At 37.4% G+C, this 576,716-nt stretch overlaps 5 protein-coding genes, 1 long non-coding RNA gene, 1 other non-coding gene and 1 pseudogene across 21 annotated transcripts; 2 read left to right on the top strand and 6 right to left on the bottom strand.

Annotated features, from left to right (window-relative positions):
* Window positions 1–7,744: 7,744 nt before the first annotated feature.
* Window positions 7,745–133,277, bottom strand: MIB1 (MIB E3 ubiquitin protein ligase 1). Its single transcript, XM_042909865.1, has 21 exons — window positions 132,837–133,277; window positions 111,619–111,790; window positions 109,661–109,790; window positions 107,604–107,708; window positions 104,487–104,553; window positions 102,497–102,701; window positions 93,235–93,418; window positions 84,971–85,115; window positions 83,288–83,421; window positions 79,744–79,851; window positions 63,833–64,030; window positions 61,613–61,764; window positions 39,386–39,518; window positions 35,959–36,045; window positions 34,424–34,585; window positions 32,188–32,369; window positions 29,853–30,045; window positions 26,062–26,140; window positions 20,014–20,127; window positions 17,510–17,610; window positions 7,745–13,576 (listed from the first exon to the last, which is right to left on the bottom strand). Exons 1-21 carry the CDS (start codon window positions 133,063–133,065, stop codon window positions 13,436–13,438), a joined length of 3,021 nt encoding a protein of 1,006 aa, XP_042765799.1. The 5' UTR covers window positions 133,066–133,277; the 3' UTR covers window positions 7,745–13,435.
* Window positions 133,278–162,938: 29,661 nt separating this feature from the next.
* Window positions 162,939–224,214, top strand: ABHD3 (abhydrolase domain containing 3, phospholipase). 3 transcript variants are annotated; one of them, XR_006195194.1, is made up of 10 exons: window positions 162,939–163,176; window positions 163,718–163,881; window positions 165,159–165,341; window positions 177,928–177,973; window positions 190,985–191,097; window positions 195,180–195,353; window positions 196,869–196,917; window positions 196,997–197,162; window positions 217,568–217,731; window positions 224,145–224,214. XR_006195194.1 is itself a non-coding variant. In XM_042910348.1 (9 exons), the coding sequence occupies exons 1-9, from the start codon at window positions 163,015–163,017 to the stop codon at window positions 200,843–200,845; spliced, it is 1,236 nt and encodes a 411-aa protein (XP_042766282.1). In that variant the 5' UTR covers window positions 162,939–163,014; the 3' UTR covers window positions 200,846–201,476. The 3 variants fall into 3 exon arrangements, 1 of the variants encoding a protein (XP_042766282.1); XR_006195195.1 differs by lacking the exon at window positions 224,145–224,214 and adding an exon at window positions 218,415–218,494; XM_042910348.1 differs by lacking the exons at window positions 217,568–217,731; window positions 224,145–224,214 and adding an exon at window positions 200,667–201,476.
* LOC122204300 lies at window positions 185,977–186,122 on the bottom strand. Its single transcript, XR_006195598.1, has one exon. It is a non-coding gene; the product is annotated as a small nucleolar RNA SNORA62/SNORA6 family (small nucleolar RNA).
* On the bottom strand, window positions 212,965–214,404 carry LOC122203472. 2 transcript variants are annotated; one of them, XR_006195196.1, is made up of 3 exons: window positions 214,377–214,404; window positions 214,207–214,299; window positions 212,965–213,096 (listed from the first exon to the last, which is right to left on the bottom strand). It is a non-coding gene; the product is annotated as an uncharacterized LOC122203472 (long non-coding RNA). The 2 variants fall into 2 exon arrangements; XR_006195197.1 differs by having other exon boundaries at window positions 212,965–213,074.
* A 5,191-nt stretch (window positions 224,215–229,405) lies between the features above and the next one.
* SNRPD1 (small nuclear ribonucleoprotein D1 polypeptide) lies at window positions 229,406–242,542 on the bottom strand. 2 transcript variants are annotated; one of them, XM_042910801.1, is made up of 4 exons: window positions 242,403–242,542; window positions 235,448–235,524; window positions 232,493–232,684; window positions 229,406–229,579 (listed from the first exon to the last, which is right to left on the bottom strand). In XM_042910801.1, exons 1-4 carry the CDS (start codon window positions 242,414–242,416, stop codon window positions 229,503–229,505), a joined length of 360 nt encoding a protein of 119 aa, XP_042766735.1. In that variant the 5' UTR covers window positions 242,417–242,542; the 3' UTR covers window positions 229,406–229,502. The 2 variants fall into 2 exon arrangements, with proteins under 2 accessions (XP_042766735.1, XP_042766736.1); XM_042910802.1 differs by lacking the exon at window positions 242,403–242,542 and adding an exon at window positions 242,096–242,268.
* A 5,206-nt stretch (window positions 242,543–247,748) lies between these two features.
* On the top strand, window positions 247,749–329,143 carry ESCO1 (establishment of sister chromatid cohesion N-acetyltransferase 1). Of its 5 annotated transcripts, none has more exons than XM_042911028.1 (14): window positions 247,750–248,565; window positions 270,378–270,495; window positions 272,758–273,865; window positions 283,447–283,549; window positions 283,787–285,919; window positions 290,887–290,998; window positions 293,530–293,590; window positions 294,872–294,986; window positions 298,107–298,238; window positions 311,206–311,295; window positions 314,640–314,783; window positions 316,565–316,752; window positions 321,922–322,022; window positions 329,029–329,090. In XM_042911028.1, exons 5-14 carry the CDS (start codon window positions 284,369–284,371, stop codon window positions 329,088–329,090), a joined length of 2,556 nt encoding a protein of 851 aa, XP_042766962.1. In that variant the 5' UTR covers window positions 247,750–248,565; window positions 270,378–270,495; window positions 272,758–273,865; window positions 283,447–283,549; window positions 283,787–284,368. The 5 variants fall into 5 exon arrangements, 4 of the variants coding, with proteins under 4 accessions (XP_042766962.1, XP_042766964.1, XP_042766965.1 ...); XM_042911030.1 differs by having other exon boundaries at window positions 247,751–248,565; window positions 329,062–329,143; XM_042911031.1 differs by lacking the exon at window positions 329,029–329,090 and adding an exon at window positions 323,164–324,905 and having other exon boundaries at window positions 247,751–248,565.
* On the bottom strand, window positions 326,478–501,044 carry GREB1L (GREB1 like retinoic acid receptor coactivator). 7 transcript variants are annotated; one of them, XM_042911023.1, is made up of 35 exons: window positions 485,735–485,920; window positions 483,643–483,923; window positions 481,297–481,404; window positions 467,219–467,378; window positions 466,811–467,008; window positions 457,688–457,864; window positions 452,212–452,388; window positions 449,513–449,635; window positions 417,499–417,627; window positions 414,033–414,149; window positions 413,314–413,433; window positions 412,148–412,285; window positions 410,328–410,513; window positions 406,092–406,418; window positions 404,920–405,048; window positions 404,202–404,336; window positions 401,795–401,992; window positions 379,571–379,751; window positions 377,209–377,401; window positions 361,724–361,857; window positions 358,479–358,818; window positions 352,909–353,024; window positions 352,081–352,325; window positions 348,549–349,135; window positions 348,255–348,357; window positions 345,318–345,473; window positions 344,902–345,041; window positions 342,593–342,754; window positions 342,231–342,438; window positions 336,147–336,312; window positions 335,006–335,233; window positions 333,740–333,881; window positions 332,704–332,904; window positions 330,804–330,942; window positions 326,478–329,226 (listed from the first exon to the last, which is right to left on the bottom strand). In XM_042911023.1, the coding sequence occupies exons 4-35, from the start codon at window positions 467,373–467,375 to the stop codon at window positions 329,063–329,065; spliced, it is 5,916 nt and encodes a 1,971-aa protein (XP_042766957.1). In that variant the 5' UTR covers window positions 467,376–467,378; window positions 481,297–481,404; window positions 483,643–483,923; window positions 485,735–485,920; the 3' UTR covers window positions 326,478–329,062. The 7 variants fall into 7 exon arrangements, 6 of the variants coding, with proteins under 6 accessions (XP_042766957.1, XP_042766956.1, XP_042766959.1 ...); XM_042911022.1 differs by lacking the exons at window positions 483,643–483,923; window positions 485,735–485,920 and adding an exon at window positions 500,969–501,044; XM_042911025.1 differs by lacking the exons at window positions 483,643–483,923; window positions 485,735–485,920 and adding an exon at window positions 500,969–501,044 and having other exon boundaries at window positions 342,231–342,435.
* On the bottom strand, window positions 370,061–370,533 carry LOC122203969 (annotated as a pseudogene).
* Window positions 501,045–576,716: the final 75,672 nt, after the last annotated feature.

Below are 576,716 nucleotides of genomic sequence, written 5' to 3'. Positions count from 1 at the left end.
TAGGGCGTGTGGGTAGCTCAGTCGGTTAAGTGTCCAACTTTGGCTCAAGTCATGATCTCACGGCTGGCGAGTTCAAACCCCGTGCCGGACTCTGTGCTGACAGCTCAGAGCCTGGAGCCTGCTTCAGATTCTGTGTCTCCCTCTCTCTCTCTGCCCCTCCCCCACTTGTGCTCTGTCTGTCTCTCTCTCTCAACTATAAATAAACATTAAAAATAATTTTTTTAAGATGTTTATTTGGCATTTAGTTGGATACGTTGATGTGACTTGCAGTTACCTCTGTGTGTACTTAAGTTCTTGCAAAGTTGTCCTGGAATAGACATGGCTTCTAGGAGCATTCCCATCTCTCTAGCTGCCTCATATGAGCTGTGATGCACAGGGGCAGGACCAAAGGGGGTATCACAATATGCTTGTGTCCTGTGGTGCCCGGCACCTGAAGTACATGGGGTGTGCAGGAGAAAATAGTTTGAAACGAATACAGCCAGAAGCTGGCTTGTGACAAATTCTTCCAGTCATCACACACATAAATGGAAAGGCAAAGAACACCTAGTCAAAATGGACGTTCTCTCCTGTCAAGACATGAGGGGAGAGCTTTAGATATGTCAGGCAGTTCCTTCATGAAAATATGCCTTTTCCCCTAGATTTGGAGACGTTTGTAGTCTTCTTTCTAATTGATTTATTGTGATTTATTTTCTCATTCTAAATAAAAATTTACTTTCATGTTTACATTTTTATTTACTTTATTTATTTATTTATTTATTTACTTTCATGTTTACATTTTTATTTATTTACTTTATTTATTTATTTACTTTATTTTTCTAAAGAGGGTGCCCTAAATTATGGAAGTTCCACAGCCCCACAAGATCTTGAGCCATCTCTTCAATGTCCATATTGGCTTATACACCTGAAAATTACTCTTGCAGAACCATCAAAAACACTGATTTCTGTTTCTCTGGCAGAGAGGCAGGACATCACAGTGATCGTAGGCAAGGACTCAGGCCAGACTGTCAGGGTTCAAATGTAACATAAAGCATAAACCAGAATGCCTTAGAAGGCACTTCCTAAGTGTTAAGGATATTGTTACTGCTTTACACCAGTCATCTCTTGTTGTAAATAGTTATTCAGATACCAGAATTACAAGACATAACATTTTAAGAAATAATTTGTACTCATATTTTATAATTAGTTATATAATCATATTTTAGCAAGTTTTAACAAAAACATCACTTTAAACTAAAAGTAGAGAATGAATGGAGTCCCTTTGTGCTCATTGCATTTGTTTCACACCACATGGTAGCGTGAGGATAGAGTTCAGGTGTCAGATGACTCAGCTTGGAAAAAGCAGCATGATACGGAAGAGAATATATGAAGGTCAGAGGTCTCTTCAATAAAGGGATGATCCTTACTGCTCCACTGCTGAGCCACGGAGTGGTTAGTGGCAGCAACAGGTCTTCAATTCACTAAGAGGATTTTACTGACCTCTTGTGGGAAAGAGAGGTTGCTGCACCCAGTGGTGATCCCAGTTTAGGGACCTTGTTTTACTAGAATTCTTCAGGGAAAAATTCAAGGAGCAGGTAGGTGAGGTATGCTACTAACTGCCCAGGTTCTTCCCATTCAACTTGAAATTCTCCTTTCTAGTTACTTCTCATATCAATTTTTTTCTGACACACTTCAGAGCTCTCATCAGAGGCAGGAGGTGTTGCTGTCAGAAACATGGCCTTTTGTTGTTTAAAAAAAGGAAGAAAGGAAGGAAGGAAGGGAGGGAGGGACACAGAGAGGGAGGAAGGGAGAAAAGAAAAGAAAAAGAAAAACAATTTTGGGTTTTTTTGTGAGTTTTTTAGGTTTATTTATTTATTTTGAAAGAGAGAGACAGCGTGAGTGGGGAGGGGCAGAGAGAGAGGGAGAGAGAAAGGATCCCAAGCAGGCTCTGTGCTGCCAGCACAGAACCCCACCTGGGGCTTGAACTCACGAAACCGTGAGATCATGACCTGAGCTGAAACTAAGAGTCTGATGCTTAACCAACTGAGCCACCAAGGTGCCCCAGAGAAAACCAATTTTGGATCCTAACACAGCTACAAACTAAATGAAAGACTGTGAGAAATTTGTTTAATCTCTCTGAGCTCCCCATCCTCAGAGGTAAAATGAAACTAAAAGTGTTAGTGGTTAAATCAGACGATGTATATAAAGTGCCCGTGCATGGCACATATAGGTACTAAATGAATGCTTATGTTGCTATCATTAAACGTAATGATGTCATATTTACTCATTATCCTGGACTTGTAGACAGTTCCTTCACACTACTTTACAGATCTTTTAAAAAGAGAGAGAGAGCGAATAGAATTTTCTCTTCAATGAGCAATTCTCTTAGTTGAAGCCAGGTTTGACACAGTCTCTGACCATACACACAGATAAAAAAGACATTTTGTCCAGGATGCTTTCTTTCCCTTGTGCAAGCAAAATTCCACAGGAGGGAGGGGTTTGGAGGGGCACAGAGAACACCACTTCTCCTCCCCAGTGGAGCCAGCAGGACAGTTCTGGGCTCTGGTGTGTGTCTTCATTTATCTTCCCATAGGAAATGCCTAAGATCCCACTCAGAAGTAAATGCTCTTTGCTATGACCGGAAGGAAACAATCCTTATTTTCCCAACCTGCAGTTTTAGGTTCCTAATGTTTGGAGTAAAAAGCCCTCAGCATTCTTCAGAGGATGGGTTCTCCCAAGCAGGGAAGTAATAAGATGGAAAGAAGGAACTTTGGATAAGCACTTAAGCTGACTTGCTTTTGCCCCACAGAGGGTACCTAGAGTTGGGCAACACCTCCTCACTCTTCTTTCCCTTTCTTTCCAGAGGAGGGGAGATGGGGGCTGAAGGATCACAGACACAAACTGGAGAGACTGGGTTAGAGGGAACCAATCAGTCTGGCTTGGAATAACTTGGCCAAGACCCTGGAAGGATTCTCACAACTTTCCAGACAACCTGGACCTTCCAACTCATCAAGCAGGGTAGCCCAGAATCGTGACTTTATAGACCACTCTCCCAAGGTGCCTAAGCTCTGGAATGATAAGCTCCTCTTCTTTTCTTTGTGTCTCTACAGAGGAATAGGGAAAAAAAGGTGTATAAAGTATTAAAAGTCATTATTAAAATATGAGGTTAGGTGGAGACTTCATACACAGTATGCATATTTGTGTTTTAAAAAAGAAACAGGGCATCAATATATTCTATGTGTGTATTTCCTAATATTAAGATAACAATGGAGAATAAACCATATTATTTACATGGGGAATGGAGGTTGGAAGGGACAGAGATGGAAGGCAGACTTCTTTGAATATATAATGTTTTGTTGAGCTCACTTTGGAATAGTGTACATATTTTACATAATTTAAAATAAAATTCAATAAAGGAATGAATAAAGCAATTCCTAATATCCAAAAGTAAAAGTAAACCTGTGTACCCAGTTGGCAGCATAACTACACAGAATGAGCTATTCCAGCAGGCTTAAAAAACACAGTAATTTGAGGGGCGCCTGGGTGGCTCAGTTGGTTAAATGTTCGACTTCAGCTCAGATCATGATCTCACAGTCCTTGAGTTCAAGCCCCGTGTCAGGCTCTGTGCTGACAGCTCAGAGCCTGGAGCCTGCTTCAGATTCTGTGTCTCCCTCTCTCTCTGCCCCTCCCCTGCTCATGCTCTGTCTCTCTCTGTCTCAAAAATAAATAAAAACACTTTTTAAAATTAGCTTTAAAAAAACACAGTAATTTGAGTAAATATCCCTGTGAGATACACACCAATAACAATTGCAGAAAAAATTTTAACTGTTTTCAGAAGCCATATTGTTGGTGATAACATTGTTTTTGTGCAATAAAAAAATACATTTTTTAATGGTTGAAAAGAGATGTAGATATAAGATCAGTGAGGATAAATAGCCAGGAGTCCCAAATTGGAAGTTTGTTTGAACTCATGGTATATTTTTTTTCTTAAAAATGTTTCTAGCTCTTCCCATTGAAAAGGCCAAGAAACAAAGCTTTTGCCAGTATCACACTTGTCTTGATAACTTTAGCTTTATTATAAGCCTTGTAACCAAGTAGTGTTTGTTCTATGACTTTGTTCTTCCTCAATATAGTGTTGGCTATTCTGGGTCTTTTGTCTTTCCATATAAAAGCTTCAGGATCAGTTTATAGCAAGGTTACAAGATACAAATATACAAAAATTAACTGCTTTTTTATATATCAACAATGAAAACTCATAATTTGAAATTAAAAACAATATTATTTACGTAACCAAAGCCTCTGAAATCCTTGGGTATGTATTATATAACAAAATATGTACAAGAACCATATGAGGAAAACTACAAAACCCTCACCAAAGAAATAAAAAATCTAAATAAATGGAGAGATATTCTATCTTAATAAAGACTCAATATTGTTAAGATGTCAGTTCTTCCCAATTGATCTATAGATTCAATGAAGTTTCAATCAAAATTCCAGCAAGTTATTTTATGGACATCAACATTTGCTTCTTAGTTCCACAAGTTTTCTTGCCAATTCTTTGGCAATTTCTACATAAACAATCATATCATCTGCAAATACAGTTTTGCTTTTTCCTTTCCTACATGTATACCTTTTATTTTCTTTACTTGTCTTGCTGTATTCACTGGGACTTTAGTATAATGCTAAATATGAGTGGTAAAGAGGCGATATCCTTTCCTCATTCCCAACTTTACAGGGAAAGCATCTAGTTTCTCACCATTAAGTGTGATGTTAGCTGTAGCATTTTTATAGGAGCTCTTTTATCATATTGAGTTTCTTCTCTAAATCTATTTTACTGAAATTTTTCATCATACATTTTCTTTTATATCACAAATTGGGATTTTGTCCAATGCTTTTTCTCATTCTACTGTTAGGGTGACTTTTTCCTCTAGCATATTGATGTGATGGATTTCATCAATTTTTGAATGTTAAATGAGACTTGTATACCTGGAATAAATTCCAATTGGTAGCAATGTATAATTCTTTTTATATTTTATTGGATTCAATTTGCTAACATTGTGTTGCAAATTTTTAAATCTTATGTTCATGAGAGATATTGGGCTATGGTGTTCCTTTCTTGTAATGTCTTTGGTAATTAATTAAGGTAATGTTGGCTCTGCTTCTATTTTCTGGAAGAGATTGTAGAGTTGGTATAATTTCTCTTTTAAATGCTTGGTAGAACTCACCAGTGAATCCATCTGGGCCTGCTGCTTTTTGTTTTGAAAGGTAATTAATGCTTCAATTTCTTTAACAGAAATAGGTATATGCAGATTATTTCTCCTTGTGTGAGTTTTGGTATATTTTGTCTTAAGGAATTGTTCCATTTCATTTATCAAGTTTGTGGGCATTGAGTTATTATCCTTTTAATGTCCATGGGATTTGTAGTGATGGCACATCTTTCCTTCCTAATATTAGTAATTTGTGGGGCGCCTGGGTGGCTCCGTCAGCTGAGTGTCCAACTCTTGGTTTTGGCCCAGGTCACAATCTCCCATTTTGTGGGTTCGGGCCCTGAGTTGGGCTCTGTACTGACAGCGCTGACCCTGTTTGGGATTCTCTCACTCTCCTCTCTCTGTGCCTCCCCAGCTTGTGCTCTCTCAAAATAAATAAGCTTAAAAAAATACCCCTAATATTAGTAATTTGTATCTTCTCTTTTTCTTAGATAATCTGGCTAGAGGTTTATTAATTTTATTGATTGTTCTTTTCAAAGAGTTAGCTTTTGGTTTTGATTTTTCTCTGTTGATTTTCTATTTCCAATTTCACTGATTTTTGTTTTCTTATTTCTTCTGGTTACTTTGGATTTAATTTGCTTTTCTTTTTCTAGTTTCCTAAGGTGGAAGCTTAGATGAACAATTTTATATCTTTTTCTAATGTATACAGTCAATTTTACAAGTTGCTTTGTAAGAGCTGCTTTCATGGCATCCCACAAATTCTGACAAGTTGTATTTTCAAAACATTTTTATAATTTCTCTTGAGACTTCTTTGACCCATGTCATTTAGAAGTGTATTGTTTAATCTCCAAAAACTTTGGGATTTTCTGACTAGTAGTCTGTCCAATCTCTGGCTTCCAGAACTGTAAGATCATAAGTTTCTGTTGTTTTAAGCCACTACACTCATGGTCATTTTTTTTCCGGCAGCAATAGGAAACCACTATGATACTCTTGTACTATACTTGTATACTGACAGCATATAAACTTTTTGAATCTCAAGTCTTTTTTTCAGTACGGGTTGGCCATGGTCAGAGCTTATTTGGTTGCTTCCCTATTTCCCTATTAAATCAGGGTTAGCATCCCCTGTAAAAGCTTTTTCCAATCTGTATGTCAATGTTCTACTCAAGATGTTAACTGGTGTTCTGTAGGAAGGAAGAAAAGAACAGGAAAGGAGGGTAATACTCTTAAATATAAGAAAAGTAAAGAATGTTTATTTGACTTGAAAATTGGCCTTTCAGAAAGCTGCCATATTTGAGAATGCAAGGACCTGATATAAATAAGGTACCTAAAGCATGAATACACACATTTGATTAGAGCATTAGTGCAGAGGCAGCATTACCTAACAGTCTCATTGATATGTCACGGACTCAGTGATCAATGGCCTCTGTTCTGGATCTTGTCTTATCCTCTCATATTATGCTTATAAGGGATGTGTGTGTGTGTGTGTGTGTGTGTGTGTGTGTGTGTATTTAACAAAATGAGTTTATCAACTAGTTTTGTTTAAAAGAAAAAAAACCTATTTGCCAAATGATCGCTCTTCAGCAATTAACTTATCTGAAATAACTTCTGGTGTTCTACTTTAATCCATGCATTCATTCTATCTTACAAACTATCACTACTCTGTAATGCACCATTTAAAAGTTTTCACTGTCAGTAAGTTTGGGAAATGCTACACTGTAAAACTAACAAATAATTTGAATTTCTGTGAAAGATGAATGACTATCAATGATAAAAAATATAAATCAGATTTTCTAAAATGTCTTTATTTTAAAAACCTATACAGTTTCAATTTAATAAAAAATATTGCCATGAAATATCTAATTATACAGCAACAGAAATACAGTTAGAGGTTATCCAAAAATAAATTCACAATTTTAGAGTTGGAATACAGATTTTTTTTTCAAATAAACAGTTAAAAGATTTTGTTTCAGATGGTTTTCCTCTTGAACATTCCAGATACACATACTGAATTTTTGAACTAGAACCAGACAACCTCTCAATGACAAATAACTGCTTCTATTAACTTGAAAAATAAAATAACTCCAAACCATTCAAATTACTGATTTAGTCACAAAACACTAAGAAAGCCAAATAAATCATTGCTTTAAAATGTATATCTTTAGAACATGAAATCTACATCTGAATTTTGAAAAGGAATAAACTCTGTATAGAAAAAGTTGAGTCTTCCTGACTGGCTGACTTATTTTCTATCAAATTTATCCTATTCAGACTACTTTCACAATATCCTGAAAGAGTGTGAGGTGTTAAAATATGAAAAGCTTCTTTGGCCCTGTAGATAGAGGTACCTTAAATGTAAACAACTGCAATGAGAGCCTTCCAGATGTGGGCACCTATGTCTTATATTGAGTTGGAGATGTATGTCCTTGTTTCTCAAAGACATGATAATTTCCTTTCCAATAACAGATTTGATACATTGAGATAGGTCTTCAAATACCTTAAAAATTAAAATTCATATATACTTCTATAAAGAATACTTCAAAAGATCAGAGAAAAGCATTATAGAATGATATTACATCATAAGTTTTATTAATGGTAAATGTTTGCATTAATTTTTAAAAGCTTAGTTCTTGCTAAGCATTTTTTTTTAACAAAAGCTAATAATAAGCAAGAATCATTTGCCATACAGAAACTCTATTCACGAGCAAGACTTTAATCAAGTGGGAGCTAAAAAACACTGGGAAAAACACAAAGCAAAAACACTGCTACGCGTCGATTAAATTGCTTTCTATCACACTGAATATATGGTATTTAGAATGACAAGCATACTGAAATTAACAGAAAAACAACTTTGTGGATTCAGGCTAAATAAGACTAGCATTAAGAAGAACATGCAATCCATTATTTCCCTTAAAAAAGTTTTTTTTTAAACCGAATCACGTGAACAAAAGTTCTTTTTTTCATTTGAGGGGAAGACAATCTGTGTTTACCAAACAGATCCTCTTTTCATTTTAAAACAGCAAACTGTATGAACCCTTGCTCTTCTTCCCAGATGCTACTTATACATGACTTTGCATAATGACTTACAGAATTATTTTTCTGGTAACAGTGTCATGGCCATAAATAATCAGTTTTTTAAAAAACAAATATCAAGTGCAAATCTAGAAAACTCCCTTTAAAGAATTACCCAAAGCCAGCACACATGCAGTATTGCTATCACACAAGCTAAGCAATACGCCGTATAAATGTGTGTGATGATACACGCACGCTAAAGACAGCCTTCTATAAAGTTTTAGTAGTGTTGCCAAGTTAATAATTCTTTCAAGGCACTGAAGAATTATGTAGATGGATTTTCCAAAATATAATTAACAATTGCTTAAACTTGTTACAAAGCCCTGAGTCAGAACTTTCAATAGCTTCCTGAAATTATAGATTTCAGACAAAATGGCATATTTGTTTCTTTTATAGAAAATTACAAGACCATTTTGCATTGTGTAGGAAAGAAGTCATGTTTATGAAACAAAGTCATGTAGACCACACAGGAGAAGTAAAACAGCCAGTAATATTATCTTTCTCACACATTTTGTACACGTCAATTACAACCTGTAATTATGGATTTTACGCACCAAAGTGACGTGGCCGGTCACCCTTCCTGTACCTACTTGCTTCAATCCTCAACAAAATAAGAATCTCAATTTGAACCTCGGGTTCCCCTCTCCGCCTTAGTCACAAATAAGAATAAGAGCTGGAAAAGCAATACTCTGACAGAAAAGGAGGTAGAAAATGCTGATGTAGCAACTTACAATTTTAATTCATCAGCTCCCCTAACTCGTTCATATTTTTATGTTCTAGTTTCATCCACTACTAACCATTTACCAGTACACTGAGTCTCAATCTAAAGGCTTTCCCCTCATTGTAGCAAAGCAATGTACAAATGAGACATCATTAAATAGTTTTTCCTCAAATTTAATGTTTTAAAGAAGTACAACTATGATTATTAATACTGCTATAGATATATATATATATATATATATATGTTAAAGTTCCAAGGCTATTATAGGATTATCAAGTAGTATCAGTATGCATTCCTATCATTAATATTCAAGCAAATAAAATTAGGTTGAGTTTTTGAGAGAAAAAAAAAAATTTTGAGACCGTTACAAGGAGACTTAAAGACAACTGACATTTTCGACAAGGCACACATAGTCTGTGAAAATCTATTACCTTCCCAAATTCAGAGCTAACCTAATTCTAATGTTTCAAATGTGTTTCTCCCCTCCAGCTCCAAATGAAGTAACAAACCCTTCCAATTAACAGACATTTAAAATCAACTCAATTATGATTTATAACAGTTGGGAGGAAGGGAAGAAATTCTGTCATCCCTCAAATTTTAAGGAACTTAGTATTAACTGTGACTTTAAATCTTGCAAACACAAACAATTAAGATAATTAAGGTTGTTCCTTGATTTCTATTTAACCATAATGCTATTCCACTGGGGGGGGGGGGGGTGAAGAGAAAAGGGAATTATTGTTCAATGGGTATAGAGTTTCAATCCTGCAAGTGAGAAAGTTCTCCCAGATAGCCGTTTAACAACAATGTGAATATAGTTAACACTACTGACCTGTACACTTAAAAGATGGTGCAGACGGTAAATTTCATGTTATGTGTTTTTACCACAATTAAAAAAAATGTAAAAAAAATTCTATTCCAAATATTCAATTTTTACACAAATTATTACTATATCATTTTAGACACTCTGAGAGGATAGGCGCTTTTCCTTTGGCCTTTTTTTAAAGCCAGATGTATTAAACTGTATAGTTTACAAAGCAATTGCAAATTAAATGACACTAAAAACTGATTAAGAGACCTTTTTTATATTGTTCATTCAAATATACTCTCTCTGCTTACCGCTTTGATGAAATCTACATGACTTTCTTAAACCCCTTTTTTTCTCTAAACTCAGATACTGACTTTTCTTGCTTGCTTGCTTGCTTGCAACTCCTTACTGTCTTCCTATCCTACCCCATCACTAAGGGTCCAAAATTCATAATAAACAAAGGACAGCAACTGGGCAACACATAACAAGATTGTGTATTTCTACTATGTAAAAATGACCCAGCAAGTTTATACATTTGAGTTGGACTAGTCTTAAGCAGCATGCATTTCAACATGCTAAAATTTAGTTCCTACAGGCTAAAGCCATCAAAGATACAAATTTAAGAATGCTATTTTCAATATTATCAATTAATGTTATGTCTCAGTAACTAGCTGGCCAATTTGCAATGTTTAAAATTACAAACACTTTGTCCAAACATGATTTGGTCAGCTAAACACTGTCTAATATCATACCCTACACTAATACAAAGTGATCTTCACTTGAAAAGCCTTCTTGCTCCCAGAAAAATTCAATACGTTAGTAATATAAGCAGTAAGAATGTTAAATTATGTGAACAAAAATGACTAGAATAGCACCATCTGGTAAGTTGTGTGTGTGTTTTGGGCAACAAGGCTGACAATCTTAGAGTAAAGGAGAAAATGTGGTAGGAGTAAGGGAATACAGAGAGGGAATCCAAATGCTACTTTATGACAACTCTTCTGAAACATTAGGAAGAAATGTTACCAGTACCTTTGGATCCCTTCTTGACTACAGAGTTCTTCAAATGTACAACTGCTGCATGATAGACTCAGTGTGTGCTAAATGCTGACCATTTTTCAATGTTGTATATCTAGCCCCTGAGGCCCAATAAATACATTTTTGAATGAATGTCTGCTGTGTTTTTTTAAATGATTCTAGGAAAAGTAAAAGCTCTTCTGAGGCACAAGATGACGAGCTGATGAGAAGGAAACATACCTAATTGGGAAAGTACTGCTGAGAGACACATAAGAGGTAGCAATTTCAGAGTTAGAAGATAGTCACTTAAACAACTCTGTTCTTAACCTTATTCTTGCTCACAAGCACGAAACAAATTTAAAATAATTTTTCAGGTGCTTGAAAACATGAAGAGAGAAACGTTTTCTATTCATTAAACAAATTTCAGAGTGGTACAAATATAGAAAATGCACAAACACACAACACTATAATCACAGTGACCTTATATGACTTTTGTAATAGTTTATGTTATTGTATTTTTAATTTAGAAGAAATAAACTAGTCTGGAAAATGAAATTGCCCTTTAGGGATGTAAGTTTAAGAACAGCAAGCTCAAAAGACAAAAAAGATGTAAGTAGAGCTCTGGACAGAATTCACTGGCTGGCCAAACTGTGCATGAGTCAGCCAGGTGTTCCCTCCTCTCCAGCTGACCTAGTGGAAAAGAGATGGGCAGCCTATGGCATGGAAGGAAAAAAATCCTGACTGTTGCTATTTTCAAATCTGAAAGAAAATAAGTCTGTTTCTTTATGTGACAGCATGTCAGATGCTCTTTTTATAACTTTGAAATATGGCTTAAAAAAATAGCCTCAGTGGCCCTTTATTAGATAACTGAATCCATACAAATTTTCAAATTCAAAACTTATAAAAATTTTACTATTCTAAATGCTAAATTATTTAGCTAAACACAGATACGGAATCACCAAAACTACAAAATCAGCCAGCAAAGCTCACCACTGTTTTCACCAGGACTTGCAAAAGCAGCAGCCATTAAATTGCCAGGAATATTCTTAAATTTAGTTGCCGAAATGAAAGAAAAAGAAAGAAAGAGAAGAAAGGAGGGAGGGAAGGCAGGCAGGCAAGAAGGAAGGAAGGAAGGAAGGAATAACCAGAATCAAAAGAAAAAAAGAAAAGAAAAAGCTACAAGATAACTATCCTTAGGAGTAAGCTTATACACAGTATATAGTAGACACCATTGTAAACAGGTGATATTTTTATAATCTAGCAGCAATGACCTCAAAACACTTATTTATATGTATATTCATCCTAGACAGAGTAACATTACTCATTCAAAGGGCAGAAAATTATTAGATGCTCTAGAATCAAAAGTTTGAGTTAAAGGAAAAACTGCAGATAATCAGACATATTTCTGTAAATGTCCTGGTCACTCTTTCTAAAGTATTTATTATTAGGTTACTTACTATGTCTTGGATACTGTTGGCAATTTAAATAATATCCTCATTTGTAGATATAGAGTGTTTTCTTTATAACAAGTCTTAGCAACTGAAAGAAAATGGAAGGAGGGCTTACGATGTAGGTAGAACCAGTAACACTGTCAGAATCAACAGGGACAAAAAAAAGATTGTTGCCTTGAGACAATGCACTACCCTTCTCAGATCACTGGGGTACTACTCAGTACATGAGAAAAGCAACATGCAACCTCAGAGCCCAAATAGGGCAGTATCATTTCACCGGTCAGGTCAAGCCTGGATAAGTGACCACAGGGAAAACTGAGGTACACTTTTCATAGACTTTTTTTTTTAAAGGCTGGCTAAACAGAACAGTGTAAAAATTAATACAGGAAAGGCAACTGTTAATGGTCAGTTAAAAGGTACTCTTTCATTGGCCACTTTCCCCCACCTCAGTTCCCCACTGTGACTGCTTATTCTTCCTTTTCATGTCAATCATTCTGAAACTGGCAATTTGATTCAAGTTTAACAATTTTCTTTTTAAGTCTATAAATTAAGCTAAATGCAAAGTCACTACTCTCTCATTCCATGCTTCCATTTACTCTAAGAATTCAGAAACAATCATTTGCATAACTTTTTATCTTAAAAAGATAATCCTCTCTTCAGATAATCTTATCTTCAATATTAACTATGTAAAACTCGTATTATAATTTTGTCGTTTAATATATGCGGCATAATGGTTTGACTTGCCCTGTTCACTTGATGCATGACTTTTCTGAGTACCTGTGTCAACTGTGTAAAATCACAATAAACTGAAGGATAGCTGATCATAAGGAGCTACATTTCTTGAGGTCTAACAAATTTACAAACTATAAGAAAAATGCAATAAAAACAAAAATAACAGGACATTCTTAAAGGACTTTCCCCTTAGAAGTGACAAGTAAATTACCTATGAATTATATGGATTTGATGTTTCAAATTAAAAGAAACAAAAACAAAAACCACAACTTCAAACACTGTCGTATAGAGGTTTTTTTTTTTTTTTTTTCTGTTCTGATACATTTACAGTCTAATTACACTCTAGGAAAGAAACTATGATATTAAAAATTAGTTCATTAGAATGTCCAACTAGCTTAACAGCTTCACTAAGAGCTCATGACCAAATACTTTAGCTGACAAAACACACTGAGTTTCTTAATTAATACAAAAGAATCCTTCGCTCAATAGCCTTGCGACAAATAGGACATTCACTCATTCGGTCTCCACAGAGCTGGCACGTTCCATGGCCACAGAGGAAAATCATATTCTTCAGACGATCCAAACATACAGGGCACATGGTCTGGAATGGGAGATAACAAGGTAATAAATGCTAAGACATTTTATATTTTGACATTGTAACATATAACAACTTTGTAACATTTTCTTTTGTTGTTTTAATCTTTTGTTGCTTTAAAATGTTCAAGAAATTTTTTTTAACTTAAAAATTTTTAAATAGTTAAAGTTATCCCTTTATATAAAATAGAAATATCAGTTGTACTGTCATGTATAAAAGACACTTCATTAAATAAATACTATATAAAACAAAAAATGCAAATGTCAAAATCTAACAGGAAATGAATGAAAAATAGCCCCATTCAGTCTCATTCAGATTCCCCAACTCTGTGTACTATGCTGTTCTTGTATGAAAGTAACACAATACATCAGGCCTATGGGGGAGGGGGAGCAGTGTACAGATGTCCCTAAAGACACGTGCCACACACTATGATAGTATCTCAGCCCTATTATCACTATCACTTTAAAAACGAGCAAACTGGGGCTTTGTGGGGCTAAACACCTCCCCACCACAGGCCATAATGTAAACTGGATCATGTGGCCCCAGAGCTCTTGCTTTGAAACATCCTTCACTGGATTACTATTAATGTAGATCCCCTTCAATCAAAAACAATTAGCCTTACTTACACATTAACAAATGTAACTTCATGAACTCAGAAAAATTTAGAAGTACGTTAGGTATACTTTGGTGAAAACACTCTAGGAAATCACATAATTTTTCACAAAAACACATTTTACATTTTATTTTCAGAAAAACATTTTTTACCTTACTATACCACAATACTTCATGTTATGAAGTCATTTCTATGTTATTTGGGAAAAGTATCCATGGAAAAGTATCCTAAATAACATAGAAATGACATAATCAAGAAGAATTTCTAGATTAATAAACTAGGCCTATACGAAAATGTAATGATCAACTTTGACAATGATCACTGTGGCAGGGAGGGGGAAGGAACTACAAATCTAATTGTTAGCCCCACCCTTCCAAAGTAAATTTTCACATGTATCTACCTTAAAGCTTGAGAGACAAAGCTGTAGAAAATTGTATATATACTTTTTTATTTTAAAAAGCCAAACCAGGGGCGCCTGGGTGGCTCAGTCGGTTAAGCTTCCGACTTCGGCTCAAGTCATGATCTCACAGTCTGTGAGTTCAAGCCCCGCATTGGGCTCTGTGCTGACAGCTCAGAGCCTGGAGCCTGCTTCAGATTCTGTCTCCCTCTCTCTCTGTCCCTCCCCTGCTCATGCTCTGTCTCTGTCTCAAAAATAAATAGAAACATAAAAAAAAAAAAATTAAAAAGTCAAACCAGCTTTTTAGTACCATTAAAATGGTTTCTTTCCCATTAAATTTTCAAGAGTTCTATGCAGTCAATTAGTAACTTCAGTTACTTTGAGATTAATATATTCTTAATAGCACGTGAAATTACACCGGGGTAAGAGAAAGATTGGAGATTTAAATTTTAAAAAGAGTTATTCAGATGCTTTGTCTTGGTTACCTTAACAAAAGTCAAGGACCAAGGTCCCTGCAAGAAATCCCATCAGTCCTCAGAATGAATTTTGTTATAACTGTTTAAATATATTTTTGTGATGAAATCTGGTCATGAGTATTATTTAAGGGGGAAGAAACTTCTTTGGAGTGCTGAACTTGGGATAAAAGTAGAGCTGGATTATTTATTTATTTATTTTAAGTTTATTTGAGAGAGACAGAGGCAGAATGAGTGGGGGAGGAGCAGAGAGAGAGGGAGAATCCCAAGTGGGCCCCATGCTGCCAGCACAGAGCCCCACTTGGGGCTCGTACTCACGAAACTGTGAGATCATGACCTGAGCCAAAACCAAGAGTGGAATGCTTAACTGACTGAGCCATCCAGGCGCCCTAAGCTGAATTATTTTTTCAGGACCCATAATAGGGTTCAAAATTATCATTATTCACAATTAATTTTAATTCACAAATAGGAGATGAAATGCTTTTCAGAGAAGACTTGTTCAAAAATCAGTTTTACCTTTCTATAAGGGTTTTATGGGAAAGAAAATGAGATGCTAAGGAGCTTTAAGATTTAAAAAAAAATTTTTTTAATGTTTATTTTTGAGAGACAGAGAGTGAGCAGGGAAGGGGCAGAGAGAGAGGGAGACACAGAACCCGAAGCAGCTCCAGGCTCTGAGCTGTCAGCACAGAGCCTAACATGGGGCTCGAACTCACAAACCGTGAGGTCATGACCTGTGAAGTCAGACACTTAAGCGACTGAGCCTCCCAGGTGCCCCGGAGCTTTAAAAGATTTTTGAAACATTCTATTTTATATTAGAATGAGCTAAATATGTTCCTATTTTTATGTTGCTACATAAGAACTGGTAAATCCATGTTTATCTTTACTTAGTCACCATATAACAAGTATTACTAGGTACTAGATTTCGAAACAAAAACTAGCCAAGTCATAGAGTTTAAATCTTTTCAGATGGGTGCTTAAATTCCTAATAAATACATATGCTTAATTCTTTAATAACTATCTACTATATTACTCTATCACAAGGGTCATTAGTTATCCTATTTATTGACTATATTACTTATAAACTCAGGTAGAAAAGACAAGTGATGACTAACAACTGCATGGCAACACTGATGTGATACCCAAACTAGAGAAATAACACCTTATGCTTCTCAATCTTTTGAATCAGATTTAATTGCTGGGTCAAATGATAAGGTGGGAAGGGGAAAAAAGCAGACTTTCTTACTTACCATATATGTAACAAGTTTTAACTAGCTTCTTTATTTTACTGTTGCTGCTATGAAATATTGAGTAGATAAGAGAGGACCTCTGTTGGTATGTATAAGATATAAAGAACAATATAAACCACCACCCAGCTTAAAGCATGGAGTGCTACCCTTTCTTTTGAAGCCCCTCCATATATCTTCCCAAATCCTTTCCATCTACCCATCACTGAAACCCACTATTCTAAATACTGCATTTATCTTTCCCTTGCTTTCTGTTATGGTGTGCGTGACAGAGTGAGAATGAAAGAGAACATATATATTTTTCCTTTCTACTGAAGTATCAATCACACTTATATAGAAATGTGCACAGATCATAAATGTACCATTTGATAAAAGTTCACAAATTGATCAAATGCACGTAATGGGCACTTTATATCTCTCTATACAGAAACTTCCCTTGTGCCCCACCTTGCAGCCATCCCAGCCAAGAAAACCACTACCCTTGGTTTTAAACACCATCTGTACAATTTTTTCCAAATTTGCACTTCAAAATAATATCCTGCTTAGTTAATATTACAGTGACAAACTTTTCCAAAGGGTTTTTACTAATTTGTACTCCCATATTCTAATACTGTGTACTGATCATTTCTTTCTTTTTCTTTTTTTTTAAGTAGGCTTCACTCCCAGTGTGAAATCCAACACAGGGCTTTAACTTACAACTGTGAGCTCGAGGCCAGAGCTGAGATCAAGAGTCATTCGCTTAACTGACTGAGACTCCCAGGTGCCCCTATACTGACAATTTCTAACACAGAGTTTTCTACTCAGTCTGGTAGGGAGACAGGGACCTCACTGTAGTTTTCTTTTCTGTAATTTTCCTTTCTTCTACTTCCTCCTCTTCTTTTTTTAATGTAAGCTCTATGCCCAAAGTGGGGCCTGAACTCACAACCCCAAGATCAAGAGTCACATGCTCTACTGACTAAGCCAGCCAGGCACCCCAATTTTCATTTCTTGATTACTAGTCTGGTTGAGCATTAGTGGTCATCTGTTTGTTTCTTATTCTGGAAAAGGCCTGATTAAATCTTTTAATCATATTACCTTTTACAAACTATTCAAATACTATACATGATACGCTAATGTGAATCCTACTTACTATGTAAAACACCAACAGCTTTATAGAAGAATATTAAATGCCATCCTTAGAATCATCATTTACCATGAAGACATCATCATTACCTGCTCCTTAATGTCCTGTAACTGCTGTTGCAACTTTTGCACATCTGCATTGACATTGGTATTATCCTTGTCCTTTTGTAACACAGGAATATTTCCACTTGCTATAATACAAATAAAATATTTTAATGTTATGACTGTTTTGACATAGCAATGATTTTTTTTATTTCTAAAATTATTACTACTTTATTAAAAACCAGACTATTACTAGAATCCCCTTAAAATTTTTTTTCACTCATGGACAACCAATACAGTAGTGACATTCACGTTATACTCCTTCATTTATAATCTTTAAAAAGAAACAGGTTTGCACATTATTTTCTAATTCTATTTAACTCAGCTAGACAACAAACTACACACAGACTTTTGAGTTCTCCGAGGCTCTTCTACCTGCTTCCTTTGGCAAGCTCACAAACACATTCTATGCTTGTTTTCTCTGTTCCTGCATTTTACAAAGCCAAGATGGGAGGCAGCACAGCACTTTAGCCAGTTTGGGCAGCAATAATTATAAAGTCTCTTAGATGATGTTTAGGAGAACACACAAAAACCTAACCTCCTTCCTTTCTTCCCAGCCCTCCTTGTTACTGATTGGAGATGAGGAATTCCATGAAAGAAAAGATGTGATCAGTGGGTCTACTAAACGGAGGGAGGTTTTTTTTTGTTTTTTTTGTTTTTTTTTTTTTTTTTGAGAGAGGGAGAGAACAAGCGGAGGAGGGGCAGAGGGAGAGAGAAAATTCAAGTAGGCTGCATGCCCAGTGTGGAGCCTGATGTGGGGCTCAATCTCACAACCCTGAGATCATGACCTGAGCCGAAATCAAGAGTTAAACCTTTAACTGAATGAGGCACCCAGGCGCCCCTGGAGGGAAATTTTTTATTGCACTTTTCCTACTCTTTAGACTTTTACTCTTTTACTCTAGTTAACTTGTTTCTGGGATTTTAATTCTGCTCTATCAGTGATAAAGACAAAGAGCCCTGAGCAGAATTGGCTACACTAATGTTCTTCCTCGTGCATACACAGAACAAAGAAATCAAAGGTACCATTCCAAGCTTCTATCTAGTGCAAAATGAAAAATATTTTTATACAGCTATAGTACTGAAAAGGTTCAAAGTAGGGGGCGCCTGGGTGGCTCAGTCAGTTGAGGTTCTGACTCTTGGTTTCAGCTCAGGTAATGATCTCGATGTTTCGTGGGTTTGAGCCCCCACATTGGGCTCTATGCTGGCAGTGTGGAGCCCGCTTGGAATTCTCTCTCTTTCCCTCTCTCTTCCCCTCCCCCACTCACACTGTCTCTGTCTCATAATAAATAAATAAACTTTAAAAAAAAAAAAAAAGAAAAGTGCTGGAGAGGATGCGGAGAAATGGGAACCCTCTTGCACTGTTGGTGGGAATGCAAACTGGTGCAGCCACTCTGGAAAACAGTGTGGAGGTTCCTCAAAAAAATTAAAAATAGATCTACCCTATGACCAAGCAATAGCACTGCTAGGAATTTACCCAAGGGATACAGGAGTGCTGATGCATAGGGGCACTTGTACCCCAATGTTTATAGCAGCACTCTCAACAACAGTCAAATTATGCAAAGAGCCCAAATGTCCATCAACTGATGAATGGATAAAGAAGATGTGGTTTATATATACAATGGAATACTACTTGGCAATGAGAAAGAATGAAATATGGCCTTTTGTAGCAACGTGGATGGAACTGGAGAGTGTTATGCTAAGTGAAATAAGTCATAGAGAGAAAGATACCGTATGTTCACTCTTATGTGGATCCTGAGAAACTTAACAGAAGACCATTGGGAAGGGGAAGGGGAAAAAAATAGTTACAGAGAGGGAAGGAGGCAAACCATAAGAGACTCTTAAAAACTGAGAATAAACTGAGGGTTGATGGGGTGTGGGGGAGAGGGGAAAGTGGGTGATGGGCACTGAAGAGGGCACCTGTTGGGATGAGCACTGGGTGTTGTATGGAAACCAATTTGACAATAAATTATATATAAAAAAATAAATTAAAAAAAATTTTTAAAAGGTTGAAAGTAAATAATTTTTCATCTTTCCACTTCTTTACTGAGTTACATTTCAGTTTATCTACAGTTACTCTGTCCCGAATAAATGCTATTTATAAAATACTGACATGCACTAGGTGAAATCTGCTACACCCAAGAATGAGATGTTAACACTTATATAACTGAAAAAATAATTTGTAATATGCTAATTCACCAAGATACTCTAAATTTAATGTTAAAAAAAAGCAAATTTTCTCTAAGCAAGAACACAATTTTCTTTATATTACACATGGAGGTTTCTTAAAAAACAAATGCTCAAAGTTCTATAATCATACTGCAAGCTAGAAAAATACAATCTCAAGTTTCCTGTAATAAGAACAAAACCCCATCTGTTCCTCTGTAGACTGAGGTCACGTACCTTGTGCTTCACAAGCCGACATTCTACTACACATGAGAAGAGATGTTCATGAAAGTCCCAACAAGACAGCAAAGTAAGAAAAATACACTTACAGATGTCATCAGTGGCATCTTCTGAACTTTTCCCTCCACAACACATAATGAAAGGCACTCTTCGTTCAACTACTGCTCGGCACTGCACACACTTCTTCATCAGGCTAGCACAGTCTGGAAAACAGCAATAGGATACTTCTTACAAGAGACAACATGATAAGAGGGTTGGCCTTTTTTGTTCATTTTTAAATTTCACACTAAGATGGGGCACCTGGGTGGCTCAGTCAGTTAAGCTTCTGATGTCGGCTCAGGTCATGATCTTGCGGTTTGTGGGTTCGAGCCCCACGTAGGGCTCTGTGCTGACAGCTCAGAGCCTGGAGCCTGCTTCGATTCTGCGTCTCCCTCTCTCTGCCCCTCCCCTGCTCACGTACATTCTCTCCCTCTCTCAAAAATAAATAAACTTTAAAAAAATTTAAATTTCACATTAAGAGAAACATTAAACAAGTTCTATGAATACACAATTCTATCTTCTTAAAATGTTACCATCTTACAAATGTATATTCTCTAAAGGCAGCCTCTAGAAGAGAGCGCCCCTTGTCATGAAAATAATGACATTTTCTAGTAATATATTAGAATAAATTGTCAAAGTTGTTTTTCTGGGTTTTTAACTGTTTTGTTTTGTTTTTTTTTTTGAGAGAGAGAGAGAGAGGGCATGTGTGAGCAGGGGCAGGGCAGAGAGAGAGAGAGAAAGAGAGAGAAAATCCTAAGCAGGCTCTCTGCACTGTCAGAATCCCAAAGTGGGGCTTAATCTCACGACTGTGAGATCATGACCAGAGCTGAAATCAAGAGTCAGACAGACGTTCAACAGACTGAACCACCCAGTCACCCCCCCCCTTTTTTTTTCCACCTGCAAATAAGCACAATTTTATTTATCCCTTTTCAATATGTATACCTTTTATTTTTTTTTCATTTTTTATTTTTTTCATGCCTTGTGCCCTAGCTAGTTTTTTTTTTTTTCAACATAATACTTAATTTTATTTTTTTTTTAATTTACATCCAAGTTAGTTAGCATATAGTGAAACAATGATTTCAGGAGTAGATTCCTTAGTACCCCTTACCCATTTAGCCCATCCTCCCTCCCACAACCCCTCCAGTAACCCCTAGTTTGTTCTCCATATTTATGAGTCTCTTCTGTTTTATCCCCCTCCCTGTTTTTATATTATTTTTGTTTCCCTTCCCTTATGTTCATCTGTTTTGTCTCTTAAAGTCCTCATATCAGTAAAGTCATATGATATTTGTCTTTCTCTAATTTCACTTAGCATAATACCCTCCAGTTCCATCCACGTAGTTGCAAATGGCAAGACTTCATTCTTTTTGATTGCCGAGTAATACTCCATTGAATATATATACCACATCTTCTTTATCCATTCATCCATCGATGGACATTTGGGCTCTTTCCATACTTTGGCTATTGTTGATAGTGCCCCTATAAACATGGGGGTGCATGTGTCCCTTCGAAACAGCACACCTGTATTTCTTGGATAAATACCTAGTAGTGCAATTGCTGGGTTGTAGGGTAGTTCTATTTTTAGTTTTTTGAGGAACCTCCATACTGTTTTCCAGAGTGGCTGCACCAGCTTGCAGTCCCATCAACAAAGCAAAAGTGTCCCTCTTTCTCCGCATCCTTGCCAACATCTGTTGTTGCCTGAGTTGTTAATGTTAGCCATTCCGACAGGTGTGAGGTGGTATCTCATTGTGGCTTTGATTTGTATTTCCCTGATGATGAGTGATATGGAGCATTTTTTCATCTGTCAGTTGGCCATCTGGATGTCTTCTTTGGAGAAGTGTGTATTCATGTCTTCTGCCCATTTCTTCACTGGATTATTTGTTTTTTGGGTGTTCAGTTTGATAAGTTCTTTATAGATTTTCAATACTAACCCTTTATCTGATATGTTGTTTGCAAATATCTTCTCCCATTCTATCGGTTGCCTTTTAGTTTTGCTGACTGTTTCCTTCACTGTGCAAAAGCTTTTTATTTTGATGAGGTCCCAGTAGTTCATTTTTGCTTTTGTTTCCCTTGCCTCCGGAGATGTGTTGAGTAAGAATTTGCTGCGGCCAAGATCAAAGAGGTTTTTGCCTGCTTTCTCCTCGAGGATTTTGATGGCTTCCTGTCTTACATTGAGGTCTTTCATCCATTTTATTTTTGTGTTTGGTATAAGAAAGTGGTCCAGGTTGCTGTCCAGGTTGCTTCTGCATGTTGCTGTCCAGTTTTCCCAGCACCAGTTGCTGAAGAGACTGTCTTTATTTCCATTGGATATTCTTTCCTGCTTTGTCAAAGATTAGTTGGCCATACGTTTGTGGGTCCATTTCTGGGTTCTCTATTCTGTTCCATTGATCTGAGTGTCTCTTCTTGTGTCAGTACCATACTGTCTTGGTGATTATAGCTTTGTAATACAGATTGAAGTCTGGGATTGTGATGCCTCCTGCTTTGGTTTTCTTTTTCAAGATCACTTTGGCTATTCGGGGTCTTTTCTGGTTCCATACAAATGTTAGGATTATTTGTTCTAGCTCTGTGAAGAATGATGGTGTCATGTTGATAGGGATTGCACTGAATATGTAGATTGCTTTGGGTAGTATCGACATTTTAACAATATTTGTTCTTACTATTCAAGAGCATGGAATCTTTTTCCATTTTTTGTGTGTCTTCTTCAATTCCTTTTGTAAGCTTTCTATAGTTTTCAGTGTATAGATTTTTCACCTCTTTGGTTAGATTTATTCCTAGGTATCTTATGGTTTTTGGTGCAACTGTAAATGGGATCAATTCCTTGATTTCTCTTCCTGTCGCTTCATTGTTGGGTGTATAGGAATGCAACCAATTTCTGTGCATTGATTTTATAACCTGCAACTATGCTGAATTCATGAATCAGTTCTAGCAGTGTTCTGGTGGAATCTTTTGGGTTTTCCATATAGAGTATCACGTCATCTGCGAAGAGTGAAAGTTTGACCTCCTTCTGGCTGATCTGGATGCCTTTTCTTTGTGTTGTGTGATTGCAGAGGCTAAGACTTCCAATACTATGTTGAACAAAAGTGGCGAGAGTGGACATCCCTGTCTTGTTCCTGACCTTAGGGGGAAAGCTCTCAGTTTTTCCCAGTTGAGGATGATATTAGCGTTGGGTCGTTCATATATGGCTTTTATGATCTCGAGGTATGATCCTTCTATCCCTACTTTCTTGAGGGTTTTTATCAAGAAAGGATTCTATATTTTGTCAAATGCTTTCTCTGCATCTGTTGAGAGGGTCATATGGTTCTTGTCCTTTCTTTTATTGATGTGATGAATCATGTTAATTGTTTTGCAGATATTGAACCAGCCCTGCATCCCAGGTATAAGTCGCACTTGGTCGTGATGAATAATTTTTTTAATGTATTGTTGGATCCGGTTGGCTAATACCTTGTTGAGGATTTTTGCATCCATGTTCATCAGGGAAATTGGTCTATAGTTCTCCTTTTTAGTAGGGCCCCCTTTTTTTTAAAATAAAAAATACTTCAAGATCTTAAGGCTTGAGAATAAAGAAGGAAGATACTTTTTATAAGTTTTAACTAATATAGAATTATAAGGTTGCTCACATAATTTTCTAAATGTACTTTCTATTGTAAACAGTTTGTCTCTAAAATTCCTAAAATATGTTGAACAATTCTCTTCCTTCTCTATCAAATTGATGCCATTTATTATGGAATTGTTTAGTAACTACTTGTTTAATGTAGTAGCCATGAAAATATCAAAAATATATCATAATGGGCTTTCTAATGTTATGTATCAGAGAAATGCTCTCCCATCCCAAGAGGAAATACCTAGGCAAAATTACAGGTTGTGGATTGTTAATTCTACATCTAAAGTTATTAACTAATTACAAAATAACATCCTGCAATATATCCTTTCTCATTAGCATGTATTATGAACGTATACTCCATATCTTAGTCTATGTACCAAGTGTCTTTATCGTCTCAAAAACAGGGGGGACAAAAAAAACCCAGGAAAATTGTGAAAGGTATCCAGGGATAATTTATGTAGACAAGATGGGGCATACGCTCCTAATGGTGCTTGCACTGGTGGACAGAGAAGGATTATCAAGACCAATCTCATGTCAAGGCCCAGACAGAGCTGGGTCTGATGCTGGCCTATGCACGATGCACTAGGTAGGAGCAAATGCTAATAGAAATCTGGTTTGGGATTTGTCTTCAATCTGAGAGCACATTTTTTCCTTAAATTTAGTGGATTAAACTAATTAATTAATTTGATATGTAACAATTATTTGAAATTCTTTTAAGTTAGACTGTTACACTGTTTCTACAAAATCTTTCTTACTCCCCCGCAAAATGGATACAGTCTCTCCTTCCTCTGGTCTGTCAAGGCATTTACACTCTTCAAGGCTTCAATACTCTGTTTAACATTACTGGGATATGGACTGCTCCACCATTCCTTGAAAGAGGGGCATTTTCCACCTCAATTTCATCTTCCCTAGCAAATAAATGTTTAACAATTTGTCTGTAAAATGGAGAAAACAAACTACTTCTTAGGGTTGTTGTGAAGATAAGTGAGGAAGTATTCTAAAAGAAATTAAAATGTCTGCTACCAGTCAAGAGCTTAATAAAAGTTAGCTATTCCTCTTGTTATAAAAGTTAGCTGTTACACTTGTTACATCTGAATACAAAGACAATGTAAGAACGTTGGGAAACTCCTGGGGAAAACACCACAATAAGGCCTGAGAATCTGTATTATCAACTACTCATTATAACCAGCTTTCAAAATCTCTTCTGTAGGTATCACTTTGTTCTATCACATGGGTCAGTAAACTACAGCCTACAGGCCAAACCCAACCAGGTCCCTGTTTTTATAAATAAAATTTTAAGGAAGAACAATCCCGCCTATTTATTTACATGCTGTCTATGGTTGTTTTTGCACTGCAATGGCAGAGTTGAGCAATAGGAAAGAGTTAAGTACTTACTACAGAAACCATGTGGCCTATAGAGTCAAAAATATGATTTGACCCTTTACAGAAAAAGTTTGCTAGCCCCTAGACTATGAAAACTTAAGTAACCTGAGCTCTTTTTACTTAAGACAGAAATCTCTTTCCACAAGCCCTCTGACAGTTGATAACAGCCATTATACTAGTCTTTGGAAAACAAAACCAATTACTTGAGGCAGAATGTTATAGGAGGAAACCTTGATCCTTTATTTAGTTAATGAGCTGCCTATCAGAATGAAAAAAACCACCAAGGTTTAAAACAAATCTATGTCAATGAAATTAATCTATCATATAATCTGTGTATTACTTAAATATTACACTGAAAATCAATACCTATTGACTATAAACTATTTTATAATAGAAAACACCATGCTTTACTTTGAGCTCATTTAAGTAAAGTGTAAGTTGTTAAACTTGTTTAAAATCCTTCACTGACAAATGAAACCAGCAAAGGGAAGAGGAGAATGTTGAACAGTGCATGAATTTGAAAAGAACAAGAGGGGGATATAAAAAGGAAGGGACTCTGAGATAGTATGTTTAAAAGATATTTTAAAACATCATGAACTTTCAATATATCCTCCAAAACAGCTCTTTTAACATAACGACTAAGAAAGGTTAAGAAGGCCAGACAGTATAGCCCCAAATAGTTGCTGTGGGTGATTCAGTAGTGGGGGAAAAAAGTATGCAGGAGAGACAATATTAAGGTGAAGACAAATGAAGATGTGCCAATTTTATATGTGAAAAGCCCTAGACTAAATGTTTCAAAATTCATTTTTGGAAATAAATTTCTATTGTGTGTGATAAGAGATCATTTTGTGCTGATACAAATGAAATCAAAATGTGAGCTGGTAGAACATAGCTTGTTCTGCCTTCTCTAACCTCAGAGCAAGGAGGGACATAGGTGACATTGTACATAGTACCGAGGAAGAGATGGAAGGTACTAGAAAGGCTGACCAATGTTTTTGCTCATGGGTTATATATCTAAAAAAAAAAAAAGCAAAACAAAACAAAACCTCAAAGTTATACTTTGTTTCATTTTCTAGTTCTATAAAGACACCAAGGAAGTTCTGTACAGGCTACTTACTCTCACAAGCACACATGTGTCCACAAGGTTGAAAAAGAACAGCTGCTTTCTTGTCAGAGCATACCACACATTCTTCAATCTACAAAAAAAGAGGTTACAGCATAAGTGTGAACATGTACAGATAAATCCTGTAACTCTAACAGTTTCTTTTGTATCCAAGTGTATTTCCTCTATAAGGAAACACTCTTAGCACAGTGAAACTTCACACACTCTACTTCTCTGTCCTTGACTCTCTGGGTTGCTCATTTTTTCACCTTTATAAACTCTGGCCCTTCATAGGTTCTATTTCCATGTTAGTCTTCCTACCTATCCTAAAGAATGATAAAGAAAACTCCATTTCCTCTGTGGTCAGAAAGACCAGAATAGACTTTAATTTTCTTTTATTCAAAAATTACTTTGAAAGAAAAATAAAAAGAACAAATAAAGGAGTATAAAAATAAATCTAAGATAAGCTAGATTTCTAATATTAATAAAAAACCAGCCAGATTAGCAGACTGCTAGGGCCCAAGGGGAATTTTTCTATTTATCCACATCCAAGGAACTCTACCCAACATATCCCTTTCTGGGACCTAGTCAGTTCTCCCATGCTGGTGGGAGTCCATGGCTTTGCCCTGTTCTTTCTTTATAATCTCTAAAGGCACAAGTCTTCCACTATCTATTCATAATATTCCTTAATTTTATCTCCTCTTCATCTCCACTTCATCTGAGTTTTGAGTGTGTAACTATTTCTCTTGGTTTTTTTTCAACCCCATCCCACCCCACTGCCCTTGCATTTTTCACTTGTTCTCCCCCCTTCTGACACACATTCACATTTACCCATATCTTGTGACATTAATATTACTGCCCCAAAATGATGATCACCACTCATCTATAATTTCACCTAACTAACCAAATTTTGCATGTGCTCTCTCTATGGACTTTCCCAATGTGTACCTTGCTATGTACATATAATTTCTATAGTTGAATAACAGGAGAAAGCAGTAAGATATGATTGGTTGGGACCTTTATATTTCTGGATTCAAATTCCAGTCCCAATAAGAACAAATTACCTAACACTGTTGAGCCAAAGTTTTTTTTTTAAATCTAAATGATAAAGAACAAACCCTTCTTCACAGGGTGGTTAAACCAGATATTATGTATGGAGTGTTTAGTTAAAAAAATCTTTGTAGCCTTAACATTTTTCCCCCTTTGGATTTTTTTCCTCAGGTTACTTTCCCAGGAATGAAATTACTAAATCAAAGCATGTTTATTGCAAAGGTTCACAAATACTGTCAGTATGGTCTCTCAAAAACATGAACCCATTTATTCAGCCTCCAGCAGTGTTTAAAAGAGTGTACATTTTCCACTGTCCAGGATAGCATTTTTTAGATTTTATTTATGCTTATTTGATAGGAATGATTAATGGTAATTCATAATTTTTTATTTATATTTCCTTAACTGCTAAGGAGATAAAGCTTATTTACTCCCCCTTCCTCCAAATATTAGTTTTATAATTTGTTTGATCTTTAATGAAGATGTTCATTACTCTTTAACCACTTGGGGTCACTATTTCTTTATATTCAAAGCTCTGTAGCTAACCTGGCAAATCTGTTTGGTGGGTATGTTACTTTTTGTACTTTTCTGCAGGTTTGAAAATTTTATAACTTGAAAGTCAAACTGAAAGCCTACTGATTCTTGGAATTCAGAAATGGTCTAGAAAGGTATGACAGCACATTCCTCCCTCTCTACCTGCTCCATCAATTTTCCCTTTGTAGACACTCTTGTCTGTATCATCACACAGGGGAAAGAACAGGGACTTAAGAATCATGAGACCTGCATTTGATTCTTTGAGTACACTTCTTTGAGCTTCAATTTTTCCAACTGTGAATCCTAGAGTCAGACAACCAGTAAAGGTTATTCAGTATCTGGGACTCCGCTTCTGGCAACCTGGGGCTCTGAACTCTGAACTTTACATCTCTCTCAAAGCACCTACAACATCCTATATGGCAAAGTAGATTTTAATCTAAGTTTACCAGCACATTACCAGTTTTTGGCAGCTAATTATCATATTCATCTCTGTCCTGACTACAAAACATGTGCTCAATAAAGATTTGTTAAAATAAGGCTTAATCCAACACAAAAAGTTTCAGGCCCAACAACAGAATGCATAGATCAATCTAAAAAATAAGAGAATGGCTTGAATTTTTACCCTTTCAGATTCTTTCCCAAACTGTTGCTTAGTGAGCAGGTAACTAAAGCAAATTATAAATACCAAGTAGAATGATCTGCATTAATCTATTAAGCAGGGATGACCTAGATAGAATGCATATAAAATGCCAACACAGCACCTGCAGTTAACAGACTGTCTGCACTTGACAGTTAAGTGTTGTTAGTTCATCCTTCCCACCTTTACAAAGAGACTAAGCAGCTATACACACCTTACTACTCCAAAATCCTCTATCCAAAAATAACTTCCTTGTAATTTTCCTGTGCCAAAAATTTTACCAAAGATTTGTTCATTTGGATCACAGAAAACATCTAGTTTTAGAAGGCTCCCTATGAAAATGTACAAAGCACCGGCAAGGTAACACCTTTTAAGTCATTGCCAGCTAATTCATTATAAGAATTAGTGCCAGCTCCTTTCTAATTAATGAAGGTTAATGAACAGCTTAAGAAACATCAAGGGAATAATGAAGAGAATAAAAAGAGAACAAAAAAAAGAGTATAAGCTTTATAAATGAAACCAAAGAAAACCAAGAGATCTTTTGGTTTAAGCTACTCACCTTAAGAGAAATCATTTGTAAAAAACTTAAATCTCATTTTAACACACACACGGAAAAACTAACAAGGAAAATCAATTATTTCAGTACAACCAAAATGGGTAAGACAATATAGTTATGATAGAGCACTAAGTTACACAGAAAAAGAATGAAACCAGAAACCTAGAAACGAATAATACTTCTCAAAAAGTATTCAAAGATAAAAAGTTCAGAGTGGATACAGAATTTGGCCCTCGCTAACAGCAAGATGACAGACAGACTTTATTTGCCTCTTGGTGGGACACAATACAAAGTGAGTACCACCATCTGTGAGAATTTCTTGCCAAAAATGTTTAAGCTGACCCTAATCAAGCTGTTAGATCTAACTTCCAGTTTACAGGAAACACAGAGGATAAAGAAACAAATTACACAACACTCTGATAAAACAATCAAATCCAGAATGTGTAACATTCTACAAAAAACAAACAAACAAACAAACAACTGGTGTTTTATGAAGATGAATGCAAGAGAGTCCGTGTACTCAAAAAAGGTGCAATATATAATAACTACAATGAAAAATGGGATTAAGTACAGCTTTAGGTTATAAAAGCAAAATAGATTGATTTTTAACTTCTATAGTTTCTATATACAAAGAAGGAAACTCAAAATTGTTTTCTTGATAAATACATAAATTATACATTCTTAAATTTAAATCATCCTTTTTTTTTTTTTTTAATGTTTATTTTTGAGACACAGAAGGAGCATGAACAGAGGAGGGGCAGAGAGAGAGGGAGACACAGAATCCAAAGCAGGCTCCAGACTCTGAGCTGTCAGCACAGAGCCTGATGCAGCGCTCAAACCCACGAACCGTGAAATCATAACCTGAGCCAAAGTCAGACACTTAACCTACTGAGCCACCCAGGCACCTCAAATTTAAATCATTCTTAGAACAAAGTTTAACACACATATGGCATCATATAATCTTATTTATCATTATTTATAATCTCAAAGAACTTCATAAAATGATAAAATACTGTATTAAAAATATATTACCTTTGTCCTTGACTGAACTTGTTCTTTACAGATGAGGCATTTCTTGACTCGTGGAGAACACAAAGAACAGGTAGCAATATGTCCACATGGGCCAAAAAGAGTATCTCTCTTCATATCTGAGCACACCATGCACTCTTCTAAGGTTTCAGAATCATTACTAATCATGGAAGGACTTCGAGAACCCACCTGACCACTAACAAAAGAAAATACTTCTCATCAATCCTATCAGAATATTTATATTACAACTTCATTAAAATATTTTAAAAACATCTAGAGCATCATTCGCATACATAACAACAGCTTTAGTTATATTAAAAAATTAAGCTTTAACATCTGTATACGAAACACTGCATACCATATTTTTCCATTTGTATACATCTCTGCATCTTTACAGGCTTCTGATACTATTTAAATTTCAAATTGAACAAATAGCTCACCCAGTGGAAAAGGGTGAATCTTCTTCTAACAAAGAAACCAAAAACACTAGTTACAAAAAATTTAACATAAACAGTTTCACTCAGAATCTGTTACCTATAAAGAACCAGCAGAGAAGGGCATAGGAATAAAACACAAATTCTAGCTAGAGCCCACATTAGTTATCCTAACTACAGACAGAATGAAGCATCATTAGAGTCCACAACTGACAGGGCACTGTGGAAAATACGTCACTGCAGCTGCTGTTTTGACATTTCTTTAAATGTATTCTTAAGGGGCATAAAATTCTACTATGGAAAGACAGAACACATCTATAAATATATAGATACAAGACACAGAAATACATATATATGACCAACTACAGCTATACAAAAGGGATACTCTGTTTCTACCATAATCTTCAGAAACTCATGAACATCCATACACACACACACACACACACACACACACACACACACACACACACTGGTTCCATCTTAGACCCCAGCATTAAAGTTACTACTGCAGGAATTATAGTGCTTTAAATCTATATTTTTAGATATGCTCTGTCCTGCTGTAATAGAATTTTATGTTCCTCAAGGACACACTTAAAGAAATGTATATACCTCATATGAATTTCTCCATTAACAGCTCAATGTATAGATTCCAAAGAGATGTCATTTCATCTCCACACCCAAATTAAAAGAGAGGCAAGAGAACACAAAGATTAAGGGAAAACTACCAAAATGTTGAATGGCCAGAACCAGGTATAAACAGCAGTAATAGCTGCACAGCATTGTTGGGATAAAAAAAGGAACAAAATATACATACCTCTTTATATGTCTACAATATTTCATAATAAGAAAAGCAATTGTGTTATAAATAATTAAAATTACTGACATATTTTACTTTTAGAAAAAAAAAGACAGGTGTGAAATCATTTTTAGAGAAAACCCCATCAGGAATCGGTTCCTTCATGTGTTCATTCTTTCAATTCTTCAGTGATAGTGAGTGAGTGTCTGTCAGGCACTGTACAAGGTGCCAGAATTATTACAGACTTTGTGTGACATACACCCTACTGGTGAGCATGTACACTGCCTCTCTTATAAAAGTCTACCGAGCACCTGGGTGGCTTAGCTGGTTAAGTGTCTGACTCTTGATTTCGGCTCAGGTCATGATCTCATGGTTTTTGAGATCAAGCCCTGCATCGGGCTCTCCACTGACAGTGCAGAACCTGCTTAGGATTCTCTCACTCTCTATCTCTGCCCCTTCCCCATTCGCATTTGCGCTCTTTCTCTCTCCCTCTCTCTCTCTGTCTCTCTCTCTCAGAATACATAAACATTTTTTTTTTAAGTCTATTAAAAATTTCAGGGCACTTGGGTGGCTGAGTCAGTTAAGTGTCCAACTCTTGATTTCCGCTCAGGTCGTGATCTCATGGTTTGTGGGTTCAAGCCCCACACTGGGCTTTGCACTGACAGCATGAAGCCTGCTTGGGATTCTGTCTCCCTCTCTCTCTGCCCCTCCCTTGCTTGCTCTCTCTCTCTCTCTCAAAATAAATAAACATTTAAAAAAATAAAAGTCTATTACAATTTTGAATACATCTAACATTAATCACAGCAATTTCACTAGTACTTCTTCCTATAGATGAATTCCTCTAATGTATAGGAGTACTAGAAGATCAGGCTGGTTTAGAAAAGTTTCTTAGCACTTATTATGCATAAAGCATCGTATTTAGTAATGCAGAGATTAGGACACTAAGTAAGAGACACAGTGTCTGGAGAAAAATTTTTAAGGAAGAAAGCATCAACACAAGGAAGATGAGCAAAGACCAAGACATTCTCAAGTAATCAAGTCCTCCATTATGAAACCACATGGTGCTTTACAAAGAACAGTAAGTTTTATGACAAGAAATAATACAAACCTGACTTTTTCCTTATGACACTTTGCCAGTGCTTTGCAGAGGCTTGGATCAGGACAGAGATCAAGCGGCGATTGACCTTTCTTATTTCGAATGCTAAGGTCAGCACCATTGGCAGCCAAAAAACAGGCAATAGATGCTGCACTCTTCTTCTCCGCCCCCTGGGTACCAAGTCCCATTATTAACTGAAATCAAATGAAAAGAGTCATTATTTTCCCCTTAAGAATCTGTTATCAGTTCTCACCCCTAAATGTGTGTGTGCACGTCTGAGTGTATATTATATAAAAATTATATAAAAATGTCTGGAAAGAACTCACAGCCTACACAAGTATGGTGGGCATTTATGAGCTGCAGTCCTAACATCCATTCCCCTTCACTCCAGTTTTCTCAGGAATATAGTATGAGGAATGATCCACTCTTTAGTTTTACAGGTGGACCAAAGAAGGCTGAGACCAGTCAGATATCCACTTCATCTAGGTGATTAGTTCAGGGATGACAAATCAGATCAATTAAGGTCAATAAAACTCAAGACCAGAACTTCTGATTTAAGATATTGAGGAAACAGTACTCTCATTTCTTTTTTTTTTTTTTCTTATGTTTTGTATTTGAGAGAGAGGCAGAGAGCAAGTAGGGGAGGGGCAGAGAGACAGAGACAGAATCCAAAGCAGGCTCCAGGCTCTGAGCTGTCAGCACAGAGCCCTACATGGGGCTTGAACTCACAAACCGTGAGATGGTGACCTGAGCCGAAGTCAGACACTTAACCAACTGAGCCACCCAGGTGCTCCAACAGTACTCTCCTTTCTACTCAATTTAGTTCTGGAGCTGTTAGCAACTGACATGAAATAGTAAGAGGAGAGACAACAGAAAAAAGAACCAGCACCAAGGAAGTGAGCCAAGAAAAGGAGAAGGCAATTAATCAGGTTCTGATTTCATCTGAGCTACTGACTCAAACATGTTATCAAACATCTGTAGAGCATCTGTAACAGACCAAGTACTATTTTTAGCACTTTCCATGAATTAACTCATTTAATCTTTGTAACAACCTTATTATGGAGTTAATTATTCCACTCCCTCCTTTTTACAATGAGAAAAAGGAGGTACACAAAGGTTAGAGAATTTAGCTATGGACATAGAGAAAGGTGGCAATTCTACAACACTTTGGTCTCAGACCCCCTCTGCAGTCTTAAAAATGATTCTAAAGTTTATATGGAACGGTCAAAGACTTAGAATAAGTCAAACAACTTTGAAAAAGAAGAAAAAAGTTGGGAAGACTTATACTACCTGAGTTGAATGTTTACTATAAAGCTACAGTAATTAAGACAATAGGGTTGGCATTACATACCTAAAGACACAGATCAACAGAACAGAATACAGGATCTAGAAAGACTTCACATAATATGGTTTATCGATTTGGGACAAACGCACAGCAGGCAATTCAGTAGAAAAAGACAGTCTTTTCAACAAATGGTGGTGGAATAACTGGAACATCCACAAGGAAAAAAATGAACTTTGATCCATACCTAATACTATATATAAAAATTAACTCAAAATGAATGGTAGTGCTAAATGTAACAGCTGAAACGTTATAAACTTCTAGTACAAAAGGGGAGAAAACCTTAGTGTCCTTGGGTTTGGCAAAGATTTTTCAGATAGGATACTACACAAAAAGCACAAACAATGACAGAAAAATTTATAAATTAGATCTCATCAAAATTAAGAACTTCTGCTCTTGCAAAAACACTATTAAAAGAATGAAAAGACAAGTCACAGACCGGGAAGAAATATGTGCAAATCCCATAACTGATAGGGAACTTGAATTCAGACTCTCAAAACTCAATAGTAACAAAACAGCTCAACAAAAGAATGCACAAAAGATGGGAACAGACACTTCATCAAATATATGTAAGTACAAGCAAATGAAAAGATGTTCAATATCAGGCAGTGGTCATTAGGGAAATGCAAATCAAAATCCCAGCATAGCATTACACACTCAACATGAATGGCTAAAGTTAAAAAAGAACAACCAAACAACTTTCAACTTTCACTAAGAATTTGAAGCAATGTAGCTCAAATTAACTATTGCTTAGTTCATACACTATATTTCTACATATGCAGTTCTGAAAAAATATTTCATCAGATTAAATTAGCCATAAATTTAAGATCTTGCATTAAAAGATACTTCCAAAAAAAAAAAAAAAGATTCTTCCAGTAGTACTGAATTAAAGATTAATTTACTCACTGTGTTTTTGGATGGCTCCCATGCAGCATCAACCTTCCCCACATCCTGCATATCTTGGAGTTGACGTAGCTGAGACAAGGTATGGTGCCTCAGAGCTTCGTGCAAAGGAGTATCCCCATCTTTATCCTGAATATCTAATTTGGCACCTGCACGGACCAAAAGCTAAAAGAGAAAGACATCTCATTTGCTAAGGTCTCTCTGGCCCACAAGAAATTACAACATATCTAAAGTAACAGTGACAAAGCCCTGGACCTACCTGAAGGGGTTTGCCACTAAAGCCAATTATTTTTATGTTTTCGCTTGCTACTCTCAAAACTCCTGTGGCTCCTTTACAAATATTGATGAGCTCTAGTTACTCAAATATATCGAATCCGAGAAAACAGAAGGAAATGAGAACCAATTCACAGACTCCAAGATCAAGATAACTGGGAGAAATTGAAGACTTTTTTTCTCTTTTTCTTTCCTTCCTTCCTTCCTTCTCCTTTCTTCCTTTCTGCCTTCTCCTTCTTTCTCCTTCCTTCTTCCTTCCACATTTTATTTTTTAAAGTAATCATTAAAGTAATCTTCACAATAAATGTGAAGGGTTCACTAAACTACAACCTCTGATATAAAATGCATAATTGATAAACTTTAATAGATATTTTAAGTAGCAAATATAACTTTGTAGTTAAGGCTTTGCTTATGGTACTTTTTAATGATTTTCCTAATTCTTCCTACAAATGCTGTCAGAGTTTTAGAAAAACACCATAATCAATCTCAAGCATATGGTCTTACCTATCTTGGCAAATGGCCATTTTTTGGTGGTGTTTTGTTTTTTGGGTTTTTTTTAATTTGTCCCCAGAAGTTTACATGAGATGTCACTCTCTGACAGTGTTTCTCAAATTTGAACATGCATGAGAATTACCTGGTGGGCTTGTTAAAGCACAGAATGCTAGTTCCCACCCCTGCAGTTTCTGATTTACTCGGTCTGAGGAGCCCAAGAATTTTCTACCAAGGTCCCAGGTGATGCCGATGCTGCTGGCTCAGCTTCTAAGCTTTAAGAATCACTGCTCTACAAAAAAATTTTAAACTGATAATCTTTCAAATATTTTGTCTGGAATATCAGGTTAGTCAAATATGTATATATTTGTGGCAAACGTCCAGCCTAAGTTTTTCATTATAGTTCACTCTCAATTATACAACCCCGGGATCAGGACCCTAGCCAAAATCAAGAGTCAGACACTCAAACAACTGAGCTATCCAGGAGCCCCAGGAATGTACTTTTTAAAAAACTAATTTATATATTACTTTGAAATTCTCTGATTTAATATTTTGGCAACAAAATAGTCTGGCAACAAAATTACATAACAGACTTTGAATATCAGTTTTAAGATTTTCCCCATTATAAATTAAAACTCTCTGCCCAGTATTAGCCAAAACTCATAATTTGTTCATCTAACTATGCCTTCTGAAAAATCTATGTATCATTTTCAAGACCTTCTAGAAATCTATCTGGTAAAACACACTTGTAAGATTCTTGTTAGTAAATACTTTACCCTCACAATCTGGGTGTGCTGTCGTTCAACAGCAAGGTGAAGGGCAGTTTGCTGGTTCACATTCTGGATATCGAGGTTCGCATTACCCTGAACAAGAAGAACAACGTTTATATACTCAACATTTGACAATCATAAGCAACACTAAAACTGTAACTCTTCATGAGAAATAAATAACACAAACACTGCTGACCACTTTCCTCTCTTCTAGCTACTGCAACACTGTTCTCATAACAGTTGCTGGTAATACAGGAAGAACCAGATGGCACAGCATCTTTCAGAGGCAGAAAAGCAAGCTTACAATAATTATTTTTACTATAGTGACTCCATCCAGGAACAGTTAAATGACAAAGTTCAATACAGAGCTCAAACACAGCTCCTTCTCAAGCTCCATTATACAGCAATAGAGACAATTAGCTCCTTTTAACTGTAAATAGTATTTCCTAAAACGTTCTATTAATGAATCGTCATATTGGATTTAGATTTACTCTAATGACCTAATAAGGTCATGTACCCTTGCTGCATAACTGAGCTCTTATTCAGTGAAAAGGAACTTCACTTGAGGATGAGAAGACAATGTTTAATTAGTATATAAAAATACTTACTCAAGGGAAAGCAGAAAGCCCTACCAGGGTCCTGGGGTAGTCAAAGCCCTATATGAGAACAGCTGATGCCAAGGACAGAGGAAAGGAGCAAAAGTCCAGAACTTACTGGCACCAGGAGACCTAGAGCTTCAGGAACTTAAGCAAGCATTCCACCATCTCACACTCATTTCCTTGCTTCTAACATGGTGACAGTACAACCTACTACACAGGGTCAATGGGATTATGGGGTTCAGGGTGGGCTGCCCCTAAATAATGCCACTTTGGCATACTAATTATTTTGAATTAAAGTTACTTAAACAGCTAGCACAAGGACACTCAGACCTTCCTTTGTCTCCTGAAAGCAAGAAATAAATTCCGCATGTGAAGGCTATCTTCCTTGACCCTGGAGGGTAGAAGGCATCCTTATTGTCAGAGATGGGGAATTAAGGGCCAAGAATGGACTACATAAATAAACTTTGTTACTTCATTTATTTATTTGCTACCCCAAGCCCAAACCCCTTTGTGAATTCTCCACAACTGTTTGTGTAAAAGGTACAAAGTCTGCCTGCTTTGGTCACTTAGGAAGAGTCTCATATCTGAGCTCCCATGTATGCAATATTGAACATGTTTTTCTCCTGTGGTTATGTCTCATGTCAGTTTAATTATTAGACCGGCCAAAGAAACGGGAAAGGAAAATTTTCTTTCCGTCTGTAAGGATTAAGAAAAATAACATGTAAATTGCCTAACACAATGTCTTATATACTAATAATTTTAAAAATGGAACTAAGCAAAGGGCTACAGATTCAAAAGATAAACTTTATCATTCTGTTTAGCCCTCTGATTACAACTCTGAAACCCACCTGTGCCCTTGCTTGGGTAGAGCTCAAACTCTACTAATACTATGACATTCTAGAAGATGGGAGTTTCTGATTTGTTTTTATTAGTTATGTTTCTCTGAGTGTAATTACAAGGAACTTGATCTTAGCTTGTTTTCTTATCATGCCTTGTTCTCATATAAATGCAGAAAGTGAGGGATTTTCTTTTTAAGTTTCCTAAACTTTCCATCATTAGATTTTCCTAGTATTGAACCATATTCATTGTATGAATGTACCATAATTCATTTATCTAGACACTAGCTGATGAACATTTGACTTGGTTCCAGTTAGAGGTTATTACAAATAAAGCTGCTACAAATGTTTAGTACAAGTATTTGCATGGAAATATGTCCTGAGTTCTCTTGGGTACATACCCAAAAGGGGGATTGCTGGGTTGTATAGTGAATACATGTTTAACTTTATTAAGAACTGCCAAATTGTTTTCAAAGTGGCTGCTTTGAAAAACACCAGCAATGTATGTGAATTCTAACTGTTCCACATCCTAACCAACATTCTGTTTTGTTAGCATTTTTAGTTTTAGTCATTTTCATTGGTGATCAGTATTTCATTGTGGTCACAATTTCTAATCCCCTCGTGATCTACGGTAATTTAAGCTAAATTGCAGGATATATGGTCCACATACAGAAAATACTTGTATTTCTGTATATTTGCAATATACAATTAGAGACTGAAATTTTAAACAACTTACAATAGCATGAAAAAATTACTTGAAGATAAATCTAAAAAAAAAAGATAATTCTAAAATGTGCAGAACCAAATTGCCATGACTTTCTAATAGAAATAATCCAATTCTAAAATTTATATGGAAATTCAAAATATCTTAAAGTAATTCTAAGAAAGAAGAACAAAGTTAGAGGGTTAACTAACTGATTTTAAGACTTACTAAAAAACAATTACCAAGACAGTGTAATATGGTCAGTTATCTGTATCTTGAATTGAAAAGGAAATTGTCCCAATTAACAATACTTTTATGGGCAGTAACTTCAATATTTAATAACCAAGGCTTACTAGTCAATGGTTCTGTAATAGTACCGTACGGTGACAGATGGTAGCTACGTTTGCGGTAAGCACAGCACAACAAGCAGCATTCAAGTTGTCAAACCACGGCGTCGTACGCCTGAAGCAGATGCAACACCGAGTGCCAACTACACTTCAAGAAAGAATAAAGGCTTAAAATGGCAACTATTTCTTTATCTTAACTTCCATAGTTCATGGAGTGTCTATCTTCTGATGTGGTACTTAATTATACACAATGAACTATTCGCTAAATTTGTCTGCTATTTCATCTTCTTCAGTAGCCTGTAAGCCCCTTGAAATCAGAGATCGTAAGTAATTCTTTGGTAACTTCAACACTTCCATATGACATATGCTTGACTGAGATATTTAAAAGTTTTGCTGGAAAACCTAAAACATCATAAAACTACACGAACTAAGTTCCCCAAAAATCCAATACCATAAGAATGTAGCATTATCTTATCTCAGAGATGAATGAAATGACTGAAGTGAACCCGTACTGCTATCCAGTCAGATTCCAGGAATCCAGCAGGAGTCATGAACTGAACCGCCAGTTCCTGGCTGCAGTCTTGTTACTAGATGGCAACTGGCCACACTAGCTTTGATAACAACATGATGGTTCTTGGTCCTTGTACAACAGTGGTAGTGATTCTGGGAAATCTCTGTTCATTGATACCTATTTCACTGGACTAATCCAGAACACTGTGGGAGGGAATACAAGGGGCTAAGGGAACCCCCCCAACCCTTACACACATATACACACCACCTCCCTCCATTTAAGAACCCATGTTAGGCAGAAGAATGAAAACGCACCATATCTGAATTTGCATCATCATGGGGTTTTACTGTAACCTACCAAGAGGTAGCTGATGAAGTAGTAAGTACATAAATGGTAATGGTCCAAATTGTTAAAAATTATTGCACAGCTTTTCCTACCTGATGTACCAACAGTTCAGCCACTTCTACATGATTGTTAAGGGCAGCCAGATGCAAGGCAGTATAACCATCATCTTTCTTCTCATCCACAATCCATGGTCTTGGTAATTTAGACAGTAAAACACGCATTGCACTGAAAGTCAAATATACATGATTTTGGTATTTATAAAATTTGATATTTAAATTATTTTCTTTAAAAAATTACTCAAAAGAAACTTGAAGTCAAATAAAACTATTCTTCTTTAAAGAAAATTATGCCCTCAAAGACAAATGAAGTATATTTTTTTTTCTAAGTCTCAAATACACAGCTTTTTCATGCTTTAAGAGGTAAAGAAACTATCACCATTTGGGGGACAGAATCAAAACAGAATGGGAGTGTTACAAGGGGAAAATATTATGAGAGGGAAGAAAAAAAAAACCAAAGCGTTTTTTTTTAAAAAGACAAACTTCATGTAACTGGCAGATTATCATGAATTGCAGCTAAAAATCTGATATATGGCATTTAGCAGTGATAAATCTAGTTATATCAAAACACACAAAATAAATGGTAATTATAATTTAATATTTAAAGTTTAAGTACCAATAACAAAATATTTCTAGAGGAAAAAAGTTATCCTAAAGACCATCAAAGAGTAAAGTATTAAAGAGCAGGAGAAGTAATTATCAAGAAGGGATGCTTCTTCATAAAATAACCTAATGAGAGAGGCACCTGGGTGGCTCAGTCAGTTAAGCGTCTGACTCATGATTTTGGCTCAGGTCATGATCTCCTGGTTCGTAACTTCAAGCCCCACATCAGGCTCCACACTGACAGCACGGAGCCTGCTTGGGATTGTCTCTCTCTGCCCCTCCCCCACTCACATGCATGCTCGCACATGCACTCTCTCTCAAAAATAAATAAACTTTTAAAAAGTGTATAAAATATTAAACTATTTTGACTACATTAAAATAACGAGCTTTTGCACATCAAAGAGAACCATCAACAAAACAAAAAGGCCACTGACTCAATGGGAGAAGACACTTGCAAATGATATATCTGATGAAGGGTTAATATCCAAAATACGCAAAGAATTTACACAACTAAACACCAAAAAAAAAAAAAAAACCCAAACAATCTGATTAAAAAATGGGTAGAGGAACTGAATACACGTTTTTCCAAAGAAGACACAGAGATAGCCAACAGACACATGAAAAGATACTCAATATCATTAATCATCAGGGATATGTAAATCAAAACCACAATGAGATATCACTTTACACTTGTTAGAATGGCTAAAATAAGAGACAAGAAATAACGTGTTAGCGAGGAGGTGGAGGAAAAGGAACCCTACTATACTGCTGGTGGAAATATAAATTGGTATAGCCACTGTAGAAAACAGTATGGAGGTTCCTCAAAAAACTAAAACTAAAAATATCATATGATCCAATAATTCTACTACCAGGTATTTACCCAAAGAAAAGATATATGCACTCCTGTTTACTGCATCATTATTCACAATAGCCAAGATATGGAAGCAATCCAGGTGTCCACTGATAAACAGATAGAGAAGATGTGGTACATATATACAATGGAATATTACCCAGCATAAAAAGGATGAGCTCTTGCCATTTGTGACATCAGGAATGAACCTAGAGGATGTTACACTAAGTTAAATACATTAGAGAATGTGATTTAACTTACATGTGGAATCTAAAAAGCAAATGAATAAACAAACAAACAGCAGAATCAGACCTACGAATACAGAGAACAAACTGATGGTTGCCAGAAGAGAAGGGGACATGGGGTTGGGAAGTGGGAGATCTGGGCTTACAGTTATGGGATGAATGAGTCATAGAATGAAAGGTACATTATAGACAATAGAGTCAATAATTAACAGCACCGTATGGGGACAGATGGTATCTTCACTTGTGGTGAACACAGCATAATGTATAGAGATGCTAAATCACCTGACAGTCATGTAACACTGTGTTTCATCTACACTCAAAAAAAAAAAAAAAAAATTTTAAAGAAATGATGTGTCTTAAAGAAAAACCTAGCCCACTCTCAAAAAAGAAAAGTAAAATTAGAAGTAACTTTTCTTGGGGCACCACGGGCTCAGTCGGTTCAGTGTCCAACTCCCGATTTCAGCTCCAGTCATGATCCCAGGGTTGTGGGATCAAGTCCCCTGATGGGCTCTGTGCTGAGCATAGAGCCTGCTTAAGATTCTCTCTCTGCCCCTCTGCCCCACTCGCACATGTGCACACACACTCTCTCTCTCAAAATTAAAAAAAAAAAGCAATGTGATTTACTATATGCTAGTAACTTTTTTTTTAATGTTTATTTTGAGAGAGACAGAGAGTACACTTGCTTGTGTGTAAGTGAGAGAGGGGCAGAGAAAGAGAGACAGAGAGACTCTCAAGCGGGCTCTGTGCTGCCAATCCCACTAACCTTGAGATCACTGCTTGAGCTGAAATCAAAAATGGGATGCTTAAACACTGAGCTACCCAGGTGCCTGCCAGTAATTTTTCTTAACAGAAAGATTTTATGTAGAAAACTCATAATTTGGAAAAACCCTCCCCTAATATATTTAGCCACTATTTTGTTTAAGACTGAGAAAATAACTGCTGCTATACAGTGCTGGACTTGGCATGGACACCATTGACACACACATTAGACTACAGATCTTTCCCCCCTCCTAACAAAGAAAGTAAAAACAGAAACACTTTTAAAATTGCGCCAACAGAATATTAAAGGGCAAGAGATGATAGTAAGATACATATCGGGATAGTTCTTCCTAAGATGATATACATTAAAGATAAAAATCTGAAATACAGAAATGTTACAAACATATAGAAAAACAGGCTGAAGATACAGAATAAGAGTGTGTATAAAGGAAACTATATAAGTCTCTAAAATAATGAGAATAAACCCTAACATGACCCAGGATATGTTTCCTTAATAGTAGCCATCTTTAGGGGTTCCTGGGGGGCTCAGTCGGTAAAGTGTCCTATTTCGGTTCAGGTCATGATCTCACGGCTTGTGAGTTCGAGTCCTGCGTTGGGCTCCGTGCTGACAGCTCAGAGCCTGGAGCCTGCTTCAGATTTTGTGTCTCCTTCTTTCTCTGCTCCTCCCCAACTCATGCACGCACACGCTCTCTCTCTCTTTCTCAAGAATAAATGAAACATTAAAAAATTTTTTTTTTTTTTTTAAAAGGTAGCCGTCTTTGAATCCCATGAAGGAAGCCCAAGAAATCTCAGGACAGGCTGACAGGCTCTGGAGGATCCAAGATCTTCTAAAATTGTATTTAAATTTGGAAGTTTATAGCTCTTATCAGATTTTAAAACAGGTTTATAACCCAAAGTACATTGAGAATCATAGCTTAAAGACAGCTTTCAGTGGTTGTTACTGAAGTTGTATCATTGCTAAGGGGTGACAGAATTCTTTGGAAATCTATGGAAAACTATGGACTTCCTTCCAGAGAAATGCACATATATATATCTATCTACCTACAATTTTGAGAGAGTCTACAAACCCCTAAATCCCACTCACAAACCTCATACAAAGCTAAGGTTTCCTGCTGTCATTTGTTTACAGTAATTGTAAGGATTACAGGGGTGCCTGGGTGGCTCAGTTGGTTAAGCATCCAGCTCTTGATTTCGGTTCAAGTCATGATCCCACAATTCATGAATTCGAGCCCTGCATCGGGGCTTTGTGCAGATAGCTCAGAGCCTTCTTGGGATTCTGCTTCCCTCTCTCTCTGCCCCTCCCCTGCTTGTGCTTTCTCTAAATAAATAAATAAACATTAAACATAAATAAATAAATAAATAAATAAATAAATAAATAATCAATCCAACCTTCCTGATTTGGTGGATTAAAATAAGATACTACAACTCTCAACAATAGCCAAATTGTGGAAAGAGCCTAAATGTCCATCAACTGATGAATGGATAAAGAAATTGTGGTTTATATACACAATGGAGTATTACGTGGCAATGAGAAAGAATGAAATACGGCCCTTTGCAGCAACGTGGATGGAACTGGAGAGTGTTATGCTAAGTGAAATAAGCCATACAGAGAAAGACAGATACCATATGTTTTCACTCTTATGTGGATCCTGAGAAACTTGGCGGAAACCCATGGGGGAGGGGAAGGAAAAAAAAAAAAAAAAAAAGAGGTTAGAGTGGGAGAGAGCCAAAGCATAAGGGACTCTTAAAAACTGAGAACAAACTGAGGGTTGATGGGGGGTGGGAGGGAGGGGAGGGTGGGTGATGGGTATTGAGGAGGGCACCTTTTGGGATGAGCACTGGGCGTTATATGGAAACCAATTTGACAATAAATTTCATATATTGAAATAAATAAATAAATAAATAAACCAGAAAAAAATAAAATAAAATAAAATAAAATAAAATAAAATAAAATAAAATAAAATAAAATAAAATACTACATACTGGGGCACCTGGCTGGCTCAATTGGTAGAGTATGTGACTCTTGATCTCAGGGTTGTGAGTTCGAGCCCCACATTGGGTATAGAAATTACTTAAAAACAAACTCTTAAAAAAAAAAAAAAACAGATATTATGTAACTTTGACTCAGATTCTTAACTGGGAAAAGTACTGGTACCACATTATACTACTGAATGTTTAGATCTGGCATAATCATGATGCTAATGCCAAACATCTAGTACGCTACACATGTGACCATGTGAGAAATGGAATTTAAAAGGTTTTAGGATTCTTTTAGAGTTGAGAAGATACAAGTATAACATATGGGGGGAAAATTTTTATTAAAAACAATACGTAATCATAAGATAATGTAAACACTTACTGATTTAAACAAAAGTTGTGATAGGACTATGTTGAGAGACATGGGGATAATAGACAATGTCAAGAGTTTTAAATCTTCTTTTTCCATGACATGAAATCAGCAGACAATGTCTACACTTGATAATTTAAGAAAACTGCAGGATAGGGGCGTCTGGGTGGCTCAGCTGGTTGAGCGTCCGACTTCGGCTCAGGTCATGATCTCATGGTTTGTGGGTTTGAGCCCAGCGTCGGACTCTGCGCTGGCAGCTCAGAGCCTGGAGCCTGCTTCCGATTCTGTGTCTCCCTCTCTCTGCCCCTCCCCCATTCACGCTCTGTCTCTCTCAAAATTAAACATTAAAAAAAAGAAGAAAAGAAAAAAAAAGAAAACTGCAGGATAAGCTGGAAGTTATTGGGTGGGGGGTAGACAAAGGGATGAAGAAGGATAAAGCAGAACACAGTTCCCTTTCATTATAAGCTTTGTAGTAGTATTTGACTTAACTACACATATACATTAGTTTGATTTTAAAAGTAAGTCAAAACACTAAAATAATATTTAGGCTTACTATATTAAAATCTTTTGTATTTTCTACCTTAGTTCTTATAGTCAATATATATAAATACGACAGTAAGTTTTGCATTCCAAGGTGTGGTTTATGCTAATCTCATCAAGGTTTTTTTGGTTTGTTTGTTTGTTTGTTTTTAATGTTTATTTTTAAGAGAGAGACAGAGTGCAAGCAAGGGAGGGGCAGAGAGAGAGGGAGACACAGAATTCCAAGCAGGCTCCAGGCTTTGAACTGTCAGCACAGAGCCCAAAGTGGGCTCAAACTCACAAACTGTGAGATCATGACCTGAGCCAAAGTCAGACGCTTAACTAACTGAGCTACCCAGGTGCCCCTAATGAGGTTTATTTTTTTTTCAAGTCACATTATTGACTAGATCTCCTTGAGAAGATGGTTCTTATGACACCATGTTTCCCACTGACTTGTATTCCTGTTTCAGAAGTACCTTCCCATATTATACTGCCAATAACTCAAAGGAGAGAAAGGGAAAGAGGAGCAGTTCCTTCTCTGGGCATAAGCTATCCACTGAGATGGAACCATCACTAACTTGTTCTCCCAGGCTTGCATCTCCTCAGTGAAAGAACCGGAGAAAGCTGAAGTCTCTAAGAAATAAGAGCCAATGGCTCAGAAGAGTAGCGTGGTACTCAAACAGAAAGAGACACGTATTCTTGAAAGCCCACTGCCTCTCTCTCCTCCCTCACTCCCTTGTGTCTTTTTGCTTTTTCCTCTCAGTACAAAATGTATAACTGAACTGTGAGAACAAAAGAAGTTAGAAGTGCCAAAAAAGATCCCAGTCCCTTCTAGATCACATTCTACAAAGTAAATTAAATCCTAGTATTAAAATGCAAAATTTAGACTTTCAGAGAACAGTTTTCACTTCAGAACAAACCCATTCTCTGTTAATTAGTCCCACTTAAGTGGGGTGGACAATCTGAGGAGCCTACAATACAGCCAGGAAGGCCACTGCAGGTGTCCCCTGCAGCACTGTAGTTAATGAAGAGGAGACTTACACTACAATCACTGAGGTCCACAGAGCGGCAGAGATAAGGGTGTTACCAGTTCAATCCATCAGTAATTTTATTGGGGCACCTGGGTGGTTCAGTCAGTTAAGCATCCAGACTCTTGGTTTCGGCTCAGGTCATGATCTCATGGTTGGGGAGTTCGAGCCCCATGTCAGGCTCCGTGCTGATTCTCTCTCTCCTTCTCTCTCTGCCACCGCCCGCAGATAAATAAACAAACTTAAAAAAATAATTTTATTGAGTCAACAGACTCTCACCTGTGAAGCACAGTATATGAGATTTGGAGGTATTTTTCCTAATGCCCAAACACTCTTCTTTACTTCTCAATCTGGTTGTTTTCCAAGAGGTTAAGGACATGGATGGTTTAAAGATAAGATCTTACGACCAGTTAAGCAGGCATTTGTGAATAGTGCCAAAGAAGCATTAAGTTCCGGAACAACTAATAGTGGTGCCTAGCATAATCCCTGGCACATGGTAATACTCAAACGTTTGCTGAATGATGAACAAATGAGTTCTAAGAAGCAGAGGGGACAAGCAGCTGTCCACATTGGTATGTAGCAGTCAAATGGCACTGGGTCCATTTTTAGGGCCTGCCATGCCTTACAATCTTTCTTCAGAGATAGGCGAACATTTTTCCAAACAAACAAAAGTAGCTAACCTATGGAGGCTTTACATGTTAATATTATTTAATGTAAAAAGACATTAGAATAGCACTATAGCACATACTAGGTGTTCAATAAATGCTAAGGTAATGAACAACTCCTCAAATAATAAAACCAGTTGGTCCAGAATTCATAAAAGGAACCTACTAAAAAAGTTGATTGATCCCCAGCAGAAGTTCTTCAGGGCGAACTAAAAGCAGATTAGTACGTGACATTCTAAACATATTTTTGTTCATTAGCCATTCCTATCTGAATGGATGCAGACAAGAAGCCTAGGAGGATATATACCAAAATGCTACCCATGGGAATCACTTTAAAAAATTAATATCGCTGGTTTTTATTTTCTTTTATCTAGCTGTAAGTAGAGGAGAGAACTACAGTGAATAGACATTACTTAGATGTTTTCAATTATTTGGGGGGGGGGGGTGGGCTTTTATTTTTTCCCCATAAACTCTTATTTTATGTATGCCACAATTAAAAGCTTCATTAATTTAACTTAATTTCATTAAGCAGGAATTTGGTACTGTAGTAAAATTTAGCTCAAAATGAGAAAGAGATATGTAACAATGCAGGCCGCATAAGAGTTGTATAGCTGAGTACTCAATCATTAAACACAACCAAAATTATCTCTTAAATGACCAGTCAGTTATTTCTCCTTCTATGTTTTAAGCCAGGGAAACCCGTTTTACTTAGCTTTTTATCTCTTTTGTATGCCTAATGTAAGGAGCTCAAAGTTTTGTTGAATGGAACCGAAGAAACAATCAAATGAATAATCATTTTCTGAATATAACAGAGACAAGGATATTAGTAGCCTATTAAATTTTGGGTATACTCTCAAGTCCCCAAAAGTGGTAATTCATTAGGAATTATTTCATGATTACAAATCAGAGCAACAGCATGGCACGGTGGTAAAGAGCTCAAAGTTTGAAGCCAAACTATCTGGGTTCAAATTCTGGCACTAGCAAGCTGAATGGATGATGACTTAAGTAGGTTACTTAACTTCTATGCCTCAGTTTCCTCATGTATAAAGTGTGAGAAAAATCACAAATCCTGTCTCAAAGAAGTTGTTATGAAAATTTGAAAGGGGTTAGAAGAGTTCCCAGCACTACAGGTGTTTGCTTAAAAAAAAAAAAAAAAAGCTTTCACTACTACAAAATGGTTAGAAAAAAATGAGGCAATTTAGAAACCTGAAAATTAACCTATCTTAAACTGAGACACGTATATCATCTTCTCTCAAGATGTGTAAAAGTATTCCAATATCTACAAAAACTGACTCTTTAAAATTACCAAATGTCTACAGAAGCATTCTTAATGTCACTATTTTATTTTTATTTTTTTAATATGAAATTTATTGTCAAATTGGTTTCCATACAACACCCAGTGCTCATCCCAACAGGTGCCCTCCTCCATGCCCATCACCCACTTTCCCCTCCCTCCCACCCCCCATCAACCCTCTGTTTATTCTCAGTTTTTAAGAGTCTCTTATGGTTTGCCTCCTTCCCTCTCTGTAACTTTTAACAGAATACCATGCGGGAGGGGAAGTGGGAAAAAAATGTCACTATTTTAAAATAGCCATCCAAAATAATTCACCTGCTAAGGTATTAAATGCTAAAGACAAAAAGAATGTCAAGAACAAAATTTCCTTGTAGGAGGACGAGCTTAAAAAACTGGTAATAGTTTTTCTTGATTCTTAACTGAATAAATACTTAACAGAATATTATTTGAATTAGGAATAAGATATAGGTTTTGTTTAGGGAAGAACAAGGTTTCTCTTGGGCATTTTTAGGTTTGTAAAATCTCAAATTATATCTCTACAAGTTCATTAGATTTGATGTATAATATTTTTTCCCTCCTTGGTTAAAAAAATAAATTTCAACATTATAATTTATTGTGAATATGCCATTAAAATTTAGAGCAAAAGTACTTTTCCTTTGAAGCATACACTGTGCAGCAATATTACAGATTAGGTTAATGACTATTTTATAATCTCTGATATGTAGAAATGATCATGCCTAAATGTTATTTCAGGAAATTTTAGAGGAATGGCAACGTCGACAGGAGGGGGGAAAAAAACCACTTCACATTTGAAAATGAGATAGAATTAATAAAATGCATTTTAATAGTTCTATAGGTAAATACAATTTCAATATAAAAGTACACAATAACTCAAAAACATTCCAGAGCATTTCTCATCTAAGCACTACAAAAAATTAACTAAAATTGACACTGAATTAAAAGTTTAAGTAGCATTTTTCCAAGATTTCTTTTACACACTACTCTTTTCTTCCTTAATAATCTCTCTCCACCTTTAATATGTAAGTTCTACTTACCATTTCTACATATTTTCCATTCAAATATTATTCATTAAATGTAAAAAGCATGTGTAGCAACAATTAGCTCTAAAGATAACCCTGCAAAATCTCTTTAGGTCTTTAGTTATGTAAAATATCATCTTCCACAATATTTTTTACCAACAAAAAATTAGGTTATGAAATATATTTTGGCAGCAGAGGGATTTTACTTGTTCCAGATCTGTCTAAAGACTGTCTTGCAACTAGCCAGAGTAATATTTTTCCTCTTTCCTTTTTTCTCTTCAGTGCTTCTAAGTATAGTGACAGCCGCATCAGGCTTTCCTAGACTCAGCGCAAGCTCAGTGAAAATCTGGGAAATGTAAGTAGAAACATGAGAGACCGCTTTATTTGGCAGTGCTTTAAAAAAAAAAAAAAAAAAAAAAAGGGCAGAACAAATGGCAAAGCAGTGTTTGGACCGCAGGATGAACAATCAATAGGCAGAAAGCAAGATAGAGGCTTCCTCAGCTTTTGGATCGACAATCGACAGCTGAGAGACTATTTTTTGCTATGGTTGACTAAATATGGTCAGGGAAGAGAGAGGCACAAGAGAGCCTGTTTGCCTGGGAGTGCATGTTTCAAATGCTTAGCTGCCTATAAAGCTGTAACAGTTTAGCCCGTGGCCACTGAGGGAAGAATATAAGTTAACCTCTGTAGTGACCATGTGGAAGTCCTGACCTTGCTTGCAGACTTGACCTCTGGATATGACAAGGTGGCTTCAATACAGATCTACCAATTAATCTTGGAAACTAAAAACCAAAAAAAAAACCAAAAAACAAAAAACAAAAAACAAACAAACAAACAAAAAACTTCACAGCAAGAAAGATACAGAATATTTCCTGCGAAGTCAGAAGAACCCAATGTATTCTGGTGGGCAAAGGAAAATAGGGTGAATGTTTAGTTACTTGGGGGGAGTGAGGTGTGTTTTGGTTTTTGGTTTTTTGTCTTTTTTAGATTATAAAATTAACTTCTTCTGCAACTTTCTCCCCTCTTCTGAAGCATTTCATCTGAAAAATAAGCGAGGTTCATTTTCTTGGCCGTTACAGCAACCTTCCTTGGTTGCTTAACTTTCTATACAGCAGATACAAGGTACTCCTATCTGTGCAATACTGGTAATATGACATTGCAAATCAAATGGCCAACTGTGATTCAATTTTATTGCAGTTTTTTTTTTTTTTAAGGTAAAGGCAAGGGAGAGGAAAAAGCTTATTTTTTTGTTTGTTCGTTCATCTGTTTTTCAAATGTATCTTAAAAGGTGAGGTTCTGCATTCACTGATACAGCCCCCTTACTTCTCTCGGCTCATGAAAAGAAGTGCTGAATCAGCGAACAGAGTGAAGGAACAATCAAGATGAAATGGCTGCTGCTGATGTGACTCTTTAGGTCACCATCTCTCTTCCTCCTGCAAATGCTGCATGGCACTAAGCTTACCAGGTAACAGAGCATGATGAGGTCTGCACTTTTAAGGATGCTTATGACTTTCTGCATGCTTACCTATTATTGGCTCAATACATGTTTCTATTGTTAAATTCTATCTGGGCATTGCCTAACTTCACAGTTCAAGTAGATAGTTTATGTAGTATAAAAAGAAATGTTGTTCAAATATGTTGACAGATAATTCTTGATCTCAAAAATGTACAAATCCATTACTATCACCTACATTACTAAAGATTGGGTCTTTCTTGTTTCAGATTAAACGATGATTTTGCATCCTTAATAAATCCTGCTTGCAAAGTAGGCTACCCTTTAAAAACTACTAACTATTTCAAGGTTTAGTGAACCAAGAGTCTTGGTAGATCACAAAATAGTTTTTAATGCTCACTTTGGGTTGGTCACAAAAATAAATCAGACCGTGCATGGTAAATTCTACTGCTGCGTTGCTGAAACAGCTATGGAGCAGGGCCATTTACTGCTGTGCTCTGACGTGCTCTCCAGGAGCTGCACTCGCTCTTTATCACAGGCTGCAGAAATTCTGTTTTCCCTGCATTCCCCAAATATGAACATTTCTTATGGTGTTCTTTTAAATTAACCTTTTAATACCACAATAATTAAAAGCAACTTACCAACCATAATGTCTTTTTAAGCTAAATGATGAAGCTCAAACCCAAGTGCTCACAGGCTAAGCACTAAGAACCTTTCAGTTCTTTTAAAAGTGAGACTTTAGAAAAGTTGACTGTTCCGGTAGTTTTCCTTTATATTAAAAAAATTGAAGAATCAAAAGAACCAAACTCATCAAAATTAGCTATTTATATATCTATTCGAATGGGTATTCAACTCAAAGCACCAAAACGCAAAATTCAGGGAAGTAACTAATAAAGGAATGACAAAGAAGTTTTCAAATAATCAAGAATTCTTATCTGTGACCTTTAAAAAAAAACTAACAAAAAATTCATCACCTTTAAAAATTCAGTTCATTCACACTCTAAAAAGTTCTAGTTTTCTCCCTATTCTTTCAACTTTAGAGTCAATCAGAAGAAGTACTAATTGGTTAACTGGTTAAGTTTCAATAGTATCTAGTTTGTAATATCCAGTTTATAAAAGAATTTGCACTGAATTCATTACTATCTACTTGTAGGATCTAGAAGCAAACTACAAAATAAGAAGAAATTCTCTCTGAAGACTATGAAGAAACATTAGGCTGATCTTCCCAATTTCTGAAGTATACTCTGTAAAAACTCCACTGATTCTATGAATCTCTGGCAAAAACAACCAGACCAGGACAAAGTTCAACAGATAACTGGTTAGTGTTTAGACATGTCTATGTCTACCAAGAACAAGGAACCATAAAAGGCACTAATGCTATGATTCAGGTAAATCTGTTATAGTTTAGTCTTTGATAGTCTCTGCAAATGATCTATTATTGCTCTGTATCAGTAAGCTCAATGTTTTACTAACAAATGGGAAAATAAAACATTTCATGTTTTTACAGCTAACAACTTAGTGAAACCTACTCAGAGTACATACTTCTTTATGTACCCATATGAACATACAATGCTATGGAATGTAAAGAAGTATGTATTTTTGGTAGGCAATAAACTGCCAAGAGGGAACTAAACTGCAGCTAAAAGAAGCCTTTGCTTCTCTTTCTATGTGAATGACCTTCATACAGTAAATTAACCTAGTATCAAAGAGATGACCTTTGGCAATACTAACACCATAAAAATGTACCTACTACTTTTAGATGGAAACAAAATGCTGCTAAGATTTCTATTTTGTGAAGAAAAAAGAGTTTGAAGGAGATTTTAAATTATCATAAAACTCCTTTTAAATCTTTTAAGTTTAAAATATACTACCTTTTACATTTTTAAATTAAGTATGTACATGATTAAAATTTGATCATGAAAAGAAACCAGTATTACTAGCAAAATGAGTGAGGGATACATACACATGACCCAGTTTCTGTCTCCACAATTCGACCTTAACTGAAGTATATGATATCACGTTAGTAGGATCAACTGATTTGTTAAGAAAAATAAGATATGACAAAAGCTTAACTCCATTACATTTCAACAACTGCTCTTCATATTTTGATTAATTTATAGTCTGCTAATATTAGAGGACTTTCTGAAGCAAGTTTTGTAATTTTAGGCTTTCTTTTTTGAAAACTACATAGTCATAATTCTAAAAGACTATCTTTTAAGTAACACATTCTACTCTCAAAAAAAAAAAAAAAAAGTGGTGGTGTTAATCACCAAGTTAATCAGGTCCTTAACCCAGTCTTCACTTTAAATGCTAAATTATTACTTAGAATAAATTAAAATATAAAATTTATGCAGGAAAAATGACACATTCTGGGCCACAGTTGTAAGTTAACAGGGCAAATTCGTAATAGATTGCCAAATATTTAAAAGAAATTAATTTATTATCTATACTATCCTTGATCTTGCTTTCCCCAAAGCAAATGAAAACACTATAGTTAAGAAATCAATTTACACAGAATAATCATCTTTTACTGGTACTATGCAATCGCAATTCAATTTTTACCAACATGATAGGCCCACTATTTATACTATGTTGGAGATATTAAAACACTTTTTTTGTATTTTACACAAAATTTATTTTATACAGCTATTAATAAAAATCATAAAGCTGCTGGCAATACTTTATAAGCAGTACCTGTTTCAAGCTACTATGATAGACTTAGAAAAAAAAACTAATATTTATATTCATGTATTCTAATCATTTCTTACTAAAAGTTATAATTTCAGACATATATGAAAAGCGAAATGATGTTTAAAATTTTTACATGTCACAAGTTGAACAGAAATGGCTATGAGGTTTTAACTACAGTTAACTACAGTTAACTACTGAAAATATGTATGTCAAAAATACAGGTTCCTCTATAAAACTATTCAAAGGGTATTACTATACTCATGCTTTATAATGAACGATAATATTCATTATTCTATAGGTATACAAGTTTTTAATAATTATTTTGAAACAGCCCAGTGACTAAGACTCTCATTGCTATAATATTAAGAGTACATAATCCTTAGGAAAAAAATGACAGCACCTATTATTCACTTTAAAAAGTATGATTATATACTGATTCTAGTGCTTACAAGTTTAACTTAACATATCTAAGAGTATTTTCAATCACTCTAAAATGTCACATCCATCACTTAGATCAGCTGTTCATTTTTAACTGAGTACATAGTAAACTCTGGGCATCTGCTGACACTGGTGTAACTCAAACATTTCAACTGTCTCTCTGACAGGGATAACAGATGCTGACATTATCAAATGCCATGGCCTCTCCTTGCCCCGATATGGCCAGTATATGAAACTGTACTGCCATCCAAAAGCACACTTGAGCAACTGGATCTGCTAACCAGCTCCCATATAACCAGTAAAAATAGAAGTCAGTTTTATTGCTATCTTCAGCACTTAAGTCTACGCAATTTAACACCTGTTTCATTTCTATTAGAATAAATGGAAAGAATCGTAGTTACATTAATTTCACCAGCAGCACGATACGTAACAACCAACAGATGCAGAATATACGTAATATGAGAATTGTTTAAATATTGCCTGAATTAGTGTTGACCTTCTCCCAGTTTAGTTCAAAACATTAACTGTTTCTTTACTCTGCATTTCACTGAAAGTACTTAATTCATTACTTTATAGGCCAACTATAATTTCTCAAACTTTTATTTCTGCAAGTATATTTCAGAGGATATCCCCTCCCTGATTCTGAAATGCAAAACTGAAATCACATTATAGCAAAAATCTGCTCTACTGACTTTTAAAGTATTACTTACCTGATTTTAATATTCAAGTTCACTGATTATAGCTGTACACCAAAAGTCAATGTATTATTCAGCTGATAATGGAAGTAACTAGGCAATCTGTACGCAAAATGATAGAGAATTCCGCAGGGGAAACAGACTTGAAAAGGGTTACATTACTAACCTAGGATTAGTAACACTACATAAGCAAAAACAAAGAAAAAAGCTGGCATGCATGGTAGTGCCTTTCAACACAAGTCCAAGCAATACAGTGAATACACATGTGATCTATTTATAAACCAAAGGGCAGAGGTACTTTCTTAAGGCCACTCATATTCCTCCATCCCTTCCCTGTCAGCAACTTGCTATTAGTCCTCAAGTATAATACTGAAGGAGCCACAGTAGAAAGGTATGACTTTAGTGCTCTTCCCTATTAGCTTATTCACTTGGTTCAGTGCCTACAGACAAACAGAAAATAGTACTCTGAAATACATCAAGGTCTATTTGTTCCTTTAAATGCTGTTGGTTTTAAAAACAGGTTATTGTCCACACTTAAGAATTACACAAAGGTGTACACTGATAATCCCTTAATACATCAACAAAACATGAAAGGGCAAAGACTCTGTTCCATTCGAGTAGGAAGGAGGAAAAGTGCCTTCAAAATAGAAAAGTTTACATGTAATGACTGAACTACTACTGATAGGAGAATCTCTAACATTTGTAGAACGTCCATAACCATAATTATACAAATAAAAAACAGCTCTGCTGTTTTGTATCCCAAACTAGCAACACTGCAATGCTTTGCTAGAGCTGGTAAAATGGAACCAAATCGCCTCTTCAATGGATTTGGTCCCCTTCAACCAGCTGTAGCTATGCATTGATTACTACAGGACAGCCAACGTTTCACTGATAAATATCAATCACATGTAAATGAATTTCAGCTTATTTACATTATTTGGATTGTGGTTTCAATCAAATAATTTGTTACTGTTAATTCCCCTTGGAAGAACCACAGTGGTTAACAATGTTTATAAAATGTTTTATGAAAAATGTGTGGACAACTTAAGGATTGCAAATAAAATAATTTTACTTATTTATCCTCTCTTGGTGTCAAATTTCTTATCCTTCAGAAAAGAAACGGTAATGAAATGTAGCCTATGCTTCATGATAAAAGAAATGAAACTTCCTTCAAAGGAAGAAAAGAATTGGGAAGGTCACTCAAAACCTAACTGAAACTATAATGGGACACTACAGTGTGGTTCTCATGGACACGCACATATTCTAAATTAAAGAAAAATATAACATTAAATATAATAATACTCTAGAAATGTTGGGTCACTATCTTCCATAGGATTAGCATTTAATTTTACTGCTATTTACCTGAATATTGTTCAGTTAGGTGAAAAAGGAGATGATACTGCAGAATATCTTGTGCAGAGACTGAAACAGTATCTAGCTCTTCCAACCCCAAAACAAAAGTTTTTAACCTCAGAAAAGAAAGAAAATGCCAAGTATCATGTCTTTTTACTGTGTAGATATTCCAACTCTACATACTGGTTTCCTTAGTTGTAAAATGAGGATCTCTTCTAATAATAACATCTTATGACTCTCCTCACTCTTCTTCTTTGTCCTTCACAAAAAAATACACATACAAGCCTCCCTCTCTCAGTGGAGAGAAAATGAAGGAAGAGAAAAATGACAAGTTATCCAACATCTCTTTGTTTTTCTTACTGACCACAATACAACCATAGATAATGTCATGTTCCTTAATACATGGAAACAAACATTTCAGGAGTTAATCAAGGGTTACTGATGTCCAAGTAGTAGTTTAAAACTCTACATGTTCACACAATCCTCAAGAGACTACTCCTCTATTTCAAAGTGAAGACCATCCCTTAAAAGAATGGAGGCAAAGTGTGTGTGTGTGTGTGTCTGTAAATATATATATAAATATAAATTTTATCACTTCATTCAAGTTATTAGGCCTTCCTGCTCATATCAATCACATTTCAATTAGTCCATTAAATATATTTATGTATTACAAGCCACACAGTGTTTGAGACTGGATGCATAGCACATATAAGAGAAAATGGACACACTATAAGTATAGTCTCATTTAATAATACTCTCAGCTACATTTTATATAGCACCCAGAATATTCAAATTTTATTAAAAAAGAAAAATATTCAACACAAAGATATGGATTGGACTATCAAATCTTTATATATTCAACACAATATCATTCATTTATCAGACCTGATTTCAGAATTTAAAAAGTTAAATGAAGGCATCATAATATTCTAGAGGGAAAATTACGAGTTGTTCACATATTCAGTAAGCTTTAGTATGTGCCTTTGTTGGAATAAGCAGTAAGAAATGCCTGTGAAATTATCTTAGCACTAACCTGAAAACACAAGATTATTACATCATGTGGTCCATTTATATTTTACTGTTATTTCTCACACTCAATTTATATTAAAGAAAAATGTGTAAATAACACTATGTAAGGTAACTTCATAATACTATTAACAGTGCCTCCAAAATATCAATCTGGTATCAGTATCTCCAAAACACTTGGCTGGTTTTTGGCCAGCTCTGCCGAGAATATTGCTAATTTATTCTCATGCCTGAGAAGGAGCTCTAAAAACTTAAAGGAAGCTAAAAATGCAACACCTTCACAGAAAGTACCTAAGTAACGTGTTGATTAATACTAATTCAAATAAATTTAGTTTTCATTTTCAACAACAGAAATGATCTCTGCTCTTCATTTAAATCTGAAATTTCGCCTGTATATAAGAAAAGATAATATGGCTAAACTCTATGGAAACTATCTCTATAATAATCAAAAATAAAAACGCAGCATTGTTTTCAGTTAAGATTCCTGAAATTAAAAAAATACTGTATTAAGACACATTGGAACTGCTATTCTACACTGCTCCTAATTTTATAAACCATGATACTATAATATTCAGTGTCTCAGAGTAAAAACTTATATGGTCTCCCACAATTCTGAAAGAAAAGAAATGGCTTTATAACTCTCTCTTAATGTCTTTATTTCAGTTATTGTTACATCATGAGGAAACATCAAGATTAGCTTTGAAATCTAGAATCCACATTGATCTGAAACTTTGAAATCCAGATTTTGTATTCTCCAAAATATATGACATCTAGACATATTTTTGATAACCAGGAATATCACACTTTCTTTTTAAAAAGCACTACCAATAATTAACTCTACTACATTATTAGCTAATTGCTGAAAAATTATTACTGCTTACTAAAGGCAAAGCTAAGGAATAGAATGCTACTTAAATCCCACATGTATATACATGCACATATAAATTTTGGAAACTTTTCCATATTATTAACCATAATAAATTGAAATAATTATTTGTGCTGGTATTAGGCTATATTCACAATGATGTAAATATTTTACTGTAGAACTAATATATACTAGTAAAAGAAAAACCTCAATTAGCTAAGAATTATACTAACTAAAGTACCATCCATTGCAGTTAAAATTGACTATACATGAAATCCAACAATTAAGCCAAGTATACAAAGAAGTATAACTATAATATAAAACAAAGATCACAAAGAAAAAAATGTTATAATTCAAAGTAAGAGATTCATCAAGTTATATAAATTATAAAACACGAGAAAGGGGGAAATGTTGACACATGCTAATCACATCTAATATTTTATTCAAAAATGTTAATTTCATCAGGTTCTGGAAATAATAATTTACTATAATCTGGTTTCCTCAAATAAATGTAAAGGCCAAAGACTTTTAAGATTTCTTTTTTAATGTTTGTTTTGAGACAGAAAGAGGGAGACACAGAATCTGAAGCAGGCTCCAGGCTTTGAGCTGTCAGCATAGAGCCTGATGCGGGGCTCAAACTCACAAATCGTGAGATCTTGACCTAAGCCAAAGTCAGATGCTTAACTGACTGAAACACCCAGGCACCTCAAGGCCAAAGACTTTAGATAAAAATTCTAAGTACACCAGAAATGACTCATCTGTCTTCTGATATCACTGACCAGTGCAAGGAAGAAAAGCAAATTTTAAGAATAAAAAATTTGATATGAAAAGCCTCAAAACAACCTCAGTTGTTTTTGCAATTTTAATTTCAATTTGCAATTTCAAATGATATATAAGTTGTGTCATCTTCTGATACTCTTCAGTGTCCAATTAAAATCACACTCTTTGGGGGGGTGCGTGGGTGGCTCCGTCAGTTAAATGTCTGACTCTTAATTTCAGCTTAGGTCACAATTTCACAGTCCTGAGATGGAGCCCCATGTGGGGTTCTGTGTTAGGCATGGAGCCTGCTTAAGATTCTCTCTCTCCATCTCCCACTCCCTGCGACCCCTCCTTAAAAAAAAAAAGGAATCATATTCTTTATCTGGCAATCTAGAGTCACAACTGCATGAAATATCTTGAAGAAATAAGAATTTAAAAAGTCACGTAGTTTTAACTAAAGCATCACTTTACTGCAGAATAACAATGGCTTTTTTCCCTTTTTTTAAATGTCACCTGACACCAATCATTTGGTTGGAAGAGTCACTATACAAATTTTCAGGGGAACTCTCAAAATTTATACAAGAATTGAAGAAATGTTAAGTGGGATACTCTCTCTTTCTTGTATAGGCTTATTAGCACTATTAAATATACTACCCTACCCCCAGTAGAGTGAAATAATTCAAAATACTTAAAAGTCCCTCATTTCCTAAACACTTCAATTTTCAGTTTATCTTAAAACTTTATGATTTAACCTATTGGGATGAGCACTGGGTGTTGTATGGAAACCAATTTGACAATAAGTTATATATATAAAAAAACTTTATGATTTAATATAACCTAAATATCCTCAATAAAATCTCTTTTCAACCATTTTAATCTGAAATAATTGCTCTGTTTGACCTCTAACAGTTTCTCTACAGAATCTGTAACTAATCATATTAACATCTTGTGATATCTAGCGCTGTCATGATTGTCAAATTAAGACTGACATTTATTAAGTCCCTATCATAGTCAAAGCACTGTGGGAGATACACAGATGAAGAGGGGCGCTCACAATTTTAACAGAAACACAGAAATGCCACACTAATAGACATAAAGTGAAATAAAATAAGAACAAAGAACAAGTTAATGTAGGGCAAATAGAAAATAATTTCAATGATGTGATCTAGGAGCTCTGAAGGAAAAGATGCTTAAGATCAAGACAAAGGATAAGGGCACTCTCACTAAGGGAAACGCTTAAATAAATGAGGAAAGTAGACAAAATATTTTAGAAAAAGGGCATAGCATAATGTAGCAGAAGGGCAAGGTGGAAAGGGGGATTTAGTGGGAGATGAAGTTAGAAAGACAGGCTTAGGACACATCACAAATGAGTGTGAAGGCAAAGTTCAAGGTGTATAAATTTTATTCTATGTACAATAGGAAACAAATGAAGATTTGGGAACAGGGAAGGGGAGCCATTATGTCTTTAGAATGGTAAGTTGGCAATTAGATAAAAGTTCAATCAGAGATAAGACTGAAATCAGAGAAAACAATTAGAAAGATATTGTAATAGTTTAAGTAAAAGGGGTGAGTACTTAATTAGATCAGCAAAAATGGGAATAGGAAGAATGGAATAGATTGGAAAGCCGGGTACAATAAATGGAATTTGAGAACTGAAGCTGAGAATTAGTGACAGTATAGTCAATGACAACCCTAAGCAAAGAGGCAGGAAGGGGGGTGATGTATTAATACATTCTTAGTTAAATCATTCTCTGTCCATGTGTTTCAGTCTTGCCTCATATACAGACCATAATATAGAAAAAGTAACATAAGGTGGGTAAGACCTATGATTCTTAAGTCAGATTCTTGCTCAACTTCTACCTACTCCACTAGTCACTATATCTTGAATAAATAATTTCATCTCTTTATAAGCTTCATATTCTTTATCTACAAAGAGAAGATATTAACACCTGCCTCAAAAAGCTGTTGAAAGGATTAAAGGAGATAATGCATGTAAACCACTTAGTGGAGGCCTTGCCTATGGTAAGTACTATCATCATCATCTTCTATTTAAAAGGCAGGGAACATACCATTTTGTCTCCTTCACAATGCCAAAGTACAAAGTGTTCAAATATTCGTAATTTGAAAAATCAAAACATAATATAAAATATGGTCATTTGCTTCATCCTACATTATATACCCCTCGTTAAGAGAACCAACAGGCAATAGCAATAAAATCCTCTTGTTCTCTGTGCTCACCCTCTAGTGGTGATTCTAAGAAGCCAAAAAATAACAAAAACTAGAAGGAAACATAATATAAAAACACCATATGGAACCAAAGGATAAGAATTCATGGGGATGTAATATAGTTAGTAATACTGTATTGTGTATTTCAAAGTTGCTAAGTGAGTAAATCTTAAAAGTTCTTATCACAGGAAAAAACATTTGTAACCACATGTGGTGAAGGATCTTAACCACACTTATCGTGAAAACCATTTCATAATATACACAGATTTCAAACTATTATGTTGTACAACTGAAACTAAAAATGTTATATGTCCATTATATCTCAATTTTAAAAAAGAATTTAGGATGGATTAAAGTGTCAAAATGAACTTGAAAGTGAACAGCTCCCTCAGTCAAGAAATGCAGGCTTAATTCAACTATAAACAGAAGACCTCTAATACCAAATTTTCTAAAATGCTTCTCGTGGTTAAGATGTTCCCCAAAATTTATTCATAGAAAGCTCTAGATTAAGCAAAACTAAGCTTTTTCCTATTCTGTGAGACAGTGCAGATCCTTCATGAGTTCTGTGACTTCCCAGAAGTTTTTTTTCAAACTATAACCAGCAAATACTTTTTTTTGGCAGACTGCCCATCACTATTGTTACAACAGCTGGGAATATCCTCACCAGAAGCATATATATTTATGTTATTAATATGGAGTTAGGTACTTAACAGTTATCTAGCCACATGTTAAAAATAATCATGCAAATGGATAAAAGGAGATGAGAGGACACATTGAGAACGATCTTAAAGAGACATAACTCTCAAGATGGAATGCATTTTTATTAAATCTTTAGATATAAGTATTCTTGGTACTTTATATCCATACTTAATATACTTAATATATATTTCAGTAATCATTTCATAATATTTGTATTAATTTCTGTTTGTTTGTTTTTAGAAGGGGGGTGCAAGTGAGCAAGGGGCAGAGAGAAAGAGAGAGAGAGAATCCCCCAAGGGGTGGAAGGGAGGGGAAGAGAGGGAGAGTGAGAGACAGCGAGAGCGAGAGAGAGAGAGAGAGAGAGAAGCAGGACTCACCCAGGCCTCCTGTTTTTACCTGAAGCAGGGCTCGAGCTCACCCGATATGGGACTCAAACTCACCAACTGTGAGATCATGATCTGAGCCAAAGTCAGATGCTTAATGCTTGAGCCACCCAGGCAGTCCTTGCATTAGTTTAACAACCAAAATATAATATAAAATTAACAGTGAAGACATAATTTCTACAGACCTTAAAACGATTTATAAAATACTAAAATAAGTCATTATTTCCTCATCAGCATCAGAAAAAGAGAACTAGCACTAGGAAAATATTTTTAAACTGCTAGAGTAAAAAGTGAGATCTTTTACCTGGGATTTCCTCTTAGTGCTGCATGGTGCAGAGCATTAAATCCATTATTGTTTGTAATGGTAACATCTGCTCCAGCTTCTAGAAGAACTGCCAGGATGTCATCACGTTTCTTACTTATTGCATCATGAAGAGGGGTATCACCTTCAGAATCCTTTTTTTAATTTAAAGAGACTTTCATCAGTTCTTGAACCAAACATCATATGTAATACTAATATATATACTGAACTACTAAACAGAAGCCATATCCAAAAACCATCAACAAAACATCCTATGTTAAATTTTAAGATGCAGGCAAGAGATATTAGCCTCATTATATTAAATAAATTCATACTCAATCTAAACACAATGAACAGGTAGCCTACCAAAGAAAAGGAAAAATAATCACGTTCAAGTATGATTCAGCTAATTATAAAAAGTAATGAGGTGAAAAAGCTGCCCTCAAAATTCATTAGTTTAAAACAGCCGGCTATACCCATTCCTACCAGTAATGGTTATGCCTGAAATTTCAAAACAAACTTACACCAGTCTTGGGGCCCTATAGAAATGAATTAAAAATCAGTAGTTCTCGACCTTGGCTGCATATTTAGAATCTATAGGGGAGCTCTTAAAAAGATACCAGGCTGTTCTCCAGACCAACTAAACCAGAATTTCTGGGAGTGAGACCCAAGCATTAGTAGTTTTTCAGAGCTGCCCAGCTGTATATATTGTGTAGTCATGGGTGAAAATCATTAATCTAAATGTTTGCAAGGGGCAGAAAAGTAGTTAGTTAATCAAAATAGAAACAAATGTAAAAGAAAATTTAGCAGTCTCAGTCTTCCTCTTTTTTTCAAGCTGACTACTTTTTTCATTAATCAACTTACTTAGCAGTAAGTTATTATTCATTTTCAGTTATCTGCATAAATGGGTAATTTAGACCGCATTCATCTCATAGTTCCATAAATGTTAAGTCATACCTATGGCATGTACCACAGTTGCTACATCCAGCCTGCCACCTGTTTTTCTCAATAGTTTTATTGGAACACAGCCACACACAGTCATTTATGTATTATCAATGGCTGCTTTCACGCTATAATTGGAGCACTGGATAGTCATTATAGAAACTATATGAAAGCCTAAATTATCATCTGGCCCTTTATAGAAAAAGTTGGCCAATCCCAGACATACACTCATGTACCCTCATAACAGATTCCTAACCCAAGTTCAATCCAACCGTCTACTTTCTGTCCTCCTATGCAGTGGCACTAAAAATTCATAGTCTTCAACTTCAGCTAGGCTCTTCACATGGTTGGAATAAGCTTCTACAGGCCCTGCTATGTCATACCTTCTGGTCCCCACAGTAGCTATTCCAAATATTCTATCACTCTTCTCAATTACCTTTTCTATACCTACTACTGGCCATTCACTCTCAACAGATGACTTTGCCTCCCATTTCAGACCAAATAAAATCAATAGGTATAAATTATCTCTCCTTCAACAGATTAACACTCTCTACTTCCTCCATCCTCCAATTCTGCCATCCACTTAGAGGGTCTAAGTTCCAAACCCTGTCAGTTCCAAAATGCTGTGCCTCAGATATATCAGTCTCTGATAACCATCTAGCTGAACAAAATCTCCAATTCTTTCAGTTCTCAAACTTCCAGTCCCATTACTCCTGTTTTTCCTCTTCATTACTTCTCTGACACTTATCCAATCTAATCCATCTGGTTGCTAAAACTGTGGAAGGAATCATCTCTTAGGTGATTCTTGCCTCAAAAATTAGGTCCTACTGTAAATTAACCCTAAACCTGTATATTTTCCAAAACAGAAAATCTTCCTGAACTAATGACTAGACTAAGACTCTAAGATAAATTAAGCTACAATTAAAATAATTCAGATAGTTATAAAGCATCATGAAATGTAGCCTATTACACTTCCTTAAGCTGCAGAAGCTCATCGTTATGATCAATAAAATTAAATCAATTCATAAGCTGATATATTTGCAAGAAGTCCCCATCCTCACCTTCCAATATAAAATTAATCTACTGACACTTTCTTTAAAAAGGCTTTTCTAAGAAGGAATAGCTGCCAATTTTATCATATTCTATGCCTTTGGGATCATTTCCTATGACCGAACATGCACAATGAACTGGTAACAAAGGAATGCTTACCAGAGAACTTAGTACTTCGCTTTAACAGAATCCTAGCAATGCCTGCAGAATATTCTTCATGAAAGACTTTACCTGGAGACTAGGATGACAGCCGAAGTCCAATAAAGTCTTCACAACCTGAAGATGGCCCTTATTAACAGCAATATGAAGTGGTGTCTGTCGGCGCTTGTTGCGAGCATTCAAATCAGCACTGCCCCGGTGCAGTACTTCTATAACAGCACCTTCATCTCCAAAAGCTGCGTGGTGAACAGCTCGATCTCCATCTTTATCCTGAACATCATCATTGAAATCTGAATTAGTGAGTGAATTATTTTAGAAATAAAAATAATACCTGAAGCTATAATAATTCATCAAGAACCAGATTAATGTGAGAAAAGGTTACAAAGAACAGAGCCAACAAAATAACTAGAAAGTCATTTGAACAGTGATTAACTCCAAACAGAAATGATGAACCTGGATCAATACACTATTTCACATATATAGTGGACCAATACTTTTATCAGAAGTTAACAGTGATGATGGTAAGCCAACATTAGGAAAATGTTAAATTATGAGACAACCATTTATAAACGTTTTTTCTATCCAAAAATTTTACAAAGGCTTTTTAATGACATAAAAATTATGTAAATATTAGTTGAGCAATTTAAAAAAGACAGGATGCCAAACTGAGATATCAATTAACTTTGAGAGAAATATATCAATATATTAACATTGGTTATCTCTGGCTAGTGAGGATACATTCTTCCTGTATATTCAAGAACAGAAAAAATTTAAGTACTACCTGAAAAGATAAAAAAATGACACACAAATCAGCATAACTTGATATATCCAAAACCCAAAATTATTTCAGAAAAATCCAGGAGGTATGCCTTACCTTTTTTTAAGTTCATTTATTTATTTGGCGGGGGTGGGGTGGGGAGGTATGCACAAGCAGGGTAGGGGCAAAGACAGAAGGAGAGAGAGAACTCCAAGCAAGCTCTGCTAAATCAGCAGAGTCCCACGTGGGGCCCAATCTCATGAATGGCGAGATCATGACCTGAGCCAAAATCAAGAGTTGATGCTTAACTGACTGAGCCACCCAGGTACCCCTAAAGTCTTACCTTTTATAACAGGCATATTTCTGGAGATGAGAGGCAGAGAAAGACCCAATTACTTAATTTTTTTTCAAATATAAGAAACAACTTTTTAAAGAGGAAAAAAATGCCCATACTGTACCATGAAGATAATATACATAGTCTACACTAAAAAAGAAGTCCCATCACTTTGCTCGATCCAGATGGAGATATGTATTATAAGGATACTATCTTTACTTCAGACATCTCAAATTCTGACACTCAGAAGTAAGCACGCTCTGAGACTTTCTCCAGAGCAATGATTCCCAACCCACAGTCCTCCCCTCTCATGGAGTCCAGTTTTAGCAAGTGGTTTGAAAATCCATATGGTACTCAGCATTAGGTGAACTACTTTTCACAGATTTAAATTAAAAACAAAACAACAGTTCAAAACAGTTGCTGAATTCAAAATAGTTTTTAGCCTTAGAATATTCTCAGGAGGATATTAAAAGTAAAACCGCTAATATAGGGGTTCACAACAATTTGACAACCTCCCTTGCAAAGGTAGGAAACTATAACTCAGCAGTACTTCTACCTTACTAATATGCCAACTAAGCCAAACTAGTTTTTGTTACCTGTCAACCTTGAGCATAAAGGAACTAGCATGCTACCATGTGAAAGATTTGATTCAACTCATGTGTCTCTGAGCATTATATTTAAACAACCCAGAGAAATCAGCTTTTACAAAAGAAAATTCTAGATTTGTGTGTGTGTGTGAGACAGAGAGACAAAGAGATGAAACCTCTCTAGTAGCATTATGTTTCAGAATCTTAGATTTAAGCTCTTCCTTCCCTGTAATTTGTTTAGATTTATTTTTTGTTATAATTTTTAAGGCAATCTAAGTGGTTCTCTTTCTGTTAAAAATAACATCAATCCACTAACACTCACCAAATAAAAACAGGAACTATTTATGAAATGTACCATATGTTTATGATTGTTAGAAAGCTGTTACTGAAACACTGTTATGCAGGTCCTGTCAACAATTTATTTACATGAAAAAAAAAAAACCACTAAAAAATTAAAAACCCTTATATGTCAAAAGGATATATACATAAGAGAAACTTCAAGATTTTGGAAAATATATACAGTAGAGGACAATTACTTTGTTTTTCTTCAAAATAAAAAACCTCAGCTGCATAAAAACTTGAATAGGTTTTGTTGCTTTCTTCTGAATCCATTTGTAGTATCCAAATACACCTAATAGAAGCTCATTATTATGTCTCCATCCTGGCACCAAATGAGATGTTGAGGGACAGGATCACAGCTGATCTCAATAAGGCTACCTGAAAGGATTTGTGCAGGGGCCTCAAATTAAACCTGATCTTGGGTCTTTCTACCCTCTTATCCCCCTCTTTCCTCTGAACTTTGCAAAATCTGCTCTCATTCCCTAGGTTAGCTGACAGAACCACAAACCATATGGTCAACAAAATCAGTATGTGTAAGTTATGCTCACCTACTTCCTCTCCCTGAGACACAAAATATACAAGCACAAAATTCTATGCTTGTTACTCTTCAATTTACATTCAGATCTCTTCTCTCTTCTCCAGTCCTACCACAAATTAATTTAGGTCTTGATTCTCAGTCACCTAACTTATTGCCACAGCTTACCCTGCCTCCACTTTATTTTACCCCAATCTATTCTGCACGCTCTCTCGCTCCCTCTCTCTCGCTCGCTCTCTCTCTCTCTCACACACACACACAAATTCCCTCTGTAAAGTATAACATCTATGTTTAAAACTCTAATGTAACCCTACTATATAAATAACAAACCTCTTTTAAAACCTATCTGTGGACCATATCATATTCATCTGCTGCCATCATTGCCTCACATATAAAACTCTATAACTTACCAACTTATTTGACCCCCTATGTTCATATACTTCACCCCAGATATCAATGCGTTGATTCCTCACCTTGTTGGCTTGAGAACAGATACCCTTTACAATTCAGCTCAGACAACCTCTCCCTCCCCTATGAAACATCCCCTCTCACAAAATCTTATTATCACTCTGTAGTATAATTATTTGTTTTCAAGTACATCATTTTTAAAATGTTTATTTTTATTTTTGAGAGAGAGTGAGAGTGCAAGCAGGGGAGGAACACACAGAGAGAGAGAGAGAGAGAGAGAGAGAGAGAGAATCCCAAGAGGGCTCTGTGCTGCCAGCGTAAAGCCTGATGCAGGGCTTGAACCATGAGATCATGATCTGAGCAGAAACCAAGAGTTGGTGCTTAACCAACTGAACCACTTAGGAACTCCTCCAAGTACATTATTCTTATTTGACTGTTTCTTTTGGGCTACAACTGTATCTTTGTCATCTTTATCCCCAGGATGCACCACAGTACCTACTAGCTAGTAAGAACCAAAATGGGTACAGAGTTGAATCTTTAATATGCCTTAATTACAATCATGGGTTTTTTGGTTTTATTTTTTTTTCAAGAGACAGAGCATGTGCACACGTGAGGGGTAGGGGCAGAGCGAGAGTGGCAGTGGTAGGGGAGAAGGGGAGAGGGCGTAAGAGAGAGATCCTAAGCAGGCTCCAAGCTCAGCATGGAGCCTGATGCAGGGCTTAATCTCACAAACATGAGATCATGACCTGAGCCAAAATCAAGAGTTGGACACTTAATTGACTGACCCACCAAGGTATCCCTACAATCATGGTTTGTTTGTTTTTTTAAGTTCATTTATTCATTTTGAGAGAGAGCAAGCATGAGCAGGGGATGGGCAGAGAGAAAGAATCCTAAGCAGGCTTTGTACTGTCAGTGCAAAGCCCAATGTGGGGCTTGAACCCACAAACCGTGAGAGCACGACCTAAACTGAAACCAAGAGTCAGATGCTTAACCAACTGAGCCACACAGGTGCCCCTACAATCATGTTTTTTAAATGATTTTTTTTACTGTAAAATACAAGTAACATAAAATTTATCATCTTAACCATCTCTAAGTGTAAAATTCAGTGATATTAAACATATTCATATTGTTATGCACCCATCACCGCCATCCATCTCCAGAACTCATCTTGTAAAACTAAAACTATACCTTTTACACAATAATTCTCCATTGTCCCTCTTCCCAACCGCTGGAAACCATTATTCTACTTTCTGTCTCTATGATTTTTGACTAGTCCAGGTACTTCACATAAATGGAAGCATACAGTATTTGTATTTTGCAATTGTCTTATTTCATTTAGCATCATGTCCTCAAGGTTCATCCACGTTGTAGCATGAGGCAAAATTACCTTTCTTTTTAAGTAAATAATACTCCTTTGTATGTATATACCACATTTTGTTTAGCCATTCATAAATCAAGAATACTTAGGTTGCTTCCAATTTTTAGCTACTTTGAATAATGATATGAACACTGTTCTTTCAATTCTTGTAGGTATATACCCAGAGATGGAATTGTTGGATCATATGGTAATTCTATTTTTAACGAATCACCATACTGTTTCCACAGCAGCCATACAATTTTACATCCTCACCAACCTCCCCAAAGGGTTCCAATTTCTCCACATCCTCACATATTTTCTGTTTGGCTTTTTTTCTTTTTTTTCTTTTTTTTTTTTATAGTAGCCATCTGACTAGCTACCTGTAAGGTGGTATCTCATTACGGTTTTGATTTACATTTCCCTAATGATTTGTGATGTTTACCATCTTTTCAGGTGCTTATGAGCCATCCATATATATTATTTGGAAAATGTCTATTCAAGTCCTTTGCCCAGTTTTGAATCAGGTTTTGTTATTGTTGTTAAGTTGTAAGTATTCTCCATATCCTGGACATCGACCCATTATCAGACATACAATTTGCCAGTATTGTCCCATATTCTGTAGGTTGCCTTTTCATGGTTGATAGTGTCCTTTGGTGCACAGAATTTTTCAATTTTCATGGAAGTCCAATTTGCCTATTTCTTCTTTTGCTGCATGTGCCAACAAATCACTGCCAAATCCAATGTTGTGAGCTTTGCCCAATGTTTTCTTCTAAGAGTTTTATACTTTTAGCTTTTGCATTTAGGTCTTTGACCTACTGAGTTAATTTCTGTAGATGATTTGAGGTAAGGGTCCACCTTCATTCTTTTGTACATAGATATCCTGTTTTCCCAGCACCATCTATTGAAAAGACTGTCCTTTCCTCACTGAATACTCTTGGCGCCCTTGTCAAAAATTATTTGACCATTAATGGACTCTTTATTCTGTTCCACTGAGTTATAGATCTGTCTTTATGCCAGTACCAAACTGTTTTGAGTATTGTACCTTTGCAGTAAATTTTGAAATCAGGAAGAATGAGTCTCCCAGATTTTTTATTCCTTTTCAAGACGGTTTTGGCTATCTCAGGGTATCTTGAGATGACATACTGAACTACAGAATGGATTTTTCCATTTCTGGAAAAAAAAAATCACTAATATTTTGACAAGGTTTGCATTGAACATGTGGATTAGTTTGGACAGTACTGACATTATATAAATTCTTCCAATCCATGAACATGAAATAGGTTTCTATTTGCTTATGTCTTCTATAATTTCTCTCAGCAGTATTTTGTAGTTTTCATTGTACAAGTCTTTCACTTCTTTGGTTACATTAATTCCTAATTATTTTTGTTGCTATTGTAAATGGAGTTGTTTTCTTAATATCCCCTACTGATTGTTGATGGTTAGTGTACAGAAATGCAACTAGCTTTTGTACATTGACTTTGTATCCTGACACTTTACTGAATATCTTAATTAGTTCTAAAAATTTTTTGTGTGGAACTTTAGGGTTTTCTAGATAAAAGGATCACATAATCTGCAGAGATAATTTTACTTCTTCCTTTCCAAGGTCGATGCCTTTTATTTCTTTTTCATGCCTAATTACTCTGGCTAGGACTTCCAGTACCATGTTGAATGTGAGTGGAAAAGTGAGTATCCTTACCTTTTTCCTGATCCCAGAGGACAAATTTTCAGTTTTTCATATATGATTTTTATTATGTCAAGGTTGTTTCCTTCCATTCCTAGTTTGCTGGGGGTTTTTTAATCATAAAAGGGTACTGAATTTAATCAAATGCTTCTACATCAATGGAGATGGTCACATGGTTTTCTCCCTTCATTCTGTTAATGTGATGCTATCACATTGATCGATTTTTGTATGCTAAACCTTCCTTTAGTCCAAGAATAAATCCCCACTTGGTCATGCTGTATAATCCTTTTAATATGCTGAATTTGGTTAGTATTTTGTTGAGGAACTTTATATCATTCTTCACAAGGGATATTGGTTTGTAGTTTTCTTATAGTAACTTTGTCTGGCTATGACATCAGGGTAAAGCAGGCTTCATAGAATGAGTTAGGAAGTGTTCTCTCCTCTGACATTTTTGAAAAATCTGAGAACAACTGGTGTTAGCTCTTTAAATGTTTGGTAGAGTTCATCAGTGAATCAATCAGTTCCAGGGCTTTTCTTTGTCAGGGTATTTTTTTAAATTACTGATTCAATCTTCTTATTAGCTATAGGTCTATTCAGATTTTCTATATCTTCATGATTCACTCTTAGGTTTTGTGTTTCTAGGTATTTGTCCAGTTCATCTAGGTTATCCCATTTGTTGGCATACAACTCTTTAAAGTACTCACTTATACACCTTTCCATTTCTGTAGAAATGGTAATGTCCCCACTTTCATTTCTGATTTTAGTACTCAGAGTCTTTTTTTAATGTTTATTTATTTTTGTTTACTATTTTGTTATTATTGTTTATTTATTAATGTTTATTTTAACAGTGCATACACAAGCAGGGGAGGAGCAGAGAGAGAGAGGCAGAAAGAGTATCCCAAGCAGGCTCCACACTGTGGAGCTCAATCTCACAGCCCTGAGATCATGACCTGAGCTGAAATCAGGAGTCGGACACTTAACAGACTGAACTACCCAGGCTCCCTGATTTTTTTTTTTTTTAACTGTTTATTTATTTTTGAGAGAGAGACAAAGCCTTAGTTGGGAAGGAGCAGAGAAAGAGGGAGACACAGAATCTGAAGCAGGCTCCAGGCTCTGAGCTGTCAGCATAGAGCCCAACGTGGGGCTCAAACCCACAAACTGCAAGATCATGACCTGAGCCAAAGTCAGACACTTAAATGACTGAGCCACCCAGGCACCCCTATCTGATCTATTTTTTAAATGTACCCATGTATAGCTATAAACTTCTCTTTCATACTGCTTTCACTACATCTCACAGGTTTTAGTTATGTTATGCTTTTGTTTTCATTCATGTCTAAGTATTGTCTTATTTCCCTTGCAATTTCTTTGATCCATTCATTGCTTAATTTTAATTTCCACAAATTTGTGAATTTTCCAGTTTTTCCTCTGTTATTGATTTGAAACTTCATCACATTGTGGTCAGAGAAGATACTCTGTAAGACATCTACCTTTTTAAATCTACTGAGCCTTAATATGCGACTTAACGTATGGTCTGTCCTGAAGAACGTACAAGGTGCCCTTGAAAAAAATGTGCATGCTGTTGTTAAGTGGAGTGTTCCATAGATGTCTATTAGCTCTATTTGGCTTTATTGTGTTGTTCTATCCATTACTGAGAGTAGGATACTGAAGTCTCAAGCTACTATTGTAAAAATGTTTATTTCTCCCATCACTTCTGTCAATTTTTTTCATCTATTTGTTTGGTCTATTATTAAGTATATAAATATTTATAATTGTCATATCTTCTTGCTGTATTGAACTTTTTAAAAATAATGCCCATCTCTGTCTTTTATAACCTTCATGACTTAAATTCTATTCTGTCTAAAATTAGTGGAGCTACTCCTGCTCTCTTTTGGTTACTATTTGCATTAATATCTTTCTCCATCCTTTCACTTTAAACTTATGTATCTATGCACCTAAACTGAGTCTCTTATACAGAGAATATATTACATCATTTTTAATCTATTCTGCCAGTCTCTGTCTTTTATACTTTAATTCACCTACATTTAAAGTAATTGTTGATAAGGAATAACTTACTGTTGTCATCTTCCTATATATTTTCTAGATACCATACAGCTTTTGTTGCCTCATTTTCCAAATTAATGTCCTCTTTTATATTTAATTGTTATTTTGAAGTGAAACATTTTAATTCCCTTCTCATTTCCTTTCATGTATATTCTATATCTATTTTCTTCAGTCACCATGGGGGTTATATTTAACTTCCTAAAGTTATAATACTAATTTCAAGTTTATACCAGCTTAACTTCAATAACCTACAAAAACTCATTAACAGCTCCATTCACAACACTTTCAGTTATTGTCACCACAAAATTACAACTTTGTACATTGTGTGCCCAAAAATATAATTTTTTTAAATCCATCAGTTCTTAAATTATGCAGAAAACAAAATGTAGATTTACAAACCAAAATTGCAATAATACTAGATTTTAGACTAATAATTTTTTTATGTATTAGTCTCTTAAACCATGTGGGAAACAAAAGAAAGAATTATAGACAATATATTGTTAAAATAATGCTATCTTTTATAAATGCCTACATATTTTACCTTTACAGTGATTTTATTTCTTCTTATGGCTTCAAGTTACTACCTAAAACAACTCATTTCACCCTGCAGGACTCCTTTTGGGATTTCTTGCAAGGCAGGCATAGTGGTAACAAACTCCCTCAGTTTTAGGGAATGTCTTCATTTCTCTGCCATTTTTGAAGGAGAGTTTTACCAGACACAGGATTTTTGGTTGACTGTGTGTGTGTGTGTGTGTGTGTGTTCTTTTTAGCACCTTGAATACATCAGTCCACTATCTTCTGGACTCCAAAGTTTCTGATGAGAAATCTGAAAATCTTATGAGGATTCCTTATAAGTGACAAGTCACCTCTGTTTCTGCTTTCAAGATTCTTTGGCCTTGGCTCTTGAAGTTTGATGATTATTGTGTGTGTCTCAGCATAGGTCTCTTTGAATTAATCCTACTTGAAATTCACTGTGCTTCTTGGATGTTTGTAATCAGGTCTTTCATCAAATTTGGGAAGTTTTGGGCCACAGTTTCTTCAAATAATCTCTCTGCTCCTCCCCCCCTCCCCCCCCCCCCCCCCCCCCCCGCCAACCTCTTCTCCTCAAACTCCCACAGTACATATCATGGTCCACCTGATAGTGTCCCACAGGTCCCTAAGGCTCTGTTCATTTTTTCTTCAATTTTTTTCCTTCTATTCCTCAGACTCCATAATTTTCATTGTCTTATCTTCCAGTTCACTGGGTCTTTCTTCTGTCTGGTTAAACCTGTCTTTGTATATCTCCATGAATTTTTCACTTCAGTTATCGTACTTTTCAACTTTAGAATTTCTTCTTGATTTCTTTTTAGGTTATCTTTGTGTTCACTGTTATTTCCATTTTGTTCATACATCATTTTCTTGACTTTCTTCTCATCTTCAGTTAGTTCTTGGAGCATCTTTAAGATAACTGTTTTTAGAGTCTTTGTCTAGTAAGCCTATATCTGGTTTTATCGCAAGCAGTTTCTGTTGCCTTATTTTTCTTCCTTTAAATGGATCATACTTTCCTATTTCTTTGTATGCCTTGTGATTTTTTTTTGTTGAAATCTGGACATTTGATTCTAATAACACAGTAACTCTTAAAATCAGATGCTTCCCCTTTTGCAGGGTTTTCTGGGGTTTTTTTTTCCTGTTTTGTTTTTAATTGTTTTAGGCTTTCTTTGTGCTTATAGCCTAAGGTGTAAAAAGGTCTTTTCTGAACCTGCACTTTTCCTTGGGCATGTGCAGTGACCTTCTAGTTTCTCACAGTAGTTGCTTTTGGATGTCCTAGTCTTTAATGCCAGGCTCCCAGAAGGAGAAAAAGAAAAAAAAGGGGGGGGGGGGGGGGGAGAGGGGGAGGGTGTACCAATCTTCAAATCTTCTGGAAGTCACTTCAGCCAAGGGGGAATGGCTTACAACAATGGGAGGGTACAACAATGGCGGCCCACCTCTGTGTCTCCACCTCCATGATCAGAAGCAGCAATCAGTGATCAGAACACAGATCCTGATGTTTATAGAAAAGAGTCCTTGTTGCCCACCCTGGCTCCTGCAAGCTGATCTAGGAACATAAACACGGCTGCCTGCCACTGGGCTAAAGGTTGGCATATAGGTAGTTCCTGCTGAATTAAGAGCTAAAATTGACAACATTGACCACAATTAACCTCCAACCCTTCCCCTGGAAGTAGCAAGATTTCAACAGAATCCAGAGTTCTAAAATAGTTACATCAGAAAGAATTCTACAAGTACTGTTGTTATCTAGGTGGGGTGATGAATTTCTACTACTTCCTACATCACTATATTCCCAGAATCCTCTCAGTAACTACCATGATTTTTAATATCAATGGAATTAAACATTTCCTGAATATACTGACACTTTCAGTAAATTAGTTCAACTATTTTATTATCCCCAGATATAATTAGTAGTATTTTACTTCATCTTTTTTTCCCTAAAACTCATTCAATTCATTAAGATACTGGTATTCTGATCATGCTAAAACTTCAACACAATTGTTTGGAAGTGGTGTATTCTGGTTGATTCATTCAGTGAGTATTTAATGGGTTCCTACTACAAGCTCAGTATTGTTCTGGACAGTGGTGATACAACAATGGACAAAATAAAGTTCCTACCCTCATAGAGTTTACATTCTAGTGGGGGAGATAGAATATTATCAACAAAATACGTAAATAAAATGTAAATTTTAGGTAGTAAAAGGGCCATAGCGAAAATACTGGAGGGAAGAAGGATTAGATGACAGCCAAGGGATGGCCTCCCAGCCAAAGAATAGCTGAAGAAGTGAGAGAGAGAAAGCTATGAGGATATTTGGGGGAAGAAGTGTGAAGACTAGGATGGTAACAGCAGAAAGGATAAAAAAATGTTCAAATTCTGGATATATTTTGAAGAGCCAACAGGATTTAGTGATGGTAATTACTCATTACCAGATAAGTAATATGAAAAAACAAAAGAGAAATCAGCGATGATTCTTAAAACTCAACCTGAACAACTAAAAGAATTTACAGATAAGGGAAGGCTAAAACTCTAGTGTGTCCCCTTGTAAAGCTTGACCTTTTTGTTTGGGCAATCTCAGATTTTAGCCTGCGTTCCTGTAAAAGCCAACTTAAAGACTGTTTTCTAAGTCTTACAAATCTAATCTTTTGTTGACATGCCACATTTTTAATAGTACCAGTTTTGGAGGCGTAGTGTGGAATAAGGAGGTAGGGAAGCCTCCATTCATAATCTAAATCAACATGGATCCTTCAGGAACTATGTATACCAATTCCTAGAGCCACTTTGAAGATTATTATCCTGAGCCCTGACTTGTTTTTAAGAAAAGAATTTCCTTAAACTGCCCAGTCTTGAAGCCCACTTGCCCTTTCCTTCTCAGTTTTACATTTACATAAACTGTTACTACAGTTTTGGGTTTTTTTTAACTTATTTACTTATTTTGAGAGAGAGAAAGGGCATGCACGTGCGTGGGGGAGGAGCAGAAAGACAGGGAGAGAGAGAATCCCAAGCAGGATCCACAGTGTCAGCGCTAAGCCCAAGGCAGGGCTTGATCCCACAAACCATGAGATCATGGTTCAAAATGATCTGAAACTGAGCCAAAATCAAGAGTCGGACACTTAACTGACTGAGCCACCCAGGTGCCCCTACAGTTTTGTTTTCATTACTAGATAAGCAGAATCGGACAGAATTAGTATCTACTTCTTGAGAAACTATACTGTCTACCTTCTGCCAGTTGGAAAGAAACAGTCAAACAAAGGCAATAATAACATCATAAATTCCTTTGGTGGTGTTGTATACTATAAATAGTATCTTAATTATTTCCCTTACTCCACACCCCAACCCTTTAAGTTATTATCATAGATAAGGAAACTGAAGCTTATACCAGTTAAAGTTTTTGCCCAATATCTCTTTAGACAGCAACAATACCATTAAAACTTGGGTTTCCTGATAAAATTTAGTATTGTTCTTCTTCAGAATAGTTTTCATTAATCTTAAATGATAAAACCACCCCCAAGTTTCCTGACAACTGCAGTATATATTTGTACTGGATTTGAAAACTAATTGTAAATGACACACTTTTTAGAACTGGTCATCCTTTCAATCCTTCACACCTTTAATATTATACTTCATCAGTGGAAAAAAAATACTTAGTCCCTGCAGGATCCAAAATTAGCTCACTTATAAAAACATACCTAAGATTTCACAGTCCTCAGTGCCTTTACCTATACATTAAGGAGGTAACAGAATGTAATCCTACTGTACTTAGTAGGTTATGACCTACATGGAGACAACTTTTCAAAATAGCTGAGTTTTCCCTAAGAAAAGAAATAGGAAAAAAATATAATCTTATCATATATCAGAAAGGTACAATATATATGAAATAATTAAGTGGTTACTTTTTCAATTTTTATTTAAATTCTGGTTTGTTAACATATGGTGTAACATTGGCTTCAGGAGTATAATTTAGTGTGATGATAGCTTAAATCAACTGAAAAACAAAAATGCAACAGTCATCTATACTAGGGACTAGCAAACTTTTCTGTGAAGGCCCAGAAAGTTAAGTATTTTAGATTTTACAAACCACATAGTATCTTGTCACAACTATTCAACTCTGCAGTTGTAATATGAAAGCAGCCATGCACAATAAATAAATGAATGAATGGATGTGCTGTGTTCCAGTAATACTTAACAACATAAATGGAGGGCTGGATTTGGCCTGCAGGCTATAGTTTGCAACCCACTCACTTCCTAATACACACAAAAAAAATGAAAGGTTACAGAATGAGATGACTAAAGAACAAAATATATTACTCTCTTTATTCTTCAGCTAACCTCAAAAGTTTTAATAAAATTAGTTTTTTAAAAACATTGTGGGCTCAGTCGATTAAGCATCCAACTTCGGCTCAGGTCATGATCTCATGGTTCATGAGTTTGAGCCCCGTATCGGGCTCTGTGCTGACAGCTCAGAGCCTACAGCCTGCTTCGGATTCTGTGTCTGCCTCTCTCTCTCTGCCCTCCCCCACTCACACTCTCTCAAAAATAAAATGAACATTGAAAAAATAAAAATAAAAAATACTGTTAATTATTATTGCTTTTACACTTGGTAAAGGTATAATGAAGTTTAAAGCACTTATCTTTTAGGATACATACCAAAATATTTACAGATAAAATAATATATCTAGATCTGCTTCAGTATAATTCAGTAGAGGGAGCAGAGCGGGAACAGGGTACAGATAAATCAAAACTGGCCGTGAAAAATAACTGAAGTGGGGTAATGGGAACACAGGATTCATTATACTATTCTTTTATAAATATCTAAAATTTCCAATAAAAAAAAGTTAATAATGACAAATGAACCACAAATTTAAATGCATTTGTAAAATTAACTATTTTCTCCATCTTTTAAACCAGGGTTTCTCAATTTTGGACCTATTTACCTTTAGGGCCAGATAGTTCTTTGTTATGGGAGCTGTCCTATGTGCTATGGGATATTCAGTAGCATCCTTAGTTTCTACCCACTAGATGCCAGTAGTACCCAAACCACCACACCTCCTACCAGTTATGACAATCAAAAATGGTCCCAGACATTTCCAAATGTCCCCCATAGGACAAAAATGCCCCCACTTGAAAACCACTGTTCTAAAAAAAAAAAAAAATTACACTGCTGCTTCTAATAGAGTCTTAAATTCTAGAAAAATGAGACTTTGAGGATGTTTTGTTTTAGTCTTAGGCGATGAATTGGCATTTATATTTTAACCCAATTTTTAAATTTGGTTTTTGTTTGCAATTGGTAAACTGTTATTAATTCACCTTTATCACACTATTTTATAGAAATACATATAGAAATAATTTATAGAATTACATCTGCCTGCAATGGTTTTTAAAACAGAAAATGCACAAAATGGAAATCCAAATGAGGACGTATGGTTGAAGTCCAGATGTATCCCACTGATCTGGTGACACAGTTTTCAAACTCTCAAAGAAATTATTTGTAAACACTTAGCTTACTGAGCCACACTCCAATCTCATCAGGTTTACAGTATCAACTAACCATTTGTTGTATATTTGAGTTCAACAGAGGAACAGTGCCAACTTTGTTCCCAGTCCCATAACTGCACTCCCATTGTACACAACACCTAATGTGAACAAGAAGTCTTTAGAAACACAAATGGCTAGATAGTCCCACGTTGTCAGGTGTATTAATTAAATTCTGAATCAGAAAGCACACTTTATAAAAAACGAGGCAAAAAAATTTGGTTTTGGGCCTCTTGCCTTATTAGCTATAATCAGAAAGGCCTTGGTTTCTTAGTAGTTGTTGCTACTCTAGTTTCTGGATTCATTAAATTAAAAAATGGGATACTTAACTCAGAGAATTTCATTCTATCTCTCCAAGCCATGACACAATAAAGTAACTGTCTCCCATTTACAAAACATTAAATTTAAACTGTCTTTCTTTCATTACCAAAAAAAAAAAAACCCTGTGATACTGTGTTCCCAAATTCACAACTAAGAAAGAAGTGACTTAAAAATTGCTACTGTAAAAGCAAAATCAAATCATATAATCTCATTCATAAAAACATGACAATAATGAAACTATCATATAGTTCATAAACATCTACATGCTAATTTAAAATTCAAGGGGCACCTGGGTGGCTCAGTCGGTTGAGCGAACAACTCATGATCTCGCGGTCCGTGAGTTCGAGCCCCACGTCAGGCTCTGTGCTGACAGCTCAGAGCCTGGAGCCTGTTTCAGATTCTGTGGCTCCCTCTCTCTGACCCTCCCCCATTCATGCTCTCTCTCTGTCTCAAAAATAAATAAACGTTAAAAAAAAAATTTTTTAATAAATAAATAAATAAAATAAAATTCAAGTTCTTTTTAGACCACAGAAAATTACAGTATCAAAAATCACTTATTTACAACTACAACACCAATGATTCTTCATAGTTAGCTGTCAACTGTAAAAAAAATAGTAGCTGTCAAAATACACTCAATCTGAGAAAAATGAAAAAATAACTTAAGACTTCTCTTTTGAAATATGTGTCTTTAAAATGTTTTAATTAGTAAAAATAGGCTCGTCTACTAATTTAGCCCTCAGAAATCCAAGTCCTTATTAAACTTCCTCAAATGGGAGTATCACTTGGACAAAATTACAACATTCTACCTAGTCTAAATTTGATAGAATTTTACGTGTTCGTAAATAATCTTCCACTAGACTAAAACAGATGTGATTTTAACATTTTTTCAATAATGAGGTTATAGTTAACTATAACAAAGGAAGCCATCCTTCACACCATACATATATTCTCAACTAAAATTCCAATGATAGTAAAAAATATTCATTTCCCTTTTAAAAGAATATACTCTAAATTAATTTAAGCATACATACACACACACACACACACACACACACACACACACACACACAGTGATAAACACGCCGTGAAAAATTTTCAAAGATCCACATTAAAATCAAGAAACAGTAAGACTAAACAAGTTCTAAATTACTGATTCCCTTATGAAAGGGAAAACAAAAAGCAAAGAAAGGCCTCTGAGTGTCACAGATCAGTAAAAATCTTGACCTACATGATCTATACATTCCCCTTCCCTCAACTTCCTCACTATGATTTTTGGATGAATCCAATTCAGCCCCCAGCAGCATGGTGGTCCTACCATAGTAAAGGAAAACTCAATTCCTATCTTCACTTATGGTTATGGCTACAATATTGAAGAATCAAAAGAAAAACAAGAAATGCTTCATGTTATCTCTTGTCAAATTTTTCTTTTCAATCAGAAGAGCCTTAGGTGAAGATTAAACTTTAGGAATGAAAGCAATCCATCTTATAATATAGAAGTATAATTTCTAGCACATTAATTTTTACTTATGTTTCAAACAGTTTAATTACCTCTGCTTCTACATCCACATTTTGCTTCAAAAGTAACTTCAAAATGTCAACATGTCCATTCTGACTAGCAGCTTGCATAGCTGTGTGACCAGCACATTGTCCATTTACCTATATAAAAAAGAAAGGATGAAGGAATGTCACCAAGAGCCAATATATAATGTAGGTTTAAATCTAACACATTGTAGGATTCTTTGAAAATAATTTAGGTTGGTTTTCCATATATCCTAGCATAGACCACCAGAAACTCTTCTGTAATTTAGAAGTGAGGCAGGCATTTTTTTGTTTGTTTGTTTTAAAGGTTAAAGTTCCACTGTTCAAAGAGCTATGAAAGAACTATTTTAGCCAATCTGAAAAGTTAAAAAAAGAAAGTAAGGGAGGGAGAAATGTCGTTTTAGTTTTGTATATTCACTTCTATTTGAATTAAAAAGCTCAGAGTATGTTTCAATGAAAAAAGAAAAAAACAATGAGGTGAATAAAAACTTTCAGAAAAGATGGCCTACTATATAAATAAATTCAATTTGACAAAGATACTGAATACTAACTGTAAGCAAACTATCATGAGGAATACATAAATGAATTAGCAAGGTAGCCATATACAACTATTATACTATAAAGCAATAATTTCCAATCTTTTCTTCACTTCAGATGTTGAATAAATGCATAATTTCCCAATGACATACCCAAGGCTAAGTACAATTCCTTAATCCCACCCCATCCGCTCCCATCCATAAAACCATAAAAGATGGTTAAAAATGGTAGCCTGGTCACACGTTTATATCATATTTCTCCTCAGACTACACTAAAAAGACAGTAAAATAATTAAAAACACAAAAAGACATAAAGACAAAGAGAAAGGAAGAGCTAACATCAGAAAACAATAAAAAGCAACACATTTTTGAAAGAGAGAAAGCAGACAGAAGTTCTGACTTTACAGACAAAAGAAACACAAAACCTAGGAACTTCAGACAAAGTCAAAGCCTGCAAAAACAAGCACATCACAGGCAGATGTCTGATGTGCAATGGCCACACTCCAGACCCTCTCCTCAAACTCAATGACAGAGCGTTAGTTGCCATGCAAATAGACCCTAGACAGAAAAATGGTTTCTTCCCTTAAACAACTGAATAGCCATGAAGAACAGACCTCTACATGATAGCATTCAGAGACCCCAAAAGCTCCACATGCATAATCACCATAATGCAAAGTCAGTCACTAAGTTCTATCCAAGCAAAGAGAGCACCAAGTAGCTTAATGTCTTATTCAGAGATGAATGGACAAGCAAAGATCAGAGATTTGAGGAAGACCTCAAATTAAAAAAATAACTTAAAAAAACACATCTTTCTCCAATGTTGTCATCTCTCAGAAGATGAAATGAATACATACCTGACATAACTAAGTGTCTTGGAAGATTAGTCAATTAGAAGTTTGGAAAAGAATTAACTATGACAATATAGATTACAAACAAATGAAAAAAACTTTATGTGTGAAGTTAAGAGGGACTGACTGGGAAAAACTACAAGTGAACTTTCTGGAATAAAGGAAAAGTCCTAGATCTTATTAGGGGTGTGAATTACATGGATGTTTGCATTTGTCAAAACTTTTCCATGTATTTCACTATATGTAAATTACACCTCAATTTTTTAAATAAAAAAAAATTATGAACATCAAGGAAAGCAAACAATTGTATAGGAAAATACAATCTAGAATCAGTCACAGCTCAGATATGAATGTCATTTAAATAATAACATGCACAGTCGATTTTAATCTTAGCAAAGTTACAATACAACCTAACCACATAAAGAAACCGGGAGGAGCGTGTATGTGTGTGAAGGGAATGGGCTGGAAAGAAAGCTGAAACCTCATTTTCACAGTGAAGTATTGAAAGATAACTCCCCAAACATAAAAATCAAGAAAAAACAATAGATGTTACTGGAAGATATGGAGGCAAAATATATGAAGAAAATCAGCTGAAAGACGTGAAAACAGCTGCCCCTAAAGGATGGGAAAACAGAGTTGAGAAGGAAATGATTTTTGTAACAAACCCTGTAGAACTATTTTTTCCCTTTAAATTTTTAGAATGTATATTGTTGGTTTTTTTTAGAAAAACTAAATTAGTAATTAAATGAAGAAAAAATTAAGTATAATAAAATATAAATCTGCTTGGCTGAATATAAAAAAATCTATCAAACACAAAAATCATTTGATACTTTAAACTTTGATAATTTACATAATTTTGATAATTTAAATAAATTATTTGTGATTTATCTGACAATAAAGAAATCACTGTGCTGGGGCGCCTGGGTGGCTCAATCAGTTGAGCATCCAACTTCGGCTCAGGTCATCATTTCGCAGTTCCTGAGTTCAAGCCCTGCATCAGGCTCTGTGCTGGTGGTGTGGAACCTGCTTGGGATTCTCTCTTTCCCCCTCTCTGCCCCTTCCCCACTTGCGCGTCCACACACACGCGCTCTCTCTAGCTCTCTCTCTTTCTTTCTCTAAATAAACTTAAAAAAAAAAAGGAATCACTGTGTTGTGCTACTGCAATTGACATCTCCCTAATAAACATGAAATGCCACATGAGCTCCTGGGAATATGATGTTTATATCTTACAATTATAGATCAGATCTTCAAACTGTCTAGCATACTTAAATACAAAGGCAACAAACAGTGTCACAGAAGAGTGACGATGACTCAAAGTGCCACTCCAACCACAATCTCTGGGCCAGCATTGAATACTGTATTGGTGCTGACATGGGAGCAATGGCAAAGCCAATGAATGACTAAACTAGAGCCAGAATGGCCCACTTAAAATGTGGTTTATGTGAATGGTAAAATACAATAAACTACTAAGATTTACAAAATGTATGACCTCTACTTCATCTGCATTCTAAACTGTAAGTTAATTCTCACAGGAAAAAAGTTTAGATTAAATGTTTTGAAAAGAGAGATAGAAAACTGCTTATAAAATTTACTACAATATATTTTAAAAACATGGTAAGATGACATCTCCATGAGAAGAATTCACTGAATTTCCCAAAAGGACACTAACCACTTAAAAACCTAAATGTAAAAATTATCAATTATAGGGGCGCCTGGATGGCTCAGTCGTTTAAGGGTCCGACTTCAGCTCAGGTCATGATCTCATGGTTTGCTGAGTTCAAGCCCCACATCAGGCTCTGTGCTGACAGCTCAGAGCCTGGAGCCTGTTTCAGATTCTGTGTCTCCCTCTCTCTCTGCCCGTCCCCTGCTCCAGCTCTGCCTTTCTCTGTCTCTCAAAAATAAATAAATGTTAAAAAAAAATTTTTTTTTAATTATCAATCATAAATTTAGGAGGTTACAATGTTAAAATAAGAAAATGTCAAGATCTTTTAGAAAAGTACACTGAAGAATGATGTCCAGTGTCTTTAAAATACCTCAGAAAAAAAAGGAAGAAGGAATAGATGAAGCGCAGTTGGAAATTAATTGAACTTAAATGATATTACTGAACTCTAATGTTCATTATACTATTCTATTTTTGTGTATGCTTCAAATAATTTTTAAAATGCTCACATCCACATCTGGTCTTTTTAGCAAATCTTCCACTTTAGCAACATCTCCATTGGCAGCAGCCTTAACTAATTCTTCATTGAGGTCACCAGATTCTTGGGTTTCAAATAATTTCTTCAAGAGTTGGGAGAGTCTTTCTGTAAAGCATCAAATAAAGCTGCTAACATAGGAGGATCTCAAACCTTAACTACTAACAGAGAAGCATTACCCATACATCTAGAACACATACTTTTCCTTTTTTAATATTTCTATCATCAGTGTTATTTTTGTACGCTACTACAGATATTACCCAGGCAAGTTATAATTACTACCATAGAAAGCTGCATTAAATTCCGAACCATAAGTATTCCCAGCTTTCTCCAATTCATGTATTTCAAGTTATAACTTCAGAAAAAGTAGAGAGTTAGAGACAAGTAACAATTCAAGATTTAGAAGCCATACCAAAGATAATCACAAATAAAAACACTACAATGGGAGTATTATAACAATACAAACTTTCTTTCAGGTTTTAAGCATATCACATCAATTCTCAGATCTCAATGCTACAGACCTTAGAATAAATCAACAAATGAATGATTATGATTCAGAAGCAACGTACTCTCTATAATATTTGGGGAAACGTTTTAGGGACAAACCAATTTTCAGTTGAAAATGGTCATCTAAGTGCCAACAACATACTTCAACAGGTGCCAACTGATTGGTATTGACTAACAAAAAAGAACTAGGGGCATATTTATATAGGCTCATTGTCATAAGATATTTTTTCTAAATAGCATTAATCAGTAGAGACATTACCCAGTACCATCCCTTAATTCTTAGATCTACTTAGTAGAAAGCAAAGAAATCACCAAGTGGACCACCACCAAGTACACATTATTTGAGTAGGATATTAACCATCCCTCGCTCTTTCAATTTGTAGTAGCCAGTTGGTTGTAATGCCACCTAACCAAAAGGTAAAAATAACACCACCTAATTCAAACTTTAAGTACACTAGCAAATTACAACAGGAAAGAAAAGACAGCAGTAGAGGAAGTAGAAAGCAGTACAAAATAAAACTGGAGGTCGCCCAATGTTTTCCTTTACTTTCTTATAATTTATAGTTATGGTTCTACCTTCTTTTCTGAATGCTAATACACAGTAATTTGTTTTAAAATGAATTGAGGTTATGTATATAAAGCTGGAGCACAGGAAGGAAAGACTTTGGGCATGAGTCTACCCAAGCATCCAGCTTATTCACATTTCAAAATGGTTTTCTACTTATTGTGGCATGTATAATAACTCTTATTAAACAGTAAGAAAGAAATATGGCCGATATGTAAAAATATCCAGGAAGAAAGCCATCTGCTAGCAATAACACTGAAAATAAAAAGAGAATAAAACAGTCTAAGAAAGTGATAAGTTCTGACTAAAGGGTACAATATTGAATTAACCCTTGATATAATATCCAAGAAAAAGTACCTACTTATGGAACTTTTCCAGGGGATACCTCAGCCAGAACAAAAACTGTTCATCATATGAAAAAAAGAAAAACAAAACAAAACAAAAAACACCTGTAGTGAAAATGCAGAAGTTAGTTGACATTCAAGTGAGATTATCTATGACATTATCTGTACATGAGAACTGAGGAATTAGCAAAGGTTCTAATGTAAACCATATTACTTTTAAAGAAACATGATACAAACATACCACCAGATGCATTGCTAATGGCTGATCCAGCAGATGCCACCTTGGAAACTGCTGCTGGATTGTATGTCCAAGATGTTCCACAAACTTCCACCTTTAAATCACTGTCTGAATAAATCTGCTGTACTCGGCCAACTTTACCTAAAGTCTTAAAAAAAAAAAAATTTTAGCTCATGTTGTCAAGTCTAAAGTATGTACCATAAAAATAGATCACCAGTTCTTACACGTTTAAAGTATTAATTTTTTTTTACTAAAGAAAAAACATTTAAAGGACAATCATTTTCAAATGGGTTATTTACAAACTTTAAAGAGCATCCCTAAAAAACATTTTAATAAACAGGGCATCTGGGTGGCTCAGTCAGTTGAGTGTCCGACTTTGGCTCAGGTCATGATCTCATGGTTAGTGAGTTGGAGCCCTGCATGGGGATCACTGTTATCTGTGCCGAGCCTGCTTCGGATCCTCTGTCCCCCTCTCACTCTGCCCCTCCCCTCCTCACACTCACTCTGTCTCTCACTCTCAAAAATAAACATTAAAAAAAATTTTTAATAAACAAAACTACTATACTTCCACAAGAATATAAAAACAAGGGGGTCTGAGTGGCTGACTCAGTTGAGCATCCAACGCTTGATTTCAGCTCACATCATGATCTCATGGTCATGGGATCAAGCCCAGCACTGGGCTCCATGCTGACAGTTCAGAGCCTGTTTGGGATTCTCTCCCTCTTCTCTGCCCCTCCACCGCTCGTGCATGCACACGCGCTCTCTCTCTCTCTCTCTCAAAATAAACTTAAAAAAAAAAAAGAATATAAAATCAAAAATATCATGACAGTCTATCATTTATAAAAGTTCACAAAATTTTGCTCTTTGATATTCAACCTTTTAATCCCATAATCTTATGTTACATCTTGAGAATTTGTAAATTAAATACTCTAAAATCCATCATTAATGTAGCCTAAAAAAATAAAACCTGATTTCTAAAACAAATTACTTAAACCAAAATGGGAATCAGTACTGATTCCAAGACAGAAGTAGGTAGAAATAACATGCTTATTAAATATACAGGGAAAGGGGCATTTGGTTTCAGAACACAATCAGCGGCAACTCTTACCATGTGGCAGATAGTATTCTAAGAGCTTTATACATATTGACTTACCTAATACATAAAATCCTGAAAATTAAGTACTATTAGCTCCATTTCAAACTCCAGTCCAAAACCCATTCTCTTCAGCACAAGAGAATAGCAAATTACAATACTAGAAAATTAGTTTAGAATATTGACAACATCTGACTACTTCCTAACACAGAGTAAACTGCCCTTGATTGAGTGCTTTATTTTTTGATCTCTCCACAGCATTGGACCCTAGCTTCTTGAAACTATTCCTTTGATTTCTGAATGACAGTCTAACCTTTCTGCCTATTCCTTCTCTTTCTTCACTCACTGGCTCCTTGTCCATTTTCAGATCCCTAAATCTATTCATTCTTCCCCAAATTTTATTCCTTAGTTTTTTACTCTTCCTCCTTAAAAATGTAATCTACTCTGACAACTATCACCTTATTTCCAAAGACTCCAAAATATAATTCTATAGCCCCATTTATTCCTCTCTCTGCCCTCCAACACACACCAATTTTAACTTCTCATTACACATTTCCTCTTGGAATTTTCCATCCTCTCAAACTCTATGAGGCTGCATTCCTTGTTTTCCCCCTTAACTGCTTATTATAGAAAGTCTCAAACATACATAAGAAGACAATAGTATATTGAATCCCTGTATACCCATCAACTCTTAACAATTTTCAGCTCATGGCCAATCTTATTCTCCCCTACCTATTTGTTACTCCCTGTACTATTCATCACATAAACTTTAAAAAAAAACAAACCTGATACTACTACCAACCCTCCCAAAATTATCAACTCTGTAATATCATAAAATACCAGTGTTCAAATTTCCAATTGCTTCATAAATGATAAAATTCTTCAGTATGCTTAAATCAAGTTCCAATAAAGTCTATACATATATTTTTCTTTGCCAATTATTTGTTGAAGAAACAGGGTCAACTGTCCTATAAAGTTTCTTACAATCTGAATTTTGCTAATTGATATAATTTAATAAATTCATCTTTCTCTGTATTTAATAAGAAACACTTCAAATTGGCTGCTAGATCCTTTTAACATGACCTAGAAATCTTTGATAGCTTCCTTGCTACCTGGTATGAGACTCATCTTGTTCACTTCCAAAGACCTAGAATTAGCCATTTCTCCAAAGACTGGTTTCTATACAGAGGGAAAGGCTATTTCAAGACTGTAATCTGGGGGCACCTGGGTGGCTCAGTCGGTTAAGCGTCCGACGTCAGCTCAGGTCACGATCTCGCGGTCCGTGAGTTCGAGCCCCGCATCAGGCTCTGGGCTGATGGCTCAGAGCCTGCAGCCTGCTTCTGATTCTGTGTCTCCCTCTCTCTCTCTGTCCCTCCCCCATTCATGCTCTGTCTCTCTCTGTCTCAAAAATAAATAAACGTTAAAAAAAAATTAAAAAAAAAAAAAGACTGTAATCTGGGCACTAAGGTTGGTATTGTTATTAGAATGGTTACTGTTTCTAGGTCTTTTCATAGACAAAGCTAGGAAATAGTGGGGGGGAAGGGGAGGAGATGTTTTATTTTGTTTTAAAGATAAAATAAATCATAAGTTCAAACATTCTTCCAATTCAAATTCAAGACTACAGGGTTTTTACTTAGCCTCTTCTATGTTACATTCGTATCTCCTTTTCCCACTCTGATCATTCTGGTTCTCAAAGTCACTGGGGATAACAGAATGAAAATTATCATATAACTACTCATTTGTTTTGTTTTTTTGTCACATCACACATAAAACAATCTCAGGATAATAATATTAGCACTACCACAGACAACAAGATCAATGAAAATTGTTAAAAATCCCTTTTTATAGACAGTTCTTTAGTGTATATTATTCCTAAAAAGATATAAAGACAAACAACTGTGTTAAAAATCACCTGTACTTTTCTCTGTACAGTTATGCCAACAGGAAACACATTTAGGTTCATTTATTTCATTTTATTTTCTACTTTTAGGAACTTCCTTTTTGAATTTAATTTTGCTTAATAATTGTATAAAAGATATATGTAGTTTTAAATCAAATCTATAAAACAAGATATATTCAAAGATGTCTCCTATCTACCTTTCTCCCTATACCATATTCCTTTTTTTAGATATGAAATATGTTTTTTTAACTTCACGGTTAATCCCTCCATTGTTTGCTTTTTTTCACATGAACTCTGCATTGTCCTAATTAGTTATACTTACAATAATACTAGTATTTTATACATATATATATGTATATATAAAACCTTATTCCCTCTTAAAAAAAAAAAAAAGAGACAGAGTGAGTCAATTGGTTCCCTAGTATGTACAACATTGAAATTAGTCATTCATGTTCTTACCCTTACCTTCTTTCTCCCTAATATTTTGGTTTAGAAAGACAAATATATGATTTCATTCATATATGTAATTTAAGAAACACAACAGATGAACAGAGGGAAAAGGAAGGAAAAATAAGATAAAAACACAGAGGGAGGCAAACCATAATAGATTCTAAAATACAGAGAACTGAGGGGTACCAGAGGGGAGATGGGGGAAGGGGGATGGGCTAAATGGGTGATGGGCATTAAGGAGGGCACTTGTTGGGAGGCGCCTGGGTGGCTCAATCAGTTAGGCGTCTGACTTCAGCTCAGGTCATGATCTCATGGTTTGTGAGTTCTAGCCCCACATCGGGCTCTGTGCTAACAGCTCAAAGCCTGGAGTCTGCTTCAAATTCTGTCTCCCTCTCTCTCTGCCCCTCCCCCACTCATTCTCTCTCTCTCTCTCTCTCTCTCTCTCTCTCTCTCTCTCAAAAATAAAAACATTAAAAAAAAAATTTAAAGGGGCATTAAGGAATCTACTCCTGAAATCATTGCTTCATTATATACTAATTTGGATGTAAATTATAAAAAATAAAAAATAAAGTTAAATTATTAAAAAAAAAAAAAAAAGGAAGGCACTTGTTGGGATGAGCACTGGGTGTTATATGCAAGTGATGAATCACTGGGTTCTATTCCTGAAACCAAGATTATACGGTATGTTAACTAACTTAAATTTAAATTAAAAAAAAATATGTATATATATAGGTTTAAAATAATAGTATTTAGTTCCACATAATAACTAAAAGGCAATCGAACAGCTTGCTAAACTTTCCATATATGCTCTCTCCATTCCCACTCCATTTTTTGAGTTATACTCTATAAAGTTACATTTTATCTGTGTTGTTAGAGCATAAAACCATTATACAGACTCTACCTCTTCCTTTAACCATCATTTAATCTTAGTTCAACAAATAAATACATATTTAATGATCACTATCAGCTTTCAGTTGATATCTCTCATGTCGGTTGTCTGAAACATTTTTTAGGAGATTAATCAGAAAAAGCTAATGGGAACAAGATTCTATAAATTCTTACATGTTCATAGCAACTTGTAGCCTTTATACTTGAAAGTCAGTTGGTTATATATAAAACTCTTAGCTTACATTTTTGTTCCTTGAGTACGTTAAATAAATGTTATTTCGCTGAGATCACAAAGCACAGAGATCAGTTTTTTTCCTTAACAATAATCTGATTTTCTTTTCTTTGTAAGTAAAACTTGACCTTTTTCCCCAGATACCCAAAGAGTTGTTTTCTTTTCTTGAAGATTCAATTATTTACCAGAAAATGGCTCAGTGTTTGGTGTTCTCAGTTTTCCCAACTATACAATGTATCCTTTTAATATTTAGCTTTAAAGTTTTTAATTCAGGGGCATTCTTTCTGGAATTACAAATTTTAGTAGCTTTACAGTCCATTGCTTTGGCTTTTGTTTTTCCTTTTTTGCAAGGACTCCTAATACACATATATTAGGTAATCTATATTTGTCACTTTCCCTGAAATACTTTTTACCTTTTTTATTTAAAAAATTTTCTTCCTTTTTACCTTGTTTCTCTTAAAGGCATTATCTGTTATATTTATTTGATGTGTTGCATCAAGCTTACTCCTCATTTCTGAAATTATCTTTCCTTTTCAATTCTTCCCTAAGTTCTATCACCTCATTTCTAATTATGATCCATTTCAGAGTGCCTGGGTGGCTCAGTCAGTTCAGTGTCTGACTCCTGATTTCAGCTCAGGTCATGATCTATGGTTCATGGGATCTAGCCCTGCCTGGGGCTCCATGCTTACAGCTCACAGAGCCTACTTGGGATTCTCTCTCTCTCCTCTCTCTCTCTCTCTCTCTGCACCTCCTCTCCACTCATACCCTTTCTCTCTCTCTCTCTCAAAATAAATCAATAAACATTAAAAAAGTATGTAAGTTCTTTAAAAATAAATAAAAATTAAAAAATAATTATGATCCATTTCACTCATCTTTTATCATTTTAATTTGTTAGCTCATTTTGAATCATTAGATTTTAGTTTTCTGTGATATCTTCTACTATACTTTCGTTTGTCTATAGAGAAGTTATGCTATTCCTTATTGTCTTTTTTCAACAATAATTATGTATGGGGATTTGATTATGATCGCTTCAAACTTTTATCCTTCCTCTGTCCCTACTGTCTCTATCCTACTCAATTTAGTTTCTATTCCTAGCACCTTCTCCTTAATGGAGGGCTCTGCCCAGAAAGGGAGCTATGGCTGATTCTTTCTGAGAGTTTACAGATTCAGGCTGCTCAAGCCCCTTCAAACTTTGGCATGGACCTATTACCCTCACCCCAAAATGAGGTCTGCAAAAGCCCTCCCAGGTTTAGCTGTTGTTTCCACATTCATCTACTATACGAGCCAATGAATACTTGTTAGCTATATTGGAGCTCCCTTGTTCTTGAGTCTATCTGATCCCCATTAATTCTCTCTGCTGCCAGACAAACAGATATAGACCCAGTAGCTGTCAGTGTTTTCTCACTACTCATTCATATTTTAGGGTTCAATTGGCTACTCTGTCACCTGGTTTTAATATAGATGCTTGTGCCGTTTTTTTTTTTTTTTTTGGTTATGCTAATCTAGTTGTTGACTATTTTTATCAAGACAATTTAGAAAAATTAAAATTCTACACCATCACCAGTGGAACCCAAGAATTCCCCTCTAGCTATAAGCTACAGGTTTTGCTTATATAAAAGCTTACTATGGGAGATAGAGCACTTAGGCTTTGAAGTAAAACAGATTTGAGTTCAAACTTCAGTTCAGAAACTTAGCTCTGATTCCTCATCTTTAAAATAAAGATGCCATACAACCATCTGCTTATAATGCTCCTATGACAAAGTCTGTGTATGTGTTTGTGTGTGTACACATATTTGTCTGTGCACATATGTGTGTGTATGTGTGTATATATATATATATATATATATATATATATATATCATTTAGCACAGTGCTTAGAATAACTGGGCACACAAAAGACATACACTGCTATATATAAGCTGTCACTGCTAAGGGGAAAAACAAAAACATTTTGACTATAAAAAAATCTTAAATAATATATGTATCTCATATAAAACATGTCAAAAGATTCCATTTAACTAACATAGGCTTAAAGTACATCAGTACATTTTTTAACCAATGTTACTATCAAAAGCAAACAAAAGGCACATGGGTGGGTCAGTCAGTTGGGCAGCTGACTACTGATTTCAGCTCAGGTCATGATCTCACGGTTTTGAGATCCAGACCTGCACTGGGCTCCTCACTGAGCATACAGCCTGCTTGAGATTCTCTGTTTCCCTCTCTCTCTCTGCCCGCCCCCCACTAGTGCACATGCATGTGCACTCTCTCTAAAAATAAACTTTAAAAAAAGCAAACAAAAGATCATATGGAACTTAATTTTTTTGACACCAGAATTCTAAAATACAGCTCCTGCAACACAGACAACTATCACTTAGTCACTACCTACCTAAAACAATAAAAAAATGATGTTGGCAGCATCTGCAAACTATGAAATGTCTTGGAATGAAAACACCATAACAATAGATTTCTTTGTGTTTTGTTCACTACTAAATCTTTGAAGCCTAATAGGTACATTGTTTGTGCTAAAATATCTGCCAAGGGAGCAAGGCAGAAAGGAAGGATGGACTGATGGAAGGGCAGCACAACATGAAGGACAGGGAGGGGGTAATGGACAGGATGGGAGGAGGCAGAGGGCTAGACGAAATAGGAGATGGTGCTGGCCAGGACAGAGCACTAGACAATACAGGATAGGGGGATGAGACATGAAGAGAGATGGGAGGGGAGGTACACAGTAAAGGAAGGAAGCACTGAATGGGATGGGACTGGGGTGGGGTGGCCAGAACAGGACAAATTTTGTGACTGGATGAGAAAGGAGTAGGGGTAGCAAAGTGGAGGGCTAAACACGAGGACACAGCAAAGTGGAAGGAAATGGGATATAGGGCAAGAAAGTATGGGGGCAGCAGAACAGAACGGGTAGTAGTACAGAAGGAAGGGACAGAAGGTAAGAGCGAGGGACAGATGGAGAAAGAGGATGGATGCAAAAAGGGCAGAACAAACAAATTTTTCTGTTATTCCTGAACATTTGGTGAAAAATGTGTCGAATGAATAAATTAAAAATTACACCATAACTCTTTGGGAGCAAAGGCAGCTCAGAAGGCACACATTCAGAGTTGCTCTTTCATACTCTAAGTTTTAGAGAGGCAGGCCCCCAACTAAGGCAAGCAGTGGTGGTCCAGCACTGCTAGTAACTGGATGAGCATCTCTCTCTCATTCTGGGATTAAGTATCAGGGAAGTCCCTGTTACCTTCCACCTACATTACATTCTCCAGTAACAGCTCTTTAAAACACTACTAACCGTAGCCCTACATGGACCTTCCTGGGCTAATTTAAGTGGAACAAATTAGACAATAAAAGACGTAAGTATGCCTAGCAGCCAATGAAGACAGAGAGAGGCACAGAGTGCAACTGAGGGAGGGACAGAGAGAGGGAGACACAGAATCTGAAGCAGGCTCCAGGCTCTGAGCTGTCAGCACAAAGCCCAATTTGGGGCTCAAACCCATGAACCGCAAGATCATGACCTCAGCTAAAGTTGGACGCTTAAACTGACTGAGCCACCCAGGTGCCCCCAAGTACAATTCTTGAAGAATTATGCTAATTTAGTTTCCAAACTTCAAATATTTTTTAAATCTACACACGTATAATGTAATTCCTAGTCTAAAACTGTTTTATTATTCCTAGTCTGAAACTATTTTAGATATACTTACTGGGAGCATAGCTTCAGCCCATTCTCCATGTCCTCTCTGTAGAAGTTTGATTCTTTCCAGATCATAACAAACTTGTACAAGATCACCCACTTGAAACTGTGAGGTACCTCCTTCTGCACCTTGAGCAGCATCCCCACTTCGGACAATGTTTGCTTTAGTGAGAACGGCAGGATTGAAGGTCCACCTAAAAATCAAAGTCAAAACTCAAAATAGGTAACTTTACTTAATTTTAACACAACATTCTTAAACATTGCAGGGCAAAAAAAATTTCTAACACATGAGCACAGTAAAGCAATCCTTTGCAATTATGTCCTGAACAATTTGTTTTCCCTTTTATAATTACACATATTTAAGGAAAGACTTACCTGTAATCTCACACCCTAATACGATCCTTCTGTCTAGTTTCCCCTTACATGTTTTAAAAATTGTTATAAAATACATTACTGTTAAATATTAAAACCTTTCAGAAACATATAAAGTGAAAGTGAAATTTCCATTTCACACAAACACACCTGGATCCCCATCAGGTGTAAATACTCACTGTGGTGTCAACTATACTTCAATTAAAAAAATCTAATGAAACTGGGACACAAACACTCCATTGTGTATCCCTGTGATCTTCTATTAGTGCACTGATACTTCTAACATACAGAGTTGCTTCCTTTTTCATAGACAGATTTTATATATTTTATATTTATATGTATGTATATATACATATATACACATACATACATACATATAAATAAAATTCTGGGATTTCTTTTTTCTCAGAGAATGTACCTTGGAAGATTTGTTTTCAATGTCACAGAAACAGACCTACTTATTTCAATTCAGTGGCTACAGCAGTCCATTACATGGTTATACATTAATGCATTTAACCATTCTCCTACTATCTTTTAAAGTATTTCCAAATTTTCACTATTACAAACAATACTATAAAGAACATCATCGTATGTACATCTTTGTGCAAACAGGGTCAGTATCTCATTAGTGATTCTTAAAAAGCCACCTAATCACCATATGTATTTGTTTACAATTCCGACAGAGCCAAATTGGCTCTAGAGAGTGTACTATTTCTCCATACCATTAATAATCTCATGGATAAAAACAATATCTAGTTTTAATTTGTCATACATGGGTATTTCACATGACTGCAATCACTGCTACACATTCTTCTCTGCTACACATAAGCATTTTTCTTTTTTTTTAAAGTTTATTTTGTTTTGAGAGAGAGACAGAGTGCGATCGGGAGAGGGGCAGAGAGAGGAGATGACACAGAATCCAAAGTAAGCTCCAGGTTCTGAGCTGTCAGCACAGAGCCCAACGTGGGGCTCGAACTCACAAACCATGAGTTCATGACCTGTGTCAAAGTTGGACACTTTAACCAACTGAGCCACCCAGGCGCCCCCACATAAGCATTTTTCAATGCTGTTACCATTTCTGTTCCCCCAGTCCTATATATGACTCCAAAGAAAAAAGGTTCCCTGAATAAGCTTTTACAATATGGCACTATTATATCTTCCTCTATTTAATTTAAATGAGAGGTCTTAACATATAAAAACCTGTTACTAAGTTCCTGTAACCATGGAAATAAATTCTTCTTTCTAAAGCAACCACAAAGAGAAAGAAGTGTCTCTGACCAGTTAAGAATAAAAATCAGATATGCAAAGATTTCTTTCTAGGGGTGCCTGGGTGGCTCAGTCAGTTAAGCATCCGACTTCGGCTCAGGTCATGATCTTGCAGTGAGTTCGAGCCCCATGTCAGGCTCTGCACTGACAGCTCAGAGCATGGAGTCTGCTTCGGATTCTGTATCTCCTTGTCTCTCTCTGCCCTTCCCCTACTCACATTCTATCTCTCACTCAAGAATAAAGATTTTTTTTTAAATATTTTTTTAAGATTTCTTTCTAGCCTTACAACCAGTGCTTTTTTACCTTGCTCCCAATATTCCAAAATTTATTTGACCTATTACAGTGCTTGAAACACGGCAGTACTTACTCGAGTTGTTCCCTCTGCCTACAGTGCCTCCCTCCCTGGTGAAAACTGAGTCCATCTTTTAAGTTTACTCCAAAGGTAATTTTTTCTCTGAAGTTTTCTCTGATTTGCCTACCTGAAATGACCACTCTTCTTTTGTACCTTCAGAATACCCTGAATACTCACCTATCGCAATTACATTTTAATGCAGTTATTTCTGGTTTTATCCATCCAAACTAAAAAGGAAACCCATGCAAAGCAAGGGACCATGTCTTAATTGTCTTTGAAATCCCAGTGCTAATCACAGGGCTAATACAGGATAAGTACTTAATAAATCCTTGTTAAAAAAACAGAACAGAGAAAAAGGTTATTTTCTAGAATTCATATTATGTTACTGTTAACACTACTGCCCAAGTTCTGACCAAGAAAGAATTTGGCAAGTAATAATGCCAATTTAGCTTAACATTTCCAAACAACAAACAAGATAACACAAAATGTTAGTAAAAAGTAACACTAAATGTCAGTATGTACTAAACTGAACTTAAGATTTTCTCCTCTTTTTATTAAGAGCTTTGAGATAAAATTCACATTCCATATAGTTCCCTCATTTCAAGTGTTTAATTGGGTGGCTTTAGTACATTTACAGCCTTGTACCACCAAGCACTATCTAATTTCATTTTCATCACCACAGAAAAATACTCCATGACAAGTAGCAATCAATCCATGTTCACCCCTCTCCCTGGCCCTCAATAATTAGTAAGATACTACATATTTGGTTATTCTGCATATTTTACAGAAATCACATAATACGTGACCTTTTGTGACTGGCTTCTTTCCAGCATAACATTTTCAAGATTTATCTATTTGCAGCATACATATGTCAGTATTCTGTTCTCCATTCCTTTTTATGGCTGAATAAGATTCCACTGTATGGATACATCATATCTTGTTTATCCATTCATCAGATGATAGACATTTGGGATGTTTCAAATTTTGGCTGTTATTAAGAATGCACTCACAAACATTCATGTACAGGTTTTCGTGTGGACACACTTTCAATTCTCTTTTTTTTTTTTTTTAATTTTTTTAACGTTTATTCATTTTTGAGAGACAGAGAGACACACAGCATGAGTGGGGAAGGGGCAGAGAGAGAGGGAGACACAGAATCCGAAACAGGCTCAAGGCTCCGAGCTGTCAGCACAGAGCCCGACGCAGGGCTCAAGCTCATGAACTACAAGATCATGACCTGAGCCGAAGTCAGATGCTCAACCGACTGAGCCACCCAGGCGCCCCTCAATTCTCTTGAGTATAAACCTAAGAGTGGACCAGCTGAGTCATATGCTAACTATATTTTCAAAGCATCAAGACCAGTTCACATTCCTATTATCAGTGTACGAGGCTTTGGTTCTAATTTCTCCACACCCTCACCAACACTTGTAATTATATACTATTTTATTCTAGTATGTGATTTTGAATTACATTTCCCTGCATTTACATTCCTCATTGTGATTCTGAATTACATTTCCCTACTAACTAATTGCTAATAATGTTGAGCATCTTTCTGTAGGTATTAACTCCTAACTTCTACTGTGACTGTATTTGGAGACAGAGCCTTTAAGGAAATAACTAAAATTAAATGAGGTCAGAAAGGTGGGATGCTAATCCACCAAGACTGATGTCTTCATAAGAAAAGGAACAGATTTAGGAGATGTCATTCTCTGAGCATGCACAGAGAAAAGGCCATGGGAGAACATAGTGAGAAGGCAACCAACTATAAAAGCCAGGAAGTGGTCTCAACAGAAACCAACCCTAATGGAAACTTGAACTTGGACTTCCAGCCTCCAGAGCTGTAAGAAAATGAATTTCTGTTGTTTAAAAATCCTTTGTCCATATTTTAAATGGGTTAGTTGTCTTTTGTTGTTGAATTATAAGAGTTCTTTACATATTCGAGATACAAGTCCCAAGTCTGGCATATGATTTGCAAATATTTTCTCCCACTCAAAGTTTCCTTCAAAACACAATTTTTTAATTTTGATGATGTCCAATTTATTCACTTTTTCTTTGGTCCTTCTGCCTTGGGGGTCCTATGTAAGAAACCACTATCTAATCCAAGGTCACACAGTCTTATATTTTAGGATTTAAAAGTACATTTCATCGGGGCACCTGGGTGGCTCAATGGTTAAGCACCCAACCTTGGCTCAGGTCATGATCTCGAAGTTCTTGAGTTCAAGCCCTGCAGCGGGCTCTGGGCTGACAGCTCAGAGCCTGGAGCCTGCTTTCGATTCTGTGTCTCCCTCTCTCTCTGCCCCTCCCCCACTTGTGCACGCTCACTCTTGCTCTCTCTCAAAAATAAATAAACATTAAAAATACATTTCATCGGAGCGCCTGGGTGGCTCAGTCGGTTAAGCGTCCGACGTCAGCTCAGGTCGTGATCTCACGGTCCGTGAGTTCGAGCCCCGCATCGAGCTCTGTGCTGACAGCTCAGAGCCTGGAGCCTGTTTCAGATTCTGTGTCTCCCTCTCTCTGACCCTCCCCCGTTCATGCTCTGTCTCTGTCTCAAAAATAAATAAATGTTAAAAAAAAAAAAATACATTTCATTGGGGCAGCTGGTTGGCTCAGTCAGTTAAGCATCCAACTCTTAATTTTGGCTCAGGTCATGATCTCATAATCGTGAGACCAAGCCCCACACTGGGTTCCGCACTGGGTGTGGAGCCTGCTTAAGATTTTCCCTCCCTCCCTCTCTCTCTCATTCCTGCCCCTCACCACTCACACTCTCTCTCAAAAAATAAAAAGGAAATAAAAAGTATATTTTCATAGGGTTATATCTACTATAGATAATGATTCCGCCAATGAACTTGGAAAAGTAAACTGAAAACCTTTGGGAATGGATTCACCATTCCAGATGTCAATGAGAACATTTGTGATTCATGGGAAAAGGTCAAAATATCAACAGTAACAGGAGTTTGGACGAAGTTGATTCGAATGTTTATGGATGACCCTGAGGGGTTCAAGACTTCAGTGGAGGAAGTAACTGCAGATTACTAGAATTAGGAGTGGACTAGAATTAAGAGTGGAGACTGAAGATATAACTCAATTACCATAACCCCATACTAAAACTTTTGAACAGATGAGGAGTTGCTTCTTACGGATGAGCAAAGAAAGTGGTTTCTTGAGAAGGAATTAATTCCAGGCAAAGATAGGGTGAAGACTGTTGAAATGAAAACAAGAATTTAGAATATTACATAAACTTTGTTGATAGAGCAGAGGTAGGTTGTCAGAAGACTGACTCCAGTTCTGTAAGAAGTTCTATTGTGAGTAAAATGCTATCCAACAGCACTGCATGCCACAGAGAAATCATTCATGAAAGGAAGAGTCAATCAATGCAGCAAACATCACTGTTGTCACCAGAAATTGGTGACACCCAACCACCACTCTGATCAGGCAGCAGCCATCAACATTAATGTTGGCAGTAAAAAGTTTTCAACTCGCAAAGAGCTCAGATTATAGTTAGCATTTTTGGACAATATTTATGGTATAACTGCACATTTAATAGACTACAGTATTGTGTAAACATAATTTTTATACACAATGGGAAACAAAAACTTCATTTGACTCTCCTTATTACAGAGGTCTGGACCGAACCTGCAATATCTCCAAGGTATGCCTATATATATTGTCAGCATCATTTACTGAAAAGACTATTCTTTCCCCATTGAACTATATTGAACCCTTGTCAAAAATTAAATGACTTTAAATGCAAGGGCTTATTCTCAGACTCTCAGTTCTGTTCCATTGATCTATACATCCATCTTATGTCAATAATAGTCTTGATTATGTCTTGATTACTACACCTTTATCATAAATTTTGAAATTAGGCAGTGTGAGTCCTCCCATTTTGTTTTTCTTTTTAAAATTGTTTTGGCTATTCTGGGTTACTTGAATTTCCATATGAACTATAGAAATAGATTGTCAATTTGTATAAAAAAGGTACTAGGGTTTTGATACAGATTGCATTAAATTTGTTGATTAGTTTGGGGAAAAACTGGCATCTGTTATAGGCTGAATTATGTCATCCAAAAAATATGTTGAACTCCTAATCCCCAATACCTCTGAATGGGACCATATTTAGAAACAGGGTCATTGGAGATTTAATCGAGTTAAAATGAAGTCATACTAGATTAGGGTGGGCCCTAAATTCAATGATTAGTGTCCTTATAAGAAGGTCATGTGAAATCAGCTTTGGTCATTTTCTCTGTAAAAGATTTTAGAATTATCATGAGCTCAATTAACTTACTTCTATGTTTTCTCAGGGTTCTTTCCTCATGGATGGTTAAGCTGCACCAAAATAAAATATTGGGCTGGAGGACTGATCATATGGCTCTCAGTCTCAAACAGTCGATTTGAATGCATTTAAAATAAAATGTGTACCCCCCCAAAAAAGGAGGCCACGTGAAGACACAGGGACACACAGACTCACAGAGGAGAAGGCCATGTGAAGACAGAGGCAGAGAAATGAATGATGCATCTACAAGCCAAGGAACACCAAGGATTGCCAACAACCACCAGAAGTTAAGAGAAGCATAGAACAGATTCTCCCTCAGAGCCTACACAAGGAACCAATCTCCCTAACACCTTGATTTTGGACTTCTAGCTTTCCAAAACTGTGAAAGAATAAAGTGCCATGGTTTGAGTCACCCAGTTTGTGGTAATTTGTTATGGCAACCCTAGGAAACTAATATACAATCTGAACAATATCAGATCTTCTGGGCCATAAATATGAGATGTCTTTCCATTTATTTAGGTCTTCCTTAATTTCCTTCAACAATGTTTTGTAGTCTTCAGTGTACAAGTCTTGCAATTCTTTTTTTTTTTTTTTAAGTAATCTATACATCCAACACAGGGCTCAAACTCATGACCCTGAGATCAAGAGCTGCATGGTCTACAAACTGAGCCAGCAAGACTCCCCAAGTCTTGCACTTCTTGGGCTGAACTGATTCTTAGGTATTTTATTCTTTGTGATGCTACTGTAAATGAAACTTTTCTTAATTTCATTTCCAAATTGCTCATTGCTAGTATACAAAAATACAATTGACTTTTCTACATTGATCTTGTATCTCTCAACTTTGCAGAACTCACTTATTAGTCCTAACAGTTTTCTGTGGATTCCTTAGGTTTTTCTATTCACAAGATCATGTCACCTATGAACAAAGATGGTTTAGCTCCTTTTCTCTTACTTCTTCCTTTTATTTCTTTTTCTTGCCTAATTGCCCTGGCTAGACCCTCTAGAACAATGCTGAATAAAAGTGGGGAGGGCAGACATTTTTATTTTGTTCCTGATCTTAGGGGAAAAGCATTCAGTCTCTCACCAGTTGGGTATGATGTTAGCTGTGGGTTTATTTTATTCATTGTGTGTGTGTGTGTGTGTGTGTGTGTGTGTGTGTGTGTATGAGAGGGAGAGAGAGAGAAAGAAAGAGAAGAGAGAGAAAGAGAGAGAGAGAGAGAGAGAGAGAGAGAGAGTGCGCGCACGCACAGGGAAGGAGGAGAAAGAGAAGGAGAGAGACAGAATCCTAAGCAGGCTCTGCACTGTTGGTGTGGACCCCAATGCAGGGCTTGAACTCACCAAGAGTTCAAGTGAACTCACACAAGATCATGACCTGAGCCAAAATCAAGAGCTGGATGCTTAGGGGCGCCTGGGTGGCTCAGTCGGTTAAGCGTCCTACTTCGGCTCAGGTCTTGATCTCACGGTCCCTGAGTTCGAGCCCCACGTCGGGTTCTGTGCTGACAGCTCAGAGCCTGGAGCCTGCTTCAGATTCTGTGTCTCCTCTCTCTCTGACCCTCCCCCGTTCATGCTCTGTCTCTCACTGTCTCAAAAATAAATAAACATTAAAAAAAAATTGTAAAATAAAAAAATAAAAAAAAGAAAGAACTGGATGCTTAAATGACTGAGCCACCCAGGCACCCTAGGCTGTGGGTTTTCATAGATGTCCTTTACCAGCAAAGAACCCTTCCGTTACTACTTTATTTAGTGTTTTTATCATGAAAGGGACTTGGATTTTGTCAAACGCTATTTCTGTACCTCCTGGTATGACCACGTGTATCCTTAAGATTTGAACACAATTAGAGCTAATTCTATACACTGGGAAACAACTTAATGTTAATTTTCTTCATCCTATATATAACCCCTCCCCTAAGGAACCTCAACAAGTTTGTTTCTTTATGCATATATCAGTAACAAAGCTTTGACAATTGTTCAATTTGACTACTGCTTTTTCTTTAAAATACTATAAACGGGTGCATGGGTGATTCAGTGGGTGGGTTGAGCATCCAACTCTTGATTTCAGCTCAGGCCATGATCCCAGGGTCATGGGAATGAGCCCCATGTTGGGGTTCTTGGGATTCTCTCTCTCTCTCTCTCTCTCTCTCTCTCTCCGCCCCTCCCCTGCTCTGTCTTTCTCTCTCCCTCTGCCCTCTCCCCTGCTCATGCACATTCTCTCTCTGTAAAATAAAAAATAAATAATTTTTTTAAAAAATAAAATAAAATACTATAAACATGCCAGTAAATTGAATATACTTTAGCCCCTAAGAGCAAATAAATCAAAGGCTCCAAGAAACTCACAACCTAGATGTAAAATAAATAACTATTTTCATATATAACAGGAGACCTACACAGATGAATAGCATGTACATATACCAGGGATTGTGGAATAAGAGAGGAGGTTCCCAAAACACATAAGCTCAGTATTTACAGGATGCAGGAGTTAATCCAGGCAAAGAGGCAGAAAAGGAGAAAAGGGTATTCTGCATGGAAGAAGTAGTATGTGCAAAGGTAGACAGTGAAGAAATGCATGTAATTCTATGTTGCTAATAAGGACTGGTGTATTCACACGTCTGTGGCAAGAAAAAGCTATGGTACCAAGAGATGACTGGAGATATGGGCCAGAGTTCTAATTTTATTCTCATTCAGGGCAAACTGATATGGTCTATTATGAACAGAGAACTTTTTAGCTGTATTTGAACTAATACCAATACAATGTATTCTCCTCCTCCAGAAAAAAAAAAAGTGCACAGAACATTGTATAAGCATATTCATATAAATTCACATACATACCACACACACATTTATCATTTGTTCCGCTCCACTTTACCAACATATTCTGGATTTTTAGCTACTATTTTAAGAGCTAGCTTAAAGGAGTCTTTGATTATAGCACATTATTTGCTTTCTCTAAGGTTCTTTCTTCTATATACTAACTTTATTTGCCATTACTAAAAATCAAGAAATATCACCAACCTATTGCCACTTGGATACTGTACTACAATGTCATGATCTTCATCAATGCCACAAACAGTTCCAGTTGTAGTTAAAGTCTCAAACATGCCATCAGTCCATCCTCCATGACCGTGCTGCAAAGACTGTACAATTTCTAGGTCAAGATCTATATTCACCAGGTCACCAATCTGCAATCCACCAGGATTCCTGTTGCCATTCTGCTCACCTGTAATTGCAGAGGGAGTTGACAAAGGTAAAGGGAAACCACTGCAATAGCATGCAACTGTATTATTTGTAAACAAGAGCAAGCTCTAGATATTTTAGTTTTAGTTACCCTCCAATTTTAAAATGTTTTGAGAATATATTGTAAGTATCAAATTCTGGAGCTAGAGAGCTTCAAAAATAAGAAGAAAAAAACCAATCAGACTCACAAATTGAAATAATGTGATGATTCATAACAACAACCGAACAATAACCCTATATCAAAGTACAAAGTTCTGGGTTTTTAAAATGTTCACTTTTCTGCCTGGATGACTTGTTGACTATTCCTGCAATAACTACAATTAGACAGTTATTGAGGTTCAGTAACAAACTACAGCCACCATAACCAGCTAGAGAATATGAAAGAGAATCTTAAAATTATTTTCTTCTCTGAAGTGCTTAGTACTATTTTTTACCAAATGGCCCTTTTGATTTTTTTTCCTAAAGAGCATCTTTAGATATTTAAAAGCCCATCCCCTATATTATTCTCAAAGCTAGGTCTGGGATAGGGGCACCTGGGTGGCTCAGTCAATTAAGTGTCTGACTCTTGATTTTGGCTCAGGTCATGATCTCACAATTCATGGGTTCCCACCCCGCATTGGGCTCCAAGCACTGACAGTGTGGAGCCTGCCTGGGAATCTGTCTCTCTCCCTCTCTCTGCCCCTCCCCTGCTCGCTCACTCGCAAAATAAATAAATTTTAAAATTAAAGAAAAAAAAAACCTAGCTCTGGGATAAAGGATTCATGATCATAAAACACTACGATGAGGGATCCAAAAAATATGTTGATTCTATACTTCTCTTGTGAAAGCAAGATCCAAAAGAAGGAAATTTCTGAAACATGGAAAAGGAATGATCTTGTCAAAATATAAGTACTTCTTCTACATTCCTTAAAAAAAAAAAAAAGAAAAAGAAAATCAGGGTATGCTGCAAAAAAATAACACTTTTTGGCCAGAAGGGAAATCAAATGATTTTAAAAAAGGAACACAGAGCTCACATGAAAAGGCAAACATTCACAGACTAAAACCTTAATCTGAATAATGTGGTAAATGTTTACTGTGGCCACAATAAAGAATCTATAAAATGAAGACAGTTTTGGTTTCCTTATCCCTTACTTTAATGGCACATGAAAAATTATATTTATTATATAACCTTAATCTTCAAACTATTTTTGTATTAAGAAGGCAATTTTAGGGGTGCCTGGGTGGCTCAGTCTGTTGAGCATCAGACTCTTGGTTTCAGCTTAGGTCATGATCTCATGGTTCGCGGATTAGAGGCCCAAGTCTGACTCCACGCTGACAGCTTGGAGCCTGCTTGGGATTCTCTCTTTCTCTCTTTCTCTCTCTCTCTCTCTATTTCTCTCACTCTCCCCCCTCCCGCCCTCAAATAAATAAAACCTTTTTTTTAAGGCAATTTTATAAAACTTCTAAGGAATTTATAAACACTAAATTGTCAGATTCTATTCTCAATATGTAAGACATACTGATAACCTAACAAAAAATTTTTCAACACTACGTTTATAACTAAAAGACAAAGTTTCAAATATGACATATAAATGGTATACCAATTTTTAAGACATGACAACCTTTTCAGTCTAAATAAATTGATAAAAAAGAACAAATGCTTTAAAAAACAAAATAAAACCCAAAAAGTATCCCTTAAATAACTTTTTTTTAAAGTCCCATTTAAAGATTTCTGATTCCAAGAACCCTGACCTGCTAGTTAGTAATTTTCTCTAGTCTGCTGACTTACCTAGCACAGGGCAGTGATCTCTGTAGAAAGAACCTCCTTTGGCATCCTGGACACACTTGAGATCAGACTAAGAAGAAGAAAAGAAACCAGAAAAATCATGCTTGAAAACTTCAAGTATAGCTCAGTACCTAAAATAGGCAAAAATGTTCATTCAGAACATACCCTCAACAAAAGTTAAGAGTAGCTCTAGGTTAACAGTAACACTAAACACTGCTTTCAAAAGCACTCATCAAAAATTAAAAGCCTGATCTCCAGATAGGCCATACTTTATTTACTTTTAGCTTTCCTTTAAAGTTCAAAATGAAAATGCCTAGATCTTCACCACTAAAATATTTTCAACACCACATACAGGCCCTCAACAAATACCTAGTATTTAAAATGTAACTAACACATTCTATTTTAAAAATACTTTTACAAAAAAGAACTCAATTCATTTACCCTTTTCAACCAATTTTACGACATATACAAGCCAGGTATTAACTCATTTAGTAAAGAAAAGTATCCAAAACTAAACAACCAGAAAAAAGAAAAGATAGGACCAAATTTAGTCTTTTGGTTCCCGGCCAGGTAATTTTCCATTTACATAAACTTTAGTCCTTACTTCATAAATTGATTAACTCAAGTTCCTTCCCACTTAGTTTTTATAAGAAAACATACTATTATTTAAATATCTGAATGGGGAGGCAGTGATATAATCAAAAGTACAGAAAACATGAACTTAGAAGAACCTTGGAAGTTACTAGGAAAATTTAGATTTAAAAGTATCTAATAGTTCCTAACACACACACACACACACAGACTCTCTTTTACAGCCTCCTTTCCCACCAGAGCATCACATTTAGCTCAGTCTCAGCCAAAGAGACATGGGTCAAATTATTTTAATGTGATACTTTAACCCAGCAATCCCATTTCTAAGAATCTATCCTAAAGAAATATATCCATAAATGTGCAAAGATATGTCTAAGGATGTTTACTGAAACAATGCTTACAACAATTAAAAAAAAAAAAAATCTTGCAATAATTTTAAAAAATGGAGGTACCACCAACAGAAACCTTATTAAATAATGGCATAATCATACAGAGAAGTACTACTCAGCTATCAAAAAGGATCAATCTACATATATACTACTCATTAAATACCTCTGCACATACATCCTGTAAGGCTTCATCTGAAGCAAGTTAATGATCAGTCAGAATTCCCAGAAAAATCCACAATTTAAAAACAGGAGAAGGCATAAAAATACTAATAATACTAATACTAATGAAAAACTGATAACTAATACAATATACAAGTATTAAAATTGGTAAATGAAGTATTTGCTTAGAGTCCACATTGCTGGCTTTTAAAAATAAATGGAATAGGGGCGCCTGGGTGGCACAGTCGGTTAAGCGTCCGACTTCAGCCAGGTCACGATCTCGCGGTCCGTGAGTTCGAGCCCCGCGTCAGGCTCTGGGCTGATGGCTCGGAGCCTGGAGCCTGTTTCCGATTCTGTGTCTCCCTCTCTCTCTGCCCCTCCCCCGTTCATGCTCTGTCTCTCTCTGTCCCAAAAAAAATAAATAAAAAACGTTGAAAAAAAAATTTACAAAAAATAAATAAATAAATAAATAAATAAATAAATAAATAAATGGAATAAATTAAAGGCAAACAGACAGTGGGATATTTTTCCCCTCCTACCAAGGGCATATAAGAGTTGGGAAAAAATCCAATTTAAATTCTTTGAGGAGGAATGTATTCAAGATGGAAAAGATATGATAGGCATTAATGTTTTGGCATTAATATATTTAGTTGTACTTCATAAATTAAATAGCCGAGGTCAACATTTAAACAGTTTTCCAGGAAATGCAGAAATATAGGGCAATCCATTGAATAAACCACTATTATTCTCCTAAACACTTAAGTAATTTAAAGTGCTTCTAAGTCAATCATTTTCAATTACCAATACTACTCTTTAAAAAAGGAGGGGTGCCTGGGTGGCTCAGTCGGTTAAGTGCCTGACTTGATTTCAGCTCAAGTCTTGATCTCAGGGTCATGAGTTCAAGCCCTGCATTAGGCCCCACGCTGGACTTGGAGCCTACTTAAAAATAAATAAATAAATAAATAACCAGAATAAAAATTTTAAAAATAAAAATAGAGGGGGAAAATCTCTTTAAAAACAACTTTAACATCTACTGTAATTTATACTTTTATTAGCTACTAGAGCCAGAATACAAACATCCCATTAAAACCTCATTAAAATACTACACTCTGTGTCCATGCCAAGGAGCAGCCTTACAGATGATTCTAAATTTTTTTGATATCGATTTTAATAAATAAGCCCCTAACTTGGATTCATAAGGGATCAGCTCTACACAATCAATATATAGTAAGTTACCCAAATATTCACTGAGGGCAAAATCGTATTTACTATTTTTTTCTTTCCTTTTTTTTTTTTTTAATTTAAATTTTAGTTAACAAACAGTGCAAAATTGGTGTCTGGAGTAGAATTCAGTGATTTATCACTTTCATACAATACCTAGTGCTCATCACAAGTGCCCTCCTTAATGACCATCACCCATTTATCCCATCCCCCTACTCATCTTCCTCTATCAACCCTCGGTTTGCTCTCTATTGTTAAGAGTCTCTTATGGTTTGTTTCCCTCTCTTCTCTTTCCACTTCCCGCCCCCCACTTTATGCTCTTCTGTTTCATTTCTTAAATCCACATATGAGTTACATCACATGGTATCTGCCTTTCTCTGATTGACTTGTTTCTCTGAGCATTAAACATTCTAGCTGTATCCACTTTTTTGCAAATGGCAAGATTTTATTCTTTTTGATGGCTGAGTGATATTCCATTGTGTATATATGTGTGTGTGTGTATACACACCACATCTTTATCCATTCATTAGTCGATGGACAAGTGGGCATATTTACTATTACATAGTTTAAGCAAGTGTACTAAAAATGTAGTTTTATTAAATCCTCACTTTACAGATTTTTCTCCTGTTGCATATTCATAATTCAGATGGCTATATTCTGACAAAAGCATATGACAAAAAAAAAATACAATAAGGGCTATTTTTATTTTCCTTCTTTCATCTATCCAATATTTTTATCTTTTGTGATTCTTACTACTCACCATGCCCTCAAAGCCAACTCTGTAAAGGTTCTTAGCACCATTATCCCAGAGAACATATGCCGCACTATGTGGGCTTGATGCGCTCCAGTCCTGGATTTCCGTTACCTAAGGGAATTGTTGCAGAAAACAATTTTTAAAAGGGGAGGGGAGAAGTTAGTTCAGTTAATTATATTTAAAATCTTAAATACCATTTCAGCTATCATCCTCTATAACAGGATCATGAAAAATACTATTTTGTCAACTAGGTCAATTCTAACATATAACTGAATTATAATTAGAGACATTTTTCCAGGAATTATAAGGTAATTCCAAAAATCATTGTAGAAATACTGAATTGGGAGGCTTGGTGATTATAGTAACAGATCATCAGAAAATACACAATTCAATATAAAATGTTAGATTTATATTCTTAAAGGGTTCCTTTTAAGAACAGTGTATTATTTTAAATCCATTATTCCTTACAAAATTTAAAATCTTTGGCCAGATCCTCAGAATGATTCAAGATAAACCGGCTCTCTAGGGGCACCTGGGTGGCTCAGTCGGTTAAGCATCTGACTTTGGCTCAGGTCATGATCTCGTGGTTTGTGAGTTCAAGCCCTGCATCGGGCTCTGTGCTGACAGCTCGGAGCCTGAATCCTGCTTCAGATTCTGTGTCTCCCTCTCTCTCTGCCCCTCCCCCACTCATGCTTGCTCCTGCTCTCTCTCTCTCTCTCTCTCTCTCTCTCTCAAAACTAAACATTAAAAAAAATTTTTTTAAAGGGAGTTTTCAGGGGCACCTGGGTGGCTCAGTCGGTTGAGCGTCCGACTTCGGCTCAGGTCATGATCTCACAGTCCGTGAGTTCGAGCCCCACGTCGGGCTCTGTGCTGACAGCTCAGAGCCTGGAGCCTGTTTCAGATTCTGTGTCTCCCTCTCTCTCTGACCCTCCCCCGTTCATGCTCTCTCTCTGTCTCAAAAATAAATAAATGTTAAAAAAAAATTTAAAAAAAAAAAAAAAAAAAGAGAGAATTTTCAGATGACCAAGACTTTTAAGTTTATTTATTTATTTATTTATTTTGAGAGAGAGTGAGCATCTCTCTCTCACACACACACACACACACACACACACGAGCAAGGGAAGGGCAGAGAGAGAGGGGGGGGGACAGAGAATCTCAAGCAGGATCCACACTGTCAGTGCAGAGCCTCTTGCCGGGCTCAAGCCCACAAACCGTGAAATCATGACATGAGCCAAAATCAAGAGTTCCGACGCTCTTAAGAACAGAGCCATCCAGGTGCTCCAATGACAAAGACTTTAAAATCATCATTCACCAATGCTAAAAACAATTTTTTCAAGAAGGTAACAGTAGAATGAACGGATAGTGACTGACATCTAAGTCTCATACGTGAAATGTTACTCATTTCAGTACATCTAGCATCTAGCATAACACCAAACAATACATGTTCAAGATTAGTTGACTGACTGAATCAATGAATGAATAATCAGCAAAAGCAACATAAAATCCAAAATAAATGAAACCAACAACCCACTTACCCCAATATCTCTGGCTATCCCACCCCAATTAAACAGGCTATACAAAATTCTGCTCAGAATAACTGCTATAATTTGATTCCTGGACGATTTACCTGAGAATGGCAACAGAGTTAAGTATACTGGATAACAAAAGTAGCTGCCTAGAAACAGGCCTTCAAGGGAATGAAATATAAAACAAGTAAATTCAAGTGCAATGTTAGTAACAAGAATGTCAAAAGCATGACATACTGTTTAAGAAGGACTGGCCCAAACAGGATCCTCAGAAAAGCATTCTGGGCAACAAAATGGCAATATGAAGCCTAAAAGTGGAAAGGTAAAATCTACCCAACAACCTTCTCCATGAATGTCAATATTTACAACCGAGCAGGAACAATCTTTTTTCTTCCGGGAAAAAAAAGAAATGAGGATTTTAAAAAACTGTTAGTGACACAGGAAAAAATGGGCCAAGAAATTCAATTATAATAATAAAAATCTTCTGAACATACAATATTCTAGAATAACATGATGAATTAATAAAAAAAGTTTCACCTTTCCCCTACGTCCATTTCCTCCATCCTGATCTTCCCACTGCCAGTCCACTCCTCGTACCACTCTGGCACCTGCAAAGATCCCTCTGGCTGTAATCTTCTTAGATTTTCTACGAGACTCTAACAGAACCCTAAAAATAAAATTATTTTTAAGTTATACAGAAATAGGTTTAAAAAAAATAGAAATAGGTTAACAGCAATTTATTTTTAAAAATAAAATTATAAAAAAAGGTTACTTTAAAAATATAAAAGATTTTTCTCTGTTCTAGTTAATACTTAATAGCATGATACATAAATACCTTTACATTCCACAGGTCATGATGATGATGACAGTAGTTAGAATAGTAATAATATCTAATATTTACTGAGCTTTTACCATAAATGTAAAAGTCTGTTACACTCCTTAAGAGAAAGGTATTGTTATTTTATCCATTTCACAAATGAGGAAATAGAGTCTCAAAGAGGTAAGTGATTTACCCAAGGTCACAAAAGCTAAATAGTAATGGAATCAACATATGAATCCAGTCCAACCACTTCAGAGTATCACTATTTCCTTCACCACTTAAGAAGAGACAAATTCAAATCTCTAAATCCATCAGGAAAGTAACCTAAATTAAGGCCAAAGAAAGACAACAAACACCACAACAATGACAAATGCCAACTGGCACTTGACCCCACGCTCAGAAAGACAACAGGGAGTGGCAGGGACTTCGGTGAACTGAAGACCATGATTTGTCTAAAGGGTGCAGATGGTACTCTGCTTCAGCCAACTGTTGCTGACCAGAGTTAAATGAATAAATGCAGGCCCACTGCTGACATTAGGGGTTAGGGGTTAGGGGTTAGGGGTTAGGGGTTAGGGGTTAGGGGTTAGGGGTTAGGGATTTGGGTGTGTGTATGTGTGTGTTCAAAAATTTAGAGCACAGTATGGACCAAGTAAAATACATCTGTGGCCTGGATTTGACCTGACACTAACTTGCCTCCAAAGTATTGAATCCTTACAGCAGACTACAGGCCTTGAAAAAATTCTATACTCAAACAATCTGGACCAGCTTGGCTCTCCAAGACCATCTATCCCTTATTCTTCTATATCCTTCTTATTCATAAAATCAAAAAGGTTTGGGGTTTCTCTTTTGTTTTTCTACTTTTATCTCATTATTCTACTTATTTTTACAATGCCTTTATTGTACCCTAACTTTAAAAATTATAAACAAAAGTCAAAAATAAACAACTTGTTCAAAACCACTCAGTTAATAAATAGCAGGCCCAGGATTTGAACTGGGACAGGCTAATACCCAAATCCATTTTTCTACTACTGCTGCCTCCCTATGACTGGCTAGATTCTTGCCCCTATACACTATTCACATCTATGTAAGAAGACTCAATCACCTGAAATTCTGTACCACTTCGTGATATTCCTCTCTCTCTTTGCTAAAACACTTTAATGCTAATAATCTCTACATACAGTCCACAACATCACATGATAATCATGTTGGTCAAATAATCCCTTAGTTTATGAACTCCTTAAGAATACTGTGTCTTCGTTTTCTTCAAATTCACACAAGCACAGTAGCTGCCACAAGTCTTAATAAATGCCTGTTGACTCAATCAATGGGCCCTAGTGTTCTTTTGGTAGCGATTAACAGAATAGAACGCACAGTGAGAAGAAAATAATCAGCCTTCTGGGCTGCCCTTGCATTTCCAAATATTGAGGGGTGCCAAGCCTCCATGCTAGAGATGAACAGCCCAGATTACCTTGGAAAAACATGTACAGCTCCATCTTCACAGAGCTCTTTTCTCACTATATGGCAGGCCTGCTCCACAACTAGCCTGTTATCTCCTACCTCTGGTACTAAACCAGCTGTCAGACACTATTTTTAAATCCTACTTTTAAGGCTCAATAGTATAAAAAGTTGAATACAAACAAGGAATTGCAACTGAAGAAAAAACTGTTTACCCTACCGCTCACTTCCTGGTGTAGTAATTCTATAAAAGCGATGTCTTAAATGATGTTTATCTCCATGATAACAAACAGTGCACAAATCATAATTTGTACATTCTGCACATTTCCATCGAATGCCAATGATTGGTTGCTGGCGGCAGGTATCACACATGGTTCCATCATGCTTGATGCCTATTAAAACACGGATACATGGTTACATTAACTGCAAGTATTATTCACTTGAATACTGCTCCCTGGGGGAAAAATAAGAACGGAGCATTTTACAAAGTTTCTCAATAAAGTAGGAAATAATATTTTAAATATACCACATATGTTTTCAAGACAACATATTTCAAGTATTTTAATCAGTACAAATTATAGACTACACATTTTCTATCACTTCTTTCTTCATTAGTAAGAGCACTTCTCAGTAGCACATTCTATGCTGTCAAACTGAAACTTAGGTTCAATCTAGTGACAGAAAGAAGAATCATTTACCACCAAGATGTTTCAGACTTCAAACATTCAGATTCTTTTCAGGAATTTCAACCTACTCTCCACGCAAACAATTACTCCAAAAGAAGAAACAAGTCTATCCCCATGATTCACAGAGACAAACTATCAATTAACTTAAGCATTTATCCCTAGGCATTGACAAGCTCCCCACCCCAAACAAACTTCAGAAAACCATTACCAAGTAAATTTCCCAGTTTAAAAGGAAACAACATACTATAATTGAGTTTGCTGTTTGTTTTCCTTACAGAACAAGAAGTAATAAACCCTAGAAAAAGGAAATAAGCACTTGGCAATATGACCTCTACTAAAAATGTTCACATGAATGACACAGACGTTAGAACTATGAAAGGTACCACTATAAAGTAGTGAAAATAACTAACATTTGAGAGTAACAAGACTGGGGATAATGTTCCTTTACTATTCTGTTATTCTTAGATCACTTGATAAGTAAGTTAAAACTAGAAGCTTTTTAAACAATGTGTGGCCTGTGAACATCAGTGTCACTACTTTACAGTAGGAATGGTCAGGCCCAACACTGAACAGCAAGGGCTGTATTGTCCATTGAATGCGGACACTCTTCAAGATTTGAGTTCTGGCTTTCACTAGCTATCTTTGTGCCCTTGAAAAAGTCATTTTAACTGAAGTATTTACATATAAAATTATAGTATTTATTTCAAAATAATGGGGGGGTAGGGAAGTAATGTGGGGTTTAGATGAAACAAGAGCACTCATGTTGAAATTGGGTAACAGGAGGAGGTTCATTATCTAATTCTCTATTTTGTGAAGTTTAGAAATTTCCCAAAATTAAATAAAAGGAGTCACTTTAGTTCTCAGAACTTCAGTTCCCTTTGGAGGAGGGATTATGTTTTTTAATGGTTAAGGATGTTCTAAGAATCAAATAAGAATGTGCTGTAGATGCAAGAATTAGAGCACAAAAGTAGTAAAGTTAAAACTAAACTCCAGAAGAACATACTATTGCTGCTTCCTGATAAGGGGGGGAAAACCCGTATAATTCATTTTCTATATTCACGTTTAAAGTCCCATAAGGTAACCAGATTCTAAATAAAGAGCCAAACCAGAAGATAAACCTGTGCCTGAGGTGAGATGGTTAATAAAGAACGGGTGGGAGGAAGAACAGAAGGAAGCTGGGATGCCTCATGAACTACAAAAGAACATGACACCCAATACCAAGTATGTTTGGTGTGCAATCCTTCCACAATCTCCTGCTACCCAAATGCTTGACTGCAGGGACAGGCAAGACAGCAGACATCAGTACCTTTTGATTCATTCAGTAACTATTTTACTGCTACTGCGGACAGGCCCTCTGCTGCTTTCAAATAGCACTCTAGGTGTAGTATGGAGAAGAGAATGGAAGAAAATTAAAGTGGCTAAAGAAAAGGAGTCAAATTATAAGAAGTTTCCACAACAGTTGAGAAGAAAGTAATAGTTTAAGTAGGGATAAAGCTAGTAGAATTGGAGAGAAAATGGAAGCCAGAAGAGGTTTAGGACTTGGTGGCTGCAGGTTAGAAAACAAAAGATGTAAAAAGTAACTGAAAAAAGTATAAATGAGATCATTCAAAAGAAAACAAATAGGTAAGAGATATTTAGGAACAAACAGTGCAATAAACTGAAATTTAGAACTGTTCTACTTAAAAAAGAGAGAGAGAGAACCATGAACAAAAAAATAAATAAGCACATACTAATCTAAAATTGTAAGTCCAGGGGCGCCTGGGTGGCTCAGTAGGTTAAGCGGCCGACTTCGGCTCAGGTCATGATCTCGCGGTCCGTGAGTTCGAGCCCCGCATCAGGCTCTGGGCTGATGGCTCAGAGCCTGGAGCCTGTTTCAGATTCTGTGTCTCCCTCTCTCTCTCTCTCTGACCCTCCCGCGTTCATGCTCTGTCTCTCTCTGTCTCAAAAATAAATAAACGTTAAAAAAAAAAAATTTAAAATTGTAAGTCCAGGCCTCCATTGATAGACAGTCATCTAAGAAACAAAATGAAAAAAGAATCAGGACAAGTTTCCTGAAAGTGGTGGATAATGGACCTTTCAAAGGAAGAAAGAAGAAAATCTCAGAAGAGCACAATGTGTGTTCAACAAACCAGGAGCAATTTCATTTTTTTGGCAGGAATCTGAAATACTGTCAGAGACAGAGAAAAATTATAGTCAGGCTGGGAAATAACCACATAAGACATGATTTCTGATTTGCAGACTTAAATTGTTGCATTAATGGTAAAAACAAGGGTATGTGATTTAAGAAACTAGTTCTCTAACTTATTAGCTAGGTAATGTTCAGAATTAATTTAAACTACTCTGGGATCAATATTCTCATCTATAAGTTGAGAAAATACTTCCTTTCATAGGTGTTATGAGCTGAATGTGTTCTCCACCCCCAAAAATTCATGTATTGAAGCCCTAACCCTCAAGATGCTGATATTTGGAGATAAAGTCTATAGGAGATAAGTAGGTTTAGAAGAGGAAATGAGGGTGGGGTCTCCACAATGAGATCAGTGTCCTTAAAAGAAGAGAAAAGAGGCTAAGAGGTCTCCTTCTGCTGTATTAGGACACAGCCAGAAGGCAGCAAGCCAGGAAGACAGTCCCCAACGGGTACTGAAATTAGCCAGCACCTGGATCTTGGACTGCCCAACCAATAAATAAATTCCTGTTGTTAAACAACCTACTCTGTGGTAGTTTGCTATTGCAGCCCAAGCAGACAAAAACAATAATGGAAAGGGTCCTTGTGAAGCTAAAGTGATAAACAGAGGTAAAAACACTGAAAGATTTTAAAGCAAATTGCAAATAAAAAGAATTATACTGCAGTTAATTTTTTTTTAATTTTTTTTTTTTTAACGTTTATTCATTTTTGAGACAGAGAGAGCATGAACGGGGGAGGGTCAGAGAGAGGGAGACACAGAATCTGAAACAGGCTCCAGGCTCTGAGCTGTCAGCACAGAGCCCAACACGGGGCTCGAACTCACGGACCGTGAGCTCATGACCTGAGCTGAAGTCGGCCACTTAACCGACTGAGCCACCCAGGCGCCCCTACACTGCACTTAATTTAATCTTAATATAGATTTGTTAAATGTACTATTTATCTATTTAAATAATTTGGTGATCAAAATCATCATATATCCCAAGCAAATTTGGCAACTTATGCAGAAAATCAAAGAACTTTTAGGGGCACCTGGGCAGCTCAGTCGGCTGAGCGTCCGACTCTTAATTTCGGCTCAGGTCATGATCCCAGTATGTTGTGAGATCCCAGTATGTTGTCAGGCTCTGGGCTGAGTATGGAGCCTGCTTAAGACTGTGTCTCTGGGGGCGCCTGGGTGGCTCGGTCGGTTGGGCGTCCGACTTCGGCTCAGGTCAGGATCTCACGGTCCGTGGGTTCGAGCCCCGCGTCAGGCTCTGTGCTGACCGCTCAGAGCCTGGAGCCTGTTTCAGATTCTGTGTCTCCCTCTCTCTCTGCCCCTCCCCTGTTCATGCTCTGTCTCTCTCTGTCTCAAAAATAAATAAACGTTAAAAAAAAAAAAATTAAAAAAAAAAAAGACTGTGTCTCTGTATCTCTCTCTCTCTCTCTCAAAAAACAAAACAAAACAAAAAACTTTTAAATTCTCAATTTCCCAGAGACTACACATACGAAACATTCAATTATTCACACATGGAGCCTGCTTAAGATTCTCTCTCTCTCCTGCCCTTCCCCTGCTCATGCAAGTGAATGCTCTCTCAAAAAAAAGTTACATCCAAAGATACTAAGTTGTTTGTAAATACAAACAAAACTTAACCTATGTCAAAAACAGGGACTATGTATAAACTATGATAATCTATAAAGTGAAATTCTATGCAGTTATTAAACCATGTTGTAGAAGAAATATTACTGATATGGGAAAATACATTTTTTTTAAAAACCCATTATTATTTTATAAAACAGTTTGCAAAGAACTGCAATATACCATCACAAAATACATAAAATACACACGTACAGAAAAACTAGAAAGATAGTCCCCAAAATGTACTGGTGGATTTACCCTTTGTGGGTTTCCAAATTTTCTATGCTGAGTGTGTATTAATTCTTTTAGCTAAGTGAATAGGGGCATTTAATATGAGCATATCACCAGAGATGTTGATGTATGTCACCTATAATTAAAAACTAAAAATAAAAACATGATATTTATAGCAAATATTTACAGAAACCAACTTTCATATAGTTACTAGAGTAATAGAGTATGTAACTGCTACTTAGAAGTTTTTATTTCTCATAACCCTTATACTAACTGAGCTATTTTATGCTTATGTAAAGAAAACATACTTCATATGTACACTCCTCACTGGCACATGCCCACAGTCACAGTCTAATCTGTCTTACCACAGGAAAGCACCGTGCCAAAACAACATAATCAATATCAAATGTCATACTTGCCTACTCAATGGTGAAGCTTCTGAACAGGTCTAATATAGGTGTCCTATGTCATCACAGAAAGTAAAATGCATTAAACTAATCAGAATCCACTATGCATTTAGAGGTTTATCCTTAACTATACAGCTCTTCAAATGAGAGTTGATGAAAGAAAGGCATAGGGAAAACGTATCCCAACTTCCCCATCTGATCAAAAAAAGAAAAGTCCAGTTTTTAGCTATTCTCCTACTGATATATTTTTCATCTCTAAGTTCATTTTCCACAAAGCACAATGATAACATTCATGAGCTCATAATCTAAGTATAGGCTTTCTTTAAAAGGACCCATTTAAACACACAATGATAACTGGTAAAAAAAAAAAAAAACAAAAAAAACAAAAAACTACAATTCATGGTTTTAAAGAATACTTCAGGAAAACCATTAATGCACACAAAAGCACATCCAAATCCTTTTTGGTTCCCACAGTTCAAATGCCAACAAAGCTACTGAACAGCTGTGAAACAGACTAAGCCTGAGAATTGGAGAAAGTAAACAAAGCAGCCCACTCCACCATCAAAATGCACACTACAGAATTTTTAATGAGAATACAATTAATTAACCTTAGAACAAAAGCTGATATTTAGAGAAAACACAAAACAGGAGACCAACATTTTACTGATCTCTTACTTCAGCAGCTTTTTGTTTCCCCTTACTTTATCCACCCAATTCATTCCCATCTAAAACATTCCCTTCCAGTACAAACCTTCTTAGCCTTGGCAAGTGTTATTCCTTAAAATGTTCATTTCATAAAACTTAATTCCCTAACTAAACCTATTAGTCGTTTTTCTCCTTCCTATACAATATCATATTACCCTAGAGACTTAATGCTCTTTTCCTTTGCTACGCTTTATGAAGACATCTGCCACCGTTAAATGAACCACCTGATGATAGCTTTTGACTCATTCTACCAATACTCAAATGACCATCTGCTCTACATTTTAATGGCAGCTCGCCTAAATTCAAAAACTTAGAGAATTTACATAGCCTTAAGCTTTTTGTTAGAAAATTTTATGAGAGCAATAAAACATGCTAGTCAAGATCAATGACCACAGTTCTTAAGAGAGCCAATGAAAACAGCTCAAAATCACAAAGCACTGATTTGTTTAAATAAAATGTTAAATTTCTAGTTAGAAAAAAGTGACCAAGAGAACTAGAATTCTCACTACAAACAATTCACTCTACAAAACACTTCAACATGGAAGAATATCTAAATTATCATTTTGTATAATAGCAAAGGAAAAAAGTAAACAATATAACTATTCATTAACAAGAGAATAGAAACATATATTAAGTATACAATGGAATACCTAAAATTAATGTTCCTCATACGATTCAATATGAATGAATCCTTCAACCATAATGCTGAATTTTTTAATTATACAATACAAAATGTTACAAATAAAGTACTATATTTGCTTACATAAAAACACAGCACAAATGTTAAGAAAAAGAACATGGAAATGATAACAAATTTCTAGATAATGGTTACCTTAGAAAAGGAGGGAAGGGAATGAAAATTGGACAGAAGTATACAGGATGTTTCAAATATATTAGTAATGTTTTGTTTCTAGATAGGTTCACAAGTATTTATTACTCATTAATCTACCTGGATATCTTATATATTAAGTGATAAATTTTAAAACAATTTTAAAATTAAAAAGATCCTAATAAGACTAAACTGGTACCTAGTTAACCCTCTAAATTTGTTCCCTAATTGAAAGATTTCACCTAACATAAAAAAGTATTTACAAATCATTAACCATTATTTAAATGTAATTACTTATTGTGGCATAACTGTTTGTTGATGTCATTTAACCAGTCAAGAAATCCTATTTCTGAGTTAAGGATTCATTCAACTTTAACCCCAAATCAATGTGACAAAAACATTACAGAGATTAAAGAGGGCTAGCCACTTACAGTATGCATCCTATTCTCCCTGAAACTTTAAACTACTTAGTGGTTTAGAAATTGTCTCAACAATAATTAAAATTCCTAATGAGGGTAAGGCCTTTGTGACCTGCCAGCTGGTTGCTGTATTCTACATTCCTTTCTCTTGAGAAATACTAAATTAATGAAAATAAGATTGTTATTATTAATAATACTAGCCACTGTTTATTACCACATCAAGCTAATGAGACTTACACACATTTTAGTTTAACCTTCCCAACCATACTAAAAGGCAGGCATCATGATCCCCATTTATAAACGAAGATATTTAGGCTCAGAAGTAACCTATGTGAAGTCACACAACATTAGCAAGTGCCAGGCTCAAATTCAAACCTAGGTGGGTGTGAGTACAAAGCTTGGCCCTCTTAAGCTCTTCACTCCACCAGGGTTTTTTCTCCATCTGATCTTATTTAAATAATTACATATCTAGAGCATCATGTTCCCCATTTAACCCACTAGATTCAAAATACTATAAGTTATCAAAAACCTATTCTAATATTCAAATAAATCTTAAAGAGATACACTTTAAAAATTGAGATTACTTTTTAATTTCACCAATGTAGTAGAGTGAAACATCACTACTTCCAACCAACTCTTGGTACACACTAAGAAAATGTCCTTGAAGGCATTTCACCCAAAATCTCCCACTTCTTCGTCGTATCTTTCTGTTGGACAAGTTCTTCTCTCATCTATTTTTGCATCCTCTACTACTCTACTGTATTACAAGTTTGCATAATAAAATTACAATCATGCCCCAGACAGTCCAAAGAAAAGAAACAAGTTATCAAATTAGGCATACAATTGGGAATTTTAGTAGTATGTTTGTTATTTTTAAGCACTTGTTGCATAGAGGTAGAATGTGAATGAAGTCAAACAAAATTAAGAATTTTATCACTTTTTCTCCTGCTAACTGGTAAAAATTCACTATTTCATTTTAGAAGCAAAACATCTCTGCCTGTGTACCTTGACCTACTCCAACTTCATTTTACAAGTGAAGAACTAAGGCTCAAAAAGACTAATGTTATAAAGTTGAAAAAAATAAAGAGGTAAGACTGACAAACCCAGATTTGAATCTCCACCATGAACTTATTACTTGTGAAATCCTGGGCAAGTTAGTTCATTTCTCATAGCCTATTTTCTCATCAGTAAAATAAAGGCTATCAAATAATATTTTTTCAGGATTAAATGAAATAAAGTTTATAAAACACTTAGCACAGTGCCTGACACATGACTGGAGCTCATGAAATGTTAGTCCACTCCCTAGTTAACAGTCTCACTTGATAAAATATAGAATGAACAAATACCTTAATTTCCCTACTAAGCTAGAGCATTTTCCAATACTGTATGAAAAGAGACTGGAAAAGGGGGTGAACAAAACACCATAATGTTAGCTATGGCAATTCTAAGCTGTTATGATTATCATTAGCCCTGCAAAACCTTTAAATATCAAATAATGACCTTTTTTTTAAAATATAAAAACATTTCTATCCCATTGTCTTTTTAGAAACAAAATTATCATCAAGAAGATAAATATAGGGATGCCTGGGTGGCTCAGTCAGTTAAGTGTCCAACTTCAGCTCCGGTCATGATCTCACAGTTTGTCAGTTTGACCCCACATCAGGCTCTGTGCTGACAGCTCAGACAGAGCCTGGAGCCTGCTTCGGATTCTGTGCCTCCCTCTCTCTCTCTGTCCCTTCCCTGCTTGCATGCTCTCTGTCTCCCTCTCAAAAATGAACATTAAAAAAAGAAGAAGAAGATAAATCTACCCTGGAAAAAAATCAAATACTCATATCATGAGTATGTTTACAGAATATAAACTAATTCTAACCAAAGCAACTATCTACAAAGGGAAATACGCTTAAAAAAAAAAATACTCCGAAGCAACAAATGAATGTCTGGTCTATCTGCTGTGTTCCCCTACCTCCTGAACTAATTTAAATCCCCAAGATCTTAGTTGTGTTCTATAAATTCACTTATAAGCAAGCTGTATAGAATTCAGAACCCATTTTCTTTCCCAAACAAAGTTTTAAATGTACCAGACTATTTCACAAGAACCTGTTTACACAGAACTATGGGCATACAAAGGTAAAAACTGTTAATTAAAATTGATAAAAACTCTCAACAAAGTGGGTTTAGAGGGAATACATCTCAACACAATAAAGGCCACATATGATAAACCCATAGCTAACATCATACTCAATGGTGAAAAGCTGAATGCTTTTCCTCTAAGATCAGGAACAAGACAAAAATCTACTCTTTCCAGTTTTATTCAACACAGTACTGAAAGTCATAGCTGGAGCAATCAGACAAGAAAAAGACATAAAAGGCACCAACACTGGTAATGAAGAAGTACAACAGTCATTATTTGCAGATGTCATACCATTTATAGAAAACCTTAATGATACCACCAAAAAACTATTAGGATAATAAATGAATTCAGTAAAATTGCAGGATGCAAAATTAATATACAGAAACCTATTATACTAATAATACTAATAATGAAGTAGTAGAAAGATAAATTAAGAAAGCAATCCCATTTACAATTGTATCAAAAGGAATGAAATACCTGCAAATAAATTTAATCAAGGAGGTGAAAGACCTCTACTGTGAAAACTGTAAGATATTGATGAAAGAAACTGAAAATGATAGAAACAAATGGAAAGAAATACCATGCTCATAGACTGGAAGAATGAATATTGTTAAAATGTCTATACTACCCAAAGTAATCGACAGATTTAATGTAATCCTTAACCAAAATACCAACAGCATTTTTCAGAGGTAGAACAAATAATCCTAAAATCTGTATGGAACCACAGAAGATCCCAGATAGCCAGAGCAATCTTGAGAAAGAAGAAACAAAACTACGAGTATCACAATCCCAGACTTCAAGCCACACTACAAAGTTATAGTAATCAAAACAATATAGTACTGGTATGAAAACAGACAAGATCGATGGAACATAATAGAAAATCAAGAAATAAACCCCCACTTATATGGTCAATTAATCTACTACAAAAGACACCAAGAATATACAACAGAGAAAAGAAAAAGTCTCTTGAATAAATGGTGCTAGGAAAACTGAACAGCTACATGCAAAAGAATGAAACTGGACAACTTTCTTACACCATACATGAAAATAAATTCAAACTAGATTAAAAATCTAAATATAAGACCCCAAACCATTAGAATTTGTGGAAGAAAACGCAACATTTTTCTGTATTTGTCTCCTCAGGCAAAGGAAACATAAGCAAAAATAAACCATTGGTACTACATCACACTAAATAAAAGGCTTTTACAGCAAAGAAAACCATCAACAAAATGAAAAGGCAACCTATGAATGAGAGAAGATATTTGCAAATGATACATCCAGTAAAGGGTTAATATCCAAACTATATAAAAAATACATCAAACTTAACATCAAAACAATACAATAAAAAAATAGGCAGAGGACCTAAATAGACATTTTTCAAAAGAAGGCATACAGATGGCCAACAGACACATGAAAAGATGCTCAGCATCACTAATCATCCAGAAATGCAAATCAAAACAACAATCACACCAGTCAGAACGGCTAGTACCGAAAAGATAGGAAATAACAAGTGCTGGCAAGGATGTGATGAAAAGGGACTCTCATGCACTGTTGGTGGGAATGTAAGCTGGTGCAACCAGAACGGAAAACAGTATGGAGGTTCCTCAAAAAATTAAAACTAGAATTACCATATGATCCAGTAATTCCACTGTTGGGTATTACCCAAAGATGGCTCCTGGATGGCTCAGTAGGTTAAGCATCCAATTCTTGGTTTCAGCTCAATCACGATCTCATGTTTTGTGGGTTTGAGACCTGCATCAGGTTCTCCACTGGCAGCATGCAGCCACCCTCGGATTCTCTCTCTCTCTCCCTCTCTGTCCCTCCCTGACTCGCGCTGTGTCTCTCTCAAAATGAATAAACTTAAAAAAAAATTATTTGGGGCACCTGGGTGGCTCAGTCAGTTAAGCATCTGACTTCGGCTCAGGTCATGATCTTGTGGTTTGTGAGTTCAAGCCCCCTGTCCGGCTTTGCGCTGACAGCTCAAAGCCTTGAACCCAGTTCAGATTCTGTGCCTCCCTCTCCCTCTGCCCCTCACCCGCTCATGCTCTGTCTCTCTCTCTCCTGCAAAAATAAACATTAAAAAACTAAATAAAGTTATTTTAAAAAGAAAAATGAAAACACTTACTAATACAAAAAGATACATGCACCCTTATTTTTACTGCAGCACTATTTACAATAGCTAATATATAGAAGCAACCTACATGTCTAATGATAGATGAATGGATAAACGTGATGTGGTAGACATGTACAATGGAAAACTACTAGGCCATAAAAAAAAATAAAGTCGCCATTCACAACAACATGGATGGATCTAGAGGGTATTATGCCGAGTAAAATAAGTCAGACCAAAAAAAGACAAATATCGTATGATCTCATTTATATATGAAACCTAAAAAAAAAAAAAAAAAAAAAAAAAAAAGAATAAAAAACAACAACATAAAAGGGACACACACTCATACAGAACTAGTGGTTGCCAGAGGGAGAGGGGTAGGGGGATAGGCAAAATAGGTGAAGGGGTTTAAAGAGGTACAAATTTCCAGTTAGAAAATAAATAACTCAGAGATGAAAAGTACAGTATAGGGAATATAGTCAATAATGCAGTAATAACTTCGTATGATAACAGATGATAACTACACTCACCATGGTGAGCATGAGTAACTACAGAATTGCTGAATCACTGTTGTACACCTGAAACTGATATAACACTATGTCAACTATATTTCAATTTAAAAAAAATAAAAATAAAGGAGCACCTGGGTGGCTCAGTTGGTTAAGCATCTGACTTTGACTCAGGTCATGATCTCGAAGTTCGTGGGTTTGAGCTCCACATCAGGCTCTGTGATGACAGCTCAGAGCCTGGAATCTGCTTCGGATTCTATGTCTCCCTCTGTCTCTGACCCTCCCCCACTCACACTCTCTCACTCTCAAAGTAAAACATTAAAAAATAAATAAAAATCGTTGCTATGTTCCTAGTTCCAATGGAGGCAATGTTCTATCACTGTAATCCAGATAAAATGGTAGAAGAGGCAAGCTAAATGATGTAGGGACATACGAAAATGTGTGAGTAAAGAAATGAGTTATAAGAAGGAGAAATGTTCTTGGGGCTCCTGGGTAGCTCAGTCAGTTAAGCCTCTGACTTTGGCTCAGGTCATGATCTTGCAGTTTGTGGGTTCGAGCCCCACATCTGGCTCTGTGCAGACAGCTCAGAGCCTGGAGCCTGCTTCGGATTCTGTGTCTCCCTCTCTCTCTGACCCTCCCCTGCTCACACTCTGTCTCTGTCTCTCTCTGAAAAGTAAATAAACATAAAAAATTAAAAAAAAAAAAAAGGAGAACTGTTCTTAAAAACAAAAAAAAAAAAAAAAAAAAAAGGCCATTTTCCCATAGATACTTAAAATGCATAAGCTCTTGCTAGGTGACTTAGAGCAATGGTTTCCACAGTGAGGTACATGCTCAGGGTATATAGAACAAGATTCTGTGAAATGCAAGAGAAAATCAAAGTCCACAATGTCTTATCTATAATGCCAAACTCCAAGTGTTTTTGTAAGTTAGCAGCAAACTCCAGTTAGTCATAAACCTTGATCTGAACAAACAAGAGGCTATATATAGTATGTAGTCTTTATCATCCCGGTAGTATAATTATTCATATGCTTCCCTGAAGAAATGTTAATTTACTTGATTACATGGTACTGCTGTGGACCTCAAAGTGGATGTTATGTACTATGTTGCACACATACCATATTATAGTTCTAAAATCCAGAAGTATACACTTGGTCCCAAGCATTTGGAAAAAAAAGGGGGGGGTTTGGATTTCCACTGAAACTTTTATATTTATTTTTTCTCTAAAAATATTAAGATTGAGATTAAGTTTCACTAATTGTAAATCACTGAGCTGACACCAGCACCCTCAGGGAGTCCACACAAAAACTCACCCCTCACACAGAGAACACAGGTGTCCTAGAGGTGAGGGGGTTTGAGAGCAACGGGTCCTAACAATGTTGCTCACCTCTGGTACATTAAGACATGCTGCAACTTTTTTGTGCCTACTTAAGCAGATTTGTGGAATGTATGCTAGTAACATAAAACAGCATGCTGTTGATTATCTTGAGACAAAGGGCTTAAAAGGCAAAATTAAGAATGAGTTCCATATTTTTCATTTACAAAATAAATAAATGAAAAATAAATGGTTCAAAATTGCACACCTTTTCTGTGATGAAAAGTAGGTGTTAGTGGTATGCCCCTTAGAAGCCTTTTTTTTTAACTACATCTATTTAATGTGTCCCAGGTAAAGATGACATGAGAAAATAAATGCTGTCCAAAAGAAACTAGAATAAGCAAAGTGAAAACTGGTGTTTAGAGAGGTTTCAAAACATCATTATATGGTCTTTAATACCAATGATGCATATCATGAATAAATTTTTATACCCACATCCTTAAAATAATATTTCACTTCATTTTAAATTCAGTAAATTCAGAATTCACGGATTCAAAATATAAAACTAACACACCTTCTAATTCATATGTAAGAAATGACTAGCATCAGAAAAAACAAAATTACTAGCTAAATTTCAATAAAAAATTTTACTTAACTGGTAAATGGAATAGAAAAATAAGATTGAGATTTAATGAAGATACTGTATTAGTTACAGTCCAGTAAGGAGACATAAACTACACCAATCCACCACTTCTAGAAATAGGGAAACAATGAAAAAAAAATGGGATTACTAAAGGAGGGATTCTATAGGGGTAGGATCCAGACCTTTATAAAGGCGTTGTGACTGGCTGGTGCTGGTGTCACTGAGTGGGGACACACTGATGATGTTTCTGGTTATATTGGAAGTAACCTGGAATCAAATACTGATACTGAAATTCTGCTAGATGAGATGATGCCAAAAGAAAGCAAGAAAAACAGAAAACAGCAAGTTCCTTCTCCCACTCTAGCCTTCCAGTCTCCTTTGAGCGCTCCCTATTGGCAGAGCCAGCAAGGATCCAGCTGGCAAAAAAACACATGCAGAAGCCATCCCAGCCTCACAGGGTAGAATACAGAGAGTGGGTTTGAAGCCAAGACATAAAAGCTTAAAAACCAGTATAATATACTCAGAAATGCACTTCATCGCTTTGGATTATCTATCTTTATGAGGTCTCCTAAAAGCTAAAGCATCTAGCAAAATCAAGAATGAGATCAAACTGAATTTAGAATCAGACCTGATTTACTAATATATTAAACTAAGATTTTCTAAAACAATGAAGAAAAACCATACTGCTCTCCTTTTTAAAAACATTTTTTTTAATTTTTTTTTTAACGTTTTATTTATTTTTGAGACAGAGAGAGACAGAGCATGAACGGGGGAGGGGCAGAGAGAGAGACACAGAATCCGAAGCAGGCTCCAGGCTCTGAGCCATCAGCCCAGAGCCGGATGCGGGGCTCAAACTCACGGACCGCGAGATCCTGACCTGAGCTGAAGTCGGACGCTTAACCGACTGAGCCACCCAGGCGCCCCTAAAAACATTTTTTAAGTTTATTTTTATTTATTTTGAGAGAAAGATAGAGAGCAAGCAGGGAAGGGTCAGAAAGCAGGGGAGACAGAATCTGAAACAGGCTCTGCACTATCAACACAGAGCCTGATGCAGGGCTCGAACCCACAAACCGTGAGATCATGACCTGAGCCCAAGTCAAGAGTCAGACGCTTAACAGACTGAGCCACCCAGGTGCCCCTTGCTCTCATTTAAAAAACAAAACAAAACAAAACAAAAAATTCTGAATATAAGCAAAATACCAAAATACCATGCTGAAGGCTGGATCCTTCCAGCCTAAGTGTTTATTTACCCTTTTTCCACATATATTTCTTCCATAATTTTCAGTATTTAAATTTTACATAAGAAGCACAGTGTTATCTACAGTAATTCTTTGTGGTTTTTGGTTTTTTATATGTAATTTTGAGTCTGGTGTCTTTTTTTAAAGTTTTTTTTTTTTTTTATTTGTTGAGAGTGTACATGCACACACAAGCAGGTGAGAGGCAGAGAGAGAAAGGGAGAGGGAGAGAGAGAGAGGGAGAGAGAGAAAGGGAGAGAGAGAAAGGGAGAGAGAGAAAGGGAGGGGGAGGGAGAGAGAGAGAAAGGGAGGGGGAGGGAGAGAGAGAGAAAGGGAGGGGGAGAGAGAGTGAAAGGGAGGGGGAGAGAGAGAAAGGGAGAGGGAGAGAGAGGGAAAGGGAGAGGGAGAGAGAGGGAAAGGGAGGGAGAAAGGGAGGGAGAGCGAATCCCAAACTGACAGCACAGAGCCCCACTCCAGCTCAATCTCACGAACAGTGAGATCAAGACATGAGCTGAAATAAGGGTCAGACACTTATCCAACTGAGCCACCCAGGCACCCCTATGGTAATTCTTTGAAACCTACTTTTTTTCACTCAACATATAATTGGTAAATATACACTAATTTTTTCATTTTAACTAATATTTTACTGTATGAGACTCATGTAACATTATATACAAATTACATATAAACTTTTAGTAGTTACCAAATTATTGGTTTTATAAATACTACAATGAATTTCTCTATACATAACCTCTTTACAGATTTGTGCCTGAGGATCTCATGGACATACACTTAAAAGATTTTCTCAGTTGCAGGATATGTGCATTTGTAAAGTTTACAAGACTGCCAAATTGCTTCTCAAAGTGGTTGTATCAATTTTCTGTCCCACCAATAACCTGAGAGTTCTGATTTCCCCATATTCTTTATCAATACATACTACTTTTAGACTTTAAATTTTTGTCAGTCTGACTGGGGTGAGGTAAAAGATATCTTTTCTTAATTTATATTTCCAGGTTAGTTGAGCCAGCTATATAAATAGTTATTAGTTCTTTACTATTTACATCAAATCAAACTTTTAAAGCTAGAAGAAAATTTTTATTTAAATTGATCTAATCCATATATCTCATACATAAAGAAAAAAGTCAGCTAGCTGTCTTCTAACTTCTAACTGAAAATTTTCTCCCACACCTGGTAATGCAATTATCTATGTTGCCCCTAACCAATAAAACAAAAGAAGCTTGACATATATGAGGTAAGTTTTCAGTAATTTGAATTTTGGGTAAGATCTGATAGTTTAGATACGACAATGTCATATCTCTGTCAACGGCAAAGCTTGGCTTCAACAGTATAGAATGACTGGAACTTTGAGCTGCTGTTTGGAACAAAGAAAACTCAAAACATTAAGAACTTTGATAAAGTGAAAAAATAGAAGAATAAAGACCGACAAGCTGGAGAATTTGACAGTTCATATGCAGCTCAATTACTATATGCAATGAGTGATCCTGGATTGGATCCTGGACCAGAAAAAAGACATTAGTAGGACAACTGATGAAATCTTAATAAGGTCTGTACATTAGTTAATAGTATAATATTAATGTTATTTTTCTGGTTTCAGTAATTGTACTTTGTAAGCTGTTAACATCTGAAGAAGATGAGCAAGGGCAAAAAGGAACTCTTTTTACTAATTTTATAATTTTTGTAAACCTGAAATTATTTCAAAAAGGTTAAATTTATTTTTAACTATTATGTAAATAAATATCAAGTACAATATAAATGTAATATTTAATAAATCTCAAGAATATAATAAAGTACCAACAGATATTAATTGTTAAATATTTTGAAGAAAAAAGAGAAAAAAAATTGAAAGTAGTATTATAGTCCTGGGGCAAAATTAGATCTAAGAACTTGTGATCTGTTCAATCCTTTAAGGAAAACAAAAGTGAAGAAATTAAATCATAGAAATTAAAATATTTCAACAGCACTGCATAAGAAGGCTAGCTATCCTGTATCTAGAAATGCTTTTTTTTAATTTTTTTTTCTTAATGTTTTTATTTTTGAGACAGAGAGAGACAGCATGATCAGGGAAGGGGCAGAGAGAGAGGGAGACACAGAATCGGAAGCAGGCTCCAGGCTCTGAGCCATCAGCACAGAGCCCGATGTGGGGCTCGAGCCCACAGACTGTGAGATCATGACCTGAGCTGAAGTCGGACACTCAACTGACTGAGCCACCCAGGCGTCCCTAGAAATGCTTTTAAAACATCTGCTAAAATAATCAGATGAACAAGATGAATTGTTACATATAACAAATTAAATGTATAAAGTCATGTAAATTAAACTGAGATTTTAAAAAAATTACCTCTAAAAACACCTGCTTTTATAAAAGATAATGAAACTATTTATGACAGATATACTCCATACCACAAAACACACAGACAACATTAACATCCCTTCAAAAACTGCTGTAGTATAGGATTTGTTACACTTTACCCTGGAAAGATATTTAAATTTCCCCATAAACCTGCAATTACTGATACCAAGATGCCTCCAAATTATTTAGTTGTGGTCAAACTTTAGCTTGAACTAGCATGATAAAATTTTAAGAGTGTGCAGAAACAGGTATATGCCTCATACAGTGTTGTTGAGAGTGTAAAGTGGTAAAATGTCTTTAGACAGCAGTTAACCAACATCTATCAAAATGTTAAGTATGTGTACCCGTTGATCTAGCAATTCCACATTAGAAGTAGTCAGCACTGGGGTGCCTGGGTGGCTTAGCCAGTTGAGTGTCCAATTTCGGCTCAGGTCATGATCTCTCAGTTGGCTGAGTTCAAGCCCTGCGTCGTGCTCTATCGCTGACAGCTCAGAGCCTGGAGCCTGCTTCAGGTTCTGTGTCTCTCTCTCTCTCTTCCCCTCCCCCACTCCCTCCCTCCCTCCCTCTCTCTCTCTCTCAAAAGTAAATAAACATTAAAAAAATGTTTTTTAAATTAAAAAAAGTACTCAGTACATATGCATAGGATTTATTCACTGCATCATTGTAAATAAGACCTGAAACAATATAAATGCCCATCAATAAAACACATTAAATAAATTATTACATCCAGTCAACTGGTATACTATGCAGTTATGAAAGAATAAGGTAGACCTATATGTGCTAATAACATGGAACAATTCCCAATATGTACTATTAAGTGAAAGAAACAAAAGTGCAGAAGAGAATATAGTGTACTACCATTTGTACCTTTAAAAGGCAGTAGATTTACAGTATGTTAATAAATATGCTTCCAATAAATAGAGTATTATGTAAGAATACACAAGAAGGTGATATCAATAGCTATCCCTTTTTGTACTGTTGAATCTTTTCTTTGGGGCATGCATATTCATTCTTCTCAATGTTTAAAAAGCCAGCTAAGAAACACAATTTTATGAATTATCTGTTCAAAAAAACTGAGTTGGCCTGTGTTAGTTTCCTTTCTGTTGCTGCTAATAATAAATGTAAACCCATTTCAGATTTGTTAAGCTTTGTCAAACTCAATCAAGCCGTAGAAGTAGCTTACTTATAAATTAACTCAAAATGTATTAAAGACTTTAGCATTAAGACATGAAACCATAAAACTCCTAGAAGAACACATAGGAAGTAAGCTCTTTAACAATGATTTTGGCAATGAATTTGTTGGACTTGATGCCAAAAGCAACGAAAGCAAAAATGAACAAGTGAGAATACATCAAACTAAAAAGCCACTAAACAGCAAAGGAAACAATCAACGAAAGGAAAGAGCAACTTACTGAATGGGAGAAAATACTTGCAAGTAATACATATAAGGGATTAATATCTAAAATACATAAAGAACCCGCACAATTCAACAGCAAAAAAAAAAAAAAAAAAAAAAATCTGATTAAAACATAGAGAGGGTGCCTGGCTGGCTCAGTCGGTTAAGTGTCTAACTTCAGCTCAGGTCATGATCTCACAGTTTGTGAGAACGAGCCCGGGTTGGGCTCTGCACTGATAGCATTGATAGCGCATAGCCTACTTGGGATTCTCTCTCTCTCTCCCTCTCTCTCTCTCTCTCTCTCTCTCTGCCCCTCCCCTGCTCACACTCTCTTACTCAAAATAAATAAACTTAAAAAAAAAATGGACAGAGGATCTAAAGAGGCATTTTTTCAAAGACATACAGATGGCCAACAAGACACATGAAAAAATGCTCAACATCACTATCACAAAAATGCATATCAAAACCACAAATGAGGTATCACCTCACATTTGTTAGAACAGCTACTATCAAAAAGACAAGAAATAACAAGCATTGGCAAGGATATGGACAAAAACAAGGATGTTCTCTGTTAGTGGGAACATAAATGTGTGTAGCCAATGTGGAAAAGTGCCTCAAAAGATTAAAAATAGAACTACTATAGGATCCAGCAATACTTCTGGGTAACTAATCGAAGAAAATGAAAACACTAATTCAAAATGATATATGCATTCCCATGTTCACTGCAACATTATTTACAATAGCCAAGACAAGGAAACAACCTAAATGTCCATCAATGGATGAAAGGATAAAGAAAATGTGCCATATATATATATGGCATATAAATATATGGCCATAAAAATAATGGATGAAAGGATAAAGAAAATGTGCCATATATATATATATATATATATATATATATATATATATTTCTTTATCCTTTACTTTCTTACAACCTAAATGTCCATCAATGGATGAAAGGATAAAGAAAATGTGCCATATATATATATATATATATATATATATATATGGCATATAAATATATGGCCATAAAAATAATGGATGAAAGGATAAAGAAAACGTGCCATATATATATATATATATATATATATATATATATATATACGGCATATATATATATATATATGGCATATATATATATGCCATATATATATATATATATATATATATGGCACATTTTCTTTATCCTTTACTTCCTTACATTTCTTTCCATTTTATATATATATATATATATAATGAAATGTTACTCAGCCATAAAAAAGAATTAAATCGTGCCATTTGCAACAACATGGATGGACCCTGAGAGCACTGTGCTAAGTGAAATAAAATAAAACACAGTGAGAGACAGATACTGTATGATCTCATTTATACATGGAATCTAAAAACAAAACAAAACAAAACAACAAGCTCATAGATACAAAGAACAGATTGGTAGTTACCAGAGGTGAGTGAGAGTGGGTGAAACGGGTGATGGGTGTCAAAAGGTACAAACTTTCAGTCATAAAATAAATAAGTCATGGGATGTAAAGTGTACATGATGACTACAATTAATAACACTGTAGTGAATATTTGAAACTTGCTAAGAGAGTAAATCTTACAAGTTCCCATTACAAAGGAAAAAAAATTTTACAACTACGGATGGTGATAGAGGTTAACTAAACTTACTGGGATGATCGTTTTGCAATATATACAAATATCGAATCGTTATGTATACATGTAAAACTAGTATGTCAATGATACCTCAACTTTTTTAAAGTAGCTTCTTTATGCATTCTGAAAAGTAACAAATTTTAAATTTGAATTATTTTCAACTAAATAGATATCATGGACAAATCTATAAATATAGCCTTGATTAAAATAATCCAATAAAATAAAGTTCAGTTTACCCCATTACATAAAAATTCTAGAGTCAATAACAGATCCCCGAAATTTTGTGAATCAAACTGACTCCTGTGAATGGGTAAGTCTCTGACATAACCTTACACACAAAAAAATCTGGCGTCTAATCCACTTGGAAAAAGTATTTAACACAAAGAAATGGTTCAGCAGCTTAGACTGTTTTTCCCTCTACTGATAATGAACCAATTGAGGTGAAAAATCATTCTACAAAGTCCCAATTAACATTCGGCTACTTAATTCCAAGTCTGTCTTTCTATGTGTTACAGGAGGCCATACATACAAATGTACGTACGTTACGTACATACATACATACATACATACATGCATGCATATATAATTGGCATTTCAACAATCCGAGGTACCAGAAGCCCCTCGGCAATTGTAACCCGTCAACTAAAGACCATATGGCTAGGCAAGCCTCTCTTCAGACAGTTATCACTCGGTGGCTGATTAATTTCAATGGCTTATTAGACAGGCCTCTCCAGACCCTTTCCCTAGAGAAGGAGGAGGAGGGGAACGGTCTGTTGTTTTCCCGGTGCTTTGTGCCCTCCAGGCTTGAAAGCATCCTGGTGACGGTGCAGCCATCATTTCCCGTGGGGGTAGCGGTGTCTTTTCGGCAAGTTTTTGTTTACGAGGTACTGAACCCAAAATCCCTTTGGCTCTCTCCCTTTCCATCTCGAGCTTCTCCCAGGCGTCCCGACGCCCACCGGGCCTCGCCCGTTCCCCGCACACGCGCAGACCCTGGGCCAGGGGCCAAGACTTACCCGTGGGCGCGCTATCCAAGATGCGCAGGTCGTAGGCCCCAGAGCAGCGGTAGTTGGCGGCGGTGCCGTTGTCCCACACCACCACCACCTCCTCGGGGCTCTCGAAGCTCCGGACCGTGCCCACATGGCCCTCGCCGCCGTCCTGCTTCCCCCACTTCCAGTCCGGGCCGCGCACCACCCGGGCCCCGACCCCTTCCACCATCACCCGGTTATTCCGGGAGTTACTCATCGGGGCCCGGGCGGTGGGCTCTGCCGCCGCCGCCGCCGCCGCCGCCGGTGGGCCCGTGAGGGAGTTGGGCCCGGGCCGGACTCTCGGCGCCGGCGGGAGCGGCAGCGAGCCCCGGGGGACGTGGGAATAACTCACGGGGGCGGCGGCGCGGTCCCCGACAAGCCCACAGCCGCTCTCCAGCCGTCGCCGCCGCCGCCGCGCCCCCCGCTCGGACTGGAGGCCGGACCGCAGCGGCTCAGAGGCGGCGGCGGCGGGCGGGCAGAGGGGAGGGGGCCGTGGGCGGGGACTCCCCCGCTTCCTCCGGGCTCCCCGGCCGGGCTACAGCGACGGCCGCCAGGAAACCACGCTCTCCCCCGGCCGGGAGCGCGGGGAGCGCAGGGGGCCGGGGGAGGCTAGCCCGGGGGGGACGGCGGGGGCAGCGGGGAGCAAGCTTAACTGTCGGCCTTTTTTCTCCCCCAGCCCCTCGATCCGGGGTGGGCGCCCGAGTGCCGGCGCCGTCTCCTCCCCCGTGGGCAGCGGTGGTACCTCCCAGCGTCCGGCGAGCGCCCGGGCCCACGGGCCCCCTTCTCTGTGCCCCCACGCACGCCGCCGCGCTCCGCCCCGCCACAGAGTCCCCGCCGGGCGAGAGCGGCTCCACATCCGGATACTGACGCACTCAAGACTAGAGCAACCCCTTCTCTCACTAGGAGGGGAATCCTCAGCAACAGTAGGGCGGAAAGGGTTTTGGAGAGTCGCGCGACTGGGGAAAGAAAGGAGAAGAAAATCGATCCCTAAGCGTCTCTCCAGGGCCCGATGAGAGTGCGCATGCGCCTGGCCCAAAAAAAAAAAAAAAAAAAAAAAAAAAAAAAGAGGAGGGGGGCTACACGGCCAGCCCAGCCAGAGGCGCTGGGAGGGGCGGTAAATGGGGTTGTGGCCTACGGGTGGTGAGGCGCGCCCCATTGGTTGTGAGAAAAGGGGCGGAGCAAGAAATCTGTCCCACTGACCTGGAGGTGGGGCTGGAGGAAATCAACCGAGATTGGGATCCGACCGGGGCGCTGAAACTGGGTAGCTATGAAGAGGTCAGTCTTAATCTTTAAATTCTAGTGTACCTCGGTGTAGAGTATGTGTTTGGGATTCCGTGTTGTTTTGGTCTTTTTTTAACAGGGTCGGAAATAGAATAGATTATAGCACAGATTAAGGGCGACCTGTATTTTTGTATGTGTAAATTTCAAACCAGAGTGGGTGATTAAGGATGTACTTTTTGGGGGAAGAGGGGGGAGCGGGGCAGAGGAAGAGAGAGACTCTTGCGAGGGGTGGGGCTCGATTCCTGAACCCTGGGATGAAATCAAAAGTCAGATGCTCAACGGGCTGAGTCACCCCAGCAACCCTAGGGATGTATTTTAACCATTCGGTAGAATGGTACGGAATGTGAGCAATGTACAAAGTCCTTTGGAAGGTGTGTCTTGTCTTCAAGTGGAGTCAGGGTGCTAAGTAGGCTCCAAACAGTACAAGCTCCTGGGAGAGTTTACATGCACCTTGCCCATTGATAACTCCCATCATTCAGTCCCTGAATGCAAAAGACAACCTTGAAAGGAAAATAAGAGGACTGTAAGAGTGGTTTCTGGCTATTACTTAAATGACATTATGGTGTGTAGGATTTTTGGGGCCCCTGGATGGCTCAGTTGGTTGAACATCCGACTTTGTCTCAGGTCATGATCTCCCGGTCTGTGAGTTCCAACCCGGGTCGGGCTCTGTGCTGACAGCTCAGAGCCTGGAGCCTGGTGCTTCAATTCTGTGTCTCCCTCTCTCTCTGCCCCTCACCCGTTAATGCTCTGTCTCTCTCTCTCTCTCTCAAAAATAAATAAACATTAAAAATAATTAAAAAAATAAAACCCTTGTTTTTCAGCCCAGCATAGAGGCATTGTTAGCGTAAACTATTGCTTTTCCTGAGAGTCATGGGAGCGGGAATACTGCCGCAGAATCAAATAATCAAAATCAAGTGGGCAGAAAGGGAGTGTAAAATGTGACCAATTAATTATCATGTAATCAAATAAAATATTCTTAATTTTTCACGTAAATAAAACTGAGGAAAATACAAATATGGAGTCCCAAAGGTCAAATAGAGCTAATTTGAGAGACTAAACAAAAGTTAAAATATTTGTTCAGAATAGGCCAACCAAATTTCTAGTCCATTTCAAAATATTTTGACCCCAGAAATTTTATTTTTTAATGCTTATTTATTTTTAAGAGAGAGAGAGAGAGAAAGAGTATGAGTGGGGGAGAAGCAGAGAGAGAGGGAGACACAGAATCCAAAGCAGGCTCCAGGCTCTGAGCTGTCAGCACAGAGCCCAACAAGGGGCTCAATTTCAAGGACCACAGAGCCACCCAGGAGCCCAACCCCAGAAATTTTAAACATGGTATTGTCAGAGCTACTTAACTGCAGCTGTTCAATTAAGGGCACTATTAATTATTCCTGCCTACCAACTCTTCCTTCTCTCTCTGGGATCTTTTCTGGTTTCATTCTTTTCATGATGACCAGTTAGATTAATCATTTAAATTAATAAATTGATAAAACAACTTTGGAAAAAATATAGCTACGATACAAGTTATACTTATAGTTGACTTTGTAAAGTAAGTTGATTAAAGGCCAATTTGTAATAGTGCAACCTTACATTTTACATCAAGCACAGTATATTAATAATGGCTTTCCACATATTTAATTGTATTTACCTCACTGTGGAGTTTTATACTTATTAAGACATAATAATCTAATATTTAGAAAGACTTTTGTTCTTGATATCAAAGATGATAACTTAGAATTTTATTTGCCCTTAAAATGAAAAAGATCTTAAGGAATGATCTAGCCTAGTGGTTTTCTTTTCTCTTCTCCCTAACTACTCCACAGACCCTATGTTCCTATCCTGTGCATTTGATCTATAAAGGGAGCTAGGTAGTGATACAATATAGCAAGGCTAGAGCTCACCTGTAGTTTTCCCTTCCTCTTACCTTTGCAGGCCTCTACAGGAATTCATCAAAACCTCTGCAGTATAAGTAAGCATAAGTATGAAACCTCAAATTAGCCCACTCCCCATATTTGATAAGAAGAAAATGAGGCCAGTGGAGTGCCTGGGTGGCTCAGCAGACTTTGGCTCTGGTCGTCATCTCACCACTCATGGCTCTCAGCTGTCAGTGCCGAGGCTGCTTCAGTTCCTGTCCCCCTCTCTCTCTACCCCTCCCCAGCTGGTGCTTCCTCTCTGTCTCAAAAATAAATAAAAACATCAAAAAATGTTTTTCTAATTAAAAATAATTTTTAAAAAAAGAAGAAGAAAATGAAGCCAGGACTGATTAAGTAGTAACTTGTCCAGTATTACAGAGGAAGTTAAGACATAAAACTAAAACTATAATACTGGATGTATTTCTCTTTTTAATGAGGGAATTTTTTTTCTTTTCATTTTTTTTAATGTTTATTTATTTATTTTGAGAGAGAGAGGCAAAGACAGAGGGAGAGAGAGAATCCCAAGCAGGATGCATAGTTCATAGATCATAGTTCATGAGATCATGACCTGAGCCGAAATCAAGAGTCCGTCACTTAACTGACTGAGCCACCAGGAACCCTGTAGTATTTCTTTATGTTAAACAGTGTCTTATCCATCCATCCTCTTATTAAATACATTGTAACTTTACAACACCATCATCTTGCTAATACTATTTCAAGATTACTCAATGCAGTTTGCCAATAGTCTCTAAATGGTTTTGATTATACATCCTTTTGGTTCAAAATTTTTGAACATGCACTTCTGATATATGTACTTATTTGCGTATAAATTATATATGTACTACCATGTTATATGTGTAATATGATTTACTTAATTGAAATTACAGACATACCTCAGGGATATTGCGGGTTTGGTTCCAGACCACCAAATTAAGCAAGTATTGCAGTGAAGTGAGACAAATGAATTTTCGGTTTCCCCATGCATATAAAAGTTATGTTTATATTATACTGTAGACTTTTAAGTGTGCAATAGCATTATGTCTAAAAAAAGTACATACCTTAATTTAAAAAGTACTTTATTGTTGGGGCGCCTGGGTGGCGCAGTCGGTTAAGCGTCCGACTTCAGCCAGGTCACGATCTCGCGGTCCGTGAGTTCGAGCCCCGCGTCAGGCTCTGGGCTGATGGCTTGGAGCCTGCAGCCTGTTTCCGATTCTGTGTCTCCCTCTCTCTCTGCCCCTCCCCCGTTCATGCTCTGTCTCTCTCTGTCCCAAAAAAAAGTTGAAAAAAAAAAGTACTTTATTGCTAAAAAAAAAAAAAAAAATGCTCACCATCATCTGAGCTCTCAGGGAGTTGTAATCTTTTTGCTGGTGGAGGGTCTGGCCTCCATACTGAAATCTGCTGACTGATCAGGGTGGTGGTTGCTGAAGGTTCAGGTGGCTGTGGCAATTTCTTTTTTTTTTTTTTTTATCTTTTTTAAGTTTATTTATTTATAAGAGGTAGAGACAGCACGAGTAGGGGAGGGGCAGAGAGAGAGGGAGACACAGAATCCAAAGCAGGCTCCAGGCTCCTAGCTGTCAGCACAGAGCCCACTTGGGGCTCTGGGGCTCGAAACCACGAAACCACGAAGTATTAGATCATCACCTGAGCCGAAGTCAGCTGCTAAACCTACTGAGTCACCTAGGCGCCCTGTGGCAATTTCTTAAAATAAGCCGACAATGAAGTTTTATGTATCTACTGACTCTTTTCTTTCGCAAATGATTTCTCTGTAGCATGCAATTATGTTTGATAGCATTTTACCCACTGAAGTTCTTTCAGAATTAGTCAATCCTCTCAAACTCTGCAGCTGCTTTGTCAATTCAAGTTGATGTAATATTCTAAATCCTTTTTTTTTTTTTTGTCATTACAACAATCTTCACAGCATCTTCACCAGAAATAGATAGAAAATTCTAGTTCTCTTGCTATTTCTACCACATTTGCAGTGACTTCCTCCACTGAAGTCTGGAACTCCTCAAAGTCATCCGTGAGGGTTGGAATCAGCTTCTTCTAAACTCCTGTCCATGTTGATATTTTGACCTCTTCCCATGAATTACAAATGGCATTCAGAATGGTGAATGTTTTCCAGAAGGTTTTCAACATACTTTGACCAAATCTATCAGGGTTATCACTATCTATGACAGATATAGCTTTATGAAACATATTTTTAATCATAAAACTTGAAAGTCTAAATTTTTCCTTGACCCATGAGCAACAAGATCGATGTTATGTTAGCAGGCACAAAAACAATATTAATCTCATTGCACATCTCCATCAGAGCTCTTGTATAACCATGTGCATTGTCAATGAGCAGCAATATTTTGAAAGGAATTTTTTTTCTGAGCAGTCAGCCTCAACAGTAGCCTTAAAATACTCAGTAAACCATGTTGTAAACAGATATGCTGTCATCCAGCCTTTGTTGTTCCATTTATACAGCACAGACAGAGTAGATTTAGAATCATTCTTCAGGGAGCTAGGATATTCAGAATGGTAAATGAGCATTGCCTTCAACTTAAAGTCTCCAGCTACATTAGCACATAACAAGAAAGTCAACCTTTCCTTTGAAGCTTTGAGGCTGGGCATTGACCTCTCTTTAGTTATGAAAAGTCTGAATAGCATCTTCTTCCAATAGAAGGCTATTTTGTCTATATTGAAAATCTGTTGTTTAGTGTAGCCACCTTCACTAATGATCTTACAAAGATCTGAACAACTTGCTGCAGCTTCCACAACAGCACTTGCAACTTCACCTTGCACTTTGATGTCATGGAGACAGCTTCTCTCCTTAAACCTCATGAGACACCTTATGCTATCTTCAATTTTTTTTTTTTTCTGCAACTTCCTCACCTCTCTCAGCCTTCATAAAATTGAAGAGAGTCAGGACTTTGCTTAGGATTAGTCTTCAGTTTAAGGGAATATTGTGGCTGGCTTGATCTTCTATCCAAACCACAAAAACTTTCTCCATATCAGCAATAAAGTGGTTACACTTTCTTATCATTTATGTGTTCACTGGGTTAGCACCTTTAATTTCTTTCAGAAACTTTTCCTTTACATTCACAATTTGGCTAACTGGTGAAAAAAGCCTAGCTTTCAGCCTATCTCAGCTTTCCACCTGCCTTCCTCACTAAGATGAATCATTTCTAGCTTTTGATTTAAGTGAGAGGTATGTGACTCTTCCTTTCACTTGAACACTTGGAGGCCATTGTAGGGTAATTAACTGGCCTAATTTCAATATTGTTGTGTCTGGGGGGGAATACGGAGGCACCTAGTAGAGGGAGAGAAATGGAGGAACAGCTAGTCAGTGGAACAGTCAGAACACACACATCATTTATCCATTAAGTTCACTATCTATTTGGGTGTGGTCCATGTGGTAACATCAAAGGTCACTGATCACAGATTACCATAACACATAATAATGATGAGAAAGCTTGAAATATTGTAGGAAGTTCCAAAATGTGACACAGAGACATGAAGTGAGCAAATGATATTGGAAAAATGGCACCAAGGGACTTGCCCAGCATAGGTTGCCATAAACCTTCAATTGAAAAAAAAAAAAAAAAAAAAAAAAGCATTATCTGTGAGGTGTAAAAAAGCAAAGTGCAATAAAACGAGGTATGCCTGTGTATGGGGATAAGATATATAATATATGGAAAATTTTTACCTACTTTCTTTCCTCACTCCAATAAATCATCTTCTGTATCCCTAGATGTAAATTTTTTTAATGTTTTTATTTTATTTTTGAGACAGTGTGCGAGGGGGGGGAGGGACAGAAAGCAAGGGAAACAAAGGATCTGAAGTGGGCTCTGTGCTGACAGCAAACAACCCAGTATTCAAGAACTGCGAGAGCATGACCTGAAGTCAGATGCTTAACCAACTGAGCCACCTAGGCACCCCCACCCCCGATATGTTTAAATTGGTATTCCTCAAAGTAGACACATTCCACTTCGGAGACCACTGTGTCATGTATGTGTCTGCCATGTTTAGAACACAGTTATTTTGCATATATGTTTGTTTATCTGCCCATTTGTTCAGAAATACTTAGGGTCATTCAAAACTAGTAAGAATTTTATTCCAACCATAAGTAAGATATAATAAGTAAATCCTTGCCCCAGAAATAAAATAGTTTCATTATTCACCTATTATTCTACTACTATGAACGAATTTCTGGCTGCTTTACAAAGTCTACAAAAATGTACAATATTTGGAGAGTAACTTTACTAGAGTAACACTGTCTGCTATAACAAATAGACCCAAAACTTATAGAGACTCTAATACAGTTAAGTTTTATTTCCCATTCAGGGGTGCCTGGGTGGCTCAGTCAGTTAAGCATCCAACTTTGGCTCTGGTCATGGTCTCACAGTTCGTGGGTTCGAGCCCTGCATCAGACTCTGAGCTGACAGCTTAGAGCCTGGAGCCTGCTTCAGATTCTGTGTTTCCCTCTCTCTCTCTGCCCTCCCCCGCGTGTGCGGGCTCTCTCTCTCTCAAAAAAAAAATAAATATATTTTTAAAAAGTTTTATTTCCCATTCATTTAATAGTTTAACCTTTTCCTCCATGTGGTGATTCGGGGACTCGTGCTGCTGTTCCATGATCACCCTAAGGTTATCTCTGTATAGCTGAAGGAAGCAGGGAAAAGTGCAGAGAGGGTCATACTCACTTCTCAAAAGTTTTGGCCCCAAAATGGCATATATTACTCAGTTACATTCCATCATCTAGAATTCAGCCACATCTAATCAAAGGCGGGGGAGGGGGAACTGTAGCCTAGCTGTGTATCCAAGAAGAAAAGTGTATCAGTATCCACTTAGGAAAACATAAATCACTCCAAATATTCAAACGGTAGGAATTTAATACAGCAGATTGTTGGCAAAAGTGTCAGAAAGGCTGCAGAAGCAAAGAGAAATTAATGACTATGGGAAAACATGACCTGCCCCCATAGGATGAAAGGAGAAAAAGAGAAAATGATATTACCTAGGACCTATAATCACTGTGCCCTTGAGCTGCTGATGTTGGAACTTCTGCTGTTTCACAGTAAGCCAGGAACCCACACTCACTGAAGCTGCAGGAGACCAGCTACCCAATGTTGCCTACCACTGTCAAAGTCAGAGCTCCATGAGTGCAGGCAGGGCACATACTACTGCCGCAGCCTCTGGAATCGCCCTGCCTGAGTAGGAACCCAGAAGCTGCAGGAAGCTCCAATAGAATCAAACAAAAAATGGCTTCTCCTCTCATCAGTTGGTCTGTCATTAGTCTCCCACAAATAACAGGAATATTCCACTCTTCTGGGGACTCAGCACCATTCTCACTATTCCTCCATATTTAAACTTCACATAACAAAGAGATAACATCATGCATCTGCCTGGGAGAATGCAACTATGCCACTTAAAATGAAGACACATTCACCTTCTCTCTCACCCATAAACAATAGTCACAAAAGTCCTATTCATTACCACATACATATCTGGAAGATATTAATTCCATTTCTGATTCAGCCACAATCTCTCCTGGATGCCCAATAACCTACTTTAAAGTTAACAACCACCAACAAAACTGACAGATGTTTTGCTAGATTGACCAAGAAAAAAAGAAGACTCAAACAACCACCAACACTCCATATATAAAATAATAGGAGAAAGGAGGAGTACAACTGATACTATGCATAATAAGTGCTCCATGTTGTATTATGTCCTCCAAAAGGATGTGTTGAAGTCCTAACTCCTGAAAAAAGAGTCTTTGTGGATGCAGTCAAGTTAAGATGAAGTCATACTGGAAAAGATTGGGTCCTAAATCTAGTGACTGGTGTCCTTAGAAGAGAGAAGTAAATTTGGACACAGACATAAGAAGGCCATAAGATAAAGAAGGCCAGATTTGAAGGGGTGCCCTATAGGACAAGAATGCCAAGGATTGGGATGCCTGAGTGGCTCAGTCAGTTGGGCAGCTCTTGATTTGAGCTCAGGTCATGATCTCATAGTTTCCTAGGTTCAAGCCCCACTTTGGGCTCCATGCTAACCACATGGAGCCTGCTTGAGATTCTCCCTCTCTCTCTGCCCCTCCCCTACTTGCACCCTCTCTCTGTCTCTTTCAAAATAAATAAAGAAACTTAAAAAAAAAAAAAAAAGAATGCCAAAGATTGCCAGCAAGCACAAGAACTAGAAAGAAGCAAAGAAGTCTTCCACGGAGCCTTCAAACAGAAAGCATGGCCTTGCCAACACCTTGATTTTGGATTTCTAGCCTCCACAACTGTGAAGGAATTTCAGTTGTTTTAATCTACCAAATTTGTGGTAATTTCTTACAACACTCCTAGAAAACTAACAGAAATAGAAATAAAATAAGCATAGCTGTTACTGTCCTCATTTCTGTTACTGGTCATAAGGCCATAGTTTATATTTATAACTCTCTCTTTTCAATACAGAGCCAATATTTACTTTTCCCTCACCCAGCACATCAACTGATTGGAGTCCCATACCTGGCAGGTGGTCCAAACCTTTATTCCTGAAAGACTTTATTCTCAGTCCTTAGTGGGTTGCTGTAGTGTGATAGTTAATTTTGTGTGTCAACTTGACTGGGCTACAGAGTACCAGACATTTGATCAAACATTATTCTAAGTATATCTGTAAGATGTTTCTGCATGAGATTAACATTTGAATAGGTAAACTATAGGTAAAATATATCAGATTGCTCTCCCTAATGTTGGTGGGCCTTATCCAGTCAATGGAAGACCTAAATATAACACAAAATCTGAATAAGAGAGAACTCTTCCTCTTCCCATTACTTGAGCTAGAACATTGTTTTGTTTTTCTGGCCTTTGGACTTGGCCTGAAACATCAGCTCTTCTTGAGTCTTCAATCTGTGTGCTTTGAGAATAGGACTTACATCATCATTTCTCCTGGTTCTCAGGCCTTTGGACTCAAACTTACACATCAGTTCTCTTGGGTCTCCATCTTGCCAACTGGAGATCTTAGGACATCTCCATAATTGTGTGAGCCAAATCCTTATGATAATTCCCTTTATACACACACACACACACACACACACACACACACACACACACCCCCTGATGGTTTTGTTTGTCTGGGGAACCCTAACTAATGCATATAGTCTACCATTAAATTTTACTAGAACAATACTAAAATGAGCCCCATAGAATTTCCAGATTGCAAACACAGTCCTTTCTTAACCTTTTCTGTATCAGGAATCCCATTTCCACCTAATAATTGGGACCAATCACTCAATCAGTACAGTAATTCTTTTCTTTGCCTGTTGGTTTAATAGCTTGAGAAATTTAAAATGTTCACGGGGCGCCTGGGTGGCTCAGTTGGTTAAGTGTCCGACTTCAGCTCAGGCCATGATCTCACGGTTTGTGAGTTCGAGCCCCGTGTCGGGCTCTGTGCTGACAGCTCAGAGCCTGGAGCCTGCTTTGGATTCTGTGTCTTCCTCTCTCTCTGCCCCTCCCCTGCTCACACTCTGTCTCTCTCTCTCAAAAATAAACATTAGAAAATTTTTTAAATAAAAAATTTAGGGGCGCCTGGGTGGCTTGGTCGGTTGAGCGTCCGACTTCGGCTCAGGTCATGATCTCACGGTCTGTGAGTTCGAGCCCCGCGTCGGGCTCTGTGCTGACAGCTCAGAGCCTGGAGCCTGTTTCAGATTCTGTGTCTCCCTCTCTCTCTGCCCCTCCCCTGTTCATGCTCTGTCTCTCTCTGTCTCAAAAATAAATAAACGTTAAAAAAAAAATTTATAAAATAAATAAATAAATAATTTAAAAATTAAAAAAAATAAAATGTTCAAATGGCAGCCCCAACTACCAGTTCACTGGAATTATTATCTCTATTGTCTGAGGGAAACATTCCTCACTTGGAAAATACTTGCATTAAACTAGTAAAATATAAAGTTGTAAAGATAGAAATCAAAAAGCTTTCGTATGTCAACCACCCTTTGATTCCTGAATCTATCAATTCTGACTATGGGAATACCATATATTGGTCACCTGTTCAAAGCCTATATCTCAGTTGGTATTCCCTGGTCAGGAATTTAGTTTCAACCACAATTCAGGAGCAAACAGGAGCTATTTCTCAAAGGGAAAATAGTTATTGGTAGAAGAGGAGGGCATAATTTTCCTCTAAAACCCTAGAGTTTTGCACTGGGATTCTACTATTCGGCATTTGACTGGATCCAATATAGTATATACTATATCCATATAGTATATATGTCACAGATATTAATAACATTGTCTGTCCTGGGTCATATGGCCCACATGGGCAGAGAAGCTTGCCCTGCAGCCTAGGCCTATTGCAGAATCTTCTCTTGCTTCGGGACCTACTTGAAACTGGTTTAAGGGACAGAGCAATACAAATGTGATATATCTTGCCTCTAAAATCCAAACAGGCCCAAGTGTTTTATTTCTTTCTTAGCACCTAAAGGTGCAATTTGCCTCTTATTTCAGAAAGGATATTCTGATATGGTCCATTACTACTGGACTCCTGGCAACTTCACCAAAGTGGTAAGACCTAAATTTTCTGGAAGAATATTTCCCATCCACTGGCATACATGTGTCTTACTACTACATCTTGGGTTCTTGACACTTCTAGCCCACCAAATCAAATCAGTGTAATGTTACAATTGTAATGGAGCCTCTGCAAAGTATGACAGAGAACAGGAGACTTTACATAGCCCCAAGGAAAGACACTGAAAGTATGCTGCTGCTACTTCTAGGTGAAAACAATATGTTTGTGATGCTTTTTGTCAAGTGTTACTGAGAAAAAAGCACTTGCCAGACCAACAACTGCAAAAGCTAGAGCTGCATGTTGATATGCTCCATTAAAGAGGCCACATATAAAACATAAAAATAAAGAGGACACATCTACAACAGTAGCTATAATTTAGTCACTACCTGATTACATTTACAATAACGTGTGTTTATAAAAATACACAAAAGCCATCATCCTTTACAGGCTAAATAGCAGGTTAAATAGGGAAGTGATAGGAATCACTATCTCTGTATTTTTCAAGTCTCTGATGTAGCTCTAATCTCTGCAATCCTTCCAGGAATGTAGTAATGCTTTTGGTTTATTTGTTGTGATAAGAAAAGGCAGTTACAGAACTTCCATCAAGACTTTTTTTTTTTTATCATTTATTTATTTTTGAGAGACAGAGAGAGACAGAGCATGAGCAGGGGAAGGGCAGAGAGAGTGGGAGACACAGAATCCGAAGCAGGCTCCAGGCTCTGAGCTGTCAGCACAGACCCCGACACGGGGCTCAAACTCACAAACCATGAGATCATGACCTGAGCCGAAATCGGACACTTAACCAACTAGCCACCCAGGCACCTCTCCATTAAGAATTTTTACTATTATGTTTCACTCCATAGATCAGAGAGCCAATATGCATATTCTTCCGGTTGCCAGGTATGTCTGTTCCAACTACGCATTCAGAAGTCATACAGTGTACTAGAGCCAAAACTGGATTAACCATGAGACCTTCATGACAACCACTCTGACCAATGGATTTTAATGGCTTGAGTGCCCACAGAGATTGGCATACTCATAGCTAATACATAGGAACTTCTAAAAGGGAAATTTCCTTTCTCTCATGCCCCTTAACTCTGGAAAATGTCAGCTGGTTCCTTTTGTGGAGGAAAAAAAGGGGGAGGAAGAGTTATAAGATAAAGTTTTAGCTGTGTCAGAGTCTATTCTCATGAAGACCCAACCTCCTCTTCATTCAAGGTCCTGTGAAATGGCTTCTATTCCTACACTGAATAAAAGTCTATGGCTCATGTGGTGACTCAAGGCAGGCCTCTGTCTACTAGAACTAGAGTTTTTCTGATTGTATAGATCAAAAATTACTTAAGATGCCCATCTGTTTAATTCACCGTGATTAATTGCCACTACCAAAGACCTATGTAAGTTAAAACATTCTGATTTCCACTCTAGTCCTATTGCCCTTTTCAGTAACTGTATTCACCTAGTCTCTGATGGTTAAGCACTGATACCTGGCCTCTGTTACTCTGGCATTAAATCCGGAACCCATTCAATGGTGAACTCTCCTACCATCATCTGTGATATGCAGACAGCAGATCGAAATGAGCTTTTTAATGATGCTGGTGATCCCCTCCTCAGAGTAGTTCTCAATGTCTTAGTGAAGAGTGTCCTCTGGGACAACTTTTCCTACTCCTGAAGCTTTTGGGTTCCTTCCTTGAAATTATACCAAGGAAAGTGACATCTAAACCTACTGAAAGTAAGCCACCATGCAGTCCATTTTTCAGTCATCCAAACTGCTGCTTGAGCTACATATTGTATCTGAAAACTCTGGTAAATGTTCCCCTGTTGATCATTTCAGCCCAGTCCAATGTTAAGTTCTGTTCAAAATCAGCACTTACAGAATTCATTCCCAAACATATTCTCATGTCTCTGACAATATAAATTTCCAAATTCTTGCATTTCGGGTGGGGGAGGTTATAATCTATCTTCTCCCAGGTCAGACAAGGAACTGCTTGAGATGATTCACTACAGTGTCTTCAATCAAGGAGAAGCTAGTCTCCTCAGACATGGAAAGAAGGAGTGTTTTGGGTTGGCAAAGAAGTCTCAGGGGAATGAAATACTACTCTTCCGTGAAAAAGAACAAACTTATTGCACACAACAATTTGGATGGATCTCAAAGTGTTACATACTGTATAATTCCATTCATACAACTATTTTTGCAACTTATATGAGCCTTAAACTATCTTAAAAGAAAGAAAGAAAGAAAGAAAGAAAGAAAGAAAGAAAGAAAGAAGAGAGAGAAGAGAAGAGAAGAGAAGAGAAGAGAAGAGAAAAAGAAAGACTGGGAAGGAAGGAGACCCTAAGGTGGACATAGAGGTTCAAGTTTCTCAGATTTATCTGAATTCACCCAAATGCCTGCATTCTAAGTCTCAGAGCACCACTTTTTCCCTGTCTATGCCCCAGCTTTTGCATAGAAGGGATTCTGGGCCCTCAGTGATATCATTGCATGAGTTAACCAACCCTGATGCTTCCTCGCTTCTCTGCTGCTAGACTTGTTTTATGTAAAATAATATCCTCTTGTTTAGTTACCTTTGCTACTTGAAGCTGAGAGAAGTCCTGATTCAAACTCTTGACTCATAATTAGATATATTATTTTTAATATATCCTAAATGCATAGGTTTGAGAAGTGCCAAAAGTTGGTGTCAAAGGAGTCACAGCAAACACCTGTGACCAAACTTGTCAGAAATGCAAGCATATTGGAGGCCATAATCTTAGACGTGTGTGACAGTCTGGCTCGAAGGCACTCTGCACAGAAGTAGGGACAGTATCAGCCCCCCCTATACCCCTTGCCTGTCAGAATCTGTCTGGGAACTTGCATCATCAAGAAGTGACAAGCTTGTGTCAGCCCCACAAATTTGTACCAGCATCTCAGATCCCAACCAACAAATAGCACTTCTTTTCCTTGTCCTCCCAAATTAGATTCACCAACAGTAAGAACTTGAGTGATACAACAAGACTTGTGAAATCTTAGATTTGTTTTTTGTTTTTTCCCATGAAGACTTTATAGAACGATTTTTCCCTTCTTGTTGGCATGTGGTCAGACACTCAACATACAAATTTCAGCAATTCCTCATGTTACCATAGACCTTGTGAATGCTCCCAGTCATTCCATCACAGAAAAAAATGCGAATTGGCAGAGACCAATTATAATTCCTAGTGCCAAACGGTACAAACTTACTTTCACCTATAACTTCTCTGCTTCCAAGATCTGCCACACTTAACAACATTTCACTGAAATATTGTATCAAGAAGATGAAAAAGTTCTAGAGATGGATGGTAGTGATGGTTGCATACCAGTCTGAACGTAGTTAATGCCACTGAACTGCACACTTAAAAATGGCTAAAATTATAAATTTTATGTTATGTTTGGCCACCAAAAAAAACCAATAATTACAATCTAATTCAGCAATTCCATATATATCCCCCAAAGAAATGGGGAGAGGCTCTGAGGAGTTGGGCAAAATGGGTAAAGGAGAGTGGAAGATACAGACTTGCAGTTACAGAATGAATACGTCATGGGAAGAAAAGGCATAACATAAGGAATAGTCAATGATATTGCAATAGCAATGTATGGGGACACATGTGTACACTTATGGTGACATAACATAATATATAAGATTGTGAAATCACTATGTTTTATACCTGATTGTAATGTAACATTGGGTCACAGGTAACATTTGTGCCAACTATACACAGATAACAGAAGAAAGAAAGAGGGGCGCTTGGGTGGCTTAGTCAGTTGAGTGTCTTGACTTCCACTCAGGTCAGGGTCTCACGGTTCATGATTTCAAGCCCCACATCAGGCTCACTGCTGTCAGTGCAGAGCCGGCTTTGGATCCTCTGTTCCCCTTCTCTCCCCTCCCCCGCCCATGTTCTCTCTCTGTCTCAAAAATAAATAAACATTAAAAAAAAAGACAGGGGTGCCTGGGTGGCTCAGTCGGTTAAGCGTCTGATTTTGGCTCAGGTCATGATCTCTCAGTTTAGGAGTTCGAGCCCCACATTGCGCTCTGTGCTGACAGCTCAGAGCCTGGAGCCTGCTTCAGATTCTGTGTCTCCCTCTCTCTCTGCCCCTCCCCTGCTTGTGCTCTGTCTCTCTCTCTCAAAAGTAAATATTAAAAAAAAAATTTTTTTTAAAGAAAGAAAGAAATTGGAAGCAGGCACTCAAACAGATATTTGTATGACAATGTTCATTGCAGCATTATTCACAATAGCCAAAAAGTGGAAACAATGCAAGTGTTCATCAACAGATGAATGGATAAACAAAATATGATATATATGCACAATGGAATGTTATTTTGCCTTAAAAAGAAGTGAAGTTCTGATGCTACAACATGGATGAATCTTGAAGGCATTACAATAAGTTTATGCTGGACAGAAAAGGATAAATGTTGTATGGTTCCACTTATACTAGGTACCTATACTAGATATAGGTAGACAGCAAGTAGATTAGAGATTAAAGTGGGGGTTGATGGAAAGGCAATGAGGAATTATTGCTCAATGATTACAGAGTTTCTGTTTGGGGTAATAAAAAAAGTTCTGAAATAAAAGTGGTGATGGTTGTATAACATTGTGAATGTAATTAATATCACTGAATTTTCTATTTAAAAATGGTTAAATTGACAAATTTTGTTGTATGCATTCTGCAACATATGATACATATAACAAAATACCACACATATTTACTACATAAATATGTATTTATTTATAGATTTTTTAAAAATATACAATATAATATCCTAAAAACCATTGAATTGTACACTTTAAGCAGGTGAATTGTATAGCATGTAAACTATAACTCAGTAAAGCTATTTTAAAAAACAAGACAGAGGGGCACCTGGGTGGCTCAGCTGATTAAATGTCCAACTTCAGCTCAGGTCATGATCTCGTGGTCCCTGGGTTCGAGTTCCGCATTGGACTCTGTACTTACAGCTCAGAGCCTGGAGCCTGCTTCAGATTCCGTGTCTCCCTCTCTCTCTCTGCCCCTCTCCCACTTGCACTCTGTCTCTCTCTCCCTCAAAGATGAATTAACATTAAAAAAATAATTAAAATAAAAACAAGACAGAAAAAAAAACCAAGACCGAGATAGCCAAATGGATTAAAAAGTAAGTTAAAAAAAAAACACACAAAAGATTCACTTAATTTTTTTATGTTTGTTTATGGGGGGGGGGGGCAGACAGAGAGAGAGGGAGACAGAGAATCAATCCCAAGCAGGCTCTATGCTGTCAGTGCAGAGCCAGATGCGAGGCTCAACTTACAAACCAGAGACCATGACCTGAGCCAAAATCAAGAGTCAGACACTTAACCAATTGAGCTACCTAGGAACCCCAGCAAGAGATTCACTTTAGCATCAAAGACACAAATAAGTTGAAAGTAAAGGATGGAAAAATACATTCCAAGTGTACAAGTTCCCTATGACAAATCACCGCACACTAAGTAGCTGAAAACAATGGAAATTCATTCTCTTGCAGTTCTAGAGACCAGAAGTCCAAAATAAAGGTGTAAGTCAGGTTAACTCCTTCTGGAGGTTGAGGGAGAACTCATCCCATGCCTCTCTCCTAGCTTCTGGTTGCTGCTGGCATCCTTGGCATTCTATAGCTTATAGGTACGTTACTCTAATCCCCACCTCCGTCTTCACATGGCCTTCTTCTGTGTGTGTGTCTTTCAAATATCCCTTTTCTTTCTCTTACAAGGACGCCTACCATTGGATTTAAGACCCAACCTAAGACCAAGATGATCTCATCTCAAAACTTAATTATGTCCATTAACTTAATTACATCTGCAGCAAAGACCCTATTTCCAAATAGGTATCAGAGTTAGGACTTAAATATATCTTTCTGTAGTCACTATTCAACCCTCTACAATATGCAGATAATAATCAAAGGAAAGCTGGGACAGCTAGACTAAAAGCAGACTAAATAAACTTTAAGTAAAAAATAATTACAAAAAACAAAGAATATATTGATAAGAAGGTCAATCCATCAAGATGTGACAACAGTTATAAACATATATCCACTTAACAACAAAGTCCCAAAATATATGAGACAAAAACTGGCAGAATTGAGAGATAAATAGACAGTTCTACAATAATAGTTGAAGATTTCAAAATGCAATTTCAGTAATGGATAGAACAACCACACAGAAGATCAATAAAGAAATAGAAGATTAAAACAACACTATAAGCCAACTAGACCTAATAGACCTATATGGAACACCACACCCAACAACAACATACATTCTTCTCAACCGCACTGGAAATTTCTCCAGAATAGACCACATATCAGTCCACAAAGCAAGTCTCAATGAATTTTAAAAGACTGAAATCATACAAAGTATGTTATCTGCTACAATGAAATAAAGCTAGAAATCAATCACAGAAGGAAACTTGGAAAATTCACAAATATGTGGAAACAAAACAACACACTCTTAACTTGTGGGTCAAAGAACAAATTAAAAGAGAGATAAGAAGATAATTTCAAATGAATGAAAACAAAAACACAGCATACTCAAACTCATGCAATACATCAAAAGTAGTGCTCAAAGAGAAATTTGTAGCTGAAAATGCTTACATTAAAAAAAGAAGAGCAATTCCTATCAAAATAACACCAGCATTCTTCACAGAGCTAGAACAAACAATCCTAAAATTTGTATGGAACCAGAAAAGATCCCAAATAGCCAAAGCAATCTTGAAAAAGAAAACCAAAACTGGAGGCATCACAATCCCAGACTTCAAGCTGTATTACAAAACTGAAATCATCAAGACAGTATGGTACTGGCACAAAAACAGACACTCAGATCAATGGAACAGAATAGAGATCCCAGAAATGGACCCACAAATGTATGGCCAACTAATCTTTGACAAAGCAGGAAAGAATATCCAATGGAATAAAGACAGTCTCTTCAGCAAATGGTGCTGGGAAAACTGGACAGCGACATGCAGAAAAATGAACCTGGACCACCTCACAAAAATAAACTCAAAATGGATGAAAGACCTAAATGCAAGACAGGAAGCCACCAAAATCCTAGAGGAGAAATCAAGCAAAAACCTCTTTGATCTTGGCCTCAGCAACTTCTCACTCAACATGTCTCCAGAGGCAAGGGAAACAAAAGCAAAATTGAACTATTGGGACCTCATCACAGTAAAAATCTTCTGCATAGCAAAGGAAACAATCAGCAAAACGAAAAGGCAACCAACGGAATGGGAGAAGATATTTGCAAATGACATATCAGATAAAGGGTTAGTATCGAAAATCTATAAAGAACTTATCAAACTCAACACCCAAAAAATGAATAATCCAGTCAAGAAATGAGCAAAAGACAGGAATAGACACTTTTCCAAAGAAAACGTCCAGATGGCCAACCAACACATGAAAAGATGCTCACCATCACTCATCATCAGGGAAATACAAATCAAAACCACAATGAGATGTCACCTCACACCTGTCAGAATGGCTATCATTAACAACTCAGGCAATAACCGAGGATGCGGAGAAAGAGGATCTTTTTTGCACTGCTGGTGGGAATGCAAACTGGTGTGGCCACTCTGGAAAACAATATGGAGGTTGCTCAAAAAACTAAAAATAGAACTACCCTACAACCCAGCAATTGCACTACTAGGTATTTACCCAAGGGATACAGGTGTGCTGTTTCGAAGGAACACATGCACCCCAATGTTTATAGCAGCACTATCAACAATAGCCAAAGTATGGAAAGAGTCTAAATGTCTAAATGTCCATTGATGGATGAATGGATAAAGAAGATGTGATATATATATATATATATATATATATATATATATATATATATATATACAATGGAATATTACTCAGCAATCAAAAAGAATGAAATCTTGCCATTTGCAACTATGTGGATGGAAATGGAGGGTATTGTGCTAAGTGAAATTAGTCAGTCAGAGAAAGACAAATATCATATGACTTCACTCACATGAGGAATTTAGGATACAAACAGATGAACATAAGGGAAGGGATGCAAAAATAATATAAAAACAGGGAGGGGGACAAAACATAAAAGACTCTTAAATATAGAGAACTAATAGAGGGTTACTGGAAGGGTTGTGGGAGGGGATTATAGGGGCACCCGGGTGAGCTTTGGCTCAGGTCATGATCCTGCAGTTCATGGGTTTGAGCCCTGTGTTGGGCTCTGTGCTGACATTTCAGAGCCTGGAGCCTCCTTCGGATTATGTGTCTCCCTCTCTCTCTGCCCCTCCCGCACTCGTGCTCTGTCTGTCTGTCTGTCTCTCTCCCTCTCTCCCTCCCTCCCTCTCTCTCTCTCAAAAATAAATAAACATTAAAAAACCTTTTTAAAGATTATTATATAAAAAATACTATGAAGGGGCACTTGGGTGGCTCAGTTGGTTGAGCATCTGACTTCGGCTCATGATCTCACAGTTGGTGAGTTCAAGCCCCACATCAGGCTCTCTGCTGTCAGCATAGAGCCTGCTTCGGAGCCTGATTTGGAGCCTGCTTAAGAGTATCTGTCCCCACCCCACCCCCGCCTCTCCCCCACTGGCTCTCTCTCTCTCCCTCTCTCTCTCAAAATAAACAAACTTTAAAAAAAATACTGTGAACAATTGTAAACCAACAAATTAGATAATCTAACTGAAATAGACAAACTTCTAGAAAAATACATACTATCAAAGGGCGCCTGGGTGGCTCAGTTGGTTAAGCAACCGACTTCGGGTCAGGTCATGATCTCGCAGTTTGTGAGTTCAAGCCCCACAACGGGCTCTGTGCTGACAGCTCAGAGCCTGGAGCCTACTTCAGATTCTGTGTCTCCCCCTCTCTCTATCCCTCCCTTGCTCATGCTCTGTGTCTCTCTGTCTCTCAATAATAAATAAACGTTAAAAAAATTTTTTTTAAACTGACTCAAGAACAAACACAAAAATTCAACAGACCTATAACAAGAGATTGAATCAGTAATCAAAAACCTTCCTCCTAACAAAGCCTAGGACCATAAGCTTTCATTGGTGAACTCTACCAAATGTTTAAAGAAGTAATACCAATGCTTCTCAAACTCCTCCAAAGTATAAAAGTGAAAGAAGCACTTCCTAACTCATTCTATGACACCAGCGTTACCCTGATACCAAAGCCAGACAAAAACAACCCAAAGGGAAACTAGAGACAGCATACCTTATGAATATAGATGAGAAAAATCCTCAACAAAATACAAGCAAACCTAACCCAGCAGCACAGTAAGAGGATTATACCTCATGACTGAGTGGGATATATTCCAGAATGCAAGGGTGCTTCAGCATATGAAAATCAATCAGTGTACTATACCACATTACCAGAATAAAGGGGGAAAAATAACACATGTTCATCTCACTTAATACAGAAAAAGTATTTGAAAATATCTAACACCTTTTCATGATGGAAATCCTGAACAAACTAAGAGCAAAAAGGAATTTCCTCAACATAATAAAGGGGATTTACAAAAAACCCAAAGCTAATACACTCAATAGCCATGGCTTTAGCTTTATCTGAAGTTCAGGGTCCTGTACCAAGTTCATATGGTTATTTGGAGAATTCATTTTCTTGCAGCTGTAGAACTTGTGGAGGATTGCTTCTTCTTATTTTTATTTATTTTATTTTTCTTTGAGAGAGAGAGAGAGTGCATGTGCATGTGAGGGAGGGGCAGAGGGAGAAAGAGAGAATTCTTTTTTTTTTTTTAACTCAAGTTAGTTAACATATAGTAGGATTGGTTTCAGGAGTGAATTTAGTGATTCATCACTTACATGTAACACCCAGTACTCATCCCAGCAAGTGCCCTCCTTAATGTCCATCACTCATTTAACCCATCCCCCCTCGCACCTTCCCTCCAGCAACCCTCAGTTTGTTCTCTGTATTTAAGAGTCCCTTATGGTTTGCCTCTCTCTCCATTTTTACCTTATTTTATTTTTTTCTTCCCTTCCCCTATGTTCATCTGTTTTGTTTCTTAAATTCCACGAGTGAAGTCATATAATATTTGTCTTTCTGACTTATTTTGCTTAGCATAACACACTCCAGTTCCATCCACATTGTTGCAAATGGCAAGATTTCATTCTTTTTGATCGCTGAGTAATATTCCAGTGTGTGTGTGTGTGTGTGTGTGTGTGTGTGTGTGTGTGTGTATACCACATCTTCTTTATCCATTCATCAGTCAGTGGACATTTGGGCTCTTTCCATAATTTGACTATTGTTGATAGTACTGTTATAAACATTGTGGTGCATTTTTGTATCCTTTGGATAAATACCTAGTAGTGCAATTGCTGGGTCATAGGGTAGTTCTATTTTTAATTTCATACTGGAAACTTCATACTGTTTTCCAGAGTGGCTGTGCCAGTTTGCATTCCCACTAACAGTACAAAATGTTCCCCTTTCTCTGCATCCTCACTGAATCTGTTGATTCCTGAGTTGTTCATTTTAGTCTTTTTGGCAGGTATGAGGTGGTATCTCATTGTGGGTTGGATTTGTATTTCCCTAATGATGAGTGATGTTGAACATCTTCATGTGTCTGTTAGCCATCTGGATGTCTTCTTTGGAAAAGTGTCTATTTGTATCTTCTGGTCATTTCTTCACTGGATTATTTGTTTTTTGGGGGTGTTAGGTTTGATAAGTTCTTTATAGGTTTTGGATACTAATCCTTTATCCAACATGTCATTTGCAAACATCTTCTCCCATTCCATCGGTTACCTTTTAGTTTTGTTGATTGTTTCCTTCACTGTGCAGAAGCTTTTTATCTTGCTGAGGTCCCAATAGTTCATTTTTGCTTTTGTTTCCATTGCCTCCAGAGACATGTCTAGTAAGACGTTGTTGTGGCCAAGGTCAAAGCGGTTGCTGCCTATTTTCTCCTCTAGAATTTTGATGGTTTCCTGTCTCATATTTAGGTCTTGTAAATGGGATTGATTCCTCGATTTTTCTTTCTGCTGCTTATTATTGATGTATAGAAATGCAACCGATTTCTGTACACTGATTTTATATCCTGTGACTTTGCTGAATGCATATATCAGTTCTAGCAGTTTTTTGGTGGAGTCTTTCAAGTTTTCCACATAGAGTATCATGTTGTCTGTGAAGAGTGAAAGCTTGACTTCTTCCTTTCTAATTTGTATGCATTGTCTGATTGCTGAGGCTAGGACTTTCCGTATTATATTGAACAACAGTGGTGAGAGTGGACATCCCTGTTGTGTTCCTGACCTTAGGGGAAAAGCTCTAAGTTTTTCCCCATTGAGGATGATATTAGCTGTGCGTTTTTGTATATGGCATTTTTTAAAATTTTTTTAACGTTTATTTATTTTTGAGACAGAGAGAGACAGAGCATGAACAGGGGAGGGTCAGAGAAAGGGAGACACAATCCGAAACAGGCTCCAGGCTCTGAGCTGTCAGCACAGAGCCTGACGCGGGGCTCGAACTCACAGCCGTGAGATCATGACCTGAGCCAAAGTCGGCCGCTTAACCGACTGAGCCACCCAGGCGCCCCTGTATATGGCATTTTTGATGTTGAGGGATGTTCCTTCAATTCCTACTTTCTTGAGGGTTTTTATCAAGAAAGGATGCTGTATTTTGTCAAATACCTTTTCTAAATCTATTGAGAGAATCATGTGGTTTGTATCCTTTCCTTTATTAATATGGTATATCACATTGATTTTCGGATACTGAACCACCCCTGTAGCCCAGGAATAAATCCCACTTGATCATGGTGAATAATTCTTTTAATGTATTGTTGGGCTTGATGTCCTAATATCTTGTGGAGAATTTTTGCATCCATGTTCATCAGGGAAATTGGTCTATAGTTCTCCTTTTTAGTGAGGTCTTCGTCTGCTTTTGAAATCAAGGTACTGCTGGCCTCATAGAATGAGTTTGGAAGTTTCCCTTTCGTTTCTTTCTTTCTTTCTCTTTTCTTTTCTTTTTTCTTTTTCTTTCTTTTTTCTTTTCTTTTCTTTTCTTTTTTTTTTTTTTGTAACAGCTTCAAAAGAATAAGTATTAACTCTTCTTTAAATGTTTGGTAGAATTCCCATGGGAAGCCATCTGGCCCTGGACTCTTGTTTGTTGGGCAATTTTTGATACTGATTCAATTTCTTTACTGGTTATGGGTCTGTTCAAATTTTCCATTTCTTCCTGTTTCAGTTTTCATAGTTTATATTTTTCTAGGAATTTATCCATTTCTTCCAGATTGTCCAATTTGTTGGCATATAATTGCTCATAATGTTCTCTTATTATTGTTTGTATTTCTGCAGTGTTGGTTGTGATCTCTCCTCTTTCATTCATGATTTTATTTATTTGGGTCCTTTCCTTTTTCTTTTTGACAAATCTGGCTGGGGTTTATCAATGTTGTTAATTCTTTCAAAGAACCAACTCCTAATTTTATTGACCTGTTCTATTTTTTTTTATTTCAATATCCTTGATTTCTGTTCTAATCTTTATTATTTCCCTTTTTCTGCTACTTTGGGGCTTTATTTGCTATTCTTTTTCCAGTTCCTTTAGGTGTAAGGTTAAGTCGTATATTTGAGATATTTCTTGAAGGAGAGAGAGAATCTTTTAAATTTTTTTTTAACGTTTATTTATTTTTGAGACAGAGAGAGACAGAGCATGAATGGGGGTGGGACAGAGAGAGAGAGGGAGACACAGAATCGGAAGCAGGCTCCAGGCTCTGAGCCATCAGCCTAGAGCCCATTGCGGGGCTCGAACTCACGGACCGCGAGATCGTGACCTGAGCTGAAGTCGGACACTTAACCGACTGAGCCACCCAGGCGCCCCGAAGGAGAGAGAGAATCTTAAGCAGGCTCCACACTCAGCACAGAGGCTGACACAGGGCTCAATCTCAGGAGTGTGAGATCATGACCTGAGCTAAAATCAAGAGTCAAACGCTTAACTAACTGAGCCATCCAGATACCCCAGACGCTTGCTTCTTAAAGGCCAGAAGAAGAAAGAGTCTCTGACTTCCTCCATGTCTGACCCTTGGACTTTCTTTTAAAAGGCTCTCCTGATTAGATCAGGCCTACCCAAGAAATCTCCCTTTGTATTAACTCAGAGTCTACTAACTAGGGCCTTTCATTACATCTTCAAAATCACTTCATCTTTGCTATATAATGTAACATAATCCAGAAATGATATACCATCATTGATATGTCCCACCCACACTCAAATGTAGGGGATTATATAAGGGTGTGTACATCAGGGGGAGGAATCTTGAGAAGAGGACATCTCAGAATTCTGCCTACCATAGACTGACCTTTGATGAGGTAGAAAAGGGCATTGCCTTCACCTGTGTTTGGATCGCATTCCCATGCCACTCCCCACCTGACTCCCACACACCTTTTCAAGGACTGTAGCCCATTAGTCACACCAGTGTGTATATACAGGTAAGTTTGGAGGTATACAACCAACTATTCTCTTTTCCATTTTGTTGTTGTTGTTGTTCCTTAATGAGTTGCCTTAAGAACTGATTTTAGCATATTCTTGCAGCACTTTCACATGACCACTCCATACCTGTGTACTATGGGTACGTTTACTTGTAAATGAGCTATTTGGGAATGAACAGGGGAGCGTGTTTTCACAGATGTCAAGGTGGCCAAAAATATTTCTCTTTTCAGCTACATATGATGAGAGGGCTGCCTCTTTGCATGAAGAGGAATTAAATACTGTTAAGATAATTTTGATCTCATACATTTCAGTTGGAACCCATATGATGGTTTCTTTTTCTTTCTTTCTATCTGTCTGTCACTCTATATTATACAAAATAAGTTTTTGGCTTCTCCCTGGGGAAGGAGGAAGAGGAAGCATCAACTTTATGTTCCTCCAGTTATGTTAGTCTGTAAATTAATCCTCTCCACAGTGAAATGTTCCCAAATGACTCCAGTTACCTTGGAGGAAGCAGGTAAATTTATCTCCCTATTATGGCTACTACTTGGCTGCCATACCCTGAATCTAATAAACACAATTTAACCTTGAGGGAAGGTATAGGCAGATTTTTGCTCAAGACTCCAGTTGATAAGTGTAAACAGTACAGATTGGAAGTGGGGTCTCAGGACCATAAACTCATCTGCCCCCTTGATCACTTCTGAAGCCTTCTAAGAATTCAACTTGTTTCTTCCCCAGGCATCCACCAGGACCCCCACATGTACATTTCTCCTTTCCAACATGACTTTCTGCCAGCTACTAGAGCTCTTTCTTATTTAAATTACTTTTCTCATCCTGAAGTCCCTGGCCTCAGTTCCTAGAGTATATTATAGTCTCCTCCACACCGCCCCCCAAATCAATCAGTTGGAAATCAGATGGCTAGTGCTAAGGTTGGGCTGTGTAGGGTTAGGGATTATTAATGCTAAAGATAGGGCTACAGTAAGTATAATAATAAATATCAGAACTGAGGAGTTGGGGTCACAGTGGTTTACTAATAATTTAGAGACATCCACAATTCTTTATAACAATCCATAGAGAACTATAATATTTATTTTAATTGTATATAATCTAAAATTTATGTTTCATTAAGTATGTGTCTTATGGTTTTCAGTTCTGGCATTCTCTATAAGCATAAACCATTTCTGTTGCTAATTTGTAATAGAATTGAGGAGGTTAAGGGAATCGGGTATTTCCTATTACAGATAGAATTTTGCTTTATCCAAAAATTAAAGAAAAACTTAAGTTACGAGGTTTAATTCCTCCTAAAAACCCTCAGGGAGTCCACATAAAAGAGCTCGTATTTTTTCTTAACTCATCTTTAGCTTATTGTAAATACAGATGAATAGATACAAAAACAACTCTAGATACAGATACAGATACAGATATACGCACACATGGGTTAGTATACATAGACATATTACCTAGCTCAGTCAGCTACCAGGGCCTACACACTAGAGCTCTTTCTAGTGTGTAGTATCTAGTATCTAGAGGATACTCCAGTAGCAATGACCACACCCAGTGCCTGTATCTTGATTTCTAAATGCCATTCCTCAATAAAAAAAATCCAGGGCATATTGCACACAAAATTTATGAAGGTGTCTTCCTATTTAAAACTTGTTTTCCATTACATCTTAGAATGTTTTGCCCTTTCCTACTTTTAGTTATGTATCTTTTCACATGATTTATTCCTTTACAATTAATTTGTATGTTTTTAAATGACTTTTTTACTGTGTAAAAAGTAATAAATGTTCATTGTGACAAGTAATCAAAAAGGAGTATAACGAAAAATATTAAAAAATCTCTTAATGGGTTTCTTAATGTTGAATATTGATTGAAAGAGCTGAATTCTTTAACTTATTTAAAACATCCCTACAACAAATGCAGTTGACCCTTGAACAACATGCCACTTATACGAAGATTTTTTTTTTTTTTATAAATATGATATGGTACTGGGGTGCCTGGGTGGCTCAGACAGTTGAGCATCTAACTCTTGATTTCGGCTCAGGTCATGGTTCCAGGGTCATGGAATTGAACCCTGCGTCAGGCTCCGTGCTGAGCATGGAGCCTACTTAAGATTTTTTCTATCTCTCCCTTTGTCCCTCTCCCCAACTTGCATGCTCTCTCTAAAATAATAATTTAAAAACCGATATGGTACTGTGATTTTCTTCCTTATGACTTTCTTAATAACGTTTCTTTTCTCTAGCTTACTTTATCACAAGAATATAGTATATAATACATATAACATACAAAATATGTGTTAAGCAATTGTTTGTGCTATCAGTAGGCTTCCATCAACAATAGGCTATTAGTTAAGTTTTTGAAGAGTCAAAAGTTATACACAGATTTTTGCCTGTGCAGGGGTTGGCACCTCTAACCCCCATGCTGTTCAAGGGTCAACTGTATATTGATAGGCAAAAATGAGTCACTGATATTTATTAATATTTGAATGCTTTTGTAGGACCTTTTTATATTCTCTATTAGGTTTTTCTATTGCTGCATAACAAATTACCACAAATTTAGCACTTAAAACAACACTTTTACTATCTAACAGTTTCTGTGGATCAGAGGTCCAAGCACAGCCTAACTGGGGCTCTGCTCCAGGTCTCACAAGGCTATTATCAAGATGTTAGACAGGCTGTGTTTTCATCTGGAGGCTTGACTGAGGAAGAATCTGCTTCTAAGCTTATTTAGAGTGTTGGCAGAATTCATTTCCTTGCAGTTGTAGGATTAAAGTCCCCATCTTTTTGCTGGTTGTCAGCTACAGACACCCCTCCCCCTGAAGAATCCTGGAAGGTGCCACTAGTTCCCTGCTATGTGGTCCTCTCCACGAGTGGTTCATATGGCTGTCTGCTTCCTCAAGGTAGCAGGAAAGGCTTTAGCTCCAGTCTAGTAAGCTAGCGTCACATAAGATAATGTAATCACAGAAGTGGTGACATCTCCTCACTTTTACCATATTCTTTTGGTTAGCAATAATTCACTGGTCCTATCTGCACTCAAGGAGAAGGAATTATACACAGGCATGGACACCAGGTGGAAGAAGTCATTGGGGGTCATGGTGGGATATAAACTCTCATTTCTTCATCTAAATTGGAATATTCTTGTTTGTTTGTTTGTTTGTTTGTTTGTTTGTTTGTTTTTGAAAGAGAAAGCCTGTGTGCACACACAAGTGGGAGATGGGTAGAGAGAGATAGGGAGACACAGAACCCGAAGCAGGCTCCGGGCTCTGTCAGCACAGATCTGGACACAGGGCTTGAACCCACAAACTGTGAGATCATGCCCCTGAACTGAAGCTGGACCTCAAGCAACTGAACCACCCAGGTGCCCCTAAATTGGAATATTCTTATCTTAAGGAAGTTTGTGAATGTTCTTCTAACAGGAAAGAAAGTTTGGTATCTTCAATCTCAGCCATCTTATTTTACAGTCAAGGAATTGAGGGTCCAAAAGAGTAAATGGTTTGCCTAAGTTTGGTGGGTTCAGAGTTGTTTACTCCCAGGTCAGCATGCTTTCTACACACCATTATGCTAATGAAGCATTTTCAGTATTTTCACTTAAGCAAATGAAATATATATGTATTTATTGATGGGCGGGGCAGAAGAAGGTGGGTGCAGGCATTATAAAGAATTTTGCATGTAAATTGTCAAATATGGCAACCAGCATGTGTTATGTGTTTTCTGGCTGTGCTCAGATGCAAGAGCCAGTGAATGAAAGAGAATTACTTATACTCAGCACATACATTACTTCATTCAGTCACATACATTACTTCATTCAGTCATCCCAAAGACTCTATAAAGTAGAAATTCTTATAATACAGATAAAAAAAAAAAGGCAAAACAAAAAACAACAGGCTCAGTGAACGCAACTAAATCATTCTGGGTATGGACAACCATCAAGTTACAGTGACCAAATCAAAGCCAAATAAATTGCTTACTTCTGGCCCATTCCATTTCTCTATCACTAATTTCTATAATTAATGAACAATACTGTGAAATTTTTCATGTCTATACAGCCCTTACCTTTTCCTTTTTGCCTGTTTAAGTCTTGCCACTCTTGTTACTTCTAAGTGGGAGGAGTTCATAATAACAGATTTTACATCTTCCTGCACTTTTATATGCCTGTATCTTCCAGCTTTAGTCATGTTGCCATAAATAAACCTAGGAAAACCTACTTCATTCATAAGTGGCTTCCTGTCCCTACGTTAGGTAACTGATTTTCTGTAAGTCTAGAAGCTCAAAGCACTAATGAACCACAAATAGGCTTTAAAAATTTTTGAATTCTAGTTCATTTTCTTCGTCTTCTTATTTTAGGTAACCACTTCTCATTCAAGGCATACTTAACTAAAAGGATTCAGAGAGATTTAAATTATGAATGTCCTCACTATCGGACGTTTACAGAATTTTTTCTCTTTTGATAGTCTTCAGGGGAAACACAACTTTCTGGGAGATGTAGGATTTTTCTTTCCACTACACAGCGCATTCTTCTAGCGTATCTTTGGCATTAACTCCCCCAATTTTTTAATCTAAGGCACACTTCCTGGGCACTCTAAACCTCTAGTTTACAGTAAGGATTCACTGAGACCCACCACCGTGCGTAATCGTTCAAGGTCATTGGGGCTGCTGGCCGGCCCCGGCCCTGAATGCGCACTGCCAGGCCCATTTCCTTCTCCAAAGCCGATGCTTCCTTGCTCCCCACCCTTGGGGCGGGGGGAGGGGAGGGGGAAGCAGGGGAGGGTGTCGCCCGGAATGCCTGGACCAGACCGGGAGACCGGGTCCGCCACCGCACGGGGGCCGCGCTTGGTACCGCGCCTCTGGAAGGTTCCTGAGTGGCTGGCGGAGGGGGCGGTTCCAGGGAAGCCGGGGCGGAGCCGGCGGCGTCTGGCAGCTGTGTTACGCCTCCCGGGGCCGCTCGGCCGCGCCCGCTCGCGGAAGCCGCTCTCTGCCCGGTAAGAGACGCTCTGGTCGAGGGTCCGCCGCAGCCCCGCGCCGCTTTCGCTGGCTCGCGGGCTGGTTGGCCTCCCGCCACAGGGCCATGCAGCGCTTAGCTATGGACCTGCGGATGCTGTCCCGGGAGCTCTCTCTCTACTTGGAGCACCAAGTCCGGGTTGGGTTCTTCGGCTCGGGTGTGGGCTTATCCCTGATCCTGGGCTTCAGCGTCGCTTACGCCTTCTATTACCTGAGCAGCATTGCCAAGGTGAGCCGGGGGTTGGCGCGGGCGCCGGGGCGCAGGGCCGCGGGCAGCTCTGCTGGGAGGGACAGCAGCTGGTGAAGCTGGAGCTGCCGCTGGAGGGACGGGTGGCTGGGGTCGTCCTGGAGGCGAGAGTGCTGCTTGAGTTGTCGCCCTTTCCCCGATATCTGATGGACGCCCTTTGAGCGCGCGCGGGAAAGCGGGCCAGCCCTTGTCGGCGTGTTGTGGGTTCGGCCGGGGTCCTCGAACTGCAGCCAGGACCCGGCTGACCTAGGCGCGGCGGGGCTGCCCTGTCACCATTCGCGGGGCTGGCAATGCTGTAGCACTTCTGACAAGGACTCCCTTATCTCAGCTCTCGCCTTCCCCTTCAAGAGTTTGAAACCTCTCTTTAAGTCCGTTGTGACTGCGAATTATTTTTGTCAGGCTTCTAGAAGAAGATGTAATCGAAGGGAACGTGCGGGCGAGGGACGAGTCTGCTCATTTCTGGTTTACGGTTGGCAGAAACTTTGTTCTAGACCCTTCACTATAATACCGGCTTTCCCCACAGAAGCCCCAGTTAGTGACGGGGGGTGAGAGTTTCAACCGCTTCCTTCAGGACCACTGTCCCGTGGTGACAGAAACGTACTACCCCACGGTCTGGTGCTGGGAGAGTCGAGGACAGACACTCCTGAGACCTTTCATCACTTCCAAACCCCCGGTGCAGTACAGGAAGTAAGTATATTTCCATTTTTCAGTCATTTCTGCAAAACCACCGGGTTTTTCCTGCATACTCCCAGTTCTTGATTAACCTCTCGTTAGTAAACATATAGAAAAGAAAGGGGGAACGAAAGTGGAAGGTGTGCTCCCCTCCACACACACACAGCTGCAGGAAAATATTCAGGTATTGCCATTCACCATTGTTTTTGTGTGTGCCTTGATGTAAATGGTTTATTTCTAGAGAAGTGTTTTTGAGTTACTCTTTTCTAGTTTGGCATGCGTCTGTCCCTAAGGACCTAGATCCTTTGATGATATGCACCAATTCATTGATGCTAGGAGTGGGGATGGGGTCGAGAAGGATGCCAATTAATTTGGATGTTGCCAAATCCTAATTAATGATGGACTCCTGTAAAAGGACTTCATATTAATAAGCAAATGGGTTCTTGATGATAATGTCCTTGAGGTGTTAAAGATATGGTCCAGAATTTATCAGTAACCCGGAGATTTAGATGATGCCTAATATTAATTTCCCTGAGTCATCTAGTCCTTCTGGAGTTCCTTTTGTTGCCTGGAACTTGTACTATTTATTTGAGAAAAATCTTTAAGTTCATGCATACTATGTGAGAAATACTTTGAAATATTTAAGAAACAAATTTTATAATATACTCTATGGGAGACTGCATTGTTAAGTCAAAGGACCAGAGCAGTGATCAGATCAGTATTTTACTTATTCATAATTCCCTACTGAATTATTTGGGTGACCTCAATCAAATAGGGGTTAAATGCTGGGTATTTTAGAGTAATGAGGAAATGATTAAGATAAATATTTGAAGTATTTAGCAGTTCATTTTTATATGCTACCTTTTTGTGATATTGCTGGAAATACTTTATGGCACTAATGTCATATCATTCTTGTAATAAGACAAAGGGATATAAGTGTGTGTGTTAGTGAATGCTGAAAAAAACTTCAGATGACCAAATCATGTGATATATTTATAAAATTAAGACACTAATATTGGTGCATCTGGGTGGTTCAGTTGGTTAAGCAACCGACTTCAGCTCAGGTCATGATCTCACGGTTTGTGAGTTTGAGCCCCGTGTCAGACTCTGTGCTGACAGCTTGGAGCCTGGAGCCTGCTTCGGATTTCTGTGTCTCCTTCTCTCTCTGCCCCTCCCCTGCTCATGCTGTTTCTCTCTCTCTCACTCTCTCAAAAATAAACATTAAAAAAAAAGACACTAATATTAAAGCATGACTTGAAACATTTAATGAGTATGTCCTCTATTTCTTCTAGTGAACTTATTAAAACTGCAGATGGAGGACAGATTTCACTGGACTGGTTTGATAATTGTAACAGTAAGTGTTATAGGGATGCCACCACCAGGCCTACTATCTTACTGTTGCCCGGCCTCACTGGAACAAGCAAGGAATCATATATCCTTCATATGATCCATCTTAGTGAAGAATTGGGATACAGGTACCAGTAAAAGATTTATTCCATTTTTTACTTAATTCATTCTAAATGAAGCACAAATCTATCTACATGTTTGTTTCAGAAAAACTTGTTATTTCTTGCATGGATTAAGCGTTTCCCTAGATTATTATTTTTCTCTGCTTCCTCTTTTGCCTTTTTTTTTTTCCAGGAAGATGCATAACAATCATCTCACAGGAAATAGCATTTCGCATAGTAGGCACTCAGCAGATTTTGGTTGAATGAATGAATGAATGAAATTAGTATCATCTAGGAATTGACATAGGACCCAGGTCTGAGGAGCAGTAGGCCCACTGAAGGGAGTGCTATGGAAAATAGCCATTACAAACCACTGAGAGAGTAGATGGTGACCTTCATGTTTCATTCCATATTTGAGCCCTGAATCTACTAATCTTATCTCATTGGCTTAGATCCCAAATGTAAAAAATATCCAAAATCGGCTTGTAGGTGATCTTTCTTTTTCCAAAGGTGATCTATGCTTCTTCTGTCCATCTGCGTTTGTAGGTGCACATGACTAATGTCCAATTGAGGATGCCACAGCATTTTTGAGTAGCCATTATTCAACTCAGTCACCAAGTACAATTTAATTTTTTGCAAGTGACTTAGTAACCTTAAGTTTCAGGTTCAGCTTTAATATCTTAAAGCAGAATCATTGTGAAAAGTACTGCTTTTTTGTGTCGCCTTTTTAAGCTGATAGTAATTATTGTAATGGAACACTCTGAGGTGCATTTAAAGTAGAGTTGTGTCCTTTGTTAAACTTGAAACACTCTGTGTGAAAAATTGATGTGGAGTTTATATTAATAAAAACATTTTTGTATAAATGGGGAAATGCCATAAGAGCTAACTCAATTTTCACAAGTTAAGTCTGATCTTTTACAGATAAAGCCTATTTTGTCCATGAAATGACAATCTCTCAGACGTTTTGATAGGTGTTCTAGAATTATTGTTCCAGTGAAACTTGCACTAATATCAGGAATTCATCATTATTCCATGTTTAGCACCACCCAGTTAAGTGTGAGGCTTGATTCCAATTTTTTGCTAAAACTTAGTCATGCTCAAAAAGTATAGATCATAAAGCCTTCTGTGCATATTTAAATTGCTGATTCTGTACTTGGCCTGAGCTGTCTCTCAAGACTTAGGAAGTGCTTTTAAAAACAATGTAGTTGAAACTCAAGGACTAAATCTCATAAGCCCTGGAGTTGCCAGTCCACAAGGCTTTTTTCCACCCCTTGCAAAAGTTGCTAAATTTTATGACTATGACTATCATTACACTGTGCTTCAAAGCTTCAAAGTTCTAACTCCCCTAAGGGTTAATATCTCTTCTACTGATTTGGACATTTTATTGTGAATCTGTGATAAAAGGAAGGTTTTGTGCTAGATACAAAGAGTTGTGAGAAGTTGACCTTGCCACAAGGAGCCTAAGAGAAGAGAAAGATAGATCAGGTCATTGTCAGCTGCTTGAAGACCCAGCTTATTTGGGTTTAGGGAACTCTAACAGTGAATTAGACTGGACTTGAAAATAGCAGAGTACATGTATAAGCAGTGGTCAGTAAACTTTTCAGTGGCCTTTGGTCCTATCTCCATTTGTTTTTAATTAGGAGGGGTGGCTGAGAAGATGTATCAGTTAGCTTTTGCTGTATAACAAACTATCCCAAAACTTAGTAGCTAAAAACTACCACCATTCTGCTCACAATTCTGTGGCCCAAGAATTTGGGCTGGGCAAAGCTAGGTGGTCCTGGTCTTGGCCGGGATCATTTGTGCATTTGAGGTCAGCAGCCAGGACAACTCCCTGCATGGGGGCCCTCAGCAGGGATGACTCATCTCAGCTCCATGTGGCCTCTCATTCACCATCAGGCTCTGAGTTTGTTCATTTGGTGGCAGAGGGTTCCAAGAGTACAAAAGCAAAAGCTGCAAGGCTTCTTGACACTCATGCTAAGAACTCTCCTGATGTTGCTTCTGCCACATTCCAGTTAAAGCAAGTCTTGTGTGTCAGCCCAGAGTCAAAGGGTAGAGAAATAAACTCCACCTCTTGATAGGAAGGCCTACAAAATATTTTTGCATCATACCACAGATAGCAAGGTAGTGCCAAGGACCACTGAAGTAAAAGAAAAGATCTGGAACTTTGCCATAAGGCTTGCATTGAGTCCTTTGAGACTGTATAATATAGTGGTGTGTGCAGGGTCTTTGGAGCTGGGCCTAGGTTCAAGTGTTGGAACTTCCACTTACTGAGAGACCTTTGTAATTAATTTTTAACTTCCCCAATTACAGCTTCTCACTTACTACAGAGAGTTTAAATGAATTAGAATGTATAAAGTACTTGGTTTAGTGACCTGAGCCAAAGTGGTCTTTCATAATGTTTCCCTAATCAGACTAGAACACTTTGTAATTTAAAGAACAAGTACAAGCAAACCTACCTCTTGGGAAATATAAACACCTAGTTTCCTTACAGGAATGCTTGGATTGTGTCGTTATGTCTCTTACGCAATAGAATTTCATAGGCAGTATGAACACCCCAATACGGTGGGGGTATATTTGCCTTCAGGCCCCAGTTACTATCTTGTGGAAAGGTTGAATTTGTAGGAAGACTCATGAATTTTGTCAGGTAGCCAGGGAACTGTTGTTGCTTCACTGCTGAGATGTGATTTAAACATTAGGGAGAACTTAACTCCTGGTGTATTGATAAGTGAAACATAAGGGTTTGCTATTGTTGCTGTTAAAAATTTTGTTTTTGGGGCGCCTGGGTGGCTCAGTCAGTTGAGCATCCGACTTCGGTTCAGGTCATGATCTCACAGTTTGTGGGTTTGAGCCCTGCATCAGGCTCTATGCTGACAGAGCCTGCAGCCTGCTTCAGATTCTGTCTCCTTCTCTCTCTGCCCCTCCCCCCGCTCATGCTCTGTCTCTCTCTGTCTCTCAAAAATAAATAAATGTTAAAAAAAATTAAAAAAAAAAATTTTTTTTTCCTGTGCCTGAAAACTGACAGACACAGACCTTTTAAGTTTCACCAATTCAGAATTAAGAATGGATGGGATAGGAACTAAGCTAAAGTTCATTTAAGATCACTGTGAGCAAAGGCTTTACTAACTAAGAAGTCAAATTGAATTGAAAGGGGAATACATAGTCTACCTGCCTGTTCATCTTCATGGGCCAAATGCAGTATGTATTCCTTGGACAAACTTGTCCCTGAGGGGGAGAAGAGAATTGCTGAGCCAGATAGCCCTAGTCATTCTTCCAAATTTTATCAATCAGATAAGCCCTCCATCTCCTGGAGAATGAGTAAAGTAAGCGAGGCCAGGAAGCCAGGAGTGTGTTTAGAGAAGCTTCTCTCATAGAAATCAGAGAACTGGAGAAAAAGTTACACCTCTATGATTGATAAAGTAGTTAGAAATCCCATTCGTTCACTCAAGGTTTGTTCTTTAAAAAACCTCTATTTGGTAACACAGCCTAATCGATATTATTTTATGTACCTGAATAATATCTGTTTTCTTAAGTCTTTTTCCCATTGTCTGAATTAATTTTTAGGACGACTACTAAAAAGAAGGGAGTAAAACAGTAACTCTGAGAACATCTAAATCATCTTTTACTTTGGCCTCTTTTATTGAGAGCCTTCATCTACTATTTTGTTCCACCCCCAACTAGTATTAAAAAGAGTGGCCCATCCAGAATTATATCATAATAAATCCATTGAAATCTAGGTCAGTCATTAAGTATTTTTATCAGAACCTATATTCCCAAAGAGCATACAGTCTAGCTGAAGCGATAAGGAGTATGTATGCAGTAGCTGGGAAGAAATGCATTCACGAGAACCAGGATTGACTACAAGTAAAAGAAAACTCAAAATAACAGTGACTTTAAAAAGTTACAAGTTTATTTCTCTCTCATGAGAAGTTTATTTCTCTCTCTCTCTCTCTGAGAAGGTAGACCAGGGCTCTATAGCCTGTATCAGGAAGTGTTGCTTCATAACCTATGGCTGCTCTAGCTCCAGCCATCACAACTGTACCCCAACATCCGAGAAGGAGAAAAAAGACTAGAGAATGCACCATCTTCCTTTAAGGATGCTTTCCAGCAATTGTGCACACCACTCTTGCTTGTATCATATGGACCTGCTCTTCCTCAGCCACAAGGGAGGCTCGAAGTGAAATCGTTATTTTGAGCAGTCATATACTCAAGTGACACTAGGAGATTCTGTGACTGAGGAAGAAGAGGAGCATGGATACTGGGAGATAACTGGCAGTCTCTAGCACTTAGTGGTCAGTGTTGCAAGTGTGAGGACTCTGGAATATCAGACACCAAGTAAGACATTTTAAGCAGGGAAGGAACAGGTCAGAAGTGCCAGAGGCGAACGAAAGAGCAAGGAGAATGAGGACAGATAAAGCAGTACTGGAGAAGATTCAGCAGAGCAATGAGGAAGGAAGTCCAACTGCTGAGGGCTAAGAAGACCTCAGGAGAAAAGAGTGGGGTGGATCACATATCTTTTAAGTTTGACAGAGGAAGGAGGGAAACAGGAGAGGATTTGGAAAAGAGCAGAAGGATTAATAGAGGGATTTTTCAAGATTGTGGGTGTTTGTTTCGAGAAATTTCTTTCTTACTGCATTTTTTATTACTATCTTCTTTTTGTTTTTCTTGCTACATTTTTCAAACTACTTACAGAAACCACTGACATTTTAATGTGGTTTAACAGGATTAAGATCTTCCAATGCAGGGCCACCTATTGGTAGCAAGGATGCCATTGTCCATCATTTATAGTTTTGAGAGGAACTTGAAGTGGGAGATGATTTAAAAGCAGTTAAAATTTGACTAGTTTCTACATGTTCCTTTGCTTTCCAGTTTGGAGTTTGGATCTGTGCATTTTGATTTAGGTCAGGTATCACCAGTAGATAACTAAGCTTTAGGTGACACTTAGATTTTCCTGCAGTATCAGAAGGGCACTTGCAGGTCATCTACTGACTCTTCCTGAGGGAGGAAGGAAGGGGAGGCTGAACTAAGGAAAATGAGGCATGGAACAAAAGGGCAAGTTCTGACTACTCCCCAGTGTAAAAGCAGTACCTTAGGTAAGAAGTCATTTTAAATTAACTCCAGAATGTTTTTATCTAAACATATTTTTGTAAGTTTTTGCTGTTGTTAAAACAATTTGGCTTTTAAAGTTTTGAAAATGAGTTCAGTTAACTGATTATTCATGAGACTGGCTAGATGAAATCATGCATAATGGAAAGCACTGGGTGAAGAGCTTAGCTTATTTAATGGTATTTATAGAAAAAGTTATAGTGGATACTGACAAGGAGTCTCATTCCCTAGGGAACTAATTGTTAGATGTTCCATTATACAATGATTCACAAAGTTTTGGGGATAAAGCTTTATTTTATTTTATTTTTTTATCTGAGCTGGCATGCACTCAAAGGGTACTCTGTGTTCAGAGCACTCGCACTCGTCTTTGGAAAAAGAGACTTTAATGTTACTAGCTTAGGTAGCCCAGGGCCTCTGAGTGGGGTGGTTAAGTGGATTATTGAGTCAGGTCTGCTTGGATTCAAGTCCCAGTTCTGTCAAACACTTCCTGTGTATCCATGGCCAAATTATTCAATAACTCTGTACCTCAGTTTTCTCATCCATAAAGATAACTATACCTCATAGGATTGCCAGGATTACATGTATATATGTGAAGGTTTTTCCCCAGTGAACATTTTAAAAAGTAGTAGCTTTTTTTAAAAGAAATATTTTTTTTTTTAAATATTAACTTTTTTTCTTTAAAGGAGTGAATTATGTCTTTGGTGTAGGGAAGAGTCATACTCTTTTAGTCTGGTTAGGTAGAAATGAGGTACTTAGTGCCTGGGCCCTACTACCAGGCAAGAAACCATCCCAGGGGAACCTGAGACAGCAGTGTGCCTGGCCAGACAGTCAGTGGTGCAGGGAGAGGATAATGCCTAGCTAAGGTGGAGTGGCCACTGGAATCTATATCTTGGAATGCATACATGTTTCTTTTTTTTTTTTTTTTTAATTTACATCCAAGTTGGTTAGCATATGGTGCAATAATATTTCAGGAGTAGATTCCTTAATGCCCCTTACCCATTTAGCCCATCCACCCTCCCACAACCCCTACACATACATGTTTCTGACTCCAGTTTGGGTCATAAAGCTGCCAGCAGTGATCTGTGACACTGGAATGATTCCTATAAGTTCATACTATTAATGTAGAACACTTTTATTATTAAATAGTTCTTTAGTTGACAGAATCTACAGAAATACCAAAGAAACCCAGCTAGAATTCAAATGAGTAAGATAAAATCTGAGAACATCAGAAAGCAACTGAGTAAATGTTAGGGAAGACGGGAGAGCTGGGGGCGGGGCAGTGGAGAAGATTCCAATAAAATATTATAAAAGAGAACTTAATGCTAGTTGTATAAGGTTTTCAGTGGCCTCACATGAAGGATAACTTTGACTCTTTTTCCCTCTTGTGGCTACTGGTTTTGAAATATTATACCTAAAAAGTGAATTGTACTAATTATGAACTTTTTTTTAAAATTCATAGGACCACTCAGAGCTTATGACCAGCAAGAGATAACCAGAATTGCCATTTTGGTTTACTACTAACTAAATTTAGCTTTGTTGAGTGCCTGCCACATGATAGGCCCCATACCAGGTGCTATACTTAGGTTATCTTACTTAACATGTACCTAATTCCAAGAGCTGTATTATCATCATACTCATTTTACCAACCAAAAACAAAACTACAGTGTTCATAATTTCACCAAAGTTTGACAGTTAGTGTGTGACAAGGTACTTCAACTGTACAGCCTTGTTACAGAGAAATGTATGATTGTTTTTTAGGCTCTTTGAAATATTGTTCATTCTTCAAAATTCTCCTTTACTCAGATGGCTCTTGGCTTGGGAAAATAGCTCCTCAAACCCCATGATTATTGCCTATCAGGATAATGTAGACCTATAATATCATAAGATTCCATTTCATCAGAGAAATTCAAGACATGACAGGCAAACATGTCATGTTTCCTACTCAGGGAATAGATTTTATAGGGAAAGAGCTGAAACAAGAGAATGGGGTTCTTGAATTATGGATTAAGTTTCACTATTCTCCATTACTATGTGGTAATCAGGAGTTGGGTATGTAATACAGTCAATATATTCCTGTTAATTATCATGTTTGATTTCTGATGCGTTACATTCTAGAAAAAGATACATGAGTTACATTCATCTGTTCTAATATCTTTATGACATTAGTGAGGTCAGAAATGTTTAAGTGTTACCATTTTTTAAAAATAACGTGTATTGGGGTGCCTGGGTGGCTCAGTTGGTTAGGCGACCGACTTCGGCTCAGGTCATGATCTCGCAGTTTGTGAGTTCGAGCCCCGCATCAGGCTCTGTGCTGACAGCTTAGAGCCTGGAGCCTGCTTCGGATTCTGTGTCTCCCTTGCTCTCTGCCCCTCCCCTGCTCATGCTCTGTGTCTCTCTGTCTCTCAATAATAAACATTAAAAAAATTTTTTTTTTAAATAAATAATGTGTATTATGCTATTGGATATAATGTTGTATAAATGTAAATTAGGTTAAGATAGTTGATAGTGTTATTCAGATTCTTTATATCTTTCCTAACTTTTTTTTGATTGATAGAAGGATGTTGAAATCAACTATGATTATGGATTTTCTATTTCTCCCATTTAATTGTCATTTTTGCTTCATGTATTTGGAAGCTGTGTTATTAGTCATAGATATATTTATGGTTGTTAGTCTTCCTATGAATTAATTCTTTCACCATTATGCAATGTCTTTCTTTATCTCTGGTTGTGATGTCTATCTGATATTACTGTAGCTACACTAGCCTTCTTAAACTTACCATGTACATTTTTTTTTCAAACTTCAACTTTCAAAGTATCTGTATCTTTATATTTAAAGTATATTGCTTGTAGATAGCATATAGTTGGGCCTCGCCTTTTTCGTCCAGTCTGATAATTTCTTGATTTTAATAGGATTTTTCGTCCATTTACATTTAATGTAATTATTGATATGGTGGATATAGGTTTACCATTATAGTCTTTGCTTTCTGGTTTTTTGTTGTTTGTTGTTCCTTTATTTTCCTAGCATTTCTCTTTCTTTTTTTGAGACTCTGTGTTTTTTGTCTTATTATCAAACTTGGAAAAAGCTTGGCCATTATTTCTTCAAATATTTTTCTGCCCCATTCTCTCTCTCATCTTCTTCTGGACCCACAGTTACATACATGTGTGTTAGATCTTTTGATAATGTACCACAAATCACCAATGTTCTATTCATTTTTTTGAATCTTTATTTCTCTTTCATCTTTATGTTAGAACTGTAATTTACAAATCAAGTGAATTTGTTATTTCATATACTATATTTTTCTGACCTAGAATTTCCATTTTTAATAGGTTTTATTTCTCTGCTGAGATTTCCTATTTTTTTTTACTCATTACAAGCTTATTTTCCTTTTATGTCCTTGAGCATAGTTATAATAGCTGCTTTAAATCACATCTACTGATTCTAACATGTGGACCATCTCAGGGTCAGTTACATTGATTATCTTATCTCTTGAGTATTGGCCATGTTTTCTTGTTTGCTTCCTGATCTAGTAATTTTGGCTTGTGTTGTAGACAGTTTGAATAATCCATTGTAGAGACTCTGGATTCTGTTATATTTTTCCAAATAGTACTGATTTTTGTTTGTTTGTTTGTTTGTTTGTTTGTCTTATCAGGCAGACAGTTTGTCTCAACTCAAACTTCAAAGTGTCTCCTCTATGGTAGAAGTAGCTGAAATCTCTGTTCGGTTTTCTAGCCTTAATTTGATTGCTTGGAGTCTCACATATGTATAAAGGCTTAGCAGAGCTTTGGACCCAGTTTTTACCCAGAATTTAGGACTCTCCCTCTTTTGTGAGACTTTCTCCTCATTTTCTAACTGCTATAGTTGCACCAAAGTCTGTTTTCTGGTTTCTCAAGCCCATGAAATAGCATTTCTATCTGACTTTCATCCATCATTGAATAATAGAAACTGGTGCATCCCCTCGGGCAAAAAGCTGTTAAAAAAAAAGAAAAGAAAAGAAAAAGAAACTCATCCAATGCCATTTTTTTCTTACAAGTGTCAACTCTCATTTAGTTTCTACCTGCTTTGGTTGTTTTCCATTGCCTTTATAATTTATCAAGACTTCATAGATATTATTCTTTGGAAGGATTGGCCTAATAGGATCTACTCTGACATGTTTGGAAGCAGAACCTTCTTGTCATCTTTTCTTTAACTGGTATTCAGAACTCTATACCTATTTTGGTCTTAACCTATTTTTTCCATCCTTACTTTCTATCGTTATACTCTACATAGCCATGTTTCTGATAAGATGATATATTTTCTCATCCCTTAGAAAATTTCATACATTTCTACCTTATATCTTTGCTCCCCCTGCCCCCTCCAACCCATATTATATCTCATACTTTCCTTCTTCTGAAATCTTTATCATTTTCCAAGTTTCATCATACTATTTATAGGTCTTTTCCATGAATTCTTTCCTGATCAATTTTGTCCAACCTGATCTCACAAAGCTTTATTATTTACACCATTCATTGGATATTGAACTGTATACTGCCTTATGTTATCACTTTTATTGTAGTCACTCAACTGAAAACATGATGTATTTCTTTTCAACCTAACTAGAGTATACCTCTCTTTGAGGCTAGGAACCTTATATTTATATTTGACTTTTCTCCTATAAGTTCTAACTCAATCTTTAGTTCAGTAAATGGTCTATTTAATAAATTTTTGAGTGAATGAATCATTCCAATATTAATATTTTTGTAAAGTACCTGGCATATAATAAATAATGTTTATCTGTTATTATTATCTGAAATCAGCATAGTAATCTTGAATGTTCCTCCTACTCCACCCTCCAACTATTATTTCTGTTCTTATACTTAGAGACTTACATAATCCTAGAACTGGAAAATATTTAAGGTGATCTGGTAAAATCCCTTTATTCTGGAAGATCACTGGGCTTGAGCAGATTCAAGGCTATCTGGTCCATCTTACTGTAACAGTGGTTTTCAATCATGGGGGCTTTAGACAACTTCTCCTATTATTTGGTCCAAAATGTCCATAGCACTAAAGGTTGGGAAATCCTGTGCTATAGGTAGCTCTCTACCCTTTATTTAACCTTCTTTAAAGAAGACTCACCTTCTTTCCTAATTAATGTGTTTTAGTGTCACAGAAGGTTAATACCAAATGCATTCTCTATTTGATATTTATTTATATTTTCCCTATTTTGAGAAGAACATTTAAATAGCTAAAATACATAGGAAAAATAAGTTTTACAGAACAATTTTCCTCATATGCATAACCTTTAAAATTGTTTGGGAGAATTTGTAAAAATTATTTGGAAAGAGCCATTACAAAGATAACAGAAGCTTATCAAAGTCTTAGGAATAGTAGTTGTTTCACAACCAGCTCTTTTAGCTTCATGTGTAAAGTGTTCCCTGATAACTGTCAGGGCAGAAAAGGAGATTAGATGAAAGAAACTGGTTACTTGTCACCAACTGGAATGGGATAAAGGACAGAACAGCAGCCATCATTCTGCCTTTCTCTGTAGCTGCTTTGCCTCCCTCATTCTTCCTTATCTTTCTGCCCAATTTCCAAGGCTTAGAAGTATATACAGTGATGACTGCTACTTATTGAACATTGTCAGGAACAAAGGCCTATGGAGAGGTCAGTACATTTCCTCCTCTAGCAAGAGATACCAGAGCTGTGATCCACTTTTGAAAGTTGCCTGAAGGAAAGTACAAATATCCCAGTCTGAGTTTGGAAGAAAATCCCAGATGTATACACTGCTTTTTCATGATTTTGCAGATCATCGTTTTCTTTGCCCTTACCAGTTCTATTCCCTTCTCTCAGTGGCAGTCACATGATGACATCTTGCCCGAGAAGCCATTTTTATCCTTATTTAGTGCTTGCTTTCTAAAAGTAGTTCTTTTCTGGATGACTAGGAGCTTCAAAGTTCAAGATCACAATTAACTTTAGCCCTGATTCTTGTGTAACCTAGGTGCTTATGCAAGTAAGTGCATGTGGCTAACTTAAATTTTGCTTATGTCCAGTCTGCATTGCCATTCTTTCTAGTGAGAAAAGATTAAGGCCACACTGATCCTACTCCAACTTTTCTGCATGTTTTCAAAGTATATTTAAGATCATTCTTTGACTAGTCAATAAAATGTAATATATCCAGCTGTATCTCAAGTCAGATTTCTGAGATTTTAAACACTTCCTTTTTTTCAGTTGGGCCTAACCCATACACTGATCAGCAACACACTGAAAGAAGGGAATTAGAACCTTAAATGGCCTTGATTGATTGGATAAGTAAACAGACAACACCAAAATGAATTTTAATCAAATGAATGTAGATTCACTTACTCAAAGAGAATCCTTGCAGACCCGAGTCAGGATTTTGTTTGAGGATGGCAAAAAATACATATCTGGTGTTATGGTTGACTTAAAGTTAAATGAGAATTAAACATTTTAAATACAAAATGGCTTTTTATTTTTTTATTTTATTTTTTTTTTAATTTTTTTAACGTTTTATTTATTTTTGAGACAGAGAGAGACAGAGCATGAACAGGGGAGGGTCAGCGAGAGGGAGACACAGAATCTGAAACAGGCTCCAGGCTCTGAGCGGTCAGCACAGAGCCCGACGCGGGGCTCGAACTCACGGACCGCGAGATCATGACCTGAGCCGAAGTCGGAGGCTTAACCGACTGAGCCACCCAGGCGCCCCACAAAATGGCTTTTTAAAGCTACCACGGCACCACAACTACCATTGCTACTAATAGCTAACTTTCCTTGTGTACTTACAGTGAGCCAACACTGCTCTAAACCCTTAACATATGATCATTGACCCGGGAGAGACAAACAAGATCATAGGAAACACAGTTTGCCTTTCCTCCTCTAAGTCCACTGAACACCAAGCAGTAGCGTTGTGGGGGCCCTTCCTACCAGCTCAGGTGCCAGGTTCCTTGCAGCTCTACCTGTGGTCATGTTTTCACCTCAGGTAAAATTCCAGTCTCTGTGTTTGCTGAGCCTTGAGGGAAAAATAACTATTCCTGCCTTTCTTTTCTTTTCTTTTTTTTTTTTTTAACTAGCTATTTCTTAGAATAGGAATAGATACTTCATTAATGTTACAAAGAGAATAGGTAGAGGACTTTTTTTTTTTTTTTTTTTTTTTTTTTTTAGTTTGAGGCAAAAACATTTAAATTTGATTTGTATCTAGAATTGTTTTAATAACATGTATTGAAAACCTACACATAGGTATAGGAAGAAGTTGTAAAAATTCTGCTTTTGGTAGGAAAATTTAACATCACTTCAATATACAATTTCCTGATTTGAACTCACATATTGAACTTAGAGAAGTGGAGTATATTTTAGTGCATTTAAATAAAATTGTCAAACATTCTCATGTCTTTGGAACAGATTTTTAAACATCTTTTAGTACCCTAAAACAGTGCCACTGAGATTATTTTAATATGTATTATATTGTGAGCAAGAATTGTGTGTAAAAATAATAAACATTACTTTCCTGGTTTTTAGATGTGTGGTTTTTAACAACAGAGGAGTGGCAGGGGAGAATCTCTTGGTAAGTAAACTTAAATTAATGACAACAGCTTAATTTTTAAAAGAATGATTTATAGGTTCATAATGAAAAGCACATTCTTTTTTATTTAAAATAACTGTGCATACAAGTTCATTGTGGAAAAATACAGATAAACAACAACAACAAAAAAATGAAATTTACAAGACTCATAATTATACAACCAGGGGAATCCCCTTGGTCTATGTATATTCAGATTTTATATCATAAGTAAAATATATGTAATATATTTCTATTTTAATAGAAATTAAGGTTATATTTTATAACTTTTATAGTTACTATATTTTAAAATCAATAGGTATTTACATTAGTTTTAATGGAAAACACATTTTCTTTAAAAATTAACTGTTAAAAATTAACAAATTAACCAGCACAGTGATGCTTTTTTTTTCACTTAGAAATTTACTTTTGTCATGAAATGGATTGATGGTATGTTATATGCCTGTTTGCCAGTCAAAGTTCACATAGAAGAAATATTATTTAAATCTTTTTATTTAATCAGCCCTTTTTCCCTCTAGCCCCTAAAGTTTTTGTTAGAGGTTCTTCCACCTCTTAGAAAATCATCATTCAATCTGATGTTAAACCTGTGAGTTGGAGTGAGAACTCATATTCACTGAAATTTTTTTGAAGGTTTTCAACTGTCAATCCCTTACCACTCCAACAGGTCAAAGACAATTCTACCAAAACTGAAAGAAGCCTTTTTTGTGTGTATTTTGAGTCACTAATAGCGAATGATATTAAGACTATAAATAATTAAGTCATGCTGGAAATAAATATAATCATGTCACTAATGTCAGTACTTTATGAGAACTTGGGGAAAAAAGGTCTCTTGCACTTTGCTTTACGAAGACTTGGGTCCTGGAGGGAATCAAGATCAATATGATTTCAAAAACTAAAATTATAAAATGTTTACATTCTTACTCAAGCACCTCATAGTAAATAGTTTGATGTGAAGATTCACATTTCCTCACTTAGTCCAGACCTCTAGAAATCTTGTGGACAAATGACAGATGTTCTAAAGGGAAAGATTTGAATTTGTCTCTGTGGCCCTGGACTAACAAAATCATTTTTGAGCCGCTCTTGTCTGCTGTGTATCTATCCTTCTGGGTGTTTTCAGGGTACAAAAATGGGGAAGACATGGTCTGAGGCTCTTAATGAGATAATGTACTGCAAAGTGAAGTCCATTAGGTCCCATAAAGTGAGGAACAAAGATCTGTTCATTCAGCAAAGCTGTGTTGTATGCCTGTTAAATTAGATACTGGACAAGGCAATAAGGTGAGGAATGTACTTGTTTTTAGATGCAACCTTAACCCTTAGGAGCTTTCACTTAAGTTGCAGGAGAGAGTTCAGATACTTGAAAATATATGCAATACAGTGCTAAGTGTAATTGTAAGAAGACATATAAAAATTGTAGAGTGTACAGAGAAGATGTAACTAAGTGCTTGGGGGAGGTGAGAGAACATCAGAGCGGAGGTAAGTTTGAGTTGTATCTTGAAGGCTATAGTACTAAACCAAGAGGGAATAGAGAAACTTTTTCAGCATAAAGAGCAAAGTATTTAAGAGCATGGAACAGCAAGTACTTACTGGTGGAGGGATAATGATCATGATGATTTTATCAAATGTTTATTGAGTCCTTAGAATATATCAGTTATGTCTTTTTGTGCTTAATGTTCAGCAGTAGTAACAACGCAATGATTTGGGTAAGCATCGCCATCATCACTGCCACTGATGAAGATGAAGAAAGTGAGACACAAATAGGTTAAGAATTTGCCTAGCCAAGAAATTCAGAACCAGGATTCAGACCCATGTAGTCTGACTGTGTGCTTATATTCTTGAATATTATGCTATGCTCCCTCTCATTTAAGAAGTGGCAGGGATTCTTCTAGAGGGGGAGGGCCAGATTTTGAAGAGTCATGTGTAGAATCCCAAGGAACCTGGTATTGAATCATTGACATTTAACATTTTTTCCAGCTTTATTGAGGTATAATTGACATATAAAATAATCTGATTATGTCCATGTTTCAGAGAGAGAACCATAGCAGCAATGTGTAGAAAAGAGATGGAAAGGAGTATGGAGGCTGGGAGGCCAGTTGGAAAGCAGTTACTATAGATTTACCTAGAGTTTAAAAACAGAGATAGGAGGGAGGAAGAGGAGAGAATGAGAATGAAGGGTATTCATGGGGCAGAAAGAATAATATTAATTAATTGCAGAAAGCAAAGAAAAGAGAGTCAAGGTTGACATTTCTAGCTTGGCTGCCGGTAAAAGACTCTTATGTTTGCTGAAATGGGAAACAGGGGAATTTATGAGATTTTTGGTGTAATAATAAAATAATTCAGTTTCAGATGTTTATGGTGCTTTGAGATCATCCAGGTGGAAATTTCTAGTAAACAGTTGGATATACTAGACAGGACCTCAGGAGAGATGTACAGCCTACAGAAAGAAAGGGATTGCCAGTGCACGAAGGGAAGCTGGAGCTCATAGTGGTTGAGATTGCTTCAGGATAATTTGAACAGCAAAAGGAGGAGGAGATGTATGGATAGAATCTTAGAACACAACAAATAGGAAGAAAGAGAGAAAAGGAAGAGGAAGAAACTTGAAAAAACTTCTATCCTTACCATTTAAAGTTATTTGGAAATTTACTTTGAAAGAATGCAGCAACCCAGTAACCTTTAGCCATAACATTAATTGGTTTTTTGAAAACTCTCCAGAAACACCTCGAGTTCTTAGAAAGGGATAGGATATAGAGAAACATTTTTCAAATTTTGTTTTATCAAACTTTTATTTTATTTTAAAGAATTTAGAATTCTAAGTGAGAGGGTAAGAGTAGCTTGGTCTCTAGAGTCTCATACAGAATACTAGGTTGAATTCTGATCAAATAGTACCTCCAGCAAATATTTGTATCACAAAGGCTAATGTAATCTAATTTTAGAAAGAATAAAGGGGCGCCTGGGTGGCTCAGTCAGTTAAATGTGCTACTCCAGATTTTGGCTCAGGTCATGATATCAGGGTTGTGAGTTCAAGCCCCAGGACCCTCCTCAGCGCTTGCGCGTGCGCACGTGCACTCTCTCAAAGTAAATAAACTAAAAAAAAAAAAGAATAAAGATGTAAAATAACCAAAATACAGCTACAATTATATGCTTTAAAACAACTGCTTTAAAAAAAAGAAATTTAAGGGGCGCGCCTGGGTGCCTGAGTTGGTTAAGTGTCCGACTTCAGCTCAGGTCATGATCTCACAATCTGTGAGTTCGAGCCCTGCGTTAGGGCTCCGTGCTGACAGCTCAGACCCTGGAGCCTGCTTCTGATTCTGTGTCTCCCACTCTCTCTGCCCCTCCCCCACTCGTGCTCTGTCTCGCTCTCAAAAATGAATAAATGTTAAAAAAATTTTAAATATTAAAAAAAAAAGAAATTTAAGGGAGTAAATTAATTATAATTTAATATATACCTTTTGTACCCTAATGGATCACAAAAACAAGATGCCAATATTGATTATTAGAGCTAGCTTTATTTAGATCAAGGGATCTAAATAAGATCCCTTGATAATCCTTATTTCTGCCTTAGATCTATGAGCAATTTCTGTTTCAGACTAGAGGAACTCTGTGTATACTTACACCTCACCTTGTTCCAGAAAGGATTTAATGTAGCTCAGACCCAGAGTAAGTAAGAACTTCCTATAGGCATAAAAAAGAACAAAAGATGAATCAGCAAAGATCAAACAGGCACTGTCTCTAACTGAAATTAGCCCAAAAGAGCTAGCAAAGGTGAAATGGAATTTAGAGTAAGCAGTTCTGCCAGGAGTGGAAGAAAGGCAAGAGGAAAAGTTTGCCGAAATATGTTGGTGATATACTTAGAATTCATAGGGATTACTATGACTCCTCCAGAGGAGAATGAGAAAGAAATTTTCCACTACCATGTTGTCCTCATTTCTAATTACACATTGTAGGGTTCTAGAAAAGGCAAAAGCCTTGCTCACTAGGAAATGACAAGCCTGCACATTGTCCTCCCTGGGGCTGCTGGCTATAGAAGACAGAGAGTCCTAGTCTCAGTAGATTGTGATTCAGATATTCCTGCAGGGTTCTTGGAGCCCCTGAAGTAGATAGTACCTTTTCTTGCTCTTTGCAGATGGATTTTCAAGGATAAGAATCCAGGAATCCAAGTTGTCCACAAACTCCCTAGTATTTGTAATTACTTTATGAAATATTATGTTTCCATTTTAGTTTAGGAATGATAATTTACAAAGCCAAAATTGAGTTTGTTGAAAGCTATATAGTGGCCCCATTTTTTGCTTTATGGGTCATACAGACTTCTGTGTCTCTAGGCACAATAGGAAAACAGCCACCTTGGAAAATAGTCTGGTACTTTCTCAAAAAGTTAAACATAGAATTACCATATGATGCAGCAATTCCACTCCTATGTATATAACCAAGAGAAATGAAAATATATGTTCACATAGTAACTTGTACGTGAATATTTATAGCAGCATTATTCATGTTAACCAAAATGTAGAAAGAACCCAGATGCCCATTGCTGGACAAATGGGTAAGGCAAATGTGGTATATCCATATCACTAGATATTGGTCAGCATTGAAAAAAGAATGAAGTACTTATACATGCTGTAACATGGATGAACCTTGAGAACATTACGCAAAGTGAAAGGAGCTTGTCACACAAAATCACATGTTGTATATCCCATTTATATAAAATATTAAGAATAGGCAAATCAGTAGAGACACAGTATATTAGTGGTTGCCTAGAGCTGGGGGAGGGAAGGTGACTGCTAATGGTAGAGGGTTTCTTTTTGGGGTGATAAACATGTTCTGAAATTGTGATGGTATTTGAACAGCTCTGAATATACTAAAACCCATGAATTGTACTATTTATTTATTTAGTTTATTTAAGTAATCTCTATACCTAATGTGGGGCTCGAATGTATGACCCTGAGGTCAAGAGCTGCACGCTCTTCCACTCTTCCAGCCAACCAGTCAGGAAGCCCCTACATTTTAAGTAGGTGAATTGTATTGCATGTGAATCTTGTCTCATAAAGCTTGAAAAAAGCCTTTGGGCACTTTCCAGTTCAAGTTAAAGCTCACTCTGCAGGTAAGGAAGAGCCAATGGCGGGGAGCAGAAGCTGGAAGATACTTTAAAGCAGGTTCTGCTCAAAGTGTAGTTTTGTGGATGAATTCCATTTCTCAAATGTTCTGATACCAGCCCCTGACAAGACAAGGGACTGCGACAGAATGTAAACCACCTTCAGTTCCAAACACACTGCGGAAGTGAGCCAATTTTTTTTTTCCTCCTAGCAATACTCTTGGTGAGAGAAGCAGTGTGCTTATTTTACATTCTGACACCAGCACTTATCTCATCCCGGCCTGGCACTTTGAGCAGCTTTGCTTCAGAGATCCTCTAATCCTGAAAAGCTCATTTTTAAAATGAGCACACCTCTGGAAAAGTGGGGTGACAGGCCTGAGGTCATAAAACTGATTAGTGGTCTCAGGGCAGGAACTCAGGCTGTTTGTTGGAAGTCTTTGCCTCTCAGCACTGACTTTAAGTCAAGTCAGCCTGAAAATCTGAGGTTAGAGATAAAAGGAGTTTTCAACGAGAGGGTTCCTACCTCAACATCAGATAATGGGTGGTTTATTAAGGGCTCAGATCTAGAGAAATCTGCTCTTGTTTCCTACTGAGCTTTGCCACCTTTGCTTTTCATGGAGGCTAATGGGATGGGAGGGATGTAAGGCTCTCTCCCCTCCTGAGCCCTGTTTTCTGAAGGAGGCATTCAGAAGGGAGTAAGGACCTTCCTATGGTCTGATGGAGGAGGAACATATAGGGCAGGGCTGGTTAGGACACAGTTCAGTTGTCAGACTCATACCTTCAGACTCTGCCTTTCCTGTACTCAGTACCTTCCTGCTAAACTCCATTGTGTCCCATCCAAGTCTGCTCTTTCCTAAATGCTCCAAAAATAACCTCTCTCTCCATCCTCCACCCCAATCAGAACAAGAAGACTCATCTCAGCCAGATGTGGGATGAATGCGTTGAATCCTTTAGAATTTTTTCCTCACGTTGATAGGTCCAATTCAGCAATACCAACTGTTGTAAGTGGTAGGTACACAAAGGATTGTACAATTCTCTGTAGTTAAACAATTTTTCAAATAAAGAAAAATAATGTTTAACTAGGTGGCTCAGTTGGTTGAGCATCTGACACTTGAGTTTGGCTCAGGTCATGATCCCAGAGTCATGGGATCCAGCCCCAAGTTAGGCTCCATGCTCAGCATAGAGCCTGCTTAAGATTCTCTCTCTCTCTCTGGGCGCCTGGGTGGCTCAGTCGGTTAAGCATCCTACTTCGGCTCAGGTCATGATCTCATCGTTCGTGAGTTCAAGTTCCACATCGAGCTCTGTACTGACAACTCAGAGCCTGGAGCCAGCTTCAGATTCTGTCTCCTTCTCTCTCTGCCCCTCCCCTGCTCACACTCTGTCTCTGTCTCAAAAATAAATAAACATTAAAAAAAATTTTTAAAAAAAGATTCTCTCTCTCTCTCTCCCCTGCTCACATGCGTGCTCTCTCTCTCAAAAAAAAAAAAAAAAAAAAAAAAAAAAAAAAAAAAAGTTTAAATAGTTAAAGAATTTCTAGGAATAATAACAGTAATTTAATAGCCACCATTTATTGAATGCTTAATATGTGCCAGGTGATCCTATAAGATATGCGATGTTTGACAGCACTTCCCTGTGCACTGCAAAGAATCCCCGTAGCACTAGATTTCCTTCTTCCCAAGTCGCTCTAGATCATTTTATCATTCTTGTCACTGCAGCCTCCTCCTCTCTTGGCTCAGCTCTCACCCTATTTCTTTATTTTTCTGCTCTCACCCTTTTTCTTTATTCTCCTGCTCTTTGCAGTTGGTTCTCAGCCCTGGCTGCACATTAGAGTCCTCTGGGAAGCCTTAAGAAACTACTGATCCCTGGACCCCATCCTCCCCTCCAAGATTCTGATTCATTTGGTCTGGGGTGGAGTCCAAGTGTCTGTGATTTGTCTTAACATTCCCCAATGAGTCTAAAGTACAGGCAGGACTGCAAACTGCTGGACGGTGGCAGCAAACCCAGACAGGGCAGGGCGGGCATGGGTCTTGCTTCTTAGGAGTTTGGACCGAAGGTAACTCCTGTCCACCTGGCTGATCTGCTTTAAGCCACTATCAAAACTGTGGTCATTTATTGGTGTAACTGTGTAGCATGACTGCATATGCATGTAGCCATGTAGAACATTAGTGGGAATGTGGCACATAGGCTATCTTGACCTCAGAGGTGGCCAGGAGATTTCCTGGAGCCCTTTGTTTTGTGGCGAGTTATTTCAAGAAAGGATCCAAGCCCAGGCACTTTTAGACACTTGGTCATTTTATATGTCTATCAGTGACTAGGTAAAGTGACTATTCATTAAAGTGCTGGTTTGATTTATGTATGCATACTGTTGTTTTCTCTGACTCCTTACTTAACAAATGCATCTTCCAAAAATAAAATCAATTTTCCTAACGACAATTTTAGCAAATGACTAGGTACTCATCCCAGGGTGGATGGAATGAAAACAAAACAGCAGCAACAACAAAAACATGCTGCAGAGATCAGTTAAGAAGCATGATTAGAAGCACCTGGGTGGCTCAGTCAGTTAGGTGTCTGACTCTTGGTATCAGCTCAGGTCTTGATCTCAGGGTTGTGAGTTCAAGCCCCACATTGGGCTCTGCACTGGGTGCAGAGCCTAGTTTAAAAAAAAAAAAAAAAAAAAAAAAAAAAACATGATTAGTACTCTTATGGAAGGATTATTTCTTCTGGGGGCCTACATGCATATAAGAGTTACAGAGTTCCTTTAAGCAACATCTTGTCCAATATTTTAGTACAGGAGAGGAAATACTTGAGAGAGGAAGGCTGTGAAATGAAGTATTCTAAGCTCCTGATTATTATCAGACATTACAATAAAATAAAAGTGGAATTAAAATGATTTTTTTTTCCTACTTTTAGCAAGTATTACTATCAAACTCCACTCATTGGGCCAGAAACCCTGTGGTTTGAGCAAAAGACTTGCCCCCATGTAGCACGCTACCTACACTTATGAGCTCATTGGCCAGCCAAAAGTGAAATGATTTTTTAAAAGACATTTAAATATCTGTCTCAGTTTTCATTTTACTAGACGGAAAACTAAAGTCTCAGCTGGCCAGCTCAGTATTGGATGTGTGGCAGCTCCAGCACTGAGGAAAGGGTCCTGGGTTATGGCTTCTACTGCAGATTAGCAAATTAATCTCCTCCCAGAATAGCTAGGGAGAGTCAGGCTACCTGATTAACAGGGTGAATTTTAATTCGTTTCTAGACCAGAAAAAAAACCCGTTTTTAAATGAAATTTGTATTTTAAAACAAATGACTTCTAAACCAGGACAGGAAAATTCTCCTGCAGGTTAGGGAGAACTCAGTTGTCTATTTTTTGGAAGTTGATTAAGGATAGATTATATGTAGTCCATAGATAAATACAAAATATATGCTTTATTCTTTTCCCATCTGTTACGTGTGAATAATTAAGAATTCATTTTACTTCATTATTCTCTTTAATGACTTGTTAAAACTAACCTCTAAAAGCCATTAAACAAATTACTATTGTTTCTCTGTGATCATACCAGCAGTTGAAAAATCTTGGTTTGTAATTATTTCAAGTTATTACAACTTATAAAATATTTATGCCTGAACATCTGCTGGAAGGTTATCTATAGATTTTCTTCACTTTTCCAGAAAACCTTTTACATCCACATGTGAAAGGAGTTTTCACCATCCAGCTGAATCCTGTGAGGTCTCCCTTAATCCCTTTTCTCATTAGATATGGCTTACTTTACCTCTGTTCTGGAAGCATGGAAAAAGACAGGAATTACTGCAATAGGATTAGTTGCTGGTTGCATTAGTAGCCCTAGCAACTGAGAATTAACTAACGTTTTGTCTAAAAAGCCGCTAGTTATATTTTTAGACCTGAAGGAAATGTCTGCCAGCCCTGCCGATTCAATGTATTGGCCCCCTTAGTGTCTTTGCTATGTACCCTGGATGAATCCTTTCTTTAGTGAGACTCAAGTCCTGTGACAAAAGAAGGGAAATGATAATTCCAATTGGAACCATCAAGTAGCAAAAGGTCTTGTGATATAACCACATAGTTTTGCATATCAGAAGTTACTCATCAGGTCTTTTCATTTTTCAGTCCTGTGTATTTCAGTTCGGTTTGGACAAGTATTTTCTTGACTGTCAGAGATAGAGGCGAGTAAGATAGTAATAGTACGGACCAGGAGCAGACTGGCTGAGACAATTAGGGGTAGAATTGGGAACGGCTGTGAGGTCATTGGAGACCAGGGGCCAAGTCTTTCCTTTTCTCTGACATTTAATCAACTCATGATTTCATGCCTTGACAGTGAAGGACACTTGGCAGATGAAGTTCACGCAGGTAGTAAGGATAATATGAGGCCAGCAACAAGACAATAGTGGTGTCTCACTGACCTGAATTTGTACCTGTGAAGAAATAGGAAAAAACAGAGCTGGAAAAGCAGCTTGACATATTGTGGAGGGCCTTGAACACATGGCAGAAGAATTTGTCCTTCAGTCAGTCATCAGTGGAAAGCTAATGAAGAATTTTAAGCAAAAATACTGTCATGATTAGAGCTAGAAATGCTCTTTAGGAAGATTAATCCATCAGTGAGTGGGATATATGATAATGGATGGTTATGAGGAAAGACTGGGAGTTAACTAGTGAAGAGGTTACTGCGGCAGTTCCAGTGAGAGGTGGAAAGTCCTGGCAGCCAAGACAGCAGGTACCATACCTTTGTCACATCCTCACCTTTATGGCACTTAACCATTCCCATGCACGGCTACCTGATGGCTTCTACCTGAAAGCACTCACATCTCTTTGACTGGGGCCTCTCTAGCTACTGGAGCCTGCTGGACTGTACTCCGGGCCAACCAGGAGTTAACAGCCTCCAGGAGCAGCCTTCAACCAGTGGCTGAAGGGAACTAGTGGAACCCAGCTATCTCACCACTCATTTGGATAATTTTGAACCACATTCACACAGTCTGCCAAAGTGCCTCAGAGGATTGGGTCCCTGTTGCCCACAGCCACAAATTGTTTGGTCACATATGCTTTATTGACTTCCTACCTTCCCTGACACACTTCACTCCTCTACTGGTGCTCCCTGCTACCACCTTCCAAATAAATTGCTTGCACTCACATCTTGTTTCAGGGGCTCTTCTAAGGGAATCTAATATACCAGGCCTTTAGTAGAGTGGAAAGAAGGGGTTTCTGGCATTTCCTGCAAAAGACACTGAGGAGGAAGAAACTAGAGGATTTGGCAGTTTACTGGCTATAAGATTAAGGGAGAGGGAGAAGGCATTGCCACCGACAGTTTTAACTAGGAAAATATAGGTGTCATTTATTTTTAAAATGGGAAGTTAGGGGGCACCTGGGTAGCTCAGTTGGTTAAGTGTCCAACTTTTGATTTCAGCTCAGGTCGTGATCTCACAGTTATGGGATCAAGCCCCACATTGGGCTCTGCACTGAGCATGGAGCTTGCTTAAATTTCTCCCTCTCTCTCCCTCACCTTCTTCCTCTCTCTCCCTCTTCCTGTCCTCTACTCAAGCACAGTCACACTTTCTCTCTAAAAAAAAAAAAAAAAAAAAAAAAAAAAAAAATGTTAAGGGGCGCCTGGATGGCTGAGTAGGTTAAGCGTCTGACTTCAGTTCAGGTCATGATCTCGTGGTCCGTGGGTTCGAGCTCTGCATGAATAGACTCATATGTAATAAAAATACCAAGGAAGGATTTCTTCACCTAAATTCTTGTGACAAATTGTGCAGTCACTATGAATGAGCATGGTAGTAGATATTATTCCATTTAGATTTTACAAATGCATTTAAATCAAAATATTTTTTAAAGTATCTCATCTTAGGGGTGCTTGGGTGGCTCAGTCGGTTAAGTGCCTGACTTTGGCTTAGGTCATGATCTCATGGTCTGTGACTTCAAGCCCTGCATTGGGCTCTGTACTGACAGCTCAGAGCCTGGAACCTGCTTCAGATTCTGTGTCTCCCTCTCTCTCTCTCTGGCCCTTCCCTGCTCGTGTACTGTCTCTCTCAAAAATAAATACATGTTACAAAGAATTTTTTTTTACATAAATAAATAAAGTATTTCAGCTTAGCTGATATATTTATGATTTACATAAATAAATAAAGTATCTCGATTAGCTGATAAGGTATACCAGGAGTCATTTAACTTCTCTCAACTCAGTTTCCTGTATAAAATAGACATAATAAGGGAACTTTCTCAGGGTTTTGTTTTGTTTTGTTTTTTAAATAATTTTTTAATGTTTATTTTTGAGAGAGAAAGAGAGAGCACAAGCGGGCGAGGGGCAGAGAGCGAGGGAGACACAGAATCTGAAGCAGGCTCCAGGCTCTGAGCTGTCAGCACAGAGCTTGACGCAGGGCTCAAACCCACAAACTGTGAGATCATGACCTGAACTGAAATCAGAAGCCTAACTGACTGAGCCACCCACGTTCCCCTTCCTCAGGGTTTTGTAGACACAAATTTAATTATTTAATAATTGTTCACCATTGTAAATCTTGTTAGGTTAACTCTCTTGTTTGGAGAGTTTCATATTTGCAGACCTCAGAAAGATGATAGTAGGCAATGTGTAGTGTTTTAGGCTTGAGATTAGTTGGAGGAATCATTAAAAACTGTGGCTTTCTCAGGCTTCTCATTAACAATTGAATGCTGAGCGAACATAGCCTTCCTATTCCGATCATGGTTTATTGGAATAGTAGAGTCAGGATGGTACAGGTAACTGTTTTTATTAAAGCAATGTTACCAGATTCCTCTCCATGTTATTCAATTTCTAGTTATTTGGTCTCACATATACACACACATATTCATATACGCATTCTCATTTATTCTACAGAGAGGACTGCCCTCTCCTCCCACAGCTCAGACAAAGCATTTGTGAAGCTTTCCTGCCGGAAACAGAGCCCTTATTGATGAAGTTCACATGAAAAACATTTGTTTCAATGCATCATGTATTGAGGCATAATCACCTTTACATAATATAACATTTTAAGTGTTCGTTGCAGTGTAGTGCAGCTGGTGCTATATGGATATATTATTGTAAAACAACATATTTAATAAATCCAACTGGACATTCCTTTATCGAGAGTGAAGGCAGTGCCAGAAAACCACACTCACTCACTGGTAGACAACACTCAGGATAAAGAAAGCAGTTCCCGAGGCACCTGGGTAGCTCAGTTGGTTAAGCACCCGACTTCAGTCATGATCTCGCGATTCGTGAGTTTGAACCCCACGTCGGGCTCTGTGCTGACAGCTCAGAGCCTGGAGCCTGCTTCAGCTCTCTGTCTCCCTCTTTCTCTACCCCTTCCCTGCTCATGCTCTGTCTCTCTGTCTCTCAAAAGTAAATAAACATTGAAAACAAATGTAAAAAAAAAAAAAAAAAAAACAGTCCCCCAGTTAGAAAGCAGCCACAATTAAAAATTTTCGTGGCATTATTGTAAAGTCTCTTTTGTTTGCTTGTTTTTTTAATTAATCAATTACTTTGGTTTTGTCAGGCATAATTTTTTTTTTTTTTTTTTTCAAAATAAAAGTGTAACTTTTCACTGTTTCTTTCTAAATTGATCCTGTTCTTGTTAAATAGGAGACACATTTGAGTTTGGTACTGTGTATTCTATTTAAGGTATTTGTATCAGTCTTGCCCTATTTTTGTCAAGCCTTCCTTGCATGACCAAAGTCTTCTGGTCAGTGCCAACTCAGATCGTGTTGACTTTGTATGGAATATGTGTGAACTGCAAGATATGAATATGATAAATTATTATTTTTCATAGTATGTGCAAACAAAGGTTATTTTCTCATGTTTATGTCTTCTTGATCTTTTTACATTTCTGCATTATGCAAATCATTAGCCTCATAATTTTAAATTTTGTGCTTTACCTGTCTCTGCTTACAGACACCAAGGACTTACTGTTGTGCTAACACTGAAGACTTGGAGACAGTTATTCACCACGTGCACAGTCTGTACCCTTCTGCTCCTTTCCTGGCAGCAGGGGTTTCAATGGGAGGGTAAGGTTTTTCCTTTCTAAAATGTCTGACAGGGGTGGCTCATTTGGTTAAGCTCCAACTTTTGGTTTCAGCTCAGGTCATGATCTCAGTTTCACGAGTTCAAACCCCATGCCAAGCTCTGTGCTGAGACCATGAAGCCTGCTTGGGATTCTCTCTCCCTCGCTCTCTCTCCCTCCCCCACTTGTACTCACTCTGCCTCTCTCAAAATAAATAAAATTTAAAAAAATGTTTTTAATAAAATAAAATGAGAGAGAAGTGGACTTACAGACTGCTTCTTTCAGAACTCTATAAACTACATAGGCATTTTAAAATAAATGTTTGATTATTTTTGTCTTATTTCACCATGTATGGTTGAATGAATGAAGTAATTAATTCAGGTGACTTTTAATTTTTCCTTGGCAACCAGTTTCTGTGGTGAAAAGGATACAAGTATCTCCTTGGGATACTAGGATTTTGTGAGCCTGAAGGCTTATTGGAATCCCATGATGTTGATTCCCATCACTCGACAGCTGCCATGTTGACCTTCAGATTCCCTAATGTACTCCCAGCCGTCCTTGTAAGTGCGTCCTCCAGCACCACACAGGAAGCTGACCTTGTAGTCTGACTTTCATCATTCCAGTCATAGAAGTAATCACTTCTTGCTCTCTCCAGCTGAAGAGACCTTCAAAACTGTTTTTCTCCAGGTGTGGTGTTTTTGTTTGTTTTGTTTTGTTGCTGGGCAGATGGACCTACCCTGGAATGCTCTCCTAGAAACTATGAAGTTTTATTGTTAACCCTACTCCAGCTGCTATTTTAAGCATATGAATATTATAATTTGTGCTTCTTGCAGTTACATTGAGGATTATTTGGAACATTTATGCCATGTTTACTCATTTCCACTAATAATTGTTTATCTTTTTTTGTTCTAGTGATTATGAACTTAATAATCAGGCAAAATTTTAATTATCTGGCATTTTACCATGCTTAGATTCCCTAAGCTCTTGTCCAGAAGTGCTTTTTTAAATCAGCAAACACATGAGATAGAAAGTGTATTTTTTCTTAATTTTGTCATTGATTTATCTGCCATTTCAATTTTCAGGACATCTTAGGAGTATATTTACCTGAAAATGAATAGGCTTTACAAATGATAGATTCCGAAAAATGGTCTGTAACCACAGCTTTTTAGATTCTGAAAAACATAAAACTAAGAAGAAAAGAATACATTTCTTACATTAGCATGGAAGGTCTGACTTGACCTACTAAAAAGGAAGAAATCTGAATCAGTGCAGAAAATCCAGGCAGAATCTGTGAATTGTGCTCAGTGTACTTCTCTTTCCTTTGCTCCATAATGTGAGCCATAGAGGACAGGGTGCCAGCTGAACTTTTTCCCTTAATCATATAAATTCTTGACTTTTTAAAGGCCAGACCTTATATAAACAGGCCCAGATTCTTTATTCAGAAGCTCCTGGGAAATGCCTATTCATGTCCCTTTGAAGCCTCAGTGCCTGAAGGCAGAACTTGACCATTAGCCTTTGCAGCTGATTGAATATTAATGTCTTGTAAATTGTTTGAAGGAAGCACCCTTTCTAGTTGCCTAGCACTGTGACACGTTCCCAAGTGGGCTTACCACTTGAGGATGTTTTACAGCTTGACACATTTTTTTTTCTTTTGGAAATGCAACAGACAAAAATGTAGTCTGTTGAAGATCCTAACGTCCAGTGCCCTTGTAGACTGGATTAATCCCCATACCTGTGATGCCTGTGACCCAGTAGGGGATTTAAGCCAGAACTGAGTCTAGCCAAGGAATCCATGTCATTCTAGACCCAGTCAAGTTTCAGTCTCCCAATGAGATGATAAACAAGCTTTAAAGAATGTATTTAAAATTCAGATAAAAGTGAAGAGAATAATGATCTCCCATATATACTAATAAGCTGGTTTCAATAATAATCAACCTTCTTCATACAGCTTCAATAATTATCAACTCACAGATAATCTTGTTAATCAGTCTTACCCTCCATTCCTCCCCAATTCTGATTATCTTAAATAAATCTCATCTATCATGAGATTTATATCATTTATAAATATTTCAGTAGGTAATTTCTAAAAGGTGATTTCTCTTTAAAGCACACACACACACTGGTATCAGACCTGAACAAAACTAACAGTTTCTAAAAATCATCAAGTCAAATATTTTGTCAGTGTCACATTTCTTCGACTTTTGGTTGGTTGGTTTTACAGTTTGAGTTAAGAACCAGATAAGGTCCATAATTAGGGTTGATATGCCTCTTAATCTCTTAATTCTGGATTCTTTTCTCTCTCTCTCTGTGTCTCTCTCTCTCTCTCTGTCTCTTTTCTTTTGGTGAAAAAATGGAGTCCTTTTTCTGTCAAAGTAAAACAAACTGTTTTGGAGTAACATCTTGGTATTATTTTGCTCTTGAATAATAGCCAAGGAGTATCCCCCCCTACTTGGTCATGAATACTACCGATCCTTCCTACTCCTGAGAGCTTCCCTTCCAACCCTTCCAATTTGCCCATTATCTTACTGACATGCAGGCACTCTCTGACTTCAAAACAAAGAATAGGGCCACCAAAACTAAGAACCTAGAATGAACCCTTCACAGAAGAGTAAACATTATTCTTTAAATGACTTAGTGAACCATAGAACCTTATACCAGGAGTACAGTCATCATCATCATCATCATCTTATTATTATTATTATTATTTTAGGAGTACAGTCATTATGAAGAGTCATTTGCAAAAGCAAAACAAAAATCTCCACTTTTGATTTAAAACCTCATCACACTCACTCTGCAAGCCAGTTGGTTTGGGAAAGAGAATGAGACAATTTTTACCCATTTCTCCTATTTCACAACCTCGGCAATTAGAGAAATAAAGAATGGAAAATACAATGAGAAGCAGAATTTAGGCTATCGTCCCTTTTTTAGTTGGCAATGGTAAACTTCGATTTCTGACATTAGTGTTAGATTAAACCCCATTCTCGTTCCTTTTACCAAAATAGAACTAGATTAAAATTGGGAAAATTGATGGAATCAAAGGAAAAGTGGAAAATGTGTGATAGATAAGGACAAAGAATAGGAAAGAGTAGGAAGAGAAAATAAGTGATTTGGGGGCCAAAAGCTCTTCCATAACTCAGAAAGTCTAACTCTACACTAGGAAGCCCTTTCGAGACTTACTTTAGAGGGCAAGGGCTCAGAGGCAACCAGGATGCCCACACAGACCCATTACTCACAATCTCCAGGGTTAAACCCAGACATCTGTAATAGTTCTGAAAGCTCCACAGGTGATTCCAATGTGCAGCCACATCTGAAAAACCACTCCTTCTTGCTCTCTCATCTATGCCAAGGGTTGGCAAACCATGGCTCGCAGGTCAGATCTGGCAATCTGTCTGTTTTTGTACAGTCCAAGAGCTAAGAATGGTTATTATATTTTTAGATGATTGAAAAAAAAAACAAAAGAAGAATAGTTCATGTCATGTGAAAATTACGTGAAATTTATTTAAATTTCATCCATGCAGAATGTTTTGTTGGAGCACAGCCATGTCCATTCACCTATATATTGTCTACAGCTGCTTTTGCAATACAATCATAGAGTTGGGTATTTGTGACAGAGACTGGCCAGGAAGGCCTAAAATATTTACTGTGTGGCTAATTATAGAAAAGTTTGCCTGAAACACCCCTCACATACTAAAACTAAACATTCACCTAGAGACTGAGGTCCAAAGATTTGTATATTTTTAATCATTATCATTATCATTTTGTTATCAATATCATTTTGATAATCTTATGTGGCCTGGACATTAGAAACATTCCGTTGGGAGCACCTGGGTAGCTCAGTCGATTAAGTGTCCGATTCTTGACTTCAGCTCAGGTCACCATCTCACAGTTTGTGAGTTCAGGCCCCCTGTCGGCCAATGCGCTGATAGTGCAAGCCTGCTCAGGATTCTGTCTCCCTCTTTCTTTGCCCCTCCCCCGCTTGTTCTCTGTCTCTCAAAATAAATTAAATTAAGCTTTAAAAAAAGAAATTAGATGTCTGGAGAGATACAACAAATTCATCACTAAGTTTCCTGTTTCTCCCCATTTTAGTATGCTGCTTTTGAATTACTTAGGCAAAATTGGGCCAAAAACTCCATTGAAGGCAGCTGCAACTTTTTCAGTTGGTTGGAATACTTTTGCTTGCTCTGAGTCGTTGGAGAAACCACTCAACTGGCTGCTTTTTAATTACTATTTGACAACCTGCCTCCAGTCTTCAGTTAATAAGTGAGTCATCTTTTAACATCTGACATCTTCAAACTTTTTGGATTACATGCCCCAACAGAAAAAAGTTGTAAAGTATAACACTGCTAATACTTGTATATTTATGTTTGCATTATATGCATTTACTAACCCAAATATTCTTTGTTATAAATATATACAAAAAATAAATATTTTAAGTATAAGCTAAAAATATAGGTAAAAGTTGTAATGTTTTCTTTCTGTATCCCAGTGCACTGTCTTGTACAACCTGTAGGGTATGTGTCCCCACTTTGAAGATCACTGTTCTAAATTATTCTAAAGGACTAAAAGCATTAGCATTGAATGTGTTGAGTAACATTATACTCTGTTTCCCTAGTTCTTCTACCTATTGCAATCTTATCAGTACCGAATTCTTTCCTAGGTAGTAAGCAATGTTATTAAGTGTTATTAGTGCTGAATAATGTAGTTTCTTAAGCACATGCTTGCAAACATGATATGTTTTAGAAGCTTAGGAAAATGCACTTGGATACTCTCAGCCCACACATTTCTTAAGATTATCAGAATACTATGTTTGCATTAGTTTTTCTGGAATTGTTTGTGTATCTTCTAACATTTAAATTGGTGTGATAACAAAGAACAGAGGTGTCTCTGTTTCTATTTTGATGACTGTTACCATCTATTTTTAGGTGAATTGATCAATGTAATATAAATGCTAAATAAAAAGTATAGTTAATTGGTACATGACTTCTTGAAAACCATAGCTATCCCAAAAGTTGACATTAAACATTGGATTAAACTTAACCTACTTATTAAATTACAGATGTTGAGTATAAAATATTGATTAAAATATTTAAAAATTAGATCACTAATTACTCATCACTGAAATGGGGCACAGTAGTAAGAAAAGTGAATGATCTGAATTAAAGTATCAGTTATATAAGAAAAATGATCACTATTTAGGTTTGCCTGGCTGGCTCAGTCGGTAGAGCATGCGACTCTTGTTCTCAGGGTCATGAGTTCAAGCCCCACAGTGGGTGTAGAGCTTACTTAAAATTAAATAAATAAATAAATAAATAAAATATGTTTAAAAAGAAAGAAAAATGACCACCAGTTAAAAAATAATCACACAAAATATAACTTTTAATTTTCAATATAGCAACTTAAAAATAATGTCTTCAAGTGGTTTATCCAATTCAAAGCTTCTGGCTTAAGTAAGGCCTTTTGGCCAAATTGATTTAACAGCAACAGTGTGTAGGTACAAGTTGTTATGAAACGATATTTACATTTATTATTACAAAACTAGTTATAATATCTTTCAGTAAAGAAAAAAGTACTCTTAAAAAATGTCTTTAGGATAAATATCAATGTACTTAAGTCTGATTAAGTAAATAGTTACTGAGTACCAACTTTGTGCCCTAACATAAAACAGTGTTAGACTGTTTTGTTATTTATTATTTTGTATTTTAAGTCTGATTGAGATAGCAATATCCTCAATTTTTTTTACCTTAATTTTTTACCTTTAAAATTATTTTGTTGCAGGCACCGGCATATGTTTGTAAAACAAATCGACATGGATCATGTCATGAAGGTAGGAGAGAAACTTTATTTAATATTTTTATTTCCTCTTTGGATTCCAGGAGTAGAAATAATCTGTTTTTATTTTTCAGGCTAAATCCATTAGAGAGTTTGATAAGAGATTCACTTCAGTCATGTTTGGATACCGAACAATTGATGATTATTATACTGATGCCAGCCCTAATCGTAGACTAAAATCAGTAGGAATTCCAGTGTTGTGTCTGAATTCTGTGGATGATGTTTTCTCACCAAGTCATGGTAAAATTAACTTGTTTGTATACATTTTGACATGAATTAACTGGGTTCTTTTTAAATTTTAATTATTTTTGAGGGAGACAGGGAGAAGGCACATGCACGCCAGGGCAGGGAAGGGCAGAGAGAGATGAGGACTGAGGATCCGAAGGAGGCTCTGTGCTGACAGCATCGAGTCTGATGCGGAGCTCAAACCTGTGAACCATAAGATCATGACCTGAGCCGAAACTGGATGCTCAGCTGACTTAGCCACCCAGGCACCCCTGAATTAACAGTTTTAAAACACTGTTCTCTTTAAGAAAATACAGTAATGAGAAGTAAAATATCAGACATATAAAATGTTTTCCACTGGAATAGAAAAAAATTACTAAATACTCATAATTTATATCTAAATTTCTGAGATCACTTTAAAAAGTTTCACAGACGCTTATCTAGTTAATTGTGAGAGGTTTAGAATCAATTATGACTGAAATATTTTGCTTGTTCTCATTTTTTATAACTTGTTCTTCTGTAATTTTTTTTTTTTTAACATGTATTTATTATTGAGAGACAGAGACAGAGCATGAGCATGAGCAGGGGCAGGGCAGAGAGGGAGAGACACAGAATCCGAAGCAGGCTCCAGGCTCTGAGCTGTCAGCACAGAGCCTGACGTGGGGCTCGAACTCTTTGCCTTACAAGTCTATTGTCATCACTTGGCTTTTCTTCCTGAGCTTCTTAAGCAGAAGACTGACATTTTTTCCCCCTTTTAACCTGGAAGAAAACTTGAGACCTTATAAACATGACATCCTTGAATATCTCAATGAGTGTAGCACATTCGGTCCCATCTGAAAAGAAACAGTCTTTGTTTTCCCCCTGGATACCGTATAAAAAAAATTATGCCCAAATCAACTTTCTTGCCCTCTTAATTTAAGAAATATGGAATTTGGGGGGCGCCTGGGTGGCTCAGTCAGTTAAGTGTCCAACTTCGGCTCAGGTCATGATCTCACAGTTTGTGAGTTCGAGCCCCGCATCAGGCTCTGTGCTGACAGCTCAGAGCCTGGAGCCTGCTTTGGATTCTGTGTCTCCCTCTCTCTGCCCCTCCCCTGTTCATGCTCTGTCTCTGTCTCAAAAATAAATAAAACATTAAAAAAATTAAAAAGAAATATGCATTTGGTAGCAAAGATATATATGCATGGGCTGGTATACTGAAGCAATACAAGATGATTAGAAGTCATCATAAGGATCAGTAGACTCAATCTCTAATTTTTTTCTAATGAAATTTCACAAAGCTTTTTATACATTTTTGTTCTCATTTCTCCCCTAAACACTTTAAAAACATATTCCCAAGTACTTCATTAAAAAAAAAAAATTAATCTGATTACAAACACAGCACATGTGTAGTGTCAAAATTTCAGAAAATCCCCAAAGTGTATAAAAATAAAAATTACCTATCATCTCTGCAGGAGATGTCATTTTTATATGTGATTTATGATTAATCACAAGTAATTTTAGATGGCTGGAACTTTTTGGCCTTTCACCACATACCAAGAAATGAAACAGTGAACTTTAGTATTAGTTGAATTGCATGGTGGTTATTTAGCCTATATTCATTGGATTAAGAAAGTCTACTATTTCTCCTTCTTTTTTAATATTTCACAGACCCTTCTTTTACCAACAAAAACTTCCCAGCATTTTAACCTGCCCCATTTGATTGAAATTTAAACTCATCATTTCCTATTCTTTCCCAAGCCCTTAAGATAGTCTTGCCACATTGAAATAGGAGACAATTGTCTGCATTCTGAGAGCGCAGGCAGCCAGCATCTTTCACATGACTCAAACGTGGCACAGCCTTTTGTTCTTCTGGTATGTCTGTAACTATCGGTGTTATAAATTCCTGAGTGTATCCAGAGTGTGAAATTGGAGCTCATAATAATTTCATCAGAGGCAAATGAAGCATTCTAAATTGAAGCCTTTAATGTGAGGTGAAAAAGGAAAAACAAAAATAGTATGTCATTTCACCTGCCCCTCCCCTTAAGCTCACACACCTTATCCCAAGATAGGAAGTACTCTTCTTTAGGTGGGGCCGGCTAAGGATAAGAGTTCAGAACCCCTTTGGGCAAGGGCTTGGCTTGCCAGGCCTTGATTTAGAGTCTCTAAGTTTATTCTTCAGGGAGTGTTGTGAAGGTCAAACAGAGCATCATCTGAACAGGCAGTTTGGGCACAGCAGCAAGACCCTTGGAAGGGTCTCAGTTCTCCTAGAGTGTGTCAGCTTCCTTTCCTTCATTAGAAGGGTATGGGGGTAGGGAGATCTTACCTTTAATTAGCTAATTTACCTTTAAGACTCTACCCAAGATATGAAGGTCTAAATACTGCAACAACCACGTTACCTTAATTAAGGAGATAAGATTTAGCAGTATCTGAAATTAAAACACTTCTTATGCCAGGTAGTGATTCACTATAGATCTTAAATAAAAACAGTTTACTGAACTCCAAGTGTGGGAGAAAGAAATAAGAATAAAACAACTTTAATTCACATCCTTTAATAGATTTTGTAGAGTATATGAAAAGATTGTCATTGCGAGTGAATTATTTAAATATTGCAACTATATTTTCAAAATAAAATTTTTCTTTCTCCTTACTATGAATAGAAACTCAGACAAGGAAGAAAAAGAAAAATCACCAACGTTTAACCACCCAAATATAAACACTGTTATCACTTGGGAATATTTTATTCCACTCTTTTTTGCTATCTGTATATATTTTTACTACATAAATCGTTGTTTAATTTTGAGTCCTTAATATTGCCAACAATTGTATTGGCCCCTCAGGAATCTAACTTCATGTAAAATTAACCAAAGTCATACATAATGAATTTATAACTCTTACAAAGGTGAGAAAATTGTTATTGCTTTTTTGTTTTTCCTGGTGTAACACCTAAGTGGGAATCTTATAGCATAATGTAAGTATTCACCATTCCTTGCATTACCTTACTTTAATTTCTCAAAACAAGACTAGGCCTTTTTATACTTTTATGTTATGATTAAACACTTGGATTGATTCTTCCAAAAATGATGGTTCAGTACGTAACTGTAAACATGATCTGTTATAAGAATGCATATGGCTGTGGGGAGCCTGGGTGGCTCAGTCAGTTAAGACTTTGGCTCAGGTCATGATCTCATGGTTCATGAGTTCAAGCCCTGTGTCAGGCTCTGTGCTGATAGCTTGAAGCCCTGGAGCCTGCTTCAGATTCGGTGTCTCCCTCTCTCTCTGCCCCTCCCCCCCTCAAAAATAAATAAATATTTAGAAAATTAAAAAAGAAAAAGAATGTAGATGGTTGATATAAAGTAGACTTATTCCATTAGCTGTACTAATTACAAATATTTATTTATGTAATGGTGTTTCAGTTTATAATGATTAGAAATGATAAAAGCATGCACTATTCCTAACAGGAACCAGTAATAATTATATATTTTCCTTTCTCCTTTCCTTCTCTTACCTCCCCCCTTCCCTTATCTTTTTTTTTTCCCCAAGCTATTCCAATTGAAACTGCCAAGCAAAACCCTAATGTTGCTTTGGTCCTTACTTCTTATGGAGGCCATATTGGTTTTCTGGAGGGAATCTGGCCAAGGCAGTCCACTTACATGGATCGAGTCTTCAAGCAGTTTGTTCAGGCCATGGTGGAGCATGGACATGAACTCTCTAGCATGTAGTTGTTTAGGTGCATTTTGTCTGAACTACCATGTAAAGGCAGCTCAGCTTAGTGCACAAATCTTAACTACTGTATATAAAGCAGATATGCCAGCAGGTAGTGAAGAGGTCCAGAATGACTTGCAAAAACTTTTTTGGGGAAACAAAACAACTTTGTAGAAAGAAATGAAATATAGATTTAGACTGTAACTTATGTAGATTTTATTTTTACTATGCCTTACCAAGTATGACCTTAAATAAAGTAGTCAAACATGGAATCGCACTTAACCAAAACTATTGTGTAAAAAGATTTTAATTCCTCAGGGTTTTAATTTAGGCCAGTATTTTTTTAGATGACTCATTTTAGGTGATTTAATGGTACTTTAATAACTGTTAAGAGATTTGGGTTATTTGAATGTAAGTTATAAGTTGGCACATTCCTAAGGGTATTTATACCCAATGATGATAATGTGAAGACTGAAATAAGATAAAATACAATGTGCTAAATCTTTTGTGTATTCTAACTTTGAAAGGCAGATGCAAAAATGTTATATTGACTTCTATACATGCTCTTTTACTCTGATAATATTAAATTAAGGCTGACTTATGTTTTATAACAATTATACTTTACATGCTTATTTTTAAAATAGTATATGTGCATACATATATATCAATATATTAAAATAAATTCTATCATTTTAAATTGTTTCTTTGTAAGTCTTTATAAAAAAATAATCCCTAGAAATTAATTTATGATAATTTCATGAATGCATTAGTAAGAAATATTAAAACTGTTTTGTTTCACTGTTCCCAGAATATGGGGTTCACATCATTTGTACTAATTAAAAATACTTTTAGCTTCGGGAAACTTGTCTAACAGTGACTTAGGAATTATGATATTTAACTATCTTGCATAATTAAACGTCTTCAGGTAGACCAGGGCTGGTGTGTTACTGGTGTCATCAAGGACTCAGGCTTTTTCTGCCTCCTCTCCATCCTTAGCAGAGGGGCCAGTTTCTCCAGAACACAGGATGTCTGCTGCAGTTCAGCCATCAGGTTTGTGTGTTCAGAGAAGGAAAAGTGGGAAGGATGGGGCCAGACATATCAGATATAAGACTTGCACTTATAACCATTGGCTGGAACTGTGTCACATGGCCATCCTGGTTGAGAAGGAAGGTGGGAAATCAAGTATGTCAACTTTTCCATTTGCAGTGTAGGCAAGCAAGGGAGAGGGGATTAGAAATGATTGTTGGGCTAGCCAGCCCAGAGTGATAGCCTCCATACCATTCAATATCTTTTCTGGTTTTTTGGGTTTTGTTTTTTGTTTTTGTTTTTGTTTTTTACTATTTCCACCTATTTGCCCAAGTATCACATTAAATGAACCATGTACAAACAAGCATACTAACACAAAGTTGTTTCCTAGAAATGCCACTTTTTGGAGAGTTCCTGATAATGTACTTGTAGACTCCCTTATAACTGCGTCTAGGATGATAGCACTGATAATACCAGAGCTTTGTTTGTCTGTACAACATATATTCTGATTCAATAGTAATAATTTCTTTCAGTCTGTATGGTTCATGTGGAACTGATCCTGCCTTTCAGAGCTTTCTTCTAAATTTTAAACAAATTATATCAAGAAAATTGTCTACCCATTGGCCAGTGCTAGAATTGGGGAGGTACCTCCTTACCTCCCTCTACATACAAAAATTAATTCCAGCTAGATTAAAGAGTTAAACATTTTTTAATTCCATAAAAGTATTAGATGAAAACATGGGAGGTTATTTTTATTATTTTATTTTATTTTTAATTTATTTATTTCAAGAGAGAGAGAGAGAGCACATGTGAGTGTGGGAGGGGCAGAGAGAGAGGGAGAGAGAATCCCAAGCAGGCTCTGTGCTGACTGCAAAGGGCTCAGTCTCACAAACCATGAAATCATGACCTGAGCCAAAATCAAGAGTCAGTGGCTTAACCTGACTGGGCCACTCAGGTGCCCCTATTTTTATTATTTTAGAGTGGAGAGGTCCTTCTGAAGCAAAATATAAAAATCAGAACCCACATGAAAAGAAGTGACAGATATGATTACATGAAACATGAAAACTTCAGTTCTATGGGGAGCCCGGGTGGCTCAGTCAGTTGAGCATCTGACTCTTGATTTCACCTCAGGTCATGATCCCAGCGTTGTGGGATCAAGCCCCACGTCAGGCCTTGTGCCGACAGCACAGAACCTGCTTGGGATTTTCTCTCTCTCTCTCTCTCTCTCTCCCCTTCCCCTACTCACTCTCTATCTCAAAATAAATAAGCATTTTAAAAAAAGAAAAGGAAAACTTCAGTTCTACATAAACCACCATGAACAAAATTAGAATACAAATGACAGAGAAAAACACTTGCAATACACACTAGGTTAGTATCACAAAAAGCTAAGGAACTCTTAAAAATTGGTAATGAAACACGTGATAGAAAAATGGGCAAAGGATATACAAAGGACACTCACAGAATAATAGCCAATAAATTTATTTTTAAAAAGGTGGACAATCCCACTAATAGTTTAGGAAATGCAAAATTTAAAAACAAAGAGATTCATGACCTTGAGATTACAAATTTAATAACATACAGGATTAATAATATATAGTGTTGGTAATAGTATGGGGAAATACTTATTCAAATAGTTGACAAGTATGTAAATAAGCAACTTCTTGGAAGGCAAAACATTTTGACAGCATTAAAAGACAGGCAAACATCTAGAAATCCCAATTTGAAGAATCTATCCTATAGAAAAGCCAGCAAGGGTATGTAAAGATACAGGTTCATTGCAGCCTACACACTTAGAATAACAACCTATTTAGTGGGAAATGAGTAAATTATGACATTCACCCTTACATAACCATGGAAAAGAAGGAGATAGCACTATATGCACTTATTTTTTTTTAATTTTTTTTAATGTTTATTTATTTTTGAAGGAGAGAGAGACAGCGTGAGCAGGGGAGGGGCAGAGAGAGAGGGAGACACAGAATCCGAGGCAGGCTCCAGGCTCTGAGCCGTCAGCACAGAGTCCAATGTGGGGCTCGAACTCACAAGCTGTGAGATCTTGACCTAAGCCGAAGTCAGATGCTCAACTGACTGAGCCACCCAGGTGCCCCTATATGTACTTATTTATAAAGATATTTCTGATACATTATCTAATGAAAAACAATTTGTTGCTTCATATGTATGGTATGATCTCATTAGTATAAAACAAAAATTAAACACAGCTATACAGACCTGTATGTGTGTGTTAGTTATAATGAGATGAGCATTTTCAAGTGTTGATTCTTTTACGTGGAGGATAGACTATTCTCTCCAGCTATCTCTCCAAACAACAGCAAACAACTCTCCAAACAACTTCTTTCTGAGAAAGAAGTGCTGTGCTGTATTTGTTTCTGCATCCCAACCACTTAGCATATTGCCTGAAACAGAGTAAGTTCTTAGTCAACACTAGTTGAGTAATAGTGTATAAGAATGAAAATACTGCCTTATAAGCCAGCTCCCTGTTTTAAAAAGTTAACTTTATGAAAAAAAAAAAAAAAAAACAGTTAACTTTATACATATGTAATTTTCGTCTAGCTAGCTCCTCATGTTTCTGTTGCTTGTTGTCATTACCAAACATTTATCCAGAGCCTTCTTACACAGCACTGTACTCACATTAGGAATACAAATGGATACGTCATTTTCCTTTCCTTTTTTTCTTTTTCACAGAATCCCATTCATTTTTTATATCTTTTTTATAAGAACTTTTTTTTTAATGTTTATTTATTTGGGGGGAGGGGGGTGGAGGAGCAGAGAGAGAGGGAGACAGAGAATCCCAAGCAGGCTCTGTGCTGTCAGCACAGAGCCCAATGTGGGGCTCAAACCCACAAACCATGAAATCATGACCTGAGCCAAAATCAAGAGTTGGACGCTTAACCAACTGAGCCACCCCGGTGCCCCCATTTTTTTATATCTTAAATTCAGTAAATACACACACAATTTTATGGAACAATAGTTTCTCTTACTATGTACAATATTCATAGTGTGATACACTCATATATTGTAGCCTATCCAGTTCTAGTCTGGTCTATCTCATCCTTTTAACTACCCCATTTTCATTTTTTTTTCCAAGTAGGCTTCATGCCCAACATGGGGCTTGAACTCATGACCCTGAGATGTGAGTCACACGCTCTACCGACTGAGCCACTCAGGTACCCCTCCCATTTTCTTTTTTAAAATGAAAGTAAGAAAATGAAAATCTTATTAATTCTTAAATCTGGGGGATAAGTGTACTGGGTTTACTATATTATTCTCTCTACTTTTGTGCATACATTTTTTTTATTACTTTTTAAAAATTACTCTAAAAATGCACTTTTAAGACCCACTAATGGGTTGTAACCTATAGTTTGGAAAAGACTGGAATTCTAGGAGTTACTAAAAGTTAAAGAAAGAAGTCACTAGTGTATATGGATGTTGTCACACTTAGTTTTAACAGCTTCTTTACTTATTGGCTTTCCCCTAGCAATCTGTAAATACAGTGAAGACAGGAAACATATCTTCTTTACTCTCCATTTTATCCCCTGGGGCAACACAGTGACTGCCTCATATTAGGTTTATTTTTCTTTTTTAAATTTATTTTTGAGAGAGAGAGAGAGAGAGAGAGAGAAAGGGAGAAAATGAGCAGGGAAGGGGTAGAGAGAGGGACAGAGAGGATCCCAAGCAGGTTCCCTGCTGTCAACACAGAGCCCTACACGGGGCTCGAAACCATGAGATCATGACCTGTGCCATAATTAAGAGTCAGATGCCAACCTACTGAGCCACCCAGGTACCCCATTATTAGGTTTATTTTTTTTAATGTTTATTCATTTTCGAGAGAGAGAGAGAAACTGAGCACTAGTGGGGGAAGGACAGAGAGAGAGGGAGACACAGAATCCAAAGCAGGATTCAGGCTCTGAACTGTCAGCACAGAGCCTGATGCGGGGTTTGAATCCACGAACCATGAGATCATGACCTGAGTTGAAGTCGGACGCTTAACTGACTGAGCCACCCAAGTGCCCTATTAGGTTTATTATTAATAATACTTAATAATACTTGAACCAGACCCTGACTGATGGAATAGTAGATTTTACATACAAATCAAAAGTAGGGAGAGGAGAGATTATTGCAACCACTCTCCACATTAGAACATCTGTTAAAGCAGCTTGTCCCCTACTGACATTACAGTCAAAATGGTAATTTTTAATTAATTTAATTAAATTAATTAATTAAATTAAATAAATTAAATTAAATAAATTAAATTTAATTAATTAATTAATTAATTAATTTAATTTCACAGTTGCTCTGAACCTAACAAAGCGCTGGTCACAAGGTAAGCACATAACTTTTTAGAACTTAATTTGGAATCAATGAGGACAATCTGCAAGGTCAGGTGATAAAGAATACTTAGGAAATTGGCTATTTAACTCCAGTTCTCACTTAAAAGACAATATTTTGGACCTAACCTTTTCTGAAAACAAGTTAAGACAGACTAGAAACTGCTGTTCCTTCTCCTACAATACAAAATTGACACTAGCAATGATACCCAATGCAGTAAGAATCATTGTATATAACTGATTTTATTGTTTTGCTTTTAAATTTTATCTCTAAACAAAGAGACTGATGTTTATATATTCATGGGCTTTATGATGATAAAAATTATGTTTTATGCTTTCATTATATGCATTTTAAACCTGTGAATTATTCAATTGTGCTATTTATCTCTACCTTCAATACTATAACTACGAGATACTTTTTCTGGCTCTATCCTTCAACCACCTAAATGTGGGGATTATTTTGAAAATAGTGAAAGGCAAGAATTTGACAAGAATAATTACCTCTCTGGATATCTCTTTTAAATAAAGGAAATTTTTGGGGTCCCTGAGTGGCTCAGTCAGTTGAGCATCCCAACTTCAGCTCAGGTCATGATTTCATGGTTCGGGAGTTAGAGTCCCAGGATGGGCTTTGTGCTGACAGCTCAGAACCTGGAGCCTCCTTCAGATTGTGTCTCCGTCTCTCTCTGCCCATCCCCTACTTGCGCTCTCTCTTCCTCTGTGTCTCTCTCTCAAAAATAAAATAAACGTTAAAAATTTTTAAATAAATAAATAAAGATAATTACTTGGATCAAGTAACAAACATTTCACTTTCAGTTAAGACCATGACTCAGTATTAATTTATTACTGGACATTTGTGCATTTGCACTTTCTAGAAAGGGCTATCTTCTTCTTCCCCACAATGAGTTAGATACTTGTACCCAAATTTTATAAACAGTACAATAGTAGTATCTATCTTATTCATACTTCAGGTTTTATTGGTGATCATATTACTATGGACTCAATATCAGCTGGATATTAATAGATAGGCTAGCAGTATATTTACAGATAAGAATGATCACAGAAGAACATTATTCTGCTTTAAACTGTCAACCTATTAATTGGTGCCTATAAATTTTATAGCTGGGTCTTTTTTTTAAGTTTATGTATTTTTTTAATGTTTATTTTTGAGAGAGAGAGAGAGAGTATGAGCAGAGGAGGGGCAGAAACAGAGGGGGACATAGGATCTGGAACAGGCTCTGTGCTGACAGCAGAAAGCCTGATGCAGGGTTCAAACTCACAAACCCTGAGATCATGACCTGAGCCGAGGTGGACACCTAACAACTGAGCCACGCAGGTGCCCCTACTTATTATTTTTTTTAAGTTTATTTTAAGAGAGAAAGAACATGAGTGGGGAAGGGGCAGAGAGAGAGAGAGAGAGAGAGAGAGAAACAGAATACCAAGCAGGCCCCGCACCAGCAGCACAGAGCCCAACCCCACAAACTATAAGATCATGACCTGAGCCAAAACCAAGAGTTGGACACTCAACCAACTGAGTCACCCAGGCGCCCCTTCATTTACTTGTTTTTAAGTATTCTATACACCCAACATGGGGCTTGAACTCATGACCCTGAAATCAAGAGTCACACACTCTTATGACTGAGCAGACGGGTCCCTGTGCCTGTAAATTTCAAATACCCATATCATCTGCTTTACTTTGCCTATGAGCACACATAAGCATTTTAGAAAATTTTCTCTATTTTTTCCAAACTCAAAATGAAGCATGCAAAGTACTTAACTCCCATACTCTGATTATAGTTTATTTCTCCTAATGCTATACAGTAGTAATTCAGTTTGGCCTCTGAAACCTCTAGGTTAAAAGAGACACTTTACCAGAGTTAAAGGGACACTTTGAGAAACAGGAGGTAGAGGGGTGCCTGGGTGGCTCAGTCAGTTAAGCATCTAACCTTTGATCCCGACTCAGGTCATGAACTCACAGTTTGTAAATTTGAGCCCCAACTTGGGCTTTGCACTGATGGCATGGAGCCTACTTGGGATTAAGTCTCTCCACTCTGCCCCTCCCCTGCTAGTGCTCTCTCTTTTTCAAAATAAATACATAAACTTAAAAAAAAAAAAAAAACCCATGATGTAGATATAACATATCTATTATTGTAAGTATTATATATATTTTCATGATGTATATTCTTGAATATATATAAAATTTTTAAATGCCTGTTATACTCTGTATTTACTTAAATCCATTTATAATCATTAATTATGGTTCCTAGTATTTTTTAAAATGTTTATTTATTTATTTTGAGAGAGAGAAAGAGAGCACTTGAGCATGCTCATGGTCTCGAGTGTGGGAGGGGCAGAAAGAGAGGGAGAAAGAGAATCCCAAGCAGGCTCTATGTTTTCAGGGTGGAGCCTGCTGAGGGGCTCAATCCCACGAACTGTGAGATCATGACCTGAGCTGAAGTCAAGAGTCAGATGCTTAACTGGCTGAGCCACTCAGGCCAGTTAAGCACCCAGTCCCTAGTATTTTAAAATCATTTCTTGGAAAAGATATTTGGACTTGAATTCAGAGCATTTGTGCTGGATTCTTGGCTCTCCTACTAATTCACCATTTGACCTGAAGCAAATAATTTATCCTTTTTAGGCTTTAGTTTCTTCATCTATAAAATGCAGAAGGTGATGTCAATGTTCAGAGTTAGTATGAGGATTAAAGAGATAATATGTATGTGAAAGTGTTTTGTGAGCTATTAAGAGCTATAGAAATGTAAGAAGTGGCTATGAAAAGATGTGTATTATTATAAACCAAATCAAACCTAATGACATGTTAGTACTAATGTAGCTTTCTCTATCAAAAACACATTGGTGGGGCGTGATTCTTGATCTCGAGGTCACGAATTTGAGTCCCACCAACACATTGGGTTCAGTGTAGAAAAAAAGTCCATATTGATCTGAATGGTCACGTTAACTTGATTCCTTGGCTAGGGTGGTGATGCTGCTGGGGAGATACTTTGAGGCTATACAAATATCATGTTTCTGTTTTAACTTCTCTGCCCATTCTTTGGTGGATCTTGCCTGCAGCAATTACTGTGGTGTTCTTTTTTTTTTTTTTTTTTTAAGTAAATTATTTGTTTTTGAGACCGTGCAAGCAGGGGAGGGACAGAGAGAGAGGGACAGAGGATCTGAAGCAGGCTCTGTGCTGACAGCAAAGAGCCTGACATGAGGCTTGAACTTTCAAACCTTGAGATCATGACCTGAGCTGAAGTCAGATGCTCAACCGACTGAGCCACCCAGGTGCCCCCAAAGTGGTGTTCTGATGGTGATTTTCTATTCCCCATATTCCTTCTATGTTTAAATTTGGAATTCTTCAGAAAAGAAGAGCTGTTGCTTCTTTTTCCTCCAATGCCATTTCTTAATTCACTTACCGGTATCAGTGGGGACTCATGGATATTTGTTTACCACTGCTAGATAATTTTCCCAAAAGAAATAAAAACATGTTCATACCAAAACCTGAAATTGCTTTATCTGTTTATATGTTTATAGTAGCTTTATTCATAGTCACCAAGAATTGATGGTGTTATAATTCTTTGGGTTAGAATTCAGTACTATCATTATTTCAGTTGTTTCAGCTTGGTTTTTTTCTGGTTGATTTCTATGTGTCTTTGATATACTGTTTTTGTTTGTTTTTAAGCACTCTGGTAGCACAAGATCTCTAGGCTCATCTTGTATTTCCACTACTCCAGCCCTGAAATCAATTAGTTCTCCAGGGAGCCCTGGTTCCTTTAAGAATAGGATTTAAAAGCTAAGACCTAGGGGTGCCTGGGTGGCTCAGTCGGTTAAGTGGCCGACTTCGGCTCACGTCATGATCTCAAGGTTCACATGTTCAGGCTCCATGTCTGGCTCTGTGCTGATAGCTCAGAGCCTGGAGCCTGCCTCGGATTCTGTGTCTTCCTCTCTCTGCCCCTCCCCTGCTCACCCTCTGTCTCTCTCTCTCTCAAAAATAAACATGAAAAAAAAAAAAAAGCTGAAACCTAGATGATATGCTCATTGCTACTGGGCCCCACTGCTTGTAGCCCCTCTCAATGGAGTTGGGAAAAAAATCCTATATAATACATACACATATACATCTAAATGTATCTATCATCTGTAAATAAACAAGAGTCCATATTGATACCTCTGACTCCAATTTAGCAACACAGAATTAATTCTAGCTTCCCACTCTTTCCTTATCTGTAACTCCTTTCTCCCAGTGAGAAATATGTTTCTGATTATCTGTAACATATTTACTTATTTGTTGAATACAAATAAAATAGATTATAAATAATATTATTATTAATATTGGAAACCAGGATAGCAATTGTTACCCTTTAGGAGAGAATAGTGACTCATTTGTGATACATATGGTTTGTGTACTTATGGTTACGTATGGTTGCACATGGTTTGTATACTTTTCTGTATGTATGTTTACAGAAAGTTATAAATTCCTGACATTTAAGAATGGCAGGCTGAGAAAAAAAATATTGCCAACGGTCTGACCTTGTCTTCTATTTCATCTTTGGTTTCACAGGAATTAAATTAAGAGGAAACTAAAATTCTCTTATGTTTTAAGAAATTATTTATAGTTGATTTTTGAACAATACAGGTTTGAATTGTGTAGGTCCACTTATATTCAGAGTTTTTACAGAACAGTACGTAAAGATATTATTTCTTCCTTATTATTTTCTTTAAAAAATTTTTTTAATGTTTATTTTTGAGAGAGAGAGAGAGAGAGACAAAGCATGGGGGGGGGGTGGGGGCAGAGACAGGGACACAGAATCCAAAGCAGGTTCCAGGGTCTCTGAGCTGTCAGCACAAGAGCCTAATGCAGGGCTCGAACTCACGCGCTGTGAGATCATGACCTGAGCCAAAGTCAGATGCTTAACTGATTGAGCCACCCAGGTGCGCCTTCCTTATTATTTTCTCAAAAACATTTTCTTTTCTCTAGCTTACTTTATTGTAAGAATACAGTAAATAATACATATAGCATACAAAATACCTGTTAATCAACTTTATGTTATTGGTAAGGCTTTCACTCAACTGTATGCCATTAGTAGTTAAGTTTTCAAGAGTCAGAAGTTATATTCATATTTTTTACTGCTTGGAGAGTTGGGGGTCCTAACCCCTGACCCCCTTGTTCAAGTATCAACTGTATAGATCTTCAGCTACACTGAGAAAGTAATTATTAAGTGTAATGATTTTGTGAAGAAAATTGTAAAACTTCCTAAGAAAATAGAAAGAAGACTTGACTTCCATAAATTCAAATATATATATACATACATATGTATATATATTCAAATATATATATATACATACATATATATTTGTATATATATATATTCAAATATATATATATATACATACATATATATTTGTATATATATGTACACATTCTTTTTTTTTTTATTTTTTTTTAACGTTTATTTATTTTTGGGACAGAGAGAGACAGAGCATGAACGGGGGAGGGGCAGAGAGAGAGGGAGACACAGAATCGGAAGCAGGCTCCAGGCTCTGAGCCATCAGCCCAGAGCCCGACGCGGGGCTCAAACTCACGAACCGCGAGATCGTGACCTGAGCCGAAGTCGGACGCTCAACCGACTGAGCCACCCAGGCGCCCCTATGTACATATTCTTAAGCTTGTGGTGAATACAGTAATTTTCATTGACAAAATAAAACATTTGTTGCCTCTTTTGGAAAAAAAAAGACTTGAATAAACCAAGAAACATGTTTCAGCATAACAAAAAAATGAATGGTGTACATTGTTTCCAAATTAATTTATAGTTTTAATTAAATCCCAATTAAAATCAAAGTAGAATTTATTTAGAAATAAAGCAATTCTTGGGGCGCCTGGGTGGCTCAGTCAGTAAGCATCTGACTTCAGCTCAGGTCATGATCTCGCGGTTCGTGGGTTTGAGCCCCGCATCGGGCTCTGTGCTGACAGCTCAGAGCCTGGAGCCTGCTTCAGATTCTGTGTCTCCCTCTCTATCTGCTCCTCCCTGACTCACACTCTGTCTCTCTCAAAAATAAACATTAAAAAAATTTTTTTTAAGAAATAAATAAAGCAATTCTAAAAGTTGTCTACAAAAAGAAACAGAACAGTCAAAAATATTTTTCAAAGAAGGAAGATATGGTACCATCAGAATTGAAAGGTGAATTAGGTTACAGTTAAATAGTTATTGGTGCAAAATTTTTCAGATCACTAAAACAGAATGGAGAACTAGAAAGAGACCCTAATATATATTAGAATTTAAGTAACCAAAAGCACAGTGAGGAAAATGGTCACAAGGCATGGATAAACAATTCACATATACGTACACATATACAACAACACAAAGAGCTCTTACAATAACAATGTTTAACCACACTTGTAAATGGTAACTAAAACTATGAAATATTTTTAATCTATCAGATTGGCAACTATTTTGAAAAGTTTAATGCCATGCATTGGCAACAGTGAAAGGAACCAGACACTCTCATACACTGCTGCAAAATGTGTAAAGTGGTGGAAATCTTCCAACGTTTTGATTCAGAAATCACTTCTAAGAATTTATCCTTCAGAAACACTGGCACATGTAAAATAACAAAATAAAAAAGGACAGAGTTATTTAATAAAACATTGCTTGTAATAGCAAAATATTGGAAACTATAAACACCATTAGGAGAAAGGTTAGATTAAGATCCATTCTCACAACAGAATAAAATGCAGCCTTAAATTAGAAACACTCTTGTGTACTCACATGAGGTGGTTTAGTAGAAGAAGATGTTGAAGAAGCAAGTATGGGATGACTGATGGATCTTAAGTCCCTGAAGGTGCAGAATAGAATGTGATCTAGACCAAAGATGCAGGATTTGGCTGAAGAAAGAAGTGGGGCACCCTTTACATTGTAAAGAAAGAAGAAAGAACCAAATGCAGAGCAAATAATAGAGCTTATTTTTCTCTCTTCACAAACCTCTTGGGCTTCACTGTAATCAATCCAGGGGTCTTCCTTTCCCTTCCCTTTCTGAAATTCCCAGTTCTCTAAATCTTCCAGGCTTCCAAAGCTTTTTATTGACATGTCCAGTCTCATACTATCCAAGAAGATACAACTAGGAATCATAATTTATATGTATTTACTGAGTTTCATGTGTGTGCAGAATATAGCATCAGGCTGTGATGGATACTAAGAACCATGATAATAGTGAAGTCGGACACATAAATACACACTAATTTACAAATGGTGAAATCAAGGCAGGTTTCTTTTTTTTTTTTTTTTCTTTGAGAAGAGAGACATAGAGAGTGTGCAAGTGGGGGAGGGGCAGGGAGAGGGAGGGAGAGAGAGAATCCCAAGCAGGCTCCACACTGTCCACGAAGAGCCCAATGCAGAGCTCAAACTCACAAACCATGAGATCATGACCTGAGCTGAAATTGGACGCTTAACCGACTGAGCCACCAAGGCGTCCCTCAAGGCAAGTTTTGGTAATTATTATAGCAGATGTACAAAGTGCTTTGGGGATATAAAAGAGAGGAAATATAATTATGATGGGAGCAAGGATTAAAATGGGCTTCACTGTGGTGCCTGGGTGGCCTGGTCAGTTAAGCGTCCGACTCTTAATTTCAGCTCAGGTCATGATCTCAGATTGAGCCCCATGTTGGGCTCGCTGGCAGCATGCAGCCTGCTTGGGATCCTCTTTCTCTCCTCTCTCTGCCCCTCCCCACATCCCCCCCCACACCCACATGCATCCACGTTCTTTCTCTCAAAATAAACTTTAAAAAGTGGGGGGGGGGGGGGAGTGGGGGAAGGAGGGCTTCACAAAGAAGGTAATATTTAAATGAGACCTTAAAGGAAAGACACTAAAGATACTGTTTTCTGAGGGGTACAGATGGAAGCAAAGGGATTCCATAAGGAATGTGTGAACTAAGTTACAGAAAAGAGGGAGAAAGCAAATTAAAGATAAATCCATTTAACTCATTTTCCTTCTGTAACAATTGTATTCTTCCAACTCACATGAGTTAATTATTCATCCAACTTGAGTTTTGGAGAGAGGATGTTTCAATCTCAATCTCATGTCTCAGTGACCTCTGGGTGACTGCAGCTTCTCTGGTACAAAGAAGGAGGGAATGTAAATGAAATTCTAGTTCCTTGGAGTAATGGGGGGCGGGGGGGAGGATGCATACCTTTGGAGAACCCTGGTTGTAGTTTCTCATTAGTTCCCATTTGTCCTTCCTCTTATTCTACTAAAAATAGAATTAAAAAAAAAAAATTAGCAACCTAAATTGAAAGTGGACATGGTCGATACCAGTTGTAAAACATAACCAGGGCAAATTTTAAACAGCATTTGAAAATTATTGTGTATCTTCTCCTACTTCTAATTTCAAGCCATGTCAGCAGGAAGAAGATAAAAACTAGCTGATGGTCCTGAGTTAATATTATAGGTATGTTTAAAGTACCCATAGTTCACTGTTCCATTGGCTATCTGTAATCATGGTTTACATCAACACTATTACTAGAGAAAACCAATCACCAGGAAGTGAGGGTGGGACAAAATGGTTCTCTGACTCATAAACTCATTAATATGATTTTTAGGTTTTTTACATTATAAATCATATCTTTTGCCCAAATTAAAGAGTATTTGGAACCCATGCATTTGCTTGGACCAAAGACAAACTACTGAAGTGAAGGGAATTAGGTTTTGACTGGTATGTTAGAATATTTTGCAGTTACGTATTTTGAGCCATTTACAAGCCATCTGGCAAATGGAATTGGAAAAGCTGGCTTTTAGAAAGGTCCCTTCCCATCTCTAAACCTTAAGCTGAAACCGTTTTCAAGTTGATGTTAAATAATTTATAATTTCAATTCATATTTAGTTCTGTAGGCTTTTTTTTAAAGTTTATTTATTTATTTTGAGAGAAGGAGCATGTGAGCAAGAGTGAGAGAAGGGCAGAGAGAGAACCCCAAGCAGGCTCCGCACTGTCAGCACAGAGGCCAATGCAGGGCTTGAACCCATGAACTGTGAGATCATGACTCGAGCCTAAATGAGTAGGAAGTTTAACTGACCGAGCCACACAGGCATCCCTAGTTCTATAGACTTTCTACTCTACTTCTCCTTTACTCTAATTAAGACGTGCTCTCATAAGAGAATCTGACATAGACAAAAGCAATGTCTACCTTTTGTATACATCCCTAACTGGAAATATTTCCCCATGTTTTCAGCTTACTTGACTCTTTGGGAGTGAGGCAGAAAGCAGTGGGAGGTGAACTGTTGTGGTTCTTTTTTTTTTTTTAAAGAAACAGTTTGTTTGTTTTTTTTAACGTTTATTCATTTTTGAGACAGAGAGAGACAGAGCATGAACGGTGGAGGGTCAGAGAGAGAGGGAGACAGAATCTGAAACAGGCTCCGGGCGAACTGTTGTGGTTCTAATGTTCCTGCCTCCATCCCAAAGTCCTCCAAAGAAAGTCAGAATAGCTAACCTGCAACCACCTCCAAGAGGAAAAAGCTTAGAAGCATCTGTTCAGAATTCAAAATAGCTCACTCAAAAGTGAGAGCTGGCTGAACCACCATCATATTCACCAGCCATGTTAGGAAGGCTGGGTATTTTGGAGAAGGGTCATATGATTCCACAGTTCCTGAAAACTCTCCATCATGGCCAAATATGCAGCAAAAAGGATCCATCAATTAGTTACTGCTGTCAATTCATTAGAATAGCATATTGTTTTTCTGAAAACAGTACGATAGTGTTGAAAAAAATTCCTGGGGTGCGTGGGTGGCTCATTCGGTTAGGAGTCTGACTCTTGATTTCAGCTCAGGTCATGATCTCACGGTTGTGAGATTGAACCCTGTGTGGAGTTCTGCACTGGGCATGGAGCCTGCTTGAAATTCTTGCTCTCCCTCTCCCTCTGCCTCTCCCCTGCTCATGCTCTGTTTCTGTCTCTCAAAAATAAATAAATATTTTTTAAAAAGAACACAAGAATGAAAATGAGTATGAATGCCATTTATGAAATATTTTTAACAAAAAATTAAACTTGAAGCATAACTGGATCAAAAACAGGAAATTCAGGGGACAGAGAGACATGTTAAAGGACAGATGAGACGCAAACAGGAAAATGCAGTCAGGAGACTTTATAAACTGCAAAGAAAAAGCCAAAATGAAGTAAGAAAACATTAAGCAACTGCAAATATACCATTTATGAGGCAATTGGAGAAATTGAACCCTGCCCGGATATTTGATAGTTTGTTTTTTTTTTTTTTTAACATGAGAATGATATTACGGTTATATTTTTAAAATAGCCCTTATCTTTCAGAAATACATACTGAAATATTTATAGATGAAATACCTCAGATTTGCTTTGAAATAATTCAGTGGGTCATAGTGGGGGGAAGGGTGGGGAGATGGGTCGTAGCACAGGTGAAAGAAATTTGTCCGGAAGTTGGTAACTTTTGAAGGTGGGTAATAATTATATGGGGGTTCAATGTGCTATTCTATTTTGCTGATGTCTGAAAGGTATTGCCATAATGAAATGGCATATAATTCCACTGGTGGGTTCCTATTCTAGGGCAAATATAATTAATCAACTTTTACCAAACCACTTCAAAATCCTCTTAAGAGCTCAGTGCAGCAATACACCGAAAAGTATTAAGCAAGCAGATATCGAACACACCCCTGGTTTTTACAGATGCCTCATTCCTTACAGCTCAGGCGATGAACTGTCTCAACCAACTTGTTCTACTATAAGCTTATGTGCTCTTTGACACATATTTGAAGGCTGGCAAAACTTGATTTAAACCTTTAATAGTACACACAAAGAATCATTATCTTAATGGTTCATCTTATCCCTACCAAGGTAGCTGAACAAACAAGATGGGCAGGAATAATATTATAGCACAGCGGTTAAGTGCTCTTTTCTTTTTTTTTTTTTAATTTTTTTTTTCAACGTTTTTTATTTATTTTTGGGACAGAGAGAGACAGAGCATGAACGGGGGAGGGGCAGAGAGAGAGGGAGACACAGAATCGGAAACAGGCTCCAGGCTCCGAGCCATCAGCCCAGAGCCTGACGCGGGGCTCGAACTCACGGACCGCGAGATCGTGACCTGGCTGAAGTCGGGCACTTAACCGACTGCGCCACCCAGGCGCCCCTAAGTGCTCTTTTCTTAGAACTCATTGGGGGCACCTGGCTGGCTCAGTCAGTAGAGCATGAGACTCTTGACCTTGCGGTTATAAGTTTGAGCCCTGCGTTGGGTATAGAGATTGCTTAAAAATAAAATCTTAACAAAAAGAAAAACAAAAAAGAACCCACTGGCATTTGGCAACAGATAATAGAAAAATCAGCTTCCTAAAGTTTATTCAAAAGAAGTATTTTTTTCTTGCAGAACAAAAAGTTCAGAGAAAGACAAGTTGCTGGCATTGGCTCAACACATCAAGAATGTCAGGGTCTAGGTTTCTTGGACTTTTCCTCGTTGATAAAACATAGCTGCTACATCTCCAGTCCTCTCATCTGTGATCCAGGGAGGAAGGCCAGGTACAGGATGGGCAGGTAAATAAAGCTTTGAAAGATAGACATATTTCTATTTCCAACAAAATTGGGTTCTGTTGATAAGAGCAGAGAACGGATATTGTGTGGGAGACTAGCAGTGTATGCTACAGAATCCATTTAACCTGAGGTCTCCAAAATTTTATATTTTCTATGTTCTGGCTCATAATTGACCTCAATATATCTTAAATATATTTTTAAATGTTTATTTATGTATTTTGAGAGAGAGGGTGAGCCAGCAAGCAAGCGGGGGAGGGGCAGAGAGAGGGAGAGAGAATCCCAAGCAGGCTCTGTGCCACCAGCAAAGAGCCCACCATGGGGCTCAATCTCTCGAATGGTGAGATCATGACCTCAGTTGAAATCAACCTGAGTTGAAATCGTTAGATGCCTAACGAGCCACGCAGGCCCCCCAATCCATCGTTAAGTAAAGCACAAACCTACATAGACAGATAGATGTATGTATGCATGTAGGTCACAAATATGCATCAGGAATTTGTGACCAAATTTATTTATTAGGATCCTATCTATATATTTTGATGTTTTGGGGTTTCAAAAGTGTCATCTCTGGGTTTTGAATCAAATTGATTAAGACAGGTGGAGTCACATTATCTACTTTGTTAGTGGTAAACTACATCAAAGAACAGTTTGGATTGGAAGATAAACTGGAATGCCTTTCTTCTTTCAAGGTACACTTTAGGACAGGTTTACGGGAAAAATTAAATGCACAGAGCACACTTACCCAATTTGTGAATCATACGCAAAACAGAAAGCCACATGGTGTGGAGAACCTCCATGCCTGCCTTTTAGCAGATGTTCCTGGGGAATGCCAATACAACCCAGGATTCCTTGGAAAGTGGGGTAAGCAAAATGACCAAAGCTCTGTGACCCTTAATATTTTATAAGCTCTGTTCTATTTTATGGGCTCAGGCAGGAATGTGGAAAGAGACAGACATGTTGCCCCTGTGTGAAAGATAACTTTTAGGTTAACAATTTTCATGAATGTCCCGAGAGTTGTCATTTTATGAGAATATTTAGTAAAGATTAGGAACCTGTGATAAAAGTATGAATGGGAAACACAAGCATATTATTTCTTACTGAAATATAATCCACAATAAATCCAAAATAAATAATCATCCAGAAAGACCTTGGTCTAAATAAACATGCTTCTCATTGAAGTACAATATGTTCTTAGCAGAATGTTTGCTTTTTCTCGGTTGGTTGCCAACAAAGCATCTACACACAGAGATTGTCAATGTTACACAAAAAATGTGTAAATATACATAGAAGATACTCTGAAAGGGAAGATTGCAGTTTAGTGGGTGGAAGAAACTAGATCAGAGGTGAAGGTGACTGTGGTAAGATGTAGATAAGCAAGTGACAGAAGATGATCAAGATAGAAGATGTAAAGAATTTCACGATCTCGCGGTCCGTGAGTTCGAGCCCCGCGTCAGGCTCTGGGCTGATGGCTCGGAGCCTGGAGCCTGTTTCCGATTCTGTGTCTCCCTCTCTCTCTGCCCCTCCCCCGTTCATGCTCTGTCTCTCTCTGTCCCAAAAATAAATAAAAAATGTTGAAAAAAAAATTAAAAAAAAAAAAAAAAAAAAAAAAAGAATTGGTCCCTGTGATGGTTAATTTTACGTGTCAACTTGAATGGGTCACGGGATGAACATTATTTCTGGGTGTATCTATGAAGGTGTTTTTTTTTTGGATGAGATTAGCAACTGACTAAAGCAGATTGCTCAGCCCAATTTGTGTGGACATCACCCAAGCCATTGGGGGCCTGAAAAGAAGGTGGGGGAAGCAAGAATTTACTCTTTCAGATTGGGCTAAACATAGGTCTTCTGCCCTCAGACTGGAACTTACACCACCGCTTTCCGAGTTCCCCAGCCTTTGGATTTGGGCTCGCACCAGTGGTTCTCAGAACTTTGGGTTCAGATTGTAACTACACCACTGACTTTCTTGGGTCTCCAGCTTGCAGGCGGCTGTTGTTAGAACTTCTCAGCCTCCATAACTGTGTGAGCCAATTCAGTAAAATAAATCCCTTTTTATGTGTATCTCCTATTGGTTCTGTTTCTTTGGAAAATCCTAATAAGGTTCCCCCAAAAGTTTATTGGTTTCCTTTAACCTGCAAGCACATGAATAGCCCAATTCCTCACATGATGTACATCATTGCCAGCAAGAAGAAACAAAAACAATCATCAAATGCTTTAATTATGAAGTTATTGGGGGAACACAATGAAGACAAATGCCAGGCCCCTGGCTCACATCTTAAACTGCAGAGTAGAACCCAGATTCAGATTATGCAGAACTATAGATCAGTCTGACAATGGAAACAAAATATCCTCATTGAAATTGCAAAATCTCCTCCCTGATTTAAAGCTCTTGGGTACCACGGGGTGGGGGTGGGGGTGCGGAAGGTAGCTGCTGAATGACCATTAAACTGCCCATGGATCAAGACACAAAGAAATCTGAAGCTCGTCTTAGAAATCCTTGTCAGTTGCCTTCCTATATTTTATTTTTACTTTGGTTTCTAGAATGAAAACATTTCCTTTTTGTGGAAAGGCTGTTTTGTTGTTGTTTTGGGTTTTGTTTTGTTTTGTTTTGTTTTTTCCCCAGATGACTGAAATTAACCTAAGAGGTTCCCCAGAGTGAAAGGCTCAGGGACAGCCCTCTCCCTCAAATGCCCAGCTTTGTCACTATGAAGACTGTTTGTAGTGAACAGCCAGTCGACAAGAGGCAATTATTATGAGACTATGGCAGTGATTTGGAACACGAGCTTACAGGGAGGTCTTTGTTCTTGAAAACATACAGCTTGTTGAAATTGTATTTCAGTCATCAAGATACTGGAGGTCTTCTCACGTCCTCTCCCAGGGACAGGCCTACCTAGTGTGGTCTTCACTGGAGTCCTCTTGAGGTAGATGTAGGTAAAAAGCTAATTGATGTTTAATTTTCTTGAGCCTCATTTTATGCAGGTGGAAATGTCTTACAGTGACTTTAATATGATTGTCATGTTTTAAAATGTAGCAATGTTCTTGGAGAGAAAAATTGCCATTCAAAGCCGGCAGGTAGTGTTTAGTCTCTTTAATTTGGCACAATATGAATACTGTGTCTCCCATTGTTATGGCAACACAGGATAAAAAATTAAGATATTAATATTAAAAATAATAATTATCCAAGGATCTTAATTAAGTGCTGGTGATGCTGTGGAAATTGGAAAGTGTTTTTTAAATGCCGACTGACATTTATTGTTATTTTTAAGTTAATTTATTTATTTTGTGAGAGAGAAAGCAAGAGTGAGCATGGGGATCAGGCAGAGAGATAGGGAGAGAGAGAATCCCAACCAGGTTCCAGCTGTCACGACCCAGAACTCAGTCCCACGAAATGTGAGATCGTGACCTGAGCCGAAATCAAGCTCTTAACCAACCAAGCCACCCAGGCGCCCCAGAAAAAATTAGAACTTTTATACATTTTATATGTTGTTGATGGGAATGTCAAATGTTACAGCCACTTTGGAAAATAGTCTAGCGGTTTCTCAAAATGTTAAACATAATTACGATACAATCCAATAGTTCCATTCCTAGGTGTATACACAAGAAAGTTGAAAACATGTTCACAGAAACTTGGACATGAATGTTCATAGCAGTATTACTCCCAACAGCCCAAAACAGAAATAACCAAAATGTTTGTCAATTGATGAACTATAAAGAAAATGTATATTCATATCATGGGATATTATTCAGCAATAAAAATAAATGAAGTGCTGACACATGCTACAACTTGGATGAACCTTGAAAATATGATGCCAAGTCAAAGAAGTCAGTCCCAAAGGACCAGACATTATTATTCCATTTATACAAAACGTCCAGAATAGGCAAATTTAGAGAGACAAAAAGCAGATTGGTGGTTACCAAGGTTAGAGGTGGACAAGGGGAGATTGGAGGCTTGATAGGTAAGGAGATGGGATTTTTTTTTTTTTTGGGGGGGGGGGGAGTGGGTAATGAAATGCAGTGATGGATGCACAGCCCTGTAAATAAACTAAAAGTCACTGAATTGCAAACTTTCAATGGGTAAATTGTATGATATGTGAATTACATCTCCATAAAGCTGTTTATTGAAAGAACAGCCAGGGGTGCCTGGGTGGCTCAGCTGGTTGAGAGTTTGACTCCTGATTTTAGCTCAGGTCATGATCCCAAGGTCGTGGTATCAAGTCCTGCATCAGGCTCTGGGATTGAGCCCCCCGTGTCAGGCTCCACGCAGAGCATAAAGCCTGCTTAATATTCTTGCCATGCATGCATGCTCTTTCTTGAAAGAAAGAAAGAAAGAAAGAAAGAAAGAAAGAAAGAAAGAAAGAAAGAAAGAAAGAAAGAAAGAGAAAAGAAAACCCAAATGTAACAATTCAAGCATATTCAAAGACTTAAAAATAAAGTTTCAGAAAAAATAAGGCTTAGCATCTAATGGAAAAGGTTACCGTAAAATTACTTAGAATCATCTATTCTGGTATATTATCTTGAATTACAAAGTATGTTCCACCACTGACATAAATGTAATTTTTATACACCCAGTCAACTAATTTAGTTATCAACTGCAACAAGTTATCCCCAGAAAGAAATACTACTTAGAGGTCCACATTCTATGGGTTTTTATTGTCATTCATCCATAGATCCCCAGTGCCAATTCTCAAATGGCATTTCCCCACATTCTTCAGGAATGTGACTTCTAACATTTAATAAAAAATAACCATATTCAAACACAATTTCCAAATACTGCAAACATCTTGTTGTCATTCTGTACTTCAAGAGACAGGTCAATACTGACCTTGGTACACTTTCAACTTAACTGAAATGAAAGGTATTGTCTTTTGCTTTTCTGTTGCTAAAAGAGGCAGCCAGAGGTAGCAAAGTGGGTAAAACTTGGAAGGTAGAGGCATTAAGAGGATGACAGCATAGGTTGCCTCTGAATAGATGATCTGTTTGGCCCAGGAAGTGAAGAAATGAGAACTGGCCAGAAACCTACAAATGCAGACCTTTTGAACAACTCAGAGCAGAGGGTTTTACTGGTTTCCATACCTGTCACCCAAACTCCCCTGCTTGCACTCTCTTTCAAAATAAACAAACATTTCAAAAAATGCATAAATACTAATATGAACCATATGAAAGTGATGTTTTTATGGGTCAAGACAATTAAGTATTGGCAATTTCCTATGTTTCAACCTAAGTCACCCATCACGCAGGTTAAGAAACAGAACATTACCCAGTTAAAACTATCACACTCCCCTCCTTCCTTCCATTTGAGGTGATTGCTCCCTTGAACTTCTCGATCATTCTCGTGCATTTTTTTGTGTGCACATTTCTAAAACTTCACCACTTGTCAGCATCCTTAAAGGTTTATATGCCTCTTATATGGTGACATCAAGCTATATGTATTCTGCTACTTGCATTCTTTGCTCATTTTCATTGATGTATTTTACTATACACATGAACAATTTAACAACTTTTTCTGTTGGACATTTAGTTAGCGATTTTACTATTACAAAAAACACTATCACTTTCCTGAATATATCCCCTTGGGTGAATCTGCAGCACATTTTAAATTTTGCATTCTCTGATTCTAGGAATGTTAGGCATTTCCCCCTACATTTTACTGAACTTTCCTCTTATGTGAATTGGCTACATTCTTTACTTTTCTACTGGACTGTCTCCCTTACTAATTTCAAGGAGGATTTTATAGATATTAATCCTTTATTGGTCATATGCTTTGCAAGTATATTTTCCCAGTCAGTGGACTGCCAAAACACTTTTACAACAGCTTTATAATATATCTCAGTGGTTGGCAAACTACAGCCTGTGAGCCAAATCCAGCCCTCTGCCCATTTTTCGTAAAGTTTTGTTGGAACACAACCATTCCCATTCATTCACCTATTGCCTATAGCTGTATAGTTGAGACAGAGACCATATGGCCCTCAAAGCCTAGAATGTTAACTATCTGGCCCTTTACAGATAAAGTTCAGTAACTCCTGGTCTATTTCTTCAAGTAATTTACTTAATTGTTCCTCTAATTTTATACATACAGGGCTTCCTTTTCAATTAAAAAATTAATATGATGAACATCTTTATGACTAAATGTCAACTTTTTTTCCTTGGGGCTTTCAAATGGAATCCTGGATCAAAGTCAGAAAGAAAATGTAAGGCTTCTGAGATAACTTCACGACTTGCTTAAAGTTTTTCAATTTCCTTCCCATGACTATTAGACACACTCTTCTATTTTCCCAGCAATGAGCACTATTACAAAATTATTTGATCAAAAATGAAATCTGGCTGAAAATTACATGAGTACCAAGATAATTTCCTCTTATTTAATATTTTATATTTGGTATCTCATAAGGTTAAGTTCTCCCATTCTTTCCATTTTTCCCCCCTAGAAAAATGATGTATCTCCTACAGCCTCTTCATTCTTCAAAATGAACATGAGAATCAATACACCAATCAAGAACAAAGGTTCTTGGACAGACTTGCATCTAAATTCCAACTCTACTATTAAAAACCATGGTACTTTAACCTAAATGTAAGACAGGAAGCCATCAAAATCCTCGAGGAGAAAGCAGGCAAAAACCTCTTTGATCTTGGCCGCAGCAACTTCTTACTCAACACGTCTCCAGAGGCAAGAGAAACAAAAGCAAAAATGAACTATTGGGACCTTACCAAAATAGAGCTTCTGCACAGCAAAGGAAACAATCAGCAAAACTAAAAGGCAACCAATGGAATGGTAGAGATATTTGCAAACGACCTATCAGATAAAGGGTTAATATCCAAAATCTACAGAGAACTTATCAAACTCAACACCCAAAAAACAAATAATCCAGTCAAGAAATGGGCAGAAATGGACATCAATACACTTCTCCAAAGAACACATCCAGATGGCCAACCAACACATGAAAAAATGCTCCACATCACTCATCATCAGGGAAATACAAATCAAAACCACAATGAGATATCACCTCACACCTGTCAGAATGGCTAACATTAACAACTCAGGCAACAACAGATGCTGGTAAAGATGTGGAGAAAGACTATCTCTTTTGCACTGCTGGTGGGAATGCAAATAAGTGCAGCCACTGTGGCAAACAGTATAGAGGTTCCTCAAAAAACTAAAAACAGAACTACCCTACAACCCAGCAATTGCACTACTAGGTATTTATCCAAGGGATACAGGTATGTTGTTTTGAAGGGACACATGCACCCCAATGATAGCAGCACTATCAACAATAGCCAAAGTATGGAAAGACACCAAATGTCCATTGATGGATGAATGGATAAAGAAGATGTGGTATATATATACAATGGAGTATTACTCAGCAATCAAAAAGAATGAAATCTTGCCATTTGCAACTACGTGGATGGAACTAGAGGGTATTCTGCTAAGCGAAATTAGAGAAAGACAAATATCGTATGACCTTACTTATATGAGGACTTTAAGACCTATAACACATGAACACAAGGGAAGGGAAGCAAAAAGAATATAAAAACAGGGAGGGAGACAAAACATAAGAGACACTTAAATATGGAGAATAGAGGGTTACTGGAGGGGTTGTGGGAGGGGGATGGCCTAATGGGTAAGGGGCATTGCCTAATGGGTAAGGGGCATTAAGGAATCTACTCCTGAAATCACTGTTGCACTATTTGCTAAATTGAATGTAAATTAAAAAACAAACAACAAAAAACAAACAAAAAAACCCATGCGACTTTAAAATTGTTTAAAAACTAAGACCTAACACGTTTCTTTCTGAAAACAGCAAACACTGTCTGCTACATAGAATTGATCTGAAGGTTAAAAGAAGTAACATGTAAAGGGCTTAGCATAGAGCCTCACAGATTAAGCACTCTGGTATTTGACAAATAATAGTACTGTCCACTAAAAAAATTCCTTTGTGACAACTGCATTAGATCTATAAAACAGTAAGAAAAATCTGGCACAGAATTAGCATTAAGTATGTATCAGTTGATACACTATCAATAAAGAGGTTATTTAAAATTCACCACGATAGGGGCACCTGGCTGGCTCAGTCAATAAAGCATGCGACTCTTTATCTCAGGGTTAATTTGAGCCCTATGTTGGGTGTAGGGATTACTTAAAAATAAAATCTTAAAAAAGTCATCAGGACAATTGCATTAAACTTATAAATTAGGGAATTCACATCTTTACACTGGCTTTCCTACCCTGAAATATGGCACTAGTTTTGGTTTTGACTCAGGAATTTTCTAAAAAACTAGAATGGAATGTTGTCCCCGTTCCCAAGCCCTTAAAGGGGAAAACGTTCTAGAAAACATGGAAAAATTTTAAAGACAAAGTGGTCGTAGTACCTCATGGGTTCTACTTGTCTTACACATCACACTATAATTTCTGTAGTTCATCAAATATAAAACATCTATTTTTAGTTGCACTTGTTATTTTACAAGGAAAAAAAAAAACTTGATTTACGTTTGATACCAAACCTGAATTTACACCATGTAAGAAACATTTCAATTTCAGAAATAGTAAAACACACCTAATGATACACAAAATACTTTGGTATAATCTTAACAAAATGCTCTAAGTATGGTCAATCCTCATTATTCACGGGTTCTGTATTGGGGAAGTCACTTGCTAAAATTTATTTGTAACTCCAAAATTAATACTTATGGTGCTTTCCTGGTCATGCATGAACATGCATAGAGCAGCAAAACATTTTGTCACCTGAAATGAGTGTTCCCAGGTGAGGGTGAACAAAGCAATACTCTGCCTGGTTTCAATTCTTACTGTAAACAAATGTCCTTTTCATGGTCTGTGTAGTGCCACATTTTTTCTATTCTGTAATTTTGTTTAAAATCCCCTAAGTTAGTACTCTTGTCTCCTAAGCACAAGGCTGTGATTTGGGGCCCCTAGCTGGCTCAGTCGGTATAGCATGTAACTACATCTCGGGGTTGTGAGTTGAAGCCCCACATCAGACATAGAGTTTTGCCTTTTGGAGGACACGTGTTAGAAGAGTTTTCTTCAGGCATGAGTTACGATGCTGTTGGTCATGAATTCAATGTAAGGGAAACAATATATATTAAATACAGAGTCTTTAAATAGATACACACATAAACCAAGGTTATGTACTAATCCTTTCATGAAAATGTGTCACAAAGAAACCTAGCCCTGCATTTTCCCTAGAAGCAATGGTCAGTATTCACTATTTCAGTTCTTCACAACTTTATTATAACAGAACTACTGTAATAAGAATCAACTGCATCTAGAAACTTTGGTGTTATTTTTCTAAAATGAATCACTAACATACTAACTTTATCCATGATATATGAAATAAAACTTTAAACCTTTACTGAAAAACGTGTTCAGAAAAATAGCACACTACCATGTTCCTAGACAGAAACTAGTAAATATTCCCATGAGAATTTTCACATTACATAACAAGGACCAGTATCAGGCATAGTTTTTATTTTGAGAGACACACAGAAAGAGAAAGAGAGAGCATGAGCAAAAGGGAGGGGCAGAGAAAGAGAGAGAATCCCAAGCAGGCACCATGCTGTCAGTGAGGAGCCAGACGTGGGGCTCAATAACACGAACCAGGAGAACCAGAGTCAAAGTCAAAAGTTGGACGCCCAACTGAGCCACCCAGGCACCCCCAGACATTCTTTTCTGTTGCTATTTTAATTGGAGTATCTCTGGAAAATGTCTGCTATTGACTTAAGAATTTCTTCATCATGTTAAAGAATTATCTTTTAGTTTGTTTTCAGGAACAACTGTTAAGTATTATTCTGATATCTGTTATAGAGAATTATGTGGATTTTGTTTGCTGTCTATATTGATACATTTCTCTTTTTTAAGTGTGGGGGGAGTGGGGGGAAGATGGGTAGAGGGAGAGAGAGAATCCCAAGCAGGGATGAGGGGCTCAGTCCCATGACCCTGGGACCATGATCTGAGCCGAAGTCATGAGCCAGACACTCTATGGACTGAGCCACCCAGGCACCCCTGTTATCAATACATTTCAAAACACTGAGCTATCCTGCATAACCCAACATAATCATAATAGATTAAAACATGCTATGAAATTTAATTTTCTATTATTTCACTTATGGTTTTCTAAACTCATAATACATTTCATTAAGAAAACTTTCACATATAAAACCTTAAGCTTTAAGAGACCATTTATGTGCAAAATGCAGAAACACTAAGATCCTATATACTATCTTGGGGAAAAGGATCAAGGGAAGCGTATCACAGTCTGGTCTGTTTTCTATTCACTGCAGTGCTTCCTTTATAGCTAATAATGGCAATCAGTTCAAACAGCTTTTTCTTCAATTTCTCTTCACATAAAAATGAAACAATGACCTCTAGTGGAATAAACTCAATCTATACCAACTGTACTTTAGTCTTACATTTACATATTTTTTGATTGATTCATACCGTAAACACCTAAATGTTAATATTTCCACAAAAAAAAAGTTTAAAATCTTTTGTTACTTTGGCATTTGACTTAAAATCAAAATGAACTTTCTATATAAACTGCTTTTAAAACAGACCAGGTTTTGTGAAGTACTCTATCACCAGAGCATTCACAATTTGTAATTACCTACTGATATGTAACTCTGCTTCCCTTTTAGCCTAAAGCTCCATGAGGGCAGGAGTCAACTCATGTTTATTCACGTGTGCAAAGTCTGCTCTGACTGCCCCTTTAAAATCTGCTCTCCACCATACAGTATCATTGGGCTCCCTTGCCTTCTATGTGGGGTTCAATAGGAGCACCACAGATCAAAGATGGAAAATCACTGAGACACACACAAAACACACAAATGCACTTCTCTCTCCCTCAATGTGAATAACCCTCTAATGGGACCTATACCTTCTTTTTAGATAATCTGTGCAGAAAATTTCCTTCACATTTAGAAAATAAAACAAAACCCCATGTGCATGATTAAATGTAAATACAGATTTAGTACCCCCCCCCAATTCTCAGGTGTTTTCCTTAGCATGAGAACAAATGGTAGGAAGCTCTACAAGGAACTGCATATACTGTGACATATTTTTCTCTAAGCTTAACCAATTGCAACAATTGGAAAAAACTCAATTTTGTTGTCAAATAAAGTAGGTCTCTTTCTTTTTGTTCTTTAAGGACTTGTAAAAGTACTTAATAAAGGAGCCACCAACAGGTACACTTCACATTAACAGGTTTTGACACTGCTTACAACTGATAATCTAGTAAATGTTATCTGCAGTTTCAACTCAAGAGAATGTAAAACTATATTCTATTGAGATTAAAACAAAACAAAAACCCATTAACGAAGACAAGTCTAAGACTCCTGAATTGGAAATCTCCATAAAGTAAAACTCAGGAAAAGGGAATCAATTTCAGACTGAATCCAGAGAACGTTAATTTCTGAAGTACCAAAATGAACTTATTATTTCACTCGTAGGCAGGTTCTACAGAATGGAGTCAAAGTAAAACAATAAAATGCATATTCAGTGCATGTGAAATAGGTACATATTCTACATACATTCATACAAAAACTTTAGTTCAAAAATTAAAAGTCTGATCTAAGAATGAAATCAGTCTGTGATTGCCTAGTTGAAATGCTTAGCTCCTACTATGTAAATATCATGAATCTATATGAACTATTAAAATTTGACAGTCAATAGACAACTGTGTCCTACATTTATGTTTATTAAAAACTGACATAAACAAAGCCTGTACAAAAAATATTCCAAATCACGTATCACTTTGAAATAGTAATCTTGAGAGACATTATCGCCTAGGACCCCCTCTTCCTCTACCCCGACCACGTCCTCTTCCTCTTCCTCGGCCTCGGCCTCTTCCTGCAACTAAGAAAAAAGAAAAACAAAGCAAGGTTAATTCTCTTCTGCAATGATGTTACCTGGGCCACCACAAACAACATCTAGAGGAAAGAAAACTTTAACCCAGCTTCTCTCAAATATGACCTCACAGCCATCCTTCCAATACATTATCATGCAGAACCCAAAGCTGCTGGCCTGCAAAGATAATTTTTATTTCATTTGATCTATGAGAAATTCACCAGGTTTATAAATATTTTTTTTTATCATGTCTCAACTTCACAAAATAAAATCCAAATGATCTGAACCTTACACAAGATGGAAGAGATATCCTATCAATGGAACAGAACATGAACACCATGTGCCAGACTTTTCTGTTATTGTATAGAACCCAAGTTCAAAATTCAAAGCCAAGAAAGTCTAAAATACATTGTATCAAACAACCTTATGACTCCAGAATCTTAAGTCATTTGATCCAATCATAACCAAGTACTTTAATCCTTACAGCAATATTCCTGTAGGCTGGTCATCCTAACCCTACTTGAATATTATAGTGACAAAAAACTCATTTCTCAAATGAACTTTTTCAATCTTCAGAGAGCGATGAATACTAAAAAAATCCTGACATGAAGTTCTAGTCAGTCACACTCTAAACTTCTACCCCTTGTTGCCAACCTTATCATTCAAAGAAGTAGAGTTAAGTCTAGGACTCCTGTTAAAACAAGGCAGATTAAGCACATTTATCTCCAATTCCTTCTGAAATACTACTCATGACAGGAAAGGAGTAAAAACAATAAATACCCATAAAGAGAAAAATGGAGGGAGGGAATACAATGGTTGAAAAATTTCAGAAAGTAGACTAAGAACCGTAAATGTTTAGTAAAGGAAGAATAACTCCTAGAAAACCTAGGATCTTGGAAGCCAAGGGTGAGACGAGGCAGGTGGCTGAAAACAAAATGGTTGACAATCATGTGGAGCAAGAAGACTGGCGAGTCTTCTCTTCCACACCTTGCAAAGCTAATGATTATTTCCCTGACAGGTACATAGGAGAGAAAAGGTAAAATAAACCTAAAGACATTGAAGCAAAAATCTTCAGATTTGAAAATATATGCAAAGTGGATAACAGCAAGAGGCACAGAACCGATGGGAAGGGAATGGGTATTAATTTAGCATTTTTCAAGCTATAGGCTGCAACCTAAAATTTTTGTGAACTAAAAGAGGACAGGAAACATACGGGTTTTTGCATGTATTAGAATTCAGGAATTCTGAGATTTTTGTTTCAGTTGTATAAATGAATGATACAAAGTGTATTTCCTAGTGTGGGAGGAAGGCAAAAAAAAGTCTCAAAACCAAGACCCTGTATTAAGTGAGGGTCTACAAAACACCTAGCCCCTTTCTCCTGCTTTGCTCCTATAATGCTGGCTACCAGGCATATATCCCCCACCGTAGATGACTGGAATCTTTTCATGAAAAAAAAAAAACAAGCTCCAGAAACCACTCTAGGTGATGAAATTTTGGGTCTCCTCAGTGAAGAGGTCAATTAACTCTTGAGCCACTCTATAGTGAGACCCGCCAATTCAGAAGTCCAGCCTCCCTTCCCAGAACTTGTCTTTTCAGGGTTCTTGTTAAATAATAGATGGCCAGGGACACCTGGGTGACTCAGTCTGTTAAGCATCTGACTTCAGCTCATGATCTCATGGTTCATGTGTTCAAGCCCCTCACTGGGCTCTGCACTGACAGTGTGGAGCCTGCCTGGGATTCTCTTTGACTCCCTCTCAAAAATAAACAGGTGGTTACCAAAGGAATGAGGGACGGGAGAATGGGTGAAATAGGTGATGGGATTAAGGAATGCACTCATCATGATGACCACCAGGCAACATATGGAACTGCTAAATCACTGTACTGCACACCTGAAACTAATATAATATTGTTATGTTAACTCACTGGAATTAAAAAAATAAAAAAAAAATAAAAAGAGAAACCCAAGAATACAATGCCGAGTACAAAATAAAACTTAAAAAAAGAGGGGCACCTGGGTGGCTCAGTCGGTTGAGCGACCGACTTCGGCTCAGGTCATGATCTCACAGTCTGTGAGTTTGAGCCCTGCATTGGGCTCTGTGCCCACAGCTCAAAGCCTGGAGCCTGCTTCAGATTCTGTGCCTCCCTCTCTCTCTGCCCCTCCCCCACTCATGCTCTCTCTCTCTCTCTCTCTCTCTCTGTCAAAAATAGGAAAAACAGAAAAATAAGAGAAAAGACTTAGACAATCACTCAAAAGACCCAATTATTAAGAATTCCAGGAAGAAAGAGGGGCTCCTGGGTGACTCAGTCAGTTAAGCGTCTGACTTTGGCTCAGGTCATCATCTCGTGGATGGTGGGTTCAAGCCCTACATCGGGCTCTGTGCTGACAGCTCAGAGCCTGGAGCCTACTTCAGATTCTGTGTCTCCCTCTCTCTCTGTCCCTCCACTGCTCACTCTCTCTCTCTCAAAAATAAACAAACATTAAAAAAATTTAAAAAAAAATCCAGGAAGAAAGAACAGTAAGTAAAGAGAAGACATTTATCAGAGCTACACATACCATTTCTTAGTTTGAAAGGCAAGAATACCCATATTGAAGGGGTCCACCAAACAGCCAAAACAACAAAATGGAGGAAACAATACAGAGAGCAAGCAAAGACTCTATGCCAAGTCATTAAGAAAGTTCAGAACAACAGGAATAGAGAGTTAAATCTCCAAATCTTCCAAAGTGTGTAAAGGGTCGGGGACTAGGATATGCAAAGGGACAAGAAGAATAGCATCAGTCTTTGGTATCAACACCAGAAACCATAATAAATACTATATGCATGCACAGCAAGTACAGGGAATCAAAACAAAATAAAAAAATCTGTGGTGTTCACAAATGTTAAATACACATTCACAAAAACATTTATAATCTTTCAAACTTACCAGCTTCCCTTTTCTTAGATTTCACCTTCGGTTCAACATCCACAAGTAGTGTATCCAGAGGTAAGCTGTCTGGCAGAATAAAATATCGAATGTTATTTCCTCGAATACTCAGTGTTTCCAGTTGTACTGGTTCTCTATTCTTCAAAGTCATTTTCACTGCTTTAAGATGTGTATTCATGCTGACATCTACACCTAGAGGGGAAAAAAGAGGGCAATTATTAGCATGATAAAGAAGGCAACCAGTTTACCTATCAGGCCACAGTAAATACCAGAGAGTGCTATCTGTTCTGCTGGAGTGCACATTTCTAAGATAATTTAATACAACTAGTAAATGGGTGAATGTCCGTATAAACCAGAAATCCTTTCTTCAAAGATTATCCCCAGGACATTAATGTTTTGCACGGTTAGATATGCTTACAGATGTGAATGCAACAAGCTCTGGAGGAATGCGAGTGGTATCCATGACTCATTCTCACTGTGCCCAGGTATTCTCATCTCAGGGTGAGCAATGTTTATTGCATGTTCTCTGTCTCCATAACTTCCTTATACCCCATTCCACCAAATTAGATTCATCCTTCTCTTAAATATAAAGTTCCATTTGTACTGCAGTATTTTTTGTTACTATGAATTTAACGTCTTTTTAACTTTTTTTTTTTTTAAAGGAACGTTACTGTTTTTGTTAGTATTTTAATTACCAAGTTGCCCAGGTTTTAAATGGTCTGCTTCAAACTATTTTTCCTATGTTTCCAGTTTGAGATTTTACAAAATAAAAACAATTTTCTAGAATGAATATATGGCAGTATAGTAGAAATACCCAATTACTGGAGCCTTTACCAATATAGCTGAACAAATGGGATAACTAAAGATCTAGTTAATTTTTATTAAATTGAGTTTATTTTTTTTGAGACAGATAGCAAGCAAGGGAGGGGTAGAGACAAAGAGGGAGACAGAGAATCCTAAGCAGGCTCCACGCTGTCAGTGAAGAGCTTGATGCAGGGCTCGAACCCACAAACTGTGAGATCATGACCTGGGGTGAAATCAAGAGTCGGATGTCTAACTGACTCAGCCACCCAGGTACCCCAAGATCTAGTTTATTTCTGACCCTAGGCAGTTAGGCCAGAAACATGAATTCTTTCAACTTTCCCAACATCCATCTCAAATTTATTAGTTTTATTACTAATCTTTTCCTCCTTCTTTTGAAAAAGAAGAGATCCTCTTCTTTTCCAAAATTAATATACTTTTGAGATAGTCTATCTCCTTGGGGATCTTGATCCATCAAGGGGGAGGAAAAAATGAGATGTATGAGTGCTTTCTACGTGTTAGGAACTGCGTGTTAAAACGTTTTAACTCGGGGCGCCTGGGTGGCGCAGTCGGTTAAGCGTCCGACTTCAGCCAGGTCACGATCTCGCGGTCTGTGAGTTCGAGCCCCGCGTCAGGCTCTGGGCTGATGGCTCGGAGCCTGGAGCCTGTTTCCGATTCTGTGTCTCCCTCTCTCTCTCTGCCCCTCCCCCGTTCATGCTCTGTCTCTCTCTGTCCCAAAAATAAATAAAAAACGTTGAAAAAAAAATTAAAAAAAACAAAAAAAACAAAAAAAAAAAAACGTTTTAACTCAATCCTCAATATCCTTATTATGAGGACTAAAACACATATTCATACAGGATGCAAAAAACTTATAACCTGTAACTCGTTTTTTTTTTTTTTAACGTTTATTTATTTTTGAGACAGAGAGAGACAGAGGCATGAACAGGGGAGGGGCAGAGAGAGAGAGGGAGACACAGAATCTGAAACAGGCTCCAGGCTCTGAGCAGTCAGCACAGAGCCCGACGCAGGGCTCGAACTCACGGACCGCGAGATCATGACCTGAGCCGAAGTCGGCCACTTAACCGACCGAGCCACCCAGGCGCCCCATCCTGTAACTTGTAACAGTAACTAGTGTTACTGAGGGGAATAGAACAGATTTTCGTAAATTTTGCTCATCCTATGAGCTGAAAATCTTCCCCCACCCAGGATATAGCTTATTAAGTACCTACTATATATGTTAGGCAAATCTTATATTATGTTTTTTTTGTGTCAAGCATCACTAGATTTTGAGTTCCTAAAAAGTGGGAAGAACACTCTCCTTCCTCCACCACATCTAATACAGAGTTCAGGAGAGAGCAAACTAAATCCTTACTTATGGAGTTTCAACAGAATAGCAATTACTCTTCCTCAGATATGGTCACGGACCATATGGTATTGAAACTTTATACTGTATCAATTTCCTTTCAAAGCAATTCGTGTTGCAAATGTGAGTATATTCAAATATTATCACTATATTAACACCAATTAACACCATATATTTCTCTTGGTGTACTCAGATGCTGGATCTACACATTAAAAATTTATAGGGGCTCCTGGGTGGCTTGGTCAGTTGAGCATCTGACTCTTGGTTCTGGCTCAGGTCACAAACCCACGGTCATGGGATCGAGCCCCATGTTGGACTCCATGCTGAGTGTGGAGCTTAAGATTCTCTCTCTCTCTGCTCCTCTCCCCTGCTTGTGTGCTCTAAAAAATAATAATAAATTAAATTAAATTATTTATAAACTTACAGTTTAAATATTTCAGAGACTGAGATCACATGCTAAGATAGCATTTTCATTCATTTGGCTCAGAAATTGTTTTGAAGTTTTGCAATCTTGGGGGGACCACCTACCATGAGTGAATATCCATCACAGTGAATATCCATCACAGTAGCCTTAAATATAAAACTACACATACAATATTATTAAAGCAAAGAGTTAGACACATAAGAAAAAAAACTAAAAGTAAATACTCCCAAATACTCTATTTCCCATATATATTTTCACCCAAGGTAATCAAACATGAAAACCCCATCCTCTATCTTCAAGGACTTACTGGTCTAAAAGGTGGAAGAGGTAGAAAAAAGTGTTATAAAAAGCCATCCTGTATCCTTACCTGTGATTGTTCCATGGACCTGTGTTCCATTCTTTAATTCAATGGTTACAGTTTCATGACTCAATTTCATCAAAAATCTATAAAAACGTGGAAATAAAACAAATGTTCACCTTTAACACTTTAAAATCTTTTGAGTGAAAGAGTGAAATTTCTAGATGTTCAAAATCTGCTGTAGATGCTACCTGCACCAATTCCTGTTAATAATCTGCATGACAGTTTCAGTTTTCCTTGAATTATACCTTTAATATTTATGAAGGAACGTAATACCAGAAACTGTTATTTGGACATTTCTGATTGTCTAAACCATTTTACAGCTTTATCTCCAAGCCATGCATACAGGTCATAAAATCATTATAATTCACAAAAACTGAAATCAAGAAATTATATGAAGGTAGTGAAAAAGGTACGAACTTCCAGTTATAAGGTAAATTAAGTATTAGGAATGTGAGGTACAACATGACTATAGTTAACACTGCTACATGGTACATTTGAAAGCTGCTAAGAGAGTAGATCCTAAAGTTCTCATCACAAGGAAAAAACCTTTTTTCCCCTCTTTTTTGGTGTCCATAACAGATGATGTATGTTAACTAAACTTACTGTGGTAATCATTTGGCAATATATGTAAGCCAAGTCATTATGCTATATACCTTAAAACTTATGTAGAATTATCCGTCAACTATCTCACTAAAATGGAAGAAAAAACAAATTATAATAGATAGTAAAAAAAATTACATGCTTCCTGTATGTATAAACACTAAAAGTCTCCCTTTGTAACACCCCCCCCAATGTATATGGGGAGATTCTTTAGACCATTTTACATGCATTCATAAGCATACAGATGAAATGTTTTTATGCAAACTGAGCCATAACTTTATTGACTTCTATACCGTGTAGTTCTCATTTAGCAGTTTAAAGACATTTAGAAATCACAAATCCATTTATGCAAATCCTTAGCAACACTAACTGTAACCGATCTTCTAAATTTTTGTCACTTCTACAGGGAAAAAAAGACAATGTGTTTTTCCTTATTATTTGTGAGATTAAACATCTTTTCATGAAGATGGGGAATTTGCATTTCTTCTATGAATTACCTATTCACATTATTCACACATGTTCAATTAGGTCAAAAGTTTTTTTATTTTCTACCAGTTTGCCACAGCCATTCGTGTTTTGTTTGTGGTTTTCATTTTTATATTGTTAAATTTCTGAATCTTCCTCAGGTATTAATCTGTGTAAGAGTATATTCCCACCCCAAGACTGTAAAAAGTCTTATTTCTTCTACTTTTCTATTTTGAGTTTTAATCTACCTGGAATTAATCTCTTTTCCATGTAGCATGAGGTAGAAATCTACCTTTATTCTTGGCTCAACTCATGATCTTGCGTTTCATGAGACTGAGCCCCATGTCAGGCTCTGTGCTCACAGGATGGAGCCTCCTTGGGACTGACTCTCTCTCTCTCTCTCTCTCTCTCTCTGCCCCTCCCCTGCTCACACTCTCTCTCTAAATAAACATTAAAAATAAATAAAATGTTCCCATTTATGTGGGTATGTCCCCACACAACTTATACTTTCATATCGTCTTCATCATGAATTTTCTTTTTTTTTTTTAATTTTTTTTTTTTTTTTAACATTTATTTTTGAGACAGAGAGAGACAGAGCATGAACGGGGGAGGGTCACAGAGAGAGGGAGACACAGGATCTGAAGCAGGCTCCAGGCTCTGAGCTGTCAGCACAGAGCCCGACGCGGGGCTCGAACCCACGGACCGTGAGATCATGACCTGAGCCGAAGTCGGATGCTTAACTGACCGAGCCACCCAGGCGCCCCCATCATGAATTTTCTAATGAGGACATTCTCCTACGTAATCATAATACCACAATCACATGCAGGATGATGAACAATAATCCTTCACTATGATCCAATAATGTCCACATTGAAAATTTCTAATCTATAATACAGACTTTGTATACCCTATCATAGTATCACACTGAATGGTACATGTAGGATCACCTATTTTTCTCCCCCATTAGACTACTGCTTAGGGTAGGGATCAAGACCTTTACACCTAATCCTGGGTGGTCATGGGCACTAAATCAACAGTTCGCTGAAATGTTTCAATGAATAAAAAAGAAGACAATCTTAAAATACCACTTTTTTAGTGGCACTGCCAGCCATGGAAAAGGGGGATACTTGGATTGCGACATATTAAGTCCCAAATTTTAAAAAGTTAATCTGACTTGTATAAAGATCCATTATGTTGAATACTTCTCATATTTGCTGTCAAGGAAAGAAAGGCTCTCTCAATTAATTGTTAATGCTTTATTTCACTGGGTAAGAATTCTTTAATTTACCTCTACAATAATCACTTATAACTATATTAGCCTAGAATTTCATCTAATAGTTTCTTTCCATTATCAAACTTTGGTTTTCAAAAAATCTTTTATTATGGGGCACCTGGCTGGCTCAGTAGGCAGAACAAGGAACTCTTGATCTCCGGGTCATGAGTTTGAGCCTCATGTTGGGCACAGAGTTTACATAATTTAAAAAAAAATAATTAATTGTCCCACTCAATAATATTTAACTTTTAGAGAAGTCCAAATCATTTTTGAAAGTAGTATTAAAGTAAAAATAAAACCTTTTAGTAATCAAACAATCTACCATATGGAAGGAAGTAAAAGGAAAACCAAAGTAAGCAAAAGGGCTTCTGAAGGAACCAAAATACATTTCAACAAGTCCAAGGATGTTTTTTAAATAATATTTATCATTATATGTTATCTGGTAGTCCCTGTGCATGGCAATGAGGATTAAAAATAAGTAGGACTAGGCCTCCAAGGAGCTCAAACTCTAATAGAAAGGACAGACACATAAAAGATATTTTATTTTAAAGGTAACTAAATTTAAAATGTAATGGATGTAGGCACAGGCTTTTACCAGGAACATAATGTAGCATGGATAGGAGGGAGTCAGAACTTAGTGGACTTCTAGTAAGAAGTCTGAAAAGTTGGAAACACACAGCAAAAAGAAACCAGAGCAAAGATTTGGGAATAAGAAATAGCACAATGCACAGAGAAATTACAGCTACACTACCAATGGAATGTTAAGTCCCAGAAAATGAGTAGGTAAGAGGTAGGTAATTTCCTTTCATGCGGAGCCCAAGCTGTTAAAGAGCTACTTGAGAATTTTCATCAATGGAGTACCACCAGGGTCATATTCACACTGGAAGACAATTTAGGTGGCTAGAGCAGTACATAGGTTAAAATTACAGTTATCAAGACACAGGAAAAACAAATAGATCAATGAAACAGAATAGAGTCCAGGAATGGACCCACATTTATATAGTTAATTTTGGGGGACCTGGTTGGCTCAGTCGGTTAAGCATCCGACTCTTGATTTTGGCTGAGGTCATGATCCCAGAGTTGCAGGGATCACCACAGGTTCAGTGTGGAGCCTGCTTAACATTCTCTCTCTTTCCCCCGCTGTCCCTCTCCCCCACTTGCTCTCTTTATATTTATATACTAAACATATACTATATACGTATACAAATATAAATAAATATATATGTATATATAAAATAATCTTCTACAAAGGTGCCAATGGGACTGTCAAAGCACTCCAATGGGCAAAGGAAAACCTTTCCAACAAATGATACAATATATGGTAATAGGGATTTACATTCCCTAAGAATATAGAATAATTGGAAATCTATATTGAAAAAAACAAACCTGGACCCCTAATTCATTCCACTTACCAAAATTAATTCATGACAGATCACAGGCCTAAACATAAAAGTAAAATCATAAAGCTTTAAGAGGAAAACATAGGAGAATAACTTTATGGTTTGAGGGTAGGCAAAAAAACTTCTTGACAGTACACAGATAATCACCATAAAAGGAAAAGCTGGTAAATTAAAACTTCCTCAAAATAAACTACTACTCACAAAAGACATTAAGGAAATGAACAAGCAAGTCAAACTGGGAATAGTTATACCTGACAAAGAACTAGTATCCAGGTTATATAAAGAAAATTCCTACAACTCAATAATAAAACAACACAATTAAAATGAAACACTTCACAAAGATACATGAATAGTCAATAAGCAGGTGAAAAAGTGTTCAACATCATTAGGCATTAGGAAAATGCAAGGGGAGCCTGGGTGGCTCAGTCAGTTAAGCTGAGGCTCAGGTCATCATCTCATGGTTTGTGAGTTTGAGCCCCACATGGGGCCCTGCAACGGACAGTGCTTGGGATTCTCTCTCTCTACCCCTCCCCCACCCCCCAGACCCCCCCACACTCTCGCTCTCTCTCTCTTTCTCAAAATAAATAAATTTAAAAGGCTTTTTTAAAAAAAAGAAAATGCAAATTAAAACCATAATAAGACACTACTACACAAGCAATGAAATGGCTAAAATTAAACTGACTACAAATATTGTTAAGGGTGTGGAGCAATTGGAATTCTAATATACTGTTGGTGGGCGTGTAAAATGGTATATAACCGCTTGGGAAAATGATCTGGCATCTTCCTATAGAACTAAAGTATACACGATGCTATGATCCAGCAACTCCACTCCTAAATATCCACCGCCCAAAATGAAAAAAGACTTGCACAAGAATGTTCAAAGCAATTTTAAAGAAAATACACACGTAAGTTTTAAATTTCTAAGATTAAGCAAACACCTAACGTGGGGGCTCACGTTTACAACCTCAAGATCAACTGAGCCAGCCGGGCACCCCCAAAACATGTAACTTTTAAACATACAATGAATTTATCTACTAATAAAATTAAACAAATTACTGATACAAGACACAATGTGGATGAATCTCAAAACTATGCTGCGTAAGACATTTTACACAAGAATGCATACTGCATAATTCCAAATACGTATATGAAATTCTACTGAAACCAAAACTAAGCAACGGTAGAAGAAACTGATTGCCAGGGGGGTTATGAGAACACAAGACTGACTGGGAAGGGCTTGAGGGAAATGAAGTTTTGGTAATGTTCCATATCTCAACAGGGGTTTGGGTTACACAGGTGTGCAAATTTTTTTAAATTGGCAAATATATACTGTATTTCATAGCATGAAATAGTTACCTCAAGAGGTAAAATAAAAAATCTTGGGTGGAAAAAAAGGAGCCTTTATGGCTTGGTGGTGTGACTGGAATGGTAGTGAAGGTATTCTGGCAGGAAAAATAGACAGTTACCCCAGCCCAGGAACCAAACAGATTTGAATTATTTTCTGATGAATCCTTCACTATCGGAATTCTTTTTACTTACTGAAACTTAAATATCCAATTGATATAGTATCCTTTGGTATCCAAATCCACTATCAAAATTTTAAAAACCAAAGAAAATTGGGTAACAAGAGCTACTTTTAGGAGGTAGGTAAAATTGTGAAAACCTGTCAACTTATCAGTTTATTAAGAGAGAAAGATATCAAAAGACAACACCCAGATTTTTGGTTAAGGTGACAGTAAGGTGCCACCAACCCCTGTACAGAAATAAGTCAACTGAAAATGCAAACCAGTTAAACAACTACTCATTTTCTTGGCACAAAATACACTCTCCAGTAAGAAGACATTTAACTTCTACAGTCTAATACACAGAATAAGATTCAGTACAGCTTTTAAATTTTTCGGGAAAACTGTCACAACCCACAATAACTTTAAATGAGATAAACTGATTCCAAAGAGCATTACACAAAAATTAACTATAAATAGATTCAGACTGACAGTTATCGACAAATTGTGAAAATATACTTTAAATTCTGGGGTGTTTTTCTCCAAAGCTAAATTCAAACAAAAATAGACAAAAAGTTAACCTTAAATGCCTTCTCTCTATAAACTCCACTCGAAATACATATTCAGGTTTTATATGTTATTTCAATCATACTAGAAATTATCTACTTGTCTGTCTTCACAAAACAGGAAGTTCCAAAAAGGCAAGCATTCTGCCTTTAAAAAATTAAAAAAAAAAAAAAAAAAAAATCCATTACCAGTGCAGTGTAACAGGTGCCCAGTAACTGATCGCAATTGACAAACCTCGATTCAGACAAGGGACTGACTAGCTGTTACACTTGTAACTGCTAACTTAATCAGAGACGTTCTCTATGTTCCAGGCTCTCTGCCTCAGGGAAAAACACCAAAACCAAATCTCTTTCCAAGCAGTTTATAATGAATTCCTCAAATCAGTAAACCAATAGGCTCAACTAACCGATCAAGTTTAAACACAGAAATAAAACAGAATGCGATTACCTGCATAAATCAGCCACAAATATGGAAAATGATTCTGCCTGAAGTTGGGAGATTTTTTTCCCCTGAATTAAAGAACTATCTTGAAAGGAAATCTTAGTTGAGTAACCTTAAATCTAAAAAGTTATCAAAAATAAACTAAAAAAAGGTAATGAAATCAGAAGTCCAACACTGATTTAAGACATTTCGGAAATGAGTTTCATTATTTCCAAATAGTCCTGCAGCTTCTAGGTACTTTTTTAAAGTTCATTAATTTAACTCAACGCATAAAATTTTTGTGTCACCCACGTTCTCAGGGAGCGAACACTTAGTTATATTTGGGGTTCCTGCAGGCAGAGAGGGACCAGAAAAGTAACCTAGACTAAGAACACAAATTCCAATGAAACGAAAATCTTCAACTAACCGAAAATAAGAGCTTGTAAGCCTGGCGCTGCACCTTTAAGACCTCTTAGACACTAGATGGGACGAAACCGCCAGGCCTTTACGGCCACCTCTCGAAAGACACACGGGATCCGCACGCAATTCAGTCTGAAGCCCAGGCCCAGCGCCCGCGGCGGCGCGGTCAAGATGGGGCGGGAGCAGCGGGCGCGGGAGGCCGTTACCAGGCCGCGCGCGCACGCGGCTTTCGCGCCTCCCGTAATTAGGCAGCCCGGCCTGCTGCTCCCGGCTCAAATGGTCACAGCCCCGACCCGGCTGGGTCACCTCCTCACCTTACGAGCTTCATCCTAGCAGTTCCGGCACTCTTTCGGTCGGATAGCGCACAAAACGCGACCACCCAAGTCCAAAAAGCCTAGGCGTATGAATGGCCGGAAACGCCTACTCCCTGGGTACCGACGTAAAGAGCGCGAGAAGCGATGTGAACGCAAAGCGGAAACGCCGGGCCGCGCTGGACCGAATTCCCTTCCGGCCGCGCGGAACGCCACTGCGGCCTCTGGCGGCTGGGGGTGTGTCTTACGACTGCTGAGGGCGTTTAGACCTGGTGCAGGAGGAAATTTCCAGTAAGAGGTGGATTTGAGGATATCAAATCTAGTTAGTGCGCCTTTTGCCATGGCCGGAAGCCGTGTACTATGCAACACTAAATACACTCGTGAACAAAGGAAATTTCTGAGAAAGCTCAAGAATTACGCTAATTCTTCTTGTACCTGAAAGATATCATACAGATTAACTGATTGTTTTTACTTTAAATTCTGATCACAAAGATACCCTACACTGTGGAGAGATTTTCTAATAAGCTCATAAACTATTTCATACCTTCTGTCTTCTCTCCCTCTGAAACCTTTTATAGCCTCTCAAATCACTTTCTGCTAATATTTCCTACTGTGAAAAAACCAGAAGCCATCCTTCAGCTCTTCTTCCAGTTAGAAGGACAGAAGTATTGTTGCTCCTTTCCAAGGCAAATTCCTCTCCATTGTAGTCTGGATCCCATGTCTCACTTTCTCAAGAATTTCACTCCTTCAGTTATCTCCAAACTTAAATTATCAATTTCTCTCTCTATGGGATTTTTTTTATAAGCATACAAATTTATCTTAAAACAAAATTCTCCTCTGATGCAGCTCCAACTACTGTCAGATTTCTTTCACACAAAAACTTCTTGAATGAACTGTCTACACTTGTTTTATCACCTCTATTTCACTCTTCAAACTCACTGAAATTGCTTTTCTAAAAGTCATCAAAAACCTCCAACACAAACCTCTATCTTCATCTTACTCAGTATTTCAGCTGTATTTAACACGAATACTACCCCTTTGAAACATGTTCCTCTCCAGATTTTCAGGATGCTAAGCTCACCTGGTTTTACTTCTATGCCACTAGTTACACTTTCTAGGTCTCAGCTGCCTCTTTCTCTACTGAGCCATTGCATGTTGGAGTGTATCAGGGCTTACCCTCCATGTACTCTTCATATGGATACTTTGTCCTTTAGCCTAGGTGATCTCTAAAACCATGGCTGTAATTTGTATCTCCAGCCTGATCTTCATCCCTGATTATCAGAACTCTTGGATGTTGTAAGGCAATGGTCATCAAACTTTTAGGTGCATAGGACACACCTGAGGAAACTTTAGAATGAAAATTCTGGAGGCACCTGGGTGGCTCAGTAGGTGCGACTCAGTAGGTAGGTAGTAGTAGTACCTACTACTCAGTAGGTAGTAGTAGTGTGCGACTTTGGCTCAGGTCATGATTTCACGGTTCATGAATTCAAGCCCTGCATCAGGCTCTCTGCTGTCAGTACAGAGCCTGCTTTGGATTCTCTGTCCCCCTTCTCTCTCTGCTCCTCCCCACTCACATTCTCTCTGTCTCCTCTCTCAAAAATAAATATTAAAAACAGAGAAAATTCTAATTCAATTGGTTTGGGGGCTGAAATTCCATATTTCTAAAAGCCTTCAGTTCAGCTCAGCCTTCAGTTGATGAAGATGCCCCTAGTTTATGGACCATCATATGAGTAGCAAGACTGTTAATGTTCATTTGTGTGTTGCCTGCTCAATATCCCTCTGTCTTCCCACCAGTTCCTAATAATCTCCTGATGATCTATGTATTCCCAAGGAAGCTGACTCTACCCTTATGTCAGTCATCACATTATATTACTTGTCCACAGTGGCCTTGGAATGCAGGCTGATCCAGTCAGACCTTTGCAGGGAATACTCTATCCTTTTGGATGTGAATGGAGAGGCAGTAGAACCAAGTGAAGAATCAGTCTTAGGAGAGAGTTAAAAAAAAAATCAAAACTCATGACCCATATTAAAAAGCCCATGGATTTAAAAAAAAATGCCTAAATGTGGCTATTTAAATTAAAAGTAAATAAAATTACAAAGCCAGTTCCTCAGTTGCAATGCTCACATTTCAATTACTCAAGAGGCATTTGTGGCTATGGCTACACTTTGGGACAGTGCAGATCTAGGGCATTTCCATCAGCACAGAAAGTTTGTTAGATACTGCTGCCCTGTTTATTACCATATTTATTTCCTTCTTTGCATTTAATTGTTAATTACCTATTTATTAACTAACTTGAAAATATACTATCTGAAGGCAGGAATTTGTATCTGTTCTGTTAATTTCTGCATACCCAGCATCTTGAATAGTCACTTTCACAGAACATGCCCTCAATAAATATTTGTGAAATAATTGTCTTCTCCATTAGAATGTATGCCGCATGAGGAAGGAGACCCTGTGTGTATTGCTCATTACAGTATACCTAAGTATTGAGCACAGGGTACTCCTCCCTGTTATCCTCAAGTTCCTTCCTACTTTGGCCCTGCCTACCTTTTAATCTCTTATCCCCTCAATAGTATTGGAATGTTTGAGTTCTTGAAACTCATCAAGCTCACTCTCCTCTCCAGACTTTTGTAATTTAGTTCTTTAATTTGGCTAACACTTACTCATTCCTTCTCAAGTATGTGGGGCCAGCATTATTACTTGTATGTGTAAGTAGTGAGTTTCCCAGAAAATGGCACATTGAAATGCCATTATCAGTTAATTTATACCAAATCAACTAGACTTTTTCTTTGTTTTTGTTTTCTAGATTGAAGTTGCTTAGAATTTTGACTCTCTCCTAGTAACTCTCTCAAAATGTCAAGAGTCTTGAAATAAAGTCAACAAGAGTGGACTAATAAAGAAAAAGGCTTTATTTGCTGCTAGCAGAAGGATCAGTCTGAAAGTGAGACTACTCTGTCTTCTGTGAGTTAGCAGAAGTTTTACAGGTTATAGGCATTTAGATTGGTCACAAGAAAAGGAACAAGGAAGTGAAAATATGATGTGTGGAACAATGCAACTGCTTCATTATTAGTTAAAAAAAATTTTTTTAATGTTTATTTACCTTTGAGAGAGAGAGAGAGAGAGAGAGAGAGAGTGCGAGCACAAGCAGGTGAGAGGGAGAGAGACTGGGAGACACAGAATCCATAGCAGGCTCCAGGCTCTGACCTGTCAGCACAGAGCCTGACACAGGGCTTGAACCCATGAACCATGAGATCATGACCTGAGCCAAAGTCGGACGCTCAACCAACTGAGCCACCCAGGTGCCCCCATTATTGGTTTTTAGAAGTAGCTATCCTCATGCAGAAAAGTACATTCTGCAATTTGGAATTAGAAAAGAAAACAATTTAAACAATTCTAGATTACATTCACAATTTTGAGTTTCTCAGGAGAATTTACAAGGAGGGGCTTGTAGTTCTTGGTGTAAGGATTGTGAAAAAGACCTTCGCAATTTACAGAACCATAATGTTGAGCACCAAGATGCATTATCTAGGCCACAGCATGTGTTTTCAGCATGTGTACATGGCAAAATGTGAATTAATAAGAGTTCTCCCCCAGAACTTTCTCAGGAGCTCTCAGGAATGGAGGCCTGTCTTTTTACTGGGATCAGTTTGCTGTGAGTTTCTGTAATTTTTGAAAGTTCAGTCAAGCAAGATAATTTATTCAGTTCATTATGATTTCTTTTAGTAGATAACCAAATAAACCAAATTCGAAAGTTCATAGACAGACTGCTCTCAATGAAAACCATTGATAGAAAGCAAGACAAGTTTTGTCAAAAATGACATTACAGAATAATTAAGAATTTAACTACAAATTGAGACCTCTGGCATTAATGAATCAGAAGTGACATATCTTTTAAAATGGTAAAGAGGGGTGCCTGGGTGGTTTAGTTGGTTAAGTGCTGGACTTCAGATCAGGTCATGATTTCATGGTTCGTGGGTTCAAGCCTTGCAATGGGCTCTGCGCTGACAGAACAGGGCCTGCCTGGGATTCTCTCTCTCTCTCTCTCTCTCTCTCTGCCCCTCCCCCCCACTCTCTCTCTCTCAAAATAAATAACTTTAAAAAATGATAAAGAATAGTGCTCAAGAAAGTTTATTTTTCCCATAAAACAATTTTTTAAACATTTTTATTGGTATATAATGGACATGAAATCATATAACCTGGGGCATCTGGGTGGGTCAGTCTATCAAGCATCTGACTTTGGCTCGGGTCATGATCTTGCAGTTTGTAGGTTCAAGCCCTGCGTTGGGCTCTGTGCTGACAGCTCAGAGCCTGGAGCCTGCTTCAGATTCTGTGTCTCCCTCTCTCTCTGCCTCTCCCCTGCTCATGCTCTCTCATTTTCTCAAAAATAAACGAACCAGAAAAAAGGTACACAGTGAGTTGATTAGATATGTTTATAGATTGCAATTATGATTACCATCTTAGCTGACTCCTCTATCATGTCTCATAATTATTTGCTTTTTGTGGTGAGAATAATTAAGATCTAGTCTCTTAGCAACTTTGATGTGTATAATTCGGTGTTATAAAAGAAACTATTTTATACTTTCATGGCATGTTTAAGAAGCTGACTATATTTGGTTTTAGAAGAGAAAATCTAGAAAATGGCAGACATGAATTATACATCAAATATGAGTTACTTATATACTGAAATAGATACATGAGTTCACATGGCGTGACATTTGTAAGGATTCCTATGCTTCTGATGGTGACCAGTTCAACAAAGAGTGGAATAGATTCCTCAGAAGCAGAGGCCTGTTTTGTGGGAAAGGAAACTTGTAAATATGGCAGAATTTGAGTTACTGAAAATAAAGTGGTTTAGATGTCTCACAATCTAAAGGTGAAGGCAGATATAGGTGAGATAGCCTGGTACATAAACCACTTCAATCAGGTTGGCAGTCTACTCCTGAGTCACCCCCCACTCCCTATTAAAGCCATTTGGCATATGCCATTAATGTAACATTGTGTTCCCAAGTAACAAGGTATGGTGATGTGGACAATGGCCTCACCCATCAATACATCTGGTTGTGGTTTTTAAACCACAGACTCTTTCCAGACGAAACTGACAAGTAGCTCAATAAAGTTTTATGGAAAATGTATTGTCAGAAAATCAGTCTTGACACCAGGCTTTACAAACTTAGAGCACATTTGGTTTTATTAAGTTCCAAAAAAGCAGGTCGGGGAGAACCCACGTGTGATCATGTCTTCAGATTCTCAAAAGCATGAGTACCGATTTTACCCAACCTCACAGTTCTGCAAATAAAATCAGCACAGTTAAGTGTGTTCAAAAGGATTGTGGGAACCACGAATCCTAGTGATAGAAACCTAGGCTCTAGCTTTAGAGGCTTCGAAGAGCCACAGTTTTGTCTGAACACCCGCCATGACTAAATCTAGTGGAACGTTCTACAATTTCTAGTCGGCTCTTGCGCGCCCGCACACAAGAAAGAAACTGTGCAAAGACAAGATGAAGCCCTGGATTTTTTGGAAGCGCTGGAGTGCAGTGTGGGGTAAGGAAAGAGAAGGGTCAACTGCCTTCCGGTTTTTTTTTTTTTTCTTTACATTGCCCCATATCGAAGATTAAAGGTATTTGAAGGTCGCAGAGAGCAGTTCCCACAGCCCACCGAGGGTTCGGCGGCGACGCATTACCAAGACAAACTACCACCGCTGGGGGCGTGAGTGGCTTTATTCCAAGAGACCTCCCCGGGAAGGGCCAGAAGCTGCCGCCTGGGGGCGCCGCCCCTTCCCGGCGAGGCGCCCACCCGCGGTGCGTGCACGCGAGGCCTCCCACCGCGCCTGCGCTGAGGGTGAACGCTGCCTTGCTTTTCCCCGACGCCCAGCGGTCCCGGCCGGGGTAAGAAACTGCGTGACACGCAGCGAGCGTGGCGGCCATCTTCCTCTTCTGGGCACGTCAGCTGAGCCTGTTACGGCTGAAGAGGAGCGTTGCGCAAGCGCGCCTCAGACGGTCACAGGTAACTCCCATCTGACGGGCGAGGCGTCGCCGTCGTCGCCGGAAGTTTGGCGTATCTGCGCCGCGGGAGAGGCGGCGGTCGCGGCAGAAGCGGCTGTCTCCTGATACCCGGATGTGAGGCGATTCGCTGGCTGGTATTGGACCCTCGGCCAGGAGTGAGGAAGGTACGCTAGCTTTCCGACTGTCCCCGCCGCCTACTGTCGTGCCGCCCGCGTCCTCACGTCCCTTTTGCCAGGCTCTCCGGAGAGGCTGGACGATTCCCCCCCCCCCCCCCCCTTGTCCCACATTCTGTGTCGTTTTGCATCGTACGCTTCTTGCTACTTCTCTGTTCCGGGCTCCTGGAGCCACTGGGAGGGAGTGGGCGGCTCAGAGTCACTGTCGCCTGAGGTAGGCAATCAACCTGCGCGTCTCGGCTGCCCAGTCAACTCATCACCTGCTGCTGCTTGGTAGGCGGCCAGAGGTAATAAGGGGCCATGACCAAGGACCGGGTCAGGTCAGGGCTCCCAAGGCGGCCGCGAGGGCTTCCGGAGCCCCGAGGGCTTCCATTAAGACTACTGGGGCGGTGTCGCCGCTGGCCGGCAGGTAGCCCCCGGCCTCGTCCCCGCCCCTGGCGTCTTTCCTTCCCGGCGTTTTTCCCGAGCCAGCCTCACCAGCCATCGCGGATTTGCGGTTCCTGCAGCTTGCTCCCCTGCCTTCGCCACTGCCCGCTGACCCGACCTGAACCTTAAGGCCTCTGCAGGCTGTGATGTGGGGATCTTGGAGGGGAGCAGTGGCCTGGGTCCAAGGTCACAGAGTAATTTGGGTTGGACATGAGGGTCTGGACACAGGTAGGGCTGCTCTGGAGTAGAAATGGGTGCGTTGAGGGCCATAGTGAAGTTTGTAGGGATAGATGCGAGCAGAAAGGAATTGGGTCCTCTATTTTTGTCACTGTTCATAAGATTATTTACAACGGGGGTTTGTTTTACTCAGGCAGAGTAGAATAGCAACGCCAAAAATGAGAGAACTCTCCCACTCCTACACTCCCAACCTCTTCCCATCCCCCACATCTAAATGTTGAGTTCTGAAAACCCTGCTGCAGGTACTGTATTTTCCGGGAGAGGAGGGCACAGTGGGGGGAGAGGAAGGAATTAAATCGTTGTGATTTGAGAGGTACTGTGGACCTTGTTCTTTGTAGCCTTTAGAATTGAAATGGTATTCTTACAGCAGGAAGTAATTGCAGCACCCAGTATTTAAATAGTATTATCACATGATATTTTAATAAATAGCCTTTGCAAAAACCAATAAAAGGGTACTACTTGGTGGAATAGTAAGATGTGGGTGGGTTTTGTTTTTTCCCCTTTAATTTTTAAAAAGCTGATAAAACACGGATTTCAATTTAAAACCTTCTTGTTGCAGTGGACTATACTATATTCAACCTTTGTATTAGGTCCTTAGTTTCTGCGTTACATAGGGCATCTACCACAATGGAACTGTTTTTAATTTGAAAAACTTAAAAATTCTTACTATGGAATTAGATATTAGAGTAGGATGAAAAGTGCTTGAAAAGCGGTTAATTTGGAAGCTGCAAATTCAGACCTAGAAACGAGAAAACTCTAACAGACACTTCTCCCTTTCAGGCAGAATGAAGTGTATGCCCCCTTAGGTTAGATGTGTGACTTCAAAAGTACCCTTCTTAGGACGAAGCTTCTGCCCACCTTACTCATTCCTGGCCAAGGAAAATTTTGCTGTCATTTCTCATTGAACAGTGTGAAAATTCTGTAGTGAACAATAATTTTTTTAACATCAGCCTCATACAAGGTTTTGTACTAGGCATTTAAATTGATAAATTATGCTTCCAGAAGAAAGGGAAAAGGGCCCTAATTAATGAATGCCTTCTCCCCCCCCCCCCCCCCCATTGCTGGATGGAGTTTTTTAGCTTGGTATTTATATCATAGAACAAATTGATTGTATTTTTTAAAAATATTTTTTAAACTATTCATTTTGAGAGAGGGGTGGGGGAGTGGGCAGAGAGAGGTAGAGCGAGAGAATCTAAAGCAGGCGCAGAGCCCCATGCTGGGCTCAAACACGGAACCATGAGATCACCAAACCAAGATGTACCGAAACCGAGTCCAACTGAGCCACCCAGTCACCCCACAAGTTGATTGTATTTATTGTAATAATGAAGGTAGCTAGCATTGCACAATTCAAAAGAATGGACTTTTAAATAAGTAAATACGTTTTCATGACTTCTTTTGGCAAATTTATGTTACATACAGAGTTCTTATTGAAGGTGATCAGAATTCAGATGGTAGTGTGAAATCAACTCCAGTAAAATTGTTATTATAAGTAATTGACTTAAGAACTATATTACCCCTTCTGCAGCCCCAATTTTTCTGTGCATCCTTTTCTCGGCACAGTTGAAGTTCTTTGGCTCTATTTCTGTGTAAGTTGTGTATTACAACTGTATTATACTACTTTAGTTACTTTTGGCAAACGGATCATTCAGTTAACTTGGCCATCCTTTTTTTGAGGGGGCTGTATCTTATGCTTAATTGTGTTACAGTACATCTGAAGAAAGCAAGATTTATGTCCTCTGTTCTCTTCAGCTTACTTTAAACATTTATGGCTGCATATGGGGGATTCATAGAGATGAAGACTCAATATAAATAAAAGTGGGATATTAAGTATTACTTTAATGAAGTGGTTTTCAGAGTTTTTGGTTAGGATCCCTTTACACTCTTAAAAATTATGTAGGATTTCAAATAGCTTTTGTTTATATTGGTAATTATTGTATTTTAAGTTAATATATTCATTAAAATAACTGATAAATTACAGGCTAATATAAATAACATTTTTTAATTTTGAAAAACAACCATTTTCCAAAACAATTAATTTTTTTCAACTTAAATTTTAGTTATAAAGCAAAAAACATTAGTGAAAGAATGACAACTCTTTTACATTTTTGTAAATCTCCTCAATGTTTGGCCTAATAGAAGACAGCTAGATTCTCCTATCAGCTTTGCATTCAGTTATATGTTGTTCTGGTTGAAGTATATGAAGAAAATTCAGTTTCACATCAATATGTTGGGAGGAGTGCTTTAGTAATCTTTTCAGATAATTGTGATACTCTTTGATTCTATAACAAAACTCAACAAATAGTAATATATTTTTTTAAACAAGTGGTAATTTCTTAAAGGTTAGCTGCAACGTAGAATCTGAAACCATTTCTATATATTTTTTGTACAACGTTGTGTTAAAATTCATTGGTCTGTTTTGCACTTTGAGTTGATCTTTTACTCAAGAATGATTTGGAGCTAACGAATCTCCTGAAAGGATCCCTGGAATCCCCATGGTCCTACCTTGAGAACTGTTTTAGTGTAAATAATTGAATAGTTTAGAATTAACGTAGTTGTTAAAGTTGAAAGGGATAATGATAATGTGGAAATGAAATTGTCCAGCAGTTAAGTGAAACCAGGAGTAACTAAGGTAAATGTTTTCTTTTTTATAGGAAATATTATTGTATCAGTAATATTCTTATAGTTATTATTATAGCTGATATTTAACAAGTGCTTATGATGTGCCAATTATTCTAAGGACTTTATATTAGGAAATGTTGCTTTTGTATCATCTTTATTGATGGTTAAGAGAAAGGCAAATATAATTAACTTTTTTTTTCCTATAGATAGTATAGTTTTTCTGATAAATGTTATTCTTTATAATGCAGATATAATTCCATTTTATTTTATGTTTTTTTGTAAGCTCTAGGTCCCAATTTGGGGCTTGAACTAATGACCTAGAGATCAAGAATCACATGCTTTACCAACTTAGCCAAGTGCTATCTATTTTATTTTTTTAATCTTTTATTATTGATTGATTGATTGATTGAAGTAAGCTTTAGGTCCCAATGTGGGACTTGTACTCATGACCCAGTGGCTTAATCATTAAGCATCTTGACTTCGGTTCAGGTCATGATCTCATAGTGTGTGAGCTTGAGCCCCGCTTCGGATGAAAAAAAAACAAACCACAAACCAAACCACAAACAAAGAAACAAGCCCTGCTTCTCTCCTTCTCCCCTCCCCACCCCCCGCCCTTGTGGGATTCTCTCTCACTCTCTGCCCCTGGCTCACTTGTGCTCTCTCTTCCCCCCAAAAGAGTCACATATATAGTTCCAGATATGTACTGCTTAAATAATTTTCCTCCAAGGTATTTGAGGTTAGGGAATATGCCTAGCTCTAGCATCTGTCACTGTACATATTTAAAATATAAAGTTTTAGGGGCGCCTGGGTGGCTCAGTCGGTTAGGCGTCCAACTTTGGCTGGGGTCATGATCTTGTGGTTGGTAAGTTTGAACCCCACTTGGGGCTCTGTGCTGACAGCTCAGAGCCTGGAGCCTGCTTTGGATTCTGTGTCTCCCTTTCCCTGCCCCTCTCCCACTTGCACTCTGTCACTTAAAAATAAATAAACATCAAAAAAAATTTTTTTTAAATATATAAAGTTTTAGAATATTTTCACTCAGAAAATTCAGTTATTGAATAAAACAAATATTAGGAACTTTTAAGAAGATAATTTTGTTAACGTGAAAGTTCGAAGTTTATTTTGTTAAATCAGTTCAATTAATATTTGAAAGTTTGTTGTCACTAAGCGAAGTCACTAAGTGAGGCTTTTTTCAAAAACAAAAATAGATAATTTTCAAGACATTTAGGCTTACTTTAAATATTTGATGCATATTAAAATCCATATAATTTCATATTCACTTTTTGGTACAGCTTTATGGAGATGGTATATTAACAGAGTTGTACAATCATTGCCACTGTCTAATTTTACAATATTTTTATCATCCCCCCAAAATGCCTGTACTAGTATGTCACTCCTCATTTCCTTCCTAGCCCCTTACTACCACCAGTGTATCTGTTTTTATAGATTTGTCTGTTTTGGACATTTCATATAAATTGAATCATATAAACTACCTTCTTTTACTTAGCACAATGTTTTTAAGGTTAATCCATGTAGCTTGTATCAGTACTTTATAGCTAAATACAGTCTATTACATGTTATCAGTACTTTATAACTAAATACCGTCTATTACATGTGTATACCACATTTTGTTTATCCATTCGTCAGTTGATGAACATTTAGATTGTGTCCATTTTTTGACTATTAAGAAAAATACTAAGAATGTTTGTGTACAAGTTATTGCATAGGTGTATTCAGATTCACTTTTGAGCTTTCCCAGTATATTTTACATCAATATAAACAGTATATAGTTTTTTACTTCACAGCTAATAAAGTGTGTTCATTTCTGATACGAAAGATTCGAAGATTGCATAAATATATAAGTAAAATGTGAAAGTATTCATTCTTTGTGTACCCTTTCATCTCCCAACTTTTACTGCTGTTGATGTTTTAATGTGTATTGTGTTTTGTCTGTTAGTACAGTGGTACATGACATTCATTTATCTCTTTCGTAGAAAATTATATGTAGCTATGTGGCTTTTATACCTGTTGTTGTTTTTTTTTTTTATGTTTATTTACCTTTGAGAGAGAGTGAGAGAGAGTGTGCATATAGCAGAAAGACAGAGAGGGAGAGGATCCCAAGCAGGCTCTGCACCAGGCTCAACTCCACAAACTGTGAGATCATGACCTGAGCTGAAATCAAGAGTTGGATGTTTAACTGACTGAGTCACCCAGGTGCACTCCCCCACCCCTCCTTTTTTTAAAGTAAGTTCTATGTCCAGTGTGGGGCTTGAACTCACAACTCCAAGATCAAGAGTCACATGCTGTACTGTGCCCCACCCCCAACTTTTTAAAAAGTAAACTCTGTCCCCAACATAGAGCTCAAACTTAAGATCCTGAAATCAAGAGTCACATGCTCTTCTGACTGAGGTAGCCAGGCACCCCATATCTAACTTTTTTAGAAGTTTAATTAATGTTGAGTTTTACCGAATCACTATTACCAGTCTATTGAGAAAATTACAGGAATTTTGCAATTTGTTTTTCTATCAAGATGACTAATTCTGAGAACAGTTTTTACAGTGGTATTTCTGCTTTTCTTCTTAAGATAGAGCTTACTTGATGATAGTGGGTCTCTTGTTGCTAAAATATTATTTATTGGAGAGTACTTCCTAATTAAAAAAAATTTTTTTTAAGTTTTATTTATTTTTGAGGGGGTGCGAGAGAGAGAGAGAGAGACAGACAGACAGACAGAGGATCCAAAGCAGGCTCTGTGCTGACAGCAGAAAGCCTGATCTGGGGCTTGAACTGATGAACTGTGAGATCATGACCTGAGCTGAAGTCCAACGCTTAACTTAACCCACTGAGCCACCTGGGTGCCCTTGTTCTTCCTAAATTTTTGATTCCCAACCATATATGCCACTTAAAATGAGTTGATGAACATGTTTCCCACATATTTTGGAGCCATTTTTGTAATAGATTTAGGCTTTCAATGTTTGGAAAAATTTATTAGGGACAGTATCTTGTGTTATTGTGTGTGTTTTCTGTTGCATTCTCTGTTAATGGTCTTTTGTGGCTTCAGTTATGACACGTTATGTGTTTCTGGTTAACAGTAATTGGCTTAAACTTTGTTATTTAATTTTTTTTAATGTTTATTTTTGAGAAAGAGAGACAGACAGAGCTTGAGCAGTGGAGGGGCAGAGAAAGAGGAAGACACAGAATCTGAAGCAGGCTCCAGGCCTGGAGCTGTCAGCAGTGAGCACAGAACCTGACGTGGGGCTCGAAACCCACAAACTGCAAGATCATGACCTGAGCTGAAGTCGGACGCTTAACCGACTGAGCCACCCAGGGGCCCTTAAACTTTGTTACTTAAAATGTTTTTTTCATCTCTATTTTTGGGGTGTGTTTAGAATGTAAGAAATACTTGGATTACCTTAAATAGTGGGTGAGTGAATTGACACACACAGAAATAAGAAAGAGAAGACTCCATTTATAGAGCTGGATTTTGTGGAAGAAAATAGGAATCACCAAACACTAGGCCTCGAATATAGTGCAGGACTCAAAGTTGCTGAGAATAGTGTAGCTCCAGCATTTGGCTTACCCAGCAGATACTGCTACTAGAGGAATTAAAATAAGGTAAGCCAGGGCCTTCTGGGTAGCTCAGTCATTTGAGCGTCTGATTCTTGATTTCAGCTCAGGTCGATCTCATGGTTGTGGGATTGAGTCCTGCATTGGGCTCTGTGCTGAGCATGGAGCCCAATTCTCTCTCTCTCCTCCACTGCCTCTCCCTGGCTTGTGCGTGTGTGCGGGCGTGCGTGCACATGCTCTCTCTCTCTCTCTCTCTCTCTCTCTCAAATAAATAAACATTAAAATAAAGCCAGATGCTCAAACGGGTGATTTTGTCTCCCAGAGGACCTTTGTGATTGTCTGAAGAATATTTGATTTTCAGAACTGAGAGTGGAATTGAGAGGTGTACTGAGTTGGATTTTACAGTAATCTTTTGATGGCGTTAACTGCACTTCGACCTGGCTGGAAGTTTCCAGTGATGTTTGAAATACTAAGAGCAGATTAGGTAAAATAGTCCTAAGGCTGTGTAGAACAAAGCTGTTTTCATCTTATGAAGTGTTTTGTTTTTGTTTTTTTTTTTTTCCGGTGAAGGAGTTACATTGATGTGATAATTATTTTATTTGGCTGGTTGACACCCTATAATAATAGAATTCTTAAAATTCAGTCATCTCTGTATCCTTCAATCAGTTTTACTTGGTACTAATAGACTGTGGCTATGCTCACGCTCTGTTAAAAATGCTAATTTGTTTTAATTTAGGCTTGTTATGGGGCTCCTGGGTGGCTCAGTGGTTAAGCATCCGGCTTTGGCTCAGGTCATGATCTCACGGTTTGTGAGTTCGAGCCCCATGTCGGGCTCTGTGCTGACCGCTCAGAGCCTGGACCCTGCTTTGGATTCTGTGTCTCCCTCTCTATTTGCCCCTCCCCTGCTCATGCTCTGTCTCAAAAATAAATAAAACATTAAAAAATAATTTAGGCTTGTTACATCTTTTTTTGTGTATGAATTGTGTGTGTGTGGTGCATGTGCATGTGTGTGTATACTACTTTTGGTAGCAAAACAAATTTTTGTATTATTTTGGGTAACTTGTCTTTTGCTGCATTCTGGAACAAAAAATATATATATCAATTCTTTGAAAGCAGAGCTGTTTCCTTTGCCTGGAACACTTTTTAGCCTCAGGTGGGGATATGCTTAATGCATTTAAGAAATAATAGCAAGGGAGCCAACCTAACGGGAGCAGAGTGAGTAGGGACAAAACCAGGAAGTAGTTAATAGTTAACATCAGCCTTTGCTTTTACTCTGATTGAGATGAGAAGTCAGGAGTTTTGAGCAGAGAAATAACAGCCTGACTTGAGTTTTAAAAGGATCATGTGGCTGTTCTGTGGAGAAGCTGAAGTGGGGAGGGAGGAGCAAAACGGAAGGCAGAGTTAGGAATTAGGAAGTTGTTGGTAAAAATCCAGGTGACAGATAAATGATGACCTGGACCTGGGTGGAAGTGGTAGAGATTTTAAGTGGTCACGTTATGGATGTGTTTTGAAGGTAGACAGGATTTGTTAATGACAAATTGCATAACCTTAAGAGAAGAATTGGGAATGACTGCACAAAGTTTTATGTTGGACACTTAAGGATGAACCTGCCATTTACTGAGATGAGAGTCCTTTGAAAACTTTAGATTTAGGAGGCAAGATTAGGAGTTCAGGTGTTAAAGTTTCAGATGTTTAGTAGCCAATAAAAATCTGTGGGTAGTATTCCTATTAATTTAATTTTTTTGTACTTGAATTGTATTACATTCTCTTGCATTTCTAGACTTGAAAAAAATCTTCTCATTTTCTTTGACTTGTTGAGTCAGTTGGGGTAAATAATTTTCAGGATTTCCATTTTGGTGAGATTTTAAAATAGATTGTGCACTCTAAATTTAAAAAATGGCTAAAACCTTTATACATCAATAGAGGAGACCTGTTGGATGCCAGGATACACTGACAGAAATGAAATAAGAGTGGAGAACTTTTTCAGAACTTTCAAAGTGAATCTTGTGTATTTTTAAGGTCAAATAGCACTAACAGCCTTACAGTGACAAATCTCATTCCATTCCTAACCTTTCCCTATCCCCTAATACCTTTCTCCAGAAGCTACCACTTTTATTCTTCTAGCTGTTACTCTTAGTATCTAACTCCATATTTTTGGTGGTATGCAATAACTGCTGTATTTTGATTTATCAATTTCAGATGTTACTTACTTTCTGCCTTCTTAGTTAAAAAAATTTAGCTCTCGGGGCGCCTGGGTGGCTCAGTCGGTTAAGTGGCCGACTTCGGCTCAGGTCATGATCTCGCGGTCTGTGAGTTCGAGCCCTGCGTCGGGCTCTGTGCTGACAGCTCAGAGCCTGGAGCCTGTTTCAGACTCTGTATCTCCCTCTATCTGACCCTCCCCCGTTCATGCTTTGTCTCTGTCTCAAAAATAAATAAACGTTAAAAAAAAAAATTAAAAAATTTAGCTCTCCTGCTTCCTTCCCCATATCCCCTTAAAAGAGTTCTATTTCAGTTGCTGGTTAAGCCAGTAGTGAGTGTTGTTATAACTATGTAAATGTTTTACTGCTGAGCTGAGTATTCTGAAACTGTCTCTCCCCCCCCCCCCCCCCCCCCCCTTTTACCCCTTGGAGTTAATAATTGCCTTGCTTTTCTTTTGCCTAATATTTTAATGTGGTAGGGCAGGAGCACCAGGGTGGCTCAGTCGTTTGAGTGTCTGACTTCAGCTCAGGTCATGATTTCATGGTTTGTGAGTTCAAGCCCCATCTTGGGCTTTGCGCTGACAACTTGGAGCCTGCTTCGGATTCTGTCTCCCTCTCTCTGCCCCTTCTCCACTTGCTTGCTGTCTCTCAAAAACAAATAAACGTTAAAAAAAAAAAAAAAAAAGGTGCTTGCACAGTTTCCCCCCCAAATGTCACATGCCTGACAGTCAGATTTTTCATACTCAAATCCACTCTCTTTCCTGTGTGCACTCCCACTAGCCTCAAGGTTCCTTTTGGGATTCTTCAGCCATCTGTTTCATTATAGACTGGTTGCTCTTTTGACCTATTCTTCAAGGTGTTTGTATAATAGATACTGCTACCAGCAATATTTTACCTCACATTCTTTTTTTTTTTTTTTTATTTTTTAAGTTTATTTATTTTGAGAGCATGCACACATGTGAATGGGGAAGGGGTGGAGAGAGAGATAATGAATGAATGAATCCCAAACAGGCTCCATGCTGTCCGAGCAGAGCCAGATGCTGGGCTTGATCCCACAAACCAGGAGATCATGATCTGAGCTGAAATCAAGAGACAGTCGCTTAACTGATTGAGCTACCCAGGTGCCCTTTTACCTCACATTCTTACCAATACTTTGTCTTCTTAAACTTTAAAATTTTAGCCATTGTGGTGTTTGTTCATTGCCCTATTGGGTTTCTCTCCTCTTCTCCCCCCTTCCTTCCTCCTCCTCCTTTTTGTGATGAACTTGTTTAAATTTCTTGTCCTTTTTTCCTTCAGTTGGCCATTTAATTGATTTGTAGGATTTTAGAAAATATCATCTTTGTGTACTAATACTTTGTAAGTTTCACCTTTCACATTTTGTGTCTGTATTCAATTTGGCATTGACTTTAGTATATGGTACAAAGTAGGAAACCAGTTTTCCTCCCCACCCCCCCACCCCCTGCCCACTGTCTCAGCACTGTTTCTTTAAAAAATCTATTTTCCCAGCTGTAGTACTATTTGTCTTAAAGCAGTTGACCGGGGCTCCAGGGTGGCTCAGTCAGTGGAGTGTCTGACTTCAGCTCAGGTCATGATCTCATGGTTCGTGGGTTTGAGCCCCATGTCGGGCTCTGTGCTGACAGCTCAGAGCCTGGAGCCTGCTTCGGATTCTGTGTCTCCCTCTTTCTCTGTCTCTCTGTCTCTCTCTCAAAAATTAAAAAAAAAAAAACAAAAAACATTAAAAAAAAGCCGTTGACCATACATTCATGAGTCTGATTGTGGGCACTCTGCTTTGTGTCATTAGTCTGTTCCATTGTTCTATTTGTCTTTCAATATAACACATTACTATGGATTTATTAATTTTTAATGTTTATTCCTTTTTTGAGAGAGATGGAGAGTGTGAGTGGGGGAGGGGCAGAGAGAGACACACACACACACACACACACACACACACACACACACACACAGAATCCGAAGCAGGCTCCAGACTCTGAGCCATCAGCACAGAGCCTGACGCGGGGCTCGAACCCATAAACTATGAGATCATAACCTGAGCCAAAGTTGGACGTCCAACCTACTGAGCCACCCAGGCACCCTGATTTTATTAATTGTTGATGTCTGGTAGGGTAAGTTCACATATCTTGTGGTTTTTTAAAAGTATGTTTTCTTATGCTTTATGTAGAATAGATTTTCTTTCTTTTTTTTTTTTTTGGTGATGTTTTTATTTTGAGAGAGAGAGAAAACGGAGGCAGGGCAGAGAGAGAGAGAGGGACAGAGGATCTGAAACAGGCTTGGCGCTGACAGCAGGGAACCTGACATGGGGCTCGAACTCATGAACCATGAGATCACGACCTGAGCAGAAGTTGGACACTCAACCGACTGAGCCATCCAGGTGCCTCATTTCTTTTTCTTTTCTTTTTTTTTTTTTTTTAAAGTTTATTTTTCAGAAAGAATGAGAGAGAGAGAGAGAGAGAGAGCACATGTGCACATGGGGAAGGAGTATAGAGAGGGAGAGAGAGAATCCCAAGCAGGCTTTTAAATATTTATTTATTTTGAGAGATGGATAGAACGAGTAGAATAGGGGAGAGAGGAAGAGAGAGAATCCCAAGCAGGCTCCATGCTGTCAGAGTGGAGCTCCACACAGGGCTCAATCTCACAAACTGTAAGATCATCGTCTGAGCCAAAATCAAGAGTTGATCGCTTAACGGACTGAGTCACCCAGGCGCCCCTTGAGGCAACTATTCTTGAGGCATTTTGCAGTTTTCAAGATTATAATGCCAGTAGATAACAGGCTCTTCAGCTCTAAGATACCATTTTTTTGGTGGTCAAATCCATCATCTGTAGGTTGACAAATAATTACTGTTTGATAACTGGGGTGCAGAAATGATTTGGAGCGTTTATTATAGTGGAGGACATACATTATATAAGCATACTTCCTATATAACTGATAAATCCTGTATTAGAGGTATAATAAATATTTGTGCATTGAGTAAAGTGCTTGTTGGGAACATAAAAAAGAAGGCACTGTTCCTCCCTGGAGGAACTGACTTTTGTTCTTGAGTACATGATATTTACATATCTGGTGTGAGTTTTGTTTGTTTTAAATTATTTTTTTATGGGGGTGCCTGGCTGGCTTAGGTGGTTGAGCATGCAACTCCTGATCTTAGGGTTGTAAGTTCAGACCCCATGTTGGGCATAGAACTTACTTAAAAAAAAAGTAAGTTAATTTTTTATGTACTGTATTTAATATGAAAATACTTCCACTTGTTAGGTATTGATTTTGCTATTTTGTGAAGAGAAAAACTTGTTATTTATCAGTAAGTTATATTTAAAAGCCAATTAGTACTATATCAGATTTAATTGTAACTTTCAAAAGAACTTTTTTTAAAAGTTTTTTTAATGTTTTTTTATTTATGAGAGAGAGAGAGAACACGAGCAGGGGAGGGGCAGAGAGAGGGAGACAAAGAATCTGAAGCAGTCTCCAGGCTCTGAGGTGTCAGCACAGAGCCCGACGTGGGGCTTGAACCCACCAGCCGTGAGATCATGACCTGAGCTGAAGTCGGATGCTTAACCGACTGAGCTACCCAGGCGCCCCAATATTTGTAGCTTCTTAAAAAGATCCCCAACCCTGAAAGCCTCATAATTTTTTTTTTTTTTTTTTTTTTGCCAAATGGGTTTTTAAATGTGCATTTAGTATAACGCACAGTTTAAGATAATAAAGTTTGATAAGTTTGGGCATATGAACACTGTGGAGCTAACACTCCAAGATAAAGGACATTTCCATCACCCCCAAAAGGTCTCTTGGAATGTGTTCAGGTATGTTCCTGACTCCCGGTAATCACTGTTGTGTTTTCTGTTATTATAGATGAGTTTTGCCTCTTCTAGAACCGCATATAAGTGGGATTATGCAGTGTTTGACTTCCTTCCCTTAACATAATGATTTTTAAAAATTTCGTTCATGTTGCATAAACAACATGCTTATGTTTGTTTTTTTCTCCTAAGTATTCCATTGCATGAAAATACCACAGTTTATTTTTATATACTAGTAATTGATGCAGGGAGTTGCATCCACATTTTGGCTATTATGTGTAAAACTAATAGAAACATTTTTATATAGGTCTTTTTGTGGTCATATGCTTTTATTGTTTTTTCATATGTTTTTATTTTGGGTGGTAAATATTTAGGACTGGAATTTGTACATGAAATTTAACTTTATAAGAAAGTACCAAATTTCCTAAGTGTTTATTTTATTTCATCCCAGCAGCATGTTCTTAGAGTTCATATATTCCACAACCTCACAAATACTGGATTTTGTCAGTCTTTTAAATTTTAGCCATTTTAATGTGTGGTGGTGTCTCATTGTGTTTTTAATTTGCATTTTTCTGATGACTGATGTAAAATACTTTGTGAGATCCTTATTGGCCATTTGTAAATTATCTTTGTGAGGTATATATTCAATTCTTTTGCACATTTTAAAATTTGGTGGTTTGTCTAAATGTGTCTATTTCTAGACTTTTTGTTCCATTGATTTGCCTTTTTTCACATTTTACACTCTTTATTATAGCTTTCATCTCTGTCATTTTCTCCCCCCTCCCCCTTTTTAAATTTAAATTTTAGTTAACATACAGTGCAGTATTGGTTTCAGGAGTAGAACTCAGTGATTCATTACTTACATACAACACCCAGTGCTCATCACAACAAGTGCCCTTCTTAGTACCCATCACCCATCTCACCCCTCTCCCATCAACCTATAGTTTTTTCTCTATCATTAGGAGTCTCTTGTGGTTTGTTTCCCTCTCTTCTCTCCGCACCTTCCCACACGTTCATCTGTTTTGTTTCTTAAATTCCACGTAAGAGTGAAATCATTGGGTATTTGTCTTTCTCTGATTGACTATGTTCTAGCTCCATCCACGTTGTTGCAAATGGCAGGGTTTCTTTTTGACGGCTGAGTAATATTCTGTTGTATATATACACCACATCTATCCATTTATCAGTCAGTGGACATTTGGGCTCTCTCCACAGTTTGGCTATTGTTGGTAATGCTGCTATAAACACTGGGGTGCATGTACCCCTTCAAATCTGTATTTTTAAATCTTTTGGGGAAATACCTAACAGTGCAGTTGTTGGATCACAGGATAGTTCTTTTTAGTTTCTTTTTTTTCTTTTTAATTTTTTTAAAAGTTTGTTTATTCATTTTGAGAGAGACAGAGAGCAAGCGGGGGTGGGGGGCAGAAAGAGAGAGGGAGAGAGAGAGAATCTGAAGCAGGCTCCCAGCCATCAGCACAGAGCCCAACTCAGGGCTTGAAACCATGAAATGCGAGGTCATGACCTGAGCCGAAACCAAGAGTCAGTCGCTCAACCGACTGAGCCACCCAGGCGCCGCTATTTTTGGTTTCTTGAAGAACCTCCATAGTGTTCTCCAGAGTGGCTGTACCAGTTTGTATTCCCAGCAGTGCAAGAGGGTTTCCCTTTGCATCCTGTCAACACCTGTTGTTTGTTGTGTTGTTAATTTTAGCAATTGTGACAGGTATCAGGTGGTATCTCATTGTGGTTTTGGTTTGTATTTACTTAGTGATGATTGATGTTGAGTATCTTTTCCTATGTCTGTTAGCCATCTGGATGTCTTCTTTGGAAAAGTGTGTGTTCATGTCTTCTGCCCATTTCTTAACTGGGTTATTTGCTTTTTGGGTATTGAGTGTGATTATATTATAGTAAATTTTATTATATAAGATGTAGGTTTTTTTGTTAGAAACTTTTTACAAGATTGAAGAATTTTATTGTTGGGGTCAAGATAAATCAAGTTCTAGCTTTTTTTGATTTTATTCTAGAACCCTTAAATTTGTTAGTATTTCTGTTTGTCTTTAACCTTTTGATGATTTAGGGAAAATTTTGATCTATTCACGATGGATGGATGCTATTGCCCCTATTTATTTAACCTTCTGTTTTTTATGACTATAGTCATAGAAATGATCATGACTTCTTCAATACTAGGCACAAATCCAAGATGGTGACTGTAAGTCAAGGACAATCAGATTTTTTTTTTTTCCTCCTGTGAAAATTCCACTTCTTCCAAGTGCATCTTACACTTTGTGTTACATAGGTATAATATAATGCCTGCTCTGTGTTCTGCCAGTTCTAAAGGATATAGAAATTGTAATTGGATGGTTTGTTAATAACAAGCATGAACTTCTCAAGATAGAAACACAGGTCTCTGTGATTAGCAAAGCCCCCTTTGCCCCTTTTAGTGTTCATGGAGAAACCCAGGAAAAATGAAAAACTGGAAGCCTTGGATTGATATTTAATTCCTTCCTTTAGAAGCTACTCCACAGGGAGCAGCTAGTTTACAGAGACTTTGCTACTGAAGAATGAGAGACATGGTAGTAGAAGGATGTAAATAGCTACTTCTTAAAGTTAGTGTTGTTCTTCTCTCTATGGATTTTGGACCACTATACAGGCTTGAGAAGTTTGGGCGAAATGGACAAATTCCTAGAAAGAAACTGAGTCAAGAATATAACTCCGATACAAAAACTAGACAAGGACATCACAAGTAAAAGAAACTACAGATCAATATTTCTTATTACACAAAAAATCCTCAACTACATACATACATACTGAATCAAAGAGCATATAAAAAGAATTATGCACCATGATGAAGTGGGATTTATCCCAGCAGTACAAAGTTGGCTCAGCATATGACAAAGTAATACACTAGGTTAAAAGAATAAAGGGGGAAAAACTCACATGATCACCTTAGCAGATGTAGAGAAAGCATTTAACAAAATCCAACACCCTTCATGATTAAAAACACTCAACAAATGAAGACTAGAAAAGCATCTGTGAAAAGCCTGTCTCTAACATTATACTTGATGGTGAAAGACTGAAGGTTTTACTCTTAAGTTCAGAAATAAGACAAGAATGTTTGCTTTTGCCACCTTTATTCAACATTGTGCCGGAGGTTCTAGCCAGGGCAGTTAGGCAAGAAAAAGAAATAAAGACATCCAGATTGGAAAGGAATAAAATAATTTTTGTTTGCAGATGACATGACCTTAGATATAGAAAATTCTAAGGAATCCACAAAAAAAGCCCAAAGCTTGTTAGTACTAATATATGAATTCAACAAGGTTATATGTTACAAGATCATTGTACAAAAATCAGTTGTATTTAATTCTAGACATGAACCATCTAAAAAGGAAATTAAGAAAAAAATTCCTTTTATAATATAATCAAAAGGAATAAAGTAGTTAGGAATAGATTTAACAAAAGTATAAGACTTGTGCACTGAAAATTCTAAAACGTATTTTGAAAAATTAAGGATGACTTAAATAAGTGAAAAACTATCTGTGTTCAAGAATTAGAAGACTTCATATTAAGATGATAGTATTCCTCAAAATGATCTACAGATTCAGTGCAATCCCTGTCAAAATCCTAGCGACATTTTTGCAGAAATTGCTAAAATTAGTATCGTATAGCCAAAACAATCTTGAAAAAGAAAAAACAAAGCTGAGAGACTCACACTTCCTCATTTAAAAACTTAACTACAAAAGGACCCAAGAGTATACGATGAGGGAAATGACAGTCTCCAATAAATGCTGATGGGAAAACTGGATAGCCACATACAAAAGAATGAAACTGGACCTCTATCTTAAATTATACACAAAAATTAACTCAAAATGGATTAAGGACTTGAGTGTAGGACCTGAAACCATGAAACTCCTGAACATAGGTGGTGAGCTTTTTGACATAAGTCTTGGTGATGATGTTGTTAATCTACACTGATAGCAAAAGCAACAAAAGCAAAAATAAACAAGTGGGACTACATCATACTAAGAACAGCTTCTGCATTGGCAAAAGAAACCATGAGCAAAATGAAAAGGCAGCCTACTGAATGGAAGAAAATATTGGCAAATTATGTGTCTGATAAGTGTTTAATATCCAAAATATATAAAAAATCCAATTAAAAATGGGCAGAAGTTCTGAATAGACATTTTTTCAGAGAAGACATGGCCAATAGGTACATGGGAAGATACTCAACATTGCTAATCCCCAGGAAAGTGCAAATCAAAACCACAGTGAAATATTACCTTACACCTGTTAGAATGATTATTATCAAAAAGACAAGAAATAACAAATGTTGACAAGGATGTGGAGAAAAGGAAACCCTTGTTCAGTGAGGATGGGTACAGCCAGCATTGAAAACAGTGTGAAGGTTCTTTAAAAAATAAAAAATAGAACCCAGCAATACTTTGGGTGTTTATCTGGAGAAAACAAAAACAAAATTTCAAAAAGATATATGCACCCATGTTCATTGTGGCATTACTTACAGTAGCCAAGATAAGGAAACAATATGTCCATCGATAAATGAATGGATGAAGAAAATGTATATATACAATATCCTGTATACACAATGTATATACAGTGTATATACAGTGGTTTTTACTCAGCCATAAAAAAATGAAATCTTAACCATTTGTGACAACATGGATGGACCTTGAGGGCATTATGCTAAGTGAAATAAGTTAGAGGAAGGCAAATACTACATAATCTGACTGAAATGCGGAATCTACAAACAAAAATAAAAAACTAAGCTCATAGATACAGAATGGATTGGTGGTTGCCAGAGGTGGGGGAGTGGGTGAAATGGGTAAAGGGGAAGAGGATTAAAAAGTACAAACTTCCGGTTATAAAATAAGTAAGTCATGGCCATGTAATATACAGCATGGTGACTATAGCTGATAATGTACATTTGGAAATTGCTAAGAGAGTAGATCTTAAAAATCTTCATAAGAAAAAAAGATTTTAGTAACTATGGTGACACATTAACTAGGCTTATTGTGGTGATCATGTAGTAATGTATACAAATAATGCATTGTTTTGTTATATACCTGAAACTAACACAATAGGTCGGTTATATCTCAACTGGAAAAAATTTACTTCAGAGCTACAGTAACTAAGACTTTGTGGTACTGACATAACCTCATATAGATCAGTGAACGGAATAGAGAGTCCAGAATTAAACCCATATGATTATGGGCAATTGATTTTTGATAGGATTACCAAGACAATTCAGTAGGTAAAGAATGGTCTTTAACAAATGGTGCTGTGACAGTTGGATATTCACCTGCAAAGAATGAAGGTTTTACTCCTACCTTGTACCATATGTAAAATTAACTCAAGATGGAATGGAGATGTAAATGTAAGGTAAAACTGTAAAACTCATAGAAGAAAACAGATCTAAATCTTACGGTTTTGGATTAGGTAGTGGTTTCTTAGATATGACACATAATCACAAACAACCAAAGAAAAATAGATTCGTTGGACATAATCTTAAAGACTTGTGCATCAAAGGACTCTATCAAGAAAATGAAAAGATAAATGACAGAATTGGAGAAAATATCTGTAAGCCATGCATCTGCTAAGTCTCATATCCAGATAAAGAACTGTTACAACTCAATAATAAAAAGAAAAATGACCTAATTTAAAAAATGAGGAGGGGTGCCTGGGTGGCTCAGTTGGTTAAGTGTCCAACTTCGGCTCAGGTCATGTTCTCTGGGTCGTGGGTTTGAGCCCCATGTTGGCTTCAGTGCTGACAGCTTAGAGCCTAGAGCCTGCTTCAGACTCTGTGTCTTCTTCTCTCTCTGCCCTTCCCCAACTTGCGCTCCATCTCTGTCTGTCTCTCAAAAATAAATAAAAACGTTAAAAAAATAAAAATTAAAAAAAATAAAAAATGAGGAAAGGATTTGAATATACATTTCTCCAGAAAAGAGATACAAATGGCCAATAAAACTCATAGGTCATGAAGAGACCTATGAGGTCATGAAGAGATTCTCACCTGATTAGTCTTTAGGAAGATGCAAATCAAAAGTACAATGCGATCACCACTTCACACCTAAAAGGATGACTAAAGTTAAAAAAGGTGGTAATAAATGCTGACAAGGATGTGGAGAAATTTGAACCCTCATTCTTGGCTGCTGGAGATGTAAAATGATACAGCTGATTTGGACAACAATCTCTAAAGTTAAATACAAAGTTACCATATGGTCCATAAGTCATACTTCTTGGTATATAACCAAGAAACCTATGTTCACACAAAAACTCATTAGAATTGTTCATAGCATTATTCATGATAGCCAAAAAGTAGGAACAGTCTGTCAAACATTCATCAACTGATACTAAACAAAATGGTATATTCGTGCTACAGAATAGTATTCAGCCATAAAAAAACAAACAAACCAGGCATTACTGATACATGCTATAATGTTATTTGAACTTTGAAAACATGTTAAGTGAAAGAAGCCAGTCACAAGATGCCACATGTTTTGTGATTCCATTTATATGAAACATTTAGAGTAGTTAGATCCAGAGACACAGTAGATTTGTAGTTGCCAGGGGCTGGAAGAAGAGGAGAATGGTGAATGACTTTTAATGAGCCATGATTTTTTGAAGTCATGAATATATTCTGGAATTCGATACTGGCAATTCTTACACATTCTGAATATACTAAAACCTACAGGGGCGCCTGGGTGGGTCACTTGGATGAGCATCTGACCCTTGATTTTGGCTCAGGTCATAATCCCTGGGTTGTGGGATTGAGCCCTGTGTATTGGGCTCTGCACTGAATGTGGAGCTTGCTTAAGATTTTCTCTCTCTTTCTCTTTCTGCAACTGTCCCCTGCTTGTACTCAACGTGCTTTCTTTAACAAACCAACACAACTCCTCCCCCCCCCCCGCCCCCACTAAATTGTACACTATAAAGAGGTGAATTTTATGGAAAGGAATTCTATCTCAATTCTGAAAAGTTAAAAAAAAAATGATTTTAGAGTTAAAATATATTGGATGATATACAATCCAAATATTTTTTCTTCTCTATTTAAAAATTAAATTTTTTTATTAGAATGCACACATGCTCACACATGGGAGCTGGGGAGGGGCAGAGAGAGAGGAAGAGAAAGAATCTTAAGCAGGCTCCATTCCCAGCATGGAGCCTGACATGGGGCTTGATCTCTTAACCCTGAGACCATGATCTGAGCTGAAATCAAAGATGCTTAACCAACTGAGATGTCCAGGTGCCCCTTACACATTTTAATATAATCAAATGTCTTATTTTACTTACTTCAAGTTTATGTATTTATTTTGAGAGAGAGTGCACACAGCAGAGAGGGGCAGAGAGGAGAGACAGAATCCCAAGCAGGCTCTCCCCATCTGCACAGAGCCCAGTGTGGGGCTTGAACTCCCATTCTGCAAGATCATGATCTGAGTTGAGATCAAGAGTTGGATGCTTAACCAGCTGAGCCACCAGGCACCCTCATAATCATATATTAATGATTAAAACTTGAGTACATTTTATTATAAAGTACTTGTGGGAAATCGGATGTACTCTTAAAATTCTCAGTTACTTTGTATCATGTCTTGTAAAATTGCTGTAGTAAAATATAAATGTTATTTTCGGTTTTTTGAAGTGGTCATTTTATATAAAGTTTAATTATTTTTGTTTTACTTCGATATTGGTTTCATTAGGATTATATTAATAAGCTAGCTCTGCGTTGCAGGAGTAGTATTATCAATTTGTTAACAGATGAGAGGGTACATTTCAGTTCTTGATGCAAGATTTTATTTAGGGGTTAAAAAGAAAGGGGGATTTATTAAGTTGTATGATGCTAGATTAGTGATGATTTAGCACGAAAGGGAAACTAAAATTGAAGTGGTCCTTAGAACACTAAATGAGTGATTGACAGTTACTGTAGAGTTGTAGATCAGTTTATCCCTTTTCTAAGGCAGGTCCCAACTGTCAAATGTATTAAAGTATTTAGAATTTGGGAGGAAGAGATGTTAAAGGAGATAATTCATCATTTTAAAAATTATAATTCTTAGTGCTAAAATAATGAATATGAGCTTTATTTTTTTTTGTTATTATTATACTTCTGGGGTTTAATCTTTGGTAAGTTTGGAGCTTCTCAGAAAATAAAAATTAACTACGATATGTGTTAGCTATTCCTGTATAAGAAATTGTTCTAGGAAACCAATTTGATGATAAATTATATTTTAAAAAAAAGGATAAGAGAAAGAAACTGCTCTAGAACTCAATGGCTTAATTATTCTTGAGTTAATTCTTGTTAATATTTAGTTAATTAATAGTTAATTATTCTTGATCACATATCTGTAGAGCAGCTATGGGTTAGGTGACTTAGGTTAGGCTTGCCTGGGCAGCTTTGGGTGTGGGTGGTCTTTATATCTCACTGTGGGTTGGGCTTAGCACCTCATGTGGAGTTAGGCTCACTTCTCCTCTTTGTGTTTATTCTGGGGTCTAGGCTGAAGGGTTGCCTTCATCTACCCTGTGAAACTCTTCTCATGGTGATGGCAGAGGTGCAAGAGGGCAAGCCCTGCTGCACAAAGAAATTTCAAACCACTGTTTGCATCATTTCTGCTAATGTTTCATCAGTCAAAGCAAGTTAGATGGCTAAGGCTATGGGTGCAGGGAAGTATACTCTGCTCACCATGAGGCCAAAGGAAGGCATGTGGCCAGGCTCACCATCAGTTGGGAAGGAAAATATTCTCCCTCTATGGAGCAAAGGTTTGGAGACAGTGATTATATTTGAAGATAAACCTAATCTATTATATCTAATCTATTAAAAATGAGATATGTGATGCTTTGCATTGTCATTAGGCAGTTGTTTTATCTAGCTTAGTCTTAAGTTGTTTTAACAGATCAGTTAGTAGACAATAGTATTTTTTTTATTCTCATGTGTTTTAATAGATTGTTTTATTTTAGTTATAGGATTTTTTTAAGATTAATTCCCAAACACAAGAAGTTATCAGAAGCATCATTCATTGGAAATATCATCATTCAATTTAAAGAAACAGTGATATGTGATTTCTGTCTCAATAAGGTAAGTGGCTTATACTTTCATAAATTAGTTCCTTCCAATATGAATTAGTGTGCCAAATATACTTTCTATTTTCAAAGAAATATAACTTATATTTTAATTTTTTTACTAGGTTATACGTCTACATAGAAAACATTTGAGTAGGTGTATAGTGAAAAGTAAGCTTTTTTACACTTCTGACACTTGGTTTTGTAGTTTTCTTTCCCAGAAAGCTTTATTATATTTATTATTATATAATATTAATATTATTAATAATTATTAATAATATAGAATAATTAATAATATATAATATTATTTCCATACCTATTATATACATAAATAAGCATATGTTTCTATACATTTCCTTTCTCCTACTCTTCTAAAAAGCAGCTATTTTTACCCTGTTCAACATCTTGCTTTTTTTGGTTTAACAGTGTTTTTTGATTGTAGGTGTAGATCCATATCAGTTACTTACAGCACTGTTTTTTGGACAACTTTATTATAGTTTATATACAGTAAATTTCACTCTCAACCTGTACAATTTGGTGGATTTTGACAGATGTACACACTGTTAGAACCACCATTACAGTCAAGACACAGAAGATTTCTGTCACTTCCAAAAGTCTGTTTCTCCCTCTATCCCTGATCCTTGGCAGTGACTCATTTACATTCTATTACTGGAGATTACAGTTGACCCTTGAACAACATGACTGGTTCCACTTATATGCGGATTTTTTTCAGTAAATACATTGAAAAATTTTTTTGAGATTTGTGGCACTTCAAAAAAACCCAGATGAACTATGTAGCCTAGAAATATTGAAAACATTAACAAAAAGGAGTCTCGTGAATGCATAAAATATATGTAAGTTATTTTATTATTTACTATCATAAAATATTGATATGTTATAAAAAGTTAAAATTTATTAAAACATGCATGCACACAGACATACATTGTATCATTTGCTGTCAAAAGAAATGTAAACAAACAGATGCAGTATTAAATCATAACTGCATAAATACTGTATTACTGTAATAATTTCGTAGGCACCTCATGTTCCTGTTGTGGTGAGCTCAAGTGTTTGAGTCTGCTTTAAACATTGTGTGATGCTAATCATCTCTGTGTGATTAGTCTCTCCAATAAGTTACATATTACAGTAAAAAATGATCTCGATGGTTCTTGCATATTTTTCATCGTGTTTAGTGCAATACTGTAAACTTTGAATAACACCATGGGACCCATACAGAGTGCTACTAGTGATGCTGGAAGTGCTCCCAAGATGCAAGGAGAAGTCATGACATTATAAGAAAAAATTGAATTGTTTGATGAGTACCATTGATTTGAGGCCTGCAGCTACAGTTGCCCTTCAGTTCAAGATAAATGAATTTAGTGTAAGGACCATTGTAGGAAAAGAAAAGGAAATTCGTGAAGCTGTTGCTGTAGTTATGCCAGAAGGCATAAAACCTTGTACTTTTTGAAATAACCTTTTTATCTTGTATTGAAAATGCAGCTTTTATGTGGGTGCAGGATTGCTATAAGAAAGGCATACCTATAGACTCTATCTAATATGATCTGAGAAAACGCAAAGTCATTATATGACAACTTAAAGCAAAAGGAAGGTGAAGATTCTAAAGCTGGAGAATTTAATGCCAGCAAAGGATGGCTTAATAATTTTTGAAAGAGGTTTGATTTTTAAAATGTCAAGACAATGGGAGAAGCTGCTTCTGCCAACCAGGAGGCAGCAGATAAGTTATCAGATGCCATTAAGAAAATCACAGAGGAGAAAGGGTATCTGCCTGAACAGGTTTTTTAATGCAGACAAAAATGTCTTATTCTGGAAAAGAAAAATACCAACAAAGGACATTTATTACTAAGGAAGAGAAATGAGCTTCAGGATTTAAGGCAGGAAGGGATAGGCTAACTCGTTTGTTTTGTGCAAATGCAATTTGGTTTATGATCAGGGCTATCCTTACCTATAAAGCTGTTAATCTCCAAATCTTGAAGGGAAAAGAGAAACACTAGCTGCTGGACTTTTTTTTTTTTTTTTTTTTTTTTTTTTAAGTGATCTCTACATCCAACATGAGGCTCAAACTCACAGCCCCAGATCAAGAGTCTCGTGCTCTACTGACTGAGCCAGCTAGGTGCCCCAGACTTTTGGTTTACAACAAAAAGTTCTGCCTGGATAATGAGAACCCTTTTTCTGGTTTGGTTCCATCAATACTTTGTCCCTTAAGTCAGGAAGTACCTTGATAGTAAGATACTGCTCTTTAAAGTTCTTTTGATCTTAGACAGTGTGCCTGGACACCCAGAACCTCCTGAGTTCAACACCAGAGGCATCAAAGTGGTCTGCTTGTCCCTAAACACAACATCTCTGATTCAGCCTCTAGATCAGCCTCTAGGACCTTTAAGGCTCATCACACATGATACTGTATATAGAGAATATTTAATGCTGTGGAAAAGAACCCTAATAGAACATCATGAAAGTCTGGAAGGATCACATCATTGAAGATGCCATTGTTGTTTATAGAAAAAGCCATGAAAATTATCAAGCCTAAAACAGTAAATTCCTGTGGGAAAAAAAATGTGTCCAGAAGTTGCGCATGACTTCATAGAATTTACAACAAAGCCAATCAAGGAAATCATGAAAGACATTGTGGATATGGCAAAAAATGGTGGGGAGTGTGAAGGGTTTTAAGATACGGATCTTGGAGAAATTGAAGAGCTAATAGATGCTACACAAGAGGAGTTAACAGATGACTTGTTAACAGAAGATAAACACATCTGAACCAATGCCAGAAAATGAAGATGTGGAAACAGTGCTGGAAAACAGATTGACATTAGACAGTTTGGTAGAAGCATTCCAGTTATTCAAGACTGCTTTTGACTTCTTATAGGATGTGGACCTTTCTATGATACAGGTACTGAAACTAAAGCAAATGGTAGAAGAAGGATTGGTATTGTATAGAAACATTTTTAAAGAGATGAGAAAACAAAAATGTCAGGCGGAAATTAGTGTATTGCTGTAAAGTTACACCAAGTGTGCATGCCTTTACTGCCTTCCCTTTCACCTTCACCTCTTCTGCTGTCCTTGAGACACCAAGACCAACCCCTCCTCTTCCTCCTCCTCAGCCTACTCATTGTGAAGAGTGAAAACAAGGATGAAGACATTTATGATGACCCACTTCCATTTAATCAATAGTAAATAATCATCATGGCATACAGTTAATAAACTTATCTGTTATATGTTTGTCTTCCTGTGAAAATCTAATAACTTGTGGCAAGAACTGTATGAGACATTTTTCTTTCATCATCATCATTGCTTAAATATTCATCGTATAGAAAATCATGTACAAGACTTGTATGGAAGTGGATAGCTTATCCTTACATAGGCATAAGGTGAGTGATATTTAATATGAAATTAATAATATGTTAGTTTTCTTACTGTTTTATAACTTTGCTTTCAAAGAATTACGTTATGTACTATATGCTTCTCTTATAATTGGAGAAACTGTATATTAGCCTATCATCACAAGTAAGTGATTTTTTAAAAAATGTGTTTGCAGTGTTATGATATGATTGTAATACTGTATGACATAAAAATTGTATAATGATTCATTAGTGTATATGCTAGGCCAGCATGAAGCAGCTGATCAGTTATACTAGGCTACTGTAAAGCAATTATATTGCTGCCTCATTAGTACACGAATTGTTATACCTATAAATAAGTAGGAATTTCTTTTTCACATTATCTTTTCATTTTTGATGTCTAGTGTTAGTGATAGCACATAACATTTACAGTGTTTTGTATCATTTAGGACAATATTGATGTAGGTTCTGACAGATGATTCATCTTGTAAAAGGATGTAAACTTATATCAATAAATGCAGTACTGTAAACTTATTTTAACATTTTATTTTCTCTAGTTTTATTGTAAGAGTACGGTATATAATACATACATATAACACAAAATATGTGTTCATTAACTATTATTGGTAAGGCTTCTCATCAACAGTAGGCTATATTAGTAGTTAAGTTTTGGGGTAGTCAGAAGTTATATGCAGATTCTTGACTGCACTAGGATTTGGCACTCCAACCCCTGTGGTGTTCAAGGGTCAACTATAGTCTACTTTTTCTAGAATTTCAAGTGGAATCCAACATAATGTACTCTCTGGGTCAAGCTTTTTTCACTCACCATAATGGTTGTGAGGTTCGTCATGTTGTTCCAGAAGTTTGTTCTTTCTGTTGTAGAGTAATTTTCTATTATATATTGATATATCAATCCATTCACGTGACCTTTGGTGGTTTTTTTTTTTTTTCCCTTCAGATTTTGGTTATTGTGCATAAAGCTGCTTTGAAGATTTTAGACCATGGGTTTTTACATGGTCATATGTAGAATGAATAGGATTCTTGCCTAGAAACCATCTTTGTCTACCTCAAAGATTTTGCCTTTGTTTTCTTCTTGAACTTTATAGTTTTGTACTCATTCCTGTGATCAATCTCAAATTATTTTTGTGGGTTGTGTGACGTAAGGGTTGATTTTTTTTTTTTTTCCTTCTTTTCTATTTAGATATCTGGTAGTTCCAGCATCATTTTTTCAGCCTTTGTTTCCCCATGGATTTGTGTTGGCACTTTTGCCAAAATCAATTGATCATAAATGTATGGGTCTATTTTTGGATTCTCTATTCTATTGATCTCTGCTTCCTTTATCAGTATTACAGTGCCTTGATTACTGTCGATTTATAAGTCTTGAAATTGTATAGTTATCAGTATTCAAGAAAATCTTTCTTAAAAAAGGCTTTGATCATAGTATATAGTTTCTACATTTCCATGTAAGGTTTAAAATCAGGTTGCCAAATTCTTTATAAAAAGACTGGGAATTTTGCTTGGACTTCAGTTGACGTGATTGCATGGTGTTCTGTTGGGTGTATATAATTGCATCAATTATGTAAGTAGCTTATACTGATGCCTGTTTGTTGGAGTGTTCAGTCTATTGATACAGTGTTGACAATTAATTTTATATTTATTTGTGTCTTTGAGCACTGGTACATGTGTATCTGTTCTATAAAGTGCTGGAAATGGAGTTGTTTGAAATTTAACATTTATAATTTTGATAGATACTGCTTGATTGTCTTGCATAGACATTGAATTATATGCAATAATGTGAGACTACCTGTCACAAACCTTTGCCAGGACTATGTTGTTAAATTTCCTGATCTTTGGCCTGATAGTTGAAAATTGGTATTTTGTCTTGGTTCTAGCTTACATTGTTATGTTACTATCATACCAACCATGTGTGGTTTCTTTCCTGTGAATACATTATGGTGATTACTGTTTCTTTTTCTTGCCGGAGTATTTCCCCAATTTCGTCTCTCAAACCTGTCTTCTGAATTTTGTGACAGGGTTTGAAAGTCTTTCCCACTGTGAAAATAAATATTATAATTTCCTACATTTAATCTGTTTATGTTTTAATTCTTAATTAATTTTTAATGGTTAAATGTTTTCTGGAAAATACCTCACTCTTAACCATAATTGCCCTAATTGGGCAATTGGGCCCTAATTGGTTTCCTAATTGTCTTGACACCAACCGTGTTATTCATTTATTTATTTATTTATTTATTAACTAAAAAAAATTTTTTTTAATGTTCATTTAGTTTTGAGAGAGACAGAGACAAAAAAAGACAAGAGTGTGAACAGGGAAGGGACAGAGAGATAGGGAAACACAGAATCTGAAGCAGACTCCGGGCTCTGAGCTGTCAGCACAGAACCTGACATGGGACTCAAACCCATGGACTGAGAGATGGTGACCTGAACTGAAGTCAGGCGTTTAACTGACTGAGCCACCTAGGAGCTTCTGTCTGTCTGTCTATCTGTCTATCATCTAAATTTTAGTTAGTTAAATACAGTGCAATATTGGTTTCAGGAGTAGAACTCAGTGACTCATCACTTATATACAACACTCAGGGCTCATCGTAACAAGTGCCCTTCTTAGTACCCATCACCTATCTACCCCTCTCCCACCCTCCTCCCTCCATCAACCTATAGTTCTCTATCATTAGGAGTCTCTTGTGATTTGTTTCCCTCTCTTCTCTCCCCGCTCCCCTTCCCATGTGTTCATCTGTTTTGTTCATTTTTTTTTAATGTTTGTTTATTTTTTGAGAAAGAGACAGAGCGTGAGTGGGGGAGGAGCAGAGAGAGGGGGAGACAGAATCCAAAGCACACTTTAGGCTCTGAGCTGTCAGCACAGAGCCCAACACAGGGCTCGAACTCACTAACCCCAAGATCATGACCTGAGCTGAAGTTGGATGCTTAACCAACTGAGCCACCCAGGCATCCCTCATCTGTTTTGTTTCTTAAATTCCATGTATGAGTGAAATCATATGGTATTTATCTTTCTTTGATGGACTTACTTTATTTAACATACTATGTTCTAGCTCCATCCACGTCGTTGCAAATAGCAAGGTCTCTTCTTTTTGATGGCTGAGTAATATTCCATTATATGTATACACCACATCTTCTTCTTTTTTTTCCCCACCTTCATTTTTTTTATTCTGGGCATGTGCTTTGCTGTATCTGGACTTTTGGCATTGCAAGCAGTACTCAGTGCTCAGTACTCAGTTATGTGAAGATTGGAGCTGTTTCCTCTGGGATAATGGATTGTTTCTTAGCATTGAATAATTGGAAGGAAGTATAAGGTCATGGAATTCTAAACCATCCCATTCCTATCCCTCCAATCTGACGCTAGATGATGGTTTCAGCACCTTGAACTTTCCCCCTCACTGAATTATATACATAATCCAACTCCTCACATGTTGTGGAGTTTTTAGGATTGCCAGGTGAAATGTATGACTTTTATCTTCTTCTTTTCTTTTGGTAATGCTGAGACCATGGGAAGAACATTTAAAATCCATGTTCATTTTATGTAGAAGTTCAAGAAGTTCACATTTAATATACATTTTCTTTGCACAGTCTTTATATGCAGAGCTGATTCCTAGTACTTTCAGGCCTCATACCATCTATTTTTATAACATCTGTACCTGGGTAGGAAACAGCTTAGCACTGGTATGTTACTGTAAATCAATAGGGAAAGTGGAGGTCGTTGTGAAATAGGATTCAAACTGAGTAGGTACTTGGAACATTAAAGTTCAGAATACTCAGTTTGGGGGGGAAGACCATAGGTGCGTAATAAATTATGTACAGTCCATCTCTATTTTTCTGCTTTACATCCAATTACCAGTGATATTTTCCTCCCTTACATGCATTTACTTTAATAACTACCCTAATGTGTTTGTGCCTGTCCTTGAAAATATATTTACCCTTGTAAAATATGTAGCAAACTGAAACATAGAAATACACACACAAAGATATACAACATAGTACACAAAGTATTACTGAACAACTCAATGAATTAAAAAAAATGCAAAAAACTTAGTAACTACTGTCCAGACCAAGATAGAGAATATTAACACCACAGAAATCTGTACTGTGCTCCATCTCAATTTTTACCTCCTACAGAGATAATTACTATATGACTTCTATTAACATTGATTGGTTTTTCTTTCTTTCTTTCTTTCTTTCTTTTTCTTTTTTTTTTTTTTTTAATTTAAACAAGTTGGATCTTCCTGTGTTTAATTTTTCTTATCTGGTTTCCTCATTCAACATTGTAGTTATGAGGTTCACCTTTTGTTATATACAACAGCATTTTGTTCTTTATTCATTTCTGAATAGTATTCTAGCATATAAATTTATTTATTGAATCTAGTTTCAATTTTTGGCTATTGCGAATAATGCTACTAGGAACATTCTTGTACTTGGATATAGTCATTTCAGTTTAAAAGTTAGCAATGATTGGAATTGCAGGGCCATAGCTTAGGTCTATGTTCTGCTTTAAAAAAATTTTTTTTTATAGAGAAAGACAGAGCATGAGCAGGGGAGGGGCAGAGAGAGACAGGGAGACACAGAATCCGAACCAGGCTCCAGGCTCTGAGCTGTCAGCACAGAGCCCGACACGGGGCTCGAACTCACAGACCATGAGATCATGACCTGAGCTGAAGTCGGACGCCCAGCTGACTGAGCCACCCAGGCGCCCCCTATGTTCTGCTTTAGTAGATACTGTCAAACAGTTTTTCAAAATGTTTGTACCAATATAAAGACCAAAAGCAGTGCTTAAGACTTTTTGTTGCCCCAACATCTTCTTTAAAAAAAAAAAAAAAAATTTTAATGTTTATTTATTTTCGAGAGAGACAGAGACAGAATGTGAGTGGGTTCGGTGCAGAGAGAGAGGGAGACACAGAATCCGAGCAGGCTCCAGGCTCTGAGCTGTCAGCACAGAGCCCGACACGGGGCTTGAACTCACGAGCTGACTGAGCCACCCAGATGCCCCAGCACCACATCTTTATCCATTCATCAGTCGTCAGTGGAGATTTGGGCTCTCTCCTCAGTTTGGCTATTGTTGATAATGCCGCCCTAAACCTTGGGTTGCATATACCCCTTCAAATCTGTATTTTTGTATCCTTTGGATAAATACCTAACAATGCAGGTGTTGGATCGTAGGGTAGTTCTATTTTTAGTTTCTTGAGGAACCTCAGTGCTGTTCTCCAGAGTGACTGCACCAGTTTTCATTCCCACCGGCAGCCCAAGAGGTTTCCCCTTTCTCTGCATTCTCGTCAACACCTGTTTTTTCTTGTGTGGTTAATTTTAGCCATTGTGACAGGTATCAGGTGGTATCTCATTGTGGTTTTGATTGGTATTTACCTAGTGATGAGTGATGATGAGCATCTCTTACTGTGTCTGTTAGCTGTCTGGATGTCTTCTCTGGAAACGAGTCTATCCATATCTTCTGCCCATTTTTTAACTGGATTATTTGTTTTGTGGGTGTTGAGTTTTGGTAAGTTCTTTATAGATTTTAGATACTAACCCTTCATCACATATATCAATTTGCAAATATCTTCTCCCATTCTTTAGGCTGCCTTTTAGTTTTATTGATTGTTTCCTTTGCTGTACAGAAGCCTGTTATCTTGATGAAGCCCCAGTAGTTCATGTTAGCTCTTGTTTCCCTTGCCTTTGGTGACACACCAAATGTTGAATAATCTTATCTTCATTAATTTGGAAGTAATTAGATTCATACTACCTTTGTATGTAATAACTTGCTTCATGCACTTGAGCCTATTTTTGGCGCAAATCTTGCATTACTCTCCTGTTTATCGATGTGTGGGAACTAAATTGTTTTTCTTTTTTAAAAACTTTTTTTTTTAATGTTTATTCATTTTTTGAGAGACAGAGCATGTATGGGGGAGGAACAGAGAGAGAGGGAGACACAGAATCTGAAGCAGGCTCCAGGCTCTGAACTGACAGCACAGAGCCCGATGTGGGGCTCGAACTCACAAACCATGAGATCATGACCTGAGCCGAAGTCGGATGCTCAACGGACTGAGCCACCCAGGTGTCCCGGAACTAAATTGTTAATTATTACAACTAAGTGACACAAATCTACACCCATTACTTTTTTTTTTTTAAGTGTTTGGAATTCTTTTTTTTTTTTTTTTTTTAAGTTAATTTTTTGAGAGACAGAGCACAAGTGGGGCAAGGGCAGAGAGAAGGAGAGACTGAATCCAAAGCAGGCTCCATGCCATCATCGCAGAGCTGGATGCAGGGCTCAATCTCACAAACTGTGATTTCATGACCTGAGCTGAGATCAAGAGTTGGCTGCCCAACTGGGTCACCCAGGCGCCCCATACACCGCATTACTTTCATTTTTTTTTTAATGTTTATTTTTTGAGAGAGAGACAGAGAGAGAGAGGGACAGAGTGTGAGTGGGGGAGGGGCAGACAGAGAGAGGGAGACAGAGAATCCAAAGCAGGCTCCAGGCTTCGAGCTGTCAGAACAGAGCCCTATGTGGGGCTCAGACTCACAAGCTGTGAGATCATGACTAGAAGCGCAACTGACTGAGCCACCCAGGCACCCCATACCCCATTACTTTCTAAGTTGATTTGTGTATGTGTGTTGTTATAAACTGGTATGTGATATTTTCTTCTATTATGTATTTCAGCTAATTGTTATTTAAAACTTTTTATTTAAAATTTTTTTATTCACCTTAATGAATTCACATACTAATAATTTTTTTCTTTTCTTTTTTTTTTTTTTTTTTTAACGCTTATTTTTGAGACAGAGAGAGACAGAGCATGAAGGGGGGAGGGGCAGAGAGAGAGGGAGACAGAATCGGAAGCAGGCTCCAGGCTCTGAGCCATCAGCGCAGAGCCCGATGCGGGGCTCGAACTCACGGACTGTGAGATCGTGACCCGGGCTGAAGTCGGACGCTTAACCGACTGAGCCACCCAGGCGCCCCAATTTTTTTCTTTTTTTGCCCTGCAGGTAATAATTTGCATGTATAATATATGTGTGGTCAAGATTTTTTCCCAGTCCCTAGAAGCTTGAGGGACATCTTTTTCTCCTCATGATATACTTTATAACATTCTTTTTAAATCCATTGTGCTAGGTGCTCTGGGCCCTTTTAATCTGGCAACTCATTTCTTTCTCTTTTTTTAATTATTAAGAAAAATTTTTTTAATGTTTATTTCTGAGAGACAGCGAGTGCAAGTGGGGGAGGGGCAGAGAGCGTGGGAGACACTGAATCTGAAGCAGGCTCCAGGCTCTTAAGCTGTCAGCACAGAGCCCAACACAGGGCTTGAGCCCACGAACTGTGAGATCATGACCTGAGCTGAAGTCGGACGCTTAACTAAACCATCCAGGTGCCCCTGTTTTTCTCTTTTCTTTTCTTTTTTTTGGGGGGGGGGGATGGAGGGATGAGGAGATTATCCTGGTTTTTCCAGGTGGCCCAAGGGGTTTTTTTTATTATTATTTTTTAAATTTATATCCATGTTAGTTAGCATATAGTGCAACAGTGATTTCAGTAGATTCCTTAATGCACCTTACCCATTTAGCCCATCCCCCCTCCCACAACCCCTCCAGTAACCCTTTGTTCTCCATGTTTAAGAATCTCTCATGTTTTGTCCCCCTCCCTGTTTTTATATTTTTGTTTCGCTTCCCTTGTGTTCATCTGTTCTGTGTCTTAAAGTCCTCATACGAGTGAAGTCATATGATATTTGTCTTTCTCTGACTACTTTCACTTAGCATAATACCCTCTAGTTCCATCCACGTAGTTGCAAATGGCAAAGATTTCATTCTTTTTGGTTGCTGAGTAATATATACATATATTCATGCTTCTGCATGTCGCTGTCCAGTTTTCCCAACACCATTTGCTGAAGAGACTTTTTTCCATTGGATATTCTTTCCTGCTTTGTCAAAGATTATTTGGCCATACGTTTGTGGGTCCATTTCTGGGTTGTCTATTCTGTTCCATTGATCTATGTGTCTGTTCTTGTACCAGTACCATACTGTCTTGATGATTACAGCTTTGTAATACATCTTGAAGTCTGGGATTGTGATGCCTCCAGCTTTGGTTTTCTTTTTCAAGTTTGCTTTGGCTATTCAGGCTCTTTTTTAGTTTCATACAAATTTTAGGGTGGTTTGTTTTAGCTCTGTGAAGAATGCTGGTGTTATTTTGATACAGATTGCCTTTTAATTTTCTTCTTATATTTTGTCTCCTATTTGCCATATCTGTCTTTTTTGTTTGACTTTATATGAGATCTTCTTACCGTCATCTTCTAATGCTTTTATTGACTTTTTAAATTTTTTGGTAGTTTTAATTTTCACGTGTTCCTTTTTTTTTTTTTTTTTTTTTACTGTGAATGTTCTTGTATATTTGTTTCATGGATGGATTGGCTTATTTTTAGTTTTTGGCTCTGCATAGTTTGTTTTTGCCAAGCTATTTGTTTCATGTTTTTTCATTTTAAGGTTTTTCTTACGTATATGGTTATTCTTGTTTATTTGCTCAGGGTTACAAGTGAGACACTAAAAACTGATTTGAAAGTTTTGTGTGTTTGGATGGTAGACGGGCTGGTAGTTTCTTGACTGTAGGGTGTGAGAGACAGAGAGAGGGTGCTTGTGCTTATGGACTATGGACTACTACAGACTGCAGGTCCTATCAGTATTTTTTTTGGATCTTTTATCTCTAGGCCTGTCAAATTCATTAGAAAACCATCTTCCCGGAAGGTACAGTCTTGGCTGCCTCCTCTAGGAGTCTCTTGAGTAGGCAAAAGAGAAGTTTAGGTGTAGGGAGTGGGTTTCAGCAATCACTGTGTGTACTCCTACTTATTCCTTCTATTGTCAGTATGATACTTCTTCCCTCAGCTGTCCTGAGTCCCCAGACCAAAGAAAGACTAGCACCTTTCCGGGTGCTAGTAATTGGAATGGCAGTCTTGGAATCTTTCTGTGTTTTTGAGTTCTTTTTTCATCCTCATCTCTGGCGGAGCCTGATATTTCCAATTACTGAGTTTTTGGGGATTCTGTGGTTTTAAGTAGAGCTACTTCTCAGTTTCCCCATTTCTAGCTTAGGATTCAAGTTTTCTTGAGTCTGGAGGTTATTATTTATCATTCTTTGCAGCTTACATATTTTTATTTTCACCATTTGCTCTTTTATTTATTCTTTGGATTTCTGGTTTTGTCTTGTTTTAATCTATTGCTTTTTTAAAGTAGGTTTTACATGAGAGTAGAGGTAAATGTGTGTTTAAATCTGCCTTTTCAATTGTATATCAGTGTTTTTCTGTGTACAAGTAGTTATTTATGTGCACTCTTTTTCTTCAAAATAGGATTTTACTTTACCACTTTAACCTATTATATGTACATATTATGAATTGCAGTTTTATTTTTAAACTTTTTTTCTACAGCATAAAATGGGTAGTTTACCTCAGGTTAGAAATACTAAAGTTATTGGTATGTATAAAGTGAATTCTGAAGACTAATGGTAAGACAGGGTAAAATTGTGGAGTGTTGTATATAATGAGTGGTGAATGAATAATTTGCATATTTCCTTTGCACCTTTTAAACATTTTAAAATACACTTTCTTTTCCCCCCTCCTTAGGTGCTGTGTAATGTGTTAAGAGAATATTTTAAGGAATGATTTTGTCAAATTTTCATGAGTTATGGTGGCTGAAAGATCAGTTCTATCTTGTGGGAAAAGAATTGTAAGTAATATCAAGGAATAAACTGATTTTCGACTATTGTGTATTTATATAAGACAAGTCATTGATTACTTATAAGAATGTAGTTGGGATACTTTTTTCTATTAACTTTAAATTTATAGATTAATTAAAAAAGAGAAGTTAGATTTTACATAAATCAGATTATTTCTGTATAGTATTAGCATTGCCATATTTCTTGGATTGTACAAAATTTAATTTTAATTTTTTTTAATTTTTCAGAAATGGCAGCACAAAAGGAAATCTGTATTAATAGAGTATTTTATTAAACTAAAAAGGTTAGATAAGAACTTTAAACTAACAGTCTCAGCAAACAAGGAGAGAAACCTACTAGCTGTAAGACATGTTTCAAATGAATCGAAGTCCAGTAACTGTAGACTTCAGAAGAAAAAAGTTTTCAAAATCTTTGTCAAAACAGGTCAGTGATAAATAACTCCTCCAGTAATAGGGCTAGGCCTGAAAACCATAATTAATTGAAAAATTAACAAAACAGTTTGAACCTGAATTAAGTTTTTTTCATAAAAAATTATAAAAATATCAAATTAGAATTAAATTTTCCTCAGATTTCTATTGCCTTGCCCAAAAGTAAAGCAAATATCTTTTAGCCTTCATACCAGCTTTTCTCATGTCCTAGGGATGACTGAAACCTTATTTGAAGCAAACCGGTATTTTTGTTGAAAATGTACATCAGCCTCAAAGTTGATTTTTAAGACCTTCTCAGAATAATACTAGACATTCAGCATTCACACCTACCAGGACACAAACATCCTCTCAAATACTACTGAGAAAAGGAGGACCTTAGGAATGATGTCCATTCAGGAGAAATCAAAAGAAAATTCCTCCAGTGTTATTAAAAAAAGTGAAGATAAGAATTTAGAAACACAAATTCAAGGTTCTCAAACGAATCTGGCAAAAAAATCAGGCCCCAAGGAAACTATCAAATCACTGGTTAAATCTTCTAGTGAGAGTAAAATAAATCAATCTGAATTAGGAACATGCATGAGTACAAGGTCAGCAAAAGCGGCATCCAATGATAAAAAAGCTAGCAAGTCCACTAATAAAAATATGGTGACTGTGAAGGGACATTCACAACAAGAATCTACAAAAAAGAAAAAATTACCTCAGAAAAAGTCAGTGCATGGAACTCCTAAATCAAATGAACAGTTTAACCGGAGGTCACAGAGACTTCAACAGTTAACAGAAGTTTCAACAAGGTCTCTGCGTAATAGAGAAATTCAGGGTCAAGTTCAAGCAGCTAAACAGAGTTTGCCACCAAGAAAAGAGCACTGTAACAATACTCAAAGTAAATCTAATAAAGTTAAAACAAGTCAAAAACATGTGAAAAGAAAAGTACCGGAAATAAAGTCTGACACTAAAGAGGATGAAAATCTAGTAATTAATGAAGTAATAAATTCCCCCAAAGGAAAAAAACGCAAAGTAGAGCATCAGACAGCTTATACTTGTAATTCTCAGTGCATAAAAGGATCTGAAAAGTGTCTTCAGAAGAATACTAGAAAAGAGGAAACAAAATCTGTGCCTGTAACTTCTGAGATAAAAAGATCAAAAATGGTTAGTTCAGCAGTCTCTAAAAAGAATGAGATGAAGAAGTCAGTTCATACGCAAGTGAATACTAGTGCAAAATCCCAAAAAAGTCCACAGCCATCAGTGCCTGAACAAAGTGTAGATAATGAGCTGGAGCAAGCGGGAAAGAGCAAACGGGGTAGTATTCTCCAGCTCTGTGAAGAAATTGCTGGTGAAATTGAGTCAGATACTGTAGAGGTAAAAAAGGAATCTTCACAAATGGAAAGTGTAAAGGAGGAGAAGCCTACAGAAATAAACTTGGAAGAGACTAATAATGAAAGACAAATACTTCATCAGAAGGAAACAAATCAGGATGTTCCATGCAATCGTTTCTTTCCCAGTAGAAAAACAAAGCCTGTGAAATGTATATTAAATGGAATAAACAGCTCAACTAAAAAGAACTCCAACTGGACTAAAATTAAACTCTCAAAATTTAACTCTGTGCAGCAAAATAAGTTGGACTCTCAAGTTTCCCCTAAATTGGGCTTAATACGAACCAGTTTTTCACTACCAGCCTTAGAAATGCATCATCCGGCAACTCCAAGTACAGTTTTAGGGACAAAACCACCTGATGACAAAAATATAGGTTGCCAGCAGGAAGAAACTAAAGAAATTAATTCTGAAGAAGTTAAAGTTAATGATGTTACAGTTGAAATTAATAAAACTTCAAAAAGGGCTTCTGAAAATTGTCATTTGGATAATCAGATAAAACCACCTCCTGACCCACCGTTGGATAACCAGATGAAAGATTCTTTTGAATCAACACCAGATAAGGTAATTTATTTTTATTATGCACAGTAGAGTTGCAGGAGTACCTTCTTATTAAATAAGTTTTACAATGTATTTCAGCTTAAGAATCAAGTTGTAAAAGACAGGAATCATTTGTTAAGGTAGCCTATTCAATTTTAACTCAGTCTTGTAGTGAGACGACTAACTTGACTCCTTTAGAGGTCTCACATTCATGTAAATGCTTCTCATTGCTTTCTTATTTTCACTTTTCATTTTTATTTTATGTGAAGCATAAACCTGTTGAATTCTGGCTTTTTTTTTTTTTTTTTTGTATTTTTTTGAGTATAATTGACACACCATGTTATATTAGTTTTTGGTGTACAACATAGTGATTCAGTATCTCTTTATGTTCTGCTTTGCTCACCACAAGTTTAGTTATCACCTGTTACCATGCAGTGCTATTATAATATTGTTGATTATATTCCCTATGCTCTACTTTTTATTCCCATGACTTCTTCATTCCATAATTGGAAACCTGTATCTTCCACTGCCCTTTACTCATTTTGCCCTTTCCCATACCCCCTAGCTTTTCTTTTTCATTTAACACACCGATTTGCTTTTTCTATTAATTGCAACTACAGAAACTATGTTTCATAGTGACTAAAATATAGAAATTAAAGTTGGGCCTTATTCTGACCAAATTGTTAAAATTAATTTCAGCTGGCACAAATCAGCCCCTTTTTTTCCACCTGATAAAATTTAAAAATTAAACATTTATTTCTGGTAGTAGGGAGCCTTTCAGTTTGACTTGTGTGACCATTTTGAACAGTTGGGCAAATAAAATGTCTGAAAGATGTAAATAATTCAGTCTTCAGTTTTAGAGTAAGATTGTAGTGGTGAAGAATTTTAAAAATGGTAAGTTGAAAAACAATCTTGAAAAAAAGGAAAAACAATCTAATAGCTAGAAGAAACTTTAATGATTATCTGAGGTAGTTTGAAACTATAAAAGCAGCTGAGCTGATTTTTCCCGCCAAATTAAATCATAGGTAAAATACCAATATATAAACCTATAAGAAATTTTTTATGTATAAAAAATGGAGCTCTATGATACATATGTGAAAAACTTCACTAATTTGTTTCAATTGTTTTGTGATGAGAAAATTTAGAGCAGTGGAGGAATGTAATTTAGGTCACATGTTTGGGGACAAAAATAGGATTCAATTTTTAGGTGTTCTGCTTCTCAGCCCAGCATTTTTTCTACAATTGCATACTTTGAACATTAGAGCACTTGAGAAAAAAGTCATAATGAGTAGAGGGAAAGGTCAAGTCATCCTAAGTTTTAGGAATGATTTAAAGTTCCTTTTGGAGGCATTTTGTTGTAGGAGCAAAGTTGAATGAATGAGGAATCTGGGCTTCTTGCCAGAAGCCATGAAAATAGATCATTGTCTATTCTCATGGACTACAAATCAAATTAAAAAGGGAACAGATACCATATGGTACTCTTAGATTTTATTTTCTGAACAAATGGGAATGAAAGCATCAATTAGAAGATAATTATTCAAATAGTGACAGTAATTAGAAGTAAGTAGTGACTGGTAGTGTAACAAGGGTGGTTTACATCAGAGATGGAGTGGCTTTCTTTTCAGGGTATGTTTTGTCAGCAAATTGATAGCTATAGTCCAGGTGTATCTTCTCCTGGAGTATATATCTTCAGGAGTTTATCTTCTAACTCCTTGCTGCATAAATGCCTGTCAAAACTCAGTTTGTGGGATAAGTCATGAGAATAAAAGGTACAATATAGGGAATATATAGTTACTGGTATTGTAATAGTGTTGTATGATGATAGATGGTAGTTACACTTATGGTGAGCATAGCATAATGTATAGAGAGGTGTTGAATCACTATGTGTATACCTGACATTAATGTTAACATTGTGTGTCAATTAAAATAAAATTAAAAAGAAACCCTCAGTTTGTGGACAGTTATATCGAAGAATAAGAAATGTAATCCTTTGGAGTACTAGAATAGAGATGCTTACTTGGACCACATTATTTTGACCTGTAATACTGTTTTTATTGGAATGTGCTTTGGATTTATACAGTTTCTCTCAAGGTGCATTATGAGAAACTGTCCTATGAAACTTGTGTTAAAAATTTTATTTACATTTATAAATTCTTGACTATTTTAAACATTCAGAATACTATAGAAACTTAACATACTCTTGTTTACCACCCAAATTTGAAAAAAAAAAAAAAAAACAACATTTTATTGAATTCAGGTCTTTTAAAATAAGAAAAGTATGTTACAGATACAGGAAAAGACCTTATCTCCCTCTTCTTTCCATTCACCTCTCTTCCCAGAGTTAAAATGAGTTTGTGAAGTTGGTGTGGATCTTTCCTTTTTTGTTTTTATGATTTCACTATTTATGTATATCCATAAAGAATACTTAGCACTGTTTGTGTTTTAAATGTTTACATAAATGCTAGCATAGTTTGTGTATATATGTGTGTGGTTTTTGTTTTTCTTTTGTTTTGTTTTTTGCTAACTTGGTTTTGTGCAAGTTGAAAGCACTTTTAGGTTGTTTCTCTTCTTTTCACCAATACCACTGATGCAATCACTTTCACAGAGTGATCAGGAATGTGGTAATTATGTTAGTTCATGACATAGTTGAGTGCCTGCTATGTCCAAGATTTTGTGCTAGGCTCCAGAAGACAAATGTGTTCTGCCTTTAAAGAATTTACATTGTAGCAGTCACTTAAGAGATTTCTCTTTATTCATAAGCACTAAGAATTGTGGCAGCTTTGTTCAACCATCACAGCAGCTTTTGGTTAATGACATAATAGCCTTTGGTTAACACTGCCTCTTTGTTAGTCAGAGGAGAGCTTCATAAAATTATCACTATAGTCTACGCTATGGTTTCTATTATTATCTACATATTACAGGTGAGGGGAATGAGACTTAGGAATTTAAGTAACTTTTACCTGAGTGACATTTAAGTGGTAGAGCTAGGATTTATTTTTTTAAAAAAAAATTTTTTTTTTTCAACGTTTTTTTTTTTTTTTATTTATTTTTGGGACAGAGAGAGACAGAGCATGAATGGGGGAGGGGCAGAGAGAGAGGGAGACACAGAATCGGAAACAGGCTCCAGGCTCCGAGCCATCAGCCCAGAGCCTGACGCGGGGCTCGAACTCACGGACCGTGAGATCGTGACCTGGCTGAAGTCGGACGCTTAACCGACTGCGCCACCCAGGCGCCCCGAGCTAGGATTTAAACTGAGATTGTCTGGGGCGCCTGGGTGGCTCAGTCGGTTGAGCGCCGACTTCGGCTCAGGTCACGATCTCACGGTCTGTGAGTTCGAGCCCTGCATCGGGCCCCTGTGCTAGCAGCTCAGAGCCCGGAGCCTGTTTCAATTCTGTGTCTCCCTCTCTCTGACTCTCCCCCATTCATGCTCTGTCTCTCTCTGTCTCAAAAATAAATAAACGTTTAAAAAAAAATTTTTTATTAAACTGAGATTGTCTGGTTTCAGAATGTAGCCATTTTATACTTGGGGAGGAAGGAGAATATAAAAACAAACCCTGTATCATATGAAATCTTTTTCTATGGCTGCTTGTAATTTTGATGTCAGTTTCAGCAGTACTGAGAAATGATGATGTTTGATAGGGCTTCTCTGAATTCTTTGGGCTGAATTTAAATTATTTGAACTTTATGAATTTTAAAGCCCAATTATTTTGTGATTCTTTTTTTAAGCCAGTAACTTCCTAAATTCCTTCCTATTTAATGGAGATTAATTAGTCATTGCTCTTGTTTTTAATTTTTCTGCTTTGTCAGTGATAAAACTTGTTCACTTTTTCAAAAATATTCAAAATAATGTTACATAGTTGAGTGTAATAATCACAATACAGATACAGCCAATGTTGGATAGAGCTTGGAATATTATTTTCTTTTGGTAGTTATTATCACCTTTGATAGTGTTCTGATTTAGGGGATTTTGGGAATACAAAAATGAATAGAATATCTTTGCTCTTAAGAGTTATAGAAGCTTGGGGTGCCTGGGTGGCTCAGTCGGTTAAGCGTCCGACTTCGGCTCAGGTCGTGATCTCGCAGTCCATGAGTTCGAGCCCCGTGTTGGGCTCTGTGCTGACAGCTCAGAGCCTGGAGCCTGTTTCAGATTCTGTGTCTCCCTCTGTCTCTGACCCTCCCCTGTTCATGCTCTGTCTCTCTGTCTCAAAAATAAATAAACGTTAAAAAAAAAGTTGTAGAAGATGAATCAAAAACAACCAATTGAAAATAGTAATAAGGACATGAAAGAGGTAGAGGTGAAGAAGATGGAAAATTATTCCAAACTTGGGAAAAGGGCATGGAGAAACTTGGCAAAGCTTCATAGAAGAGGTTAATATTTAAGTAATGGGTTGAATTTATACAGGGGGAGAGGTTCTAGATTAGCATTATCCAGTAGAAGTGTAATGTGAACCACATGATTTAAAATTTTCTGGTAGCCACGTTAAAAAAGAATGATAAACTGGTAAGATTAAAGTATTTTATTTAACCTGTCATATAGAAATACTTTCATTTCAGCATATAATTTTATAAGTAGACCTATTTTACTTTTTTGTAATAAGTCTTAAAAATCTGTGCTTTATATTGACAGTATAATCTCAAATCAGTCATACTAACTACATTTTAAGTGCTCAATAGTCAGGTGAGGTAGTGGCTACTCTATTGGACAGTGCAGGTTTAGATGGATGAAACAGAAAAAGTATAGAACCAAAATATATCTGTGGGATTTGCAAGTTCTTCGGTGTAGCATGAAGGGGAATAATGGGAGCTGATGCGGAGAGGGTGGTTGTGGGAGAGATCATGAAGAGACTCTTAAAGCATATCAGTGTGAATTACCCCAACTATGAAGTATTATCTTAAATTTTCTTAGTATGCATTCACTGAAAGTGTCTTGGGATGAGTCCCAAAGATTGATATGAAAGCAAGTAGTAACAATTTGAATGTTGTATGTTCAGAATTTCAGTCTGTGTTTGGAATCCAAGCTTCAAAACAATCCCGTGGGAAATACCTCTGTTTCAGCTTCACTCAATCAAGCAAAAGTTGATACAGGAGAGAATAAATTTCCAGGTAAAACTTTGAAACTATCATTTGGTTTTCTCAGTGTTCAGAGATATTTTTGTCAGTATGATAGGAAACAATATTGACTACCAAATAGGCCAGTTAAATCCTTCTGAACCATATTGTATATGTTTTTCAAATGTGTAATTATCACCATTCTTTTTTTGTTTTTTAAAAATCTTTATCACCATTCTTCGGGGCAGAATTGCTTCTCTTTCTTACCTTGTTTAAAGTACTTAAGTATGGGGGCACCTGGGTGGCTTAGTCAGTTGAGTGTCCAACTCTTGGTTTTGGCTTAAGTCATGATCTTAGGGTCATGGGATTGAACTCTGCATTGGGCTCTGCGCTGAGTGTGAAGCCTGCTTGAGATTCTCTCTCTCCCTGCTGTATCTGCCCCTCTCCCTTGCTCATGCTCTCTCTCTAAAATAAAGAAAAAACAAAGTACTTAAATATGACTCTTTGACTTGCTACCAGAAGGTCTTTGTCTTAAATCTTTTATTTTGTTTGTAACTTACTTTCTGGAGAAGTATGTCTTAATGAATTGCCTAAGTTAGTGGTAGAAGCTTATTTCTCAAATACAGCTGATTATTTGTGCTTTTCCACTTCAGATTCTTATCTTCAATCCTGAGTTACTCAGTTTTCCATCTTAGTGATTTTGTTTTTGAAAGGATTTAACAAATGCTGCAGGGGCGCCTGACTGGCTCAGTTGGTAGAGCTTACTTAAAAAATAAAAAATTAAATAGATTCTGCAATTTGTGCAGTTATACCATACAAAGATTTTTTTCGTAACCTTGAAAACATCCTTGACAGTACATTATTTGAGCTGTTGGGTGAAGATTTGCTCACCATTATCAGATGAAGCACAAGGGCATATGGAAAGAAATTCCAAATTCCTCATTCTTGTTTCTCTCTGCTAAAGGAAATACTTAGAGTGGTATACTGAAGTCAGATAATTTCTTCTATTACGTATTATTTAAACTTTTCGTGGAGGAAGGGAAAGCACAATATAAATATGAGAAATGCAGTTATTTTTTAGAAAATAAAATGAATTATTGCGTTATTTATTAATATTAAAACTTCAGAAACTATAATTTTAAAAATTACAGTATAATATACAGTTTTATATTAGTTTCAGGTGTATAATACAATGATTCAGCAATTCTGTACATTACTCAGTGCTCATGATAAGTATACTCTTAATCTCCTTCACCTATTTCATCCATCCCTCACTCATCTCCTTTCTGGTAACCACCAGTTCTCTATATTTAAGAGTATTTGTTTCTTTTTTCCTTTGTTTTGTTTCTTAAATTCTTTCGTATGAGTGAGATCATATAGTACTCTATTTGTCTTTCTCTGACTGACTTATTTCACTTAGCATTGTACACTCTAGCTCCATCCATGTTGCAAATGACAAGATTTCATTCTTTTTGATGGCTGAGTAATATTCCATTGTATATATGCCACATTTTTAATCCATTCATCCATCAATGGACACTTGAGTTGCTTCCATAATTAGGCTATTATAGATAATTCTGCAATAAACATCTTTTTAAATTAGCATTTTGTATTCTTTGGTAAATACCTAGTAGTGGAATGACTGGATCATATGGTAATTCTATTTTTTATTTTTTGAGGAACCTCCATACTGTTTTTTACGGTAGCTACACCAATTTGTATTCCCACCTGTCATGCACGAGGGTTTCTTTTTCTCCACATTCTTTTTTTTTTTTTAATTTTTTTTTTAATGTTTATTTATTTTTGAGACAGAGACAGAGCATGACTGGGGGAGGGGCAGAGAGAGAGGGAGACACAGAATCGGAAGCAGGCTCCAGGCTCTGAGCCATCAGCCCAGAGCCTGACGTGGGGCTCGAACTCACGAACCGTGAGATCGTGACCTGAGCTGAAGTTGGACGCTCAACCGACTGAGCCACCCAGGCGCCCCTTTTTCTCCACATTCTTGCCAACACTTACTGTTTCTTGTGAGACTTCAGGGTTTTTTTAAACGAAGAGGTGTTCCCATTTATTTCCATGTAGAGATTATATAATTATACGGGCATTTATACAATTTCCTATGTTGTTCAGTGCTAGTAATTGGTGAAACTAGAGGCAAACTGTTAATCTACCGTTGGATTTCTTTGTGACTCTGTAGAACTTTTATACTTCTGAAGAGTAATTTCTAGGAAGGGGGCCTAATTTTATCAAATGGTTTCATTAAAAAGAAAACATTTAGAGTTGCCTGGGTGGCTCAGCTGGTTAAATGTACGACTCTTGATTTCTGCTCAGGTAATGATCTCACGGTGTGTGAGATTGAGCCCCAACATGGGCTGACAGCATGGAGCCTGCTTGGGATTCTCTCTCTCCCTCTCTCACTCTTTGCCTATCCCCTTTCACATGCTCTCTCTCTCTCTCAAAATAAGTAAATAAACTTAAAAAAATAAAACATTTAGTGTATTCTTTTTTCTTCGTAATGATTTGCAACTATTAGATGGAGAGCTAGTACAAAGCTTAAGGTTTAACTCATCTTCTTGATTAAATTACAGGTTCAACTCCCAAACAACACACTATACTCAGTAACCAAACATCTAAGACCAGTGATAACAGGTAAGACATTAGTTTAATACAAGAGTAAATATAGGAACAATTGAAAGATAAACTGAGGCTTTTACAGTTTTTGTTTATTTGAAAATCAATTCAAATTGGGCAGCATTCAGTGTGGCAGATAGAAAGGAGCTGTAACATGAAAGACTTATAGGCAGAAAGGAGTGGGATTAAGGAAAGTTATAACTGGTGGAAAAAATGGGTTGATTATTGCAAAGTTACTTTCCTTTAGGGGGAATGGCAGATTATCATTAGGGCAAATTATCTAACTAGTGCTGATTAAATGATTCCTGATTGACTGGTTAAAGATTCCATTTCTAGAAGAGCCAAAACTAAGTCTTGATTTGGTAATGTGGGGCTTAGCATAAGCAACTACATTTTGGACCTGTTGCCTTGTTTTTAACAGAACTTTAGGATTTTATACTTCCAACTTTTGAGTTTGGGATATTTTTCCTTAAAAAGTTGTGCTAATAATCTGGTTTTTCACGTAGAAAGAAAATTATTTTCATAAGTATTCATTTCATTTTACTTTTTCTGTGCCTATACATATGTTTTATAGTTTTTTTTCCCCCTTAGGGTAATATGGGCATCTTTTCTACCTTAATTACCTCATTCTTTTAAATCTGCATTAAATTTCATTGTGTGAATATTCCATTGTTTATTTAACAATTCTCTACTTCATAGACATTTTGGTTGTTTCTTATTTCTGTCCAAAAAAGTTCTTTAATAAACATATGCATCTTTGCCCGTTTGTATTACTATATCTAGGATAAATTAATAGCTATGGGAATTATCCTGCATTGCCATATTTTTGTCTGATGTGTGTCTTTTTATACTTTCAGCAACAGTATTTTGAGAATTCACTTTTCTGCAAACCCTTGAAGTACTGGTATTATCAACATGTAAAAGTGTTTTAAGTGTTTTAGAAGCACTTGGTTCTGTCTTTAATGTCAAAATTAAATTAAATCTGACTTACTTTGCTTTACAGATTACTAAAAAACAGTATTTAGGACAAATTGTACTGACTCAGATGGCTAAAACTATGAAAAACTTGAAACTTACTCAAACTATAGTACAGCAGTTTTTTGTTTATTTGTTGAAAATCAGTAATTTTCTTGGGTGTTCTCCCCTTGATTTTTAAAATGTTATTTATACCCCCCTTGGAATTGAGATTTGTGAGTGTCGTATAGAGAAAGTTTTTTTTTTTTATTTTTAGTTCTTTGAAGTGGTAATAGCTCTATAACATTTAATAGTGTGTTTTTTTTTTTTTTTTTTTTTTTAAAGGGAGACACCACCAAATCATTCTTGGCCTAAGTGTAATTCCCATTTGGAGATAACAATTCCAAAGGACTTGAAACTAAAAGAAGCAGAGAAAGTTGATGAAAAACAGTTGATCATAGTAAGTATCCAACTTGACCTTTTTGGTGAAGTGTTGTTATAATCACCTTTCTTATGCACATTGTTAAAGAATAAATTCATTGCTTTTTTTTCAAAGGGGCTTGTCACCATAAATCGTCATTATGGAAATATTCCTGGTATCATTAGAAATCCCCCAACTTGAACCCCAGTAGTGAGTTCCTCCTATAACAAATAAAAAATATCCATACTCTTAGTTTTATTTACAACAGATTGATACTTTATATTTGTTACTTTTTTAAAAAAATTTTTATTTATTTTTGAGAGAGAGAGAGAGAGACAGACAGACACAGAATCTGAAGCAGGCTCCAGGTTCTAAGCTGTCAGCACAGAGCCTGATGCAGGACTCAAACCCACAAACCGTGAGATCATGACCTAAGCCAAAGTCAGGTGTTTAATGGACTGAGCCACTCAGGAGCCCCAGATCTGTTACTTTCTTTAATATGTCGTTTGATGTACTTTGTTTTAGTAGTTGGTTTAAATATTAAAATAACATGGAGCTTAATACATAAAATGATTTTAAATATCTGTATTTTAGTGTATATTATAATTTTTAAACTGTGTTTTACAGGAAGATAAACCAGTAGTTAATTTGAAATAGAACTTAAATACAGTTTGGTGACAAGTTGAAAAAGAGATATTTTGATTGATGAAAAAACCTAATTTGAGTAAGCGAGCACACTATAAAAAAAAATGAAGGAACCCAAAATAATAGGAAAATTTAATGTATTTCCAGTCAACATTATCAGTAGGATTAGGTGGAGTAGACTATTGATTCTAACTTTAATATAGGAGAATAACTTTGTAAGAATTGTCTGCAAATTTTTGGGAAAGGTTAATCGGGAAAGTTTCATTAGAGTTAATAATGTTTCTGTTGTTAAATCAGTATGGTAGTGAAACAGGATTAGACTAGTAGAATATAGAGCAGCACTGTCCAATATGGTGGCCACATGTAGCTGTTGAGTATTTGAAATGTGGCTCATTAGAATTGAGATATGTTGTAAGTGTAAACATAGTTACTGCATTTTAAAGACTAGTATAAAAAAGGGAATGTAAAGTATTTCACTGATAAGTTTTTTTTCTATTTAGTACATGTTGAAGTTAAAGTATTTGGGATATGTTTTGTTGAATAAAATACTAAAATTAGTTTCACCTGTTTTTGCATTCTTTAACATGGCTACTGGAAAATTTAAAATTTGTGGATTGCATTTCTATTCAGTTCTGGTCTAGAGTTGATGAGGATGATGATGTTAATGGTCAGGATAGCAGCTAAATCATTGTTCCATGTACTCCACTCATATTAACTTAGTTAGGCCTCAGTTTTTAAAGTATGAGGTAGGTACTACTATTATCTCCCATTTACCAATTAGGAAACCAAGGAAGAAAAGTTTGCTCAATACTATGAAAACTGCTTGGTTGCAGAGATATTTGTACACTGGTATACATCATTCATCATAGCCAAAGGGTGAAAGCAACCTAAGTGTCCATCAAGGATGAATGGATGAACAAAATGTGTATACATACAATGGAATATGATTCAGCCTTAAAAAAAGAAATTCTGACATGCTACAACATGGTTGAACCTTGAGGACATTAAGCTAAGTGAAATAAGTTAGTCACAGAAAGACAAATACTGTAAGATTTCACTGCTGTGAGTGTCTAGAGTACTTACAGAGACAGTAGAATGGTGGTTTCTAGGAGCTGGGAAGGAAGGTAGATTGGGGACCAATTGTTTAATTGGTTTAGAGTTTCAGTTTTGCAAGATGAAAAGACTTTTGAAGATTGGTTACAGAACAATGTGAATATAATAAAACTACTGAGCTGTACACTTAAAAGTCATTAAGATAGTAGGGATGCCTAGGTGGCTCAACTGGTTGAGTGTCTGACCCTTGATTTCAGGTGGGACAACGTGGGATTGAGCCCCGCATTGGGCTCTGTGCTGAGCGTGGAGCCTGCTTGAGATTCTCTCTGTCCCTCTCTACTCCTGTCCCCCATTTGTGTATTCCCCTCTCTCTCAGATTAAAAAAATAAATTAAGATGGCAAATATTGTTATATATATATTTTTTGCCACAGTTATAAAAAAATTTTTTTTTAAAGATTTATTTACTTATTTATTTTTGTAGAGAGAGAGAGTGAGCAGGAGAGAGGGGCAGAGGCAGAAGAGAGAGAATCCTAAGCAGGCTCCACACTTACTACGGGGCCCCCACACAGGGCTTGATCCCATGATGCTGGGATCACAACCTGCGCTGAAATCGAGAGTCGTACAGTCATGCAACTGAGCCACCAAGATACCCCTACTTGATCCTAGTTCTAAGATACTAGAGATGCTGTTATCTTAGATCTTTTTTTTTTTTTTTTTTTTTTTTTTTAGTAATTCAAATTGTACAGTTTTAGAATAGAAAGAGTAAAGGGATTATTAGTTTATTATTCTTAAATTTAGATCATATTGCTGAAAATTTCTTGTTGAATAAGGACAAGAAAGAAAACATTTTGTAAACAGTTACGGTTCTATAGCACAAGTGAATTACTGGAGAATGGATGATTGTACTTGTACTTAGTTAATATGAAAAAAATTTATAAATTACTGTTAATAATTTTTAATAATTAACTGTTTTAATAGAAAAATTAATATTACCTTTTCTCATGAGTTTTTGGTAACATCAAAATATTCTTTTTAATATTTATAAACTAGAATAAAACCATTAAAGAGAACATACTTTTAAGACATTAAAAAAGGAGTCTGTGAAACACAGACTAAGCTTTAACAGTGTAATTATTGCAGATATAAAAATACATCTTCATTCTCATTTATAGAGTATTTCCTGTTGAGGGCTTTAGGACTAAGATAGTAGTGTTAAAAGATACTTCTGAGTTCTTCTTAGTTGCTATTAAATGCTGTGGAGTGAGTGGTCAGATTACTAAAATTAAGGATTTAATAAAATTACACATTAGATTTCACAGTTTAACATCTTACTTGTTAATCAACACTGAACATTATTCATTGTAGATTAAATACTTCTCACTTGATGTTCCCGTTATAGCTTTAGAAGCTGAATTACTCCTTTGGGAGGGAAAAACCTTTTGTTTGTTTTTTATAAATAGGATGCAGGACAAAAAAGATTTGGAGCAGTTTCCTGTAATGTTTGTGGCATGCTCTACACAGCTTCAAATCCAGAAGATGAAACACAGCATCTGCTCTTCCACAACCAATTTATAAGTGCTGTAAAATATGTGGTAAGTGAAATTCATGAGTTCTAAAATGCAGATAATTAGGTCAGCATCTTAAAGACATGAATTGCCAAATTTAAGTCACTGACAAATTTTTTAGGAAATAATAATATATACAAAACCCTGGTAGTATGTATACTGGCTTATTTTAAAACAAAGCCGAACATAAAACCAGCTAACTTTATTCTGGCTGGCTTGTGTTGTGGGATTTTTTTTAATTTAAGGTACATATTTAAAGTAGTTATTATACCTCATCTCTTCTAACAAATAATGCTATTCAATTTGAGTATTTAAAAATTTTTCTTTAGTGATTATTATTAACTGTTGATAAGCCTTTTTAATATTCATAATAGCTTGGCACAAGTTTTTATTTGAGGACTGATAGTGATATATATTATACCAAATAGATGGTTTTGGAATTTTTATTTACCTTCTTTTTGCTATCATGAGAGTTTTTCTTTATAAAATTAAAAAAAAATTCTTAAAGGTTAAGATCTCAGAATTTGTTGTATACTTAAAAAAAAAATCCCACAAAGCAAGTACATTTTAGTATATGTATTTTAGTGTATGTGTATTTGAGACACGATGGGTATTATTTAACAGTTTCTGGAAATTGCAAAGTTTTAATCATTTTGAACCATTTCAGATATCTTGTGAAATTAGTAATTTAATGTAATTGCCGTTTACCTATATCTGAAATGGAATCTATTTTTTTCCTATACATGTTACCTTCAGTACTGTACACTCACATTAATAAGACCTCCAGGATATCTGAACTGAGATCACCAATTCATTTCATATGGATTTTTACATAAGCAACAGATGTTGGATTTTTTAAAAGATCTTTATTGGCTTCAGTTAAATTCTTACCCTTATCTTTGGTTCAAGGGTTCATGTTGTTTCATTTATCCAATTAATTCTAGGCAAGATACGTAGAGTTTTCTTATCTTTTTTTTTTTCTTTTTGGGGTCTTTACTGTGGTGATTCTTTATATTCCTTATTTTATCTGCTATTGCCACACATACCCCCTTCTGTCACTTAACTAAATGCAGTATGAACTGTGTGGACGTGGAGTATCTATAGCTAGATACTGATTTATTGTTTGAAATTTGTACTTTCCAATTTTACTATATTAATGCTCTTACAACTTGAGAAAAATAGTTCTATCAGATAGCTAAAGTATAGAATACTATGGGGCAAAAACATTTCATTTAATATACATAAGTCTCATAGAAGTTCTCATTTTACATCATCTGATTCTTGTAATCGCTTTTGTAAAATTGTAAGAAGATTAGGTTTAAAAGACTTAATTCCTCATCTTAAGGGAACTTCTTAATTTCTGAGAGAAAAAGTAGTTAATCAGGAAATACGCACTCTGCTCTTCCACAGTACTGAGGGAAGCTGGTTTATGGAACAAGGTGGAGTCATTACCTTCTAAACAAATTCTGGCTCTTGAAAAGCTATCAAGCCATGTAGCAACTTAGGGAAGATTGATTCCTACCCCAGCCCTACTCCTCCTCCCACCCCACCACTTTGATGGGACAGAGCTATGGGTTATTTTATTATTTTTGAAATAAGCTCAAGAGAAGGAATTGAGTTTAGCAGTTGGCCGACCTTTGCTAACATCAAGATCAATATTTTTCTTTTGCTGTTTTCAAATGCAGATTATACATAATCTAAGACTATAGAAACTCCTCCAAAACATTGTAGCATTCTTATGTAGTGTATGGCGAGAGGATAAAAACATTCATGTTATGTTGAAGATGTTCTGCTGTGATCACAGCTCTCGATTTTGGATTGGGACATTAAACATTTATTGGGCACCTAGTATGGTGCTTTGCATTATTGTACACTTATGGGGCAGCTAGTGTTGGCTAGTGTTGTGTTTTTGCATCAAGCACTTTTTTTTCCTTTTTAAAAATTGAGTTATAATTGAAGTTTAATCACTTTTTAAGTGTTTGAGAAAACATCTGTTTTTTTTTTTTAATACTGATTTTATCTGTTTATGTTTCCTGGAGAGAAGCACATAGAAAGAAGTCATTTGGTGTTCTGGCTTTAATTAACTTTAAATGACAATATTTGGGGACTGGAAATAAAGTTTTGTTCTACTTAAGACCATTTGAAAATAGAATAAGTTAGACCCAATGAGAGTTTTACTTTTTAAATTTTAATCAAATGTTTTTAAGGAAATAAATAGCTTTTCCTTTGGATAAAAATTTTCTCTTAGATATGGTAATAATCTGTGACAGTTAAGAATGGCTAAAGACCTTTACAAAAGATCAAAATGATATTTAAATTATTTAGTTATCATAGAAATTGATGCCCAAAGAGCCTTATTTTTTTTATTTTTTTTTTTTGGTTGGCAAAAATATTTTCTTTTTCTTTATCCTTTTTGGTTTGGGGGTAGGGGAAAGAATGATGATGCTCTCTATTCCGTACCCCATCTGCCTCATGGATACCATGTGAGGAAATTCTTTTTATCTAACTTATTATAAGCTGTTTAGGAAGGAACTTGTTAATGCTTCAGGGGGAGCCTGGACTCTGGTTTACACTTAGAAACACTTCAATTTCCCTTGTTGAACTGAGGTACTCTTTACTAAAGGTGTGAAAAGAAAGCGGGAAAAATTCTTCCCAGAGCAGTGAGCAATGTTGCCAGGCCTGGAGCCTATCCAAAACTCAGTTATATTTTGAACTTTAAGTAATGTATTTGGGTTCTTTGCAGAGAAATTTCTAACTTAATCCTTTTGTCCTCTATCCTTCCTTATCTCCTTTGAATTAATTAACACCTGACTGAATAAATGCTCTGTGGAGGGTTCTACTCTCGGAGGTATAGGATATGCCCTTGCCTTCAAGGTTAGGAGCAAAACCTGAAAGAAATGAAAAGTTAGCAAGAGATTTATGTAACTACTAAAGCAGTAAGTCAATACTAATTATTTAAATTCAGTTATAAATTAGCTTTGCAGTTCGGAAGTGATAATTTGGTAAAGCAGTGATCAGAAGAGGGGTTTGTTTTCATCGGTGAGGAAAAATTAAGACTTGAAATTTTTTTTTAAATGGACAAAAGGAGGTCATCTGTGATTGATGGCATAGTATAGCCAATGAGAAATCTTAACATCTGTGTGGGGAATAATGAATAATTTTTGTTTGTTTGTTTTTACTGAATCAGATTTTTGTAGGTAGTAAGATTAGAAAAATGCATCAAATCAGATTGTGATACTTTGATTTTGATGCCCTTTGGCCTTTTTTCTTTCTGTTCTTTCAGATGTTGAAGAATTTTGAGAATTGTGAATGATACAGTTAAGTTTAAATAATGATCAAATAATATTTTGATAGAATGTAGGGAGAGAAATAATATTTTAGTGACATATAAGGAGAGAGTAGTATGTGTATGTGGTGTGTGTGGTGTTGGATTATTAGGGCATTCGTAGAAAAGGGGAAAATCGATGATCAGAACAACTGAAGGAAGATTTGACAGATTTCTGATTGGCTACAGAGCCACACTCTCCAGCATTGTAATACTAAACCATCAAAGTAAAAATGTTGTTCCTCTTCATGGGAGGGGATAAAAGGTACAGCAAAGGGAATAATAATGAATGGTATTGTAATAGTGTATGGTGACAGATAATAGCTACATTTGTGAAACTTGCATAATGTATAGAATGTATAGAATCATTGCACCTGGGTGGCTCAGTCGCTTCATAAGGTAAGCCCTGTATCGGGCTCTGTGCTGACAGTTCGGAACCTGCTTGGGATGCTATCTCTCCTTCTCTTTCTGCCTCTCCCCTGCTCACGTGCACTCACTCTCAAATAAATAAACTTAAAAAAATAGTTGTTAAAAATTACCCAGTAACTCTTGCTGAGTCTTTAATTTTTTTATGTGAAATTTGAATACATATTTATTTCTATATACTTTTTCTGTATTCCTTTTGAAGGTGATTAGGAAAGAGGACACTGGGTGTTAAAGAGAAGTAAATAGAGCAGGAATAGAGATTTTTAAATCTTGGGAATGGAAAAGGAATCTGAAGCAAAGTAGCACTGGCCCTTAGAACTGTACTGTGGCATCACTGGAATAGGGAGCAGGTATATTTGTAGGAGGGACTGAGAGGTCAGAGAATGGTCTGAGTTTCGTTGAGTGTCTCTGCTTAAAGATAAGGCTATATATCAAGTTTGTTTCTCTCTTCTCTGATCCTGATTTTTAATTTTTCTACTTTGTTGCATCTTTTTAAAAAAACATTTTTTAAATGTTTATTTATTTTTGAGAGACAGAGAGAGAGAGACAGAGTGTGAGCAGGGGAGCGGCAGAGAGAGAGAGGTAGACACAGAATCGGAAACAGGCTCTAGGCTCTGAGCTGTCAGAACAGAGCCTGATGCAGGGCTCAAACTCACGAACCATGAGATCATGACCTGAGCCGAAGTTGGATGCTAAACTGATTGAGCCACCCAGGTGCCTCCTACTTTGTTGCATCTTAAATACTTAGAGTATTGTGGTATATAAATATAGGATGGGAGCGGGACTTCCAAATCTTAGAAAATAATTTTGCTTTGGAATGGAAGGCCACATAGTCCGATGTGGGACTTGATCCCACGACCCCGGGATCATGACCTGAGCCGAAATCAAGAGTCAGACGCTCAACTGAGCCACCCAGGCGCCCCCAGTTTTTCAGTTTTTAAAAAAGAACTTATAAACTCTCAGGAGGGAGAATTTATAATGTATCTAGTGGCAAACATTTCTTTAATCTGTTCTTCTCTACTTTTCCCTATTTCCGGAAGTGGTGCCACCCTGTAACTCATTTCCTTAAACTGAAAACTTCCGAATAATCCTTCAGTTTTCTTTTTGCACTTCTTATACTCAACCCATTAGTAAATTCCACCTTCAAAATAGATTCCAAATCCTCCCACTCTGTCATGTCCATTGCTTCCTCTCAAAACCAAGCTGTCATCATTTGACCACTTGTGTAATGCTTTCCTAACTGGTTTCCCAGCTTCCAGTTTTGTTTCCCTACAGTCTTTCTCTATGGTGCCTACAGCCATCTTTTAAAACTTAAATCTTCAACTGGGGACATGAAATATATTGTGATATATTTGATACAAGTTAGGCAAAATAAAACTAGCAGTAATGTACCTCAAAATGTAAAAAGTAGTCCAAATTTGAATTCATTGTAGCAATTAAAGATTTGTTAACTAGGATTGCATATAGAATTATATACCTAATTAAATTTAGGTGCTAAAGTGGTTCATTCCTCATTTAGAAAAATAGTGAAAATAATTTAACTCTCTTTCTTACCATTTGTAAGACATTATTATGGATCATCATATACCAGTGAATTTTCTTCAGTTTGTATTTAAAATTCTCCATGAGATATATTCTACTTTATGCATATGAAGATAATTCTAATCCTTCTCTCACAGGATATAAGTACATCTTTGGGAGTTTCATTTTCTCTATTGAAATCTTTTTCACATAGTTTGTCCATCTTGTCCTTTAAAATCTTTAACATATTTATTACGGAAATTTTAAAGTTCTTCTATTTTTTAATTTTTCTTTTAGGTTTATTTATTTATTTTTAGAGAGAGAGCACGAGCAGGGGAGGGAACGAGAAAAGGGGATGGAGAGAATCCCAAGCAGTGCAGAGCCCCACGCAGGGTCTAAATGCACAAACCGCTAGATCATGACCCAAGCTGAAACCAAGAGTTGGACGCTTAACTGACTGAACCACCCAGGTGTCCTAAAATTTTAAAGTTTTTCTAATTCACATATGTGGGTCATCACTGAACCTGTTTCTATTGACTTTTTTCTTCTTGATTTTGGAATATCATTTCCTAATTCTGTTTATGGTCTTTTTTTTTTTTTTAATAGACTATTTTTTTTTTAAGCTCCATTTTAGGTTTATAATGAAATTGAGCAGAAAGTACAGAGACTTCCCATATATTAACCCCCACCCCATGTGTTCAGTATCCTCACACCAGTATGTTTGTTAAAATTGATGAACCTACACTGACACACCATTATTCAAAGTCCATAGTTTTTATTAGAGTTCACTCTTGGTGGTGTACATTCCTTGAGTTCTGAAAAATGTCTAATGACCTGTATCTACCACTATAGTATCATAGAGAATATTTTCACTGCCCTGAAAATCCTCTGTTCTCTTCCTTTTTTATCCTTGCCTTCCTACTAACCCTTGGCAATTGCTGATCTTTTTTTACTGTCTTCATAGTTTTACCTTTTCCAGAATACTGTACAGTTGGAATCATACAGTATTTGTTTTTTTTCATACTGAGTTCTTTCACTTAGTAATGTGCGCTTAAAGTTACTCCATATCTTTTCATGGCTTGATATAACTCATTTCTTTTTAAAAAGTGCTGAATAGTATTCCATTGTCTGCATGTACCATAGTTAATTTATCCATTCATCTACTGAAGGATATCTTGATTGCTTCCAAGTTGTGGCAGTTATGAATAAAGTTGCTATAAACATCCATGTACAGGTGCAGGCTTTTGTGTGGAAGTAAGTTTTCAACTCCTTTTCATAAATACTGAGTGTGATTGCTGGATTGTATGGTAAGAGTAAGTTTAGTTTTGTGAGACTGCCAAACTGTTTTCCACATTGGCTCTACTATTCCCACCAGCAATGAATGAGATTCCTTATTGCTCCACGTCCTTGCCAGAGTGTGGTATTGTCATTTTTCTGGGTTTTGGCCATTCTAATAGGTGTGTAGTGGTATCTTGTTTTCATTTGCATTTCCTAAATGACTTATGATGTGGAGCATTTTTCATATGCTTATTTGCCATCTCTATATCTTCTTTGGTAAGGTGTTTGTTCAGGTATTTGGCCCACTTTTAGTTGGGTGTTTTTTTTTTCTTGTTGTTTTAAGAATTCTTTGTATCTTTTTGGATAGCAGCCCTTATCAGCTACTCATTTATATTATTTTCTCCTAGTCAGTGGCTTGTCTTCTTATGCTCTTCATGGTGTCTTTTGCAGAGCAGAAGGTTTTAATTTTAATTTTAATCAAGTGCAGCTTATCAATTCTTTCTCCCATGGATTGTGCCTTTGATGTTGTATCTAAAAAGACATTGCCGTATGGAAGGTTATCTGGATTTCTTCTTTGTTATTTTCTAGGAGTTTTACAGTTTTGCTTTTTACATTTAGGTCTGTGATCCATTTTGAGTTAATTTTTGTGAAGGGTTTGAAGTATGGTATCTAGATCCTTTTTTTTTTTTTTTTTTTTTTTTTTTGCATGTGGCTGTCCAATCATTCCAGCAACATTTGTTGAAAAGACTGTCTTGTCCCTGTTGTTGCTATTTTATCAAACATCAGTTGACTATATTTATGTAGGTTTATTTTAGGACTCTCTGTTCTGTTTCACTGATGTATTTGTTTCTTTTTTCACCAGTATCAGACTGTCTTGATTACTGTAGCTTTATAGTAAGTCTTCTTTTTTTTTAATGTTTTATTTATTTATTTATTTATTTTTTTAAATTTTTTTAACGTTTTATTTATTTTTGAGAGAGAGACAGAGCATGAACGGGGGAGGGGCAGAGAGAGAGGGAGACACAGAACCGGAAGCAGGCTCCAGGCTCCGAGCCATCAGCCCAGAGCCCGACGCGGGGCTTGAACCCACGGACCGCGAGATCGTGACCTGAGCCGAAGTCGGACGCTTAACCGACTGAGCCACCCAGGCGCCCCTAATGTTTTATTTATTTTTGAGAGAGAAGGAGAGAGACAGTGTGAATGGGGGAGGGGCAGAGAGAGAGGGAGATACAGAATCCAAAGCAGGCTCCATGCTCTGAGCTGACAGCGCAGAGCCCAGTGTGGGGCTTGAACCTGCGAACTGTGAGATCATGACCCGAGCTGAAGTCGGACGCTTAACCGACTGAGCCACCCAGGCGCCCCTGTAGTAAGTCTTCTTTTTAATGATTGATTTTTTTTTTTCCGAAAGTTTATTTTCAAATGTACAATAGAATCTAAGAAACATTTCATTCTAACTGTAGATAGCAACAGCTGGTATGAAAAGGAATCCAGATGTTTAAACAGGGATAGAAATAAGTATCACCATTGCCACAGACACAAGGAACAGCTTACTTTTTGCCAGATTTCTTAATTCCACCTGTGGCCAGGAGACCCCTCCCCACGGCCTTTGCTTTAGCTCCTTGAGTTTCTTCTACTCCTCTTTCTGTTTGAATGCCTCATCTCATCCATCTCCTTGACCTGCTTCAGGGACTGACTTCATGCCACCTTCATGGCTGGACATGGTGCCTGCCGCTCCTTTCCCAGACTGCCACTGGAAGGGGTCTGGATGTCAGGTAGCATCAGTCTTCTGACTATTCCTCTCCTTCAGTATCGTGTTGGCTGTTCTACCCTTTTTGCTTTTTCATATAAATTTTAGAATCATTTTGTCAGTATCCATAAAATAACTTGATGAGGTTTTTGATTGAGATTACATTGAATATGTAGATCAAATCAGGAAGAACTGACCTCTTGACGGTATTTAGCTTTCCTGTCTGATCTCAAAATTTTTTTATACACTGCATTGGAATTTCTGCAGTTTTCCAGCAGTTTTTTTTTTATACTTTATGCCTTGGGTAACTATCAAATGTAACTGAATTTTGACAGAGCTAATTTTAATTTTAATTTACTTTCATTTCTGAAGACTTATGATTTGAAAAGAGATGGGTTTAAAAATTAATTATTTCAATACATAATAATTCTTAAACTTGGCTGTTGAAATGTTTTTTCAAATTGCTTTTGTACTTATTTTTAAAATTTTTATTGAAACACAACATGTAATCGCTTCTCGGCCTGTTGGCTAAGATCAAGTGAAATACAACATGTAAAAAAAAGTACACAAATAATGAATACACAGCTTAATATGGTGTTTTGACAAAGTCAACACCCATATGACAAGAAACATTACTGGCATCTCAAGCCCCTTTGTGCCCCTGTTGCATTCACTCCTTTTCCTTACCTTAGGTCTAACTGATATGCTGACTAGATTTGTTTTGCATTATTTTTCACTTCTGTTTTTTTTTTTTTTAATGTTTATTTATTTTGAGAGAAAGCATATGCACATGTGAGCAGGGGAGGTACAGAGAGAGAATCCCAAGCAGGCTCTGCGCTGTCTGCACAGAGCCTGACAGAGCTTGATCCCATGAACCGTGAGATCATAACCTGAGCTGAAATCAGGAGTTGGATGCTTGACTGACTGAGCTACCCAGGCACCCCTATTTTTCACTTCTAAATAAATGATGCTTGAACAAGCCTTAGGCCATTGATAGTGTTTTGGCGATGGGTGGTTTGAATTTTCTAAAATAAAAAGTTTAATACAACACACACATACACTAATGAATGCCCATGTACTTATCATCCAGTGTTAATAATTAACAATTCACGGACAGTCTTCTTTCATCCAGCCTTCTAAGTTATTTTGAAACGAACCCCAGGTGTCACATTATCATTTTGATAGATATTTTTAAATCTGTATTTCTAAAAGATGAAAAGATGACTATTTTTACCATAAAAGTTCTTTTTTTTTTAAGTTTGTGTATTTTGAGAGAGAGCACACATGAATGGGAGAGGAGCAGAGAGAGAATCCCAAGCAGGCTCCGCACTACCAGCACAGGGCCCATCTCAGGGCTGGAACCCATGAACCGTGAGATCATGACCTGAGCTGAAGTCACGAGCTGGGTACTTAAACAACCAAGCTACCTAGGCACCTCACCATAGAAGTAATTTAAAGAATATACCTACACCTTTTTTTAATTAAAAAAAATTTAAAAAAAATTTTAATGTTTTATTTATTTTTGAGAGAGAGAGAGAGAGAGCGAGCAGGGGGAGGGGCAGAGAGAAAGGGAGACCAGAGGATCTGAAGCAGGCTCTGTGCTGACAGCAGAGCCTGATGCAGGGCTTGAATCCATGAGCTGTGAAATCATGATCAGAATCAAAGTCGGATGCTTAATGGACTGAGCCACCCAGGCGCCCAAAGATAACTACACCTTTAAAGAAAAATCAGTTAATTCCTTACTATCAGAGATTCCCTTAGAGTTCAAAGCTCTCCAAATATAATTCTCTATACTGTTTATTTGTTTGAATTAAGATCCATATATTGGCATTCGTTGGCATGTCCCTTAAGTCTCCTTTAATCTGAAGGTTCTCCCTGTCTTTTTTTCTTGCAATATTGGTAATCTTTTCAAAAGCTGGTTGTCGTTTTTATTTCTCAAAGTATTTTTTTCATGGGTATTCTCCTTCAGCCTTTTTATGAATGTGATTAGTGTGAGGTTTAAAAATTGGGGTATAATTTACATACAGTTAAATGCACAGATCTTGGTGAATTTTGGTAATTGTATAGATCAGTGTTTCCACCACTTAATGTATATTGTTTTCAGTTAATACCCTTTTTAAATGGAAAGAGAGGAGAAATCCTTTTCATTCTTTAGATTCTAAAGTTTAGAGTAAGTACAGTGGCAAGGAACAAAAAATAATCATTGATTGCTATTAGGAATATAAAGCTTTTTGCTTTTCACAGCCAGATAGGTGAATTAAGAAAATTTGGGGTTTGGAAAATATTACTTGCTACCAGAGGGATATATGTAACATTTTAGAGCTAAAGGTGAGAAGTGTAAATGCACTGGGTTGGAATTTGCATCTTCGTGGAAAGCTGTGGCTGTTTGGTTATTCCTGTAAATTGTATGCACCCTTCCCCCACAACCTTCACCTCTGCCTCAGTTTCAGGCAACAGACAATCTCCTCTAAACTTTTTAAAGTCAGGAGGATCATGTGGTTATTAACTCCAGGAAAGAGATAACTACAGTTGAGGCATATAAATGTCTTAAGTATGTTATTTGACAGACATTAGCCTACTTGGTTCTTTCATCTGTCTGTGGTTTGAATTTGTTTATTTAACTTTGGGGACTTTATTAATCAACTTGTGTTTTCTTAGAGTAGGGCACTGATCTTAGTTTGATATCATTATTAAGGTAGAATAGAAGTTACTGAGTGGCTACTCTGTGTGAGGAATTATCTTAAATACAACTCTCTTAATAAGCAACTAAGTGATGGAGGTGATGACAGCCATTTTGTACATAGCCTGGATCTGGAAACAGAGAATTTGTGATTTGTACAAGTTATATAGCTAGTAACTACTAAGAACAGGGCTTTAAACCCTGAACTTTTACTCCAAAACCTTTGAACAGTTTTCACTAAAATACACTGTCTTCATGAGTATTAGAAACCTGAGAAATAGTAACTCTGCCCTTTGCAAATGCTTGCTGCTTATATGTATGTGAAGAAACAGTCATATATAAAACAAAATTTTGTCAAATCCAATTGTGATAGAATTTCTGCATGAATGTGCAAGTCTCAAATTGTTTCAGGAGAAAGTTTTACACTAAAAAGTCAGTAAAACAAAATAATTTGTCTAGTGTTTATGGTGCAATATAATGACATTAGACCGATATTTTTGTTTTAAAGGTAATAGGTAAATTGATCAGATTTTCTTTAGATAATTCAGCTCAGGATATGACTTTTTTAGAAGTGGGGGTTACTTAAATTTTCTAGTTCTTCATTGAATTTATAGTTTAACTTTTAAGATGAAAAGTCTGTTTTCATTTTATGGAAAGTGGATATATTTTAAAAAGCTTTTCCTAACTTAACATAGTAATATAAATTTGTTTTAAAAGAGGTAATGTCTTTTATACTCCTTAAAAATTGTTTACCTAAATTCAGATTTAATTTCTATTTTGAAAAAAAAAATGACTTCTGTGTCTATTGTTTCTGCTCCTTTTCAAATCTTGAGAACCTTTTAACCAATCATAATTACAATCAACTGAATTTTACTTTATCTTTGGGTGCTCTGTTTTTTAAACAAATTCTCATTTTAAATACTTCAAATTGTTACATTTACCAAGCTTATTACTAGACTTTTTGTCCCTAAGATCCTGCCCCTCTCCTAAAAAGCCATTCTAAATTTTTTAACAGAAAATCAGCTTCCTTTCAAACTTGCCATAGTATTAAAAAAAATGTAGTTGTCTTTTTCTTGGTTTTATTGAGCTTTCATAGTCTTAAAAGATTTCAGAAGATCATGGTTTTCTCTAATAGAAGTACATACTGCTTCTTGAAAGTTTTTTTTGTTTGTTTTTGTTTTTATTTTTGTTTTTTAAATGTAAAGTTGATTGGGTAAGGCAAATGGAACAACCAGTTAAGCTCATTCCTTCTGTACTTATTATTAACTTCAAAGCTCCTAGTTTTAACCTCTGGTTCAGTCCCATCTTACTAGATTTAAGTGGTTTTTGTTTTGTTTTTTTTTTCATGCAGGTTCTGCTCATTAATCACCACGAGTGTGGATCTGAAGAAGAGTTTATTACCTCTCTTTTTTTGAGTATGTTTAACTTCAGATACACACAACGTAGCTTCTCCTTCCCTATTAGATTCTTAGAAGGTAGTTATATTTTTATAGTCTCCTTCTTGTGACTTTGATAGTTGTGATCAATAAGAATAAAAACTATTCCTTACTACATACTGGGCTACTGCATGCAAATCAGTTCATTTAAAACCTCCTGGAGGTCTTTGGCATGCCAGACATAAAACCATGAGTGTTTGTTTGTGGAGGTAACCATGTTCCAAAGGAATTTAAGAGTTCTTTTATCAAGAAACTGGGAGAGTTATCTTTCAGGCTCTGGGAATCACTTATTTTAAGGGGCTTGCTTTTGGTGTGTGATTTTCAAAATTAATTTAAAATGGGAAATGGTAAATTAAAAATATTCTTGTGGTATTAGATTTTTGAGTGAGTAGTATAGAGAAGTTAGCTTGCATTTTACCTATTGTATGCTTAACAAAATAGCTGATTGTATCATGTAAACATTAATGAGAATATTTTTCCATGTTTGCAACTTTTAGACACAGCAATATATTTTTCTTCTTGTACATGAATATGATAAATGAAATATGGTAACAAAATTCATTCATGTTTTTTATATCTAGGGTTGGAAAAAAGAAAGAATTCTGGCTGAATATCCTGATGGCAGGATAATAATGGTTCTTCCTGAAGACCCAAAGTATGCTCTGAAAAAGGTAAATTTTCAGTGAAATTTCGTGTAGAATGGATAATGTAATTTTGTAGCCACTTTTAACAGGGTAATGCATTATTGGCATAGCATATTTAAACACCAATTCTGAAAACAAGCAATAAGCATTTAAAGAATAAAGAATACAACCCAACTGAAAAATTATGCTTTAAACTTGTAATGGGTTTGGGATATGTGAAATAAATTTTTAGTGAATTGATTACTGTCCCATATTATCAGTAAATTGAGTGATGATATAATAGGCATGCTAGTTTATGATGCCACATAAGTGACTTCAAGAATCAGAATTATAATTAAAATGTGAATAACTTTGAAAATTAAAATGAACAATTTTAAAGTTTCATGTTGAGAGTAAGTTTTTATTTTTATTATTTTTATTTTTTGAAGTTTATTTATTTTGAGGGAGAGAGAGCGAGCAGGGGAGGGGCAGAGAGAGAGAAAAGGAGGGAGAGAATCCCAAGCAGGCTCTGTGCTGTCAGCGTGGAGCCCAATGTGGGTCTCGACCTCATGAACTGTGAGATCATGATATGAGCCAAAATCAAGAGTCAGATGCTTTACTGACCAAACCACCCAGGCACCCTGAGAGTAAATTTTTAAATAAAAGCTTATTGCAGAAGAGGATATAATAGTAGTAATTCTGAGATTAAGCATGAGGTAATCATATAATGTTAAGAGAAAAAAAGATATATTCTGATTTATAGTTATAATGTAGAAAACTTAAAAAGATCCTCTTATCTAGTGTGAACCAGGTTTTACTCCAACTTAGAGTTCCATACTTTGAAGGTTTGGAGAAATAAACCAGAGAGGTAATGAAGTCTGGAATCATTCTATTACATCAAGTATCTTTTTTTTTTTTTTTTTTTCCAATTTCCACATGCGTTTTCAGAAGTACTTTGTAATGTACAGCAATGGGTCCAGTTGTCTATATGTAAATCTTAATTTCACTGAGCTATGTCCAGAATGTCTAGAAAATGCAAGAAAAATGATTTATTTATGCTTATTTTTAGATTAACAATTGGACCTCTTTAAATTTAGGATAACTTAACCAATAGCTCAGTTGGTTAAGCGTCTGACTTCGGCTCAGGTCATGGTCTCGCGGTTTGTGAGTTTGAACCCCACATCAGGCTCTTCGCTGACCACACAGAGCCTGGAGCCTGCTTTGGAGTCTCTGTCTCCCTCTCTCTGTCCCTCCCCTGCTCACACTCTGTCTCTCTCTCTCTCTCTCAAAAATAAATACCTATTAAAAACAATTTTTTTTTTTTAAATTTAGGATAACTTCACTTGAAAGGGAGGTTGAAAGAAACATTTTAACCCTATAATTTGAAAATATAGCTAACATTCTACTTTATCTTACTGTTTTTGACTTCAGATAACCCTGTATTATCTATGACGGGACAATCTCAGATAACCAAATAAGCCCCCATACTACACCACTGCCTAATAATATAGACAATAGCATTTAGAATGACACATAACTATGCCCCCTGTCTTATATTTTGAAACATTGATCCTTGTCATAAAAACAAATATTTGTTAGTTAATATTGGATTAGTGATTGACTAAATGTAAATTATGTAGTTTTTGGAATTCCAGCCATTACCGTTTGGAAATGAACAGTTGCTACACCACCACATGTGGCATTTGGACTTTTCTTAACTAAGAATATTAAGTAAATAAGAACATCCTCGTTTTAGTTTCTCAGGACAGAATCTTAGTAACAATGCAGTATGTTACTAGTTAATATCCCATAATGGGTTAAAAATGAAAATCTAAGGAATTGTGAGTCATTTGCCTTTAGGAACTGAAATATGAGTTGTATTATGGGCTCCTGTTCTAGGATTAAAAGGACTTGAGTTTTCATCCCTGAATAAAGGATTTATTACATGGTATTCTACATGTCAGAGGTATGAAGACTTAATGCTCTTAGGGGTTATTTTCATTTTAAACTTAGTAACACAAATGAGTATTTGTTGGACTGATTATTTGCATTTGCTAAGTGTTTATTTATTTTTGAGAGAGCCTGAGCAGGGAAAGGGCAGAGAGAGAGAAACCGAAGCAGGCTCCATGCTGTCAGTGCAGAGCCAACCTGGGGCTCAATCCCATAAACTGTGACATCATGATCTAAGAAATTAAGAGTCAGGTGCTTAACCAAATGAGCCACGCAGGTGCCTCTTGCATTTTTTTTTTTTTTTTAAACTGGGGAAAGAAGTAATGTTTGAGTACTTACAAAAACCTTTTAGTGCCTACAAGAGCTAGAGGTTGTATTTGACCTTGACCACAGTTCTAGGAGGTAAACTACAAGAAGCATGGTTTGATGTCATATTAGTATTTAAGGATTCAAATCTCTGCTCCTTGGTTTTCTAGATGTCCAGTATCTGACATGAGAAAGTTACCTTTGAATTTTCTTCCTTGCACATGTAAAGTGAGGAACCATAGACTTTGAAGAGATGTTGGATTTAAGTAAGATAATATCTGGTCAATGGTTGATAAGGAATAAACATGTGTTTCTTTCCTCTCACTTCCATTTTGCTGATGAGAGTACTAATTAAGGCTTGGAAAGAAAAGTGGCTTGCCTGGCTAAGATTCCAGTGAAGCTCTCTCCAGTTCTCAAACCCGTGATGCTTCTTTTTTTTTTTTTTTTTTTTTTTTTTTTTTTTTTTTTTTTTAATTTTTTTTTTCAACGTTTTTTATTTATTTTTGGGACAGAGAGAGACAGAGCATGAACGGGGGAGGGGCAGAGAGAGAGGGAGACACAGAACCGGAAGCAGGCTCCAGGCTCCGAGCCATCAGCCCAGAGCCCGACGCGGGGCTCGAACTCACGGACTGCGAGATCGTGACCTGGCTGAAGTCGGACGCCCAACCGACTGCGCCACCCAGGCGCCCCAAACCCGTGATGCTTCTAATGGAACGCTTTAATGTTCTTATTGTCCGTTGTAGAAACTCTCACTGTTTTTGTTCTTTAGACTGCTGGTCTTGGCATTACTGTCCATTTTTTACCTCATTTTGCACATTGTTCCGCAGGCCTTGAAAAACAGGTCAGTAGGTCAGCATAATCATTCCAATTTTTTTAATTTAAAATTTTTTTTATTTTTAGAGAGAGTAGGAACTGAGAGAGAGAGAATATCTTAAGTAGGTTCTCTTGCTCAGTGCAGAGCCTAACATGGGGCTTGATCCCTAGAGCCAACTGAGCCACCCAGGTGCCCCCCAAAGAACTCTTTAAACAATGTCCTGCTTCGAATAATATACTCAACTTACTGAACTGTAATAGTATATTTTTACATCTATACATTGCTTTTTTTGTTACAAAAAATACTGTTCTTTATTTGGCAGGTTGACGAGATTAGAGAGATGGTTGATAATGATTTAGGTTTCCAACAGGCTCCACTAATGTGCTATTCCAGAACTAAAACACTTCTGTTTATCTCTAATGACAAAAAAGTAGTTGGTTGCCTAATTGCGGAACATATCCAGTGGGTAAGTGACTTTTAAAGAGTGTTCATATGTAGTTTGGTGGCTAAAGGGTTTACTGTGTAAACTTGAATAACATAATCCTGGTAAATTTATCAACATTTGATGTAAGGAAGCATGTGAATGTCAGATTTCCTGTAATTTTTTATTAAGTGGAATTGTATCTTGCGTGAGAATTAGTTTCTCAAGTTAGTATATAAAATAAAAATTTTATAAATGGAAAGCACTGTAAAATTTTGTGTAGGAAGTTTCCATGTTGGAGACTAATGTAATGTATGCTTCAGTCGCTTTAGTACTGGAATGAAGCAAAGGTTGGCAAACTGTTGCCTGAGGACAAAACCCAGCCTGTTTTTGTAAATAAAATCTTACTGTAAAATAGTGATATCCTTTTGCTTACATATTGTCTGTGGCTGGTTTTCCACTACAAAGACTGAGTTGAATAGTTGCAGCAGAAGTCAGGTGGGCTACAAAGCCTTTCTTTATAAAAAGTTGCCCATCCCCAGAACAGATCACCACTTCTTTGGTTGAGTGCTAGGTAAGAATTTGGTTTGTATTTAGGAGCCAAATTGTACAAAAACTAAATAAAAGAATCACAATAAAAGGTATATGCTCACATTGGGTAAGTTATGTACTAATAGACCAACTTAGGAGAACAGAAGATTCTGTTTATGCTCAAAGAAGGCATACCTTATTTAAATTGGCTTTTTTCAGTTGAGCTCTTGTTCATGAATTCAGTGCACATTGGATTTGACTTCTGTTCAGTTGGTATCTTTTAGTATATAAATAGTTGCCTGCAAATGTATATTTTATCATAAAGTTTTCTAACGAAACAAAGTCAAAACAAGTCTTCATGGACTAATTTCTATATGTTAAAAAATTTCAGCCTTAAATTGTATAGCTTTATGAATCTTGTCTATTTTAACAAAATTGATTTAAATGAATAGCTGATAAGGTGATTTGGGGATATAAATTTGATATGAAATGGCTTGCAGAGTTTGCCATATTGAAATTGAGTTAATTTTACGTAGTGCAAACCCTTGTATTTTTTTCATTTCTGTTCTGCCTAGTTCCACAAATGATTTTTGCAGTGTTTAGAAGATAGTTATGTAATGGCTGTTTGTTGTTAATTCTTCACTGTATTGTCTGATTGTTTTAAGTTTTGTACCATGTCCCATCAGAAGGCTGGTTGTTGTCCAACTAGACTGGTAGAGGAGACATCATGCTTTTTAAAGCACTTTGGTGGTTTTTTTTTAAAGTGACAGGAGTGTGGGGAAAGCAGCTTTTAAAACTCTTGATTCTTCTGCCATTCCTATTCCTAGTTCTTGCATAGCTGTGAACCCTAAAACTGTGGCAGCAATCACACAGACAGTTGTTATGACTGCTGAGTTCTTCACATGTGCTTTGCTGGTCCTTGGAATGTGGGTAATAGAGGAAAAAAATAACATTCAGTTGCCATTATGGGCCAGCCATGATGGCAAGGTATTTTGTATGTATTACCTTATTTAATTTCTCAACAGTTTTCTGAAAGAGGTGAAAAATATCTCTAGTTTATAGATGAGGATCTCAAATCTTAATTAGTTACCTCTCTCATGGTGACATAACTAGTAAGTGAATTAGAATGGAATGGAGATTCAGGTCTATTTCCTGCTAAAGTGGGAGTGAAAATATACGTGACTCCCATAGTTTAAGAAGCCAGACACATGTAGTGATCTCCTCACTAAGGTTAGTACTAGACAACTGATAATTTTCTTACTTTAAAATTTTTTCCTCTAATTTTGATATATTAGGGCTACAGAGTTATAGAAGAGAAACTTCCAGTTATCAGGTCAGAAGAAGAAAAAGTCAGATTTGAAAGGCAAAAAGCCTGGTGCTGCTCAACATTGCCAGAGCCTGCAATCTGTGGGATCAGTCGGATATGGGTATTCAGCATGATGCGTCGGAAGAAAATTGCCTCTCGCATGATTGAATGCCTAAGGTAACTTGAATGTAATTCTTCAAGTCATTTTCTGTTGTTCTAAGATTTCAGCAGATTTTTAGTATAAAGATTGGCATTTAATTAATCTTAAATGTATAATCTTTATCTTCTTAATTTAAAATTTGTGTAATATTGTCAGCATATTGGATCTGTGTTTTTTATGTGAAGTTAATCTGAGGGGGGAGAAAGCACTATCAGTTAAATACTGTTAAACCATTTTTGCTTACTTGTAACTATATTAGGGCAAAATAACCCACTTATTTCAAACTGTGTTCAATATCAGAGAATTTTAAAGAAAATCAGATCAGTGTGGGAAGTTTTTTGGGAATTTAGCTTTTAGGAAAATTTGTCTCAATTTAAGAATATTATTTGTAAATTATTTAAGTCTCTTATTAGTTTTTCTTTTTGCTTTTATTGCTTGATTTTAAATTAAAGGTATAGAGGAAAAGACTCAGATAAATTGCATGTTTTTTTGTTGTTGTTCTTTTAAAGTACCTTTGCTAACAGATTAATGGAAGTTCAAATTAATCATGCAGATGAGGTTTTCATGTCAGTCTCTTGTTTTTGTTTATTCCTAAAATCCCTGTCTGCGATTACTGTAGGTATAGCTTTCAAAGTAATTCATCATTGTGAGGTCATAAGGCTCTAGAAATCTTAGAGCCTTAATGTGTTTCTGGTCTCTTCCCCCTTATTTTATTGTGAATAATGATCCAGGAGGGCTCAGATCTACCCACACTTTTCATGATGAGTGCAGGCAGGTATATTTCTAGCTCTTTAAAAACTAAACCTGGAAAATGCAGCTGCTGAAATACTAGTCCTAAATATGAGGGCATTGCCCTTCCTTTGTTTTTTTAAATGAAAAGCAGTTTTATTTATCTTTAATTTTTTTTAAGTTTATTCACTTAGAGCAAGAGCGAGCACAAGTGGGGGAGGGGCAGAGAGAGAGAGAGACAGAGAGACAGAGACAGAGAGAGAATCCCAAGCAGGCTCTTCACCATCAGCGGAAAGCCGAAGTCAGATGCTTAACCACCTGAGCCACCCGGGCGCCCTGCCCCTCCTTTAAGATTACAGTGTGAAAATTCTGATAGTCTGTATCCTGGCTAATAAAAAAATTTTTTTTTGTTAAAAACAGCCATATTGAGCTGGGATTACGTAGCATAAAATTCATCTATACAGTCAGTGGGTTTTAGTATATTCAGAAGGCTGTGCAGCCATCATCACTTTCTAATTCCAGAACATTTCCATCACTGTCCCCCCACAACCCACACCTGTTAGAAATCACTCCCCATTTCCCTCTCCCCCACCTTCTTACAATCACTAATGTACTTTTCTATCTGAATGAATTTGCCTATTCTGAACATTTCATATAAATGGATTCCTATAATATATGACCTTTTGTGACTGGTTTATTCTACTTAGCATGTTTTCAAGGTTCATCCATGTTGTAGCATGTATCTGTGTGCTTCATCCCTTTTTTTATTGCCAAATAATACCCCATTGTATGCATATACCACCACATTTCATTTATCCAGTTATCAGTTGATGGACATTGGGTTGGTTATACTTTCTGGCTGCTATGAATAATCTATGAACATTCATGTACAAATTTTTGTGTGTTTTTATTTCTTGGTAATTGGTTTGCACGTTTTTATTTCTCTTGGTATATACCTAGGAGTAGAATTGTTGGGCCATATGGTAACTGTTTGTGTAACATTTTGAGGAGCTGCCAACCTGTTTATTTATCAAAGCAGCTACACTATTTTACAGTCCCTCCAGCCACATAACAGGCTCGATATCCTCACCAACACCTGTCATAATTTTAGCTATCCTAATGAGTGTGGAATGGTATTTTGTTTTGGTTTTGATTTACATTTTCCTAATGACTAATGATGTTCACCATCTTTTCATGTGCTTATTGGCCATTTATATATATTTTTTTAGAGAAATGCCTATTCAGATCCTGTGTCCATTGTTTTTCTTTTTCTTATTAAATTATAATAGTTCTTTATATATTCTGGAGACAAGTCCCTTATCAGATATATGATCTCCAAATTTTTTTTTTTCAAATTTTTATTTAAATTTTAGTTAACATATAGTGTAGTATTGGTTTCAGGAGCAGAATTCAGTGATTCATCATTTACATATAATATCCAGTGCTCATCATAACAAGTGCTCTTCTTAATACCCATCACCCACTAGCCCATCCCCCACCCTCCTCCCTCCATCAACCCTCAGTTTGTTCGCCATGTTTAAGAGTCTCTTATGGTTTGTTTTTCTTTCTCTCCCTCCTCCCATCCCCCCCCCCCCATATTTTTCTGTTTTGTTTCTTAAATTCCACATATGAGTGAAATCATACGGTATTTGTCTTTCTCTGACTGACTTATTTCATTCAGCACAGTACACTCTAGCTCCATCCACATTGTTGCAAATGGCAAGATTTCGTTCATTTAATAGCTAAGTAATGTTCCATTGTGTATATATACCACATCTTCTTTATCTCTTCATCCCAGTTGATGGACATGCAGGTATTTTCCACCATTTCATAGCTGTCTTTTCATCTTTTTTATGTGCTTTGAAGCACATAAAGTGCTTCAAAAGTCTTTATTTTTGATTCAAAATCAAAAGTCTTTAATTTTGAACTCCAAATTGTATATCTTTTTCTATTGTCATTTGTGTTTTTGGTGTCCTAAGAAGCCATTTCCTAATGCAAGGCCACAAAGATCTATACCTATATTTTCTTCTAAGAGTTCATTATTTTAGTTCTTACATTTAGGTCTTTGATTCATTTTAAGTTAATTTTTGTGTATGATGTGAGATGAGATCCAACCTCATTTTTCTTTTTTTTTAAATTTTTTTTAACGTTTATTTTTGAGAGCATGAGCAGGGGAGAGGCACAGAAAGAGGGAGACATAGAATCTGGAGCAGGCCCCAGGTTCTGAGCTGTCTGCACAGAGCTTGACATGGGGCTCGATCTCATGGAACTGTGAGATCATGACCTGAGCTGAAGTTGGATGCTTACCTGAGGCACCCAGGAGCCCCCAAACTCATTTTTTTTTTTTTTTTTAATATGGATATCCAGCACCATTTGTTAAACAGACTGGTCTTTTCCATCAAATGGTCTCTGCACCCATGTCTGAAATCATTGATTGTCAGGGTTTTATATCTGGAGTCTTCAGTTCTATTCCATTGATCTGTTCTTATGCCAGTAGCACACTGTTTTCAATTCTGAGGCTTTGTAGTATGTTGCAAAATATGGAAGTGTGACTTCTTCAGTTTTGTTCTTTTTTAAGATTCTTTTGACTATTCAATGACTTTTCCATTTCCATATGAGTTTTAGGACACCAGTTTGTTAATTTCTGCGAAAGCAGCCATAGATCTGATTCATAAACACGGGTTATCTTTCTCTTTATTTAAGTTTCCAGGTTTTACACTTCTTTTGTTAAACTTACTCCTGAGATAGTTAATTTCAGGTATATAGAAATCTAATTAATTAAAAAAATTTTTTTAATGTTTATTCATTTTTTGAGACAGAGCACAAGCAGGGGAGGGGCAGAGAGGGAGACATAGAATCTGAAGCAGGCTCCAGTCTCTGAGCAGTCAGCACAGAGCCCGAAGAGGGGCTCAAACTCAGAAACTACAAGATCATGACCTGAGCTGAGGTCAGATATTTAACGGACTGAGCCACCCAGGCGCCCCAATTAATTTTTTTTAATTTTATTAATGTTTACTTATTTTTGAGAGAGAAAGAGAGAGAGAGAGAGCAGGGGAGGGACAGAGAGAGAGGGAAACACAGAATCAGAAGCAGGCTCCAGGCTCCAAGCTGTCAGCACAGAGCCTGATGTGGGGCTTGAACTCACGAGCCATGAGATCATGACCTGAGCCGAAGTCAGACGCTCAACTGACTGAGCCACCCAGGCGCACCCCCAATTAATTTTTTAGCCTTGATCTTGTATCCTGCAACCTTGCAGAACTCCCTTTTTAATTAGATCTAATATTTTTTGTGTGTGAATTCCTTAGGATTTTTGTATATATAAGATCATCCAAAAGTGTCCAAAAAGAGAGTTTTTACTTCTTCCTTCCTGATCTGCTTTTTAGTTTCTTTTCCTTGTCTACTTGCCCTGACTAGAGCCTGCAGTTAAGTACACTATTGAATGGAAGAGGTGCAAACACAGATAGCCTTAACTTGTTCCTGATCTCTGGGGGACACTTTCCAGTCTTCACATTAACTTTAATGTTCTCTGATGCTCTTTATCAGGTTGAGAAAGTTCCTTCTACTCTGATTTGTTGAGTGTTTTTATCATGAAAAGGTGTTGAGTAAATGTTTTAAAACCGTTGTTGCTTTCCTAAAAAAATTTTTTTTAATTTAATTTTAAAATTTACATCCAAATCAGTTAGCATATAGGGCAACAATGATTTCAGGAGTAGATTCCTTAGTGCCCCTTACCCATTTAGCCCATCCTCCCCCCCCCCCCCACACCCCTTGCTGTAACCCTCTGTCAGTTCTCCATATTTATGAGCCTCTTCTGTTTTGTCCCCCTCCCTGTTTTGATATTATTTTTGTTTCCCTTCCCTTATGTTCATCTGTTTTGTCTCTTAAAGTCCTCATATGAGTGAAGTCATGTGATTTTTGTCTTTCTCTAATTTCACTTAGCATAATACCCTCCAGTTCCATCCATGTAGTTGCAAATGACAAGATTTCATTCTTTTTGACTGCTGAGTAATACTCCATTGTATATAGATACCACCTCTTCTTTATCCATTCATCCATCGATGGACATTTGGGCTCTTTCCATACTTTGGCTATTGTTGATAGTGCTGCTGTATACATAGGGGGTGCATGTGTCCCTTCAAAACAGCACACCTGTATCCCATAGATAAATGCCTAGTAGTGCAATTGCTGGGTCATGGGGTAGTTCTATTTTTAGAGGAACCTCCATACTGTTTTCCACAGTGGCTGCACTAGCTTGCATTCCCATCCTAAAATTTTTTTTACCTCACATTATTAATAATCTATGTGAACAGTTATTTTCAATGATTTTTAGAACATAAACATTACCTGAAAAGTCTTTCTGGTCAAATTGTATTTGACAGGTTTTTCCAATTTTAATGATAAAAATAGTAATTTTTTTTTTTACCCTTTCACACCCCCCCCCCCTTTTTTTTTAATAGGAGTAACTTTATATATGGCTCATATTTGAGTAAAGAAGAAATTGCTTTCTCAGATCCCACTCCTGATGGAAAACTCTTTGCAACACAGTACTGTGGCACTGGTCAGTTTCTGGTATATAATTTTATTAATGGACAAAATAACACTTAAAACAAATTCTTGCCTCTTGCTTGCAGTACTAGAAGACATCTACTGAAGAGAATGGATTGGTTGCTGACTTTAACCAGGAACTAGGGCCATTTTTATTACAATGAACTCAGGACTGGCAACAACCATAAGGTTGTTCCATTTTCATAAAATTGGAAACAATGCAGTAATAGCTTATTATTGTTTTGTTTTTTAAAGAAGATATTTTATTATCTTTTACAGAAATTTATGATTGATGTATTTTATCTATAGTTATTTAGACATGTTTACATGCAGCAGATAATTGTTCATAGTGGACTGAAAACTAATGCAAGGACTATGGTCTCAGTGATAAGTATATTTTGAAGTTCTTAATATGGAAATATACCAGTGTAGCTTGGTACTGTATTTTTTTATATTGATCTGCTGATACCAGTTATAGTTTTAAAGATTGTATTTTTACAGAGCGGAAAACAATGTTTTTGAGTTACTATTCAAGAGGGTGCAATATTGCCTATTTAGGAATTCAAAGCTAATTGTTAAAGGGTCTGAAATACATTTTGAAGGAACCCCTGCAAAAAAGCAAAGTTCCAAATAAGCAGGAATAATTTGGAATATTGAGCATTTTCTTCCATTTCTTTCTTTCCTATTCTTGATGCAGGAGGAAGTGGAAGGTGGTATAGAATAGAGGCTTTCCTTCTTGGAGAGCTCTATTGTAGTGACTAGAATTAGAAAATACCCTCTAAAGTTTATTATTCTTTCATTCTGGTTTTATTTCTTAAAATAAATGTTAATTGGGTACACTTAGGCTAGTAACAGATCCCAAAGAGGTTTTATAAAAACCTGTGGAATAGTTGTAAGCTAACTATGGATGACTTGGTATCTGCTTTGTTATTCCTCAGAAATACTACACTGAGTATATGCCTGCGTTACTGGACTTCATTTTGATACTTGTCTATCCTTCATAGTGCCCTCTACTTTAAAGGGTTTATATGTTGAAAAACTGCTGTGGCCTTTTATGACCTTGTATATAATGTAGAATAAAATAATAAAATACTTGATAGCTTTTTCTAAGTGATAAATGTGATGACAGTGTGTTGTCATTTGTGCTTTTTCAGGGAGTTAAATTTGATACCTTAAAATAGAATTAAAATAGTGGCTTCTTAAAAGTTTCACCATTTTGCCAAAGGATCAGTATGTCAGTAACAATTCTGAACTTGGTCTTCAAAAAGCAAAATCCTAACATGGAAATATTCTGATCTTTTGAAGAAAGAGCCATAGCCCAAGAATGAAGCACCACTATGGTCTAACATAGATTATTTTTATGAGCTGAAATGATAATCATATCTTCATTAAAAACCAGCTGAAATTTAGAGCTTTAAATTATCAGGTGTGTATTTTATCCCCCTATAGATGTATGCTTTTCACATTTATAGAGTGGTATAAGGCTCTGTACTGTTCTTTGTAGGGGTGTAAATATTTCCCTTTGACTCATCATAATGGTCTGACTTGACACTCCCTTGCCTTTGAACTTTAAACTCTTACAGTCACCCCTGGTGTCGTCATTTGCCTGACAGGGACTGTAACTTTTTAAAAAGAGCATGCAATTTTCGTGTATAGTATAGATGCTCTATTAACTGTTAATCTCATAATACAGATCCAGTTTGCATAGAAACATGGTATGCTGCTTTGGGGAGCCAGAGTTGGTGTTTTCTAGGGGACTTGGAAGTAGAGAATATATATCTATTGGTTGGTTTAAATGTTACAATTACTAGGAAGACTGTTTTCATGTTTATATTGAAGAAACAGCCCCTCAAATAACTTTTACAATCTAGGTGTTTCTGTAAGAATAGCATTAGTAACATCTAACTTTTGAGTGTTTGCTATGTGTCACACCTTTAATATAGTGCTGCCATTATTTTATTTAATTGTCATGACAACTCAAGAATCTGGAATTTAGAGATTAAGAGACTGCTTTATAGGAGTCTGGGTGAAAAATGTTGAAACACTGAACTAAAGTTATGATGTGTTGATGAAGATGAGGAAACAGATAAACTTTGAGGAGACAAAATGGAAGAATCGAAAGAGTTGATAACTGGCCAGAGAAGGATCATGGCAAAGAATTTAGGGTAATTTGGAATTTTGAGTAACTGAATAGATGGATTGGCTCAGAAGGGAATACTGGAGAATTACTGGGAGAATTGGACTAGGAAGGATGAGCTCAATTTTGGTAAAGATTTTGACGTGGTTGCAGAATCTCCAAGGGGAGATACCTGTTTGGTATATAATTGGATATGTTGATCTAGAGTTTGAGAGAAGTTTGAACTAAGGAAATTTAATAATTATTCAGAGGTTTAGAGGAGATGTCCCCACCCTGAGGTTTGTAAAATGACATGGTAGGAGAGAGTTGTGAGGAATACCATCATTTAAGAGTCTTGAAGAAGAGTACCTGGGAAGAGGTCAGAGGATCAGAAGAGAGTGGTAGAAACCAAAGGAAGAGTTTCAAGAATCAGGAATGGTCAGCACTGTCATATCACAATTGAAGGCTAAAGAGTGACACTAGAAAAAGAAGAGTGGTCTTTTCAGAGTGGTGGAGGCAGTAATGGACACTGCGAGTATCCACTAATGGCCACAAACTTCAAAATAAGTTGATTCTGTAATTGTGATGATCTAAAGATGCCTATGAATTTGTCAGCTGCCCTTGAGTAGTTGTTGGTTCATTATAAAAATACCTGCTGTATAGATGTTCTAGAAACTACAAGTATAGACAGGAACCACAAGGTTTTATGGGTTATGCCCTTGTTTACAAGGACGTGCAGTGTTTTTATTTTACAAGAATTATTAAAAAATCAGTATTTTACCATTGGGTGAAGTATGACTATCTTAAGGACAGTAAGTATAATAGACATGCATTGATATTTTAATTGTTCTTGCTTACATTGCGTGGCTGCCCAGCTAGGGTGTCTGGATAGGAACACAGATAGAGACCTGCCTAACCATATGTCACCAGGAGTTACAGTTGCTGATTTGATTTATGGAAGGTAGACATATGTATGTCTTCAACCTATTCTCATGGCTCTTGGGCCTTTGGGCAGATAAAGGGAAGATAACTGTCTTATAATAACCCCTCCTCCTGCCATACCATTCTAGTAAAAATAAAATACACTGGACTACTTACAGAACAAAGAAGTGGTCAGAAAACAACTTGCTTTTTTTCTTAGAACTTATTTCATCTTTTGTCATAGTCACTGAAGTAGATGCTTTCCTTAGCTCAGCACTTGAAAGTTAAGAGCAGAAGGAATTTATTGTGTGAATGAATGGCTTTAACCCTTGGCCTCAGAGGCCCTTACTGAAATATCTTTAGTGATGGTTTCTTTCAGTGAAACCAGGGTTTCAGTGCCAGGGCAGAATTCTCCTAGACCTGGAGAAAGCTTAAGGGCCAGTTTCCATGGCTAAAGAGAGGCCTAAGGGATATTTGTTCCCTGGAATAAACTGAAAGTTATTCCAGCTTTAGGTATTTGAATCCAAAGGAATAGCAATCAGATCCACAGCTTTAAGTCTTTCCAATGGAGCAGCTGCTTTGGAGTATGTAGTGGATCTCTGGCAGTTTCTGCTTGCTCCCAAATCTGTCACCACACTCAAATGTTTATTATCGTCTCTCCTGAGGTAACAGCCAGGGGTCCTTGGCCTAGAAGAGTGTTTTTGTTTTGTTTTAAAGCTTGAGAGAGTGTGTTTTGTTTTGTTTTAAAGCTTGAGAGAGTGTGTGCAAGCAGGAGCAGGGGAAGGCGGGGGGGCGGGGGGGGGGGGGGGAGAATCCCAAGCAGGCTCCACACTGTCAGTGCAGAGCCTGACCCAGGACTCGATCTTACGAACTGTGAGTTCATGAGCCAAAATCAAGAGTCGGCCACTTAACTGAGCCACCCAGACACTCCTAGAAGAGAGTTTTCATGGTTCTGTAGCAAAGTCTACTATGCTAGCACTCTTAATAGAACTGAAAGCCATTTTTCTGAAATAACAAAGTTATTCTTTAGGTAGTTTGGAAATGGAGATGAACACCTCATGTCATACTACACAGTTCTAGCAACCCAAAGTTCTGTTTCTAAGGACACCAAAATGAATACAGTTGCCATCTATAAAAGACTGGGGTTATACTATGAATATTTCTAATGCCTCTTTAATAGTCATCATTTGTAAGGTCTGTCATCCATAATATGGAACTCTGCAAATGGGCATGATGTGTGTATACTTTATATGTGTGTACATCTTCTTTGTATAAGCTACAGCTTTTCCACTCAACAAGTATTTATTTAACACTTTCTTGAACTGTTAGGTGAGAATAGTTGAATCTTAGAGTCATCCAGCCTGTGATCTGTGGACTTCCAGTCTTTTTTGGACATACCAGAAAATCAGGGTAAAGAAAACACTTTTCCTGTTTAAGGGGATGGGAGAGAATTTTAATACATTCACCAAATTAAATGAAAAGACAACATACGGTAGACACAACTTAAAGACAATTTAGAATCATAAACAAAATGTGAGGTAGACCGACTAGTGTAATTCACCAAATTTTGGTTAAGAAAATTTTACAGTAATAAGGTAACACAGGTGCTTCCTTTTCTAAGAATCACAAAAAGCAGTTGCATAAATTACAGCCAAAATAATTGAATACAACAATTCTTATTCTAATTTTAGTTTACATTCAGTATTAACCTGTGTGAACTGTCATACATGGCAAGGTTCAACAGGTCTATAGATCAATTATTATGCAGGCCTAGCAAACACATTCATACCACAATGTTTTAAAGGATGGCAAGGCTTGAAGCTGAACACACCAAGGTATGTATTAACAAATCATGGTGTCCTGTGCTTGTGCAATTTTATCCTTAAAGGAGAAGGACCTAACATTCTCTAAGGAATTATACTGATAAGATGATTTTAAAAGATCCAAACCTTAGTAAGATAGGCATTGAGAAGAATAGGCAGGTCAGTTTGAGTTCTCCATCTTTGGGGTGATGGTCTTTGGCTTTGTTCTGGCATTTTTCTTCCACAGGGTTTAATAGTATTTAAGAGATCACAATCATTTGATTTTTCAGAGTACAGCCCTAATATGGAGTACCTGCATCTAAGGTTACTACTTTAAAAAAACACGCTTTATAAAGACTTTGAAGCCATAAAGCCAGAAGAAACCCTGAGAGGCCATCTGCCCCAGTTACAAGTGTTTTGGGATTATTTCAAGTATTTTATTTGCCCTATAAATATGGAATATTGCACAGTGGGTTTCTTGATATCCTCTGCATTAGGCCCTTTCAACAAAACAGGAACAATTGAAATACATTCATATCTAAATCAACCTGCTTCAAAACGTACCTCTTTACCAAAAATTCTGTACTGAAATTATGAGTATTTTTAAAGTATACATAAGGCAGATCCTTGTTGAGGGAGAATTTAAAATGGGGTTTAAAGGAATTGTTCATTTCAAAATACATTTAAAGCATCGTAAGCTATATTAAAACCAAGAGATCTGCAAACCATTTTCAGATTAGTACATTCCATTTTTTCACTACTGTAAACTCCTTGTTATCACAAGCTAATAAAGCTGGTCAGTTAACGTTATTTGTTCTAAGTAAATGCAGGCTGAGTCAGCCACCTCTCAGTAGTTTCAGGCCATAAGTAAGACTTCAATTCAAGTAAAAATGGCCATTTTAAGTGGTATGTGTGGGCTCATGAGAAAAATGTCAAATTGTTGAATGATGAGAACTAGAGTAAGCACAAACTTCCAAAGGACTTCATTTGTTCTAGAACATTTTCTAAAAGTCTGGGTTTCATTAAAATACATGGTGAGAAACTTACACTGTTGGTACTGAAAAAACACCCCCTACCAATTTTAGTGAGTCAGAGACTTTTAATGGAATCTTTCTTACTCCTCACAAAAGAATCACTGGTAAGATTAAAACAGTGGTCTTTCTATGGCTCTGTTTCCCATTTCAGCAGTTTTTGTGTTGTTGTCTATATAAGGTAGCTGATATTTATTCAGTGTATTTTTTATTAAAGGAAGCTTTGCTTGAGGCCATGAAAAGAAACAAACTAGTTCCATTCCACACAGAACCAGAGCCTGACATTTAGCTTTGCTGGTGCCAACTGCTTAATCCCAACCAAACAGGGTGGGTATGGGGTGACTGCTGAAAGCTTCTTAATTGGCTCAACTACTGAATTAGGTTCTCCTTGTACAAGTTTAAACTCTGTTCCATATTCTCATAGACATAGTGTGCTTAGAGACTGGAAAGGTTTTTAAAGAATGAAAAAAACCAAAGGAATTTCAGCAAGGAGAAGCTGCATAAATGCATACAGTGCCTGCTCTGCATTTACTGATTTGTTTGTTCAGTTTAAATAGTAAACTTTTAACTCGTGTGGAAATTTTGCCAAAAGTTTCAATACATATAAGATTATAAATCTTAAACTAACACTGCACAGAGAAAGACAAAGCTACTTCTTTTTTTTTAAAATACAAATATCTTCTACATTCTATCATTTCAGACCCCTGAGTAGTACTGTACCAAAGTACAGATCTGAAGAGAAACTGAGGGTTCAGGCCTCAAACGTTAATCTTCATTTAATTCCACACCAGTGGTGTGAGTCTCATGTAACACATTCAGGCTAGCTAATGCTGAGAGTCCGTTTTCCCCCTAACACAGTATAGTAGAAAAAACAATGCAAACTCCATGTTATTTCTCCAAAGTACACCCTCCTCAGGCTCCCATGGCAGACCATGTCTTAAGTAATTGCATAACTGCCTAGGGTGGAGTTAACCTGAATTGAAGGTCCCAAAAGTGGAACTGAAAGAGAGTGATACCCCAGAGACCTGCCTCAGATTGGGGTTGGAGGGGCGGATTTCTTTGGAGAACAAATATGTTGCACTTTGCTCCACAGTGATTGTACTTTAAAGGAAAAAAAAATCCCAAATGTTTCTGCCCCACCCCACCTAGGCATCCCTTTGCTATTTTTGGTGTCTCTGAAAGGTCATACGTGGCGGCCAGTAAGAAAGTAGAGGGGCTTGTCATCACTGCTGTTAGCAGTTTGAAACTCGTCTCGGAGGCGGAACTGCCACTCATCCTCCAGCTCTAAGCGGACAATTGTTTGGCGTAAGGAGCTTCTGTCTTGGCAGATGACACACAGGGTAGCACCTTCAGAAAAAAAGGCAGAAGTGCATCTTAGGTTCAGGGATTGAAATTACGAAGAGCCTATCATCATTTTCTGATTATGTCCTCTAAGCTGACACATCTGAGAACCAACATATAGGTAAGTAACCTGTCACAACTGCTCATTATAATTTTCATCTTATTTGAGTTCAAAAATAAACTCAAGTTTTGAGTTATCAGATCCAAAAGTTAAGAGTGTAAAGTGAAAAATCTCCCCTTCCCCTGTGGTAACCAATGGTAAAACCAATGTTCTATGTGTCTAGAGCAGGGGTTCTCCACCTCGGCACCACTGGATAATTCTGTTAGGGGGGCTGTTCTGTTCTTATAGGATATTTTAGCAGCATCCTTGGCTTCTCTTTTACTCACTATATGCCAGCAGCACTTTCCAGTGTGATAGTCTGAAATGTCTCCAGATAATGCCAAATGTCCCCTGAGAGGCAACCTCCCTCCCTCACTGTTCCATATGTATTTTATGCATATGTAAATACACATGTTCATCTGTTCTTAAATTCTACATGAGTGAAATCATACAGTATTTGTTTCTCTGACTTACTTCACTTAGCATCATATACCCAGGTCCATCCATGCTGTTGCAAAAGCAAGACCTCCTTTTTAATGGCTGAGTAATATGCCATTATATACAAATACATCTTCCTTACTGATTCATCTATGGAGGGACACTTGGGTAGCTTACATATTTTGGCTATTGTAAATAATGCTGCAGTAAACATAGGGTTGCATATATCTTTTCAAATTAGGGCTTTTATTTTCTTTAAATACCCAGTAGTGGAATACTGGATAATATGGTTCTTTTTTTTTTTTTTTAATGTTTATTTATTTTTGAGAGAGTGATTGACAGCATGTGAGCGGGGTAGAGGCAGAGAGAGGGAAGGAGAGACAGAATCCAAAGCAGGCTCCAGGCTCCGAGCTGTCAGCACAGAGCCCGACGCGGGGCTCAAACTCAAGAGCAGTGAGATCATGACCTGAGCGGAAGTCCAGTGCTGGGCCGACTGAGCCACCCAGGTGCCCCAATTCTATTTTAAATTTTTGAGGAACCTCTATACTGTTTTTCACAGTGGCCTGTGCACAGTATGGTGAATCATACTTTGTTCACCGACTTCAGAGGTCATCTTGTCAGGATTATTCATGATACATAATCTGCAGTTTGTCCTTGGGCAGATCTTTTTGTACAGTGCATACCTGTTGAAGCAACTTTAGCTTCTATACCAGAATCACATCTCATTAAGCTGAGTTTTATTACAATGAGATTATTTGAAAAGCATTATTTCTCTTCTTGCACTGCATCATTCTTTTCTAGAATTAATGGTAAAAACATATTTAATGTGGTCACATTTCTGGCCATCTATCTGTATTTTGTCCTGGTATGATGGACTTGATTCCACCCACACCCCAGTTAAGAAAATCATGGCCCTCGTTTAAAATAAGCAGGGTATTCAGTTTACTGGCAAAAAAGATTATTAAAGTGCTTTTTGGCTCACTTCCCTATTTTGTTCAGCAGGAACAATGGCATTCACAAACAAAAGACACTAAATTTGGTATACCTTTTAGAAACTTAAATTTCTTCAGAAGATCAGCACCTACAAAAGAGTCACAGAGGTACAAGAGAAGTCCACTGAAAAACACCCCTTCACAGTTGACATTGCTGGAGTGGGGTCTGGAGCTGATGTAGCATATGGCCACCTGGAATCATCAAGCAGACAGCATGGGCATTTCAAAAAGCAGGCAAAACATCTGCACTTTAGCTGAATAAGTCAGTACCTGCCTATTTAGTTATTCCAGGGTAAGGTAAAGGACATACATTTTTTTAATTGAAACTTAAATAGGTTGGTTATTTAAATTCTGCACCTCTTTTATTTAGTGTGCCAAGTTTTAACCTATTTACATCTTGTTTCTCTTGATAAAGGACAGTTATGAGAGAATTAGTAGTAAGAAATGAAACAGGCCTCTCCACCTAAATGTCTTTGTAAAATGAAAAATGGTCTTCCACAAAAAGGCACACTTGGGATGAAATGTTTAATTTTTTTAAATTCTCATCAATAAGGTAATCAGCTTTTCATTTAAATACACTTAAATTTTCAGACAGAAGCTTCAAGCAGTGCATAATTTTAAGTATTTAGTTCTGTATGGCTTTCATGTAAAGAAGACAGCTTTATAAAAATTACACGGAGGTAAGATAGTTGGGAGACCTTGAGAACAGGGGCATGGCTTAATGACTGCACCTGACCACTTGGATCCAAGTACTGGTTCCTCTGCTTAGTAGCTGGGTAACACTGAGCAGCTTCCTTCATTTTGCCATACCTCAGTTTCTCTGTCTGGCGAAATAGTAGTAGTACCTGTTTCATAGGACTGTTTTATGAAATAAACACTGTAAACCACTTAGTAGGTATTCACTGTTAGCTGCTGTTAGTAGTAGTGTTGAGACTGTGTTGTCTAACATCTTGAACCCTGGACCCTGGGGTGGAGGAGTCTAGAGGCCTGGGTTAGACACATGACTTAGAGATACTAATGGTTTTTAAGGTACCTTCTACAACTCATAGTATAGATTACATTTTCATTCTTATGAAATTTCAGTAAAATTGATTTAAAAATCCGTTTCCATAATTGAATACATTTGGATTTCAGTCTGAAGATATTGTATATGTTAATACATACAAAGAAGAAAACCTAAGAGTTTTATACATACAAAGAGGAATGTATGTATGTTTTAATACATACAAAGAGGAAAACCTAAAATACGGTTTACCAAAATGTTACTGTTCCCATTACAAGTGATTCTTTTTCTTTATACCTTTTAAGTTATTTACAGAGGATATTATGTTAGTGAACAGTTAAATATTTTTAAAATATTACTAATAATTGTAGAGGAAAGCTTCGTGGCAGAAGCCCTTAAATAAAGTCCTGAAGGCCATCAGTGGTCAAAGGTGCAAGTGGCAAAAACTAACACTGATGGGGAATTTGAGACAAGAGAAAGAATGCAAAATAAGGAAACAATGGCAAAGAAAGAAATCCTAGAATGGGAAGTGGTGAAGTGACAGCTACAAAGGTCTCCTGTGATACCCTAAATTGTCCAGCAGTCACTGAGCTTCTGTTTTGCCTAAAACAGTGGCTAAGACACTGTGTGCCTTTGAATTATTAATCACGTGATTATAATACGGTCTGATACGTTTTAGGACAGCAAGCAACTGCTTCTGTCCACAGTCACTGAGGTAGGCTCAGTGGAACTGACCTCTGAGCTAAGCTTTGCATGTTCACTGGCTCACTGGACAGCAGGAGTAGGGATGGGGAGGGACAGTTGCCATCACATCTTGTGTGAGCCTTTTGCAATATGAGTATGTCACAGGCTCCTTTTTTGTCTCCACTTAAGCTTTCAAATGGGAGCTAAAATGGGAAAGAAACTGATGGAAATGGGTAAAAGCACAATACCAGCCCTCTTCCCTTTACCTCTGGTCCAATGTTAAGGTAGCAGTCAATGGCCAACACAGGACTCTTGAAGTTATGGATGGCTTTGGGGAAGAGTTTGTAGGAAGCATGCTGAAGGAACTTCTCCAGGAGAAACTGTGCAGGGGCTGCCAGTAGTGTGTGTTCACTGTCGGGAGCACAGACATACTGAAGGGGCAAGATGGGTGCTAAGCTCTCTGACACCTGAAATCAGAGCCGAGATTATCATGGGAAATAGGTCTGTCACTGGATGAAACGGGCAAGGAAAAATGGCATTGCACGCTAATGGTCCCCAAATAGTAGTAGTAGCACAGTGACAGATGCTAGGCTCAGAGGTTAGTTTGTCCTTCTTGGGTTCTGGACTTTTTTCCCCCTTGGGAATAGGTTGGGTCTCACTTAACACACAGCCAGGGCAGGAGAAAATGGAAATGTAGGCTTCTTTGACAGTTACTGCATTTAGCAACATTGTGAGGACCAACAGGAAGCCTTTCACAGTGCTGCTGGACGTGGACACGTTAAGTCCCATCCCAGCACATCCAAAAAATAAAAGCGAAGAGGTTTCTAAGCTCCACTGGGGAGTTCACATGTTATAAATTAAATTATTAAGACAGTAAATGTCTTAAACAGAAAAGGGTAGGTCCATGGAATTCACCCTCAATAAGTGTTGATTGGTCTTACTTTCCTAAAACAACAACAACAACAACAAAACTGGCAAAGAACCAGACAAGCATCTTAATTTACATTTCTCTTATGTATTAAAGAATGTAAAAATGTTACTTTTGCCAGTTTATAAAGATAGAATGTTAAGTTTGAAACAAGATTTGATGGAATTGTTAAGCCTTAAATCTAAAGAAATGTACATCTGTTGAATTTTCAAGTCTTTTGTTTTACTCTAGATGAATCCTCAGTAAGGAGACAGACTGCATATTTGGCATTAAGAACTGACTCCCTTGTGTTATCTCACTTTCCAGTCAAGTGGCAAGTACTTAATGCCAGTACCTAATAACAAAGAACAGTAGAATCAAGCTTGCAAACTTACCATAATCTTTGGTTTAATGATAAAGTCCCTTTGCCCTCCAACCTGAACATGTTTCTTCATGAGACTGAAGTTATTAAAGCGGCAGATGAGCAGGCCACTACTGTTTGTTCTCAGGTTAAAGTCAACATCTTCACAGAAATACCTAAATCATAATCACAATAATAGATCTCTGACTACCTGTCGCATCCCAGCCATATTTGTGTTTTGTTTTGTTCTGAGACGGAGAGAGAGAACGAGAACATGGGAGTGAGCATCGAAGCAGGGCAGAGGGAGAGGGAATCTCAAGCAGGCTCCATGCTTAGTACAGAGCCTGATGCGGGGCTCGATCCCACGACCCTGGGATCATGACCTGAGCTGAAATCAAGAGTCAGACATTTATCCTACTGAGCCACCCAGGCACCCCTACATCCCAGCCATGTTAATTACATACATAAAGTCTGTTAGGAGACAGATTCAGAATCAACTTTGCCTTCTTGTGGAGCTGACCCTCTTAACTCTGCTCAATTCAGGGGGCTTACAGGGCAGAGTTAAAAGGAGGAGGAAGTGAGAGGACTTAGGCCCCAGACATTCCATGAGGCCTTGGGTATTCCCGAGCTGAAACAGGACTGACTGCACATTCTCTGTATTCTTGTGGGACAGAGATGCAGAGGTGCTCCCAGTTTAACAATCCTGGCTGCAAACAGGATGAAACATCATCTGCCATGAAATAGCTACAGAATATTCTAATAGCTACAGATTGGGGGTTGACGTAGGAGGACTTTATGGTTCCTGACATTCCTCACTTGGCCATCTTGGATTTTCCAGGATGTGGACATTATTTATTCAGGAGGCAAGACCAGGGCTAGTCTGCTTATTCCCACCTGTTGGCTTCTCCCTACAGGATCCAGATCTCTGGATCTTACTAACATTTAGGGGAAGGATTAACTTCTGATTTCTGAGGATGGAAGAGTTCACCTTCAATGGGTTAAGGACCCACCCACACTGATCTGTACTGATGTAATAGTTTTTGTCCCTCTTGTAGTTCTTGCTGAATACTGGGATGGCTAAAATACATTTTCTAAGCATTTCATGTTGTAATTATTATTATTTAAGGGTCCGGGTGAGGATGAAGGGGGGCTTTGGGGTTTGTGATCCCAGTTCTCCCTCCTTGTCCATAAAAAGAGATTCTCGGGTTTTCGAAGACAGAGGAACAAACATATTATAGGGGTCAGAGTTGGGCGGAAGCAAACATGCCTGGAATGCTTGCACCCAGGAGGCCCGACTTACCTGTTGAAGTCATACTGCACATTCTGAGTCAAGTCTATGTTAAGGAGAATGAAGTCATGCACATGGCACCTAGAGAATGGGGCTTTCAGGCTCTGAGAAGTCAGCTTGCTGCTCCATTTCTGTATGCCAAGGATTGCGTAGTGGATGATTTTTGGTGTTGCTTCAATATGCTGCAAGACGCTCTTCAAGGACACATTCTTACTGGAAACTCCTGCTTCCATGGGCTGGCTATGAAATGTCAAGTTAGTTTATATAAGAGCAATAAATATTACCGGAGAGAGGATCATTTTTGAAGGGATAACACTACTATACACTATTAATATCCATAAAGATATAATTAGCTGGCTTACTTTATATTAGCCTGGAATGGAAAAGGACGTCAAGCCTAGTTTTCATGATGCCTGTCACTGCTAACTTAAGGAAATGGTCTTTTGGGGGTGGGGCTTACCACTTTTAAGACAGAGAAAAAAACAGCCCAACTCAAAATGACTAATGAACAAGAAGTTACCAAAGAAAGGGAGCCAGAGGTTAGAAGCACACAAGTATACTTCCCAGTGTTGTAATTCTGGTATAGTAAAGGAGTATTTGAGAATGTCACTGGCTTCATATTCACAGTGGAAACATAGTGTGTGAGCTGGAAGGAAGGGCCAAGAGGTCATCAGTGGGGGTGCTACTGGTATTTAGGGACCATTTACTGCATAGGACTTTTCCAGGTTTAACATTCCCTGGTCCTCGTGGAGCCCCTTCACCAGGAGAACCACTGATTTGGGCCCAGCCCTAATTTTACAGATGACGGAATTGAGACAAAGAGATGAAATAACTTTTCCTTTTCATCCAGGCAGGTTACCAAGCAGAGCTGAGATTAAAAACCAGGTGTGATTCAGAAGCTAGTGGACTTTCTAAATCATAGCGCCTTTCAACAGACTTTATAGCAAACCAAAGCCATGATGCAGAAATAGTCCAGAAATTTAACGGCACAGTGAATATCTAAAGAAAAGTGCTAGTGAGGGTTGTCTTCTGGATAATTGTTCTGTAAAGCTGTCCCTCTCTCATTTACTTCCATGCATAATAAGCCAAGGAAAGCATCTCCTTCATAGCATTAGGCCATACTCCCCTAGAACTGCTTGGCAAATACTACTACCTGGTCTGATCCTGAACACTGTGAATGTTCCATAGAACACACGAGTCGTCCATCACAACGATAAAAGGCCAGACACACTGGCGTTTAACTCCCAGTTCTTCCAGGCGGTTCCTCTCCAGTTCCAGATTGTGGTAGGACAGCTCCTTAATGAGAAACCTGGCAGCACCTGGAAGGCAACATAGCCACAGCTGTACATCCTTCACCCAGGCCTGACCCAAACCCCACAGACAGCTCACATTCTCTCCGCAGGCATGCCTATTCACATGGTGGCCATGTGGGATGGGAGGGTCAACCAATTGTTCAGAGCAGTGGTTCTCAAATGAGTAAAAGTAAGAATCACTGAAGGAGTCTCTTTAAAATGCCAATTTCCGGAGCCCATCACCAGAGATTCACTTTAGGTTTGATAAGGGCCCAGAAACCAGAGCTGTCTTTGATGATGCAGATGATTCATGAAGTACACTTTGAGGGGAAAAGAATCCAGTTTCCTTGATGGGACAGAGGATACCACATAGAGGAAACACTTATTACTGGTTAGTTCTATAAAGCCAAGATACGATGTGCTCTCAGTCTTGGAAGCAGCCACTCACATGTCCACTAGGCAGTAGCCAAGTTTACAATAACCTACACTAAAGTATCCCCTGCTTTGGATACCTTTAGGAGATTGACAGCGATGTCTTCTTTGAAGAAGATTCTGGAAACTGGCATGCTTTCCTTAGACAGTCTTTTCCACCGCACCGCCCCCCCCCCCCCCCCCAGAGGCAATATGGTCTAGTAAAAGACTGGAGCCAAGCTGCATACATTTAAATCCTGATACCGCCACTTTCTAGCTGTGAGTGAATGCCTTGGTTTCTCTACCTGTAAGAATGCAATGGTAATGTCCATCTCACAGGATTGCTGTGTGGTGCTCAAGACAGTGCCTAACGTGGTGAGTACTCAGTAATAGAGAATATTAAGATGATGTTCCTCAGATCCATCCATGTTGTTGCAGATGGTAAGATTTCATTCTTTTAATAGTGAACATTCCATTGTGTATATATGCCACATCTTAATCCTTTCATCTATTGATGCACACTTAGGTTGCTTCCATAATTTGGCTATTGTAAATAATGCTAAGTGAAATAAACCAGTCAGAGAAAGACAAATACCATATGATTTCACGTATATGTGGAATTTAAAAAACAAAACAAATGAAGAAAAAAGAGAGATAAACCAAAAAACAGACTCTTAACTATAGAGAAGAGATGGTTGGTTACAAGGGAGGTGGGAGGGTGGGAGGGGTGAAATGGGTAAAGGGGATTAAGAGTACACGTCTCATGATGAGCACTGAGTAATGTGTAGAATTGTTGATTCACTATATTGTACACCTGAAACAAATATAAGACCATATGTTTTACACTGGAATTAGAATTTTAAGAAAAGATCACATATTAGACACATTTTATTAGACAAATTTGCACATCCGAAAATGAAACAAAATGTAGGTAATGAAATGAAGAGGCTAAAAAAGCTATTGAATCTATGGAGGAAAGAGAAAAATAGTTTGGAAGTAGGAAGGAAAATCTGCCTTACAACAGGATGTATGTAATACGTGTTCTCAATGTAGTAAGAACTGTATATGAAAAGCCCACAACTAACACTGTAATGGTAAGAGATGGAAAGCTTTTCCTCTAAGCTCAAGAACAAGACAAGGATGTCCACCTTTACCACTTTATTTAACATACTACTGGAAATTCTAGCCAGAGCAATTAGGCAAGAAGAAGAAATAAAAGGCACTCAGGTTGGAAAGGAAGAAGTAAAATTATCTGTAGGCAACATGACCTTCAATGTAGAGAACCGTAAAGATTACACACACACACACACACACACACACACACACACACACACACACAGAGTTAGAAATAAGTGAATTCAGCAAAGTTACAGATACAAAAACTAAAAAATCTGTTCTCCCTATACACTAATAGTGATCTAAAAGGGAAATTAAAAAAAACTTCAATTTACGATGGCATCAAAGAGAATAAAATACTTTGGAATAAATGTTTATTGAACCAAGCATGTGAAAGACTTGTACATGAAGAAGTACACAACATTTGCTGAAAGAAAGTAAAGATGATAAGTAAATGGAAAGACATCTGTGTTCATGGATTGGAAGATGTGATATTGTTGAGATGTCAATATTACCCAAAGTGATCTACAGATTTAATGAAATCCCTATCAAAATCCTAATGATATTTTTTTGGAGCAGAAATAAAAAAAAACCCCATCCTTAAATTCATATGGAATCTCAAGGGACCCTCAATAGCCAAAACAACCTTGAAAAAGAACAAAATTGGAGGTCTCACAGTTGGCTGATTTCAAAACTTACTACAAAACCACAGTAATCACAACAATGTGGTACCAATGGGATAAGAATACAGAGCCCAGCACTATGCCCTTGTGCTTCTGGTCCAGCCCTAAGGCCTACGGTCAAATGATGTTTGACAAAGGTGCCAAGACCACTGAATGGGAAAAGGACAGTCTCTTCAACAGATGGTATTGGAACCGGATATACACATGCAAAAAATGAAGTTGGATCTTTAACTTACACTACATAAAACCAACAGGGATGAAAGACCTAAATGCAAGAGCTAAAACTATAAAACTTTTAGAAGAAATCAGGCAATCAGCAAACCTAAAGGCAACCAATGGAATGGGAGAAGATATTTGCAAATGATATACCAGACAAAGGGTTAGTATCCAAAATCTATAAAGAACTTATCAAACTCAATACCCAAAAAACAAATAATCCAGTGAAGAAATGGGCAAAAGACACAAATAGACACTTTTCCAAAGAAGACATCCAGGTGGCTAACAGACAAATGAAAAAAATGCTCAACATCACTCATCATCAGGAAAATATAAATCAAAACTGCAATGAGTTACCACCTTAACGCCAGTCGGAATGGCTAACATTAACAACTCAGGCAACGACAGGTGTTGGTGAGGATGCAGAGAAAGAGGAACCCTTTTCCACCACTGATGGGAATACAAACTGGTGCAGCCACTCTAGAAAACAGTATGGAGGTTTCTAAAAAAGTTAAAAATAGAACTACCCCATGACCCAGCAATTGCACTACTAGGTATTTATCCAAGGGATACAGGTGTGCGGTTTCGAAGGGGCACATGCATCCCAACGTTTATAGCAGCACTATCAATGATTGCCAAAGTATGGAAAGAGCCCAAATGTCCACTGGTGGATGAATGGATAAAGAAGATGTGGTGTGTGTGTATGTATATATATGTGTGTGTGTGTGTGTGTGTGTATACACACAGTGGAGTATTACTTGGCAACCAAAAAGAATGAAATCTTGCCATTTGCAACAACGTGGATTGTATTATGCTAAGCTAAATTAGTCAAAGAAAGACCAATATCATATGACTTCACTCATATATGGAATTTAAGATACAAAATAGATGAACATAAGGGAAGGAAAGCAAAAATAATATAAAAATAGGGAGGGGGACAAAACATAAGAGACTCAAGTACAGAGAACAAACTGAGGGGTTGCTGGAGGGTTGGGTGGAGGGATGGGTTAAATGGGTAAGAGGCTTTAAGGAAGACACTTGTTGGGATGAGCACTGGGTGTTATACATAGGGGATGAATCACTGGAATCTCCTGAAACCATTGTTGCACGAAATGCTAACTAACTTGGATGTAAATTTAAGAAAAAGTGTAAAGAAAAAAAATAAAGAAGAAAACAGGCAAACAGCTTGCTACTGGATGTAACAATTATTTCTTGGATATGACACCAAAAGCACAGCCAACAATAGGAAAAAATAAATTGGACTGCATCAAAATTTAAAAGTTCTGTGCAAAGGATATAATAAACAGTGAAAAGCAACCCATGAAATGGGAGAAAACATTTACAAATCATTAGTAGGGGGTTAGCATCCAGAATACGTAAAGGACTCCTACAAATCAACAACAAAAAAGCCTAATTTTAAAATAGGAAAAGAGCTTGAATAGATTGTCCAAAATAGATATATGAATGGCCAAGAAACAGACAACAAGATGCTCAACATAATTAATCATTAGGGAAATGCAAATCAAATCACAGTAAGATAGCATCTCTTACCCATTAGGATGGCTATTATCAAAAAACAAGCAAACAAAAAAATTTCCCAAAACTCAAAACAAAAAACAGAAAAGTATTGGTGAGGATGTGAAGAAACATTTTACACTGTTGAGAAGAATGTAAAATGGTATATGTACCATTATGGAAAACAGTTTGTCAATTCCTCAAAAAATTAAAAATAGAATTATCGTATGATTCAGCAATTCCACGTGTAGGTATGTACTTAAAAGAACTGAAATCAGGGTTCTTGGAGATACATTTGTACATCTATGTTCATAGCAACATTATTCACAATAGCCAAATGGTAGCAGCTCAAGTGTCCACAAGTGGATGAATGGATAAAGAAAATGTGTATACATACAATGGAATATTACTCAGCCTTAAAAGGGAAGGAAATTGACACATAGACAACACAGATGAACCTTGAGAACACTGTGCTAAGTGAATTCAGCTAGACACAAAAGGCAAATACTGTACGATTTAACTTGAAGTACCTAAAGTCATCATGCAGAGACAGAAAGTACAATGGTGGTTGCCAGGGAAAGGAGGAGATAAGGAGTTAATCTTCAGTGGTATGGTGTTTCAGTTTTGCAAGATGAAAAGAGTTCTGGAGATTAGTTGCAAAACAATGTGGATATATTGAACACTACTGAACCGTACACTTAAATGGCTAAGATGGTAAATTTTATGTGTTTTTTTAACAAATAAAAAATAATCTGCACTTACTTCATTTGCATATATGTTAGCTTCTCCTCAAATTATTGCAGAAGTGGCAAAACTGTAACTATGCAAATTCATTAGATCTGGGATGAGGAAAGTCACCTAACGATTGTTAAGGCATAGGAGGGGGTGATTTGAGGGTCATACTCCTATAGAAAAAGATTTTAGTTAGTCTGGGGATATGTGGTTTTGGAGAGGACAAAGAACCAAAAATATGTAAAAGCCTTAATTCACTTGATATAAAGTGATAAACATGGAAACTAAAATTGTATTCAAAACAAATTCTTGAAAATATTTTAATTCTATATTTAAGGACATAAAAAGGAATGGAAGGGAGAACAAGAGGAAAGCTCTAAGAAGGAAGGGAGAGGGATGGACAGATCAGCAGAGGGAGAAACAGGCTGAGGGGGAAAAGAAGGGAAAGTGAGACCCGGGAGAGGAGGAGTGCAGAGTTAGGGAAACTACTCAGGTCTCATCTGTATTCACTCTAGTTCTGGACTGGGATGTTCCTACTTCCCTCTAATGTGTCAATTAGCAGTTTTTGGAACTTAAACCCTTCTGAGACTACACAGAGTCGGACTCCCACAGGAGCTGATTAGAGAAAGTGGTTAACAACTACCATACAAGAAGTGAGCAGACACACAGCTCTGAATCCAATTGGAGGTTTCCTGCCCCCCAACGTCTCTGTTCCATGCTGAAGAACCATATGCCCCTTTGACAAATCAGCCCATTGCTCTTACACTCCGTGGGGGAAAAGCAAGCGAAACTTTTCCAGGCACTTTTAAGATGACTGCCATAGGCAGTAATGATACTTCCAATTTCCAGTTGGACAGAACCCCTTAGAACTTGCCATGTGCCTTTAAAATGATTAGCAATGGCTTAGGGACACCTCTAGATCCCTCTTGAACACAGTGAACTAGCTCCACCCCCATTGCCCCCAAGACAATCCTTCTCACTGTTCTGTTCCTGCTGCAGCGGGCCCAGCCATAGCTGGGAAGAATCCCAAACCCTTTCCGGGGCGCTCAATATACCAGTGACTTCTTTAGTCACTAGCCCTCAGAAGTTAAAAATTCTGCAAAACAGCAGATAGAGGAAAAGGAAAACTCAAATTTAAAGAAAAATCAAAAGTCCTTTGGTCAGGGGGTCGGGACCCTTTTCAGGGGCTGGGGAACCTTTGAAAGTTTCATGTCCAGGCAATGAGCTTGCTTTATCTTTCAGCCCTTCTCCGTGTCCCAGGGGGCCCCTTACCCACGCCTGCATTATTGAACATGCCAGGAAGCACCAGCATGATGTGGTTGGGCCAGTACTTGCGGTACAGCGGCATCTCATATTCTTTGACCACCAGAAGATGCAGGTGGCTGATGCCCTCCATGGCGTGAAAAAGGTTTAGGAGTCCATGCTCATGGCGACCACTGGAAGGAGTGAAAATAGGGCTCTTGACTGCATTCAAGTTCTGCTGAAAGGGGAAAAAAAAAGAAAAAAGAAAGAAAGAACCAGAGACCAAAAAGGGAAGTTAAAACCCTTAGATTGAAGAAGTTTAGAGACCCTGATCTAGTACCTTGGGCCTGTCAGTCTGAAAGCAGTGTTGGCATCCAGACACTGTCACCCACCTTGTCTGAAACCAGGGGCAGCCGCATGCTCTCCAGGTGTTTACCCTGCTTGCTGAAGACAAAATGACTCTCTTTGGATTTGGGAATGATGAAATAGAGCTGCACCTCTTCTCCCAGCATAGAGGACGAGAATGTGAATGCATGAAGGGTGGAGTCAGACATCTAGATTTGTAAAGAAGGAAGGAAGGGGATGTAAGCTCATGGTTTGCAAACTTCTCGACCACTTGTTAACATTTTTAAGAGAGGCGAAATAACCTGAACTCATACATGCCATCAGACCTGACTGTCCCTGAAATGTCGGAAGAGCTGGAAATGCAAACATTTCATCTTTTGACCTGCCATTGACCTGAGAGCCATTGACCTGAGAGCCAAGCCTCCTGCCCCTACACAGCCTCTCCACGGGTGAAGTTTCTGTTGCTTGACACTGTCTTTTGCATTCCTTATGTTCTTAGAACCACTACTCCTCAGTCTTATGCAGAGGTTAAATATTCCTGCTCGCTAAACATTTTCAAAGGTGCCCAAATATAGGGGAGATTTCCATCTGTGTGCATCAGGCTAAATGAGTATCATTTTTCTAAGTAAAATATTAGGGCTAACATCATTAAAATGCCTCCATGGTCCCATCTTTCCTGGCTACAGTGGAAGCTGAAGAAGTTTCAAAGTCATTTAGCCTAGAACTCTGGCTTCCAGGAGAGACCATCTGACTCACTGAAGCCAATTATAAATCTAACTTATTTTTAAAATTGCTAGAAAGTTGGGACACCTGGCTGGCTCAGTCAGTAGAGCATGTGACTCTTGATTTTAGGACCAGGAGTTCAAGCTGCACGTTAGGTACAGAGCTTACTTAAAAAAAAAAAGTGTTATAAAGTTCACATGCTCGCTCAGTAACCCAGCTCAGTGAGTAATTACATAATTTATGTGCTTTACAATGCAGACAGTATTTGGCTTAATGAAAGGATAGCATCAATTTTCAGCAGCAACTAGAGTCCAGGTAGATTTCCTAAGAGTTTTAACCTAAATATTATATTTCCTAGGAAAATAGTATAATTCTTCCCTTGAATTCTGGTTCATTCTGCTTCACAAGCATTGGAATATACTAGTGAGTACAATAATCACAGAAACTATATAAACAGGATTTTTAATAAGTTATCTAGAAGCTTATGATTTGTAGACCAGGTACTTGAATCTTCTATATTCTGTAAAGCATCATGAGTGGTTTACAAATTAGCCCACCAAAAGCTTTCGGTTAACACCAAGAAAACAAATGGTACATAAAAGGTAATTTGTGTTATAAGAGCAGAATGACCAACCCAGTTTTTCAGTATATCACTTCTAGCCCCTGTGGGAAAAGGGTGGAGACCTGGTCCTTAAGAGCAGAAGCAAGTTTGGGTGAAGTCTAATCAGCATGTCCCATAGGAAGAGTTTTAGGTGTTCAGAACTAAGTCATAAAAATCAAGAAGCTAAAGTGGGAGAAAGCAACAGGGAACTTCTCCCCTACATAGGTTCTAGACCACTGTCACCTGCTGCCTTTACCATCTTGAGTGTTTACAGATGCTCTGGCCAAAAAGAAACAAAGACGGTGGGGTATTGGCTCACCTTCTGTGTTCCTTCCTCTCACTTCTCTCTAAATAAAAGATCAAATATTGACTCCTTTGTATGCCTAATGATCAAAACCACCCCACACTGGAGTAGGAATATGACTTGGTCAGTGCAAATCAGCAGACTTGTTCACAGCTCAAAGGGCACACCCTATGCATGTTAGAGGTAAGAGCACCATTCCTGGGGCGCCTGGGTGGCTCAGTCTATTAAGTTTCTGACTTTGGCTCAGGTCGAGAGGTCAAGATCTCATGGTTCGTGAGTTCGAGCCCCAGGTTGGGCTCTGCCCCTGTCTACCTGCCTCTCAAATGAAATAAAATAAACTTAAAAAAAAATCTTAAAAAAAAGAGCACCATTCTCATCAACAACCCAAAGCAGGGGGTGAAAAGAACCTTTCACCAAATATACTATAATATCCAGTTTTTTCAGGATTACAGAGAACATCCCAGGTAACCTAAACATGACACATGTAACCATTTCAATGAAGTGACCTCAGACACTAAAACTCAAGTTTCTTTCTCTCTTCCCCTCCCCCCAATCCTAATAAACCCAAAGTAATTTTAATTAATGGCTTCACACATTTTGCTCACAAATGAGTGGCTCCATCTTATAAATCAAGTACCCTCTATCTAGGGCCCGAAACTGGGAGCCGTATTTTTCATTCCATATATACAATACCATGCTGGGTAACAGGCAAGGACAGGGGGCCACACCTGCGAGGCAGAGGTGCAGTCCATGTACTGGTGACATTGCTCACAGTGGTGGAAGGTGTTGTAGGCCGCGTATTTGGTCAGCATCATGGACACGGTTCCTCGCTTCCTGGGCTCCTCAACTTTGGAATCCTTTATTGCTTCTGTGTATAAAGGGACAAAAACCTTGCCATGATGTGCATGAAGCCCCTACTCCTGGGAAGAAAGTCCCCCACTCCCTGCAGGACTCTTCTAAGGAGTCTATAATTTATGCTCTGAAAGTCGGGTATGAAAAGTAAAAGGTGATACATATGTGTACAAGAGAAAAGCAGAGAGAATTACTTTAAACTGCGCTCAAAGATTAAACTGCCCCAGGCCTCCTGCTCTGATTTGGCCCCTTGACCTTCAGAAGAGGTGCGCCTGGCTCTGCTTGCACTGACCTTGTTTGACCCCTGCCAGCTTCTCAGTATATACCAGGCTCATCAAACTGTACTTGGGATCATGCACGCTGACGTCAAAGGGCATTTTACTGAAGCTCTCGATGTCAGGCCAGGGCTCTCCCTCTGCCTGGCTGACTCCACTGCATTCACTGTGGTCTAGGACAAGAAGAAAGAAAGTGCGCAGAGCAGGCAGGCTGACTGGCCTCCCAGCCTCCCTCCCAAGTGTCAGGAATGAGAGGTTTTATAAAACATGAACCCCCAGATGGGAGGACAGAGACATTTCTGGAAGATGACCTGCCACGTCCCAGGGCAGAGAGGCCCAGAATTATCCCTTCAGGTCCATGCTGGGAGGGACGCATGCCCTCACTGGCTCCAGCATTACCCTCTACACATCTGGTCCACAAACTCCCACACTATGACATCAACTGATTTCCCACCCCAGCCTCCCAAATTGCCTTAAAGCTTATTTAATTTTGGGTCATCTAAATTCTCCCTTACAGTTTTAGCTGTGGGGTTATAAAACACTGAAAGCCTAAGAGATTTGAGGAATGCATTGAGCAAGATACCCAGTGTCTGCTGCATATGAGAATCACCTGGAGAGCTTGTAAAAAAAAAATCCTGTGCTTAGGTTACCACCCCCACAATCTGCTTTAGTACCCAGGCACCCATCATGGCATTTAAAGCTGCTTAGGTCACTCCAATATGCAGTCAAGTTTGACAGCTAGTAGTCCTAGATTTGAATTCAGACCGCCCCCTACTACTCCACACCTGCAGGCACCACCCTTAACTCTCAGGGACCCTGGGTTATTGCAAGAATTCCAGATGGTGCATTTAAAGTGCTCAGGCAGTGAGGGATGCCTGGGTGGCTTGGTTGGTTAAGCATCTGACTTTGGCTCAGGTGATGATCTCATGATTCGTGGGTCCATGGGTTGGAGCTCCGCATCGGGCTCTGTGCTGTCAGCACACAGACCACTTCAGATCCTCTGTCTCTCTCTGTCTCTCTCTGCCTCTCCTTTGCTCATGCTCGCTCTCTCTCTCTCAAAAATAAACATTAAAACAATTTGTTTTAAAGGGCTCAGTGGCAGGCACGTGGTGAGTGTGCAATAGAGGATTTATTGTTATTAATAAAATTTATAAGATGAAAAAGTTTAAGAATTTTCAAAGGGAGAAGATTTAAAAAATTTTTTTACTGTTTATTTTTGAGAGAAAGAGCGAGCACGAGCGGGGGAGGGGCAAAGAGAGAGGGAGACAGAATCCGAAGGAGGCTCCAGGCTCTGAGCTGTCAGCACAGAGTGCGACAGGGGCTCAAACTCATGAACCATGAAATCATCACCTGAGCCGAAGTTGGACACTCAAGTGACTGAGCCACTCAGGCGCCCCCAAAAGTTTTATTTTTTTAAAAAGCCTAAAGATTACAAGTACAGCTAATATCTTTTTAATACAATCATGTTTATTTTTTATATCACTGAGCTAAAGTTTGCATTTTATTTACAACCTAAAGCTTATTCTAGATTTTTACAAAGATGTCAGTGTGCTTCTCCAGAGCACCATCACATTCACCTGCACTAAAATGAGGTGGAAGGAATAAAGCCAGCCTGATGGCACTTCTCACTACAAAGGCCAGGCTTGCCTGTTGCACCAGCTGTGGTAGATTCTCTCACAGATCATCACACAGATTAAAGTTCAGTGTGGTGGGAGAAAATTACAGGCATCACTCTCTTGTGGAGCCCAGGGGCTTTGTGGGAAGGTTGCTGGGATGATGGGTCTCTCATTCCTGGTCTGCCTAGTTCTGCCTTTGCCCTCCTGGTCCCAGCCCCCCTCCAGGCAGCTATGAATGTTTCCGGGCCAACTTGGAGCTCTGGGTCCCCTCTTTGGTGGGCCTAGCGTCAGCTCAAGTGGGGACACAAACAAGGAGATGTGGGTGGGAAGATGGGATTGTGTGTATGTCTGGAATCATGAATATGACCTGGTAAGGAGTGGAAATAGGGCTGAAGGTGATAATAAAATGATTCAATACAGCTGATCTCGGCTAGTCTTGCTCTAGACTGAACTAGTCTTTTGGACTTATCATAGAACAGGTCCAACTACTTAGGAAAAGCAAGTGGGGTGAGATCTGAGGGCCAGTCTGACAGAAGATGCCAAGGCCCTTCCCTTTTCTGGACTCCTCTTTGAGGGGCTTAGAAGAGCTTCTACCTGATTACCACTACTCCCCTGCCTCCATGGGTCTCTTCCAGCACAGGTGAATGCTCCAAGATGTGAAGCCACAGTTCGGAGGCCACATTGTCCTTAGCTATAGAGCTAAAGCTGGCTGATTCCTGCTCATGTTCTCTTTCTGGCCCTGCTGATCGGACTACAGTGGAACCCTCCCACAGGTGACAGCTGGGGGAAAGGGTTGGATACAGGAGGAGGAGGAGGGCAGAAGATAGTCTCTTTGAAAACCAGTCCCCACAACCCTGTCAAGCACTAGCTTCTGCATGTTACTGAATGTGAAGGGCTTTGGTTATGGCTCCAGGTTTCTGTTCTGCATGAGGTTTTAATTTCATTATAGTAATCCATACACCTTAGCTCACAGCCTGCAGTTAAAATAGAAGATACTTTCTGGGGCTCCTGGGTGGCTCAGTAAGTTAAGCATGGGACTGTATTTCAGCTCAGGTCATGATGTTACAGTTGGTGAGTTCAAGCCCTGCACTGGGCTCTGTGCTGACAGCAAGGAGCCTGCTTGGGTTTCTTTCTCTCTCTCTCTCTCCCTCCCTCCCTCTCCTGCTCTCTCTCGCTCTCATCTCAAATAAAAACTTAAAAAAAAAAAAAAAAAAAGAGTAAGATACTTTTTGACTAGCTAGCAAAGGCCTAGTATCCAGAATATCAAAACTCGGTGTCAGTGTGTCTTCTACCTGGGCCCCCCACTCCTCCCCGGCAATGCCGGGGTTCGGAACTCACCCGCGTTGATCTCTCCCTCATCATACACATCCACCTCCAGGAGCCTGATGAGCATGCGGAAGAGGATCCTAAGGAACTGCAAATAGGAGCCCGTCTTTCCCACCTGGAGGAAGTATTTTTAATTGGGGAGGGGAAGAGAGGGAAGAGAGATGAGATTTCACACCTGGGCTCTTGGATGTCTCCTGCCCCTGAGAGGCCTGAGTGAGGGCCTCATCGCTCTGGGTCACCCTCAGCCCACCCTGAGGGCCCCCCCCCCCCCACCAGCTCCCTTCCTTCTTGCCACCCGGGGCCTACCTGGGGGGGCCCAGTCAGCAGCAGCCGCCGAGGGTGGCAGGCGCGGGCGCCGGAGGCGGGGTCTGGCTGGTTGCTGAAGTCGGCGTGGTGCTGACGAGCCGAGGTCCACTGCCGGTAGTAGAGAGACTGCTCCTCGCTGCTCATGTCCTTGTGTAGCAGCGGCCGGAGGGAGCTCACCCAGGCCACGTCGGCGTGTGGCAGCAGCGAGGAGGACGCGGGCGGCTTGCCTCCCCGCTGGGAGCCCAGCAGGCTATAGGCCGCTTTCGATAAGATCACGATGGGGGGCAGGGCTGCATGCAGGCCCCTACAGCCTTGGGGCAGCTGCCCGGGCCACGACAGGGCCCGGGGTCCCGAGGAGGAGGAGGAGGAGGAGGACGACGACGGCTTGGAGGTGGTGCTGCTGGCCATCTGGGGGCCCAGGGAATCACACTCCTGCTTCAGGGTCTCCCCGGCTCCCCCTGTGCCTGCGGAGACCCCTTCATCCAGGCCCATGCTGTTGGCCGGGCTCTGGAAGCTGGGGGTCAGCGACAGCTTCTGGGACCTATCAGCCGCGCTGGAAGAGCTCACCCCGTTCTCCATGATGGAGCCTGAAAGAGGACAACCCACCCGTGGCCATCAGCAGGACTCGGCTATTTATTCCCTGGCCCCCTCTCTGCAAGGAGCCAGGCTGGACTGCCTTGTCTCCATGAGGGGTATTCCCTCTCCTGGCGCCCCGGGGGGTAACTATACCTCCTTGTCCTTTTCTAATTCCTACCCCCAGCTTTGTAAAGCGTGTGATGTTATGAAACTCTCCTCTGTTACTTCGTTTGGTGATGTGGTCTGATTCATTCCAGATTCTGGACCAATACAAGCTCCCCAGCCAAGTCCTTCCTACTCCAGGGCACTTCCCTCCTCCTGGGGTCCAAGGGCCTCACACTTCTAGTTGTGGAGAAGTTCCCCAGGGGGTAGCCACTTCCATGGATGCCCAAACCAGTGTGGGGAACCGGCTCCATGTGGTGAGGATGGAAGGCATAATCTATGTTCAGTGAGGTCTTGCTTTCCCCCAGAGGTCCCTGTGGATTTGGCCAATTCAAATATGTTTTCCCCTCTGATAGGTCCCACTCTTTGGTTTGTGGACACATTCAGGACTGAAAGCCCTCTCTGACCTGGGGTTGGTGCTCCCCGGCATGTAGGTCTTATCCCAACCTCAGGAGATCCTAGAGGAATAGCCAGTAACCGGAGGTCATTGCAACCAAGTCACTCCACTTGCTCATCTGACTTTCGTGTCTTTCCGTCTTGTCTGAGAGCTTACCTTTCCCCCCATGTCCCTGACCTTTACAGCCTGCACACTTGGGGCAGTGAGCCTCCCCAAGGACCCCTAGAGTCCACCTAAGGCTGAGGGATGTGTGCTCAGTGGTGGGAGCATAGCCCTTTGCTCAGGTTGTCTTCAAAGGGAGGGAAACTCTAAGCAGCAGAAGGCAAGCCATTACCTTTGTGGTTAATGAGAGCAAGGCCAAGAATATGTGAGCCTTCTGGGGCAGCTCTGCAAGTGCAGGGAATGGAGGCATCTGATTATTTTATTTTTATTTAATTTTTTTCAAAAATGCTTTATTTATTTTGAGAGAAAGAGAGGGAGACACAATCTGAAACAGGCTCCAGGCTCTGAGCTGTCAGCACAGAACCCGACGAGGGGCTCGACCTCAGGAATGGCAAGATCATGACCTGAGCCAAAGTCAGATGCTTAACCAGCTGAGCCACCCAGGTGCTCCAGGAGGAGTCTGATTAAAGAGCCATGATGGGGCACCTGGGTGGCTCAGTCGGTTAAATGTCCGACTTCAGCTCAGGGCATGATCTCACAGTTCATGGGTTCAAGCCCCGCGTCAGGCTCTGTGCTGATAGCTCAGAGCCTGGGGCCTTCTTTGGATTCTGTGTCTCCCTCTCTCTCTCTGCCCCTTCCCCACTCATACTCTGCCTCTCTCTCTCTCTCTCTCAAAAGTAAACAAAACATTTTTAAAAAATTAAAAAAAAAAAGAGCCATGAGAAGAACATAAACACCCCCTTGCCTCCCTGTCACTGATGCTGCTATCTACAAACTTTCAAATGTGCTATTTCCCCTTCTCTTCTGTTACTCTTTACTATTCCCTAAACCTGTTGGCTTTATTCTGAACTGGTCTTAGAGGAGCCTGGAGGGGGAGCCTGGAGCGGTGAGGTGAGCGAAGGTGCAGTCCTGACCCCTGGCTGAGGCAAGCAGCTCATGCTTTTCCAGGCTGAGGGTCCCTCTCAAGACACAAAGCCCCGTAGATGACTGCCTCTTTGACTCCCACAGTCATCCAACAGCAGCTGCCAGAATGAACAGACACACTCATGCTGCTTTTGACATGAAGTCGTGTGTGTGTGTGTGTGTGTGTGTTTGCATGCGTGTGTCATGGTGATGGAAGAGAGGAGATGTGGGAAAGAGGAATGTTCATGGTGGTCTTCTCTGGTAAAGAGGGGTTTTCATTTTCATTTTTTTAAAAAATGTTTATTTATTTTTGAGAGAGAGAGAGTGACAGGGTGCAAGTGGGGAAGGGACAGAGAGAGAGGGAGACACAGAATCTGAAGCAGGCTCCAGGCTCCAAGCTGTCAGTACCGAGCCCGACATGGGGCTTGAAGTCACAGGCTATGAGATCATGACCTGAGCGGAAGTTGGATGCTTAACTGACTGAGCCACCCAGGGGCCCCAATTTATTTATTTTTTTAAGTAATTTCTACCCCCAACATGGGGCTCAAACTCATGACCCCCAGATCAAGAGTCACATGCTGTACTGACTGAGCCAGCCAGGCACCCCAGAGTTTTCATTTTTAATGTCCTCTTTATCCTTTGTTACATTCCCCAAGTTTTTTTTCTTTTTTTACATCCTGCACGTTTTCTATATGGAGTTTTATTACTCTCTCAATCTGAAGAAAATGGAAATAGTGCTGCATTTGCTGTAATACAGTTTCTCAGAAGAAAATTCATGCCAGGCACTGCCACAGGCCATACAGTAATGCTCTGAAAGGGGATGGCGGGCTGCATGGTGGGTCTGCACAGGCAGTGGTCCCAGAGTATACAAACATTTGCCGTTAACTACTTACAAAAGTCATTCACTCATTCCTTCATTCAAACAGGTAAGCACTGTGCCAGGTACTGAGCCAATTAACACAAACTTACAGCTTTCAGATCTAGAAGGAAATGAGGGCTTTTGTGCAAATACCAGATGTATATTATCCTTGAGGTGATAAAGGGTAGAAAAGACTAGGGAAAGTGGTATAATAACATTTATTATACTTTGCTTATTACCAAGCTCTTCATTAAATGTTTACCCAGAGGAGAATTCTGTGACTGCTCTCAGTAGTTATGTTTTCCAAGTATCTTTGGATTGGGAACTGAGGTCTGGACAGGTTGCCCGAGTCCCTGAAGGCTCCTCTGACAGCCTTGAGAGGTGTGAGGGAGTAAATGCCTCTGCCTCCCCTATGTCTGTCCGCCTCCTCACTCCCATCCCTCACCCCTTGAGAGAGAAAAGGAAGCACTAACCTGAGGTTCCAGTGACAGCACTACTGTTGCTCTGTGGCCTCTCCAGGTCGATCAGCAGCTCATCAGAGTCATTCTCGCTGGTGGTAGCTCTCTCCTGCTCCTTCCCACTAAGGTCCAGAGCAACAGCAGGCCCTCGGATGACCTCTTTGGAGACATAGCAGCAGGCCAGACCCACCTCCTGCTCCAAGGCTGTGCGAGTTAAATAGCTTGAGTCGATGAGCCGGAGGTCACAGTACTTCAAAGACCTACACAAAAGTAATGATGTTTTGGGTGAGTCCATCTGGCCTTGGTTTCAATCTCAGCTTTGTCACCTCCTAGCTGTTATGACCTCACAGCAGCCACTTCATTTTCTCCAAGTATAAAATAGAATAACAGTATTTGGCTCATATGGTTATTGTAAGGAATGAATGGATGGCACAGGTAAGGCATTTATAGAAATGCCTGACATACAGTGAGCATTCAACTCATGCTGTTATTATTGTTGTTGCTGCCTTCCTGTCTGCAGGCCCTGGATTCTTAAAGGGGTTGGGAACAGCAGATTAAGAGACACTTCATCCAAATTAAAAAAATCCTGTTTTGGGGCACATGCTTTTCCTCTCTGCCTCTCTGCTTTGATGCATAAACACTTCTCACTGTGGCTATCTTCCATTCCCAAATTGCTAGGCAATCTCTGGAAAGTCAAAATAGTCAAGGCAGGCTATATCTCTGAGGAAAATTATTCTCTTCCCCCTTGCTAAATGAATGAAATGGTTAAGCGTCAGCCAAGTTTTAACCGTCAGCTTAGCTGGATAACTAAGGAAAAATGAGAAATAATTATTCATAATGTACCTGGGAAAGGTTTCTCCAAGAGGATCTTTGCCAGTTAGTATCACAATACAAGGCAGACCTTCTAAATCTTGGTATGTCCGAGGGGTCCACTCTTCTGGTTCATTTCCTCTCCAGGTCTGTAGAAAGGGACCCATATGATAAAATTAAAACCTCTTGTTTAAGTTTCCACCTCTTAAAAGATTTCTAGGTCCACATTCTATATGCATTTGTGGTTTCAAATGACTTCCGGGGTGTGTGTGTGTGTGTGTATCATATATGTGTGTGTATACTAAATTGCTACTACAAATTGGCATAATGAAGCACTCTAGAAGAATGTGGCCTTTAGTTTTATCTCAGTAGGATAAAACAGAAGATCTTGGTATACATCATGCATTAGCCACACAAATCAAAGAAACATACAATGAAATACCCTGCCAGTGATGCAAACTTTACAGAAACCCTGGTTAAATTACCTGCCTCAAGACTTATAAATATATTTTCTTCATATAATGGACAGACTCTCGGGGCTGATTAACTGAAAAAGACAGTTTCAATTATGACTGACTAATAAAAGCATCTCAACTCTATGAAAACAGATATTCACCAGAAAATCATCAAGTTAGCTACCCTTGATGGTTATTCCCTCCCCCCTCCCCCATACTGACTGTCAAAATAAGTGGCAAATAATAATTGGCTTGGGGCTCTTAGAAGTCTCTCTCAAGAAGGCTAAAAATATAACCAAATCTAGACCAATTAAAAAAAAACAACGCTGACCCTTACTTAGAAGAGGAATGCAATTAGTTTTATGGTTCCAGAAATAATCTATTAATCATCAACTTCTGATACAGATTAACATATACACATATATACACATGTATATATATATCTTTAGTAAATGGAATGTCAATCAGTGGGAAGAAAAAAATCCCACCAACTTGAAAGATGTTCAAAAGTGAAAAGATCTTATAGATTTTTATTTTAGAGCAGAAGGAAAACAGACTATCTCTTAAGTAGATAAGATGGTTTCTACTACTTTTATGAAGTATCTAGTATCTATGCTTCATAACAGCTTTCTAGCAGGAATTATAGGAAATAGATTGACATTTCTGATAATGCTTTAGGGAACAAAGAGTAAGAAGTGAGGTGATTAAGTAATGCACACAATTTATTTTAAAAATAGGCTGGTACTTCCTTTGCCAAACACAAAAAGAGATAAAAAGAAATTTAATATGCAAGACATAATGTAATAGGGTTTGATTAATGATTTGTTGATGTCTAGATAAAACAGTCTTTAGAAATAAATATACCCACAATTATTCAAATAAAGTATATATAATTTGTAAACCGAGAGGCATTCTGACCTTGTTGCCCAGTCTTTTATCATATATTTGCATACCAGGGGGAAATCAATGGACCTACATAGATTTACAAGTTTGAGAGACTCTTCTTGTCTTAGAAAAACCAATCTATCAAAAATATATATATTTAAAAAATATTCATTTTTGAGAGAGCAAGCATGAGCGGGGGAGGGGCAGAGAGAGAGATTGGGACAGAAGAGCCAAAGCGAGCTCTGTGCTGATAGCAAGCAGCAAGCCTGATGACAGGCTCAAACTCATGAACCATGAGATAGTGACTTGAGCCGAAGTCAGATGCTAAACTAAGCCACCCAGGCCCCCTATCAAAAATACTTTTTTTAACATTAAAAGAAAGGTATCTACAAGAATTCAGTTTTATATACACTGTCATGTCAAAATGAATAATAACATTATCTAATTTAAAATAAACAATTTTGGGAATAGGAATCATTTTACTTATAACCCTCGCATTGGACTCATGATGTTCCTGACACTGAGGCTCTCCCTGAATGGATTTTCCTCCCAGAAACCATCCAGAGGTCATGGTTCCATCAACAATGAGGTCAAGTTATAATGATGGGATAAGGGATGTTTTACTCTACAAAAGGTTTATTTTCAAAAGATTATTAAAGAAATCTCATTTTTACTCTTGACCAATCAGAGCTAGCCAAACCACTACAACATGCTTTTCTGTCCCTCTGCTATTTCTGATGAATAATGGTCACAGTTCTTGGATGGAACATTTATTTATTTATACTGTTTTTCATTTTCTTTATTTTAGAGAGAGAGAGAGCAGGAGTGGGGGGTGGGGAAGCAGAGGGAGAGAGAATCTTAAGCATGCTCCACGAACGTGGAACCTGACATGGGGCTCGATTCCACGACCCTGGGATTGTGACCTGAGCCAGAATCAAGAGTCGGCTGCTCAACCGACTGAGCCACCCAGGCACCTCTTCACTGCAGAGCATTTAATACAAACACAAAAGACTGGGTGGGCACTGAGTTCCAAGGAAAAAATGGGGCTCAAGGCTAAAGAAATCTGATGAAAGCTTCACAAGCCTTCTGGAGAAACTGGCTTATTTAGATTTAAGCCTTGTATCCTTTCAAAATGCTTATCATACTTGTAAGTTAGTCATAATACCTAACAGGATAATTAGAGGGAAGCACAGAAATAAGGCCATCCAATTGGAGAAGAAGCAGAGGATGTTACTCAAGGCTACAGATAAAAGGCACACCCAGCAACCCATGCCAACCCAACAATGGTAAGGGAGGTTGGTGAGTTAGAAATAAATGTGTGAAGCAGAAATCACCTGGCAAGTGGCAGTTTTGCTTAGGATATGAACATTTCAATAGGAGTGCATATTTTCACTTCCACACAAAGAGAGAGTATAAACAGGATGCATTGATGTAGTCCAGCAGTTTTGAGAATACAAAAATCTCTTTTGTGTGGTTGGTGACTGGCAGCTACTCATACAAATTGAGATATAACTTCTCTGAGTATTACTTGGGCCCCCCCTTAATGTATGGCATGCTCTCAGAACAGCGCTCGCAAAACAGCTGCTGTCTAAAAGCCCCAAAGGTAATTCTGATTGCTAGCAGCCAGTTAGGCCTCTTGACATTGGGGTTGTGAGTTCAAGCCCTACATTGGGCATAGAGATTACTTAAGGAAATAGGAAAGGAAAGGGAAGGGAAGGGAAGGGAAGGGAAGGGAAGGGAAGGGAAGGGAAGGAAGGGAAGGGAAGGAAGGGAAGGAAGGGAAGGGAAGGGAAGGGAAGGGAAGGGAAGGGAAGGGAAGGGAAGGGAAGGGAAGGGAAGGGAAGGGAAGGAAAGGAAAGGAAAGGAAAAGGAAAAGGAAAAGGAAAAGAAAGGAACCTGAGGTCTTGATTGTGGTTTTCAAATTATGACCCAGAGGGGCGAATTATTTAGGACCTGCTGATGTATACTGACTTAGTAATTGGCATTTCTGAAGACTGAACAAATGACCTAGACTATAAATAGCTATACTTGATCGGTGTCATGGAGGCCCAGAGAAGATTCTGCAGCCTCACATCCTTTTCAACCATCTCCCTGCAATAGGTTTGTGAGGCTTCACACAGTGGCACTGATTATTTGCCTTTCCAGATTTTCCAATCATTAGTATCATTCAAATTGTTTCAAGACATATGTCTCAATGCATTATACTGTAAGAAGAGTTCAGGACTCTCATTTGTTATCCATCCTAGAAATTCCATAGTTATGTGGTCTATAATCATCACTTAAAATTGTGAACACTAGGGGTACCTGGGTGGCTCAGTTGGTTAAGCATCCAACTTTGGCTCAGGTCATGATCTCACGGTTCGTGAGTTCAAGCCCCGCATCAGGCTCTGTGTTGACAGCTCAGAGCCTGGAGCCTACTTTGGATTCTGTGTCTCCCTCTCTCTCTACTCCTCCCCATCTCTCTTTCTCTCTCTCAAAAATAAATAAATATTAAAAAAATAAAAAATAAAATAAAATTGTGAACACTGGGGTGCCTGGACGGTTCAGTTGGTTAAGCGTCCAACTTTGGCTCAGGTCATGATCTCCTGGTCTGTGGGTTCGAGCCCCACATCAGGCTTAGGTCATGATCTCACAGCTCATGAGCTCAAGCCCCTGTGCTGACAGCTCAGAGACCCTGGAACCTGCTTCGGATTCTGTGTCCCTGCTTCTCGCTCTGCTCCTCCCCAACTCATGCTCTGTCTCACTCTGTCCCTCAAAAATAAATATTAAAAAAGTTGTGAACATTATATCAACATATGAAATATAAATTTTGTTATAATTTCCATTAAATAAAGGGTTTCTATTTTTAGATTTATTTGTTCTAGTTGCTTATCAAGCTAATACAAGATATTTTGTTTGCATTTTGGATTATTCGATTTAGGTTAACTAATAGAATACAATAAAAGGTTTACATTTGCAAAATGCTTTATTTTTTTCATTTCAATTTTAATTAATTAATTTTTTTAGAGAGAGAGAGCATGCACAAGAGCAGGAGAGGGGTAGAAGGAGAGAGACAGAGAAAGAGAGAGAATCCCAAGCAGTCTCCATGCTCAGCACAGAGCCTGATGTGGGGCTTGATCCCATGACCCTGGGATCAAGACTTGAGCATAAATCAAGAGTCGGACACTCAACCAAGTGAACCATCCAGGTGCGCCGCAAAATGCTTTATGAACACGAAATAATATCTTCAAATTAGAGTTCCTGGAGATCATACAATCCAACTCTCTCATTTTGCAGATGAGAAACTGAAGCCCAGGATGAAAATGAAAATTCCCCAAGACTATGTGCTTTCTTTTCATCAAATTTGTGCCAAACTGGATTTTTCTTAACCCGACTTAGCTCAGGTTTTAGTGTGCAGGGTACACATACCAAGCCGGTCTAACTCAGACATACAGTACACTTAGCTTGGTGTCATACATAGATAGATATGCCGTTGTTTTATTAAATGCTTCCTAATAGCTAGAACACATTGGATTATAAAGGTCCCCAGAAAAACCTGAGCAGGGCATAAAGGAGGGAGTTAGGTTAGTTGATTTAGGAATTCTGGCCCACCCCCTCCATGCCTAACAGGAGGGTTTAGGAGAAGTAGTCAGTCCTGCTGCCATGCGAGGGGAGGGGGCTGTGCTCATGCACTAAGCCCTCTGTAGTAGGCTTAGAGAAGTCAGACCAGCAAGCCTCAGGGCTGCGTCAAAGCAAGTTCAATGAAACAACAAACTGTTGAAGAATCCACATGCAAGAGGGTGGGGAATAGCTCTATATGAGTACTAAAGATAAAACAAAATACTTTACCGACTCTAGACCTGAGATGACAGGCTAGGTAGACAGAAAAGAATTAGTGAATTGATGGTACCCACAGAGGACTGAGAGAACAACTTACCTTTTTTTTCTGAGAAAACAGATGGCCGTGTGCTAGATGCATCTTGAACAAGGTCAATAAACATGGGGTCAAATTGGGTCATCTCATTTTTGCACCTGCAGTTGGAGAGCATGGAAGACCAACTGCATGCACATGATAAAAAGGGGGCTTGACAGAATCTTAATAAACTGGCTTCCCAATTCGGGAAGTGAACATGTCCCTTTGTTTAGTCTTAACATTGTCATGAAGATCAAACCAACACATGTGCAAAACTCTATTAAACTCAGGCCTCTGAGCCACCTATGTGGGATTTGTAGAAAACAGAAAAAAATGGTATTTCAAAGGAGAGATGTCTGACCATTGCTGACCTTTAATCGTGCCACAAAGTGAGTTGCAACACTGAGTTCAGAGGCAGGGTTCCCAAGGATGATCTCAAAGCGGTACTGCAGCCCCAGCTTGTCGCGCACCTCCTGCAGCCGCTCCTTGGCTAACATCGCCAGCTGCACAGAGGGCACCCTGATAATGAGCATGTGTCCCCGCCCACTTCTGGTTTTTCCTGGGGAGCTGATGAGGTCATCCATAATGCTGAGTGTTTCTGGTGTGCTGTGGTCTCGGAGTGACGCCATGGTGGTGAGGGCCATCAGAGCCTCTGAGTACTGCTGGATGAGAAGGTAGCAGCGGACGACCATGCTGTGTAGCCTGGGGTACCTTCAACAGAACACAGGGAGCTCGCACTCAGGCAGCAGGACCAGCTGGGACAGCAAGGTCTTTGTGGGAGAAATACAGGCTAAGCATGGTGGGAAGGGGTTACTGGTCAATGGAAGGCTTGAGCTCTAGCATGACCTTGGAACCCACATCACTAGAAGGAAAAGCTGAGCTTTCAACGCCTGTGAATCAGAACCCGTTGGGATAGGCAAAGCAAGCTAAAGAGGCTTCGGGATGGTCTAGCAACCCCTAGCTTCCCTCAGTGTGGTCTATGGACCAGCAGCAGCATCCAGTGGCAGTATCACCTGGGAGTTTGTTAGAAATGCCAAATTCCCCCACCCCAGATATCTGAATCAGAACTCACATCCTGACAAGATTCCCAGGTAGTTTATATACACATTAAATTTTGAGAAGCACTGGTCTTGTCAGGTTAATTGTTGACACAGTCATAATGGATCATTCCTGGATCCTAACCTCTTGGTGGCACTGAGTTAGCATGGTGGTATTGTCAGCTTATTTCTCTGATACTTGACTACAGTAAAGAAAATTGAGACATTAGTATGTTTGAAAAATATCAGACATACAAATAATAATTATTACTAATAATTACTAATTTCAGGGTAGCCACTCCACAGACAGCAGTTTATCTTCCAATAAAGAAGACAACTGTATCTTCCCATAAAGTGTACCTTGGTGCTGGAGAAAACTTGGAGCTGAGTGGGGAAATAGCATCCCCTAGTGGTGAAGCCTCCTATCACCTGAGCACTGCTTAGTCAAGGGGCCCTGGCAAATAGGGGTGTCCTTGAATCATCCCAATACCCATTGGTACCCCACCCCACCCTGCCTGGACTGCCAAGTAAGAGGGTCACTTTGTTCAAATTGGAACTTTTTACAATTACAGAGCAGGCAGAAAATCAATCTCTCATTTGTGTGTTACTCCTCAGAAAGCCAGGCCTGCTGGCAGTTAAGTACAAATGGACAAAGAGGACCCCCTTGCAGGCATGAAGAGGTGCTGGTCAAGAAAGGAGGTGCTAGCGAAATGAGGATGAGCCTGTGAACTTGCTTTCTGGTCGCCAGCTGGCAGCACATGCAGCTGGGTAGGCCATGGGGTGGTTTGCCTTTGTTCCACGTTATAATTCTATTTAAAGTAAGACAAGTGGTCTGCCAGGCGTGCACAGAAAAACCCAGGGTCAAATACCAATTAGGGTCATCAAATGAATAGCGTGGTTTTGAAGTGCTTTAGAGCTGGAGAGGACCGTGGATGGCCTGGTTTTGACCACTCCCCTTTCTACCAGAAGGAGGATGAGTTAAAAGGATAAGAGAAACCTGGCTACTTGCCCAAGATCATGCAACTGGTCAGGGACAGAGCTGTGTCTAGATTCATTCCGGTCTCTGACAACATTTCCTTACATTGCAAGGATTTGGTAGATTGGGGAAAAGGGAAGAAATCCTTCAGTTTACTCAATGCTGGGCAAGTTCTTCAAACACTCAATAAACTATAGCTAGTATTAGTTTGAGTGACTGGGTTGGAAGAAGTGAGCACACAAGATCCATGTTTAAAGCTTAATGTTTTTTGATGGGCCAGGTAGGAAAGCCAAAGTTAGAATACATGGTAACTTTGATCTATAGGCATTTAGATCTCATACTCTGAAAGAAGTATGAATTTAGAAGTGAATAGTCTTCACAAGCTGTTATGTTTGCACTGAACTGTAAGTGTTGTTTTGTAAGTATTACCAAGGTTGTAAGAGAAGTTGACAGGATTGACTCTGAATGATGTTACCAGAATGGAGGGTACGTTCCAAGCTGGTAGATGAAGCCAGTGGGTGGGAAACACTTAAAAGGGAGACTCATGGGATGATTCTGGAAAGTAAGATCACATGTGCTGTGGAAGGATTAATGTCACAGAGTCGGTTAAGTCTTCTTAAATCCCACAGCTGCAAAAACATAAAATCCTACTCCAAGGCTGTTCCTTTTCTTGACACAGTATAATAACTCTCTGGATAGGATGTATCTCCCTGTCCTCATTTTTAATCTTTCTTTTTTCTTAGCAAAGTTATAGGGCAGGTTGTTAAATAGGTGGCTTATGATCAACTGGGGCCAGTTTGAAGAATGAAAGCTACTGAAAATTAGAATGTGCCTCATCAAAAAGAGTCCAACTGCCCCCATCACTGGAAGGTCAGACAGACTATTGCAGCGGAGGGCAGGGAGGGCCGTGTATTAGGTTACGTAAATTCTAATGCCTCTGTGATGCTTCAAGTCTATGATCCAAAATCAGAGAGAAAAAAATAGGAAAACTCTTTACTCTTCTGGAGTTTGACCTGGACTTGGGGAATAAAAAGAAAGCAGAAGAGACAGAAAAGTCATGATCTTTAACTCCCAAGGTCAGGGACTAAAGGAGACACCCTTGGAACTGAACTCACTTTAATGATCTAATTGCTCCTAATTTTCTCCAGTCTATACTCCCACTCTCATAGTAAAGTTCAGTTTTTACTGAGTCATCTAAGGGTACTTGCCTGTGTGAGTAGAGGAGGAAAGAGGGGAAAATGAAAAAGTGTAGGGTATACGGTGGGGGAGGCCACACCTCAGAGGAACTGGTCTTTAATTAGTAAATCCCTCTGCCCATCTAATCCCCTGGTAGTCGTATGCTTGGGAGATGACTCAGAGCATGAAAAGTGGAGCATGATAAGTCCCACTTTGGGTTGCTAGTTTCCTTTGTTAGTCTTGGATGATCACAGAAAACCTATGTGAGTAAAAGGTCATCTTAGGAGATGTTATTTTTATTCTGCCTTTGCATGGGATCTGCACAGCCGGTGCTCCACCAAACTTCCTGTGACAGTGACATAAGAGACTTTCGGCTATTTTAGATACACAAGTATGGCTAAAGTAAAAGTTGAAGGTCCTTACTTACCTTTCCAAGAGCGTGTTCACCATTTTTTCAAAAGTCTCATCACATCTCAAAAGTGGACTTGTGATTCCCCACTGTAGAGACTTACTGTATTCATTCAGGCCGAAGTACAACTTCTCCTCACAGCTCATGTCCTCCTGATTCAAAACAGAGCAAAATCCAGTGAGGAGAGGATACAATGTGTCTTGTTTCCTAGGGATGAGGAGAAATCCCTGCAATATATTATTTCCTGGAAGGTTAAAAAAATTGTGAACAAGTGATACTATATCAAGCTAAAAAGCTTCTGCACAGCAAAAGAAGCCTCAACAAAATGAAAAGGCAACCTATAGTATAGTTGAAATATTTACAAATCATATATCTGATAAGGGGTTATATCCAAAATATATTTTAAAAACTCACATAACTCAATAGCAAAAAACCCAAACAATCCAATTTAAAGACAGGCAGAGGAACTGAATAGACATTTTTCTAAAGAAGACATGCCCATGGTCAGTAGGTACATGAGTAGGTGCTCAACACCGCTAATCATCAGGGCAATGCAAATCAGAATGAGGATCTAATGTATAACAACTTGGTGACCACTGTAGTGAAATATCACCTCACACCTGTTCATTTTTTTTTTTTTAAGTAAGTGCTAGGCCCTATGTGGGGCTTGAACTCATGACCCCAAGATCAGGAGTCTCTTGCTCTACTGACTGACTGAGCCAGCCAAGCACCCCACCTCATACCTGTTGGAATAGTTGTTTATCAAGAGGAAAAAAGATAACAAATGTTGACAAGGGTGTGGAGGAAAGCAAACGCTCATGCTTTGTTGGTGGGAGTATAAGTTGGTACAGCCACCATGGGAAACAATATGGAGGTTTCTCAAATAAATTAAAAATTGAATCATTGATCAATAAATATCCACTTCTGGGTATTTACCCAAAGAAAATGAAAATAGGATATAGAAGAGATATATGCACTCCCATGTTCATTATTCACAATAGCCAGGATATGGAAGCAACTAAGTGTCTGTCAATGGATAAATGGATAAAAAAGATACAGTACGTATATGTATATGTCCACACAATGGAATATTATTCAGTCATGAGAAAGAAGGAAATCCTGACATTTGTAACAAATAGACCTTGAGAGCATAATGCTAAGTGAAATAAGTTAGAGAAAGACAAACACTGCATGGTTTCACTCAGATAAAGGATCTTAAAAAAAAAAAAAGTCAAACTCATTAAAGCAGAGAGTAGAATAGTGGTTGCCATGGGTGGGGGGGGGCAGGGGGTAGGTGGGGGAAATAGGAAGAGGTTGGTAAAAGGGGTATAAACTTTTAGCTATAAAATGAATAAGGTCTGAGGGTCTAATGTATAATATAGTGACTATAGTTGTTAACACTATAATATATAATTGACATTTGCTAAGAGAGTAGAAATTAAATGTTCTTACTAAAAAGTACACATAGGGGCGCCTGGGTGGCTCAGTCGGTTGAGCATCCGACTTCAGCTCAGGTCACGATCTCACGGTTCGTGAGTTCGAGCCCCGCGTCAGGCTCTGGGCTGATGGCTCAGAGCCTGGAGCCTGCTTCCGATTCTGTGTCTCCCTCTCTCTCTGCCCCTCCCCCATTCATGCTCTGTCTCTCTCTGTCTCAAAAATAAACATCAAAAAAAATTAAAAAAAAAAAAAAGTACACATATATTTATATGTATATATAAATATGTGAGATGATGGATGTATTAATTAACTAGAAGGGAGGAGTCCTTTCACAATGTATGTGTATATGTATATCAAATCATCACAATGTACACTTTAAATATCTTACAATTTTACAATTACAAAATGAATGAGATTTTACAAAAAAAGAGAGAGGAATAGGAAAATCAAGAAATAGATTCTTTTTTTTTAAATGTTTTTTTTAATTTATTTTTGAGACAGAGAGAGACAGAACATGAGCAGGGGAGGGACAGAGAGAGAGGGAGACACAGAATCTGAAGCAGGCTCCAGGCTCTGAGCTGACAGCACAGAGCCCAACGCGGGGCTCGAACTCATGGAGTGTGAGATCATGACCTGAGCTGAAGTTGGATGCTCAACCGACTGAGCCACCCAGGTGCCCCAAACAGATTCTTAAGTATAGAGAACAAACTGGTGGTTACTAGAGGGGAGGTGGGTGGGAGGATGGGTGAAATAGGTGATGGGGATTAAGGAGGGCACTTGTCGTGATGAACACCAGACGATGTATGTAAGTGTTAAATTACTACATACACCTGAAATTAATATAACACTGTATGTTAACTAAAAATGGATTTCAAATAAAACTTAAAGTAAAAAAATGAGATCTTGCCATTTGCAACAACATAGATGGACCCAGAAGCTATAATGCTAAGTGAAACAAATCAGAGAAAGACAAATGCCATATGATTTCACTTACATGTAGAATCTAAAAAACAAAATAAATGAGCAAAGAAACAAAGAGACAAACAAAAACCCAAAACTGTTAAATATACAGAGAATGAATGAATGAATGAATGAATGAATAAAGCAAACTGGTTTATTGCCACAGGGAAGGGGGATGGAAGGATGGATGAAGTAGATAAAAGGGATTAGGAAGTACAAACTTCCAGTTACAAAACAGAGAAGTCACTGAGATGAAAAGTACTGAATAGGGAATATAGCCAATAATGTTGTAATACTGCTGCTTGGTAACAGATGGTGACTACACTAATGGTAAGCAGTGAGTAATGTAAAGAATTGTTGAATCGTTATGTTGTACACCTGAAATTAACATAATACTGTATGTTAATTATAAATAAATTAAAAATAAATAAATAAACACGATAACCAATTGTTAAAATAAAATCAATATCTTATCATTTTATTTGTCAATTATACCTCAATAAAGCTGAAAAAACTGTATTTCATTATACAACCTGATATCAACTCCACAGTTATCTTGGGGACAGAAACCAAACTTCTTTTTCCCTTCAAATGAACTTAATATGTGGTTAATGTTGACCTGCTTTCTTAAGGCAGATGGTGACTTAACAGATGGTTTGTTTTCTCTTTGCTTTGTTCAGGCATGTTCTGAAGAATAGCATTTTTTAGGTTGGTACAGTCACAGGTCAGACCTTTCCCTCATGAAGCAATTCTCTATACTGATACATATGCTATATATAGAACTCTCCGGAACTTAACAAACTCAAAAATCCTATTACAAAAAACTTAACTTTTCTGACGTTATCTAATGATGGTAATTCAGAAAATCTTACTCTTTTACAAAAAATATTTATTTAAAAATGGAATCTATGCTTTTCTGCCTTCATAAGCAGAATTCCCTGTATTTAATTTATCCCCCCTTCATGATGACTCAGTCATCACTGTGAAAATGAATAACTATTTTGGGATGTGACACAAAGATTCCCTCAGAGGATCCTGAGATGTATGACAAGATGTCCTTAAATGTAAATAGTCCCAGAATATTAAGCAAGCTTTTTGAGTTCATGCATCTGTGTTTTTTCAAACAATGGTTTTCTTTCCTATTTTCTACATTAATTTTTCCCAGTCATTTCTCCTAGCTGCCGTGTGGCCCATGTGTTTTAGTCTCTATTTGTTATTTATTATGTATTGGTATTTTTCCTTTTTAAAAAAATGTTTATTTTGAGAGAGAGAGAGAGCACGAGCAGGGGAGGGACAGAGAGAGAGAGAGAGAGACAGAGAGAGAGAGAGAATCACAAACAGGCTGCATGCTGTCAGCACAGAGCCTTACTCAGGGCTCAATCCCATGAACGGTGAGATTATGACATAAACTGAAATTAAGAGTCAGATGCTTAACTGACTGACCCACACAGGTGCCGCTGGCATTTTTCTTTAAACACCCACAAACTCATTTCATAAAGGTAATACAGCATCTTAAATATAATAAATATAATAAATTACAAATAAATTAAGCAGTCAGAAGAAGAAAAAGCAAGGGTAAGAGAAATAAGATTGGGCCAGGGATGAAGCTAGTGCTCTCAAAAATGCACATTTTGTTAGAAGTGGGCTACAAATTTGTTTCTGAGCTCTTTAGTAACCCAAACAGATAAGCAACTGTGTGATTCAAAAGGCCCAAAAGATAGAAAATAAAGCAATATTTAATTGACAGCTTTTAATTATTTTTTCGTGACCCCCCAAACCAGTTATTCCTTCTTGTTGGAATAGGATCTTCAAGAGTAAAAATGCTTTATTAGAGGACCAGAGTATGTTCTTCGAAACAGCAGAGCCTTAAAACATACATTGAGCAGCCTCTGTTTTGGAGGCTTGAAAGCCATTTTGTTTATTTGTTTGCTTCCTTCCTTCTGGGTTCTTGGTTGAGTTCTGGATAATTGTGTCAAATGAGTCATTTCAGGATGAAAAGTCATTCATCTGCATTCTCTCCTTATCCGGCTGTTGGCACAGAGTCCGTGGAAAAGCTTTCTCTTCTGTGTTGTGGTCTTCACTTTCCTTCTCATTTTTGGTCCTGCTTCTTTGGGAAAATCTAAAATCCTACTCCAAGCCTATTCTTGGAGCATTTTAATGCTCCATTTTAATGCTCCAAGTTAAAATGCAGCATTTTGTACAGCATTTAACTTGCTGGATAGGATGCATCCACCTGTCCTCAGTGTAATTTCTTTCTTAGCAAAATTATGGGGTGGGTTATTAAACAGATGGCTTGTGATCAATTGGAGCCAGTATTTTATTAATCTACAAAGACTTTGTAGATCAAGAACTAGAGATACTAAAAATGGGAAGTAGATGTGAAAACTTTCCCCAATCATTAAGTTTGCATTAAACTATAGCTCTAGTTTTGTATTATAAACCTTGTAATAGATGTCAATGGGACCACCCTTTTAAAATGTTACAAAACTCTGAATGATGTTATTCAAAAGAAACATGCATCCCAAGAGTCACAAATCACAAATCATACTGAATCACTATGTCTTTTGGAAAAATGTCCCTTCTCCTGCAAAAAAAATAAAAATAAATATCCCTCCCCAAGTCCTGCCCTCCTAATGACCCTCATCCTGTAGCTCTCCCTGTCTTCTCCCTGCTATCGTTGCTTTTCCTCCAGCCAAATGCTCTGCTCTACAGACACTGTTACCTGGAAGGTCACCAAAGACTCCTAAGGCCAAATCCAGTGGTGTGTGCCTGTCAGTCCTTGACCTCACTGCCCTTTTGGTAGTTCTCTTCATTGTCTATTTCAATGATTTTATCCACACCAGCTGCTTCTGTGATCATTGTTCTTTTTTTTTTAAATATAATTTATTTATTTTTTAAATTTACATCCAAGTCAGTTAGCATATACTGCAACAATGATTTTAGGAGCAGATTTCTTAAGGCCCCTTACCCATTTAGCCCATCCCCCCTCCCACAACCCCTCCAGTAACCCTCTGTTTGTTCTCTATATTTAAGAGTCTCTTACGTTTTGTCCCCTTCTCTGTTTTTATATTATTTTTGCTTCCCTTCCCTTATGTTCATCTGTTTTGTCTCTTAAAGTCCTCATACAAGTGAAGTCATATGATACTTGTCTTTCTCTAATTTTGCTTAGCATTAATACCCTTTAGTTCCATCCATGTAGTTGCAAATGGCAAGATTTCATTCTTTTTGATTGCCGAGTAATGCTCCATCGTAGGTTCATATACTACATCTTTTTTATCCATTCATCTGTTGATGGACACTTGGGCTCTTTCCATATTTTGCCTATTGTCAATAGCGATGCTATAAATATTGGGGTGCACGTGCCCCTTCGAAATAGTACACCTGTATCCACTGGATAAATACCTAGTAGTGCAATTGCTGGGTCATAGGGTAGTTCTATTTTTAGTTTTTTGAGGAACCTCCATACTGGTTTCCAGAGTGGCCGCACCAGTTTGCATTCCCACCAGCAGTACAAAAGAGATCCTCTTTCTCCATATCCTCGCCAACATCTGTTGTTGCCTGAGTTGTTAATGCTAGCCATTCTGACAGGTGTGAGGTGGTATCTCATCATGGTTTTGATTTGTATTTCCCTGATGATGAGTGATGTTGAGCATATTTTGTGTCAGTTGGTCATCTGGATATCTTCTTTGGGAAAGTGTCTATTCATGTCTTTTGCCCACTTCTTCACTGGATTATTTGTTTTTTGGGTATTGAGTTTGATAAGTTCTTTATAGATTTTGGATACTAACCCTTTATCTGATATGTCTGCTTGCAAATATCTTCTCCCATTCTGTCGGTTGCCTTTTAGTTTTGCTGATTGTTTCCTTCGCTGTGCAGAAGCTTTTTATTTTGATGAGGTCTTAATAGTTCATTTTTGCTTTTGTTTCCCTTGCCTCCAGAGATAGGTTGAGTAAGAAGTTGCTGCAGCCAAGATCAAAGAGGTTTTTGCCTGCTTTCTCCTCAAGGATTTTGATGGTTTCCTGTCTTATGTTTAGGTCTTTCATCCATTTTGAGTTTATGTAAGAAAATGGTCCAAGTTCATTTTTCTGCATGTCGCTGTCCAGTTTTCCCAGCACCACTTGCTGAAGAAACTGTCTTTATTCCATTGGATATTCTTTCCTGCTTTATCAAAGATTAGTTGGCCATGTGTTTGTGGGTCCATTTCTGGATTCTCTCTTCTGTTCCATTGATCTGAGTGTCTGTTTTTGTGCCAGTACCACACATGCTGATGATTTCAGCTTTGTAATACAGCTTAAAGTCCGGGATTGTGATGCCTCCAGCTTTGGTTTTCTTTTTTAGGATTGCTTTGGCTATTTGGGGTCTTTTCTGGTTCCATACAAATTTTAGGATTATTTGTTCTAGCTCTGTGAAGAATGCTGGTGTTATTTTGGTAGGGATTGCGGTGATCATTGTTCTTGACAAATATTCCAAAACTATGTCATAAAGCACCATAAAGTAGAAACTCCAAATGTGCATATGCAATAGTGCACTCATCTCAGCCTTAACTCATTCAAATTCCACCTCATCTGCTCTCCACAGATCACTGTTCCTCTTGAACTTTTTCTTCAACTAAAGGCATCACCTCAAAGACATCTCTGACTGCTGCCTCTTCCCCAATAAAAAAATCCTAGGTGGGGCGCCTGGGTGGCTCAGTCAGGTAGGCAGTTAAGCATCTGGCTCTTGGGTTTGGCTCAGGTCATGATGTTCGTGGGATTGAGCCCCAAGGGCCCCACACATTGACAGTGTGCAGCCTGCTTGGGATTCTCTCTCTCTCTGCCCCTCCCCCATTAGCAAGCACACACACACTCTCTTTCTCAAGATAAATAAACTAAAAAAAAAATCCTAAAAAATTGACCATTTCTCCTATACTTCTTCTTGCTAGGACCACTATGTATTTGTTAATTTTAATCTGAATGATCAGAAAAGTCAAATGACTGATCTCCCTATTTTTTAAAAAGTTTATTTATTTATTTTGAGAGAGAAAGTGCAAGCAGGAGAGGGGCAGAAAGAGAGGGAGAGAGAGAATCCCAAGCAGGCTCTGCACTGCCAGCTCACAGCCCAATGTGGGGCTTGAGCTCACAAACCGTGAGCTGAAGTCGGACACTTAGACTGAGCCACCCAGGCACCCCAACTGATCTATTTTTAATCACTTTGATTTGACTTCTATCATTAACGAAGTGCCTTAAATTGCAACCTCTCAGCATCTCCTAAAGCTGAACATATGTGTTCATTCCCACATATACACCTGACAAAAATACATACCTGTGTCTACTAAAAGGCATGTGCTAGAATGTTTATAGCAGCACTATTTGAAATAAATGAATGGGATGGATAAATGAATTGTGGTGTTCTCCCAGTGTAATCCATATATGGCAATAAGAACGTTTTATGACTCATGCAAAATAGAGAAGAATTCATAAACAATGCTGAGTAAAAGAAGCTATATACAAAAGAATGCAAACTGCATGATTCCATTTATTTCAAGTTCAAAACTGGGCAAACTAAATGTAGGGTGGAAGAGGCCAGAAGAGTGTTACCCTTTGGTGGGCAATGCCTGTCTTCTGGGGGTAGTGGTAATGTTCTATTTTTTCATCTTGGGTGCTGATTCTAAAGGTGCTTTCAGTTTGTGAAAATTCATCAAGTTGTGCATTTACATTGTTAGTATAAAAGAAATACGTGCATTCTGATAATACAATTGACTCTTGAACAACATAAGTTTGAACTGCATAGGTCCACTTACACAAGGTTTTGTTTTGTTTTCTGCAAAAAGCTTTGTTTCCATTCGGTGCAGGGCTTGGGGGAGGACTTCATGGGGATTAAAAAGCTGCCTAGTGGCTGCAGGGAGAGGCTCAGGCAGAAGTCCTGACATCCTGTGGGATGCACATGGGTCCCTCAAAAGCCATTGAGCTCCAAAGGCTCTCAGCTATCATGCTTGAAAGTAAGCCTTTGGAAGAGATACTCATCCAGCCCAGCTTTGGGGGCCAGCCAGCCTGCAGAAGTGACTCAGGTGGTCATCCAACTTTTTGATGGGTTTCACTTCTTCATCTAGGAAGTGGTTCTCCAGGAAGTCACAGAGATGGGGATTTGTGTGGGCAGAACCCAGAACATGCAGATCCAGAAGGGCCTGCTTCGGATTCTTTTCCAAGACCATGGCATCCAGTATTTTACCCTACTCATCTTGACAGGGCTTCTGCACATCCTGAAAAAGGGCATGGCTGCCATGCTGATTTTGTATCTTCAAGAGACTCTCAGCCCTCCAGAGCCACATGGTTGAGGTTGGAATAGAAGCTCAGAGAGATGTAGGTGTTAGAGCCCTGCAGATGAATGTTGGCCAGGCAGTTGAAGGCAGCCTCCACCTTAATGGAATCATTCTGACAAATCCAGGAGCTCATGGTTGATTGGCAATAAGGAAGGAGCTAAGCTCAAAAACTGGTCCTAGCTACTCCTGGAGCCAGAAGGCGGTGAGAAGATGGTTCTGGAGGTTGTGACTGGAAAAGAGGTTGGAGGGTGGGTGGAGGGTGGAAGAAGGGGCATCCCTGGGTCTGTTCTGTCTAAACACTGTTGAAGCAAGAGACAGATCTGCAAGACTGGCAGTCGCTCTGCCTATATGCAGATTCTTTACAGTATTGTGAATGTATTTTCTCTTCCTTACAACTTTCTTAATGTTTTCTTTTCTCTAGCTTACTTTATTGTAATAATACATTATATAATAATATGACATACAAAATAGGTGTTATGTTATCGGTAAGGCTTCTGGTCAACAGTAGCCCATTAGTAAAGTTTTGGGGGAGTCAAAATTATATGCGAATTTTCAACTGAGCAGGGGTGGGTCCTCCTGAACCCTGTGTTGTTCAAGGCTCAACCATATTTTTTTTTAAATTTTTTTTAACGTTTATTTATTTTTGAGACAGAGAGAGACAGAGCATGAACGGGGGAGGGTCAGAGAGAGGGAGACACAGAATCTGAAACAGGCTCCAGGCTCTGAGCTGTCAGCACAGAGCTCGACGCGGGGCTCGAACTCACGGACCGTGAGATCATGACCTGAGCCGAAGTCAGACGCTTAACCGACTGAGCCACCCAGGCACCCCAAGGCTCAACCATATTTTTAATAATACCATGCCCTTACAAGAAAATCATTAATGCCTTTGTAATAAGTGTAAACTTTTCCAGCCTGGGACTTCAAGCTTCCATGTATATAGTCCCAAGTTTCTTTTCATCCTCCTAGTGTTCGCTGAAAAATCCCTGTTTCCTCCTCTGTGGTGCTGCCCGAGCTGTCTGCTCTCAGGAGAGCCCACACCTCAGTCTGTCTGCTCCTTCCTTCCTCTCTTGCAAGGCCCATCCACTGTGCTCTCTCCATGTCGCATTTTCTAATGCTCTTAAGTGGGTGGGACTTCTCCCTCATTTCAATCCCCAGAGCATTTTGATTTTTTAAAATTGTCTTATTCCAGGGGTGCCTGGGTGGCTCAGTTGGTTAAGCATCTGACTTCAGCTCAGGTCATTATCTCACAGTTCATGGCTTTGAGCCTGCGTTGGGCTATGTGCTGACAGCCCAGAGCCTGTAGCCCGCTTCAGATTGTGTCTCCCTCTCTCTCTGCCCCTCCCCCACTCATGCTCTGTCTCTCTTTGTCTTTCAAAAATAAATACACATTAAAAATTATTTTTTAATTTATAAAATTGTCTTCTTCCAGCTATTATTTTTGCAAATAAAAATTGTATATATTTAAGGTATACAATGTGGTATTTTTTCTTTTTTTGAAATTGAGACATAATTGACATGTAACACTGTATTAGTTTTCAGGGGTACAACAAAATGATTCTGTTTATATATAGGCATACCTTGGAGATTTGAGGGTTTGGATGCAGACCACCACAATAAACAGGCATTACAATCAAATGAGTCAAATGAATTTTTTGGTTTCCCTGTACATACGAAAGTTATGTTTACACTGTACTGTAGTCTATTAAGTGTACAATAGCATTATGTTTAAAAAACAATGTACATACCTTAATTAAAAGATACTTTATTGCTTAAAAATGCTAACCATCATCTGAACTTTCAGCAAATCATAATCTTTTTGCCGGTGGAGGGTCTTGCCTTGATTTTGATGGCTATTGACTGATTTGGTTGGTGGTTGTTGAAGGCTGGGGTGCCTGTGACAATTTCTTAACACAAGACAACAATGAAGCTTGCCACATTGAATGACTCTTCCTTTCATGAGTGACTTCTCTGTAGCAAGTGATGCTGTTTGATAGCATTTTGCCCCCAGTAGAACTTCTTTCAAAATTGGAGTCAATCCTCTCAAACCCTGCCACTGCTTTATCAACTAAGTTCATGTAATATTCTAAATCCTTTGTTGTCATTTCAACAATCTCCACAGCATCTTCACCAGGAGTAGTTTCCTTCTCAAGACACCACTTTCTTTGTTCACCCGTCAGAAGCAACTCCTCATCCATTCAATTTTTATCATGAGATTGCAACAATTCAGTCTCACCTTCAGGTTCTACTTTTAATTTTAGTTCTTTGCTATTTCCACCACATCTGCAGTGACTTCCTCCACTGAAGTCTTGAACCCCTCAAAGTCATCCACGGGGGTTGTAATCAACTTCTTCCAAACTCCTGGTAATGCTGATATTTTGACCTCTTCCCATGAATCATGAATGTTCTTAATCACCTAGAATGGTGAATCCTTTCCAGAATGTTTTCAACTAACTTTGCCCATTTCCATCAGAGGAATCACTGTCTATGGCAGCCATAGCCTTATGAAATGTATTTTCCTAAATCATAAGAAGTTACTCCTTGACCCATGTGCTGCATAATGGATGTTGTGTTAGTAGTCATGAAAACCACATTCATCTTATTGTACATCTCCATCAGAGCTCTTAGGTTAGCATATACATTGTCAATGAGCAGTAATATATTGAAAGGAATCTTTTTTTTCTGGGCAGTAGGTCTCATCAGTGGGCTTAAAATATTCAATCAACCATGTTGTAAACAGATGTGCTGTCAACCAGGCTTTGTTGTTACATTTAGAGAACACAGACAAGAGTAGATTTAGCATAATTCTTCAGGGCCCTAGGATTTTCAGGATGCTCAATGAGCATTGGCTTCAACTTAAAGTCACCAGCTGCAGTAGCCCCTAACAAGACAGTCAGATTGTCCTTTGGAGCTTTGAAGGCAGTCATTGACTTCTCTCTAGCTATGAAAGACATAGAAGGCGTCTTCTTCCAATAGATGGCTGTTCCATCTACATTGAAAATTTGTTTCACGTAGCCACCTTCATTAATAATCTAGGTCTTTTGGATAACTTGCTGCAGCCTCTATATCAGCACTTGCTGCACTTTAATGTTATGCAGAAGGCATAAGCTTTCTTAAGCTTTATGATCTAACCTCTGGTAGTTTCCAATCTTTCTTCTGCAGCTTCCTTACCTCTCTCAGTCTTCCCAGAATTGAAGACAGTTAGGGCCTTGGTCTGGATTAGGCTTTGGCTTAAGGGAACGTGGTGGCTGATAGGATCTTCTATCTAGATCATTCAGATCTTCTCCATATCAGCAATAAGGTGTTTTACTTTCTTATTATTCATGTGTTCACCGGGTTAGCACTTTTTTTGAGAGAGAGAGAGAGAGAACAAGAGCGAGTGTTGGGGAGGGGCAGAGGGAGAGGGAAAGAGAATCTTAAGCAGTCTCCATGTCCAGCACAGAGCCCAATGCAGGGCTCGATCTCACAACCCTGAGATTGCGACCTGAGCTGAAATCAAGTCGGATGCTTAACTGACTAAGCCTGCCAGGTGCCTTTTAATTTCCTTCAAGAACTTTTCTTTTATATTCATAACATGGCTGTTTGGAGCAAGAGGCCTAGCTTTCAGCCTGTCTCAGCTTTTGACTTGTCTTCCTCACTAAGCTTAATCATGTCTAGCTTTTGATTTAAAGTGAGAGATGTGCAACTCTTCCCATCACTTGAACACTTAGCGGCCATTGTAGGGTTATTGATTGGCCAAATTTCAATATTGGTGTGTATCCAGAAATAGGGAGGCCTAAGGAGAGGGAGAGAGAGGGGAATGGCCAGTTGGTGGAGCAGTTAGAACACACACACACATTTATCGATTAAGTCCATGTTCTTACATAGGTGTGGTTTGTGGCACCGTAAAACAATTACAATAGTAACATCAAAGATCAGTGATTATAGATCAGCATAACAAATACAATAATAATGAAAAAATTTTAAATATTGTGAGAATTACCAAATGTGACATAGAGACCCAAAGTGAGTAAATGCTGTTTGAAAAAATGGCACCAATAGACCTCCTTGATATAGGATTGCCACAAATCTTCATTTGTAAAAATGAAATATCTGCAAAGTACAATAAAGCAAAGCACAACAAAACAAGGTATGCCTATATATGTGTGCAATATACATATATATATTGCAAAATGATCACCACAGGAAGTCCAGTTAACATCCATCAGCACATATAGTTATAATTCTTTTTCTCTGGTGATGTGATCTTCTAAGGCCTTAGCAACTTTCAAATATACCATACAGTATTAACTATAGTCATCATGCTGTACATTACATCCCCAGGACTTACTTGTTATTATTTTTATATAATTTACTGTCAAATTGGCTTACATACAACACCCAGGGCTCATCCCAACAAGCACCCTCCTCAACGCCCATCACCCATTTTTCCCCTCTCCCCCATCCTCCCAATCCCTCTCAGTCTATTCTCTGTATTTAAGAGTCTCTTGTGGTTTGCCTCCCTCCCTCTAACTATTTTTTTCCCCTTCCCTTCCCCCATGGTCTTCTGTTAAGTTTCTCAAGATCCACATATGAGTGACAACATATGATATCTGTCCTCTGACTGACATATTTCACTCAGCATCATACCTTCTAGTTCCATCCATGTTGCTGCAAATGGCAGGATTTCATTCTTTCTCATTGCCAAGTAGTAGTCCATTGTATATATACACTACATCTTTATCCATTCATCAGTTGATGGACATTTAGGCTCTTTCCATAATTTGGCTATTGTTGAAGTGCTGCTATAAACATTGGGGTACAAGTGCCCCTATGCATCAGCACTCCTTTACTCCTTGGGTAAATTCCTAGTAGTGCTACTGTTGGATCATAGGGTAGTTCTATTTTTAATTTTTTGAGGATTAACTTATTTTATAACTGAACGTTTGTATCTTTTGATCCCATTCACCCATTTCATCCACCCCACCCCTGCCTCTGGCAATCACTGATCTCTTTTCTCTATGTATATCTTATTCTACTTTGGATAACAGTGACTTTGATATGTACTTTGCTTTTTCCTTTAAATGGTCAGTTCTCTTTGTGTTCTTGGAAAGATCTAACACAAGCCCAACAAGTGCTTAGTATTTTTTTAATTGAATTACTCTGTTTTTTCCAATTTTTCCTTTTTGAGGATGTTGGTTTCAGGATAATGAAAGGAGGCTAATGGTTAGGAGTTTCTTCCCTAATGTGTAAGGGTGAGGGTGTAAGGGTGTAAATTAGATTCAAGTTTGAAGTTTTTATCTTTTTTCTATGTTGATCTCAATTTCACAGTGATGATTTAAAAAAAATTTTTTTTACTTTAGAGACAGAGAATGCAAGCAGTGGAGAGGGGCAAAGGGAGAGAGGGAGAGAATCCCAAGCAGACTCCACACTCAGAACAGAGCCTGACATGGGGCTCCATCTCATGACTCTGGTATCATGACATGAGCTGAAATCAAGAGTGTGATGCTCAACTGACTGAGCCACCCAGGCACCTCATAGGGATGATTTTTTTATGTGTGTGTGTGTGTGTGTGTGTGTGTGTGTGTGTGTGTGTGTGTGTTTTGAGAGCAACCATGAGCAGGGGAGGGCAGAAGGGGGGGTGGGGGACAGAGGATCTGAAGCTGGGTCTGTGCTGATAGCAGCAAGCCCAATGTGGGGCTCAAACCCACAAACTGCAAGATCATGACCTGAGCCAAAGTCAGATACTCAACCGACTGAGCTACTCAGGCACCCCTGAATAAATGTTATCCTTACTTAAGACATATCTGGCATCTTTTACTTAAACATGCTTATTTTAAAATATCCATTATGTTTAACATTTTTTCATTTTTAATTTTTTTTAAAGTTTATTTATTTTGAGATAGAAAGAGTGCACAAGTAAGGGAGGGGTAGAGAGAGAGGGAGAGAGAAAGAATCCCTAGCAGGCTCTGCATTGTCAGCACAGAGCCCAATGTGGGACTCAAACCCACGAACCATGAGACCATGATCTGAGCAGAAACCAAGGGTCAGACGCTCAACTGATTGAGCCACCCAGGCGTCCCCACCATGTTTAATATTTTTTACACAAAGGATCCATTGCTTAATGGCTAATCTTCTTTGTTTTTTATGAAACACTTATTTCTTTTTTTTGGTAGTATGTTTGTCATGCATTGTATAGGTCATAGAAAATATTTTCCAGGTTTTAGGGACTGAAGCCAAAAAAAATATATAGTCTTGAATATATACAACCTTGAGATGGTGCTCAACATATTAAATGCTATTGAGTAATTTAAAGTAACAGTATCATAATCTTATGTTTTAACCAGAAGACTGAGAACTGATTAAAAGAAAAAAAATCCAGTTGCTGGGGGAACATGAGCATGATTTATAGTCATACAGATCAATAAGACTTTAACATGACAGAAAAGCCATTCAAAAGGATAATAAATTTCCAAGTCTCAGATTGAAATTAATGGTTTAAAAGCACAAAGATAGTCCAGGCTATTGGTGACTGTATAAAATAACATCACATTTTGGAGGGGGGGTACTATATAGGATGGACAATTTTGTATCTGTATGATAACCTTAAAAAGAACAATATAATTAGATTTATTTTGGACACACTCATTAGTTTTTAGTCTTATAATAATTGTAATTACATGGAACTTTTAGGAGATAAAGCTTTATGTTAGTTAGAGTTTTGAACTCTTATGGTATTTTACAAATCCATGACCATATTTTATTACAAGATTCTGCTCCCGGGGGAACTGAGAATAATGACTGTGTATAAGAGAGCAGAATAGAGACTCACCATATTGTCCAGCTGTATCCAGTGAACCTCATTGCTGGAGCTGATACGAGACTGTTGGGTCTGTAGTGTGTATGGGAATGAGCTAACCTGGAGCACCAGCAGGTTGAAAGCTTCCAGAACTTCTCTGCAGTTAATGACTCTATCAGCCAATCCATGACTAGGTTCACCATGTGACAAAGAGCCCGAAATGACACTGTAGAAATATTGAAAGTCACATTAATAATTTAACAGATTAGATTCAGAAACAGTCATCAAAATGGAGATAATGTTTTAGTTTTTATTTTTCTAGTTCTTTTTAACTGGGAGAAGGAGTAGAGGCAACCAACATTTAATTTGAAAGAGAAATAATTACACTCCTTCTTACCACTTTCAGACAGATTTCAAATATATTTTTTCCCCCTTTTTCAGTCTGCCCCTGAAATACCTCCAAGTGTAACTCAGTTCTACAGGCCAAGGATATCTAAATCTGTAGCTGAGATGGATCACTTTGGTCTGAAAACTCATCTAAATGAGTTTCTCCATCAAAACATGATGCTTGTAAGTGTGCAATAATTGGTACCCCAGAGAGGCAAGGGATCCCTTCTATGTTAATGCTACTATTCTTCCTCCCTTGAGGATGTTAGACTATGAGGAGGTTACAAAGGGGCCTCCTACCCCTCAGTATGAACAAAATTTTTACATATAAATCATTTTCAATTATGTTCAATTTGAATGTACCAGGCTGTTATGCAGCCTCAAAACCACAGATTTTTTTTTTTTTTTGTCAAAGAAATAATCTCAGTGCCCTGGGGAATTAAATATAGAGAGATCCAATACACATCCTCACAGCTATTACTCCAAACTTTCAAACATGAGGTATATCAGGTCACTGAGTTATTTCTGCTCATAGAACACTAGGAACAACTGAAGAGAATCTGGGCAAAGTCCTTCCTTCCTTCCTTCCTTCCTTCCTTCCTTCCTTCCTTCCTTCTCTCCTCTCTCCCTCCCTCTCTCCTTCCTTCCTTCCTTCCTTCCTTCCTTCCTTCCTTCCTTCCTTCCCTCCTTCCTTCCTTTCTTCCTTCTCTCTCTCTCCCTCCCTCCTTCTTTCTTTCCTTCCTTCTCCCTTCTTTCCTTCTCTCCTTCCCTCCCTCCCTCCCTCTCTCTGCTTCTTTCTTCCCTTTTTTCTCTTTCTTTCTTTCTTTCTTTCTTTCTTTCTTTCTTCTAAAACTAACATCTTATTTATACCTACATATGGCTCTAGAGTTCAGATTGTGGAGCGCCAAATACATTCTGGCTTTTGAACAAGTGCTTTTGCAATTCTGATATTTCTACAACATACTACAAATCTTTCATATTCTCAACCTCAGTGTGTTCTGAAGAAAGGAAAATCTATAAACACTTGATGATGCTTGAAACTGCCTTTTAAACCCGTAGGATCAAAGACATCCCTTAACAGATAATTACTGTAATTTGGTCAGGGGGCCAAACTGGCACCATCATGCCCCATTTACTCTTCTTTCACTGTAAGCCCACCTAAGAAATAGGATATTCTCTGTTTAAACCGGTAAATTGGGGAATGTTTCAGATATGCTCAGATTTCTAAATTATTTTTTAGAGATTATTTATTTATTTATTTATTTATTTTTTTAGTAGTCTCTACACCCAACGTGGGGCTCAAACTCACAACCCTAAGATCAAGAGTCATATGCTCCTCTGACTGAGCCAGCCAGGCACTCTGCTCTGAAATCTTTAAGTGGCATCTTTACTGCTTAAAGTTATGTGGATAGAGAGAAAGGCATGGAAGAGGAGAAACATAGAGAAGAGGAAGGAGGAAAAAAAATGGTAAAGAACTGGGGAGGAGGAAGGACAGGGAAAGGAAAGCATATGGCCCTTCTTGGAGCTCATTAACCTCACTCTCCCTGCTGCTGCCCTTTCTCTGAGGCCGCTGAGTTCCTCAATGCCCTGAAGACAGCTTTTTAATAGGGATTTTTAAAATGTTTATTTACTTTTGAGAGAGAGAGAGAGAGAACAAGTGGGGAGAGGCACAGAGAATCCAAAGTGGGCTCTGAGCTGTCAGCATAGAGCCTGATGTGGGGCTTGAACTCACAAACAGTGAGATGATGACCTGAGCTGAAGTCAGTTGCTCAATTGACTGAGCTACCCAGGTGCCCCTTAATGGGGATTTATAAATTCATTCATAGTATAGTTAAAATGAAGTCAACACTAAATTGGTAGGGAAAGCTGAAAGAGCAGGGAAAGAGTAGGAATAAGTTACCAATAAGAAGATGCCAAGTGTTAGGGTCTCTGGGCTTTTCAGGAATTTTTTACAAAACCATTGCTGTGCTAGAAGAAACACTATATTTGCTCACTCTGAAGCAATCACCTCGTTAGTTCCACATGGGAGTTGTCATGAACTAGCACAAACAGTGTGTACGGGTTCTGTTTTACCCTTCTCATAAAAACTTCAAACTTGGTTTGAATCTCATTGTCTAGACGAACAACATATTTCTCTGCTCTTTGATAAGCTGTCCCATTTTCCTCCAGACCCAAGTCTACAAGGACACCTGCCAAGAAGAAAAAAAGAGTTTACCTTTTCACATACATATATATAAATGAGATAAACTAAAGTTCAATGTCAACTGATATACTGGGTAGTGGCTGTATACAGAAATTTACAGAGCAGATATTTTTTCATTTTGCATACTCCCCACCACAATTTTGATGAGGAAATATCAGATTCTCTCTTCTTTAGAACACCTTAGCCCACTCCTACATGTCACACAAAGGACAACATGCAATGATCTGATACATTAAGTAGAAGCAGTCGAATGTATGAGGCGTCTAATTAAATCCTATTTATAGTGAAGTGCTGCTGCTAATAGCTACTATAGGTCACTTAGAGCTACAGCTCTTAGCCAAATTAATATATTCACATAACCTTCTTTATCCCAAATTTAGCAACAAAACATAATATTAAAAAAGGATAATAACATAAGATGTCCAAATATACCACAACTAGACTGTGGGCTCTTTTAGGTAGTATTTTACTCATTTTATATAGTGACAGTTTTGCACAGTATCTGAGTATGGGCAGTCTTCCATGAATGTTGGATTACATAACAAATTTATAAAATGAACTGAATTACCCAAGATTACTATCTTCTCAAAATGTTAGAAATAGAAACTTCAGTACTGTACCATTCTATCTGTCTATAATATAATTACTTCCACATTCAAACATCTAAATAGTTTGAGGCACATGAAGGTGTTATTGGGATAATCAATTAAAACAACCAATCCTCTTTGAAAATGAAAATGAAAATGAAAATTATGTGAGGTGAAGGATGTGTTAACTAACCTGATTGTGATACACATTTCACAATATATACAGGTATCAAGTTATCAAGGTGTGCACTGTATACCTTAAACTTACACAATGTTATATGGCAATTATTTCTCAATAAATCTGGGAGAAAGCCCCCCAAACCAAAGGCAACCCCCACCTCCAGACACTTAGCTGCATGGTGGGAGGGCTTAAGCCCCCTGAGATGAGAGAGCCTTGTGACCCAAGACCATGGTCGGTCCTCCAACAAGGAGAAGGAACCAGAAGACTGATTTAGGGGTTAGATAAGCCACAGGGCCCTTGAGGACCAGCCTGGGCTCCAAGAGCTAGAGAATATATATTTAGCATCCAATATCAGCCATACCCACTAGCCACAACTATGTGAAAAAAAAATCAAAATTAAAAAGAAGAAACAAGTTAAATTAAAAGACTTTTATAAATTATGAGGACTTACTTTTGTTTATCTAGCTTTTCTTTTCAGATAGAATCAGCTCAATTAACAATTACACACAATTAGCATCTAGATGCTGTAATAGTAATAGCTCTAAATGGTATAAAAGAAAATAGGAAAAATGTTTTACCATATGAAAAATTCATCACACAAGATGAGGTGAGCAGAAAGTTCATTTTGTTTTTAAACATTTTTCATGAGAAGTCTTTAGCCAGACATTGATTTCAATTTCCACCCACATGAAGCCAAATGTTATTGTGACTATATCCAAAAGCAATCAGTCAAATATTTAATGTGGTGAGTATTCTGATTTTTTTTGAAAGTGGATTGCTTGCAAAATTCATTCAACATTCCATAGTGATTTATTGAGAATCCACTATGTATCAGGAACTATGTCAGGTATTGTGCTAGGTGTAGGGATACACAGAAGAACAAGACAAAGATCTTAACCTTATGGAGTTTATGATGGAGAGGACAGATAATTTTGACAGGTGTCATGATGGGAGACAAGTACCATGGGATGGAGGAGGTGAACAGAAAAATAGAGAGAAAACCTACTTAATTTCTAAGGGGTTTCTGTTATCTTATCTGTATAATAGGGAGAGGAGTGCCAGTTGAAAATTAGTCTGCATTTCCTAAGTTTATCCCTAGGAAATAAGCAGTGCAAGTTAATAGTAACTCAATATGAAAAGGTCATAAATAACTCATAAAGAATAAAAATATTCCTTATGGATAATTAAGAATTGACTATACTTCAAAACAAATGAATAAAGACCTTTGACAGGTCAATTTCATACATGCCCTAATGTAAAGACAAAGTTCCATGAATCTAAGAGATTCTCTTAGATATAACACATGTATTAGTTCATAACTATACAACCATCTGGCTCTGCAGTGGTGAATCTTGGTGGGGAGCAGGCACATCAGAGGTACTTGAGTTTTTAATTTCTAACTGGGCATTTTTAGTAAGGAATCCTTACCTTTAAAGTTTGTTTTAGACTTGCTTTTATTTTTAAGTTTTGTTTCTTTCCTGGTTATGAAAGTGATAGATAGTCATCTTGGAAAAACTGGAAAGTATAGAGATATATTAAAAAGAAAAATTTATCCATAATTCTTTAACTCAAAATAAGCTGTGAACATTTCTTTGCATTCCTTCCTGTGTCTTTTCCTATGCATACTGTGCTACCTAGAATTTTGTGATTGTATATTCTGATATTTTTCACTTGTAACTATAAAATAAGAAACAAAACTATCATTATTTACTAATAATATGTCTGTATAGAAAACACAAAATAATCCACAGATAAATAAATTAATAAGAATTTGATTAAAGTGATGGAGTCAGAATCACTTTATAAAAATTAGTTGCATTTCTATACACTAGCTGCAAACAGTTAAGAAATATATATATTTTTAAAAACATTTACAATAACATAAAAAATATTAAGTATCTAGAAATAGGTCTTATAAAAGGTATATAAGATCTTTATGAAGAAAGTGATGAAACTATTAATGACATTAAAGAAGACCTAAATAGAGCTATATCATAAAATATAGTTACAAATAAATTCTCAAATTTATCTAGAGATACAAAGTAATTCCAATAAAAATTCTAACAGTTTTTTTACCTTGAAAAATTATTTTAAAAATGTATATGGCAGAATCAAGACAGTCCTAAAGTAGAAAAGGTGGGAGAGATTTCCCTTCCCAGAGACTAAGAACTATAGAGCTGTATTAATAAGACAAAGTGGTTTTGGCACAGGGATAGTCCCCAGAAAGAGACCCCCATACATATGGAAACTTGCTTCATAATAAAACTTGCATTGCAGATCAGTGGTAAAAGCATGGGATCTTTAATAATTGGTGAAGAACCAAGAAATTATATTGAATCTTACCTTACCTAATATGCAAAAAAAAAAAAAAAAAGTCAAGTGGATTAAAAACTTAAATGTAAAAGACAAAATTCTAAAACTTAAAAAAAATTTTTTTTAATGTTTATTTTAGAGAGAGACAGAGAGAGACAGAATGTGAGAGGTGGAGAGGCAGAGAGAGGAGACACAGAATCTGAAGCAGGCTCCAGGCTCTGAGCTGACAGCACAGAGCCTGATGGGGGGGATCAAACTCACAACTGCGAGATCGTGACCTGAGCTGAAGTCAGACGCTTAACTGACTGAGCCACCCAGGCGCCCCTGAACTCTGAAACTTTTAAATGACAACACAGAGAAAACTGTATGAACTCATAGAGGACTTCTTAAGCACAAACCCCAGAGGATAGACAAATTAAACTTAAGAACTTCTCTTCATCAAAGACATTACAAATAAAACGACAAGACTCCTAAATCCATAAGTATTACTAATGAAGAATTTGTATTCAGAATACATACATTACTCCTACACACCCAAGAGAAAGTGAGCAAAAATATTTAATAAATACTTCCTAAAAGAAAAAATCCAGAGGCTATTCAAAATATGAAAAGATATTCAACTTCATTAGTGATAAGAAAAATACAAATTAAAACCATAATGAAATGGAATAATATTAAATTAGTTAAAAATTTTAAAACAATATAAGTGTAAGAAAGAAGTTGATGGAAGAAAATCACATGTATCTCCTCCTTTCTGCAAAAGAAATGCAGAGGATAGACCAGAAACTAAAGAGATTGATTTCTTATAGGTGAGTAAGTGGAAAAGAGGCAGAAAGGAGAATGGGAACAGCGTAGGTATCAGAAGGGACAGACACTTCTCTGAATATACCATTTTGTATAGTTTTGGCTCTTAGAACCATAGCAATAAACAAAATCAACCAAGGATAAGGGCAGGGGGCGCAGAGATAGGCAAAATGGAACCCAAACAGTTACAAATGAAACCTAACATAACCACACTGAAGGGGATGAGGATGAAAAGAACAAACATAAGTAAAGCAAATCAGTGTTTTGGATGGATACTACAATACTAAAGACTCAAAAACTTTAGTTAGCAAATCTGTTTCTCACAGGAGTGTGGGTTAGCAATTGTATAACTGCTAGAAAAAAAATCAAAGAAGTGAATATATTGTAGATAATGAGAACTAGGTTTACCCCATCAGAGAAAGAAGTTACAAATAAAGAAAGAGGAAAGACTAAAATGAACCCTGTGGTGTCCATATTTCAGTACAAACTTGTATTTTAAAATATAGATATAGAGGTAGACACAGAAATAAAGAAGTGTGTGTGTGTGTGTGTGTGTGTGTGTGTGTGTGCGCACACGCACATAGGTTAATAAACATACATTTCCTACCTCTGTCTGCTGAGTAAGTCCAGGGACAATGACACCCCAGTAACAATAAGCACACTTAGCCTGGATTTTGCTTTCTAAATAGCATTCTTCAATAAGAGGAATCAGAGAGTTCCTCGGAGAAGAGTTTAACTTAAGGTTTGGGGCAAGGAAATTAAAAATAACTTTGGAAGATCTGTGGTTCCAAAAAATAAGTATACAAAAAGGGATCATAACATATTAAATGAATACTAGCAATGAAGCCACATTAATTATAACAAAAAGACACTCTGATGGGGAATGCTGATAAGGGAGATGCCTTACATATGTGGGGGCTAGGAGTATGGGAAATCTCTGTACCTTCCCTTCAATTTGGCTGTGAACCTAAACCTGTTTAAAAACATAGTCTTTAAAAAAAAGACAAAAAGACAAAAAAAAAAAAAAGACACGAGTGCCTAGCCAACAGGGTTCCCAGTGACCAAAGCTAGAAAACTTGGGACCAAAATAAATAATGATAGTATTGGAAATGACCCATAGAATAAAATAAATGTTCACAAATCCTTGCTGCTTTAAATAAAATTTGAGGAAGAGCTCCTTACAAAAGGACTCAATAAATAAATCCCACTAATAAGTGTAGGAAAAATGGTAGAAATGCAAAATCATCATTATGCAAATACCACAATAAGCTGCATGTAGAATCCACTGATGGATGCTAAAATTCATGATTGAAGGTATATTAGCAAAATGCCAGAGTATTCTCCCAATATTTTTTATCAACTACCAAGAGCTACACGGTAATTTTATAGTGGAGAAACCTGGCAGACACCACCTTAAAGTGACCAAGGTTAACATCACCTATTGGACATATCGACATCAAGTTGATGCCCTGAGAAGGACATAATACTATTTTTGTGGTCTTTTTGACAAGTACATGTATCCTCAATCTAATTGTGAGAGAACACCAGACATTCCCAGATTGGAAGATTTTATACAAAACAACTGGCTATATTTGCCAAAAGTGTTAAGGTCATGCAAAACAATGAAAGAGTAAAGAAGTGTCCATTTGCAGGAGACTAAGAGGACACAATAATTGCGTGCAACGTGGGATCCTGGATTAGATCCTGAAGGAGAAAAATGACATTAAGGGAAAACTGATGAGGTCTTTAGTTAAGAGTATTGTTCCAGGATTGATTTTCTCTTCTGATAACTGTACTGTAGTTATGTAAGTTGTCAACTTTCAGTGAAGGTGGTGAAGGGTATATGTGAACTCCCTATTTTTAAGCAAATTTACTAAGATATAGTTCATATACAATTCACTCTTTTATGATGTACATTTCAATAGATTTTGTATATTCACAGACTTGTACAACAATCACTACAATCAATTTTAGAACATTTTCATGACTGCCAAATGAAAGCTCATACCCTTTAACCATCACCCCTCAATTCCCCCTTGAGCCCCCCAGCCCTTTGGCAATCACCAATCTATTTTCTCAATAGATTTGCTTATTCTGAACATTTAATACTAATGGAATCATAACAATATATGATCTTGTGTGATTGTCCTCTTTCATTTGGAGTAATGTTTTCAAGTTTAGTCCATGTAGCATGCATCAATACTTTATTTCTTTTTATTACTGAATAATATCCCATTGTATGGATTATCACATTTTACATTTCCATTCACCATGGACGTAATGGACATTTGGACTCTTTCCACTTTTGGGCTATTGTGAAGAATACTGCTATAAACTTCTGTTTATAGGTTTATATGTGGACATATGTTTTCACTTCTCTCTCATTTCATATCTAGGAGTGGAATTGCTGTATTACATGGTTATTCTTTGTTTAACTAATTGAAGAAAGGCTAGACTGTTTTCTAAAGTGGCTATGCCAACCTATAACCAGCAAAGAAATTAAATAAGTAATCAAAAATCTTCCAACAAACAAGAGTCCTGGGCCAGATGGCTTCCCAGAGGATTCTACCAGACATTTAAAGAAGAGTTAATACCGATTTTTCTCAAACTATTCCAAAAAATAGAAACAGAAGGAAAACTTCCAAACTCATTCTATGAAGCCAGAATTACCTTGATTCCAAAACCAAAGACCCCACTAAAAAGAATTACAGGCCAATATCTTTCATGAACATGGATGCAAAAATTCTCAATAAGGTGTCAGCAAATCAAAATTAACAGTACATTAAAAGAATTATTCATCATGATCAAGTGGGATTTATTTTTGGTTACAAGGATGGTTCAATATTCACAAATCAATCAATGTAATATACCGCATGAATAAAAGGAAGGATAATAACCATATGATCCTGTCAATAAATGCAGAAAAAGCATTTGACAAAATACAGCATCCATTCTTAATAAAAACCCTCAACAAAGTAGGGATAGATGGAACATACCTCAACATCATAAAGGCCATATATGAAAGACCCACAGCTAGTATCATCCTCAATGGGGAAAAACTGAGAGCCTTTCTCCCCTAAGGTCAGGAAGAAGACAAGAATGTCCACTCTCATCATTACTACTTAACATAGTATTGGAAGGCTTAGCCTCAGCATTCAGACAACAAAAAGAAATAAAGTGCATACAGATCAGCAAGGAAGAAGTCAAACTTGTATTATTTGCAGACAACGTGATACTGTATGTAGAAAACCTAAAAGAATCCACCAAAAAACTGATAGAACTAATACATGAATTCAGCAAAGTCACAGGATATAAAATCAATGCAAAAATCAGTTGCATTTCTATACACCAATAACAAAGCAGCAGAAAAATAAATCAAGGAATCGATTCCATTTGCAATTGCACCAAAAAAAATATGGCATCTAGGAATAAACCTAACCAAAGAGGTAAAAGGTCTATATGCTGAAAACTATAGAACACTTATGAAAGTAATTGAAGAAGACACAAAGAAATGGAAAACATTCCATGCCAAGGACTGGAAGAAGAAACATTGTTAAAATGTCTTATGCAATCCCTATCAAAATACGACCAGCATTTTTCACAAAGGTAGAACAAACAATCCTAAAATTGTATGGAATTTTCCATGGAACCACAAAAGACCCCTAACAGCCAAAGCAATCCTGAAAAAGAAAAACAAAACTGGAGGCATCACAATTCCAGCTTTCAAGCTATATTACAAAGCTGTAGTCATCAAGATAGTATGGTACTGCCACAAAAACAGACACATAGATCAATGGAACAAAATAGAAAACCCAGAAAAGGACCCACAACTATAGGGTCAACTAATCTTTGACAAAGCAGGAAAAAATATCCAATGGAAAAAAGACAGTCTCTTCAGCAAATGGTGTTAGGAAAACTGTACAGTGACATGCAGAAGAATGAAACCGGGCAACTTTCTTACACCATACACAAAAATAAATTCAAAATGGATTAAAGACCTAAATGTGAGACAGGAAGCCACCAAAATCCTAGAGGAGAACACAAGCAGAAACTTCTGTGACCTTGGCTAGAGCAACGTGTTACTAGGCATGTTGCCGAAGGCAGCAGAAACAAAAGCAAATATGAACTACTAGGACTTTATCAAGATAAAATCTTCTGCACAGTGAAAGAAATAATCAATGAAACTAAATGGTAGCCTATGGAATGGAAGAAGATATGTGCACATGATATATCTGATAAAGGGTTAGTATCTTAAATCTATAAAGAACTTAACAAACTCAACACCCCCAGAAAACAAATAACCCAGTTAAGAAATGGGCAGAAGACATGAATAGACACTTTTCCAAAGAAGACATCTAGATGGCTAACAGACACATGAAAAGATGCTCAACATTACTCATCATCCGAGAAATACAAATCAAAACCATGATGAGATACCACCTCACATCTATCAGAATGGCTAAAATTAACAACACAAGAAACAATAGGTAGTGGTGAGAACACAGAGAAAGGGGAACCCTCTGGCACTGTTAGAATGCAAACTGCAGCCACTCTGGAGGACAGTATAGAAGTTCCTCAAAAAACTAAAAACTACCCTACAATCCAGCAATTGCACTATTTGATATTTACCCAAAGGATACAAAAATACAGAATCGATGAGGTGCATGCACCTCAGTGTTTTTAGCAGCATTATCAACAATAGGCAAACTATGGAGAGAGCCCAAACGTCCATCAACTGAAGAATGAATAAAGAAGATGTGGTTTATATATACAATGGAATACTACTTGGTAATGAGAAAGAATGAAATCCGGCCATTTGCAGCAATGTGGATGGAACTGGAGGGTATTATGCTAAGTGAAATAAGTCAGGCACAGAAAGACAGATACCATATGTTTTCACTTATATGTGGATCTTGAGAAACTTAACAGAAGACCATGGGGGAGGGGAAGGAGAAAAAAATGTTACAGAGAGGGAGGGAGGCAAACCATAAGAGACTCTTAAGGACTGAGAACAAACTGAGGATTGGGGAGTGGGGGAGAAGGGAAAGTGGGTGATGGTCATGGAGGAGAGCACTTGTTGGGATGAGCACTGGGTGTTGTATGGAAACCAATTTGACAATAAATTATATTTTTTAAAAAATTGAACTACCGTATGACCCAGAAATTGCCCTATTAGATATTTACCCAAATAATACAAAAATACTAATTCAAAGGGATACATGCACCCCATTGTTTATACAGCATTACCTACAATAGAAGAAAATTATAAATGCAGCTGAAGTGCCCATTGATTGATGAATGGATAAAGATGTGGCATATACACACAATGGAATATCACTCAGCTATCAAAAGAATGAAGTCTTGCCATTTGCAACAACATGGATAGACCTAGAGAGTATTACACTGAGTGAAATAAGTCAGTCAGAGAAAGACAAATACCATATCATTCACTCATATGTGGAATTTAAGAAACAAAACAAATGAGCAAAGGGGAAGAAAAAGATGCAGAGAGACAACCAAGAAACAGACTCTTAACTGTAGACAACAAACTGATGGTTACCAGAGAGAGGCAGGTGGGGAGGGATGGGTTAAATAGGTGATGGGGATCTTTAGGACTGCACTTGTCATGATACGCACCGGGTGATATATGAAAGTGTTGAATCACTATATTGTACACATGAAACTAGTATTACACTGCATTAACTAACTAGAATTTGAATAAAAACTTAAAAAAATAAAAAAATTTCTCCCATTCTGAGGGTTTCCTTTTCACTTTGTTGATGGTGTCCTTTGAAACACAAATGTTTAAATTTTGATTGTGTTCAGTTTATTTTTTTTTTATTGTTTGTGGTTTCAGAGTCATATCTAAGAAATTATTGCTTAATTCAAAGTCATGGTTTTCATCCATGTTTTCTTCTAAGAATTTTTATACTTTTAGCTCTTATATTTAAGTCTTTGATCCATTTTGAGTTACTTTTTGTGAGGTAGGGGTCCAAATTTATTCTTTTGCATATGGATATCCAGTTGCCCCACACCATTTGTTGAAAAGATTCTTTATTGAATAGTCTTGGCATCCTGGCCAAAATTCAGTTGACCACAAATAGGAGGGTTTACTTCTGGACTCTCAATTCTATCGCATTGATTTATAGGTCTATCCCTATGCCAGTGCCACAGAGTGTTGATTACTTGAGCTTTGTATTGTATGAATTTTAGGGCCAGCTTGTTCATTTCTGCAAAGAAGCCATCTGGGCTTTTGATACGGAATGCACTGAATCTGTAGATCCATTAAGGTACATTGCTATCTTAAAACTATTAATGCCTTCTAATTCATGACCATAGGATGCTGTTCTTTTTATTTAGGTCTTTATTTTCATTCAACAATGATTTCTAAGTTTTATACTTCTTTTGTCGAATATATTCCTAAGTATTTTATTCTTTTTGATGCTGTTATAAATGGAATTGTTTTCTTAATTTCATTTTTGTATTACTTGTACAATTTTTGTGATTTTTCTGTAGATCTAAAATTATTTTAAAATTAAAAAAAATTAAAAGAAGCATGACCATATCAAATATTTGCAACTGAAACACATACATTATTGGTGGGAGTGTAAATATAACCACTTAGGAAAAAAATTTAGCTTTATTTGGTAAAGTTTATATACATGACCTAGGCCACAACAATTCTATTCTCAGAGACACTCCTTTATTTGTGTACCAGCACTGTTTGAAAAAGTAAAAAAAAAACCTAGAAACAATTCAAATTTATATCAGTAGTAAAATGAGTTTTTAAAATGTGTGATATATTCATGTAATAGAATACTACAAAGCAGTAAAATGAATGAATTAGTTATACATAACAACAGGATCAATCTCAGGGACATAATGTTGAATGTAAAAAGTAAATTACAGACAAATGCATAGAGTTCCATTTACAAAAAGGTCTAAATGATGTGAAATTTAACAATATATTGTTTAGGAGTTACATTGTTCATGTATATTAATTTAATTAATGTAATATATTATTTAGGAGTTAGCAAAACTATAAATAAAACTAGAGAATAATGAATAGAAATTCAGAATAATAGTTACCTTCAAAAGAAGAGAAACATTAACATTAGGGAGGGAAACAAGAGTCTTCAGTGTTCCTTAAAATTTTTTTTTTTAACGTTTATTTATTTTTGAGACAGAGAGAGACAAAGCATGAACAGGGGAGGGTCAGAGAGAGAGGGAGACACAGAATCTGAAACAGGCTCCAGGCTCTGAGCGGTCAGCACAGAGCCCGACACGGGGCTTGAACTCACGGACCGCGAGATCATGACCTGAGCCGAAGTTGGCCACTTAACCGACTGAGCCACCCAGGTGACCCTGGTGTTCCTTATTTTAATGGGTACATACATTTTTACTATCTTGTGATTTTTAATACTTTTTATAAATTTTATAAATTTGATTTACTCAATATTTAAAATTTCTTAAAATGGAAGAATGCAAATAACTATCCGTCTTTTAGAAACTATTTGAAAACATTAATAACTATACTAAATTCCATCTGATAGATATATCATCAATGAAACACAACTATTTTCTCTTCATTTTCTATTTTGAATATTATAGAAGAGTTTAAAGACTAGTGCAATACACTTAAATTAGATTCACCAGTTGTTAATATTTTGCTGCATTTGCTTTTTCTCTTTATTGCCTTTTACTGTTATTGTTCGTGTTATTGCTGAATAATTTGGTAGTAACATATCATAATATTCACCCCTAAACACTTCATTAGACAGTTCATAAAAGCAAAGGCAGTCTCCTACCTAACTTTATTACCTCCTAGGAATTAACCTAACACTGGTATAATATTCTCTAATACCTAGCCTACATTTGAGTTTCACTAATTGTCCCAGGGCTGTGTTTTTTCTTTTTCTTTTTAGATCTCAGATCCAATCAAGAATTAAGCATTGCACTTGGTTTCTATGTTTCTTTATTCTTCATAATTAAAAAAGCCCCTGCCTTTTTTTCTCATTGGTCTTCTCATTGATATTTTTTTAATGCAGGCTAATTGTTTTGTAGAATGCCATATAATCTGAATTTGTCTGGGAGTGTCCTTGTGATTAGATTCAGTTTAAACATTTTTAACAATGATACCTCGTAGGTGACATTGCTCATAATGTCTATCTGTCCCAGAACTGGAGAGGGCAAAGTTTGATCACTTGGTTATGGTAGTACCTATTGCCAAACTTTTCCATTTAAAGATACATTTCCTCTGTGTAATTTTTAATATGTGGGATGACACTTTGTGACTGTGGGAATATTTGTTCCCAAAGGACATTTTACTTAATGTTTTTAGTATCCATTGATATTTGTTATAATCAATAATTACATTGGTAGTGCAAAACAGAGATGTTCTAATTCTATATATTTTCCTTACCTTCATTAACTGGTACTCTTTTGTAAAGAAGGGCTTGCCCCCAACCCCTCACATCTCCTGACCCTTTAATTTTTTTTTTTTTAGTATTATTATGGGTTCATGGATTTAAAAAAAATTCCATAGGTTACAATCCATTAGCATCATTCCTTTTGATACTCAAAATTACCAAATTTGGATAGTAAATGCCCCTTCAAGTAGGCTGTTATGTTCTTTTGAAATGTCCTTATCAATCTTTGAGGACTTTAGCACTTTCTGATATGACAAGATTCCAGACTTCTCCCACCTCAGAGTTGAGACATTAGGATGGTATTTATAAGCCAAGATCCAGAGACTATGTGTACATACAGATACTGAGATTTCACTGTTTTTAAGACCTTTCAGTGCATGGTTAGGAAATATTCTTAATTTTTTTCAAATTGTAAGTTCGTACTTACATCCAATTTAAAGCTAAAAGGAACTTTTCCCCATTCCATATTTGAGACTCCCTTCTTTCATGGGAGAACCCTGGTGTTCAACAACATTAAAATATTTACTCATTTGCTCTACCCTGTGATATACACAAAATATTTTAAAATTATCAACACCACTCTCAACAACATACTGATTAAAATTCAAAATTTATTTGTAATTCCTTTTGCCCTTAGGATATATCATATTAAGGGTAAACACTAAACTGGGGTGCCTGGGTGGCTCAGTCAGTTAAGCGACCGACTTCAGCTCAGGGCATGATCTCGCAGTTCGAGCCCCGCGTCTGGCTCTGTGCCGATAACTTGGAGCCTGGAACCTGCTTCAGATTCTGTGTCTTCCTCTCTCTCTGCCCCTCTCCCACTCCCACTCTGTCTCTCTCTCTCTCAAAAATAAAATCAACATTAAAAAAAAAGTATACACTAAGGAAACTGTGTTAAAAATACTTGAATTCATTCTTTTTGGTGTGTGGCTATATTATTTAAAAATATTTTTTTTAATGTTTATTTATTTTTGGGAGAGAGAGAGAGACAGAGCATGAGCAGGGGAGGGGCAGAGAGAGAGGGAGACACAGAATCTGAGGCAGGCTCCAGGCTCTGAGCTGTCAGCACAGAGGCTGAAGCGGGGCTTGAACTTGAATCAATGTTTTCATTAGCTTCTGGTTTAGCCTTCATGTTTTGTTTCATTTTTCAAAAATATGCACAGAAGTGTGAATCTGAAGATGGTCAGAACTGCTATGAAACGGCTGGTCTGAGAAAGGTCACTTTCTGTCTTGATAATTTCTTTATCACAGTTATATAGGATTAAATAAAAGTTTATACTCTAACAAATTATAAGCAAATCTGGCACATTTTTTCAAATCCACAATAAAAAATGAACATCAGCAGGGCCCACCTGGGGTACTGAAGGTGGCCGTGAGAGATTCAGGGTCATGTCTGCTTAAATAATAAGCCTTACTCTTAGCATGAATGAAAATTTAGAAGGCATCAGTAACTCTTCTTATTTTATGAATTTTGCAACTCACTGAGTTATAGAACAGAGCCAGCGGTGATTGGAAATCACTGTGTTCCCTAAAGGTGATTAATCTGAAGTTGGGGGGCACCACAGGTGGTGCGTCAGTCACAAACATCTTCCATGCAGATAACCAAGTTGAAAGGTCCCTGGAGAGGAAACTTCTTGGCTCACCAGGGACTTCAAGCAGCTTGATTGTAGCCATTTGTGCCCCCTTCTCGTTACTGTAGGCTATAGCAGCCAAATGTGTTTAAGGAAAACCTGAGCACTGGCCTGTATTCCCTTCTCTGGGATTAAAGAGAAACAACATCATGTCTTCTGAGGCCATTACTCGAAAACCTTTAAAGAGGAAACAGCAATTTTTCTACCATCTGAGAATAAAAGGGGGAGGGGAATAAAACCAAGAATCTATGTACCAAGTCCATAATACTTTATGAGCACCAATGTCAAAGGCCTTTCCACAAAGATGGAAAAACTAATGAGTGGCCAGCACCCATCACTAGAAGGAGCTAATCAGCCTGAATAGCACATCGGACTGATAATGGTCAGGGAAATCTAAAATGTGCAGCTATCATTAAAGATGATCCAGTACTCAAAACAATGTCCTACTACACTGCCTGTTGGTCTGGAGAGAACAATGCATCTGGTTTGTACATTCTTATCCCTTGACGTTTTTAAATGTTTTTTTAAATGTTTATTTATTTATTTTGAGAGACAGAAAGAAAGCATGCATGCATGTGCGCAAGCAGGGGAGGGGCAGAGAGAATGAGGGAGAAAGACAATTTTTGCGCTGACAGTGCAGAACCTGATGTGGGGCTCGATCTCACAAACCTTTAGATCATGACCTGAGCTAAAATCAAGAGTTGGATGCTTAATCAACTAAGCCACCCAGCAAAATCTTGATGGTTTTTAACAAAGAAGTTTATTTCTAAATTTTTTATTTCTAATTTTTAGTTCTTGCTCTTCTCATCAGGAAGATACGCCAAACAAAAATACAACTACTCTCAGTTCTAGCTGTTTATCTTTTCTGTGGATGGAATTAATTTCTCCAAAGTTTTGGTATGCAAAAATATTCTACTGCTTAAGAGAAAATGAAAATCAAGAAAATGTTAAATCATTAGAGCATGCTGAGTTTTTAAGTGTTATGATAACAATGGGCATTCCTTCACCCTGGCAATCTCTTTCCAGCAGATAAATAATCTTGAATTGAAACAGCTGGTTAAAATCCCTGCTGATTGTTTCCAGGGCTCACTGCATTGGGTCCCTTTGTCTTTTGGTGGCCCAGATGGCTCCCTTCTGTTCTCCTCTGGGACACGATTCTTTAATCTGTGTTTGGTGAAACTTGTCTGTGTGAGTCTTTACTACTGTGCAGTTTGAATGCAGCATTAGAACTGTACAAGAACAGCATTCTGAACACACAGATACAACTTCAGAGTCCTGAATGACTGCCAGACACACCTAATACACATACATTTAAGGCTTCTACTTGTAGCCAAAGTAGATTTCTGAAATATGGGTTTAATGACCAAATAAGATTTTGCCAAGAGGACTACCAAATCTCAAATATTGCTTCTATGTCTTCCTTTTAGAACAGATTTCAACTTACAGTTCAATTCCACAAAATGTTACAAAAAATTCAGTTCAACAAATATTAAGTGTCTGCTGTGCCATCCGTAAACAGAGATGTTCCCTGAATATTTTACTTTCTAGTTGTGGAGAAAGAACACTAATAAACACACAGCCATGACACAGTATTGAATGCCACGGCTGGAGCACCACAGGGTGCAGATGAGCACTGAGTGCATGAGCTGTGGAAGAAAAGCTGGGTAAGAATGTGTCCTGAAAGCCAAAGGAACTGCAGTGTTTAAAGGAAGAAATGGAGGTCAACCATGCTGGCCTGAAAAGGTCATTGGTAACATTGGTGAGTCCTAAAAGGGTGAGGGTGGGAAGTGGAGGCAAGTTTTCAGGGCATTGAGGAGTGAGTGGGGAGATGAGGAAATGAGATGACAATGGACGACTCTCTCTCTCTTTTTTTTTTTTTTTAATGTTTATTTATTTTTGAGAGAGAGAGAGAGCATGAGTGGGAGAAGGCATAGGGAGAGGGAGAGAGAGAATCCCAAGCAGGCTTCACGCTGTCATGTGGGGTTTGAATCCACGAACTGTGAAATCATGACTTGAGGCAAAATCAAGAGTTGGAGGCTCAACCTACTGAGCCACCCAGGTGTCTCTGATTTTAAAAATTCTTTTTGTGTGTGTCATTCTTTTTTTTTTTTATTATATGAAATTTATTGTCAAATTAGCTTCCATACAACACCCAGTGCTCATCCCAAAAGATGCCCTCTTCAATGCCTGTCACCTACCCTACCCTCCCTCCCACCCCCAATTGTTTATTTATTTTTGAGAGAGAGAGAGAGACAGAGCATGGGCAGGGAAGGAACAGAGAGAGAGGGAGACACAGAATCCAAAGCAAGTTCCAGGCTTTGAGCTGTCAGCACAAAGCCCAATGTGGGGCTTGAACTCACAAACTGTGAGATCATGACCTGAGCCGAAGTCGGACACTCTACCAACTGAGCCACCCAGGCGCCCCAATGGATGACTCTCTTAACAATTTGGGCAGCTAACTAGAGGAGGGTGAGCTGGAGGGTTAGGTGGGATTAACAGAGGCTCATTTTGTCTTTGAGAGAGTGGGGGCAGGTTTAAATGGATGAAATGAACCCTAGGAAAGAAAGAAGTTGAAGGTGGCAATAAGTGAAGAGGTAATCAATTGTGTGAAGTCTATGAGAATGAGGAGGGATGCATCTAAAATCAGGCTTAAGTAGAGCTCTTTCACTGATAGGAGGTAAGGGGAAAAGATAGGTGTGTATGCAGTTAGGTTTCTAGATCTGGAAGCAGGAAGTTCTAATTATTATTATTATTTTTTTAACATTTATTTTTAAGAGACAGAGAGAGATAGAGCATAAGCAGTGTGCGGCAGAGAGCAAGGGAGACAGAATCCTAAGTAGGCTCCAGGCTCTGAGCTGTCAGCACAGGGCCCAATGAGGGGCTCAAACTCATGAACTGTGAGGTCATGACCTGAGCTGAAGTTGGCCACCCAGGCACCCCTGGAAGCAGGAAGTTTTTATCCAAAGTTTTCTTCTTTTGGGGTTGGGGAAGGGAGAAGTACACGGCATGGTCATATGCTAAGAGAGAAGGATGAAGACATAAGGGTTGGTGAAACAGAATCTATAATAGTCAGCCCTGTGAAGAATGGGAGAGAGATCCAACTAGAGAACCAAAGTATATGATGATATCAGTTGGAAGTGTTGACTTTTTTCCCCCTACAGTATCTAACATTGTGAATATGTAGGAAGAAATTTTGTGGTCTGACACTGGGGATATTGGAATGCTGATTCCAGGATCCAGCAGGAACTGGGATGTGACTTGGGAACAGGCAGCTGAAGAGGACTGGGAATGAAGAGCTTACGGTACAGAGAAGCTAGGATACTGGATGTATAGACAGTACCTCCAGATGATGGTGGGTTGGGAGGTGGAGCCTGTGAGCCAGGTGCCAACATCTTTTATAAACCAGGCTTGGGCACTGGGCAGCTAACTACTTGGTTGGAAATTGGTTTTAAGAATGTTAGCTTTAGGGGTGCCTAGGTGGCTCAGTCAGCTAAGCGTCTGACTTCAGCTCAGGTCATGATCTCATGGCTTGTGGGTTTGAGCCCCACATGGGGCTCTGTGCTGACAGCTCAGAGCCTGGAGCCTGCTTCAGATTCTGTGTCTCCCCCTCTCTCTGCCCCTCTCCAAGTTGAGCCTCTTTCTCTCTCTGTCAAAAATAAATAAAACATTTAAAAAATTTTGAAAAAAAAAAAAGAATGTTAACTTTAAGGGGGTACCTGGGTGGCTCAGTCAGTTAAGCGTCTGACCTCACCATTTGTGAGTTTGAGTCCCACATCAGGCTCTATGCTGTCAGCAGAGCTTCAGATCCTTTGTCCTTCTCTCTCTTCCCCTCCTCTCTCTGCCCTGTCTCTCTCTCCCTCTCAAAAAAACCAAACCAAAAGAAACAAACAAAAAAAAAAAAAAAAACCTTAAAAAAAATAATGTTAACTTTAGGTACTTGATTCCCTGCTGCCTGTCACTGCCCAATAAATAGTTTTTTAAAATTTTAGGTGACTGACAAGGTGATGAAGTTGATGAAACCAAGAATATCTATTTAGAAAGCAAAAATGCCTTCCACTATCTCTTCACTCCCCTTCCTAAGATCTTCCTAAGATCTTCCTAAGATCACTTCCCTTTCCTTAAGATCTCCTTGCCTCCATATGGATAGAATAAGCTACTTTACATATCAGAGACAGAAAGGTTTCTCTGTTTCTTTTATAATCAGGCATGTGTTGAGGCGTCAAATTTGTATCAATTCCCTGAGCATGATAAAACTTCCTTGCCTGGAAGCTGCCAGATCTGCTCTCATTCACTGCTCTCATTCACTGAGACCACCACAGACACCATTTTAAAAGCAGGGAGGAACAAAAAATTTACAGTCACTAATATTTCCTGTTGTCATCCCAATCACCTTGAATTGAAAGTGGCTTGCATTTTGATCACACTGATACCCTAGTATTCCAAGTTATAGAATTTGGGGTCTCCTTAGAATTAAAAGAATATGCTCCCACATCAAAAAATTTTTAAATGACATTACAACAGAAGTATTTCCTATAGTCTAAAAATTCCTTATGCGGCTTCTCCATTGATCATTCCAGCAGTTACAATCCATTTTGGTCAAACTTAAAAATGTTTAACCCCTTTAATTTCTTTTTTTACCTTCCAACTCTTTCCATGTTTTCTTTCTTTTTCTTTTTTCCTATCTGCTTCCCTTACATAATTAGAATGTGAGTTGAGGTATCACATGCTTTCCTTTAGAGCTGAGTCTGCAACGATGTGATGGTTTCTATTTTCACCTTTTTCTTTCACCCACACAAGGACTGCCAAGGATGTGGCCTTTCTGCATGCCCTGGCTGCTTCTCCCTGCCCAATGCTTTTCCTGGCCGACTAGCTGCTGAAATGCTTCCTTTAGGGAAAGGCAAATAGAACCAGAAAACAGAGCACTTGGACACTGTTTTCCCCTCTGTCTATCCCTCCCCTCTCTCCCTCCAGCCCTTCATTCAAACATTAGTTGGGCAGCTACTTGCACCTGGCTGGAGAGAGGCACAAGTGAGGCACAGGCCTGCAGAAATGAAAAAGCAGTTCTTGTCCCCAAGGCACTGCCCTCTGTGACCTTAGGCCAATGAAGCTCTTCTTGACTCATATGGTGAAACATGAGGAAACTGAACAAGATGATTTCTTGAGAATCCTTTCTGTTTTCATAGCTCTGATGTTTGAGTTGTTTTAGTGGATAATAGTTGTTTTAGTAGTGCTTACTACTCTGCTGTGGACAATTTCTCTTTATACCTTAAATGTGCTTGCTCTCATACAATCAGTTGTTATATGTTCCAAGAATATGAAGGTATTTAAATAGTAAAGCACATAAATGCTGGTGCCATCATGATATGGAATACTACATATTCATTAACAATGATGTTTACAAAAGCTTTTAATGATACAGAAAAATGTGCATACTAAAATGTAAGGTGAAAAAACAGACAGAGGTAGAGAAGAAAGCCTGAAACACTAGGTATTAAGTCATTTATTAACACCCAGATTGTAATACTAGTTATCCTTGAATAGTGGGATTATAAATGTTTAAAATTTCCTACTTTGATTCTTCTATTTTTAAAAAATAAAGAATGTAACTATTTTTTATAATAAAATGAACAGTTATTTTTAAATATATAGAAGTGATTGCTTTTGCAGCATAAAATTAAGTATGTATTCCAAAGCCAGATATGCTTTGGAATAATTTTAAAAATATGCTTTGCTTTGAATTTTCCACATTTGTCCATAACATTGGTTTTTCCAGATTCCAAGCTTATGTAATTGGTCAAATTCTGGTACCTTGCTGAGGTGTTATAGTCTTGAAATTCTCACTTTAAAAACCTGAGGACACTGAGAAGGGAAAAGGAAGGACCTATACAATTTCATCTCAAAAATGCAAGGTTTTATTTAGGGTCTTACATTTATTAAGAAAGGTGAAAATACAGGTCACCAAGAGGTTATTTTAGGAAAAGCCTCTGCAGAGAGCACAATTGCTGACCATGGGTGATTTCACCACTTGAAACAGGTGCTATGATGTGTTTGCTCAAGCATGATTTCAGATATCAGATCACAAACTCAGGAAGGCCACAAAGGCCAACTGGTACAAATAAAAGACATATAAGAGAAGGCATTCCCTCCATGGTAAGGAAGTGAAAAATCCATGAAAAAAATCTGGTGACTGCTTGCTATGACTATAGCCCATCCATTTCCCACAATAGGAGCAGAAAGTAGTGCAGAGACGGCGAGTAGCTGAGGGGGCCTAGAACTCACTCTGGTTTCTGGCAGAGGTGTAAGAGAAGGCGTTTGACCTTCTCTGGCTAATCACCTATAAGTCAATATTTCCAACAGGTCATTTTGTAACTTGTCATTCAGAATTTTAGAGGCTGCAAAAAATATCACACTGTTGACCAGGCACTTGGGCTTCCAGAAGGCATGGAAAGTCACATGTAGAGTGTCAGTCACATGGAAAGAGGGGAAAATCTATTGTCATTCAGCTCGTTTAGCCCATGGAACTAACACTGAAAGATTTCTTATAGAGTGTGTTACTCAAAGTGTGGTCCTCCCACCAACAGCACTGGCACCCCCTGGGAGCACGTTAGAAATGTTGAATCTGAAATAAGTCCGTCAGAGAAAGACAAATACCATACAGTCATACTTACATGTGGTATCTAAAAAACAAAAAAAAATAAGCAAACAAAAAACAACAACAAAAAGAAGCTCATAGATACTGAGAGGAAATTGGTGGTTGCTGGATGGGGTAGTGGGGAACAGGTGAAGGTTGTCAAAAGGTACAAACTTCCAGCTGTAAAATAGATAAATCCCAGGCATGTAATGTACAGCATGGTGACTATAGTTAATAATACCATATTGCATGTTTTAAAGTTGCTAAGAGAGTAAATTTTAAAAGTCCTCCTCCCAAGGAAAGAAAAAGAACAAATTTCTGCAAGGATGTATGGTAACAGATGTTAACTAGACTTACTGTGGTGATCATTTCACAATATATACAATTATCGAATCATTATGTTGTACACCTGAAACTAATACAAAGTTATATGTCAACTATACCTCAGTTGAAAAAAAAGAAATGAGCCCATCCAGAACCACTAAGAGGAATCTGCATTTTAATAAGATCCCCAGGTGATCTATATGAATACTAAAGTTTAAAGAGCACTGTATCATAGGTGTGAAACATAATAAACTACATTTTAATTTCCTGAATTTTTCTTCTTCTTACTTTTTTTCAACTATATTGAAAATCAAATTTTATTACTATGGTTAAAGATTCATCCTCCAGGTAAAATCTGCATGTGTATGTGTGTATATATGTGTTTCTCTCAGCTAAGGTACTCAGAAGCTTATAAAGATGACATTTATAATTTCCTTTTCAAACCTAGCTTACAAAGGCAAGCATTTTTTAGCTGCTCCAGTTTTCCAAATTATTTATTGCATCTTCTAATTCTAGGCAAATTTTATATTTGGAAGGGATACTATTTACCACAGACTTCTAAAATCTTTCCTTCCTATCTTTTTTCCATTTTCTGAGAAAAATATTTTTTCTTCCCTACTCATTCTCTTAAAGTCATTAGAAGAAATTCTAACTTTGTAGTTGTTTAAGGAGGTGTTATCATTGTTGACATGGGGGAATGGTTATCTGGTTTCCAGTTTGAAAATGTGCTGGAAGTGTGCTAAATATCTAAGAAGCCACCCATCCATGCCACAGAAGGGGCTCAGGTGGCATAGACCCCAGTGCCCCATGCAGGGTTATCCTTTGAGAAAATTTCTCTTCGTAAATGAACGACCAGTTTCTAGTCCACCAATTACATCATGGACTTAACAGTATCAGGCAAACATGCACATCAATTTACCCTTGACCTAGGAGGGAAAAGGGTCAGAGTACTTTTGAGGTAAAACTTGCAGATAAATTTAAAATAATGTTTAAAGTGCTCTTATCATTTGTATAACTGTAAAAAAAAGGATGGAATTGTTCTATAAACATTTGGATTAAGCAAAAGCAAGAGGCAGAGGGAATCTAAGTGTGGATCTTCATAGGGTGTTCTTTGAAAGTTCAATCTCACCTGATTGTCGAATCCGTTGAAGAGTTTGCTGGACCAGAACCTCCGATCTTGGGACAATGATGATGAAGTCCACTTTGCTGAAGTGGCCGAGGTCCAGGCTCTGGCTGCCGCTGTCTGCTATAGCACACACCTGGGATAAGAGTTTTCTGGCAACCGTTAGCTGTGGTTGATAAATTTGGAAGGTTTCAATATCTAAATCTAAAATAAAAAAGTCATAAGAACAAGATTAATTCACTTCTGTTGATGGCCACTATGAATCCATACAGGGGACACACAACACACATACATGGTAAAGTAATGCTCTCTACCAAGCATTCTCACTGTCTAGTCTCACTCTCTGTTGAGTTTTAATAGATTTGCTTATTTTCCCTGAAAACCTGGCTGAAAGGATGTGTCCAAGAGTGAATGTGGTAACTGTACAAATGTATTCTTTTAAAATCAACTGATTGTCTCACAAATCACTACTCAACACCCCTCCCCCACCCAGAAATGTAGGGACAGACTACACTCTCTCAGTGAGAGCCGGGACTCTTCTCTGGAGAGGAGAAGCAAGAGTTTCCAGTTTTCTTTCGCACTATCAGCAAGGTCAGGTGCCCAAGCCCAGACCTCGTTCAGGGAAGGAGGTGATGCTGTAACCATAATAATGCTGAGTTCCTTTGAACTTTTCTGGATGGCACCACAGTACACATTTCCTCTCCAAGTCAGTTGCAACATGATTTGAAATTCTCCTCCCTGGGGAATGCATGACACAGGTCAAGAGATACTACCTTCACCTCTCTTCCCACTTGACTTGCCAGTGCTTGTGACCTGGCAATTGTAGGTGGTTGTGGTGAACTTCAATGCTGACGCCTGTACTATCTGAAGAGACCTGACTCATGACATGGCCAGCTGGCCACTCAAGAGGTGACGGACGTATTAGAAAAACATTGCCCAAACACTCTAAACATGCCAGTAGCTTTTTATTACAAGTTATAACCAAGCAATCAATCTCATACGTGCATGCATGCACACACAAACAATGAACTCAAGCAGGCAACATTTAATACTTCTTTACGAGGCTGCTTTTTATTGGGAACACATGTGGAAGTCTCACTGAAACACACAAGGGCCCAGTTAACCTGCACTAATTAATGTTTTCTCAAATCAAACTACAGTGCGGCCAAGGCAAAGACAGTAGTCACAGTACCCTAGCCACATGGAACCCTGAGAGTGAGTGGAGATTTATACAGGTGGCTGAGAGAACCCACTAGAAAAGCCCAAAGCTGCAAACTTACAATAACAGAATGGTTTTTGACCCGCAAAGATTACCAATCAAAATAAATCTGTCTTTTGACAGGCTATTATTTCTTTCATGTCATAGGTTAAATAGATGGGGACTAGCACAGATGACAGCATAACTTTGTAGAATTTAACCTAGTAAATTTTGAAGTTTGAGGAAATCTAAAAATATCTTTAAGCAATGTTTCTTAAGCAGGGAATTGAGGATATGAACATGGAAATCTGTTAAGTACTCTAAGAGCTTTTAAATTCTAACTTTGTTAATAATTCAAAAACTATGAACATATTTTAGATCATCTGGGTGATCACTTTCTTACCAAATAACATGCAGAAGTAAGTAACTTTTATTGTGTGTGTTTGAATTTGTTTGTGTGACTGAGCCGATGCCAAGCCATGCTGCTTTTATTGCTGAGGCAATCCTAATATATAAATTATACATTCCTATCAAGTGAAGGCCTGAAGGCTGTCAGCAGCAGCTCTATGGTTCTGTTTCACGTCTACCCTTTGTCCTATCTTTTTTATCTCGGTTCTCTCCTATGTTGTCCTTCTCAAATAGGGAATTGGGAAAGGAATCTGAACATAAGGGAATCAAATTGAATGATGGAGCTCCTCAGTCCTGGTCCCACCATCCTCTCTTATGTCCTGGAGGCTTGCAGGGAAGATGGTGTGTTGGTATTGCTGAGCTATCTGCCAGGAACGCCTTGCAATCACTGAAATTATGTGTGTTTTACGTGTCAGAGAGTAAATGAAGGAGGTGGAGAGCCAGGAGTCCTGCACGGACTGCATTCCACACTCAAGCAGTTCTTTGTAAGCCTCAGATAACACTGAAAGCTCTCTGGGCATAGCTGGTGGAGCTAAGGAAAGTACCCCATGGACCCCAGAATTTTTCGAGGGAAAAAAAGAGAGAGTCTGCTTATAATAAAGTCTTTGATTTTAATTCTAGAAGACATTTACTAAGGACAAGGTGCTTGATCCAGGCCCCATTGTAAGACATTTTTAATTTGGACCCTATTTATCATGTAGACAATGAGGAAAAGCCTGTCATAGTCTGTGACTCTAAGACAAGACCTCAAAAATCCTCAGAATGACTTAGCTTCTATTTCCTCCTTTTGGTCTGAGGTGACGTTACCCAGGTTTTGCGTGGGAATCATAGCGGCAGCCTCCTGAGCTGACACACATTCGTGAAGGTCTCCGTTGAAGGGCGTAACCACACTCTCTCCTCTTCTTTGTTGCATTTTGTCTAGAAGCTTGTCCAGGTCATCGCCTATTACACAATAAAGCGGAGATAAGAAGATTACAAGGAATGATACATTTCTATCAGTCTCCAAATTGGGCACCTAAGCTGGGTTCTCATCAAGATTTGTCAGTCAGCCAGCTTTTCCTGTCTGGGTTTACTCAGCCAGCTTTTTATGTCTGAGTTTTCACTTGGCCATGCCTGTAGAGTATCTCTATAGCCAGAGCTACTCTCATTTGTATTGTGCTTACAATTTGTATGCTTTCACATGGCATATCTCTCTTGACCTCCATAATACTCAAAGCGGGCAGGATGGGATCATTCTATCTCCATTTGACATATTAGAAAACAGATCTGGGGAGGCAGAATCTCTCCCAAGGTCACATCACTAAATAGTGGCTGAGCGGAGGCCCTCCATATTAGTGCCTGCATGCCTTCCTCTGGACCCCTTGTTGTGTCAGTAACAAAATACTGAGGATAAACCATTCCGAATGAAGGAAGGTCGGCTGGCAAGTTCAAGCTCCACACTCATCTCCTTGACAGGCTAAGATTTAAATTCAGAAAATCACATAGTTAGGGGCTGTCAGTGTTGCTGAATCCTACAACCACTCACCTAATGATGTGGTTTTGAAATGCGATGCCAGGAAACTGACCTTTCCTGTGATGAGCTCATAACTAATTTCTTTCAAAAACTCACTTGTGGTGAGCATGCTCTCTGCCAGAGCTCTGGACTGATGCTGACCTGCAGAACAGAGGGAGAGGAGGTGATGCATCTGTGAACAAATACTCACTAAAATATGATTTATAATAGCAAAAATTGGAAACAACTGAAGTAAGTAACTACAGAGACTTGGTTAAGGAAATTAGGGCACATAGAAAGATGGACAATTACTCAGCATTTAAAATGACAATTTTAAACAGAAACTGTTTATAATAAAATGTTAGATGATCAAGGGCAAAAATGATATACCTTATGTTTTAACGTAAGTGAAAACATACTGTACATGTGTTTAAAGACTAGGGGAGAATGTGAAAAAACTTTAAGAACTGTGTTTGCATGGCCATTATGAATATCTGTATTAAAAATGTAAGTTTAAGACGTTTAATTGTTTTCTCAAATGAAAATTAAAAAAAAATAATGTATTATACTTTCTGAAAGAGATTTATGTCACATGTCATAGAGAAATGGGCAGGCAGGTTTTGCCAAAGTGAGGGGGCTTGGCTTCTTTAGTAGGAACAGGTGAGAGCCTTTCACTAGAGAGAAAAAAAGCAAATTTAATTCAGATGGCTGGCTACTCACGATGGTGCCTGACAGAAAATTGCACAAAGAACAAAAACACATTTTGTAATGTACCAACTTTCTGAACCTTTTCTTTAGAGTCAATGTTACAACATTAAGTATTCTCTTTAGTGAGGAGGTGAATATATGAGCTAAGTTCCTGCCAAATTTGATTAACTGGCTTAGGCCACCTGTGGCAATGGCTTTATCACATGTTAGAGTGGTAACATTTCCAAAACCTTTTAAGAACAGAAGTTACTTGAGACAAGGGTATCTATTACTAGGGTATGCTTTGAAATAATGTTCTCACAACCAGCTGACAGGGACACCAGTCAAACTAAGGGCTACAAAAATCTGATCTGAGGAGAAAAACAAAAGTTAAAATTAGGAGGAAGAACTCAAGTTGGAGCAATTAGCTAGAGATTAATTACATGGATGCTTGAACACCCAATAAATAGATGATTGAATGAATAGATTTAGAAAAACCCTAAAAAAACATGACTCACCTAGTACTACCACACAAAATTCATTTCCTCTGATTTTCGATGCACAAATTGCCACGACATAATCTGGTAGTCTTTGATAGTGTCTCATTTCACTGAGAGTCCTCAACGTCTCTGAAATGCCCTCTGCCAAAGAGTTCTGGGTCACAATCACATGAACCAAGTCTTGAGATACGCTGGCAATTAGTCTAGCCAGCCAGGGGAGCTGTCCTGGAGACACAGGTGCACACTGAGCACCCATCTGCAGGGCTCTCTCTCTCAGAGTAAATTCTTGCATAGCTTTCAGCATGATTTGCTCAAATTCTTCCCTGAGAGGTATCTGATCAGGACCTAAATTGAAGAGAATTACAGCTTGAATTTTAAAAATATCACGGCTAGAAAGGAGAGAAACACACACATATGTCCGTGTACGGTCCTTCCACCATACTCCAACTGGGCAAATGGGCTCTTTTTCCTGTTGGGGCCGCAAGTATGGACCCCAACTAACCATTTTCCATTGTGAAATTACCTTCTCTCTGCCTCAATATTAAAAAAAAAAATGCAGGCTTCTGTTTTCCTTTATGCTATTCATGATATTCTTAAAAGAGGATATACTGAGAGAGAGTATCAATTCCTTAGGGGGTTGTCCCTGAAGGTGGTATATTCGTTGACCTGTTAAACGTGGTGTTACAGACATGGTTAATGACTCAGGAGGGAAGAAGCTAAACTTTAGGTTTCACTCATTTCTCAATTTATTTATAGCTACTTTGAAAAACAGTTTAATGTATTGCATCTGTACCTATTCTAAGGCATACTGTCCTTAGGAAAATTAAGTTTAAGTGTTTTTTATTTTAGCTTATATTTAAGCAGCCACACACTTCCCCTAGATAGAGAATGTCACTGTCATCTAGCTGTTCCCCCAGCATTCTGGATTGTTAAGAATGGTGTTTGGCCCTTTCCTCCAGCTGTGGTTATGATAGGCTAAATTTGTGTGGGTGACTGGCAGTCCCTGGAATGAGGGGTGTTTTATTTCTCTGCTTCTCTTTAAAACTCAACCAGTCTGTAGGACAAAGCAAGCAAGTCAATGTTTGGCATCCAAGTGACTCAGATGAATTCCTATGCTCACTACCTCTCTTCAGTGATTTCTTTTGCTGTGCAGACCTGAGATTTGAAAGTCAGGCTCCAGTAGACAGATACAGATCCCTCAGTGTCTGTGACCCGAGATCAAGCAATAACCTCAGAATCCAGGATTAAAATCCCCTTGGGAAAGAATACAGGTTTAAGGGACTGCACTTCTGTATGAGAAGAGGCACCTTGAATGAGTCAGAAATCTCTCCTTCCACTAATAGGGATTTAAGTTGCCTCCCAGGCCACCACCCATGTTCTCTGGGAAAGTAAGAAAATGAAGGTTTAGTAATATTTTTAGGATATGGAAAATTAAATCCTCACAGAGTTTTTTTAATGCTGTCCATGGAAAGAGGGCAAGAACACTGCAATGCATACATTATGTTAATGTCTCTTATGCCCTCCCCAGTTGCTTGCTATAGGGAGGTGGATGCCTTCTTATCACCTGGGAACCACCAAAGCCTCTATCTTCATTTTGCTTTATCAAATTAGCATCATGATTAGTGGTCATTAGGTACATAGTAGGTGGTGAGCTCAAAGCGTATAGATTTGTATCAACTATACAAATGCACAGTACAAATGAGATGAAGGGAAGGTGGCTGTCTATTTAAAGCTTTCTTCCATCAGAATAAATGACAGCCCAAAAGCAAGTGGCTCTGTCTGCCATTCCCTACTGCCTCTCACAGACAGACCACCTGAAGGCTCAGAGGCCTGGTTCGTAGGTGTGTCCATAAGATCCACTCCAAACCATGATTGAGTAACATGTTCTATGAAGCAGTATAATTAATTTCAAATATAAAGGCATTCTGGGAAAATAAAATTATCAAACATGTTCATAGCATTCTCTACTGCCTCAAAATTCACTTTTAGAGTTTCGAAGAAACTACTGTTAGGAACTGAGAAGTGGAGGAAAATGTACCAAAGTTTAAATGAGGTAAAAGAGCAAAATGCCTTGCTTCCAATCACCTCCCATCATTTCCTCATCCTCAGCCTTTATGGCCAAATTGCAGGAGCCTTTTCTCCACTTCCCACAAGCTTGATAATAGTAATTTTTTCCCATCAACTGCTGGTCTCCAGCAACTCAGCCTAAGCATCAGTTCTGATAGCTTTTTTTTTTTTTTTTTTTTGATGGCTTTTCAGATAGAGCTACCTTAAGAAAAGACAAGGTTCCAACAGACTCAGAGCCTTCCAATAATCACTGGATTTGCTGATTTCATTATCTACTTCAAAAGGTTTTCAGACTGTGAAGTAACAGATGGATTTTTTTTTGAAGCGACTCTAGTGGAAAGACCTGTTCATTTTGAAGAATCTTGCTTTTCTCTTCTCTGTTACATCCACGTAGCTGAGCCATCAAAGTATTAGACCTGTTCTTCTAAAAGTTTGGATTTAAAAAAAAAAGTTTATCTATAATCCACAGTATATATGAAAATGTTCTTGCTGCCTTCTTCAAAACCTTGAAGGCAAAACAAACAAACAAAAACTCAAGGGAGTTTTTGAGAAGAAGAAGCGAGTTGTTGAGAATAGGTATCCTAACATGCAAAATTTAGATTAAAAAAAAAAAGAAATAGCCAGTCATGTTGCACATTGAGAGATATATTAATTGGCTGCCAGTAAAACTCCAGAAAGAACTGATCTTGCAAGTCAGACAAGAGGTCTGATTGAATGGAGATTTTTCTTTTCTTTTCTTTTCTTTTTTTTAAATAAGAGCTTTTATAGTAATTTGAGGGAAGCCATTTTGTCTTGACCATTTAGTTCATTTAATTAACTTGGACTTTGATATTTTAAATTGTTATTAAGATTGAAAAAAATGCTGTGCTGACTGGATTGGTCTGCCAATAGAATTACTCTATGAAGGCTTGTTTTACTAATTCTGGATGCATTTGGAGGTCGCTCTTAGATCTTAGAACATAGCTAAAAGTCAGTGTATGTAGCAATTAAAATTATGACATCAAATGAGCTGCAGACAGAGGTGGTTTTTATAATTTTATTACCCACTAATCAACATGATTAGCAAGTCCTATGTTTACCATCAAAGTGATATCTGAAGCCTTCCACGTTTCAAAAGCCCTGTCAAAGCAGGCCTTCACTGTCAGGGTACCAACACTTACAGCCACAGGTGCTAGCTGATGCTCCAAAGACTGAATCCGGTCGGATGAAGCTTTTGTTTTGTTTTTAGCATTGGTTAGCCCAGTATTTTTATTATTTAACACTTATATATTTTCAAACATTAAAATAATTCCTAAGAATGCAGATGGAAAATTTCTTCTATGTAATATTACATCTTGAACATTTTCCTAAGTAAATCAGTGGCTTGAAGTCCTGAGTGTATAATTAGGCTGCATATTAGATGACCTGCTGCAGTTTGCAAAATAAAGGACATTGCAATGTAAATGCTGCTGAGGCAGGACAGTATTGTCAGGACACCTGCACACACCCACTGTGGGCCTCTGGAGGATATACCAAAGAGAGGAAGTGAAGGGTTCATGACCTATGTATCTCCTTTACCCTACAACCTACAGAGCCTTCCAGGGAGGTCCACAGTTACTGCCTCAATGAAGGAAAACACGATGGGACTACATCAAAGGGGTGTAGCTGCAGAAGAAAAAAAAAATGGATGTAGGGACAGTGGATAAACAAGATAAAAAGGCTAAGTGGAAAACTGTAAAATAATTGTCTAAGACAATGGCTACATTTTCAGTCCAGATGATAGGTGCATTTTTGGAAAGGTGGCTTGGACAGACTCCCCAAGGGAGGAGGGTAACCATGGCCATAGCCCTTTGAGGTTCTGCCTATATTAACTACTCTGGAGACCTTAGGACCATCATGAGACTGGACACTAGGTGGAGCAATTTATCTCTTCTAGGACACAAGTAAAGCCAGAGGGTTGGGAGGTTAGGCAAGAGAGAAGTGGGGAAAAAAACAGGCAAGTGGCAGAAAGGAGAAGAAAAGAAACGGGAGAAGAAAGGGAACAGTCATAGAGAGCGGGGCTGAAGGAAAAGAATGTTAGAAATGAAAGGGAAAGTAAGAGATGGACAAATAGACGAATATGAGAAAGTGGGGAAAGAAAGGGAAAAAAACCATGTTGCGAAAAGAATAAAAATCGTCACCATCAAATAATTATTAAAAATTGCTTACCCAGTCGCACAAGATACTGTATCGTCAGAAGAATCATGTTTTCCACACTCAGGAGCTGGCTGCCAGTCAACCCTAAATGTTCCAAATCTTTGTTTTCCAACTGTGGAATCTTGTAGCAATTCACCAGCAGAGGACTCACAACAATGTCACCAACATTTCCATAGAAATAGGGTAAAGTGCCATAGCCTGCCCCAATAGAAGCAGGTCAATAAAATTCAACATTTCTTTTTGAGGTCCAACCAGGTATACTTGCTCAACTAGGATTAAAGATGCTTAACAAAGTTTCCTGCCCTCTTAGGTGACTACCAAACAAATCACTCAAATATCCTAGGGAATTCACTCAGATGCTTCTCACTTATATTAAATCAGATGAACAGGAAGCAAAAGACTCAGATTATATTACCTCTGTTTCCCACAGAAAGGACATGTTAATATTATATCTGCCACAGAGAATTGATGAGAATTTGCAAAACATCTCTGTATCCTTTTGTAAAACTGCAATGATAAAATATTTCCCAATAAAATTCTTGATCAAGTTTCTTTCCCCATAAGATGACAGAACACAAACTACAATAACATGTTTCATTTCCTGAGGTTTTCTTAAACATTTTAAAAAGCTAAACTCATTGATCACCAGCAATATTCTTCTAGTCACTGGTACTTGCAGGTTCCTACTCTTTGTGCTATCTTAGTTATTTTTATGTTCCCTTCTTAAATGTCCATAAACAGCCTCAAATTATCTTAGAAGTAGATAGGACAAAAATATGTTGAAATGCACCCTATTTTGGTGGTGTGGTAAAGAGCGTAGTCCCTCTGTGAGACCTTCTAAAAGGCAGACACCAAATGGTCCCATGTTCCAAATATCTTTCCAAGGCTTAGCTGCATTATGCATGCCACTCAGGTGTTCAATAAGAACTTCCTGACCATATGGAATTTAAACAACTGGGGTTCTCCCAATGCCTATAGGCCCAAGAGCAGTGGATAGGGCAGCCTGATAAAGGACAGGGCTTGAAGCAAAACCATCCATGTCAGTAGGCTCCAGTCAACCAAAAGAAGCAGATAACACCTCACATAGACATACCCTAAAGATCCAGTGGAGCTTATACACCCTATCTGTTCAGTTCCAACGGTAAAGCAGGTAGTCTCCTTCTGATCTAGGATAGCACCCAAATGAGGTGACTCTTGATGTGAGTCTGAAAAGCACTAAGTTAGTCCTGGAATCTAGAGACCTCTAAATGTCTGCACCTCTACTTATAGACATCTTGGAAACACTCAGACTCTGTAAACATACTAATTCACAGATGCTTCTCCATGGTTCAGATATGCAACTCTGGGACTTCTTTGTTCTCCTGAGTGGGGCCTGTTAGCTGGTTTAGCTTGTTTTTTCATTTCTCTGTGGTTTGGCTCCCTTTTCCCCACCTTGTCCACTCTTGCCAACCCTTCAGGAACTAACTGAAACATCACCTCTGAGAAGTCTTTTCAGACTCCCTCCATGCAAAGTTAAGCTCTCTCTCCTCTGAGTTCTTGTAGTTCTTGGTTGTGAACCTGTACTAGCTCAAGTATCACAATGTTGTACTTATTTAAATGATAGACTTCCTACTAAACAGTATTCCCTGCAGGCAAATAGACTGCCTTATTTCCAACTTCTAGTCACATGTTTAATATAGCATGAGAGAGCTGGCCAATAAAAGCTGAAAGAATTAATAAATGGATAAATGACTACATGCATGAACAAATATGGATAAATATATGAAGAATGAAATGAAGAAACACTACTAGATGCCAGCAGACACAGGCAATTTGGAATTCTTTCCCCTTACCTATCAGAATTACTGGTCTAACTCCTGAGTTAGTCAGCAGGTTTTCAGGAACAATTACAGTTTCCCCTGCAGGAATGGGTCGAGGTTGTAAAATTCCAGTTAATGGGGTCTGTGGAACTGGGGCAGATAAAAGGGACTCTGGAAAAAAAGTTGTTTGACAAGAAGGATTAGACATGAAAGCTAAGTGAAATACAACTGAAATCAACAGTCTTAATACTTTTAATATAGAAGTTTTAGAAGTCTAATCGTCCATTGTTCTTTAATTAAAGTAATTCATGGTTTATTATATAAAATTAGAAGTGACAAAAACAAAAGGAAAAAAAATCAACCATAAATCATCATCTGGAGATAACTACTATTTAGCATTTTCATAGTTTTTCCTAGTTGTTTTTCCACATGCAATCTTTTGGATTCTGTTTCACAGTTAACTCCCCCACCTCCACTCCAATTATCGTGGTTTATCTGTTCATTATAGAGAATTGGAAAATTCCAAAAACAGTGAAGAAGGTCAAACTCATCACTAATCAGTACTATCTAGAGTCAAACACAGTAACATATGGGCATGATTCTTTGTATATATAGAATCTCTATGTAGTCTTTAAAACTAAACAAATTTTTGAAGAATCCCATCCATCTCTTAGAATTGGCATGTTTACATTTGTCTGTGCTTAATACAGCAAGGTAGACTAGTGTTTGAACATTTAACAGTAGGTACCCAATGGCTATGGCTTGGTTATTATAAAGGAGAACAAGTTGGGTTTTTTTTTTTGGGGGGGGGGGTAGTTTCTAGACCAGAAATAATAGGTGCAGGTCACATAAGGAACCAGAGCTCAGGAGAACATATCTAATAGCACAACCGGCAAAACAAGTCCATTTGTGACCTGTGCTGGTGGGTTACTAGCATCATGCCGCATGTAAAGAATGGCTTATTGATACTGTGGGCCAAAACAAAGCCAGATGCTAACTTAAGATCCATTGTGATGACACATGTACTTTTAGGGAAGACAGATGTGATGGGGACAAAATATCAGCTACTATTAATTTCCTTACATAATACAGGACATAATGATTAAGGAAATTTATCTCCAATGGTTCAGGGAGAGAATAGAAGACACCTCTGCTAATTAAAAAAACAAACAAACAAAAAAACTTAAAACCCATCTTACCACTTCTTGAAAGAGGGCGAACTGTAGGAACAGGTACAACTAAACCAGGTTGGGGGACAGGTGACCCAGGATACCATCCCCGGTGTCGTTTCTTTGGTGGCCCAGAAATAAACATGGTAGCTGAAGGCAAAAAGAAAGATGAGCCCTGTCCTTACTAGTGGAAGAAAAAAGAGAATTCAGAGTAACATGGGGCCTTTAATTTGATTATACTCAGAAAGTCTAAGCCACTCTTCTAGAGGTAAAGATAAAATTAGAAAAAGTCACCCTAACAATACCACCTCACATTTGTATGCTGTTTTACAATTTACAGTTTTACCCAGATTATTTCATTTAATTCTGCCAACAACCCTGTGAAGTTGTAGGATAAGTATATTTTTATACCAATTTTGTAGGTGGTTAAAGGAAGGCTCAGATTTGCCCAGAGTCACACTATAGAGAAGAACCTTGAACTCTGTATCTTGGTCAGCAAAGCTCATGGTTTTTCAAGGCATTTCCTTTTACATCTGTTTCAACACTATTTTCTAGTGAGGCTCATCCTTGTAAATCACCAAGATATTTAATCATCATTGTTCACACCAATCATAAACCTTCAAAACTTTGGACGAGAAGCTAAGGAAAAACTGGGAGTGTACTGTCAGATAATTCATCACTCCAAACTCCATAGCACTTCTTCCATAATTTAGGTACATTCTTTCAAAACTCTAAGATGGGTATTGTACCTTGGTCTCCTGATGCATAGCTAGGTCTTGGTGATAATGAGTAATTTCCTGGGCGGGCTGGAGTAGAGCTGGAGGCACTGCTCTTCCCTCCATGGCTACTGTTTCCATTAGCAGCATCTGTACCACATGAGAGGAAGACTCAGAACAGAGGCTGAGCAGAACACTGCATTCTGTGACACTGAATTTTTCCACATGCAATCTTGATAAACCGCACACTGCAGGATTCAAAGACATCTCACGGACAGGACAGTACAGTTGTGTAAAACTGACTACAACCATAAGACTGGTACCTTCTTCAAAACGAAATGTCACCTAAAAATAATTTTCTGGGATCCTAAGAGATCTTTTACAATCATTTTCAGTGAAGCCTTTGGAGATGGTGGGTGGAAGAAAGAGAAAGTTGTTTTGTTTTGTTTTTATATCTTGGGAATTTTCAAACATATACAAAAGTGGAGAAAATAGTATAACAAATTACATACCTATCACCCAGCTTCAACAATTATCAACACATAGCCAATCTTGCTTTATCTATACTCCCTCTCCCTTCCCCCTCACCCAACATACACACATACTTGCTCTAGATTATTTTGAAGCAAACTTATTTATATCATTTCATCCATAAATGTTTCTAATGAGTTTCTAAAAGAAAAGAACTCTTAAGAACATACTGTAATAAGGGCACCTGGGTAGTTCAGTTGGTTAAGCGTCCAACTTGGGCTCAGGTCATAATCTCACAGTTCTCAAGTTCAAGCCCCATGTTGGGCTCTGTGCTGACAACTCAGAGCCTGGAGCCTGCTTCAGATTCTGTGTCTCCCTCTCTCTCTGCCTCTCCCCCACTCGTACTCTGTCTCTCCCTCTCTCACAAATAAATAAACATTAAAAAAATTTAAGAACATAACTGTAATGTCATTATTATACTTAAAATTATCCATGATTAATAATTTCTTAATATCAAATATCCCATTAATATTCAAATTTCCCTCCAGTTATCTCAGAAATATGTTTGTTTTTTTTTTACAGTGGACTTCCTCAAAAAGGAAGGTTCAAAAAGGATCTACACATTGTTTAGTTTTTATGTCCCTTAAACCTCTTTTTTTAAGTTCACAATTATTTATTCATATAATAAAAATACAGTGTTCACATTTCATGGATTGTCTCACAAATTTTAAGAATAATTTGAAAAAAAAAGAATAATTTGTTTGAATCAGGGTAAGGTCATACACTGCAAGTAGACTTAAGATTATGTAATTTTTGCTGAGTTTCCCAGACTCTTTAGGGTGTCAGTTATATCCTTCCCCCTCCACCTCTCCTTAAACCTCCTTTAATCTATAGGATTCCCCTTCTTCTTTTTCTTTCTTCCAGTTAATTTGCTGAAAATCTGGCAGAATTTCTCATTTTCTGAATTTTGCTGATTGACTATCTATGGCATCATTTAATGTCCCCTCTTTCCTATACACTAATTGTTAGATACAGAGGTTGGCTCAGATTCAGGATTGAATTTTGGGGCAAGCATATCTCATAAATAGTGTCATATTCTTCCATCAGCAGGCACATAATAACTGGCTTTCTCTCTTTTTGTCATGTTAAGAAAGAGCAGGGGGTTCAAGAGCTGTTATCTTAATCCTCAAATTATAAAGCTGTCCATCAAGGGGTGCCTGGGTGGCTCAGTTGGTTAAACATCTGACTTTGGCTTAGCTCACAGCTCGTGGGTTCAAGTACTGCATCGGGCTCTGTGCTGACAGCTCAGAGCCTGGAGCCTGCTTCAGGTCCTGAGTCTCCTTCTCTCTCTGCCCCTCCCCTGCCCGTGCTCTGTCTCTCAAAAATGAATAAATATTAAAAAAAATTTTTTAAGTTGTCCATCAGTCCATCTGATGGTTTTAGCAACTATGCTGGTTACTGCCAAGATCTATAATTTCACTAATTTTTAAAATATTGTAACAACTTGGATTCAGTTTGTTCAAGTCTATAATCTAACCAGAAGGTAGATTCTACAAGAACTGTTGGAACAGAATAAGAAACTTGTAAAGTTTCCAAGAATGATAAGCTCTCTTCTCATTCTTCCTCTGCCTCTCTGACCATTTATTTTCCTTAAACACTGGAATTTTCGAAAATATTATCCTTGTTAACAGCTTGCCTTCTCCTACCTTTCCCCTTAGCAGATACTATTTACCCTGGTGATTTTTTTTTTTTTAGGTAGGCTCCAATATGGGGCTTGAACTCAGAACCTTGAGATCAAGACCCGAGTTGAGAACAAGAGTCAGACGCTTAACTGAATGAGCCACACAGGCAACCCCCCACTGGTGATTTTAACCTCATGTACAATAAATTAGATGACTGTTGAGCAGCTCCACTTGGATTATTCCACTTGGGTATTTCAAACTTAACATGTCCGAAGTTGAACTCACAATCTCCTCCTGGAGAACCTGCTCCTTCTTCTGTATTTTCTGTCTTAAGTAATTGCATCACCATTAGCAGAAAGATGGATGCAGACCCGAGACCGCTTCTTACACTTCATGCTTACATTAATCAGACAAATTCTGCTGATTTTACTTCCTGAGTAGTTCTTCAATATGTCTCTTCCTCTACAACCTATTATTATCCAGGTCAAGGACCTCATTCACCTAGACTACTGAAATGACCTCCAACTAGTTTTCCTATCTTTTTTTTTTTTTTTTCTGCCCAAGTGATCTAACTCAAGTTCAAATCAGACCAGATCAACTCCTGTGTTCCATAAGTTATAGAGTAAAATCCATTCTTCTTAGCTTGGCCTCTTGTGACCCTTTCCTTGCCCACTACTTGCTCCCCTCCTGCCACTCCCTGAGTTTTACGTTTTATGGTTCTAACAAGTCCAAACCAGTGGAAGTTCCTGCACACATCATGCTGCTTCTTTTCTTTCCTTTTCCTTTCAAGCTTTGATCTTGGATTTTCCCTGAATTTGAAGTATCTTTCCCCTACTCCTTTGTGCAGTGAATATCTCCTCATAGTTCAAGACCAAGCTCCTCCAAGAACTCATTCTTCATTACTCCCTAAAATGTTGGGCTAAAACTCTCCCTCCTTTGTGCTCCCCCAGCATATTGCCGTATTTACTGTAGTACACTGAAAATAACTTCCTATAGGTCTATCCCCCCAACTAGGTTATTAGTTCATTAGAGGTCAGGGATTGAGCATTATTTATATTTGTATCCTCAGTTCCTCAAAATAGCAGGTACCCAAGAAATGTTTGCTGAACAAAACCAACCTGCTCTGTCTTCCCATGTGCCAAATGTCATTCCTTGACTCTTCTGGTTGGAGCACAGAGAACACAAAGCTTTGTATAATAATACAATATTAGAGACAGCCCCACTTCTGTCTTCAGCTGGAAGGAAAAGAGCTTCTGTTTTCTTGTAGCAAATTGTCAACTGGATTTCACGTAAGTCTTTTATAGACTATGTATTTACCAAAGAAATATAAATGAGGAAAACATCACCTGCAGCAAAAGTCTTCCCTACAACCTGCAAAGATAAAGCCAGTGGCTTCACAACATTCTTATTCCGGGTCAGGTCCTGAGCTCCACTTAAATTGATTGCAGAATTAGCTGGACTGAGAATCGGTGAATCTTGAAAATGAAACAGGTTGTTCAAATTAGAAACTATTTTACATGCAGGAAGAAAGTTAATTCATCAAGAAAGAAATGAGAGAAAGCAGATTGTAAAATACCAGTTTTATCCTTGACCTATTTTAAGAAAGTCATTTTCTCTGTATTCAGGTTTCACTTTCTTTGTATGTATTTAACAAACACTATAAGTTACTATGTGCTGGGTACTAGTATATGTACTTTAAATATATCAATTCACTGAATTCCTATAAAAACTCAATGAGATAGGTAGTATTACTTTAAGGAGTAGTAGTCATTTAACTTGGTCAAAGTCATATGACGTGGCATCAAGGATATTATTATGTGCCATATTAAAACTATCTCAGGGGTGCCTGGGTGGCTCAGTCGGCTTATGTCTGACTCTTGACTTCAGCTCAGGTCATGATCTCACAGTTCGTGAGAAGGAGCCCCGAGGCAGGCTCAGTGCTGATAGTGTAGAACCTGGTTGGGATTCTCTCTCTCTCTCTCTCTCTCTCTCTCTCTCTCTCTCTCTCTCTCTTTCTCTCTCTCTCTCTCTCTCTCTCTCTCTCTCTCTTTCTCTCTCCTTCTCTCTCCTTCTCTCTCTCCCTCAATAAATAAATAAATAAATAAATAAATAAATAAATAAACATTAAAAAAAATCTTCACAGTTCCCCTTAAAGTTGTATTTTAATTAAATATATTTAATTCTATTCAGATGAGTTTGTTATTTAAAAAAGTTGTTCTGCAAACTAAGTCATTGCAACGTAGGAAGAAGTACTTTCACTGAAGGAGTTTGCTTTAACTTTTGGAATAAACTTGAATTAATTTACCTATATAATGCTAGGTACATCCAAAAGGTGGTTCCCATTTGGATTCAGAAAATAATGCAGCTCAGAAAAAACACATGCCATTTCAGAAACAGGCCATAGGGGATATAAAGACTAAAGCCAAATAGAGTTTTCCAAAATAAGTATAGACCCCCAATCAGTGACTCTATTCTACCAGAAAGCTTAATCAATTAGTACCAGCAAGGGTCAAAGGGATTGTGAAAATTTGAAAAGAAAAAAATGTTCTAAAGAACAGGATATTGATGGTACTACATTAGGAATTATCTAAAAGATAGTGTTTGTATACAATGTGATTACTGATACATCTAATCAGTGTTCCTCATAAGAACTCAAAAAATTGAGTTTTGAATGGCTCAAAAAACTCAAAAACTAAAAAAAGTAAAAAAAAATTGAGTTTTCTACTGGCTTAACAGAGTTAATGTGCCTCTCTGGGGGCCAGACTTACCACCCAGGAGCAATTTTAGGGTCTATAGGAAGAGGCCAGCAACTGCATATACATTACAACACTGCAGAAAACTGAAGACAGTTTTTTATATCTTATAGGATAGGAATCCTAGGGGAGTTTGATGTGCTATTATATAGGTTAGTCATTATGTTTTGGGCCACAATTGTATTGTTTGGAACAAGGCTAGTAACTTACTATAGTGGTTTATACCTATAATGTTAGCATATTTCTAATAGTCCAGGTAAACATATAGGTGAAAAGTAGTTGATCAATTATGAAGGGTTGTGATTTACCTTATTTTTTCAATTCACTGAATGCAAATTAGCACAGACCAATATTTTTAAAATAATGAAAAGGAAAAAAATTAATGTACAAAAATCAGTCTTCATATATATAAACAACAATAAATAGATAAATGCCTAGGAATAAGCTTAATAAGAAATGTACAAAACTATATGGAGAAAACTTTATGAAACTTCTTAATATAATGTCCGGGATTTGTTTCATCTATTTACTTATTTATTTATTTATTATCAAACCTGCTTTATTGCATGTTTTAGCACAATTGTTCCAAGCAAAAACCATCGTTTTATGTTAACCATATTGCATTCATTTGCACACCTAAAGTGTCATTTCTCCAGTTATTTTACCAGAGCCACATTTACAATTATCTGTAAGGTCAAATCTATTTTTGTAATACATTTTATTTCTTATTTTATATAGATATAGATATAGATATAGATATAGATATAGATATAGATATAGATAGATAGATATAATTTATTGTCAAATTGGTTTCCATACAACACCCAGTGCTCATCCCAACAGGTGCCCTCCTCAATGCCCATCACCCACTTTCCTCTCTCCCCCACCCCTCATCAACCCTCAGTTTGTTTTCAGTATTCAAGAGTCTCTTATAGTTTGCCTCCTTCCCTCTCTGTAACTTTTTTTTCCCCCTTCCCCTCCCCACTGGTCCTCTATTAATTTTCTCAGGATCCACATAAGAGTGAAAACATATGGTATCTGTCCTTTTCCACCTGATTTATTTCACTTAGCATAATACTCTCCAGTTCCATTCACATTGCTACAAATGGCCAGATTTCATTCTTTTTCATCGCCAAGTAGTATTCCATTGTATATATAAACCATATCTTTTTTATCTGTTAGTCAGTTTATGGACATTTAGTCTCTTTCCATAATTTGGCTATTGTTGAAAGTGTTGCTATAAACATGGGGGTATAAGTGCCCTTATGCATCAGCACTCCTGTATCCCTTGGGTAAATTCCTAGCAGTGCTATTGCTAGGTCATAGGGTAGGTCTATTTTTAATTTTTTGAGGAACCTCCACACTGTTTTCCAGAGCAGCTACACCACTTTGCATTCCCACCAATAGTGCAACAAGGTTCCCGTTTCTCCACATCCTTGCCAGCATCTACAGTCTCCTGATTTGTTCATTTTAGCCACTCTGACCAGTGTGAGGTGGTATCTCGGTGTGGTTTTGATTTGTATTTCCATGATAAGGAGTGACATTGAGTATCTTTTCATGTGCCTGTTGGCCATCTGGATGTCTTCTTTAGAGAAGCGTCTATTCATGTCTTCTGCCCATTTCTTCATGGGATTATTTGTTTCTCGGGTGTGGAGTTTGGTGAGTTCTTTGTAGATTTTGGATACTAGCCCTTTATCCAATATGTCATTTGCAAATATCTCTTCCCATTCCGTCGGTTGCCTTTTAGTTTTGTTGATTGTTTCCTTTGCAGTGCAGAAGCTTTTTATCTTGATGAGGTCCCAGTAGTTCATTTTTGCTTTTAATTTCCTTGCCTTTGGAGATGTGTCAAGTAAGAAATTGCTGCTGCTGAGGTCAGAGAGGTTTTTCCTGCTTCTCCTCTAGGGTTTTGATGGTTTCTTGTCTTACATTCAGGTCCTTCATCCATTTTGAGTTTATTTTTGTGAATGGTGTAAGAAAGTGGTCTAGTTTCATTCTTCTGCATGTTGCTGTCAAGTTCTCCCAGCACCATTTGTTAAAGAGACTGTCTTTTTTCCATTGGATATTCTTTCCTGCTTTATCAAAGATTAGTTGGCCCTACATTTGTGGGTCTAATTCTGGAGTCTCTATTCTATTCCATTGGTCTATGTGTCTGTTTTTGTGCCAATACCATACTGTCTTGATGATTACAACTTTGTAGTAGAGGCTAAAGTCTGGGATTGTGATGCCTTCCGGTTTGGTTTTCTTCTTCAATATTACTTTGGCTATTCGGGGTCTTTTGTGGTTCCATACAAATTTTAGGATTGCTTGTTCTAGCTTCAAGAAGAATGCTGGTGCAATTTTGACTGGGATTGCATTAAATGTGTAGATTACTTTGGGTAGTATTGACATTTTAACAATATTTATTCTTCCAATCCATGAGCACGGAATGTTTTTCCATTTCTTTGTATCTTCTTCAATTTCCTTCATAAGCTTTCTATAGTCAGGATTTGTTTTAAAATACTGATGGAAGAGGGGCACCTGGGTGGCTCAGTCAGGTAAGCGTCCAACTTCAGCTCAGGTCATGATCTCATGGTTCATGGGTTTAAGCCTCACATCTGGCTCTGTGCTGACAGCTTGGAACCTGGAGCTTGCTTCAGATTCTGTCTGCCTTCAGATTCTGCCTCTCTCTCTGCCCTTCCCCCACTTGCCCTCTGTCTCTCTCTCTCAAAAATAAATAAACATTAAAAAAAATTTTAAAGTAAAATATTGAAGGAAGGAAGGGGAAAGGAAATAAGACTAAATAATATTGGCCATGTGCTCATAATTTTGCAGTCAAATGCTCTGCCACTCATGTGCTCATAACTTTAAAGCTTGGTCTATGGTTTTGGTTCACAATATTAGTCTATTTTTTTTTAAGTTTTTATTTAAATTCCAGTTACAGACAGTGTAATATTAGTTTCAGGTGTACAATATAGTGATTCAACACTTCCATACAACCCCCAGTACTCATCAAAACATATGCACTCATTAATTCCCATCACCTATTTAACCCATTCCCACACCCACCCACTTCTGGCAACCATTAGTTTGTTCTCTAGAGTTTAGAGTCTGTTTCTTGGTTTGCCTCTCTCTCTCTCTTTTTTTTTTCCCTTTACTTGTTTGCTTTGTTTCTTAAATTCCACATGAGTGAAATCATATGGTATTTGTCTTTCTCTGACTTACTTCATTAGGCATAATACTGGCCAGCTCCATCAATGGTATTGCAAATGGCAAAATTTCATTTTTTTAATCACTGAGTAATATTCTATGATATATATATATATATCACATCATATCTTTTTTATTCATTCATCAGTTGATGGACACTTGGGCTGTTTCCATAATTTGGCTTTGGAGATGATGCTGCTGTAAACACTGGGGTGCATGTATCTCTTTGTATTAGTATTTTTGTATTCTTTGGGTAAATACCTAGTAGCGTAATTACTGGATTTTAGGGTTGTTCAATTTCTAACTTTTTGAGGAACCTCCATACTGTTTTCCACAGTGGCTGCACCAGTTTGCATTCCCACCAACAGTGTGTGTGGGGTTCCCCTTTTTCACATCCTCACCAACACCTGTTGTTTCTTGTGTTTTTGATTTTACCCATTCTGACAGGTGTGAGGTGATATCTCATTGTAGTTTTGATTTGCATTTCCCTCATAATACGTGATGATGAGCATCTTTTCATGTGTCTGTTGGCCACCTGTATATCTTCTTTGGAAAAATGTCTATTCATGTCTTCTGCCCATTTTTCAACTGGATTATTCATTTTTTAGATGTTTAATTTTATAAATTCTTTATATATTTTGGATACTGACCCTTTATCAGATATGTCCTTTGCAAATATCTTCTCCTATTCCGCAGGCTGCCTTTTAGTTTTGTTGATTGCTAGTCTATTTTTATATGTATTTTAACTTTTCATATTAAAGATTTCTAAAAATTAAAAAATATTTACTTCTGAATATCATGAAAATAGACTTGAACAAATGTCAAGATATACCAAGTTTCTGAGCAGGAACATTCAATGTCAAAAAGATTAAGTCATGGGGCAGCTGGGTGGCTCGGTTGGTTAAGCATCTGACACCTGATTTTGGCTCAGGTCATGCTCTCGTGGTCTATGAGATCAAGCCTCGCATTGGGCCCAGTGCTGACAGCATGGAGCTGCTTGGGATTCTCTCTCTCCCTCTCTCTCTGCCCCTCTCCCACTCATGCATGCTCTCTCTTTCTCTTTCAAAATAAATAAACTTTAAAAAAGATGAAATCAAGCTAGGTTAATTTATGAATTTAATGTGATCCTAGAAAAATACCAACGGGTTTAGATATTATTAGAATAACTACTAGAATTCTTAGAATGTTTATAAAGTAGGTAAATTGATGTAATGTTGATAAGGAAAAAAAAGAAACACACAAGGATAGCTGGAAACATTCTGAAAAATAAGAGAAATGAGGGGAGCCTAATATGATGACATAATAAGGCTTATAAAACCTCAGTCAATAAATACTGTAGTCTTGGTGCATTAGTAGACAAATAGAATAATATAACAAAAAAGCCAGTAAGAAATAGATGCAAATACACAAGAGAATTTATATAAAAGTAGCTCAAAGCCACAATGAAGATGAACCCATTCAATAAACTGTATTGAGGCCATTGGATATACAAGAAAAAAGTTAAGATGGACCCACATCTTAAGACTAAGCACCAAACAAAGTCAAATGGACAATAGATATAAATTCAAAAACCGAAGATATAGAAATAATAAGACACAACGTGGAAGAGTTATCACCTTAAAATGGAAAAGGGCAAACTATTGTTCAAAACACAGAACCCATTAGAAGAAGGTTTATATAGGGGCGCCTGGGTGGCTCAGTCGGTTAAGGAGCCGACTTCAGCTCAGGTCACGATCTCGCGGTCTGTGAGTTCGAGCCCCGTGTCAGGCTCTGTGCTGACCGCTCAGAGCCTGGAGCCTGTTTCAGATTCTGTGTTTCCCTCTCTCTCTGACCCTCCCCCGTTCATGCTCTGTCTCTCTCTGTCTCAAAAATAAATAAACGTTAAAAAAAATTTTTTTAAATAAAAAAAATTAAAAAAAGAAAAAGGTTTATATATATAATTCAGCTACATAAAAATTAAAAAAAATATGTATGACAAAACATACTATATCCATGCAAACAATAGCTAGAGAGGACTGGAGTAGCCATACTAGTATCAGAAAAAAATAGACTTTAAGACAAGAATTGTTATTAGAGAAAAAGAAGGATATTTTATATTGATAAAAGGATTAATTAACTAGGAAGACATAAAAATTAAAAACATACATGCACCTAAAAAGAGCCCCAAATTCGTGAAGCAAAGACTGACAGAATTGAAGGGAGAAATAAGCAATTCAATAGTAATCGATTGAGACTATAATATGCCACTTTCAATAATGAATAGAAAAAGTAGGGAGGTGATCAACAAGGAAACAGAATACTTGAACAACACTATAAATCAACTAGACCTAACTGAAAGCAATAAAACATTCTCCCACCAAAAGCAGAATACATATTCTTCTCAAGTGCACAGGGAAAATTCTCGAGTATAGACAATATGTTAGATGATAAAATAAGCCTCAATAAATTTAAAGGAAATTACATCCTACAAACTACATTCTTTGACCTCAATGGCCTCAAACGAGCAATCGATTACAGAAGGAAATTTGAAAATTCACAAATATGTGGCAATTAAACAAGGCACTCCTAAATAACCAATGAGTCAAAGAAGAAATCACAAGGGAAACTAGATATCACTTTAAGATAAATTAAAATGAGAGGTGCCTGGGTGGCTCAGTTGGTTAAGTGTCCGACTTCAGCTCAGATTATGATCTCACAGTTCATGAGTTTGAGCCCCGCATGAGGCTCTGAACTAACAGCATGGAGCCTGCTTGGAATTCTCTCTCTCTTCTTCTCTCTCTACCCCTCGCCAACTCTCTCTCTCTCTCTCAAGATAAATAAATGAACTTAAAAAAAAAAAAAGATTGGCATGCTGGTGTGGTTCAGTCAGTTAAGCGTCTGACTTTGGCTCAGGTCATGATCTCGTGGTTCATGAGATGGAGCCCAGCATCAGGCTCTACACTGGCAGAGCAGAGCCTGCTTGGGATTCTCTCTCTGCCCTCCCCCACTTGTGTGCATTCTCTCTCTCTCTCTCTCAAAATAAATAAATAAAAATTTTTTAAAAAGATAAATGAAAATGAAAAACAACATATGGAAACTTATGAGATGCCATTAAAGAAGTGCTCACAGGGAAATTTATCACTGTGAGTGCCTATATCAAAACAGAAGAAAGCTCTCAAATAACTAACCTCTATCTTAAAAAACTAGAAAAGGAAGAGCAAACTAAACTCAAAGTAAGCAGAAGAAAGGAAATAATAAAGACTACAGCAGAAATGAGTGAAGTAGGGAACAGAGAAACAAGAGCAAAAATTAACAAAACCAAGTTTGTTTTTTGAGTAGACAAAATTGACAAACTTTTAGCTAGATTGCCCAAGAAAAAGAAAAGATGCAAATTACTAAAATAAAAAATGAACAAGAGGGTATCACTGGCAACTTTCTATGCCATTATTACAGACTGAATTGTGTTCCCTCCCCCCAAAAACTCGTATTTTGAAACCTTAATGCCTAGTACCTTTGAATGTGACAGTATTAGGGCACTTGAGTGGCTCAGCTGGTTGAGCATCTGACTCTTGATTTTGGATCATGTCATGATCCCAGGGTCATGGGATTGAGTCTTGTGTCAGGATTCATTCTCTCTCCCTCTACCCCTCTCCCTCTGCCTCTCTTCCTCTCTTTCTCTCTCAAATAAAAAATAGAGACTATATATATAAAGAATGTGACAGAATTTGGAGATAGCATCTTTAAAGAGGTAATTAAGATTAAAGAAGGTCATGAGGGTGGGGTGCTCATCTGACTGGTGTTCTTATAAGAAGAGGAAGAGACACCAGGGATGTACACACACACAGAGGAAGGGCCATATGAAAATGTAGGAAGAAGGCAGCTATCTGCAAGCCAAGGAAAACCCAACCCTACTGTACCTTGATCTTGGACTTGCAGCCTCTAGAACTTTGAGAAAATAAATTTCTGTTGTTGAAGCCACTCAGTCTATGATATTTTGTTATGGCAGCCCTGGCATACAGACATTTAATTATGTAACTCAAATGAAGTGGATAAAAAAAAATACTAAGGAATACACTACAAAACTACTAGGGTTAATAAATGAGTTCACCAAAATTGCAGGATAGAAGATCAAGATACATTCATCAACTGTATTCCATGCACTTGTAATAAATGATACAAAAGTAAAATTAAGAAAAAGCTTCTTCCATTTAAATAGCATCAGAAAAATTAAATACTTAGGAATAAATTTAATACAAGAACTATAAAACTTATACTAAGAAAACTATAAAACATTATCAATAATTTTTTAAAAGATTTTAAAAGAATTGAAAGACATCTCACGCTCATGGGTCAGAAGACTTATTATTGTTAAGATGGCAATATTCCCCAAATTGTTCTAAAATTCCAGTGCAAGCCACATCAAAATTCCAGCTAATTTCTTTGCAGAAATTGACAAGCTAATCATAAAATCCATTTGGAAGTGCAAAGGACCCAGAATAGCGAAACAGTCTTGGAAAAGAAAGACAAAACTGGAGGATTCACACTTCATCATTTCAGAACTTCATATAAAGCTACAATTAACACACAGGGTGGCATTGACAAAAGGGTAGACATACAGATCAATGGAATAGCACTTAGAGTCCAGAAATAAGTCATTGCATATTATGGGTAATTAAATTTTTCTTAGGTTTATTTATTTTTAAGAGAGAGAGTGCACAAGGGGAGGAGGGGCAGAGAGAGAGAGGGAGACACAGAATCTAAAGCAGGTTCCAGGCTCTGAGCTGTCAGTGCAGAGACTGATGCGGGTTTCAAATCCATGAACTTCAAACCCACGAACTGTGAGATCATGACCTGGGCTGAAGTCAGACACTTAACTGACTGAGCCACACAGGTACCCCAGGAAATTAAATTTTGGCAAGGGTGCCACAAAAATTCAATAGGTAGAAAAAACAGTCTTTTCACAAATGATTATGGGACAACTGGAAATCCCCATGCGAAAGAATAAACTTGGACCTTTTCTTCACACCATATACAGAAGTTAACCAAAAAATTAACCAAAAAACAACTAGATGTAAGAGCTAAAACTGTAACTCTCAGGGGCAGCTGGCTGGCTCAGTCAGTAGACTGTGCAACTTTTGATCTTAGGGTCGTGAGTTCAAGCTCCACATTGGGTGTAGAGATTACTTAAATAAAAACTTAAAAAATAATAAAACTATAACACTCTCAGAAGGAAAATAAGAGTAAATGTTCATGGCCTTGGATTAGGCAATGGTTTCTTACATATGACACCAAAAGCACAAGCAACGAAAGAAAAAAATAAATGAACTGAACTTCACGAAAAAAAAAATTGTGCTTCAAAGGACACCATCAAGAGAGTGAAAAGACTACCCATCAAGTGGGAGAAATATTTGCAACTCATATAGTTGATAAAGGACTTGTATCGAGTATGTATAGAAAACCCTTACAACTCAAATTAGAAAGATACATAACTCAACTAAAAAATGGGCAAATGATTTGTATAGACATTTCTCCAAAGAAGATGTACAAATGACCAACAAGTGCATGAAACAAATAACTCATGATTAGCCAATGGAGAAATACAAATCAATGAGGGGTGCCCGGGTGGCTGAATCAGTTCAGCATCCAACTCTTGATTTCAGCCTCAGATCATGATCTCACAGTTGATGAGATTGAGCCCCACGTTAGGCTCTCAGCTGACAATGTGGAGCCTGCTTTGGATTTTCTCTTTCCGTCTCTTTCTAGCCCTCCCCCACTCATGCTCTCTCTCTCAAAATAAATAAATATTAAAAAAAAATAAAAATGCTTTATAAAAAAAAGCCACAATGAGATATTACTTCATGCCCACTAGAATGCCTAAACTAAAAAAAAGACAGACAGTAAAGACTATTGGTGAGGATATGGAGAAATTGGAACCCTCACACATTGTTAGTAGGAATGTAAAATGGTACAGACATTTTGAAAACAGTTCCTCAAATGGATATATACAGTTACCATATGACCCAGAAATTCCACTCATAGGTAGGAAATGAGAAACAAGGGAAAATATATGTCTACACAAAAATCTGTGCACAAATGTTCATAGCAGCATCATTAATAATAGCCTCAAAGCAGAAACAATCCAAATGTCCATCAACTGATAAATGGATAAATAAAATACGGTATATCCATAAAATGGGATTTTTTTCAGCAGCAAAAAGGAATGAAGTACTGATACATACTGAACTATGGATGAACCTTGAAAACAATATGCCAAATTAAAGAAGCCAATCACAAAGGGCCATATGTTGTATGATTCCATTTATATGAAATGCCCAGAATAGACAAATTCATAAAAATAGTGGATTTGTAGTTCCCAGGGGCTGGGAGCAGAGGACTGAAATAGAGAATGACTGATAATGGATACAGGGTTTCTCTCGGATGAAAATGTTCTGAAATTTATTGTGGTGATGGCTGTAAAATTCTGCAAATATACTAAAAACCATTAATTGTATACTTTTAATGGGTAAGTTGTAAGATATATGAATTATATCTCAGTAAAGTTATTATTTTAAAAACAGTATAAGCAAAATTATAAACCAGGGATAATATTTATAACTTACAATTACACTATGCTCCTATCAACAGAAGTCAATAAGAGAATAGATTACTGTTGGAGATACATTGTTGCCCCATACCACATCCCTTTGGCCCACCTTTGATTTCAGCAGGTGCTATGGTGGACAGTTCTATGTGAGCTCCAATTCCTGGGGCAGCATCTTACCTCAAGCTTATATCTAGCTTCTTTGAGTTTTTATCTCAAGGGCTTCTCAAGGCCATCAAGCTCTGAGCCCTATGTTGTGGTCCAGAAGTGTGAAGAACTATGACACCTCTGGGGCAGCCCTCAACTAATGAAGGACTAAGAATAAATGTCCTAGCCTTCCATTCTTTGGAAGGATAATTCTGGGAAGCATTCTGCATGCTTCTTAGAAAACCTGGTAGATTCCAACCCTCCTGGTTTATAGCAACAACACAGAAAATACACTCTTAGGTTGGCTTACTCCTGCTTGCAGGCATCACTTCCCAAATAAACCACTGGCACCCAAATCTTTTCTTTGGGTTATTATTCCAGCAGAACCCAAACTATGACACAAGTCAAGGTAAAGGAACTTTCAGTGCATAGAAAGAAGATGTAAATAGCTTTTTAAAAAATGTAAAGATGCTCGATGTCAACAAGGAAAATGCAAATTAAAACCACACTCAGATATTATTTTTCACCCATCAGATTGACAACATCCAAAAGTTCAATAATAAACTTTGTCAGTGAGCTGCTATGGAAATACAAACTGACACACATGTACTGGTAGAATCTCCATGGAAAGTAATTTACAGCATTTATAGGAATTACAAATGAGTACATGTTTGACCCAGTAATTCCTGGGTATTTATGTGCATGTGAGAAATAATACATGTTGAGGTTATTCATTGTTGCACTGTTTGAAAACAATATAAATGACCATCAATAGGGGACAGGTGAAATAAATTATGGCACACAGTATAACAGCTTGCAACAATAAAAAATACCAAGGAAGCTCTTTATTGATTTGGAAAGATTTCTAAGAAACAGCAATATGAAAAAGTGAAGTGCAGAGCAGTATGCACAAAATGCTGCCTTCAGAGTAAGAAATGTGTAAAAATAAGAATCTCTGTGCTTGCTTGAATAGATATAAAGAAAATCTAGAAAGACACATGGTTACCTGTTTGGTGGAGGCATGCAGAAATGAGGGGGGATGGAAGAGAAACTTCACTGTGTATATATGGATATAGCAAATATCTATACATGTACATTTTTGAAAAATGTAAATGTTTCAAAACAGTGTAATAATTGAATTTCTAAAATAAAGACAGAAAATAGCTACATGGAGACTGACAACTGGCATCAGAAGTATGGCTTAAATTGTACAAAGTGAGAATTTACTGCAGTATTAGATTACACACAGTGATTTAAAGGATAATCCAATTTCAATGAAACTGTTTTTGCCAAGCCACCAATGATTTAATTCCCAATCCAGAACACATGTTTCAGTCCCTATCATACTGAATCCCACTGCTGTATTTATTTATGTATTTATTTATTTAACAATTATTTATTGAGCACTTACTATGTGTTAAGTAACTTGGTGGGATCTACGGGTAAAATGGTCAACAAGGCAAGCATCGTTCTTGTGCAAGTTTTCCTCTGTCTACTAAAGTATCGGTGTTCTAAACTCTTACTTATCTCAAGACAATGTGATCAGACTCTATGGCTTCATTTTTAATTTTTGAAAATTTGTTTCATATATATTCTTTACTCTATTTCATTTCATTAACATAAATTTTGGAACATACCAATTATAGAATAATCAGAAAGCACAGATGAGCATTAGATAAGGTCAGAGTAAACTCTTCAAAATGTCAATCCTATTATGTTATTTTCCTAATCTTTGCCACCTTGTATATGCTTCTATTCTTTAATTTATTGTGGATGGTGGACATTGGCATATTTAGCATTTAACACTAGTGGTTTTGATTATTTGGAAGTAGCCCCAAATTTCCAAACTGTGACAGCCTGTGATGCTGCTCATGCTCAGGCAGGAATTCAAACCCTGGGCTGTTGTGTAGTACCTGGTGCTTAGCTTAGATAATGAGTAAGCAGCTGATTGCCTAATTCTCTCTACCAGTGATTTCACATCCATTAAAAGGAGGAACTTTTACGTAAGCACTGGAGGAATCACAGACTTGGCAAGTTCCTTGAGCAAGTCACAGCTCTGGTCTCTATGTTGTGGTTTGTAACTTCTTGTTTCTCCCACTAGGTCATGAGCTCCTTGAGGCATTCCCAGCTCCTGGCTAAATGTCTGTCATATCGTGGCTAAAGAAATAAAATGGAAAAAAAAAAAAAGCCAAAACAATCTCCTTATCCTCTTTATGCAATAGTTCAAAAACTCTCTGTTAGCCCAAAATCCCTAGGGGGGAAATACTTTCTTTAAAAAAAAGGAGCCATTTAAGTAGTAAGTAGGAAGAGTTTGAATTCTGATTTTGCCATTTACTAGCTCTTTTTGCCAAATACTAACCCTTTCTGAGATTGTTTCATAATCTGAAAAATGGCACATACCTACCTCACTATAACAGTTATGTTTAGCACAGTGCCTAAAACACAGTAGATATTCAGTAAATATCTGTTTTGCTAAACCTTTTTATTAACTTGTTTTATTTTTTATTTTTTTAAATTTACATTCAAATTAGTTAGCATACAGTGCAACAATGATTTCAGGAGTAGATTCCTTAATGCCCCTTCCCCATTTAGCCCATCCCCCCTCCCCCAACCCCTCCCATAACCCTCAGTTTGTTCTCCATATTTATGAGTCTCTTCTGTTTTGTCCCCCTCCCTGTTTTTATATTATTTTTGTTTCCCTTCCCTTATGTTCATCTGTTTTGTCACTTAAAGTCTTCATATGAGTGAAGTCATATGATTTTTGTCTTTCTCTGACTAATTTCACTTAGCATAATACCCTCCAGTTCCATCCACATAGCTGCAAATGGCAAGATTTCATTCTTTTTGACTGCTGAGTAATACTCCATTATATATATACCACATTTTCTTTATCCGTTCATCCATCAATGGACATTTGGGCTCTTTCCATACTTTGGCTATTGTTGATAGTGCTGCTATAAACATGGGGGTGCATGTGTCCCTTCGAAACAGCACACCTGTATCCCGTGGATAAATGCCTAGTAGTGCAATTGCTGGGTTGTAGGGTAGTTCTATTTTTAGTTTTTTGAGGAACCTCCATACTGTTTTCCAGAGTGGCTGCACCAGCTTGCATTCCCATAAACCTTATTTTTTTAAGTAGGCTCCACACTCAACATGGGGCCCAAACTCACAACTCTGAAATCATGAGTCACATGCTCTACCGAGTCAGCCAGGCGTTCCTGTTTTGCTAAATCTTGTTAAGGATTTTCCAGATGATTGAGAACTTAAATCTTTACCATCTCTCTTTTTGCCCTTGACACCTGTATAAAATGTGGATTACATAATTTGCTTCTTTCCCAAGTAAAGTACACTGATCTATTTTCACATTCAGACTGCAATTAGAGTAACATTTTTCTAATAAGACACCATATTCCTATTTAATGCACTCTGAGGCTGCATTAATTACTTTTGTCAGCTGTGTTTTACTTTTGACTCAATTGAAACACAACTCCCCCTAAAATTAATATTAAATAAGATACCTCCCTAATCTGTTCTTATGCCTTTGATTTTTTAAACAGCTTTGAGTATAATTGACAATAAATGCATGTACTTAAGGTAAACAATTTGGTAAGTTTTTACAGATAGATATAGATATAGATAGATATAGATATAGATATAGATATAGATATAGATATAGATATAGATATTTATACACACACACACACACACACACACACACACACACATACCTGAACCATCACCATAGTCAACATAGTGAACATATTTATCACCCCCAAATTTCCTTGCACCTCCTTGTAATCCCTCCCTCCTGTGTGTATTCCTTATTCAAGCCCCAAGCAATCACCCACCTGTTGTCACTATAGATTATTTGTTTCATATAAACAGACTAACACAATATTACTTTTTCTTTTGTCTGTTTTCTTTCACTCACCATAATTATTTTGAGATTCATCCATGTTGTTATGAGTATCAATGGCTCATTACTGTTCACTGAGTTGTATTACATTGCATGGACATATAACAATTTCTTTATCCAGTCACCTGTATAAACATCCACCTGGATGGACATTTGGATTGTTTCTAGTTTTGGCTATTACAAATAAAGCTGCTATCAACATTTGTGCACAACTGTTTATACGGATATATATTTCTGTTCTCTTGGATGAATATCTAGGAATGGAATGGCTAGACTATATGATAGGTATATGTTTAACTTTTTTTTTTTTTAATGTTTATTTATTTTTGAGACAGAGAGAGACAGGGCATGAATGGGGGAGGGGCAGAGAGAGAGGGAGACACAGAATCCAAAGCAGGCTCCAGGCTCTGAGCCATCAGCCCAGAGCCTGACGCGGGGCTCGAACTCACGAACTGTGAGATCGTGACCTGAGCTGAAGTCGGACGCTCAACCGACTGAGCCACCCAGGCGCCCCTATGTTTAACTTTTTAAGAAACTACCAAAGTGTTTCCCAAAGTGGTTTTTCTATTTTATGTTCTCAGCAGTGTATTAGAGTTCCAATTCCTCCACATCCTCATCAATGCATGGTATAGTCAGTCCTTCAATTTTAACTATTCTAATAAATGTGTAGATATCTCATTATTTTATTTGCATTTTCTGATGACTAATGGTGCTAAGCATCTTTTCATGTGCTTACTTGCCATCCATATATCTTTTGTCCATTTAAAAAATGGATTATTTTCGGGGTGCCTAGGGGCTTAGTCGGCTAAGTGTCCACCTCTTGATTTCAGCTCAGTTCATGATCTCAGTTTGTGAATTTGAGCCCCGCGTCAGGCTCTGTGTTGACAGTGATGAGCATTTTGAGATTCTCTCTCTCCCTGTCTCTCTGCCCCTCCCCTGCTCACATGTGCGTGCTCCTTCTTTCTTTCTCTCTCTCTCTCTCAAACAAACAAAAAACTTAAAAAATGGATGATTTTCAGGGTGCCTGGGTGGCCCAGTTGGGTAAGCATCCAACTCTTGATTTCAGCTCAGATCATGATCTCACAGTTTGTGAGTTCAAGCCCTATGTTGGGCTCTGCACTGACAGTGTGGAGCCTGCTTGGGATACTCTCTCTCCCCACCTCTCTCTCTGCCCCTCCCCTGCTTGCTCTCTATCTCTCTCTCTCAAAATAGATAAGTATTAAAAAATGTATTATTTTCTTATTATTGAGTTTTTTTTTAAGTTTATTTATTTGTTTTGAGAGATAGCAAGAGCATAACAGCTTTCTTGTAGATTTCATTGAATTTTCTGCAACGATCACCTGTGGTATATAAATAAGGACAGTTGTATGTCTTCCTTTCCAATCTGAAAGCTTTTTATTTTTCTTGCCTGACTCTACTGGCTAGAATCTGCAGCACAATTGGATAGAAGTGGTAAGAGCAGACATACCTGTCTTGTTCTTATCTTAAGCTAGCTGTGGGTTTTTGGTAGATGTTCATTACCAGGCTGAGGAAACACCCTTCTTTTTCTAGTTTGTTAAGAATCTTTATCAGGAATAAATATTGAGTTCTGTCAATGTTTTTTTTCCTGTATCTACTGAGGTCTTACTTTTTAATTTGTTAACATGGTAAACATTGACTGATATTCAAATGTTAAACCAACCATGCATTCCTTGGTCATGCTATATTATCCTTAACATATTGTTGGATTCAATATACTAAAATTTCATTTAGAAATTTTGTATTTATTTCATGAGGGACATCGGTTTGAACTTTTATTTAATACCTTTGATCTTGGTATCAAGGTAATGCTAACTAGAATGAGTTGGGAAGTAGTCCCTTCTCTTCTATTATTTGAATGATTTTGTGTAGAGTTGGTATTATTTCTTGTTTAAAAGTTTGGTGGAATCTACCAATGGAGCTATCTGGACCCGGAGGGTTTTGTTTTTTGTTTTTTGTTTTTTGTTTTTTTAGGAAAGATATTAATCACATTAAAAAAAATTTCAATGTTTATTTTTGAGAGAGAGAGAGAGTGTGTGTGAGAGTCAGGTCGGTGGGGTGGAGTGGGCAGAAAGAGAGGGAGACAGAGAATCCAAAGTGGGGCCATGAGATCATGACCTGAGCTGAAGTCAGACACTCAACTGACTGAGTCATTCAGGTGCCCCTATTAACCACATTATAATGTATTTATGAGACATAGAGGTATCAAGTTATCTATTTCTTTTCATGTAAGCTTTTGTAATTTGTCTTTCAAGGAATCTGTTTATTTCATCTAACTTATCAATTTTTTTTGGTGTAAAATGTCCCTAACATTCCCTTATTATTCTTTTAATATCATTGAAATGGAGGGTGATGTCACCTCTTTCAGTCCTAATATTAGTAATTTGTATCTTTTCTTTTTTTTTCCTGTTAGTGTGACTACAGGTTTATCAATTTTATTGATTTCCTCAAAGAATGAGTTTCTAGTTTTATTAATTTTTTTCTGTTTTTTTTTTGTTGTTGTTTATTTCACTGATTGCCACTTTGATCTTTATTACTTCACTTCTCCCTATTACTTTGGGGTTAATTTTCTTTTTCCTACTTTCTTAAGGTGGAAGCTGAGTTCACTGATTCAAGATCTCTCTTTTCTAATGTAGGTTTTGTGCTACAAATTTCCCTCAAAATAGTGCTTTAGTGTCATCCTCAACATTTTGGTATGTTGTTTTTCATTTTCATCCAATTCAAAATATTGCTAATTTCCTTTTGGGTTTCTCTTTTGATCCATCAATTACTTAGGAGTGTATAATTTACTTTCCAAATATTTGGAGATTTTCCAGAGATCTTTCAGTTACTGATTTGTAATATAATTACATTTTAGGTAAAGAATATATTTCATATTATTTGAATCTTTTCAAATGTATCAAGACTTGTTTTATGAGCTTTTGTACAGCAAAGGAAACCATCAGTGAAACAAAATGAAAATCTACTGAATAGGAGAAGGTATTTGCAAATATATCTGGTAAGGATTTAATATCCAAAATATATAAAGTACTTATACTACACACCCCCAAAAAACAACACAACTTAAAAATGGACAGAGGACCCAAGTAAACATTTTCCCAAAGAAAATATACAGATGGCCAACACATGAAATGATGTTCAACATCACTAATTATCAGGGAAAAGCAAATCAAAATCACAACTACACCTGTCAGCATGGTTAAAATAAAAAAGACAAGAAGTAACAAGTGTCGGTGAGGATGTGGAAAAAAAGGAATCCTTGTACCCTGTTGGTAGGAATGTAAATTGGTGCAGCCACTGTGGAAAACAGTATGGAGGTTCCTCAAAAAATTAAAATTATATGAGTGCCTGTGTGGCTCAGTCAGTTAAGCATCTATCTGACTCTTGATTTCAGCTCAGGTCATGATCTCATGGTTCATGAGATCAAGCCCTGTGTTGGGATACACATTGACAGCATGGAGCCTGCTTAGGATTCTCTCTCTCCCTTTCTCTGTGCCCCTCCCATGCTTGCACACACACTCTCTCTCTCAAAATAAATAAATAAACTTAAAAAAATTAAATTAGAAATACCATAAGTAATTCTACAACTAGGTATTCTGTAATAATACCATAAGTAATTCTACAACTAGGTATTTTCCCAAAGAAAATGAAAATATTAATTTGAAAAAATATATGCACCCTATGTGTATTACAGCATTATTTATAATAGCCAAGACATAGAAGCAACCTAAGTGTTCATCAATAGATGAATAGCTAAGGAAGATATGGTGTGTGTGTGTGTGTGTGTGTGTGTGTGCGCGCGTGCATGCACATACACAATGGAATATTATGCAGTCCTAAAAAACAATGAGATCATGCCATTTGAGAGAACATGGATGGACCTAGAGGGTATTATGCCAAGTGAAATAAGTCCAACTGATAAAGGCAAATACTATATTTCACTCATAAGTGGAATCTAAAAAACAACAACAAAAACAAATGAATAAATAAAGCAGAATCAGACTTATAAATACAGAAAACAAACTGACAGTTGCCAGAAGAGGGGGGATGAAGGGCTGGGCAAAATGGGTGAAAGGGAGGGGGAGTTACAGGCTTCCAGTTATAGAATGAATGAATTGCAGAAATAAAAGGCACAGCTTAAGGAATATAGTCAATAATATTGTAATAGCAATGTATCAGGACAGATGGTAGCCACACTTGTGGTGAACACAGCATAATGTATAAACCTGTTGGATCACTATATTGTATATCTGAAACTAATGTAACATTGCATGTCAACTATACTAAAAAAAAAAAGACTTATTCTATGGCCCATGAGGATGATATCATGATTATTTTCATTCCTCTCTATGTAACATTTCTGTTTTCTTTGGCTTGGTAAGTGTTCTATGTGAACTTGAGGAGAATGTGTATCTTGCTGTTGTTTGGTGGAATGTTCTATAAATAACAATTAGGTCAAGTTGGTTGATACTGTTCAAATATTTCATATCCTTTCTGTTTACCTGTTGTACCAATTACTGAGAGAAAGGTATTCAAATACCTGGCTATATTGTGGATTTGTGTATTTCTTAAAACAATTCTATTAGTTTTTTCTTCCTATATTTTGAAGCTCTCCCATTAGGTGCATAGATGTTTAAGATTGCTCTGTTCTCTTGATTACTTGACCCCTTTAATATTATGAAATTACTTCCTTGATCTCTGGTAACATTCTTTTCTCTGAAATCTATTTTTGCTGATGTTAATATAGCCACTTTCTTTTGAATGCTGTTAGCATGGTACATTTTTTAATACTTTTACCTTTAACTTATTTGTGCTTATATTTTAATTGAACTTCATGGTAGCAGCATAGAGTTAGATCTTACTTCCCCCACAACCCCCAATCTCATAATATTTGCCTTTGAATTGGGGTGTTTAGATCATTTACATTTAATGTGATTCTTGATGTAATTAGGTCTGGGTCTTTCATCTTTCTATTTGTTGTTTTTTGAGGTTTATTTATTCATTTTGAGGGGGTAGGGTCAGAGAGAGAGGGAGAGAAAATCCCAAGCAGGCTCCGTGCTGTCAGCCCAAAGCCTGGTGCGGGGCTCAACCTTAGGAACCATGAGCTCATGACCTGAGCCAAAACAACAGTCAGATGCTTAACCAACGGAGTCACCCAGGTGTCCCTTTCTATTTGTTTTCCACCTGTCCTATCTATTCTTTGTCCCCCTTTTCCTCTTTTCAGCCTTTTTTGGATTATTTTTTATTATTCTATTTCATCTCCTTTGTTGCTTATTAACTATAACTCTTGGGGTTCTTTAGTGGTTGCTTCAGGATTTATAGAATATGTCTTATCATAGTCTAATCTTAAGTGATACTACACAACTTCACATATAGTACTAGAACTTTACAATAGTATACTTCCATATCTCTCTTCCTGGCTTTCATGTAGTTTACTTTTACATATTTTACAAATCTCACAATGTATTACTATATTTGTATAAGTCACCTATCACTTAAATAGATTTAAATAATAAGAAAAAATTATATACATTTATCCATGTAGTTATCACTTCTAGTGGTTTTCTTTCCTTCTTTTTTAAAGACTCAGATTCTCTTCTGTCTGGTATCATTGTCCATCCATCTAAATACTTCCTTTTCTTGTAGTGTGAAACTGCTGGTAGTAAATTCTTTCATATTTGGTATGTCTGAAAATATCTTTATTTCACCTTCAGTTTTGAAAGATATTTTTGCTGAGTACAGAATTCTAGATGTTGCTCCCCTATCTCCTTATGTATATTGTTCCTATTAGAAATATGAAATCATGCTTACTTGTGTTCCTGTGTGTGTGTCTTTTTCTCTTGCTGTGTTTAAGATATTCTCCTTTTGTTGGTCTAGGCAACTTTATTATGATGTGCTTTGGTGTAGTTTTCTACATGTTTATTCTGCTTGTGGTTCATTGAACTTCTTTGATCTGTGAATTTATAATTTTCCTCAAGTTTGGGAGGCTTTTGGCCATTATTTCTTCAAATATGAAGAATAGTCACCTCTTCAGGCACTCCACTAGCCAATATATTAGATTGCCTGAAGTTGTCCCACAGTTCACTGATGCTCTTTTTGTTTTCTTTTTATTTCTTTCCCATGTTTCACTGTAGACAGTTTCTATTATTATGCCTGCAGGCTACTAATCTTTTCTTCTGCAATGACTAATCCATTGTTAATCCTTATCAGTGTATTTTTCATTTCAAACACTGTACTTTTCATCTTTAGAAGTTTGATTTGGCTTTTTTTTATGGATTCTATTTTTATTACTTATTATTATTTTTAAAATATTTTTATTTATTTTTTAGAGAGAGTGTATGTGAAGTGGGGAGGGACAGAGAGAGAGGGAGACATAGAATCCAAAGCAGGCTCCAGGCTCTGAGCTGTCAGCACAGAGCCCGATGCAGGGCTCAAGCTCACAAACTGTGAGATCATAACCTGAGACAAAGACGCTTAACCGACTGAGCCACCAGGTGCCCCTATTACTTATTATTTTTTATTTTTAAGTAATCTCTGCACCCAACATGGGGCTCAAACTCATAACCCCAAGATCAAGAGTCACATGTTGTACTGACTGAGTCAGCCAGGCAGACTGACTGTAAGTCAGATATCTTACATATCTACTTAACTTTTTGAACATACGATACTTATAATAACTGTCTTGATGTCCTTCTCTGCTAATACCAACATCTATGCCAGTTATTGGTTGGTTTGGTTGATTAGTCTTCTCAGTATTAATTGTGTTTTCTTCCCTCTTCGTGTGCCTGGTAATCTCTGCTTGGATGTCAGGTATTATTAATATTCTCTTGTTGGATGCTGGGTTATTTTTTTGAATTCCTATAAATATTCTTGAACTTGGTCCTGGAATGCAGTTAAGTTACTTGAAACTCCTTTGATCCTTTGAGGTTTTGTTTTTTGGCATTTTTAGGCAGGTCTGGAGCAGTCAGTATTCAGTCTACAACCAAGTATTCTCCCTCATGGGAATAAGACCTTTCTAAGTACTCTAGTCAATGCCTGATGAACTATGAGGTTTTCCTGTCTAGCTGGTGGAAACAGTCCCTGTTCCTGGCCCTGTGTAAATGCTGAGCAATGTTTCCTCTCATTATTTTGGAAGGTCCTTTTTACCAGCCTGGCATGGTATGCATCAATCAGTGCTGTGCTAAACATTTGAGGGAACCCTCTGCACATCCTCTCTCTCTGTTCATCTCTCTTTTCTGGTACGTGGTGCTATGAACTCTGGCTATTTTGGTCTCCCTGTGCTCTCTCAGTTCCTTCTACTTAACTTAGGGATCTACTAGGCCCCCCAAGAGTTCCCCCTCCCTGAATCATGGTCTGGAAACTCAAAGCACTAAGCTGAGGTGATGGTAAGACTCACATTATTTGTTTCTTGTCTCTCAGATACCAGTTTTTTGTTGCCTGATATAAAGTGTCTTCAAACTAATTTTTCATGTATTTTTTTTGTCTGGGTTTTTTTTTTTCAGTTATTTCAGGTGGGAGGCCAAATTCAGTCCCTATTTATTCATTTTGGCCAGAAGCAAATATTAAGTTGATCTGCTATTGATTTTTCAACCTTAGTTCTTCCCCTCTTCTTCTGCTCCTCCTGTCTCTTACTCTTAAAATCTAAGACACAGGAAAATTTTACAGAATTCTAAGTAGAAATCAATATCATCTTTACATTCCTAGATCCTAGTCCTTAGTAACTGATTAATAAAATTGTCAGTAGTGAGTAAAGAACATTCAAATTCTGGTTTTGTTGCCTTCTAGCTGTATCTTGGACTTGTCTATGCTTAAATACCGGTCCTTTTCTCTACACATGCAGAGAAAGCTGAAGAAAGATCAGGAAAAGCAGATATTTTCTACTGAGCTGTACATTTGGCTTAATCCTGAGAATTTAAAATTTTTAACTATTAAAAATATAAAATAAAAAATTGAAAAATAGAAACAAACATGCTAAAAATTTCACTTCTCCCACAAACCAGTGTTCTTTTCTGTCAGTATATACTCTTCTACATTTTATTTGCATTATATTTTGTACATGATATAACAAAAAAACACTTTAATATTACTTTAGTTAACAGAATTACATTCTATGTGGCTGCATAGTGCCATAATTATATTTTTAAACATCTTTGTCATGTGAGCATGCTACGATGTACTCAGTTGTTTCTATTTGAAGGTAACCTCTTTTTAGTTAGTATAAAAAATAACTTCAGTGACTATCTTGACCTCCATTTTAGGTTATTTTCTCAGCTAATCCCCTAAAGTGAGATTACTAGAGTAAAGGATATAAATATTTTTAATATTCTTGTTACATATTGCCAAACTGCTCTCCTGAAAGACTATACCACTGTTCACCTCTACCAGCCTAAGAGTGTCAACCTAGATATCACTTAAAAGGAAATGTCGTGGCTAACATAATTAGTAAAAATGACTTTTCATTGTTATTACTTAGTTTCTTCATTTCTACAAAGTGGGCCATATTCCTTATACTTGCTATATAGTGGCATTTTCTTTATTAGAAAAGGAATTCTTTTGTAAATGGCTTTTTGCCCAACACGATGTTTGTAAGATTCTTCTATTGTGCTGCACGTAGGTATATTTTGTTCATTCTCATTGCCAAGTGATATTTCATTATATAAATGTGTTACAACTTATTTAACCATTCTATTGCTGATGAACATTGAGTTGTGTCCATTTTGAGCCAGTTGTGAAGAACACTGTTATGAACAGTCTTGTATATATCTCTTGGTGCACATGTGTAAGAGTTTCTTTATGGAGTAGAAGAGCTGGAAGACAGGATATGCACATTTTCTACTTGGCTATGTGTTGCAAATTACTTGCAAAGTGGTGGCACCAATTAACACTCCTACCACCAGCAGTGTTCTTGTTGCTTGAAATCTTGGCCAGCATTTACTGCTGTCCATACTTCAACTTATTGCCAATTTGGTCTGTGTATAATGGTATCTCATTTTTAAAGTAACTTCCCTAATTACCAAAGTGGTTAATTATCTTTTCATGTATTTGTTGGCCCCTTGTATTTCCACTTTTGTGAAGACTTTGCTCATTTTTTCTGTTATTGTATCTTTTTCTTATTCATTCATAGGCTTTCTTTACATACTCTTCATACTCGTCAGTTTTATGTTTTACATGGGTTCTCCTAGTTCATGGCTTGATTTTTCACTCTCTTCATGGTGTCTTTTAATAATTATAAGTTGCAATTTTAGGGGCACCTGGGTGGCTCAGTTGGTTAAGCATCCGACTTCAGGTCATGATCTCATGTTTGAGCCCCGCGTCAGACTCTGCACTGACAGCACAGAGCCCATTTGGGATTCTGTCCTTCTCTCTCTGTCCATCCCCTGCTCACTCTCTCTCTCCCTCAAAATAAATAAACATTTTTTTCAAAAGTTGTAATTTTAATGTAATGAAACAATAGTCTTTTCCTCTATGTGCCGTAATTTTTGTCTCTGTTTTTAAGATATCTATAATGCCTAAGATATTCCAAAATATCTTATAAAAGCTTGACAGTTTTGGGGCGCCTGGGTGGCGCAGTCGGTTAAGCGTCCGACTTCAGCCAGGTCATGATCTCGCGGTCCGTGAGTTCGAGCCCCGCGTCAGGCTCTGGGCTGATGGCTCGGAGCCTGGAGCCTGTTTCCGATTCTGTGTCTCCCTCTCTCTCTGCCCCTCCCCCGTTCATGCTCTGTCTCTCTCTGTCCCAAAAATAAATTAAAAACGTTGAAAAAAAAATTAAAAAAAAAAAAAAAAAGCTTGACAGTTTTGCCTTTCACATTTAGATTTTCTAACTACCTGGAATTGATTTTGTGTATCGTGGGAAATAGGGGTCCAGTTTTATTTTTCTTTCCACATAGGATATCCAGTTTCCGCACACCATTTATTGAAAGAAAAGGTCCCACTGATCTTCAGGTCACCTCTGTTAAGTATGAAATATGTCATGTGAATGTGCTTTTTATACTTTCTACTCTGTTCTGTGGATCTGTGTCTATTCCCGTTACAGGTCCACTCTGCCTTTATTAGGAAAGGTTCATGAGCTTCATACAGTATAAGGCAAGTCCTTTCATTTGTTATTTAAAAAATATTTTTTTAATGTTTATTTTTGAGAGAGAAAGAGACAGAGCAGGGGTGGGGGAGGGACAAAGAAAGACAGAGACACAGAATCCAAAGCAGGCTCCAGGCTCCAAGCTGTCAGCACAGAGCCCAACGTGGGGCTCAAACCCATGAACTGTGAAATCATGACCTGAGCCGAAGTTGGACACTTAACCAACTGAGCCACCCATATTATTTTTAGTTCTTATAATATGCAAGAGTAAGACAGTACGGGGCTTATGTTACTTTGGGCCTACCATGGTTCACAAAGAAGAAAAGCCCATTTCATGTATAATACCTCTGTCTTCAATAACAGGGCCAACTTCCCCATTAGACAAGAAGCCACCACTCTTTGGGTCCATAATACTTTTAGGGGCTCATGAAAATGTTTTAATTTATTTTAAAATCAGAAGAAAACAATGAGCTTTTGGCTGAAGGAAGTATTTTAGCATATAATACTAAATATTCCTTTTTATATTAACACAGTCATAAAACATATTTAAATTTTTTTTTTTTACTGTTTATTTATTTTTGAGAGAGAGAGACACAGAATGCAAGTGAGGGAGGGGCACAGAGGGAGACACAGAATCCTAAGCAGGCTCTAGGCTCTGAGCTGTCAGCACAGAGTCCAATGTGGGGCTCGAACACATGAACCGTGAGATCCTGACCTGAGCTGAAGTCGGACACTTAACCAACTAAACCACCTAGGTGCCCCAAAACGTATTTTTAAATACTGTTCTAGGGAGAAAGGGCCCACATAAGCAAATGTGCCCAAGGCCCATAAAGTGGCCCTGCCTGAGGGGCACCTGGGTTGCTCAGTTGGTTAAGCCCCAACCTCGGTTCAGGTCATGATCTCGCAGTCTGTGGGTTTGAGCTTCACGTCAGGCTCTGTGCTGACAGCTCAGAGCCTGGAGCCTGCTTTGGATTCTGTGTCACCCTCTCTCTCTGACCCTCCCCTGCTCACACTCTGTCTCTCAAAAATAAATAAATATTAAAAGAAAAATTTTTTTAATGGCCCTGTCTGATAGTGTTCTTAAAAATTATCCTATTAATCATAAGGGCAGAAATTAGGTGGCTCATCCATACACTACCCTATAGGCTAGGGCATAAAAACATGTTTCCTCTTGATCATAGATAAGTATATCATCTTCATTTGGGAAAGTTGTACACACCAGTAAATTAATAATCCCCCAAAGGCTAAATTTAAATTTGAATAAAAAATAGAATTCAGATAATATTTCTATCCAGGCTTTTGCCAGGTACTAGGGGTTACAGGGATAAACAAATGAACATAGAGCTTCTAACATATAAGATGGTTAACAATTATAATTGGGAAGAATGTCATACAAATAGAAGTATGGTAGCAAGACTGAGTTAATCCTTAGTTGCAAAATAGGTGATGTTATTTTTGGTTTTTCAAACAAAGAAACCAAGGCACAGAACAACTGAATGGCTTATCCCAAGCATCAACAAATATACTCAGATGAAGTATTTGAATACCAGGACTTTGACTCCAGGTCTTGTGCTATTTACTACCTGGTCTGAAACAGTGCTCATTCCATAGTAGATATTCAATAAATTAGACTGTATTGCATTGAATAAGAAATAGTGCCACTCCAAAGGATTTCATCTTTCTCTCAGAGCAACTATTTAATCTTTTCCCCCACAACTTTATCAATGTATATTTTATATATCATAAAATTTACCCATTTCAAATGTGTAATTCAATTATTTTTAGCAACTTACCACATGGTGCAATCATCATCATAAATCAGTTTTAGAACATTTTCATTCCCCCAATAAGAACTTGAATGCTTGTTTTTAATTAATTTCTATTCCTATCCCTTGTCCCAGGCAACCACTAATCTATATCCTGTCACCATAAATTTGCCTTTTCTGGACATTTCACATAAACAAAATCATACAGTATATGGTCTCTCTTGTCTGGTTTCTTTCACTTAGCACAGTGTTTTTGAGGTTCATCCATGATTCAGCATGTGTCAGCAGTTTGTTCTATATTATTGCTGAATGGTATTCCCTTGTATGGATACACTACATTTTTGTCCATCTGTTCACAAGCTGATTGACATTTGGGTTGCTTCCAGTTTTCACCTATAATGAATAATGCTGCTATGAACATTGGCATGAAATTTTTTGTGAGGATATGTCTTCATGTCTCTTGGGTAGATACTCAGAAGTGGAATTCCTGAGTTACGTAATAGTTTATCTTTAACTTTTTTTTGTTTACATTTTTATTTACTTTTTTTTTTTTTTTTTTACTTTTTTACTTTTTATTTACTTTTTGAGAGACAGAGACAGAGTGCAAGCAGGGGAGGAGCAGAGAGAGAGGGAGACACAGAATCCAAAGCAGGCTTCAGGCTCTCAGCTTGTGAGCACAGAGCCCAGTGTGAGGCTTGAACCCACAAATGCGAGATCATGACCTGAGCTGAAGTCAGATGCTCAACTGACTGCCACCCAGGCACCCCTATATTTAACTTTTGAGAATCTGTCAAATTGTATTCTAAAGTGGCTGCCGCATTTTACATTACTACCAGCAATGTATGGAGGGTTCCAATTTCTCCATATCCACAGACTCTTACTGTCATCTTTTTTGACTATGGTCATTCTAGTACGTGTGAAGTAGTATCTCATTGTGGTTTTGATTTGCATTTCCTTAGTGACGTTGAGCATCTGTTCATGTGCTTATTAGCCATTTGTATATAGTCCATGAAAAGTGTCTATTCCAAATCCTTTGCTCATGTTTTGGCTTATTGTCCTCTTAATACTGAATTATAAGAGTTCTTTGTAAATTCTGGATACAAATTCTTTGTCAAATATGTGTTTCACACATTCCCCCCCATTCTGCCACTTGTCTTTTCATTTTCTTAATGTTGCCTTTTTAACTGTAAAAGTCATGAATTTTGATGAAGTCCATTTCATCCATTTTCCAGAAATAAATCCTTATATTTATGGTCAATTGATTTTTGACAAATGCAATTCACTGACAAGAAGGTAGTTTGTTCAAAGATGGTAGTTTGTTCAAAGATAGGAACAATTGGATATCTACATGCAAAAAGATGAACTTAGATGCTCACTTCACGCTGTGCACAGAAATTAACTCAAAATGGCTCATAGACTTCAATGCAAGAGATAGAACAACAAAACTTTCAGAAGAAAACATGGAAGATAAACTCAAGATCTTCAGGTAGGCAAGGGTTTTTTTTTTTTTTTTATTGATTCTTGAATTCTTGTCTTGATTAAACACAAAATATATACGTGTGTATGTATTTATATGTGGTATGTGGGTATAGTATAGGTAGGTAACTACACAGCCATCTTCAGCCACAATGAGAAACTGTTTTACTGGGATTGTTGACTAAAGTTCAAATTATCAATGACATAAATATGTTGAAAATAATATGCAAAGGAAAAGTGGCAAGCCAGCCAGAACATAAAATCCGGAGCTTGGCAGGTGGAATTCAAGACAAAACTGTGTAAATGGCACATTAATCCTTTCTTCAAATACTATGCAACGTGCTTACTTACATTTCAGGCTAAGAAATGTTGATTACAGGCAGTCATTGCTGATTAAGAAGCCAATCTTCTAGGGGCACCCAGGTGGCTCAGTTGGTTAAGTGTCTGACTTTGGCTCAGGTCATGATCTCACGGTTTGTGGGTTCAAGCCCTGCATCGGGCTCTGTGCTGATGGCTCGGAGCCTGGAACCTGCTTCATATTCTGTGTTTTCCTTTCTCTCTCTGCCCCTCCCTTGCTTGTGCGCTCTCTCTCTCTCTCTCTCTCTCTCAAAAAATAAACATTAAAAACATTTTTAAAAATAAGCCAATCTTCTATAGAAAGATGAATCTCTATTAGCTAAGGAGATGCTACATACTCTAATGATTGCAATGATTTCATAATACTAACATGAAAGTCTTAAAGCCTATTGCTTTCAACATGTGTAGGAAGAAAGAAATTATTGTTGAAAAGTCATAAACCTAATTTGTCAAGAAGAAAATTTTAGATACAAAGTCTCACTTTTAAAGCTACTTTCTTCTATTAAATTCTATGGATCTCACCTAAAATTGTTAACAGCTAATTTCATGGTCAAATCGCCACAAGGGATACTCAAGGATATAGGCATGAATCTTGGCCACTTGTATTCACTGTGAGGCAGTCAGTGCCTTGTCTGTGTCCCTTCATGGCAATTGATGGAGCTTTGCTAAAGCCTAAAACTTGATTTCCTCTATTTCAGAGCAGTATTTGTTTTCAAAATATATTTCCTAATATAATTAAAACTGCATTACTGCTTATTAACATGTTAATATATTTTCATTGTTTTCAGGTACAACTGGTTATTTATATATCTACCTGTCCCTTTTAAGAAAGGTAACATGTTTTATTGTGCTTTTATCCCCTACATGAGTGGTTTTAAATCATCAGAGCCATTGGTCAAGTGTTGGAACCCTGCCTTCCAGTATGTGACAAGGGTTTTAGAACACAGTAAATATTTCATAAGTTTTTACTGTAATAAAGTAACTATTCATTTTTCATAGTGTAGTTTTAAAATTACATTTCAGTAGTCCCAAGGTCTAATGGAAGAAAATATACCATGGAATCAAACAAGTTACTAAAATAATATTCTAGGAAAGACATATAGGTGTATCATTATTGTAATGAAGGCTAACTAATGTTTCAATGCCTAGAGCCAAGTGCCAACTTTTTTCTTTCTTGAATACCTAGTAACACAATGTTCTCTCATTTATTCTAAAGAGATATGCTCTCTTCTCTTAGATTAGAGCCTCTATCTAAATCTCTTGGACACTTTAAAAATCAGACCTTTTAAATCCAGGATGAGAGAGACTTAGCTGAGTATAGAAACATAGCTAGAAGAGCCCCAAATAAGGTTAGCCTTGTTACCATTGCTATTGTTGCAAATGCCTTCTAATAACTACTTACCTCTTGAAAGTAAGTAGAAAAAATGTATCAGCTCATCAAAATTTCACATGAACTTGAAAGAGGAATGCTAAGTAGTGAAATAAATGAAGACAGCCTTCTTTTCAACTTTTGGGTAACGGGATGCTGGCAAAGCACATTATACTATGACATTTGCATATCAGATGAGTAAAATGATGCTTTACAAAAAACAAGTGAACTGGAAAACAATTCACAAATTCTTTTAAAATACTTTCCTTTTTGCCTAAGATATAACATAGACTGGTTCTGAATAATTTTCTCTTTTTTTCTGATTTTATTTTATTTTTAATTTTAACCTAGACTGGTTCTGAATAATTTTCTTTTTTTTCTGATTTAATTTTATTTTTAATTTTATTTTTTAATTTATATCCAAAATAGTGTATAGTGCAACAATGATTTCAGGAGTACATTCCTTACTGCCCCTTACCCATTTAGCCCATCCACCCTCCCACAAACCCTCCAGTAACCCTCTGTTTGTTCTCCATATTTATGAGTCTCTTATGCTCTTCCCCCTTCCTGTTATTATATTATTTTTGTTTCCCTTCCCTTATGTTCATCTATTTTGTCTCTTAAAGTCCTCATATGAGTGAAGTCATATGATTTTTGTCTTTCTATGACTAATTTCACTTAGCAAAATACCCTCCAGTTCTATCCACATAGTTGCAAATGGCAAGATTTCATTCTTTTTGATTGCCGAGTAATACTCCATCATATATATATACCACATCTTCTTTATCCATTTATCCATTGATGGGACATTTGGGCTGTTTCCATACTTTGACTATTGTTGATAGTGCTGCATGGGGGTGCATGTGTCCCTTTGAAACAGCACACCCGTATCCCTTGGATAAATGTCTAGTAGTGCAATTGCTGGGTTGTAGGGTAGTTCTATTTTTAGTTTTTTGAGGGACCTCCATACTGTTTTCCAGAGTGCCTGCACCAGCTTGCATTCCATGAATAATTTCCTTAAATATTATCTGCAGTGATATTTTCAGTTACAACCCTCCAGCCCTCCAGCCACCTGGAAACATTAAGTCCCACCTGGAGCCTTATCCTGTCCTTGGGGCCTGGGCTAGTACAATTGTCTACACTGGAGGAATTTTTGGAAGCCTTAGACTGGCAACTTATCTGTTCAGTATCAGCGTGGCCCTTCTGCTGATCCTGCCCTGATAGTATAACCTGGTTTCAGGCACTAAAATTTTATCTGGTTATTTGTAACCCAGCCTCCATCTTGAACCACTAGAAACTAGTGGATTCTTCCACTGTGATCCTCAGTCCTACCTTGGGACCTTACTTAATATACCAGTTGGTGCAATACTCCCTGTAATGTTCTGTGGGCTTAGTTTAGAGCCCTACCCTAGAACTCCAGTCTTCATGAGTTTTGTCCCCAGTATATGCCACCTGATAGCTATGAGACAGACTTTCCTCATGTCTGGATTTCTACTTATTGCCCACTGTTAGACTTTTCTAGAGATAGGTCCTATGCTTGAGCTAAATTTCTTATCCACAAACTAACCCATCTCAGTGCTGACTTCTAACTCTAATAGTAACTCAGGTAATACTTGTTTTAAAACATTTCTATTCAAACCAGCCAACAGTCATTTTTAAAGTGAACCACTAAATATACATCTGGCTGCTTGAAATTCCAAAAGAAAATATCCCATACCTGTCTGAATGAATCCTGATTTGTATCCATTAGCTGTGCCATTTTCTGGTGTCACAGTTGATGATACTGAAGAGTTTGGTTTCATAGAGTGGCAAGTGGCAGAGGATTGTCGGCTTCTACATTCTGGGAAGGAGTAAGAATTATATTATGGGAGGAGACCAATACTCTGTCAAAGCAGGTGATGAGAACACAATCCATAAAATCTCTAAAATAAACTACTGTTCCTTAAGTAGCAACCATGTTCCTTATTGGCGGTTTCCCCTCCTCTAATCCTGACTCCAACAGAATGTTCAAGATGGTGAATTCACTTTGTCTTCCTAGGACCAGATGACATGTTTAGAAGGAAAAAAAGAAAGAAAGAAAGAAAAAAGATCCGGCTTTTGTTCTTCACAGACTAGCTCCCAGGGGAAAAATTACTCATAACCAATATAATCATGCTAGTTTTATGGATAAGGCAGGCTAAAATATCAGTAATTTATTTTTTAAAAAAATAAGCTTTCAAACACCAGTTAACCTCCTGTCCAGGATCAATTTAGTGTGGAACAGGAATCTACATAGGTTGTCTTCAATATTCTCACCTCAACTTTAATTTATGTCCAAAAGCTGAAGCAAAGAAAAATTTATAGTCAGAGGAGAAAAATTAGAAATGCTCAAATTCTTTTTTTTAAGCCTACTTATTATTTTTGAGTGAGAAAGAACAGGGGAGGGGCAGGGAGAGAGGGGGATAGAAAATCCCAAGCAGACTTCATGCTGACAGCAGTGAGCCTGATGCAAGGCTTGAACGCATGAAGAGATCATGACCTGAACCAAAGGCCAACGCTCAACCAACTAAGCTACCCAGGTGTCCCAGAAATGCTTAAATTCTTATTACTCTTAGTTTGTATCAAAGGAAATAGGTACACAATATTCTAGGTGATTTCTGATCATGCAACACCAAGCTTCATTTTAGGTAAGCCAATATTAATGGAGCTCTAACATGATACTTTAATAATACTTTGAACTGAGTCAAGTAGATAGCAAATACTAAGAAACCATGTAGGGCTATAACTTCTAACTAAATTATACTACACGTTCCACTATGTTAGTTTTTAAAGGTAGCATGTGAAAAAGAAATATAAATGGTTGTAAATGACAGTTAATTATAGAGGGTCCTTTAGAGAGTTTCCAAGTTTATCAGATATATGCAAGGTTGGACACAGTTTTCTATGACCACCTTGGCTAGGATTTTCCTTGAAAAGCGATTGTACTTTGGCCTACAAGGATACCTCCACATTATGTGTATCATATGCATACATTTATATTGATGTTCTATGTCTGCATATCTGCATATCTCCATATCTGCATATCTCCATATCTGCATATATGGATACATATGCATATACAATCTTAATTCTAAAATAGCAACTTCTATAAATGTGAGCTTCAGACACCTGGCTGGCTCAGTTGGTAGAGTGTGTGACTCTTAATCTTGGGTTTGTGAGTTTGAGTCCCACATTGTGGGTACAGATTACTTAAAAATAAAATCTTTTAAAAGATTTTTTAAAAATGTGAACCTTCAAAAGCCATTCAGGATGATTGTGCCTGTCTTGGAACATGCAGCTATTTCCTAAGGAATTATATAATGTCATTTCAAATGCACCCAAGAGTAATTACAGTGGAAAACTCAGAGGAAAATCTGAAGTCATTTATAATTTGGATTTATTATGCTATTTCTTATGGTCAGGCCAAAATCTTGCACAGACAACAAATGGAAGCATTAAAGACAATTATTATATCATCTTTAATAATATAATAATATTGATAATTAAGAAAAATCTCAGCATCTAAGTAACTGCTCAAAAGAATAAGGATTAGATATTCCACTGCATTAGAACAATGAATAGAACTTGTGGTAAATCCTATCAACTACATGAAGATGTGAGATTTCAATTGGATTCAGATCCACAAATAAGTTAGTTAAGTTCTTCTAAACTTAAAAAAAAAAAAAAAAAAAAAAACTTTGCCAACTTAATAATGTGTTTTCCCCAGGTATTAAGGTATTATGAAGAAGCGTTATTTGTTCAAAGTATGCTTAGTTCTAATGAAAACAGAAAACTATATGCTTGAGAATTACCAAAGAACCTAAATAAAATAGAAAGAGCATCTAACCAGAAAAATGACACTTTGAGGTCCTCTCTAAGTGACAGAAAAGCTGAAAAGAGTCCTCCTGTACTCCACCCTCCCAAGAGACAAATATAAAGAGACATGCACTTTTTCTAAACCTGGATAGTCTCTATTAAAAATAGAAAGAAGTTGGGGCGCCTGGGTGGCTCGGTCGGTTAAGCGTCCGACTTCGGCTCAGGTCATGATCTCGCAGTCCATGAGTTCGAGCCCTGCGTCGGGCTCTGTGCTGACCACTCAGAGCCTGGAGCCTGTTTCAGATTCTGTGTCTCCCTCTCTCTCTGACCCTCCCCCATTCACGCTCTGTCTCTCTCTGTCTCAAAAATAAATAAACGTTAAAAAAAAATTAAAAAAAAAAAAAAAGAAAGAAAGAAGCAAGTCAAATAACCTGCCAGAGAGCTTCACATCTTTGGATAGTCTTCTGAACTTGGGATATTTACGTACATCATACCTGATTCTGAACCCCAGAAGGCCACTTGTCCTTACTGTAACATCCTCATTCCTTTCCCTTCCCTTTCTCTCCCAGAAGTTGACGCTACCTTTCCAGCAGATAAGAGGTCCCTTCGACAGTACACCCTGGGAGCTTCTGACTAGGTAGTACTTTAAGTGCTTCTGCTTCTTTGGCTGGGTGGTGAGCTTCAAGTTAATATGGTTGGAAAATTCTGTGAAATACCGAAATCCTCTTTCTCCACAGCCGATACAGTTTCCAGAAAACCCTGAAAGAAGACAAACCAAAGTTACTGGTGGATTTGTAAACTGATACAATACTTTTACATATGAAAAGTATAGAAATATTCAGTGTTTTTGACCCAATAATTTCCTAACCTCAAGGAAAAACACCAATTTTTTTTAGCAGAGTTATTTTATAATAGTGGAAGACTGAAAGTAATTTAAATTCTGCTCTAAGTTTAATGGCTAAGAAAATAGAGTGGATAGTAGCATGTGATAGAATTCATATAGTTGACATAAAAATATGAAAAAGTTTGCTTCTAGAGATGCCCATGATTTCCTTCCCACACACTCCCTTCTTAGAGAACTTGCTGGCACTGGTTCTCTGCCCTACCCACCATGTGCACTGTCACAGATGATTAGATTGTACTAATATCAGACCCAGTCTGGGACAGTCAGAGTCTCTTTCATGGAATTTTATTTTATTTGATTTATTTTTCAACTTAAAAATATTTTATTATTTGTTTTTTATTTGAGAGGTGGTGGGCAGAGGGAGAGAGAACAAGAATCCCAAGCAGGCTCCACACCCAGCATGGAGCTCGATGCAGGGCTCAGGGCCACAATCCTGGGATCATGAAATCAAGAGTCAGATCTCCAAAGGACTGAGACATCCAAGTGCCCCTTTCCTGGAATTTTAAAATAAATACAAATAGAATCAGTCAGATGGAACTGGGCCCTAAATTTGTAAGGTTTTGTAAAATTGGAACCCAAGTTGGGGGTTACCTCCAACCACCTGTCAGCTAAGGGATGGGAGAGAATAAATTGGCAACTGTGAAGGTTGTTTGCAGAGAGGAGGGCATGGACAGTGATGGGCAAGCCCAGGTACTGTCAACTTTCCAGTTCCTATGACAGCTAGCTGTAATTTCTCACACAGGTGCCCTGAGAGTCCCATTTCCTCTTTATTCACACCCCCCCATACTCAAACTAGCTTATTATCCCTTTAGATCAAACATCCAAACAATTCTCACTCAGATTATTCAAACAAAATAAAACTTTCAGTGACCTGCTTAGAGCAGGGGGCACAGAAAGAAGAAATGGAGGAGGCTAAGAGGACGTGAGGCTAACCTTTGCTTAATTGGAAATCAATCCCATAATACACAGAGAAAAGTCACACAGAAATAATGTGAGTTCCTCTGGTTGTGACTGAGGAGGAAGCATCATATGTACTGCCATGTAGTGAACAAGGACAAAATAGGTGTAAATGAGAAAAGGCATTCCAAACTCCATACGTACAATCTCTCTATATATAAATGACTAACTTAAAATCAATCCACTGATGAAGTGATACTCTTTTTAAACCCCTAAACCAACCTGTTATCTAATCAACAAAGATATAAAAGGAGAGAAGAGAAAGGCCACCAGGATTAAAGACAGAATATCTCACAACGTACCAATCGCAGACAGTCAATTCTGACAATCAATAGAAATGGCAGTCCAATTTATTATTTTTTCAACAATTACTTACTGAGCATCCACCTATATACCAGGCATGATGCAAAACTGGAAAAACAGAGATAGTCATATCTTCTGATCGGTTACATAAAATTAGTAATTTATATAATTAGTTTATTACTGTTACTTTATAGAAATATAAACATAAATTATTTAAAATATATTCAGAGATGGACTGAATTTGAGAGCATTTGGCTATCTGTCCAATGCTTTATAGCTACAGGCCAAAACCAAAAAAAAAAAAAAAATGCCAATTTTTTTCACCGAGTTCCCAAGCCATCTAATCATCCATTTCTCCATGCATCCATGCATCTAGCCAACAAATCCATCCATCCATCCATCCAACAAATACTTATATACTCTACCATATGCTAGGCACTCTTTCAGGTACCAGGTTTTCAGCACGGAGCAAAGGAGACAAAACCACTGCCTCCATGTAACTTACACTGTGGTGCGATTATCATGCCTTGACAAAACCACTGCCTCCATGTAACTTACACTGTGGTGCGATTATCATGCCTTGACAGAAAAGTGCCTGGCTTGCCAGGCAGATGTAGAACCCAGTAAAATAATATAAGAACATTTTAGTCAAAACAATTAAAGATGGTGCCTCCCAAAAGAGGCTTATCTGGTAGATCCAAGTAGTTCATAAAAGATTAGTGTGAGAATTAAAATTAACAAATTACTGAGGTGAGGTTTTATCTTTTATCTTTTGCTTATTCTCTGAGGTGAAAAGCAAGAGAATATACAAAGGAAGAAAAGCAAAGGATCTGGACAATCTTCAAAGAACAGAGATGGCGCATTAATGATGAGAATTAACAATATTAAAGACAAAGAATCCTACAGCTCATTTTTTAAACTCTGTACAGTTTCAGTATCAGTCTTCGTTCAAGAGAGATTTTATCTGCCCAAAGTTCTTGTCATCATCACAAAAAAATAATACCTCTTACAGCCAAATTACCTATCTAGTGTTTCTGTCAATCAAGTCTTCCAATTGCACAGTAGATTTGGGACACATGAATGAACTGCCAACTGGATCAATATATACTTTTTAATGTTTATTTATTTTGAAAGAGAGAAAGAGAGAGAGAATGAGTGGGGGAGGGGCAGAGAGAAAGGGGGAAAGAGAATCCCAAGCAGGCTCCATGCTTAACACTCAGTGCAGAGTCCGATGCAGGACCAGATCCCACAACTGTGAGATCATGACCTGAGCCAAAATCAAAAGTCAGACACCGAGCGAACTGAGCCACCCAAATGCCCCCTCAATATATTTTTTAACCAATTCCTTCACTCACAGTCTTTTGAATCAGCATAATTTATATAAAAAGTTTATAAATTGATATTGGAGTTCACTGGGATTCTAACATATTCGAAGCTTAAAATTTTTCCCACTATACTTTAATGCATACTAAAATAATCTATCATCAGTAAGAAATGTTGGATGGATATTAACATATAAAAATCTCAACAACATGCTTATCTAAGAGAAAAGTTCTACCATCTTGCTGTACTACACTTTCACTTGGAAAGTGGTTAGTAAAATATTATGTCCATTCACAAGGCTAGAGAAAGCAAACAGACTTCCATTTCTATAAAGGTATTAATAAATATGACAGAATGGCAGAATAATAACCATTTAAAGAGCAAGTGCTCTGTGCCAGGCACTGGGCTGGATGGGTTGCCTTATAAACATCATCTCATTTGATCTTTACAACCCTGAAAGTTAGGCATCATTGGCCTCTTTTTATAGATGAGAAATCTGAGACCTCATGAGCATAAGTAGCTTGCCCCAGTTCTGAAAATACTAAGTGGCAAATCTGGGATTTTAATCCTAGTTCCAACTCCAATGACCAAGATCTTTGATCTCATATTCATTATTATACACAATCATGGAATCTATTCTTCTTCTTCTTCTTCTTCCTCTTTTTAGAAACAGAGCGTGTAAGTGGGGGAGAGTAGCAGAGGGAGAGGGAGAGGGAGAGAGGGAGAGAGGGAGAGAAGGAGAAGGAGTGAGAGAGAGAGAGAGAGAGAGAGAGAGAGAGAGAGAGAGAGAATCTTAAGCAGGTTCCATGCTCAGTGCAGAACCCAATGCAGGGCTTGATCCCATGACTCTGGGAACATGACCTGAGCCGAAATCAAGAGTCGGACGTTCAGCCGACTGACACACCCTGAAAATCTATTATTCTGATGGTGTTTCTTGTATCCTTTCATGATGTATTCTAGGAGGATTCCTCTAGTCATGAAGAATCATTAAGCAAAAAGGCATCATGAGATATTTTTCTGTGTCTGTGGTCAGAGCCACATGTAAACTATTCCATCTGATGTCATGGTGATGCTTTTATTTATTTTTTAAAAGTTTGTTTGTTTATAGAAATCTCTACAACCAATGTGGGGCTAGAACTCATGACCCTGAGATCAAGAGCTGCATGCTTTTCTGACAGAGCCAGCCAGGCACCTCAATACTATGATGCTTTTAAAATGCTAAAAAGAAGTTTCCCCAAATTGTTATACCACAGCCAACTAGATTACTAGCTCTGTGTCTTAACATTTTTGTGCCCCCACAACACAGCCTAGTATGATTTTTGTCACATAGTACATTTTGAACAAAGTGTTGAATGAATGAGTGAACAGATACTTAGAAACTTCTTTGCTAATTTAGTCCAACTTATAAACTTTACCATTAGGCTTCTGTGTTAAACCATCTGCTCAATTTCACTAAAAGAAAATCATCATCTTTTTATGAAAGCCTATGGAAATTATCACTTCTTTTCCTATGAACCAAGAAAAAGCTTTGAATTATAAGTTAAGGAACTTTTATAAAGCATGGATAGGGTTACTTTCTAACTCAGGATACTGATGTATATATTTCCAGACTTTCTGATGACACTGTGGAACTAGGAAAAATGTATCAAACTAAACAAGTACAGTTTACGAACAATACAATTCTTGAATTCTTTGCCCTCTTTCCTTTCATTTTTATTATTTTCACCAAAGACATCTCATGTGCCATCTTGTCTTCTTAATTAAAAATAAATGCAGTCTTTATTTCCCATGATGTAAGGAAGCTAGGTTGTGAAAAAAAAAAAAAAAAGTCCAGACTCAAAGTAAAGCCAGAGAATAAAACAATTCTGAGATACAGTAATACATTTTACATCATATGTATATTCCTAGTTACTTTGGTTGAACTAATGCTAAATATAACATGGGAATCACATCAATCAAATATAGCTAGGAATGATGGGTAGTATGGAGAAACTACCAAAAACTTACAAAGCAGATAATCTGCAGCTGAATAACTGAGAGTTGACTGGACATCAGGTCTAGATCAATAACTCTGTACAGAGTGAATCCTACTTTGCTTTACACAGAATTAATTTTTGATAAATTGCATGCCATCCTTTAGCTTGGCTTGAAAAGGCGGCCTCTTCAAGGTGGGTGTTTTGGGAATGAATAAAAAATAAAAGCTAATTTTTAAGAAGTTACTAAAAGAAAAAAATGTTTCATACTTGAGTTAATTACAGAATTCCCAATTAATTCTGTGATCTAAAAAAAATCTGTGATAATTTAACATGTTTTTTTAATTTTTGTTTTTTTATTTGAGAGAGAGAGCGAGCGTTGGGCAAAGGGGCAGAAATAAAGAATCTTGAGCAGGCTCCATGCTCAGTACAGAGCCCCACGTGGGGCTTGATCCCACAACCCTAGGATCTTGACCTGAGTTGAAATCAAGAGTCAGACGCCCAACCAACTGAGTCACCTAGGCGCCCCTATGATAATTTAAACTTGTAGTTTAACTCCTTCTTCTTGGAAGGAATTTTATAGGTGTGAAATACTCACCTAAAAGTGCATTTTTCCCATGATCATCTGGTAGAAATCGCTTGTCTACAGCACACACGAGGATGTGTTCAGGCAGATTGGGAGACTTGGCCCCTACCAGGAGGAATCCTGCTGGGATGTCGATTTGTTCCATACAAAGAGATACCAAACGCAAATCCTTTCCTGCTTGACAAAAACCTAAAAATGGTAAAAAGGACACAGTAAAATGTTTAGAAAGGTCCTATCTCCTTATCACCCATCTGGAGAGTGGATTTGCCTATGGGAAATCCCATAAAGGCATAATCCCATAAAAAATTAAGGAGTAGATTATTTTTTTATGTTTATTTATTTTTTGAAAGAGAGAGGGAGAAAAAGAGCAAGCTGGGGGAGGGGCAGAGAGAGAGGGAGAGAGAAATCCCAAGCAGGTTCTGCACTTTCAGTGCAGAGCCCAATGCGGGACTCAAACTCAGGAACTGCGAGATCATGACCTGAACTGAAACTAAGATTTGGACGCTCAACCGACTGAGCCACCCAGGCACCCCAGGACTAAATTTAAAGTCCATATACTCCAACCTGAAGACAAATCTATCATACGTATCCCCTTCCCCCGAGTGGAGCTGAAAACACACAAAAAGGAGGTATTTCTGACAAGTTCAGCCAACATTTATGACTTTATATTTTCTGATCTACAAGTAAGCAAATGATAAATACACACAGAGCTTTGAAAAATGTATGTAATTTTTATGTGTGTGTAGTACAATATTTTTATACTTTCAAAGCAAGTTTATATCTATAAATGGTGACTGTCATAGAAGAGAGAGGCTTCCATTTCACATAGGAAGAGACTGCACTTCAGATGTGGCTCATAAATGAATGGGCCAGAACTAGAACTCAGAACCGTGAAGTCATTTTTGTAAGCTACAACAGAACAACACATAACAAAACCTTACATAACCACGTTGTGTACCAAAACATATTACACTAACTAATTAGTTCATCATTTATTAAAAATCACTTGCAACAGATGCTACCCTAGGCCTGGGGATAGAATTGAACAAATATATCCTCCCCCAAGAACCTACATTATAGTCTAATTGGAAGAATGTATAAGGAACCAATAATCACAAAACAATATTACAGAGGACAGCTATTTTCTACTGCAAAGCACCTATTTCACATCTTCTGGGAGATAATCAAACCTCCTTGAACTCTAATCATGTGATTCCTCTGGAGAATGGGGATATTCTAGACTGACAGGAGGTAGCACCTGATCCAAGCTGGCCACTATAATATCCCACCTTTCCAGTCACAGTTGATTAGTCAGGGACACCTGACATAAACTGGGACAATCAAAGCCTTTTCTCAAGGAATTCCAAACATGGAGCCAGAAATAGTATGACTTAGTTTGATCTGTGGCAGCTCAGTTCCTTGACTTGTGAGAGAAGTCTGTCAGCAGACAGGAGGCTCAAAGGGAATGTTCCAGCAGTGTGTGGACCCCCTGAAACCCAGCTGTATGTGCGTTTCCCAAGGTCGGATTGTGAAACCTTTTGCTTAGGAATTCTTTGAATAATATCTTCATTCTACCTAAAGCTAATTTCAGTTGGGTTGGGTTTCACCTGCAGCCAAAAGAGGGTAAATACAAGTATGAAAAATACTATTCCAGAGAGTTGCAGAAGGTAAACGATGGACACCTAAATCTCCACACACAAACCTGAGGAGACCATCATCACCCAATACAAAGTAGAGAAAGACCCTGCTAAATTCTTCCAGTATCAATTTATAGTATGATGTTCACCAAATGCCAACAAACAATTGGATGCAATCAGTTATTATAAGAGAAAAAAAATCCAAATATTGTATGAAGTTGTGGCGCACATAAATCTACCATGAATCTACTGCATGGTTGAGCTCATCAAACCTCAAAAGCAGACATAATGGAATTGGAGGAAGTCAACAGAAGAAAGAATAAAATGATAAAATAATGGGGCTCAACCATCTCAAGCTTATAGGCTCCCTTTAACACTAAAATAATTCAAATTTAACTTTTAGTGTTTGTTAATTGAAAAAAACAAAAGCAGAATATTGTGAATTAACAATTTTGAATGAATCTATATTTTATTAGTCACAATATCATCTATATTTATTTGAAAAATAGTTATTTATACATGCAGGTCGTATTATTTATTCAGTTTACACACAGTTTTTGGAAGCTATGGATACATAAAAGCCCTAAAAAAAATTCTGCTGCTCCCACCCCATTTAAGGGACAGAACTCAGGTTTGAAAGTGGGGAAATGATGATGATGGTATCAATGGCAGAAAAATTTATGGAGAACTTAATATAAGCCAGGCACGGTACTAACCATTGTACAGATTATTTTATTTAATCCTCTGAACAACTACCAACTCCTTTCCATAGATGGAGAAGTTGAGGCTCAGGAAGGTTAGGGAACTTGTGCAGTGTTATATAATGAGTTCAGTAATGTTCACGATGTAAGACATGGGAAGTTTGCTATATAAAGACAGATCAAGGGGTGCCTGGGTGGAGCCTATTTAAGATTCTCTCTCTTCTGCCCCTCCCCAACTTGTGGACATGCTTGCTCGCTCGCTCTCTCTCAAAAAAAGAAAAAAAAAAAAAAGAAATAGCACCTTTATCATGACTTGCTCCAAAAGGCAGAACACGTATCTTCCCAAAAGATGCAGATAAATTCAGTGATGAGAAGTTCATGATTGTCTATTGACAGAAAACAGGATGCGTGGGGAACTATCTCTGTCACTAAGAAGTAGTAACAAACCTTTCTACGACTTTGACTCACACCATATTAGAAAGAGTGGACTAGATGAAATGATAGTCTGTGCCAATTCATATGAATTTTCAAATTATTACCAGCTTTTTAGAACATCAGAGCTATATAGAACCTTAAGATTATCTGATATAGGATCTCTCAACAGGCAGTTATTAAACTCCCAGGGACTTACAGGTATTCCATGATACTTGAAGTTATAAGACAAAATCAAATAGTTACCAATTTCTAAAATCTAACAAATAATTATTCTAACATTAAAGAATGTTCTCAGGGGTTTCCCTGCTACACATAGAGGGAGAGTAGAAACCAGTTGAATGAATTCAGGACTCACTTGTTTGAACCCTGTATCAGTGTATGGCTTTGATTTTCACACAACTGTTTTTATTCTTAGCCATTTGTATTGATATTGTGCTTAATTTATACTCATCATACATTGTTGGTTAATGATAGGAAGCACTGTTTGTGTTAATGAACACAGTAATGTTACAAATGTGTCTAAAGATGCTCTTGCTAGATTTATGAAAGTTAGATTCAATCCCAACCCCACTCATTAAATTATAAAATTATATAAAATGCACCAATATGTTTTTGGGCACTCCACCCCCAAAAGCAATGTCAAGGTAAAATTTTGGTGATTACAATCCAACTTGGCTTTTCATGTAGGAGAGAAAAGCCTACCTCATTTTGCAGCATGTTCAGTAGCAGAAATTCTGCACACAGCAGCCTGAAATCTTTTCATCATATAGATGATGTAAAAATTTTAAAAATAAACTAGCATATCCTTTTAATCCTAAAATTTCAAATTTTGGGTATTAAAAGTAGATTTTGATTTTCTTTTTATTTGATGCTGGAAAACATTTAAATATACTCAGCTCCCTGAAAAGCTATAATATTTTATTTTTGAATTTGTCAATAAAATATGCTTTTTCTTACACAACCGATTTTAAATACATTAAGTAGCAATTACTGAATGATAAAATGTAGACAATTTTTTCCCATATGCATGAATAATATCAAAGAGTATATTAACATACTGGTCTAAAATAAATACTTTCTACTTAAAATCAATTCTTTATCATATGCCATGTAGTGACAGAATTAGGTTTTAAATTACTAAAAAGTTCAAAAGACTATATATTAGTATAAAAGAAATTTGTGAGTCAAAGATTGGGTAACACTAATCTATTTAATATGTAAATGAGGACACTGGGGCCTATAAAGCTTAAGAAAATGGTCCAATTTTTAAAATATTCAGTAACTGGAGAAAGTGGGACTAAAACCCAAGTCTCCGGACTCCAAATTAGATGCTCCTTCATCCTCATTAACATCTCTGACTCATATAATGCTTCACCTTCCCTCAGTCTGATGTAGGACACTCTCCTATTACTTCTTCCTTGCCTTTTTTTGGAGTCCTATTACCCAACTTTCTAAGTTGAATCTTTGGTCTATTGGCACTCACCTACCTCATACTTGCTGATGAATCCTTAAAATTCATTATTTTTCTGATGAGTTCTCTTTTCTAAAAAAAGTTATTTATTTATTTTGAGAGAGACAGAGACAGTGCAAAGAAGGGCAGAGAGAGGGAGAATCCCGAGCAGGCTCCGTGCTGCCAGAGCATAGCCTGACGTGGGGCTGAAACCCATGAGGCCACAGGAACATAACCTGAGCCGAAACCAAGAGTCAGACACTTAACCAACTGAGCCACCGGGCACCCCTCTGATGAGATCTCTAAAAGCAATACATTGCAGCAAAAGGAGACCAAGGGGGAAAGTACAATTTTTGTTCTGGACTTAACAGAGATAAGAGTCAAGAGGACTTAGTGTGGAGAATATCTGAAGAAAGCAGGATTTTCTGTAGAAGAGAGATGATTTCAGAATGATTTCTGTGGCAAAAAAGGAGAACTACACAGTCCACTCAAATTAAGAAATACAAATAGTTTTTACTACAGCCTTTAGTATGAGGACACCTAGAGGTCAAAAGTAATAATTATTCAACAATGACTGGATCCTCGGAGAAGCATGTTTTCTAGTCTCCTCCCCACAAAAATTTTAAGGGATGCTCATAACAATAAAAAGAGAAAATGTCCTATTTTATGCTAAAAAAAAAAAAAAGCTGCAATGATGAGAGTATGTAAAAGGGGTACAGGAACCAACTGAAGGTGCTCCCAATGTCCAAAACCAGAACAATCTGAGCAGTGAGGTAAAGTAGTATTGACTTATAACTCAACATAAAATAAATATCCATGAGTACATAATAATATAAATAAATGAGTGAATAAATTAGTAAGTAGGCGGGGGAGACAAATCCCCATACAGAATTTTAAATAATTTATGTAAATACTCTGCCCTCGAGAAGGTGGAGCATAATTCCCTGTTCCTACAGTATAAGCTGAGCATAGTGACTTTCTCCCACAGTATGGCAAGTGGGGGAAAGAGTGGAGATCACACTACCTCGGCCAGATGATCTACGTCAACATCAACCCTCATAAATCATGTTGACAGAATGTACCCTTAATACAATATGATGAAAATGGCAATTTACCTTTATGATCTTTCTCCCCAAAACCCATAACCCCAGTCTAATCAGGAGAAAAATATCAAATTCCAGTAGAGGGTCACCTACAATATACCTCACCAATAATTCCTAAAACTGTCAGGGTCATCAGAAACAAGGAAAGTCTGAGAAACTGTACAGCCAAGAGAAGCCTAAAGAGATATAACAACTAACTCTATTTTAGTATCCTGAAGGGATTCTGGAAAAGAAAAGAGATATTAGGTAAAAACTAAGGAACCTAAATAAACTATGAACTTTAATTATTAAAATTAGTAATAATGTAAGATAATATTAGGAGAAACTGCAGGAATATATAGAAACTCTATACTATTGTCTCAATTTTTCTTTAAGTCTAAAACTGTTCTTAAAAAGTGAAGTCTATTTTTACAATGTCCAATTTTATCTTCTTGCCTTCATGTTACTCGCTAACACAAGCCACTCAGCCAATTTGATTAAGAGGAAAGAAAATAGGAGAGAAAGAGAAGGCAAGGCTGAGTCCAGCAACAGGGTAATCCAAGAAACAAATCAATTCAAGGCCAGAAATGGTGGCAACATCAAGAAAAAGTTCCTAAATTGAGTTTGTAATTATTCTGAGAATACACTCACCTGGCAAAGATTTGGCTTTTTGCTGTGACACCTTTTACCTGTCTTTTCTAAATCCTAATTTTGGGGGGGGGGGGTGGGATTCAGATCAGCTAATTATCTACAAAATATATTATGAGGGATCCCCAAGTAAGAAAAAACATTATGCAAAGAATAATATTTATTTTTTTAAGAATGAAAATAAGCTCTGTGTGTCTGTAAAGAAAAGAAGAGTGGGTAGCTAAAGAATCTATGAAATGTGATTATATTTGAAGGTCTGTAGGATCCAAAATATCTAGTGTAAGAGGTAGTTCTGGTCTCTAGAAATATGTCAGATTATTAATATAATAAAGACCAACTACTCAATCTCAATTAAAACCTCAAACAAAATGAAAAGAAACCTTATTACAACCCTGTAGTGTGATTTTGAATCACATCTGAACTCATCCTGAAAGAAAGACAGAATCTTTTTTTAGGGGCTTCTGGAAGACCTGGGGGAAGAGTGCCCTAAGGAAGGATCTATGCCTGTTTACTGTACGCAAGGAAGGAAAGATAAGTTATCGATGTTGGCACACAAATAACAAACTTGTCCCTAAATAGCTTCATTTTCTGAGAATAATACTGAAATGCTGCCTTAACCCCAAGACCTTTGCAGCAAATTATTTTAATTAAAAAAAAGGAATAATGGTAGAGGGCCCTTCTTTGTAAACTTCATCTGCATTTCCTTAAGAAAATAGCCAAGGTTTTCACTTCACAGAACCAGATTTGCATTCTCCAATTATCTCCAACTTGAAGGTTACAGAGTAATCTAAGCGGGGGGAGGGGAAAGTTTACTGAAACAGCTGTAAACACAAACTAAAGTAATCAAAGCAGTATTTGGAAGCCTCAAATTTGGTTGCCCTTCACCCCTTTAGACAATCAACTGCCTCCCAGCAGGGTGGGAACCTACACTATTCCAATAATTTACATAAGAAATTAGCAACCAAAATTTACATCTGAATGGTAACCCCCAGAAGCCCATCAGGTATTAAGTATCTGCTTATCTAAATTGCCTCTAAAAATAGCTTTACCTTCCTTTAAGTCTTAGGTAAATAGAGGATTTCCCATGAAGGGAAGGTGGTATGCTAAAACAAGTCCAGGCATTACATTGTCCTAATTCACTGTCATTTCTATAAGAAAAATTTCAGAACTGTTCTGTCTTCGGGTGAGAGGGTTCTTAGAACTACCCTAGAATGAGCCAAATTGAAAGAGCTATGGACAAACTTTAAACTATCAAATTATGAACTATGCTTTTTGTTTTTAATGGCCACCTTGAGGTGAATTAAAGGGGAAAAAATATGGACATGCAATTAATTCTAAGAAACCAAAGTAGCTGATGTAAGAATCTACGTCTATGACCTGTGTTTTCAGGTTGTCTTGGAATTTGAATTTATGCTTGGGTGCTATATTTGTTTTTCCCCCCAGAAAAACTGCATCTCCAAATCTTTTTCCTTCATATCTAAAATTAACTATTACCCTTCCCTTACACTTTACATAATCGCCTCATGGTAAGAGTAGTGTTCTCATGTTTTAAAGTTCAAGAAATAGTTGCTCTCTGTTAGATCACTGAGTTTGTATCTTGGTGAACACTAAACATACCTGATTGTTAGTAACACCAGTGTCAGCACCCCAAAAGGCAAACTAAAATATATTTAGAGCACAGGAAAAACAGGAGAGCCCCTCCTCCATTTTTGGTATAAAATTTGATATTTCAGAATTATCCCCTAAAGCTTTGACTCTCGTTCTATTTAATTCTTAAATATAACAAGATTCTCAATGACAAGCCAACAATATTTCAAGCACAATTTCAATATTTGGTTGCTAACTGTTAAGTATGACTTGACTGATAAATAAAAGGCACAAAAATGGATATAAAACAGCCAAGTGGAAACCTAACCCAGTCACTTGCTACACAACTATAGGTTTAAAGGCCTATCATACCAAGAATAATGAGTAAATTTGATGCATAGTATTAAGTCTGGGCAAAATAAATCAATCACATCTGGAAGCAAATTTATAAGAAATAGTGCAGATAGGATTAAGGATTTTGAGCTTTTTACAGCTTATCAAATTCTTGAAAGGAAGAAAAGGAAAGGAAAAGAAAAAGAAAAAAGAAAAGAGGGAGGGAGGGTAAAAGAGAAAGAGAAAAGAAAGTCAAGAAATAATAAAACTTCCAAGCAGTGCAAACTCATTTATCTGGATTTGCACATTTGAATCTTTAGTTTACCCCAAATTATTTACAATTCAAGCTGTGTAGGGAGAATGTCCTGAAATCTTACCCCTTTCCTCCTCACTCCTCACCCCTAGGATTTGCATGCATTGTAAACACCCCAGGTCCAAGTCAATCAGGGTATAAAAACTGCACTCTGGCTAATATGGATAAAGTAGAATCCACATACTAATTAGGTTGGGATTACCAGAAAATAGCACTGTAAATACTAAATGTAAGGAAGAGAGTATATTTTAAAGTTGTGACATCATCAAAACCATGAAATACTGAGAATGTTTTATATTAGGATTTCCTTTTTAAAGTGTGGTTAAAGCCGTGGTGGAAGAGGAGGTTGACAAAATAAATAAAATGGGATTATCAAAATATGTACATTTTTATCTTCTACAGATAACACTATACTGCATGAGTGTTCAGAATAAATGAAAAAGGTAAATATAAAACATCTGATATCTCTATTAATGTTTTTGAGGTTGGAACAGAAAGAAGTAGGAAGACAGGACACTTAAAAAGTACCTGAGATAGTAGCATTCTTGCAGGAAAAGCCCTGACTTGGGCCTAGGCTTGCTTTTGCCACATATCATCTCAGAGAAGTCATTCAACTGCTGTGAATCTTACTTTCTTCATCTATAAGATGAAGCAATAATACCTGTCTTTCTTATAGACACCTACTGTGAAGTCACAGAAGATAATGTCAGTGAGACCATAATCATTCCTCATTCCTTTCTGTAATTACTGGTTTCCAGCCTTCAGCACCACGTGTAATGATTGAAAACTAGCCAGACAATAAAGAGGAATTGGTAAAAGAAAGAAAAGAAAAGAAAAGAAAAGAAAAGAAAAGAAAAGAAAAGAAAAAGAAAAAAGAAAAGAAAAGAAAAGAAAAGAAAAGAAAAGAAAAGAAAAGAAAAGAAAAGAAAAGAAAAGAAAAGAAACCCACCATCTGTAGTGCAAGACCCTTCTGGGGCAGGTTTTTGTGAATAGGGAATTGGTGGGCTATTTGAATCAGACATTTCTTCATCATCTTCGTCATCTTCCATTTCATTAACTGTTAGATTGTTAGAAAAATCCAGGCTTCCATTTTGAGTGTAGCGGTGTACCAAATCTTTATCCAGATCCTCCACCTTGGGTTTTACATCTGGGTGAGCAAATAAATTACAGCTAATTTAATAAAAAGATGCTTATAGAAAAAATAACCAAAAGAAAAATTCATACTTCTGAAAGATATCAGAGGACAGGGAGACTAGCAATGTCTAATATTATATCAATTTATTTCAGAGGTCCCCAGATTTGGAATTTCCACTTCTTTTAAAAGAAATCTAGAAATGTGTGGGATTGAGAAACTTACCTGCAGATGAGAAAGGATGCTGGTCAGGGTCCAGGTACAGCTGGGAAAAAATTGGCCGTGGAACCACACTACTACATCTGAGAGAGGCTTCTATGGAGTTGTGGAGAGCTTCCTCAAATTGAGCAGATTTCAGTTGCCCAGCATATGAATTCCCCATGGTCTACACCACCCCCCCCAAAGAAAAAGAGGAAGAAAGGAGAAAATTTATATAATTAGAGGACTCTATGACTGCAAAGTACACATAGAGCTGATATAAACTATACCCATATATCTTGTTAAGATTCATATATGAACCCTACCTATATTTCCTAAGACAACCTGTTTTAAATTCTGTTACATAACTTTTGCTTTTTGTTTTCATAATCCAAATCCATTTCAAAAAGGCCCTTTAGAGGATCTTCTGAGAATCAAACAGTAATAAATGCTTTAAGTCAAGGTTCTCTGACCAGTAAATCAAGATTGACCTGTCAATCATGAAGCCTAACATGATGACATGAGGCCACTCCTCAAAACTAGTGGGCTACCATGATCCCATTCCAACTCTATCAGTGCTTTTAGAGTAAATATCTAGTTACTGCTCTCTCTACTAAGATCTTCTTACCCTGGCAGAATAGGGGGAAATTCTTCTCTTGGGGGGAAAAAAAAAAGAAGAAGACAGACAGAAAGCTTTGTGATACTATATTTGACAAATTCCTGAAAGCAAGATTTGAGCCTTTTAAACCCGAAGAAGTCATTTATGCATTATTAGTATTTATTTAAAAAAAACACACACAGTTTTTTTCCCTTAATCTGAATCACAATCTTATTTGAGACCCTCTAGGAATGTATAGAGTAAGAAGTTTGAAAGCCATGGCCTTTACTTCTCATAACCAATATTTGTATAGTTCTTGCTAGTTACAAAAATCTCCATGAATATCAATAATAACTACAATTCTTTGAGTGCTAACTACTGGCTATACCAACAATTCTCAAAGTATGTTCTGAGGTCACCAAGACCCTTTCTGGGGCCTATGAGATCAAAACTCCTTTCAAACTTATTACTAAGATAGTATTTGCCTTTTTTACTCTCATACGTGTACAGTAGTATTTTACAGAGGCTGCATGATGTGTAATATTGCAACAGGTTTAATTAGAAGCAGATAGATCACTTTTCTCACTAACTTTCTTTTGGAAAATATAGTTATTTTCCCCAAAATGTTATATATGTTGACATATAATGTGTTATTATTTTAACTTTTAAAGTTAATATATATTTTAAACATTTCTTACTCTTAGTTTCTAATAAATATAGTCTACATAAACAAAACTCAATTTTGATTCTGGATCAAAAATGTGAGAGCTGTGGAGCTAGACAGTACCCTAAATATTTTATAAAAATTATTTTATTTAGGGCACCTGGGTGGCTCAGTTGATTAAGACTCCCGACTCTTGGTTTCAGCTCAGGTCATGATCCGTGGTTCTTGGGTTTGAGCCCCGCATCGGGCTCCATGCTGGCAGTGTGGAGCGTGCCTGGGATTCTCTCTCTAACCCTCTCCCTCTCTGCCCTTCCCCAGCTTGTGCTCTCACATGCACTCTCTCTCTCTCTGTCTCTCAAAATAAATAAATAAACTTCAAAAATATATTTTATTTAATCCTTAGTATTCAGAAGTAGGTTGGACTTGTCTCACTTCATCAATGAAACAATTGGGGCTTGGAGAAGCCAAGTGACTTGCCTCCTATCACCCAGTTGGTAAAGGTCAGAACCAGAACTCAGTATCTAGCTGTGTGAGGATAAATCCTATACTCCTACAGTATAGGCTCAATTTGGATAAATCTCATTTCAAGAAAGGCAGTTTGAAAATATCATAGCCCCACTTATCCCATCAAAGAGAGGGACAGATACTAAATTTCATCTGGAAAGCCAACTGTGATGGACTCTCTGAAGGGAGTCCCTAGAGGACTCATTGAGAAGGACCCTAAGCATGCATCTATCTGGGCTCAGCAGGAAAAGGAAGCCAAGATCCAGTCACTCCTAAGCAGGGAAGGGATAATGCATACAACCTTACTATCAGGCTTCCCAGAGTTATATTCATGAGCTCCAAAGGATTTTGGTGGCTATGAGCTGCTGAGCTGCCTCTATATAGCAAAGAAGGCTGTTTACATGATTCTGGGTAGCAATGAGTAGTATTCAGAGATTTCCATCAGAGTGGCTGCGTTTAGTAAAGCTTTGTTGGAGATTCTTATGATTTGGAGGAAAAGCTGGAATTATATTTTAGCAACCTTTCTCAAAATAGGTAATAAGAAACTAAATACCATGGATTTAAATTAGTAAGTTCCTCTTTACAAGTAAAAGAAATTTTATAACTATATGAGGTGATGGATATCAACTAAACTTATATGTAGTAATCACTTTGCAAGATATACCTATATCAAATCATCATATTGTACACCTAAAACTTATACAATGTTATATGTCACTTTTATCTCAGTAAAACTAGAAAAAATAAACTAGATTTCTTCAATTATTAGGTTCCTTTCTTTCAAAAAGTACATACCCAAAAGTATATGTATGATACTCAATTAAAAGTTGTAAGTAGAAGCAAATCAACAAACTCTGTCAAATAAAGTTTTCCTGAAACACCAAGTTTTTGTCCAACCTTATAAGACTCTCCATTAGGACAACTATAAACATTTAAATTTTCTAAAGCTCAAGACCACACATGATCAAAATAGGGTGAGTTTGCAGGAGAAATAGGTTGTGTTACCATTTAATGCATCTAAGTCAAAATTCAATAGCCATTTCACCTTTTTTTTTCTTTTTGCCGAAGGGAGAAAACTACCAGCACAGTCAACCATGGGATTTCTTAACCATAGAAAACAATGGAATAACTTCAAAGGTGGACCTTTCTCCAGAGCACCAAATGCCTGGAAATCTTGCCTCTTTTTAACTATTACCTGCTTAACAAATTATCTTCCTTTTATCATTGAAAACTATATTCTCTAAGAGATTTTTTTAGTTTAATAAAGAAATGCCAATTGTACATGAAGTACTACATAATCTCAATCTCTTTGATTTATAGTTTAAGGAGCAATATAACAAATATGTATATGTAGGGCAAATAAATATTGTGCTGAATAAAAATATTAAATCAGCATAAAAATGGATAATCATGTTTCACCATCATAAAGGATACACATAATGCTATAAGAACATTAGCAATACTCAAGATGACAAAGGGAAGTACCCAGGAAACAGTTGGAAGAGTAAAAGGAAGAGACTGATTATTTCAAATGAAAACATAACTGGACATTTTAAAAATGATAATGATAATATGAAGAATTATAAAACTGACCCCAGACTTTTTTAGTGCGGAGTACAGAGTTCTTCCCTTTACGGTTCAAGTTCAATGCTACCCAATTTCCAGTTCAATGCTATCAAAAGAAGGGTAGAGTTCAAGGAAGCCTTTTTAGTGTAATGTATTCTTAATATCATATGCTATAAGGGGCACCTGGGTGGCTCAGTCAGTTGAGCGTCTGATTTCGGCTCAGGTCATGATCTTATAGTTCCTGAGGTGGAGCCCCACATTGGGCTTACTGCTGTCAGCATGGAGCCTGCTTTGGATCCTCTGTTCCTCATTCTCTCTGCCCCTCCCCTGCTCGCTCTTTCTCTCTCCCAAAATAAACATTTAAAAATAAAAAAATATATCATATGCTATATGATGTAGGGTCACTGGGGGCACTTGGGTGGCTCAGTCCGTTAAGTATCTGACTTAGGCTAAGGTCATGATCTTGCAGTTTATGAGTTCGAGCCCTGCCTCAGGCTCTGTACGGACAGTTCAGAGCCTGGAACCTACTTCAAATCCTCTGTCCCTCTCTCTCTCTGCCCCTCCCCTGCTTGCTCTTTCTCTTTCTCAAAAATAAACAATTAAAAAAATGTTTAATATCATATGCTATAATATTTAGGGTGACTGGGGGCACCTGGATGGCTCAGTTGGTTGAGTGTCTGACTTCAGCTTAGGTCATGAGCTCACAGCTCGTGAGTTGGAGCCCCGTGTCGGGCTCTGTGCTGACAGCTCAGAGCCTGGAGCCTGCTTTGGGTTCTGTGTCTCCCTCTCTCTGTGTCCCTCCCCACTCACACTCTCTCTCTCTCTCTCAAAAAAATAAATAAAAACATTAAAAAAATTAAAAAGATATTTAGGGTCACTGAAATTGTTGGCATTATCTACCTAGACTACTGGCCTTCCTTTTCTCTGAATCTCAAAGAGCCCCCAGTGCTTGAGATGGCATAACATACACTAAAAGTCAGTGTATAATAATTGTGATAGGCACTTCACACATAAAGTTAACATTTGAAAAATAAGACTATGTATTTTGAAGTCTTATCTGATGCTTTAATTGTAAGAAGTGTTTGGGAAGCAACCGAAAGGAACATTTCGTCCTGCGTCTTCTGTACTTGATAACTTCTATAAAAGTAATTACTACATTAATAATACAGTAACTATTAACCATGAAACATTTGACAAAAGGGAAATAAAAACATTGCAGATCAAGAAGTGGTTTCCCTCAAATTGTATTGCTTCTCCTTTCCATTTTCAATAGAAAAAGGAGAATTGGGGAAAGGCCATGGAGCCATTAGCAGGTACCAGTTTCCCAGGCTACTCTTTTCCTTACTTCTCCAGTCCCTATTCCTAAAACCTCCAGTGAATGAAGCTGCCTGTTCTATGCCAGCCCTTTTATCTTTCTGTAGAAAAGGGAAAAGGCTAGAGCAGAAAGGCACCAAACCACAATGGTGTGGTGGTTTGTACTTGATCCCACTTGCATTTTGAGCAATTAATTAGTGGTGCAGAAAGAGCCCATATTGTATACCATCTCTTTCTTAGAGATTTCTGTAGTGTCACAAGAGTATCTATTAGCATCTCAGCGTCTGTAGTCCTTAATGTCAGCCAGATATATAAAATATACATATATATGTAGAAATTGCAAGTTTGCTTTCTTCTTGTATGTTGTACAACTCATTCTGAAAAGTAGTTCTACATTATCTGACCTGAAGTTGGATTTATTAGGTAATTGTGGTAATATTAGGTAATTGTGTTTCATGGTTAATAGTTACTGTATTATTAATGTAGTAATTACTTTTATAGAAGTTATCAAGTACAGAAGACACAGGATGAAAATGTTCCTTTCAGTTGCTTCCCAAACACTTCTTACAATTAAAGCATCAGATAAGACTTCAGAATACATAGTCTTATTTTTCAAATGTTAACTTTATGTGTGAAGTGCCTATTACAATGGTAGGCATCTAACAGGCAGATGATATAATAATAGTTGTTGCTGTCATTATTAATATTACTGGTGGTGGTGGTCCTTGCTGTCATTGTTAAGAAAAGTGAAAGGAAACATTCTACTTTGGACAATTACAATACTGGTAACATGGAGAACTTACTAATTGCCAGATAATACTCTATTGCCTCCTTTTAAGAGAATTGAGGCCTAGGAAAGTTAAGGAATTTGCCCAAGGACAAATAAAAGGAGATGGCAAAGATAGGAGTAGGATCTAGTCAGTTTGGCTACACAACAGCTCTGTTAGGCTATCTTAATCACTTAGACCATTAAGCTGTTTAACCACCTACTATAATGATCTAATTGGGTAAATAGGTATTCTATAAAGTATTACTAAATTACCAAAACAAAACAAAACACCCACAAAAACACAAAACAGAACAACCCAAGGAAGAATTTTTTTGTTTGCTGATTTGTCCTTGTCTGTATATGTCACAGTGGCAAGAAGACAAGGCTGAAAAAAGAGTTTTAGCATAAGATATGGGGCTAATAGGCACAAAGCCGAGCAATAATTTTAAAAAGTCAAAACAAAATAAAACCAGGGCACCTGGGTGGCTAAGTTGGTTAAGCGTCTGGCTTTGGCTCAGGGCATGATCTCACAGTTCATAGGTTCGAGCCCCACGTTGGGCTCTGTGCTGATAGCTCAGAGCCTGAAGCCTGCTTCGGATTCTGTGTCTCCCTCTCTCTCTGCCCCTTCACCACTCACACTCTGTCTCTCTGTTTCTCAAAAATGAGTAACATTAAAAAAAATTTTAAAGCAAAATAAAACTATCCCTCCCCTGAATAAAAAGACCCAAACCTCCCTGTATTAGATGAAAGGGAAAGATAAACAAAGGGTAAATTATTTAACAAAGAATAAATACACACATATAAGGAAGGAAGCATAGGCCCGCCCTTGGACTCCAAAGTATCTGATGCATGGGTTGCGTGTCCCCTGATTTTGAGAACTCTCTTGTCCATACCCTTTTTCTTCCCATTTCTTCCAATTTTGGAAGACTCAGTCATGTTTCATTAATCCATTATGTGTCAAGTCTAGAAATCAAAAACATTCTTATCAACTCCTTAAAATATTAGGAATATTTATATAACTTATTTTTCTCCAATATTTCCCCCTGTCTAAAAAAGTTTCTTCTTCTATTAAGGACAAGAAAAAGTTTCCTAAAACTCAAATGATAAAAAGAAAGAAGGAACCTGAGAGTATATCTTCCTTGACTTTCTTCTCAAATCAGTTTTTTAAAAAGTACTAGATTTGAGATATGGTCCAATATATTACTTTTGAAAAAGTAACACAATAATTTCTATTACCCTCTTCCATCTGAAGCAGACCACTTAATCCAGGTAGGTAGAAGAAAAAAAAATCTGACCTTAATAATATGATATGAATTTACTGGAAATTTTATAAACACAACTTTTCTTGTGTTTATAAAAACACAAAAACCTGGGAAGTACACACAATAATCTATTAGTAATGTTTATCTATTGATACTGTGTGGTTTTTAAACTGTCTTTTTTGGGGGGCACCTGCCTGGTTCAATCAGTTGAGCATGTGACTCTTGATCTCAGCGTCCTGAGTTTGAGCCCCTCGTTAAGCAGAGCCTACTTAAAACAAACAAAAAAACAACAACAACAAACAAAAAAACCTATCTTTTTTGTCTTATTAATATCTTCTAATTTTTAAAGTAATTAACAGTATTATAGCATAATATAATAAAGGAAAAGGAAAATATCATATAGCAAGTGAGCTAATCCCAACTCTATGACTATCCTTGAACACAAGCAGTTTAAAACAGGCTTATTACTTAATAGCTGGGTTTGCAAAGTGAACACTCTTCACCTTTTCCTGGTGCTTCAAGATTCCAGGGAAAATCCACATCATTCCAGCACTTAGACTGAGAACCTCTCATCAAGATTTGGAGTTTCCACTACTACTTTCTATCATAATTACTCCAAACTATTTCCCCCCAGTTTTGATATACTGGTATTGGCCCAACCATCTCCCTCAACAAGTTCCTCTTTTGACCACGAATAAATATTTTCAAGGTACTACACTTGGCTGTTTATAAAAGCTGACTTTTAATACCAATTATGTGGAGAAGATAAACATTAACTTTAAAATGTATGGGGATGGGCACCTGGGTGGCTAGGTCAGTTAAGCATCAGACTCTTGATCTTGGCTCAGGTCATGATCTCACAGTTCGTGGGATTGAGCCCCACATCAGAGACTGCTTGGGATTCTCTCTCTCTCTCTCTCTCTCTCTCTCTCTCTGTGCCCCTCCCCTCCTTGCTCTCTATCTCCCTCTCTCTCAAAATAAATAAATAAACATTAAAAAAATAAAATGTATGGGGGAAAAGGATCATTACAGTTAATGACAAGAAAGAACAAGAAAAACACTGATTTAAAAAAAATCATGTACATGCTAAAAGAAAATCTAAGATACTACTTCAGGGTTAATCTAATTTTAACAGCAAGATAGTCTATGCGAAAGGTCGATGGGTATATATATTTTTAAACTAATAATTTATTTAAAAAACTAATAATTTATTTAAAAAATATTTTAGATTTGTATTTCCAAGAATTGTCTACTGAAGTCTGAGAAGCAATGACAATTCAATAACAATAAGCACTTCCTAGTACCCTGATTGTGGTTTTCTACTACCATTCCCCACTGAAAAGCATCAAAGCTCCTTGAAGTTATAGCCAATTCCAGGTCTGAGGCAGGAAATACACAAGAGGAGCCTTGAACAAAGAGCAAAGAAGCTATTGAGGGGTGATGGATCATGTCAAAAGACATGAGTCAATATGAAATGTCCCCATAGACCAAAGACTAGAGAAATTGAACACAAAAGAGAACTAATTCAATGGAGTGAAGCATATTTAAAATATGAAAATTCACAAATTAATTTTTGCTACTCAAGGTGAAGAAGAGAGCTCTGCTTGGGGAAAAATAACAACAACAATACAACCCAAATAAATCATCTAAGTGAATGCTGCAAAAAGGAAAAGGAAAGAAGGAAATACTTATTCTGCTCTTTCTGTACTTCAGAGTAACCAAATTGTCCTGGTTATTGAGAGTTTTAATATTTTTAATGAAGAATTTCAGCTAATAAATGTGGAAAGAATGACAGAATTATAAAATTACCAGTTTGCAACCCTTGATGCAAAATTCATTTACTCAATGATAATGAGGGAACTCTATAATAGAGGGGTCAGGCTGACATCTCCTGAGCTCACTGCTCAAGTTTAGCATCACTAATAGTCAAGCCATGAGACGCCATGAGCCTCCCTATAAGAGAGAAAAGGAAGCACACACACTGTAGAAAGTACTTCTGCCAATGGGTGTAGTGAATATAGTCAAACCCCTATAGCTAACTTCCATTTATAGGATGAAGGAACAAGAAACCACATGGAAACAAGCAAACTCAGAACGAGGGACAGGTGGACAGAACAATTTATTTTTTGCAACAACCTAAGCTTATCTAGTTTATAAATGATAGAACTAGGATTCAAATTTAGACTAAAAACCCCGTGTTTTTTCCCCCACTAAAACATGCTATTGGACATAGAAAAAAGGTGAGCATAAAAATGATACATTCTGTTTGTGGTGTGTGTGTATAGTTGGTTTTAGTTTGAGGTTTTTGCTTTTAAGGCCCAATTTATTGACTGCGTGCCAGACATAGTACTAAAAAGACAACTTCATGTAACTTGTCAGTTTTGTTACCTTTTTACTTTATAGATGTTGTCACCCCCTCTCCAAACTTTAACAGTTATCCACGCAGCCAGGCAACATTTATAGAAATCCTACAAGTGAAGTGGGTAAGCACATAGGCTGTAGAGTCAGATGACCTTAATTCAAATCCCACTCCCACTACCTCTATGATATTGGACAAGTTACTTGGTCATTTATTAAGAAATTTTACAGCCACATATATAAATTATTACTGTCCCTCACAGTTCTCAGATTCTTTGACTTTGTATAAGAAAACTACTGGTAGGGGCACCTCGGTGGCTCAATTGATTGAGCATTCGACTTTAGCTCAGGCCATGATCTCCCAGTTTGCAGGTTTGAGCTCCATGTAGGGGTCTGTACTGACAGCGTAGAGCCTGCTTGGGATATTTTTTCTCCCTCTCTCTCTGTGCCTTCCCTGCTTGCATGTTGTGCTCGCTCGCTCTCTCTCTCTCTCAGAATAAATAAATAAACATTAAAAAATAAAAGAAAATTACTCATAATGATGAATCACTAAATTCTACTCCTGAAACCGATATTACACTATATATTAACTAGAATTTAATTTTTTTGTTTATTATTTTGAGAGAGAGAGTGTGAGAGAAAGGGGGGAGGGGCAGAGAGAGAGAGAGAGAGGGAGACACAGAATCCGAAGCAGGCTCCAGACTCTGAGCTGTCAGCACAGAGCCCAACGTGGGGCTCCAACTCATGAACCGTGAGATCATGGCTTGAGCTGAAGTTGGCTGCTCAACTGACTGAGCCATCCAGGCACCCCTAATTAACTAGAATTTAAATAAAAACTTGAAACATAAAAAAAAAAGAACATTACTTGTTATATAGCATTGCTGTTCACATACCTTTTCTCTATTAAAAATATTTGCTGATGATAGTGATAATGACAAGGAAATCAAACATGGTTCTTGCAAGCTCTCACAATCTATATATAATCCAAAACTAAAAGCAAGCATATATTCACATTTCTCTTTTGTCTGTTTTTGCATTTCATTTAGTCTTTGAAATTGACATTTGTTGCTCTTGATTATAATTAGTTGGGTCTAGTGTCTGTCTGACTCCCCCATTAGACTGTGAGTTCTTAGGGGAAATATTTTGTTTAAAATTAGAATGAGTAAAAAAACAAACAAACAAAAAAACAAAGAATACATTGAGCTTTTTGTGTGTCTAATCTAATTATACATTAAATGAGTTTAAAGAGATATTATTGCTTCCCAAGCACATTTCAAAAAAGCACAAAGCTAACCATGCATTCAAAACAAAAGTGTTTTATTTCATTTTTATTCATCCTCTTTGCTGAAAACTTTGGAAAATGCAGATAGATTAAAAGATGAAATTTCCAACCATTTTAAACAGTTCTGTACATTTAAATCTAGATCAATCTCTTTTGACAGTTTCTGAAGCCAAAAGTATTTTAGGTACTGAAATAAAAACCCAGCCCTAGTAACTTTATTTTAAAATTAACCATTTTACCAATATACTTATGGATATGAAATATGTCTTAAATTGTTATGGAAATAATTACTGTAATATGCCAACTAATTTCACAATTATTAAAAAGTGTCATAATTAAAAGATAAAGTATGATGCTATTTTTTTCTTTGTAACAAAGAGTCACATGTTACTACTAGAAATCTTTACTTTCTTCCTTGAAATACCAGAAATTCTTCTGTAAAATAAACACATCTCATGGAGACTCTCTGGAACTAGTATAATTACCAGGGGCAATCCCTGTGTAAGATCAAAGAAGCAAAACAATAATAGGCAATGTGTGACCTCTACCATGTCACCAGAGACCAATTTTTCAACAGGGAGAAGAGTCAATAATCCAGAACAGAAAACATTAAATAACGAGAAATGCTTCCAAAGTGTGGTTTACCGCATCCATCAAGGCTGCCACACTCAGAGAGTTCAGTCTCTATGGTTTCAGAGAACAAACTTGTGTGGATTTATCACACCAATTATTCAAATCTACATAAAACACCAGAGGCAAAAACCAATTTCTCAAATGCAGGGTAGAATTTCAAAAGATACCACAATAATTTTCCAAATTTCACTGGATGCGTTAAAAAGTATAATGGGAACAGTACAGATGACTAAATCTTTTTCATATAACATTGACCTAATTTCTCTTATTTCCAATCGCCACTTATTTTTCCCAAGAAGTTGTCTACAAAGTGGGCTATAAACATTAACCAGATAAATATAATCAGTAATAATACATTGAAGACTTCTGCAGGTTTTTGTTTTGTTTTGTTTTGGTAATACTAGGTCCCTGGATCCAGAAATAGGGCTTGCTTTGGTCTCTTTTGTAATGTATTGAGATGGCCAATAAGAATTATAAGGGTGCAAAGTAGGGTAATCCCACTCATGGTAATTACAGTACAACAGAAGTACATTTAAAATTGACTTCTAAAAAGCACCACACAGAAAATTGGGCCTCTTTAGAATCAGCAAAATTTGATTGTTTTTAGATATGACCACCAAACAGCTATGTTCTTTCAAAATTAGATGTGACTTAGGGACTGAACAAATATATCTGAATTTAATTTCCAAAACACCCATTCTGCTGCTAATTCATAGAGTAGTAAAAAGACTTAGCTTAGAAGAGACAGTGCTGGAAATTCAAAGCAACTGTGAACATTGTGTTCTTATATGGATTTGTTAACTCCTGCTACCTTCATCTTTCCACTCTGTCATCTGCCCATCTTTCCACCTTCTTATCTTATTAACATTGCTAATTGTATTTGTCAGTTTTGCCACAATTTCAATGCTACTTAAACAGCTGTGGGTTTTCTCTAGGCAATTATCAGTCACTACACTTAGGTTTCTAAATTAGTTGTTGAAAGGCACTTTAACCTTGAGAAAATAGACACTTAACACACTAAGCCTTACATTTATGTATATGTTGCTCCAAAACGAGTAATCGTTAAAAGAAATTGAAAAAAAAAATCACAAATATTGTAAACTCACAAATTAGTAAGCAAATGCTTAACAAAGCCTGTTATATACTACTCATCATTTAATCTTTCTCTTACTATATATATAGTAACATATACTCTCTATGTGTTTGTACATGTATATAGCATATCAACTGGAACATCCAAATACTGCCAAATTCCTCTAACAGTCCCCTTTTACTACCTGCCAGGTGGCCAAGACCTTTCAAAGGTACCCATAATCATGGAAATGGTATCTTGAGGTCCTGGGCTCTGGTAAGGAGAACTCTCACAACATGCAGATTCCGCCCCCCAGCCCCCACTTTCCCATTTCCCTTCTAAGAGAAAAATCCTTTACTATATTTCTTTTCCCATTCTCTATTCTTGACTCTGACATTGATTTTCTTCTTACTACTAAAATGGACAAGAAACACATTCAGGGAGAAACACAGGTTTATGGTTATTCATCAACTGATACCCACTTCTATGAAATACAACTAAATTTTTAAAACATCTTCTGTAATCTAGAAACATATTTCATGTGTCATTTATTTTCTTTATACATTAAAATAAATTCTAAGGAAACTTTTTAGAGTTCACACGTCTTGGTGTTGTTAAAGGTATATAATATCCTGTTTATAGATCAGTCAAAATCTTGTTAGAATAATTTTTAAATTAATGTAGGCTCCACCTTACCCGTCTCCCTCCCACCCACCCACCCCCCCCAACACTTTCAGCTCCGAGGAAAGAAAAGGGTGGTAATTCAACAGTGCAAAATTCTTCACTGAGAGACAAACATGAAAATGATAAACATTTTGGAAAGTGAAGTACACTTCAAACCCTCACTGTTCTTTCAGACCTATATTGACTCTTATACTAGTTGCCAACATTTGGTAAGGATTATCCTACCATTAGACAAAAGCAAGCATTCCTTAGATAAATCAGGAGTTTTTGCCATGAGACTCATAAAACCTTTTCACAACACAGATTTTCAAGAGAATCCTTTAGGGTTTTAGGAGGCTGCTCCTTTTACTGAGTAACAAAATACACCCCGTGGTGTCTCACTGACCCCACTCAGCTGTCCTTTGACCTCTTCAATTGTTGAAGCCTAACTCCAGGCCCACAGAATTTGCCTCCCATATCAAACAGGGGATGTTGCTAACTCCTAGCACCTGGTGTAACAAAACGCAACCGTTCTCCACTCTTCTGTCTCCTCTGCTCCTTCTCTGATCATTTTCCAGATGTTCCAGGCCCAAATGTTAAGCCAACACTAGGTTCCAGGGTCTGCGTGGTCACGAAGGCACAAACAGGGACCACGCTGAAGTGGCAATGACCCTCTTGTTCTTTTTGGCCTCAAAAGGATTCAGCACGAGGAAAAAATCTTTGCCCTTTCTTGGAAATGCCCGGCTACTCAAACACATTGTGACGTATGAAAGGAAAGACAGTCTTGGGCTATACCCTGATAGATAAGAGTTCCTTAAACAGCATCCCTAAATCCTTAATTCCAAGCCAACTTTTAATTTTCTTTGATGTAGGGAGAAAAAAAAACAGTATTGCCTTTTCCTTTTCTAAATTAAAAGCCTCCTAAAAATAGGGGGAAAAAACCTTTTAAAACATATATCTCAGGATAGTGTTATATGACAATTTTTATACGGTCACTACATACGGTTTGGGTTTTTCTGCAGATGCCAATAATCTAGATGTCTCTCTTATTAGACAACTTAAAAAAATAAAAACCACAGTTAGCAAAAAGGAATCAAAAACTGAATTCTTATATTAATTTAGGTATACAGGAAATACAACACAAAGGCTGTTGTCAGAAAAAAATAATTATCCAGCAATACTGAGTAAGCAAAAGCTTATTGCTGAATAAGGTTTTTTGCCCCCTTTTTTTGTGTGTGTGGAGAGGATGGGGGAGGGGAGAGGAAAGCAGAGGGGAGGAAATGGAAGAAGAGCTCATAGAAAATATCTCCTTAATCAGTTGAAGAACCAAATATAGTAACTTTATTTAAATTCTAAATATAGCTTCCTAAAACAAATTTGATCTTGAAAAATTTGGGGGGATACTATAATTGTACAATACCTTGGTTTATTTATTAACATTTTTGAATCACGGTCATGATTGAGTTGGGCTGTCAATACTTCAGGGAGCCTGTTGTCTAGATTTTACTTGTTTAAAGCTTTTTTGCACCTGTAAAAACATAAAAAAAATAAAAATATGTACGTAAAGATATGAATTAATTTCCAAATTCATTACATTCCAGAAGAAAATTATTTAAATATTTACAATTCTACAAAAATTACAATTAGAAATGAATTATCAAAGTCTCATGTAACTCCATATACCTCATAAGTGGCAAATACAGATGTTCCTCCATCTTAAATATTCCCAAATAATCATTCCTAATTACATACACTCAAAAATAATTTCTCTTGTTCTTAATATTTCCCCCTCTTCATCCTACTAAATTGAATAAATCCGTCAAGTCTGCATTTTCGACAAGTGTTACCACATGCTAAAAGCCCCACAGACTATTTTTATTTTTAGGAATGAAAATAATGAAAGGCAGTTTTCATATTCTAGGGAGTTTGAATTTCATAATCTCTGATTCTCGGCCAAAATTTATCTCCTCAAAGAACTAGCAAAAATTGAAGACATAACTCATATTGCTTAAAATAATTTTTCTACTTTTTGAAACTAATGCTTTAATAATCTCTGAGAAAGAGAGACTGCAAGAAGAAAAAGAGCTACTGTTTTCTACCCTTTTGAGTAGTGTATTTCTAGAAGTAACTAAATAATTATAATTACATATAACTGGTTGAAAATTATAGGGTACATATTATTCTCTCCTTTAAGTAGATTATGTTCAAAATAAACTATTGGGTGAAAAATAGGAAATACAGTCATAAAATATCAAGTGAAATAAAAACTATTTGTCAGTGATTTTAATATGTAACTTAGAAATATTTCTATTCCTGTGTTATTGTGTCTAAAGGAAAACAAAAGGGGATTTTCCTAAGAATATACTAATTTCAATATGCATATTTATAGCACTAAAATATTAAAAGTAATATTAATTTATGCTTTCTAAAGACAGTTTTCATTTTATTGTCCTTTTATTCCAATATGAGAGAGAGGAAAGAGAAAACCATTTTAGATTTTGAAATAAAAATCTTTATCTTACCTCTCCTACTGTCAGAAGAATGTCTTCAGGCAAAAGAGCAATTTAAAAAGCAAGACGCAAAAAAAATATAAAAAATTTAAAAAAAAGGGCAAGACGCAGATTTTCAAACTTATGTATCTCCCACCCACCCACCCACCCACAAATAGACATCTTTTTGTAAGTCAGGAGTCTTGCTACCTACAACTAAACCCAAGATTACCCCATATGGTCAACAAGGTCAAACTGCATTACTGCCAATGAAACTATATGACTCCACAAGGACCTTAATGATTTTTAAAAAAGGTCAGTAATCCAATTCCAATAGCTTCAGAGTCTAAAATTGCTAATTTTTGGCCACGTGCTACACACTTCACCTGCTAGTAATGACATTTTTGTATTTTCTTCTAATTACACTCAAAGCTAAGACCTTTGGCCCTGGGCCACAGACCCCTATTCAGGCTGCACACATTCTCTTAAACGACCTGATCCTTTGTTGTCACTCTTACTCTTTCATCTATTATTTACACCCATAGAGAAGGAAGAGACTCTACCATTTGTATAGCTTAAAGCTTCTAATCATCTTAATTTCTTTGCCTTTCAACCTATGGTCTTTTTCATAGACTAATGCCAGAAAGTTTGACAAAATCATTTTTTTCAACCACATCCTCCCAGCTCCCCTTCCCCTTTCCTACTCCCTGGCCAACCTCTCTCCTGTTCCTTCTTTTACACAGGAATGATTCTGCATCAGTCCAAATTTACAAATTTTGACTTTCACCAACAAATTGAATTTCTAAGTATAATACAAAATTTCTATGTTGTTTTGACAGATCAATAACAATTATATTTCTTTCTTTCATCAAAGGACCATTAAATTAACTGGAAGTTTACTTAAAATATGTCCCCAGTCTCACTAAGTCATGAGCATAGATTTTTCAGAATCATCCGCAAAAATGTCAAAAAACTTAACAGGAAAGATGTTGGTTATGTGGTTATTACTTTTCCAACATTTTAATATCTACAGTTGCTCAAAAGCTTACAAGAAAAAAAGGAAAGAAAGAAAAGCAAAAATATAAGGAAACTTTTTAAAGAAAACAGATTTCTTAAATAAAAAATTTTAAATCTTTACATTTTAAGACTATTAATTCTCAAACAGCAAAATTGTCACATAAAACAATGTATATCATTGCAATTTCCCAACATTTTCCCCCAGACTTTTTTTAACTGTCCAAATACATTTTGCAAATCCAAAGCACAGAATTGTTTACCATGATGCAGTCGTGCCCCTCAGATCACAGTAGCCACCAAAAGCCTCTGATTTCCAAGATGTTTATAAAATGACATATGATCCATCTTTGCTCTCTCTTTCTCTATTGCTCAGCTTACTCTTGATTTCTAACAGTGTTTCCTTGTTGTCTGTCCTTTCTGCAGACCCCGAAACCCCTTGTCTTTTCTTATTTTCACCATTTGCTTCAACCAGCAGTTCACTGGAGACCCATCCATCTTGTAATGCCTAAAGTGACAGATGCTCTCAGGAACCACCACACTGCTGAGTGAACAAAAGATAACATCACCTCTAGGAACTCCAGAGAGAAATACAACTACAACCTTAAGACAGGGGCTGACTTGACAGACACTGGACCATAAACCTCTTCTAAGTGAAAAAAACGAAACAAAACAAAACAGAACAAAACAATTGCCACACACACACACACACACACACACACACACACACACACACAAAATCTGACACAAATCAAAGGCAGAAAAGAGTGATTATTTGTGGATTGCCTTTTCACTCTGAGGCTCACTTTTCCCTCCCAACGCCTTTATATTGGGGCAATTCACTTGCCAAGAGGCAAGAGAAGTTCTTGGGAAAAAGAGCCTTTCTCAAGTATCTTCTTTTATTCAACCATATTTGAAGTGAAATTTATTCATGTGTGTGTTTCAGTAAAGCTAAGGCTTATGACAGAGCATTTGTAAGCCTGACCTGTCCTGCTTGCATAAAGCAATATCTGGACTCAGAAATGCTGACTCAATTCTACTGCTAGGCACTGGCATGCTTTGCAAATTAAAAACACATTTAGAAATTAAAAAGCAACGTGTGACACAATGTCAACAGTATATGTAGCTCATAAAAATGGCTTACCATTCATTCATCAGACAACTTCCAACTTGGGTTAAAAAGACAGTTAACAAGAGGATTCTGGGAAGGGCTACAGATCTCTTTTCTAACAAAGGAAGGGTTATATTAACATCTCCCAGCAACAAACTAATGACAGGGACGCTGTAGATACAGGGGATGCTGCCTGATGCCATCTAGGGTTTTGTTTTTCGTTTTTTAAGCATCTTATTTAAAATCTTCATGCAGGAATAGGTAAATGCAAATTCTAACATTTAACTTTAGTTTAACTCTAAATTTACATAAATACAGCGAAGGGAAAATTTTGAAGAATAGAAAAACAAAACCTGACTTGAAGGTCACTTAAGAACATCATGTGATCAATGTCAATTACAGAGATTAACAACTGTTTTTTATATTAGGTATCAAGCAACAAGGAAGAAAAATCTCTGCTACAGCTAAATTATCATTTTCAAACCAGGTAAATGATACAAATATTTATGTTAAATCTAAAATAAAGAGTGAAATGCTTAAGAAAAGTTCTGTCAACTATACTTCTAAGAAGAAATGTAAGCATTTGCCGTGGCATTTCTTTGATACAATTATTTTAATTTTCCTTTAAAATTTTTGCACAAAAAGCCTTTAGTTACAATTATTTTTCTTTGAAGTCACTAGTGACTGTCCTCTCAGTCCCATTTTACTAAAAAAATATAAAACTTAAAAGATATTTTATCTCCGGGGTTTGAACTATTTGTGGGGTAACAGAAAAATGTCCAACTTGATAAATCAACATATCTGTTTTTTAAACATTTTTTTAATGTTTCTCTTATTTCCTCACATTTCAGTGTATCTGTACAAATAAGATACTGCAAATATTTCAGAATCTCGGAATTTTCTGGTTTTTATTTTAATGCTGGCAAAACAGAATGCATACAAAATAATTAAATGAATATGCACAATTTATATAACTAAATGGGAAAAAGATTAAATTGAGACTGCTTATCAATATAAAAGGACTTGTTCTAATATAAACTTGATCTTTAAACCAGATCATTTTGTTTTTTGTTTAACACACCATGATCCTAAGTAATTCACCCAGAATTACTGATCCAAAAGTACCATATCATTCAACACTTTCAAATTTTGGCATTAATACCAAAAAGAGAGACGTGACCTTGAAATGACAGTTCCATTGCAGAAGGCTCCCCCCCCAAAAAAAGCCCACTTAAATGACTTACTTTTAAACACAATAGGATCGATATGCATGCAGGAAAAGTACACCCCTGTGGAAAGTTCTTATTGCCTGATTGATCAAAAACAAAACAAAACTTTTCTTTTTTAAGGGCCCCTTCCAGATCACAGTCAGTGCCAGAAATCCACACAGGAAAAAAATCCATCAAAATGAAACCCTAAAAGGGTTTACCCTTCACCATCCTATTTGCACTTCAAAACCCTGTAAGTCCTTCAGTTAAACCCCAGGGCTGAACCATTTCAATAATAAGAGAGGTGGCCAGAGGTGATTTATCTCCCATTTGGCCTCTGGACAGAGGCTGTAATGTCTACGAAACTTCCCTTCCCTGAGTCGTACCCTCCCCCAAGTCTCAACCTTCATTTGTGCGGCTTTGGATCTGCAACCTTCCAAACAACTCCTATGCCCCTTCCAATCAGATGCAAGAACGGTCTGTAACTCAAGATTTGGGTACATTTTCTTGGCAAAGCTTTCACAAAATGGAATGCTGCTGAGTAATTAGCGCTTTGAAAATACCAGGTTAAATTTCAGGTTCTCTTTGTTATAAGTTGGGGAAGAAAAGAAACTTTCTTTAGCTTCTGTCTTCTCACATATGTTAATTGTTGTCAGAACTTGTTAAACTTTTTCCAATTTATACTTTGATGCTCAATGTTTCTGGCCACATCAGCCAAGTTCCTGCAGTGATGTTCATCTAAATTTAAATCCTTGCATTGTAAAATATCTTATCCAACAAAGTACAGATTTCACAGGTCATACACTCCTGGGTCAAAAAGACCTTAAAAACAGATATCAGACCACTATGACTCAACTGATTTATCTTACCTACCCTTGTTATCAAATATGTACTATAACTGTCATCATACAATTTTCCTCTAGTGAAATAAACATCAAACAATGTCAACAGTTATTTACATAGAAATATAGGTCCCAGCAGTCATCAAATGTGAAACACAGTGAAGTTATTCCTTAAAAATTAAGGATATTTTGTCAGTATGCATGAATTCTCTATTTCAAAATTACATTCACATGCGTCTTAGTGTGGAAAGAGGATGAAATATATATGCACAGTTTTCCCTGTTTTCTTTGTTGTTGTTTTTTTTCATTAAATGAGAAGTTTGTTTTTCTAATTGATTCTGATAAATTCCAACTGAATGCCACATTAACAACTTGCACTAAATGATTCCACTATAGTGATTTCATTTTTACAAGTTGAAACTTTCAAGCTATGTCACTAACTTCATATATTTAAAGACTCACAGGCAAATATATATTTCACTGAAACCTAAAATCAGTTATGAAAAATTTTGAATAATACAATTAAATATATGCTGATAGTTAAAAATACAAGAAAGACACATTTTTGTCAACTAAAAATTTTTTATGTTTTTGGAGATATTTGTCAATAAAAATTATATTTCTGCCATTAAAAAATGTACCATCAACATCCTTATACCTCATTAGCAAATATTTTTCATTTTCAGAGCTCCAACTACCATGAATTCAAGAAAAAACAATCCTCACAGCAAATGATGTTATTGCATGCTACCAAGTCAATGAATCTCACACGTGTATTTGAGATAACATAATAATTCAAATTGCATAAATAAACCAGGAAAAATAGATGGCTAAAAAAAAACAACAACTAAGAGACATGGATTATATCACTGAAACAAACTTTGGCATTAGTAACAATATTCAGGAAAACAAATATCTTAACCTACTACAGGACATAAAATAAAAACAAAAAAAAAATGCTTTCTTCAGATAATCAACAAGAGTAAATTGATCCACCACAGAGGAAATATTCAATTTCCATTAAATATTTACTCAGTGCAATAGGTTGTTAGGTCTATGTAGACCTCAAAGAAAAAATAGTTCCTGTCTGGTAGGAATCAGGTCTTGGGAGAATTGAATGGAGATGAGAGGCAGTTTCTCAAGCCCTGACACTGTATTTCAAATTGACAATGGTAAAAACTGGAGATGTGCTATAAAACGTATAGTACTACTTTGAAATCTGATACAAAGAAAGTGATACTTATTATGATGAGCACTAAGTAATGTACAGAATTGTTAAATAACTATATTATACACCTGAAACTAGTATAACACTGTATGTTAACTATATTGGAATTAAAATAAAAAAACTTAATAAAAAAATAGAAAACAAACAAAAAAAAAAAAGAAAGTAATACTTAAGAGACTATTAATTTTAATAAAGTTCGACTGGATAAGCAACTTCATTTCCTATAGTAGCACAATAAAATTCAGATGTTCAAAATCTGCAGTCCCCAACTCTCCCACTCTATAACCATAGCCCAGTCACCGATATTCTCTGGGCCTCTTATCTATAAAATGGGGAATAAAGTAAATACATTTCTAGATTGAAAACATTATGGTGGTAATGGGGGAGGGGAAGAGATCCCATTCACAGTAGCAACAACAAAAATAATACCCAGGGATCAACTTAATGACAGATATATGATAACATTTTTTATTTATTTTTTATTTTTTTATTTATTTTTTTAACATTTTTTAAATTGCCAATCTTTATTTAGGTGATTTAAGTGAAATTTTACACACATAGAGGAAGGTGTTACGTGTTTTATTTTTATTTTTATTTTAAAATTACAGATTTAATCTCAGAGTGGTAGAGTAATTAATGTCATTCAACAATGTTTATTGAGTGTAAGGTAGAATTGAGGTTTTAATTTTTTTTAATTCGTCATTTTTCATTATTTATTTATTTTTAAATTTACATCCAAGTTAGTTAGCATATAGTGCAATAATGATTTCAGGAGTAGAATCCAGTGATTCCCCTACATATAACACCCAGTGCTCATCCCAACAAGTGTCTTCCTTAACGCCCCTTGCGCATTTAGTCCATCCCCCAACCCACAACCCCTCCAGCAACCGTCAGTTTGTTCTCTGTATTTAAGACTCTCTTATGTTATGTCCCCCTCCCTGTTTTTATATTATTTTTGCTTCCCTTCCCTCATGTTCATCTGTTTTGTATCTTAAATCTGTTTCACATATGAGTGAAGTCATATGATATTTGTCTTTCTCTGACTAATGTTGCTTAGTATAATACACTCTAGTTCCATCCACGTTGTTGCAAATGGCAACATTTCATTCTTTTTCATTGGTGGGTAATACTTCATTATATATATGTATACCATATCTTCCTTATCCATTCATCTGCTGATTGACATTTTGGCTCTTTCCATACCTTGACTATTGTTGATAGCTCTGCTATAAACATCGGGGTGCATGTGCCCCTTTGAAACATGTGCTAGGTGTTTTAAAGAGAAACCTAATTGTTGTAAAAATATGTTTCTCAAACAAAATCATAAAGTTAACACAATTCCACTCAAAGTATCAGAGTTTTAGGGGAACATTATGAAAACATCCATAGGGATGTTAAAAGATTACTTAAAAACAAAGATGGGAAAAAAGTCTCTTCAATAAAAGTTATAAGGGGAGGTAAGTCAAAATAAATGTTAAATTATATCATGAGGAAAGAGCTTTCAGTCATTAAATCTATGTCACTAAATCCAATGAACATATTTTTGGCTCTCCTCTAACATGCCCTCTTGGTAGATTTCTTGAAATTTCCTTTTCTTCGGCTGGATTTCATCTGGTATTCTTCCTTCCCTAGCTGCTTCTCAGTTTCCTTTGCACTCCCACAATATACCACCCAGAAATGAAATGTTGGAGTTCCACAAGGTTTAGTCTGTAGCCATCTTCGAAGGTGGCTTAAATGATTCTTGTCTCCTGTGTATGCCCGCCCCCACACTGAATCAGGGTTGACTTGTGCGATCACTAAAATACCAAACAAATGACAGCCTGTGATTTCCAAGGTCATAAAAGATACTGCAGTTTCTGCCTTGACCTCTTGGATCACTTGCTCTAGGAGAAGGCAGTCACCATGCTATAAGGACACTCAAAACAGCTCTGGGGGTGGGACCTGAGGTTTCCTGCCAAGAGACAGCACGAACTTACCTAATTGCTCTCCTTGCCTCCTGTCTGGTGCTCTCCAATCATTTCTCTGCATTACAGTGCAAATATAACCTGTCAATCCTTGCTAGAGCCCTTCATGGTTTTATATTACTCTGAGTATAAAAATCAATAGTGTAAATATCCCTGCCCATCTCTCTAGCCTTATCCTGAACTATTATTTTCCTAAATGTTGTGCTCCAGCAACACTGACCAGCCTTTAAACACCTATGTTCCCTCTGCCTGTAATTTCACCCATCTTATCTTTTAATTTTGCCAGTTTAAATCCCCTCATCCTTTAGATCTCAAGCATTGCTTCCCTGATCCCCTTAGTCCTTGCTAAAAGCTCCCATAGGACCTTATTCATATCCTTACCAGCATTTAATTCACTGATGAGCTATATAACTTGTGTATTAATGTTTGTCTTCCCTATTAAATTCTAAGTTACATGAAGGTAGGCACTATGTTTTTCTGTTTTTGCCTATTATTGATATCGCAGCACCTATTGTAGTGCCCTCCTACAGAGCAGGTACTCATAAATACTGTTTGAATAATTTAATAATTTAAAATGCAGGGCTAGCACAAGAATGAGAAGCTCATTAGAGACAGTCCAAGAAAACTTTATTATCTATAAGAATTATTATATGACACCCACAGCTAACATCATACTCAGTGGGGAAAAACTGAGAGCTTTTCTCCTAAGGTCGGGAACCAGACAAGGATGTCTACTCTCACCACTTTTATTCAACATGGTACTGGAAGTCCTAGCCATAACAATCAGACAATAAAAACAGATAAAAGGTGGACACCTGGGTGGCTCAGTTGGTTAAGCATCTGACACTTGGTTTGGGCTCAGATCATGATCTCATAGTTGGTGAGTTCGAGCCCCATGTTAGGCTCTATGCTGACAGTGCAGAGCCTGCTTGGGAGTTCTCTCTCTCCCTCTCTCTCTCTGCCCTTCCCTCGCTCACTCACTCACTCTCAAAATAAAATAAAATAAAATAAACATTTAAAAAAATTAAATTAAAAAAACAAAAGGCATCCAAATTGGTAAGGAAGAAATAAAATTTTCACTATTTGCAGATGATATTACTATATATAGAAAACCCTAAAGACTCCACCAAAAAACTACTAACACTGATAAATCAGTAAGGTTGGAGGATACAGAATCAATGTATGGAAATCCACTGCATTTCTATAATGAAGCAGCAAAAAGAGAAATTAAGAAAACAATCCCACAGGTGTGCTATTTTGAAGGGGCAATATGCACCCCGATGTTTATAGCAGAGCTATCAATAATAGCCAAGGTATAGAAAGAGCCAAAATGTCAATCAGCAGATGAATGGATAAGGAAGATATGGTATACATATATATAATGAAGTATTACCCACCAATGAAAAAGAATGAAATGTTGCCATTTGCAACAACGTGGATGGAACTAGAGTGTATTATACTAAGCAACATTAGTCAGAGAAAGACAAATATCATATGACTTCACTCATATGTGAAACAGATTTAAGATACAAAACAGATGAACATGAGGGAAGGGAAGCAAAAATAATATAAAAACAGGGAGGGGGACATAACATAAGAGAGTCTTAAATACAGAGAACAAACTGACGGTTGCTGGAGGGGTTGTGGGTTGGGGGATGGACTAAATGCGCAAGGGGCGTTAAGGAAGACACTTGTTGGGATGAGCACTGGGTGTTATATGTAGGGGAATCACTGGATTCTACTCCTGAAATCATTATTGCACTATATGCTAACTAACTTGGATGTAAATTTAAAAACAAATACATAAATAAAATGTAAAACAAGATCCCATTTACAATTGCACAAAGAAATAATAAAATACCCAGGAACAAACTTAATCAAAGAAGTGAAAGACCTGTACTCTAAAAGCTATAAAACACTGATGAAAGAAATTGAAGATGACATAAACAAATAGAAAAACATTCCATATTTATGGGTTGGAAGAACAAATATTGTTAAAATGTCTATACTACCCAAAGTAATCTATAGATTTAATGCAATCCCTATCAAAACACCAACAGCATTTTCCACAGAATAATCCTAAAATTTATATGGAATCACAAAAGCAATCTTGATAGTTAATAGTATCTTTACTATTAGTAAAAGATAGTAAAAGCAATCTTGAAAAAAGAAAAACAAAACCAAAGGTATCACAATTCCAGATTTCAAGTTTATTACAAAGTGATAGTAATTAAAACATGACATGATGCTGGCATAAAAACAGACACATAGGTCAACAGAATAGAATAGAAAGCCAAGAAATAAACCCACAATTATATGGTCAGTTAATCTTTGATAAAGGAAGAATGAATACAATGGGAAAAAAGTCTCTCCAATACATGGTGATGGGAAAACTGGACAGCTACATGCAAAAAAATGAAACTAGACCACTTTCTTTCACTGTACACAAAAATAAACTCAAAATGCATCAAGGATCTAAACATGAGACCTGAAACCATAAAAATCCTTGAAGAGACCACAGGCAGCAATTTCTCTGACATTGGCTGTAACAACATCACTCTAGATATGTATCCTGAGGCAAGGGAAACAAAAGCAAAAATAAACTATTGAGATTACATCAAAATAGTTTCTGCACAATGGAAACAAGCAACAAACTAAAAGGTAACCTACTGAATGGGAGAAGATATTTGCAAATGACACATCTGATAAAGGGTTAGTATCCAAAATGTATGAAGAAGTTCTGCAACTCAACTCTCCCCCCCCCCCCCCCGCAACAAACAAATAATCCAATTTAAAAATGGGCAGAAGATTTTGGGATGAGCACTGGGTGTTGTATGGAAACCAATTTGACAGTAAATTTCATATATTAAAAAATAAATAAAAAATAAAAAAAAAGAAACTAAAAAAAAATAAATACAAGTATACTTAAAAAAAAATAAAAATAAATAAAAATGAGCAGAAGACATGAGCAGACATTTCCCCAAAGAAGACATGAATGGCCAAAAAACACATGAAAAGATGTTCAACATCACTTACTATCAGAGAAATACAAATCAAAACCACAATGAGATACCACCTCACACCTGGCAGAATGGCAAAAATAAAAAACTCAAGAAACAAGTGTTAGTGAGGATCTGGAGAAAAAGGAACCTTTGTGCACTGTTGGTGAGAATATAAACTGGGTGCAGCTACTGTGGAAGACATTTGGAGGTTCCTCAAAAAAATTAAAAATAGAACTGTCCCATGATCCAGGAATCACACTACGGGGTATTTAACCCCGAAATACAAAAACATTAACTCAAAGGGATATATGCACCCTTATGTTTATTGCAGCATTATCTACAACAGCCAAACTATGGAAGCAGCCTAAGTGTCCACTGATAGATGAAGGGATAAAGAAGATGTGGTGAATATCATTCAGCCATAAAAAGAATGAAATATTGCCATTTGTAACAATATGGATGGATCTAGACAGTATTATGCTAAGTTTAATAAGTCAGAGAAAGACAAACACCATATGATTTCATTCATATGTGGAATTTAAGAAACAAAACAAATCAGCGGAGGGAAAAAAAAAAAAAAGAGAGAGAGAAAGAGAGACAAACCAAGAAAACAGACACTTAACTACAGACAACAAACTGATGGTTACCAGAAGGGAGGTGGGTAGAAAGATGGGGAAATAGGTGATGTGGATTAAAGAATACACTTACCATAATGAAAAAATAATAATAAAAAATATTTTGGAGATATTTCTGTATAAACATGTAAAGATATTCCTCATTCTTTTTTGTGGCTGCAGAGAATTCCCTGGCATGTATATACCATGATTATTTTAAGCTAGTCCCTTAATGATGGATACTGAGTCAAAGGATATATGCAGTTTTAATTTTGTTAAATATTGCCAAACTTCCCTGGTTTTGTTTTATCACACACAAAGCAGTCTTCATTTCTTCTACACATTAGAAACATTTTCAATTACAGTTCTGTTTCTCTAAGGTCCACATCAGATAGGAAACCGCCAAAAGCACAGAAAAGCTGGGTTGGAAAGAATCCCTGATAATTAGGTACCAAGTGAGAGTTGAACTAATCGTTGAACCAATTTACACTCCCGTTAGCAATTTATGGATCACCATACCTTCAACAGTGTACAATATTATCTACTTTTGGATCTTTGTCAATCTGACAGATGAAAAATGGTATCTCAATGTAGTTTTAATCCGCATTTCTCTTACTATGGATGAAATTGAACATCTTTTCAAACATTTAAAAGCCCTTGAATTTTCTTCTCTGAAAAGTCCAGTCTTTATCCATTTTTATATTTGCTTGTTGGTTTCATTCTTGATTTGTAGAAGTTCTTTATATATTAAAGAATTTTGTCTTTTGTGTATGATATGGGGTGCAACATTTTCTGCCAGTTTTCCATTTTGCCTTTGCTTTTGGTGTTTGCTATTGTTTTTCCACCCCAAAAAAGGTTAATTTTTATGTAATTAAATTTATCAATTGTTAATATGTTAAAAAGTTGCATGGAAACACATAATTCACTTTACTTATTTAATTAGATGATCTATGTAAGTGTTTACTTCCCAGAAGCATTAAGAAAGCAAAGGCGTGGAGTAGAGGGAGAGTAAGTTAAGAAAAAGAAATCTCAGGACACCTGGGTGGCTCAGTTAGTTGAATGTTTGACTCTTGATTTTGGCTCAGGTCATGATCCCAGGATTGTGGGATTGAGCCCTGTGTTGAACTGTGCCCTGAGCATAGAGCCTACTTAAGTTTCAGTTTCTCTCTCTCTCTCTGTCTCTCTCTCTCTCTCTCCCCTCCTCCCCTCCTTCTCTCTCTCTCCCTCTCTCCCCCTCTCTTCCTCTCCCCCTCTCCTTCAGCTCTCTCTCTCACACACATACACACACACTCTCTCTCTCAAAATAAAAAATAAAAGAAAAAGAATCTAAATAAATAGAACCCCAAAGATGTTATTTTTCTATTTAAAAAAGTTTTTCAGTTTTGTCAGTTTATTTATCATTTTTTAGGGGAAATAGATATTTCCACCTTACCTACTTCCTCTTGCTTTTGCAAAAGGGGCAGAAACACACACACACACACACACACACACACACACACACACACACACCACAAAAACAAGAGAGGTGGAGATGATGAATGGATAAGGGTTTGAAGTTGCCAACAGGAGCTTAGGATGAAAAGTTTGAATCAGTAGCTTCTTAGAAGAAAGAGAATGAACATCTTTAGATCCATTTATTTCTTGATTCTGGACTTTAAATTGGTGGAAGGGCTGCATACTTCTGGTAGAGGGGAGGATCCCAGGAAAAGCGTTAACTATGGTTTGTTTCTTTTTTCTAACAAGAGAATCCAACAATGGATTTTCTCCCTCATACCCCAAATTCTAACTCCCAACCCTTTCTCTACCTCCTATAAACTTTCTACCTTTCTTTAGTCCATAGTTGAAAAACACGAGAGCCAATTAGTGTTTGTTACCATCTTTGCTGGTAACTCCCACATCTACATCATTGGCCATAATATCTTTTCTGAGTTGCTGATCTTCACCCAAACTCATATGTCCAAAATTAGTATGTCCAAAACAAAACTCATAATTATTAGAGTAAAAGCTATTCCTTTTTCCTGATTTCATTTTTTCACCTAGAAAGTACTGTGAACTGTGCTGTTCCACTCACCACTCTATCAATGACACCCAATCCCATCTGCCACCTCCCCCATTTGGGGTCCAGAATTATGTTCTATCACTGGTCTACAGCGTGCCCTCCTTCTGTTCCAGCCTCCAGAAACTCGACTATAGGACCCCAACTTTGTTCCCATCACCTGCTTCCTGGATCTTCTTCCCCCTCACCAACTGACTGACTGTTGAATAGGAAACCTCTTCGGTGCTATTTCTTGTGCATGTGTCCTCCCAGCCCCCAGTACTGCCCTTGATTCCTGAGAGCCATGGAGCAGTTTTCTACCATTCTTTTCTTCTAGCTGCTTGTTTTAAGTCCTTTTTAAAAAAGTGTTTATTTATTTATTTTTAGAGAAAGAAGGAGAGAGAACAAGGGAGGAGAGAGACAGACAGAGAGAGAGAATCCTGAGCAGGCTCCATGCTTTCAGCGTGGAGCCCGATGTGGGGCTCAATCTCACAATTGTGAGATCATGACTGAGCTGAAACTAAGAGCCAGAGGCTTAATTGACAGCCGCCTAGGTGCTCCTTAAATCCTTTTTATGTGATTCCCCCTCAGGCCCCCAATGCTGCCAGCTGCTCTGTGAGACTAACCAGGTTGTCTGACCTGGGGTCAATTCTGTATGACTCGTACAGAGTCACTCCCTGAAAGGCCACTTTCCCTACTTTCCAGATTTTGTAGTTTCTGCATCAGTCACATGAACCCCACTGCTCTGGTCTGTCATCACTGTGCTTTGTGAAACTGTATCTCCTCGTAGCCTTTCTCAGTGTCTGTGGCACTTTTGTAACCTCCTAATACTAGAGTAAGTTTTTTTGCCAAAATGGTGCCCTCTAGATTTTCTGCACCTCTCAACCTGGGAGAATTGGGAAACTTTCTGCAAGACTGCCTCCCTGGTCCTCCACATTCTTCTCCTGATGTCAGTTTTTCTGGGTTTGACACAAGCCCATGAGACACCCTTTAAAGCCTCTGACAGGCTATGCCATGTCCTTTCCAGCCCACTTTAGTTAGACTACATCATTGTGAGGCCACCAGCCCTTCTGTTTGAATTCTGTCAATCTCCACCTGGCCCACTTCTGGGTGGAACCTGGACAGTATTGTCACCCTTTTCCTACCTTCTCCCCCCACATCCCTGGAACTGGCTGTTTTCTGTGAAAGTGGCAGTGAGCAGGTTCAGTTTTGAACTGGCCCTGAGGAAAGGGGTTAGGAGTTGTGTGGGCAAGAGGCAGGGATGACAGCCATTGGAGAAGTGAGAATAAATTTTTTTCTTTTGAATATTTTTTGTATAAGTAATAAATGCAGTGGAAACAAACAAAAAGTAGCTTGGAGGCAGTCTGTAAGGGAACTTATATGCCAAATTGGGAATTTGAATTTTGTCCCCAAAGCAGGAGAAAGCCAATGGAAGCTTTCCAAAAAAAAAAAAAAAAAAATTAAGATAATTAGATTTTTAAAAATAGAAGGTAACTCTGGCAATAATGTGAAAGTTAGAGACCAGATAAAAGGTTTCTGAGGAATCTAGGAGGAGTTGATGGGGACTGTACATAATCAGGGCTGCCCTTTAGGTAGGGAGTTAGAAATTCAAGACTCAAGTTCAGGAATGAGAACTCAACAAACAGACCCTGGAGACAGTTGCCACATGGAAAACTGTTGTCTGTACTGGGGAGATTACTAGGGACTACCACTGTAGAGAAAGTATGTGGAGTAAGGGTCAAGGAGGTGGGGGGGGGGGGGGGGGGGGAGTCTGAGAAACATCGTCACTTGAGAGTCAGTCAAAGGATGAGGAAAACCACTTTGCAGAAGGAGCAGTAGGAGAAGCAGGAAGGAAACCAGGAACCTGAAGGGTTTTGAAAACCAAAGGACAAGAGACTTTGGAAGAGTGGGAGGTGGTCAACAGTTTCAACAGGTAAGGAAGGTCAAATTGGATCAAGAATGAAAATCTGCCAGGTAGCAATTAGTCTTTCAAGAAGTGTGGTGAACTAGGATGGAAATCCGTTGGTAGTTGTTGGAAAGGTAGAATGGCAGGAAAGATACTAGAATGAGGGATCTTCACAGGATGAGTTTCTTCCCTCCAAGGAAATGGAGAGGTGGTGATACCGAAGAGAGGAGATGATTAATGGAATAAGGTGCTGGAGGGGTAGAGAAAGGAGAGAGGAACAGATGAAAGACACACATCAATGGCAGAACCACAGGACAGGAGCCTGGGTCCCTGATCATAGCAGAAATGTTTTACGAGCTATAGACAATTACCTCCAAACTCTGTTTATGTGGAAAAGAAATAAACTTCCAGCTTGGTATTTAATGCTTCCTGTCATAAGCAGACAAACGAACTCCTAACTGATACAGGAGAGAAGGGAGTTCAAAGAACAAGCAAGTACCTCTCACAAGCATGAAGACATGAAATAGCACAGTATGTTCTGAAGACAAGACCAGTCTGCAATTGCTAGACTATCAAATGTGAGAGAGGGAACAGTAGGAAAGGAAGATGAAAATGTAGACCCAGGCTGTGAGGAGTTGAGACTGGATCCTATGGATAAGAAGTAGCCACATGAAAGGATGTTAAACAAAGAAATGGCATGTTCCCCATTTCAGCTTTGGATAGATTCTTCTTGTGGCAGTCTGGAAGGGGCTGATGTGGAGGCAAAACATGATGTAGGGAGAGTGCTTAGAAACTTCTACTAGTCCTGGTGAGAGATCATGATGCCTGCACGGGTGCAGTTATGGAAGGGTTACAGAGGGATGGAGAGACCTGAGAAATACTCAGGAATTAAATCAATAGGAATTGGTGACCAATAGCATGGGCAAATGATGCAGGGTGAAGCCCAGGTCTCTATCTTGCATTGCTTTTCTCCATCCTCACTGTTCAGGCATGCCACTGCCTCATATATTCATTCAGTAGATATGTATTGAGTGCCTTCTCTGTGCCAGGTCCTGCAGATACAATGGTGAACAAGACAGAAATGGTCTTTGCTCTCCCAGATCTTAAACAGGAATACCATTGCTGAAAGCTTCATATGTGATATCTCATTTAATCCTCCAAATACCCTTTGATGTAAGTATTACTATGTTCCCATTTTTCAGATGAGATAACCCAGTCTTAGAAAGTTTAATGATTTGTTCAAGGTCATATGGCTAGCTGGTAAATGGTGCTGCCAGGAATCACATGCAGATCCACCTTACTTTAAGGTATGGTTTTATTTTGTTTTGTTTTGTTCTGTAGGCTCTACACCTAATGTGGAGCTTGAACTCACAACCCCAAGATCAAGAGTCACATGCTCTATGGACTGAGCCAGCCATGTGCCACCTAGAGCCATGTTTTTAATCACTTGACTATGTTCTTTCTCATGCAATTACAATGTATTGAATACTGTAACAAGAAGTATGGTGGTTTGGATCACTGCAGCCTCCCAACTGGACATTCTTTCTGCATTTGTATGTTTCTACAGTGCAAACTGGGGAGAATGGTGGTACCTCTTCTAATTGAGGGCACTTGGAGGAAGAAGATGAGGCTTTGCATGGAAGGTGATAGATACATTCAGGCCTTAGATATATATTGATTTTGAGATGGCTCTGAAACATCCAAGTGGAGATACCCAGCAGTAATGTGACAGACAAGTCTGAAGTTTGGAGGGAAGCAGGGTTGGAGACGAAGCACTTGGCATCACTTGTACTTATAGGTCAGCTAAATTAAGGCAATTACTGTGACTCTTCAGGGGCTCCTAGAAGAGGAGCAGCCTGCTGAGAAAAGGGCAGGGTACAGGCTTAAAGAGAGTGGAGTAGATTTAGGATAATTGATTAGAGAAAAAAAGAAGAATTCACCAAGGGTACTCAACTCAAGATAATTAAGTTGTATTTAGGGTTAGAGAGAATGAATTTATAGTTGATATCCATCTGCATGACTGAGGGATTTTCTCCAGCAGCAAATAACCAACTCAAGAATAGGAAGACTTGCCAAAATTTTATTATTTTACTAGTTCCTTTCTTTTGTCTCACTCTGATTCAAGACCTTGCCTGTGAGTTCCCAGAGCACCCTGATTTTACCTTTGATCTGCTAAGGAACACTTGACCTATCAGGTTCTATTTAAGTCCACCTCCCCTTTGGACTTTGAAATCCTCAAAGTTCTTTGAGACTTTGAGAACTCCAAAGTTATTTTCCTTTTGAAATCTGTTTTTTATTGTTTTTATTCCCTATTATGTACTTGTTTTATCTCCATGTTAGGCTACAGAGTCTCTAAGGGGAGGGACTGTGATTTTGCACAGTTCTATAGGAGCATCACCGTAGTTCAATGCCTCAGACACAGTATTTTGTTAAACATACTGGATTGACTTTAATCTGGAAGCTGCAATGTGAAAACTAACCAACTATCTAATTCTATCAAGCAGCAATTTTTAAGACTTGGCAATTTTATTCAGACTTGGAATAAACAATCCCCTCGTCTCAGCCTTTCACTCTCTGTCTTTCATTAAGAAGTAGCTAGGACACCTCCACCAGGTATATAACATTTTGTCTTTGGAGTTTGGACCCTAGGCAGCTCTCTAGGCTCTTTGACCATGGATGAGCTACTCAGCATTTCTGGGTCTACTGAATCTCAGCAGTTTAATAAAACTCAGAGGATTGGATGTGATGATTGCAGATGTCCCTTTCTGTTCTAAAATCCAAAGATTAAAAAAGAAGTGACCAGCACCAAAAAACAAGTAGATAAAAATAAAATAAAATAAAATCCAAAGATTTCATGACCCCCCCCCCAGAAGACCTTTAAACCACACTTAAGAATACTGCCTTATAAAGCACAATTAAAACATGGGTTCCAAGTGAAATAAGTCAGAGACACAAAAACCACTATGACTTAAAAAATATGTGGAATCTAAAAAAATAAATGAACAAAGAAACAAAAACTAGAAACAGACTCATAAATACAGAGAACAACTGATGGTTGCCAGAGGGGAGGTGGTTCATGTGATGGGCAAAATAGGTGAAGGGGATTAAGAGATACAAACTTCCAGCTATAAAATAGATAAGTTAAAGGGATGAATAGTACAGCATAGGGAATATAGTCAATAATATTGTAAGAACTTTGTATGATGACATATGGTAACTACACTTTTCATGGTGAGCATTTCATAATGTATGTAATGGTCAAATCACTATGTTGTACACCTGAAACTAATATAATACTATATGTCAACTATACTTAAATTAAAAAAAACATGGGTGCCATGTTTCACAATTAGAAAATGTCAAATAAATCCCTATCTCTATAAAGTTGGGCTACAATGAACTTCCTTTAATCCTCACAGAGCACATTGCCTCTAAAATGAAGACACTGGCATTTTATATTTAATTATTGCTTTGACCACTGGTTAAAACATTTAATAGATGCAAGATGTTTTTCAGTGGTAGATTTATCCAAAAATCAAACAAAAGGGCACTGTTATTCACTTTGCTAGTAAAAAGACAAGAAGGCTAGAATGTGAAACACCATCTCAAATCTCACGTGTACCTTGGATAACACTTTCCTTTTTTTCAGATTAGAAATCAAAGAGTGGAAGTGACTTACTCAAGGTTATAGATGTACTAAATGGCAAGGCTGGTAGTAGAATCCAAGGCTTCCAGTCATATGCTTTTTTTTTTTTTTTAAACAACCAAATTGGTCAAAAATCTCCTGAAAGACAAAAACAGATGAAAGTGAAATGCCAGTTGATTGAGTTTAAACAGAGACTCCACTTTGTTCTTTCCAGGTTCAATAATAAACAATTCCAGTGATTAGCATGAAGGGCTGGCACATGAAACATTTAACTCCTAAACAAAAATATTTGTATTTTTGCACTGAAGTTAGTAAATCAATTGTAAAAATTAAAGTAAATGGAAAATAAAGAGAATTAACAAACCCAGAATTCAATTTTCCTTCACTCTTTTGGAAGACAGAAAAAAAAAAAAAATCCCTGCGGTTCCCTTCATTAGCAGGCAGGGTGGTGAGTCCCATTGTAAATCCCACTTATAAAGGCTCATGGCTACCTGCAGAGCCTAGGAGTACCAATCACATTAGTGAAGACACCAGATGACCAAAGGAAGCAGTGAGGGTCTGGGAAAGCTAGTAAACAAAAGGCAGCATTCCAAATGAATGCCATTGCTAGAGACTGCATTGTAAAATGCCTGGATTTGAGAACCCTAAAGCAGATTAGTTTAAGGCAACAAAAGATTCAAACAAGATACAAAGAACCCATTTTGACACATTAAGAAATTGTCTTCATTAGATCATCAGGTGCTTAAGTGTAATCATTAAAAAAATAATAATAATTCCATTTAAGTTGTGTTTCAAGAAGTTGTCCTGGAAGAAGGGGGACTTAAACATGGTTCTTGAATATAACATGTTCATGACCAAAATTAATGAACTACATATGCTAGCCTTTTTCCCTTTTAATCTTCCTGACATTTTAAAGCCCTGTAATGACTTTAAAATTTGTTATACACACCATTTCAATGGACCACTCTGCTCATGAGTACTGCTACTTTAAAGCACCAACTAGAAAAACTTGAATCTTTCCAATCTTCCACATTGTTGTAATACTTTTAAGTATGAATTGCCAAAATGAAAAGCAGCAAAACATCAGGACATGGTATAATTTCCTGGACATTTTCTATCACTTCCTGTGCTTATTTGGCTGTTGTCACAAAGTTTAGACTCAAATACAGTCTAGATGTTTAAATTTGAAAATGTGGAAGTAAAACCTTATTTACTTCCATGTGAAGAAGGCTGATATTTGCTGCTGTTTGTTTTCTTTTGTTTTGAGGGTGGAATTAGGGAATTATGTTCAATAAACTTAATAACTGCCAATATTGTTTGCCAGTTTTATTCACTAGATATCCATAGTGCTAGGCTTAATAATGCTGATGTGAGGTAGAATTACTTATTGAAAGTCCTGTAAGAAGACATGGTCACTGACAATATGTGTAATATTAGATCAAATGGCCTTCTATTCAACATTAGACCATCAATCAGTCTGAAATTTTACAAATGTATTTAAAGACCCTCTATCAATAGCAGATAAGCAGACAGGCAAAAGTTGTTCTGATCATTTAAACAGTCCTAAAATTCTATAAGCCAAACTTGAGGTATAATAATGAGAACCTTTTCCTGTAATTTGTATTTGAAAATTAATTTCTCATCATACCTCAATTTGATAATCATCCCTCACCAAGAACAAAAGTAGTTCAGCTCCCACTTTCCCTTTAGAGGTACTCCCATTGTTTTGTCAAACCCTAATAGGGTCATAAGCAAGGCTTCACTGACACAGAAGGAAACAGTTCACAACTAATGAGCTGAGGTCACCTGCAGCTTTTAAGGCCAGGTGAAAACTTTGACTTCATTGATGTTCAAGTGGAAAAACATTGGAAAAGTACAGTGAGTATGAACTAACAGTTTTCTGGCTTCACCTCTCCCCTAGGCTTAAAAATTATATAATGATAATAACATTATAATAAGATTAAAGTTTGTTATACTATTTATTTAAAAATATAATCAATCACCCTTGTTTGACAGAGGCAAAATGAAGTAGAAAAATAAAGACACTGGTGGCTGAGCCACATTTCAAGTTTGCAGTAGCAGATGAGGGGCACAACTCTCATTGCCCACTCCCTCAAACCCTCATGATGCTGTGGCTTCTCCAGCCTTTTCAGTTTTGTCACATCGACGGTGGCAGACATATGCCCTATCAAGTCAGTAACAGTATTTTCTCAGACAGCTCCTTATTTGCTGACTGCATTCATGGAGTGTCTCCTTTCATTGTCTCATCTATCCCTTCCCTCTTTCCTTGGCAGCTCAGAGACAGGACCAAGAACTGCCTGACTTGCGAGCCCCTAAAGCAGTGAAGACAAGTGGTGTGGGGGTGATAAATCTGATTCAGATCATGCTCTAATACTTTGCAATCATGTGGCTTGAGGCTAGTTATTATCTATAAAATGAGAATAAGATTTCCTACCTCATCAGGTTATAGTAGATGGTGTATGCAGAGCACCTGGCATGTATTAGACATACAATAAATGTTAATACTCTTCCTTGTAGAAATCCCTAACCACAGGAAGAATTATGCTTTTACAGAGTGTTCTTTCATGTATATTATCTCAGTTAATCTTTGTAAGATTACCACACTCAGAAGTAGCAAAGTACTCAAATGCATGTCCTCTGACACCAGAACCAACTTTTTTTCTATTGGGCTACTATGTGAGGGGCTGTGGTGGTGGAGATCACATCATATTCCTATATCATCAATGTCTGTGGATAGGGATGTGGAGCATGGGCTGAACTGGGAGGGATCTTAGAAGTAAGTAAATGAAGCAAAAAAAATACAATCAAACAAAACCATACCACTTGGTAGGGTAACTGCCAGAGAGAGAAACTGCCCTTAGTGTTTATCAATAAAGTATCCTTTATGGTAAAAAAAGAAAGAATGAAAGTGAAAAATAATTATAATGTCCTGGGTGCTAGATCTTTATAAGAATGTGATTATATTAAGTTGGTCAAAAAAAAAAACTTATGAAAATAACAGACCTAAGAATATTATTTTAGTCTAAGGTTGAGAAAGCTTTCTTAATTGTCATTAGATGCAACCAATATCTAAATTAGCCAAAATTTCCTAAAGTACCTCAGAACTATGAGTTTTACTTATATACACTTTTACTTCCTTTAATCCTCACAATAACATCTTGAGATATACGTTGTATTCATTATGAGAATACAGACAACAAAAGATTGAGTGACTTATTTGAGAAAGTTAGCACTGCTGTTACCCAGACCTACATCCTTTAAACCCTACATATGTATTTTTCAAGCTAAGTCACATTATGTTCTCTGCAGTAACAGAAAAGAATATGTGAAATGGTCTAAACTGTAATCAAGATTGTTAATTAAAACTCATGATGGGGCGCCTGGGTGGCTCAGTCGGTTAAGCATCCAACTTCGGCTCAGGTCATGATCTCATGGTCTGTGAGTTCGAGCCCCACGTCAGGCTCTGTGCTGACAGCTCAGAGCCTGGAGCCTGTTTCAGATTCTGTGTCTCCCTCTTGCTCTGACCCTCCCCCGTTCATGCTGTCTCTCCCTGTCTCAAAAATAAACGTTAAAAAACATTTAACAATAAAATAAAATAAAATAAAACTCATGAGAGGAGTAACAAATGTCAGGTTAGTTAAACATGAGTTTACATACACAGACTGTAAATATCCTACTTAGAGACTTCTGAGGTCAGAATGATATCCATTGTTTAGGTTTGAAAATAAATTTTTAAAGTCATTCCTGGCCTACTACGGAAGCCAGACTGAAAGAAAATGGGATTCCTAACTCATTCCAGTCTGATTATATACAATCATATTCTGACTTTACTATTTGCATTTCTTTAACTTAAAATTTTCTAAGAGAAATTTACAGCTTAAACCAGAATGACAACTTTTCACCCAAGGATATGATCTTCACTCTCTCTTATTACTTTTCATTCTATTACCTACCTAGAAAAATCTTTGTTGAGAATCAAAATATAAGGAAATTCCTAATTAATGGAGTTGAGATATATGAACCGATGGCATGTAAATTGAAAGACAAAGTGCTCTTTATTTGGGGATAAAAAGTGAATAAACTAAGAAGAACCCTAAAAAAATCTGCATGAAGAAACAAGTCACCAGAGCTATGGATGCAGATAGTCAACATTCAGGAGAGATGGAGTGGGTCAGTCCTGTCAATTTGGGTGTTCAGAGAGGCTCTTTTTAAAGTCACTGCTAGTTGAATAGTAATGGTGGTGGTGGTAGAAAGTGCTGAATGATAAATCAGGACATCGTGAGGAAGAATGGAATGGAAGTTCCCATTTGTTTCAGCAACTGCTATAGCATGGGTTATATTTGACCTGAATGTAACTAAACAGAAAATCTGGCTGGAATTACTACTGATTTTTCTTGATGAAACCAAGGTGCCCATTGAGACACTGTTAAAGTTTCGCATCATTTACATCAGTGTTTCTCACAAAGTCTAGTTCAAGGACTGCATCTGAATCACTTGATGAATGGTACTCACCATGGAGATTCCTTATCCTCTCTCTCAGAGATTTACGAGTCACTAATTCTAGATAAGGACTCAGGAATCTGCATTTTGAATACCCCAGAAAGTGTTGCTAGATTTAGCAAATAGACAACGCGAGCCCCAGATGATTCTATGACACTACAGTTTGAAAATCACTTATTTGGAAAAAAGAGGGGGAGGGGATCAAAACTGTGTATGATTGTTAAATGGGATGCTTATTTATAACAATTAGCCATACATATTAAAAAGAAAAGAAAGAAACCTCACTGTCTGATCCTAGGACTGGCTCCTTGACTACTCTCTGCTTCAATCTCTTCCTTTGGAAAGTGGAAACAAACCAATGATGATTCCTACTAAGCCCCCTGCCACTCTGGTTATGCTCAAAGAAGGTACCTAAAAGCACAAGAGAGTTAGAAAGGCCATTTTGCCACGACAACAGCAACTTGTTATTGGGATGAGTACTGTGTACACCTCCACCACTGTTTAGATGCCTGTGGCATTTGACCTTTACCTCTTCCTCTGAGGCCGGCCCTAGCAGGGAACGAAAGCATCTAAAAAAATGGAACATTGCTTATCAACTAGGTTTTTAACTGTTAAACCTAACTTCTCTAGGTTTTACATTCCACTCCCCCCTTCCCAAAAAGCTTCTAACCAAGCTTTAATGGTAATTGGATTCTGTGTTACATGACAAATGTGTATTAGAAGAACATTTAGAATGTTCAACTCTGTAATAAGAGGCATCAAGCCTGGGGTAAAGAAGACTGCAAATCATGCTCCCATTTCACAGAAAAGTTAAACAGAAAAATTGTAATATTATTAAGTACAATTATTAAAGTAGTTCACTAGGGAAGAGATGTCAGAATGGAGGGGAGTTCTGAGAAAATGACACAGGAGCATAGAAGGGTGGAGGTAAGGACAGAAAGACATATGGGGAGTCTGCAAAGGTAAATTTTGACGATTAGTGGTATGCTGGTGGTTAGTAAATGCCAGTGTGCCTCAGAATCATCGTATGGCTGTCTGTGACATCCTTCTCTGCGTTTTCAAAGTCAGTGTATGCCATAAAGGAAAAGTGAAAAATTACTCACATTAAGAAGAGCTCACACGCAAATAAGTATAATCTGACTTGATGTAAGGAAGACCCAGCAGACTTTGTTTGCTTATTCAAGTTTTCTGCTGTATTACTGGCATAAGGTCCTATTGTTTCTTTACTACTAACAGATATATGGGAGGCTGGGTCAAACATCATCTGATATCATTCTCAATATGAGGGCTTTGTTTGTTTTCATATAATGATGTTCTTGGGCTGTTAAAATCGGTCAGGGTCTTTCCTTATTATAGTTAGACAAGTCACTTTACAGAAGGAAGGAAGACACCTGATTCACATGACAAAGCATAGCAAAGGGAGCATGTGAACTTTCAACAAAAGAGGAAGCTTTATACCAGATGTGAAAAAGTAAAGTTTATTTTTCCATTTAGCTTGTTTATTTAAGTAAGAAGGAAGGAGACAGCGGCTGCTTCCCATTCCAAACTACTCAGGGAATTACTTTTCTTTCTTCTTTATAAATGAACAAAATTGGCTTACTGCAGTTTCCAGAGGGATCTGGAAAGGAACCAAGTCAGTAATGATTACATTTCATCTGTAGCTAGTTTAACCTTTGAAACCTGCCAATCAACAGACAAGACCAACAGGGAAGGTCAATGCAGACTTGCCCATCTAGCATTCTCTTAATGTTTAGATAGAAAACAATTTATTACAGAAATTATTTTAAGAAATACAAAGCACAGTATAGACTGTAATCAAGGCCCTTATAAAATTCATTTAGCAGCTGAGAAAACTTCAAGTCTTAGGTTAGTTTACTTTCCATTTTAATCATTGTGATTAGGCAGCACAATGATAGAACTTTTACATTTAAAACAAAATAACTGAAGGAAAACATCTTTTGTCCTTGATTCATCTTTCTTTTCACATTATTTTGGTCTGACACATCATTTGTTTCTCAACTGAAGATCTTCTTGGTATATATCCAAAGACAAACACTATCTTTTTCACAAATTGTTAAACATTCCTCTTAATCCTGAAGGTATTAAATGCCATAAAAACAATATAAAATATACCACAAAACAATCATTGATATTTTGATCATGTATTCATTAGCAAAAAGGAAAAAAACAGGCTACAAAATATTAAATGGCTTTTCCCTCTTCATTTACACATCCACTAAAAAAAATGCTTAACTCCTCTTCCTCCTCCATAATATCCTCTCATCCTGCTTCTTGCAGGAAAAAAGAGAACACCATCACTGAGATTAATGGAGCATTGGTAAAGTACTTTAGGTACAAATGACCCACTTTTATGTACTGCCAGAACAATTCAGCAAGGGTTTAGGAAGAAGAAAACCTCAAGTTCCTTTCCATTGAATCCATGCAGCTGGTGGTGATAAATTGATTGTTCTCCTTTAACAGCAGGGTCAGAAAGACAAAGAGAGAAACATTTTCTATAACTGGCTATATTTTTTATTAATTAGTAAACTTTTTTTCTTTAAGTGCCCTATGTCATCAAGAATTATTACCTCCAGTTTTAATTAAAGCCCTCTCAAAGATAAACTCATCCTGCTAAAATGCAAGAGTGGCATAATGGGATGATTTTTCTTTGAGTAAGACAAAATGCAAATGGTCCCTCTTTCTAAATGAAGGAGAAAAGGGATTGATCTACTTCTGGACTTCTATTTCCTGGGATTGTTTCTTAAATACTTTCTGTTTATCACTTTAGTTTATCATCTTTAAAAACAACCAAAAATAGAATTGGTAATATATCAAATTCTAGATACTGTGTGAAACTCAAGAATCCTAAATTTTGAACTTAAATCTGTTCTTCTAAGTATCACTATCAAGTGTGAGTTAAAGTAAGACTCACTTACTCATTTGGTCTTTGCTATGAACTCTCCACAAAGATCTGAATCTGGCCCTTCAACTACTATAGTTACTGCAAAAATTACAATTGCTAACATCAGCTAATATTTAATGCTCAGTTTGAAGATTTTTTCATGCAATCTAATAGTTTATTTTTATTTAAAACCAGGATGTAGCTACCATTTCATAGCAGTAGTGTTAGAGACCAGGAAAGGTAGGGAAGAGGTGTCTAGAGTGGAGTGGTTACTACAAGTCTATTCTCAAGGCTTAGATGTAAAAGCATGCTGGGATGTAAAAGATTCAGTATTCACAGAATCACTAAAATAATACATTGAACAGAGTATTAACATTTGATACGATTAGTAAATGAACACATTTATACGTGCATTTGTGTGCGTGTGTGTGTGTGTGTGTGTGTACACAGTAAAGCCACCTTCCAGACATCAGATTTGTGGGAAACCTCAACTACCTATCCTTGAACCAGTCAGGCACCTAGAAATAAGAGGAAAATAAACTTTCACAGTGAAATAAAGAAAGAAATGTAACTAATTTGTATTGTAGGTGCAGACTCACCCTCAAGTATAACATAAAACAGCAGTTTACCAGCAACATGACACACTGGTTCCAGGGAGAAGTGATAACTCACCTAAAGAGAAGAGACTCCATATCTACAAAAGTAGACAGACACGCGCACACACACACACACACACACACACACACACACACACACACATATATGTACTAAATACTCAGGATATTATAGAGGCAAATGACCCTATACTAAATACTTCAATAGTCACTGCAGGCAACACTGTAATTCAGTGAACCCCAAAAGCAGATCTTTATAATTAGGACCCTGAGTCAACAAATATGTGCTATTTAAAAGGCAGAATACATGGAAACCTTTGACAATAAATTTCATATATTGAAAAAAAATAAAAAATAAAAAATAAATAAAAGGCAGAATACTAAGTAATGTATTTTAGGAAAATCTTTCAATGAAATAACTGATTTTTTTTTGAGCCTTCAGTTACATGGAAAATAAAGTCATATGGAAAAACTTTACTATTGTTATGCTTTAGGCAATGTATTTTGCCTCTAACTTTCGAAGGTTTTTCTGAATACTCATTTGTTATGCTCAAAGAAGTTCCAAGGAATGTAAATATTTTAAATATTATCACCATTTACAACTAGATTAAATTATACAATTAAGAGTTGAATTTTTTAAAGGATGCCTTTTCCAATTATATTTGCCTTGTTAAAAATTGTGTTAATCAATTGTGTGTACAAGTTTTGGGTTGCACTGCAGTGTCTCTTCTTCCATATGACTGTAATAAGCTACCACTCCTGGCTAGTAATAAGTTATCACCTATACTATTATGATGTGATTTTAAAATCTGATGTACAGTCTTGGTTATTAAGACCTCTGAAGAGATTTGCATGAGGAACAGCAGGAGGAATTACTTAAAACTTGAAACAAAAATTCTTAATTCATTAATTACTTGTTGAACACCGCAATGTCATGGATGTAATCCAATGGTCCTGGAGGATGCTTAGAAAACAACAGAATAAGAAGATTTCAGATACTCTGAAATCTTTGACTCTCTTCCTTTGAAAAAAATCTTCTGTCACAAGTCAGAAGGATAATGTCTCTTTTCACCCAATGAGAAAGCTGTTCTCACACGAGCATAATTAATCTTCTGACACCATGACAAAGAAATTCCTTAAAAGGATTTCTCCGATTTCCTCTCAAGACAGAAGATTGTCTTTATCCATCATCTGTTCTTCCTGATCCCTTCTTTTTGAATATCCACATCAGCAGAATTGTCCATCAGAAGAGACAGCAGGAGGGAAATCTCTGCATGATTGATAGGGCCCTGATGCTCTGCAGGCTATTTAAGTGCAAGCATCTATTGTTGCAAACTTACTTTACAGCAGTTAAACAAATATAATAGTCACCAATTCAACCATTGTGCAGCTTAGACTTGACTAAAACTAGTAAGTGAAGTTTGCTAATGACAAGGCACTGATTTAAACTTTGCAGATAAGTTGTCCTGGTGCCTATTCAGAAAAAAAGAATATTCTCAAAGTCATGAAACAGTATATATGGTATATTAGAAAGTGTTATACACTATACTGTATGTAGATGGACATTCCTGTTAAAAAACAAGAAACATCTGAAACTTTATCTTAACAGTCATTCAGTACTTCTCACCTACATCATGGCTATTTAGGAAAACAAACAAACAAACAAAATTGCATTATGTTACCATCAAGAAAAATGAGATGTGTCAAAGAAGAAAGTGGTACCAATACTCCCTTAAAATTATTTTTTCAGATTCATCATAGTAAAGTTTTTTTTTCAAAGAGAGATTCTGGTATATTCAGGTGCTCTCACCCCCATCCATGAAAGAAAATGGAAGGCCATTTGAGACTCCTTGTGAGGACCTGCTACTTCCTTGGGTGGAAGGAAGGAACTGGAAGAGCGCTGTAGGTCAGTTTCAAGTGGAGGAGCAAAGCACACTGAGCAAAGGCCCAATCCACAGAAAATGCAAGCCTGGCTCCACTTGCAAAGTAATCTATATGAAATGGAAACAAATCTAGAAATCTCACTAAGCTCTGGTAAAAGCACACCCAATATCAACAGTAGAGGTTACAGTATGCTCTGTGTTCTTTATAGATGCTGCCAAGAAAGGCCACTTGAGCCCAGACACTAGGACACACTGACACCATGTGTTCTGTTTGCACCACAATGACCTTGACTACTCAGTTCTGGACGCACCCTGTGAAAATATTTGTTTATGCTTCCAATCCCCAAACACTGAGGCCAGCCCCAGCTCACTGGTGCTTCCCTTTGTATCTTTAGAAGGACAGACTGTTGCTGCCTGACCTATCATGGGGCGTCTTCTCCAGCTGACCTGCCTCCTCCGGCCAAGGAGAACGACTGATGGCTGGTCCACAGCCAGGACCCACGTGTTTTGCAATGAGCAGCTTAAAATGGTTTTTCTTAAATTGCAGAGTTATATTCAGGATTGATTACCCCTTTGAAGATTTAGGGGAAAAGAATTAGATCCAGGGTAAAGACCTAGGAAAATCTTTGTGGATAATGAGGGACACTAACCAGTTTGAATGCAGAATATCATAGAGTTTGAATTTAGAGAAGCTGGAAATCAATTGAGAATGAACTGGTAGTAAAAGTAACACAGGAGGAGGGCCAGATGGGGAACTCAGACATACAGCTCAGAAGGGACTTTGAAGCATTCCCTCACCAGCAAAGGACCCAGAAATCTGACCAGGGCTCACATCACCAAGAGCTCCACATCGTTGGTTGACAGTTCTTTTGTGAATGGCTTGTCTTCCCAACAGGATTGTGTGTGTACTGGGACAGAGCAGGGTGGGTGGCAAGAACCAGTCCTTATCATTTTTGTTTGTCTATCATACATCATATAGCATCTTGTCAAGATAAATAAACACTTACTAGTTAGTTAGAATGGAAATTGATTAACAGGCTATTAGTTCTGCCCAAGGCCAGGTGCATAATACCTGAGAAGGGGACCTTGAGACTAAGTCCAAGTTCATGAGGAATTCTCTCTTGCCTATAATGATCCCCAGAGTTAAATCCTTGATGAGAAAAACCTACCAATGTACATGGGAAATCTCCGTACCTTCCTCTTAATTTTGCTATGAACCTAAAATTGCTCTAAAAAATTACATTTAAAAAAAAAAGCCCAAAACAAAATAAAACAAACCCTACCAGTACTCACAAAAACACAGGGGAAACCAAACATTTCATTCTTTTGCCCTTCAGAGATATCTTTGTAAGACAAGGATCAGTTGTAATGTGGTCCATCATAAATATTTAACACTAATTGTGTTCACAGAACTGACTCTGGATTAAGACAGGCATTTACTGGATTCTAGCTCCCCTGCTTCCATGGGTGCATATGATTCAGTCTCTCTTTGCTTCAGTTACTTCATCTGTAAAGTGGAGATAATAATGGTGCCTATATATTATAAGGTATTGTAAGGATTAAATGTAAATCCTGGCATTTGGCAAACACTCAGTACATACCAACAGATTATTATTCATTCCCTATTCCCCCCTTCCCCCCTCATTCATGCAACTCTCTTAGTAGGTACATTCAGCTCTATTTCTGGGAGTTTATCACCACACACACACACACACACACACACACACTACCAGATTTTGGTGCTAAGAAAGGAGTAGGCCCAGTAAATTGAGCTAAATGGTCACTTCTGAATGACTGAGAAAAAAGAATGAGTAAATTAAGCAGAACAAGCAAAGAACAGAGCAGGCCAAGGTGACACAGGGGCTGGAAACAGACAATTTCTCTGAACTCTATTTGAACTATTGCAGGCTTGCGTGTGCCTCATTCTGCCTCATCCAGCTCAGCTTCACCACCTGGCTTCCTGGTTACCTTTACACTGTCTTCAAGTTGGGGTCTTACTGGGATACACAAAGCACATTCTGTACTTATTTTTATTTCTATTCAGTTCAATGAATATCTATTTTGTTCCTGTAGTTGCCAAGCATTGCTACATGCTGAGGATACATTTGTGAATAAGACTATAATTTAGAAATTCACAGTTCATTGAGGAGGGCACTTGTGGAGATGAGCATTGGGTGTTGTATGGAAACCAACTTGACAATAAATTATATTAAAAAAAAAAGAGGTTAATACCTCAGAGGGCCTTATATGACAACCTACATACACTGTAATACAGAGCACACATGGTGCAATAGAGTACAGTAAAATAGAGAACATGTAGTGTAATAGGGAACATGAACGGTGTAATAGAGAACATACACAATGCAACAGAGAATATACATAGTGTAACAGAGAATATACATGATGTAATAGAGAGCATTCCAGTGCAATGGATAACATAGTGTAATAGAGAACACACATAGTACAACAGAGGGCGTACATAGTGTAATAGAGAACATACATGGTATAACAGAGAACATACATAGTGCAATAGAGAGCATACATGGTATAACAGAGAACAGGGAGCATATAGTACAACAGAGAATACACATGGTGCAACAGAGAATAAACATGATGTAATAAAGAACAGACATGATATAATAGAGAGTATACGTGGTATAATATAAAACATACACGGTGTAATAGAGAACACGTGGTGCAACAGAGAACATACATGATGTAATACAGAACACACATGGTGTAACAAAGAACACACATAGTACAATAGAGAACAGACCTGATATAATATAGAGCATACATGGTGCAATAGAGAATATACATGGTATAATAGAGAATGCACATATTATAATAGCACACATAGTGCAACAGAGCACACACATGGTGTAATAGAGAACATACATGGTATAACAGAGAACATACAAGAAGCCTAGGTGGGAGTGGCACTTAGGACTTAAAACATGAGGGGGAGTTTGCATGACAGAGACAAGGTAGTGTTGAAGACATTCCACATAAAGAAAACAGTGGGGCCAAAGAAGTAGGTGTCACTTTGTGTGTGTGTCTGAGTCTTAGAACGCATGAAGGCAGAATGGCAGGAAGTTAGATTATAGAGTGAAGTGACATTAAGAAAGGCGATTAGGTTTTAAAAATTTTTTCCCCATATAAAGAGGAGTTTTTAGAGATTTTAGGTAAAAGAGTAACATGATAGAATTTGTTTTTCAAAAAGACAATTCATGGAACCAAATGGAAGACACGGGACTAGGAACAGGAAAAGGAGTCAAATGTCATAGCGCTTGGAAGGGGATGATTAAAATGGTCTGGCAAGAGGCAATGAGGAACTAAAAGGACAGTAGAGCTGCGATGTCATTTATTCAACTTTTGCAGGTTCCTGAATTGGCAGGGTTTAGTGACACACTGGACATGGGATGTGAGAGGGGAGGAAAAGCCTTCGATAACAGGGAAGTTTCTAGTTGGAGTACTTGAGTAAATGCCATGCCATTAATTAGGATAGGGGTGGTAAAGGAAGTGTTGCCCTGTTTCTGTGTGTGTGAATTTGTAGAATCATGTGTCTGAAGGCCTTTTGTTTACCCTATGTCACTAACACCTGGACCCTCCAGAAGGGAATTTAAGAATAGATTGAAACCTTAGAAAAATAATATTTTCCAGTGGGTTTTTAATAAGGTATTCTTTTATTTCTACTTCCTTACCAAAGGAATCCTATGACACCTACTATAAATTCTAATTTTTAACAATTGTGCAAAATTCCATTATTTACTCCATAAGCCGAATGGCTCAATGGATTTTGTGGCTAGACCTGTCTTTAAGTATGAGACAGAGAGGTGAAAAAAGAAAAAAAGAAGAGCAGACATCTGCCAAAAGGCTACATGTGCCAAATGGGAAATGAGAGCACATTTAGAGAAAGAGGAAGAAGAAACAACAGGGGGGTTAAATACCCCTATTTTACTGCTAGGGAAAGTTTCTAAAGGGGAAGAACTTGTTTCATGATCAGTTTCATATATCCGAGGTCCACATCAAAGAGAACACAAGTCATTTTCAGAAGGTAGTAGCTGTCTTATTCTTCTATTACTGTTTTTGGGGGATCTATTATATCAGATTAAAAGATGATTTTTATTAATGATTAACTACAGTGTTAACAAATATAAACAAAATTAATATGACATTTAATGAAAAGCAACTTGGTTTACTCACTAAACTACATGATTAGCCAGCACACTCACCTTTAAAAAATAGTATATTGTTATTTTATTTTATTATTTTTAAAATATTAATTCCAGTATAGTTAACATACAATGTTATATTATAGTGATTCAACACTTCCATACATCACCCTGTGCTCATCACAAGGGCACTCCCTAATCCCCTTCACCTATTTCACTCATCCCCCTACTCCCCTCCTCTCTGGCAACAGCTTGTTCTCTACAGTTAAGAATCTGCTTCACTTTTATAAAAAAATAAAATAAAATTACTACTGAGAATGTGGCAGGAGTGTGGACAAGGTAGTAGGAGCTCAAGCAGGCAACTATCTTTTTTTTTTTAATTTTTTTTAATGTTTATTTATTTTTGAGAGAGAGACAGAGCATGAGTGGGGGAGGGGCAGAGAGAGAGAGATAAAGAGAGAGGAGACACAGAATCTGAAGCAGGCTCCAGGCTCTGAGCTGTCAGCACAGAGCCCAACATGGGACTCAAACCTACAAACTGCAAGATCATGACCTAAGCCAAAGTCGGATGCTCAACTGAGTGAGCCACCCAGGTGCACCCCCCCTTTTTTTTTTTAAGGAAACATATTTTTAGGGGAACTTTTTTTTTTTTTTAGTTTTATTTTTAGAGAGACAGACAGACAGAGAGAGCATGAGCAGGGGAAAGGAGTAGAAGGAGAGAGAGAGAGAATGAGAAACTTAAGCAGGCTCCATGCTCAGTACGAATCCCGACACAATCCCGACTCAATCCCATGACCCTGGGATCATGACCTAAGCCCAAATCAAGAGTCAGACGCTGAGCCACCCAGGCATCCCACACCCCACTTTTTAAAAGTTTATTTATTTAAGTAATGTCTACATCCAACGTGGGGTTCAAATGCATGACCCCAAGACCATGAGTTACATGCTGTTCTAACTGAGCCAGCCAGGCACCCCAAGAAGTCAGCTTTCTTGGACTAGGAGGCATCTTCAGGAATGACAGCCACACATAGAGGAGCAAAAGACAGAAGGGGCCCAGGTCCCTGATATCATGTATCACAATCTCAGGCCTAGACTAGCTTATGCCAGAAATGGTCTCCTAGAGCAGGAAAGTGGAATAATTCCCCTTAGACACACTTCAACAATAAGGGTTAAAACAAAAATTTGTTTTTTGGTTGGTTTTTAGAGAGACAAAATTTGCCAGTCACATAAAATTTCCAGTAACCTGTTATTTTATTATATGACTAATGCCTTTCATATTTAATCAAGATTTAATTTTCCCCTAGGAGCCAAATGACACTGAAGAAAGATACATCTGCATTCAACCTCCCACAAACTAAACTCTTATACAGCTTTTATTCTAATCCAAAATTATAGGATGATACAGTGCTTCTTCAGTTAGGTTCAGCAAACATGAATTTGACATCTATCTATGTGCTAGTGTTCAGTCATTTCATTAAACTGTATTAGCAAGAAGCATAAGTATGTATATGCCCAAATTTTCCAACAATTCAAGTACAGTAACAACTTCTCTCTCTAGGGGTCATTGACCCAGAATTCTCAACTAGTGGAAACACAGATAAGCATACAAGCAGATAAGTATACAAACAGACACAACAGACTGCACAAAGTTCACATTTTAAATGTATTTGCACTTCACTCAAGGGGAGCGAGCCATCAGGCACTCACCCAAACTTGTTTCCTCTCATTTAAGACACAGTTTGAGGGAGTTTGGATATATGATTCTTAGCTTTGCCAGATTAAAAGACGTGAGATCCAGGGGCAAGAACAATGACAATTAAAAAAAAGAAGTGAAACTTAAAATTGACACTGACAGTGAAGATAGAAAAATAACTTCAAAAAGGATACAGAGGAACTTAAAATATGCAACAATCAGGAGCCATTGAGTTTAGGAGTTCTATACATAGTTCTAGTATTTAGCTTGGTTCTAGTACATAGCAAGACATTGAAAATAACCAAAATCATCAGGATAAAGTTGGACTTATTAAACAATTAATAATCTATAGTAACTTTTTGAAAAACTTCTGTCAAACGATTCCTTTTTAAAATCTAAGCATTTCAGAGAATAAATTCTAGAGATCCCCTACAACTAAAAAATTCTCATGCGCACATGAGCTGGGGATGGGCAGAGAGAGGGAGAGGAAAAGAATCCCAAGCAGGCTTCAAACTGTCAGTGAAGAGCATGATGTGGGGCTTGAACTCATGAACCATGAGATCATGACCTGAGCTGAAATCAAGGGTCAGATGCTCAACCAACTGAGTCACCCAGGCACCCCCAATGTACACATCTTAACTTAAAAATACTTTCTGGCTAAAAAATACTAACCATTATGTGAGCTTTCAACAGGTCATAAACTTTTTGTTGGGAGAGGGTCTTGCCTCCAAGTTGATGGCTACTAACTGATCTGGGTGGTGGTTGCTGAAGGTTGGGGTGGCTGTGGTACTTTCTTAACACAAGACAACAATGAAGTTTGCCATGGTGAATGACCCTTTCTTTCATGAGTGATTTCTCTGTGGCATGCAATGCTATTTGATAACATATTGCCCACAGTAGAACTTCTTTCAAAATTGGAGTCAATCCTCTCAAACCCTGCCACTGTTTTATCAACTAAGTTCATGTAATATTCTAAGTCCTTTGTTGTCATTTCAACAATCTCCACAGCATCTTCATCAGGAGTAGTTTCCTTCTCAAGAAACCAATTTCTTTGCTCACCCATAAGAAGCAACTGCTCATTCATTAAAATTTTATCATGAGAATACCGCAATTCAGTCACATCTTCAGGCCCCATTTCTAATTATAGTTCTCTATTTCTACCACATCTGCAGTGATTTCCTCCACTGAAGTCTTGAACCCCTCAAAGTCATCCATGAGGGTTGGAATCAACTTCTTTCAAACTCCTGGTTAGGTTGATATTTTGATCTCTTTCCATGAATCATGAATGTTCTTAATCACCTAGAACCTAGAATGGTGAATCCTTTCCAGAAGGTTTTCAATTTACTTTGCCAAGATTCATCAGAGGAGTCACTATCTATGGCAGCTATGGCCTTACAAAATATATTTCTTAAATCATAAGATTTGAAAGTCAAAGTTACTCTATAATCTATGGGCTACAGAATGGATGTGGTGTTAACAGTCATGGAAAGCACATTCATCTCATTGTACATCTCCATCAGAGCCATTAGGTGACCATATGCATTGTCACTAAGCAGTAATATTTTGAATGGAATCTTTTCTTCACAGCAGTAGACCTCAACAGTGGCCTTAAAATACTCAGTAAGCCATGTTGGAAAAAGATGTGCTGTCATCCACGCTTTATTGTTCCATTTATAGAGCACAGGCAGAGTAGATTTAACATAATTCTTCAGGGCCCTAGGATTTTCAGAATGGTCAGTGAGCACTGGCTTCAACTTAAAGTCACCAGGTGCAGTAGCCCCTAGCAAGAGAGTCAGCCTACCCTTGAAGCTTTGAAGCCAAGCATTGACTTCTCCTCTCTAGCTGGGCAAGGCCTAGATGGCATGTTCTTCCAATAGAAGGCTGTTTCATCTACATTGAAAATGTCTTCTCCGTTGTAGCCAACTTTAGGTCTTCGGGGTAACTTGCTGCAGCTTCTACATCAGCACTTGCTGCTTCACCTTGTACGTTGATGTTATAGAGACAACTTCTTTCCTTAAACATTATGAACCACCCTCTGCTAGCCTCAGACTCTTCTTCTACAAGTCCTTACCTGTCTCAGCCTTCACAAAATTGAAGAGAGTTAGGGCTTTGCTCTAGATTAGGCTTTGGCTTAAGGGAATGTTATGGTTAGTTTGATCTCCTATCCGGATTACTCAAACTTTCTCCATATCAGCAATAACGCTGTTACACTTTCTTATCATTTGTGTGTTCACTTGAGTAGCACTTTTAATTTCCTTCAAGAACTTTTCCTTTGCATTCACAACTTGGCTGTTTGGCACAAGAGGCCTAGTTTTTAGCCTATCATGGCTTCTGACTGCCTTCTTCACTATTCATTTCCAGCTTCTGATTTAAAGTAAGAGACATGCAGCTCCTCCTTTCACTTGAGCACTTAGAGGCTACTATAGAGTAATTATTAATTGGTCTAATTTCAATATTGCTGTATCTCAAAGAATAGTGAGGCCCAAGGAGAGGGGGAGAGATGGGGAAACAGCAGGTCAGTGGAGCAGTCAGATCACACACACCATTGATCCACTAAGTTCACGGTTTTATGTAAGCATAGTTCATCATGCCTCAATTGCAAGAGTAACATCAAAGATCACTAATCACACTAATCACACCATAACAAATCCAATAATAATGAAAAAATTTAAAATATTGCAAGAAGTACCAAAATGGACAGAGACATGAAGTGGACAAACGTTGTTGGAAAAATGGCACCAACAGACTTGCTTGATGCAGGGTTGCCACAAACCTTCAATCTGCAAAAAACGCAATATCTGTGAAGAGCAATAGAGTAAGGCACAATAAAACAAGATATGCCTGTATGTATAGTGAAAAGTATATAATACTTCTCCCTAGGGACAACTACTATTGCTAGTTTCTTGTTTATTCTTTTGAGAGAAGATGGAATGGAATTGCAATATAAATATACACGCATATACATGAATGTATGCATTACCACAAAAGGTTAGCATACCACAACACTCTTCTGTAGCTCACATTTTTCACTTCACAATAAATCTTGGAGATCTTTACATATCAGAATATAGAAAGCTTCCACATTCTTTCTTTCATGGCTATACAGCACTGTGTGGTTGATTTAACCAGTTCACTAGTGAGTATTCAAACTTTGGCTATTACCAAAAATGTCTGCCATGAGTAATTCTATACATAACCATCTCAAACATGTTATCTCAGTAGGATAAATTCCTATTCATGGAATTGCTAAGTATACGAATTTAAATTTTTGATAGATATTGTCAAGTTGATCTTCATAGAAATTAATTTCCACCAACAATGTATAAGACAGCCTGTTTCACCATACCTTTACCCACAGAATCATAACTTTTATATTTTTGATTAATTGAAAATTGAATTGCAAAAACAGTATTATTTCACTGGAAACAGAAATTTAAAAATTTGGAAGAATAGTACCTCATTACAGTTTTAATTTGTTTAATTATTCCTTAGTATGAATGAGGTTAAGCATACCCTCAAGTTTAAGGATCACTTAAAGAACGTTAGAATTGATGTAACTATCACAAACTAAGGAACTAGCCATTTTGTCCATGATAGGAGTTACAAATATTCTTCCAGTTTATCATTTGTCTTTGACTTTCAGCTACATTGTTATACAATTTTTAATTCTATGTGGTTGAATATATCAATCTTTTATTTTCAAACTGAAAAAGCAGTAAACATCCGGTTTACTACTATACTCTTTTATATTTAAATATTTAATTCATTTGCAATTTATTTTGTTACAAGACATGAACATGAATAACTTTGTTTTCCATTTGCATCTGATGAACTTAAGCCCATTTGCTGAATAATACATCTTTCTCCTTTTGATTTGAAAGGTCTCCTTTATTATATCTAAATTCCAGTAGGTATTTGGGTCTCTTAAATGACTTCAATGTTATATTTGTTAATATCTGACATATTAGGGGCGTCTGGGTGGCTCAGTCAGTTAAGAGTCTGACTTGGGCTCAGGTCATGATCTCATGGTTCATGGGCTCAAGCCCCAAGCTGGCCCTGTGTTGACAGCTTTGAGCCTGGAGCCTGCTTCAGATTATTTGTCTCCTCTCTCTCTGCCCCTCCCCCACTCGCACTCTGTCTCTCTCTGTCTCTCTCTCTCTCAAATATAAATAAACATTTTTTAAAAAATCTGACAGATTGTTCTCCATACCGCTACTGTCCTTACTTAGAATTTTCTTGAATTCCTTGTTTGATTTCATATACGAACTTTAGAATCAGATTTTCTGGTTCAAAAAAATCATTTTGTTATTTTTATTGAGATCTCATTAAATTTGTATATTAATTTAGGAAAAATTTATATATATTACCATTTTGGAGCTTCTTATCCAAGAAGGATTAGCCTTTCCCTATGGTCCTGAGTAGCATTTTAAAGCTTTATTTACCTAGATCAGGCCTTTACAACCTCAGCATTATTGACACTGGACAATCAAAAATGTCTCTATATATTGCCAGATGTCCCATGGGTGACAAAATCAGCCTCAGCTGAGAACCACTGATCTAGATCAAGCATACTTCTCTTCAAGTTTAATACCAAGGTTTTTTGTTTTTTACCTTTTGTTTTGCTAATCTAAATGGTATCTTTTCCTTTAGTATATCACATAGTTAGTTGTTTGCATGTACAAACGTTACTTATATTCACATATACATATATCCATATATTACTCTCTGGATTCTCTTATTGTTTAGAATAGCTTTTCAGTTGATTCTCATGCATTTATGAGGTAATCACATCATCTGCAAAATTATAAAGTCACTTCCTTTTTTTAAATTAAAAAATTTTAAATCCCTTTCTCTTTTCTAACTGCATTGTCTAGTAGCCCACAATGATGATAAATCAAGTTGGTAATAGTGAGTATCCTTATTTTGAATGCTTCTAATATTTCCCCATTTAACATGATGCTGGTTTGGGGTTGGACACATAGTGTACCATGCAAAAAAGGAATAGTGTGTTATGCAAAAAAGAAAGAGAAAGAAAGAAAGAAAGAAAGAAAGAGAAAGGGAAATATCCATCTCTTGTTTTTTGTTTTCTGTTTTTTTTTTTTTTTTTTTTTGGAGTTTTAACCAAGGGCAGATGTGAATTTATAAAGAACCTTTTCAACATCAATGAAGATAATCATATGCTTTTTCATTAACGCAGAAAATTATTTGAGCAACTCTAGAATTCTTAGAATAAACCTCACTTGGTAATAGTATATCATCATTTTAGAATGCTTTTGAATTATCTATAGTTTTCCATTTCGTGCTATTTTTGCTGGGTTTTTGATGCCATTGTCATGATAGCATCATAAAAAGAATTTTAATGCTTTCCCTCTTTCAAATAGTTTAAATAGAACTGAAACTTTTATTTCTTATTAGAAGGTTAGTAGAATTGTCCCATGAAAACATCTGGGATTGGTGCTTTTTTGGAGAGTTGCTCTTCAACATTTTTTTCTATTTTATTTATTGTGATTAGAGTTTAGATTCTCTTGATCTTCCGAGCTCAGTTTTGATAATTATATTTGCCAATAGATAGAACTATTCCAGTATAGTCTAAAATTTCTTTGTATAGTTTATCAATATTGTCTCTTAGGATTCTTTTAACCAGCTCTTTTTTGTGTATGGTTGTTTCCTCATTAGCATTTATTCTGTGATTTATGCTTTCTTCCTCTTTTGTATGCTATTGTCTGAAGTTTTATCATCCTTCTAATCAAGTCCTTGCATTACTTTATTGGTGTTGCCATTTTTTGTGTTTTAATTAATTTATTTCTGTTTTTGCTTTTTTTTATGCTTTGTTATGCTTTCCTTGGATTTATTTTGTTGTCCTGATTGCTCAACTCACTTATTTTTATTGTTTTGTTTAATAATAAACATTTTAGACAATAAATGTTTCTCTGAATGCTGCCTTAACTGTTTCTAGGGCTACACTGTACAGTGTTTAAGAACACAGATTCTTAACTACCTGGATGCTAATCCTATTTACTTCACTTACAAGTTGTGAGATAGGAAGCAGTCACTATTCTTTGCCGTGACTCTATTTTCTCATCTATAAAATGTGGATAACAACAGGTCCTTGAATGAATAGTTATCATGAGGATTAAATGGATCAATACTTAGGGCAATGTCTGGTACATAGTAGGAGCTTAAGTGATTCCCGAATGAATTTTTTAAGTTTATTTATTTATTTTGACAGCGAGAGAGTGTGTGCACACATGTGTGAGTGAGGCAGGGGCAGAGAAAGAAGGAGAGAGAGAAAATCCCAAGCAGAGCCCAGGTTGTTAGCATGGAGCCCAGAGCTGATGTGGGGCTCGAACCCATGAACCGCAAGATCATGACCTGAGCCTAAATCAAGGACTCTCAACTGAGAGTCACCCAGGTGCCCTCGTTCCTGAATGAATTAATTACATTATAGATATGTTTAATTTTAACCTTAAATTAACCTTATTTATGTTTCACATTATGTTTTTATTGCTTCTTTCTTTTAAAAATAATATTTCATGGGGGCACCTGGGTGGCTCAGTTGGTTAAGTGTCTGACTTCAGCTCAGGTCATGATCTCACTATTCATGAGTCCAAGCCCTGCCTCAGGCTCTGTGCTGATAGCTTAGATTCTGTGTCTCCCTCTCTCTCTGCCCCTCTCCCGCTTGTGCCGTCTCCTTCTCTTTCTCTTAAAAATAAGCATTAAAAATTAAAAAAAAAAAATTTTTAAAACAAAAATAATCTTTTATGATGTGAGCCATCTTGCTTTCTGTGCACGTGTATGTTTCTTTTGGCAATTTTAAAGTGTTTTGTGTTTGTTTTGTGTTTGTGTAACTTTATAGATTATATTTAATCTTCTATTTATATGATATCTACTGACTCCAAACTGTGAGTAATGACAAGTTTAGTACATGTGTCTTTCTTCCCATAATTTACTCTTCTACCTGATTTTAATATTTTTCTAGTTTTAATTATAGTTTTAATTATACTTCTCTATTCTTATCAGCTTTCTCTGCAAAAATGGCTCCCTACGCTCCACAGCTCTGCAGCTTTTCTTCCCCCCAATTTACCTCTCCGCACCTTGTACCTGCCAAGTTCTGTGGCTCAAGTTATGCAGATTGTTGCATTAATCCTCAGATTAATTTCCTAGGTGTTCAAAATGGTTTGATGCTGATCTAGCTGTGTTTCAGGGACAAGACAAGCTCAGGGTCCCCATACTGCTCCACCATCTTAACTCCTCAAGCAACAATCACTGATTTATCAGCTTTAAATTATACCTTTTGACCATTAGCCATAAGAAATGAGGATTTCAGTGTTCTTTATTCATATACAACATTCTTTCTCTGTTTCCCCTGAATTCTTTTAAATATCATTGTTAGGTTTTTAAAAATTTTTTTTTAATGTTTATTTATTTTTGAGACAGAGAGAGACAGAGCATGAATGGGGAGGGTCAGAGAGAGGGAGACACAGAATCTGAAGCAGGCTCCAGGCTCTGAGGTGTCAGCACAGAGCCTGACGTGGGGCTTGAACTCACAGACCGTGAGATCATGACCTGAGCCGAAGTTGGACGCTTAACCGACTGAGCCACCCAGGCGCCCCTCATTGTTAGGTTTTTAAATTGATTTCTGTTCCCAAATATTTTAAAGTCGTAGTTCCACAATTTAACAGATTTAATGTGCTCCTCTAGTTGATTCTGTGACAGTTTATTGAATATTCACAAAACACTCTCAGGAGCTATATTCCTGTGTCCCTACATGTTTAAAAATATCTGCCTATTACTTTTGAGTTAAGTGATAGTTTGCTTGAGTATAAAATTGGGGGTAGGTAGTTATACCTTTTCCCTTCATATCTATATATATCATCTATCTTTTAGTCTTTTAGAATTGAATACTGCCCTTCAGAAGTCTCAGACTGGCCTGATTTTCCCCTTTATAGATGACTTGTTCCTTTTGCCTTTCTTGATCTTCAAAAGCCATTCAGTTTATTAGGATATATCTTTATGTTTGTTACTGTGCTTTAATTGTTTTAAGCTAGGAAGCAGTGTTTCCAATCTGTTGATCAAATATTTCTTTAGTTTCTGATGAGGCTTCTTAAATACTACTTGTATTGTTTTCATTCTTTTTATTTTTTAAGATTTTATATATTTATTACTTCTGTGACACACAACATTGTAATTAGAATGTTAAACAACAGCTTTACAATAAAGCTTTAGGGATTTCATATAATTTCTGTAACAGTTATAGCATTTACCCATACAGTACAACCTAAGGAGGTTTATCATCATTTGTTTGACAATGCTCCCCATTTAATATTTTATTTATTTTCATGTACTTTTTTTTTAAATATGAAATTTATTGTCAAATTTGTTTCCAAACAACACCTAGTGCTCATCCCAACAGGTGCCCTCCTCAAAACCCATCACCCACCCTTCCCTCCCTCCCACCCCCCATCAATCTTCAGTTTGTTCTCAGTTTTTAAGAGTCTCTTATGTTTTGGCTCCCTCCTTCTCTAACCTCTTTTTTTTTTTTTTTCCTTCCCTTCCCTCATGGTCTTCTGTTAAGTTTCTCAGGATCCATATAAGAGTGAAAACATCTGGTATCTGTCTTTCTCTGTATGACTTATTTCACTTAGCATAACACTCTCCAGTTCTATCCACGTTGCTACAGAAGGCCATATTTCATTCTTTCTCATTGCCACGTAGTATTCCATTGTGTATATAAACCACAATTTCTTTATCCATTCATCAGTTGATGGTAATATTTTAAAGTAATCTCTGCACCCAACGTGGGACTCAAACTTACAACACCAAGTTCAAGAGTAGCATGCTCTACCAACTGGGCCAGCCATTTTTATGATGTGCCCCTATTTTTATTCTTATTTTAAATCTCCTTTAGGGGCATCAGTTACACGGATATCGATTTCTTTTTCCTATGTTCCATATTTATTATTTTCCCCATAATTCTTCTAGATTATTATTATTTTATTTTGCTTTCCCTTTCAATCCTCCTTCTTGTCCCTTCTTGTACTTTTAGAATGTCTTTTTTGCGGGGGGAGGGGGTACTGTCAAGGCCTTTTTGCTAAAATAGTTTTATTTTTCTCCTCTGCTTCTTTTCTGAGTTTTACCATATTCATTCCTTCTCCTGACTTGCTATATAGTTCCTGAGCTCCTGTATCTTTGCTGAAACACTTGTTTTTTAGCAGTGATTATAACCTTAAATAAATACGTACATATATTTAATGTATGGGTTGCTTGTTAACAACTTATGTATGTTCATCTGAGGCAATATTTTTTTTCTTCTCTTTGTTCTCTATCATTTTTCTCCCTTTTACTAATTATAACTTTGTACATATTCTGTGTAGTTTCCTTTCTGATTATTTTTCATTCTTAAATGAGATGAGTTCTTCTAGGATCAACAATTCATAAAAGATTCATATGGGAAAAGAACTAGGATCATATTTTGAGCTAGCAGGAATTTACTCTTTGACACAATTTATGTGTCAAACTTTATGCTTTAACTTTTCCTTAATGAGAAGAGAGCAGTAGTTAAGGCCTATTCAAATTATTGTCTCTTTTTACTCTGTCTCACTTGCAGACTGTTTTGTACAAATGTTATTTCCCTGGCATTCTTTGTTCGGCTACTTTTGTTTCTTTAGCCAAACCAGTTCCAGAGGAGCTCTTGCATCTGCTTGTATACCGGCTCTCATTGTTCCAAACAAAGAATTATTGGTTTTGCCCACAAGACTGTCCCACATACTTAACTGTTCAAACTGTTCTGTCAGCTTGGTTTCAGATCTGCAGCCATAGGGTCTTCCTAAGTGTCTACCTATGCCCTAGTTTTACCTTCATTGTATTTGGCAATGCTTTCTCCTATATTGGAGTTAGGGGTTTCAGGTGTCTTCTAGGTTTGTCCAAGTTGGGAAATTTTTGTTCCTCTTAGTTGCCATTGTGGGATTTCTAAGAAAAGAGGGTAAAAAATACTAACTTTCCTCTGTAACTAAAACTGGAAATCCTACCCAATAAATTAATTCTAAAACTATCTAATAATTCAAATTTTATCTGTTAATTCTGAAGATACAATACAAGATTATAGGGCCTAAGGCATAATTTCCTAACATCACTTATCAACTTACTTAATTGTAGATGGTAGAGCTTATAATAGCAGGATGCCTCTTAATTTGGCATGACTAGGGACCATGATTGGTTGATTGACTGAAAGAATCAGTAAGTGGGTGTGCAAGATTGGGCTTTGCCAACTGGGTTATCTTAGAAAGTATGTCTCCCAGAGTCTCCTTCTCTGTATCGAGTTGGCAGATGTGGAGGAGGTTGGTGTGAGTTTGGGGAGGTGGAAGTGAGGAAACAGCCATTACCCTTGGAATGTCACTGCATTCAGAAGCAGCAACAGATGCTACAGGTACCAAAGTGGCTCTCTGCTTGTTCTTGCTCTCCTCTGCTCCTCATCTAAGCTTTTTGTCTGGACTGCTAGCCATTAGTGACTCCACGTCTGCCACCTGATTCTGTCTGTGGCTCCACAGAACAGCACAATGAGGCAACAGACTCTCCATGAGGTGAAGTACTGCTTTAAGAGCAAGCCATGGTTCGTTTCCACCAGTTTCTATTTGTTCACGCACACCAGTGTTTCAGGATGACTGGTTAGTGACTCCATGAATCTCTGCTCCTCCTTTCAGAACTTCATGTTCCCAGGCCCTCTACATTTGTGTAATTTCTAATTCCTAGGATAAATTCCTTTTTTCCTATAACATTCATAGTGGCTCTGTTGCCCTGATTGAACCCTAACTGTAAAAAAGAAACCCTCTCACACACACACGCAAAGATCCATTTATACATTTAACTTGAAACATAAATATGAATTCATTTACCAATCTTTGAAAGAAAGGAATGGTCTTGTACTTCGGGTATGAGTCAACAGTTTGGTGGTTCCTCTGATGAACCACATCCTTCATGAATTATCTATACTTTCTAGTTTCCATGTGTTTAGAGTGAAATAAGAATTCAAATACACTTATCAAATGATGTAAGTCCAGAACACTTCTAGATTTTTATGATTCTCCCTATCAAGACCTTTCACAGTACTTTCGCCACACCTGTTTCAACAGGAATTGTTTTGGTAACTCACCTTTGTTGTGTCTGTCCAAATTGTTTAACCTAGTTTTCACAGACATAATAACTATTTTTTTAATTTATATTTTATTGGTTATTAACTGTGTAAATTGTGCACAATAACTAACAAATACATGCTTGGGAACAAACATACATAACACCTGGAAAGAGAAATTCCTGGACTACTAGGTAATAGCCATGATCATTCATTCAGCTATCAGTGTGCTGTCTGTGGGCATCTGGCAAGCATGTTTTACATATGAGATGGAGAGCCTTGGTTACTCTTACAAGGTTAAAAGTATTATCACTATAATCTGAATCTGACACATCCCACATATTGCTTTTAGAATAAATCTCTGGCATTGGCATGCTAACTTATCATTTATTCCTTCTTCATGAAGGTAGAAAACAGGATATGCTCAAAAAAGTATCTGAGTTTCATGTGCATTAGATTTACATTTTTTTGAATTTTCTAAATTTTAGGTATTGGAACTGGAAACCAATTATAACTGGTTTTTACCCATACATATGCATCTTCTAGTCAAGGTCACACTAGTTCTTGGAAGAATTTGGACCAGTTTTTAAGAGGCATACACTTACAAGAATGTAGAAAGGATAGGTAGAGTTTTTAAGGTCATTAGGTGCCTATATCTTAGGGAAAAAACAAAAACAAAAAACCCACAAGACTCCCTATAGACCATGAAGTCTTCATCTGAATTTCAGGACTAGTACACCATTAGTTGTTTTAGCCTTAACTTCCTTCTTTTCCTGTGGCCTGATAAAACAGATTTAGATTCTCTAGATATTTGTTGAATACTTAATACATACTAAATTCTGAAAATGGCCATTTTCACAAGTATCATCTCATTTAACCCTTATACCAATCCTAGGGGACATGATTTAATCTCATTTTCTACATGAAGAAACAGATCAGCCAAGTTAGAGACTTAACCAAGGGTATTCAGATATAAACAGTCAAGCCTCAACTGCCTCCAGGTCTGCTCTCAGTGCTTTTCACTTCAGAGCTGGAAGGAATAGGAGTATGAAATCATAATCGTTAGTCCCATGAAATACACTCAATAAACTGATAATTGTTTTACTATTACAAAATTATTGTATAATGAGTTTGTGATTATTTTTTAAACATTACATAACTTGGGATAGGAGAATTTTAAAAATGTATTAGGAAAGAAGGTGTTTAATTCAACAAACTTATATCCAATTGCTAAGAAACAGTAATAAAAATCAATTTTTAAAAAGTCATAGTAATTAGTGATGGTAACAATAATGGCAATATAACTTTGCATTTCTTTTTTTTTTTTTTTAACGTTTTATTTATTTTTGAGACAGAGAGAGACAGAGCATGAACGGGGCAGGGGCAGAGAGAGAGGGAGACACAGAATCGGAAGCAGGCTCCAGGCTCTGAGCCATCAGCCCAGAGCCCGACGTGGGGCTCGAACTCACGGACCGCAAGACCTGAGCTGAAGTCGGACGCTTAACCGACTGAGCCACCCAGGCGCCCCTATAACTTTGCATTTCTATAGACACTCTCTTTTCAACAACTTAAAACAACTTCTGGAAACATTACTTATTATCTTTTATAAGAGCCCAGTAGCAAGGGGTGGTTATTACTGCCAGTAAACATGGGAGAAAGAAAGCTCAGGAAGTCCCAAGAACACAAAAGCCTGTGGATAAAGTGGGAATAATAATCTCTGTGCCTGGTGTTCTATCCATTAGTAGCGGCTTCATCTCTTCAGTCACCATCAAAATGAGTCACTGCTATTTGGTAGAGACAAAAAGATCTGGGAGACAAATTTCAGCTGTAATCTTAAGAGTGTTTTAAACATAATATTGCACCTTTTCCGATTTTCTATAATATGAAACAGAGCTCTCTTCCATCACTTAGACAAAGACTGGAACAAAAGGACATTGTTCATGCCCTAGTTTTGCTGATGCCTTCAATAACACAAGTACTAAAAGAGGCAGATTTGTTTTTTGCTTGTCACAAATATATGCTTCTCTGGGTTACTGCCATAAGTAGACTATAGGTAGGAACTCACTCTACAGTAAAATTAATAGCTACATCCTCCACCCAGCCTCCAAGTGAATTTTGAAGAGATGTCTCTATTGTGTGTGCCTTTCTATCCAGTTAACAAATGTATCCAAGATCATGGAAACTCCAGTCATAGTCTCAGGGAGTTCTGGGTTTAAACCTCGTTTAAGTTACCCTAACATAAATGCATAAACATTTCTTTGTGTGTGTGAAACTGTCACAGGTTGCAGAAAAAATGAATTGCTGATGGGCCCCACCACCACCAGTCACAACCGTCTTTGTTTCACTCTTTGTACTTAGATTTTGTTTGAATACTGTTCTCTAGATGATCATTACAAGTTTTACGTGTTATCTTTCCTGTTAATTTGCAAATGTCCTGAAAGAGCACTTCTATTTCTGCTGTGCCCTTAGCCCACAGGTCATAGAATGGGGGAGGGGCTGGTAAGGATAGCAAAGTAGCACAAGGGGCTTCCTGCACCCCAAGTCCGCCTCATATGCTATTACCATGACTCCCCACAAACATCTTATGATATAGCTATTATTACCCCCATTTTCCAAAAATGAAACTTGAGTCTTAGAGAAGGTAGAAGATTCCCTAATGTTACACAGCTAGTAAAAACTCAGGATGAGATCTAAACCAAAGAAAGGCAATAAATGCTACTTTAAAGGTCAAAAGGAGAGTGAAAAGTAAGCTTTTCCAGCCTCCTCAGAACTATGATAATGAAAACCAATTATTGTAGTACTCTACTGCATTTATTAAGACTCTTGGTCAAAATTTTAGGAAGTGTTTTATAAGCCATTTTCTCTGGATTATCAATGCAACACATACTCTTTATACGAAATATGGTGAGTAGAGGAACATTTCAAATACTTAAAAAGTCACCCTAACCTCAGGACTCAGAGACAATTATGTTTAACATTTTAGCATGTTTCTTTCTAGTTCTACTTTTCTAGTTCTTTTTGTGTACATTTTCTCCACATAATTGAGATCAGTCTGAATATTTACCATTAAACCTCTTTCACATAAAACCATAGTGAAAACATTTCTCATGTTTTCATGTTACTAAATCATGTTACTAAAACCTTTCACTAAACATATGGACAGTAGTGCCCTTAAACCGGGTTGCCTGGGACCCTGTGTTTTACAGCATCCCTGCTCAGGCCTTCCTCCAGCTTGAGATAAGGGGTTCACAGAAAAAGGAGGATGTATACACATAGAATCTATGTCAACCTTCTAGATTATTCTCAAGGTACTTGGAATCCTGGAATTCCATGACCAAAAGGCCCTGCTGAGACCTCTTCTCTAGTCTATCCCCTGAGGGCTGATTACATAGCACTATACACTCTAGACCTAAGGAGTAACCAAGTGGTCCAAGGGTGTTGATGGACTTTGGATGAGAGTTGAGTGTCCTCACAAGCCTGTGTAAGTCTCTTCTTGGTGGTACTGAAACAGAACTAGAAGGAGTAGGGGGCTGGCTCTCCCTATGCCATATATTCTAGTATGGCATTCCAAAGAATCTGAGAATTCTAAATTTAAACCTGGCCTTCTAGGCCATTTAGAAGGTGTATTTATCAAAGTAGGAGGATGAAACATTCTCTAAGAGTCTGTTAGCTTGATTTAAAACTTTTAAATATTTATTTAGACATGTTATGTGAGCCTCCATTTGTCCTCTAGCCCTGGGCCCCAAAAATGTGGCAGGAGGCTGGTAATGATGTATTTTTGCATGTAGGTATATCATAATATACCTAACTATTCTTCTAACATTGAGCATATAAATGGTTCCTATAAATTTTTAGGTGATAATATGTTAAATATCTGTACATATTTACCTTAATTGCTGATTATTTACAATATAGTCTGAGAAGAAAAATTAGTGGGTCAAGGAATACCGACTCTTAACAACCAACCTCTTAAACTATGAGTAGATTAATGGGACATCTCACTAAATGAAACCCTTACCTCTCTATCCTCTACCTACATGCTGAATCCATTGACCTATATTAATGATTATAGAAGCCATATCTACTTTTAAAGACTTTTACATATGGTCATTTTGTTTCAAGATAGGAAACTGACTCACAAAGTATCTTTTTATTTAAAGAACAGATTATTTATTTATTTTTAATTTTAGAGAGAGAAGGGAGAGAGAAAGAGAATCTTAAGCCTTGACACGGGGCTCGATACCATGACTCTGGGATCATGACCTGAACCAAAATCAAGAGTCGGATGCTTAACTGACTATCCAGGTGTCCCAGTATCTCCTTTTTAAAATTGAGGTATAAATGACATATAACATATTAGTTTCAGGTGTACAACATAATGATTCAATATTTGTATATGTTGCAAAATGACACCACGATAAGTCCAGTTAATAACCACTAAGTATTTTTTTGATACGTTTTTAAAAAGCCATTAACTTTCAATCCCTAAAATTAGGAGCAGGCAAACCATGGCCCTTGGCCCAAATCCAGCCTAATGCCTGTTTTTGTAAATAAAGTTTCATTGGAACACAGCCATGGTCCTTCATTTCCATATTGTGTACATCTGCTTTCAGACTATAATAGGAGGGCTGAGTAATTGCAACAGAGACGACATATGGTTGACCCACAATGCCTGAAATATTTACTATCTGGCCCTTTAGAGAAAAAGTTTGCTGACTTTGATCTAAAATTATCACAGAATACAGGGGTGCCGGGGTGGCTCAGTTGGTTAAGCGTCCGACTTTGGCTCAGGTCATGATCTCAGGGCTTGTGGGTTCGAGCCTTGTGTTGGACTCTGTGCTGACAGCTTGGAGCCTGCTCTGGATTCTGTGGTCTCTCTCTGTCCCTCCCTTGCTCACATACTCTCTCTCTCAAAAATAAATGAATCAACATTAAAAAAATAAATAAAATTATCACAGAATACAAACCATGAAACAGGAAATTAGATACTGAGTAGTCATACATTTACAATACGTTCTCCCCCATTTCACAAATCAGATGCCCTGGCCTCACCAGGTTTGCTTTGGTATTCTTGCAGATCAAGCAGCTCATATTTCTTTCCTCTGCTTAACAAACATTTCCCAGGTGCCTACTATGTATCCAGCAGACCTTATACCAGGTGGTGAGAGCTTTTGCAAGGATAATTATTTTTGTCTTAAAGATGTTGATAAATGTGCCTGTTATATGTCAAGGAGTTCTTATGCCAGGTTAACAGAAGAATAATTCATTGTTTTTGGCCTCAAAGAGCTTACTGGTTTTCCAAGTGTGTGTGTCCAAGATTTCACAAAGCCAATGGGATCATTCCAGTCTTCCTATAACATCTCCTGTCACTTCTGAGATTCTAAGACTGGGTTGTGTAAAAAGCAAGTATTATAAAGAAACTGTGGCAGAGAGTGGAAGCACCTTTACTAAGGCAGCTTGGAGACTGAACCACAATAATTAGACTATCTTGGTGAAAAATCACTGATGGCAGGTGCAGGAAGAGTAGGTAAAACAAATAATTCCAATGTATTAAGTAATCCCTCCTACAGAAATTTCCTTGATGTTTCAGCTTTAGCCAGTCAGGGAAAAGAATTGCCCACTTTCTGACACCAGGATGAGCAAAAGATTGGTAAATGGCTATTTGCTTACTTAAAAATTAAAATTCGTATTTATGAGAAAAAGTCCATGCATGTGTAGTGAGTAAAGAGAAATAAGTCATTGCTCTTGTTTCACTCTCCATAAAGATGGGACAATAACAGAGTAATTTGGCTTTGAGAGAAGATATAAGCCTGAGCCAACTATTTCAGAAGAAATGTGGTTTGGATCCAAGTGTGAGGAAAGTTTTTTTTTGTTTGTTTGTTTGTTTTTAGTTTTAGTGGAAAGATAAATGGGAGGAGAAATTATTTACAACCCAGATACTTTCTCACTTCTTCTTGGCACAATTAATGTTATAAAATTACATTAGAAAACTGCAAACCACAAGCAAATGTCTTGACTGCTCTGTCGTCTTGGATCATCACTGGTACAACCATCCTATTGTCATTGGGGTAAAAGAGAAGATTCTTTGTCGATTTGCCCTTCTCTTCCTTCTCTTATAAGCTGAGCAACCTTGTGTAAGTTCCTCTACTTCTCAGAGCCTCATCCTCTGCAAAATGTTGATAATATCACTTACTTTGCTGGGTTCTTTCATGGACTAAAGGAGGTAACACACGTCAGCTCATAACACAGCTACTGGCATTTAGTCAATACTAAATAAAACATATTTTTGTAGTTGTTGTCATAATTTTACAATATATGTTAAAGCCCGCACAACATATTTCTCAGAGTTAGTGGGCTAGACACTTGCCTCTGTGGCTTGGCTTGGCAATTATCTGCCTGACTCCTATTTTTCTTTCACACTCACTAACATTCAAGTAATAAAGATGTCTTCCCATGGCTATTGAAATCTTCTCTCCCACTGAGCAGCCAGCAAAAATGGATATGCCTCCAATGCTTGACATCTTAACATGTTATTAGCTGAGCTCTTTCCTGGGATTAGTGGTATCTAGCTGAGTCTAATGCCTTTAGAATAAAGTTCTCGTATTGAGGAGCACATGTGCCTGGAGGAGGGAAAGAAATATTTAGCAGACAAGTGGGTAGGTGCCACTTTAGGCATAATTTATCATTTTGCTGAGGTTTATCTCCAATGGCTCATTTGCAGAAATATGCTCTTGTGCGAAGAGGAGTAACTGCAAAAGGAGAGGCCAGTCCTGCCTGTTCATGCCAATTCAAAACCATTAGAATGACTTGTTCTGACCTACTTAAAATAAACAAAGCTCTACTCAAGTATTAACTATTTGTATTGCCTGATTCTGTTATAAAAACAGTTCTCAAAACAAAATATCTTTGTTTTGTTTATTTTACTCTTGTAAGAGATACCAAAGATAACTAATGCTTGCATTGCTGATTGGTTTCTCTAAAGGGTCTTGATTATTCCATTCTTTTTTATTTATTTATTTTGAGGGAGAGAGAGTGTGTGCATGTGCGTGCACATACATGCACATATACATACACACACATGAGCTGGGGGTGGGGGGGGGGCAGAGAGAGAAGAAGAGATAGAATCCCAAGCAGCCTCCATGCTGTCAGTGCAGAGCCCGATGTGGAGCTCAATCCCACGAACTGAACCGTGAAACCATGATCAGAGCCGAAATCAAGAGTCAGACCCTTAACCAAGTGAGCCACTTAGGTACCCCTGACTATTCCATTCTTTTCAAGGGCTTCAAATGTCTATCTAGTCCTTGCCTGACCAAGAAAATCAATAATTTGTCCTTCTGCCCCTCACCAAGCATCAGAGCAGTTTGTCTCTACTTCTTTACCCTCCACTCCTTGTGTATAATAAGTACACATATAGTATAATATATAATTTATATATATATATATAATTTATATACTTATATATATATAAATAAATATTATATATATATAATTTATATATATATATACAATAATATGTATATTGTTTTACAACGTGTATAACATATTGAAAAAGTGGTTAATAACTACTCAAACTTATTAATATTATATGTAATCACTAGGGCACCTGGGTGGCACAGTTGGTTAAGCATCCGACTTTGGCTCAGGTCATGGTCTCACAGTTTGTGGGTTCAAGCCCCGCATCTGAGCTGTCAGCACAGAGCCTGGAGCCTGCTTCAGATTCTGTGTCTCCTTCTCTCTCTTTTCCCTCCTCCCCTTGTGCTCTCTCAACCTTTCTCAAAAATAAATAAGTAAACATTAAAAGAATATATGTAATCGATAAAATTTGGGGGCTCACTCCTAGAGCAGTAGTTCTCAAAGAATGATATAGGCACCTCTGGGGGTATCTATAATCCTTTCAGGATGTCTGCAAGATTAAAACTGTTTTCATAATACTACTAAGATGGAACTTATCTTTTTTACTCATTCTCTCCCGTATACAGTGGAGTCTTCCAGAGGCTATCTGACATGTGATATTGTAATAGATTGATGCAGAAGTAGATGTGAGAAGACACTTGTCCTCTGTTTGTAAAAAAATGTAAAACAATGTTCCTGTCATTACATTTCTTCTTTTGGAAGAGTTTTTCATAAAATTACGTTATTTGTATTAGCATCTAATAAATTATGTTATTTTCAAATGAAATAAGTAGTTTTAAATCTTAGTTTTAGATATCATTATGGTAAATATCAGTAGATATACAGTGGTGTGTTAGAGATGACTCCTTCCAGTTTTCAGAGAGCTGTCCATAGCCTGAAATAGTCCATGCTGGGAGTTTACACCACAGAAATTGGCAAACCCACAAATCAGGGCTTTCATTTTGGAGAATTGCTTTACCAGCACACCAGTGGATATAACTCACTTAAAAATTCTTTGGGATCCTCAATAATTTTTAAGAATGTAAAGAATTCCTAAGACCATAAAAATTGGGAACCTCTGCTTTACAGCATTTAATACTATTAATTGCTACATTCTCAAGACTCCCTCCACACCCCCACCTCCCTCTTCATACTTTAACTCTGCTACCTTTGGCTTGGCTAACATGGCGTAGCACAGACTCTCCTTCTACTTATCTAATTCTTTTCTTTTTTTTAATGTTTATTCATTTTTGAGAGGCAGAGCATGCATAGGGCAGGGACAGTGAGACAGAGAGAGAGGGACAGAGTATCCAAAGTGGGCTCTGAGCTGACAGCAGTGAGCCCGATGCAGGGCTCAAACTTAGAAACTGTGAGATCATGACCTGAGCTGAAGTCAGACACAACTGACTGAGCCACCCAGGTGCCCTTACTTATCTAATTCTTATTCTTTACTCCTCCCATATTCCCCCTAGCCTAATAGAACACCAGAGATTCCCCTAATTTGATCTCTGAAACTTCTGTGGCTCCCTCCCCTAGCACCTCGGGTCTAGGAGTGATAAGAACACACCTCTGTGGCCAGCTTGGGGTCCTGTACTACCCCTTTGCTGCTCTACATTCTGCTTACACCTTCATAACTAGTCACTTTATGAACACAAACCATTCCAGTTTGAGCATGGCATGTGTTTCCTCCTGGAACCCTAAATGATATACCTGGCTACAAAAGAAGACAGAGGAGAAGGTAGAGGAGAGGGAGGGGAGAGGGGAGAGGAGGGGGAGGAGGAGAAAAAGAAGAGGAGGAGGAAGGGGAGGAGAAAAAGAAGAAAAATTTAGTGAAGCTAAATGGAGGAAAGGAGGAGGGAGTGGAGAATTGATAACTAATTTTCTTCCACAAAGCTGCCCTTCACCTACCTGGTCCACATTTTTCTTCCAGCTCCACTCCCAACATGGGTTATCTTTTCTCCTTTCACATCTCTTTATCCTCTTTCCTCATTACTTTGGCCACTATCTTCTCTTCTCTCTATATATATATATTTTTATGCACTAACTTAAGTTTCTTCTTCCTTCTAAACAATTTATCCAACTCTCTGTCCATTCTGAAATAAATATGGGCTTAATCTTTCAAACACAAGGCACTACATGACTTTCTGGGCTCTGCCTCAGATAAATTTCCTGATGACAGGGCCCCTCTACACCTTCTGTCTTGTCCACCGGAGACCAAAACTACCTTCAGAATCAGGGCTTCTTGGAAGACACTCCCCTTGCAGCTTCCCCTAAATTCCCTTATTGACCCTCCTGCTTTCAGGTACCACCATCTTCTGCTCATCATTTGTAAGCCAACATATTCAGACAGGAAACCCCTGGTCTAGATTTGCACTGTCTATTGTAACCTCTAGGTATTGTGTCACTAAAATAAAATTAAATTAAAAATTTAGTTCCTCAGTTTTATAAGCCACAAATCAAACGTTCAATAGCCACAAAAAGTAACGAGTACTGTATAGAGCATTTCCATCATCATAGAAAGTTCTATTGAACAGATTAGAGTCTAGATTAGCATTTCTCAACCTTGGAACTATTAATGTTTGGGGCCAGAGGAGTCTTCATGGGGTGGGGGGCGGGGGGGCTTTTCTGTGCATTGTAGGCTGTTTAGCAGTGTCCCTGGCCTCTACGCACTGATGCCAGTAGCACTCTCCCCTTTGTGACAACCAAAAATGTCTCCAGATGTTCCCAGACTCTGGTTTAGATGAAACCATACAACTACCGATCATGTTTTGTTCACCCACAAAGAAAGAGCAAGATGAGTCAAGAAAAAAAAAAAGAGTTGAGAAACACTTGGAACAGGAGGTAGAGTAACAAAAGGAGACTAGAGAGTAAAAGGTTTCCACAAAACCCTTGCACAGCCTATCACAACTTTTTCATCACTAGTCAGAGGAGCATGCAACTCTTGGTCTTGGGATTGTGAGTTTGAGCCCCATGTTAGGTATAGAGAGTACTTACAAATAAAATCTTAAAAACAAAACAAGTCCTAGTCCTTCAGGAAGGTGCAGTGAGTTTCCTTCTGGTGCCCATATGGCACTTGGAATTTACTCAAACTAGGTCATCATAGGGTACAAAGCCCCCATCCCATCCCCAGAAATATCCAGAAGAACAGTGGCTATCATGTAAATTGCTGATGTCTCCTGTTAGGAACACAAGGTACAGGGCTGCCAGAACATCATCACATGATGATGTTAAAGATGACCACAAGGCCTTACTAACTACACAGGGTCACTCACATACATTCCTCCCCCAGCACAGGATAGGAGTGCCACATCCTTCTTGACCTGCCTAATTCTGTGTCTTCTGACCCTTACAGCTCTTCTGGGTTGTTAGGCATGCAGGGAAAAATTACTACAACCTGAGGTTCTAGTGGAAAGAACTCAATTACACAAAGCAAGTTTTCCCAAAATGCCCCAAAAGTCACCAGTCTTCTACAGTGAAGAAATTTTTTAAAGACAATTGCCCAAATCTATTTAATCATACACCCCTTCTTCCGAAGTGCTCCCAACCAAATATGTTGTACCCAATGCTAACATAAAGAAAAGACTTATACTCTACTGAAATCTTCTGTCTCTTTCCAGAAGGGTTTCCTTGACACTCTACAAGATTCCATTCAGAGAGATGAAGGCACAAAAGAGGTCCTGTTATGGGCTCAGGAAATAGTCATGCTTGAAAATCACAGAGGTCACTGTACAGAACTAAAGAGTTGGGAAGTAAGAACAGAACAGGTCAGGACCGAGCATCAGGCACAACCAGACAGGCTGGTGATTTTCTACTTTCTTAAGTATTTAAGAAATACTTGAGAAAGCTCTCAAGTATTTAATAGTAAATACACAGTTAAAATAGAGATACATAGTAACAAAGATCAAACAGTGTTCACCTCTATATTTGCCTCAGATTCATATACCATGTCTGGTTTACAGCAGCTATTCAATAAATGTTGATTGAATACTGAATAAGGTAAAGGAGAAGCTTGTCTATCTCACATGATAGATCCCCCAGAAGGCAGACCTTTCCTTTTATTTTGTGTCTGCTCCACTGACTACTTAGGTGATCTCTGTATAGTATGTAATTGGTCAAAAATAGTTGCTAGTATCCAAAATCTAAGAAATGATAGCATTTGCATCAGACAGGGTCCCAACAGGAAACCAATGGCACATTCAAATAAGGATAATTTCCAGAGACTTATTTAAAAGGACAATTTGCAAAGCTATGGATCCATGTAGGGGAACTACAAGGGATACAGCTGTAATTTGGGGTTGGTAGCAGCAGAACTGTTACCACTCCTAAGGGAAAAGAGAGGAAGGATTGATTACAGGAACCCAAAAGGAGAAAAGTCATATAGTGAAGAACCATGACCTTAGGTCGAGGGGCACAGGCAGCCCAAGGCAACCCCACAAGGAGGGAACCAGGAGAATAATTAGCCTGACCTCATTCTCCTCCCTCCCTTGAATCTCCTGCTGGGACTCTGCCATTGGCGGAAGTCAGAGGGCACAGGAGCCCCTGTGTAGCCCTTACAGGCAGCCTCCTGGGTAGAAAGAGGGAGGGTAGAGAAGGGTGGAAAGGAGATCAGAAGGGGCAATAGGTGATTGCTATCCCTGCACTGGTAGTGTTTGGAGAAATCTTTAAGATGCCAATTCATGATCAATTTATCCATGATCTCATGAGAAAGAATCACTTTTAAATTCATTCTTTATTGATGGTTAAAATCTGAATGTTAGGATTACTGCACTAATTTAAAAATAAGATTTCATCTGGGTCAAAATCAAATCCCAATTAAAAGGAAAGTTAAGCTCAAATTACAGAGATATTACACCTGAATTCTGCCAGACCTGAAGTTCAGCCACAACTTTAGACTCCCGGGAAAAGACGAAAATGGTGGTTCTTCCCACCAGGGGAATTGATCAAAGGATTATTGTACTGCTGCATATAACTAAAGCATCTCTTATTAGAGAACACAGCAGAAGTCAGTATTTGGGGTTTTGCCAGTGGAATGGAGGGAGGGAATCCAAAATTCCTAAAGGAAAAATTACTACCATGCAGAATAGACATTTGAAGACTAGGAAATTTATAAAGAAAGTCAGTGAGAAAAGCTCATCTTTACCATATTTTAATTTCGATGAGTCTATATGGCCTGTGGCCTACTGACATTTATTATCAAAATACAGCAAAGCAAAGAAAAATATCTCTGTTTTTTCCTCTCTGTCTTAATTATAGACATACATCCAATTAATTATACTTGATTTGCAGAGATTTACATTCACAAAATAAATATGTATTTGTTATCTATATATTTATCAATTCCTGGAAAATAACTAAATATTCAGAACATGTACAATTAAATTTATTGCTGTTTACCAGACTCAATCTAGAATTTGATGTTTTCTTTCTTGAGAGAGACATATGCATGGCTATTGCTTGTTCAGTGCAAGCTGTTCTCATCATAATGAGTACTTACCACAATTTCAGACTCTTATCTACAAGGAGTACGCTTTGTACTGTTGTTCAGGCATACAACACTCACACCAAGTTACAAACAAAAGATATGCACAGCTGATAAATGATGTCCAGTTTATATGAACAGATACTGCAAGAAGGAAAGCCAACTGACTGTGATTGCCAATCTCTTCTGCCTTGTTCCAGATTACTAGAATAATTGGAAGAGAAAGCCATTCCCTTGCCTTTGGGCCACTTAATTACCATGAAAATATGACACAAACATTCTCACTAAAATATAATACATAATGATTTAGTAGCTTATATTCTTCATGGGCCTAAATATTCTTATTCACTAATTCAACCATTAAATATTTTTTAAATTAACTCCTTTTTTTTTTAAATTTTATTTATTTATTTTGAGAGAGAGAGAGAGAGCACACACAAGCCAGGGAAGGGGGAAAAGAGGGAGAAAGAATCCCAAGCAGGATCCACACTGTCAGCAGAGAGTCCAATGCAGGCCAAACTCAGGAACCATGCGGTCATGACCCAAGAGGAAATCAAGAGTCAGATGCTTAACCCACTGAGACACCCAGGTACCCCACAATAATAAATATTTATTGAGCACATACTGCACATATCAGACAATGTTACACATACTGAGGATACATCAACAAACAAGACAGATAAGGGGTTCCTTGCCCTTGTGGAGCTTACATTCTAAGGGAGAGGGTGAACTACAATAAATAGGTAAATAAATAAGAACTTCAGATAATAATTTTTGCTGAGAATAAAATAAAATAGGTAGTGGGATGAAGAGTAACAGGGGAGAGAGGTACATAATTTAGATGAGATGTTCAAGAAGGCCTCTCTGAGGAGTTGACATTTTAGGTAAAGCTTGAATAGTAGGAAGGAGTCAGTCATGTGAAGACCTGGGGAAAGAGCATTCCAGGACAGAGAAGAGCTAAGGTAAAAGCCCTGAGGTGGGTATAGGCTGGGGATGCCTGAGGAATAGTAAGAAGGTCAGTATGTAAGAGGAAAGTGATAGGAGATAAGACAGCAGAGGTAGCCAGAAACCAGACCATGCTGGGCCTTGCAAAGGCAAGGAATTTGGATTTTTTTTCAGAGTGATGGGAAGTTGCTGTAGGCTTTTGAGACAGGGAGGATCTGATCTCTGCCTTAAAAGAATCACTCTGACTCTGAATAGAGAAGAGATTGTAGGAGGGAGAAGGCCATTGCAGATCACTCAAGTAAGAGAAGATGGTAGCTGCAACCATGATGGGGAAAATATTATGTGGGAAGATGAGTACAGACTGGGGACCTATTCTAGAGATATTCCTGCCAGCAGATTGAAAGAGGGGATATGTTCTAAGAAAGAAAAAAAATTAAAAAATAACTCCTAGGTTTTTGACTTGAGCAACTAGTCATTTTTATAAACTGAAGGGGTAAAAATGGGAGAAAGGAGGTATAAAGTTGGTGGGGTGGTTATGTTAAAAAAAAATCAAGAGTTGCATTTTGTATATATAATATTTGAGATACCTATTTAGATATTCAAATGGAAATATAAAGTAGACAGTTGTTATCTATTTTTCTGGAATTCTGGGGAAAGGTCAGACATACTTTTTAATTTTTTTTTTCATTTTTATTATTTTTATAAATGTTTACTTATTTTTGAGGGAGAGGAAGCATGAGCCAGGGAGAGGCAAGAGGGGGACAGAGAATCCAAAGCTGGCTCTGCGTTGACAGCAGCAAGCCCCATGTGGGGCTTGAAATCCCAAACAGTGAGATCATGTCCTGAGCCAAAGTCAGATGCCCAACCACTCAGGAGCCCCGATACTTTTTTTTTTTTAATCCTAAATGAAAAATGTTATTGGAAACATACAGGCAAGGGCACCTGGGTGGCTTAGTCAGTTAAGTGTCCAGGTTTTGGTTTCAGCTCAGGTCATGATCTCACAGTTCATGAATTCGAGCCCCATGTCTGGTTCTGCTGACAGTGCAGAGCCTGCTTGGAATTCTGTCTCTGCCTCTCTTTCTGCCCTTCCCCTGCTCGCTCGCGCTCTCTCTCTCTCTCTCTCTCTGCCCTTCCCCCTCTCATGCTCTCTCTCTTTCTGTCTCTGTCTCTCTCTCAAAATGAATAAACTTTAAAAAACAAAAAAGAAGCATACACTGGAGAAGTGGGGATTGTGTGTTCAAATTTACAGGCTATTGTGCCTCACTTACTGAAGTGCTGGAAAAAAAAAAAAGACAAGATGATGTGAAGTAGTCATCATAAAACCAAAAACCAAAATATCACCTTTGATTTGTTTGCTTGATGCTCCTACCAACTTAGCTCAAGTATTCCTCCACCAAAACTATATGCCTGATAATTATTTGTTGCAGAGAACTACCACAGTGAGGAAAACAGTAATCCAGGCTTAGCTAATGAAGATTTGAAATACTTGACTGAGTCAGAACCAGATGCACTAGTTTGCTAGCTCAAGCCTGAACACAATAGTGGCTCACAGATGATATCTATGAAGTGGCATGCAGGAAAGGTCTATCAGTCCTGCTACATCAAAAGAAGACCAAATTCTATGAGGAGCAACTGACTCAAAGGTGTTAATAATGCTCCCCCTACCCCTTTGGCGGGGGAGTTATAGGTCAACAGAATTTCATAGAAATGTAAACATCTTCTAACTGGTCATTTCTCCACAGTCTCCTGGTTGATTGGCTCTTACTCCATAATTCACTGATCCACTATGAAAAGAAAGAAGCGAAAGGCATTTCAGCTCTCTTAAGAGGAACTCTGAAGTCTCAGTAGTATTTCTTATAAATTGTACAATCAAACAGATTCAAATAAAAACCAAAAATGCTGAATATAATAGACATGCAAATATCAAGAATTTTTCCTTGGGCTTGTTTCTTTACAGTAAGGTCTAAATTCACAAAACCCGTTTGTAAGGACAATAGGGCAGGAAGTGGCAAAGTCATAATCAGTGACCTCAGATCTTTTTGAAGTGCAAAGAAGCAAAGTCACAGCCTACAGGGTAAAACTAACATCACACCTTCAAATCAGTAAGTGAAGAGAGAAAATCATTAACAGCTAACCTATTTTTAGTGAGAATTTCAAAACCAATTAGAAAGCCTCTGAAAAATAGTTTAGTTATTAAAATAGTTTAATAGTTTAGTCCTTTTATTTTCAATAAATTTCAGAATTTAAAAACTCCCACAGAACAGTAATTTCCATCGGAAACCTTTTTTTCTATTTTTAGTTTAATTCTGAGAGATAATTTGGTGGTTTCTGTATGAGTCTGATACATGACAATACCTGCAAGTTTTACCTTCAAGGTATCCAGGTGATGGCCTAGACTTCAAGAACACACTGCATTCAAAAAGGCTTGGCCACACAGATGAAAAGTGATCATTAAAATCCTGTGAATACAAAACTTCCATCTCTTTGAAAAAGCCTAACACTACAATTCATTCCAAAGACTTTCTTTGGGTGGTGAGGTGTGTTTCTTCTGATCTACTCCCCTCCTTTCCCAGAAATAATTGTTCATCTTAGACCTTAGTCTGTTTTTCCTTAGTTTCAACAGACTTATACCCACATATGGAGGAGAGAAGGTTAAAAGAAGAAGAAGAAAAAGGAAGAAAGTAAAGGCCATCAATGCTCACTTTAATATGCCAGAGTTAAGAAGTGGTTAATGCTGCCAGAAGTTTCTAGTCTACCAGGGCATCTTAGCCTATCTTCTTGCAGCTTCTTTCTCTTATCTCTCCTTCTGTCTCCTCCCTTTAGCAACTTCCTCCCAGCCCCAGCCTCTGTGCCACCAGTGGCCACACCATGCAAAAGCAGACCAAAAATTAAATTGTGGATATGTTTCAACAATTTTAATAGATTAGTGAGCATATTAGAACTGGCCATTTTAAAGATTTGGTAATTGGTGTGAGCCAAGCTAAATAAGTATTCTAAACTAGTGACTGCTCATTCAACAAATGTGAAAACAAGATGTGTTGTTTTTTCTAATCAGGTATCACAGCCAGCCATAAAAGACTGATAGGATTTAACTAAAACCAGGTAATCAAACTATGTCCCATGAACCATTCCTAGGCTTTCAGTAGAAAAAAGTGACCATAGGAGACCTAATTAATATTTCAGTTCTACCACTTCTAGGCTCTCTCCTAAAATGTCACCAGTGCCTGGGATTCTAGAACATGAAAGAGTTCAGACAACTCCAATACTTTCAATATATTAGCCTAAAGTTCTTTGTGAACAATGCATACTCAGATAACATTTGCTAAAAGAGGTGGTTGGGCTCTCAGGGGAATCTCCTATGAACTAAAATGTCTGTGTCAAAAGACAGCCTCTTGGAGGTTAGTTTTGCAGGCTTCCCTTCCAGGATACCAGCACCTCAAGTAAAGCCACCAAGGATGTGCTTCCTCCTGTTAAGTTCTACAAAGCAAACTAAATAACCTGTAGTCACCAACACTCCAACAATGCACACAGATAAGGGAGGTCAAAATTCCTTTAAGAACCAATAAAATAAATGGCAAATTTATCTCAATTACACTAAATGATTCTTAGGCAATCTGTAAGCACATTTACATTTTCTTTTCCAAACAGCATTCTGCCAGATATCACTCTCCAAATGCCAGCAAATGGACAGCATCATGCATACTGAGTTAAACGCAGGCTCTCCATTCCAAACATAAAGACAATACAGGAAAAACTCAAGCATCCTTTAAGCATACATTAGACCTGACTAGGTCTTGGGTAACCCTTACAGTGCCAGCAGGGCCTCCCTGAAAATAAGCTAGAGAATAATTTTCTAAGAGCAAGAGCCTAATTGTAGGATAATGCGGTAACATGACCTTATTCAAATAGGTAGCCTTCTTCCTCCCTACTCATGGATGTTGTGTGTTGGGGTGAGGGGTAATATTTCAAGAAAAAAGAGGAGAAAAGAGGAAAAAATAGATAACAGCAAGAACACAGTGAAAATAGCACACAAAAGAAGTTTTCCACACCAGTTTTGTATAATGTCTGGCATGTAGGTGAACATATCAGTTGGAAATATGTTCCATTCTTTCTGCTTATTTTGGACTGATTTTATAGAACAAAACAATGTAATTACATCAAAGCATCTGCGAAGATAAAATCTAGGGAGTTTTCAAAACCAGAGAATGTTTGGAGAGGGGGAAGGGAAGAGGACAAGGTAACAGAAGCTAGAGCAGGATAAAACAGAGTTACAAAACTGGCTTTTGAACGAAAGAAAATAGGAGTATAAAGTATTTATAAGCATCTTCATTCATACTATTTCTTCCTAAATCAATTAAAACATTGGCTTATGGTAGATTTTATACCACAGTGAAACTCTTGACAACTTCAAAATCAACTTCATGTTTGGGTTCCATTCTTTCAGGTGATGAATAGTGAGAAACCAGTGAAGGAATGTCACTTGAAGTCAGTCATTTATCATGAACCAAAATGGCTAAGTGCCCCATAAACTGCAATGATCCATTTCCTATTAGCATCCCACAACAGAAGGCAGCCTCATCTGCATTAACAACTTTTATGACCTCCGTAGGCAGAGAGGCTAATGTTAGGAAATGGGTTATTTTTGTTCTGTTATAAATGTTCATTATTATACCATAAAAAATTCTTCAAGGATATAAACTACTGATTGATTCATTAAGGAATTCTTTAAAAAGGTTTTCCCCATCTTGGGATTTTTTTTTTTTTAAATTTCATCTTGGTATCTTGGTATAGCAGCTTCACTCTTTTTGGTCAAGCTCTAGCTGGTTTTCTATATGTAATGCACACTTCTTTTCCCATAATGTCAAGTATCATGATTGACTAGAATTAAAATAATTTCCCTCTCCCTCCAAAATTCAGGTGACACAATTTTTCGGCGTTCCAAGTTTCAAAATATAAATATGGCTTTTGAATTTGGGCAAGAAAATTCCAAGAAAAGGCATGAAAAAGGCATGTCACGATTTGAAGCTAAACAAAATCGTTAAAGCACTTCCATTCAATAGACTTTCCATAAAATACACTCTGCTTAACTATGTTAGTGGGTCATATCCAGTACTCACATGACTACTGACACTCTTGACTATAAACATGGCCAGGAACCTACAACAAATGGTATCACTTTCAAACAGAGAGAAAAAAGAAAAAGGAAACCCAAATGGCAAGATGAGAAAAGCAACTAAGGAAAAATAGGCACCATATAAAAAGATTACAAAACCAGGGATATACACTAGGATACTATACTTCTATAATTTTTTAAAACCTCCTCTTTTGAAATGAATCACTAAAAATACAGAAAGATTCCAACATTTATCTAATAGTACTATTTTAGCTTAATTTTAAACTACAGAATATAGTTTAAAATGCACACTGCATGTTTACATATTTTGGAAGACTCTTTAGCCTTTTTTTTTTTTTTCTGAAGAAACATCAACAAATTTGGAAAACAAAGAAGTATATGGCAAATTATTTTTAATTGTTCATATTCAATTACGAGCACCCATGAAAACAGATGTTTCATAAAGTCACAAATTCCCAGAAAAAACAAAGTAGAATTAGACATGGTCCATGTCCTCAAGGAGCTTATATTTTGTTTAGAGGGACAGGATACATTCATAAATATACATTCATAAATGAGAAAAATAAAATCAACCCTAAGTGAGTTGCTAGAAAAGAAGTACACACTACAGTACTTTTCAAGTATCAGGACTAAAAAATACACTTGTTGACTCATTAGAGAGAATTTTAGAAAATGAGAGAGAGAGAGACAACAAGCCATAAACTGGTGTTACAAGGAGGAATTCATGGAAGGGAACAACTTAAGCTTGGCCTTGAAGAATAAGCAATTTATTGCACCAATAATTTAAACATTTTTTTCACAAAATTATTCCTAGAATATCCAGGTTCCCCCATAAGTATTGTCCCAAATCAAATGTATGGCTCTGAGTCCCCCAATACAGCAAGTCTTTCATACTTGGACTTTTAACCTCTCCATTTCCTGAAATTCTCCCTGGCTGCCTATTCACCAAATGATGACTTTCATTGTTTTCCTTTCTCCTTTGAAATCACTAATAACCCTCAAGTCAGATGATCCCACCCACCAAGAACTAGGGGATCCTGCAGAGTGAGGGCTGAATGTTTATGACCTTATTTATGCCAAGTAGATTTTAATCATCAGAAACTTTCCTCAAGCTTTGGGAGAACGCCCCACAAGAAAAAATGGAAACAAAACAAAAAGTTACAAGGTGTCTCCAAAACGGTACAAAAGAATCTTTGTAGTTCTTTCCAAGCTCTGAAGATTTGGGGATGGGTTTTAAAGTGTTATTCAAATTCCTAAACATAACCACACTCTTTACTCTTGTCCACTGTCACCTTGCATGTGAATTGTTGCAATTGTCCTCTGTCCTCTCACCCTAGAGCACCCCTTCCCAGTCCATTCTATAGGTCTCTCTCAGGAAAATCTTCCTAGAACAAAAGGAGGTACACAAAACATCCTTTGATAAAAAATCTTCAGGGGATCTCCCACTACTGACAGTACAGTCCAGCACTAGCTGGTGATTCCCTGCCTTTTTTCCCTCAAGGCGCCCAGAGAAAATTCAAGAGTATTTGTGAAACACATTACAGATAACCAGAGGAAACTTCTTGCCAACAAGAAGTATAAGCTTCCCTAATGGCTTGAGGGGAAAGCAACATCACTACCCACCTATAATTCATTCCTAGCCCAGCACAGGGGCTGGGAAAATCTGGTTAGGTAATCTGCCACCTTCAACCGTATTTCTCACATTTTCTCTACAGCAGTATTTGTCAAACTTTACTGTGCATAGGGCCACCAGGGCTCCTGTAAAAATGTAAATTCCAATTCCCTGAGATTCATTCAGCATTTCTAACTAGCCTCCAGGTGGGGCAGGGTATGCCGGTTTGATGAGCACACTCAGAGTAAAGAGATTGTTGCAATGGTCTTCCACGGCAGCTGTACATTAAAATCACCTGTAAAACTTTAAAAAAATCTGGATGCCTAGGCTACCTCTCAGCTCAATCAGAATCTTTAGGGGAGTTTTTAAAGTTTTCCTTGCAATTTCTTTTCAAGTTTACTTAATTTTTTTAGTAATCTCCACAGCCAATGTGGGTCTCGAACTCACAACCCTGAGATCAAAGGTCACATACTCTTCCAACTGAGCCAGCCAGGAGCCCCTTCTCCACGTGATCTTAATCTGCCACCAGGGTTGTATTTTCTGTTTTAGCCAAACCATTCTTCCATGATTCCCTCTACTCCCTACCTTTGCCCAGGCAGTATTCCACATACAGACCACCCCTTCTCTGCTCAGGTAAGTTCTGCCCTTCTTGTAAGACCTGACGCCAGTCCCTCTTCCCCTGTGAAGCTGTCTCCACCCCTGGATATTGGCTATATCCTCTCAGATCCTCTAGTACTGCCTGTTCTATTCCTTAGTCTCGGTCTTGTGTTAGCAGTGGAGGGTGTGCCCCTTGAAGCAGATGCTATTTATTACACTTCTTATTCTCCAGGCCTGGCAAGTATAAATGTTAGCTACACCTTGCTATGACGTTGAGATGGACTTTTAGGGAAATTCAGCAAGTAAGTGAGTTCTTTCGAGTCTAAAAGGAAACAAAACAAAACAAAACAAAACAAAACAAAACAAAAACGTCCTTGCAGATCACAAGTACTTCCTCAACCAGGAAGGGGTATTTTCAGGACATGACCATGCCTGCCAAACAGGTGCAGAGATCTAGCTCCTCTTGGTTAAGAAAAGCAAAGCCTCTACCGAGTCACTAAGATTCACTTTGAGGAAAGGGCAAAAAGGAAGAAAGAAGTCAGAGCCCAGGGTCATGACCTTTAGGGTAAGATGTGGAGAGGCTCAAATAACAAGCCATTTCCAACCTTCCCCACGGAAGGAAGAATTCTCTGGGCATGATGGTCATAGGAGCTCATTCAAATTTGGGCATGAATGGACTGGGTCCTCCAATTTAACTAATTCCCTAACCACCCCATTTTACGATATAAAAGGCTCCTAGTGCCATAAATATACTGAAAAAGAAGGGAAATTGTCAAGACAGCTATTTCCAAAACCCAAGCTTGTGAAATGCTTAGATATACAAACAAAATAGATATGTTATAACATCAGTCTCTTAGCCAGAAAAAATGTTAAATATGAAATCAGAATATTAAAGAAAAAATTTGTAGAAGACTTATAGTGTGGTCTGAATGAATCATGGAAGGCATACCCAAGGAAATGCATCACAATTTCAAACTAAGAAAAATTTAAATTGTGAAATGTAGAGTCATTGATGGAGAGGATTGATCTCTGAAATCAAATAAGCCTGATTCAAATCCTAGCTCTTTCCATTCACTCTGTGTCCTCAGGCAAATTCCTTTACCTTTGTAGGGCTCAGTTTTCTGTGAAATGAGGATCATAATGGCAATTTATGTATCTATTTTAAATGATAAATGTGGTAGCTTCTCTAACAATGTATACAACAAAATAAATGTCAAAAATGTTAAATTCGTTTTTAATCTGTTCAATTACACCTTTGCCATAGGGGCTATGTCATATTGTGGTAACATTACAGTAACCTACAGTTAGACCCTACCAAGCCACACACCTTTTCTTGAACTTGTATACACATTTTTAATGCCTCAATGTTTTTGCAGACTATGCCTTTTGCCTAGAATGAACCCACTCAACTTCTCCTCATCCTCTGACAAAATAATAATTATTGTTATTACTATTATTTTTATTTTGTTTTTAAGTCTCATTTTTCATGCTCCCTCCCCTTCCCTGGGTGTTTTCTCTGGTGTCTCTACCACCAGAGGCTGTCTTTTGAGCTTCTAGAACACTTTATTGAGCTTCTAGAACCTGTGTTGGAGCCACATCACACCATGAATTGTGAGCACTTGTGTTTCTTTCTCTCATTTGTGAATTTCTAGAGCATTGCTAATGTGATAGCCATTAGCCTCATATGCCACTATTAATGTTTAATCAAAAATAAATAAAAATCAAAATTTAGTTCCTCAGTCTCATGAGCCACATTTCAAGTGTTTGAGATGCACATGTGGCTACTCTTGTATTGGACTACACAAAATATTGTCATTATCACAGAATGTTCTATTGAATAGCACTGTTCAATCTCTTGGGCAGGGACCATGTCTTATTCATTCCTAGAGCCTAGCACTCACTAAAGTGTTTACAAATGAATGACAATATAGACTAATTCAGTCATGTTTATACATACTCTTTTGGCTGAATGAGAAAGATGAACGATTCACTATTGTTTAACCCTACAAGAGAAAATACATACAAAATGCCTAGCATGAAGGTCATCACAAGGCAGGCAGTGAATAAAAGGTGCTTAATCATACAAGCAAATTGGATGAGAAGTCCTACTCCCTACCCTCCAATAATTCCTAATTATTCTGCCAGAATATCTTTAAAGAGATTTTAATCTAAGGAATGTCACGACAATGGTTAAATGGTCAGTCCTATTTGGTCGTTTGGTTGCATCTTACTTGCCTGGTCATGCCAAGTCTATCTTTTCTATAATCTCAGAACCAGAGCATATCCCCCTAACGTGAGAGCATGAAAATCTGTGCTGCAGTATTTCTGGTAGACTCAGTCAAGGCCAGAGGCACGGCCAACAAAAAACAATATTTCTCCTAAGGCCAAACCAGAGCTGCAAAACCACTCCTACTATGGATCCTGTTTTCTTCTCAATGACTTCCCTGGCCCCTCTTTATTCTTCCCCCACCCTAAGCAAAGATTGCTGAGATACCCAATTACTAAACTGCCCCTGTGTCATGATGCCACTCAATCCAGTGTTGGTCGCCTCTTCCCCAGTCCCTTCTAGAATCACTCAGCACAAGTCTAAACCCTATAAAAAGATTTTTGTCTTCCTGGATGCCCATAGTCCTGCTGCTGCGATCTCTCCCTTGCTGCATCAAGTTACTAAATCTATGATTACAGTAGCATTCGCACAGTCTTTCCCTATGACCAAGCTTTAGGTCCTATCCTGTAACAACATTCATTTCACTCCATAAAATTTTCCATAGCAGAAAGTTACAGAATGTATTTGGCTTTGATTTTTATTTAAAAAAACCATGTTTTTCAATTCAGCCATAAAAAGGAATGAAATATTGATATATGCTCCAAATGGATGAACTTTGAAAACATTATACTCAGTGAAAGAAGCCAGATACAAAAGGTTACAGACCATATAAATCCATTTATATAAAGTGTCCAAAATAGGCAAATCCATAAAGATAGAAGATATGAGAGGCTGGTAGGAGGCAGGAATGGAGAGTGGCTGTTAATGGAAATGGGGTTTCCTTGTGCGGTGGTGAAAATGTTCTGGAATTACACTGTGGTAATGGTTGTACAACTTCATGAATATATGAAAGGCCACTGAAAAGATTAATTTTATGGCACGTAAATTATATCTCAATTTAAAAAAGAACTAAAGTTATTTCCTTTGACTGGGAGTACAGTTTTCTGTACAAGTTTCAGAGCCACCAAGGGAAAGCCTCTTAAAGGAAGTTCATTAAACTTATTTGGAGAGAGTTACTTTTTTAAAATTTATTTTTAATGTTTTTGTTTATTTTTGAGAGGGAGAGACAGTGTGTGAGGTGGGGAGGAGCAGAGAGAGAGGGAGACACAGAATCTGGCAGGCTCCAGGCTCTGAGCTGTCGGCACAGAGCCCGACGTGGTGCTCAAACCCATGGACTGGGAGATCATAACCTGAGCTGAAGTTGGACACTCAACTGACTGAGCCATCCAGGCACCCCTGGAGAGAGTTACTTATTGACCCTAGTGGCATCTAACAAGATTTCCCAAGTAAATCATTCTACTTTGTCTCTATTCATATCACACCTAGAGTTTGTTTTCTTCTCATTCTGTTGTTTCCATTGTGCCTTTAAAATTTTTGCCATAAAACTTCCCTAGCAGAAATGCATATCAAAACTACAATGAGATATCACCTCACACCTGTCACAATAGCTAATATCAAAAACATGAGAAATAACAAGTGTTGTCAAGGATGTGGAGAAAAAGGAACGCTTGTGCACTGTTGGTAAAAATACAAACTGGTGCAGCCACAGTTCCACTGTGGAACCACAGTATGGTGGTTCCCCGAAGGGTTAAAAATAGAACTACCCTTCAATCCAGTAATTGCACTATTAGGTATTTACCAAAAAAATACAAAACACTAATTCAAAGGGATACATGCACCCCTGTGTTTATAGCAGCATTATTTACAATAGCCAAATTATGGAAGCAGCCCTTGTCCATTGATAGATGAATGGATAAAGAGTGATATATATAATGAAATATTATTCAGTCATAAAAAGAATGAAATCCTTTTTGCAATGACATGTGTGGAGCTAGAGGGTACAATGCAAAGTGAAATAAGTCAGTCAGAGAAAGACAAATACCATATGATTTTATTCATATGTGAAATTTAAGAAACAAAACAAATGAGCAAAGGGGAAAAAAAAGAGAGAAAAAGAGAGGGGCACCTGAATGGCTTAGTCAGTTAAGCATCCAACTTTGGCTCAGGTCATGATCTAATGGTTCGTGGGTTCGAAGCCCGCATCAGGCTCCGTGCTGACAGCTCAGAGCCGAGAGCCTGCTTTGGACTCTGTGTCTCCCTCTCTCTCTGCCCCTCCCCCACTCATGCTCTGTCTCTCTATGTCTCAAAAATAAATAAAACATTAAAAAAATTTTTTTAAGGAAAAGAGAGAGATAAACCAAGAAACAGACTCTTAACTATAGAGAACAAACTGATAGTTACCAGAGGGGAAGTGGGGGCAGGGGAGATGGGTGAAATAGGTGACAGGGATTAAAGAGTACACTAATCATAGTGAGCACTGAGTAATGTATAGAATTGTTGAATCACTATTTGTACACCTGAAACTAATATAACATTGTATGTTGACTATAGAATTAAAATTAAAAACTTAAAAAAAATCTGCCCAGCAGATAATATAACTCTTCAAATGTTGCTCCATAGTTAAAACCAATGTACAAATGTAGCTTCTCTGTTCCACTTGTCTCCACCATACCAAAAAACACATATCTCAAGATGGTATTGGGCATAGAAAATGCAAACAGGGATGCTCAGAAGCTACTGGTATTGGAGCAGAGCTAATGGTGCCAAGCAGGACATAATATGATTTTATGCAATGGGGGGGGGGGGGGATCCGCTTTCAACTGGAATTGGAAATAGAAAATGGCACTTCTCTCAAAAAGGGCTTAAAACACCCCTCTTATTGCCACAGTGCACAAAGCACGTTCATCTCACAGAAAAAAAAAAAAAAAAAAAGGATCTAACCATGACACCACTGAAAAGAGAAAGGCATAGAATGGCACCATTAACTGATAATGTGGACAACCAGCACTGGGCAAAGCATTTTTATGGAAATGACAGCTTTCTAGAGAAATATAGTGTAAAGAAATGGTTTTTGAGACTGCTGTAAGCAAGGAAATCAGTAAAAAACAAAGACTTTTTTACTTTTCTATGATTTGTAATTAAGACTCTCCAGCAGCAGATAACCCCACACAGAAGGCTTGAGAGTCAGTGGTGTGGAACACAAAGACGGTTCAACCCAGATCATGACAGAATGTTCTCTGGCTACTCAGGGCTATCACCAGCTTCAGAGAAGAGAAACCGAAAATAACATCAAAATCTATCCTGGGTACTCTATAGTTCATATTATAGAAACATTTAGAGTAAACCACGTAGACCAGTGATTCTCACTTCACAGTATGGGTTCTGTTATTCTCAACAAATCTTTCAGACTTTTGGTGTCATTACATAGAAATATCTGCATACATGGGGTGTGGTTGTTTCAGGGCCCCCAGAAATTCCATACCTCACCCCCAAAAGTAGTCTATACTTAATTTATTCTTTCTTTAAAAATTTTTTTTTAACGTTTATTTATTTTTGAGACAGAGAGAGAGACAGAGCATGAATGGGGGAGGGTCAGAGAGAGAGGGAGACACAGAATCGGAAGCAGGCTCCAGGCTCCAAGCCATCAGCCCAGAGCCTGACGCGGGGCTCGAACTCACAGACTGTGAGATCGTGACCTGAGTCGAAGTCGGACACTCAACTGACTGAGCCACCCAGGCGTCCCACTCTTTCTTTAAGGTTTTAGTCCCCAGTGAGATGCATAAATTCAGTTTTACAAGGGAAGCCAAGGGAACCAGCTTCTTCACCTGCTTCACAGTTTTGTCTCAGGTTCATTGATTCATGATTTCAGTATGTTGTTTAATACAAAGCCATCATTCACAGCATCTTCGAGTAACATGGGTTCCACCCTTCTTTCCTTCTTTAGCAATATAAAGTCTAAAAATGTTATGGTCTAAAAAAAAGTCTAAAAATGTTATGGGCTCTCAGCCTAAATATACACTGAGTACCTGGTATTGCACCAGGTGTTGGGAACACAAAAGAGAAAAAGAACCTGCTCTGTAATGGTGAAACAGACATGTGCCCACCAGGGAAATACCTCAGATGTCCCTACAATGGGGGTAAACTGTGTCAGAGAAGGCTTCACCACAGAGCAACGCTGGAGCTGTACTAAGTCAGGCTTTCCTCAGGCAAACAGACCTGTGAGAGTAGGGGCAGAGAGCTCTTTCCAGGCCAGCAGAGGGGAGAGTGTGTGCAAAGTCACTGAGACATGAGAATGCTTGGGTTTCAAGAACAAGGGGGGCAAGTCCTCAGCGTAGCTAGGACATAGCCTGGGGGTGGGAGAAAAGATGAAACAGGGCCAGATTATGATGTATGATCACCTGGCTGAAGAACAGGATAGAATATTAGGCTAAAATTCATTTTTAATGACAATGGAGTGATAGAACTCATTGAGAGAATACATTGTTTGGCTGGAAAAAAATCCTACAACAAGACAAATGTCGCTCATTATAAAGCACTTTCAAAAGGGAAAGTCTCTTTATATGAATGGCAGCTATAAATGTTGACTTATATAGGGTTGCTAAGCATTGCATGCCCTGAGCCTAGTAAAGCTTCACCATAAACTTGAGATGTTCTATTTTAACTGGATTTTTTTTTTTTGGCAAATAAATAAATAAATAAATAATCCAAATCACAATTTAGCAAGAGAAATAGAGCCATCTGCCCAGTAGTTAAGGATCAGATAAGCACTTACATAAGCTACAATTTTTTAAAGGAACAACATTTACATTAGATGAATGTGATATCAAGGTAAAACAAACTGGCTCAAATATGAAAAGACAATGTATACATTTCATACAAAATATAAGCAACTGATCTGACAAATAAAGGCTAAAACAACTTACTTTATCCTTGAAAGGAGTGTGGGACTACCATTAGCATTCATGGAAGCTTGCCTCACTTCTTTTTTGGCTACATCTGGAAGGTAATTAAAACGATCCATTTGGTAGTTGAATGAAGAAGTAGGACAGGAAACCAGGCATTCATGCTACTATATTTTCCACGGAAATACTCCAAAGCCAAAGCCCATTTTACCTTTTGCATTTCCCGGAAGCCAGGTAGCGGCATATGCATTTGTCAGCAATCCCAGACAGGGCAATAAGTCACTAGTAAACTCTTCCAACCCATCTGTTTCAGTCACTGTAGCCAGGGAACTGTTGGTTCTGTATAAAGTAGCTCTGATACAGCCCCTTTTGTGTTTTCTATAAATACTATGCATTCTCAACAAGAAAACCTTCATACCCACATAATTCTAGAGGCAATTAGTGGCAACCAAGAATATAGCCCATTGCTATGGTAATGGCATACCACCACAAACTATCACCAAATATATACAACTTGGACTTAATCACCAAGGTAAAGCAGAAAACAAACCATATTATCATAGTGACTGTACTTTTATTATCCAGATAAACATGGATTGTTCCCCTTCCTATCCTAAATCAAGGACAAGACTAAATGCAAAGTAAACTGGAATCAACCTGCACAAAATAATTATGTAAGCCAGTATCAGCAAAGTGGTAATTTACATTGTATTCAAAGAGGTACATGTATTTTTTTGAATAGCTATGTGTATTAAGGTCAAGACTAAAAAGCATATTTTGCTGAAGCTCCCTCTGGTGAATCTTTATCATTATAGTTCAGGGTAACTGAAGGAAAAAGAAATGGCAGTTTCCTTTCAGTTAATCAGTGTCCCCTCAATGTATAGTTGGGTAGCTCAATCTCTGACCCAAGGGTGTGATGCACAATTTTCATTGTCTTCTCCTCAGCCCTGAGACAGTGAACAAGAAAGGGAAAGAAAGCATGACAGCCTTACAAAATTCCACACCACTTGTTTCAATTCCTCAGTCAAGAAGTCACCATGAACTAAGTCTACACAAATCAATTATAGTGACTCCCTCTCTAACTGATAACATGACTAATTTCTGAAGTCACAGCAAGCCTCTTTAATAGGGAGCTGTCCCCAAACTTCCCACCAGGAATGGACTTGGAAATGGGAAGTCAGAGAAGAAAGGGACCCATGTCCATTGCCCCCTGAAGAAGGAAAAATGACAAGGTGGGGATGAGTCTTTCTACTTGGGAAGCAGGACTCTTTCCTGTTGTATTTCAGACTTGCAGTCCCCATGCTACCACATGGCCCCCATCATCCTCATTACACCAGTCTTGGGACACACGGTGTATGGGTATATGTGTTTTCATCAAAGGCCAGGTTGCCACGATGACCACTGCTCCATTACAGATAAGCTGAGTTTTACTCTCAATGTCCTCATTTGAAAGTGGGATAGTAATATCTACCTCACATAGGTTGCTGTGAGGAATAACTTAGCATAAATCACTTTTTATAAAACACTGCCTTAAGTGTTATTTATGAGTGTAACAATGCCTTGGAACAGACATTTCGTTGTCACCTTATTAGCATTATACTTTATCAATCTCCCAGAGTACGTACTACAAAGTTAAACAGAACATTTCTGCATCCCTCCATTATTTTTAACTGCTTAAAAAAAACTGCATGGGGCTTATTATTGTCCATTTACATAAGTGCTATAATATTTACTGGCCAAAAAGTTGGCTCTTAACCACTACCTAAAGTTCTATTTTATAATTTAATTCACTCTGCTAAAGTCAAGATAGGTTAAAAGTCACCCAGAGCAGACCAGGGAAGTACAGTAAAGCTGCTTTTCTTAAATATAACTTCCCACATATCCTCACAATTCATCTAAAAATTGAACCTATACTATAGCTAAAAGGGCATTTTTAGCTCAGCTTTCAAAATTCTAATATATGCTCAGAGACAAACCATGAAAACAATAATCATTCCAATTAATATGAAATATAGCCTTTTCATATTTATTTGTTGTTGCAAAGGAAAAAATAATCCCATTGGCATTTTTCAAAACTGAGCTTACCACCACTCATTAATATGCAGTGCTGACTAGTTAGCTCAGAGGAGTGTACTCGGTCTAAAAGCAGCAATCTGGCCACAGCCCTGCAGCAGCACAAACATGTTCACTGGAGAAATGAGGGACCTATAGAACTTCCCTCCACAGGGGTGCCTGGGTGGCTCAGTCGGTTAAGTGGCCGACTTCGGCTCAGGCCATGATCTTGTGGTCCGTGAGTTCGAGCCCTGCGTTGGGCTCTGTGCTGACAGCTCAGAACCTGGAGCCTGTTTCAGATTCTGTGTCTCCCTCTCTCTGACCCTCCCCCGTTCATGCTCTGTCTGTCTCTGTCTCAAAAATAAATAAACGTTTAAAAAAAAAAAAAAAAGAACTTCCTTCCACAGACAGATACACATCCATTTTCCCAAATGACAGAAAAACCATAGCATAGCTCTTTCTTTTCTGGATAGTCTTGCTCACCTGTGGGGGGGGGAGGGGATTCTTTTGGGCTGTTTTCAACTAACATGACCCAAAATGTCTATGGAAAAAAAAAAAGGAACAATATTAAACTGGCTTTGAATAAGTTAAAGTAATTTTAACTGTCAAAGCCTATTACAGACTCTTCTTCCATTTCACTAGACTAACAATGTACCCAAAAAAACCACAGTAACTTTTTTTTTAATGTTTATTTTTGAGAAAAGAAAAAGCATGAGCAGAGTAGGGGCAGAGAGAGAAGGAGACACAGAATCCGAAGCAGGCTCCTGGCTCCAGGCTCCAGGCTCTGAGCTGTCAGCAATGAGCCTGATGCAGGGCTCGAACCCACAAAGTGTGAGATCATGACATGGGCCGAAGCCAGATGCTTAACCAACTGAGCCACCCAGGTGCCCCAAAAGACAGTAACTTTTAAATCTCATGCTTGGCGTAGAAATATATTCAAGGGTAGGATTTCTCTTGTTAAAGGTAAGAATGGGTGGCCCAGTCGGTTAAGCGCCTGTCTTCAGCTCAGGTCATGATCTCATGGTTCGTGAGTTTGAGCCCCGATTCGGGCTCTGCACTGGTAGTATGAAACCTGCTTGGGATTCTCTCTCTCTCCCTCTCTCTCTCTGCCCCATCCCACTTGCACGCGCGCGCACACACACACACACACACTCTCACTCCCTCTCTCTCTCTCTCTCTCAAAATAAATAAATAAACTTAAAAAAAAAAGATAAGAATGACTCAAAAGGTACTTGGCTGTTACAGAGAACAAAAAATACTGGGCCTACATTTTAAATCAAAATTCATTTTTAGTAACATGTAGGAAAGGTAATTTCAACAAAGAACATAGGATATGTATGTAGGATATGAATGTAGGATAACAGACAATTGCAAATATTTGGCTCATTTATTAGGAGCGTGTTTTTCAACTGGCAATGAATATTGTATTTTATTTTTTTAAGTTTATTTATTTAGTTTGAGAGAGAGAGCGTGGAGGAGAGGCAGAGAGAGAGGGAGTGAGAGAATACCAAACAGGCTCTGCACTGTTAGTGCAGAGCCAAATGCAGGGCTCGAACTGATGAACTGCGAGATCATGACCTGAGCTGAAATTAAGAGTCAGACATTTAACTGACTCAGCCACCCAAGCACCCAAAACATTGTATTCTGTTTTAATGAAAGACTTCCCCTCTTCTCCAAGGAGTTACTATTTAACATTTATAGAGTGCCAATAGTGCATGGAGTATGCAGTTCTTTAGAACAATGTGTGCAAGTTCTTACTCTACAATCTGGTGTGGGAAAAAAATAGTACATAATTACTATTCTATTTATTAAACAGAAAACTCACACTGAATAGTTTCATAAAATTAATCTTTTAGAGGGTCGGTTTATTTAATTTAATTTTTTTATGTTTAAGTAATCTCTACACCCAATGGGGGACTCAAATTTACAACCCCAAGATTAAGAATCTCACACTCCACTGACTAAGCCAGCCAGGTGCCCAAAGGGTCAGCTTATTTTAAAAACCATGGCACCACCAGGACTTAAAGCAGCCTACATGAAATACTTTACCATGTGCAATGAAGACAGTGGAAAACCACATGATTAGAGTCAGATTTATAAAATGCCACCTAAAAATTAGAATTGAGCAGCTCTGCCCCAGTGTTAGCATCCACCCTAAGTTTAATCCACTTCACAGGGTTATGTTGCTCCAATGATGGAGCAACCAGGTTGATCAGAATTAAGGCCAAATCTCCAAAAAAGTTCAGGCAAAGCAGTTGAAAGGCTGATAACAGTGGTTAACAGGCTATTTGGTATCAAAGGACAGTGATAACTCTCAACTCAACAGCCCAAAATGTTAAGCAAGATTTGCAAAAGCACTGTATTTAGACAATTATTTAAGAACCTAACAAATCTAGGCTCTGGGTTACACATCACAACCATCTGAAAATCCTGGGACAAGTCATTCAACTTCTTGGAGCCCGTTTCCTCATCTGAAAAATGAGGTTAATAGTACTACCACAAAGGATTGTTGTCAAGATTAAATGAGCTAGAATATATATGTAAAGTGTTTAGTGTGTACAATACTTAGGACATAAAAGAGGCTCAGCAAATACTTCTGCTACTGCTCCATTTTTACTTCCACAGCCTCAGATCTGACCAGGGATTTACTGTTCACTTTTGCCTGAACTCTTAGGACTTATTTTTTTGGAAGTCTTACTGTTTCATCTTACCCCTACCAACTATCTTAAACCAAAAATCATTAACTATACCATTTCAATTATATTACACCCTCTCCTTTCTGCTTCAAGTCTTTTCACCCTACAGAATGAGGGAAAAGCTCAATTTTTGACCTGGTGTCACCTCAAGACATAGCATTTTTTCCTATTATCCCTGAACATTCATTTTTTATGTATGTATATATGTATTTTTTTAATTTTGTTAATATATATATATATGTATATATTAAATGTTTATTCATTTTTTTGAGGGGGGGAGAAGAGAGAGAATGAGAGAGAGAGAGAGAAGAACAGAGAGAGGAGGGGACAGAGGATCCAAAGTGGGGCTCGAACTCATGAACCATGAGATGATGATCTGAGCCAAAGTCGGATGCTTAACTAACTGAGCCACCCAGGAGCCCCTGTATGTATGTACGTTTAGATTTTATTTTTAAGTAATCTCTACACCCAACATAGGGCTTGAACTCACAACCCTGAGATGAAGAGTTGCATGATCCACTGACTGATCCATCTAAGCACCGCCGCCCCACCCTGCTGAGCACTCATTTGGATCAAACAGACCTCCGAATTGTGTTAATGGACAGGCAATCTAAACCCTTATGTGGGCATATCAGGACAGTCCATCCTCTAAACCAGTGTTACTCAAAGTGTGATCCATGGACTGGAGGTGTTCCCTGATCAGGTAAGTACAGAACAGCAATTTGACAGAATAATTTTATGTCTGTTGAATATAATATTTAAAAATTGGGGGTTGTGCTTTGCATGTCTTTTTAAATTTCATTTTTTAGTTTTTATGATTATTGTATTTTACAAAATTATTAATTACCTAAATTGCAAAGAAAATAAACTAGTGCTTCACCACAGACAGTTTAAGAAGCACTGCTCTATTAAATGCTATCTTCCTAGGCAACTAGGTCACAGCTAGTCTCCTACTCAATGTGGTGAATTCCAGCTAATCTGAACACTGAAGGCTACACTCAGCCATATAGAACCTACTCTATCTCAGGACAAATATAGTGATCTATTTACATACATGTGCTAGTTGTAATTTCGCCCGCTTGGATTTTGCTAAATGACCACTTTACTATGGCATGGAATTTAGTATAACGTTAGTCCATTTACGGCCCCTTTCAAACATTCCCTAAGTTTTCAGTCACTCTTCTAATGAGATGCTGTAGCTAGAAATTAACTTCAGGCAAGTGTGCTAAAAGTATCAAAAGAAAAATACTTAAATAAGTGCTCCTACTGCATGAACCCTGAGGACATTTTGAGAAGTTCTAGGTCATTTGTTCTTTTATTAGTAGCGCAGATTCATCAACATTATCTCTTTATCTGTAAAGGAATGTTACCTGTGTGTTTTACATGAATTATAAACCCCAGCACCCAGGTACAGAGCCAGTGTCCAGGTCAGGTGCTCAGGTACAGTAAGCGTCTGTTCAAGATTCTTGATGAGCTACCCCAGTCAAGTATAAAAAATGGCTGCCTGTTAAGTAGCTAGCCAAGTTCTTCCCATCTTAACCCAGAAATGTAATTTAACAAACATATTTAAACACTCACTGTATTCAAAGAATTACATTAGGAGGTTAAGTTATAGCAAGATTAATAACACACACTTAAGCCTGGACTCTAGGAGCATACAACCTAGCAGGGGAATAATGTAAGTACACAAATAACTATTACAGAAAGTGACATCTAGTAGGTACTGTGAGAGATTTATAAACATCTGTTTATACAGAAGTTCAAAGAACACAATCCCATATCTAGCTGGGAGGATCTGGATAGGTTTTATGGAATAGAGTGCATTGAGAGAAGCTTAAGAGGATGATAAGACAATAAGTAGTAGGATTAAGAAGAGAATGAAAAAATGAATTTAGTTACACACACAAACACAACTCATTAGTTTATTGCCTATGAATATCCTTCTCAAAGTCTTTAACATTAGTGCTAAAAACTATTACATGATTCATAAAAGTTGTAAACTGCTAAGGAAATCCATTCACTCACCACTGGATTATATTGTATTTTGTGATTGTTAACTCAAAAAATGATTGTAAGAAATCAGTTACCAATGCCGGGAAAAGGATAGTCCACTAAAAGAAAATTCCAGTTTACATTTTATAATATTAGTAAGGTCATTTAGTTATAAAATATTAACATCATCTTCTTCAGGTTGATCAGAGGTAGAGAAGCCCAGATCTATATTCCAGAGTGAGAAATGACAACACAGAAGAGAATATGTCAGTATCACCTAGGATTATCATATTCTTGTGGAGGTGTCCAGACTGCACCACAGACTTACCTGGGTATTAAAGGGTGGGAACTCTCCCTCCAAGCTAGAGAACATGTGGACATTCAGGTTACAACAAAATTAACTAACAGACATAATTTCTTCTACCTGATGCTTCACCTCAGCAGACCTCCCAGTTTCCCCTGTATCTGTCAGCTCCCAACTGGTTTTAAGTCATGAGCATCCTGGTCTACTAAGAATGAATATCTACTAAATTAAAAAAAAAAATCTGTCAGCTATTTCTTTACTTGGAGCCTAGAAATTATACTTTTTCCATTAAAGTTTTCTTAATAGAAATTTTCCTTTTTCCTACATATTGCAAAATTCCTCTTATCTTTTTCTTTTTTTAAAATTTGATATAGAGAGAAAGGGACAGAGAGAGAGAGAGACAGACAGACAGACAGACAAAGAGAGAGAATCTTAAGCAGGCTCCATGCGCAGTGCAGAGCCTGATGTGGGGCTCAATCTCACGAACTGAGATCATGACCTGAGCCAAAATCAAGAGTCAGATGCTCAACCAACTGAGCCATCCAGGTGCCCCAGCCTCTTATTTTCTGTTTTAATCTATCAAACACCTGTTAATATAATTGGAAGCACACTGGCTTTTGAGAATCAGACAGATGTGGATTTTTCTGAAGTTCAGATCATACCTGAGAGAATAGTGGGAGACGAGGTCAATGCATGAAGGATGTCAAGAATCAATCTCGATCCAAAGATGCCTAGGAGTATAATTGTTATTATTGTGGGTAACACTTATTGAGTGCTTGCTAGGTGCTTCAGATGGATTTTCCTAAGTTCACAACATCCTTATGACATAAGTACACTTACTGACCTCATCTCACATCAGAATAAATGAAGGCAGAAAAAAACACACTTAATTATGAATATTTATGAACAGATTCTTCCTTTTCTCTCAGGACTAAGAGCAATAATTACTCTGTCTTGTGGGAGAAGAACAAGGAAGGTACAGTCAGGAGGTACCATTTGGATGCTCAAAGCAATCACACAAAATAGGCCTTGAGATCCCCAAATCCAATGCAGTCCCTATCAAAACCCCAGTTGGTTTTTTAGCAGAAAGTAACATACAGATCCTAAAATTAATATAGACATTCAAAGGACCAAAAAATAGCCAAAACAATCTTCGAAAAGAACAAAACTGGAGGACTTGCACTTCTAGTTTCAAAGCTTACTCCAAAGCTACAGTAATCATGACTGTGTGCTACTGGTATAAAAGTAGACATATAGATCAATGGAATACAATTGAGGGTTCGGAAAAAAACATTATCTTGGGGCGCCTGGTGGCTAGGTCAGTTAAGCATCTGACTTCAGCTCAGGTCATAGTCTCACAGTCTGTGAGTTCGAGCCCCGTGTCGGGCTCTGTGCTGACAGCTCAGAGCCTGGAGCCTACTTCAGGTCCTGGGTCTCCCTCTCTCTCTGCCCCTCCCCTGCTCACACTCTGTCTCTCTGTCTCTCTCTGTCTCTGTCTCTGTCTCTCTTTCTCTCTCTCTCTCAAAAATAAATAAAAACATTAAAAAATTTTTTAAATAAAAACATTATCTTTATGGTCAATTGATTTTTTTTAATGTTTATTTATTCTTGAGAGAGAGAGAGAGAGAGAGAGAGAGACAGAGTGCAAGCAGAGGAGGAGCCAAGAGAGAGGGAGACACAGAATATGACACAGGCACCAGGCTTTGAACTGTCAGCACAGAGCCAGACGTGGGGCTCAAACCCATAAACTGTGAGATCATTATCTCAGCTGAAGTCCCAAAGTCAGATGCTTAACCAACTGAGCCACCCAGGCATCCAATGGTCAGTTGATATTTGATGATATCTAGATAATTGAGAAGGAATTACAACAAATGGTGCCCAAACAACTACATGTCCACATACAAAGAATGAAGTTGGACCCCTACACTGTTCTATACATAAAAATTAACTCAAAATGGATCATATACCTAAATGTAAAAGCTGAAACTACAAAACTCTTAGAAGAAAACATAGGTGTAAATCTCTGTGAACCTCGACTAGGCAATGCTTTCTTAGTCATGAAACCAAAAGCACAAATAACAAAATAATGAGCAGATAAACTTGAAATCATAAAAATTAAAAGCCTTTACGCTTCAAAAGATACCATCAAGGGAATGAAAAGACAGCTCACATAATGGGAGAAAACATTTGTAAATCATGTACATGATGAAGGCCTTGTATTCAGCATATATAAAGAATTCTCACAATTCAACATTAAAAAGACAACCCAATCAAAGATTTGAACAGCTATTTTTCCAAAAAAGACATACAAGATGCTCAACATCATTAGCCATTAGGGTAATGTAAATCAAAGCCACAATGAGATACCTCATATCCATTTGTATAGCTAAAATTAAAAAGAGAGACAATAACAAAAGTTAGAAAATCGCAACCCTCATAGATTGTTGGTGGAAACATAAAATGATACAGCTACTTTGGAAAATAGTTTGACAATTCCTTAAAATGTTAAACATAGAGTTACCATATGACCTAGAAAATCCAGTCCTAGGTATACACCCCCCAAAAATGAAAACATACATCAAACAAAATTTTGTATAATTTTGTATAAAATTTTGTATGTAGCAGCGTTAAACATTATTTATAATAGCTAAAAAGAAGAAACAACCCAAAATTCCCATCAACTGATGAATGGATAAAGAAAATGTGGTATAACCATACAAAATAATAGCATTTGGCAATAAAAAAAAATGAAGTATCAATGCATGCTACAATGCGGATGAACCTTGAAAACACTGTTCAGTGAAAGAAGACAGTCACAAGAGGTCACATATTATATGATTCCATTTACCTGAAATGTCTAGATTAGGCAAATCTATAGTAATAGAATATAGATTAGTGATTACCTACGGGCTAGGAGATTTGGGGGGTGGAATGCAGCTAACTGATAATGAGTATGGGTTTATTTTTTCAGGTGATGAAAGTGTTCTAAAATTGATTGTGGTAAGTGATAGTTGCACACAACTCTGTGGAAATACTCAAAAGCATTTTGAATGAGTGGATTTTATGGCATGTGAATTAAGTCTCAATAAAGCTGTTTAAAAAAAAAAAACCTGGTCCTTGAATCAATTTGGGGGTAAAATGGGGATGAGAGGGTAAGGGCCTGATAGGTACCACACACACAAAGGGGTAGGAAATGGAATGCCCCTTGCCCTTGATGTTGGGTTTTCCTGGCCACCCAGGGACTAAAGAGAGGAGAGAAGGGGGAGTATGTGCCAAGGAGGGGGCTAGCTTTAATGTTTGAATAGTCTTTTAAAATTATCTTTGAAAGTGTTGGTGACAAGGTCCCAGTTGTCATGACCTGGTTATAGCACAGAGGGAAATGTAGGGAAGGTTATAAAAAGCATGCATTGTTCCTTAGGAACTAACTTGACCTTGGGCTTCCTGAAATTCTACATCTAACTCATCCATTGAGCACAGTATCTTAAAGCCAGTTAATTTAGTCTGTTGTGGCTGATCATTTCAGAAGAACAAAATCCGTAGACTGCCTGTCCCCAGTGACCTGAGTATGTGTAAGGTGTGTTTCCTGGATTCTAAGAACTCCTGGAGACTTCCCTAGAATGTCTAGTCACTTTCCTACTTGGTCATGTGGTAAGCCATTAATGCTAACTTAAAAATTTTTAACTAACATTTTGAGTTAAAAGAAGGCTTCTCAGCATGTATCCAGAAAAGCACAGCTGCAAATCAGTAATGAGACATCCCAATACAGACAATTATTTAAGGTGAATAGGCTTTAAGAAATCTGAGGCCACCCAACCTAAAGTTAGATTCTGTAGTTTGTATTATAAAATCCTCCATTTGTAAAGTTTAAATAGGATGAAAACACTATGAGGTTGCTGCTACCTTTCCACAAGAGACAACAGTATTGGGTTTCTTCACAGAATTCCTGCCTGTCTTCACTTCAAATAAGTATATCTGATTTTTTTTTTTTTTTAAGTATGTTCAGGGCACCTGGGTTGCTCAGTCGGTTAAGACTCTGACTTCAACTCAGGTCATGATCTCACGGTTTAGTCTGTGGGTTCTAGCCCCGCGTTGGGCTCTGTGCTGACAGCTCAGAGCCTGGAGCCTGCTTTGGATTCTGTGTCTCCCTCCCTCTCTGCCACTCCCCAACCCCCCAACTCACACTCTGTGTCTCTCTATCTCTCTCTGTCTTAAAAATAAATAAAACCTTAAAAAAAAGTATGTTCAGCAAAATATCAGAGGCCATAATATAGAACTTAAAAGGTAATAGTAACAAATGATAGGTTCTCCATATAAGGAATCTTCCAAAACACATCTAAAAGGAATTATATAAAAGCCAATTTTTTAAAAAATTCTGAAGTTATTTGTGTTTATTTTAGTTCAAAAGCAGTAGAGGCTTTCTAGGACTTTATCCTAAGTAAAGAATTAAAAAAAGGAAAAAGGAAAGGAAAAGCTATATGCATAAAGTTATTATTATTATATCATTATTTTTAACAACAGAAATCCTGAAATAGCTCAAGACCCCCAAAACAGGGATATGGTAATTAGTGCATGACATATGTACCCTATGAAGGATTATGTAACTATCAACAATAATTATGTAACATATGGGGAAATGGCTAGAATAGTGTTTTATAACCACAGTGCTAAACTATGTAATAATGACAACTATGCATCAATATATAAATATATGAATAAGAATGTAAAAAGGCAAACAAAAAATGTACTATGAAAATGGGATCTTCTATGATATTTGCAAGGTGAAGGGAAAAGATCTGGGAGAAACACATTTTGTTAATTATACAATTACAATTTTGTTTTATAGGTATAAATTTGTTGACATGAAAGGCGTCCATGATAAATTTTTAAGTGAACAAAGATGTATGATATGGTCTGAGTAAATCATATTTTTGGTTTTTGCTGGTTAGTGTGGAATTTTTAAAACAAATCTATTGCTATAATTTATATGCCATAAAATATACCCATCAATAGTTCTTAGTAAATTTGTAGAGTTAAGCAACCATCACCACAATCCAGGTAGGTTTAGGACATCTCCATTACCCTCCAAAGTTCCCTTATGTCTGTTTGCAGTCAATTCCTACTCACATCCTTTCTCCCTTCCCCACTGAACTGCTATCTCTGTAGACACAATTGTATTTTTTTATACAAGTGAAAAAATAATAAAAATAAATCAAATGTTTATGTATTCACCCAGAAAAGTCATAATGGACAAGTACCAAAATTTTATATGGTGGTCCATTTATAGATAATATTAACTAAAAATTTTTTAAATATTTTTTCTGAAAATTTTAACCAATTAACATCTATTGACTATAGAGAAGGGTTTGGGTTTTGATTTCTGGTTGTTTTTTTTTTTTTTTAATATTTTTATTTATTTTTGAGAGAGAGATAAAGAGAGAGAGAGAGAGAGAAAACAAGCAGGGGAGGGGCAGAGAGAGAGGGAGACACAGAATTCGAAGCAGGATCCAGACTCTGAGCTGTCAGCACAGAACCTGATGCAGGGCTCAAACAAATATGAGATCATGACCTGAGCTGAAGTCAGAGGCTTAACCGACTGAGCCACCCAGGCACCCCTGATTTCTGTTTTAAAAGGATATATGAGAATTTCACAGAACTATGGCAGATTGTGCAAAAGCATTTACTTTCACTTCCTACCAAAACCTGACTAAAAGTATTGCACAGGATTTTTTAAAGGCATGAATTTGTAAGGACAAAGAAGAACAGAAGCAAGGGATCACCAACAAAATTTTCAAACTGGAAAGCAGATGGATAAGCAGATGACCTCACAGCATTGAGAAAGTTGAATCCCAAGTCAAGCTTAGAAACAACCAGTTTACATGGCAAACCACATATCTCCCCCAAAGGCACTGCCATATTAGGTTTCAGGTATGAGGATAAAGGTGACAGTAGAAACTGGAGGATTAACTGGAATTCTCTTTTAAGAATCAGATAAATCCTTAGATCCTTTCCCCAAGTCCAAGGAGGCAACTATATCTCCCTGATTCTTCAGAAAACTAGACATGCACAATTAAAAGTGGGGGTACCATTCTACAAACAGGGAAATTAGGTGAACATTTTGTTAGCTGAAAGCAGAGTCCACCTACTTCCAAACCTCTTCTCCAACTCAGTTTCTAGAAAGATGGTAACCAGTCCTATACCATCAAGGGAGGTAGTCAGAAGATTTCACTCTGGGGAATCTAACCAGTCCAAGATGCAATATTTCACAGTGAGCTTTTCTTAGTGAAATGGCCCATAGGTAGCAAGTCTCACCATGGGATCACAGCTTCTTATCATCTTTATGGGGCACTGCTCTTAAATAAGAACAGGCAGCCAGAATCACCAAACAACCGCAGAACATCTCAAACACAGACTATAGTGATCAAAATAGACAAACAAAAGGCAACTTGGAGAAATAGAGACTCTGAAGGGAGAAAAAAGTGTGTTTAAACATTCATTTCATAAATATATTCAGAGATAGAATACATGCATAAAACAATAACAAGTGGCTATAAAAACATCCTTTACTCAAATTAGTTCAAAATTTATATCCACACAAAAAACCTGCACACAAATGTTTATAGCAGCTTTATTCATAATTGCCAAAACTAGAAGCAACGAAGATGTTCTTCAAAAGTTGAATGGATAAGCTGTGCTACATCCATACAATGGAATATTTATTCAATGATAAAAAGAAAAAGCTATCAATACATGGAGGAAACATAACTGCATATTGCTAAATGAAAGAAGCCAGTTTGAAAAGACTTCCTAACATACGATTCCAACTATATAACATTCGGGAAAAGGCAAAATTATACAGACAGTAAAAAGATCAGTGGTTTCCAGTGGCTGTGGGATGGAAGGATGAATAAGTGGAGCATAGGAGATTTTTAGGGCAGGCAGACTATTTTGTATAATATGGTAATGGTAGATACATGACATTAAACATTGGTTAAAATGCACAGAACTCTGCGTTCTGCTGTGGGGAGCCATTGAGGATGAGCAGTCAGGGCTCTGCACTACCCTTGTTGCCCTATGGCCGTGGGCCTCAACAAGGGCCACAAGGTGACTAAGAACACGAGCAAGCCGAGGCCCAAACACTGCCCGGGGCGCCTCACCATGCACACCAAGTTCATGCGGGACATAATCCAAGAGGTGTGCAGCTTTGCCCCATATGAGCGAGCAGCAAACCATGGAGCTGCTCAAGGTCTCTAAGTACAAGCACATTCTCAAGTTCATCAAGGAAAGGATGGGGACACACGTCCATGCCAAGAGGAAGAGAGAGGAGCTGAGCAATGTCCTGGCAGCAATGAGGAAAGCAGCAGCCAAGAAGGATCGAACCCCTCCCCTCTGTATGTAATAAGGCCTTTTTGGAACTTGGGGGCGGGGGGGGGATCCACAGAACTGTAAGACACCATGAATCATACTGTGAACTATGAACTTCAGTTAATGATAAGGTATCAATATTTATTCATCAATTGTAACAAATGTACTCCACTAATGCAAGATGTTAATAATAGGGGAAACTACAGGGAAGGGTACAGAGTGATATCTTTGAACCCTCTGTACTTTCTGCTCCATTTTCTGTAAACCTAAAGCTGCTCTAAAAAAATAGTCTGTTGTGTAAAACAAAATAGCCAATAAAGTACTCTTTTAAAATACTGCTAAATTAGCAATGAAGTTGGTATTCTTACATTACAGGGGGAACTATAAATTCAAAGATCTCCTTTGGGAGATCATTATGCTACTATGTCTTTAAAAGTAACTTTCGACTGAGCAATTTTACTTTTAGAAATCTACCATAAGAAAAAAGTACAAAGTATGGTGGGGAGGGTCTGTAAGCACCAAGTAAAACATTGCATCTCATCTAAATTATCCATTGGGTAAATGGTTAAGTAAATTATAGTATAGCATTAGGTGGCATCAGTCTGCTTTAAACAATTATAATCATAATTATTTAGTAGCACCACAGAAATACATTCATGAGAGAAACACTAATTTTATTTACTTCTTTTTTTTTTCTTTTTTGAGAGAGAGAGAGAGAGCGGGAGCAGGGGAGGTACAGAGAGAGAGGGAGACACAGAATCTGAAGCAGGCTCCAGGCTCTGAGCTGTCAGCACAGAGCCCAATGCAAGGCTCGAACCCACTAACCACAAGATCATGACCTGAGCCAAAGTCACACGCTTAACCAACTGAGCCACCCAGGCACCTCTAATTTCATTTTTTAAAATGTTTATTCTTTTATTTTGACAGAGAGAGATAGAGAGTAAGCAGGGGGAGGGGCAGAGACAGAGACAGAGAGAGAGAGAGAGAGAGAGAGGGAGGGAGACAGAGAATCCCAAGCAGGTCCTACACTGCCATTGTGGGGTCCGATGCAGGGCTCAAACTCATGAACCACAAGACTATGACCTAAGAGAAAACCAAGAATCGGACATTTAACCTACTGAACCACCCAGGCACCCCAACATACTAATTTTAAAAGCAGAACACAGGGGTGCCTGGATGGCTCAGTCAGAGGAGCATATGACTCTTGATCTCAGGGTTGTGAGTTTGAGCCCCAGGTTGGGTACAGAGATTACATAAAGGGAGGGTGGGAGGGAGGGAAGAAGGAAGGAAGGAAGGAGAAGGAAGGAAGGAAGGAAGGAAGGAAGGAAGGAAGGAAGAAGGATGGATAAATGCAGAATACAAAATTACATAATAATTACAATTATGAAAAAACATTTCTGCAGTGTGAAGTCAGTAGGATTATAGATTCCCTTTTTCTATACTTCCCAAATTTTCCAAAATGTTATATTGTATTTAAATAAGGAAAGGGTTTGAAGTGATGAGGCAAACTGTGTTGTTAGTATTATTTTAATTAAATATTGGATTTGGTAATATCTTAATGATACTTTTTTACCCAACGGAAGATGTAAACCTTGAATGATTTTTACAATAAAATATTTGTCAGAAAAATCTAGAAAAACATGGAGTTAGTTGTAGATAAGATTACTTTATAGGATATGTATTCAGTTGTATAGGAAGTGACTGTTAGGCTATTTTAATGTTCATTAATTTTAAATTTCCAAAAGTCTTGACTTGACTTTTAAAAAAATAAAACATTGTTATTGGCATTAAGATAATCTGAATTTTAAACTATATAATTGAGGGGCACCTGGGTGGCTCAGTCGGTTAAGCATCCGACTTCGGCTCAGGTCATGATCTCACAGTTCATGGGTTCAAGCCCCTCATCAGGCTCTGTGCTGACAACTCAGAGCCTGGATCCTGCTTCAGATTCTGTGTCTCCCTCTCTCTCTGCCCCTCCTCTACTCACACTCTGTCTCTCTCAAAAATAAATAAACATTAAAAAAAACTAAACTATATAATTGATCAGTTTCTGGTCTGAGTGTGGTATACATTACCTTTTCCTTATGACATCTGATTGCCACTTTATTAATTCAAATCTGTACTTTGAAGACCATAATTTCTCGACTTTATAATACAGTGTGACAGGTGTTTTCTCTCTTGCATATTTTTGTAGCTGGTGTTGTGAATTGCTTGAGGATTAGTATTCTGACTTAAACACTTTAAGAACACTTGATACCAGAACATTTTACACCTGGAACGTTTTGTACTAAGTGTTCTCAATGCCGCCAAGTACCAAGAATTCAGGTACTAGATGAAACTGTGCTCTGTGCTAAATGTAAAATTTCTGATGTTTATACTAAACTTCATATTTTGAGGAAAATGCTCTTGTAGTCTTAGTATCCTACAATCTACAAGCTTAAATGGTTTAAATACTGAATAAAAAGTCATCTGTCACAGCTACTTTGTCAGTTTCAACAGGACTCATGAATTTTTGTTGTGCTTTATCAACAGGCTCTAGAGTAAGGAGAATGTTTTTTGGTACTTCACCATCCAGCCAATTTCTTAGACTCAGTTCATTTCAGAAGATAATCTACTGATGGACTATTTATTATTTCTGCTAGGGACACCTGAATCCAAAATAAGTTTCATCCTTTCTTGTTTTCACTTATCTTTATTACTTCCATTCTTTCATACACTTACTCAACAAACTCAGTGTACTGAACACTGAAGATACAGAGATGAAACATGTGGTCCCTGCTCTTAAGAAGCTCCAAATTAAATTGGGCAGACAGGGAAGTCACAGTGTATTATGGTACAGTGGTTCAGGTAGTATGACAGGGTACAGTATGGCATGACATGGCAGGGGGTTATGGGGAGCTGAATATTGCTACGTTCTAGTTTGAGATGACATTAGAACATTTAGATAGGTGGAAACCCTAGTAGGCACTTGATGGAGAAGTCTGCAAATAGAGCTAGGCTAGGGATAGATATTTGTGAGCCATTAGCATACAGATAATGAGACTGCCTAGGAAGAATATGTAATGGAAGACTGAGGATAGTCTTCTATTGAGGAGGTGGGAAAATGACTGGCAGTATGCAAAGCACTTGAGGAAAAAGAAAGAGAAAAACCAGAAGGTAAAATCAACAAAGAAAGTAAAGCAGGTTTTAAGAATGAATTATAACAGTCAACTGTATCGTAAGTTCAAATAAGTGCAACAGGATAGGAATGGAAAGAAAACACTGAGTGTAGCAACTTGGCCAGGGCACCTTCACAAGCCTCACAGGAGACTCAATCATATGACACTGTGAGGAAAGAGTGACAAGGAAAGAATGTGTTCAAAAAACTGGGCTGCGAAGGGAAAGAGAGATGTTCAGGGACAGCTGGTGAGGAGTATAAGGCCTAAAAATATACCAAAGAGCTTTCTTTCTTCCTTTTCTTTCCTTTTTTCCTCCTTCCTTCCATCTCCTCTCTTTGTCTTTATCTCGTTTGTCTTTTTCTTTCTTTCTTTCTCTCTCTTTCTTTCCTTCTTTACTTCTTTTCATCTCTTATTTTTCTCTTCCTGCCTCCTTCCTTTTCTTCTTTCATTTTTGTGGAAAGAATAGAAATTAATTTTAAGCTATAAGAAAGAAAAACAGTTTAGAGGCAAAATGTTGAAGATAAAGCAGTATCACAGATGCCTTCCTCACCCTGAGGAATCAGAAGAGGTTGGGACCCAGTATTTACTGCAGGAAGGCCTCCTTTTCTTCTGTTAAGTAGAAGGCAAGTTTGTTTTCAGAGAGCTAGAAAGGCAACAGGGGTGCTGAAGTAAGAGAAGAAAGTTTAGGCAGGCCAGCTGTTAGATATAATTGGGGAGGAGCTGATTTAGGATCATGTAGGATTTTGTCCATGTAGGATCATGTCCTCACGAGGACACAGTTCCTCATAGAGATGAGAGACCATAAATGTACTGTTATCAATTGCCCTAGTTGTCTGAATTTCTCCAGCAAAAGTCAACAACAGGGATGAGAAAAGTGGATGGTTGGAGAGTCAAGTATTGATGAAAGCCAGAGAATGTGTCTTGAAAACACTGAAGACTCTAGGGTTTGTTTACCATGAAAGAGGTGGTACCGTAGAGAAAGAAGAGAAAGATAGGAACACTGACCCAAAGGGAATAGGTACATAAGAAAAAAAACAAAAAACAAAAAACAAAAAACAGATGCCTACAGGAACTCATGTGTAATAATTCAACCCAAGATGAGTTCAAAATGAAACAGAATGGAGTTAAGGGAGAGACCTCAAAAGACCAACTACTCCATTTTTTGACCTCCAATCAGGACATTCCAAACCTTCCAAGGAGAAGAGATTCTATATTATCTTTCAAGACCACTGAAAGTGGATGTTCCTCTACATCAAAAGTCAGAGAACTTTTTCTGTAAAGGACCAGATAGCAAACACTGCAGGTTTTGATGTCACAATTATTCAATTCTGGATTGTAGCTCAAAAGCGGCCACAGACAATATGTAAACAAACGAGCATTAAACAAATGAGCATGGCCATACTCCAATAAAACTTTATTTTCCAAAAAGCTGGTGGGCTTTAGTCCAGGACCAGTCTTGTTGACCTCTAGACCATTTTCTTTTGGGGAATTTGTTCTTTTTTATTGATCATAAGAATGCTTTATATACGAAGACTATTAACAGTCTATAATATACACTGCCAGTATTTTTTCTTCTTATTTATATTTTTTGTTTTGGAAACTTGGGGGAAATGTAAAAGTTTAAATAAATATATTCAGGAGCGCCTGGGTGGCTCAATCAGTTAAGTGTCCGACTTCGGCTCAGGTCATGATCTGCTGGTTCCTAAGTTTGAGCCCCACATCGGGCTCTGTGCTGACAGCTCAGAGCCTGGAGCCTGGTTCCAACTCTGTGTCTCCCTCTCTCTCTGCCCCTCTCCTGCTCACACTCTGTCTCTTTCTCCCAAAAATAAATAAACATTAAAAACAAAACTAAATAAATATATTCAGGTAGTCAAACCTATCAATTTTTTCCTTGCTTTTGGCTTTATAATCATGTTTAGAATGAACTTCTAAATATTTGATTAATATCAAATATTTACCTTTGTTTTTTCCTAGAACTTTTTGAGAGAATGTGTGTGTGATAAGAACACAGACACTGGAGCTAAAATGCCAAGGTTTATAGTGCCTATAGCACTACTCATTATCTCTCTAAGTGTCTATTGCCTTAAAATTGGGGGGAAAATAGCTCCTAATTTATAGGGCTGCTGTAAGGATGGAATGAGCAAAATGTGTACAACATAATAAAAAGTGCTTAAATCAGGGTTGGACATATAACACAAGCTAAACAAATGTTAGCTATTATTAGCTTAATATCTTTAAGTCATCTGGAAATTACTCTGATTTAAAAAGTGAGATGGAGCTAGAACTCCACCCCGCCCCGTCCCCCAATTATTGAAAATCCATCTCCTACCACCTTTCTGTCAATGTTGGTTTTCATCCTTCCTTCATGAGGCATAACCAACAGTTTTAATTTTTTTTCATTATTGTTCCAAGAGTGGTATTTTTTAATAGGCTTTATTTTTATCATTTTTTTGATGTTTATGTATTTTGAGAGAGAGAGAGTGAGGAGGAATGGGGGAGGGTCAGAGAGAGGAGAGAAAGAATCCCAATCAGGCTCCACACTGTCAGCGCAGAGCCACATGTGAGGCTCCATCTTACAAACCCGGCTCAGATCATGACCAGAATCAAAACCAAAAGTTGAACACTTAACGAACTGAGCCACTTAGGTTCCCCTGTTTTTTTTTTTTTTAACTTAAAAATAAAAATTGTATTTATATATTTGGTATTTATGTATTTTGTTCCAAAATGTTTCTCAGCTGAAACATTTATTACATGTTGCCATCTCAAACAGTACATTCTCTTTCTTTCCAAAGTCTTAACAGGGCCTTGAGATCCAGAAGCCTGGCCCTTGCCTACCTCTGTGCCTCTCCCCAGTCCCTTCCACAAGATGGCCCTGGCCTTCCTTCTCAACTCCTCCCACAGGTCAAGTACTCTCTCTCAGTGCCTTCACACACTGTGAAGTTCTCTTCCCCCAACTCTTCTCTACCTTTGTCTCACTCTTCCTTTTCATCTCAACACAGACAGTAACTCCTCAAAAACTTCCTTACATCTCCAGCATAAATTATGCACTCTGGATACTCTTTGACTTTCTAGCCCCCATCCTGGTCATTAAGTCATACAGTTATAGGGGTGCCTGGGTGGCTCAGTTGGTTAAG

Source organism: Panthera leo, chromosome D3 (genome assembly GCF_018350215.1).
Source record: "Panthera leo isolate Ple1 chromosome D3, P.leo_Ple1_pat1.1, whole genome shotgun sequence".
Classification (NCBI taxonomy): domain Eukaryota; kingdom Metazoa; phylum Chordata; class Mammalia; order Carnivora; family Felidae; genus Panthera; species Panthera leo.
This window is presented reverse-complemented; position numbering and strand designations above follow the sequence as displayed.

What these genes read in the sequence shown, in the direction of transcription:
- MIB1 (XM_042909865.1), bottom strand. Translation starts at nt 133,065, where the DNA reads ATGAGTAACTCCCGGAATAACCGGGTGATGGTGGAAGGGGTCGGGGCC. An exon ending in CATTAGCAATGCATCTGGTG is followed by an intron (nt 83,422 to 84,970) that starts GTATGTTTGTAT and finishes GATGCTTTACAG; the next exon opens with AAAGACTCTCCCAACTCTTG. An exon ending in AGCACACCCAGATTGTGAGG is followed by an intron (nt 34,586 to 35,958) that starts GTAAAGTATTTA and finishes TTTCTCTTTTAG; the next exon opens with CTTTTGGTCCGTGCAGGTGC.
- ABHD3 (XM_042910348.1), top strand. Translation starts at nt 163,015, where the DNA reads ATGCAGCGCTTAGCTATGGACCTGCGGATGCTGTCCCGGGAGCTCTCT. An exon ending in ACCTGAGCAGCATTGCCAAG is followed by an intron (nt 163,177 to 163,717) that starts GTGAGCCGGGGG and finishes CTTTCCCCACAG; the next exon opens with AAGCCCCAGTTAGTGACGGG. An exon ending in CCCCCGGTGCAGTACAGGAA is followed by an intron (nt 163,882 to 165,158) that starts GTAAGTATATTT and finishes TATTTCTTCTAG; the next exon opens with TGAACTTATTAAAACTGCAG.
- SNRPD1 (XM_042910801.1), bottom strand. An exon ending in GGTCCATGGAACAATCACAG is followed by an intron (nt 232,685 to 235,447) that starts GTAAGGATACAG and finishes TTTCCCCTCTAG; the next exon opens with GTGTAGATGTCAGCATGAAT. An exon ending in ATCTAAGAAAAGGGAAGCTG is followed by an intron (nt 229,580 to 232,492) that starts GTAAGTTTGAAA and finishes CTTTTTTCTTAG; the next exon opens with TTGCAGGAAGAGGCCGAGGC.
- ESCO1 (XM_042911028.1), top strand. Translation starts at nt 284,369, where the DNA reads ATGATGTCCATTCAGGAGAAATCAAAAGAAAATTCCTCCAGTGTTATT. An exon ending in TCTAAGACCAGTGATAACAG is followed by an intron (nt 293,591 to 294,871) that starts GTAAGACATTAG and finishes TTTTTTTTAAAG; the next exon opens with GGAGACACCACCAAATCATT. An exon ending in TAAGTGCTGTAAAATATGTG is followed by an intron (nt 298,239 to 311,205) that starts GTAAGTGAAATT and finishes TTTTATATCTAG; the next exon opens with GGTTGGAAAAAAGAAAGAAT.
- GREB1L (XM_042911022.1), bottom strand. Translation starts at nt 467,375, where the DNA reads ATGGGGAATTCATATGCTGGGCAACTGAAATCTGCTCAATTTGAGGAA. An exon ending in CTTGGAGAAACCTTTCCCAG is followed by an intron (nt 352,326 to 352,908) that starts GTACATTATGAA and finishes ACTTTTGTGTAG; the next exon opens with GTCTTTGAAGTACTGTGACC. An exon ending in GTGCAGTATGACTTCAACAG is followed by an intron (nt 333,882 to 335,005) that starts GTAAGTCGGGCC and finishes ATTATGATTTAG; the next exon opens with GTATTTCTGTGAAGATGTTG.